Genomic DNA, 574337 nt, shown 5'->3' on the forward strand with positions numbered 1-574337 from the left:
TGTCTTAAGTGTTTGAAAATGACCCCTCTATCTAAAATATATCTGCTTGACCTTGAAAACATACCTAACCTGACTACAAGTTTGGCTGTAATGACTAACTACTAACTTGTATTTCTTTATATATTAATTAGTTGACAATAATAACTTTCAAGGACTAGCACTTTGCATTACATTGTTAAATGAGCTGTATCGGTACAATACCTTGAATAAGAGTAGAAATATATGTACAGTATGTTCCAACAAAAATAATCTCAAATTTGTATCAATATAAAAAACTTGTATACAATATAAAAAAATCCGGCCGGGCGGTGGTGGTGCACGCCTTTAATCCCAGTACTTGGGAGGCAGAGGCAGGCGGATCTCTGTGAGTTCGAGGCCAGCCTGGTCTCCAAAGTGAGTTCCAGGAAAGGCGCAAAGCTACACAGAGAAACCCTGTCTCGGAAAAAAAAAAAAAAATCCAGTCTAATGTAAAATATTTAAAACTAGTAGTTGCTTTTTAAAAGTAGATTCAATCTACTTTTTTATCTTATTATATCTATATCCTCCCCTTTTTCTTTTCAGAGTAGATTTAATAATCGACCTTTTATCCGATTATTTCTATATATATATATATTTTTTTTTTTTGGTTTTTTCGAGACAGGGTTTCTCCGTGTAGCTTTGCGCCTCTCCTGGAACTCACTTGGTAGCCCAGGCTGGCCTCGAACTCACAGAGATCCACCTGGCTCTGCCTCCCGAGTGCTGGGATTAAAGGCGTGCGCCACCACCGCCCGGCTTTTTTTTTTTTTTTTTTCTATATATTTTTTTGGGGGGTGGGTTGAGACAGAGTTTCTCTGTGTAGCTTTGGAGCCTGTCCTGGAACTCACTCAATAGACCAGGCTGGCCTCAAACTCACAGAAATCCACCTGCCTCTGCATCCCTAGTGCTGGGATTAAAGTTGTGCACCACCAATGCCCAGCTCTCTATCTTTTTTTTTAGTAGATTTCAATAATCTATCTTTTTATCCTATCATTTCTATATGATACATTTATATATCATATTCTCGTTTCTTCTTTTAGAAAGAGATTGACGGTGACCAATAACAATTCTTAACCAAACCCTAAACAAAGACAAACATTCATAATCCATTTTTTGGGAATGTGGGCATAGTTTACTAGGCTACTTCCTGCTGATTGGGAGCACTGGTATTCTTATGAGGACACAAAGAAAATTTAGGATTATGGTCAAGTCCTAATTGGAGTGGTCTGTGAAGCTGTATCATCTCAGCTAGGCATCTTGATATTGTCCTGAGTAGTTTGTAGTCCAAAGCCGATCTTTGGGTGGTGTTTGTCAGCTAAATGGTGATATCATTGTTACATCCTTTTGGAGACTTCAAAGTTGCCATTAGGTGTAGTCATGGATCACTGCAGAAAATCTTTTTCATGGGACATTTTTTTCTAGATGATTTGTCTTTTTTCTTCAGATGTCTCATTTGTCTAGTGGTCTTCAGATTCCTGAATTGCCTTCATTGTCCTGAAAGACAAAAATAAAACCCTTCCTCAACCCTAACTTTGGGAAGGTTCCCTTCTGGCAAGTTATATCTGATCAAATGAAAAGCTTTTCTTAGTCGTATAAGTTAAATTAAATTGAATGATCACGTTGGTCAATGAACTATCATCTCTTCTTTTTTGTTTTTTCTTGTTTTTTTGAGACAAAAACAAAAACAAACAAACAAACAAAAAGAGGTCTCTCTTGTTCAAATCAAACCTCCATCAATTTTGATGGTATCCATAGCTTTTTTCTTCTCTCATGGAAACAAAAGCAAAACTTAGTCCCCAGTGTAATACATATCCTGGTTTCCATTCTGAGGTCAGCACATCTTTAAAGTATACAGACTGATTTAACTCTGTAGTTTTTTCTAATATCCAATGTTTTTCACAGCTGTTGTTCCTTTCTCATTAGCACTGAGAAAATTCAAAGTTAATGAAGTATTATGTAATCTATTTAAGGGGATTTTTATTACTCTTTTCTGTTTATTTAACATATCCTTTAGAGTTTGATTTGATCTTTCTATGACTGCTTGGCCTGTAGGACTGTGTGGTATACCTTTAATTCCCAATTACTATCTTCCCAGAAATCTGTACCAAGAAATCTCTCAGGTTTGGTGGCTGCTTCTCAACACCCTAGCAGTACTGATGAAGCTCTGCAGAGAATAACTGAGAAGCACTTCTAATTATATATAAGTAACACATTAGTTTTTGTTTTGAGGGAATGGTGGTAGTTTTATTTTGGGTGCTGATTTTTGAAAGGAGGGCTCTGCATGTGATTGGCAAGACTACCACTGAGCTACATCACCTCCCAATTTTTTGCTTTGTGTGTATGTCCTTTTCTTCTTCCCTCTCCTTTTCCATCTCTTTCTCTGACAGGGTCTTATATCAACGCCCATGCTGACTGGAATCTCAAACTCAAAATGATCCTCTTAACTTCTGCCGACCAAGTGCTGGTATTGCAGGCACTCACTCTTACACCTCCTTTGATTTAAAATATATTTAATTTTAAAGCTGGGCATAGTAGAAGTATATATATTGAATTCTAGGACAGCCAGGGTTACAGAGATACCTTGTCTCAAGTAATAATAATAATAATAATAATAATAATTATTTATGTGTGTGCTTGAATGTATGTATGAGCACCATGTGTGTGTGTATGAGCCTGCGGAGGTCAGAAGAGGAATCAGATTCCCTGGAACCGGAGTTACAGGAAGTTCTAAGCCACCCCATGGATGTTCGGAATTGAACCTGGGTCCTCTGTTAGAGCAATAAGCACTTCTACCCACTGAGTCATTTCTCCAGCAGCCTTGTTTTCTTGATAGTCATTCTGACTTTAATAATATAGAATCAGAAAATGGTTTTAATTTAATTTGCATTTCCTCACTGAAAAAGATGCTGAATGTTTTTAAAAATATTTATTGGTGCAGGTGTGGTAGTGCATACCTCTAACCCCAGCTACTTTAGGCTGAGGTAGAAGGATCACATAGAGTCCAGGAGTTCTGGGCTGTAGTGCACTATATTGACCAGGTGACTTCCTAGGGGACTACCAGGTTGCCTAAGGAGGGGTGAACTGGCCCAGGTTGAAAATGGAGGTCAAAACTCCCATGCTTATCAGGAAAAATATTTATTGGTCACCTGTGTTTCTTCTTTGAGAACTGTTCATTAGCCCACTTATTGATTGGCAGTTTTGTGTTTAATTTTTTGTAGTTTTTTAATTTTTTTTTATTTTTGGGTTTTTGAGACAGGGTTTCTCTGTGTAGCTCTGAAGCCTTTCCTAGAACTCATGCTGTAGCCCAGGCTGGCCTTGAACTCACAGAGATCGCCTGCCTCTGCCTCCTGAGTGCTGGAATTAAAGGCGTGTGCCACCACCACCTGGCATAAATTTTTTGTAGTTTTCTATACATTCTTGGCAGATATTGTTTCTACCTAGATATTAATTTCTGAAGCATAGCTCGCAAAGAATTTTTCCTGTTCTGGAATCTGATCATTTTGGTGACTCTTTCCTTTGCTGTGCTGAAGGTTTTGATTTCATACAATTTTATTTGTCAATTCTTTAGGGCTATTTCCTGTGCTATTGGAGTCCTACTCAGAAAGTGTTTGCTCATGTCTATGTTGCTGTTGTCTTTTGAGACAGGGTCTGTGTAGCACTGATTGGTATAGAACTCACTATATAGACTGTCAGGACCAGCCGACCTGTTGAACAGTACCTGAATAAGGGAGTGAGAATAAAGAAAGAAAGAGACAAGAGACAAAAGATAGAATCAGGAGGGCTCTCAGTGAATACTGCAGCAGCCCTGAATTTATTTCTCATAGCCTTTTTATACCTAAAGCAAGGGTGGGGGGGGGTGGGCAAAAAACGTCCTTACCAAGGTTCAAAGAACAAACAAGTGTAAACACCTCTTTAATTCTCAAAACATCTAATAACCACGCCTTTGGTCAATCAACCTGTTATTTGGCCTTGAGGAGCAAAATATCTAGTAACCATGCCTTTGGCCATCATCCTGTTATTCAGCCTTAAGGAGCAAAAACAAGCCTGAACTCTCTGACTTTAAGTCAAGATGGAATCAAGCCACAAGGTAGAGTCATTTTGGGCTCCCACAATTCCCTTTTTTTTTAAAAGGTCCCCTGGACCCCTCAGATAACTGTGCCTGTCTTAGGTTGCCTTTTTCAACCATCTAGTCTTACCCTTCTTTGGCACAGGAATTCCGCCATTCATACCCTGTCTTAGGTTGAAAGGTGGTAAGAAGGACTTACCTGTGTTTGACTACTAGCCTCTGGAAAATCTCAAGAGAGGGCGTGGAGCTTAAGTCGGTGCAGCTCTGAACCAACTTTCCACGGAGAGCTCACAAGTAACTTGATAATCATAGGCAAATAATGCCTAGCAATACACATGCTCCTATGGCTGCAATACTTCCTAATAAGAGAGTAAAGGATGACCAAGATGGAATGGCCTTTTAAAATTGGTCCAGGATGTCTTCAGCAGTTTTAGCTGCATCAAAAGCGGTGGTGGCGCACGCCTTTAATCCCAGCACTCGGGAGGCAGAGCCAGGCGGATCTCTGTGAGTTCGAGGCCAGCCTGGGCTACCAAGTGAGTTCCAGGAGAGGCGCAAAGCTACACAGAGAAACCCTGTCTCGAAAAACCAAAAAAAAAAAAAAAAAAAAAAAAATCCAACTTTGCCTTTTTTAAATAAGTAATTTTCTGATGCAACTGTATCAAATCTAAGGACTCATTAGCATCCTTGTCATACTCATACCAAATTTGTCTCAGATGAGTGCTAACCTTTTTCCATCCAGTAACACTTTCATTGTGAACAGAAGAGGTTACAAACATTAACTAACACCATAATTCTAGTATGATTATTAACAATGGACACACAATTGGTTAAATTGGTTACAATTCTCATAACTTCGATCCAATCAAGGGACAAGAAAATGTTTTTGTGGTAAGTGAGGTATGAGTAACTCCATAATTCTGAACCTTTTCTTTTCCCTCTCCTAAAATCCAATGCATTGCTGATACCAACTTCCAAAGATATGTGTGAGCTGCTCCAGTCCCGAGTACCAAAAACCAGCAGTAAAACTTTTACCCCACTCCTCCTCATCAGTTCGGGGGGTTCTTTTCAGTATCTCCAATTGGTTTCCTGGCCAGTCTAGCACATATCTCTGAATTCCAGTGATATTATACTGAAGAGGGGCTTTAGTCACATATCGCCTCCATAATAGTGTTTGACTGCTCCAACGAGTCTCTTTTCCACAGAGGGAAAATCTCTGAGGCAGCTATTCTCCAGGCCTTCTATTTCCTCTGGGCAACAGCAGATGAACACTATACTGGCAAAGGTAATCTCCGAGTCCCAAGATATAGTGTGGATAAATGGGCAAACACCCAGTCACAGATTCATTTTTGGAAAAACAAATAGGCATTCCTTGGCCAGATCCAGAATAATTAAAATTCACAGGGGTCTGGGAAATTAGTGCAGCAGGTCTATCAAGAAGCTGAGAATCACCAACAGTCACCATAATCTCCTTCCCTCCCCAGACTGCAGGATGTAACATTGGAGGATCAGGAACATAGGTTCAGTAAATCTCACTCCAACTCCTCTGGGGGAGCATCAGCAGCCACAATATCATCTGGATCAGCGTTCCTTTGTTCCACAAACCACACCAAGCACTCAGGCAGCTATTGAGCTTCATTTTCTTCCTGTGAAAAAACACGAACATGCTCTCGACCCCATATCAAAACAGAACCAGGGCCCTTCCATAATCCAGTGCAAAGATCCTTCCATTTCACCTGAACAAAAGTCACTTGAGTGCCATCATGCCAAAATCTATCCATGGCAAAATGCTCATGGGCATCCACATTCAAAAATTTAAAATAAAGAGGGCATGATTCAATGCCTTATATGGTGACTGAGGATATAACTCCCCCTTTTTTATTTTTTGAAGTTGCATCTTGAGACTACCATAGACTCGTTCAACAATACCTTGTCCTTGAAGATTAGAAGGAGTGCCTGTTTTATGCTCAATTTTCCATTGGGAACAAAATTGCTGAAATGCTTTACTAATATATCCTGACCTAATATCCATTTTTTATAATTTTAGAAATCCCCATATATGAAAAACATTTTAAGTAATGAGCTATCACATGCTTGTTAGCTTTCCCAATTTGTGCAGTGGCCATCAAAAACCATGAATAGGTATCGACTATCACATGCACATATTTTGATTTGCCAAATTCCACAACATGAGTAACATCCATTTACCATAAATGATTAGGAAGAAGGCCTCGAGGATTTACCCCTAAGTGAGACACAGGCAAATACTGTAGGCACACATCACATTGCTTAACAACCTGATGAGCAACTTCCCTGGTAAGGCCAAATTGTTTTCTTAAACTTTTGCTATTTTGATGATGAAGGGAATGTGACTGTTGAGCATATTCTACCTGAGACAAGGTGGCCATCTGTGTTAATTCATCAGATGATGCATTACCGTCAACTAGAGGGCCAGGAAGATTAGAATGAGCCCTAATAAGACCCACAAAGCATGGCAACTGTCTTTGATGAATGGCATCTTGAATTTGCTGAAACAGCCTCCTAACATGACCATTACTAGTCCCAATGCAGGGAACAGTCTCTATAACTTGAAGGACTCTAAAAAAATAATGACTACCAGTATACAAATTAAATGAACTATTTACAAAATACTGGAAAGCCATAGCTACAGCTCATAATTCTACTATCTGAGCTGAAGCTAGGGTTGCTTGGACTATATAACCTTTACCATTGATAAGATAAGCAGCTCTTCCATTGGAAGAACCATCAGTAAAAACCAGCACAGCATCTTTTATAGGATCTTTCATCACAACTTTAAGAAATATAAAGGAATGCATTTGGGCAAACTACAACAATTGATCAGCTGGAAAATGATTATAAATTTAGCCCCAAAACTGAGAAAAAGCAATTGTCCAAGAATCATTATTTTGAAATAGCCAATCAACTTGTTGGTTAGTAAAAGGAACATTAATCACACTTGGTTCTTTACCAAAATACTGCCTAGATTCTATCTGGCTTTTCTCTACTAAACAAGTTACTGCTTCATAATAAGGGTTCAATACCTGGGCTGGGAAGACAGGCAGATGCAACCACAATAATGGCCATAACACAGCTGTTGGAGTATGTGGTGTAGGAAGCACATAAATTTCCCATGGTCTCTCATAGTCAACATAGTGTACTTGCTGATGTTGAATGGCATGCTCTATCTGAGCCAGTACTTGTCTAGCAGCATCTGTAAGATACCTATGGGAAGTGGGATCACTATTCCCCTTAAGAATCTCACTGAGGGGCTCAAGATCTCTTGTAGACAACATCTTAAGTAGGGCCACAGCCACTGAATATCCTCCAATAATTTTTGAAAATCATTCAAAGTTTGCAAGATATCTTTTCTAATTTCCAGTTTCCAAGGCTTAATTTCTTTTTTCTTTTCTTTTCTTTTTTTTTTTTTTTTTTTTTTTTTTTGGTTTTTTGAGACAGGGTTTCTCTGTGTAGCTTTGCGCCTTTCCTGGGACTCACTTGGTAGCCCAGGCTGGCCTCGAACTCACAGAGATCCTCCTGACTCTGCCTCCCGAGTGCTGGGATTAAAGGCGTGCGCCACCACCGCCCGGCTGAGGCTTAATTTCTTTAGGATACAAAATATGTCCCAAATACTGAAAAGGCAGCTGTCTTTGTACTTTCTCTGGGGCAATTAATAACCCTGAATGGGCAAGACCCTGATGAAGCTGTTCATATGTTGCAAGCGAAACTTCATTTTATGGGCAAGCAAAATATCATCTGTATAATGAGTAATATAAATTTGAAGAAATTGATCTCTAATAGTTTGTATAGCCTGAGCCACCAATTTTTTTATTTTTTTTTTACTTTTTCAAGACAGGGTTTCTCTGTGTAGCTTTACACCTTTCCTGGATCTCACTCTGTAGCCCAGGCTGGCCTTGAACTCACAGAGATTCACTTGGCTCTGCCTCCCACGGGCTGGGATTAAAGGCATGTGCCACCATTGCCCAGCTGAGCTGCAAATTTCTGGCACAATGTGGAACTATTGGCCATATCCTGAGGCAAAACTTTCCAATGATATCTCTTTATGGGCTCTTTAAAATTAACCAATGGAACACTAAATGCAAATCTTTGACAATCTTGGGGAGCCAAAGGGATAGTATAAAAACAATCCTTTAAATCTAAAATAATTTTATAGGTATCCTTTGGTATGGCTGTAGGAGAAGACAATCCAGCCTGCAAAGCTCCCATTAATTTTTCTTAAATCTTGTAATAATCTACATTTTCCAGATTTCTTTTTAATCAGGAAAATAGAATTCCATGGAGAATTTGAGGGCACAATATGGCCACCATTCATCTGTTCCTGTACTAACTGCTGGGCGGCTTGTATCTTTTCACCTGTTAGGGGCCATTGATCCACCCACACAGGGTCATCAGATTTCCAAGTTATAGAATCTGCATGGAGTACAGGCTGTTCAATGGCCCCTCCTAAAAATACCCTAATCCAGCTCTATTAGACCTTTCTTGAGGAAGCAAGGGTGATACTCATTGCTGTCATTGTTTCTTTCTAACCCCTGATCAGATAACAGTCCTTGTTGAAACATTTGTTTAACAAAAAATGCATTGGGACTATATAAATACATTCCCATTCAACTCATAACATCTCAACCCCACAAATTTACAGGCAAGTGCGAAACAATGTATAGCTGAAAAGTTCCTTCATGATCTTCCTCATCTTTCCAGGAAAGTTTATTGCTACATTGCTCAGGACTCTGAGTTTGACCAATCCCATGCAGCTGTGTAACAGTCTCCAGCTTTGGCCACATTGAAGGCCATTGCTTGGCAGTAATAACAGACACATTCACACCAGTGTCTAGGAGGCCAGAAAAGCTCTTACCATTTATAAACAAAGTGAGTTCAAGGCACTGTAGACCTACAGCTTGTAGCCAATAGGCATCAGATGAATTAAATCCAGCCTCTCCTCTCTTACCTTTTAAAATTTGATTTCTTGTTTGTACTTGGGGAAGTAAAAATTAATTGTGTAAGTCTCTGGCCTGTCTTTACCACAGAAATTCCATTAGGTGAGTGAGTCATAACCTTGATTTCTCCTTCATAATCAGTGTCAATCACTCTGGGAGCAACAAAGACCCTCTGCATGGTGGTACTATTCCTCCCCAGCAATAACCCTACAGTGCCTTTCAGTAAAGGCCTATAAACACTAATAGGGAGAGCTTGCACCCCCATTTGGGGAGTTAAAACTGTGTAGATGGAGTACTGAGGTCCAATCCTGCACTGCCTGGGGTTGCTCTGTCCTGAACGCATTTCCTTGTGGAGGGACAAACTGCTGAAGTGCCCCATAACATTGTCTCAGGAACTGGGGTGGGCTCCTCTGCCCGTTTCCCTGCAGTGGATTCCACTGGACATCCTTCTTTGATTTACATTCATTAGCCCAATGCTTCCCTCTCTTGTATCTTGGACACAATCCAGGTTCATTTTTGCCCTTATGCCTTTTCCCTTATTAGGGCACTTCTTGACCTGGTGCCCCATCTGACCACACCCAAAGCAGCTTCTAGGAGATCTGACAGCTCTCCCTCATCTCGGGCCTTGATTTCTTTGTTGGAAGAGAACATCCTTAACTGTTTTTCCCTATAATGCAGCAGCTATAGCTAACCCCCGAGTATATGAAGGCCCAATATCTGAGCAAAGTTGAATATAATCAGAGATGTTGCCCTTCTTTCTAAAAGGTCTCAAAGTAGCCTGACAGGTGGCATTAGCATTCTCATAGGTTAGCTGCTTAACAAGTAAAAGCCCAGCTTCTGTATTCCCAATTAACCTGCTTGTTGTCAGCATTAGCCTAGAGACAAAGTCCTGAAATAATTCATCAGGTCCTTGCCTTATTTTTGACAAGTCCTCAGTCTGCCTTCCAGAAGATGGAAGCTTATTCCGTGCTTTCTTGGCAGCAGCATTAACCTGGGCATATACTGCCACATCAAAATTTAACTGTTGACCTGTCTCCTGATAAATGCCTTTTCCAGCAAGCATATCAAAAGTAATGGGAATTTGTTGGGCCCGATTTATTTCAGCTGTAGCTTGATATTGTTCCACAAATTCAGTTTTCCACAACAGATAATCCTCTCCTGATAGGCAAGCTTTGGCCATCTGTTTCCAATCCCCAGGAGGCAAGGCTTCTATAGCCATGTTTTCTAGCAGAATTTGTGTAAAGGGTGCCGCAGGCCCATATTGAGAGCATGATGTCTTTAATTCCTTGAGTTGTTTAAATGGAATCGGTGCGTGCACCCACACTATATTGCCCTGCTCATCTTGCTGTTCAATCACTGGGAATATTTGAAATCCTTGCACATCTTCCCCTCTGCTAGCTGCTTCTCTAACACTAGCTTGCAGGGGAGATGCATGACTAACAGTGAGGGTTTGCCATGCTCTAGGAGGCCTTTGCACCATAGCAACCATAGGCAACTTTTCCACGTTGATAGATGGCCTCCCAGGTGGATCTAATCCAGTCAGTGCAGTAGGAAGAGGACTGCCCTTCTGAGAAGAGGAAACCTGTAGAGCCTCCAATTTTTGTGAAAGGGAAAATACTAAGTCTCTCAAGCCCTTCAGCTCCTCCTTAGTCTCATCCCAAGGTTTCTGCTTCTCAACATTCATGGTCAGAAGTGGGGGAGGTGAAAACTCCTCATTATGGTACTTAGCAGCTTCTTCCTCAAGCTCAGCTTCATCACCAGGATTAAACTGATCATCATCAAACAATTTTGTAAAGGCCTCTGCACCTAGCGGCTCCTCTGGTGGTGCGGAGGGCTTTGTTTCACTTTTAATCATTTCAGGAGGAAATACCTTCTGCCGTTCAGGGTGCAAATCCAAACTGTCCCAAATAAGTGCCCACAGACTAAGAGCATCCACTGGGACCTTTCCAGGCCCATGCTCATCATAATGCTGTTGGATTTGCACTCCAATTCTCCCCCATGTATCTGTGTCCAAGGTCCTGTGCTTGGGAAACCAAGGGCACACCTGCTCTACAAACTTTAAAAATTTCTGTATGTGCTGCTGCCGTACTTTAGCTCCTCTGGTTTTAAAAATATCTTTAAGCAAATGTATAAACTGCTGTCTACTATTACCTTGCCCCATATTTACAATTTTACTCCCGAGTTACTCACTGCACTTCCACTTTAATAATATCTGAGTGCTCCATTCACTTGCTTGCATTCACTAAGTCCCCTGTTTTCAGGTCCCTTGTTCCAGCGCCACCTGTTGAGACCAACTGACCTGTCCAACAGTACCTGAATAGGGGAGTGAAGATTCTGAAGAGACAAGAGACAGACGATAGAATCAGGAGGGCTCTCAGTGAATACTGCAGCAACCCTGAATTTATTTCTTATAGCCTTTTTTTTTTTTATCCAAAGCAAGGGGAGCAAAAGACTTTCTTACCATGGTTCAAGGGACAAACAAGCGTAAACATCTCCTTAATTCTCAAAACATCTAATAACCACGCCTTTGGTCAATCATCCTGTTATTTGGCCTTGAGGAGCAAAACATCTAGTAACCATGTCAAGGAGCAAAAACAAGCTTGAACTCTCTGACCTTAAGTCAAGATGGAATCAAACCACAAGCTGGAATCACTGTGGACTCCCACAGTAGACCAAGGTCCTTACGAACCAGAGTCACAGAGTTGTGACCCTTCATATGGGTGCTGGGGATTGAACCTGGGTACTCTGGAAGGGAAGCCAGTGCTTTTAACTATGCCATCTCTCCCAGCCTCACTTTGTTATTTTTGTTACTATGGCTCTACAGTATAACTAGACATCAAGCATTATGATACTACTAGCAGTGTTGTTTAGACAGTGGCCATTTGTAGTCTTCATTTCTAATGAAATTTAGGGTTATCTAAGTCTGTGAAGAATATCATTGGAATTTTTGGTGAGGATTGCATTGCATTACTTTTGATAATATAGTCATTTTCACAATACCAATTCTGCCAATCCAGAAGCATAGAGGGTCTTTCCAATATCTAGTGTCTTTTTTCAGTGTTTTAAATTTTTCATTGTAGAGGTCTTTCACGTTCTTGGTTAAATTTATTTCTAGGTAGTTTATTATATTGAGACACAATCTTATTTAGCCTTGAGGCTGGTCTTACATATATGTAGCCGAGGATAACCCTGAACTGTTGATTCTCCTATTTCTACTTCCTTATTTCAAAGTGGAGAATTTTCTGCATGGTAGGGCAAACATTCTACCAACTGAGCTACATACCTAGCCCAAAATATATCACATTTTTTTGGAAGCTATTTTGAATTAAACACATTTCCTAATTTCATTCTCAAATTTTATTATTGGTATGTAAAAATGTACTGGTTTTTATATGTTGATTTTGTACCTGGCAATGTTAGTGAAAATGTTCTTCAGGTCTAAGATTTTTCTGATTTAGTCTATAAAGGCTTGAGCCACCACTGCTGGCTACCTTTTTTTTTTTTTTTTTTTTTTGAGGCAGAATCTCACAGTGTATCCCTGGCTGGCCTGGAGTTCCCTGGGTAGACCAGGCTGGCCTCACAGGGATCTTCTTCCCTCTGCCTCTGGAATGCTGAGATAAAAGGTGTGCACCATCTCACACACAGCTGTGGAGTCTTTAAACACAATCATATCATCTGCAAATAGTGAACATTTGATTTTTCTTAAAAAAGAAAGTGTGTGTGTGCAACATGGTGTATGATGAGGTCCCAGTGACAATACAGGTTGCTGGACTTGGAGGCATTCACCCTGCTGAACCATCATTTCACCCCAACTTCTTATTTGCATCTTTTTTTTTTGGTCGTATAGCTATAAAACTTCAGCACAATTTGAATAAGAGTAGAAAAGTAGGTATCCTTGTCTCTGTCCCAATTTTAGAAAAAAATGCCTTCAGTTTGTCTACATTTTCTATGTGGTTTGTCATATATAGCCTTCTTATGTTTAAGTATGTTCCACCTGTTCCTAATTTTTTCAAGACTTATTTTTTTTTCTTTTCGAGACAAAGTTTCTCTGTGTAGCTCAGGCTGTCCTGGAACTCGATTTGTAGGCTAGGCTGGCCTCCAACTCACAGAGATCCAGGTGTCTCTACCTCCCAAGTGTTGGGATTAAAGACAAGTACCACCAAAAAGATTTTATATATATATATATATATATATATATATATATATATATATATATATATATATTATATATATGAATGACATTTTACTTTTTTAAAATTTTTATTTTTTTTATTTTTATGTGCACTGGTGTTTTTGCCATGGGTGTCGGGTCCCCTGGAACTGGAATTACAGACAGTTGTGAGCTGCCATGTGGGTGCTGGGAATTGAACGTGGGTCCTCTGGAAGAGCAATCAGTGCTCTTAACCACTGAGCCATCTCTCTAGCCCCCCCCCTTATTTTTTTACATTTTATTCAGTCATTTTCTTTCTTTCTTTCTTTCTTTCTTTCTTTTTTTTTTTCAAGACAGGGTTTATCCATGTAGTTTTGGTGCCTTTCCTGGAACTCACTCTGTAGACCAGGCTGGCCTCAAACTCAGAGATCTGCCTGTCTCTGCCTCCCGAGTGCTGGGATTAAAGGCGTGTGTCACCACCACCCGGCCAGTCATTTTCTTTACAACTGAAATTCTGGGAATTCTAAATTACCATCCTTGCCCGTGAGCTTCTTATACACACCAGAAAAAGTTCCGACTTTGTGCTTCATGTTGTTCTGCTGTCAGCAAAAAAATTTTAAAAGATTTTTCATTTTTAATTTGATGTGGGTGCTAGGAAGCAAAGTCAGGTTCTCTGGAAGAGCAGCATGTGTTCTTTAGTGCTGAGCCACCTCTCTAGCTCCTATGACTTAAAAAATTTAATTATTGCCAGGCAGTGGTGGCGCCTTTAATCCCAGCACTTGGGAAGCAGAGGCAGGTGGGTCTCTGTGAGTTCAAGTCCAGCCTGGTCTACAGAGTGAGATCCAGGAAAGGTGCAAAGCTACACAGAGAAACCCTGCCTCAAAACAACAACAACAACAACAAAAATATTTATTTAGTGTGTGTGTGTGGCATGTATGTGGAGGTGAGAAGACAACTCATGGGAGTCATTTCTCTTCTTCCACGTACATTCTGGATATGGAATCTAGGTCGTCAGGCTTGGCAGCAAGTGCTTTCATCTACTGAGCCATCTCACCAGCCTTTCTTCAGGACTTTACCATGAAGGAATGCTGAACTCTGTCACATGCCTTTTTTGCATCTATTGAAACAATCCGGTGATCATTCTGTCCTAACATGTATTTATATGGTGCATTACATGTACTGATTTGCATATGTTGAACCAATGCTGCATCTCTGGGATGGATACAACTTATTTATGTGTATGTTTTGTGTGTGCACTGCATGTGTTCAGTGCCTGCAGTGGCCAAAAGAGGGCAGTAGAGCTCCTGGGATGAGTTTTACAGATAGTTATGAACTGCCTTTTGGGTTCTGGAAATTGAACCCAGATCCTCTGGAGAAGCAACCAGTGTTCTTGACCAGTGAGCCATCTCTCTAGTCCTAGTTTTGAATTTTTGTTCAAATGGCTGGTTGTTTTAAATTTTATTAGTGTGTGTGAAAGTACAGGTACCAGGTGGTGGTGGCGCACGCTTTTAATCCCAGCACTCAGGAGGCAGAAGCAGGTGGATCTCTGTGAGTTCAAGGCCAGCCTGGTCTACAAATCGAGTTCCAGGACAGCTAGGACTGTTACACAGAGAAACCCTGTCTCAAAAAATCAAAAACAAAACAAAACAAAAACAACAAAACAAATGGCTGGTCTGGGGAGCTGGCTCAGTGGGTAAAATGACTTGCTCCCCAGACCCTATAATCTCAGCATTGCTACTGTTGAGATGAGAGGCTCGGACAGGAAAATAAGCCTGACACAAGCCCACGGGCCAGAGAGCCTGGAGTATGCTGTACTGTGACAGGACAAGAGAGACCTAGCCTCATCAAGGTGGAAGGCTGAAAGCTGTCTGTCCTCTGACTGCCACGAGTACTGTGATTGTGTGTGTGTGCACAAGTGCATGCACTCACACACCTACTCACACGTAACTGGTTGAGGGGATATGGCTCAGAAGATGAAAGTGCTTGCTGTGTAAACATATGGATCTGATTTCAATCACCAGCACCTGCAAACAAGTCAGGCATAGCTGTGTGCCTGTAATCTCATCACTAAGGAAGCAGAGACAGGAAGCTCTCTGGGGCTTGCCAACCAGTCAGTCTAGGTCAATCAGTGAGCTCCAAGTTCAATGAGAGATCCTGCATTAAAAGGTAAGGTGGAAGGGCTGAGGAGATGGCTCAGCAGTTAAGGTGCTACTGATCTTGCAGAAGACCTGAGTTCAGTTCTCACTACCCACTTTGGGTGGCTCACTGGCCTATAACTTAGCTCTAGGGGAATCCAACATCCCTGGTCTCTGGGCACCTGCAACTCGAATACTCATAATTTATTTATTTGATTTTATGAGAGAGGGTTTTGCTGTGGGATGGTCTGTATGTCAAATGTGTTGCTGATTGGTCAATAAATAAAACACTGATTGGCCATTGGCTAGGCAGAAAGTTAGGCGGGACAAGGAGGAGAATAAAGCTGGGAAGTGGAAGGCTGAGTCAGAGAGACACTGCCAGTCACCACGATGAGAAACAGCATGTGAAGATGCCAGTAAGCCACGAGCCATGTGGCAAGGTATAGATTAATGGAAATGGATTAATTTAAGCTGTAAGAACAGTTAGCAAGAAGCCTGCCATGGCCATACAGTTTGTAACCAATATAAGTCTCTGTGTTTACTTGGTTGGGTCTGAGCAGCTGTGGGACTGGCAGGTGAGAGAGATTTGTCCTGACCGTGGGCCAGGCAGGAAAACTCTAGCTACAGGGTTTCTTTGTGCAGCCTTGAACTCAGAGATCTGCCTGCCTCTGCCTCCCAAGTGCTGGGATTAAAGGTATGCCTGGCTCATATACATATCATTTAAAATAAATCTTTTGGCTTGGCATAGTGGTGCAAGCCTTTAATCCCAGCACTTGGGAGGCAGAGGCAAACTATATTCATGGACATACCCACACATAGACATGTGTAATTAAGAATAATAAAAATAAATCTAAAAAAGTAAGATGAAGATTCAACTGAGAAAGACCCCTGATGTCCACTTCTGGCTTTCACGCGCGCGCGCGCGTGCGCGCGCGCGCTGCGCGCGCGCGCGCACACACACACACACACACACACACACACACACACACACACACACAAATTTTTTTAAATTAGTTGAGTTAGTCTAATTTGGTCAAGGCTACCTTAAACTCACAATCCTTCTACTTCAATTTCTGAAGTGCTGGGATTACAGCCATGTATCCCTGTGATGGTTACTCTTAATTTTCATCTTGACTGGACTAAGAGATGCCTGAAGAATTAGTGAAGCAGACTTCCTGGTTTGTCTGCCAGAACATTTCCAGAGAAGACTGGTATGCAATGCCTTGAATATAGGCATTATCCAATAGGCTGGGTCTAGATGGAATAAAACTGCCAGAAGAGAGGGGCTGGGTCTGTAGCTTATTGGTAGAGCACTTGCCTAGCATGCACAAGATACTGGGTTTGATCCCTAGCATTATAAACACACACAAGTTTTCCAGCATTGTCATACACAATTGTAATCCTAGCACGCAGAAGGTGGCAACAGGAGAATCAAGTTCAGGGTTCAACTTCAAAGTCATAATTGGCTACATAGCAAGTTGGAGACTAGTCTGAACTGTATCAAATCCTGCTGGAAAAAAAAAAGGAATAGGAGGGAGATGAGAAAGACAACCAGCACAAACAAGCATGTAAGCTCCGCTCTTCCTGAACAAGTTCTATTGCAGTTGCTGTCCCCCAAGAACATCTTCAGCCTTGTAAAGTACACTCTATTAATGGCTTCCACAGATCATCCAGGCCTTCAGTTAGGCCTGGACCTGGTTCATTGTTTCCTCTTGTTTTGAGGCTTTCTGTTTCTTGTATTGAACAGCAACTACTGGCTTCTTTGTCTGATGGTTATGGTTGGACTATCCAACTTCCAAATGTATAAACCAAACCAATAAATCTCTGGTAATAACAGTGTGTGTGTGTGTGTGTGTATATACATACATGTGTGCGCACACACATTTATGTTAAATAATTTTTTTTTTTGCGGTAGGGTCTTGCTATGTAGCCTTTCCGGGCCTAGAACTTCCTATGTAGACCAGGCTAGTCTTGAACTTGTAGAGATTCGTCTGACTCTACCTCCCAAGTGCTGGGATTTTTAAAGGCCTGTTACCATCATACCTGGTCTATAATAATATATTTTCTAGATTAGTCCTATTGCCATAGAAAACTCTAATATGGATTTTGGTGCCTGGAGTGGCTCTAGAAACAGAAGAGTAAGGTTGAAGCTCCTTGCTTAGATCTGTGGTTTCTGGAGCTAGTGCTCTACTATGATTATACCTGAAGTTTCCAGGCCCACTCCTGATAGCAGAGAGCACACTGATAATGTCTGGCTTGAACTATTTAAAGAAACATGAAGAACAAATGCATTTTATACTCAGAGTTCATCACTCAGGACAGGCAAGGAATTTAATGTCTACATATGATACTTTGAAGTATTTCTGGAAAACCAAGAAACATGGTTTTGTTAGCTGGTTGTTTTTTGCACCTTTGAATAAAGTACTAAGAAAAAAACCCTCAGGAATTCACTGTCCCAGTTCCAGGTGTGCAGAAACAACCTAAATGATTCTAAACATGTTCAGAAGGAGAATCTTCTGACCTGTAGTCATGCACTGAAGTTGTCAAAAAATAATAGCACAGAGCTGCGTATGAAGGCTCATGCTTGTAATCCTAGCACTTGGAAGGCATCTGAGTTGGAAGCCAGATGGGGCTACAGTAATAGTATGTCTCAAAAAGCCAAACCAAACCAAACCCAACCCAACCCAACCCTAGCCACAAGCCTTCATGAGACTATGATGGCTGAACTATGGTGCAAATTTAACTCTCATCTCCTGAGAGTGTCTTCAGTTAAAGGTATAAGTTTACATTGTAACCCAGGAGGTACATTACACTCCTCTGTTCCTAAAAAACTTCTTGAGTTTCTAATTCATATAAGTAGGAGCTTGGGGAACATGTATTGGAAGGAAAATAGATTTTAAGTGTATGGTAGTGGTACAAGGAACATAAAATTAGATAGAATTGAATTTATTGGTATGGGTCCACTGAGCAGAGATTCCGAATGCAGTTCACAAAGTTAAGAAAGGTGCTAAAAAGGTGGTGGTGGCACACACCTTTAATCCCAGCGCTTGAGAGGCAGAGGCAGGTGGATCTCCAAGGAGGCTATCCTGGCCTACAGAGTGAGTTCCAGGACAGCCAGGGAAACCCTGTCTCAAAAAACAAAAAGCAAAAACAACAGTTAAAAAAAAAAAGAAAGAAAAAGAAAAGTGCTAACAGCTTATCTGGTTGGCTTTAGTATAGGTCAAAGATGGCTTGCTGTGAATGATCTGAACATGCTTGATATCCCTTGGTTTACTACTGATGGAGCTATTCTAAGGATCCTAAAACTGGAATGGTGGAGTGGATATGCTGTATAAAATCTCCACAGTAGGAGGGTTCAGACATGACCTTCACTGGTACTTTAAGAAACAGATCTGTGAGGGAGCATCAGGAACCCTGAAGAGCTGTCACTGTTCTCATTACGGCAGACCTTACAGTGAGAGCTGCATACAACCTTGAAACTTAAATGCAATGGGTATATTGGAACCTGGTGTGGTGGGACCCAGTGGCAGTATTCATTCACCAAAGACAAGGGAGGTGTATTTAATGGACAGCAATACTCAAACAATGATATGATCTGACTCATATAGACCTATGGTGTTAGCTAATTAATCATTGTGTTCCCATAAGTTAAACAGATAAGAGGCCTACTGAATTATTTGATCTGTATTAAGCAGAAATTCCAGAGTTAAGAACAAAAGGATACCTTGAATCACAGAGGCAGAGAGCTACAGGCCCTCAACTAATTCTCAGTCTTGAGCCAGTTTATGGATCCAGAATCCTATGAATAAAGGTGATGCCAGGTCCTATCAAGGACATTTCACTGTCCTGTCCTTCCCTAAAGGTACTTGTAGTCTTTTACCAGGGAGACTGTATAATGAGGAAAAAAAATTAAGTCAAACTTTTTGGGGGTCTACTGAACACTAGCTCTACATTGATGTTAACTTAGGGAGGAGCCAAACAGCACTTTAGCCCTCAAAATTAGAAACTTGTGGAGGTCAGGTCATTAAAACTGAGTGTGTCCAGGGGGACTGTGAACTCATCCTGTGGTTATTTCCTCATTCTCAGAATGCATAATTGGAATTTATGCTTAACACGTAGCAAAATTCCTTTATTTGTTTTTTAACCTGTGCAGTGAGGGCTATTATGGTGGAAAAACCAAATGGAAGCCATTAGGGCTACCTTTACTTGGAAAAACAGTGACCCCTAGACAATATTGTATCTCTGGTGGGATCAGAATGATCAGTACTACCATTAGGACTTGAAAGATGCAAGGTGGCAGTTCTAGCCACAGGCCCATTTAACTTTCCTATTTTGACTCTGCAGATCTTGGAGAATGCCACTTGATTATTGTAGGCTTCACCACATGGTGAACTCAATTTCAGCTACTGTGCCAGATGCATTTTCCTAGCCTGCGTAGATTAACATGATATGTAGCTACTGACCTGGCAAATGCCATTTTTTACATAGTTGTTCATAATGCTCACCAGAGGTGATTTGCTTTCAGCTGGCCAAGGTCAACAATACACTTTCACTGATCAACCTCAGAGACACAGGGACTTCTAGCTCTGTGTGTTAATGCAGTTTTCAGGAATCTTCATTATCCTTCTCTTTCACAAATATCACACTGGTTCATTACATTTATGACATCATGCTAATTGGACCACATGAGCAACTACTCCAGACTTTTTGGTATGGTACTTGTGCGTAGGAAGATGGGAAATACATTCAACTATATTTCAAGGGTCCTCTCTCAGTGAAATTCCTAGGAGTCCAGTGCTTCAGTGCCTGCTGAGGTTTTGCAATTTAAGGTAGAGAATAAGTTATTGCATGTTGCCCTTACGTTAACCAAGAAAGAAGCACAATAGTTAGTCTATTGAATTTTGGAGGCATTTGGGTACGTTACTTCTGTACACATACTAGGTAACTTTTAAAAATGCTGCTGGTTTTGAAATTTTTTTTTTATTATTCATTGCTGTGTGAGTGCAGGTGCTCCTGTGCCATGATGTGTGTGTGGAGATCAAAGGATAACTTTTGAGAGTAGATTCTCCTGCCAACTTATGGGATTGGGAATCAAACTCAGGACATCAGATCTGTCCCCATACACCTCTACCTGCTTAATCATCTCACTGGTCCTCTCCCCCCCCCCCCCCCCCCCCCCCCCCCCCCCCCCCCCCCCCCCCCCCCCCGCCCCGCCGTGCAATTTTTGAGTAAGGCTCTGCTGTTACCTGCAGATAACTTTCTTTTCAAGAGGGAAGTCTTGGACAGCTATTGGGCCCTTAGTGGAAAATAAATGCTTGACTATGGACCATTAAGTTACCATGTGACCAAAGCTGCCCATCATGAACTGGCTGTTATCTGATCCACAAAGCCATAAAGTCAGACATGAACAGCAGCAAGCCATCATCAAAAGTTAAGTGTGCTGGTATAGACTGGGCCCAAGAAAGTCCTGAGGCCCAAGAGAGTTACTCAAAGTGACTCAAATGCTCACATTTCTTACTCTGCACCTATGCCTTATGGAGTGTGCCCTATGATCAGCTGACAGAGGGAGAGAAGGCTAGTGCCTGATCTGTAGATGGTTGTGCATGTTTTGTGGGCATTACTGGGAAATAAATGATTGGAGCATTATAACCCATCTCTGGGGGCATTCCTGAAGGACAGTAGTGAGGAAAATCCCCACAGTGGGTAAACTTTGGGCAGTGCATCTGGTTATAAATTTTACTCAGAAGGAAAAATGGCCAGATACGTGACTATACACAGATTGTTGAATTGTAGCCAATGATTTGGGTGGATGGTCAGGGACTTAGACGATCACGATGGAAAATTGGTGACAGAGTATGTGGATAGACCTCTCCAAATGGGAAAAAAGATGTGAAGACATTCATATTTTCATGTAAACTCACCAAAAAGTGACCTCACCAGAAAAAGCCTGTAATCAAGTAGAGAAGATGACCTATTTTGTGGATAGCAGTCAATTATTTTTCCCCAGTCATCCCTGTCATTGCCTAATGGGCCCATGAACAAGGTGGTCATGATGGCAGAAATAAAGTTTCTTCAAGGGCTCAGAAATATGTACTTTGTAGTGGTCTGAATGAAAATGGTCTCCATATGTATGAAAATGGTTTTAATATATTTGAATGCTTGTTTCCCAGTTGGTAGAACTGTTTGGGAAGGATTAAGAGGTGTGGCCTTGTTGGGGCAGGTGTGTCACTGGGGGTGGACTTTGAGGTTTCAAAAGCCCACAACATTTCCCAGTTAGTGCTCTCTGCCTCCTACTTGCAGAAAAGGATGTAAGCTCTCAGCTATTGCTCCAGCACCATGCCTGTATGCCTGCTGCCATGCTCTCTGTGCTGATGGTCATGGACTCTAACCCTTTGCAACTTTAAGCCTCAAATTAAAGGTTTTCTCTTTTAAGTTGTCTTGTTCATGGTAACAGAAAATAAGACAGACTTCTACTCAGTAAGGGGGAACCTGGCTGTGACTGGTACTGAGTAATCTGCCAGCAGCAGAGGCCAAACCCTGAGCTCTAATATAGTATCATTCCCTCGGGTGACAGTTGAGTACATTGTACTATTTTCATCATGGAAGCAGCAGCACTCTGTCAAAAATGCCATGGACTTACAGAACTACTTATCCACTGTAATGATATTCCAAACAGCATTGTTTCTAAGGAACTCACTCCACAGCCAAAGAAGTGCAGCAGTGGGTTTATGATCATGGAATTCATTGGCCTTACTATGTTCCCCATCATCACCCAAATGCAGCTGGCTTCACAGAATCATTATTTCCATCTTGAATCACAGCAGTTGCAATCACTTACACAAGAATCTCACAAGATTGGTGCCACTAATAGTGCTATTTTGGAAGGTGAGGGGAGGGTGCACATCCTTGTCTGTAGGATATATAAGCAATTAATAATTGCTGGTGGAGAGGACACTGTTCTTTTGTGGCATGGATGTCCTTAAGTTGTTTATGTTCTTGTAAGTTATCTTTCACCTATGCTCCTATAAGTAACCACAATTAAACTCACTGGTTCACCAAGCTAGACTTGGGTGAAATTCTTACTCATCACTCTATCAGACTCCTCAGGAAGAGTCATGCAACACTTGGTGCCTACACAGACAAGAAAGAGCCAATGATGAATTCGGGAAGATCAGTTGCATTGCTCTGACTATGAATAATAATAAGCCAGGCAAACTGAGGCTGAGCCATCTGAGGATGGAGTAAACTTGGGGACAATCCTGACATGGCTTTCTTTCCCTATGTGATATAGAATGGCATACCTTCTTGCACTGCCCTTGCTGGGGGTGAGAACACATGCAACTGAGGTTGAGCTGTCTGCCCAGAGTGAACCTGTCTACACAAAAAAAGAAATTACAATGGGAAGTAGACAAGCATACAGTGTCCTGTATATTGGCCCTTGACTTGGTGAGTAAACTGGATAACAGGGTAAGATAGAAGTACTGGCTTACCATTTCTTTCTTTCTTTTCCTTTTTGTTTGTTTGTTGTTTGTTTTTTGAGACAAAGTTTCTCTATATAACAGCTTTGGGTGTCCTGGAACTCGATTGGTAGAACAGGCTGGCCTTGAACTCACAGAGATCTGCCTGCCTCTGTCTTCTGAGTGCTGGGATTAAAGGCATGGACCACCACCACCTGGCTTACCATTTCTTTTTTAAAGCTCTCTTTAAGAGACTGTACAAATAACCTCTCTTTGGATCCAAAATCTTGGGAGATGAGGTAGAAATGACAGTGAGTGAACTGGACACAGAGAGGCAGTGTTTGACCTTCAGTTCACAGGGATGTTAAAGGAAGTTAAGTTAGCAAGGTATTTGGTACAGGTACGCCACTTTTTTTGTGGCTTTGCTGAAACTCATGGTGGGTCATGATCTTTAAAAGGCAGAAGAGGATATTGCTATAATTAACAAGGCAATTCCACGTAGTTTATCTGGTAATTAAAAGAGGTTTATTTCAGGGGTAACTTACAACCAATAAGGGGTCGATTACAAGATCCAGGAGAGATGAGGTACAGTCCAGTGTAGTTCTCTGGGGAACTCTGACTTAGTCTGCAAATCCAGCCTCCAGGACCATGAGGAGCTAAGACAGCAAACCCATATGCATCTCAAGTCTTAAGGGGTCTCCTCTTGGCCACACCCCAGGGGCAGGTCATAGGCAGGTTTGGCAGTTACTTGCTAGGGGCAGTGTTTCAAGGTCAAAGCTGGAACACCTACCCACTATATCTCCCCCCCTCCATTTGTCTAAATGAAAGTTCTAACCTAATACAAAACTATATACAATAGCAATGATTATCAAATATTGTTCAGGAGGAATAAGGGATAATGATCTAGACAAGATGGAACTACAACCAACAAGAACAACACCAAACAAGAAACACATACTAAAATCCAGAGGAGTCTAGAGCATAGGTAAATGGCACGTTACAGAGCTCATTCTAAAAGGTGTTCTATCCTGAAGAACCTGAATCTAATACTTAATATGTTTTAGCTAAGATACAAGAAGATTGTAATTATAACTATTAGTCTTTAATCCCATCAAAGACCTGAGAAGGAATATAATAACACCCGAGAAACAGGGGAAGGACGCAAGCAGCTTTTGGGGGTCTTGTGAGAGTAAGTTTGCCAAAGGCATGGAAAGGGGTGCAGGAGACCCTTATTGTGCCCATTGCTGAAGAGTAAAGAATCTTGAGGGGTGGGAAATGGTTCAGCCACTGTCCTAGTAGGGCGGCCAAGGTTGTCTTCAGGTGAAGTCCATGAAGGGACCAGAAGCCTCATGTTAAAGAATGGATCTACAGGGTTGGAGATCATTCAGTGGTTAAGAACCCTTGCTGCTCTTGCAAAGGAACCAGGTTCAATTCCCAGAACCCACATAACATCTCAAAATCATTTCTAACTCTAGGTCCAGGTGATCCAATGCCCTCCTCTGGCCTCTAAGGTCACCAGGCATGCTCATGGTGCACAGACATAAATGCAGGCAAAATACCCATACACATAAAATAATAATAAAAACATTTAAAAGAGGAATGAATTTGCTGGTTCCTAATAACAGAATATTTGAGCCACAGTAGATCCCATTCCCCTTGGCTCAGCTGGGCAGAGTAGCACAAACTTGCCTCTCCTGAGCCTATTTATAGGTCAGAGATATGTAGAAATCCTGAAGCAGTAGTCCAGAATGATAGAGTAAGATAGCTCATGGACTATGGATTACAGAGGGCTAAATAAGGTAATGTCTTCCCAGCCATGCTGCTATATCCAAAATTGCTTTTTTTAATTAGATGAACTCATTTATTTGACACATTAAGTTATGCAAAGAAAAATATATGCAATTGCATAAAAAGAACCACATTTTCATATTACTAAACACAGCAGTGGCCAAAAATAACGAATTGTAGAATGGACTCCAGGATTTAACACAAAAACACCCTGTACAGAAAAACTTCAGCCTTCTAATTTCACTGAATCCAGAACTACACGTGTTTCTTTATACTCCTCGACCTCTTCCAAGTCTTTTTTACTTTCTAGAAACAGTCTCACTATATAGTCATGGCTAGCCTGGTACTCACATGCCTGCCTCTGCCTTCCAAAGGCTGGGATTAAAGGAAGGCCTGGGTTTTTGTTGTTTTGTTAAATATCTACTTAATTGCTGAATTCTGAGATCAGTTTTCACTTACTTAGGTCAATGGCTTGGAATGGGAGGTCTCCCTTCACAGATACTGTCCTACCCTTTAAAACCTTTTGTGTGTATCTATCTGTGTGAGATGGGATCTTATGTACCCCAAATTGTCTTTGAACTCCCTAAGTAGCCAAGAATGACTTTGAAATCTTGACCCTCCTGCCTCTGCTTCTACTTCCCAAATACTGTGATTATAGATGTGCACCACCATTTCTGTTGTTGTTTGGAGACAGTCATGTAGTCCAGGCTAGCCTCAGACTATGTAGCTAAAAATATCCTCAAACTCCTGATCTTGTCTCAGCCTCTCTAGTGCTAGGATTATAGGCATATACCATACCTATTAATTAATTAATTTTTTTGAGATAGGATCTTGCTATGTAGAACAAGCTTGCTTTGAACTCACTACAGAGCCCATGCTGTATTAGAACTTGTGGCAATCCTCTTGCTTCTGAAGTGCTGGGGTTACAGGTATGTGCTAACACTGCCTACCAATGGTAAAAAAGTTTCATTATATAGACAATATGCTAACTTTTGAGTGTCTTACTGATTTATAAACGTATCTAAAAGATGTGCAACTGTTTCTAAAGGAGCAAAGACAAGCAATTGGTCTACACAGGGTACAGGGCACAGCTGTGAAATTCTTGAGCATCTTATGGTTGGGTAAAGTGAAGAAGATACTCAATAAGGTGACTGAGAAAATCCTGTAACAGCCTCTGCCTGTATAAATAAAAACACCTGTTAAGAAGTTTAAACAGGTGGGAAAAGGTATTCCCAGAAGCCATAAGATTATTGAATGAAAAATCCCACTGCCAGAGGTGGGCTAACTCTCAACAAGTTGTAGGCCAGGGAGGCCTAAGTGCCCCTTGTGTATAGGCTACTGCCATAGCTTGTTGGGACAGAACTGTTGCCAATGCTCCTGCTTTTTAGCTATGGACACAGTATGTTAACAATCAACATGCCAGACAAGGTGTGTCTGCTGGTGCAATAGTGGCACAACTGTTATGGGTGCCATTAACTACTTTCCAGTTGGATTTAAGGCTCATTCCACAGGAAAGAACCACGTTTGGTACTGTAAGCCAAGACAAATATGGCTAGTGGGCAAGCTTCTGTTGTTTCGTTAAGAGGATATGATGTGCTTCTCAAACTGCTTTCTAAGAGTTATGTTTTTGTTTTTTTTTTTTTAGATTTTTCAAGGCAGAGTTTCTCTGTGTCACCCCGGCTGTCCTGGAACTTGCTATGTACACTGTTGTGGAATATCATTTTAACTAGGCAAAAATGTGCTACATTTGTTTGTGCTGTAGAATGACTTTAACTGTGTAAAGGTATGTTACTTTTGTTTATGCTGCATTTGTTTAATGAAGTAAGGATATGTGTTAAACTATGAAAGATATGTTGCATTTGTTTCATCTTGTCTGCCTAAGGCACCTGATTGAAAAAGCTGAACAGCCAATAGCTAGGCAGGAGAAAGGATAGGCAGGGCTAGCAGGCAGAGAGAATAAATAGGAGAAATTTAGGCTTGGAAAGAATGAAGAGGAAGGAGAGAAGGGGGAAGAATGGAGACACTCAGGGCAAGAAGCCAGGCAGACACCAGCCAGTCATACGTAGAGACAGCAAGAAAGTAAGAAAAGGTAATAAGCCCCAAGGCAAAAGGCAGATGAAAAAAAACAGGTTAATTTAAAAGAGCAAGCCAGAAAGGTGCCCAAATTAAACTGTGCTTTCAAAACTAATAAGTCTCTATGTCATGATTTGGGAGCTGATTGGTAGTTAAAAGAAAAAGCCTTGTACAGTAGACCACTTGCTATGTAGACCAGGATGGTCTTGAACTTAGATCCATCTGCCTCTGCTTAACATTTATGCTTATACCCACAGATTACTGATACTGTCGGCTTTAATTAGAGAAATTTCTTTATGTGGTTACTGTGGAGATTCATTACTCAAAGTACTAAGAAGAAATAACTCTTGTTGTGGTATGGTGACCCAATGCTTAGCTATAATGAGATAAAATATTCATACATGTATATCATTACCTCTTCCAGGTCTTGGAGAGCATAACTGGAAGAAGAGTGTTATGTGGCTGTTTCTTCTGGGTCAGATGAGATCATTTGATGAGATCTCAATCAAAGCAGCTATTACTGCTTGTAGAAGACTTGTACAAGACTGGGCCCACTGTGGGTACAGTGTATGAGGCACACAAACCCCTCCCCTCTCCAAGGATAGATATGATTAACAAGTGCTAGCGGTGGGGGAGGGCTCTTCTTTAAAGGTGTAGCTGTCATTAAATTTCTCATGCTCCTGGAGGTAACCTCAATTAAACTAGTTCGTCAAAGTAGGTGAGTGGAATTCTTTCTTAGGTTTGTTGTCTCCTTTATTTGGGGTAAATAGAAACAGACTCTTCAGTTGGGCATGGTGACCCATGCCTTTAATCCTGGAATTCAGGAGGCAGAGACAGGCAAATCTCTTGAGTTTGAGGCCAGCCTGGCCTACAAAGCGAGTTTCAGGATTGCCAGAGAGACACAGAGAAACCCTGTCTCAAAAAATAAAAATAAAAACAAAAACAAAAACAAAAAAAAAAGAAGGAATACAGAATAGATAGCAGAAGACAGTTATAAATACCAACCTCAGCTATGTTACAGTTACAGAATGGATCATGTAACTGGCATGAGTATTTCTTTCCTGGTTAGGAATGTGTTTGTGTATATATAGCTATATATTGAACAGATAATCCTTGTTTTCTTTCCTCTCCTATTCCTGTTTTTGTTTTTGTTTGTTTTTTGTTTTTCGAGACAGGGTTTCTCTGTGTAGTTTTGCACCTTTCCTGGAACTCACTTTGTAGACCAGGCTGGCCTGGAACTCACAGAGATCCACCTGCCTCTGTCTCCCGAGTGCTGGGATTAAAGGTGTGTGCCACCACCGCCCGGCCCTATTCCTGTATTATGTAGTATAACATTAGTTGTTGACTTGGTAGCAGAGATGTCAGAAGAGTAAGTATTCTTCAAAGGATATTATCTATTCTGGGGGAAGGAATGGATAAATTTTTGGTTGTATGCAGTTCTATCACATTAGGCAGACTTATGATCTTATTATTGTCTTTATTTGGAGAGTAAGTGTGATATAAGGAGATACACTGGGCGTCAAGTTCACAAATGGTGAGCTTGTTATGATTAAGTCTGATTGTCAATTTGACAGGGTTGAGGTGCCTGGGGATAGGTAAAGTACACTTCCAGGTGTGTCTGTGAGGACATGGCTAAAGAAGACTGAAACGTGGGGCAGCAACTGAGGGGAAAGGCTCACCTCAAATGTGGGCAATGCTGCCCAATGGGCTGAGGACTCAGATGAAATACAAGTGGAAGAAGAGAATGCCAGCCAGCAAGCACAAACTCCATTCATCTTCAGCAAGCACCGCTATTGCTGTGTGGATTCACATCATTGATTCCCAGGGAAACCCCAGGCCTTGAACCTGGGACTGAATCATTGTCTCGCTCACTCTGAGGCTACCAGTTTCTTTTTTTTTTTTTTTTTTTTTTTTTTTTTTGGTTTTTCGAGACAGGGTTTCTCTGTGTAGCTTTGCACCTTTCCTGGAACTCACTTGGTAGCCCAGGCTGGCCTCGAACTCACAGAGATCCTCCTGCCTCTGCCTCCCGAGTGCTGGGATTAAAGGCGTGCGCCACCACCGCCCGGCCAGTTTCTTATACTGTGCCGCAGGTACTAGGTTCTCAGGCTCTTCATTGTGCAGATAGCTATTTTTGGATGACCTAGCCTCCAATTGTGTAAGATAACCCAATAAATGCCCTTTTATAATTTAATATATAAACACATATGCACATTTACCTATGATTATACAGGCAGATATAACTTTCTATTGTTTCTGTTCCTCCAAAAGCAATAGAATACAAATACAGCCACCATGCCTGACCTATGATACTTCCCTTTTGTTTTGTTTTTGAAAGAGTCTCATAATGTAGCTGTTGATCGCCTAGAATTCTCTATGTAAACCAAGCTGGCCTCTAACTCAAAAGATTTGCCTGTCTCTGCCTCCCCATTGCTGGGATTAAAAAGTGAGCAACCACTCTGGCTGATGTTTCTTTTAAGACCTAAATTAATATTGTTCTACTAATATTTAACTCTAGGATAGTAACATGAACAAGACATTTCATTAGTCTGATTGTCTTTCCATTTGTAGAAAGGGAAAATGTTACTTACATTATTAGGTCTTCTATGAATAGGAAGCATAGGGGGCTGGAGATGGCTCAGTAGTTAAGTATCAAGAGCTACTGAGAGATGCCCTCTCAGGGTTCAGATAGAAGGCTTCTGCCAGTGAAAGGTTCAAGGGATCTAAGGGTGAAAGAATCTCTCAATCCATGCTTCTTCATGCCAGCTTCTTTATTAATCCTCTGTGCTGCAAAGTTTTTCGGTTTATATAAACACGCAAAACAAAGGCAGTTTCCTGGTAATCACAAAGTTACAGAGCTAGAATTTTTTCTCAGGAACAAGAAGCAGATAGGAGCTGTCCCGACTGACACAATCAGCATCTTTCTGGCCCAGGGGAGGCATGGCCAGAAAGACGCCTGGGCAACATTAAGAGGCAGTAAAGTTGATTTAGGAGGGTTTACATTTTAAGAAGGGAGAAGGGGAGTTTGTGCATGATACTACATTCCTAGGTTAAAATCCTGAATCAATAAACCAAAGTGAGGGGTGGTGTAGGGAATTAATAGTTTTTAGGGTAGAACTAGAGGTTAGCACTTTCCAAGTTGGCTGCAGGAAAATTTAGGGCACTTGCTCTCCCTAATCAGGACAGACTGGAATCAAATGATCTTGGACATCCCTTTATCTCTGAAGGTCCCAAATGTGATCTAGTGAAAGACTCCCTTCCTGACCATATGTCCTGCCAAATGAGAGATAATCGCAGGGAGTTAGCTTCTAATGTTTGTCTCAGGGAATGGAGCGGAGATTAGGCTGTGGGAACCAAGGTTATTGACTGTCGGACTAGATTCTCTCGCCGAAGGTCCCACAGAGTGGGGAGGAAGTCACCCAGCATATGGGAGAAATTGTGCCCAGTAATTTACACACTGCTGGGTCTTTTTTGGAATGGGTCCCACTCAAAGAGGCGAGAGCTATGGTTTCACAAGAGATTTGCTGTAAGAACAGCTATAATACAAAAGGCAGTACTCTCAGCGCCTTGTGACTGAGTGTCCTCCATCAGAATGCATCAATTCTGGTGGGTTGCTTCTGCTTTATCAGCTGAAATTCTACTGTATAGTCCTGCAGACTGTAGCAGTTAAGAGCACTGGCTTTCTCTTGAAGAGGACCTGGGTTTGGTTCCCAGCAACCACATGGCAGCTCACAACTATCTGTAACTCCAGAGGTTCCAACACTCTTTTCTGCTCCCCTTGGGCACTGCATATTTGCATTAAAAAAAGGAAAGCATATTTAAATACTTAGTATAGTGTCCACATTATATGTACTTACTAACTGTGCGACATCTGAAAAGGGCCTGTGGCACAAGACTCTAATCCCGGTTATTTGGGTGGCTGAAGCAGGGTTGTGAGTTTAAGGCTTGTCTGGGAAACTCAGAATGTCCCAAAATAAAGTAATAAGAAGGCTGGAGCTATATTTAGTGGAAGGGTATTTGCCTAGTATACACAAGGCTCTAGGTTCAATTCCTGGAACCACGATAAATTTTAAAACCGAGAACTGGTGAGATGGCTCAGTGGGTAAAGGTTCTTGCTGCACATGCTTGGCAATCAGAGCTCAAATTCTGGAACCCATGTAAAGGTAGAAGCAGAGACCTGATTCCCCAAAGTTATCTTCTGACCTCCCTACATAGCACCATTGCACTCATGCCCCCTCATTATGGGCAAACACAGGGATACGCGCGCACAAACACACACACACAAGCTTCTTCCTGCTGAGTGCTTTGATTAAAGGCAAGCACTACCACAACTGGCTTAAAAACAAATTCTTCAAATAAAATAAAATAAAAATCTGGGTATGGTGGCTCACATTTGTAATACCAGCACTCAGATAAACTGAGGCAGGAGGACTGCCATGAGGTTCAGGTTAGCTTAGGCTACAGAGTGAGACCTTGTCTCAAAAAAACAAGATAGTCACTTGCAATTTAATGTATATGGAAGATACGGGCGGTGTAACTTTAACACTAGCATTTAGGAAAAAAGGCAAAGGGACTCTGTGAGCTGGAGGTCAGCCTGGTCTACATAATGAAATAACAAAGTGGACCCCTGACCACATGTGCGCACACACACACACACACACACACACACACACACACACACACTCATAAATAAGTAAGTAAATAAAACACAATAGCTTCTCCTATCTCAATTTTTCCTTCCCTTAATCTACTCTCAAATCAGCAAATAAATGGATTCTTTAAAAATTTTTTATGTGTGCATGTATGTATATATAACATATGTATGAGGTACATTTGTGCCATCATGCATCTGTAGTCAGAGAACAACCTTGGGTGTCCTCAACTTCAACCATGTTTTTGAGGTAGGGTCTCTCGTTTTGTTCCTGTGTTGCATAATCCAGACCAGCTGGCCTGTAAATTTCCAGAGGATTCTCCTGTCTCGGCCTCCCACCTCACCATAGGAATGATAGCATTATAGAAATGCACAGTTTTTCCATGAGTTCTGGAACTCAGGTCATAAAACTTATGTAGTTCTTTTACCTACTGAACCATAACCCCAGCCCCCAAATGGATTCTTTAACCCTGCAATGGCTTCATCTGACCACACTATCCCTCTTACTAATCTGTGATTCTCTAAGGCACATTACTGCCTTAGGGCCCTCTGCTTTTTTTTTTTTATAAGCATTATCAATGATCTTTATCATCACTGAACACTTTTAAAAAGAACTATTATATATTCAGTGCAATCTGGGTACATGACTAAAAAACAAGGAAGCAGACTATAGTTGTTCATTCTAAATATTAACTAAGGAATCTTAATATATAATTTTAGAATCTTTTTTTTATAGGTTTTTTGAGACAGTGTTTTTCTGTGTAGCCCTGGCTGCTGTCCTGGAACTCATTCTGTAGACCACACTGGCCTTGAACTCACAGAGAACTGCCTGCCTCTGCCTCCTAAGTGCTGGGACTAAAGGTGTGCACCACTACTGCCTGGCTTCAAAACCATTTTTAAACATTTTGACTGTATGTATGTCTGTGCACCACATCAGTGCAGTGTCCACAGAGGCCAAAAGATGGTGTTGGATCCCATGGAACTGGAGTTATAAGATGGCTGTGCGCTACCATATGGGCACTGGGAATTGAACCCAGGTTCTCTGGAAGAGCAGTCAGTGCTCTTATCTGCTGAGCCATCTCTCCAGATGTTCAAAACCATTTTTAACTGACACATGCAAATTATATATATTTATCATGGATAGCATATTTAGTGTACAAGTATATTGTAGAATTGGCTTAAGTTAATTAACATACCCATTTTCTCAGGTATTTCTTTTTTATTTTTGAGTCAGTGTCTTATGTAGCCCAGACTGGGCTTAAATTTACTATGTAGCTGATGATAACCTTTTACTCCTGATCCTCCTTCCTCTACCTCCACTGTTGGGATTACAGATGTGGGCAACCATGCACAACTAGGTATTTACTTTTTGTGGTGAAACACTTAAAACCTACTTTCTTATCAACTTCCAAAATATGCTATCTTGTTATAACTGAATACTAGCCTGTACAAAAGAGCTCTAGGACTTATTTCATACTAACTGAAAGTTTCAATCTTTTGCCCAACATCTGTCAACCTCCATCTTCTTACCCCTTACTAACCACATTCTACTAGACTGTGTCTTCAAGGTCTAGAAACACAATTTTTAATAAAAAAATTTTTTTTGAGACAGGGTTTCTCTGTGTAACAGCACTGGCTGTCCTTGCACTCTCTTTGTAGACTAGGCTGGCCTTGAACTCACAGAGATCCACCTGCTTCTGCCTCCCTGAGTGCTGGGATTAAAGGTGTGTGCCACCACTGCCCAGCTACAAAATTCTAACATTTTGTGAAAAGGAATCATACTTTTTTGAGAGAGAGATAGGGTCTCTTCTCTATGTAGCTCTGGCTGTCCTGGTTCTATAGACCAGGCTGGTCTTGAACTCACAGAGATCCATATGCCTCCGCGTTCTGAGTGCTGAGATTAAAGGTGTATACTACCATGCCCAGATGATTTTTATTTTTTACGTATATGGGTATTTTACCAGCATGTATGTCTGTGTATTTTATGCATGCAGTGCCTGTGGAGGCCAGAAGAGACGTAAGATTCCCTGGAACTGGAGTTGTAGAAGGTTGCTAGCTGTCATGTTGGTGCTAGGAATCAAACCTGGCTCCTCTGAGAGATTAGCAAATGTTCTTAACCACTGAGCCACCTTTCTAGCTCTGGTTGTTGTTTTTAGATAATGTCTTGCTATGGAGCACAGGTTGGCATTGAATTCTTTCTTTTTTTGGTGGTGGTGGGGTAGAGTCTCTCTGAGTAGCCTCAGCTGTCCTGGAACTCACCCAGGCTGGCCCCGAACTCACAGAGATCTGCCTGCCTTTGCCTCCCAAGTGCTGGAATCACTTCATTTTTAGAGGGGGTCTGAAGTGGCCCAGGCTGGTTTCTCAACTGACTACTTAACTGAGAATGTCCTTGAACTCCTGATCCTCCTGCTCCCACTTCCCAAGTACTGGTATTACAGGTGTGTGCCACTATGCTTGGCTGGCTCTGAGTTCTCCATCATCCTTTCTCAGTCTCTGGGAATGATGGCATTTCAGGAATATGCTACCGTGTCTGGCAAGAAAAAAAATGTATAGAATAAAACCTTAATATAAATCTTAAGGCATATCAGTCTTAATTTTTTTTTTAAGACAGGGTTCACTATGTGGCCCTGAGTGCTCTGTAAGTCTTTGTGTAGACCAGGCTGGCCCTGAGTGCTCTGGAAGTTTTTTTTTTTAAAAGATTTATTTATTTATTATGCATACAGTGTTCTGTTTGCATGCATCCCTGCAGGCCAGAAGAGGGAGCCAGGTATCATTACAGATGGTTGTGAGCCACCATATGGTTGCTGGGAATTGAACTCAGGACCTCTGGAAGAACAGCCAGTGTTCTTAACCTCTGAGCCATCTCTCCAGCCCCGCTCTGGAAGTTTTTATGTGAACCAGGCTGGCCTTGATGTCTGTCTGTTTGCCTCTCTCTCCTAAGTGCTGAGGTTAAGGCATTAGCATCATGCCCAGTAGTATATTGGTTTTTTTTTTGTTTTTTTTTTAATATATATATTTATTTATTACATATACAGTGTTCTGTTTGCATGTGTCCCTGCAGGCCAGAAGAGGGAGCCAGATCTCATTACAGATGGTTGTGAGCCACCATGTGGGTGCTGGGAATTGAACTCAGGACCTCTGGAAGAACAGCCAGTGTTCTTAACCTCTGAGCCATCTCTCCAGCCCTAGTATATTGGTTTTATGAGCAATTCAACCTTATGGTTGAAGTTCAACATTTTTTCAGTTTCTGTTTGCTGAGGTTTCCCCTCCCAAAGCATATTTTCCCCTCTTAACTAGAAAACCCAACTGCATTCTTTTTAGATAACTCAAGCTGTTACTTATCCCTCAAGATGACCATTATAAACACCTGGTTTTGGTGCAAAATAACATAGCAATGGGAGATTGGGATTGCCCATTGAACATGCCCTAGTATTTTTAAGAGTTTTGATCTATATTTGCATTTTAGGAAAAGATAAATAACAACAAAATGAAATTTAAGGTGTATTCTAGAAATGTATTAAGGTTTTAAGATGGGCGTGTAGATCACTCCTTTAATCCCAGCACCTGGCAGGCATATTTTTGAGTTGGAGGCCAGCCTGGTCTTCTATGGAGTTCCAGGACAGCCAGGGCTATTTAGTGAGATATAGTCTCTAAAAATAAATAAATAAATAAAGGATTTTACTGTAGTGATGGATATATATATATATATATATATATATATATATATATATTCTCCAGCATGTATGAAAGCTACAAGGTGTTAGTGTCAAATGCATTATTACAACATTGGTACAGTTTCTACTGTTTATGTATTTGCTTTCTACTACATAAAATGTTTATCACTTAAACTTCTTTCGAACACTCCTCACTTTTTTACAATTAATTTCTGTGAGTCGGGAGTCTTGTTCCATGGGCTAGGCTAGCCTCCGACATCTGGGCTTAGGCATTCCTTCTGTCTGGAACTACAGGTGCCCACCACGGTACAGAGCTTGCTCCACTTATTTTCTACTCTACAGACATGACTTTTCAGGAATAGTTGATTCTTCGTGTAACATTCTTTTTTTCCATTCTAGAATTCTATTATAACGTTTATTACTTTAGAAGCCTTCGTATTCCAGTGCACATACCCAGAAATCGATGCATCAAAGGTTTAATACTACTTTAAGTGTGAGCTTTTTCTTAGGATTTAGACTTTGTACAGAATATTCATACAACTTTATGGTTCTCCTAGCAAACAACTTCAAGATCCATGTGAGGCTTTTAAAAAACTAATTAGCTTTACCTTTATTAGGCGGTATTAACTACTGAGCAAGAAAATCATGCACAGATTCAATGTCTAGCTTCCGAAGCTCCGGGCTGTGACCCTCGCCCCTTCCTCTAGACAGCGAGTGACGGCGCTAGCACAGGAGACACGAGCGCCAACACAACCTACTTTCTCAAGAACCAGCCAGTGCTCACCCGTCAGATTTCAGGTGAGACTTGAAAACACAAGTCCTGTACACTTAGGCTCTTCTTCCCAACCCCACTTTCAAACAAACCACCAACAAACAAAAACAAAACCGTGAAGTGTAATAAACCCCAATCCTTCTCTATCTTCTGCGAAAACCGCCTCTGGGAGGCGTAGAGGGGCTCAGGACCCTGCACCCACCGCGACCGCCTGCGTCCTCCCCAGCCCCGGGGGAGGGCGAGCACAGCTGGGACGCACAGCTCCACACACCGGACCTCACTGCTCGGCTCAGGCTCAGTCTCACGGGGTGCCAGCCGGCCGAGGCCAAGGCGGCGCCCTCCTTCGGCTTCTGGAGTTAGGGTCTCTCAGCGAAGCGCCAGAGCGCCCACAGACTCACCTCACCCAAGGAACGCCTGAGCGGAGCTCCGCGAGCGGAGCTTTCCCACCGGCATGGAGAGGGCGGCACCCAGGGGAGGAGCTTGCGCTCGCCCCGCCTGGTGGAGCGCGCCAGGTGAGCACGCGTGCGCAGTGGGACCGTAAATGACCCCGCCCCCTTCGCCTCGGCCCGCCTTCGTGGGGGCGGGCTCGCGAATGGGCGGGGCCGCGACGAAGTGGGTGGGGGGTGGAGAACGAGCGGCCGTGGACGGCGCCTGCGCGGTGGGCGTGATCCGGGCACTTAGGGCAGGATGAACGCTGCTTTCCAAGATGGCGACGGAGGGAGGAGGGAAGGAGATGAACGAGATTAAGACCCAATTCACCACCCGGGAAGGTCTGTACAAGCTGCTGCCGCACTCGGAGTACAGCCGGCCCAACCGGGTGCCCTTCAACTCGCAGGGATCCAACCCTGTCCGCGTCTCCTTCGTAAACCTCAACGACCAGTCTGGCAACGGCGACCGCCTCTGCTTCAATGTGGGCCGGGAGCTCTACTTCTATATCTACAAGGGGGTCCGCAAGGTACCGACCCGAGCGTCACCGGGGGCACGCCGGCGGTGCGGGCCGAAGCCGGGAGCTGGGCGGTGACAGCGAGGCCGGGGTGACCGGTGGGGGCGGCCGGCGCTGGTACTTTTGAGTGGGCCGGTAACTCCGCTGGGGTACTCCGGAGGAGAAGGGTTCAGGAGTGAGGCGGATGACGGCTGCGGTGCCTCGAAAGGGAGGGGTCTCTGGAACCGGGGCGCGGACAGACCCCGGGAGCAGCTGGCTGCCTCCCCCCGGGTAGGGTCCGTCAGGTTCCGACACTGCCGGGGAGCGGGCCTGCGAGTCCCCGGAAGAGGTGCGGCGGCCGTCTTAGGTGGCCTCGCTTCCCGGGAGGCTCGAGAATCCTGCCCTGGGTGAGAGAACCGGGGCGCGAGGCGCCTTGGAAAGGTCCGTAAGGAGGAACCGGGACAGGGAGGCGGAGGACTTGGAGACTAGGTCAGAAAGGACCTGCTCGGCACGCAGGGCTACTCCACCTGCTGCCGCACTGACACTTCCTAGGAGCCTCTTCTCCTAGTGTCAACACTGTTTCCAGAAACCTTCCCGGGAGTACTGCTGTCATTGTCTCCGCGAGGGAACCTTCTCCTGAAAGATTTTTGAAGAGGGACATTCTGTCCCTTGTAGTATGAGAGGGCTGGGTACTCACGCTTGGGAGGTTGCAGTGATGTTTTCAATAAGCTAAGTTGCTTCAGAGGTGTTCTGTGTGAGTGAGCCTAGATTTATCTTGTCTAACGAGTCAGGCTGTCCCAAACAGGGAGGGATATGCCTTAAATGCTACTTTAAAGTAACCAGCCAAGAACTTAACAGTAATTCTGTGAAGCACGTCGTCGTGTTTTAAAATGTCTCGTTAAAAGCAGCAATTTATTGGCGCTCCCCCCCCCCTTTTGTCATTGGCAATGTAGCTATATGTTCTGAGAATTGCTTGTTTTTAACTTTTGACTGTTGAGTGAGGAAGTGATGTACCCCATAGCACCTCGGACGGAATGTGACAAGGTGATGAAAGATTAACTTATAAATGTTCAGTTAGTGGGAAAATAAATTGTCCATATTGAAAAGTACACACATTACCAAGGTTTAATATAGCCAAAGTCAGTTGGTTTTTCATATTGTGTTATATGGTTATGAGAACAAGGAAGGAGATAATGGTATGCAAATGTAGCGTGTTTTTTCTTTGGCCCAAGGTGAATCTTTGATTTGTGTTTAGTCAGTGTACTACGGTGTTGGAAGGTTTTGAAAATAGCCAGTTGGCTCTTTCCTCTCATTTGGGATTGGGAAAGTGGTTTGTAGTGTAGGAGCTGAAGTTTTAGTGTTACCTTCCAACCTTGTTACTGACTCATGGGTGACCTTGGGTACTTTTGAAACTTTTCCTCCATTTCTTTAACAAGAGAGGGCTGCAGTGCACATTATATATAATTCGTGATACAGTAGCTGTCATGGCCGTTAGAGTCCTGACACACTCAGCAGATGTAAATTAGAGAAGCAAGCATTAAGTGACTATCAAAAGAAGCTGCCATCTCAACATTCCTCCTCCGAATACCACAGTATTCAGATTTTTCTCTGGAAAACATTTTTTTTTTTTTTTGGTTTTTCAAGACAGGGTTTCTCTGTGTAGCTTTACGCCTTTCCTGGAACTCACTTGGTAGCCCAGGCTGGCCTCGAACTCACAGAGATCCGCCTGGCTCTGCCTCCCGAGTGCTGGGATTAAAGGCGTGCGCCACCACCGCCCGGCTCTGGAAAACATTTTAAGACTATGTTATCAAAACAGATTTCAGGAGATGGCTCAGTGGGTAAAAACTTGCACTGCTCTTGCAGAGGACTCCAGTTCAGTTCCCAGAATCCATGTCAGGCTACTCACAACTGCCTGAAACTCCAGCTCCAGGGAATCTGATGCCCTTTTCTGGGTTCTGAGTACTCACTTATAGTGAACGTGCACGCACACGTAATTTAAAAAATAAAATAAATCTTAGAAAAATTGTAATTAGATCCTACTGTGATTGTGTACACCTGCAATCCTAGCACTCAAAGTGTGATTTTTGTAGCCAGCCAGGACTATAGTTATCAAGTTCGAGGCCAGCCTGGGCTACAGTTAGCAAGTTTGAGGCAGATATGGGCTATATAAAACATGGGCTGTATAGTGGGACCCTACCTGAAATAAAACAAAATAAAAGAAAACCAGGTGGGTGTGGTGGCACAAACCTTGACAGGTGGATCTCTGAGTTTAAGGCCAGCCTGGCCTATGTAGAAGTCCAGGCCGGTTAGGGCTACATAATATGAATATCTAATTTATACTCATAATATGAATATTCATAAATATGAATATCTCAAAAAACCAAAACACTCTCCCAATCCAAAACCTGTCAAACAAAAATAATGATGATGTAAAAATACAACATACTTAATTAAAAGTTGAATTCACAGGGGCTGGAAGATTGCTCAGTAGTTAAGAGTACTTGGTGCTCTTCAGAGCCTAGCTTCCACATCAGGCAGCTCACAGCCACGTGTAATCACTGCTCCAGCATATTCAAAGCCTTCTTCAGACCTCTTTGGGCACCTGCATACATGTGGCATTCAGACATTCATGTGTAAGTAAGTAATAAAAAGTTTAAAGAGTGAAACTTACATTAATGATTGCTAGTTCAGGTATTGCTTCCTTTCCCTCATTTTCTGTCTCCCCCCACCCCAGTGTTGATTGTGGACAGAACCCCAGAGCCTCTGGCATATTAGGCAAGTGTTCCCTTGAAGTGTTACACACCCAGTCCTGGAAGGCTTTTTTTCCGATTATTCTCAGGACAAACTTCATCTGGGTCTAGTAGCTCTGGTTTGCATAGTTAAAAAAAAAAAAGACCATTTGTTTAGAAGTATCCTTACAATGGTGTTCTAAGATCTTTTAAAAACTATGCTAAAACATCCTTTAAGACACATCTGAAGCCAGGCAGTGGTGGTGCACACCTTTAATCTCAGCATTCAGGGGCAGAAACAGGCAGATTTCTGTGAGTTTGAGGCCAGGTGGTCTACAAAGCCAGTTCCAGGGGGAAAAAAAATGTCTGAAATACTGCCACATGCCTTTAATCATAGCATTTGGGGGACAGAGGCAGGCCTGGTCTACAAAGTGAGTTCTAGGACAGCCAGGGCTACACAGAGAAACTCTGTCTCAAAAAAAAAAAAAAAGTCAAAAGTTTGAAATACTTAAGTTGCCTTTAACTGGGTGATTTGAGTGCTTTGATACTTTGGTGTGTGTGTGTGTGTGTGTGTGTGTGTGTGTGTGTGTGTGTGTGTAAAATTTTATGTATCTATCTTGTAGATACATTTGTATTTTGTGGCAGATATTTAAACTCTTCTAGCTGTTGCAATTGAAGTTTTTCTTTCCATAACTGAGTTTGTACTTATTGTCATTTCTGAATATAATTGACTTTTTTTGTTTTTTTTTGACAAGGTCTCAAATAGACCAGGCTGGCCTTGAATTTGTCAAGTAGCAGAGGATGATCTTGAACTCCTGATTCTCCTTGCCTTTATCTTTCAAGTTCTAGGAATACAGATGCTATAGGATGGTGACTTTTTTTTTTTTTTGGTTCTGAGTTCTGATTTTAAAATAGAGCTAATAATTTGCCCTGTATAGTGGCTTGGGAGGGTTGAGAATTAGAGGCCACTTTTCACCATATAGTGAGACTCTTTCTCAACATAGCAAGCAAAATAGTTAATAGTCATCTTTAGTTAGGAAGTCAGAATTTACTTTTAGGTTAAGTAGTAAGTAGGTCTTTTACATTTTTGACAGTTGGCCATTTTGATATATTTTTGTTTTCTGTTTTTTTTCTTCAAGGAATATAAAAGGGGTGTGTGTGTGTGTGTGTGTGTGTGTGTGTGTGTGTGTGTGTGTGTGTGTGTGTGTGAGAGAGAGAGAGAGAGAGAGAGAGAGAGAGAGAGAGAGAGAGAGAGAGCACACGAGCTCGAGCGTGAGCGCGCGCAAGCGCTGGGGATCAAACCCAAGGGCCTCATAATACATGTTAGGCAAGAGCTCTGCCACTGAGGCACATCCCGCAGCCCAAGGAATATAAAATTTTACAGGTATTCGAATCACCTAGAAGCCCCAATTTGGATGAGGTTTACAACTAAATTAAACACTTGTGAAATGGGTAGTATTGAACCCAGGGCCTTAATGTATGCTGGGCAAACACTACCACTGAGGTATCTGTTGGCTTTGCCCCCCAAATTATTTTTGAGACAAGATCTTACTGTGTAGCCTAGACTGACCTTGAACTTGTGTTCTGCCTGTGCAGGTTCTGGGATTACAGACATTTCACGAACTAAGTGTATGTGTTCTCTCCCTTCAGAGGAAGCATGGGGTCCTGAGGGACTGAAGTGTTAGGGAAGTAGTCTAACACTGAATGCCTAGAGGTCAGAGTCTAGCACTAGATGGGACTTAGAGTATATGTAATTTCATCTCCCTCAGAAAACCAAGCCTAGAGAGAAGTTATAAACATTTATTAGTGTTTTTCATTATAAGGAAAATGAAGCACATGTGAGCATAAAAAATTGTTTTAGACAAATCATACTTTTTGTTGTTGCTGTTTTCAAGACAGGGTTTCTCTGTATAACAGCCCTGGCTGCCTCTGCCTCCCCAGTGCTGGGATTAAAGGTATGTGCCACCATGCCGGGCCTGACTATCCAAGGATACTATATGTACATATCTTAGGCACTTCAGAATTTAGCCAGTGTTGGGTTGCACATTGTCTGAGTTTTTTCTTTTTTTGGACATAGGGTCTCACTATGTAGCTCTGGCTGGCCTGGAACTTACAGAGAGATCCTGTTGCCTCTGCCTCCTCACCCTCTGGTGTTCGGTTTAACCTTTTAAAGGGCTGTACCACCATGCCACGCCTTCACTGAATCTATATTAGCCTTATGAGGAGATGGAAGCTCCTTCTCACAATTGAGGAAATCCAGAAGGAGATTTTTTATGTGCTGAGATGAAGTTTGTGAATTGGTTTTGCTTAGCTGAAGACAGTATGAACATCAGAATTAGTACTGCTCTAATCATTCAACAAAGATTTGAGTGACTACCATAATACTAGTAATATTGAGCAGGATGCTATGAGAGATGAGAAAGACGCCTCCCATAGAACTTTGAATTACTAGCTTTTAAATATTTTATGACTTATTTTATCATTAAGAAAAAAAGATTGTTTTAGGAAAAAGATGCCAAAGGTGGCTATTTTATTGGACCTGTCCTTTTATTTTATGGAGACTGTTTTTACATGAATGTGAATGGTCTCCATTCACATCTCACTTTGACTATCACTTCCCCCGCAAGTCCTTATGTGAATTCACAGGTTAGGTCAGTCCTCCTTTCCATGTTCTCACAGCACCCTGTGCTTTGCCTGCCTGACATTTTTTCAGTGTGTAATTCCCTGTGAGAATGTCTCTTCTGTAGACAAAGCTTCCTTACAGCGGATTTGGCTTTTCCTGTTCTTTCCTCTTTGCCCACTGCAGTGCTCATCATTGAGGCAGGACCTTTGCTGCTGTATCTCTTGAGTTGAATGACTCAATAAAGCTATGTCTACCCATGCTATACCTTCAAAAGATTTCCAAGAAGCTGGAAAACATCTAAGTTTGGGTCTAAAAGTAACATGGGTAATTTTTAGTAGTTCATATCTTTAAAAAAAATTTCCCAGCACTACCAATAGGTAATAAAGTTTGCTTTCTTAAAATTTCAAGTTAGAGACAGTAAAGTAATAGAAAGTAAACAAATGCTGCAGATAACTTTATTGTTGTTTTTGAGACAGGTCTTACTTTGTAGCCCTGGCAGACCTCCAGGCTCACTATGTAGACCAGGCTGGCCTGGAACTCATAGATCTGTCTACCTTTCCTTCCTCAGTGCTGGTCTAAAAGGTATGTGCCCCCATACCTGGCTTGCAGATTACTTTTTTTGATCTGTTGCTATCAAATCACACTACCTACAAGACTCATGTACTAGGAACAATTGCTTTAAGATTATGGTCTGTGGGGCATGGTGTTGCACTCCTCTAATACTAGCACTTGGAAGGGGAGGCAAGAGGACCAGGATTTCAAGGCCAGCCTTGGATACATAAGACCCTATCTCAAAAAGCCAAACCAAATCAAACCAACTCTATTAGATTTACTCAGCATGCAGATCAAATATCCTTACTCATCCCTTCCCTCTCATTTCAGATCCACACCATGAATGTACTGCTCAGGATGTTATTGATGGGATTCCTATGATACATGGGAATTCAATTTAGATGGTTCTAAGGCCTGGGAGCTCTTAAGGTTGTATGATTCCATACTCAATTTTAAAAGTAAAATAAATTTGTCTTTCCACTGGAGAGATGCTGTTAATATTTTTAGATTCCTTACTTCTTTTTTCTCCGAGACAGGGTTTCTTTATGTAGCCCTGGCCATACCCTTGGCTGTCCTGGAACTCTATCTGTAGACCAGGCTGGCCTTGAACTCAGAGAATCACCTGCCTCTGCCCTCGCCTCCAGAGTGCTGGGATTAAAGGTGTGTGCCACCACAACCTGGCAGTTCGTTGCTTCTTAAGTTTAAATTTGGTGAGGTATTTGCAAAAGCAAGTTGAAAATACTGTGACCTCTAGGTCTCTGTGCTAGTTAAGGTTTATACTTGATATGCTTGAATGAAGTTGGGGCCAAAAGAACCAGCTGACACCATTTCAGGTTTATTAAGGAAAGTGGATGGTGGACCGATTTGGAAGAGGATGAACATTTGTCTTGTTGTTAAAAGCTGCAGGACCACCTGTTGGTGATGTTGGACGACTACGTGCTTTTTATGGAGAGTGAGCTAGATGCCACACACACTCCTCACTGGCTTTAGATACTGGATGGCTTTAGGAGGTCCTATTCAAACCCTTCTGGTCCTTCCTCCTTCCTCTCCCTCCTCTCCCTTCCTGCTCTCCTCTCAGTATTTTTCTTTATCTACATAGGGGATTGAACCTAAGGCCTTGAGCATGCTGGGCAAACATTCTACCACTGAGCTATAAGTCTACCTTTTTTAAGTTTTGGGTTAAAAAAATGTTTTTTAGATTGACTTAACTGTATTGTTTTGCCAGCATATGTGGTTGTGCACTGTGTGTGCTTGGTACCTGTGAAGGGTATCAGATCCTATGGAACTGAAGTTAAGGATGGTTGTGAACCACCATGTGGGTGCTGAGACGTGAACCTGGATCCTCTGCTAGAGCAAGAAGTGCTCTTAACTGATGAGCCAATTCTATAGCCTGTTCCACCGTTTTTGTTTTTTTTTTGTTTTTTTTTTGTAGTTTTTGAGTCACAGTCTTGGTCTTAGTAACTTGTCCAGGCCGGCCTTGCCTCATGCAGCCCAGGAGGCTTTGAACTTTTGTCCTCCTGCCTCAGCCTCCTGAGTAGCTGAGATTTCAGACTTGTGCCACTAGTGTCAGCCCCCTTTGTACTTACATTTATTTGTTTGCTTATTGGGTGTTATATGTGGGCATGTGTGCCAGAGTATGCATGAGGGTGTCAAAGGACAACTTGTAGGAGTTAGTTCTTCTACCTTGTTGCGTTTTGGGAATTGAACCCTGGTCATCAGTCTTGATGCAAATTCCTTACGCACTGAACTGTATTGATGACCCCTCCGTTTGTAATTTTTCTTTTTTTTTTTTTTCAAGACAGGGTTTCTCTGTGTAGCTTTGCGCCTTTCCTGGAGCTCGCTCTGTAGACCAGGCTGGCCTCGAACTCACAAAGATCCACCTGCCTCTGCCTCCCGAGTGCTGGGATTAAAGGCGTGCACCACCACCACCCGGCGTAATTTTTCTTTTAAAGACAGGCTGTTTCTAGGTAGCCCTTGCTGGCCTGAGATGCACTAGTAGACCAGTCTGGCCTTGAATTGAACAGAGATCCACCTGCCTCGGTTTCCCTAGTGTTGGAATTAAGGCAGAGTACCACCACACCTGGCATCCATTTGTAATTTTGTATACTCCTTTCCATTTATAATTTTAAGGAGACTTGTTATATAAGAACTCACTATGTAGACCAGGCTGGCCTCAAACTCACAGAGACCTGCCTCTGCCTCCTGAGTGCTGGTACTAAAGGTGTGCACCACTGCTACCCAGCAAGATTTATTCTTTTTCTGGTGGCAGGAGCTTATTCTCTAGTCCAGGCTAGCCTGAACTCCTTCTCAGGCTCCCACATGCTGGGATTACAGGCATGAGCTATCATGCCTGGATCTACTCTATTTTTTTTTTTTTCTTCCTTGAGACAGGGTTTCTATGTGCAGCCCTGGTTGTCCTGGAACTTGCTCTGTAGACCAGGCTGGCCTTGAACTCAGGATTCACCTGCCTTTCTCTTCTGAATGCCTTGGCTTAATAACTTTTTTTAAATTAAATTTTGTGGTTGTTGTTTGATAGTGCCAAAGGAAGATGAGGGAAGAACATGGGTCTTGCTGTTTAGCCCAGGCTGGCTTAGAGTTCATGGCAATCCTCCCACCCTGACTTCCTGGGTGCTGGGTGGATAGATGTGCACCATCATCACATTTGCCTTACTTTAAGAAATCTTGTATGTAATCTAGTAGGGCACACATTGGATTGCTGAGTGGCTGGAAACCTTTGCTTATTTCCATTAAGAACTGCTTTCTGACTTCTGAAATAGTGATAAGATTTTTTTTTTAACTTTAGAATCTCGCATCCTGAGTGGAAAGCATTGTAGTTATTATTTAAAATAGGAAATACTTACCTCTCTAGAAGGCCGTGCATCTCTTGAATTCAAAGATGAGAGTAGTAACAAATGATCCATGAGTGGATTTGAGCAGCAATAAGAAGCACACAGTGGGCTGGAGAAACGGCTCATTCAGAGAACCCAGGATTGAGTCCCAGCACTCACATGGCAGCTCACAGCCATCTGTGCTCCTGCTCCATGAGTCTGACACAAAAAAATTGAAGATTCACAGAGAGTATGTCTGAAATCAATGAAGCAGTCATAAATGTCATTTTTTTAACATTTATTTTTACCATTTTTAATTATGTGTGTGTGCATGTATGCGCGCGCGTGTGTGCATGTGTGTGTGTATATGTATGTGGCACACGTGCGTGCACATATGGATATGAATGCTAGTAGAGGCCAGAGGCATCCGATTCTTTGGAGCAGGATTATCCATGGAGCTGGAGTTATATAGGTAGCTGTGAGCTGCTTGAGTGGGTGCTGTTGATGGAGCCCAAGTCTTCTGTAAGAGCAGTATACCCTCTTTCACTGCTGTGCCATCTCTCCACCTCCTGAATGCTAGTCTTACTGCAAGTGTTGTGAAGCATGTCTACCAAATATTGTATGCAGTGTGGAGACCAAGTCCTAAGTCCTGCCTTCAAGAAGCTTGTTAATGTAGTTACTGTCTTGGAGTTAATGCTAGTGATGTAGTGGTACTGTGTTAGGAACAGAGCTTGAACAAGAAGAATAACAACAGTGTACTGTTCATTAGCTGGTTTGGCTGTAGAGCTAAAGAAACTTTTAAAATATAGTTAGTAAAGTGCCTGCCATTCAAGCAAGAGGACTTGAGCTTAGATCCCCAGGACCCCAATAAAAGCCAGGCCCAGTAGTGCTGTGCTTGTAGCCCCAGTACTAGGGTGGGAGGGAGAGATGACAAAATAGGCAGATGCCTGAAGCTCATTAGTTCAGCTTGTAGAACCGAAGAGTCTCAGGCTCACTAAGACCCTGCCTCAAAAATAAATAAATAAATGAAGTAGTGAGTGGTGGAGAAAAGACACAAGTGTCAGCCTCTGTCTGCCGTACATGTGCACACGTGCACTGACCAATGAGCACCCTACACACAATTTAAAGAGCGGTATGAAGAGTTTGTATTTGATGTTTTAAAGAGCATATCTTCTTGTTTTTCAGTGAGGTTAATTTGTACAGAATTATGAACTCTGGTCCTATTTGATTATTCAACAGAAGGCATTAAAAAATTAACGGAATTACAGTGTGGTGCTACATTCTTGTGACCCAGCACTGGAGAGGTTGGGCAGGAGGATTAATAGAGTTTGACCCTAGCCTGATCTATAGTGAGACCCTGTCTCAAAAAACACCACCAATAGGGTGGGTCATGGTGGCATGCGCCTTTAATCCCAGTACTCAGGCAGAGGTAGTCAGACAGATCTCTGTGACCTGTCTCTGCCAGCCTGGTTTATGTAGCAAGTTCTGGGTCAGCCAGAGCTACATAGTTAGACCCTGTCTCCAAAAAAATAGAAGTAATGACTCCATCATTAGATGGACATTTTGTCTGTGGTGTTAGTTAGTTTCAGATTGTTTCTCCCTACTTCACTGTCTTCTACCTTTCCTTATGATGGTGGGATGTACTCAACAGCGGATTTTCTTCCCTTTTGTTTTTGTTTTTGTTTTTGTTTTTGTTTTTGTTTTTCGAGACAGGGTTTCTCTATGTAGCCCTGGCTGTCCTGGAACTTTTTCTGTAGACAAGGCTGGCCTCTAATTCACAGATCTGCCTACCTGAGTGCTGGAATTAAAGGCATGTACTACCATCAACTCCTGGCTAACTGAGCTATTTTTACAGTCCCTGTTTTAATACAGTTTTGAGCCACAGTTAACAAGTTTAACTAATTGCCATTCTCCAAGGTTTATATAAGAGGTAAATGATTTATAGTTTAATAGTTAGTGATGAAATTTAACAGACTTTTGAAAACAAGATGAAAACTGAAGTGTGCTACAAAAAAGAGTTGGTGGGCTGATTCATTGGTGGTTTATGAGTTATATACCTGAGTGTTTTGTAACATTAGGTGAGTTTTTGTAATAATAAGTAATAGGAAACCCACTTAGAGGGATGAAATTGGCTTATATCATTGAATATTTGGCTGGAGACCAGATCTATTTGCTACGATTCTCTTGGTTCTGCTTCCCATCAGCCTGCCAGCCTAGCTGCTGTGGCCAAATGCTGGAGAGGTGATAGGCTCTCATCTCTGGACCACATGGGCCAGAGTGAGGTCAGTATTCTGCAGGAGAATGAACAGTTTTTCTAATCAGTCTCTCAGAAGAATAAGATTATTTCTTAGAAGCCTCTGGCAAATCTTTGATTCACTGTCCCAACTTGGATTACTAACCCATTTCTGTTGCTGCTGGAAATACACACCAGTCCAGTTTTGGCTTAGCTGCTCCTTTGGATTATCCAATTCCCTCTTTGCTCTGGAAATCACTCTGGAACTGGGAAATGCTCTATCCAACAAGAAGGTGCTCTACAGACAGATACTGAAGAGGCAACCAAGAGAGACATGAGCTACACCAAGGGTCTTGTGGGGTTTGGGGCCTAGAAGGAATAAACACTTGGGCACAGCCGAGGAGAAAAGATGCACAGAAAAACTGAGCACAGCACCTTGGAGCTGGCACACTGGCCTGCCTGCTTTGCACACCTGTCCTTCATTCCTCTTGCTGTTTGGCTGCGGTAACTCTTGGGCCTCTTCATCTGGTCCTCTGTTTTGTTTTAACCTGTTTCCTCTTTTAGACTAAGGTTTCTTGAGGACAGAAACCATACCTTATTTGTCCATATCCATTAAACTGCCAGTACATAGTAAGCATGTTGTTTTTACTTTTATTTTTAAGTTTTATTTACCTATCTATGTACTCTGAGACAGGATCTCAGTATTTAACCCGGGCTGGCCTCAGACTTGACAGTTCTGGTGGCGCACGCCTTTGATTCCAGCACTCAGGGGTTAAAGGCAGGCTGACCTCTTTGAGTTTGAGGCCAGCCTAGTTTACAGAGTCAATTCTAGGCCAGAGAGGAATACAGAGAGACCCTGTCTCAATAAATAAATAAACAAACAAACAAAGAAAAAAAGAGTTGTTTAAATTATAGTCCTCTAAGGACCCCCTTGAATGAGTCAGGTGATCTTTCCATCCCTTTCAGTGCCCTTCGTGGAGGTAGGCTTGCCAGCCCCTTTCCCATGGGTTGAGAAACATTTAGAAATTAGCCATCCAGCTGGCCTCTTGTACTATTGGACATCTTCTGGTCTAACTCAGGAGGAAGCAGTGTAGTCTGGTGTCCTGAATGCCTGAAGCTCGCTTTGTGTTCCTTATCCTGGAGTCCTGGGAGAAAAGTCCATCCTTGACCTTCTAGAAAAACTACTACTGCCCTGTCACTTCTTTCCTGTTAGTTACAGGAGTTGTATGACTCCTTTCATCCCCTCCCCAATTCAAGTCTAGGTGTTCATGTAGATAGCAAGATTGAGGGCAGTATTATCTTAACTAACTAAAAAATAGTGGCTGTTGTCCTCTGGGCTTCCCATGCCCAAAGTTTTGAGTTTCCACGAGAGCTCAGATGGTGGAGGCAGAGTGGCTTCTCAGAGCCTGAGTAGACCGAGCAGTCCAGTCGCCTCTCCTTGTGCCCCTTAGAAGCTCTCTTCTTAGACTCGCAGTTTTCGTTCTTTCCCGTGGTTCTGCTCTGACTTCTTGGCTGCCTCAGCTTATTGTAGACTTTGTTGCCTCTCTCATGATTGTTCCTTCGATAGTGCCTGTCATCAGATACTGTGATTTCATTTGTACTGTGTGGCCATCGAGCACTGTGGCTACTTGGTTCCGTGACTTCTGTGGCCACCCTATAGTCCCAGTCTACTTCTGGCATGCTCTACTACAGTGATACTCAGGGTCTTACAACATCAGCTGGAACTTTTCAGCTTCAGAATCTGAATTTTTTTTTTTTGGTTTTTCGAGACAGGGTTTCTCTGTGTAGCTTTGCGCCTGTCCTGGAACTCACTTGGTAGCCCAGGCTGGCCTCGAACTCACAGAGATCCGCCTGGCTCTGCCTCCCAAGTGCTGGGATTAAAGGCGTGCGCCACCACCGCCTGGCCAGAATCTGAATTTACATAAAGCCATTACCTTTTAGGTTGATGTTGGCTCCTCAGTGTCAAATTCAATGTGGCACTGGGACTGTTCAACTTCTTGCCACCAAATCCACTGGATACCATTCAACTTCTCAGCAGCATTAGGCACCGTTGTTTATTTACTTACTTACTATCAATCTTACGTTGTTATTTATTTTAGTTTGTTTTTGGTGGGGCATGCTTGTTAGGGAACAATTTGTGAGAGTTGATACTTTCCTTCTATTAGGTGGATCCTAGGGACTGAACTCAGGTCATTAGGCTTGGCTCTAAATGTTCCCCTACCTGTTGAGCAGTCTTACTGAGTGCCTGTTTGTTTGTTTATATATTTACTTTTAAGCCAAGGTCTTGCTGTATAGCTCAGGCTAGCCTTGGACTTTGTATGTAGTCCAGGCTGCCCCTGAACTCTGCCGTCTTGTCTGTCTCAGCTTCCTGAGTAGTGGGTTACAGGTGGGTTTCAACTTGGTTGTCTTAAACTTTAAATTTTTGCTTTACTATTATTGTTGTGGTGTATGTGTGTAGGCACGTGTGCCATATGGAGGTTAGAGGATGATCTTCAGGAATTGGTTCTCTCCTTTCCACTGTGTGGGTTTCTGGTCAGGGACAGCACTCAGGCTTATACAGCAAGCACTGTGACCTGCTGACATCTCCCCCTCCCCCATTTTGACACTTAAATCCTGACTTCACCTTTCTGGCCCATATGTCTCTGGAGGCTTTTCTTGGTTCATTTTCTACTGCCTAGATTTTTTTTTTTTTTTTTTTTTTTTTTTTTTTGGTTTTTCGAGACAGGGTTTCTCTGTGTAGCTTTGCGCCTTTCCTGGAACTCGCTTTGGAGACCAGGCTGGCCTCGAACTCCGCCTGGCTCTGCCTCCCGAGTGCTGGGATTAAAGGCGTGCGCCACCACCGCTCGGCTAGATTTTAACTGTTGGGTTTTCTCAATGACTTAGTCTTAATTCCTTTCTCAATTCTATTATGTTTCTCAGCTGCATTTAAAATCATATTTCCCTCTTGTTCCTGAAATAGTTTGTTTATGCCCTTTTCCCCCCAGGAAAAAGTATTTATTACAGTAAATGAACCCAGTGGGCGTTTCTGTAAGAGCACAAATCAGTTAGGGCAATTAAAACTTAAACTAACATATGCTCCGGCTAAGCCCTGCCTCAGTCCCCTTCAGCTGTAGATCTTCTTTCTTGAGAGTGAGTGGCCTTGCCAGGGTTTTCTCTAGCTCCTCTTACCGTATGCTTTGGGCCGTTGTCTCTAGTCCTAGATGTAGCCGTCTCTGTGTCAAAACTGTCCCTTCCCTTCTGCTCTAGACCTGCTTTGGCGTAGATGGTGCTAGGCCCCATCACTGGCCTGAGCTTTATCCTCCTCAGTCAGATTTAATTTTTCCCCTAACAGATTTACAAGATTGCTTGTTAAATGTTTTGTTTTCAAGTTCAGTGTGGTGGCTCATGCTTGTAATCTCAATACCCAGGAGACAGAGATGAAGATTGCTGCGGGCTAAATGCCAATTTGGACACATAGTGAGACCCTTGCTGACACACACCCACCTACCCACCCAGCTCCTTTTTCTGTTTTATGTATGTTGACGTGTTCTCTTTATTCCTTTAGTTTTCTTTAAGTTTGCGCTCTGTTTTTTTCCCTAGCTTCCTGAATAAAGACATGTTTACTCTTTTCTTGTTTTTAAATGATAGGCTCAGTGTTCCTGTGAACTTTATTGCTTTAGCAGCCTCCCATGTATTAGGTAAGTGGTAACAAGTCTTTGGGATCAGAGTAGCTTGTTATTTCATTTCTTACTCCCTCCTTAACTCTTGATTCTAAGCTAGCAGTTTTTAGTTTCTATTAATGTACTTTTTCTTTTAAAATGATTCGATTGGTGAGTATGTGTGTGTGCATGTGTATGCTATGGTATGTGTGCGGACAGAAGTCAGAAGACAGCTTTGTGGAGATGGTTCCCCTTCCACTGCACTCTAGAGATTGAACTCAGGTCATCAGAATTGGATAGCAAGCCCTTTTATTCTCAGAGCCATCTCCCTAGTCCATACTTTTTCTTTAATTATTAAAGTTTTAAAAAGTTCCATTCATTTACTTGGCAGCAGGGGATGAGGAAGGATACATGCATTACATGGCATCCAGTGGAGGTCTGAGAACAACTTGTGGGGGTCGGCTCTCCTTCCATCATATGGGTCCCTGGGAAAGAACTCAGTCACCTGCGGAGCCATCCATTGACCCTCGCTGTGTCTGTCCTCCACAAAACATTTCAATTCTGCTGTCACGTGCTGCTTTCTCTCCCTCTCCTAGCTTTCCCCAGGCTCTTGTTGAGTCCCTTTTGAAAGTCCGCCTTGACTGTACCTGCCCATGTTTGCTCCCTCCTGGCCGACCTTTATAGTTATTGACTCTCTACAAATGTGATGCCATTCCTAGGCTTACAGCCTTTCAGTGACATTTATTTGTTTGTTTGTTTGTTTATTGAAACAAGGCCTCACGTGGCCCAGGCTGACCTCACACTGGCTGTGCAGCTGAAGATGACCTTGAATTTATGATCCTTCTGCTGCCACCTGCAAGTACTGAGGTTATATACATAACTCTCTACCATGCTTGGAGTACTGACTCCTGTTGATTCTACCCAAAAAACAAAATTATTTTCCCAGAATGTAGCTCAGTGGTAGGCTACTTGTCTAGCATGCCTAGCATGAATGCTTCCGTCCCCAGCACTACAGATGGACAAACCCTCAAACCATGACCTACTCGCACTGCATGAGCCCTGGCCTTATTTGCAGCTCTTCCATTCTCTTGCTAATTCACTGGCTTCCAGTTAATCCCTCTGTTAAGCATTAAGCTTCTTCACATGTATGTGCTGTTTTCTCTGCCAGGAATATTGTTTTACTCTTTTCCCTTTGGACTTCTCTAAAGGGGAGCTGCACCCACCCTCTATTATCAGAGCAGTGACATGAGCTGTGTTCCCTCTGTGACTAGATCATTCCCCATTAGCCTCAAGGCTGGCTCCCTCACCTTTTCTGATTTCTGCCTGTGGTAGTTGGAATGAGAATGGCCCCCATAGGCTCATGTTGGAGTGCGTGGTCCCCAGTTGGTGGAACTGTTCGGGAAGGACTGTCAGATGTGACCTTGTTGGAGGAGGTGTGTCACTGGGGGTGTGCTTTGAGGTTTCAGAAGACTTAAACCATTCGCAGTCTCTTTGCCTTCAGCTTGTGAATCAAAATGTGAGCCCTCAGGTGTTCCTGCCACTGTGCCTTTGCCCCTCCTCCTCACGGGCTCGGACCCTCTGAAGCCACCACTTCATGCTTTCTTTTCTAAGTTGCCGTGGTCATTTGTTTTATTGCAACAAAAGAAAAGTCGCTAAGATATCACCTGAATGTGATTCTGCCATTCCTTTCCAGAGCCCAACTGCCATCTTAACTTTATCCCTTTTGGGGCCATAGGATGGGAGTAGCTTTTCCTTTCCACAGGGTTTCATTCTGAAGTCCAGGCAGTCCTAGAACTCATTCTGTAGCTCAGGATGGCTTTGATCTCATGGTAATCTTTCTGCATCAGCTGAGATTATGGACATGAGCAGCATACACAGCTTGACTTTTCTTCCTAGTCCTTATTACTGTCTGATTCTCATCTAACTTCCTAGCCCTACAGGAAGAGGTATTGATTATCTTCACTCCTGAGACCTAAGTTAAAAGGAAATGTGTCAGCTCAGGACTCCCAAGGCCAAATTCTCAGCACAAAGGAGGCTTATTTGTCCCAGAGGGCTGGGGATAAGGGGCAAAGACAGGAGACAGGAGGAAGGAGAAGGGGAAGGGAACAAAGGAGAGGGAGCAGGGGGACTTGTCCCTGAGGGACAAAGGTCTGCATCTAGATAGAGAGAAGACAGTGTGGCACATAGGAAAATGGCAGTTTATAAAGGTAAAATGGGAAACCCCATGTTAAGATGAAGGGTTTAATTTTTGTTTTTGTTTTTTTGAGACAGGGTTTCTTTGTGTAGACCAGGCTGGCCTTGAACTCACAGAGATCCACCTGAGTGCTGGGATTAAAGGTGTGTACCACCATGCCTGGTTTGAGGTGTTTAATTTTATTTGGACATGTTAATTAGGTAATCCAAAGGGGGCTTCTGATTACTGAACTTCAATACTTTGATAGCTGGACCTTGGTAGTCAGCCTCAGGAAGAGAAAGTGGCCAAATCAGGGACTAGATCTTGGTGACTAGCTTTAGGGATGTCATCTAGCAGTTTTTAGCAAGACAGGGAATGGGAGAGAAGGGCAAGGCCTGCCAGAGCCATGTGTGCCAGGCCTGCTGGCTAGTCCCTTCCTAAGTGTCTAAAGCAGTGCCTGGCACATAGAGTAGAATTTAGTGAGTACTGGTTGAGTGAACTGAAAGAACTTATCTAAGGTGAATTAGTAAGAAAGTCTTTACTTAGGACATAGGTATTATGACTTCTTGTTTGGCCTGTTTTTTTCTTTAAATAGTCAATACATTTGCATGGTTCAAAAATCAAAGGATATTCAATAAAAAGTTTCTCACATCCTGGCTCCAGGCACCGTATTCTCACAGATAACCAGTATTGGAGCTGGGGATGTGGACCTGTGGTTCCATGGGTAGAACAATTAATTGCTTATCATATACAAGGTCCTGGGTTCTGCCCAAAAGAAAACCAGAAATAACCTGGAGATAGCCTATAATACAAGACACAAAATTATAGGTGTATTCCATCTTTCCCAAAATGCAAAATTTAGCATTGGCATGTTTATACCTTGTCTTATTTTTACCTTTTGATTTTAATTTAATTTATTTTTATGAATATGAGTATTTTACCTGTACATATATGTGTGTGATGCCCTCAAAGGTCAAAGGAGGATGTCAGATCCTCTGGAACTGGAGTTACCAATGGTTGTGAAACCACCACGTGGGATGCTGGGAACCAAACTCTGGTCTTCTGCTAGAGCAACAGCTGCTCTTAACTGCTAAGTCATCTCCCCAGCCCCCCTTATTTTTATTTTTTTAAATAAACTAGTCTTTGGAGGTTGGTTTTTGTTAGTGTATGAAAAACTTCTTTATTTTAATGAGCTCACCATATCTCATTGTCTTAATTTACTGCAATTCCTTCTTTGATGGAGATTAAACTGTGCTGTTTAAAGTAACCTTCTATACAGCCATTTGACCATATGGGTAGAGTACCTGATAATAAACTATTCTGTGTGGAATTTCTGGGTCAAAAGACGTACATTTGTGATTTGGAGCACTCAGCCACAGTGCCTTGTGCAGGTTATACCAGTTTTTACTTCTGGCACAGTGTACTGTTGATCTCTGCCAGTGTGACAGATGAGACATGGTGATGTCAATGGAGATATTGTGTCTCACAGTTGGAATCACACTGAGTGCATGTGTTTAAGAGCCTTTGTATTTCCTTTTCCTTCTTTTGAGACAGGATCATACTGTGTATCCATTGGCTGGCCCGGAACTCAAAGAGATCTGCCTGCCTCTGCTGTCCACCACACCCCACACCTGACACTATTTTGCGTTTTTGAGACGTTAGTCCAGGCCGACCTTGCTATGTGTACAGGTCACTCGGGCCTTGAGCATTTCTGATCCTTCCGTTTCCCTGCTTAGTGCTGGCACTAAAGGGACATGTTGCCATGCCCAGCTGAGAATCACTGCGTTTTTTATGAGTTGTCCAGGTCTCTACCCCCCTTTCTTCTAGTAAGATTTTGGTCTTTTGTTTGTTTCTTGAGACAAACTCTCTCTTTCTTAGAAAGCACTATGTTACCCAGGCTGGCCTTGAACCTGCTGGAACCTTCTGTCTCAGCGTCCCAAGTGATGAGGATTACAGTGTGAATCGGGCTTCTGATTGTCTTTTAAATTCGCTGTTAGTATTTGTGCGTGCATGATAGGGTGCTGCGCTGTGGAGGTCAGAAGACGGTGGTGGCGGTGGTGGTGGCGGTGGCTCTTCTGTCGCCTTCGCCTCACTCCAGTTGTCTTTCCTTCCAGTGTTGAGTTAAAAACAGTGCTGGATAGACAGCCTGTGGATAAACTTTGTGTCAAAACAAGTTTGTGAATTTTCAGGTTGTAAGTGAAGATGCAGAGATGAAGAGTAATTGTAGTAATGGCTAAATGACATTATATACCACATTTAAGTCACATGTATAAAAACTGAAGAAATAAGTGGTTTTTTCTTCTTCCTGCATTGGGAATACCATTTGAGATCTCTTTGCTAATGCCTGGTCACATCAGGTTAACTGCTGTAGTTAGGATGAGGATTGATTCTCTTGTACCTGTTGTACAACGGTTTCCTTCAGAGACTTGCCTTCAGCCGGAAGATAAAAAACTCAAAATAGCTCCAGGAAATCCCTGAAACTAACCTGATTCACTAGGACCCTCCCTTCCAGAGGAAAAATAAAGCTGCAAAGACGACTCTGAGACCAGACTGGCTGCTTAGGAGAAGCAAATACTAGACCAGTTGCCTGAAAAAGGTTTAACCTCCTGAGGCACCTGGGAAGTGCTGAGCTGCCTGCAGGCTGAGCAGTGCTCTCCAGGGTCCTGGCTCTTGTGAGCTGTCTGTCACCCAAGCTGGGGTGGGCTTTGGTGATGCAGCTCTCTTTGAGTCATCCTGCTCCTGTAAATGACCTCACCCGTACTCCAGTAAGTAACCCCAGTAAAACTCACGGCTCACCGAGCTGGTCTTCGGTGGTACCTGTACTCTGCTCTGTCGTGGGCTCCCCATCTTCGCTGCTGCATCTCTCCAGGAAAACTTGTCACAGAAGGAAAGTTTTGTCACACAGTAGCACCTATATTCTCATGCTTTGTTGGCACTCGTCATGGTACCTCCCCCTGGTAGAGCAAAGGTCCAGTGGGGCTCTAGTGAGCAGACCGTGTTTTCGTGGTCACCTGCATCAGAGTTGGTGATGATTCTTTCCTGCTGGTTCTTTCTTCCTGTTCCCATGTTACTTAGCCTGGCCTTAACTAATCATTGTCCAGTCTGTTCTTAGTCACCATTTTTATCAACTTGCCTGTGATGGCTCACTTTTCTAATGACATCAAATCCAAGCTGAGTCTATTAAATAAGCTCACCTGCCAATGGCTTCCTCAGAATCTCTCATTTCTCTTGAGAAGATTGTCTCACAAAGGTTGAACTGGTTGTGCTGAAATCATTGCTGCCTTCCCACACCTGTTCTGTGTGCCTGTGTCAGTTTCTCTCGGGTACTTCGCCACACTTTTCTGCCTGCCTGTAATCCTTCTAAATGTTCACATATACAAAAACTGCCCGTCTTGGTGTAGAGGGATGGCTCAGCTGTTGAGAGCATTTTCTGCTCTTGCGGAAGATCCAGGTTTGGTTTCCAGTACCCACACAGCAGCTCACAACTGTCTATAATTCCAGTTTTAAGATATACAACACTCTCTTCTGTCCTCTGAGGGCACCAGGCATACACATGGTACACATACATACATGCAGGCAAAACAGCCATACACATTTTTTGTTTTTTTGTTTTGAGACAGGGTCTCACTATGTACCTCTGGCTGTCTTGGAACTCATTCTGTAGTCCAGGCTGGCCTCAAACTCACAGAGATCCTCCTGCCTCTGCCTCCCTAGTTCTGAGATTAAAGGCGTGCGCCACCATCGCCTGGCTTGATTTATTCTTAGGAAAACACTTCTCAACATTTGCCTATTTATTTTAAAGGATTAAAAAATTCTCTTTATTTACATTTATTTGTTTGTTTTATGGGTGCATGCATGCCATGACAAGCATGTGGAGGTCAAAGGACACCATGTGAGAGTCAGTTCTCCCCACCATGTGGTGTCTGGGGATTGAACTCAGGATGTCAGGCTTGGTAGCAAGAGCCCTTACCTGCTGAGCCATCTCACTGGCTCTGTAAAAGATGTTTTGAAGGATACAAATAAGCAGGTAGATGAGGAGGTACATAGGGCAAAGTCTGGAAAGGGGCTAAGCCCAGGGCTTCTGTGTCAGTGGAGTTGAGGGGTACAGCACTCCCCACCCATAGGTGAGTTTTTGTTTGCCTGTGAGACTCCATGCATTCAGTTGTCCAGATGCTTTCTGAACCGTGTCCTTTGGGTTTTTGTTTTGTTTGTTTTGCTTCCTGTACTTGTTAATGTTATTGCTTGTTGATTTTCTTTGTTGTTGCTGCTGTTTTTGAAATAGTGTCTTACTCTGTGGCCCAGCCTGGTTGGGAACATAATATGTAGCGTAGGCTGGCCTTCAACCCTCAGTTATCTATCCCTCTACTGTGGCCTCTTGAATGCTGGGATTACAGGTGTGCACCACTATGCTAGACACTCAGTGGTGTTTCTTTTTGAGACAGGGTCTTACTGTGTAGCTTAGGTTACCTTGATCTTTCTAGTTCCTCTTGTCTCAGTTTCCCTAGTGCTGGGCTTCTGGGCATGGCCTGCCATACCTGCATTTTACTTTCACCGTGTTTCCCAGGGTGGTCTTGACCTTATGGACTCAAATGATCCTGTCATTTCAACCCCCCAAGCAGCTGGAACTATAAATGTATGCCTCTATGTCTGGCTCCTTTGGGCTTTCTGTGGAGACATGGTAGCTTTTTGTAGACTAGGTGAGGAAACCCAAAGAGGCCTGTCTGATGAGATTCTTCAGCAATCCTTCCTCCAGAATGTGGGTGGCATATCGTAATCCTAACACTAGGCGGGAGGTAGAGGCAGGAGGATCAGAAGTTCAGAGTCATCCTCAGCCATATAGTTAAGATCAGCCTGGGCTATATGAGGTCCTGTCTCAAATAAACCAAAATAGATATAGGGGTTTTATCATCTGCCGTCAGTTAAGGTGAGTCGTGGAATTAAGATTAGAATTTCTTATGCCCTCCCTGGGGGTTGGGGGTGGGGTGGACAGAGACACACATGGTGACAGAGATACTCTGTCTTTAACCAACCTGCATTTTCACTGATGGAAGGTGTGTGACTCAGATCTGACTTCTAAATTTATTTTATAACCTTAGAAAATGACACTATATCAAGTGCAGTAAATCATAACTGACTAGAAAAAGAGTTTTTGCTACTTTGATTGTCTACTTCTTAATTTCAAATCCTACATTGTTCAACAGGCAACTGAACGGGAAATATTTTTAAAATGCAAGAGATATAATGTTTGTTTCTAGTTCTTGGTTGAATTCATTTAACAAATACAGATTTTCATGTTACTTAAAGTGGTATATAGATTTGGAGTTCTGTGCATGGCCTGCCATACCTGAATTTCACTGAACCTGAACATGCTCCAAACAGTGATACCAAGAACTATCAAGTTTTGGAGTGTTTCAGATTTTGAATTTTTAGGTTAGGAATGCCTGACTAGTAAAGTCTATGCAAGTATCCCCAACTCTGAGAAAAACTCAAATGTAGACCACCTCTGAACTCAGGCGTTTAGGATAAGGGATCGGCAGTCTGCAGCTGTTAATAGGAGCAGAGCACTTTCTTCATGCGGGTGTCTAGTCATTTTACAGACTCTAACCCTGCAGACTCCCAGGCTGCATCTGCTGGGACTGCTGCATTATCTCCCCTTTCCCTTTGTGCAGTAGTGATGTGGAAGGCAAGGTAGCTGTTGTCCAGGCTCACAGCACAGAACCTGCCTGGGTCGAGGCTGTGTGTCCTGCTTGCCACTCTGTTTATCAACCACTCTTCCTTGTGCACTGCCAGTTTTCCTCCAGGTCTTCTCTCCAGATGTCGCCACAGTCGCTTCTCTGAAATAGAGGGTATTGTTCATTTGTAGTTTTCCCAGGTTAGGGTCTGTGTGGAGAATGCATCTAAATTTACCACGTGGAGGAATCGATCGGGTCCTTTTAAAGTGTTGCTAACATGTTGTTTGCCAGGGATTCGGGCACAGCAGAGTGTCTGGCAGTAAAGGCAGGTGGCTTCTAGCATGGGACAGTTCCTGAGTGTGAACGTCAGACTCCTAGGGCCTTTCTCAGCCTGATGTTCCTGAGTAAGTCCTGGCTGACTCGTGCTTTTGTCCTTCTTAGCTTTCATCATTATTCACATGGTGTGAGGTTTCAGGATTTGGTAAAAACAGCACAAGAACTTGGACTTGCTGTGCACAGCAAGAAAATCAGAGGGCATTGTGTCATGTATTTTCACACTGAAAACTGAATCTGTTGCAATATCCTGTGTGAGGGACAGAGCAGGTCTTCCCAGACCGTTGTAAAGAGGCCTTGTGGGTGGTAAGCTGCTGTCTGTGGCCCTCATGCTTCTTGCAGCATTAGCCTTTGCTGTAAGCAGGTGTGTGTGCCCCAAGATGAGCTGCGTAGCTTTTCATAATTATGCAGCCTAGTTTTAAAATGTTACCTACTAGCTGGGTGTGTTGGTGCACGCCTTTAATCCCAGCACTCGGGAGGCAGAGGCAGATGGGATTTCTGAGTTTGAGGCCACCTGGTCTAGTGAGTTCCACAATAGCCAGAGCTATAGTAAGACCCTGCCTCAACAAAAGAAAAAAGGAGGGGTACCTGTTTCTGCCATCCTTCTCATATTTGCATGCAGAATTTAGAATTTCTCATATATTCTGTTGACCAGAGTTTTATTAGTGAACATTTGCCTGAGTTGTCGAGGTATAATGTTCCAGAGGCCCTCAGGAGCTTTGGAAAGAGCTGTGGAGTAGGCTTTGGCTGTAATTGGTCTGGACACAGCCAGCTTGAGAATTTGTCAAAAGGCAAGTACCTCTCTTCTCCCACAGTTGCTGTCTCCTAATGTGGGCTGGCTGTAGTCAGAACATACCTGGGGGCCTTGCTCCACCTAATGAGTGTCATTTGTGTATCCTAGACTTCATGAGTTTTGCAGAGTTTCTGTAGTTCCTTATTTTGTTTGTAAACAGTACACTTGCAGGGTCTAACAATAGGTGTTGCTGTCTGATGTAGTAACAAGAAAATCACAATGAAAGGCAAGGACATTAAGAAGTGAAGACTTGTTTGTTTCCTGAAATGGTCTCAATGTGGCCTAGGCTGGCTTCCTCCTGCTGTAGCCTTGGATGTGTGTGTGTGTGTGTGTGTGTGTGTGTGTGTGTGTGTGTGTGTGTGTGTGTTCTGGGTGTAGTACATTTACAGTGAACACACTCTCTAAGGTTATCCTCAATATGAAGCGGTGTTTGATTCCTTGCAGTTTATTTCGTTTGTTTATCTTGAGAACAAATGTGAAGTTTTTATTTGAAAGTGCTCTTCCAGCTCAGTTTCCTGAGTCCCTTCTTCTGACTCCCTGGCGTCAGACTTACTTGCATTGGTCACACTGTTAAAAAAAAAAAAAAGTAGCCTATGTTGACCCTAAAGTTTGTAAATATATAGCCAAGAATAGCTTTGAAGTTCTGGTTCTCCTGCCTCTCCCTCCTGAGTGCTGGGATTACCGGTGTGGGCCACCATCCCGGGTTCGTGCTAGGCAGGCACTCTGCCACTGGAGTCATCTCCCGCTGCTGAGGGGTTTCTCTATGAAGAGTAACTGTACAGACACAGCCACGGGCAAGTGTGCAGGCTTGGATTTTGGTTGATTTGGGCCTCCAGTGTGGGGCTTGTGCCCCACCCCCTAAAAGCTCTCTGCTTTCTAGGCAGTTCTTGAGCTTGTGACACCCCCCATCATCTTCTTACTATTGGGGTTCCAGGTGCAGCCAGCCACTCTGGAGCTTCCTTGTCATTTCCAAGTGACTTGGCCTGCTAACCTACATTTTAATGTAGCACTGTCTTTTGTGGAGACCACGAATATACCATCCTCTCTGCTCAACCCACTATTGCTCTTTCAGGCATCTGATTTTAAAGTTTAAATGCTAAAGTGTTGCTGAATGTTTAAAAGCAGTTGTACTATGAACACAACTATTTCTTCTGGACAAAGGGTAACTTAGGGCTTGGCGTTTCCAAAGCCTTTAGAAGAGTATGAAGTTAATAGTGAGGCCACAGCTCAGGGTTAGCATGTGGGAGGCCCTGGTTCAGCCTCAGGTAACACAAAATACAAGAAGAAAAAAAATTAATGGTAATTAGAGGAAAAAATCAAGAAATAAACTGGGAGCAGTTGGACTCTAGAAGAATTCTGGGAGAACACTTGCCTTTATCTGCCACTGTCCCCAGGAAAGAGTACACTGAACCAGTCCAGCACACTACCACAAAGACCAGCGTTTGCCTTTTCATTCATGTATTGTGTATATAGGGTAGCCCAGGGACATCACTGCTGTCACAGAAGCGCGAAGGAGAATCCAGTGGCCCTTGTTGGTAGGAAACTTAGGATTGGGCCTATTTAAAAGATACCCTCACCTATTGGTCATATGTCAGCCCCACTTACGCATTTGACTGGGCTAATAGTAAACTTTGTTCTGTGGTCAGTTTTACTATTTATTTATATGTGTGGACATACTTAAAGATTTATGCCGGGGCGGTGGTGGCGCACGCCTTTAGTCCCAACACTCAGGAGGCAGAGGAAGGTGGATCTCTGTGAGTTTAAGGCCAGCCTGTGTCGTGTATAAATGTCTGCATGTGTGTTTGTGTGCCACCAGGTTCATGCCTGGTGTCCAAGGAAGCCAGAAGAGGGTGTCCGATTCCCCTGGAACTGGGCTTACAGATGGGTATGAGCTGCCATGTGAGTGCTGGGAACCAAACCCAGGTCCTCTGCAAGAGCAGCCAGTACTCTTAACTGCTGAGCTGCCTCTCCAGCTCCAACAACATGCTTTTAAACTGTCTTCATTGCTTAATTACAGGAATCGGTTCTGAGAAACAAATCATCAGGGACTTTGGTTACTTTGTGAACATTGGTAGGATTTAGTTTACATAAACTAAGGCCGTCAGGAGGTCAGTGAGGATCAACATGCAGATGCCAGAGTGTGGAATGAAAAAATGTAATGTGCCAGATGCTACTAGAAACATTTTGAAATAGGGTTAGGATCCTTGCCCCCCCCCCAATAATTTTTCTTTCCCAGTATATTTATTTGGGGAGGGGTATGTGTGGAGGTCGGAGGGCAACTTGAGGGGGAGTTGTAGGTTACTGAGCTCAAACTCAGTATTGGTCATTAGGCAAGTGCTTTTACCCTACCCATGGCTCCTCTTTCCTTTTCTTTCTCTTCCTCCCTTCCCCCACCCCCCACCCCCCACCCCTGTCCTAGAACTCACTTTGCAGCTCAGCTTGGCCTTGAATGCATGGCAGTCCTCTTCCACTAGCTTCCTGAAGTCACCCTACACAGCTTGAAAAACTATTTTCTACAAATAAGTTTATAGGAGTTGGAATTGTATGAAAGGAGAGATCACTCACTCTGCTGACAAACCGCTCTTTTTGCGATGTCTGTGCCGGTTACACACTCGGATGCTAGCTGAGGCTTCCTTCAGTGCCTCATGCACCAGTTCTAGGCCGCAGTTTGCATTGCCTACTGTTGCATTACTAGGACTGTATCAAGGCCTAATAAACTTCACGTACTTTGACTCTCTTAATGTGGTAGGAAAACAGAAATATCTGAGTGGCTGCTACTGAGTTGGCTTATAAAGTAAGTCATGCCATCTCCTCTCCTACAGTAGTTGGGGAGATAAGCTGTGAATGACAGATGATGAGCAGCACATGTGCCGAGTGAGTAGTACCAGTGACGAGTCATTCTGGGGGCTTTGGACAGCAGAGATTACAGCCCTCCCCCTAGTGCTGCTAGATGGAGTAGCAGCTGTCTTCTGGCTGGATCACAAACAATGTGAATTACAGATCCCAAATGGAATATGTTTGGCCACTTGTTTTCATAGCTGGTCTCCATTACTATATACAGTATATTCAGTGACCTTTCCTACTAGCCTTTGCTTCTTCTTTGATAACACAACAACATTGTAAGTCCCAAAATGCCATCATTTAATATGAAATTATTCAAGTAAATCTGTGTTATCTTTGAGACAGGATCTCACTATGTAGCTTTGACTAGACTAGAACTCAGTATTTACACCAGGCTGGCCTTGAACTTACAGAGATCATCAATAATCATCAATCACAGAGGCAATACAGTGCCTTTCCAAGCACTGTATTAAATTTTTTTAAATTTAATTTATTTATATTTTATGTTTGAGAGCTCTGCGTGTATACCTGCATGCCAGAAGAGGGCATGAGATCCTATTATAGATGGTTGTGAGCCACCATGTGGTTGCTGGGAATTGAACTCGAGATCTCTGGAAGAGTAGCCAGTGCTCTTAACCACTGAGCCTTCTCTCTGACCTAAACCGCACCTCCTGCCCCAGCACCACCGTTCTCAGTTCCTGTATATTTTTGAGGTTCCCTGTTAACTTCCTCTGTAGTTCATTGGTCCATCTGTGTTGGGTACTTATTAAGAAGAGGATGATGTGGTCAGGACTCCTGTTGCTCAGTGCAGTGCCCCCTGCAGCACGCTCAAACATGATTTTTAAAAAGGCCTGAGCTAACCAGATCCCGCACATCCTTCTCCAGGTCTAGCCTGGTAAGTGGTGTTCTCACCCTGCAGCAACTGAGGGAGATCTAATCAAAATGCAAAGTTGTGGAACCTAGTCTCAATAGACACATTTACAGCCCAACTCCTGCACCTAAGGCTCAGGGATCACTGCAGAAGAGGGCTGGGGAAGACTGAGAGCCAGAGGAACACGGAGTTTGCTGTGACACTGGGTCTCCTAGGAACGTCAGAAGCTGCACCCATAAAGTCACAGCAAAGTGACTGCCCAAACATGAGCTGATCAAGAAGGACGCCAGTAGACATGCTAAGGTGGAAAGGGAAAAGGTCATGAGGCCTCAACTCTACACCAAGAGCTACCGGCAACTAAGGGTGAAGTAGTCTTCCCTAGGGAAGAGTACATTAATCGGTTATCTAATACCAAATGGTCAGCCCTGAAAATGTACATACAGGTAACATTGTACAGACTGAGCAGGTTGTAATTATGTATTTAGAAATGTGTGTGTGTGAACATGTGCATATACACATATATGTATGTAACAACAATTAATGAAAAAAGAGGTCATGAATTTGAGAAAGAGCAAGAAAGGACATATGGAAGGATTGGAGGAAGGGGAAGGAGGAAATGATGTAATTACAGTCTCAAAATTTTTTTTAAAAAAACTAACTCAGGTCCACAGTTTAAAAAAATAAAAGGGCTGGGCGGTGGTGGTGCACGCCTTTAATCCCAGCACTCGGGAGGCAGAGGCAGGCGGATCTCTGTGAGTTCGAGGCCAACCTGGGCTACAGAGTGAGATCCAGGAAAGGCGCAAAACTACACAGAGAAACCCTGTCTCGAAAAACCAAAAAAAAAAAAAAGTCTGGCAGACTGGGTGTGGTGGCATATACCAACAAATACCAGTCTGAGGTTTTAGGATTGCTGTTCGTTCAAGACCAGTCTGGCCTGTGTAGCAAGACACTGTCTCAAAAAACCAAAAGAAGGCCAAGTGATGGTAAATGCCTTTAATTCCAGCATTTGCAGGGCAGAGGCAGGAGGGTCTCTTGAGTTGAAGGCCAGCCGGCCAGTGCTCCAGAGAGAGAGCTTCACCTAGAGAGGGCTTATCTTAAAAAAAAAAAACAAAACAAAAACTGAAAGAAAGAGAGAGAAAACACATTAAGTCCGCTGACTGTGGTGAAACAGTTTGAAGTGTGCTTCTGTGAGGTGGCCCAGTGTGTAAAGCACTTGCCGCCAAGTCCTACACGATGGAGGAAGGTAAAACCAACTGCCCAATTTTTCCTCTGACCTCCACAGGTGCACCGCAACACAAGCTCACTCTCCCTCCTAGAGAGAAATTAATGAATGTAATGAATGTAAAAAGTATGATTGTGAGCACTGTGAAACCTCAGTCTGGTCACCACACATCCTTGGGCCTCTGTTTCTTATAAGATAAGGAAGCAGCATGATTCTGAAGGGCTGCTGTGTAATTGGGGGTTTGAGGATTGCTTATGTTACCAGCAACTTGAATTGGAAAATGTAAAAAAAATCTTATGTGTGCTTTGCAAAATATAATCCTAAGGATTATCTAAAGGTCAGAAAAACAATAGCATGACACTTGAAAGCAGCATATAGGAACTATATTGCCTGGTGATTGTTGTTTGTTTGTTTGAGACAGGGTTGCACTGTGTAGATCAGGCTGGCCTAGAACTCTCAGAGCTCCACCTGCCTCTACCTTCCAGTACTGAGATTAAAATCATGTGCCACCATGCCCTACTCCTTGGTATATGATCATCTTTAAGTTACTAGTATTATCTTAGCACTTTTAGAAAGGCATAGAATTTTCCCTCTCCACACTTCTTTCGAGGAGAACTTTGTTGTAAATTGTTGTTGGTTTGTGATTTGTTTGAGTCAGGGTTTCTCTGTGTAGCAGCCCTGGCTGGCCTGGACTCACTATGTAGACCAGGCTAACCTCGAACTTGCTGCAGGACTCCTGCCTTTGTATCCCGGGTGTTGGGGTTGTACCAGGGGTTGTAGGTGTGTGCTAGCATGCCCAGCTTCTCCAGGGGAAGCCTTAAAAATGGCCCCCTCCTGCCAGCATGCAGTCTTAACAGTAAGGATGACCTTGAACTTCTGATTCTTTTGCTTCCCAAGTACTAGGATTTTAACCTTGTTACCAATCCCTGTTTATGTTGGGGTCAAATCTGAGCTTTGTGCATGCTAGGCAGCATTCTGTTGACTGGTCCCTATCTCCATCCTGCTTGATGTGTTTGAAACAGAGTCTCAAACTATAGACCAGGCTGGCCTGGAACTCACTGTGAAGTCCAGGGTGACCTTGAATTTGTGGCAGTCTTCCTGCTTCAGTCTCCAGAATGCTGGAATTGTAGGTGTGACCCACCGTATCTGATAAAATAGTTATTTTCTTAAGAGTTTAAAATGGGTATCTTTTTGCAAAAATAAAAGCACTTTTCTTTCCTTCCATTTGAGATATTGACAGTCTTTTTTGGAATAGAACTGCATATCTCTATGCATATTTAACAGAAGGGTTTATTAAACATAGGTCATTTGAATATGACAGCATTTTAATGTGATGAGATCTGGTGTTAGAATGTGTGCAAATTGAATTTACCTAATGTTTATTCATAGTTTTTCTTTAATGAAGAAATTAGTATTTCATTAGCCTGAGTGAGACACCGGGACAGCCGTTTGTCGTGAGTGACCCCTGGGATGAGCAGGATTGTGTACACGAAGTGCAAGAGTGAGGAGGTGGGAGAGGTGCGGTTGAGCAGCTGCCTACAGTACCTGGGCACGGTGGCACTTGCCTGTGGTATTCCCAGCATCTGGGAGGCTGAGGCAGAACAGTCTCGGGTTACACATTGACTTGGGTAACACAGAGAGACATGTCAAAACAAAGAAAGATAAAGAGGAGATGGACAAAAGAGCTTAGAAGAAGAAAAACTATTCTGAGAAAAAAAGGAGTAGATTTTACATTGTTAAGTGTTTTTGATGACGAGCTGCCTTGGGAAAAATGACATATGATAGCAACAGAAGTTTGTCATTTTAGCAGATAGTTGCTAGCAGTGCAGGGCCTTGGAAGATGCTGGTTTGTTGTCCTGGCCCTCAGCTTCTTCCCCTGCTGTCCCCCCATCCTCCATAAGAAGCCTGTTTCTGATGAACAGCAAGCCATTCTGGACATTGTTGCTGGGACTGTTGTGCCTTTGGTGACTGTGTCCCTTTTCCCGTTTGAGGCTGACAGAAGGGTGATGTGCTCACACCCGACATCTCATTAACAGCCTGTGTTCTTAGCGGGATGCTCTTCAGCTCATTGTTTTCCCTTCCCCTGTTCCCTGCCACACCTCTCACAGCCTCACTGCTGCTGCACACTCGAAACACCTCTGGTATGTGCGTGGTAGGCACTCACTCCAGGTCAGCTCATCAGAGCATGCTGGCAGGCACCTTGCCAAGAGCTTGTTTTGGGTAAGGTGAATGGATTTGGAATGCCAGCGGTGTGGGCTGTGTGCTAGTATGTCCAAGAACAAAAAAAGGACTGAAACTAAGAAGGGAGGCTACTGTCATGTTCTGGAAAGTCATACTGGAAGGAAAACGTGCCAGGACATGGGTTCTCCTTCTTAGAAAATATAGGCAATAAGAAGTATCCTGGTTTTATTCATTTGTGGGTTTTTTGTTTTTTGTTTTTCCTCCCAAAGCCTGTGAGATGAGTAGTGGGTCTTTATGTGTTCAGAAGAGAAAATCGCTTTCCTCCAGTGCTGGGAACTGGACCGTTATCACTGCACTTTAGTGAGATCAGTGCATTAGAAGAAGGGAGGTCTGGAATCTGGGCTTAACTGAGCACAGTGGAGTAGCTGATCCCACAGGACACAGCCACACACAGAGAGACATTGAGAACTGAATGCCACCTCCTGGTCTACAGCTTTCTGCTGTGGCAGTGTGACCCTGTAGAAGGTGTACAGGACAGTTGAACCTGCCACATCTCTCTCACTTGGTTCCGCTCCATCAGAAGAGAAAATCGCTTTCCTCCAGTGCTGGGAACTGGACCATTATCACTGCACTTTAGTGAGATCAGTGCATTAGAAGAAGGGAGGTCTGGAATCTGGGCTTAACTGAGCACAGTGGAGTAGCTGATCCCACAGGACACAGCCACACACAGAGAGACATTGAGAACTGAATGCCACCTCCTGGTCTACAGCTTTCTGCTGTGTCAGTGTGACCCTGTAGAAGGTGTACAGGACAGTTGAACCTGCCACATCTCTCTCACTTGGTTCCGCACCACCTAATGCTGTTTCCCTGTTTATGGGACAGGAGCTTCGGTAGTAGCTGTTGCACAGGCTTAGGTTGTTGGGTAAAGAGCTGATGTGCGAATGTGCTCTGCAAACTCTAGAGGCCCTACCAGTATTTCATGGTGGAGTTTGAAGGTTTTGTTGTTGTTTTAGTTCTTGTTTCCTGTTTTTACAGATGGGCACCCAAGAAGGCAATTAATTGTTAGCATTTTAGTCAGCAAAAGGATGATGTTTGTATCTGTGCGAATCTGTTTTGGGTCTCATGGCTCCTTTCCCTTTATTCTTTGCTGGTACAGATATTTAGCAATACTTTACCTATATGCCAGGCCTACTATTAGGAGATAGAGTAATGTTGACAAGATCCTGACCTTGAAACACTGAAATTTACTGTTGATTGGCATTATTTTTCATGCTGAGATAATAGAGTCCAAGCCTACTGATTTCTTAGTTTGCTGATATTTAAGTATACATGCATATCCATGGTTGCTCTATGTTTATGTTTATCATTTAAGTGCTTGGCTCTTTGCATATGGGTTATTCTTTGTTTTTTAAAACAGGGTTTTATACCCGTGGCCCTGACTAGTTTGGAATTCACTTTGTACATCAAACTGGCTTTGAACTCACAGAGATTGTCTATCTGCTTCTGCCTCCTGAGTTTTTTACATAGTATTACTGCTAATTGTGTGGATATTTGGATGTGACTGTTGAACCTGAAGGAACTGTGAGAAGGGTGAATTGTGTGGGTGCTTTACAAGATTCAACTAGTTTTGTTTGTTCTAGAGGATAGGTGGGTTGGACTGCTGACATCTGCACATGTACAGCTATTACTAGTTACACGTTACCTGTTTGCCTCTATATATTATAAATGGATGTAGTGAACATATTTGAGAATGTCTGGTATTTTTGTCACTAGGCAGTTATCCCACTCAGCTCTGAATACTTAGTGTCCCCTGTGGCTTAAATACCTTGAGTGTTTCTCCAGTTACAGAAGATGTGGACTAGTGGGCCAGCCCCAGACATTAGACTTCAAGCTTCAAGTCTAACTAAATTAAAATTGTGGAACAATCTTTATAATGTGGTTTATTTTGGATCTTAAGTTTTAAGATAATGCCCCTGTAGTCCATCTTTTTCCCTGAAGTGTATATTGTTTGTGACGTTGGAAAGAACATGTTTATTCTTCTTATCTGGAGTTGATGAAGAAGAATGGTGGGGAGGGTCCGTGAGAGTCTCTGGGTAAGAGTGCTTGCTGTGCTGTGGAATCCTCAGGGAACTACAGAGAGGTGGGTGGAGAGAACCAACTCTACAAAGTTGTCTTCTGACCTCAGCATGCACACGTTACAATAGAAATACAAGATGAACGATAATAGGAAACACCAGTTCTTCCGATGCTCAAAATGGCATAATGGTGACCTTTGGTGCTCTGGACTGCTGCTGCTGTTTTCTTAGCAGTCTGCTCAGGCTGGTAGTGACCATTTCCTTGACTTATTAAAGAGGAGTTTGGCTTTCACAGTGTATGGAGTACTATTAAACCATTTACCACTAATGATGTGGCCCGTGGTGAAGGACCCTCTGAAGCTCAGGGGAAGACAACCAAGGTCAGTGATGGGAGGAAGCAGCTTGTACCAGGAGATGCAGGGTCTGTCTGGAAGTGCAGCAGAGCAGGTTTTCTAGCTAAGAGCTGGACTAGAAGGCCAGGCTGGCAGGCACAGAGGCACAGCAGTGCCTTTGGGGTAAGGAGGAGGGGGCAGCGCTAAAACCCACTGGGAGGGAGCTGGGATGGCAGAGCTGTCCTCGCTTGCAGATAGCCCTGGAGGTTTTGTATGAGAGTGACTTAATCTAGTGTGGTAATTGGACAGGGTAGAAGTGGGTGGGAAGAGATTGGCACAGAGCCAAGGAGGCCGAGCTATGCTGGGCCAGAGGGCAGACCTTAGGTGGGCCATGAAACTGTCATCTGGGCAGGGAGTGCTTGAGAAGGGGGAAGTGGGGTTAGGTGTAAGAAAAGGGATTGCAGACAAAGACTACAAAGAGAGCAGTCTGCTAATGAGCATTTTAATTGTTAAACTTGCCAGTAAACGGACATTTTATTCTTTTCTTGTAATAAGACTGGTTTGCCCTGAGGTGATTCTCAGATGTGGATGAGGAAGGAGATTAACTTCACCTTTATCACTTACCCGGCTCCCCCTGACACGGTCAGGATCTGTCACTTAACACATTTTTCCAAAGAAGTTAGATGTTTTTCATACCATATCCAATGCTCTGGACACCCTAGAGGATCAAGTAGCAGTTCCCACAAAGAGAGCCTCAGCACAGGGCCACGTGATGTGGCACGGTTGTGCTCAAGGCACACAGGCTCAAGCTGAGCGGTACCCACTGAGCCATGGGAGCCAGGCTACCCCTCACAGGTTCTAGCCCATGCTCAACACTTCTGTTGGCTCAGCAGCATTCCACAGGGAGCCAGGCAGGCTGGGATAGCAGAGTGTGCCGGGGGGAACAGTTCCTCACCAAGTTTCAGCAAAATTCCTCTTAGAAAAGAATCTCCAGAGACACTGTGGACCAAGGAAGAAAGAAGAGAGACGTTTAAGAATTCTTACTGACTAGAACTTTGGCAAATCGGCTCTGATTCCCTAGCGGAATTATTTTATTTCATTTTGAAAAGATTTATTTATGTGCAAGAGTGTTTTACTTAGCTAGGCATAGTGGTATACGCCAAAAAAGAGTGTTTCATTTGCATGAATATGTACACCATGTGTGTGCCTGGTGCCTCTGTTCCCCAAGTGCTAGGATCTTTGCTCTGGCATGCACCATGATGCCTTGCAAGTATGTATTTTTAAAGCATTACTTAAAAGTTTTTACTAAGTTGAGCTAATGAGTGTGATGAGACACTGACACATTATTTTGTGATCAGTAACTCATCATATGCAGAACTCATATGCACTTTTAACATTAAAAACAAGCAAGAGTAACTATAGTTCCTTCAGTAAATATTGAGTGTTTGTGATGTTATGGATGCCCTATTGAGGATGGAAACCAATATGAAATGATTCTTAAAACTGGCAAGACATTTTAAGAAATTGGTTCTGAGCTTGGGGGTGGCGTACACCTTTAATGCCAGCACTCAGGAGGCAGAGGCAGGCAGATCTCTGTGAGTTTGAGGCCAACCTGGTCTACAGAGATTGTTTCAGGACAGCCAGGGCTACACAGAGAAACTCTGTCTCAAAAAAGAAAAAGAAAGAAAGAAACTGGTTCTGTTACAAATTCATGTTTAAAAGAGCTCAGACCATTGGTAATAATTAGGATGCAAAGCATGTAGCAGCCACTAGGAAGCTGAAAACTGAAAGCTGAGTTTGTAGAGCAGTGCAGTGTATGTATGTACCTTTAATACAGAAGTTCCACTCCTTAGGGAGTTGTTACTGTAGTTTTGTTATAGCAGTTAACATATAAAAATAATTCTGAGGGCTGGAGAAAAGGTTCAGTGGTGAAGAGCATTTGTTGCCTTTCCAGAGGACCCAGGTTTGATTCCATGGGGTTCATAATGACCGTACCTCCAGTGCCAGGGGGTCTGGTGCCTCTTATGGCCTCCACAGGCACAGATGTGGATATAGGCAAAACACCCATACACATAAAATAAAAATAAATAAAATCTTAAAAATTCTGAAGCCATGCAAAGAATTAAGCATTTAGACCTTGTGGTGGGATTATTTACATGCTTGGGAACTCAGATGAACTGAGGAGCACAGAGTAGGAGCCAGGAGAGCAGGTGGGTATTAAAAGTGACCAGCAGTATTCCTGAAGGTGGCCAAGGAGACTACCCCAACTAAGCTGCAATGAGAGGCCCTGTCAACTGAGGCTTAGCATGGTGGTGTGGAGAATAGCTGAAGATAGAGAAGAACACAGGATCTGAATCCTGCATCCCTTCATAGTTACCACATCAGAGATGAAATGGGGCAGTGGGTGTCAAGTGCCTGTTGAGGTGCTCGGTAGACAGCTATTGCTTTGTGAGACGAGGGGGGAGTGTGGCAGCGGGGGAGGTCTTCATGCTTTGATAAATGGAGATGAGGGAGCTAGCAAAGCTTTGGACCTGAGCTGTGTGACTAGGATGGTGGTGGTTACTGTCTGGGCAGGCAGGACTTGGTCTCTGGGCCTCAGGGACAGGAAAAAGCTAGCTGTCAAGAGGGAAGGTGGTTCTGAGTCTAAGCCTGCCAAGTTCTAAGGTCTAGACTTTCTCCCTCCTGCCAGAAGCTTTCGAGCTGGGAAGCCATCTGCTAGGGAATCATGACCCCTGGGAGAAGGACAGAGGCCGGCTCAGGTAGTGACTGCTGCTGTTCGAAGGGTGTGAGCGCCACGTAGTGTCACACACCAGGAGGGAGCAGGTAGGACAGAAGCATGCCCAGCTAGTGGTTGATGGCTGAGGGAAGACGGTGGGAGACAGCTGTGCTGTGTGAACCGGCAGACTGTGTGGGCTAGACGCCAGAGACCTCAGGTACCAAGAGTGGAGTCTATGAGTAGTTTCAGAAAAGTAACTTGTGTGTGTGGGATGGGTGCTCAGGGAGTGGGGAGCAAGTACCTCTGGGTCACTTGAGGCTTCCTAGTAATTCTGTTTGGTGTAGGCAGAATGTTACCTGGTGTGCCATTAGGGAATGAGGAACGAGGACAGAAGAATAGCCTGAGGTGGAGAGGAAGTGTTGTCGGGTCCAGCTGTGCTTTGGTGTGTCCCAGGAGTGGTGGAAGTGGAAGACAAACTTCAAAATTGTCTCATCTGTCTTGCTTGTTGATTTTTTTTTTTTTTTTAAATGTGGGTTGTCGGGGTAGGTTGGTTTTGAGACTGGGATCTCACATTGTGACCCTGGCTGGTCTGGAACTCACTCTGTAGACCAGGCTGACCTAAAACGCACACATCTGCCTGCCACTGCACCTGGCCCAATTGTTATTTTTTGTTTGTTTGTTTTTCAAGGCAAGGTTTCTCTGTCTAGCTCTGGCTGTCCTAGAACTCAGGTGTAGACCAGGTTGGCCTCAAACTCAGATCTGCCTGCCTCTGTCTCCTAAGTGTTAGGATTAAAGGTGTGGGCCACACCGCCTGACTTTTTTTTTCCCCTTTTCGAGACAGGGTTTCTCTGTGTAACAAACAGCTCTGGTTGTCCTGGAACTCACTCTCTAGACCAGGCTGGCCTCGAATTCACAAAGATCCACCTCCCTCTGCCTCCCAAGTGCTGGGATTAAAGCTGTGCACCACCACTACCTAGCCAATTGTTAATTTAAAAAAAAAAAAAAAGAATTACTAGGAAAAGAAACTGGAAAGCACTGGAGAAATGAATCAGAGGTTAAAAGTGTAGGCTGCTCTTTGGGAGGACCTGGCTTTAGTTTCTAGCGCCCGTATAGGGGCACACAATCACTGTGATGCCCTCTTCTGTCCTCCTCAGTCATGCCTGTGGTGACTGACATACATGAATGAGGCAGACGTTTACACACATAAAATAGTTCTAAAAATAATTGAGTGAGTCTCACTTCAAAATGGAGTTGTATTCTCTAGTTGCCCGGTGTATCTTATTTCTGCCACTTTTCCTTCTGCTGCTCACTACATTGTTCTGGGGTGGCTTACTCTCCTTCCCTCAGCCTGGGGTCTTCTTGCCCAGCCTTTAGGGCCCAGCAGGAGCCTTCCCTCAAGCCTGTCTTGGGTCCTTCTAGGTGCTTTCCGGTGCTGATCCTCCAGCTCTACCCAGCTGTCCTGAGCCCATCTCTCTGCACAGCAGACACCCCCGCCTCCATTCTCCTTGCAGCAAGGCTAGCATCCCGTTTGTTTCAAATTAGTGTTCATCATCCATTTCAGTGCTGTTTCCTGTGCACACCCCTTGTTTTGTCCTCCAGACAATCCCACAGTTGGTAGAACAGAATGTCTCATTTGTGAGTTTGGTTTTTTGATCTGTTTGTTTTTTGAGACAGGATCTCACAGGGTAGCCCTGGCTGCCTAGGAGCTTTCTGTAGACCAGGCTGGCCCTGAACTTAGAGATCTTGTCTGCCTTTGCCTCTCAAGTGCTAGGATTAAAGGTGAGCATCTCATCTGTGTTGTGGTAGAGGCAAAGCTGGGAGGGTAGCCTGCCTCCTTTTTGCTGGGCTCCAAGAACACACGGCCCTCTCAGGTACTCACTCTGAAATCTTCTGTGTCGAGCTCGCTCAAGGCCACTCACAATTTTGAAGTCCTCTTTTCTACTCAGTATTTGTTATTTGGGAATCAGACAGTCTCAGTCATACAGTGTCCCAGACCCCTTTGGAGGAAAGTGGGGAACTGGAGTCTGTGGGTTTTCAGTAGTGCCTGAGGTGCAGAGAATGTTGTGAAGGACAGACAGACAGTGACATGCCTGAGAGTGGTATTGTCTCCACCTGTGGTTTTGTCTTGTCCTTTTGATTTACTTGAAATGTGTCTGTGTAAGAGTGTGTATGTGTGATCATTAGACTTGGCAACAAGCACCTGTCCCCTCTGAGCCGTCTCACTGGCCCTCCGCTTGATTCTCAAACATAGGAGGGGTGTGGCTTGCTTTTGTTGAGCAGAAACAACCTAGCATATTGCACTTATGTGGGACATTTCTCCTCGAAGAAAACAAGCATCTTGGAAAGAAGGGAAACCCTGAGTTCAGTCCCTGTGACCCTCATGGTGGAAGTAGAGCACTGCCTTCTACAGCTTGTCCGCTGGCCTCCACATGCTCCACACGGCACCTTTGTGTGCATGCACACAATAAATGTTAAAAAAAAATTTAATGGGGGGGGGTTGGGGACACACTGAAAAGTCACTATTTGCTTTTGACCTTAGAGTACATTGAATGTGTTTTCTCCCCATCTGCTTATGGTCAACAGAACTAGGTTCCAAGTCCAGCTGTGACATTAGTCAGGCAGGATGGTGACTGCTCATGACGTAGGATGTTGCAGAGCTACTGTAAGCAGTAGAGGTGATGGCAGCAGGGAGAGAAGCCTCAGGGTGGTTCTCAGGTCTTGGGGAATCTGGTCACCAGGGAGGCTTATAAAACTACAACTTGTAGGCTACTCTCACCATTTCTGATGCACAGGGTCTGGAGCGGCACTTGAGAATTTGCATTCTGAGTTTCCAGTAAGTGCTGCTGCCTGCCAGTCTGGACCACACTTTGAGTACCGTTAGCTCCAGGTAACTGAGCAGTGGGCCTTCAGGTACTCTAGACACACCCGAGTTGTGTGGATAGACTTATTCTGTTAGAATCCTTGGGATGCATTTGGAAATAAGGAATTTAGAATCAAAGAGGTTTTCCTTCTGAAGTTTGGGAGTCCTTGTCATACACATTTGAAGGAGGAAAAATTGTGGAAACAAAAGTTACAAACGAATATTTTGTAGATAGTCTAACAATATCTAGTTGACTACATATGTGAAATTGCTTTTATGAAATATGAGGTGAATTTAGTTTGTCACAATTGAAGCAGTATTTTAAATAACTTTGTTTTTAAAATTGAAGTTCATAATGGAGTATGAAATAGTTTAGCTTTCTCATCTCAATGTGCTGCTTACCGTGTGTATTTTTCTTCTTCCTCCAGGCTGCTGACTTGAGTAAACCAATAGATAAAAGGATATACAAAGGAACACAGCCCACCTGTCATGACTTCAACCACCTCACAGCCACAGCAGAGAGTGTCTCTCTCCTAGTGGGCTTTTCCGCAGGCCAAGTCCAGCTCATAGACCCCATCAAAAAAGAAACTAGCAAGCTGTTTAATGAGGAAGTAAGTAGCACCCCGCCTGAGCTATTGAACCCCTGTAAGAGTTTCTCTGTTCTTACTCAAGGGTAGCTAGCGGGCCTTATTTTACACATTGAGCTAAGTCCTTTTCATCTGTTCCGCTGTCTTTATCTTGTATCATGCAAGTTTAAATGTTGTAGATGAGTGTCCTGAACTAGTTTTTTCCTCGAGGTCATTGTTTTGTGCATTTGTGCAGAGAATGACCAGCTATCTACACAGATCTTGTAACCCTTCTGCATGGGGGCTGGGGAGATGGCTCAGAGAGCGAAGTGTTACTTTGGATTTCCAGCACCCACGTCAAAAGCCAGGCATGGTCAGTGTGTCTTTAACCCCAGTCTAGGACGTGGGGACTGAAGGATTCCAGGGATCCAGCACTCAGCTGGTCCAGATGACAGTCAGTGAGCTCCAAGGGACCCTGTTTCAAGAAAAAAGACACAGAGCGATAGAGAGAGCTTCAGCGTGTTGACCTCTGACCTCCACAGGTGTGTGCCTCATGGACAGGCATGCCTGCGCACACACATCACTTCTGTAATGGAGATGAGCATATTGATAACTTGAGATGCGATTTTTGTTTGTTTTGAGGCAGGGTCTTACTGTGTATCCCTGACTGGCTTGGAACTCATTCTGTAGACCAGGCTGACCTGGAACTCAGAGATCCTCCTGCCTCTGCCTCCCAAGTGCTGGGATTAAAGGTGTGCCTCCACACCTAGCTCTTGATATGTATATTGTAAGCAAGAAAATACAGAATTCCAGACATTCTTCACATCACAGGACAAGTACATATGGAAGGAATGACTTGGTGACATGCCCTAACGCTGCTTAAATTGCAGCTTAAGCTTTTGTGTGTGCATTTGACAAGCATTTGACTAAGGGGCAGTTCTCATGTTCTTGAAAACATTTCTTGAACAATTACCTTTGGCATGGTTTGGATTCCTGGAACCTAAAATTGAATCACAAGACACAGGTTTTGCCAGTGTTGTGTACACTGAGGTATCTTCAGTTTTCAGATTTCTGATGTATCTTCAGTTCCGTTCAGGTAGGAACTTGAGCTGTCCGACCTACCTATTTAGGAACATGGCAGGATTTTTACAGAGCAGACAGAAGTTGCCAAAGAGATTGTGTTTATTCAAGCCATTACATGGCTTGTCAACCTCCAGGTATCACCACATATTTGAACTCTTTCTCTCCTGCCTCAGTGTGACTTTCCTAGGGAACGGCAGAGATGAAGTAGACTTGAGGTGGACACTGGCTTCCAGTCTCCACCTTGGTACTCAGCCTTTGAAGAAGGGTTGTAATACCTGGGCTTCGTATCAGAAGGACATGTGGTTTGTACTGTAGCTTGATTTTAATATCATGTGCATGGAGCAGGAGCATGCTCTCAATTCTAATGTAAGAAATACATTTTGGGAAGGGGGAAGAATAGCCCCAAACTTGACACAGAGCAGCCACAGTTCTGATTCTTTGTAGTCCTTATGGCATATGCTGTCTGCATATCCAGTACCATCCTGGGTCCTTTTGGGTTTGCTAGGAAAAAACTTGCCCTCTGAATTGACAGCTGAAGAAAAAACTATTTGACCCCATTTTCCTTTAAAAATCTTTAAAATCAGCAAAGAATCTATCTACCCAGACATTTACTAATGCCATCAGAGGAAGTGATTTGTAAGTAGCTGGGTGATTTTACCTACCTACACACCCACCCACCCACCTACCCACCTACCTACCTACCTACCTAATCTGTCTACCTATCTAACCTACCTACCTACCTTGTCTGTCTGTCTGTCTATCAGTCTATCTATCTATCTATATCATCTACCTACCTATCTACTCTATCTATCTATCTATCTATCTATCTATCTATCTATCTATCTATCTCTGTCTGCCTGCCTACCTACCTACCTACCTATCTATCTATCTATCTATCTATCTATCTATCTATCTATCTATCTATCTATCTTGATGGGGACTGGAATAGATAGCAAGGTAGGAGGCACAGAGTTACTCTTCTCTGCACAGTTAACAGAATTGGAGTTGGAGCCGTTATGGGGCTTTGCTTGTGTTTGGGTAGAAGAGCGTGTGATGGACTGGGAATGGATTAAACCCTGTGCCAAGCTGTTGGTAAACAAGACCCAGAGGCAGTTCTGACTGAGGATGGCACAGAATGCCACTTAGAGAACAAGAAAGGTCTGTGTTGTGCTGGGGGAGGATGGGGGAGTTAGAGCCCACATGGCTCTGATGGCCAGACTCCTCCTGCCCTGATGATGGGGCTGCAGGTTAGAAAGCAGACTCCCTCTTCAGGATGTAAAGACATGTTCCTGCCTACTCTTTGATTGCAGTTGGAAGTGGCTGTTCAGAATGCTAGGACTGTGCCTGCTTTAATGCCAGGTTGGCATTTGGAACTTGAGATGGAAACCGAGTGCCCTTCACAAGTCTTTGGTGGTGTGAATCCATTTCTCCCAGGTACAAAGGCTGCACTTCTCAGAGTGACAGAAATGATGTAGAAAGATGTCCTCGTATTCACTCAGCATTGGTGTGAGATTTAGAGGTTCCTGGTACTTGTACATAGGAGGGTAAAAGGTTGGTTTTCATTTTATGTATGAAGAAATCTGCAAAGAAATGCTAAGTGCCGTGTCCACATTAGGTAGCAGGTTCATAGAATTATCATGATAGAGCTGGAACCAGAAATTACTTCCAGAAACTCTTCCTGGTTGTCAGCTCTAAAGCTCCACCAGGTGTAGTTGCCTGTCTGACCTTGTCTTCTCAGCAGCTAAGTCGGTAAGGATAGACGGGTAGAGTCCAAGCATGTGTTGTCACAGTCACATCAGTGACTTACTGATGGGATACGTATTGCTTGTGTTCTTTTGGTTGTTGTTTTGAGATAGAATTTCATATAAATCAAACTGGCCTAGAACTCACTATGTAGACCAAGCTAGCCCTTGAACTCATAAAGATCCATCTGCCACTGCTTCCCAAGTGCTAGGATCAAAGGTGTGCACTACCACACCCAACATGTGTATTCTTTAATATGTCAAATAAAAATGTTTTAGATTAATTTTTTATTTTATGTATATAGATATTTTGCCTACATTTATGTCTATACACCACATTCATGCTTGGTGCCGAGGAAGTCATAAGAGGATGTCAGATCCCCTGGAACTGAAGTTATTAGCCACGATATAGGTGCTGGGAATTGAACTGATCCTTTGCAAGCTCTTAACCACTGAGGCATATATCTGCCCCTTCCCCCATCCATCCCCACTGGTATTTTAAATTTTTCTTGAAAGTCAGATTTGGCTGGAAGCATGGGGTAGCTCACTGGGAGGCTGAGGTAGGAGGATCACTAGTTTGAAACCAGTCTGGGCTTCACAGAGATCCTGTGTCAAGAGAAAAAGAGGGATTTTTTTTCTTTCTGAAAGAGAAAGATAGAAGTTAAATCCAGAAAGAGTCTGAGAAGTATTTCCAGAGTCCAGCACTGATCTGGATCTGGAGGGCACTTGTAAGGGCAGGATGAAGGTAAGGATGCTTCTCAGACTGAAGAAAGGGAGTTAAGCATGGTGCTACATGCCTGGAATCCCAGCACTGGGGAAGCCAGCCTGGGCTGCAGAACAAAACCTCGTTTAAAAACAAACAAAGCAGAACAAAGAAGTTAGGAAGAACATCATTTGGCATTTTCTGGAACATCAAGTGACAACATCATCAAGCCACTGGGTGGAGCTGTTGGTAGTAGCAGAAGTCATCACCAGAAAGCGGGAGTTAAAACCAAATTATTCACGTTGTGTGGAGAAACTTGGACTTAACATGGCAACTGTGGGGGAGGTTTGGGCTTTTAACCAAGGATCAAGTGTGTTTGTTTAGAACTCTTGTCACTTTAGAAAGTGTATTGGAGTGAAGGAAGAGAGCATGGAAGTAGCAAGAGCAGTGAGAATGCTCTAGTAAGTGTCCAGGTGAAAGTTGGGGGCTTGAACTAGACTTCTGACTAACTGCAGGACTGTGTCTGCCTCAGGTAAAACCTGCTTCATGTCACCCCTCTTAGAGGAGAGAGGTATAACCCGGACATCCTGGCCACAGATGATGACCCACTGGGGTGTAGGAAGAAAGTGCAGACTGTTAAACTGGCAGACAAGAAGTTCTGTCAGAGGAAGTAGTGTGCTTCCTCTGATGAGGAGGGCACCAGAGTAAGGACTTGACAGGAAGCAGAGGCAGGTAGATACTCTGAGGTCAAGGCCAGCCTGGTCTACAGATGGAGTTCCAGGACAGCCAAGGCTGCATAGAGAAACCCTGTCTTGAGAGAGAGAGAGAGAGAGATCCCAGAGGACAGCTTCTAGGTAGGGCAATGTGAGGTGAGGAATGAGGATGGAGGGCCTGGTCAGGCAGAGTTGTTTAGGAAGCCTGGGTTGTAGGATCCTGTGGAGAGAACAGATTGTCATGGGGTTTTTTGTTTGTTTGTTTGTTTGTTTTTTGGTGTGTCTTTTTTTTTCTCTGTGCACATGAGTGCAGTGCCTGATGAGGCCAGAAGAGGGCATCATGTTCCCTGGAGATGAGTTAGAGGCAGTTGTGAGCTACCTGACTTGGGTTCTGGGAACTGATTTCAGGTCCTCTACACGAGCAGTAGGGGCACTTAACTGCTGAGCTTACTCTGCAGCCCCCAGGTAGATATTCAGGAAACTTACTGTGGAGGGAGATATTAACAAGCCTGAAGGTACTAGCTGTCACTACATTTAGTGAGACTGGAAATGGGGCAGGGCTCAGTAATAGAGGGAAAGATAGAGGCTGCAGTTTCTTTGGTTCATTTAAGAGATCTGCAGATGCTTGCAAGCTTGCATCTGAAGGGCATGTTATTTGTTTATTAAGTAGGGAGGGAGACAGGTAAGGGGACTCAGAAAGTGCAGGGGCAGTCGCCAAGCTGGACGACTTGAGTTCCATCCCTTCCACGTGTGTGCCATGGCATGCACATATGTACACACACACACACACACACACACACACACACACACACACACACACACACACATTTCATCAATGAATGAATGAACGGATGGATGAATGAAATAAAAATTAGAGGGATAAAAACTTGAGAGTTGCCAGCATGTAATCATAGCCCTGAGATCCTAGGCAAGGGTCTATGGGGAGAGTATGCTAGGAACAAAAAAAGAGTGCCTGGGACTGAGCTGATTGTACTCCACAGTTGTGGTCCTGTCATCATCCCATTCTTTAGAACATCAGACAGCCAGTTAATGCCCCCAAACCAGCACAATTCAGTAGCACCTAAGAACACAGACCCTTACCTTTGAACAGACTAGGGTTCAGAACAGCTCTCCAGCTGGCAAATGGAAAGAACAGTGTTTGCACAGTTGCTTGTGGAGAGGGGACAGTGAATTCAGAGGCAAGTAGTGAAGGGAGCTCGTACGTGCTGGTCCAGTGTTGAGCTGTCTTCAGAGCAGCGAGAGGTCAAGGCTTCTCACTGGTGTGCGTGGTGTTGGAAGGAAAGGCTTTCTTGGGAGGCTAGACAATTTTGAAAGATAAACCTTTTTTTTTAAATTTTGCAGGGTAGAAACTCACTTTGCCTGTCAAAGCCATGTGGCCTCTTTCTTTCTTCCTCACTAGCTCCCTGTGCTCACCCCCCTACTCCATTCATGTGTACACACTTGCGTGCCCCCGTTTCTGATGTCTGGTACTGGTGGTACATGAAACTTTCAGATGTATGAAGAAAATGGAATTGTAACTGCTTCATATGTGCTGTAGATAAAGATAGATGAAATTTTTATATCTGGAAGCAAGTATATTTTCAAAGGTGATTTTTTTTTGCCTGCAAATTAAAACTGAGAATTTTAAGTGCTTGTTTATAGAAAAATTGGAAAATAGAGAACAAAGAAGCCAAGAAAACATCACCTATAAATCGTAGGGCCTACTGCTATCATAGTCTGTCTCTCTCTGCCTTCCTTCTTTCCTTCTTTCCTTCTTTCCTTCTTTCCTTCCTTCCTCCCTCCCTCCCTCCCTCCCTCCCTTCCTTCCTTCCTTCCTTCCTTCCTTCCTCCCTTCCTCCCTTCCCTTCCTTCCCTTCCCTTCCCTTCCCTTTCCTTCCCTCCCTCCCTCCCTCCCTCCCTCCCTCCCTTCCTTTTCCTTCCTTCCTCTCTATCTCTCTGTCTCTCTCTGTCTCTCTCTCTAAGGCAGGAATTGAAGGACTTACACCTTTCACTAGAGATGCCTGCTGACATTGAGTTTGCCCTGGCACTCTGATATGTGAGCAGAGGGAAGCCCTGGTACAGCCTTGGGCCTGTCCTCAGATACTGTAGACTCTTGCAGTTCTGTCTGCTCCTGACCAGACAGAAGGAGAAATGCCTAGTCCTTCTAGAGTCTTCTGGGAAGTGAAGTCCTCAGCTCCCTCCTGTATCTGCCTTTCCTAGTCTCTCAAAGTGGATTTGAGGTTTCTGTTACATCCTGTATGCATTTTGCCACACAGTTCATCAAGTTGGTGGAGTCTGCCTTTGAAATGAGAACCACATGGACATTGTAGTCAAGGTTTGGGACTTGTTGGAGCACCCAAGAGTGTGTTTCTGTAACTACTGGTTTGTGTATTTGGGAAGAGAGTGTTAGAAAGCGACAAGGGACACTTGCTATATTAGAGCAATCAAAACCTCTTTGTATTCACAGAATGGTAACTTAAAGGAATTTTGAAAGTGGGTTTTGTTTGTTTGGTTTTGTTTTTCTAAGTAGCTCTGGTTGTCCTGGAACTCACTCTGTAGACCAGTCTGCCCTATAGACCTTGAACTAAGATATCTGCCTGCCTCTGCCTTTCTAGTGATGGGATTAAAGGTGTATGCCTCCACCGCCCAGCTTGGAAGTGGGTTTTTTCTCCATATATTAATAATAATAATTAATAATATATAATAGTGGCTTTTATGGCATTTTCTTTTTTAAAGATTTATTTTTATGTGTCTTTGCGCATGTATGTGCACATGTATACAGGTGCTCTTGGATGTCAAAGCGAGTGTCATACTCCCCTAGAGCCGAAGTTCTGGGTGTGGGTGCTGGGAGAGGCCATGGAAAGAAGCACTCTTACCTGCTTATCCTCACTGCAGCCCCGTCATCGTGCGATTTTCTTATGTGTACATGTGTTGGGTCGTTTTCACCCCTTCCCCTCTCTGTTGTCCCCTGCACTCTGGCTCATCCCTTTCCACTTCCCAGTTAGTTCTGATTTCCTGTCTGTTGTGTGACCCAGTGAGCTTCATGAGGATGGCTTGTGAGAGCAGGGCCATCTTGCCAGTGGCTGCACTACTGAGGAGAATGTCTTTCCTTCCCCCGCTAACTGCTTACTGCCTAGAGAATCACAGAGCTGGATGGGCTCCGTGAGCCCTTCCCCTTCACGGGACAGGTGTTAATGAGCCTAGTCTTGGGAGAGATTGTGTAGGTAATTACAGCTACTATGGTTGAAGACTGAAACCACTAGGTTTTGGAGATGGTGGAGCTGGTAAAGGCCCTTGCCACCAAGCCCGAGACCCCACATAGTGGAAGGAGAGAACCACTTCCCACAAGTTATCCTTTGACCTGCCATTTGTGAGCACACACACACACACACACACACACACACACACACACACACACACACACTTTTTTTAAGTGTTGGGCCTGGAGAGATGGCTTAGTGGTTAAGAGCACTTGTTGCTCGTCTAGAAGGCCCAAATTTGGCTTCCATGGGTACCCTCAGACAGATACACACATACACTTAATACACTTAAGAAAAATAAATCTTTTTTTCTTGTTTTTTGTGGTTTTTTTTGTTTTGTTTTTTCGAGACAGGGTTTCTCTGTGTAGTTTTGGTGCCTGTCGTGGATCTCACTCTGTAGACCAGGCTGGCCTCGAACTCACAGAGATCCACCTGGCTCTGCTTCCTGAGTGCTGGGATTAAAGACGTGCACCACCGCTGCCCGTCTAAAGATGAATCTTTAAAGAAATGAAGTTTGGGGTGGACTGAGGTGGAGTATGCCCTTTTCTTGCGAGGACCTGGAGTGTGCATTCTATCAGTTTGGGTTGTGTTACTTTAGGAAATGAACAACAGTCACCTACTTGTTAAAGTTGGAACATTGGTAAAATGACATCTAATCCTTTGTTGGTGGCTTTGAAATACCCTTCTCTATATTTCCATGGGAAAGCTTCAGCCTTCTCCAGGTATCTTCATGTTGCTTTTTTTTTTTTAAGTGTTTTTACATTGTGGCTTTCTAACAACTGTTATGTTTTTTAAATTGTTCTAGTATTTTTATTACAAACCAAAATCTGTATTGTAAAATGCATACCCACCCCCAATTTTTTTTTCTGCTTGTCATGTTGCTAGAAGTAAGAAAAATAAAAAGGAAGTGCTTCAGAAAGTTTCAATTCAAATGAATTTGTCATTGACTCTTGGATGTAGCTGCAGATTTCCTTTCTTGTTCCCTTCTAACTAGTATGGTGGACCCAGAGACTCCTCTACTAATGCAGTTGGCACGATGCCTTTTTCTTACTTAGTGGGATTTTTTCCTTGAGTTACTGTCTGGAGTGGACGTGGTGATTTGACTTCTGAATTGGAAGAGGGGTGCACTCTGACCGAGTGTTGAAGGAGCCATGCAGACTTGGAGTCTGCAGCTCTGCACCCCAGCCTTGACCTGGACCCCAAGTGTCCGTGTTGTGTTGTGCTTTGGCCATGAGTGGGGTGTTAGTTCACACAGGTGGTTTTAGGAACAGACTCTGAGTCTTCTGGAAGCTGGCTCTGTCATGGAGAGCTCTGTGGTCACCACAGGGAAATGATAAGATGGCCTTGCTGTGCTCCCTCCGGGTAGATTTTTCCAGAGTTCTACACCCCACCTTGCTACACCATCTTCGTTGGAGCCCAGGATGTCACAGGTTTGTGTTGCTCTCCATCTGCCTGACTTGATTTTCTGCTCATTTTCACTAGCTACAGATTGACCTTTCCAGCTGTCTCCCTGGCTGAATTTAGGGGTGTTTATGTACGTTTTACCCTCTCATCACCCCATCCACACTACTACCACCACACTCACTGTTACCAGACGCAGCACATTACCACTGGCTAGGTTGAAGACCTGTGGCCTCCTGGCCTTGTTCTGTCACTTCTTGTTCTGGAGCCTCGACGCCCCGCTGTCTGCAGTGGCACTGTTAAGGGAAATGCACTCAAAGTTTCAAAGGGTGAAATGGGTGGCCCTCTCCTAGGACCTCACAGCCCTGTGTCCCAGTTCACAGTTCTATTCCAGGTGCTCAGCCTTTCCCAGTCCTGCCTGCTCTGTGAGAGCCTTGGCCCTTTTTGCTCCAGCCTCACCCCCACTCCCATGCAGTACGACTTAGAGAAATAAGGTTTTGCTGGGTATCTTTTCAAAATGCTCATCTAGATGAGGGTCTGCTCCAGTGAGAACTCAAAACCAACAAAGAGATCCTGGCCCCTACACTGACTTCTAACATGAATTTATCATTTTGGTTTTGTTTGTTTGTTTATTTTTTATCAAATGTTTTCTAAAAATAAAAATGTAACTTTCTTGGTGTAGAGGCTGGTCTGTGTAAAAAAATAATTTTTTTTGAGACATATACTCCTAGCTGGCATGGTGTTCCCTATGTAGCCTAGCCACAATGCCCACCTTCTGTCTGTGTAAATTTTTATTCTTATATTTATTAAATATAATTTTTATTCTTGTATTTATTAAAATGTCCCAGGTATTTCTGTTTCTTTATTTGGAAGATAGGCATAGGACACTTTCATTCTTTTTCTGTTACACTCAAACTAGTAACAGCCTAGAAGAGTTGAAGTCAGGTGACCTCTGGTCAAGGAGTTGTAATTCTCACTTGCTGTGGGGTCTGAGCTAGGCTGGCACTCTGTTGCAGAGAAGCTTTGCTAGTGGGCATGGCAGGCTGGTACTCAGGCCATGGGGTAGAAGACAGCTACCCATTCTGCAGCCACTTTCGTTAGCACACTGCTCCTGTCACAGGCTCCGGAGTTTTCCTGCATTTGTTCCCTTCACTCTCCGGATCTCCCCAGCACGCTTGGTGTCTGCCCGACCTCACTCGGTGCCCAGCTGACCCCTGCAGATTGAAATGTTTTTCTTCGATGTCCTCTTGGAAATGGAAATTGCCACGACATCCCATTCCCAGCACTTTGTTTTCCCTTCTTGGTAATTTTTTTTCTACACAGCATTTACTTCATCACACTACATGTACCATGTAGAAAGGGATGGTAGTTTTAATTGATGCTGTATAAAATGTCTGACATATGGGATGCATTCAGTGTTGATTGAGTAAATGAACGGATGTGACTTCAGACAAGTTTGATGACCTCTGGAACTTCTGTCTCTTCATGGGCCATACCTTCTGATGGGGAAAATAGGCTCTGGTGGGAGCATGAAATATTAGTCTCTGTGGGAGGCAATTTGGCTGCACCTCTAGAAAGCTTACAAAGCTTATATCCATCTCTCTGATCTGTATGTGTACTGCTCATACTTGTGAAAACTGTCCTGGGCTCAAGGTCATTCATTCATCACTACATCAATACTGGACAGTAGGGGCTTGCAGCAGTCTGTCAGTGTGATTGAGTGCTTTGTAATGACAGAGAAGAATGAGGATACACAGGTTGCATCAGTGAAGGAAACAGAGGTGAGTTGATCTGTTTGTGCTGTTTTGGCAGTTGTGTAAGCAGGAATTCTGGGTAGATGAGCTAATCCCAGTGACCGGGGCAGCAGATCCTGAGTGCAGGAAAGGAGTCCAAGTGAGGCTTGCTTTCTGCTGTAGTCATGCACATGAATGAAGAGTGCTTTGACTGTGAAAGTGTTGGGAGCATTAGGGAGTGGGTGTAAAGCCTCTTGCCAATTTCGCACCCAGAATAGATCCTCAGGTTGGAAGTGAGGCTGCCCTCTTGCTGTGCCATGCCCCCAACTGAGATGGGTTCTCTTTTGGTTTTGGTCTGTCATTGCTTACACTGGTGTGCCCAGTCCCTAGGGCCAGTGGTAAGGTCTGCATACTGCGGGCAGTTACAATACATGGTGGTGCAGGTTTTCTCGGTCAGCTGCATCCACAAATTGGCGTAGGGTGGTTAGAGTGCATATTTTAGTGAGTGACATTGCTCTGCAGTGCATCTGGTCACTGCTCTTTGTACCTCCCCGTCACATAACAACAGCACTTTCTTTCTTGCCAGGATTACGGTTTTTGAGTGCCAATGTGGTTTTTCTGTTGTACTTTTTTTAAGGTTGTAGGTAAAGATTTACCATACTAACCATGCTACTAGAAGCTTTAAATTTCCACATGTAATAGAGTAATGGTGCCGGGGAAAACTGGGCCAGGATCAGGACAGCAGTCTGGCTCTAAACACAAGTTACCTGTGCAAGCCCACCTGGCATAGTCATGTCCCTGGGCTCAAAGGGAGTGAGTGCTGGAGCAGCCTGACCTAGTGGGCAGTTGGCAGCAAGCCTTCAAGCTCCTGTAGAGGCTGGCGGTCACTTAATTCTGCACCCTCCTGACACCCTCTTCCCCCAAAGGCTATGATCTCGCTACGAAAATCACCTGACCCCTTGCTAAGGAACTTCGTAATTTATGAAAGCGTGAATGGTCTAATGGAAGTCATAAAGAGCACTGCCAGCTGTGTAGACAGTTGGTCGCCAAGCAGGAAATGAGAGTCAGGCAACACAAACCGTGACGGTGTTCCCATGTGCCGTACTTGCTGGTCTAAGATGCCAGTCATGCTGTTAGGTGCCAGTAAGCAGGGATAGCTCGTGCTCTTGGCTCAAACCCAAGAACTTAAAACTCCAGGCCTCCATACTGTGGGCACTTGGGCTCCCTCCCATGTTTCCCTGTCAGAGTATCTGTTAGCAGTCCATTCCTTCCGAGCTCTTATTTTTATGCAGTGAGCTTGCACGACTCACTTCTTTTCTGTCCTTTTCTTTATTATTATTACTGTTGTTGTTGTTGTCGCTAGTACTGTATACGAAACCAGATCCTCATGCCTGCTGCACCCAGCTTCCATTCTTTCTTTAAAAGTCACATCCTTTCATTTCTGTCATCCTCTGTAAAGAATCAGTGTGCATGGCTGATGCAGTCACCAGGCCACTTGGGTAGATGGCCGTAGCTCAAGTCCGTACCAGTGTGCCCTGATGGCTCTCCGGGATTCATGGTGGAGAACCCCAACCAGTTAGGTAAAACGATAGCACTTGGGCCCTTGGGAGTGTCCCAGTAAAGAGTAAAGGAGTAATGGAGAATACCTGGCAGAAGGAGTTCCATTGCAGGATTGGGAACTTCTGGTGAGTTCTATAGCCTATGGAGGGTGTGCCCTGATGAGCCCTATAGCAGGGTCTGCACAGATGCATGGGGTACCCCTTCTGTACATCTGAGTGGCGTTCACGTTGGTCTTTTGGTCAGTTGGTTTTAAAGATGAGACTGTATACATGCAGTTAAAGAGGCAGCTAGGTCAGTGGACCAGAGATAAGCATGGACTAGATTGATAGTGATGGAGCACAGACTTCCGAGTTCACCTCCACCTTCCGAGAGAATCTGGGAGATGTGGGGTAAGATACTCACAGGCCAGCCCTATGGAGTGAGTGAAGACACAGTGAGTCCGGGGCTGTATCCTGCCCAGGAAGTGTGTTTTCAAGTCCTGTGTTCTGCTGGTCGCAGGCTGCAGGTGGCTCCCTGCCCTGGAGCAGCCACAAAAAGGGGTAATGTAGTCATCCCATGGCCTCCAGTGACAAAGGCAAAGAAAGCTATGAGGACTGAAACTTGTCCTGTGAGTCCTCATAGAGAGGAAGCCGCGCAGCTGTAGTAAAACATTCAGTTGCTTCTACTGTAAGGGGCCAAGGGCTGTCTCACACCAGTGTGCCCAGGACCTGGGACCTGGGCACAGGATAGGCTCTCAGCAGATCAAATGACTGACACCCTCAGGAAGACAGTGTCCTGACACCCAGTTGCAATTCTAGAATGCGGCCATGTGGTGATATTTTATTTGTGTGTTAATAGATCAAGCTTGCCTAGAGATCAGGGGGAAAAGGCCAGCCACTTTAAGTAAACAAAGAAGTCAGGCAGGATCTCTGTGTCTTCCAGACCACACTAGGGAACAGAGCCAAGCATGGTAACATGCGCCTTTAATCCCAGTACCAACCATAGAAGTCTGGAGGTCTGTACAGACAGACAGACAGACAGTGACAGAGCTGTGTAGGAAGAGGAAGTGAGGTAGCTGGGCTGAGAGTCAATGAAAGGGCAGAAAAGCAAGACATATAAGGTAGACAGGAAGTCCCGCTCCTTGAAAGCTGCAGAGTTGGTGAGGTGAGGTTAGCTGGTGGCTTTCTCTGATCTCTCTGATCTCTCTAAGGCTTTAACCCAAATTTCTGACTCTGTGTTTTTTATTTAATAAGACCATTTAGAAATTAGGCTACAGGGCCACAAGCTCTTCGCTGGCCTGGCTGACACAGGATAAATGTGAGTGCCTGGATGGACTCTTCCCTTCTTGCCAAGAAGCAGACAGATTTTTTTTTTTTTTTTTTCTGGAAAAGTAGACCTTAACTTCTCCATTGTGATAACTTGTTCTCCTTTGTCTTCACAGAGACTAATAGACAAGTCACGCGTAACCTGTGTCAAATGGGTTCCTGGTTCGGAAAGCCTTTTCCTAGTAGCCCATTCAAGTGGGAACATGTACTTATATAATGTGGAGCACACTTGTGGCACCACAGCCCCCCACTACCAGCTTCTGAAGCAGGGAGAGAGCTTTGCCGTGCACACTTGCAAGAGCAAATCCACGAGGAACCCTCTCCTTAAGTGGACGGTGGGCGAGGGGGCCCTCAACGAGTTTGCTTTCTCCCCAGATGGCAAGTTCTTAGCGTGTGTGAGCCAGGACGGGTTTCTGCGTGTGTTCAACTTTGACTCAGTGGAGCTGCACGGTACAATGAAAAGCTACTTTGGGGGCTTGCTTTGTGTGTGCTGGAGCCCAGATGGCAAGTACATTGTGACAGGTGGAGAGGACGACTTGGTGACAGTCTGGTCCTTTCTAGACTGCCGAGTAATAGCTAGAGGCCATGGGCACAAATCCTGGGTCAGTGTTGTAGCATTTGATCCCTATACTACTAGTGTAGAAGAAAGTGACCCTATGGAGTTTAGTGGCAGTGACGAGGACTTCCAGGACCTTCTTCATTTTGGCAGAGATCGAGCGAACAGTACACAGTCTAGGCTGTCCAAACGGAACTCTACAGACAGCCGTCCTGTAAGTGTTACCTATCGGTTTGGTTCAGTGGGTCAGGATACACAGCTGTGTTTATGGGACCTTACAGAAGACATCCTTTTCCCTCACCAACCCCTCTCAAGAGCAAGGACACATACAAATGTCATGAATGCCACAAGTCCGCCTGCCGGAAGCAATGGGAACAGCGTCACTACGCCTGGGAACTCTGTGCCCCCTCCATTGCCACGGTCCAATAGCCTTCCACATTCAGCAGTCTCCAGTGCTGGTAGCAAAAGCAGCGTCATGGACGGGGCCATTGCCTCTGGGGTCAGCAAGTTTGCAACTCTGTCTCTGCACGACCGGAAGGAGAGACACCATGAGAAAGACCACAAACGAAACCATAGTATGGGACACATTTCCAGCAAGAGTAGTGACAAACTGAATCTAGTTACGAAAGCCAAAACGGACCCAGCTAAAACTCTGGGAACATCGCTGTGTCCTCGGATGGAAGATGTTCCCTTGTTAGAGCCGCTGATCTGTAAAAAGATAGCTCATGAAAGACTGACTGTATTGGTATTTCTTGAAGACTGTATAGTCACTGCTTGTCAGGAGGGATTTATTTGCACATGGGCAAGGCCTGGTAAAGTGGTAAGTTTTAATCCTTAATGCTGCACCAGATCTAGAACTTGACTAGGTAGTGATTTTTTTCTTGTGGGAGGGTGGGATGTACAATGAATGTGAATGACACTTCTTAATGTAAATCTAAATGCATCAGAGCCATAATTTTGGATACTGCATGCCATGTAATTCTGAATCATTTGATAATCCACCTTAGAGCATTTAAAAAATATATAATCAGACTAATTGCCAGCCAACTCAGTCATCCCTCTGGGTATATAGAGTCCCAAAGTTAGCATTCCTGTATCAGACTATTCCAGTTATAGGGAAATCATGACAGTGTGGAGAAATAATGACATTAAAATGCTAAAGTCAAAATTTATGCTTTAACTGGGATATTTTTGCGCAACTACTCAACTAGATTGTTATACACCTGGTAAGTGTATGTTCAGTACAGATGGCCATTAATTATCATTTATAGCCCAACTTTTTAATCTTAAATCATAAAATGTTTAGGAATCTATGAAATTTAACTTAGGAACAAAGCGTTCATCAGGGTTGATTGATATTATTTTTACATTGTCTGGCAATCCACAGAAAGAGAAGAGCCTTAATTTTTAAAACCCATTTTAGTCATTTTATGACAATTAAAATTGTTTAATAAACATCGTTTTTCAAAGAAGCAGTTTGTAGAACTCTGATTGCAATTGTGCACTAAACTCTCCACATGTTCCAGAGCCTGGACAGTTCAGATGTGCTGTGGCCAAGGACACTAGCTGCAGCTTTCAGAAGGGCCTCTTGCCACATCAGCTAAGACTTACATGTCAGATGTGCATAGCTTGTGGTTTTCTTTTCCCCAACAGGGAAAAGAAGGTTCTGTCTGTCTGTTGGTGGGGGGCTTTGTTTTGTGGTCAGGAAGGTGGGTCTGGAGGTCAAGGGCAGGCTCCTCAGTTCAGCTGTATGTGAACTGTTAGGTGCTCCGGGCTGCAGGGCACCTTCTGACATGGCATTGCGGCCGGGGCTCCGCTCCCCCATAGGGAAAGCACAAGGCACACCCACTCCATTATGTTCTTGGATGGCAGCTGTGAGTCCAGGAGGGCTCTGGAGACAGATGCTGGTGCAGGACTCAGATCCTGCCCTGAGTGCCTCCCTTGGGGCCCTGGTGGCCTGTGTCCCCTCAAGAGCAGTGCTGTGTGGACTGCCCCTGTGGCAGGACAGTGGTGGGGATTGAAGTTCGCTTCCAACTACTTAGGTCCTGCTCAGTTGCTCAGGGAATTTCATTCACGCTCTGGTTTTCACAGTGGAGGGTAGTTCTTTGAGCTGGGTATTTTGTGTCAAAATGATAAGTTATTTGTTAATTTATTTAGAACATTTAGGATTATTTTTCTGTCTGGTACACCTTTGTAATGAACTATAGCAGGAAGGGTCATTTGTATTGGCTTGAGTAGTGACTATGGCTCAATAGCAAAGATTTGGTGGCTTTTATGTCTCCGCAGTGTCAAAACTCTGGTAGACAGCAGCCAGCTACCTGGCTTCACTCCCCAGAAAGCCAGGCCAGGTCCCAGGCCCCTTCCCACGCTCCAGCTTGTTCATGGCTGGAACTGTGCCCCCATCCCTATCCTCTTCCTCCTTGAAGGTGGCTTCTGTTAATGTGACAGCCCATAAGATCACTGCACCCTCCAGGGTATCTCACCTGTGTGCCAAGGCATTTCACGTCCCTGAGCAGCTCTTCACAAGGATGCTCATGTCCCATCTGCCTTGGAAATATACCCCTTAGTTCTTAGGGTTAACTGATCTGAGGTAGCAAAGACTGCCACCATGTAGACTGTCTGGACTTCAGAGGTCAAATTGGGCTGCCAGGTGGGCAGGTTAGAAATGAACACTCCATGCATAGTTTCCTAAATTCACTTTCAAATGCTTCTGAGGCATTGAGTATGCAGTTTCCAAATTCAGGACTTTGTGTTTGGCCTAAGTAGAGTGGCCAGTCATAGGTAAGTAGTGTTTATGGTAAAGCTTATGGTGATCTCTCAGTTCTGAAGCTGTCTTTGCTGGCAGGGGAGCCATCCTTGTGGGCTCAGCACAGATAATGGGCACTTAAGGATCTCCAGGACCAGTAGCATCCCCAGCCCCATCTGCTGGGGCGCTGACAGGCGACTTAAGAGTCACTTGCTGTTGGGAATTGGGAGAGCAGAACAAGAGGTGGATACTACTGTTTCCTTTAAAGAAAGCAAAAAAACAGGCCTCCTATATTGTCCGATAGAGGCCTGTGAATTCTTTTCTGCATCCCCACGATAATGTCAGTTTGTGATTTGGGGTTTGGTCACAGTCTCTTCCAATTTCTGCTGCTTAAGTGTAGTACCGTTAATGTCTATTCTGGAAACCCTGTTCAGGGCCCCTTGCTGTGTCTTACTCTCCTGGGCTCCCCTGCCGGCTTCAGGGACTGGTAAGAGCCCAGGGTCAGCTCTAGAGGGGCTGTCTTAGCTGCATGATCTGGCGCAGGCTGGCCCCTGCATGCAGGGCAATGCTGCCCTAAGCCCACTCTGCCCCCCTGACTGACTCCTGCCCCCTTTCTTTGACAGCCGGCAGAGCAGTTCTGCAGGCAGGAGGACAGAGTGCAAGGTGTTCTCCAAGACCAGAACTAAAGGTGCGGCAGCTCCAGAAGAGGGCGCTGGAGGGCGGGGGCTCCTTCCTCCTGTGCCCTGCAGACAGAGGTGGTGGGGTGTCATGGGGTTGTGTCATGGTGGTTTCTGATCTCCAAAGAATGAGACATAGGGCCACCCTGTTTCCACAGTAGCCACCCAGAGAAATTTGGGGAGCACGTTTTTAGTTTTCTCACCAAACTTTGAGCTTCCTCATCAAGACTTCCCTGTTTCTTGGTTGAGCATTTTCATAAGCAAGAATGTCTTTGATAACTAGCCCCGGAATAAAACAGCTTTTGGCAAGAGGCCCTTACAGACAGAAGTCAGGTCCACGTGGTGTTGCCCAGAGTTCTGCTGGGGCCCAGTGAGGGCACCACTGTACAGGTCGAGTCTCCTCTCTGTCCTGCTCGCCCGCCACAGGCAACCTTTCTGGTGACTCCAGAAGCCAGCTGCACTGTAACTGGTGAATCAGCCCCCAGTCCGTTCCCACTTTTCTCTCTGTGTGCATGGGGTCCCAGGGATCGAGCCAGAGGACTCAACAGCTGCCAGGCAGGCGCTGCACTTCTGAACCACACCCCGCCCTCCTGAGAGGCTTAGAAGTTGTGCCTTCTTTTCAGAGCAAATGTCCCAGAGAGATTGGGTGATGCCTGCAGCCAGTAACTGTGGACTCCAAATTGACCTACATAGGGTAAAGAGCTTTCAGTTTGTTGGTCATGCTGACTGAGTTTACAAGTGTTTTGAGAGCCACTTAGGTCAGGCTGAAGAGTGAGTGCTTTTAGGAAAGCCCAGAGGTGGAGCAAGAAAGAAGCCACAGTGTCTGAAAGACACTCTGAAATGAGGTGTGACAAGGGCTATAAAACTTCAGTTTCTGTGGCTGTGTACACACATCCTACCCCCAGGTGGCCAGTGTCCCCTCTAGTATTTGTCTTAAAACACCCAAGGCGTGATTGTCCGACAGCCATTTCTCCCATCCCTCCTCATCCTGTGATACATTCTGAAGTTTTAATAAATTTTCACATACTGAATTTGTGCTAAAATTAGTGAGCCTGCCTTAGCACATGTGTGTTCATGTGTGCAAGGTCCTCTCACCTCTCACTGGAGGGAGATGTTTTCTTTATTTGTTGAGCAAGCTCAAAGTGTGAGGAGGAACAAGACACAGGACATGTAGGGCCAGAAAAGGGTCCTGTGGAAACCCCAGTGCCACTCCAGTCCGTCTGACCACTTGAGGAAAAACTAGGGACAGTTTAGTGGTAGCTTTTCCAGTGACTGATCTTGGAATGCAGGCTATGCTGTGGGCAGTCATGGCCGAAGGGGTCCATGGTCCCTTATGCCTCTTGGCTCAGGGCCAGCTGTACCACTGAGGCACGTGTGTCCACTGGCGAGGTCTCTTCCCTCACCCATAGAGCCTCCATGCACTTCTCTGGGTAGGCCTGATATTGACTTGAAGGCCTCTGGTTGGAGTTTGGTCTCTAAGGCTGAACTACCCACGATCGGGAATGTCTGGAGGAGCCACCACACCCAGCAGGCCTGTTTCTGTCCAGAGTGTGCTGTTTGCCTTGGGCTGGCTGGACCACCACAAGCTGGCTTAGGTTAACACGGTGCTCATCAAAGTGCTCTGTGGTGTCCCAGGGAGAGGGGACATCAGTGTGGCATTAGTGAAGCCTGTGGCTCGCTGGGGAAAAGCACTTGTATTCCCAAGCTCAACTGTAAGAACACGCTCTTCTGATGGAGCAACTGTCCTGTGGATGCCGAGTTTTTCATCCGTGCTGCAATTGTTACATTATCTTTGTGTCATGGTTCAATTCCTGACTCAATTCCTGAGTTCAAAGTGTGAAAATCCTGCCTTGTAACTTGTGTGTACTTGGGTTTTAAAGTTGTTATCAGGTGACATGTGAAAAGGTGTATGGGTATTTATCTTCGGTGAGAGTCAAGGTAAATGTGTATTTCCTTTCTTACATTTTCATCTGATCTCTTCACAACTTGAATAAATTTCATGAGGAGCCCTCCTGCTGTGAAATACAGGGAGCTGAGCTCCTACTGTTGCAATAACTAACGAAGCTTGAATATCAGTATTGTTACTTCTTCAGTCTAAGAACCATGTTTCTGTTCCCTTGCCACCGTCACAGCAAGAGACTTACCACATCCTTGACATTCTGAAGTACTGGAGGCTGTCCTCTGTATATTGACATTGAATAAACGTGTGAATGCGTTGTAAATGTAGACAATTTCAATAGTCATTTTCACATCTAAGCTTTACAAAAAAGAATCTCAGTGAGCCAAAAAAGAAAAGCTGTTAAATGCTGTAAAATTAAGAGCCTTGTTAATGTTTATAACAAATAACAATGGAAGCCATCTCTTCCTACTGCTGTGTGTCGCAGTCAGCTTACTAGATGAAACACTGACTCTGAACATCACAGATGCTGCTCTGTGTGAGCTTGTCTGAATGAGGCACTGGGATTCTCTGAGTGGGAAAAGGTTTCAATGTAATGTGAATGTTAACTCTCTGAAGGTAGCTGGCTACCAGCTGGCTCTGCAGCCACCAAGGCAGCCTAGTGAGCCAAGGGCACGTTGGGCCTCTGTAGGAGCTCTTCCCTCTCAGCACACTTCCCACCTCACCCCTGCTTTCCACCTCACCACCACCCCACCCCACCCCCAGGCTTCTGTGTTGTCATCACCTAGAGCTACAGGACCAGGCAGCAGGTGACACTCGGCTGGGAAAAGGCGGATCAGCCGTGCATACTGTCCTGCACTGCCACATTGCCCCTCAGCGACTCGACTTCACTGCTCACCTCCATCTCCAAATGCTTCCATGCAAGAATTACAGATGGAGAGTGTAAACCCATTGACTTGCTAGGGTGACAAGGTAAGAGTGAGCTGGTCCATGGTGCTCCCACTCACCTGTAAGCTCTTGTTTCATGAGACCCCGGGCTCTTGCTTAGCGGCCTGTCTTCCAGGCTGGTGGTCCTGTGCTCTCTTTCTCTCTGCCTCAGACAGTTCCAGGCTGTTCCTTACTGCCTGACTCTGGATGCAGGTCAGGTTGGCTGTGTGCTGCCAAGCAGGAGAGATGTTCAACCTGTAGCGCAGAGTGACCCCCCCCACACACACACACAAGCAGCTCTAAATAGCTTCAAAGCCTTAAAAGAGGCCAACAGCATTTTCCATTTTGTTTAAAGAAAACCATACCATATGAAAAACCCTAACTACTGTGTACTTGGAGAAAAAGAGTTGTTTCGTTTTCCCTTGGTTTGGGGCTACCTGAGGTTGTGTGTGCCATGTTGTGTTAGTGGCTCTGGAGCAGCTCCTCTGTCTTGGGGCTGTGCCTCTGACACCAGCTTATGCTCTTGGGTGGGCTCTGGGCAGCTCCTGGAGTGGATGAACCAGGGAGGATTTAGACCCTCTCTTCCTCTGTGGCAGATTTCAGGGCCCAGTGGGTCACGGAATGAGGGCCTTAGCAGACAAGTGGTTTCTTTAACCACAACCTCCGAGACGCTGTTGGCTGCTTACACTTTTCCTTTTCTCTCTGTCCTGGATTTTCCCTTTTCTCATCAGAGACCGGTTGTATGGCGCCTTTGTGCCACCTTCAGTGTGGCCTGTCAGTGGGGAGGGCAAGGCTAGCCAGTGGACAAGGCCCACAGCCCAGCAGAACCAGGGTCCAGTAAGTCTGAAGCAAATGGCCACAGACCTGTGAGCCTCTTAAACCCATCACACTGAGTCTGGATACTCTGGCCTCTTTCATGAACCTTACACAGAACTGTGCTCTTTCCAGGTTTTCTCTGATCTTTTATGTAGAGTATGTGTCACAGAAGAAGGGATTCTTCTTTTTTTTTTTTGTTTTTGTTTTTGTTTTTTGAGACAAGGTTTCTCTCTGTAGTTTTGGTGCCTTTCCTGGAACTCGCTTTGGAGACCAGGCTGGCCTTGAACTCATAGAGATCCGCCTGCCTCTGCCTCCTGAGTGCTGGGATTAAAGGGCGTGCGCCACTACCACCCAGCAAACAAGGGATTCTTAAGCTCAGATAAGGGGAACACACCCAGGGCTAAGAGCATGCACAGGTATCGGCACTTGGTGTGGTACTCATTGCTTGTGCCCCATCTAAAGAGGCATCGATGAATTACTTAGGCCCTGACCTCCACCTGAGAGAAGTTACTGCTGTGGTGTCTGGTGTAGAGAGCAACAGCCACCCGCATTCTGTGGTCACCTTCCTACAGCTCTTCAGGGGCAGCTCAGTCTGCCTGGCTGCTCTGTGTGTTATTTTGTTTGGAACTGAGGGACTGAACAGCCAGGTGGGTGGAGAGGTGAATTGGCATTCGGCCCCAACTTCCATACCTTATCCTACAGTGTCTACTTGAGACACTGTCAGATGTTTATGGGCAGAGGTTGCTGGAGTCAGGGAAAGGGAGGGAAAAGGCAGCCCTCCCATGACCCAGAGCTGGAGGCCAGTGTGGGCCCAACAGAATTCCTGGACGTGTCTTTGCTTTCCCTTACATAGTACAGCATCAGACCAGTTATAATCCATCTCAGCAGCCTCCACCAGGACAGGCAAAAGGGGCTTGTCCTTTGTTTGTACTGGTTTCTAAAGCACAGTATTGATTTGATTGTATATCCTGGTGGAATAAAGCTTAATTCTATTAGCATTGTATTTGTTGTGAATTATAATCTAACCCAGACCAAGACCTGGAATATTTTGTTGTGTAATTTTGAAATGGAATGCCCAGCAGTGTTGGCAACTTTGGTGAGAACAGAAGAGCCTAGGTTCAAGAGTTGTCTTTATCCCTGGACTAGGGGGATGTTGTTGAGATTCTCTGCTGGAGAGACCTTTTGCTTGATTTTTATGAAGCCTATATGTAGGTACTGTGCTTGCTCTGGTGCACACAGAAGTTCTTCCTGTGTGCTCTCTCTGATCTTAACTCATCTGTCCCCAAGCAGAGGAATGCTTTCACGTCAGGATGATGACGTGAAACAGCCCGCCCGCCCAGAGGAGGGCTGCAGGACCACCATGCTTTAGTGTCAGAGTGGCTCTTGTGCTTTGACACTGCTTCACACCCCTTAGTGGGCTGCGGCCACTTCCCCTTCCACCTCCCACGCTCTACATTCTAATAGTGACAGGCTGGGGTGTAGCTAAGTGGAACTCAACCTCTTCCACCCCAAAAGGGGTAGGTATATTTGTCATTCTCTTTCTGTAGGGGAGCAGGGTTCATACAAGGTTTCTTGAAGCCCTGGCTGGCCTGAAATTTCCTATGTGGCTGAAGGTGACCTTGAACTCTTGATCCTCCTGCCTCTACCTCCCAAGTGCTAGGATTATAGGCCTGCACCACCATACCTAGCCTCACCTTTTCTCTTGAATGAGATCCCCACATCCCATGCCTCCACTGTTCATTATGCAAAGACACATCTCTAAGAAGTAAACAAGTGTTGAGGTCACTATTCAAAGGACTAGTAACAAAGCTGGGTGGTCTTGATTTGGGTACTGATCCAGTCTGACCCTGTGCTGAGGCCCTTCCCTGTTCCACACATTTTTCAGTTTCTGGTGGCCTGTGCTAGCTTCACACATACTTGTAGGAATGTGAAGCACCTGGACATGCTGTGTCCCTGCCAGCCCAGGGACCCAGCAGGCCAGTATATTCAGGAGCCTGTGACCACGGGGCCAGGGGACTGGAGGCCAGGTCCATCTAGTTCTTGGTTCACCTTCCTGTCTGTGGTGGAGGGCCCCAGGTCCTGGCCTCCACCCCATGGCCAGGTTGACATTGCAGAAATGAACTCCCACTAACCAGAGCCCAATTCTTTGACATTCAAGTGAATTACAGGAATTGAAAGGTAGGTAGAAGTGATCCTTTAGTTGAGGAGATGTAAGTGTGCTCCCCTTGGCTTAGTGGCCAGGATAGTGCACATGGTGGAGAGTAAGGACCGATTCACCTGGGCTCCTCACCACACCACAGACAATGAGGGCCTAGAGCAAGTGATGACTCTGGGCTAGGAGTTTATGTCCTGCAGCCCACAGACAGATGACGTAACAAGACAGAGCCAGTGAAAGCAGTGTATCACTGTGACCTAGACAACTTTGTTTGGAAACCCCTCATCCACAGAACTGCAAGGAAAAGGGCTACAGAGGCCACCAGGGTGGGCACATTCATTGTCAGACTCTTGTTGACTCCCATGGCAATCATGAGTCATTTGGCCACCGAATACCAAAGATGGGGACTGTCCAAGTTGAAATGTGCCCTATCATAAGCAGTGTACCTCAAAGGCTTTTATACACTTGCCTTTAAAAAAATCAGTTTTTACTTTGATTATATACTGTAGTAAGTTGGGATATATTCAATTAAAATTTATTTCACCTAGTTTTTAAATCATTTTTAATTAATGTTTTAAAACTTAGGCATCTCCCGTATGGCTGGCAGCACTCCTCCATTGGCTGGCATGGCCAGAGGCAGTACCTGCAGGGACAGGGAAGGCCCCTCGGTCTGCAGTGCCGTTACGGCACAGTGGGCCACACTGAAGTGGCTGCTGCACGTACTCTGTCCTTGACCTCAGGTGGGTGGGCCAGGGCTCTTGTATCTGGGGCCTGTTTGCCTCTGCTTTCCCTCACTGGCTTGGTGGGTTTACAGGGGCATGAGAGGTTTGGCTCTTTGCTTATTGTCTGAACAGGGGTCTGAGGGGTAAGAGCTCCTACAGATGCAGAGCAGGGCCAGTTGCTATATTCCATCCGTTCTTGCCTCTTGGTTTTGTCTAGACCAATCAATAGATTTCAGCTCTGAGGTAAGAAACTATAAACCAGATGGCTTGCAGTGGGCCAGCTGTTTCCTAGCTCCCTCAAACAAGGTGTGGGGTGAAGCTGACGACCCACTTAGGACTGTCAGCCCTCATTTCTGCACTGAAAGTCTTTGAAAATGTGACAGTGTTTACTTAGCATTAAATGTTGTCATTTATAAATACTCAACAAGTAAATAATTCTTCAGAACAGCTCAAGGATGTTTGTTTCCATGGAACCCATTTTTTAATTCTAATGCTGCACTACTGTACTCTTCAGATTCCTAAGAAATGAGTGCCAAGCTCTGACGTAACTGCCCACAGCCCAGTAATCAGTGCTGAGGATTGTGAGTGCCCTTGGCTCTGAGGTAGCTCGGAGGGCGCTGGGAGGGCCCTTACCCATTGCAGCTGCAGAACTCACCACCCAGGGCCTGAGCTACTTTTGTGTACCTGTAGGGCCTATTCACTAGAGGCCAGCTAAACTAGTGGTGTACCTCAGCACCCTCAAAAGAAAGCAAGTACACCCCAGAAGGAAAACGCCTTTTTAAGTGCTACTGGACTGTCCTTGGAGGCCCACCTGGCTGAGGGCCTGGTCTGACCCTGACAAGCTTGAGGTGGAGCTGGCAACCCCATCCGCTGCTGCAATGTCTGTGCCTCGCCCTCTCCTAAAGGCTCCGATGATCCTCAGTAAACACCTCCATCTTCCTTCTAGCTAGTGTTGGGGGCACAGAACCTCACTCCAGGCACAGTCCAGTGCTCTGAGAGGAATTAGCTAGGTGGAACAGGGAGTGTGTTAGAGCAGGCCCTGGCTTCCAGCCCTTGGAAAGGCATGTGAGCCTGTGAAAACACTGGAAAGGGTGAGCACCAGCGGGGCTCTCTGTGCTGCCCTGTGTCTTGCTGGATTAATGTAAACTGCTTTGTTCGCAGGGCTTGTTGTCATCCCCAAACCAGGCCAGTTCTCCAGGTGGGACTGTAGTGTAGCAGCTGCATGCTGCTCCCAGGCTCCCCCGGACACGCGTGGACTGAGGGAGTGACAGACGACAACGGAGCCATGAGCTGCGCTGGAGCCACATGCAGGCGGCAGGCAGCGGCAGTCTGCAGGGCTGTGTGGAGCTGCTAACCCAAAGAGTTGCTTCCATTTTTAAGTCAGTCTGTTGGGGCTGCAGTAAAAAATGAGAAATGGAGTTTTCTTGCTTTTTACTCTAAAATTCAATGTAACTAAATTCCATATATAATATATATACATATATACATAGTGTAAAGTCAAATGTTTCTTGGACAAGAAACCTTACATTCAACTGTTATAAATAGCACTTGGCTCTGGTTTTGCACTGATCTATTTTATACCTTAGGTAGTCATTAGACAGCCTGGGATGCACTCATGAAGACAGTTGTCACCTTCTGACTTCAATACATAATTCAAAAAGACAGATGCTGCAATCATAGATTCTAAAAAATTGTTTGCACTTAAAATAGTTTAATGCTAATAGAAAATGACTTTGGATATGGGGGTAGTGGACTCCCAGCCTTCACAATGTGGAGTGATGAAACCCTTTTTATCTGTTAACATTTATTTTAATACTGTTGTTTCCAATGCAATCAAGCCTGTATTATATGTGTAAATAATGTAATTCTGAAGTCGGGAAATAGTTACTTCACTAGTAATTTTCATCATTTAAGAGTGATATTTCTAATTCACAAAAACATTAATATTAAAATTATCTTGAATATACTATTTGTTTATCCTTTTTTAACTGAAATTGTGTGTGATTTTTGGTTTGTTTTGGCCTGACTCATTGGCTGGTATGGAATTGCTTCATTCTTTGTATTTCATATTCCTTGGTCCCTCACTGTCAGTCCGGTGTAAGGCTGACTGTGAGAAACATGTCTCATTTGAGAATTGTTGGTTCTGGGCCAGTCCTCATAGTCCGACACACCGTGGAGCTGCCCAGGCCTAGAGACTCCGGTGTAAGCACATGGCCTTTTCCTTATGGTTTAGAGTCCGCCTGCTGTCCTGGAAAGCTGAGACCACACACTAAGTTTCCACGGCTTCAGCAGCAGCAGCACCATGACTGTTTAGCTCAGACATTACATGGGGCTTCCAGAGGGTTGACCAGCAGGCAGGCGTGCATCTTTGTGCTCAGGTCAAATTCTTGGCCCACTTCATCTGCAGGTGATACCTAGAGACAAGGCCCATATTTCCAAGCCAAGAGGACCTTTCTCAGCTTTTAAAGCATCATACAGAGCTGGGCCCTTGAAGGATTTATGTGCTGAGACTAAGTCACAAGGTGTCTGAAACATTTCTCCAAATGATCCCATTAAATAGGGGACATATGGAAGAAGTATGAGGCTTTTGCTAGGTTGTCTGAATTTTTAACAGCCATGGCTGCAGCAGAATGATGCTACTCCACAGTTCACAGCAGTGCAAGCCCAAGTTTGTTTTCATTTGCCTTAGGTTCCTGGCTCCCAGACCAGGGAAGAAGCCACTTGCTTCTGCTGCTGCCTCAGCCCTGGAAAGGTGTAACACAGGATGCTAAGACCCACATCTTCTTCTCTTGTTTTGGTCTGTTATTGACAGGCCCCAGCTAGCCTGGAACTCACAGTGTAGTTTAGATTACCTCCAACTCAAAGGAATCCTTCTGTCTCAGCCTTCCAAGTCCCAAGAGCATGGATTACAAGCATATATGCACTGTGCCTCGCTGAAGACTCAACTTTTGTAATGCAGCATGTATAAGTATGCTATTCTATGCATATAGATGTCAGAGAACCCTTGAGGGAGTCATTTCTTCTACCGTGTGGGTTCTGTGATCGACCTTAGGTCGTGAGGGTTGGCAGCACTGAGCCATCTCACTGTTTAAGGAAATCATGTACTCTGAATGATCACATTAGAAGAAAGGGTTGACACGTTTCAGAGTTTGCTGTTCCTGCCACCTTAGGGCACTGGTTACAAAGAAAAACTCAGCCCTTAGAGTCCAGAACATCTCAAGAAGGTGATTAGGAGCTGCTCTTGAAAACCAAGCCTACATGGAACCTGCCAGTCTCCCGAAGCATTTCCATTCCACCTCTGTAGGACATGATGGGAGGAAGTCACGTTGACAGCAAGGCAGCACAGACTTGTGTGGAAACTGAAGCACCTCCTGAAGAGATGCTCCAGCTGTATTCCACAGCTCTCACTAACTGCCACTCGGGTCTGTCGTCCTCTTCCCATTTGACCAGCTGTACTAAGCTGTCACGTGTCCCAGTGTCCCTCAGATGACTACACCAGTAACTAACTTTTCTGATTAGTCCCTAGCCTTCCAGATGGTCTTATAACTGCCCTAACACCACAGACAGACAGTGTACAGCAGGTCCTGGAGCCATAGGAAGTGACAGCTCACTTACCTGGTACTGTAGGACTTGATGGATGTCACTCCATGTGTCGGGCCTAGGCTAGAGGGAAGGCTGCGTCATCACGTCTACCATGGTAGAAGGGAAGGATGGGACTTCATTGCCTTTCCATCACAGAATGCTGTGGTGACAATTCAAACACTTGGCAAGAAGTTGCTGTTCAAATTCTGCTGCACGGGAGAACCCATGATGCACTGGGCTGCTATGCTAGGCCCACAGGAGGCAGAGAAAGCCAAGAGGTCTCCCCTCGAGTCCTTAGTGCAGCCTTTCCAGGTTCTAGTTCTGCCCAACCTCCTCCCCCTCAGCTCAGCTTGCTGGCCTTGCAGGTCCTACTTTGGGCCATTCTGTCCTGGCCACTCTGCTGGCTTCCGTGTCCGGTCCCTTCTGTGCTGGACTGGCTGCAAGCCTGGTTAATGCCTACTGGACTGAGACTCCTAAGCCAACGGCAAAGGCCGGACAGTCCTTTGCCAGAGCCACACTATGCTTTCAGATGAGCAGGAGACACCCACCAGGCCCTGGCTCTGTCCATTCTAAGCCTCATTTCTGGTTTTGAACCTGCCTATGCTGGACATCCATACCCACAGTGCTCCATGCCCACACACTGCCCTCTGCTGTCCCACATCTTCCTCCTACAGCTTCATTGCCCTTTGGCTCCTGGCACTGCCCCTACCCACCTGTCTGGTGGCCTGACGCTTGGGCCAGTAGAGCCCTGAAAGATGGGGTCAGATATTTTTGAGACTCAACACTTCCTGCCAAGTTTTCGCTTTTTAAGTGGGTGTATTTGAAAAGACGATGAAGAAGACATACTCAATTCCTTTGTCCCATAGGGCTGAGCAGAGCCTAGGCCACTGCTAAATGAGTAGTTACTGAGAACGCACGGGGCCCTGGGTTCTACCCCCAACACGGCGAGAGCAAAAACAAAAGCCAAGAGGCTGGGGAGGATCTTGTCCCAAAGTCCAGCTGTCTGACCAATGCTTTTGACTTTGAGTCCACTCAGCACCATTCTTTTACAGTGTTCCCATCCCTCCCCTGCAGTGACATGGGCTTTGAGTGTGTGTGTGTGTGTGTGTGTGTGTGTGTGTATGTGTACTGGTGTGTGCACCCATGTGCAGAAGCACGAGGAAGACACCCAGTGTGTTATTTATTGTTCTCGGCCCCATTGGTTCCCTCAAGAGAGTCACTGAACCTGGAGCTTGCTGGGTTTGGGTAGGTTGGTGGCCAGCAAGCCCCAGACACCCTCCTGTCTTTGTCCCGTCCTGCACTGTTCCCTGCCCTAGTGATAGGGTTATAGGGTAGAGCAGTACCCAGTTTTTATGTGGATGCTGTGGATTGAGTTCAGGTCCTCTTCTCATGCAGCAAACACTCAGGCCCACTCCTTGTCTCCTGAGCCCCAGCCTTCTTTTTCCAAGGCACAAAGTGCCCAACTTTCCTACCTGATCCAAACAGCACTGACAACCAGATGACTAGCTGTGCATCCCTAAGGGAGTCTAGGCACTGGCAATCAAGACAACATGGCCACCACTCAAAACTCACTCAGAGGACACTTGAGGCCTGCCCTGCTTGCTGGGATGTCAGCCTGCCCAGCTGCAGCTCAGGACAGCTGACACAAAGCAGTGGCTTGTAACACATTAAAATGGAGAACATTCTGATGAGAAACTGTAACAATACCTTATTCTTTAGTTGAAAACCAGCAGTCTGCAATAGCACTCCCGTGAGGCCCCACGGCCACAAGACCCAGATACCTGCCAATCCTGTTGGGCAAACACGGAGGTGCAGGTGCACAGCCTCCTCTCAACCAAGCCTAAGTCACTCAGCACAGATTTCGTTCTATCTTTTATTTGGTTTTTTTTTTTTGTTTTTTTTTGTTTGTTTGTTTTTTTTAGGCAGGGATACTCACTATGTAGCCCAGGCGGGGCTCTTCCTGTCCTCCACCTCCCCAGTGCTGGAATTACAGGCATGAGCTACCTACTATGCCCAATCTGTTTTGATTCATATAAAAAGTCACCTCAAATCCTTACATTATGAAAATGAAATAAGCCCTTGAATGAGGTGGTTTTACAAATATATTAAACTGGAACATTTGGTACAGCTGCTTTGGGGTTACAAACACGAGGCTTCAGGTCGTGGATACAGACGGGCTGCTAGGCAGCATGTCCTGGGCCACCAAGCATCATGAGGACCACCAGCACACAGGGCATCCTCTGGCCCATCCATTCTCAGCTGCAGAGGCCTAAGCCTGCCCATGGTGCCTGCCCTTGCTCTCTAAGAGGGTGACCAGGGGGCATGCTGTTCAGTATTCGCCCCCTTTCCTGTTGATCGTGGGCAGGTGACACTGTTTCAGGTGAGGTTTGATGGCTTTCTGCGTGTCTGTCTGGTAAAGAAGAACCACAGACACTGAGTGGAGGTCGAGGCCAGGCCCTCGAGCAGCCCCACAGAGAAGCTAGAGACTACTACCTTCTTGTTCACACCAGCACACTTCAAGGGTCTCAACACAGGGACTCTTCCGTTCGCTCCAGGGCCCAGCACTGACCGCAGTGCAGGGCTGGAACATGACGACAGTCTGGTTACTCCGGACAGCCTCAGTTTGGGCAGCTCCATCAAGCTGGCTGGCCCTTGTCTTCTGGCATGGCCCTCCTCTTGCCTCAGGGGCTGCTTTTTGAAACAGAACACTGATCAGTTAGTTCCCCTTCAGGAATCGGCTCAAGCAAAGGAAGCTCTTTTGCCACATCAAACTTCTTGGCTAGAGCCAGGATGGAGACTATGGTGAACAGACACCCGTGTGTGGGGGCAGACTCCCCAAACCCTACAAGCAAAGGCAGCGCCTCCCAGGGGTCCTCCTGTATTCTGCATTTCCTATCAAGCACTGGCCCTCAACGCAGCCTTAAGGCTGAGCTCTGGCCAACCTGCAGTGAGGTGATGGGCAAGGGCAGGCTTAAAGCACCACAGCTATCACTCTGGGCTAAGCTGACCCCAGTAGGCTTTTGTACAGCTTCAGGGTAAGAATGATTCTGCATTTGTTTGCTTACTTGCTTTTGAGATAAGCTCTCACTATGTAGCCCTGGGTGGCCTGGAACTTGCCATGTAGACCAAGATCTGCCTGCTTCTGCCTGAGTGCTGGGATTGAAGGTGTGTTCCACCATGCCCAGTAGTTTCTGCATTTTTTAAGTACTGAAAAGAATGCCTAGCATGTGAAGAGAATGTGGAAAAGATGGTCAGTGTGCAGCTCCCTGGAATAAGATTCTGCCACATTAGGTACCTCATTGAGTTGTGGCTCGCAAGCCACAGCCAGGAGACAGGCATAGCCTTCAGAAACAAGTGCCCGCCTTGGATGTGGCTTCACTTTGGAGGTGAGTCGGGATGGAGGCGTGCCAGCAGACAAGAGTTTGAGGGCAAGCAGTGACACAGCTGAGGGACGGGAGGTTACCATGTGGGCCTGGACATCCGAGGGAGCTGCAGGCCCCCTGGGAAGGAGAGCCATGGGAATTAAAGTCTGGGGGAATGTAGGAGATGGTACTGCCCTGTACACCTGCTTCCCGGTATGTGGGAACAGCTGTCCACAGGCCTGACTGGGCACAGCAGTCAAAGCTCTGGGAGACACTGGCTGCAATGGATCCACGTGATCAGCCGCTGCCACGGACAGAGACTCAGTAAGGTAGGAGGAGCACCTGACTGGTGAGAGGCCCAAACAGTGAATGCACAGGTAGAATTTGGGTACTAGCCCCAGGCTGTACAGTTGGCAGAACTCAGCACATGGGCACCACATGTCAGGATGCAGCCAGAGAGGTGAAAAAGACGAGGAGACTGCACGGTGAAGCTGGCATGTCTAACTAGGAAGAATGCAAAACCATCCCCCCCCCCCCCCCCCCCCCCCCCCCCCCCCCCCCCCCCCCCCCCCCCCCCGCTAACCAGGGTGATGCTCCTCATGATAGTGCGCTCACCAACTGTAGCTAGGGGCTACTGTGGCTTCTCAGGAGAAAAGCAGGTGTGCCCACAAAGGGCTTTGGTCCAGAACAGGCACCTGCACGTGGCCATCAGGTCAGATAGTCATGGAAGGGTCCCCTCTCCAGGCTTACTCCCATGTTCTGTTAGCCATGGGTCTGTAGCTAGTGAGGCAGAAAGGGCCTAGGTAGATGGAGCCAGGTCCATAGAGCAATTAGAATATTCCTAACATGAGACCATGGTGTTCAGATCTCAGCTGACATGATGCCCTTTGGAAGAGGTGTCACCACCTCACAACTTGTGGTGGCCTTCTCAGACACAAGCTACGCAAAGGCTTCCAGTCTTCACCCAGCTCACTGATTTCAGCTCATACCTGCTTTCTGCCCTCCTTTGAGAATGACCAGTTATTCCTGGATGACTCTGGCACCATGGGGAACTTGGGGAAGAAAGCTCTTCTGTGTTTGGCCAGGGTCTGTGTCTCAGCTGCCCTACAGGGAAGGAAAAGAATGTGGCCACCTACGATAATGGCTCCAGAGCTTAGCTGTTCCCTTCACCTACAAATCTGCCATTATGAGTGATCATTCACACTTCTTTCCACGTGAGCTACCAGAGGCCTTTCTTCCCTTCCTGTACAAACCCAATGCTGTCTGGGCTGGGAACAGAGGCTGTCTTTTAAGCATGCAGTATTATACATGGCCTTCCTAGGGCCAAACAGTCAATTCAGGAGTGTGTGGATGTGTGAAGTTAGGTGGCCTAGGTAAGCTCCTCCCACCGAGCACTCAGAAAAGACTTCTAGAGCTAGGTGGCCACTTGAAAATCAGTGAAGTCATGCTGTCCATCCTGGATGTGTACCAGGCTTTTCCAGGGAGCTGACCTACTGGGGCTCTGACATCTACCCCAAAGCAGCCCCAGAGCCCTCCTTCCTGTGCTGGGAAGCTGCTAACTGCCTCATTAGAGAAAGGACACATCACAGAGACACTGACCCCTGTCAGGATAGAGCTGTTCCCAGGCCAGTTCCTTCCCCATGGGTCTCATAAACCAAGACTTCCCACTCATCACTGGGCAATCTACCAGAAATCCTACCTCTGCACCTGGAAATAGGGGTGCTGAAGGGCCTGGTGAGCCGCGATTCGTTCATCAGGGTCATAGGCCACCATTGCATGCAGGAGGGAGAGGCATTGCGGGGACAAATTGGTTGTCAGTAGAGGTATTCCTGATCCCTTTTTAAAAGGAAAATCAAAACTCATAGCTCTCGACCTGTATTGAAAGCCCAATGATAATAAATCATCATGCCATTATTAGAGCACTGGTGTTCGTCCCCCTGCCTCTAAGGGCCCTGCACTGACGGTAAGAGTTCAGTCCTCCAAGGAAGCACGTCAGGCTGGGTGTACTGGGACATGGCTGCAACCGTAGCACTGCCACGTAGAGGGAAAAGGACCAGGTGTTCAAAGCCAGCCCCGGCTACATAAAGAATCTGAGGCCAACCTGGGCTTTAAAAAAGGGTGATGGGCTAAGAGAACGTACACCTCCTGAATTCAGAGAACCCAACCATCAGTGCAGGCTCAACTACTGGATAAAACACACTGCTCGGAGCTAGCAGGGAGGCTGTGCAAGGGATGGATTTCTGCATTTCCTGTTTGCTTTGGCTGTACTAAAACTACTCCAAAAAATAAACTAGTAAACAAGGATGCATGTGCTATAAATGTACAAAGACTCCCTTGCCTGTTGAAGCAGAAACTTCACCTTCCTGTGTGACTAAAATTAAGGTGAATAGGAGAAAACAAAGAGGGTGGCTTCTCTACTGACCTTCCTTGGACCATGGGGCTTCTGGGAGATCTCTCCTAGCAAGTCCCCGCCCCCTACAGTCCTCAGCTTCATCTATCATCAAATCAAAACTCCAATGGGGCTGCAAGGGCTGGGCGTCACCGGCACCCTCCTGCTGCTGACTGGCGGCCCAGGAAGTCACCACTGACAGCCTTTCTAACAAGCAGCAGTTCTCACCCAAGCAGACCTAAGGCCTATATAAACGCTCTGGGGATGAAACCCAACACCAGGCCTTCCTGGGAGACTAGAGAGCTTTCTGTGACTCCAGGAAGAATGAGATGGCTGGCTCCTCTCTCACAGCAGGAGCCCAAATGGGTGGGTGGCCCAGAAAGTGTCCTGGGGTCATGGGAGAGCTCTAGGCACCATCCCTGGCCTGCTGTAGAAAGGCTGGCCCCGACAGTGGACGCACAGCAGCCTCCAGGACACATACACTTACTGTTTGAACTTGGTGAGGGTCTTCTGACAAGGTGTGCCAATGATGTCATGGATTTTTGAGATCTGGTCCAGTTCATTCACACCAGGGAAGAGGGGCTGCAGGCTGCAGGGACACAAGAAGGGGCGCTGCAGTGAGGCAGGCCACCTCCACCAGCTCAGCCCACACAAGTAGCCTGAAGCACACAGCAAGCCTCTGGCCGGGAGAGCCTTCCCTACTGCCCCGACTATTTCTTTTTCTTTCTTCCTTCTTTTTTTGAAAGACGTCTTTAAGCTTAATTCGTTTGTTTGTTTTGTTTTTGTTTTTCAAAACAAGGTTTCTCAGGGTCCTGGCTGTCCTGGAACTTGCTCTGTAGCCCAGGCTGGCCTCAAGCTCACAGAGATCTGCCTGGCTCTGCTCCCAAGTGCTGGGATTAAAGGCGTGTACCACCACTGCCTAGCCTAAACTTATAATTTCTAAATTTTTTAAAAATTCTGTGTACGGGTGTTTTGCCTGCAAGTATGTCTGTGCACATGTGCCTGCCAGGTGCCCAGGATGCCCAGAGGACATCAGACCTCCTGGAACTGGAATTATGGATGGTATGAGACATCATATGGGTGCTGGGGATTGGACCCAGGTCCTGTGGAAGAGCAGCCAGTGCTCTTAACCACTGAGAATCTCTCCAGCCCCCTAAGGAATTTCTTAAGAGGCAGTCAACAGATCTCTCCCCTCAGTCCAACACCCTCATTTCTCTATTGCAAAATGCCATAAACTACAAAGACCCTCCTGTAGCCCACAGAGTTGATTGAGAACCTGCAGGTGGCTGAAGTCAAGTATGTTGGCAATAAGTCTCAAGAGGCCTTCCGCTCCGAGCTGTTCTGATCTGAGGATAGGATCCCCTTCCATGCCACAACAAAAACTTAAACTACAACTCTGGCAGCAGGACTCTTTAGCATCATGGCCAAAGGGGACATTGTGAGAGATTAAAAATTAGCTCTGAGGCACAGGACAGGTTTACTAATGGCTCACCTGTGGCTGTCTGAAATTTTGCTCAGATGTTGCTGGCTGCTGCAATGTTGCTGCTCTTAATTATCTGTCCTGTAATACCCTTCCAAACTTAGCACATGACAAAGAATTGTCTGTTGGCATTTACAGCCTCAGTAAAGTCACCACTGGGCTTTCCAAACGGCATTATTAGTATACACATATTAGTACCAAAGAAGGCCGGAAGTGCATGTCCACACCATGATCCACAGCAGTCAGAAGAGCAGGTGGGACTGGTGACCCCTGGGTCCCTGTCTGTGCTGACACTTCATGTGAAGATCCACCGTGAGTAAAGGTTGTTACCCACTCCTCCCAAGGCCTGATTAAGGGGGACAGCACTCACCTCTGAGTGCGACAACCCCTCAGTCTGTGTCTCAGCCCCTGTTCTTCCCAGGAATGGTATCAAAAGGTCAGAGGAAGAGTGAGCTGGGGCTTTCTAGAAAAGTCCAACCGTGCCAGAAGGAGCCTCCTGCCCACACTGCGGCAGGCCACTTGCTCTCGCCTCTCCACAGGAGGATCAAAGGTGGCGGTGCCTTGTTTCTCTCATCTTGCCTGTGGTCACTGCATGATCAAGCCACACCCCCAGTCCCACCCTGCCACCAGGCCTTTGGGTACTGCTGCCCAGGTCATGCAAGTAAGGACAAGTACTTGGCAAGAACCGAGATGAAACCCTAGGCAACCGCCTGCTGAAGGAGAGCCCAGTGCAGTAGAAACCAAGCGGAACCAGAATGACCGCATCCTGGAGCTTAAAGGAAGAGCTGGCAAGTGCCTTGCCCAGCCTCACCATGGGACCTGCCCACGTCACTCTGTGCGGTACATCAGGCTCAGGTGCTAGCCCTGCTCTACCTGGCAATCTCGTAGAACACACAGCCAGCGCTCCACAGGTCCATCTTGTATGTGTAGAACCCATCGGTGAGAAGACACTCTGGGGCCCGGTACCACCGGGTAGAGATGTACTCTGTGTAGGGCTGCGTGGAATAGACACTCCGGCATGACCCAAAGTCCCCTAGTTTCAGGACATCCTGCTGCAAGGGAGAGAGAGCAGGATTGACTCTATCTTAATCTATAGCCACTATCACACAAACCGTTTCAAACATACAAACTACAGGAAAATCCCAGCATCTAAGCAGCTCATAGAACATAATGTGCAGGCTTTTTAAGTGACTCCAGTGGAAGAATACAAATGTCCATGTGTTTGGAAAGTGCTAAATCCAGACGAGTCCCTTCACCAGTCACTTCTATCCTCTGGGTGGTTCTGTTCTAGCCTCACTGCACACAAGCGTCTTGCAGCCATGTGGTCAAGGGGTCTCTTCTGATAGCAAGTCAGAGAAACCATGCGTGGGACACTTTCAATTTGGGTAGCAAGGAGACTTCAGAAAAGACCTCAAGTCTGAGAAATCTCAAATTTGGAGGCCCCCCAAACTCTCCCTCTCCCAAGCTGACATTCAGCATGGAGAATGGCTATTTCCATTTCCAGACAGGGAGTGGCTGTCTACTGAGCAAAAGTGCCTCCTTCTATTGCATTCTTCCAGGAGGACAGTCTGTAATGCTGACAGCGTTTGCTAAAGCAAGCCTCCTTTTACAAACTGACAGAACAAAGTCATCTAACCCAGGCCAGGGCACAAAGTCTGTCTAGAATGGACAAGGCCCTGGGTTCTATTCCAGAACCACAAAACTCAAACCCAAACCATAATTTCCAGCTTTCTGGGACAGAAGACTTATCCAGTGAATCAAATTTTATATTCTGAGTCTGGAGAGATGGCTCTGTGGTTAAGAGTTTGTACTGCTCTTGCAGAGGATCCAGGTTCAGCTGCCAGTACCACACGGCAGCTCACCACCATCCAGAACTCCAGCTCTAGAGCTTTCAAATCTTGGCTCTTCCATGAGTACCTACACTTTTGTGTACAGACCCACACTCAAACACACACACTTTTTTTTCCCTTCGAGGACAGGGTCTCTGTTTAGTCCTGGCTGTCCTGGAACTAGCTCTGTATACCAGGCTGGCCTCAAACTCACGGAGATCCTCCTGCCTCTGCCTCCCAAGTGCTGGGATTAGAGGTGTGTACCACCACCACGACTACCACCACCACCACCGTCACCCAGCCAAACACATACACACTTAGTTAAAAATAAAAATAAATCTAGAAAGAAGAAAACATTCACAACTTTATGTTCTACCTTTATTAGATATCAAGTTTCTATATAAGTTTTTACCTTTACTAGTATGTTTTCTGGTTTTACATCTCTGTGAAATATCCCGTTTCTGCATTGAGTATTAAAGAAAGAATGAAGAGAATGACTGGCACCTCACTGATCCAAAGTCTCCTCCTGGGGCCGTGTCCCTGCACGCTGGTGGGGACCCGCCCCCTCCCAGCTACCTGTGCATGTGGTCCAGTGATCTGCATAACTGGTACATGTAATGCATGATCTTTTTCTCCGATAATGGATGTCTTCTTCCTGTGCAGTCAAGGAAATGGGCCAATATGTTTACCAATGCCACACACACAGTATACCCCTTTATGAAATAAACATAAATCCTGTGGGCTGGGGTGGCAGCACACACCTGTAATCCCAGCATTTAGGAGACAGGCCAGAGGATCAGGAGTTCAAGGTCATCCTCCACCATATGATGGGTTTGAGGCTAGCCTGAACTACACAAGACCTTGGCTCATAAATAAATAAATAAATAAAGTATGTGACAACTCAGGTTTCTCTGTGAAAAATAACCTGAAGCATTTTTAGGAAATATGGAGTGCACTTATAAACACACCACTTAACTTTTAAACCTTTAGTTAGGGGAGAGCACAGGTAGGGCACAGCGTGTTTGTCAGTCAGAGGACAAGTTGTGGGAGCCAGTTCTCTCAAAACAACAACAGAAAATAATTTAGTTTTCAGATCTCTGAAAGGTGTGGTAGCTCACACCTTTAATCCCAGCACTCGGGAAGCAGAGGCAGGCTGATCTCTGTGAGTTTGAGGCCAGCCTGGTCTACAGATCGAGTTCCAGGACAGGCACCGAAGCTACACAGAGAAACCCTGTCTCAAAAAAAAAAAAAAAAAAATTAAGATTTTTTGTTAGCTTTCTTAAGCTTGGGGGATTTTGTAACTTAGTATCTACAGAGCCAGGGATATAGCTCAGTTGCACATCACTTGCTTAGAGTGCTTAGGTCTTAGGTGCATTCCCCAGCACACACAAAAAAAAGCCAGTCATAATAATGGCCTATGTCTTTGATTTCAGAACTTGGGAAGCTGAGGCAGGAGGATCCCCACAAGTTTGAGGCCAGCTTGGACTACAGAATCAGACCCTGTGTCAAAAAACTTTGTTCTATATAAAGAAAACAGAGACCGAGTATAATGACAGAAATGTGGAACCCAGCACTGGGGGGCCGAGGCAGGAAGATTCCCTGTTTCAGGACAGCCTGAGCAAGTAACTTTCATCTCCTGCACACCTGCTGGAGTTGGGCTCTCCTTAGGTCATTGCTGGGCTCACACATTGGTTCGGACATCTGAATTAGACTGGACCCTCCCCACCAAGTCCCTCTGTCCTGTGCACCCCAGAGCTCCTGCTTCACACCTGCCTTCATACTGATCCATTTATGGGAATGCACTTTGCAGTTATGTTCTGCATTATGTATCCAAATCTTTTATCTGTATTATTGATTTATTTACTTTTAGGTATTTTTGAGACTGGGTCTCTCTATGTAGTCCTAGCTGGCTTAGAACTCACTGTATAGACCAGGCTGGCCTCAAACTCACAGAGATCCATAGGCCTCTACTTGCCATGTGCTAGGACTAAAGGTCTGAACCACCACATCTGGCCAATTATTTTTTTAATTCACATTTATTTAATTGTGTGTGTGTGTGTGTGTGTGTGTGTGTGTGTGTGTGTGTGTGTGTGTGTACGTGCTGAGATCAGAGGACAACCTGAAAACCAGCTCAGGCAGGTTAACAGGCTTGGCAGCAAGCACTTTTACCCGGTTAGCCATCCCACCAGTCCACACTCAGCAGATATTAATTTTTTTTTTAATTTTTTGGTTTTTCAAGGTGGGGTTTCTCTGTTAACATCCCTGACTGCCCTGGAGCTCACTTTGTAGACCATGCTGGCCTCAAACTAATAGAGATCTGCCTGCCTCTGCCTCCCGAGTGCATGAAGCGGGTATTTTATCATCTGAACTGGACTTGGGAGCTTGGGCTGTTAGGAAGTCACTGCTGTGCACCACAGCCATCTGGTGATAGGTAGGAAGTCACTGCTGTGCACCACAGCCATCTGGTGATGTGTTAGGTAGGAAGTCACTGCTGTGCACCACAGCCATCTGGTGATGTGTAAGAAAAGCAGATGCTAAGGCCCACACTTAGGTCTAGAAGTCCCAAGCATGGGCATGGGGTCCAAGAATCTAGTTTCTTATCTGTCCTGGGCCCCAGCATGAGTCCTGATCAGCTACGCAGCCCTCTGATATTCCTTAGTTCCCTTCAGCCAAGCCCAGGGGACTGGGGCCAGCTCTCTCCCCTAGGCAGGTGTCCTCACGGGAGTTAGGCACCAGGGGAACAATACAACACCAGTGAGGAGAGTCCACACCCTAGAAAGGAGTGGCCTAACCACCCACTGTCCAGTCATCCCACACAGATCCCAGCCCTCTCAGGCCCAGCGTATGTCTCCTTCCTACCAGTTTCTTTTCAAACAGTCCAAAGCAAACAAAAAGAAAGGCGTCATTAGTAAACTGGAGAACCCCATCTGCTGGAGCAGTGGAAAACCCAAATGCTACTTCCCTCATCTGCATAGCTAGAGTCTTCTACAAGTACATTTTCAGAATACTGTCACTCAGAAGGCTCAGTGGAATGTCACACACAATCTTAGTTATGTAAAACATCTTAAGCAAGCAGTGATCGGCGTTCACTGTAAGTCAGGGGCAGTTGAAGGAAAACCGGCCTGCACTGTGACAGGCTCTCCAGCACACACACTCCCATAAAACCCCTGTCCTCCAGCCAAAGCCTGGCTTTCTGGTCAGGTGCAGAGGTCACATGCTGGACTCAGCACAGCAGAGCCAATGGTCCTCCATACTGGAGGCCTAGGGGTCATGCCCGCAGCATGTGTGTATACAAGCATGCCCCCGTGTGACCCAAGGAGCACCTGGTATCTCACAAAGGCTCTGAGCGAAGAGTCAGAGAACTGTGGACCAGAGGGGAGACATGACAGTAGCTAGGATGCCAGATCTGATCAGAGCCTGAATGTCTAGGTGGCCCTCCCTTGTCAGCCATGGCAAACTCAAGGACACAGCCCTTCTGGTTCTGTGCTTTAAAGATGCATCATCTTAGGTGACTGAAAATGGAAATATTTCAGTTTTGTTTGAAGACACTGAATTTCTTCACCTCTCAAACAGGGCTTGGCTCACTGAATAAGATCATCAAAGGCAGAACCACACTGCAGTCTGTAACACTCTGCTTACACACAAACTACACCACACACTGTAAACTGCAAAGTGACACTGATGGAGATAGATGATCACTGGTCACTGAAGACACTTGTGGGTGGGACACTGCTCTCCACACTTCACACATGTGATTTTAAGGCTCAAGGCAACCTCCAGAGGTGGACACTAAGAGCTCTCCATTTTCCAGCCAAACAGTAAGGTACAGGCGCCTATGGAGGACATCAAAAGTCCAGGGCTGAGCATGGACTCTAGGCACATGCTGTATCCTAACACAGGCTATCTGTAGCACACTTTCCATAATTCCTCCCCAACAGGAGGGCTGCAGAGTCAGAACTGGTGATGTGCTAAGAACAGGCAACTGCTGGACTCAGCCACAAGAAACAAACTCCCAAGGTTCAGGGAACACTGCGGAAGGGGGAGGGGGAAGAAGGAAAGACCAGATGGGGGTAGAGCGCTATGGACGCTGTCTCCTAGACACGACAAGGCCACTGCTCTATTGACTCACAGCAGATGTGACTACCTGCACTAGAGTCCCACCATTAACGTCCTATTAGAGAAGGACGAGGAGCTCATGGGGCCCCACTCCTCCCTCAGGATCTATGGGCACTCAATGGAGCCATTTTGTTCAGTGGTGAATCTTCTGGTACCGTGCCCATGCTCCTGTGGATAACCTCTCACCCGTGCTCCTATGACCAGCCCTAAACTCACTGGGTCTCACACACAGGAAGAAATAAGCACACCCCTGATGCACACACATACATGCAAGCCAACACTCATAACATAAAAATAAATATTTTTTAAAGATGTGAAACTACAACCCTAGTCTACAAAGCAAGTTCCAGGTCAGCCAGGGCTACACAGAAAAACTCCATTAAAAAAAAAAAAAAAAAAAGGTAAGAAAGTACAAGAAGGAAGAGGGGCTAGTTGTTTTTGGTTTTGTTGTTGTTGTTGTTCTTTTTCAAGACAGGGTTTTTCTGTAGCCCTGGCTTTCCTGGAACTCACTCTGTAGACCAGGCTGGCCTCAAACTCAGAGATCCACCTGCCTCTGCCTTCCAAGTGCTGGGATTAAAGGTGTGTGCCACCACGCCCAGCTCAGAAGAGGGACTGGTTGGGAATAGGAATGGTATCAGCAGGAACCAAGGAGGGACAAAGATGGCAGACAGGGCAAATAAGTTCAAAACACACTATAGACATGTGTGAAAATGTAAATAGAGCCCATCACTATGTATAATTAATATAGGCCAATAAAACCAACCACAGAACTCCCTACTAGGATGGTGTCATCCTTTTAGAAGAAGTATTCCAGTGATGTGTTGTCTCACCCATATTCTGAATGGCAGAGAATGATGGTCAAGAAAACAGATGTCAGTCATTCTGAGTCAGACATTCAAAAAAGGACTAGGAATACTGTAACACAGAGAGCCAACAGGGCTGGAGAGAAGGCTCAGCAGTTAAGCCTGCATCCTGCTCTTGCTGAGGACCCACATTCAGTTCCCAGCACCCAGGTCAGGTGGCTCACAACAGCCTAAAATTCCAGCTCCACTCCAAGGGATCAGATGCCCTTTTCTGGCCTCCATGGAAACCTGCACATATTCGGTGAATTCAAAAGTGCAAAAAAGTATTTAAAAAACATAGCTTACATCTGTTTTCCCTCTTATATATGTACAAAAACTGAAAGATCCTCTTAATAAAGGTAGAATTAAACCTGCCAAGTGCTGAAGCTGCACTGGCAACATTCCCATCCTTCCTGTTGGTACACAGGATCAGACCTGATCAAATATACATTCACCGGGTATAGCAATGATTCCTAGCAGGTGTGCTGCATGGGGTAAGACCCAAAGCACCAGCTGTGAGAGTGGTACAGTATTACTTTACAGTCAGGCCAACTCTGACCCGGCTTCTCCCACTGTCACGGACTCATTTCAGGAAGCCTGCTCCAGCCACAGCGTCAGAAAGCTGCAGCCCTACAGTGACAGCCCTGCGTGTGGCCCAGCACACTGACTAGGTGTGTGTTCTAAAGCGTTCTGAGTCAGCCCCTTCCTCTGTTGTCACTGGAGGTCTCAGGGTTTAGAAGACCAAACACTCAGAGGAGGAAGGGGACAGGCTGGGGGCAAAGGCAGGCAGGGGGCTGCAGCCACAGTCAGTTGCGGCCTCAGCAATCAGCGCCCTTCGTTCTGGTTCCCAGAGACCTGACTAGACTTTCTCCAAGAGGCTGTCTCTCTTCATCCATACAGGGCAACCCTGTGTCCACTGTGTTACTACATCTAGAACAGCCCATGGCAGGGAATCATGCCTCTATCTGACTCTACCACAAGGCCAGGAAAGCCTAGGAGTCTCCAGTTCTCAGTCCGCCCTGCCTCCCCTGACACCTGCTGGACAAAGGAAAAACAGCCTAGGACACGCTCTTCTAGTTATTTCTGCACAGACTGTATGTGCCTTGGATGTCACACTGTGCGAGCAGACAACCCACTAAAGCCAGCATGGTCTCCCCGTCGCTGTGTGATTGTTCTTCAGTATGTGGCAGTGCTACCGAGTGCTCTAATGCGGACCTTGAAGTCACGTGACTGCCATCTGAAGCAAAAGTTTTAGCGACCCAGAGCTTTCAGTCGGTCCACACTGTCATCAGCATGCACAAACAATCTGGGGAGACTAACTGGAAGCCCAAGCTGGGCCAGGGAACAGAGCACAGGTTTCACACACTTGCGTCTCAATGCCAGCTCTGTCCTACCTGAAGAGCTCTACCTGGATTACTAATCCTTCAAACTTCAATTAGCTCATCTGTAGAAATGACAGAAACAGGACCAATGGCAGTTTCTCTCTGGAGCCAGGCTCAGCTCAAGGCCAAGCTCTACCACTTATCAGGTAGACAGCCTTGGGCAAGATGCTTTTTTCTCTGCTCTTTGATTTCCTCATCATAAAAGTGGGGATATGGCCGGGCAGTGGTGGAGCACACCTTTAATCCCAGAACTTGGGAGGCAGAGCCAGGCAGATCTCTGTGAGTTCGAGGCCAGCCTGGTCTACAAAGCGAGATCCAGAACAGGCACCAAAACATCACAGAGAAACCCTGTCTCGATAAAACCAAAAAAAAAAAAAAAAAAAAAAAGTGGGGATATGAACAGCAGGCAGGGGTGTGGGGGATGTTGGGTAAATGTATTTCAATAAGTATTAAGAACAGCACTTGGGGTTAGGGATTTAGCTCAGTGGTTAAGCGCTTGCCTAGCAAGCACAAGGCCCTGGGTTCAGTCCTCAGCTCTGGAAAAAAAAAAAGAACAGCACTTTAAGCCAGGCGGTGGTGGAGCACACCTTTAATCCCAGCACTCAGGAGGCAAAGGCAGGAGGAACTCTGTGAGTTCAAGGCTAGCCTGGTCTACAGAGTGAGTTCCAGGACAGCCAGGGCTGTTACACAGAGAAACCCTGTCTCAAAAAAACAAAAACAAACAAAAAACAGCACCTGAGCAGTGTGAACAGCCATTGGCAGTCAGCTGTAGTAACAGCCTACAGTTTGTTGACTCTAAGACACCGGCCCCTATGTGTTACTAACTCTGGAATCATGGTGTGTCTTTCAATAGTAAATGCATTGTAAATGCTGCCAGCTGCTTTATCCAGATTTTAACATCTAGGATGCCTAGTATGGCTGGCAACAACTTAGATTCAGTGCAGACAACAGAGTCCTTGGCCTGTGAAAGATACTTCAACACATTAAACGCCACAAGCCTCTATTAGGCATTTACAGAAAAGTGCTTATCACTGTAAATCTGTATCTTTCTTTTTTGGTTTTTCGAGACAGGGTTTCTCTGTATAGTTTTGCGCCTTTCCTGGAACACACTCTGTATGTAGTCCAGGCTGGTCTCGAACTCACAGAGATCCACCTGCCTCTGCCTCCCGAGTGCTGGGATTAAAGGCGTGCGCCACCACCGCCCGGCAATCTGTATCTTTCAAAGTTCAGAAACAACTTTCAAGGACTGTGAACCATTCTCAATAATGTAACCACTGGCCAAGCATGGTGACATAGGCCTTCAATCCCCAACACCAGCACTTGGGAGGCAGAGGCAGGTGGATCTCTGTGAGTTTGAGGCCAGCCTGGTCTACATGTCTACATGGTAAATTCCGGGACAGTTAGTACTATGGGGGGAGAGAGAGAGAGAGAAAGAGAGAGAGAGAGAGAGAGAGAGAGAATATGAATGTCACCACCAGCAGCACTTAGAATCCTCCCAACTCTGGGCATGACCAGCCTGTGAACACACTGGGTCCTTCCCTGCACACTTAACACCCTCAACTCTGCCTTCCTTCTAAGGCTCAGGCTCCTTCTTGGCTACTTGCTTTTGGATAGCTTCAGAGACCACTCATTGCGGAGGTCCTGCAGGTGAATGAAACACTGTTTCCCCGACTGTTTTGCTGTAGGTGACGCCTCCCACAAGTGGATCATGGTGATAACACTTGCATACTTTCCTTCTTGGGGACCTGAAGGCCACTTTGTTAAAATCCCTGACTCTTCCCTTGGGCCTGTCCCAGTACCCAGGGCAGCTTCCTACATTAGGAGGGTGAAAAGTTCACCTTCGGACCACACTGACACCTTCACTTCTGAACTGTGTCCCAGGAAAAGCCAGGAAATTTGATTACCTGTGCACAGACCTCTGACTGCTCCACCCCAACACTTTCTCCCACCTACCTCTGTCCCTAAAATAGACCCAGGTCCTATCAACAGATTTGGGGACTTGGGTCTCCATCATACTTGGCCACCTTGAGAATAAACTGCCTTTTGCAAAAGTTTCAGTGACTGGCACCCTGCACAGCAGCCAGACAAGTCAGGCCTGTTTGGGGAACTGTCAACAATGAGTGTCTGTTGGTCTAACAGCATGTCTTTCAGAGTCTCTGTAGGTAGATATAGAAAGAAATGCTTCAGTTTCTACAATTACACAATCCCCCGGCTACTGGAAATTAAAGATACTATTTTCTTTCTTTCTTTTTTTAAAGATGTATTTATTTATTATGTATATAGTGTTCTGTCTGCATGTATGCCTGCAGACCAGAGGGGGCAACAGATCTCATTAAGGATGGTTGTGAGCCACCATGTTGTTGCTGGAAATTGAACTCAGGACCTCTGGAAGGGCAGCCAGTGCTCTTAACCGCTGAGCCATCTCTCCAGCCCAAAGATACTATTTTCTAAACCAAGCTTTCTCAAATGTCTAAACACATAGCAACACAGACATTTCCCCTTCCCTTGAGCATAAAGTATAACTATATCACACCCTAGGAAGCAAAAGGTTTCTAACACTGGGACGGACAGACGTATCCTACAGATAACAGATACGGAGAACTGTCGATAAACAGCCAAAAGAAGTGACAGTGCAGCCTCCCTTTGGTTTTGTTTTCTCAGACATGGCCTCTTTATGCAGCTAAGGACTTGCTCTGTAGTCTATGCTGGCCTCTGGACTCCCATCGTTCTGCCTAAGCCACCCGTACTCTGGGACTGCAGCTGTGAGCTGCCACATCAGCCCCACACAGATCTTTAAGATGTAAAACACCAGGGCGGGTGTCGCTAGGTGACAAAGCACTTGCCAGAAGCTTTACTCTGGCCTCAGCTGTTGGAGGGGAAGGTTTAAATCATCTCTGCTGTTTTCACCAGAGTGCCATCCCAGAGACGGTGTTCACTGTTTCTTCCTTTGCCATTTCTCTTTCTCTTTCTTTATCTATTTCTTTTCCTCCAGTACTAGGGATTGATCCCAAGGCCTTTCCCATGCTAGGCAAGTGTTCTACCATTGAGCTAATATCCTCAGGCCTTTTCTGTTTAACATTCTGAGACAGTTTTGTGACTTAGCCAAAGGTGGTCTTGGCAATCTTCCTTCCCTCATCTCTCAAGAAGCCTGGATTACAGGTGTGTTTCACCAGGCCTAGCAGCTGGTTTGCTTGGGTCTGGTTTTCATTTGTCCTCTGGGTATCATGTGATCTAGAAAACAGACTATCTCCTATATTGCTTTCATAGTTGCATTTCATCATGACATCTAACATAACCTTGAAGTCAGATTCTCAGGGACATCTGCTCAATGAAGACCAAAGCTCTGCTTCCTGGTACCCTAAAGTCCCTCTGTAAGCATCCAAGGCCATGACAGGTCATCTCAGGCACGTGAGCTTTCCTCAACAGTGCTCTACTGTTCAGAGGGAAGGAACGAAGGAGCATCCTGGAATATGAGATATGTCAGGCTCCAAATGCCAGGAGGGATGATCCTTCCCTAGGAGAGTTCAGGGGAGAGCTCAGCTTCTTGGGAGCACGGAAGAGAATGCGGAGCAAACGGACGAGCTGGGAAACAAGGCGACCTCAGAGTGAAGCCTTGTGAGAAGGGCTTGCCTCTAGCATTAGCCTCATCCAAACCACAGCATCTCCCAGGAAGCTTGTGGCTCAGTCATCTCCAAGAGGTTGCCAGAACAATGGCTCCTGGGCCCAGTGAAGCAGCTGTACACTGCACCTTCCCTGTCACTACAGTCACTACAGCACTCCAATGACTACAACACACATGTAACTACAAACGTTCGTTATAAGATCATCTCAGGTTACCTTTCAAAATACTCTACATACCTCGTATTAGCTCATAAATATTCATGTCCATAAGTTCACATATTAGTGCAAGAGAACCAGATTTTCTGTCACTGCAGAAGAAAGCAGACTTTAAATACTTTTTCTTATCTTAATCAGAAAACATAATCAAGTCTTTTAATATGCATTTGTACACATTTTTGGTAAATAAGGCATTCTCACAAGACACCACAATGGCCACGAGATTATTAAAACAGCACAAATTTTGACTTTAAATCAACATTTAGGTTAAAACTAATACAAAATACTATGAAAACTCTAAAGCAAAGCTCTAAAATCACCTTTAAAAAAGATATGTCATGAAAATAGAACATTAATTACCAGCAGAAAGAAGAAAAAAGCTTGGGAGTTGGCTAAGCAAAATAACAGGGGGAGATGGATTTAGATCAAGCTTTGTGGCTGCATGTTTAGTTTTTCTGTTTGTTTGTTGTTTTGCTTTTTGAGACAGGGTCTCTCTATTGTGTAGCTCTGGCTGTCCTGGAACTCACTATGTACACCAGGGTGGCCTCAAACTCATAGAGCCTTGAACTCATGGAGATCCACCCATTCTCTGCCTAGGATCAAAAGCGTGTGCCACCATGCCCAGCTATACCTTTAGTTTTAATTGATCTATGTTACTTCATGTAATCAAGATAACTTACAATGAGTGGGGGCAAAACCCAAAATCCTGTTAAGAAAGGCAAGTGCCATCACTCCCATGGGGTCAGGGTCTGAAACTGAGTGGTTCAGAGGCCTGGGACCACCAACAAGCTTATCCTATTTTACTCAGGCCCTAAGCAGGGAAACTACATTGCCCCAGACACTGCTCTGCACCTCCATCTGCCTCTGCAGCCTGTCCTGCACCCATGACCTTGGCACTGTGCATAATACAGATGAATGCTGGCCTCCCATGTGTGGCTGAGCTGACTGGAAAGAACACTGCAGGCCAAGAGGCCATACAGCTACGACAGGACCCAGCATTTTGATTTTAAACTATGCTGTCCTATGATTGACATCGACTACACTTATTTGGCAGATGAGTTCCTTCAAGAATTGGATAGGCCAGGTTCCCTGAAAGCTGCAGCATGGCTTCTACACCTACCACACCAACCCACAGAATGGCAGGTCCTAGAACCTGCAGCCTGACTTCCCAGCCCAGTGAGATCAGAAGCACAATGCAAACACAGTGGCAGGTTGGCGCCCCAGGGCTGTGGCTATGCTCTGTCTTCTTGATTGACAGGTAAACTTTATGCAAACTATTCGACAAACACGAATGAAAAATGCCACGAAACTGTATCAATTATGATAAGAAGGGGCTGTGCTTTCATGAGAAAGCAATTCATAACAAGGCATGGAGACCTGACTGAGCTGCAGGAGCCAAATCCTGAAGACACAGGCTTTCCAAACATGGTTACACCAAAATAATAGAAATGAGACACAATTTGCTCAAATAAAAATAAGATGAAGTGATAACTGTCATTCTCTCAGTTACAAAGCAAATATTTTAAATGTCTACCCATGATAAAGAGAAACTGAATCTTTAGTATCAAGTTTTCTAATTTAGATAACTTTCCAAGCTCAAATATACTTACAAAACCACTTCATGCAAGGTGAGAATGTTTGGGTGTGGATTCAGGCGCCTCAGTGCTTGTATCTCTCGCAGATTGTTCACTTGCTCAATACTATTATGTAGGCAAAAATGCACAACTAATTTACAATTAGGTCAACTAGAAAACTAGAGTTATGAAATCATATTTATTTCCCATGATCAAAATGTAAAACCTCCCTAACTTGTATTTCAGTTAATCAAGTTTTATTTTTCCCATCAGAAATTAAAATTAAGCATAAATCAGGCATACATCTTCATTATCTTACAAAATTCAAGGTTTCTTTTTTGATGCTGGGAATCAAACATGTGCATGGGAGACACTTGAGCGACATCCCAGCCCTCAAATCAAGGGCTATTTTAGCCCTAGTAATACTGCAGTTTAAAACAATAGATTCACAATAAGACAGATTCAGATGGAGCAAGACTTTAAATGCTTTACAATGTGTGTAAAAATGTACGTAGACTTGGAAGAGAGAGGAAAAAGGAATATATACAGTTATATAAAGAAATAGTTTTTAAAAATAAAGTCTTTAAAGAGACAGTAAAGGTAGTATAAAAAATAAGCCACGTAAAGATGGATATTCCACAGAGAATCTGGATTGTGTTGTCTTTGGGATTTTTTTTTTAAATTTATTTTAATTTATTTTGCAATACAATTCAGTTCTACATATCAGCCACGGATTCCCTTGTTCTCCCCCCTCCCGTCCCCCGTCTTTGGGATTTTTAACTGCAGAAAAACATTTGATCTTAAAAGCTGTTGAGTTAAGCCAATATGTATATTTTAAGGTACCTTGACTTCAAAATTTGGATGTAAGGATATGTTGCTTTGGAAAGGAGGCTCTGCTTTTATTTCCACAGAAAGCCAGAGGCTATGGATTTGTTCCAGATTAAGATACATCAGGTTTGACCAGCCAAGACCCCTGAAAGGTCTCCGATGACACCATGGCCCAGATGATCCAACATCCAGAACACCTACCAAAACCAGTGCAAGGGCATGAGGCTAGCCATTGCTACAGAAGAGCCCTTTCAAGAAACCACCCTATTTGGGGCTATGAGGGGGGTGTCACACCCAGCCAAATGACCCAATGTTCCAGAGACTTCATTCTCTGAGTCTCCAAAAGAAACTAGGGATGTCTGTCTTCCTGTCAGCCGCCTGAGTTCTGTTCTACCAACTTCTCCCATGTGGAAAGTTCAGCATGTTGTCTAGTTACTCTGAGAAGTTAAACCTAACAGCATATTAGTACACTTCTGCTTTCTCCTCTGAAATAAGTTTACTGAGCCATGAAAGATGTTACCCAGAAAAAGGCCCAGGACCCAGTGAAAATTCCCACAACTAGCAGCATGGCAGAGCTAGGCATCAGCTGGAAGGCTGAGTGGTAAGCTGCTCTCCCACGAGCCAACAGTGGAAGACCATGAGAATCGAAGAATAGCTTTGACTACCTTTCCCTGTTTCCTCCCTTGACCCAGCACAGTATTCAAAATGTTAGCAACATGTGCCCCAAGACAACAACCAGGAAAAGCAGAGGTCACAGTCTGGAGCCAGGCTGAACTGGCACCAGCCCTCAGGAAGGTCTGGATGTGCTGAGTGAGAGGGCCAGGCAGTACAAAAGGAGGCCCAGAGCAGCAGCTGTTCACAACCTGGATGGACGCATTCAGGCATTCAAGGAACCACTCAGCATTTGTGCAGTTTTATACAGGCTCATGGCTCCCTGGCTGAGTATCCCCTGCCCCACCAACATCCTCCACCACAGCAAAAGTGCCTCCCTAAATGTTTTTTTTTAATTTATTGATTTTATGTGCATTGATGTTTTACCTGCACGTCTGGAAGAGGGTGTCACATCTTGGAGTTACAGACAGTTGTGAGCTGCTATGTGGGTGCTGGGAATTGAACCTGGGTCCTCTGGAAGAACAGTCAGTGATCTTAACTGCTGAGCTATCTCTCCAGCCCTCTTTAAGTGCTTTTAAAACACAGCTTCCTATAATGTGTTCTATAGAGCATGGTTATCAGGAAAATTTTTTTATTATTTTTGTTATTATTATTACATTCACCTATTGTGCATGTGTATATGTGTATATGAGCACATGGACATGCACTTATGTTATGTCAAAAGTCTACCATCATGTGATTTCCAGATTTAGACTGAACTCAAGTTAACAGGCTTGGCAGCAAGCACCTTTCCATGCTGAGCCATTTCATTGGCCCTGAAAAATGTTTGCAAGGAAATTCTATGTCTAAAATGCTTCAGAAACAGGCCCACCCTAGTCCCTCCTAGAGGGCCAGAATTTAAAGTTGGTATCAAAAGTCCCCCCCAAAACCTTACAAAATAAAAAGGGGGGTATGATGATGCATGCCTGAAATCCTAGCACTTGGAGTGTGGAGGCAGAAGGATCAGGAGTTCAAGGTGATTCTTGGTTGTACAATCAGTTCAGCTATTTATGGGGTGCATGAGGCCCTGTCAGCAGAAGAAGAAAGAAGAAGTGGGTAGACAGGGGAAGAAGAGGAAAAAGAGGAGAAAAGGAAATAGCTTTTTTTGTTGTTGTTTTTTGATTTTTTTTTTTTTCAAGATAGGGTTTCTCGGTGTAGCCTAGGCTGTTCTGAAACTTGCTCTGTAGACCAAGCTGGTCTCAAACTCACAGAGATCCACCTGCCTCTGCCTCTCAAGTGCTGGAATTAAAGGCTTGTGCCACCCACCACTCCCCACCCCCGGTGAAACAGCTTACCTTTAACATGTTCTGAACTTTTTTGGTCCCAGAATCCTTATACATAATCTAGATACTGTACTGTAGAACTGAGGTTCCAGCCATGAATGGTAGCACACTCCTTTAATCCCAGCATTCAGGAGGTAGAGGCAGGTGAATCTCTCTGAGTTCCAGGACAGCCTGGTCTACACAGTGCATTCAAGGCTACACAATAAGATTCTGTCTCAAAACCAAACCTAAACAAAATAACTACAAAACAGAACCAAAAATCTGGGATTCCACTGGGCAGTTGGTGGCACATGCCTTTAGTCCCAGTACTTGGAGGCGGAGGTAGGTGGATCTCTGTGAGTTCAAGGCCAGCCTGGTCTACAGAGCAAGATCCAGGACAGCTAAGGCTACACACAGAGAAATGCTGTCTTGAAAAGATAAAAACAAGAAAGAAAAAAAAATCTGTGATTCCAAAGAACACCCCTCTAGACCATCCTCCAAGGGACAACACGTGGGATATTTTGGGGTAGGGAAGGGAAGTAAAGGAGTCAGGTGGAAGGAAGGACAAAAGAACTGTGTGGAAGCTTTCTTTGGAGTCCATACTAATGGATGCACACACACCCTTTGATCTTCCCTTGTTCCCAGGGGAAGGAGTCACCAAGGCTCTTTCTGTTGTTAGTTTGTGGGTGGTACTGTGCTGTGGGAGGGTATCTCCACAAACAAATACTGTACTCATCTGCAATCCCCCACACCTCCACACCCACCCTGCTCTCTACCCCACCACATTAGTTCCCCAGACAGTTCTTCTCTATTTCCGGGTCATATATACATATATAACTGAAGGGATCTATATAAATCTAGGAACCACGAATGAGAAAAACAGGCAATACTTGTCTTCCTGAGACACTAACTTAATTTGCTTGATATGATTTTCTCCAATTGGATCTATTTTCCTCTTGCAACTGATATAACTTTGTTGTTCTTTATGGCTAAAAAAATCACCTCATGTCTAGAAACTCCATCTTCTCCATCTTCTCTGCCCACTCTTCTGCTGACCAACATCTATCCTGGCTCCCTAACTCCGCTCCTGGAAACAGTGCTGCAGAGTGTCTCCCTGGCCTGTTCACTCTGAGTCCTACAAGTGGTGTGTCTGGGTATGGGAGGTGTAGTTACTATAGTTGTGGGGCTTTTGTTGTCCTTGCTATTGGTTGGTTTGTTTGTTGGTTTGTTTTTTGAGAAAGGGTTTCTCTGTGTAGCCCTGGGTGGTCTGAAACTCACTCTGTAGAGCACACTGGCCTCAAACTCACAGAGATCTGCCTGTCTCTGCCTCCAAGTGCTGGGATTAAAGGCCTGTGCCACCATGCCTGGCTCATTTTTTATTTATTTTTGAGGAACCTCTATCCTGACTTCCATAGTGACCAGACTAATTTATATTCCCACCAACAATGTACAAGCACTCACTTTTGTCTACACCCTCACCAGCACCTACTGTTATTTCTTTTCTTTCTTTTTCTTCTTCATTTAATTAATTAATTATTTTTTGAGGCAGAGTCTTACTACAGCCCTAGCTGGCCTGTTATTCAGTATGTAGACCAGGCTGGCCTAGAACTTGCAGAGATCTTCCTGCCTCTGCCTCCAGAGTGCTACCATCTTCCTGCCTCTGCCTCCAGAGTACTACCATGCCTATCTGGGTTTTTTGTTTGTTTGTTTGTTTTTGTTTTTCTGAGACAGAATTTCTCTGTGTAACAGCTCTGGCTGTCCTGGAACTTGCTTTGTAGACCAGGCTGGCCTCAAACTCACGTAGATCAGCGATCCTCTGCCTCCTGAGTGTTGGGACTAAAAGCGTGCGCTATCACGCCCAGCTATTTATTTATTTATCATGAGGAGACTATGCTCATAAATTGCTGAGATGTGAATCTGGGGGTTGGGGGATGCTATTCAGTTGGTAGAGTGCCTGTCTAGCATGCATGAGGCCCCAGGTTCAGTGTCTGCCCCCATCATGAACCACAGACTTTACAGAATTATTATCTTCTTGTTCATTTTCTGCTTATCAAAAAATGTAAAGGCTGTCCATGCAAGTGCACAGCTCTCACCTCAAAGAGAGTAAGAGATGGCTTATTCTGGAGTCACACAGGAGTGACCATGGCCCAGGAGTTTGGCTCAGACACCATGTTCCAAAGTGGGTAACATTTTCCTGAAGTTCTCACAGTAATAGAACAAAGAAAATCTTTCATCAGTATACTTTGAAATACATTAGTGGAGAGATGGCTCAAACAGTTAAAAAGCACTTGCTGTTTTTGCAGAGGACCTGGGTTCAATTCCCAGCACTCATATCAAGTGGTTGGTTGACAGCCACCTGTGACTAAAGCTCCAGAAGATCTGACACCCTCTTCTGGCCTCCAAGAGCACCTGCACTCACACATATGATACACATACATACACTCAGGCCTACATAAATACATGTGAAGTAAATACACTGGTGGGAACACCAGGCAGGCAGGCTCCAGCAAAGCAGGCTCTCTGCAATAGGCCTCAGATGCAATGTGATGACATTCTTAGTCTTTGGCTGGTGGAAACTAGTGGTCTTTTAGTATATTCCAAAAAGGACTTTTCCAAATAGTAAAAGGGATGTTGATCAAATGAAGAGGTGGGCGATGAATGGCTATTTAGAAGGCCAGCAAGTATTGACCTCCAGTTCCAGGAAACCCTGATAGCCCCACTCCCAGCCTCTACAGGCACCAGACAGACACAAATGCAGACACACACGCAGGCAAAACACTCCCACACATAAACAAAATAACAATAATAATAATGGCAACAACAACAACAGGGGCTGAGAGATGGCTCAGTGGTTAAGAGCACTGGCTGCTCTTCCAGAGGACTGGAGTTTAGTTCCCAGTGCCCACATGGTAGTTCATATTTGCATATCCATGACTGCAGTTCTAGGGGATCTGACAACCTCTTCTGACCTCTGCAGGCACCAGGCAAGCATGTGGTGCATATATATGCATGCAGGCAAACATTCATACACATAAAATAAATCTAAAAAATAAAATAGTAATAATAAAGAACCAAAAGCAAAAAAAAAGTTCTGTATCAGTATGGGAGAGTTACCAAGTTTTCTCCATAACTTCTTTGGATGTTTAAAATAGTAACTTCTTTGATATAAAAACAAACCCATTTGGCTTCAATCTCTTATTGCAACATTTCTTGGTTACAAGGAGGCCAGCAATTATTCCATCATACAACAGCTTCTGACTCCTTGGTGTGATGCTCCCTGAGAAGCTGACTAAGACTTTAAGAGGCTCCTACGTGGGACGAAGCCACAGCATAGGAAGTATCACCCAGGACCTGGAGAGATGGCTTATCGGTTAAGAGCACTGACTACCTTTCCAGAGGAGACAGGTTCGATTCCCAGCACTCACACGGCAGCTAACAATTGTCTCTAGATCCAAGGGGGCCTGATGACCTCATCTGGCCTCCATGCATGCTCATGGTACACAGATATACATGCAGGCAAAACACTCATACACACAAAATAAAAATACTGTAAAAACAGATAAAAGAAAGAAGCTTCATAAGAAACTACAGCTTCCCACAAACAGCAAAATTTTCTCTGTTCCTATCTGCATATTATTTTTCTACTGTATTGATACATTAATTGATTCATGTGAATAAGTTTCTAGGAACTCTATGACATTTCACTGAGGTTTGATTTGTAAAAGCCCACCATACAATACTGTACAAAGTATAACACACTTTTACAATGCATGCTGTAGGTGTTAATCACTGACATCACTATAAACTTGGACAAGAGAACACCCTAGTGTATTAAACACACTAGCTCACACTCTTACCTGTCCAAGGACATCTGGCTATAGCTTACAGACTTTTAAATGAATACAAGCTCCCACTAACATTGAGATGCCTTACTGACTCCAACCTGTGTCAGAACGTGCCTGCTCACATACCTTTCAAAGTGTTGCTTCATCTGTTTACATGCATAGTAGTTCCCATCTCTCAGGCTTTGCATCTTCATAACTTCAGAAAACGTTCCCTCTCCTATCTTGCCAATTGCCTTGTAGTCTATAAGTAGAAATAAAGTTTAATTTATGCATGTATTTCGTATTGATTTCCCCTAACAAACTAACAAACTTTCTATCTCTGTGTAATTTCACAACAAGGCACTGGATCAGTTTTCCTAGCTTCCCCCAGTTCCAGAGCTCAGCTGTGCTGGCAGCAAGGCCAACTCCTGCTCTAGCGGTCTCTGCTCTCCCGCAGAGAAGGAATGGATCCCTGTCTCTGACAGAGGTGAGAGGCTTCAATGGCTCCAGCAGGAGCAGGAGGAACAGGACATGAGCTGTGACTCTGGGCAGACGTCACAGCGTCTGAGCAGTCTTCTGAAATTCACCGGCCCTGGTCCTGCAGAGCACCAGCCCCTCTGCCGCAGTTTCCTCACATTCTCACTGGCCTAATGTTCTGAGAGCTGCCAGCAGCTGCCCTGGCTTGGCTGCCTTTGCCACTGCTGCCTCCACTGCTGCCTCCACTGCCCCCGTGCCGGGCAATGGCTTGTAAGCCTCTGATCTGCTTTAATAGCTATCTAGAGTTCCCGACTAACAGCAAGTGTGGACCTTAGAGTGGAGTGTGCCTGTGAACAAGCCCTACAGCACAGGGCTCTAGTGGCTGCTGGACCCCAGCAAGTAGGCAGTGAAGGGCTGACTGTAGTGCTGCCTGTCCTCAACCAAGTGTCCACAGCCTCCTGGCATAGGGAAGGGGACAGGGAGTCAGGCTGGATATGACTAGATGCCTTCACAGGGTGTCTCAAGGCAAAGGCAGGCACAGGCATGAATCACTGCTTTCCAAATAGAAATGAAGGGATGGGAACATGCTGAGAGCCCAAGTCCCATTGGGCAGGAACAGTTTCTACAGACCAAACAGGAGACGAAGACTACAAGACTGCTGGAGAATATTGTTTTAAGGGGTGTTACTTTTGCTTATGTTGCATTTGTTTAACTCTGTGAAGCTGTGTTCCTGTGCCTGTCTAAAACACCCGATGGTCTAATAAACAACTGAACGGTCAATGGTGAGGCAGGAGAAAGGATAGGCAGGGAAGGCAGGCAGAGAGGAGAAATAGAAGGAGAAATCTGGGAGAAAGAGAGAAGGAAGGAGAGAACAAGGAGAGGAGGACATCAGGGGCCAGCTGCACAGCCGCACAGCCAGCCACCCAACTACACAGCCAGCCACCCAACTACACAGCCAGCCACCCAACTACACAGCCAGCCACCAGTAAGAAACAAAGAAAGGTATACAGGAATAGAAAAGGAAAAGCCCAGAGGCAAAAGATAGACAGGTTAATTTAAAATTAAGAAAAGCTGGCTAGAAACAAGTCAAACTAAGGCTGAGCATTTATAATTAAGAATAAGCCTCTGTGTGTGATTTATTTGGGAGCTGGGTGGCGGGCCCCTCAAAAGAGCAATAACAAACAACAACATTTTGGTGTTCCAACGTGGGGCCATAGAAAGCTGAACAACACAAGACCTTTGGGCAAAGGGCAGGCTAAGAGCCTTCTCAGTAGGGCTGGGAAATGGCTCAGTGGGAGAGTGCTTACCTAGTGTAGGGGGCCCTGAGTTCCGTCTTTGGTACCACAAGAGACAAAACCCCATGAGCAAACACGGTAGGAAGAAAGTTACCACCCCAGTGGCAGAGCTTCAAGGCAGCTCTGTGAATGGGAAGCAGCAGAAGAAGCTAGAAGGAAGTCAAGGTGGGGAGCTGGGTCTATCTAACAGAGAACACGGACGGGGTGCAGAGCAGAAGCAACTGTGGGAACCAGCCTCACCAAGTCTAAGCCAGCCTTGGCCTTCAGACCTAGGCTGCATCCACACAAAGCAGCCTGCCCAGCCCTTCAGGAGGCATCCTTATCACACTTGCATGCGTGCACAATTGCATCCTTGGTCAAATTTCTTTTTCTGTTTGTTTTCTAAGACAGGATCTCTTTATATAGTGCTGTGATTAAACCTGTGAACCATCAGGTCTGGCTTGAAATTATTTCTGTTGTTGCTGCTTTTTGCATTGTTTAATAATGTTAATTGCTGGGTGGTGGTGGTGCACTCCTTTAATCCTAGTACTTGGGAGGCAGAGGTAGACAGATCTCTGCGAGTTTGAGGCTAGCTAGCCTGGTCTACAGAGCGAGTTTCAGGACAGTCAAGGCTACACAGAGAAATCTTGTCTCAAAAAAAAAATTGTTATGTGTATGGGTATTTTGGCTGCATGTATGTCTGTGCACCACATACGTGTCTGGTGTCTACAGAGTCCAGAAGACACTGTTGGATCCCCTGGGACTGGATATTGATGGTTTTGAACAAATCAAATGTAAGAGAAAGGGTAGGACATCTGCAAAGATGTCCTACAAACACATGTGTTCAATCTAGGGCATGCCACAACTGATGGGGACACCAACGTGGCATTGAATAGCAGCACCCCAGAGACACCCTCCTCCCTCCCATGTGCTTCTTGGGGACAGGGAAATGGAACCTGCTTCTGCGTTTTGCTGACTCATTTCTGCCCCGTGTGAGCATTCCACACTAAGCACACAGTACCTGTAAGAGAGTCCACACTTCCAAAATTACTAGTTTCCACTCGCGGGAGACATCCTAACAGATGAACATTTCGAGACAAATACAGCTGTCATATGTCACAATGGCAAAACTAGACGAGAAACTTCTAAGATCATCTCCTATTATTAAGGAGGTTTTATGGAACAGCTATTAAGTTGAAATATTATATTTTGCTAACTGTACTTTCAACTAATAATTAGAAATATGGGAAAATGTGTAGCCATGATGTCAAGTAAAATAAAAGAATGGCAATAGGCCGGGCGGTGGTAGTGCATGCCTTTAATCCCAGCACTTGGGAGGCAGAGCCAGGTGGGGATCTCCGTGAGTTCGAGGCCAGCCTGGTCTACAGAGCGAGATCCAGGACAGGAAACAAAACTACACAGGGAAACCCTGTCTCAAAAAAACCAAAAAAAAAAAAAAAAAAGAAAAAAGAAAAAAAAAGAATGGCAATAAACACCCATACGTGTGCATAGAAAAAAAAACTGAATGCAAAACCTCCTGTTTTCCATTTGTACCTAGGGAGGAATAAAAGTGAGTCTGATCTTCTTCCTCCCCTTTGCTATACTGTTCAATGCTCACAATGACTGTATTTATCTCAAATGTTGTAAAGATGGGCATTCAAGACCTTCAAGAAAACAAGGAACCTGCTGGTAAGCACGGACAGAAAATAAATGAACTGTCTTAAAGGTGAGATCAATGTAGAGAGGTCGTCTGTGGGTAGGCTGTAGATGAGAGGTCAACTTTAGAGGAGGAGGAATCTGACACTATACATTCCAATGTGTTTCACCACAAGTAAATTGAGCAGGCTTGCTTTGAAAATGAAAAAAATAGGTCAACTGTGAACTTTAAAATGGTTAAGTACACAAACTCAGAGTGTGCCAGCACCCTAGCTGGCTCCAGACCATCCAACCAGCAACAAATTGAACCTGCTCCCCCACTGATGGCTGGGACTGATAAAGGGTCACTTGTTTCCCCCCGGCTCTGCTGGCAGACAGAAAGTCTGGGGTATAAAACAAGAATGACAGGTAGGAAGAGAAAAAGCAAAGGAAGCCCTCTGGGAAAACACCCAGGAAAAGTACCTTTTTTGACAAGGGAATCTGGCCTATTTCACAGGCCTTCAGAAAGCATGGCCTGTATGGAAGGCACAAGGCAGAGCTGGGCAGGAGGGTACAGAGCTCTGTTATTGGGAATGAAATAGCGTCCCGTCCCACGCTAATGGGAATAAGCAGCTATCTGGTGGAAAAAAACAGGCACCAAGGACAGGAAAAAGTAGACCATGGTCGATAGGGGAGTCCGTTTGAGCCAATTAAAATTCTATTCATTCTTGTTAAATTAAATCTGTATATGCGGAATCCAAACCTATTAACACTTGAAAAGTAGAGGTCAAACCCGTTTTTTGTGGAACCTGAGGTGTTGAGTGTAACGCTTTCATTCACGTGATGCTGGCAGTGATCCGCGGAGCAGGTCATGCCCACCAGTCCAAACAGCTACAGTCTGGTGAGAAGGCTGAAGAGGTTAACTGTGGAGTACAGCTAGAGTTTACAGGAGAGAGGAAGTCCACCCATCCAAATCTTTTTGGGAGATTAAGTAGTTTAAACCACCCTACTAAAACTAGATCAGGACTTTCAACAAAAAGGGCTGTACCTAATTAATTATTTCTGTAGTAAGCAATATTGCGACCTGGATTACCAAACATGGCAAAAACACAAAATTATTCAAAAACTAGTAACCACTTCAATTTAAACCACATTCACTAACTCAGGCAGTCTGCTACGAGAAATGCATGGCATTAGTAACCCTGCTGCCCCCAAGAGAATCTCTATTACAAATGTGTATACACACTCGGAAAACTGATGCACTTTAAGAATGTTAAATAGGACCAATTGGGTCAAGTAGGGAGGACCCTGGAACCAACTGAAAATGTACTGGTTGAATTTACAACAAAGCCATCATTGCTTCCGTTTGTTTTTATTTCAAAAGCTGGTACTGGTGGGCCTGTTTATAAAAACAAGGTATGTGCACACTAGGAGAAAATGGAAAGGGGTGGTTTGAGATACCTTGTAACCTCTCTGAAAGCACTGACATTTAAAAGGAGATGGACTAAGCCTCAGTGCAGTGACAGTGGCAGTTTGTAAATCTCCCTGGTGAGCAAGCAGGCCAGCAGCTCTTTTCAGAGTGCACTGAATAAACTGTTTTCTTCTTTAAAAAACAAATCTCTGATAGAATAGCAAATCATTATCACCCTTTAGTGTGTGCAATTTTGCTTTTTTTTTTAAGTATGTCTAAATAATCCATTAAAAAGTTCAGACAGGCTGGGTGGTGGTGGCACAAGCCTTTGATCTCAATGGATATCTGTGAGTTCAAGGCCAGCTTGGTCTACAGAGCGAATTCTAGGACAGTCATAGCTATACAGAGAAACCCTGTGTTGAAAAACATAAGCAAACAAACAAACAAATAAATATTCCAGACAGGGAAAAAAATTAAGATTCCAATTAGACTAGATAAAGACAAAATTTTTCAAAGTAAGGAACTGATACTTAGATTCTTTCCTCTCTCATGTCCCTGTCCTCCATCCACTGGGACAGCAAGGTGTCCACTCCTAATTTCCATGCATCAGACACAGTGCCATGACAAACAGAGCATCTCATGTGAACCTTGAACAGATCCTCTTGTGGCTGTTACTACCCCTGGAGACAGTTGTTACTATACCTGTTTAAAGATGAGAGCTGAGGGGGCCGGAGAGATGGCAGTTAAGAGCCCTTATTGTCCCTCCAGAGGACCCAGGTTTGATTCCTAGCAGATTGGAGTGATTTATTCTGAGATGGACACTACAGCCATGAAGAAAGCCAGTGTAAGAAAGGTCAGTAATGGGCCTGAGGCCGCCGTGTCCACTTAGCTCCATGCCTGGCTGCAGTGTGCACCCAGCTCCTGGATGCAGTATCTGCCTAGCTCTATGCCTGGCTGCAGCATCTACCTAGCTCCAGAGCCCATGCTCTTAACTTCACCCTGGAACACCTTGCTACTCACTATGCAAATGATGCATAAGGCAAAGGACAGGAAAACTGACTAAACGTGAGTGTCACCAAAAATTTGGCCACAGTTAAAAGTTTCTGGGGTGGGGGAAGGTTTCTGAACACACAATGACCACCAGTTTGATTCAAAATCAAACCAAGAATAAAGCTGAGCTTCTTCTTGCACCTAGCCATGCTGCATCATACCACTTCAGTGCAGCCTTGGGATTGAGCATACAACATGTGCGCCAGCTCAGAGAACGCCATCATAAATCACAGTGCCACTGAACCTCAAACACCCTGTATGTTCAACTGCTGTGTCCTTACTAAATTTACAAAGATTCCTGCTTGTACGGGAATACAATGGATTGGTTACAGAAAACAAAGACTTTTAATATTTTCCTACCATCATTTCTCAGCACATGAGTATTAGTATTATTTTTGGACTGTATTGTATTAGAACAGTGGTTATCAACCTGTGGGTTGTGACCCATTTGGGGGTCAAATACCAGATATCCTACATATCAGATATTTATATTACAATTCATAACAGTAGCAAAATTATAGTTATGAAGTAGCAATGAAATAATTTTATGGTTGGGGTCACAATATGAGGAGCTGTGTTAAAGGTCACAGCATTAGGAGGGTTGAGAACCACTGGATTAGAAAGTCAAACCGCTGGCCATGAGGTGGTGGTGGTGGTGGTGGTGGTGGTGGTGGTGGTGGTGGTGATGCACACCTTTAATCCCAGCACTCGGGAGGCAGAGCCAGGCGGATCTCTGTGAGTTCCAGGCCAGCCTGGTCTACAGAGCGAGATCCAGGACAGCCAGAGCTACACAGAGAAACCCTGTCTTGAAAAAGGAAAGAAAGTCAAACTGCTGTGGCTGACTTGAGTTTCACTTTAAAAAAATTGTTAAACAGGATCAGAGAGATGGCTCGGTGGTTAAGAGCATTGGCTGTTCTTGCAGAGGACTGGGATTTGGTTCCCAACACCTACATGGCACCTACATGATGGCTCGTAAATGACTGTAACTCCAGTTCTAAAGGATCCCTGTTTTGACCTTTCCAGGCACTGCATGCATAGACACACAAGCAGGCAAAACATCTATATATATATAGAATAAAAAAAATTTAAGATTAATGTTTGCATTTTATGATATATCTGTTTTTAACTTTTCTGAGTTTTTGTTTCTTCTTTTTTAAGTGTGTGTATATGGTGTGTGTGTGTGGGGAGAGAGAGAGAGAGAGAGAGAGAGAGAGAGAGAGAGAGGATACCATAGCTGAGGTGAGAGGAAAACCTCTGGTTGGTCCTCACTTTCTCCCTCATCTGTGACAAGGTCTCTTGTGTGTTTACTACTGCATATGCCTGACCCACAAGCTTTTTGAGAACATCCTACATCTGCCCCCAATGCCACGGTAAGCATGCTGGGATTACAGGCACACACTGCTGCATGAGATTTCGGTTTTTGAGGCAGTGACTTTCTAGTATGTAGCCCTGGCTGCCCTGGTCCTTAGGTAGATACTTGCTGAACTAGTAGTGGTGAGATGTCACGATGTCTACAACTAACTCAGTGGAAAGAAACAAATGTCAATAAACAAAGAACACCAGAGCAAAATCAGTACACAAAACAAGACAAAATAATGAAAGAGTTGGGAATACGCAGGGTACCCTCCTAATTCTTCTGCACATTTGAAAATTAAATACTTGGGGAGGAAAAGATGAATGGAGAATAACATGTGTCTATTAGTGGACACTACTAAGCAAACGTGTAAAGATGTTTGTAGGCTGTGCATTTTAACTGCAGCTTTTAATGAAAATGATAAACATGCTGGACGCGGTAGTACAGCCTGTAATGCCAGTGCTTGAAATATGGAGGCAGGAGGACCAGGAGTTCAAAGCCAGCCTCAGCTATATATCTAGTTCAAGGCCAGCCTGGGCTAAATGAGATTCTGCTCTCAAAGAAAACCCCCAAAATAGAAGTGCTAACCACATAAATACTACTGGGCAGAAGAAATGAAAATGCCTGATGAAGGATGAATGAGATCACTTATTTTTTTTAATGTTATCTGATTTACGGTACATAAAAATTACTGCACGGCAATCAAAATATAATGTAAACTTAATACTGTAACTACACATAATCTAATCTTAATAGCAAAAGGAACTGCAATTTTTCTGCACCTCTGGCTACAGACAGCTATAAAAGGCAGTCCTAACTGTATAGCTGTGAAAAGAAACTGCCGTCCCAAGGTAAGTTACTCGCAAACGCAACAATAAGTCCATTTTTTTCAGTCTTTCTATTTGCTAGAATGACTGCCTCAATTCCCTACTTCTGAGCGACCGTTTTAAATTCCACTGAAAGGTTGCTTCAAAAACTCTATGGCTTAACTCAAAAGGTAAGACACACACACAGCCTAGCTTTGCTCTCGAATGCGTTTGAAGCCGCTGTCCCTAAAGGGCAGGGGGCCACACCGTGGGCGCTCAGAGCCCACAGCCGAATGTTTGGGAATTTTAGGTGCGATCCCACATACGGACGAACGAACGAATGAATGAGTGAAGAATGGATGAATGAAATCACACTCAACTCCCCAAACTCCCCGAGGTGCCTGAGCCAGACTCACCCCGCGGCGGAGCCGCCACGCAGGCCCCGGGGACCCTCGGCCCTTCCCCGGCCCCACTCACTCTTCATCCTGAACGTGGACGACGGCGACAGCCCCTGGTCTGCCCCGGGCCGAAAGGAAACGAGGAGACCGTGGTACCGGCCTTCGGCTTTCCTGAGGCGGCTTCCGGCTCGTGGACCTTCCCGGTGGTCTCTGCCTGGAGAGCGTTAGGATCCGGCCGCCATATTGTATCCCTGTCGCCCTAGCAACCGTCAGTCTCTCTCCCCCCCCCGCCCCCGGGGGGGGGGGCCGGAGGAGCGTGTTGCTGAGGCAGCCGCCCACGCATGCGCAAAAGAGAAGCCAAGCGCCTGCCCGTTCGCGCACGCGCGGTGCGGGCTGCCGCCTCTGGTCGCTAAGCAACGTCTCTCGCCGCTTTAAATTGAAGTACAATTTTTTTTACCTTAGTGAGTAGGCGACTTTGGTGGGGCTGGCTCTTCCCAGCTCTCCTGAGAATGTAGCGGTGTGGAACCTGATGCGCGAACAATGTCCTTGAGCCTTAAGTGACTGCAACAATGTCCTTGGCGCCTGTTCTGTAGCAACAGCTACAGTTGAGCAGCTACCAGCCGGGTCTATGGCGACTGTTATGTAACTTGTAAGTTTTACTTTTTCAGCAAACATTTGTTTTGCTGCAAGCACTGTTGCAGACACTGGGGATATAATGAAAAGCAGCGTGGTCAAGATCCCTAAGTTGGGTTTTTTGTTTTGTTTTGTTTTGTTTTGTTTTTCGCGGAGGTGTCTATTTTTGGATTTATTTTTGTTTTTCGAGACAGGGTTTCTCTGTAGCTCTGGCTGTCCTGGAACTCATTCTGTACACCAGGCTGGCCTCGAACTCAGAGATCCTCCTGCCTCTGCCTTCCGAGTGCTGGCATTAAAGGCGTGCGCCACCACACCCAGCCCCCTAAATTCTTGTTACTGTAAAGTGAGGTTGAAATATCCTCACCCAAGGGGCTGCAGTGCGGACTAAGGCAGATGTCTCCGGTGCTCTACACAGTTTCTGGCTGGCTTTGCCTGAGGCCTAACAGGGTCTGTCATACAGCAAGTGCTCAATAAATGTTTGTCCAAACCAGGGAGCTCCGGCACCTGTTACCTCTCTGACATTCCTATCTGTCTAGGGGCAAGCCTGATTTTAAGCGAGTACTGAGGATGCAGGACAAATTTTACCCTTTGAGCTAATTAAACAGGTAAATCAGAGACGCGCTTTGCTGACTTGGGCTGCAGAAGCTATAAATCCCGTTGTTGGAGTCCCAGAGTGTCAAAGGGCTTTGTCAAGGTCACCTGCTGGTGGCCCCCTGAGCTCAGATAGCAGTCCATGGCTTCCAACTGCTTGTGCTTTTTCTTTTTCTTTTCTTCTTTTTTTCTTTCTTTCTTTTCTTTTTTTTTCTTTCTTTTTCTTTTTTTGCTACATTCAGAAGAAATTGTGCAAAAAGGGTTCCAACCATGTGCATATTTTAGGGAGGGATGTGTTTCCAGTCGGTCCCTGGAACACTGATTTGTTTTAGCAAATTAGAAGCAACATCTGAAAAGGCCTTCTGTCCGTCTACTTTTCTTTTTTATTCTCTAGCAGTTTTGATACAGCACATGTTGTGCGATGAAACATTTAAACTCTGATTTCCCGTTTCCTATTCCATTTCTCTCCCTACCCCATTCCAGAATTAACAAGCACGAGTTGTTCAGCTTCTATGGGGAAGATGTTCTGTTCCCTTTGTGTCTGTGTGCTCCAGGGCCTTCAGTAAATGGAAAGATAAAGACAAAGGCATGGGCCAAGCTGTAACTCAGTGGTTAGACACAGGCTCAGCATGTGCAAGGTCCTGAGTCTCATCACTAGCCACTACAGAGAGAAAAAATTCAAGCTTAGAGAATCAGCTCAGATTGTCTGAGCGCTCCATATCAACATACAGACTGTGACAAAGCAGTACGGAAGGTGACAAGTTAAGGAGCAAAGCTGGTCGCATCCCAAAGATTGCGTTGCGGCATGACATTGAACATCTCACATAAAAGACAGAGAGCGTGGCCTTCTGATTGCTGAGGGACAGTGGTTTCTAGTCTACAATTCTCCAGTTATTGGTCTGGTGGGGACAAAAGCAAAATCACACAGGCCAGGAGGACTCAACACCTTCCAGGAGCCACCAATGGATGACGGATGTCCAGAGTCCAAAGTAAAAGTAAGTGAGGGAGGCAAAACCCTGGGGTGGACAGAAGGAGATCCAACATAGGCCAGGAGGAATGGGATTCAAAGCATGCGGGGGAGATGGGGAGATGAGCTGGGCAATGGGTGTGGAAAAGAGCCAACCCAGATTACAGCAGGATGCTCTGGAAGGGAGTCTCCAACTAGGAGCAACAAACAAACAAACAAACAAAACAATACAACTGCTCTCTGATCTCATGCCTTTGACTGTTTTAAAAAAGGAATTCAACAATCCAATCAGATCAGTGACTCTCATGTAGAAAACTAAGCAACGGAAAAGCAGGACAACACAAAAACTTCTACCAGGAAGAAATAAACGTCTGGAGGTGCGCTCACTTCGTAGTTTGTTTAGCCTGGCACAGCCCACCCCCCAGCACAGCACGGCATAAGAATACTCATGAGCACCTATATTCCCAGCCACTGGGGGATGGAAGCGAGAGAAAGTTCAGTGCCATTCTCAGCTATGAGGCTAGCCTGGGTTATATGATATTCTCAAAAAAGCGAACAAGTAAAAATTCAGAAAGTAGTCTATTTAAAATGCTACATATAGGGCTGGAGAGATGGCTCAGAGGTTAAGAGCACTGACTGCACTTCCAGAGGTCCTGAGTTCAATTCCCAGCACCCACATGGTGGCTCACAACCATCTGTAATGAGATCTGGCGCCCTCTTCTGTATACATAATAAATAAATGCTACATATAAAGAGACACATCCACCCCTTATGAAAAAGTACCATATATTTAGCCATTTAATGGCTTCTGAGTTCCGTGGGTCTCGGGTGCCCCCTAGCGTCCACGATTAGTCACTGCGCCTGGCCGTGTCGAGGCCTCGGGGAGCCCTGTGTGCCTGGGTGCCTCCACCTCCCCGCCAGGTTCCGACCGGGCTCCAACTACCAGTGTCTGCTGAGGTCCGCTTGGCTGCGGCCTTCTGGAGAGCACGACGTGGTGGTGGGAGACGATTCACGGTATGAACACCTGGAGGTGGGGGCAGGGACTGTGCAAGTAGATCGCAAACCGGCTCATGGAAGCCTGCGGTCAGTGACATTAGGAGTCTTGCGGAAGTCTGGGGTAAAGGGAAGCGCAAAACTCACGTGGCCTCGAACTCGATTGCACCACCTTGAACTCCTGATCCCCCTGCCTCCACTTCGCACATGCCGGGGGGCCTAGCCCAGCTAAGTTATTTACTAGCTTGCAGAGACAGGTTCTGTCCGGAACTTACATCGGACCTCCTGCCTCTGCCCGACGAGTGAGACACCTCTCTGAGTCTGGTTTTAGAGGAATCTGTGAAGTGATTGTTTACCAGACACAAAGTAGTTACCATTTTAGTCTAAGTCCGTGGTGTTGCCCGAATTTACACTAAAATGCCAGGGTGGTGGCTCAGTCTTGTGTTTGTTTTGTTTTTGAGAAAGCTTATGTCCTATTCACTCCATGCATTGCTGTGCTTAAGGAACGATTTACAATGGTATTTTCAAGCCAGGCGAGGTGGCGTGTGCCTGTAATCTCAGGATTCGGAAAGCTGAGTCGGGAGAAATTGCGGCGAGGTGAAAGAAAGCTAGATGTGAATGTCAGGGCCTGTCAAGATGAAGCTGCATATCTTCCCAGCCACCAGCTGTCAGAAACTCGGCACAATGAACGCAAGCTTCGTACAGGCACTGAGGAGAACGAGGAGGCTGCCGAACACGCTAAACGTTTGGCCAAGAGAATGAAGGAACCCGAAGAAAAACTCCAGGAACAGATTTCCAAGAGACGTGGGCTGCCCTCGCTAAGAGCTTCTTCTTCTGAGTTCAGTCAAAAATAAGTCTTTAAGAGTAACAACTAAATGATCAAACTCAGGAAAAAGAAAGGAAGGAGGGCGGGAGGGAGGAATAAGGGAGGGAGGCAAGGAGGGAAGGAAAGAAGGAAAGAGAGAGGGGGAGAAAGAAAGAGAGAGGGAGGAAGGAAGGGAGGAAGGAAGGAAGGAAGGAAGGAAGGAAGGAAGGAAGGAAGGAAGGAAGGAAGGAAAAGAAAGAGCGCGCACAGGATTCAGATCCGCAGGAAGGAAGCCAAGATTTCAGCTGCGGCTGGCGACGGGATGCTGGGAAGTTGGGAGGTTCTTTACTTTTTGCCTGGATTTCCGTGTTCTGAGTTTGATTAGGCATAGTAAAGGCGTTAGTATACTAGGTTTCTAGCTGCAGAGATTTTCGGAACTCTGACCTGGAATATTTGAAAGCTTCGTTAGTGCGGAGTCAGGCCTTGGATAGGCAACTGGCATTTTCCTTGAAGTCTGGGTTCTCTGTGGGAGGCCGCCTCCTCTGGAGCCCTGGGTGACGGTTTTTCCATCTGGTCAAGGGGTAAGGCACAGAGAAAGAGCTCGGGGGAGGCGGGAGCGCGTGGGAGAGAGCCTGGTGCTTGGAACTCAGGAGAGGAGGAGGAGCCAGACAGCTGGGTACAGGCGTCTGAAAAACCTTGTAGGCGATCCAAGACACGACCGCTCCGGTCTGGCCGGTTAGCTCAGTTGGTTAGAGCGTGGTGCTAATAACGCCAAGGTCGCGGGTTCGATCCCCGTACGGGCCAGTGGTTTTATACTTTTACAAGAAAATGGATCCGAAAGTTGTCTGCATCCTCTTCCTAGGCAACCGTAACCCGACTGTGCATCGCAGAAGTTCCTGCTGCTCCTTATCCCCCGCCGCAGAAGTCACTTGCAATCTCTTTAGGACGTTATCGGTTAAGCGTTCAAAATTTTGCAGTTTTAAGCCCGGCTCCGGCTCCTCTGGCGATGCTGTTCAGTGAAGACCGGTGGCCTCGGGTGGACCTCAGTATTCATGGAGTTCTTCATGCTGATAATGCAGGTCAAGACAACGCGTTTCGCAGGTGTTCCCCGCAAGCCGACTGCACGCGCTGGACGGTCCCCGCAGGGCCAGCCGAGGAACGCTGCGGGGTTTTCAGAAACCTTCGCTTGTCTCTGTCTCCCTCCTGTCAGAGATTTTCGACTCCACACTTCTTCCTCTTGGTTCTGAATTTGGAGGCAGAGGACAGTGAACAAATTTCTCACGGAATGCTCTAGTCTCTGGGTCGGTCAACGATGTTTAGTTTAACAAAAAAGCACCTTTTGGCTCCTTTGTGGGTACAGGGTGGTGGATTTTGTTTTCCGTAGCCCAGGCTCACCTTAAACACAAGATTCTCCTGCCCCCACGGCCTGAGAGCTGAGACTACAGGCAGGGACCGCTCCACCTGGCCGCTCCATCCCTTTCTCAAGGGCTGAACCCCGAATTAGATAAGGGCAGGCCGAGTCCACGGAGATTAAGGTCTCGGTAAGTTCTTCAGATGAGTCAGAGCTGTGGATCCCATACTAGTGGGTGGGACTGTTGCTATTGCAGACAAAATGAAAAGAAATGGACTGCTGGCGCCAGGAATAGGTGCTTGCACACGTCATACAGGATAGAAGTTCCTGGTACTTAGTTAGACTCAGGGACACAGTAGGGAGTGGAGCTGGGCATTGAGACTAGATCTGAAGCTTGCTGTCCTATTTACCTTCATCTGACCACTGCCTTCCACCGTGGTGTGGGGGGGGGGGGGGGGGGGCGGGGGAGGCATGATCCCTCTATTGTGAACTCGGCGGCCTGTCTGCACAGAACCTTGGGTTGGGCCCCTCTAGCGTGTGCGTTGTGGATGTGATACTGCGGGAACTAAGCAGTGACAAGCTCAGCCTTTGGTTTTCAAGTTTAGAGCTAGGAATAAAGCTAGGCCCTGCTAGTGCCCAGTAAACCGTCTTCGAAGCTGTGTCCCAGCACTTTGGACTGGGTTTTCGGCATGACTTTTCTGTAGGGAACATAGAAGTGGACTGGGAGATGGTGAAGGGATTGGTTGTCTTTTTTTTTTTTAAAGATCTATTTATTTTATTTATTATGTATACAGTGTTCTGCCTGCATGTATGCCTGCAGGCCAGAAGAGGGCACCAGAGCTCATATAGGTGGTTATGAACCACCTTGTGGTTGCTGGGAATTGAACACAGAACCTCTGGAAGAGCAGAGCCCTGGGATTGGCTCTTTTGCTAAACGCAGAAAGGAAACAGCTGTTTTGTCATGTCTAGCTTTGACTCTGTTGTGGGTGTGCTGTGTGACATCAGGAGGAACAGGCAGATCTCTGCCTTCCAAACACATTTGAAGGTGTTCAGAATACTCCCCCACAGTGTAAAACTGGGAGTTTGGAGAGGTGGCTAAATTGTTAAGCTGTTTGGTTCCCAGCACCTATGTCAGGACACTTGGCAGCCACTAGTTCCAGGGCATCAGATAGTTTCTTCTGGCCTCCATGGGTACCTGCTCACATGTAGCATTCGCTTACACAGACACATGCACATAAATAAAGTAAACCTTTTTTGTTTTGGTTTGGTTTTTCAAGACGGGGTTTCTCCATACAGTTTTGATGCCTGTCTTGGATCTCACTCTGTAGACCAGGCTGGCCTCAAACTCACAGAGATCCGCTTGGCTCTGCCTCCTGAGAGCTGGGATTAAAGGTGTGCACCACAGCCGACTGGCAAAAGTAAACCTTAAAAAAGAATACTTTAAGTCGGGCTGTAATGGCACACGCCTTTAATCCCAGCACTCAAGAGGCAGAGGTAGGCTGATCCATGTGACTTTGAGGCCAGCCTGGTCTACAGAGTGAGTTTTAGGACAGCCAGGGCTACACAGTGAAACCCTGTCTCAAAAAACCAAAACTGCCCCCCCAAAAAATACTTTAAAACTATTGTGGTTAGTCGTGGTGGTGAACGCCTTTGATTTCAGCAGAGGCAGAAGGATCTCTGTGCTGGGATCAAAGGTGTGTGTCACCAGTTTCTTTATGAACACTAATACTAGTAACTTGCCTTTTGTCAGTTCATTTGACACACACACACACACACACACACACACACACACACATTCAAAAGATAAGTTTTTTCCTCTCCAAATTCAAAAGGATTTTAAAACAGAGGTGATATTCTGGATTAAGGCGGTAATTCTAGGCTTGGGGTTAGAGAGAAGAAAAAGAGAGAAAATATTAAAGAAACAAGTAGACATGGTAACATGTACCTATAACCCCAATGCTCAGGAGGCTGAGGCAACAGGATCATGATTCCAGGCCAGGCTGCTCTATAGAGTGAGTCCCAGGCCACTCTGCTCTATAGAGTGAGTTCCAGGCCAGCCTGGGCTATAGAGTGAGTTCCAGGCCAGCCTGGGCTATATATGTAAAAAGACGCTGTTTTGCTAAGACAGACTGGGAGAAATGCAGTCGCCCCGGCAACACTTAGTGAAGCTGCCAGGGCATTAACTCAGGACACTGCAAGGTTTATGGTGAGTGTAACATGAAGATGGCCTACAAGGATAATAAAGATGATGATCACAGGGCTGGCGAGACGGCTCAGCGGTCCAGAGGTTCCCTCCTCTTTCCAAGACCTGGGTTCGATTCTCAGTACACACATGGAGGCTCACAATCACCTGTAACTCCAGCTCCAGGGGATCTGATGCCTTCCTCTTACCATCTCAGGCTCTTGCTCACATGGGCTGTCCATACACATATTCAGGCACACACCTAGAGAGTTTAAGAATAAAAAGATAATCCTGGGGGCTGGAGAGATAGCCCAGTGGTTAAGAACATGTCTTGTTCTTGCAGAGGACTTGCGTTCGATTCCAGGCACCCACATCAGGCAGCTTACAACTGCTTGTAAGTCAAGCTCTAGGGGATGGCCCTAACCTCAGGTACATATACATATACAGATATATACATATGTACACATAAATAATATAAATAATAAAAATATTTTTTAGAGATAATCCTGTGGTGAAATAAAATGATCAGAACCTGACAGCAGGCTGTCCCCAGCCTCTCTCCTGTGGCTTTCACTTATCTTATCACACTGAGTGGCAATTGCCAGTCTCACTCTTCCTACTTAGACTCCAACTGCCCACGGCAGGGACTCCCATTGGCCCTACAGGGGCTCAGTAAGTATGTAATCAGTGGCTGACTGCCCTACTCAGGAAGAGCCACTGGAGTGAAGAGAAGCTAGGCTAGGATGAGGAAGTAGTGGAGCTGGATGGAAGAGCCTGCAATGTGAGGCAGGTGGATGCATTCAGCCACCCATCTACCCACTCATCCATCTGTCCATTCAGCCATCCACCTCCCCACCCAGCCAGCCAGCCATTAACTATCCATCCATCCATCCATCCATCCATCCTTCTCTTGAGTGTGTGTTCTGGGACAGAGCTTGTGTTGGGCACCTAATGAGCAATATGTCATTCCTGCTCTAAAGATGTGCATAGTCTATGTGGTCTATATATATGAATAATATTTTAAGATGTGTTACATTTGTTTATGCTGTGGAATATTTGTTTAATGATGCAAAGATGTATTGCATTCCTTTGTGTTGCGTTTGTGAAGCTGTGTTGCTTTGTCTGTTTAAAACACCTGATTGGTCTAATAAAGAGCTGAACGGCCAATACCAAGACATAAGAAAGGACAGCCAGGGCTGGCAGAGAGGATAAATAGGAGGAGAAAAAGAGAGAAAAGAGGATCAAGGAACAAGAAAAAAGGAGGAGGACTCCAGGAGCCAGCCACCCAGCTACACAGCCAGCCACGGAGTAAGAAATAATGAAAGGTATACAGAAATAGAGAAAGATAAAAGCCCAGAGGCAAAAGATAGACAGGATAATTTAAGAAAAGCTGGCTGGAAATAAGTCAAGCTAAGGCCGGGCAGTTATAATTAAGAATAAGCCACCGGGCAGTGGTGGTGCACGCCTTTAATCCCAGCACTCGGGAGGCAGAGGCAGGTGGATCTCTGTGAGTTTGAGGCCAGCCTGGTCTACAGAGTGAGTTCCAGGAAAGGTACAAAGCCACACAGAGAAACCCTGTCTCCAAAAACCAAAAACCAAAAAAAAAAAAAAAAAAAAAAAAAAAGAATAAGCCTTTGTGTGTGATTTATTTGGGAGCTAGGTGGCGCCCCCCCCCCCAAAAAAAAAGAGTAAAGCGTAAAATTAAAAACAACCAACATCATTTTATTATTATTATAAATATTATATATTTAGTATATATTAATATTATATAGTAACCCCTTTGTGCAATCCTTCTGACCCATGGTTTTATCTGATCAGTCCCAGCAAAGGCCCCTCTAGAGTCACCCAGAACCACTCTCTAAACTCATTTATTGAGGAGGGGGAAAGGTTTCCTGGAGCAATCCTTTGAATTGTAACTTGAGAGCCACCAAAATTTATGTATGGCTACTGCTCATACATTTAAGGCGACGTTAAGGCTTCTTGAGAGGCCCCCTACACATATTCTTCCTCAGAGCATCCATCTCTCTTTCCCGTGACCGTTTAAATCTATGTTAAACTTTGTTCATAATGAACCCCAGCTGTGCTCCACATTGGTTTGTCCCGAAATTCTTCACTGTACTGAACTATTTTCAGTTGAGTAGAGGTCTCTAAAAACAACTCAGGACTGCACAGCCAAACTAGCCGGCTCCCCAGTGCTACTAACCAGCGAGTGTTCGGAAGGCTGAGACAGAAGGATCGCCACAAGCTCGAGATCAGTCAGGGTTACAGCAGGAGGCTCTGTCTCAAAAAAGAAAAAAAGAAGCCGAATTTAAATTTTAACTTGGTGGAGTGTTTGTCCTAGCATTCAAAAAGCAATGGTTCGAGCTCCCGCGCCGCATAAAACCAGGAGTGGTGGTAGTGCGTGCCTATAACCCCAAATTTATCAAGTGGGGTTAGGAAGACGTTTGAACTTCAGGAGTCGGGGTCTCTGGAACCCGGGATCGGAGACATCATCATGGAGCTGGTGACATCTGAGGATCGAACCATTTAAGGCCTCAGGCGGCGTCCTCCGCGAGGGGGCAGCAATTAAGTACAGGATCCGCTTCCAAGCCTCGGAGATGTCTTGGCCTGCGGGGCACTCGTAGATTCCGCCCTGTCCCCGGTGACGCACTTCCGCGCCGCCACTACAAGCGACGCGGGTTCGAGTCCCCGCTTCGGCCGCCATGGCGGGCGCGGAACCGGAGCCCGGGAGTGGCGGCGGCAGTGGCTCGGCTCTTCCGGGCCAGAGCCACAGCGCCGTGCCTGTAGCCCCGCTGGACCCCGAGCAGCTGCGGCGGGTCCTGGAGCAGGTGACTCGGGCGCAGCCACCGCCCTTCGTGCTGCAGGACGCGGCGCAGCGGCTCCGGGACGCGGCCCAGCAGGCCGCCCTACAGCGGGGACCGGGCGCCGGAGCCCCGCGCCTGCTGCCGCCCCAGGTGAGGCGCCGCGGGGGGTGGAGAGACTCGGAGGTGGCCGGTGTCGCCGGCGTTCGGAACCTAGGACATCCCCAACCCAGCTCCGTGGAAACGGCACAGTGATGCACCCTGCGCGCCCGGCCCTCTTCGGGTCATCCTCCTGCCTCTGCTCCATGCCCCTCCCAGCCTCCTGGGAGGCCTTTGTATTTGTATAGCACTTGTTGTATGACAGGTTCTACACTAAAGTCAAGTGTATCTTTCAACGCCCAGCGGATAGCGTAAGACACGTTCTGGGGGTAACAAGGAAGGACTTTCTGACACTGGAGCCCAGAACTGAGTAGATTAAAAGCAAACATCATAGTGAACTCTGCCTGAACGCAGCAGCCGCTAGCCCAGACCTGGGGCAGAGTTTTAAGCACACACACTCTAGTAGTTTGCTGTAGACTTTGGCAAACCCGAGTCCAGTACATTGCCCAGTACAGCAACAGATAACACACGGAGGCACCGTACTGCAGAACATCCCGGGTTTACTTCCCTGCACACACAGCGTTTGGCTATTGGGAGAGTAGGAACTAGAATCTGGCTCTGGGAGGATCCAGGCAGCTCCGAAACTGGAGGTACTCCATGCCAAGCGTTAAAACCCATCCCCTTTACTGGCTGGCGTTGGAAATGACAAAACACATCTGACTTTAGAACTGCCAAAAGGGAGAGCTACTTCCACCAGAATAAATAGGTAGAGAGTAGAATGCAATAATCTTCAGCATGGGTTTGGATTTGAGGTAGTTTTTGCCTGCACAGGCTTGCATCCAGTTGGTCATCGAGACTGGACAGTCAGTTGAGGGAATAGTTTAAATTTAAATAAAAAATAAAAACTTTGGACAGCTGAACCAGCAAGATGACCCAGCTTGGTAAAGGCACTTGCCACTGCCCAAACCTGGCAACCTCAGCTTGATTCCCGGAACCCAGGAAAAGGTAGAAGTGGAGAACTGATCCCACAAAGTTGTCCCCTGACCTACACACACATCATAAATTTAAGAAAAAGTCTGGCTGGGCGGTGGTGGCGCACGCCTTTAATCCCAACACTTGGGAGGCAGAGCCAGGCAGATCTCTGTGAGTTCGAGGCCAGCCTGGGCTACCAAGTGAGTTCCAGGAAAGGTGCAAAGCTACACAGGGAAACCCTGTCTCAAAAAACCAAAAAAAAAAAAAAAGAAAAAAGAAAAAGTCTGGCGCACACCTTTAATCCCAGCACTTGGGAGGCAGAGCCAGGTGGATCTCTGTGAGTTCCAGGCCAGCCTGGTCTACAGAGCGAGATCCAGGACAAGCACCAAAAACTACACAGAGAAAACCTGTCTCGAAAAACCAAACCAAAAAAAAAGAAAAGAAAGAGTCTGGAGACCTGTGTCTAGAAGCACGTTCTAGAAGCGTGAACGAACCTCTTTGGACATTGGTTTGCTTGTCTGCAGGAAAGATGGCGCTCTAGATTCCTGACTGATATGCTGCTGTAGAAGCAAGTGTCTCCCCCACAGGCCCTGCCTGTCCAGCAAGTCAGAATATGGACCACTACTGGTACAGCCTCCACCAAGTGGCCGCTCTGCGCCACACTGAGTGACGTGGCTGTCAGCAGCCACATAATGGTGTTTTGCTTTTTGTTTGTTTATTAGGTCTCATTTCTCAGGCTGGCTGCAAATTTGATGTGTGACTGAAAATGGCTTTGAATTTTTTTTTTTTTTTTTTTTTTTTTTTTGAGACAGGGTTTCTCTGTGTAACAGCCCTGGCTGTCCTGGAACTAGCTCTGTAAACCAGGCGGGCCTCGAACTCACAGAGATCCGCCTGCCTCTGCCTCCTTGCTGGCATTGAAGGTGTGCACCGCCATGCCTGGCTGACTTTGAATTTCTTTTTTTTTTTTTTTTTTAAAGATTTATTTATTTATTATGTATTCAGCATGTATGACTGCAGGTCAGAAGAGGGCACCAGATCTCATTACAGATGGTTGTGAGCCACCTTGTGGTTGCTGGGAATTGAACTCAGGACCTCTGGAAGAGCAGGCAGTGCTCTTAACCTCTGAGCCATTTCTCCAGCCCCTGACTTTGAATTTCTAATACTTCCTCAACAGGCTGCAGAATGCCTGTCCCCCCCTCACCCCAAGCTTATGTAGTGCTGGGCGGTGAACTCAAGGTTACCCCATGGCTAGTTAAACACTACCAACTGAGCTGTATCTCTCTAGCCCCTGGGGAATCAGCTCAAGAGAGGCTGAGTGACTGTGCCCAGTGTCTCTCAGGCAGCTATACTCTAGAGCCTGCCTTTTTACCACACTGCTAAATATGGCCGCAACTTTGAATTTGATATGACAGCTTCGGAAAGAGGTGATAATATCATTTCCATCAAATAAAAGCAAGGTTAGCTTGATAGAATTGTGGTTGGCAGCTGATCTGATGGAGATGGTCAAAACTGAACTTGCAGTAATGTACCTTGGTGGCCTGCTCTGTTGATGATCTTCCAGCCTAAACTGTACCATGAAAACCCAAAGGCCAAGCAGATATGAACTCTGCCCCTAAGGAGTCTGTGAACTAGCAGGAAGGGAAGCATGACCCAGATGATATCTAACCAAGGCCAAAACCTACGGGTACAAAGATAACATTCAGAAGAAAGGAAATAGTGTTCCTCAGAACACAAAGCGGTGTTGAAAAGGCAGTATCTGAACTAGATTTGCAAGACTTGGTTCTGATTGAAAAGGCAACAGAGGAGAGGCATTGTGCCAGGGTACAGTCGGGGCTCACTGATAACCAGGACTGAGGACACTGTGGGGGCAGTGGCCCCGAAGTACAAGGCAGTGGACACATTCCTCTGGGGTACTTTGGGACTCTGGTCCCCACCTCCCCTGCTCCTACCCTACAGGTACACTTCAGTTCCGCTAACACCTGTGCACATCTCCACGCTTCCATGAATCCATTTATTTTCCCTTAGACCAAAGTGTCTTGCATGCCTGACAAAATTCACTGCAACCTTCAAGGTACCTTAGAGATGGTCTCTTCTGGGACATTCTCTAATGCCTCTGTTGTATCACTGTGACATTATTATCTGCCTCTGGAGATCTGTCTGCTTACAGAGTCATCGGTGAAACTTTTGAAAAGACAGCTCTGGGGGATCTGTCCCAGGAGAGGCGATCTTACAGAACTTCAGGAAATGAGGAAGGGCAAGAGAGACCCCAGGGTGAGACCAGGACTTAGCTGATGTTTAGAAATGGGTGCCAGAGGGATTTAGGGACTTATGCTGAATGAAACAGACAAAGTATCAAGTGCTCCACCCACATGGTACACATCTTAAGTCAGTCAGGATATCAGATCAATGAATTAGACCAGTTTCCCTAAAACAAGGTGTGTGTATGCGTTCATTCTTAAGATGTCTGGTATATCCCAAGAGCTTGGAGAAATACTCTGGGTGACATATAGTGAAGGGATCAAGCAATGGTTCTGGAAGATGTGCACAGTAAAACTAGCTGTCATTGAGTCAAATGTAGGCCAGGAATTGGGCACCTACTCTATATACTTCTTCATACGCCATAATTACAGAGAGGGTTTGCTGTTTGTAATAGTGTACTAGGCATGCAGACGAGGGGCATTCCAGCTTGACTTCAGTGACAGTTCTATCCTGTGTGACACTGTGGCCAACCCCCCACTGGTAGAGGATTGGGTCTGAAGAGGGTTTGCTGGTCTCAGATCATTGGAGCTGCATCCCCAGCCCCTGGAGAAACACAGACGTTGTCATACCTTGAGGATGCTCCTGGCATCTGGTGGGTCAAGGTAGGGACACCACCCAGTATCCTCCAGTGCACAGGATAGCCTCCCATGACAAGTAGCCACCAGTCCAGGGTTTTAATTTGTGCTGAGGGTACGAACTCATGGCCTGGCTGGTGACCCTCTCTGGAAGAAATGCTAGTTAATTCTGTTCTGCAGGAGCAGGAACCTCTTCTCTCCTGCTGTCCCTGACCTCTTCCAGTCAGCTCATTGCTGACACACATGGCTAGCTGTCATAGACTATGCTCAATAACTACTCGTGGAGTGATGTTGAAGGCAGCTCTTTACTTTGGCAGGTGTCTGACTATTAGAGACAGCGCTGCCTCAAACCTGGGACCCAGAAAGTGAACTACTGGGTCAAAGAAACAGTTTCTTTGTTTTTGTTGGATTAAAAAACAACAACAACAAAAACTGTTGAAACTGCAACTTTCCTTGTAGGTGTGTGTTCCTGTTGAAACTCACACGTGTAAATAAATGCACACTAGTGAGGTTCTGAGCAGACGATGGAATGGTTAGAAAGCACCTGTCCATCAACAGGACAGTGAGGAGCTCAGCATTGAGAGACAGTGAACTACTTGGAGCTGCGTGCATCCACGAGGATGGAGTCCCAAAGAACAATCCAGAGTCTTGAGCATGCAGTCAGGCTACAGGAGATGGCTTTGTCTACTTTCTTGACGGTTGATGCTAAGATAGATACATAACATATTGTTACGTAGCCCAGGCCAGTCTGTAACTTGTGGCAATTCTCCTGCCTCACCCTCCTGATTGCTGAGGTTACAAGTATGTATGTCGCCAGTCCCAGATTGAGATGATACTATTTAGTTTTATTTATTTATTTATTTATTTGTTTGTTTGTTTGTTTATTTATGGTTTTTCGAGACAGGCCTTGCTGTCCTGGAGCTCACTCTGTAGATCAGGCTGGTCTCGAACTCACAGAGATCCGCCTGCCTCTGCCTCCCAAGTACTGGGACTAAAGGTGTACGCCACCACTGCCAAGCATGTTTTATCTTTTGAGACAGGATCTCACTGTACCCATGACAGGCCTGAAATTCACAGAGAACTGCTTGCTTCTGCCTCCAGAATTATGGGATTAAAGATGTGTACTGCCATACTTGACTATGATATTTTTTTTCTTCTTAAAATTTCTTTTATGTGTATAAGTGTTTTGTCTGCTTATGTGTCTGTGGGCCTTGGATCCCCTGGGACTGAAGTGACAGATGGTTGTGAGCTGTGATGTGGGTGCTGGGAATTGAACCCAGGTCCTCTGGAAGAGCAGCCAGTGCTCTTAACCTCTGAGCCATCTCTTCAGTCATCTTTGATACTGTTATAAAGTTTAAAAAACACTGTCAAGAAGGCTGGAGGGATGGCTCAGTGGTTAGGAATGTTTTCTGCTCTTCCAGAGGACTTAGTTCTGTTCCCATCACACATGTTAGCAGCTCACCTGTAACAACTCCAGCTTCAGAGGATCTGATCTCCTCTGGCGGTTTCAGGCACCTGCAAACATATAGCTTACATTCAGACACACACACACACAAACACACACGCACACCAAAAAATAAAAAAGGGGAGGGCTGTAGAGATGGCTCAGTGGTTACGAGCGTGTACTGTGCTTTCAGAGGATCCAAGTTCAGTTCTCTGCACCCGCTTTAGGTAGCTCACAGCTTGGGGACAGCGGGTGAGGGCAGTACAGATGTTGAGAATTGTAATGCTTCTTTTCTTTCTCCCGCTTTCTTTTTGTGTTTAAGCAACTTGAAGCCATTTGTTTCAAGGTGACAGCTGGTGACACAAAACGAAAGGAAAGGCCAATGCCCCCTCTGGCCACCATCCAACCCAAAACGGCAAGACAAAGTCAGCTACCCGGGGGAAGCTCCAGCCTGGGGCTCTGTGTCTCCAGCCCTCAGCTGCTCAGGGTGCAGGCCCTGGCCAGGACTGGGTCACAGCTGCGCTTCCTCAGAGGCTTCCCTCAACCTCCTGCTCCTCGGGTGCTTGTACAGAAGCCACTGCCAGCCCTGCAGCCAGTCCCTTGGAGGAGAGTCAAGGCCCCCCAGGCCACACATGGGCATGGTGTCACTCTGAGCCCTCTGGCAGCCTCTGACCCGCCTTCTGTAGCACCTGTCTCGTCCAATTCAGCACGCCTGTTCATTTCCAGCTTGCACGCAGCACATACCGAGAAGTTGAAGAAATCTTTAAAGGTGAAAACCCGGTCTGGACGGATATCCCGGCCTCCCAAATATAAAGCCAGAGATTATAAATTCATCAAAACAGAGGACTTAGCAGATGGGCACCTGTCAGATTCCGACGACTACTCTGAGCTGAGTGTGGACGAGGAGGAAGAAGAGAGGGAGAAGCCGGGGCGCTTTGACATTGAGGGCTGTGCCCTGAGGCCCAAGGCCTTTAAGTGTCAGACTTGTGAAAAGTCATACATAGGAAAGGGGGGACTGGCGAGGCATTTTAAACTCAATCCCGGCCATGGCCAGCTGGAGCCTGAGATGTTGCAGTCGGAGAAAGCTGATGGGAGCCTGACCCTGGGGTGCATAGACTCAAAGACCCGAGGCCTAGCTTCCCCCACACTACCCACACCAGCCGTTCTCTGCACGGAAGAGGCAGAGGCAGCAAGGCGTGTCCTGCAGGTAACATTTCTGTTGGTGACGGAGCGGTTTTCTGAGCTTTCCCCCACCCTCCTTCAATTAAATGTTAACAGTGTCAGATGGGGCTCAGGCCCCGAGTCCTGAGGGTCCCAGACCCACATTTGTCTCACTGATGCTGAACAAATGGGAGGTATGTATCTTTTGCCTGTGGCCCTGCTTAGTGAGAACATTTGGTGAACATGGCCATGGTTGTCTAGATCTGATCTGTGTGACATGTCATAGTGCATTCTCGCTGGAACTCAGGTGGCCGAGGAATGTGGGAAAGGTCAGGTTTGGGGCATAATCCATAGTGGGAAGAAGTGCCTGCCTGCTGTGACCTCTTTCCCGGCAGTGGATCAGGGCCTTCTAAGGTGGGTAAAGCTGGTAGCTAGTTTGCTTAACATTAGTACCTTGGGGTCCTGACAGATAACATTTGGGCCCAGGAGATCTGTTCTGGGGCCTGGTGGTAGAGTCCCGGGACAGCCTTGTGATGGGATTGCAAATGTTATCTTGCCTTCAGCGTTGGGGTCAACAGCACAGCTGCCATTTGTGTCGTGCAGACATTGGGCAGTCCCTGTGCCAAGGGTATCAGTCTCTCATTCATTGTTCGTCTCCTCCTCTCTCTGTCTCCCCCACCCCTCCCTCCCCTCCTCTTCCAGTCAGTCTTCGTGATAAGGACCGCTCTCAAGGACTTGATCTTCCAGGCAGGGGCTCTGCCGCTGGGCCGTCCCCAGCCCTGTACAGTTTCTTTTTTCTTTCTTTTTGAGATCCACCTGCCCCTGCCTCCCCAGTGCTGGGATTAAAGCCTGTGCCGAACACCCAGCCCTGCACGTTTTCTCAGTGACCACTCCTACTTGAGGTACTGCAGTGAGGCCCAGAGGGGTGACTGATCGAGCCCAGGCCCAGCACTTCTAGGTCTCAGTCCCAAGTGGAGTCAGACCAAGTCTTTTGGCTTCAGAGCCTACACTGTAGCCTTTCATAGAAGGAAAACTCCAATCTTGTTATGATTTTTAAAATTTTTATATGTGTGTGTATGTGTGTGTGTGTGCCCCCTGATAAGGATCCTGGGAACCAAACTCAGGTCTGGTGGCCATGTATGCTCTTAACCACAAAGCCATCTTTCCAGCCCTGGAAAGCTTCAACTTTTGAAAAGCCACTCTGAGCTGGGTGATGGCGCATGCCTTTAATACCAGCATTTGGGAGGCCGAAACAGGTGGATCTTTGTGAGTTCAAGGCCAGCCTGGTCTGCAGATCAAGTTCCAGGATAACCAGGGCTACACAGAGAAATCCTGTCTCAAAAAACAACAAAAAACAAAACAAAAAAAAAGCCATTCTGTTTCTCAAGTTGTACGGAGGCCAGTGGTGTGGTGTTGGAGAGCAAATGGTACCTAATATGAAAGATTGTTGAGCTCTCCCTCCATTTGCCAAAAGTAGGACATAGATTTATGAAGACGGAAGGCACCCTGCCCTGTCTTGACCAGGGGAGCAGAGGCTAACCCCTCAAGACAGCTGTAGATTGCTTGTCTGTCTGCCTGGAGAATCCAAACCACAGGTCGCCACGTTAACAAGCTCTACTAACAAACCTGAATCGGCCAGTTATTTGTCTCTCCTAAGTTACTCTGCCCTTTCTTGGTTGTTGTTTTTGTTTCTGAGACAGGGTTTCTTTGTGTAGCCCTGGTTGGCTGGAACTCACTATGTAGACCAGGCTGGCCTGGAGCTCACAGAGATCTGCCTGCTTAGGCCTACCTTTGGAGTGCTGCGATCAAAGACATATGAGACCACGTCTGGCTTGTTGTTGTTGTTTTTTAAAGATTTATTTTTTATGTGTATTGGGGTTTTGCCTGCATGTATATCTGTGTGAGGATGCCCTGGAATGGGAGTTACAGACAGTTGTGAATTGCCATGTGGGTGCCTGGAATTGGACCCGGTCCTGTGGAAGAGTGACCAGTGCTCTTAACCACTGAGGCATCACTCCAGCCCCTTGGTTTTGTTTTTTGAGACATGTCCTATTGATGTTGTCTAGGGGGTGCAGGAATGAGTTCATTTTTTTCTGCCAATTAAACAATTAAAAGGCAGAAAAGAAGTGTTGATGGGAATCTTCAGGAGTCCCAGAAGAGCCATTGCATGATAGCTGGGAAACTGGGATCCCCTCTGGGAAATTGAGGTCCCCTCTTAGGAGTCTTAGTCTCATTAATAAAGAATTTAAGAACTGATACAAACAAAGCTTGAGGACAGTTTACTCGAGTTTAAAAGAAACCCCAGGGAAGGCAAACTAAGGAGATTGAGAAGAGAGGAACCAAAGCCAGGCTGCTGGAGATGAGGCAGCCTGGGGGTGCTGCATGTGGGGAGGGGAGCTTCAGAGAACCGGTAAGGAAGCCCAGAATGTTACTCAGGGAGTTTAAGATCAGACTTAGGCTCTGGGCAGCATTGGAAAGAAAAAGACAGAAGAGGAGGAGGAGGAGGAAGAAGGAGATAGTTGCTCCTCTTTGAGTTAGGACTCAGAAAGGGCCAAACCCAGTTGAACCTCATGGTGGTGACTCTGCTAATGGGGACTGCACTGGCAAGTGGGAATTCTGGAATTCTAAGCTGAACCCATCTTCCTGGGCTTAGTTCCCTAGCCAAATTCCCAACTTACTCCGTTACAATATTTCCACCTAGTGGCTTTCTTCCTTCCTCTTTTTAATTAATTTTATTTTATGTGTTCTGGGTGTTTTGCTTGCATGTATGTCTGTGCACCATGTGTGTGCATTTTGTCCTTCGAGGTCAGAAGAGGGCATTGGGTCCCTGGACCTGGAGTTACAGATGGTTGTGAGCCACCACATGCTGGGATTAGAGCTCTGGTCTCTGGAAGAGCAGCCAGCACTGTTGACTCCTGAGCCATCCCTCCAGCCCGGTGGATTCCATTCTTTTGTTGTTGTTTTGTTTGGTTTTTCCAGACAGGGTCTCACAGTGTGTGTAGCTCTGGCTCTCCTAGATCTCACTATGTAACCAGGCTGACCTTGAACTCACAGAGATCCCGGCCTCGGCCTCCTACTGTTGGGAAGGTTTAAAATGTATCATTATAGTTAAAGAATGTTAACTAAAGAAAAATAGTGTTGAAAGTTCTTTGTATTTGACTGGACTTTTTTTGCTGTAAGGTTTACATGTTGGAAATAGCGCATGATTTTTCAAAATCTCCTTTTGTTTTGTTTTTGGGTGTGCAACACTATCTAGAATGGTCAGCCTGCTGAAGTTGAAGAGACACTGGTACCTGAATCAGAAAGTAGAAGTCCTTCAGCGCTTCTGAGACCAGAGAAATACCTAGAACCTAGGAATGGAAGTTGGGCAAGCCAGGCAGAGTCCAGCACAGCCAACCTCCAGCAGAGCGGAGCTGTCCCACCACATAGCGACCCTGCTGCACCTTCAGGGCTGAGCATCTCCAGGGAAGCGCGGCTCCGGGAGGTAACTTGCTCTCATACAGTGTACTTGAAGCCTGCCTGTGATGCAGTATGTAACAACTTCCTACCTGCCTTCCCTGTTTCTTGTTTGTTTGGAGACAGGCTCACAATGTGAGGGCTCCCTCTAGCCTCCCTGTTTCTTGTTTGGAGACAGGCTCACAATGTGTAGGCTCCCTCTAGCCGTGCGTCTATTTGCTTCAGTCTCCTGAGTGCTGGTCTTACAGGCCTGGGCCAGCATCCCTGGCTCACTGTCAGGTTTCGGAAGTGAAAAGTAAAACACCAACATCCTAGCCTCGTGTAGGGGTGCACACTAGAAACACCAGCACTGGGGAGGCTGAAGCAAGTGGGTGGAGAGTTCCAGGCCGTGGGGCTAGAGTTGGCTCAGTGGTTAAGACTTGGCTTTCTAGAGAGCGGTTTTCCGAGAACATGCCTGAGGCACAATGTGGTGTTACAAGTTGCAACTTTGCTCCATTCCCGTGTCCTGGCAACGTTGGATGATTGACTGTTGAGACGTGAGGTAGAACCTTTGGAGTTAGTGGTTGGCGTTAGCATCAGCACCATTTATAGAGCATTTTCTGTGAGGCAGCCCGGCTCCACTCCCTCCCGTGTTTCTGCTGGGCACTCGGTCAGCCTCCTCTCGTTTATCTCACAGTGTCTCCCACCTTAACAGATGAGCAGCTGAAACCCCGGGAAAGCAAGTTGCTCAGGGTGGCTTCAGGCCAGAACTCGAATCCAGGTGTCGGGGCAGTGAGGCTGGCCCAAGCTGTGCATAAATGGCTGTGGTGGGACTCTGTCTTCCTGGTAACACCCTCTCTGTCCTACAGTTGAGTGGTTGCTGGGAGCAGGGCCACTCCGACTCTCTTAGATGAGAATCCCCACCCCAGAAGCTCACATTTATTTGTACACGAACTGTGTGCCCATAACGGATCCGGCCCGGCTCTGGTTATGGAGGTTATGGAGGGGCAGTGTGTGTAAACTAGACAGAGCTGCCCCTCTGGCCGGAAGTAGGGCAGTGATGGTCATACCTCTCGGGGGATGTTCTCACTGAGCTCGCACTGAAGAGATGACGGCTATCCAAAACTTGCCCAGAGTTTAAGTCATGGCAAGGTGACATCTTATACACTGACCTTCCTGCTCATCCATAGAGAAGAACCCATAAGGTTGTATTTTCCTAAGAGCTTTTGAGGGTTGAAGTTAAACATACTTGTTTAGTGCATGTGCATGTGTGTGAGAGAGAGGCTCCGTGCCTGCAGGCACTTACGTACAACTGTGGGTACGTGGGGATCAACTTTACAGAGTTGGCTCTCCGCTTCCACTTCCACCTGGGTTCTGGGAATGGAACTCACGCACCAGGCTTGCGGGGCCGAGCTATCCTGCAGGCCCTGTAGTGAAAGACTTTGTCCTGCCAATAAGTTGTTTCTTTAGCTTCTCTGGTCCCCTCAGGTATTGGCAGCTCCTGATTACTCTCTCTAGGCCTGGGCCACATGACTTCCCCACAGCTCACACACTTGGTGTTTCCAAACTGCAGATTCCCATGTTTGTTCTTCCTGATTAGACCTCTCCCTGGAGCCTCACATTTCTCATCAGAAAACTCTCCAGGGGCTGGGCATACACCTTTGATCTCAGTACTTGAGGCAAAAGCAGGCAGATCTCTGGGACTTCAAGGCCAGCCAGGGCTACATAGTGAAATACTTTCTCCAACAAAACCAATCCCACCCCAAAAGAAAGAAAACTCTCTACCTGGGTGGGCTATGTACTACCCCATCTTCCATATTGTGGAGAGTCCGCCAGCTGGTGTCCTGTCCACCCTGTGATATGGAGGGCCCCTAGGTGCTCCAGTTAGAAGCCCCATCTCTTCTTGTCTTTCTCCTTTTCCCTCCTCTCCCTTCCTTCCCTTCCTCTTCCTTGTTTTTGTTTAGTTGCTTTTTTTTTTTTTTTTTTTTTTTTGGTTTTTTGAGACAAGATTTCTCTGTGTAGCTTTGGTAACTGTCCTGGATCTCACTCTGTAGACCAAGCTGGCCTCGAACTCACAAAGATCTGCCTGCCTCTGTCTCCCAAGTGCTGGGATTAAAGGTGTGTGCCACCACCACCCCGCTTTGTTTAGTTTTTTGAGACATTGTTCACTCTGTAGCCCAGGCTGGCCTCAAACTTCCATTATGGAGTCCAGGCTGGCCCTGCCAATCTTTCTACCTCAAGCTTTCCAAGTGTTGAGCTTATAGGCTAAACTGCTACCCCTGGCTCTGCCTCTTTCTTCTCCCTGACCCACCTGCATCCCTGTCTTGGACCTGATAGGCTCTCTCTGTCCCCGTCTGCTGCACCTCCCTTGTTTACAAGGCCTTGCCTTCTTGCTTTTATGTTGCTGTTGCCCCTGCTGCTGTGCCCCCTGCAGACCCACACCCTCCTCTCCTTATACCACCTTCCTAAAACCTCCTTCCAGAACCAGGCACTTTGATGCATACTGGTAATCCCCAGAGGACTGAGGCAGGAGGCCCATTTAAGGCTAGACCTTGAGGCTAACCTAGGCAACATAGCAACACCCCACCTTTAACAGAGCATAACCTTCTGTATGCCATCCTTGGAAGGAAATCTAAGTCTTTGGGCTTCTCCCAGCCTAGCATGGGCTGCTTTTCCACCCACCTGCCTGCCTGCCTGCCAGTCCCTGGGTGCTGTCTGCAGCTGTGTGGCCCTCCTCTGCAGCTCTGTGGCCCTCCTCTGCAGCTGTGTGGCCCTCCTCTGCAGCTCTGTGGCTCTCTTCTGCAGCTCTGTGGCCCTCCTCTGCAGCTGTGTGGCCCTCCTCTGCAGCTGTGTGGCCTCCTCTGCAGCTCTGTGGCTCTCCTTTGCAGCTGTGTGGCTCTCCTCTGCAGCTCTGTGGCCCTCCTCTGCAGCTCTGTGGCCCTCCTCTGCAGCTCTGTGGCCCTCCTCTGCAGCTGTGTGGCTCTCCTCTGCAGCTCTGTGGCCCTCCTCTGCAGCTCTGTGGCTCTCCTCTGCAGCTGTGTGGCCCTCCTCTGCAGCTCTGTGGCCCTCCTCTGCAGCTGTGTGGCTCTCCTCTGCAGCTCTGTGGCCCTCCTCTGCAGCTCTGTGGCTCTCCTCTACAGCTCTGTGGCTCTCCTCTGCAGCTCTGTGGCTCTCCTCTGCAGCTCTGTGGCTCTCCTCTGCAGCTGTGTGGCCCTCCTCTGCAGCTCTGTGGCCCTCCTCTGCAGCTCTGTGGCCCTCCTCTGCAGCTGTGTGGCTCTCCTCTGCAGCTCTGTGGCTCTCCTCTGCAGCTCTGTGGCCCTCCTCTGCAGCTCTGTGGCTCTCCTCTGCAGCTCTGTGGCCCTCCTCTGCAGCTCTGTGGCCCTCCTCTGCAGCTCTGTGGCCCTCCTCTGCAGCTCTGTGGCCCTCCTCTGCAGCTGTGTGGCTCTCCTCTGCAGCTCTGTGGCCCTCCTCTGCAGCTCTGTGGCTCTCCTCTGCAGCTGTGTGGCCCTCCTCTGCAGCTCTGTGGCCCTCCTCTGCAGCTGTGTGGCTCTCCTCTGCAGCTCTGTGGCCCTCCTCTGCAGCTCTGTGGCTCTCCTCTACAGCTCTGTGGCTCTCCTCTGCAGCTCTGTGGCTCTCCTCTGCAGCTCTGTGGCTCTCCTCTGCAGCTGTGTGGCCCTCCTCTGCAGCTCTGTGGCCCTCCTCTGCAGCTCTGTGGCCCTCCTCTGCAGCTGTGTGGCTCTCCTCTGCAGCTCTGTGGCTCTCCTCTGCAGCTCTGTGGCCCTCCTCTGCAGCTCTGTGGCTCTCCTCTGCAGCTCTGTGGCCCTCCTCTGCAGCTCTGTGGCCCTCCTCTGCAGCTCTGTGGCCCTCCTCTGCAGCTGTGTGGCCCTCCTCTGCAGCTCTGTGGCTCTCCTCTGCAGCTGTGTGGCCTCCTCTACAGCTCTGTGGCTCTCCTCTGCAGCTGTGTGGCCCTCCTCTGCAGCTGTGTGGCCCTCCTCTGCAGCTCTGTGGCCCTCCTCTGCAGCTCTGTGGCCCTCCTCTGCAACTTGTGGCCCTTCTCTGCACCAGAGGCACTTGTAGTTAGCTGCTTCTCCTGTAGGGCGCCGTGTTTGAAGCCAGAATTGACCATGCTGTTCTGTAGTTGGCAACAGTGTGAAACTGCATACAGCTGGATTCTGGGGATCTTTCTGCCCAAGTCACACCAACTCCAGTCTAAGGTGGCCAACTCTTTGTTTCGGCAGGCTCTCAAGCAGTGTGGCCGAGAGGAGCTGGTGGAACTGGTCCTGCCTCAGCTGGCTCAGGTGGTGACCCTGTATGAACTTCTTGTGGTGAAGGTGAGACCCTGTAGTATGTCAGGTTAGAGGTTAACTTGAGCATGCCATGAGCTGGCCTCCCTACTTTAGAATGCACCAGGCCGTTTGGAATAGTGTATTTTCCTTCCCGAGGACAGAGCTGAAGAGAGCTCTAATCCCAGAGCCTGTCTGCGCAGGTGTCTCAGCACGCCACTGTCACTCCCATGACTATTTTATCTTTGTGAGGGAGCAGGCGGGTGAGAAAACCTTGGTGGCCTTAGGAGGTGGCAATGCGCCCCGTAGGAGCTAAAGGTGCCTTTTTGCCAACTGTATGCCCCCTGTGGGGTCACCCTAGTCCCAGGGTTTGTGGTCTTCACCCTAAGGGTTTGTTTTCTGACACCCCACCCCCAAGCTGGCCTCTCAGAGCTGGGCATGGTGGTGGCATACATAGGTACCACTTGGAAGTAGAGGAAGCGCCAACCACTGAGCACTCGCAGGGTGAGGCCTCAGCTCCCTCTGTCTCCAGGGTTATTTTCTGCCGCCCCTGTCGTTGCCTTGGTTTAACTCTGCTCATCTTCACCTTCACAAAGGTTGAGAGAAGTCCCGCAGCGAAGCCTGTCTTTCCTGCTGTGTACAAGGAGTTTGAAGAGTTGTATGACGTGGTGAAGAGGATGTGTCAGGATTACCTCAGCAGCTCTGGCCTGTGTTCTCAGGAGCCCCTGGAGATAAACAATGACGAGGTGCCATCTTGAGGGGCAAAACATTGCTCTTAGTTAGCCAAGGGAAGGAGTCTGTGAACAAGGGAGGGTGTTGTTAGTAAGACATCTTCATACTTAGCCACCGGATGGCCTTGTCCTGTCAAATGAAGTTTTTGTTTTATTAATATAGGACTATAAACCCACCAGAAAACTGAACATTGTAATAGCTGAAAGAAAACTGAGAACACCACAGTCCCCTATGCCCTGATGTGCAGGCTAACTCACTCTTCCTCCTTCCTACCTTCCTACCTTCCTTCCTTCTTTCCTTCCTTCCTTCCTTCCTTCCTTCCTTCCTTCCTTCCTTCCTTCCTTCCTTCCTTTCTTTCTTTCTTTCTTTTTTTCTTTCTCTTTTTGAGTTGGGGTTTCACTGTGTTGTGTAGCCCTGGCTGTCCTGGAACTCACTCTGTAGACCAGGCTGGCCTCAAACTCAGAGATCCACCTGCCTCTGCCTCTAAAGTGCTGGGATTAAAGGTGTGGGCCACCACCGCCAGCTTCTTTCTTTTTCAAAAGAGCTTTTTATTAGATTTATTTTGTGTGTATGAGTGTTTGCCTACATCTATACCTGTGTTCCATGTTTGTACCTGGTGCTCAGGGAGGTCAGAAGAGGGTGTTGTATCCAGTAAAACTAGAGTTACAGGTAGTTGTGAGCCACCAGGTGGGTGCTGGGAACAGAACCCGGGGCCTCTGCCAGAGTGGCAGGTGCACTCACCTACGGACCGCTCTCTCTGGGGCCTGGTTTCCTGTGTATTCCAGGGCTAGTGCATATGTTTCTGGTTGTTTTGACACAATTCTTATTTCATCACCCTGCTGCCTTTGGCTAGGTTGAGCTTTTTTCAAAACATAAGTTTGAGGCTAAAATGGTTTGACTTGTTTTGGATAAACTTCTTTTGGAACTCAGCTCTGGCCCCACTGTGTATGAAGCAAGCCCCCTCACCAGCCCTGACAGACCTGCGCCCGCCCCTGAGTCTCAGTGTTCTCTTCTGATTTAAGTGGCACTTCTGGCTCTGACACTGCTACCAAGAATCAACAGTCTCCTGTATTTAAAACAAACTGTGACACATGTAGTGTGCATGCTTAGAAAGGCAGTGTGGAAGCCTGGAGAGATGGCTCAGCAGTTAAGGGTACTTCTTGTTCTTGCAGAGGACCCAGGTTCAATTCCTAGAACTCACACGGTAGCTCACAACCATCTGTAACTCCAGTTCCAGGGCATCGGCTATCTTCTGCTGACCTCCAGGAGCAACAGGCATGCACACGGGGCACTGGCATACATGTGAGCAAAACATTCGTACACTTAAATAAATAAGTCTTGAAAAGAAAGGAAAGGCTGTGCGGCCCATAGCTGCCTTTCCTTCCCACTAACCCGATGGAGCTTCCTGCCTGTACGTTTCCATGGCAAGCTACCTCGGTCTGTGCTGTGATAGGGTGTCTTAGTTACTTTTCTATTGCTGTGATAAAACACCATGATCAAGGCAACTTATTTTTTAAAAAAGCATTTGGCTGGGTGGTGGTAACGCACGCCTTTAATCCCAGCACTCGGGAGAAAAGGGAAGTGGATCTCTGTGAGTTCCAAGGCTACACAGAGAAACCCTGTCTCAAAAAACAGAATAACAAGAATAAATAAATAAAGCATTCAATTGGCTTGTGGTTTCAGAGAGTAGAGCCCATGATGCTGGAACAGAGGCATGGGAGCAGGAACGCCTAAGAGCTCACCTTTTGTTTTTGTTTTCTTTTCATTAATTACATCAATTGTATTGATTTATTACATTCATGATATTATGTCCTGATACTACTGTCCATTTGTGGGGCTTATCCATCACACAAAACAAGAGCTCACATTTTGATCCACAAGCAGGAGGCAGAGAGGACGTTGAGAATGGCATGAATCTTTTGAAACCTCAAGCTTACCCCCAGTGACACAGCTCCTCCATCAAGACCACACCTCCTAGTCCTTCCCAGACAGTTCTACTAACTGGAACTAAGCATTCACACCTATGAGCCTATGGGGGCCATTCTCATTCAGACCGTCACAGTTGGTATGTGCTGGTCTGGGGTTTTTTGGGTGGTTGGGGGAGCTGTTATTGGTCACCATTGTTAGTCTTGGATTTTCTATGTAGAGAAGGATGACCTTGGATTCTAAAAAGATTATTTTATATGTATGGGTGTTTTGTCTGCACGAATTATGGTTTTGATTGAGATGATAAAGCACTGTGACCAAAACGTGGGAGAAGGCCGGGCGGTGGTGGCGCACGCCTTTAATCCCAGCACTCGGGAGGCAGAGCCAGGCGGATCTCTGTGAGTTCGAGGCCAGCCTGGGCTACCAAGTGAGTTCCAGGAAAGGCACAAAGCTACACAGAGAAACCCTGTCTCGAAAAACCAAAAAAAAAAAAAAAAAAAAAAAAAAACGTGGGAGAAAAGTGTTTATTTCAGCTTATAACTCACACTCCACCACTGAGGAGAGTCAGGACAGGAAACTAGAGGCAGGAACTGAAGCAGAGGCCATGAAGGAGTGCTGCTTACTGGCTTGCTCCCCATCGATTGCTCAGCCTAATTTCTTTCTTTCTTTCTTTTTTTTTTTTTGAGACAGGGTTTCTCTGTGTAGTTTTTGGTGCCTGTCCTGGATCTCACTCTGTAGACCAGGCTGGCCTTGAACTCACAGAGATCCGCCTGGCTCTGCCTCCCAAATGTTGGGATTAAAGGCGTGTGCCAGCACCTCCTGGACCACTTTCCTAGTTACCTGGGCTCTCCCACATCAATCCTTAATCAGAAAAATTCCCCAGAGTCTTGCCTACAGGTTAATTTCATAGAGACATTTTCTCAGTTAAGATTACTCTTCCTGTCTGTGTCTAGGTGTGTGTCACACTGACACACAACCAACCAGCACAGTGTATGTCTTGTGCTCTGTGGGTGCCTGATGCCTGAAGAGGACATCAGGTCTCCTGGTCTGGAGTTGTAGATTGTTGTTACTTGCCATCTGGGTGCTGGGATTTGAACCCAGGTCCTCTGGAAGAGCAAAGAATACTTAACTACTGAGCTTAACTACTCTTCAGTCTCAACCTTGAACTTGTGATTTTTCTTACCTCTACCTCTGAGTGCTGATATTACCAGTTTTCCCACTGTGTCCTGTGCATGTGGTCCTGGGAATCAAACTCAGCCTAGTGAATTCCAGGCAAGTGCTCCACCGACTTACATTCCCAGCTCCAGAATATATTGTTAACGAGCCTTTGGATTTTTTAAATTATGTATTATAAACATAATGGATTATTTTGCAAAGCCTTTTACAGATTCCCCATAGATGACAATAGTCACTCATGTTGTGATTATTTTTATTTTATGTGTGGGTTAGAGCAGTGGCTGTGGCTTACTTCGTAAGGGGACACTATTCAGCGTGGGCAGTGCTATACTTACCAAGCCAAATTTTCTCTGTTAGTTGTGTTCTGCTGGCCTTCCTACTGATCCTCACCCTGTCTTACAGGGTGTTCTCTTTATTTGTTTTTTGATTTTTTGTTTTTTGTTTTTTTTTGAGACAGAGTTTCTCTGTGCAGCTTTGGAGCCTGTCCTGGATCTCGCTCTGTAGACCAGGCTGGCCTTGAACTCACAGAGATCTGTCTGCCTCTGCCTCCCAAGTGCTGGGATTAAAGGCATGCACCACCGCCTGGCGGGTGTTCTCTTTATAAAGTCCAGTGTAAACTGTCTCTACCCTTTATATTTGGTATATATACAAACATACATATATATGTATACGTATATGTATATGTACACACGCACACACACACTTTGTAGATGGAAGCCATACTGGGTCTCACAAAAACCTTGTAAGGCAGCTGAAACTGGGAGCCAGGTGAGGGGAGCTTTAGGAGGCAGATGGGGAGGAAAAGATGAGTAAGAATTGAAAGAGAAGGAAGAAGAACAACTGGCAAGAGAGGAACCGTGGTCGCATCAGCTTTAGTAGGACAGTGGAGAGGAGAGGTTCGACTCCACCCCGACACAGATCCTGCTAGCTTTGGTGATGGTGGGCTCCACCTTAGCTGCTCCACAGAACTTTGTGTCTGTCGTCTTTCTCCTTGTTAACTTCATTTCCCTGTGCAAAGGGACCGCTTGGGTTTCTACTCAGGAATTGACACACTTGCACAATGCCTGCTCTACGCCAAGTTTATTTCTCCTGTTCCCCTTCAGGTCGCCAGGTCATTAGGAATCACAGAATTCCTGAGGAAGAAAGAGGCACACCCAAGCAGTGCACCCGAGTGCTCCAGCCCGAAGCTGGAGGGGAAGCTGGAGGAAGCCAGTGGACAGAAGAGGGAGAGGGAGCAGGGTGTGGTGGTAAGTGGTGCAGTGTTGAGCATCTGTGTAGATGTTGGAGTCAGGATCTGGCCGTGCCAGTCCCAGTTTCTCCCCCTCTCTAGGCTGCTTCTGCTCTCAGATAAGGGAGTCTTTTCTCTGCAGGCCACAGGGGAAGGGCTGGCCACAGTGAAGAAGGCCCGAACAGCAGCTCTGTCCACAGATGTCCCTGGGTGTCCTGCCGCCATCAGTGGATGCCAGCAGAAGCCTGGGTCCTCGTGTGCTCCAGCCTCCAGCAAGGGTAAATCACATATTTTGTGGGTTGTCCCATGCTCAGTGGTCCTACTGGCAGGCACAGATGCACCCAGAGTCATCACTGACTGGTTGACCTGGGCTGGTCTGAGAGGTTGGGCAGAGTTGAGTCCAAAGGACACATATATCTGTAGCTTAGCATCTGAGACATGGCTGCACTGAACATGTGAGATTTAACACTTGAAAAGAAGACATTCTGGCTTTAATTCTGCCTGTAACCAGATCCTGTCTACTAGGTACTTTGAACATACAGCATTGGCAATACTCACATGCCTTTGCAAAGACTTACCAGGACTATCTGATTTCTGACCTGATGTAAGGTCTTCAGTGGAAGAGGCCCTGCCCATTTTAGAACCTCTATGTAGCTCTGCCCTAGGGGAAGGCAGTTGTGTTCAGTGGGCACAGTGAACCTTCTAGCACAGTGTGGAGCACTGCCCCATGCTTAGTCACTTTTCTCTTGTAGCTTCATCTGGACTTTGGAGTTAGTGATCTATCTTACAGTTCACTTCCTCTCACCAAGTGGTTCTTCAGTACCTGTATATGTCCTACATTCCTAGGGCTGAGTGACAGGGTCCTTGACCTCAAGACCGAGGTTCTTGGCTGGGTACCTGGGAAGGTTATGTTGAAATAACCTTCCAGGATTTCCAGGGCCACGTGGGGTTGGGGTAGGGGTTGTCTATGGATCTGTTTTGAAAGGCCTCTCTTACCCTTGGGCTCCCCTCCAGAAACCTACTGTTCATTCATTCAGTGAAATTAGCCTGCTAAACTCTCTCGGAACACGTTTTTAATACAAAATCTACCTTTGTGAATAGATACAGTAGCCAATAAAAACCTGTTGCCTAGCCCAAGGAGCAAAGAGAATCTGCATTACTGCTTCTTTGAAGAAAGTTCATTTGGACCAGCTCATTGTGGTGATGAGCAAGTGACTGTTGTTTTTCTGTACCATTCAGGTTCTGCCCCTGTAGCCATTGAGAAGTCTTCTCCCTGCTCTGAAGGAAGCTGTGGGGAGATGGCTCCTGCTAGTGACGGGAGTGGACCACCTGCGGGCCAGCAGCTTTCAGTGATGCCATCTGCTGACTTTGAAGGCAGGGGTGGCTCTGCAGACCCTGCTCTTCTGTGTCAGGATGTCAGTAGGTCAGCTTTTTATTCCCAGGTAGCAGAGCCCAGAGAGCTGCCCCCAGCCCAGTTGTCAGTGTTTTCTGAAGAGAATGCTCCAGAACACACTGTAGAGCAGGAACCTGGGGCCATCCAGAAGAGCAACAGTGTCTGCGGTAACCCATCATCAGGTGGAGGAATGGAGTCCCTGCTTCTTGGAGAATCGGGAAATGCAGAGGCAGGAGACTTCAGAGAAATGAGCCCACCCCACCTGAGTGGGCAGCAGGCCAGCCCCAGCCATGCCCTGCCTGCAGAGGCTGCAGCCTTCTCACTCCAGAACATCTTGCCTGTGAATGTCCTGCCAGCTGCCTGTGTTTTCAAGACTGTGCCCAAGCCAGAGCCTCATTCCGGACCAGATGGATCACTGTCCACTAGTGGGGGTCCCAGTGTGGGGAGCAAAGCTGGGGATATAAGCCGGTTCTTCTCTAGGATGGAGGCAGATGGCCAGAGAGAGCCAGAGACTGTGGCTGCTGTGGGGGAAACCCTGGCTTTTGAGATTTCTGATGTGTGCCAGGAAGTGTTGTCTCAGGGACAGGAGCAGATTTTTATTCGGACTTCCAATGGGCTTATTTTGTCCCATCCAAGTACCATCCAAGTGTCTCAGGAAGAGAACGCTGTCATAGAGACTAATGCAGGGGCTTCTGTCTTGAGGTTTGACCCGCCAGAAGGAGTTGCTCTTGAAGCCATGGAGGCCTTCCACACTGTAGAGGCAGAGCCCTCTCAGTGACCAGGAGTCGCGTGCGTGCGTGTGTGCGTGCGTGCGTGCGTGCGTGCGTGCGTGCGTGTAAATGTAGGGTGTTGTTTTTGGAGGCAGGGTCCCATGTAGCCCAGACTGGCCTTGAACTTAATATCTAACCGAGGCTGGCCTTGAACAACTAATCTTCCTGCCTAAGTCTCCTGAGTGGTAGGGTGACAGGGATGCCCCACCATGCTGGGCAGAACTTTGAACCTATATTTGTATGGATTTTACCCATAGAAGGTCTATTTCAAGAAGTATGTATTTTTCTAATGTGAATACTGACACAAATGAGCCATTTATTTATAATGAATAATGTCTGCCCTATCTCTTTTTCTAAGGAGCTCATCACAATAATGGTACATATATATTTTTGTTGTCTGTTTTTGGAAGCAGGGTTTGGCACAGCCCAGGCTGGCCTTGAACTCATGATCCTTCTGCCCCAGCCCAAGGCTGGGGTTACAGGTGTGTTCCCATGGCACATAGTTTGCTGGCTACTGCAGTTAAGGCCGTTCCACTTTCATTTACCAGCCTTGCACCCACTTCCGTATCATGTCTGCCCCTTCTCTCCTGGTGGTGTCCTCTGTACTTCTGGATTCAGTTAGAAAACTTCAAAATTCAAAAGCTAGCCATTTTTGCCATTTTGGCAGCATTCTAATGAGACATTAAAAAAAAAAGTCATTTCTATTTGTTTTGTTAGTGTCCATGGGGATTGAACCCAGAGCCTTGAAATTGCCAGGCAAGGCTCTGTCCCTGCGCTTCATCCCTAAGACAGGCCTAAGCAGGCCTGAGGTCTGTGGCCCTCCTGTGTTAGCATCTCTAGTAACTGCAACAATAGGCTGTACAATCAGGGAATCAGGGGCTTTCTTTTCTTTCTTTCTTTCTTTCTTTCTTTCTTTCTTTCTTTCTTTCTTTCTTTCTTTCTTTTTTTTTTTTTTTTTTGAGAAGGGACTATGTAGTTCTAGCTGTCCTGGAACTCACTACCTAGACCAGCAGGCTGGCTTCAAACTCAAGAGATCCACCTGCCTCTGCCTGCTGAGTGCTGGGATTAAAGGCATGCACCACCATACCCAGCTTCCTTCCATCTCTCTATGGATTCCAGGATGGAACTCAGGTTGCCAGACTTGATAGCGAGCACCTTTACCTACGGAACCATCTCACCAACCCTCCACTTAGGTTCTGTGTTCACCATTTCCCTCTAAGACTGAGTCTTGCTGTATAGCTTAGGTGTGAGGGTTTCCATGGCTGCATTGTGGGCCAAAGGGAAGGCCATTTGTCCGCATCGGACAAGAGCATTATTCTTACCCTGGCACTCTGAGGAGAGGCCTGGAGCAGCTGAGATGCTGCTGCAGGGCAGAGCTGGGGATCTTGGCTGCATCTCACCCAGGTCCTAGGCTTAGGCAAAACTGCTGTTTCCACAGCCCTTGCAACACCCCAGGCACTTCCTGTTCTCTAACTAGATCTCAGGGCAGGGTTCATAGGGATAAACGGGCGGGTTTCCTAGCAGGAACTGGGGGCATCACAGTGGCTTAGGCAGGGCTGTGTCCTGTGGACTGGGCCACTTCTCAATAACCCAGAGCTTTCCCACTGTCTAAATTATTAATCTACATTTGGGTATGTGGACATTTATTATATTATCTTCAGTACTTTGATTTGTCTGAAATGCTTTATAATAGCAAAAATTTAAAAGGACAGCACCAGCCACCATTTTTCTCAAAGTATTCACCATGAATTTATCCTCAAACCCTCTCAATCCAGTTCAGGTGGATTCCAAGCTTTTTATTTCCTGCTCTGTTAATTTGGCAGGACTTGGGAATGTAGAAGAAATATCTGTGATTTTCTACTGTGTTCACCTTGAAGTGCCATATTGACCTTTGATGACATCCTTATTCTGTTCAGATGATACAGTACTCTGTGGAATCAATATTCTGCTTATCTTTAGTTCCTTTATTTCTGCCTGTCCTTGGCAGTATTGATCTTTCCATTAGTTCTCTTCAGCAACTTGCTAATGGGTGCCTGGGGAGCAAAATACACAAAAGATTATGGTGTCCGTAATCCCAGCATTTGTGGAGCTGAGGCAGGAGTATAGTGATTCTGAAGTCAGCATGAGTTATCTAGTAAGACCCTATCGCAGGATAGCTAAAAAAATTTCTAAGAGTGCATACTATTCTTGAAAAGGACTGAGTTTGATCTCCAGCATTCATGCTGAACAGCTCACAACTGCTCATAAAGGATCCAGCTCCAAAGGATCCAGTACCCTCCTCTGGCCTCTGTGGGTACCTGTAGCTAGGTACACATACAATCACTCAGGCACACAGGCACACATATACATAATTAAAAATAAAATAAATTAAAAATCTGTAATTCCAGGAAATACAAGGTTATACAAAAGCTAAAAAAGTAGACATCATGTCCACACACTGCCTAGTTATAGATGGTACAGTGTGTCCAGATCACCCTGGGCCTGAGGCCATGTCTCAAACAAACAAAACCCATGAAGTATCCTACAAGGCCTATCCATGGTACTAAATCCTCCAGCGTTTCCTCTAAGGTAGTATGGCAGGGGCTCTGTGTGGGCTCAGGCCCACATGGTGGAGTGTGGTCCCTTACAGGGTTCAAAGGGAGAAGGCTCCATGTCATGTGTTGATCAGTCAGTCCACAGTATGTGCTGGCAGTCAGGCTGTCTGCGGTTCCCAGGAGGCAAAGGGAAGGGAGGGAGTGGACCCTGAGGATGTGTTGGGGTTGGGGGTAGTAGTAGAAGTGGTTTTGTGTCTGTTAGCCTAGGACCTGCACACAGAGTGACTCCTGCTCTGAGCAGGGCCTCAGCAGCCTCTTGTCTGGTGTCAGCCAAATGCTGATCATGCAGCGACCCTTCTACAAGGCGTCTGCCCACTTTCAGAAGATTTTAATAAATATAGAGGAGGAAAGAGCAACTCTACAAAAGGTTACCTCTAAATGCTTTGACATGTTAACTGATTTGCATAGTGAGAAATCCTCTTTCCTCTATATCCCTGTCCTAAGTAGTCTTTTCTTTGGGGTATATTTTCTTTTTTTCTCTGGGAAACATTTTCTCCCTAGAAGCCTGTTCTTTAGACTCTAGAATTTCATCCCATCCTTTACACAGCATGAAGTTTCTCAGATCTCCAAGGAACAGGGGCAGAGATACGCTCCCCCCCCACACATTATTTTGGGATGCAAGCGTTTTCTTTTCATTTGACTACTGTATGTGCTTGGTCAGAGGACAGCTTGGTGGCTCAGTGCGCTCCTTCCATCCTAACACCGTTCCATGGTCCAACACAACATTGTCAGGCTTGTATGGCAAGTGCTTTTACCTGCTTAGCCATCTCATAAGCCCTATTCTGTTTTTGAGACAAAATTGTTGTGTCTTCCAGGCTGGCCTTACGATCATAATCCTCCTGCTTCAGGCTCCAATATTGAGATTACAGGTGCATGTCACCCTGCCTGGCTTAAAGTAATGCTTTTCTATTTGTTAGCTATCTTAGGTATTTGTTCAAATGGACATGATGCAAATGTGATGCTAATTGGTATTTTGGACAAGTCCATCCTCTCAACCAGCTTAAAAATCTCCGAGGATTTGATGTCTGACTTGTGTGTGTAAGCTCTGTGTTCTGAGCACAGAGCCAAGCACTTTGTAGGTAACTAACTGGTTGGGGAAAAAAGAAAACTGCACACACATGCATGTGTGTCACCCATGATTTTAAGTTGGACTAGAAATGCAACTTAGGAGTTGCCAGGACCTTGGACAGCTGCATGCCTGACACTGGACCTGTGTCCTCATCAGGAAACAGGGAGCAGCATAGCACTCCCTGTGCAAGCCTGGTGACCTGAGTTCAGATCCCTAGAAAACAAATAAAAGCCAGCATAGTAGCAGTACGAGTGTCTGCAGGTCCCATGGCATCTACAGGAGATAGAGGCCGAGACAGCAGAAACTGAAGCTTGCAGTCCAGCTGTTGTGGTGTTCACAGCAGTGTACAAGAGACCCTGTGTCAGGCAGGTGAACTGAGTGCCTTCTGAGACAGATGGGAGCAGTGGCCTTAATGTGCAACCCCCCCACCCCCCCACTTAGGAGGGAGTGGGAGAGAGGTGGAAGTGGCCGTTTCCTGAAGTCATTTGACTAAGGCAGTCCTTGGTGTTGAATTCAAAGCTCTCTATGAACTTGGGTAGTATGCTAATGGTTAATAATAAGAAAGCTAAACAGAGAATACCCAGACCCCAGATGTAAACAGTCGTGATCACTGGCCTTTTTATTGGCTTATCACATGGCTTCATTTCAGCAATTTTGGGTTTTCATTTCTATGACACCAAACTCAGTTAACTCTACAGAATATATATTTATATATTTTTAAATACACATTTATATATATTCTAGAATATATTTAATATATATCTCTCCAGCTATAGGAGAGCATGAACTGCTCTTCCAGAGGACTCGAGTTTGGTTCTTAACAAGGTCAGGTGGGTGACAACCACCTGTAACTCTAGCTCCAAGGATCCCACTCCTGTTTACGGTCGCCCTGGTCATCTGTACATGTGGCACAGACACAGACACAGTAAAAATAAAACCTTCAAAAGTGACAAGATTTTAAACTTCAGATATTTATGGGACTTAACTTATAATTACAGAACTAAAACGTTCTCTTCAAATTTTAAGCACAGGGCTGGGGATGTGGCCCAGTGGTTAAGTATTCAGCTTGTGTGAAATCTGGGTTTGATTCCCAGTACCACAAAAACCAAACAAACGGTGGATAGGTACAAATTAAAACTAGGCAAGCAGGGTTGTCTGCACAGGTGTGATATGTAAAGTACACTCAGTTTACAAATGAGACCCCTCTGCCATTCTTCTCATTTATCTCACTCGGTGCTCACTGATAACCTGGGACAAGGCAGAGGAGAGGACAGCTGCACAAGTGCTTGTGTGTCTGGAGAGGTCCTAGTGGCTGGTCCTGGGGCCCTGATCACAGGCAGGGTGGCCGGGGAGTCACAGGGCCCGGTGCCCTGTTTCCAGCAGCATGCTCTCCAGCTGCAGCTTGCTGTCGCTCTCTATGTACGGCTGGTGCAGCCACATAGACAGGTAGGTCAGGCTAAGGTTGCGGTCAGCAGTGTGGGCCAGCTCTGCACCAATGGTGTGCTTCAGGAGGAGCTCCTTCTTGTATGCATTGGAGAGCCGGTGGGAGACCTCATCTGCAACAGACCAATCACCAGGGCCACATGAGAACGCACTCTCCTAGACTCAAGCCATGCTTTCTGGCTCCTGGTTAAAACCCAGAGCCAGAGCTGACAAAATGACTCATCTGGTAGAGTACCACATTCGTGAAGCCCTGGGTTCAATCCCTGGTACCCCATAAATGGTATGGTGATGGATGCTTGCACTCCCAGCATCTGGAAGTTGAAGCACAGTTTGGAGGCATAAGGATGGGAAGTACAAGACCATCCTCAGCCAGCACATAAGACTACTCCAAACAAATCAGAATAGCATGGCATGAGGAAGAACTAATCCAGCGAGGCCACGCAACCCTTGAGTGTAATTGGGGTTTTCTTTGGGCCGCCAACCAGCTCCCAAATAAAAACATGGAGACCTATTATTAATTATGAATGCTTGGCCTTAGCTTAGCTCTTTTAACCTAATTCAACCAGTTTCTATTCATCTATATTTTGCTTCGGAGCTTTTTACCTTTCTTTCATTCTGTATGTCCTACTTTCCTGCTTCCTCTGTGGCTAGCTGGCTGGCCCCTGGCATCTCCCTGGTGTCTCCTTTTATTTCTTCTTTTCTTTCTTTCTTCTTCCTACTTACTCTCTCCCTGGAAGTTCCGCCTATACATCCCCCCTTGCTATTGGCTGTTCAGCGTTTTTTTTTTTTTGGTTTTTCAGGACAGGGTTTCTCTGTGTAGTTTTGGAGCCTGTCCTGGATCTCACTCTGTAAACCAGGCTGGCCTAGAACTCACAGAGATCTGCCTGGCTCTGCTCCCAAGTACTGGGATTAAAGGCATGTGCCACCACCACCTGGCGGCTGTTCAGTTTTTTATTAGACCAGTCAGGTGCCTTACGCAGGCAAGGTAAAACAGCAATACATCTTTTCATAATTAAACAAATGCAACACATCTTTACATAGTTAAATGTTCCACAACAATTGAGTGATTTGTAATGGCTGTAAAGAGTCACCTCATCAAGACTCAGGCAATAACAGCTCTTGGAGGACTGCTACACGTTTAAGGCCTGCTTGTGCTATATAGTGAGTACCAGTTCAGCCTAGGGTACACACTAAGATCATTTAAAAAAGTAACTAGGGCTGGAGAGATGGCTCAGAGGTTAAGAGCACTGACTATTCTTCCAGAGGTCCTGAGTTCAATTCCCAGCAACCACATGGTGGCTCACAACCATCTGCAATGACATCTGGCACCCTCTTCTGTATACATAATAAATAAATAAATCTTTAAAGGAAAAAAAAAAAAGTAACTAAGGGGCTGGAAAAATGGCCTAGTAGTTAAGAGCACTGGATGCTTTTCTAGAGCAGCTGGGTTCAATTCCCAGCACCTACATCAGGCAGCTCATAAACTGCCTTCATATACATATAACTCCTCCAGGAGGACCCAAGGCCTCTAGTCTCCAAGGGCACTAGCATTCATGTATATGCATATACCCATACACAGATACAAATAATTACAAATAAAATAAATCTTTAAAACAATAAACCAACATCAACTAGCTTAACCTTAAAGAATATTGCATTTTATTTTGTGTGTATGTGTACATGCCACAGTGTGTGTATAGGTCAGAACAGCTTTTAGGCATTTGTTTGTTCTACTATTACTTGGGTCCTAGGGGTCAAAATCAGGTCATCAGGGCCTTTACCTGCTGAGCCATCTTACCTGCTCCATTAGCCCTGCATTTGAGCCTGGGCTGCCCTTAAACTTGCTGAGATCCTCTTGCCTCAGCCTCCCAAGAACTGGGATTACCCACTTACATATGTGCTGGTTAGTTTTATGTCAACTTGACACAAGCTAGAGTCATTGGAGAGGAGGGAGCCTCAGTTGAGGAAATGCTTCCATAAGGTTAGGCTGTGGGGCATTTTCTTAGTTAGTGATGGATGGGGGAGGGCCTAGCCCACCGTGGGTGGTGCCACCCCTGGGCTGGTGGTCCTGGGTTCTATAAGATGGCAGGCTGAGCAAGCCATGGAGAGGAAGCCATTAAGCAGCACTCCTCTACGGCCTCTGTGCCAGCTCCTACCTCCAGGTTCCTGCCCTGCTTGAGCTCCTGTCCTGACTTCCTTCAATGACGAACAGGGATGTGGAAGTGTAAGCAAATAAACTCTTTCCTTCTGAAGTCACTTTGGTCATGGTGTTTCATCACAGCAATAGAAACCCTAGCTAGGACATGCATGCTAAGTTTCATTTTTCGCAATGGTCTTCTCCTATGAGGTTGGCCAAAGTGTCCTCAACTGATGGCTGACTTATTTATTTTTTTAGACAGGCTCTCAGTTTATAGCCCAAGTTGGCCTTGAACTGACAATTTTCCAGCTTTTGCTTCTCTATTACTGGCATTATAGGAATGTGCATTACTACATCTGTCTTCAATTTACTTAACTTTAACGTTTATTATATCTTTTTTTTTTGGTTTTGGTTTTTTGAGACAGGTTTCTCTGCGTAACAGCTCTGGCTGTCCTGGAACTTGCTCTGCAGCCCAGGCTGGCCTCCAACTCATAGAGATCTGCCTACCTTTGCCTCCTGAGTGCTGGGATTAAAGTCATGTACCACCACCGCCCGGTTCATTTATTTATATTTTAAAAGACAGATGGCCCATTTCCTTTCCTAAGGACTAGAACTAACCAATGCTGATGCTTCTCTTAAAACCACCCCCAGAAGATCTACTTACAAAAGAAGGCTGTGGGCCACGTGTGAAACAGAGGGGGCCGGTCCCTTTCTTCCCTGTAATGATAATTTTCTAGTTCACAAATCCCCTTGGTGGTTGAAGACAGCTTTTCCATTTTCATTTGTATCTTAGTCTGAAAAAGACATTAATTTGGAATATGAGAATATTGCTTAGAATTTCTAAGCTCAGATTTAGTAACTATAAAAGATTTGAAGGCTACAATGTATAGTCTTAGTGGGACTAAAATTCCAGTAACTCACCCCATTACCACCACAGTCAGCAGATTTCTAAGGGGTGTGAGCAGGTGGGTGCTGTGGTTTCATTACTCTGGATTACTTTGGTCCTAAGCCTGGATTTTCACAGCCTCAGAGAGAAGAAAGTTTGCTGTGTCCCACCTCAGTAAGATTTCTAAGCAGCACTAGCATTTTGGCTCCCAAGACCTGGAGGAATCCCAGAGTGGGCCACTGTTACAGAGTGCGCTAGGCAGAAAGGCCCTCGGCGGTGGCGCAGTTCTGACAGTCTTTATGAACTGCCCTGGAGTTCACTGCAGCCTCTGTGAGCCTCCTAAACACACAGAAGAGCACAATGAGAACCTGAACCCCACAGATCTTCTGGCCTCTCCAACCGTGTCCTCTGTCAGCTCCCAGTGGCAAACACCAGCACCATCTCCACAGTGACAAGAAAGGATGACACAGATAAAGGGCAGTGAAGCACCTGATTAGCTATATGAGTGGTCATTAAACATGAGAAACAGAATTAACGAGGATTGCAGATTTATGTAGCAAAGGTTTATTAAAACCAAGTATCTAACTCCTGAGTATAGTTAACTGTTATGTGTCTGGGAGGATAAAAGAAATACACAGCATCAAAATCATAATTCCTCATACTTGATCATCCCAACCATCTCCCCTGGTTTATCTAAAGTGGCACACACTAAATTTAGCAAATGCTAATCTTAAAAGGTCTCTACTTCCTTCTCAAATCATTTTGGGTTCAATATTTCACTTGGCTTAACCTCCGGACAGGCTCCATCATTTCCAGTCACACATGGGAAGACTCTCAAGGTTGAGGTGGGAAGGTGGGGCCAGGATGGGATCTGTGCTTTCTGAACCCAAGGCTGTGATCAAAATTCTGCAACCCCAGCAGCTTCCCAACCCCTCCTAATTCTAGAAAAGCTTAGAAGGATTCTGAGAAGGAAAATCTGGAAGCCCTGACCTGTCATATCTACAGTCGGCCACCAACAGGGACAAAGTCACATCTGTGTGTGCTTCGTTGAGCTAATGATGTGAGAAGAGCCCACACTCAGACATCAGCATCTGTAGTGTCTCCCACAGTAACACAGATCACACTTAAATGGAGGTGCAGATTAGGGGAAAGGCTGCATCAGCCCCCCAAGAAAAGACATGTAAAGCCAAAGCTCTTTAATGGCCTCTAACCCCAACTTTTGGGTTTGGACGCTGAATGAAAATACATTTCCAAGACAGTTTAAGACAGATTCAAGCTAGGCGGTGGTGGCACACGCCTTTAATCTCAGCACTTGGGAGGCAGAGCCAGGCAGATCTCTGTGAGTTTGAGGTCAGCCTGGTCTACAGAGCGAGTTCCAGGACAGCTAGAGCTACACAGAGAAACCCTGTCTCGAAAAACAAAAACAAAACAAAAAGACAGATTCAGGGTCACCAGAGCAGAGCTTCTAATCTGATGGCTAGCATGTAGAGCTTGCTTTCTCTAATAAAATTTATTTTATTACTTATGTGTGTGGGTGCCTGTGGAGGCCAGAACTGGGTACTGGATTCCCTGGAGCTAGAGCTAGAGATAGTTGTGAGCTGCCTGATGGGTGCTGGGAACTGAACTGCAGTCCTTAAAAAGAGCAGCAAGATATCTCTCTAGCCCCAGAGCCAACAGGTTTCTAACAGGACTCTTCTACATAAGGGATCTGGGCCCCCTTGGGAAAAAAGGGGCTGACTCTAGGACAGAGGCAGGAAATAGGCAAAGTAAGCCTGGAACAGCTATCAGTGCTGTCAGTAAGGAAATGTCAAAAACATTCCCAGACCAGAACTTTACTATGAAGACAGCATTTCAGCCAGAATTCCCAATGCCAAAGTGCAAACAGTCTGAACAAGAAATACAGCTGATTTGGATCACAACCTGAAGTAAGACCTGCTACATCCACACTGGTAACCAATGACCGTGGCTGCTTTAGTGTTCTGTGGCGGTACGGAGGAGTCACCTTGACAGAAATGGTCTGGCCCACATAGCCTAAATATTTACTCGACGGACCCTTAAAGTGGTTGAAACTACCCAAGACAACATACCAGACAGCATCCTGGGAGCATCAGGATTTGTTAGGTAGGTGGAAGTAGAGGCTGAGGAGGAGAAAGGGTCTCTGAGTTTTGAATACCCCATGGTCAAGCAAACTCCAAATAGCTCCACTGGGCTTGAGTGACAGTGATGTAGAGGACCAGCACCTTTAGGGCTTACCAAGCCATCCAAGGTGGCCTGCAGTTCCTCACACAGTCCTTCAAGTTCCTTATGGTGTTCCAGATTCGTCTTCTCTTCCTTTTCACTGGGACCTGGGCTGCTGCTCTCTAATTCAACCTTCTCTTTACTCCTGGACAAAGCAGAAAACAATGGGTACAAGTTACACGCTTTAAACTCACCTCATGCTGGCTGACCAAATGTCTCTCATCCCAGGGCTTGGAGAAGGAGTTTACAGCCTGGCTACACAGTGAGCCCCTACCTCAGAAAAAGAAAAACAAAAGGGGAAAAAACCTTCACCTCATTTTGTTATAATGAATCCTATAAAAGTCATCACATAATCATGTTACCTATTTTGTGTAAATGTTGCACATGTCATTATAGTAGATGTCTATTTACATTCACAGCGAGCACACCCATCAGTCACTCAAGTTTGTTGTGCTTGGGATAGAGCTGAGGGCCTCCAGTGTGCTGCAAATGCTCTACTGCTAAGCTCTACCCCCAGCCCTGGCCACTCAACTTTGTATTAAGGGAAGTTGAGTCTAGTCATGTGGCATCCTTGATGTAGGGCTTAGTTGTACAAAGATGCATAAGACATGAGTCATTTCCTGAAGGAGTCAAGAATTGGTGAATGGTTTTTCAACTGAAGTCTGTGATCCATACAGTTTGGACCTTAAAGGCTTGGTTTTCAGCCTGTGATGCTGTTAGGAGGAGGTGCAAACTATTAAGGTTAAGGTCTAGTGGGGAGATTCTATCTATGTGAGGGCATACCTTCATAGGATTTTGGGATCCCAGTATCCTTTTTCTGGTCCTAGCCATGAACATCCACTATGATGTATGCCACCTTGCCACAAGTGCATACGACACCAAGAGTTAACCACTGGGATTCCTCAAGAGCCATCCACCTTTTTGAAGACATGGTTTCTCATCCCTGGGACCTAGGGCTCACAGACTAGGCTGGGGTGGTGGCCTGTCTCTTCAGCCTCAGTGCTGGGATTACAAACACACATTGGATGCTGCAGTTTGAACTGGGGTCTTTGGGTTTGCACGGGAATTCCTGACTGACTGAGCTATCTCTCAAGCTCCTCCTTTGTCTTTTTTTTAAAGATAGGGCCTCACTATGTAGTCCTAGTTGGCTTGTAACTTGATATGCAGTCCAGACCAGCCTCAAGCTCACGGAGCTCCAATTGCCTCTGCCTCCCGAGTGCTGGGACTGAGGGAAGGAGCCACTACACTTGTTTCCTGTTTTGTTTGTTTGTTTGTTTGTTTTTCGAGACAGGGTTTCTCTGTGTAGCCCTGACTGTCCTGGAACTTGCTATGTAGACCAGGCTGGCCTTGAACTCACAGAGATCTGACTGCCTCTGCCTCCTGAGTGCTGGGATTAAAGGTGTGCACCATCATTTGTTTCCTTTGGCTTTTTTTTTTTTAATTTATGTGTATGAGTATTTGTCTGTCTGTCTGTGTGTCTGTATGTGTACTATGTGTATGTAGTGCCCACAGAGACCAGAAGAGGGCATCAGATCATCTGTAGCTGTAGTTACAGACAGCTGTGAGCTGCCATGTGGGTGCTGGGAACTGAACCCAGTTCCTCTGTAATAGAGTAGAAAATACTCTTAACCGTGGAGTCATTTCTCTAGTGTCCCCACCTCCACTTTTTCCTTTTTAGAAAAAAAGAAAATTAAGCTGGAGGTGGTGGCACACACCTATAATTCCAGCTCTTGGGAGATGAAGGCAGAATGATAAGAAATTGAAGGTCATTTCAACCACATAGTGAGTATGAGGTCTACCTGGGCCTACATAAGTCCCTGCTTCAAAACAAATAAAAGATGGAGGCTGGAGAGATGGTTCAGTGGTTAAGAGCACTTGCTGCTCTTTCAGAGCACCCAGGTTCCATTCTTAGCATCCACACGGAGGCTCACAATTCTCTGTTACTTCAGTTTCTGACACCCTTTTCTGGCCTTTTTAGGCACTGCACTTATGTGATGCACATACATACATGCAGGCAAAACACTCATAAACATAACATAAAGTTAATAAATCTAAAAAGCAACAAGGTCTAGAGAAAGAAGGCTTAGCTGCTAAGTGCACTGACTGTTCTTCCAGAAGACCCAGGCTTGTTTCTAAGCACTCACATAGCATAGCAGCTCACAATCATCTGTAATTCTAGTTCCAGGGTAATGCCCTCTTCTGGCCTCTGTGAGCAACAGACCCACAGTGGTACACAGACATACATGCAGGCAAAATACCCATATACACAGACAAAAAGGGACATAAAATGAACTGGATGCAATGGTGTACATCTGTGGTTCCAACTCCTTAGGGAGGCAGAGGCAGAAAATCAGCCCAGTAGTATGAGATTAAACTGGGCAGCACAGTGAGGTCCTGCCAAAAATGTAACTAAGCCAGGTGTGGCAGTGCACACTTGTAACCCCAGCACTTAGGAGACTGAGGCAGAAAGACAACTGGGTGTTCAGGGCCAGCTGGAGGAGTGATGTTTGTTTTTGCTCTTTTACTCTTTTGGCTCTCTTGCGGGACCCGCCACCCAGCTCCCAAGTAAATCACACGGAGGCATATTCTTATTTACAGATATCAAACCTTAGCTTGGCTTATTTCTAGCCAGCTTTCCTTAACTTAAATTATCCCATCTATCTTTGCCTCTGGGCTTTTATCTTTCTCTATTTCTGTATGTCTTACTTTCACTCTTAGTCTGTGGTTGGCTGTGTGGCTGGGTGGCTGGCCCCTAGCATCCTTCTCTTCTTGTTCTCTTGCTCTTTCTTCCTTTCCTCCCAGATTTCTCCTTCTACTTAAATTCTCTCTGCCTGCCAGCCCCGCTTATCCTTTCTCCTGCCTTGCTATTGGCTGTTCAGTTCTTTATTAGACCATCAGGTGTTTTAAACAGGCACAATAAATAACACAGCTTTACAGAGTTAAACAAATGCAACATAAAAGAATGCAACACATCTTTACATCATTAAAACAAATGTCCACAGCATAAACAAATGTAACATAGTTTAAAATGATATTCTACAACAGGGAAGGGAAACTATTTAAAAAAGAACCAAAAAGCAACCAAACAAAATCAATAAATGGAAGGAAGGAAGGGACAAATGGCAGCCAGCAGTATACACATGAAATCCCATTTACCTACCACCCCACATCCCTGAAAGACAATAATATAATGGAGCCAAGCCTTTCTCTTTCCAATCTTTTTATAAGTTTGTAAAATATGTAGCATAATTTTGTATTTATTTTTACATTTACCTGTGTGGATATGAAGGGCACATTTATGCCATGGTATGATGGGCAAGGACTTGTGGTAGTTTGGTTCTCTCCTTCTACCATGTGGGTTTCAGGAACTGAACTCAGTCATCAGGCTTGGTAGCAAGCACCTTTACCCACTGAGCCATGTCTCTAGCCCAAAGTGTCAAATTTGTAATCCTCCTGTCTCTGCCTTTTCAGCATATCCTATCAATGTGTACCATAACACCTAGCACATATTTGCATTTCAATGTGTATGTATGGTTCATATTTGCACATACCATTTTGGTTCAATATTTTGTTTTGCTTTATCTATACCAATAAATTCTCACTCTCTTGACTCTTCTGCCCAATGATTTAAGGTGACAATACAGAGTGTGGGAACTCCACACATACTTACAACAAGCTGACTTTCAGGTTGGCAATATTGCTTGCGGTAGTAAAGCCGGCATCACTAAGGCTTTCCCATTTCAGGATTAAGTTATGCCAATCGGCTGCATTGTCTTTAATTTTTCTTGCACTGACGGATAAGACAGGTTTTCTGGGTGTTGCAATTCCAAGAGTCTTCTCTGATAGGGACCAAGAGAAACATGACTGTTAAGGAGCACATGATCACAGCCCTCCACAGTAAAATGGTCGGAAATGCCACACCACCTGGGTAAACCAATGTCCCAGAAACTAAGAGGTTGTTCACAGCTCACGGGTCCATAAGCACTTGTCTACTTCTCTTTTGAAGACAGTGTCTCAACTGTAACTCCAGCTGGCCTTGAACTCATAGAGATCCTCCTGCCTGTCTCTCCAGTACTGGGAATAAAGGTGTGAGACACAACACCTGCACAGCACCTTGTCTACTTTAAGAGTTAGAAACAAGTAAAGCTATGACTTTCTGCTAACACATCAATGGTTCCTACTATCTCTCCTAGGAGGTAATCTAGTCTTAACTATCCTCCAGCTGTCTCCTTCCAGGCACCCTGAACCCGTGAACAGAGCTTTTCACCCCTGAAAGCTCATCATATCACAATACCAAGCAAGCGGGACACTGGACACACAGAGGTGATCTTGCCAGGCTGCTGCTGCTCCACCTATGACCTAGGAAGAAACCCACACTTCTGCCTGCATCCCTGCTTCAACATTTGTCTCAATCCCCAGCCCTCCATCGCCAGGCAGAACAACTACAGCTCTTGGAAAAGTCTTCGCAAGTGTAGTTCTCTTTCCCGGGAAGCTCCTTCCCTAAGCTAGTGCCGCCCATCTAAGACTCACCTGATCCCACTGCCTGAGGAAACAAGACCAAGCGCGGAGTGTTTGTGCTGCCTTCTCCACTTAGAACCCTACACAGCCATCTTACAGCCTAGAAGAATCCAGCACACACAACAGCTGCATGCTCTGGAGACTACACTTTGAAGACCATGCTTCCTGGGCATGAATCTTAGCTCTGCCAGCTCTGAGTGTAGACGTATCTGAAATTTCCTGGAGTGTCAATGTTCTCATCTGCAAAGTGTGGTGGTATTTTATTTGTATGTTAATAAATAAAGTTTGTCTGGAGATCAGAGGACATATGGCCATCCATTTTTAAGTAAGAATAGAAGTCAGGCAGTAGTAGCACATGCCCTTAATCTGATCACGTGGCAGGCACGGTCTGTGTTTAAGGACAGACTAGGGAACAGCCAAGCGTAGTGACACACGCCTTTAATCCCAGTACCAACCATAGAGACCTGGGGTCTAGACAGACAGGCAATAACAAAGAAGTGAGGTAGCTGGGCTAAGAGCCAATGAGAGGACAGAACAACAAGGCAATAAAAGCCTGAGTAGACAGGAAGTAGCTCGCTTGGGAAGCTACAGAAGCGTGGTGAGTTAAGGCTAACTGGTGTCTCTGTCTCCCTGATCTTTAAGGCTTTTATCCCTATATTTGACTCTGTGTTTATTTAATAAGACTGGTGCTAAAACAGGCATCTGCTCCACAGGGCTGTTAAAAGTGGATATAGACGAATTCAAGGCAGCCTGGTCTACATACTGAGTTCCAGGCCGGCCAGGGCTAGTGAGACTCTGTCTCAAAAAAAAGTATATAAATAATATATGAAGCTGTGAAGGCCTAACACATAACAACCTGTATCACAAAGTCTAGTACTAGGACCCAAATTTGTCCAACCCTTCTCTATCATGGTCTTTTATTTACTCAGTGCCTCAATGCTGGCTCTGTATCATTCCAACCTGGACCACATTAACTGTTCGTGTATGTCTTCACTCACTAGCTAACTCAGTATTCTTTAGGGCTCTGTTCTTTTTTGTTTTAATGGTACTGGGGACTGAACTAGGGCCCTGTACATGGCCATTTTACTGTATGAGATGGTACAAGTTGCCCAGGCAGGCAGAAGCCAGACCTTGAACGTCCTATCTTCCCGCTTCAGCCTCCCAAGTAGCCTGGATTGCAGCCTGTGCAACCATACCTCGTCCATAGCTCTGCTTTTAAATACATTGATTTTTTTTTTCATTCATTCTTTACTTAAACAACTAACAAATAAGCTTCCTTCAAATGTCAAGTATGGGGAACGAAGTGACTGAATGAGACTAGGGCCTTTTCCCATGGCACTTACCTTCTAAAAGAGAGTCAAACAATATCCAAGTAAATGATCTTCACCAGTTCTTAACCAGTTCAGATCATAAACATTATGTAAAAAATGGCACAGGAAGCCAGGTGTCATGGCACAGACTTTAATCCCAGTGCTCAGGAGACTGAGGCAAGAGATCAAGGCCAGCCAACCACTGTGAGTTAAAAAAAGGTTAACATGGGCTGTGTAGCAGGGCTCTGGCTAAATATAAAGAAAAAACGAAACAAGGGTCGTGTGTCAGCATGAACCAGGGGTATCCTTTGAGCTGAGGTGTGAGCAGTAAGAAGCTGGGGAAAGGGAGTCAGCATGGGCCCTGATGTGACCATGAACTTGGTGAGTATAACCAACAGGACAAACCAGCATTACCAGGCTAAAATGGAGAGAAAGCGGCACACAAGGAGGGGCTCACACAACCAGAGCCACACAGGCCAACAGGACGAGCTGAGCACAGCGAAGAGCAGGCTATGAATGAGCTTGGAGCAGAGCAGACATGATCGCCATAGCTTATGTTCTACACTCACTACCAAAGTAGACGCTTGGTTAAACATACTCCCACGTGTGATACGAAAGTGGAAGGGGTACTGGGCTAGGAGGGTATACCTGGAGATGGGGGACACAATCAGGAGAGTCAACCAAAGTGAAGTATGAAAATACCATAAAGAAACCTGCTACTCTGTAAGTTAATTAAAATAAATAAAAATTTAAATGCTCCTATGTACTTCCCTCCTTATACAAAGGACCAGACAGTGATGAGGATAGAAGGAACCAAAATTGGACTAGAGGAGAGTAACAGAATTCTTGTCATTTTCATTTCAATCGTAAATGCTAAAGTCCCTTCCACGAAAGAAAACCTCTAAGGAAAGAAAATCCTTGGGTTTTTTTGTTTGTTTGTTTTTGAGACAGGGTTTCTCTGTGTAACAGCTCTGGCTGCTCTGGAAGTCACTTTGTAGACCAGGCTAGCCTCGAACTCACAGAGATCTGCCTGCCTCTGCCTCCCAAGTGCTGGGATTAAAGGCGTGCATCACCACCGCCCGACATCCTTTGGGTTTTTAGTGGAATATTCCATACGTTAAAGTCTTATAATGTGGTAACATATAAAAGGCTTGTGCATACAGGTAAAATGCTCATTTTTGAGACATGAAATGTGGTAATTTTTATTTGGATCTTGACATCTAAATTATCAGATTTTCAAGATTTGTTTGTGTGTGTGTGTGAGACTGTGTGCCTCTGTAGGAATGCCTGCCTGGCCAGGGGGTGACTGATCTCCTGGAGCTAGTTATAGGTGTTTGTGAGCTGCCTAATGTGGATGCTGGGGACCAAACTCCAATGCTCTAAAAGAGCAGGAAGTGCCCTTAACTGCTAATCCATCTCTCCAGCCTCAGATTTTATTTTTATATAGTTTAACCTCACCTTCATTAGGGGACTAGAATATTTTGAGACACATTTCTGATGCAAAAATTTAAACACAGAAAATTTATAGCTAAAATTATATCATTATTAACTTATTTGTAAGTTGCAATAAATATATTTGCAATAGTTAAATGCAAAAAACGAAACAAAGAAAGCCTTGGTTAGTTTTGCTGTTAACTTGATATACCTGGGGAGAGCTACAATTGAAGAATTGTCTGTGGGGATGTCTGTGTGACAAATGATGTAGAAGGGCCTAGCCCACTATAGTGGAGCCACCCTTGGGCAAGTGGTCCTGGGTTGAGAAAGAAGACTATCTGAGGACCTGGAGATGGCTGAGAAGTTAAGAGCACTTGCTGCTCTTTTGGAAGACCCAGCACTCACATAGTCTCACAATCGGCTGTAATTCCAATTCCAGGGGATACTATGTCTTCTCTGGCCTCTGTGGACATTGCATACTTAGGGTGTACTTACATAAATGCAGGCAAACACTCAAACACATAAAGTAATAAATAAAATCTCAAAGAGGAAGCAAGCTAGCTAGCAGTGTGTGAGCCTGGGAGGGAGACAGAAAGCCAGTAAGCAGCTTTCCTTCATTGTTCCTGCCTCTGCTCCTGCTTGGGTTCCTACTGATTTCCCTCAATGATGGATTGTGACCTGGAAGGGTAAACCAAATAAACCCTTTCCTTCCCAAGTTGCTTTTTAGTCATGGTATTTTACCATAGCAACAGGAGACAAACTTGAACAGTTCTATCAAGAAATCTTCCTGGACGCTGGGCGGTGGTGGTGCACGCCTTTAGTTCCAGCACTCGGGAGGCAGAGGCAGGTGGATCTCTGTTGAGTTCGAGGCCAGCCTGGGCTACAGTGTGAGTTTCAGGACAGGCTCCAAAGCTACACAGAGAAACCCTGTCTCGAAAAACCAAAAAAAAAAAAAAAAAAAAAAAGGTTTCCTGGATCCGCCGGTTACATTAGGAATCACTGCAGTAGACATCTGTCATCCTCCTATACGTTGGCTGTCATTACATTCACCAGTCAATCTTTTCACCTGCTTAATGTCTACATTGCCCGCTGGACTGAGTTCAACCAAAGCAGGATTTAAGTTTCGTTTCCTCCCATATTGTGCTCACATAGTACATGCTGCATCAAACATGTTACACGGAGGAGCTGCTCTTACTACCTGTATTCGTCCCTCAGTGGGGGTTCCTGAGGGCGAGGATCACATCTGACTAGGTATGCCGGCCCCACTTCGGAACCCAAAGCACAGCTCCCACTTCTAGATACTCACAGGCAAATAGGGAGATAACAGTGATCGGTCACAGGCCATGGCGGAGCTGAAGTTACTCCATGAAACCCCTGCCATACGCAAACGCACGGACTCACGTGACACTAATCGGCCCACAGAGACAGCCTTTATTACAAACTGCAAGCTCCACGGTCGGTGTTCCTGACTGCCGGGGTTCAAGGGGAGGGTTTCCGGAGGGGCTGCCATGTCAGGCTTGGCTCCAATGTGCTCCGGGATGCTCGGAGCGTCACACCTCTGACAAACACTTCACGCACATCACCGCACTCAGATGTCACTCACACAGGAATAGGTTCCGGACAGTCCGCGAGGTTCATGCGCGGCCCGCAAGTCAGTCACACCGCGGATTCCCGACCTTCCTCCCCCCACCCCCGACCTGCAGCCTCGCCACAACAAGGGAAGCACAGCCCTCGCACGCACCTTCCATGCGGTCCACAGGTAGACCTCAACACGGAGATCCGAAGCCCCGCCCTCAGACTGAGGAAGTGGCGTCACTTCCGCTCCACGGGTCCGCCGACACTTGTGGCTCGGCCGCTCTAGCTCTCCGCGGAGTCGCTGCTGCTCGCTGAGGCCCAACCCGTTGCCCAGGCAACAAGGCTCCCGGCAGCCCCCGCGGCCCGGAGTCCATCCCGCCTCCTCCGGGCTGGCGGGGCTGACGAGTCCTGAGGGGCTGCCGCGGGAGGTGAGTCCGGGAGCGCGCTGGCGGGTCCCTGCTGTCTCCGAGGTCCCCGACTCTGGCCCCGCGCCTTTCGTGCTCCTGGCCGAGCCGCCCTTCCCTGTCTCAGCCCGTCGGAGTCTCCACAGCCGCGTCGCCGTCCCACTGGCAGCCACCGCACGCGGCGCGTCTGTCACAGCCCGCGTCCGAGCGGGGCACCGGGCGTCGCAGCGCTCACATACCGCCCGGGGCCGCCGCGGCGCCCCAGCTCCCCTTGCTCCTCCCCTCCGGCCCCACCCTACATCCCTCTTGCGGCGGGCTCCAGGCTCCTGAGCCTGGCGATTGACGTTTCGTTCGGTTCTGTCCCCCGACCCGCAGCAGGAACCCTTACATTCGCCTACCAGCGCCAAGCAGCTGGCTTGGGCACCCACTAGGAGTTCAGTAAGTGTTGGTTAAATGCATAAGCGAATACCTCCCGGTTAATAGGGACTGTGTGGCCTCGGAGGCCGAATGGGCAGTGAGGGTTAAAGAATGGGGTGACCCCGGGATCAGACCTCTGGTCAGGTCACTGTACTTCCCCTTCCTACCCGTTTGCTGGAGCAAGTGTCAACTTCCCAGCTTCAGTTTCGTCATCCGTAAAATGGAGGTGATAAGTTTTTATGTTGGGGTGGTGGAGGATTAAATGGGTCAGTGCATATACAGTTAAGTACAGAGTCTGGCCGAATGATCTCAATAAAGGATAGTTTGTCTCTGTTGTCACCCACACGGCTCTGCTGGCTTCACAGCTTTTTCCTCTTGTCCCTTCTTAAGTGTGGCTTCCCATTACTTACATTCCTTTCTCAACTTTACCTCTTTTTCCTGCCCTTTGGGCTTCCTCTCTCACTTATATTCAGGGATTGTTCTGTTCCGTTTGTTGGCAGAATGTGAGGTGTATCGTTTTGCATTGACAGGAAAGATCATTTTTTAAAAAAGGGGGCTGTGGGAAAGTCAGGTCCTAGATATGAAGTTGCTCTAGTTCCCTTTCACCGGAGAGGCTGTCTTCTCGGCTGCCACCGTGTTTGCACCTTCTCCCATCCAGCTGTAATGCTGATACACACTGTGACCATTTTGTTTGTTTTGGTGACCTGTCTTACAGCCTATGTTTGTTCACTCACACTGTGTGCGCTAGGGTCCACCTGTGCCAGCTGCGGGGCCAGGCCTTAGGGATGTGTGGCTTACTCTTCACACCCAGGCACTACCCTGAGCCTGGCTCTTGAGATTTTAAACCTGAGAATCCCGTCTGATTTTCAGGGTGGGCTTGGGAATCAGAGATGGGGAGGATGAAATAAAGCAGTCCTCTCTCAGGTCATTTTTTTCCTTAAGTTTAAAAACTTATTTTATGTGTGTGGGTGTTTTGCCTGCACGTGTGTCAATGCACCACATGTGTGCAGTGCCTGCAGAGGTCAGGAGAGAGCATCAAACCCCCCAGAACTGAAGGGAGATGCCATGTGGGTGCTGGGAATTGAACTCTGGTCCTCTGGAAGAGCAGCCTTGCTCTTAAGGGCTGAGCTACCTCTCCAGCCCCAAGCAAGTTTGTTTTGATGTAGCCACATAGTCTTTTTCAATGGAAGACTGTTGTTTTGTTTGTTTGTTTGTTTTGTTTTTTGTTTTTTCGAGACAGGTTTTCTCTGTGTAGTTTTGGTGCCTGTCCTGGATCTCACTCTGTAGACCAGGCTGGCCTCGAACTTACAGAGATCCGCCTGGCTCTGCTTCCTGAGTGTTGGGATTAAAGGTATGTGCCACCCCCACCCAGCGGAAGACTGGTTTTTATTGGGCTTGTTTTCAGATTTTTCTTAGGAAGTTATCCTTTGGGTTGAGGAGGATCCCATTTCAGAGTAGCCTCTATAATTACAACCAAATGGAACTTAATGGGGAAGAAGGAAGGAAGCAGACAACAACAGCTGATTGAATTTGGAAAGGTGAAGAATGGACGGATTAGGAGGTGGTTATACAAATAATAAAAATAGGCTTTGGGGGGCCGGGCATGGTGGCGCACACCTTTAATCCCAGCACTCGGGAGGCAGAGGCAGGCGGATCTCTGTGAGTTTGAGGCCAGCCTGGTCTCCAAAGAGAGTTCCAGGAAAGGCGCAAAGCTACACAGAGAAACCCTGTCTCGAAAAAAAAAAAAAAAATAGGATTTGGGGTCAAGCTTGGAGAATTCGGCCAGTATTGACATAAGAGGGAACTTGGGAGAATCAGGAGACAGAAATTAGGTGGGTTTTTTTGTTTGTTTGTTTTGTTTTGTTTTTTATGAATTGTGTAGATAGAAGCAAGTTTAGAATGCATGTTCCTTTCCCATGGATGTATGCTTTGGATCTGGTCATGAAAGTTCCAGTGAATCTTTGCTACAGTCTTGGGGCATTGTGGCAGTTTTTTTGTTTATTTTGTTCTGGGGACAGGATCTCACTATAAAGCCCAGACTATCCACAGCCTTGTCCTCCTGCCTCAGCCTCCTGAGTGCTTAAGTAATAGGTATGCACCACCATACCTGGCTCAGCACGAGGTTTTTGAGAGAGAGATTAATCCAACAAATATGAGTTCAGTGTTGACTGTACTGTACTCTAGTAGTTGGTTGTTTGTGTTTTTGTTTTCATTTGTTGGTTGGGGGTGGAAGTTGGCAGAATCTGGCTGTGTAAACTTTGATTGGTTTGTGAACTGTCAGTGTAGATCAAGCTGGCCTTGAATTTATGGCAGTCGTCCTTCCTCTACCTCCATGTGCTGGGATTACAAGCTCATTTAGGGGGCCAGCATGATGCCTCATGGGGTAAGGGCACATGCCTTGCAAACCTTGTGACTTGAGTTCAATTCCTGGAACCCCTGTAAAGGCAGACAAAGAGAACTGACTCCACAATGTTGTCCTCTGGCTTCCACACATAAACCATGGTACAAATACACCAGCATATGTATCCCCCCCCCCGCCACAGACTTACACACAAGTAACAAATAAATAAAAATTTAAAGTTTGCAACTGGAGCAGAAAATGGAGATGGAGATGAAGTTAGATACAGAGCTTTCTTCAGATGTCCTGTTTCAATGCTTGGGTCAGGCTTAACCTACGTACAGTTGGTAGCCAACAGGGACAGAAGAAATAGGGAAGTAACAGCATTTCATCTGTAAGATGAATTATTCCCTACCCCTTTGAATTCTACCATAAAATCTTAACACTTCATCAACTGGCCATGGAGGGGTATGCTTGTATTCCCGGCAGACATGAAGCTAAGCTAGATGACCTTGGGAGTTCTAGGCCAGCCAAAGCTATGGTGTGAGACTCTCACAATAAATGAATAACTTAAAAGCCAAAATAAAGATGGATTATAAGTGCCAGGTGTGGTTATGCCAAATGATCTTAGCAGATTGTATTTACAAGCTTATGCATACACACACATATATGTAACAATTATAATTAAAGAGTAAGAAGCCCAGGCAGTGGTGGCACATACCTTTAATTCCAGCACTTGGGAGGCAGAGGCAGGTGGATCTCTGAGTTTGAGGCCAGCCTGGTCTACAGAGCGAGTTCCAGGACAGCCAGAGCTACACAGAGAAACCATTTCTCGAGAAAACAAAACAAAAACCTACAAAGAATAAGAAGCCATGGGGGCAAAAAAGCTAGGCATGGAGGTCCATTCCTGTAATCTTAGCACTTGGAAGATATTTGAGGACCATGTGAGACTGTCCTAAAAAAAAAAAACAACAACAAAAAAAAAAAACTGTACATGAATACTAATTGTTACTTTGTATTGTGTTTAGAGAAGGTCCTTGAGACAGTGCTATCAGAGCCTGTGGTGACATATGACAATTGTACTGCTGGGTGCATAATTTGGGTTCTGGGTTACTCCTAGCTCTAGTTTTTGGAAATGCTCATTAAACTGATGGTTGAATATAACCCATGGTTGAACTCAGGTCCTCTAGAAAAGCAGCAAGCACTCTTAACCACTGATCTGTCTCACTAGCCCATGCTTTTTAACTTTGCTTTTTCATTTTAAACTGAAATTCTCATAGCCAAGGAAGCATTGCTTATATATATTTTTTAAAGATTTCTTTATTTATTTATTATGTACACAGAAGAGGGCGCTAGATCTCATTATAGATGGTTGTGAGCCAGCATGTGGGTGCTGGGAATTGAACTCAGGACCTCTGGAAGAGCAGTCAATGCTCTTAACCTCTGAGCCATCTCTCCAGCCTGAAAAAAAAATATATATATGTTGGTTTTTCGAGACAGGGTTTCTCTGTGTAGCTTTGCTCCTTTCCTGGAACTCACTTGGTAGCCCAGGCTGGCCTCAAACTCACAGAGATCCGCCTGCCTCTGCCTCCGAGTGCTGGGATTAAAGGCATGTGCCACCACCGCCCGGCCCGATTATATATTTTTAATTCATTTTTATATGCATTATATGTACCTGCTTGTCTGTATGTGTACCATGTACATGCAGTGCCTGAAGAGGCTGAAGAAGGCATCAGATCCCTTGGCACTGGAGTTAGCAGGTAGTTGTGTGCTGCCATGTGGGTGGGTGGGTGCTGAGAACCAAATCCATGTCCTCTGGGAGAGCAACGAGTGCTCTCACCTGCTGAGCCATCTCTCCGGCCCTGACATTATTTATCTTAAAGACTGGAATAAAAAATCACAGTGGTAGGCCTCTTTTCTAGTAAGAATGAGGGCCTTGTGTTTGATATCAAGCAGAGAAAAAAACAGGCAGAGGCAGGCGGATCTCTATGAGTTCGAGGCCAGCCTGGTCTACAGGGGGAGATCCAGGACAGGCACCAAAACTACACAGAGAAACCCTGTCTTAAAAAAAAAAAAAACCAAATCAATAAGACTAGAGGTTAACATTTTATTTATTCAACAAATATTTATAGACATCTACTCTGTGCTAAAGGAAGATTGGCATTCCTTCTCACGGAAGAGGTTCTTTAGCAAGTGAAGAATCAGAGGTTGTATTGAGGATTATTATGAAGGGCATGTGGATGGAAAGGGAGCTTTGATATTCATAAGTGATCTGGTCTGGGAATACCTGCTTGTAGTGATAATGTTTCGGCTGAGCCCCCAGAGATGAAAGGAAGCCACATCTGTGGAAGGAGATCATTCTGGGTAGAGGGGATGGTGAATTATGAAGGCTGAGTGGAGAGAAGGGGTCCTTGGTGTTAGTGCTTGGAGAATAAGTGGAGGTGAGCAAGAGGGAGGAAGTGAGGATTAGTAAGCACCAGGGTTTCAACCTGGACAGCACTTGATTCAGTCTGGCTTGGTGCTACCTGCCTCAGAACTGTGGCCATTTTCAATAAGTTAATTTTGGTAGTACTATCACACCACCAGGATCACAGGTGTGTGCCACCGTACCTGGTTATATTCCTAACCATTTTCAGATGGGTAAATGGCAACCTACAGCCATTAAATAATTTCCCCTGGGTCCCACAGCTAGTCTTAAAATACATTGGGATTTCAGCCCTAGTCCTTTCCCCCTCTGATATCACTAGCCACTCCAGTGTGCTGCTGTTTTTCTACAGCAGGAAGTCTCAGTTTATGGCAGTGGGTCTGAACCTGAGGTAGGGCAAAATGTGCCTTTAGGCTTGTGTGAAAATTGGGCAGGGATGGGTTGGGGATTTAGCTCAGTGGTAGAGCGCTTGCCTAGCAAGTGCAAGGCCCTAGATTCGGTCCTCAGCTCTGAAAAAAAAAAAAAGAAAGAAAGAAAGAAAGAAAAGAAAATTGGGCAGGGTAGGAATGCAAAACCACTAGTCAGAAGTGTTCATTGAGTCTGAATAGTTTTCATCAAACGTATCACAGGACAGGGAGGCAATAGCTCTTGATTTCTTCCAAGCCCACCCAACATGCCTTCTGCTGTTGGCCAGCTTTGTCAGAGTGAGCTTCAGCCCATTTCCCATCTGCCTATTAGGTGAAAGGCACAGACCTGGTGCTGAGTTCTCCCAGAACCCCACCTGAAGAGATTCAGTGGGCCTTCTGGCTCTCTTGGGTTCTGTGACTTACTGACTTCAGAAAGTCCTTTGGAGAAACATGTTTAAAGCATAAATCTTTATGATAGCTGAAGACAAGTTGGCAGTGCATTTTAAAATTTCAATATTTTCACCTCTTGGAGCTCCAGTTAGTACTACTAATTCACTTCCACTGGACCAGCCTTTTTCCACCTTCTGAAATATTTCCAAGGATCTGGATAAATGGCTTAGTGGTTAAGAGCACTTGCAGAAGACCTAAGTGAACTTCGTTAAACGAGGTGCTGGTGAGTGTAGAGTATCTTGATTTTTGTGCATGGAGGAGCAAGTAGGAGCTGCAGGGTGAATGGGTTCCCAGCACTGAGATGGCTCTTGGCTATAGGAACCTGCTTTTTCACCAGACATTAATAGAGGGTAGGGGAGGCTTATTTCTCTAGAGTGGGCTTATTGTTCTAATATAAGCTTTCTCCTGTGTCTTGCTCAGACAGGTGGGCTTCATTGCTGCATGTTTTCAGTGGTGTCTTCTCCAGACTCTTTTTTTTGGGGGGAAGGTGGTGTTGAAACAGAGCTAGAGTTAATTAAGTTGGAGATTGTTTTGTTTTTGAGAGTGTTTTTGCTGTAGCTCAGACTACCCTGAAACTCACTGTGTAGCCCAGGCTAAATATGAACTTACAGTGGTATTCTTACTGCAGTCTCTTGAGTGCTGGGATTACAAGCATTCTGCCTAGTTAAGAAGAATAAAAATTAATTTAGGCATGACTATTGGGACCATTTAGGCGAGAAGGGGCTGGTGCTTAGGAAAAGGACAGTAGAGTTTTCTCAAGGAGAGCTGCCTCCTGGCTCACTTTAGTTCACACTAATCCTGAATTTCTCATGGAAGCCCATTTCATTCCTGTAGTTTTGTGTCTCTTTGTTGTTGCATTGGCCTTTCCGGCTAGTTCACAAACTTCTTGAAAAGAATTAGGCTTTATACTCTTCTGTCCACCACACTGTTGACTATGGTATCGGTCATAGGAGCTAGTCCTAACTGAAGTGCATTTGGGACTCAAATGCTGAAGGTATCTCGCTCCCCATTTACTGTCCTTGTTTAAGCTCCAGCTAGAATTCCTTTTGTCAAGATTTCTGTTCATCTTTCATTATTATATTATTATTTCATGTGTATGGGTTTTGCCTGCATATAAGTCTGTAGCACATGTATGCTTTGCCTACAGAGGCCAAAAGAGAGCTTCAGTCCCCCGGAACTGGAGTCACATGATTGTGAGCCATGATAAGGGTACTGGGGATTGAACCCAGGTCCTCTAGAAGAATAGTCAGTGCTCTTAACCACTGAGCCATCTTTATCACCCCGGTTTATTTTTATTTTAAATTATGTGTATGTGCCTGTGTCTGTATGGGGGTATGTGCATGTGAGTGCAATATGAGTGGAGGCCAGAAGAGGGCATGGGATCCTGTGGAGCTGGAGTTACAGATGGTTGTGGGCTGCCTGACATGGGTACTGGGAACCAAACATTAGGTTCAAACCAAACATGCTTTGAACCATTAGGCCATCTTTGCAACCCCCATCCCCAGCCATGATTCTTATCTGTTGAAAATGCATTGTTCCCACTATTAAACATTACTGCTTTTTGGTATGACTAGGCATTGAAAGAGTTACAATTCTGTATTCTGTAGCCTGCAGGTTTCCGTAGATGATGAATAAACAGTCCTGCCTGAAGAACATCTGTGGAAACCTTGACCATGGCATCGATATCAGAACCTGTAACATTCCGAGAATTCTGCCCTTTGTACTATCTCCTCAATGCCATTCCCACAAAGATCCAGAGGGGCTTTCGCTCTATTCTGGTCTACCTCACAGCCCTGGATGTTAATGGAGACTACATTGCAGTGGGCAGCAGCATTGGCATGCTCTACCTGTACTGCCGGCACCTCAACCAGATGAAGAAGTACAACTTTGAAGTAAGTCTTGCTTTTCTTTGCATCTGAGTGTATACCAGCCATCGCTGCTGTTTCTCTATTGGTGCTCTAACTGTACAGCATGGGGCACTTTACCTTTGACTTGCTAGACTCTGGCTTCATACCTCAGTCAAACAATACTCGATCATCATTTCCAGCTGAGTAGTATATAACAAAATATTGGTGCTTTTCTTTCCTCATCTCTGTCTCTAAAAATCTTTCATCACTTAAAAAGAACATTTAAGCCGGGCGGTGGTGGCGCACGCCTTTAATCCCAGCACTCGGGAGGCAGAGGCAGGCGGATCTCTGTGAGTTCGAGGCCAGCCTGGGCTACCACGTGAGTCCCAGGAAAGGCGCAAAGCTACACAGAGAAACCCTGTCTCGAAAAACCAAAAAAAAAAAAAAAAAAAAAGAACATTTAAATGTTTACCAATTATACTGGTCGGTGGTGGCACATGCCTTTAATCCCAGCACTCAGGAGTTAGAGGCCAGCCTGGTCTGTAAAGCTAGTTCTAGGACAGCCAGGGCTGCACAAAGAAACCCTGTAGTGCTATCCTAATTAGTCTTAGTAATAACTCAGAGTCAGATATCAAGGGTGAAAGCTGAAAGATCAGAGAAGCAAAGGAGCAGCCACAGTCACCTCTTACCTCTCCGACTCAGACCTGAAAGGGGCTGAGCTCCTATCTCAGCCCCACCTCATCACTTCTCTCTGCCCAGCCATCATTTCCTGTCTCCTGTCTATACAGACCTCCAGATCTCTATGGTTAACTAGTGGCTAGCTCCACCCTCTGATCTCCAGGCAAGCTTTATTTGTCAGAACACAAACAGAATATCACAACAAAACCCTGTCTCAAAAAATAAAACAAGCAGGCCGGGCGGTGGTGGCGCACGCCTTTAATCCCAGCACTCGGGAGGCAGAGCCAGGCGGATCTCTGTGAGTTTGAGGCCAGCCTGGGCTACCAAGTGAGTTCCAGGAAAGGCGCAAAGCTACACAGAGAAACCCTGTCTCGAAAAACCAAAAAATAAATAAATAAATAAATAAATAAATAAATAAATAAATAAATAAATAAATAAAATAAAATAAAATAAAACAAGCAAGCAAACAAACAAACACAAACCAAAAACACACTATGTATTTATCCCTGGAACTCATGACCCTTATGACTTAGTCTCCAGAACATTAAGATTTCAGGTGCTCTAAGTTATGTCTGGTGAATAATAATAATAAATGACAGCACTAGCATTTGAACTTGGGCAGACTATCTAGTCTGTAGCAATAATTTTTGTTTGAGAATGGGTTTATAGCTTAGCAGTAGAGTGCTTGCCTAACATGCCCACAAGCCACTGGGTTCAGTCCTCAGTACTGAAAACAACAACAACAGAACTGTTGTAGGGACTAGAGAGATGGCCCAGTAGTTAAGACCTTTTGTAGAGGACCTGGGTTCAGTTTCCAGCACCCACATAGTGGTGCAAACCACCCCTAATTCTAGTTCCAGGGAATCTGATGCTCTCTTCTGAACTTCCAAGGGCACCAGGCATGTGTGTGGTACACATATGTATATATAAGCAAAACACTTATATACATATACATTAAATAACTTTAAAAGAAAAACTATTGTCTTCTTGTTTTTATTTAAGTAGGCAGTTCAAGATAGCATCCTGATGTAGACCAAGCTGGCCTGGAATTCATGATGTAGCTAAACTATCCTCAAGCTTGTGACCCTCCTATGTCAGCCTCTTAATTACTGGGATTGTTGGCAAGCACCACCATGCCCATTTCCCATCACTATTTATTTATCTATCTATCTATTTATTTAGTGGATAATATTTCACAGATTTGACTGTTCAAGTCCCCCAAACATTGAAGATCATTATAATTAATATTTAAAGTGTAATTACAAATTTAACATATTAAAAATTTCTCAAATCTTTAAATACTTAACAAGGAAGACTTATGAATGAAAGATGAACCCTAGCAAGATAAACTGAAGAAGTTATTGTCAGAGACATAGGAACCAAACTGCTAAGGATAAGAAAAACTGTTAGGCTGGGCGTGGTGGCGCATGCCTTAAATCCTAGCACTGGTATGGCAGAAGCAGGTGGATCTCTGTGAGATCAAGGCCAGCCTGGTCTACATAGTGAGTTCCAGGACAGCCAGGCCTATTAGAGAGACCCTGTCTCAAACAGAACAAACAAACAGAAAGAAAATTCTTAAAAATAGCTAGAAAAAAGTAACCTATTTCCTACAGGGGATGGTGGTTTGAATGACTGTATATTCCCATTAGAAATCAGAAGACAGTAGCATATATTCTGAAAGAACTACCCACTGAGGATGTTAGCAAACACTTGCCTCAGCTACTTGAGAAGTTGTGGTAACAGGATCACTTCAGTTCCCAAGGTCAAGACCAAAGGACACAGCAAGACCTCTCTTAAAACAAACAAAACTTCCAAAGATTGCCCAGCCTTGAAATATCTATTATAAGCGCGATGGAACTGAGTGTCATAGCTCGCACCTGGAATCCCAGGACTTGACAGGCTAGACAGGCAGAGTACTGTGAATTTAAGACTACCTGGACTACTGAGTAAGACCCTCTCTCAAAAAAACCAAGGTATACCCAGATGGCAAAACCCTGTGATCCTTGCTTTCAGGAGGCTGAGGTAGCTCCTGAGATTGTTCAATTGGAGGTCATCCAGGTCTACACAGCAAGTTCCAGGCCAGCCAGGGCTATCCAGCAAATAAATAAGTAGAAGAGGAGTAAAAGGAGGGGAGTGAGAAACAAAGTTCTCTTAGATGAAGGAAAACAGTGTTGATTGTCAATACCTGCTCTGAAGTGATTGTTTAGGGAAATTCTTCAGAGGGAACACAGCATCAGGAATGAGTGAAATGTTATAGTAAATTCTTAGGGAAATAAAATGGATTATTTGTTCTCTATTGAGTTCCTTGAGATATATTTGACAGTCGAAAGCAGTGTGTGTAGATGTAGTCATATGGAAGACAGTTACAACATGAATAGGGTGCTGCTATATGCTGCTAAGGTTCATACATCCTATTTGCAGAGGTGAACTCTGAAGAGTATATATGAGCGAGGGATGCAGCTCAGTGGTAGAGTACATGTTTAGCATTTGTAAGTCCCCACTGTGTGTGCGCCACGCCCCCCCAGTTAAATATGCATGTATTTGTAACCTCTTGAGCAACAGTTTTAAATTGTCAGAGCAGATTCATAAAAAGATGAAAATGAGGCACAGAAGCATATGCCTGTTACTTCTCTGTGTGTGTGTGTGTGTGTGTGTGTGTGTGTGTGTGTGTGTGTGTGTGTGTGTGTGTTCCCTGAAGCTCATTGGCTAGCCAGAGGTTCAGTTTCAGTGAGAGACCCTTCTGATGGATAATATTTACCAAGATGATGAACTGGCAGTACAGTCCTCAGGTAAAGGCACTTGCTACTTGGAACCTCTGTAGTGGAGGAGAGAACCAGTTTCCACAGTTTGTCCTTGCTCCTCCACTTGGGTACCACAGGATGTGCTCACTCTCACACACAAAATAAATACGTAAATGTAAAGCAGTTTTTTACACCCAACATCAACCTCTGAGGCTCTGCATGCATGCACACACACATATGCATGCGTACCCACATGTGCAGATCTACACTAAAAGGTACATACACTGCGCATAATATAACACATACATATCATACTCAAACAAGCAAAAAGGGTGAAATAAATATAGCATTAGTTAGAAACTCAATTAAAATGCAGTGATACAAGTAAGTGAAAAGTAACAGGATAGGGCTGGGGAGATGGCCTAGTTGGGGAAGTACTTGCTGCATAAAGCAGGAGGATCCTGGGTCAGATCTACAGCACTATACAAAAAAGCCTCCAACTCTACCACTGAGGGGCAGAGATAGAGGGATCTGGGGGACTTGCTGGCCAGCCAGCCAGTCTAGCTGAAAAGGTGAGCTCCAGGTTAAGCTGGAGATCCTGTCTTAGAAAATAAGTTAAAGAGTATGCTGGCTAGTTTCATGTCAACTTCATACAAGCCAGAGTCATTTTAAAAGAAGGAACTTCAACTAAGCAAATATATCCACTAGATTTGGCCTGTAGGTAAGCTGCCTTTTGGTTTTTTGAGACAAGTTTTTTTTGTGTGTGTGTGTGTGTGTGTGTGTGTGTGTGTGTGTGTGTGTGTATGTGTGTGTGTGTGTGTGTGTGTGTGTGTGTAGAGCTCTGGCTGTCCTGGAACTCACTCTGGAGGCCAGGGTGGGTGTGTGTGTGTGTGTGTGTGTGTGTGTGTGTGTGTGTGTGTGTGTGTGTGTAGAGCTCTGGCTGTCCTGGAACTCACTCTGGAGACCAGGCTGGCCTGTAACTCACAGAGATCCACCTGCCTCTGCTTCACAAGTGCCCAGCATGGTGCATTTCTTTATTGATGATTGACGATGGTCCCAGCTCACTGTAGGCAGTGCTACCTGTTGGCCAGTTGTCCTAGGTGCCATAAGAAAGTAGACTGAGCAAGTCATCATGAGGAGCAAGCCAGTAAGCACTGATACTCCATCACTTCCGCATCAGCTCCTGTCTCTAAGCTCTCGCCTTGTTTACCTACCCTGGCTTCTCTTCATGATGAACTACAGTCAGGACATGTAAACTGAAATAAATCCTTCTCCCCCAAGTTGCTTTTGGTCATGTTTTATCACAGCAATAGAAACTCTAAGACAGAGGACAATAGAAGAGGATATAGTAAGTTCCAGTCCAGCCAGAGTTATACAGCAAGACCCTGTTTTTAAAAAAGGAATGGGGAGCTGGACGGTGGTGGCACACGCCTTTAATCCCAGCACTTGGGAGGCAGAGGCAGGAGGATCTCTGTGAGCTCGAGGCCAGCCTGGACTACAGAGCGAGATCCAGGAAAGGCGCAAAGCTACACAGAGAAACCCTGTCTCGAAAAACAAAACAAACAAACAAAAAAAGGAATGGGGAAAAAGAGGGAGACTGGGCATGGTGATGGTGGCACATGCCTATAATCCCAACATTTGGGAGGTGGAAGCAGGAGGGTCAGAATTCAAGGCCAGCTTTACCTGCGTAGTGAGTTCCAGGCTTGCCTGGGCTGTGTGAGACCTTCTTTCAACAACAGTAACAACAAAAGTAAAACGATACACCATGTACTAACCAATAGAAAGTTAGAGTAGATGTGTTAATATCAAGACTGTCTTCTAAGCAAAGAGGTTAACAGGATAAAAAGGGATGATACATAATGACATGGTTCACAAAGAAGACATAAGTGTGTGTCCCTAATGACAGAGATTCACCATACATTAAGGACGAAATAGAACAAGTCAGCCGGGCGGTGGTAGCGCACGCCTTTAATCCCAGCACTCGGGAGGCAGAGCCAGGCGGATCTCTGTGAGTTTGAGGCCAGCCTGGGCTACCAAGTGAGTTCCAGGAAAAGGCGCAAAGCTACACAGAGAAACCCTGTCTCGAAAAAACCAAAAAAAAAAAAAAAAAAAAAAAAAAAGAAATAGAACAAGTCAGTGTTTACAAGAGACTTGGAGTCTCTTGGTAATAAAAATAGGAGATAGGAAAGTGAGAATATAGAAGAATTGAGCACTCACTGTGAGCCAACTTTATCTAACTGACGTCTATAGAACTGAATACGCATTTTTTTTTTTTTTTTTTTGGTTTTTCGAGACAGGGTTTCTCTGTGTAGCTTTGCGCCTTTCCTGGAACTCACTTGGTAGCCCAGGCTGGCCTCGAACTCACAGAGATCCGCCTGGCTCTGCCTCCCGAGTGCTGGGATTAAAGGCATGCGCCACCACCGCCCGGCTGAATACGCATTTTTTTAGAAACCCAAAAGACAGAGTCTTGGTCTCATTCTGTAGCCTTGGCTAGTGTAGAATTCACTATGTAGAATTCACCAGGCTGTCCTTGAACTCACAGAGATTAGCCTGCCTCTTCCTCCAAGTGTTTGGACTAGGGGGAGTACCACCATCCCACCTGGATACACATTCTTTACAAATACATGTGGGACATTCACCAAGATTATGAGTCATAAAATATGCCTCCACAAGTTTAAGTTAGACTGTACTATTTTGCTTTTTCATGGAAATATAATTTATATAAAGTGTACAACTTGATGAATACACACACTACCCCTAGTAATCACCTAGATTGGATAAAGAACATGTATTACAGAGGCCAAAAAGAACATCAGTCATCTTCCTCTATCTCTCTTTGCTTTATTGCCTTGAAACAGGGCCTCTTACTGAACCAGAAACTTGCCATTTTGCATAGGCTAGCTGACCTTGAGGTCCCAGGATCCATCTGTCTCAGCACTTAAATTCTGGGCTTCAGGCACATACAGACATGCCTGCCTTTTTTAACTTGGGTGCTGAGGATTCGAACTCAGGTCCTCAAGCTTGTACAGTAAGCATTCTTAGTCACTGAGTCATCTTTTTAATCCCTTGAAATAGCATCTTTTGTTTTGTTTTGAATTGCTTTGTTTTTTTTCCGAGACAGGGTTTCTCTGGGTAGCTCTGGTTGTCCTGGAATTTGCTCTATAGACCAGGCTGGCCTCAAACTCAAAGATCCGCCTTTCTCTGCCTCCTGAATGCTGGGATTAAAGGCACGTGCCAACACTGCCCGGCAAAATAGCAACTTTTTAAATGAAGTTATGTTCCTAAAGCAGGAAGCAGACCTTTAATGTGGTAAATATAGCTAGCATGTGCTTTTGAGATAAGTGCCTTTGGAATTCTGCCTCCAGCTCCCCACCCCCCTCCAAGTTGGTGAGATGGGGCAGATGGAAACACACGAATTTCTTCCTACTTACTGCCCAAAAATATGATGATGATGGACCAGAGTTTCCAACTGTCTGATTTAAAGCTAAACACATGACGTCTCTTTGCTTAGTCTTCAGCTTGTTGTAATTTCATGGACTGACTTCAGGTTCCTCCATGTTTGATACCCAAGGAGGATTCCTAGCTTTCAGTCCCACAATGTCTTCATGCTTGTTCTCCCAGTAAATTCAGTCAGCAGGTATCTTTGGAGTCAGTATTCTCTCTCATGCCAGATACTAGAGCTCTGTAAAGCACACTGTGGGCAGTCTCTGCCCTTGTGGAGCTACAAGTCTAAAGGAAAAACCAGAAAAATAAGAGAAGTAAGCTAAGTAAAACATCAAGCAAACGAAGCAGAACAAATCGGTCAAGGGGCTAACAGGCGTTAGCCAAGAGATGTGGTAGCAGTTAGCAGGAAGTCCAGGGAACATCTAGCCGAGAACATGACACCAAACAAAGATTTGATGAGCACGCCCAACACAGTATGCTGATCCTCCTATGGTGGCCCATTCTAGCAGGAGGATTGGAAAGGCCCTGAGCCTGGTCATGTCCATCCTATTTTTCAGCCCAAAGAGTCAGGGTTCAGAAAGTGATGAATGTTTCATTCACTTCAATCTGGTATAGTTTCTAAAGTGATACAGAAATTTGTCTCTCCATGCAGCTAAAAGTGTGTTTTTTAATGTCTTCCCTTGCCATTCCCTGTGAAAATAGCCCCTGGATCTGGTGATTAGAGGCCTATGATGTCTGCTCATTGATGTGTTGGTAGCATTGCAATATGGAGACCCCACGTGTCCTTACCATGCATTGCTTCAATTCATTGATGGCTAGGAATTTAATTTTAAATTTTTTTCTTTTTTTTTTTTTTTTTTTTTTTTGGTTTTTCGAGACAGGGTGGGGGATTGTTTTCTGTCCCTTGACATCTGAGGGTGATGCTGGCAGTCTAGGTGTCCCTCTTCCTGAGTCATTTGTCTCCTCCTGTTGTTTAAGCCCTCTGAGCATCAGCCTATGCTCCCCCTTCAGCCCTGCATTACTCTTTACTCCATCTTGAGTTAAGGAAGTTGCCAGAGGAGGCAGCAAGGTTGTATGAGAACTCTTAACAGTTGTTCTTTGTTAGTGAAGAAGGCAGTTCTTATGAATCTTTATCTTATTTTGGCCTTCTTAACTATCTCAGAATATTTTGCACATACTAGGTATTTAATATGCTAGCAGGTTCTGCTGAAGTTTAAGCTTTGGCTTGCCACAAGAAGCTCATAATGAAAGCTTTGTCAGACTTGACAGTTTCCATGAGCTAGCTCACAAAGAGCGCTTTCTCCTGATGTGGTTTTGTCCACGTATAAAGGAAAAACAGCCTGCCAAGGTGCCTAAGAAGGTGGGTGGAGCCAGCCTGATGCTTTGGTGTAGGTCCAGAAAGCCAGTCCAGGCACTTTTCAAATCCAATCTTCCTTAACAGCTTTGTTTCCTTTGCAGACACTCTCACTCTGTTATTCAGGCTGGCCTTGAACTCACGGCAGTCCTCTTGGCTCAGTCTCCCGAGTACTGGGAGTTACCAGTTTGCACCTTCCCCAGCTTCTTAGCATTTTTTTTTTTTTTTTTTTGGTTTTTCGAGACAGGGTTTCTCTGTGTAGCTTTGCGCCTCTCCTGGAACTCACTTGGTAGCCCAGGCTGGCCTCGAACTCACAGAGATTTGCCTGGCTCTGCCTCCCAAGTGCTGGGATTAAAGGCGTGCGCCACCACCGCCTGGCATAGCATTTTTTATTACTAGATTTCTGTTTCAGGAGGTCTTATTGCTAGCGAGAGGACAGCAATATGTGGTATAGGATGTTGGGAATAAGGGAGGCAGGAGAGTTAACACACAATAGATTAGATCACTGATGGCCAGAGTCATCTGAAAGAAACAGCAAGATGGCTTGATGGGTAAAGACCTACGACCTGAGTTCAATCTGGAGGACCCACGTAGTGGATGAAGAGAACCTACTCCTGCAAGTTATCCTCTGCCTATATACAGCATACACAGCATGTGTGCACACACAGACACACATCCCAAATAAACAAGCAGAAGAATGTCTCCCAGGCCAGAATGAGAAAAGACTGCTTTTATACTAGAAAAGACAATGTGACTGAAGGAAAGGAACTTGGGAAAACTAAACATCAGCTTGTGTAGCAGGGAGACCCAAGAGCTGTGTCCACAGATGGACAGCTCTGTTTGAGGCCTGTGCTTCAAGCAGCTCTCATGGTGGGACCCTTGTGGTCTGAGAGCATGATGAGTGTTTGATCAGAAATTGTTCCCATCTTGCCAAGTATTCTACAGATACTTGCTGCTCATGTTGATAGACTGTGGGGGTAGAATATGTAGGTCACTCCTCAGGGCATTCTTGTTTGTATAACCATTCATTCAGTATAAAATAACAAGGTGGATTTTTGGCTTAATCTTCAATCTCTAAAGTATGGTCATTAGTCAGTCTTCTAGGCTGATGAACAGCAGACACCAGAAAGATTGAGTGTGTGGGTCAGGAAGGTAGAGGGCCAGCCCTTCATATGCCGAATCACCATTAGGAACGATCCGCTCCAGTGCTCAAGGGTGCATACACTTTAGGAAAAGCGATGATTAAAAACAAGGGAAAAGTTAATCCCGGTTTGAAAGCAGGGTTTTGGTGAGATGGATATGTAGTCAGAGAGAGGTACATCAGAACTTCAGTAATGCTGATGGCAGTGTATGTCCGATGTGTCATCATATATGCAAGATCACATTTTGTGTTCACACATGAAAACAGAATTTTGACTGAGTGTGGTGGTACACGCCGTAATTCCAGCACTTGGGAGGCAGAGGCAGGTGGATCTCTGTGAATTTGAGGCTAGCCTGGTCTACAGAGCTAATTCCAGGACAGCTAGGGCTACACAGAGAAACCCTGTCTCGAAAAGAATGAGACCAGCCTAGGTAACATAGGGAGACCAAGACGTGACAGCCAAGAGGAATATCGTAACAAAGCACTTTGTGTTTGGCTGGCTGTCATCCAGGGGCAGCAACTTTACCTACCTGTCTTTCTGCACCTGTCAGGCCTGACCATGTCCTCCTGTGACCCCCATACTTGAGCTATTTGATAGAAAAGTGTGAGAATCCAGACCGCTCTGCAGATGGGTTTGTTTGCCTCTGTAAGTGAGCTTGCAGTGCCCCCAGCACAGAAGCTCTTCAGAGTAACTGTCTGGCTGTAGCATCTTTAAGTAGAGAGAAAAATTCAAAGCGTGTTGCTGAATGGAGCAGATTATTATTGTTACTCTTCCTCCTCATCTCCCTCTCCCTTATACTGGGGCCTCGTGCATGTGCTCTACCACTGAGCAAGATCCTTCCCCCCAGTCAGTGCCTGGGGGAAGACCTATCCCTTTTGAGTTCACTTGCCAGCAGAGTGATCTTCTAGCTTACTCCTAGTTAGGGTTAGATCCTGGGAGTAACATCTTTTGCAGAGGATGTGCATCCCAGCATCTGTCTGTGTCTGGCTTGGAGGTTGTTCTCAGCTGCAACTTGAGGACCCAAGGCTCTGTGTGGGTGGCAGCTAGCATCTGGGAAGGCAGTCAGTCACAGGGCATTTGTGGCTTCACACTGCTTTCTGCCTGCTTTGGCTGCATTGTCTTTATTTTTGGTGCTACAGATTTTCCTTTTTGTGAAAATTAGGCAATACATTTCAAAGTTTGTTTGTTTGTTTTCCTGTCTTAGCATTTTCAGGTGGTTTGTACTGTGTGAGGTTGAAGCCTCACAGTCTGTTTCTGTCTGAACTGTGGTTGAGTGCTGGTAGTCTGATTCTTGGGGTATTTGGTTCTTAGAAACCATGGCATTTATTAATGGCTAATTAATATTAATCCAAGCTTAGCAATAGGTTTATTAGAAAACATGTATACATACTGCTGTGGCTTAAGTTTCCCTGCCTGGCCCACGGTCAGGGCAAATCTCTCTCACCTGTCAGTCCCACAGCCCCTCAGACCCAACCAAGTAAACCCAGAGACTTATATTGGTTACAAACTGTATGGCCGTGGCAGGCTTCTTGCTAACTGTTCTTACAGCTTAAATTAATCCATTTCCATTAATCTATACCTTGCCACATGGCTCGTGGCTTACCGGCATCTTCACATGCTGTTTGTCATCACGGCGGCTGGCAGTGTCTCTCTGACTCAGCCTTCCACTTCCCAGCTTTATTCTCCTTCTTGTCCCGCCTACACTTTCTGCCTAGCCAATGGCCAATCAGTGTTTTATTTATTGACTAATTAGCAACACATTTGCCATACAGAACATCCCACAGCATACTGCAGTAGATACTGAATGATTATTTTTATTTTGAAACCATTCAGGAAAATTACGAACTGTTTTAAATTTGTGCTGTGGCATGGTAAGATCTCTTAACAAGCTATTTTGCTTCTCTATGGAGTGTGGTTTTGTAGTTACATATTCTTAGGGAAAATACTCTTTCAAAATCCTGTTACCACGTTAAGACTTTGTATATCCAAAACATGTTATGTCACCTTTTCCCTTAGAAGCAGTGTCAGTGAATTTTTCTGGTGGCACTATCATTCTCGTGTAAGGTAGGTCCAGATAATACAATTCCTTTTATCCTCTTTCCTCTTCACACCCCTACCAAACTGTCTATCAGCAAGATCTTTGAATTCACTCAAAGAAGGTCCAGAGCCCAGAGCTGAGGCCTAGTAGGTCCTAGAGATACTCATACTTGCTTGTGGACCCTGACTTGTTTCTAACTGCCTTTGACAAGTTACCCAGCGTCTTGGAGCCCCTCTTTTATAACACAAAGATAGCGATAGATAGCTTCTCCTTTCATAGGTTGATTATAGATTCAGCAATGTAGGTACAGTGCTTAGCAAGTTGCCTGTCACAGGAAAACATTCAATAAAAAAGGTTATGGTAGCTGGACATAGTGGCGCATGCCTATAAACCCATTACTCAGGAGGCAGAGGCAGGTGGAGCTCTGTGAGTTTGAGGCCAGCCTGGTCTACATAGTGAACATGAGTTCTAGGCTAGCCAGGACTACATAGAAAGACATTGCCTTAAAAAAAAAAAATACGCTGCTATCATGTTGCTATCAGCATCCCAAGAAGATCTTGATGGAGTTTGTATTCATTATGGCTTTACTGCCTTGGGGCCCCATTTCATTAACTGTGGTTTGCTAGACTTGACTCTTTGCTAACTTTGGCCTGAACTATTGCAGCAGGCTCAGGCTGGTCTTCCTGCCTAGCCCCACACCCGTGTTCCTCCTGCCTGTTTCTAATCATGCTTAAGAAAGACCTGACTGATAACACCAGCAAGATTAAGAATCTTCAAAGGATCCCTCTGTTCCTTACTGCCTAAGATCTGGATTTGTTAACCTGTATTACCATCTGGCATTGGATTTATTTATAGCCCATGAAAATATCCTGAAAGCTGTAAAGTACCATATGAAAATGAGCTGTCAGTACCACCCCCAGTTGCTGTAGGCAGCTTTTTCGTGTGCATGTCTCATAGCTAATCTATAACAGAACCAGGACTATAAGCTACTTTGGTAAACCATAGCTTCTCTTGGTACCTAGAATATGGAGGGTATTCTCACATATTTGGCAGGATGATGACTGCAGAAATTACTACATCAGAAATTAAGTTAGTTTGCCAAAAGGGGAAACAGTTGTGTGATTCCTATGAATAAATGATTTCAAAATAAAAGATGATCTCATAAAAGATTTGAAGCTTGAATATTTGTGTGTTGTGCCATGGTTTTAATAAACTCACAAGAAGATTGAGTCAGTGTTAGTTAATAGTATTATTGATCTAAGAACCAAACATGCCAGGAATCAGTTTATAAATCTTTTTCAGGTATATTGTTTAATTAACTGGGCAAGACTGGGAGAGATAGGACAGGCATCACCTCTCAGTGGCTCTGTGCTTGTCCACACAGACATCAAGTTGGTCTTGGCCCTGGTGTGGTCTCTTCTGACTTCAGACTTCCCTCCCCTTCCCTCCCCTTCCCTTTTCTTCCAATACAGGTCTCTCCGTGTAGCCTTGCCTGTTCTGGAACTTGCTTTGTAGACCAGACTGGCCTTGAACTCACAGAGATCCTCCTGCCTCTGCCTTCTGAGTGCTGAGATCAAAGGCGTGCACCACCACCCAGACAAACTTTTCTTTTTGTATTTATTTTTATTGTTTGGGAAATAACCTTTGTCAGAGCTCCTTTCTTCATCATGTTCTGTCTCCCTTGGTTTTTGAGACAGGGTCTCTCTATACAGCCTTGGCTGTCCTGGAACTCACTATGTAGACCGGGCTGGCCTCTAACTTAGAGAGACCCCCTGTCTCTACCTCCAAATGCTGAAATTAAAATCATGCACCACTACTCCTAACCTTTAGTTCTCTCTCAATAAGGGCTCAGTTTATTCATGATTAATCAGTATTTCTTTTAAATTTTTGTTATTTTGAATATTAAAGATTTAGAATGGAAAGGGAGATTTCTGGGAAGACAGTGGATGGTAGGAAACCACTAGGCATCATTTCCTCTCCTAGCTTGAAGTTGTTTGTGCAGAATCTATCTAATGAAATTGATTTAGGGGCTGGAGAGATGGCTCAAAGGTTAAGAGCACTGGCTGCTTTTCCAGAGGGCCCAGATTCAATTCCCACATGGCAGCTCACAACTGTGTGTAACTCTAGTTCTAGGGGATCCAACACCCTCATGCATGCAGGCAAAATGCTAATGTACATAAAATAAAAATAAATATTTTTTAAAAAAGAAAAGACATTGATTTGGAACTCAAGTCTATTAGTTTGTAGCTTCCAGAGATAGCTTGACGGTAAAATATGGTAGGTAGATTTGGTCAATTTTAGTCTTTAACACAGTAGTAGATACCTATATTTCACTCCTCACCCTGTGGAAAGCAGTTTTTGTTACTGGAACACCTCATTTTTCAGGATCCAGAGTGGTTAAAAAGTACTCTGTCCTCTACATATTTTGAGGTAGGTTCTTACTGCTGATAGCTGCTTCTGATCACAAATGTGTCAGGAAGGTAGGTGACCATTTTGAACATCCCCTTATTGTTGTAGGGCCCTCCCTCTCCAGCTGAAGTGACTTCCAGGGCATTTGAAGAATGGCTCCATGTTTAAGAGTATGTACTGCTCTTGCAGAGGACCCAGGCTGGTTCTCAGTACAACATCAGAGAGCTCAGAACCACCTGTAACTCCAGCTTTAGGGCATCCAAAACCCTCTTCTGGCCTTCAGAGGCACCTGCATTCACATGCACGTACCCTCACAGACATATACATAAAATTTAAAAGTAAAATAAATCTTTTTTATTTTTTGAAAATACATTTCTTTTCAGAAAATATTCAAATCACAGTTTCTCCTCCCTCATCTCTTCCCACATCCTCCTCACTTTCCTACCCATCTGTCTTAGTTAGGATTTCTATTGCTGGGAAGAGACACTGGCCACCGCAACTCTTATAAAGGAAAACATTTAATTGGGATGGTTCACTTACAGTTTCAGAGGTTCATTCCATTATCACCATGGTGGGGAGCATGGCAGCATGTAGGCAGACATAGTGCTAGAGAAGTAGCTTAGAGTTTACATCTTGCAGGCAACAGGAAGTTGACTGTGACACTGGGAGTAGCTTGAGCATAGGAGACCTAAAAGTCCACCCCCACAGTGACACACTTCCTCTAACAAGGCCACACCTACTCCAACAAGGCCACACATCCTAATAGTGCTGCTCCCTTTGGGGGCCATTATCTTTCAAACCACCACATTCCACTCCCTTGCCCCCAAAGTCTTGTAGCCATACTTAATGCAAAAGTGCACTCAGTCCAACTTCAAAAGTCCCAAAAGCCTCAAATTTATTTAAAAGTCTAAAGTTCGGCTGGGTGGTGGTGGCGCACGCCTTTAATCCCAGCACTCGGGAGGCAGAGACAGGCGGATCTCTGTGAGTTTGAGGCCAGTCTGGGCTACCAAGTGAGTTCCAGGAGAGGCGCAAAGCTACACAGAGAAACCCTGTCTCGAAAAACAAAAAAAACAACAAAAAAAAAAGTCTAAAGTTCAAAGTCTCTTCTGAGATTCATGCAGTCTCTTAACTGTAATCCCCTATAAAATAAAAATAAAAGAACAGATCACATACTTCCAACATATAATGGCACAAATATATATTACTATTCCAAAATATAAGGAAGAGAGTATAGTGAGGAAATACTGGACCAAAGCAAGACCGAAACCAACTGGGCAAACTCCAGCACCTCCATGTCTGTTGTCAAAACACACACTAGTCAGATCTCCAATTCTGTTCAGCTTTGTTAACTGCAAAAATGCAACACACTTTTTCTCTTGTGCTGGTTCCACTCCCTGGGATCTCCAAAGCAGTCCAGGCTTCAGTTTCATAGCTTCATGCAATGGCCTCTCTAGGCCTCCATTCATGGACACCCCTGACACATGCCTGGCCTCCGCAGCTTTCCTTAATCTCAGGGGAAAATTCCATAACCCGTTTCTTCTATCCTTAACTCTAAAGCCAGAACCATGTGGCTGAAACTGTTGTATTTTGAAAATGGCTCCCAGCAGTCACGGCAGGTGGGAGCTGAAGAGAGAGATATACCATGCAGACCACATTCACATAGAGCTTTACTGGGGGGAAGGGAGAAAAGGGAACTGAGGAGAGAAGAGGAAGAAGAAGAAAAGAGAAAAAGATATGAAAAAGAGGGTGGACCCCGCCTTTTTATGAGTGGACCTAGCACATGCACAGAGAGACCATGATGAACACATGACATTGTCAGGACCTGAGTGGGCTAAGGTATTGCCTGCATATTGGTCAGGTCCCCAAGGGGTGAGTCTGAATGCTAACAGAAGCTACCAAGTTCTGCTGCTTACTGGAGATGGAACTTGGCCCCCTAGTTCAATTATATCTTCACTAGCTTTCTGTCTTTCACTGCCTAAGCTTGGCTGTCCGGAAACTGAATCTCTGGACCAGGCTGGTCTCAAAATCAAAGATCTGCCAACCTTTGCCTTTCTAGTGCTGGGATTAAAGGTGTGCACCACCACACCTAGCTCTAAGCTTTTCTTTAGTTCCTTTTCACTGGGTTGGAAATTTAGCTGGGTGGGATCTTGCCCTGAGGTCACCACTCCCTTTATTCTATTTCTTTTTTTTTGTTTGTTTGTTTTGTTTTTGTTTTTCGAGACAGGGTTTCTCTGTGTAGCTTTGTGCCTTTTCCTGGAACTCACTTGGTAGCCCAGGCTGGCCTTGAACTCACAGAGATCCGCCTGGCTCTGCCTCCCGAGTGCTGGGATTAAAGGCGTGTGCCACCACCGCCCGGCTTATTCCATTTCTTTTTTTTTTTTTTTTTTTTTTTTTTTTTTTTTTTTTTTTTTTTTTTTTTTTTTTTTTTTTTTTTTTTTTTTTTTTTTTTTTTTTTTTTTTTTTTTTTTTTTTTTTTGGTGTACTGAACTCGAAGATTTTCTTCTAACTTTGGGAGACAACAACAAGTGACAACATCGGAACTGCATCTCTGACCAGACAACACTGGCAATGCGGAGTTCATCACACAAGGAAATGTACGCTCATCCAGGTCAAGTCTCCAAAATGATCGAAGCTCCGCAGCCTGCAATGCAGACTGCAAGGAAATAAAGTGCATCACCACCCCATCACACAGCGAGGGCATCATGGAGGAACAAAAGGAGCCCAGGGGGAGGGGGGGGACGCAGAAGCTCAGACTACTCAGGGCCAGAATGGGACAGGAACACAAAGCTGAGTCCTCCTTCTATCCCCGTCTCCTGACTGACGCCACTGGGCCCAGAATCCAGTCCAATGCCAGTGCCTCTGACCTCACACCATAGTCCATGCCTGAGCATGAGCAGGGAGGGGCTTCCCTGGCAGGGCCTCAGACTCCATACCCATTTCTCCAAGTAGTCCATGATCCCTCCTGTACACAGAAAACAGGAGATTCCCAGGAGCTCTTGTCGCTACCCAACAGCTCCATCTCCATCACACATGTTTACACACAGGCGTGCACACATGCATTCAAACATACATATACAGACTACTCAGCAAGACTTGGCAGAAGGAAACCATCGGGTCCTGGGCTATGGCAAAGAGCGGAGAACATGTAGCAGCCACCTTTCAGCTTGTGTCCTTCAGCTGAGACAGATCTCCATTTGGGTCTCTGACTCCAAGTAGGCAGATGGGTCACTCTGTCCCTGGGGCTGGCTGGCATGCTGAAGGTTTCTGCATCAGGAATGGAATGCACGGACCTTGAGATACCAGCATCAGAAAAGCTGGGGGAATGTTGGTTAAGTAGTAAAAGTATCCCTTGGGCTGTCCTTGGGCATTTGGAGACTCTAGCCTATGCAGGGCCTCCTGGACAGACTGTCCTCCACCTATCTGGAGGAGATTTTTCCCATGTGATGCTAGGGATGGGGCTGCAAGCCTGGGAACAAAAACAGGGCCATACAAACCATGGGTTTCAGCCCGTAGTTCCTCAGCCTCCCATGAACCACATCTGCAGTCCACTAGCACACAACTGCTCAGGAGCCCTTGGTCAAGCACCAGAGAGGCAGGGAGGACTAGACATTTCAGGAAGTTCTCGAACCTTCCTCTCTGTTCATGAACTCAACTACTGGCCTGTCTTCTAGACCACTCCCAGGAAAGGAAGATGCCCAGCTTCCCTACCCCATGGTCTCTCTTTCTCCCTAGGTCCCCTGGCAGCTCTCTACTCCCTCCCAACCCCAATGTCCTGCCAGGTCACAAAGAAGACTGCAGAGGAGGTGGGGGAATGGAGGTCCAGGGCAGGCCAAGCTCCCCACTATTCTGTGTAACAAGGGCAAATCCCACGCCTTGCATTGAGCCCCGCTGAGTTCCTGAGGTGGGAGAATACCTCTCCCTCACAGTGTTGCTAGGAGATATCAGTGCCCAAGGTACACTGGTATCTTTTCTATGGAAGGGCCAGAAGACCCGAGCCACGCCACCCCTCTAGGCCTCTACCAGAAGGGCCTTTCCTCTTCTAGGTAGGCTCTTCACTCGGCTGCTCCCCGGGCTGCTACAGGAACAGCAGCAGACATCTCTATGTAGGGATCCATCTTGAAATGATCTCAGAAGTGGTGAGCCATCACCTAGAAGAGCAAGACCACTTCCCCAGATCCTGTGGTACACAGCTGCCAGGCTGCTCATGGCTGGTGGATGGGCTTCTGGGTCTGGAGAGTGTGATCGCAGGTGCTGCAGGGAGCCTTCCTGCACAGGGCCTGGTAAATCCTGCGGTAGCATCCCCTCTTTCGAGTGTTCCCCCTTTCTGGCCAATGGGAGGCAACAGGTTTGCCAGACTCTGGTGATTCTCTGGATGCAGTGGAAAAGGACTCGGCTGTGAAGGTTTTTTGCGGTATGGGATATGGTACCTGGGGCCCTCCGCGGAGGAGACCTAAGATGGAGGGGTCCGGGCCGTCCCGCCTGCGCCCCCCGCCGCGGTCTCTGGGCACTGCGGGGCCCCACGGTCCTTCCCGGCGGCCGTCTGGCGCGGGTGGCGCGGATGGCGCTCTCCGCCCGAGGGGCCGCCGTGGTGCCGGGCGACGGCTCACTCGATCCGCACCTGCAGGCGGACATTGAGCATCACCGAGGCCACCATGTAGAAGTAAGGGAAGTTCACGCGCAGCCGCCAGGCCAGGTCGAAGAAGGTGAGCAGCGTGCGCGTGAGCCCCTTGCAGAAGGCGCTGTAGGAGCCGCGTGTCGCCGCCCAACGCGACAGTCGCATTGCCAGGCCTGATAGAGCCGCAGCCGCCGCTGCAGCAGACAGGGCTGTAGTCACCGCCATCGGCCTGGCTCACCGGCTCACCCGCTGCAAAGCCAGCTAAGTGCGCTGCGCCACGCCGCCCCACGCTGCCCGGCAGCCCCGCCCTCAGGCTCTTATTCCATTTCTTAATCCATTTATCTCATTGAACACAGGACTTATCTCCAGTCCACTTCCCAGTGTTCTTTTTCTCCTTAAAATTTACATTTTGTAATTTCCCTGCTCAGCTTGCACCTTTTCATTATAAATCTTCATCAGAATTAACACTAATAACCGTAAGACAGAGGCTATACTGGGCTATTTTGAGATTTCCTCTGCCAATGGAATTAATGCAAAACTCTTTACCTCATAATGCTCAGCACCACTGTCTTCCATGCTCCTACTAGTATGACCCATTAAGCAGTACTTAAAACATTCCACTGCTTTTCTAACCCAGAGTACCAAAGTCTACATTCCTCCAAACAAAAGCATGGTCTGGCCTATCACAGCTATACTCCAGTCCCTGGTACCAACTTCTATCTTAGAGTTTCTGTTGCTGTAAAGAGATACCATGACCACAACCACTCTTCCTTCCTTCCTTCCTTCCTTCCTTCCTTCCTTCCTTCCTTCCTTCTCTCTCTCTCTCTCTCTCTCTCTCTCTCTCTCTCTCTCTCTCTCTCTCACCTCTCTCACTCACTCCCTCTTCCCAGCAACCGCATGGTAGCTCACAACCATCTATAATGAGATCTGATGCTCTCTTCTGGCATGCACACAGAATACTGTATACATAATAAATAAATCTTAAAAAAAAAAGATGGATCTTATGGAGGCATTTTCTCAATTGAGATTCCCTCATTTTCGATGACTGTAGCTTGTGTCACGTTGACATAAAAGTAGCCAGGACACTAGCTACAAACTGTTGATCTGCAATGTTGACCTGCCTGGATGATCCGTTGGTGCAACAGTGGCACAAAAGTGGTAGGAGCCACCAACCACCATCTGATTGGATCTAAGGCGTACTCCATGCCTAAACACTGCTCAGCTGGCCAAGAGTATGAGGCTGGGTAGGCCAGGGACCTAGGGGGAAATCAAAAACTATTGTTCTGGTAAGGGAATGTAGCAATAAAATGAATACTGCTGCGGTGGTCTGAATGAAAATGGCCCCCATAGGCTCATAGGGAGTGGCATTATTTGAAAGGATTAGGACATGTGGCCTTGTTGGAGTAGGTGTGGCCTTGGAGGAAGTGTGTCACTGGGGTTGGGCTTTGGGGTTTCAGAAACCCAAGCCATGTCCAGTGTCTCTCTCCCTCTTCCTGTTGACTGCCAATCTCGATGTAGAATTCTAAGAGTGCCGTGGCAGCCAGGTGGTGATGGTGCACACCCTTAATCTCAGCACTCAGGAGGCAGAGGCAGGCGGATCTCTGTGAATTCAATGCCAGCCTGGTCTACAGAGCAAGTTCAGGACAGCCAGGGCTATACGAAGAAACTCTGTCTTGAATTGAACTCAGGACCTCTGGAAGAGCAGCTAGTGCTCTTAACTTCTGAGCCATCTCCCCAGCCCCATAAGATCCATCTGTAAGGCATTTTCTTAATTAGTGATTGATAGGGGGAGGGCCTAGCCCATCATGGGTGGTGCTGTCCTCTGGGCTGGTGGCCCTGGGTTCTATAAGAAAGCAGGCTGAGAAAAACAGGGAGCAGGCCAGTAAGCAGCATCCCTCCATGGCCTCTGCATCAGCTCCTGCCTCCAGATTCCTGCTCTGTTTGAGTTCCTGTCCTGACTTCCTTTCATGATGAACAGTGATATGGAAGTATCAGCTAAAGTGATAAATCCACGGGAGTCTGTTTAAGAAATATTAGGGAAATTTATTAAGGTAAATTGAGGAAATACAGTCAGGAATACAGAATGGATTAGACAGCTGAAGTTGTCCTCTGAACTGACCGGGAGCGAATCTGTCTTGCAGGCAGGAGCAGGGAGAAGGGTCCCCTTCTCCTTCTCCTTTTAAGAGGTCATGACAATGGCAGGAAGCACTACCTCTGTCAGGCCCTATAGCCCAATGTCATGGGCGGAGCAAATACTACTACAATCAGCCAAATAAACCCTTTCCTCCCCAAGTTTCTTTGGCCAGGGTGTTTCATCACAGCAATAGCAACCCTAACTAAGACAGCTAGGTTGATCTTTACCTTTCTCCTCTGGTAGTGTGTAGAGTAACTTTCAGTACCATGAGCACTGGTCAGTAGGGGCGAAGGCTCTAGTTAGGCACCTGTTCAGCTTCTCTGTGTTCAGTGAGAAATGTAGGTGTTGTCTTTAGCAATTGGATCTTACCACAATACATATACAATGAATTTAAAATCACTCTTTAAGAAAAGCTTAGTACATCTCTATTAGTGAGGTATCAAATTAGTAATAATGATAGCAGTAAAAACTGGTAAAGTAAAGCTAATGGTACATGTTAGCTTCACTAATGAATTCAACTAAACATTTGAAGAACAATAAAATCAGCCAGGTGGCTCAGAGAGTAAAGGCACTTGTTGTCAAGCCTGATGACCTAAGTTTAGATCTCTGGAGCCCACATGGTAGAGGAAGAAACCCACCTCCACTCAATTGTCCTCTGACCTCTACACATGATATGGCACACTCTCCCTTACACACTAAATAAATCAATGTTAACAATTTAATAAGTAAGGGGTGGGGATATAGCTTAGTGGTGGAAACTTTACCTAGCACGCACAAGATCGTAGGTTCAGTGCTCAATACTGAAAACACAAAACAAGGTGAATATTTGACACAACTAACAACATAAATCACTGTAAAGAACAAATAAAAGAGCAGTAGAGATTGCTCAGTGGTTAGTAACACATACTTTTCTTGCAGAAGACTTGAGTTCTGTTCCCAGAACCTATATGAGGCTGTTCACAAGCAGCTGTAACTCCAGCTCCAGGGAGATTTGATACCTCTGTCTTCCGTGGGCACTGTATTCATAAGTGCATGCACATGTGTGTATAAACATACACATAATTACAAATAATAAAAGTTCTAAAAAAAAGTAACAAGAACATTACTTTGATAACAAAGCCTGACAGAGATACCAGATAAAACCATAGAGCATCATTCCTTGTGAACATCAGTACAGAAATCCTCAAAAAATGCTAGCAAACTGAATTCGGCAGCAGGTTCAAAGAATTATATACCATGATCAAAATCAAATCGATTCCTAGAATGTAAGGATAGTTCAATGTATGAAGATCACTGTGAGGACTGGGATGTGGCTCAGTCAAGAGTGCTTGCCTAACATGTATGAAGCTCCTGGTTTCATCCTTAGCATCACGTCAAACCAGGCATAGTGGCATCGTCCTAAAATCCTACCACTCCGAGGTAGAAGTAGGAGGACCAAGAAGTTCAAAGTTAGCCAGGCAGTGGTGGTGCACACCTTTAATCCCTTGAGAGGCAGAGGCAGGCAGACCTCTGTGAGTTCGAGGCCAGCTTGGTCTACAGATCGAGTTCCAGGACAGCTGAGACTGTTACACCAAGAAAACCTATCTCAAAAAAAAAAAGTTCAAAATCATCCTCAAGTTTGAAGCTACCCTTGACTGCATGCGACTATCTCAGAGAAATTACAAATAAATAAGGTAGTTCATGTTGTGCAGTTATAGACATGCACTGTCATACCTGTCTTGAAAGCAGGAGTTCGAGAGATATTTGTACATTCTGCATAGCATTATTTACAGTGTCTAAAGTGAGAAATAATTCAAGTCTTCTTTGAAAGATTAGTGGATATTGAGATCACCAGGATAGCTGGATGTGGAGGTAGAGGCAGGTGGATCTCTGCAAGTTCGAGGCTAGCATGGTCCACATAGTGAGACCCTGCCTGCAAAAAAGAAAAAAGATAGACAGACAGGGTAATGGACTACCTGTGGCTTGAAAGTGTCAAGAAGGCTATCTAGAGGGAAAAGGGGAGGGGAGGGAACAAGAACATAGTATAATGATATGTATGTGTGAATATGTTGTAAGGAAACCCTTGGCTTTGTGTACTGACTTTAAAAAGTAATATTAAATAAGAACAGGAGTAGCCAGGTGGTGGTGGTGCATGCCCTAATCCCAGCACTTGGGAGGCAGAGGCAGTCAGATCTCAGTGAGTTCAAGGCCAGCCTGGTCTACAAAGTGAGTTCCAGGACAGCAGCAAGGATTAAACAGAGAAACTCTGTCTTAGGGAAAAAACAAAAAACAAACAAACAAACAAACAAACAAAACAAAAACAGGAGTGGATAAAGCCAGGCATGGTGGCAAATGAGCAATAATCCCAGCATGTGAGAAGCTGAAGGGGGAGAAGGGGCGGTTTGTTCAAGGTCATCCAAGGTAGTATAAAGAGACCCTGTCTCAAAATAGAAACATCCATGACAACAAATGATTAATGAGTAAGCAAACTGTGTATGACTATGTAAAGGGATGGAGCGAGGGAAATTCTGATGGATGCCGCAGCATGTTTCATGGACCTTACGGACCTTGTGTTAGGTAATACGGCAGTTGGAAAAAGACAGGCAATAAGGCGTTAGAGTTCTAGAGGTCTAAAGAGAAGGGAGTTGCCAGAAGCTGGGTGGGGAGGGGTCTGATGGGAAAATGGATTTATTAGTTTTTTGGGTTTTTTTATTTTTGTTTTTGTTTTTCAAGACGAGGTTTCTCTGTGAAACAGTCCTAGCTGCCCTGGAACTCTCTCTGTGCACCAGGCTGGCCCTTGAACTCAGAGATCTGCCAGCCTCTGCCTCCCCAGTGCTGGGATTAAAAGCGTGTACCACCACCAACAAATGGGGCTTATTATTTGATGGGTGTAAAGTTCCTACTTTACAACATGAAAATAATTCTGGGAATGGAGGATAATAATAGATGACTATACACTATAGATATACTGTGTACCGAAATGTATTCAAAATGGTAATTTGGGATTCTATATATTGTTATAGTAATAATAATAATAATAATAATAATAATAATAATAATAGCAGAGATCCTAGAAAAATTTTTCTTTCTGACTTGTATACATTTCCAGTCAGAAATTTATATGCTGCAGCCCAGGGCCTACTTTCATGGTTCTGGCTTTACAGCTCCTTTTTTTCATTTAAGTGTCTCTGGTCACAGGTAGTTTGTTTTTGGCGTGTCCTCCTCTAGGGGAAGATGGAGTCTATCACCGTGGTGAAGCTGCTGAGCTGCTTTGATGACCTTGTGGCAGCAGGCACCGCCTCTGGGAAGGTGGCAGTTTTCCAACTTGTGTCTTCATTGCCGGGGAGGAACAAGCAGGTGAGTGCTCAGGTTCTAGCATTGCTTCCCTTCTTGGCAGGTTCCTCAGGATTTTTAAGATGAGAAATCCTCAGAGCTGGGTAATGTGGTACACGCCTTTCAATCCCTGCACTCTCAAGGCTGAGATAGGTGGGTCCCTGTGAGTTTGAGGCCAGCCTGGCCTACATAGTCTCAAAAAAAAGAAAGGTATGGCAGTCCTTCTCTGCCAAGAAATCATATATTCACCATGACATTGTGCTGCTTATAACTGGGTGATATCTTTGTCCCTGCACGGGACATTCGGCATAAAGCACATATTAGTGCTCTTACTTTTCCTTAATGCCCTCTTGTGTTCTTTGTGAGTTTTTTTTTAATTGTAGTGTGTGTGTGTGTGTGTGTGTGTGTGTGTGTGTGTGTGTGTGTGTGTGTGCATGCACATGTGCTACAGCTCATGTGTGTAGGTCAGAGAACAACTTGGGGGAGTCAGTTCTCTCGTTCTACCATATGGATTCCAGAGATCAAACTCACATCCCCAAGCTTGGCCACAATTGCTGTTATCCGATGAGCCATCTTGTGAGTTTCGAATGTGGATAGACAGAGGGAACCTTGTGCACAGTTGTGTGTGGAAAACCAGCTCCTCCCAGAGCAGGAGTGACAGTCACATAACTGCAGTCACTCAGCTCTCCCTTCCCTTGTTCTGTTGTCCCCCATAGCTTCGGAGATTTGATGTCACTGGTGTTCATAAAACCAGCATTACAGCTCTGGCTTGGAGCCCCAATGGGATGAAGCTGTTCTCCGGAGATGACAAGGGGAAGATCGTCTACTCCTCTCTAGATCTAGATCAGGTGAGGGGATCGTCAGAGATGCTGTCCATTGCCTTCTTTGTCTGTAGTACACCTCAGTCTTGCTCACACTCGGTGGCTTGTGCCCTCCACCACCAGTTGTTACAGCCTTCTCTCTCGTGGACGTTTCCAGTGGTTTATAAGCGTCTTTCACTGTGACTAAAGAGTTGGCCTGCAAAACCAATGGTGGAGGTCACAAAGTTGAGTCAGACATGGCACTGCCCTGTAGTTCCAGCACTTGAGAACTGAAGTAGGAGGATTTTCATGAGTTTAAGGCCAGCCTGGGCTGCATAGAAAGTGCCAAGCCAGCTGGAGTTACATAGTTCAAGTATCTCAAAAGGAACAAAAGAACAGATTGTACATGTTTCCAGTCATGTCTGTGGACAAAGAGTAGAGATCCAGTGAATGGAGAACTTAGCTCCAGCCAGCATCTTCCACAGAAGACCTATGGAGGAAGTGGTGGAAAGACTTAACAGGAGCACGGTGTTCTACCCCAGTTACATGTCATTTTAGACCCTCTTCATCGGAGCACCTGGGGTTGTATGTGGTCTACATTTTTCACTTTATTTTGTGTGGGGGCATGGGGCCTTACACACACTTTCCCCAGTGTGTGTGGAGGTCAGAGGACAACTTGCAGGAGTCAGCTCTCCTTCCACCATGTGGGTCCCAGGGATCACACTCAGGTCATCAGGCCAGACAGCAAAGCATTTTTATCCACTCAGCCATCTTGGCAGCCTGTCTGTATGTTCTTATTTCCAGGATTCAGTCCAGGGGCATAAGCATGGACCTGGCAGACTCCTTTCAAATAGGTTCTGCTCCAAAGCCCATGGCTTTCCTACTGCAGGTCAGGCCTTATAATGCCTGTGTTTTGTTTTTTGCCATGTGCCTGCCGGATGGACTAAACATTTGGTGGACTTCCCTTTCCCCTTCATTCCCTGTGTTAGATTCTAATAACTTAGTGGGGTTTCTTGATTTGTGTTTGTTTGTTTGTTTTGAAATAGCCACTATGCCTAGCAGCACTTACTATTTTATTAGCCCTCTAATCTAAGACTGAACTGTTACCCACTGAGTTGGAATTTCTAACACGGTACATTTTATAGATATAATCCATACAAAACAAACACTTTTGGGGTCATCTTTCTAAGAGTATAAAAGGTTCTGAGACCAGAAAGTTTAGAACGACTGCTAGGGAGTATTGGTAACAGTTCAGTGGGTGAGGTCACCTGCTGCCAAGCCTGATGACCTGAGTGTGATGCCCTGGACCCACGTGACAGAAAGGAATTGATTGACCCCTTTCAGTTGTCATTTAACTTTCACACATGTGCTGTGGCATGGGCATGCAGCTCACCACGTAAATATAATAGGAAAAGTCATTAAAACTGATTGGGTATCTGAGAGCCAGAGGCAAATTGACCAGTTTTGAATTTTTTCAGTTAAATTCTACCCACTGCAAAAAGAAGCTTCTCTGATTAACACTGAGAGAAGCACTAATCTAAGAGCATAAACACAAATATTTAGAAGGTAGTTTGATGGGTACAACATGTCCATTTAGCAAAACAACAATAGTAGCTTCCCAGCTAGTACCTATGACATCTCTAGCTGTGGGCTTTTGACCAGCTTTATACTAACAAGCATGAATTCCCTCCTGTGGTGTGGACCTTTGGCATACTTTGCCTGACAGGTGGGTCCAAAATGGGGTAGGACTGATTTTTTTTTTTCCTCTAGAAACCTGCATAGCACTACCTTCTGGCACTCTGAAAACTGGGCAGCAAGGAGTAAGCTTCCAGCTCAGTTCTTGCTTGATTTCTCTGTGCCCTGCAACCTAAGCGTGGGTGTGTCCAGCAATAGGATCTTATCATCTGGTTTTAGTGGGCAACCAAAAGCACTGGCAGGGGTTGGAGAGATGCTGTCTTGGTCAGTGTTCTATTGCTCTGAAGAGACACCACGATCAGGCAACTCTTCTAAAAGAAAGCATTTAATTGGGGGCTCACTTGCAGTTTCAGAGGTTAGTCCACTATTATTATGGTGGGAAGCAGCCAGGCATGGCACTAGAGCAGGAGCTGACAGCTTTACATCCTGATCTGTAGGAGCAGGAAGAGAGAGGGAGAAAAACTGGGCTTAGCGTGGGTTTTTGAAACCTCATAGCTCACTCCCAGTGACACATTTCCTCCAACAAGGCCACACCTATATGAGCCTATGGGGGCCATTCTTATTTAAACCACCACAGATATTTTAGAGATTAAGAATACTGACTGCTCTACCAAAGGAGCTGGGTTCTATTCCCAGCACTCACAGTGACAGTTCACAACTGCCTGGAATCATTCCCAGGGGATCCAGCACCCTCCATGACCTCTGGGAACTAGGCACCCAAGTGGTGCATAGGCATGCATGCAGGCAAAACACTCATGCACATAAAATAAAAAGAAGAAATCTTTCAAAAGTAAAGCAGTAACATATATTATTCCTAAGGCTTCTGAGGACTGCTTCACAGACAAGAGGCAGCCTATCCTGTGGCTTTAGGGAGCAGCTTTGTCACGTGGGGTTTTTTTAAAAAAACTGATTGCAGTGTGGAATCTAAAACCATTGGTGGGTTTTTCCTACCTTGTTACATTAAAACCCGTGGTTTATCTTATATTTTGAGGGGATCTCTTACCCTTGCATGATTTTCAGTATCACGTGCCAGTCACAGAAGAATAGGAATCTCAGAGGGTGCTGATCTTCCAGATGTTCACACATGTATTATATAATATCAGAAGGCTGAGGCTGGAGAGATGACTAAGCAGTTGAGAGCAGCACTGGGTGCTCTTCCAGAGGACCTGAGTTCAGTTTCTAGCACCCACGGGGTGGCTCGCAACTAACTCTAGTTCTGTGTAATCTGACACCTTCTTCTGGCCTCTGGGGCATCAGGCATACACTTGGTGCATAGACATTCATGCAGACAAAACACCTATATTACATAAAATAAGTAAATAGTTTTTAAAAAAGAAAGGAAAATGCCATTACTAATATCTCCATGATGCTGATCACAAAATTCTCCAGCTTTTGGAATTTTGTCTAATTTATATAGATACAAGTTTTCAAAATTTTCATCTTCACTTGAAGGTAACAAATACTGAAACAACAAGCTCTCTTTATTTACATAGATAATGTCTGCCAATACCTCACTCCCTGTAATTACAGTGTTTCAAGTGAAAATGGTGTGTAAAAACAACATCTGGTTTGAGTTACACTCCTCCCATGGCACAGAATTTTTTGTTTTGTTTTGTTTTGTTTTTTGTTTTTCAAGACAGGGTTTCTCTGTGTAGCCCTGGCTGTCCTGGAACTCACTCTGTAGACCAGGCTGGCCTGGAACTCAAAGTTCCACCTGCCTCTGCCTCCTGAGCACTTGGACTAAAGGCATGTGCCACCACCACCAGCTACAGGTTCTTTTCCTTGAGACGCAGTGTGCTTCATTATGCAGGAGGTCCATGTGTGCACATTCCATTTGGTCATATCCAGTGCAAAACCACCATTTCCTAGGGGTGAAATTACCATTTTTCTCCATCAAGATCATATTTTTAGTGTGAGTTTGTGGTGGGGGAATGGTGACTTTTGTAGAGTTTGGTGCAGTGGTCAGTGTTCATGATGAGGTTCCAAGTGGCTCTATACACAGTGGTTCCTGTGCTTTCAGTGAAAGCCTTTAGAGGGCATTTTGGTGGGCATGACACATCCATTTAGCAAAACAACAGTAGTGATGGAAAGGGCATGCAGATAGAGAGATGATGTTAATCCCAAAGATGGGAGGAGAAAGATCACCAACCCAAACCACCATGGCCAAATAAATTAAAACAAGTGTTTTTAATTTGGGTTCATGGGCTGTCTCCCCCTACAGGTGGGGTTCAAGAGATCAGCATTGAACATGGGCAAGATAAGGGTTTTTATAGCACCAAGGTAGAGGGTTTCCAAATAGGGGATTTCGCAGGCAAATAGACAGAATCATGGGAGCAACATGAAAAGGTGCTCATAACAACCATTAGAAACAAAGACATGGTTGCCGTTTCCTGCAGCAGGCAGTATAACTACCATCTGTAGTTCAGGTTACAGGTGACCTGAATCCTTGATAAACAGAGATTTAATTATAAACATGAATGGACCTAGTTTATCTTTACTATAAGATGGCTTTGAAGCCTAAGTTGGAGGCAGGCTGGTTTATCAATGGCTCAAAGGTTAAAAGCACAGGATGCTTTACCAAAAGACCTAGGTTCGATTCCCAGCACTCACATGATAGCTCATAACCATCTGTAACTCGGGTTCCAGAGGATCTGATACCCTCTTCTGGCCTCCGTGGCTACCAGGGACATATATGATATACAAACATACATCGGGCAAAACACCCATACACATAAAATACAATTTTAAAATTTCAGATAAAGGGCATATAACAATATCTCAGTGTTCTATGAAAATGGTTTGGGCCTGGCATATGCTATGAGAGAGTCTTAGAGACCTAGGGGTATGTGGATCCCACTTAGAACTGCTGCTCTGTGGGAACATCTCTTGTCAAGGTATCGAGGGTTTAGATTCTGCTCTTTCCTGGTGCTTCTGTGGAGTTGTTGCTCCCTGCCATCCACTCCTGTCCCTATGAGCAGATCGCTAAAGAAGCCAAGAGAGAGCCACTCACGCGTCCCTATTCAGGAAATGGAAGGGAAATAAAATTTGGGGGGAAAATGTCCAGAAACACCCTGAAGAGTTATTTATTTCTTTTTAAAGATTTATTTTTATTTCATGTACCTGAATATTTTGCCTGCATGTATGTCTATGCATCACTTGTGTGCAGTGCCCCATCAGAGGCCAGAAGAGGGCATCATATCCTTTGGAGTGAACTGGAACTGGAGTTGGAGGTGGTGTGAGTCTCCTTGTGGGTCTTGGGAACCAAACCCAGGGCCTCTGGAAGAGCAACCCATGCTCCTAACTGCTGAGCCATCTCTCCAGCCCTTGAAAACTTATTTTAAAAGACACAGGTGCTTAATGAGATTTGAAAGAAAAAAAAAAAAAGACGAGAGAATACTTGTTTTTATGAAATACAGCATAGTGTAACCCTATCGTAGGCTAAGTTAACAACTAGAAAGTTACATTCTGACTAACTCAGACAAAGGGGAATCTGCCTTCAAAGTTTTCAGTATTTGGAGAGAATGGAAATTTCACCATCTTGATTGTGGTTGATTGTGTTGTAGTTAGATAACTATAGATATATGAAAATTGAAGTCAGAAACCTAAAAATGGTGGATTTTACTGTGTATAAATTTTATCAGTGGATCTCATTGTCCTCTTAGACACACGAAGGTCAGTAATGTTGCATTATTCTTTTTGTTTGTTTGTTTTTGTTTTGAGACAGTCTCTCTGTGCAGCCCTGGCTGTCCTGGAACTTGGTATATTGATCAGGCTGGCCTTGAACTTAGAGATCTGCCTAGCTCTCCTAGGATTAAAGTGCTGGAATTAAAGGCCTGCACCACGCCCAGCTCTTGCAGCATTATTCTTAGACAGTTGATCACAGTGCTGCTGCGGTTGTTGCTCCCCTCATCTCTGTGAGCAGACTGCTGATGGAACCAGGAGAGGCTGCTGAGACGAAGAGTGACAGAAACAGGCTTTTTGAGACTGAGTCTTTATATATAGCTCAGGTTGGCTCTGAACTCACAGCAAAGCCTATCTCAGTCTCCTGAATGCCGAGATTAGCAGCATGTACCACTATACCTGGATTAAAATCAGATTCTTGATACATAAATGTGTTTTGTATTAACAGTAAAATGGGGCTGGAGAGATGGCTCAGCGGTTAAGAGCACTGGCTGCTCTTCCAGAGGTCCTGAGTTCCATTCTCAACAACCACATGTTGGCTCACAACCATCTGTAATGAGATCCAGTGCCCTCTTCTGGCCTGCATGCATATATTCAGACAGAATATTGTATACATAATAAATAAATAAATCTTTAAAAAAACAGTAAAATGCCTTTAGAAAGTCACTGTATGTCTATAAAATGCTATTAATCATGTATTTAATACATTTTTATTGTGTGTGTGTGTGTGTGTGTGTGTGTGTGTGTGTGTGTGTGTGTGTGTACGTATGTATAAGGAGGAGTATGGAGAATTCAAAGTCACATGTCAAGGTCAGAGGACAACTTTCAGGAGTCAGTTCTCTGCTTCACTAATGGGTTCCTAGGGTTGAACTCAGGTTATCAGGCTTGTGTGACAAGCCTGTTTTATCTGCTGAGCCATCCCTCTAATTTCTTTCTAACATGTTTTCTGTGACCCTTCCAGTTGGAAGGATGTAATGCCTACAGGGTTGCTTCAGACTCCTTGTAGAGAGAATATGAGAGCAGACCACTGTCACAGTGACTTCCTAGACAATCATACTCTTATATATTATAAGATACTTAATACACATGGTATGGCATATTTTTAATGGATTCTTCTTTGAATTATTTACTAGAACATTGTTAGAGAAATATGTAGGTTTTTTGATGTTTCTTTTCAACCTTGATATAGTATGAGATAGATGTTATATTTATTGTTTTCTTGTTAGTAAGGAATTTTCCAAATGTCATTGCAGTAGGTTAACAATGAATCTGGAGAAAATTAAAGCATACTTTTTGTTGTTGTTTTGTTTTGTTGTGACAGGGTCTCGTGTAGCCCAAACTGACCTCAGACTTACTATATGGCCAAGAATGACCTTGAACTCTTGATCTTCTTGCCTCTGTCTTCCAAGTGCTGAGATTGTAGGTATGCACACCGTGCCTGGTACCACAGAGTGCTTTTGAGTTCAGTACATTAGCAAGAAGTATGTCTGACCACTGTGAGGGAAGCTGGGCAGCTTTGACCCACCCCTGGCCTGGCTCTCTCACAGGGTACCTGCAGCTCACACCTTGTGTTGGAAGAGCCGTCTTCCATTGTGCAGCTGGATTACAGCCAGAAAGTGCTGCTCGTGTCGACCTTGCAGAGAAGCCTGCTCTTTTACACAGAGGAACAGGCTGTCAAGCAGATTGGATCCCAGCCACGGAAAAGGTAAGCTTCAGGCATATTCCTGTGGCTCTCAGTACTGGCCTCTAAGTTGTAGGTTTCCTGGTAGCCAGATGTGAGACCACAGCCACACCAGCTGGAGTTCCTGGTAGCCTATGCCTTCCAAAGATGCTTTGTGGAGTCTGATGGGAACAGGAAGTCTTCTAGTTGAGATTCAGAGGCCTGGGAATATAGCCACTGCAACCCAGGACTGGATCTGAGGAGCCTAGAAGACAGTGTTGTGTGTCCACTCCAAGCATGGTTTCTCTCCATGGTCCTCTCTGTGCCCCTGGCTCCTAGTGTGCTGCATACTAGCAGGTTGTGATGAGACTAGGTAGCCTAGCAGATGTGGGCCTCTCCCATCATGGAGACTAAAAGATCCAGGTCTTGCTGAGGGTTTTGCTAATAGCTCTGGAGTACACTTTAGCATGCTATAGAAACTTAAGCAGGGGCAGGGTGGCAGTGGTGCACACCTTTAATCCCAGCACTAGGGAGGCAGAGGCAGGCAGATCTCTGAATTTGAGGCCAGCCTGGTGTACAGAGTGAGTTCCAGGACAGCCAGGGCTATGCAAGAGAAATCCTGTTTCAACAAACAAAGAAAGAAATTTAACCAGGCCTCTACTCAACCTGGGGTCAGAGAAGGGTTCTTGTAGGTGTGAGGACTATGTACTGAGTAGGAGAGGCTAAGAAGGGGAGGGATCCAGGATGAAAGAGTATGCCTCTCCTTAAATAACCTGCTAGAGGAAGGACAGCAAAGAGAAGGCGAAAGACCTAGGACTCCCCACAAAAGGAACATATGCATCCTGAATATTACTGTCCTCCTGAAAAAATAGAAAAAGGAGAAAGCTTGTAGCCCTCTGTAACTACTTTGTGTGAAGGTGGGGAGGAGGGAGGCAGAGCAGTGGTGACCTTACCTGAGAAGGAGGGCCAGGAGCCAAGTGGATGTTGCTGTTAAGTAGTTTTGAGAGTAAGAGGGCTCCCATCTTGTGTCCTCCTTTCAGTAAAGGGATATTGTTGCCTGCATAGGTTTCGGGCAGGATGGCAGTGGGTTAGGGAATGTTGAGAGGATTTGAGGCAGACTGGAGAAGAAAGAGACCGACAGGCATTGGGAGGCCTCCCCGGGGCTGGTGGTGCCATTGGTGACAAGTGTGAAGGGAGGGAGAGTGAGAGCAGACAGTCTAGTGCATTCATGATCTGTCCTGTGCCTTGTGCTTTGCAGCAACACTAGGCTTATTCTCTTCTCTGCCTGGCAACTTTCCTATTGGAAGATTCTCTCATACCCACTCTTTGGCTCCTGTGTTCTTTTCTCAACACCTTCTTAATGCCATCAGTAGTCTGGCCTCTTTATAATAGGGGTCTTCCTGTTGGCCCTGGAAACCTCTGGATTTATGCAGCCTGATTCTGCAGATCTGAGTTCTGACTTTACCTCTGTGTATATCTCCTTCTGCTTGATGGCAAGTTCTAGCTCATTGGAAGAATTGAGGACTGTAAAGAAAGGCCTGCCAAGCCTTTAATCCCAGCACTCGGGAGGCAGAACTAGGTGGAATCTCTGTGAGTTCTAGGCCAGCCTTGTAGCTAGAGTTTTCTCCAGTCCTGCCTGGCCCAGGGTCAGGACAAATCTCTCTCACCTGCCAGTCCTGCAACCGCTCAGACCCAATCAAGTAAACACACAGAGACTTATATTGCTTACAAACTGTATGGCCGCAGCAGGCTTCTTGTTATCTAGTTCTTATATCTTAAATTAACCCATTTTTATTAATCTATAAGTTGCCTCATGGCTTACCAGTACCTTAAATCTTGCTTGTTATGGCGGTGGCTGGCAGTGTCTATCTGACTCAGCCTTCCTGGTCCCAGAATTCTCTTCTCTGCTTGTCCCACCTATACTTCCTGCCTGGCTACTGGCCAATCAGTGTTTTATTTATTAACCAATCAGAGCAACACATTTAACATACAGAACATCCCACAGCACAGCCTGGTCTACAGAATGAGATCCAGGACAGGCACCAAAACTACACAGAGAAACCTTGTCTCAAAAAATCAAAAAAGAAAAGAAAGGGAAAAAAAAAAAGAGAGAGAGAAAAAAAAGAAAAAAGGCTCCCTTATCTTGTGCTTGGAAACTTTCAATGCCTGTCCTGTGTGTGGTATGGTAGGGTCTTTTGTCAGCCTTTACTAAAAGTATACTCTAGGCCACTGGTCCAGCATGCAGAAACAGAGGAATATGTCCTCCTTCTCAGGAGAAGGATGAATTTGTAGAACCTTAGAGCGTAAAGCAAGATAAGTGCAAGCGTTTCTAACTTGTCTTAGGGCTTACCTTTCTGTCATGTGCTGCCTTAGGTGACGATTACAAGGATGAGGCTATACCTGTCCACATGCTTCATTCAGCAAGTGTTTGGGAATGGCTGCTTCATGGGCTGGTCCTTTCCAGCTAAATGTCTTCTGCTAGCTCCCTCACAGAACCCCTCACCCCCTGAACACACCCACATTCTCAAAGCCAGCTCTCCTCAGGCCCCTCTTGAAGATGCCCATTCTCCTCCTATACACACGCCTGCTGTCGTGTGGGGTGAGCCCCGGTGAAGAGCTCACCGTCACCTTCACCTCCACGCATCGTCTAGCATCACAGTTTTATAGGAGCACATGTGAAAACACATGCCCTGGTTACGTACAGCAGACAGACAGAAGGCACGAGAGAGTGGAGAGCTCTCATAGACAGAAAGAAGACAGGCTTAGCAATGGGATCCCCAAACAGATGGTTTGACAGGTAGAAGAAGAGGCACTGGGCTGCCTAACTAGAATTCCTTTGGGCTTTTTTGTTTAGGGGGCCTCACTAGAACAAACCCACTAAAGACAAGAATCAGACACAGTCCTATTACATAGTTGTCTATGAAAACTCTGTGGACTCAAAGCAGTTGATTAGTCTAACGATCCTTGTTCCAAAGCTGAATCTGACATATGATATCTTCCCTGGATCCTATCTAGAGGGATTTAATTACTAAGCTGCCAGTACTCCCCCACCCCCAGATAACTATCCCCTTAGGGGTGATGGGGAGTGAAAAGAGTTGGGCTGTGAACAGATGGGACAAGGTAGCTTCTCAGGCAGAAGACTGAGAATGGTTTTGAGCTGTCCTGTAGCGCTCTCCTTCAGTCTCCACTTGTCCCTGAGTGTGGACGGCATGTTTCCTACAGCTTAGCACACAGAGATCTCAAAAGGCTAATAACTGTACACTCAAACCAGTGCCCTTTTAAGAAAGAACTGTTTAGAAAAAGGCTTAGAGGTGAGCTAAAACTCTTCAATTTGAACTCTGGTTGAAATCTGAGCATTGGCAAAGATACAAAACAGAGCTCCTGAGAACTCAGTCCGTGGGGCAGGGGCTGAGGTGGGGGTCTCATGGGTAGACTGGTATAAGCATATTGACTATAAACTTGAATGCAACAACTCACCAATCTTACTCTGGAAATAACTTTATTAGGCCTGTATCCTAGGAAGGATGTGCAAAAAATGTTTATGGCACATAGTACCATTATGCAAAATAGTTTAAGAAAGCTAGCCGTAGTGGCACATGCCTTTAACCCAGCAGAGGCAGGCCTGGTCTACACAGTCATTTACAGGCCATCCAGAGTTGCATAATGAGACCTTGTCTCAGAAAACCAAACAAACCAACAAGAAATAGTTTAAGAAAAAGTCTAAGGTGTTGCACAGTGGTCAAGGACTTACCTAGCATATGTGAAGCTTGGGCTCCATTCCGAGTTGTGTGCCAAAAGAAAATAGTAATTCAAATACCAGACTGGTAGCACAGTGGCAGAGTACTTGCCTAGCATGGATGAGGCCCTGAGTTTAATCTCCAGCCATATGGGAAAGAAAAGAAAAGGAACAAAATGTCTTAGGTGGGCTCAGTGGTATACCCCTGTAATCCCAGCTCTTGGTTAGTGGAGACAAGTAGATCAGAAGTTCAAGGTCATCCTCGGCTATATAGCAATCACCATAGCCTACCAAATTCCATGCTAGTGTTGGCTTCATGAGACCCTGCCTCAAACCCAACAAATTAACAACAGCAACAATCCAGTAATAAGATTAAATAAGTTATTTATTTTTAAGATTTTATTTAGTCCACTGGAAGAGCAGCAAGTACTCTTAACCTAGAATAAATTATTTCTAAAAAACAAATACTTCATGTGTAGCTGGGTAGTAGAGTGCTTGTCCACCATGTTCAAGGCTCATAGCTCAATTCCCAGTATCATAAAAACTAAATAAGGTAAATATTAGATTCATAGATATGCACACTTTCCCCAAATTCATGCATATTCCAGTATCCCCAGGAAACATTTTGTAGCAATATATATGGATTTTTTTAACAATAAGAAGTCAGGTGTAGTACAATGGAATCTAAGAGGTTGAGACAATAGAATTTTGAGTTTGAGGTCACTCTGGACTATGTAATGATAGCTTACCTCAAAAAAGGGATAATTTTAACAATTGAGTAAATTGTGAAAAACTATACAGCAGTCAAAATGAATAAGCACTAAAGCTTCCTTTTTAAAATCAAAGATAAATCTTAGAAACAATGTTAAGTATAAAACACAAGTTACTTAAAATTATCAAAAAGTGGGGTGTGTACACTATGTATATAGGTATGTGTAAAGCTGGAGAGGTACCTCAACAGCTAAGAGCACATAACTGTTCTTACTGAGGATAAGAGTTCCTTTCCCATCATCCACATTGGATGGCTCACAACTCCTCTAACTCTAGTTCCAGGGGATCCTGTGCCATCTTCTGGCCTCCACTGGCACTTGCTCTCACATGCATGTAAACACACACAAAAGCACATAATTAAAAAAAAATTATCCCCTAAATTAAAAATATTGAAAAGACAAGCTGCCAAATTATACAAATGGCATCATTTATTAAAATGAAAGTGCCAAATTAGTGTTGGGGTAAATAGATATGTAACTGAAGTGTCAATAAAAATGAGAATGATACACACAAAATTTAGACCATTGGTCTGAATTTTGGCTGGGCAAATCATTAGGAGCCCAAAGTGCATGCATGATGCAGCTGCTGACTTGGTCTGAAGGTAGAGAATGGGTCCCCGGTGCACATTCCATTAGGCTTTATGACATTTATTGTGAACACTCTTATAAAAAAAATTTTTTTGTTAGATATGTTCATTTTATTTATTGTTGTTATTATTATTATTAGTTTTTCGAGACAGAGTTTCTCTGTGTAGTTTGGTTCCTGTCCTGGATCTCGCTCTGTAGACCAGACTGGCCTCGAACTCACAGAGATCCACCTGGCTCTGCCTCCCGAGTGCTGGGACTAAAGGCGTGCACCACCACCGCCCGGTTAAAATTTTTTTTTGAGACAGAGTTTCTCTGTATAATCCTGGCTGTTCTGAAACTTGTTTTGTAGTCTAGATTGTCCTTGAATGCAAAGATCTGCTTTGCTTCTGCCTCCTGAGTGCTGGGATTAAATGAGTGCACCACTATCATCCAGCACCTTTATCTCTTTTTAAATATATATAGCTGAGTGTGGTGGCACACGCCTTTAATGCCAGCATTTGGGAGGCAAGAGGCAGGTGGATTTCTGTGAGTTCGAGGCCAGCCTGGTCTACAGATCAAGTTCTAGGACAGCTAGGGCTGTTTACACAGAGAAACCCTGTCTCGAAAAAATAAAAAATAAAAAATATTTATTTTATGAGTCTTGTACCTGCATATATATACATATATATATGTGTGTGTGTGTGTGTATATATATATGCAGTATTTGAGTGTGTATATATGCAGTATATGAGTGTGTATATATGCAGTATATGAGTGCCTGGTACTCAAGGAGGTCAGAAATGGGCATCAGATCCCCTAGAACTTGAGTTACAGCTAATTGTGAGCCACCCTGTGGATCCTGGGAACCAAATCTGGGACATCTCCAAGAGCAACAGTGCACTTTACCACAGGGCCATCTCTTCAGCTCCCACCTATGCTCTTTTGTGTGTGTTGGGTACTTCAAAGTTTTATCAGAAAATAACACCAAGCTTGAGAATGGGAAGAGAAACTGGTACACTTGATGGGTTTGGAGAAGTTTTGAAAGAGATATAGATGAGCTACTCTAGATGTAAAGCTTTTCATTCAAGAAATGAGGGAGTGACCACAGGATCAGACTTGAGAAGGAACAGCACTGCAGGGCAGAGTTAGCAGGGACAGCCCTGCATTTGTCACTCCTTCTTCTGTAACAGAAGCTCGAATAGTTGCCTCGTGGAGTTGCAGCAAGTATTAAAGGGAGAATGGGCGTAAGCATGGGCGAGCAAGCTGTGGTGGGTACCGTTGATGATCCTCAGAATCTAGGATGCATGCTCCAGGTAGTATGTACTTGTGAAGGCGTGGGGGGCCTGGGTGGCACAAGGATGCTAGTGTGATTTAGTGAGCAGCACTCAGTAGACAGGACAAGGACTTGTGTTAGTAGATTCTTAGAGCTGATATTAGGAGTTGACGATTATATCACTTCAAGTCAGTCCATGCCTGTTTTTGTTTTTTGTTTTTTTCCTTTCTTTCGTTTTTTTTTTTTTTTTCTTCCGATTTTAGTACTGGGAAATTTGGTGCTTGTTTTATACCAGGACTGTGTAAGCAAAGTGACCTCACCCTGTATGCAGCCCGGCCTGGGCTACGGCTGTGGAAGGCCGATGTCCATGGGACGGTTCAAGCCACGTTTATCCTCAAGGATGTCTTTGCTGGAGGAGTCACACCTTTTGAGCTCTACCCTCGCCTGGAGCCTGATAGGGGAAGCTGCAGCTCACCTGAGAAACACCTGGGGCTCGTTTCGTGCTTCTTTCGAGAAGGCTGGGTGCTGAGCTGGAATGAGTACAGTATCTATCTTCTGGATACCGTCAACCAGGTGTGTGGGAACTGCACCTGTCTTTAGGGTCACGGGGCAAGAGGAGGGTCAGGTCCTCAGGTGTTCAGCCACTGGGCTCCTGGAGAGATGAAGGAGCAGCATTAACTCTAGTGCTTGCTTTTTTTTCTTTTCCTTTGAGACAATCAAGGAAATCAAATGGAGTTCAGTAATTTTTGTAGATTTGAAAAATAATTTGCTTTTTGACATTCATAGTCCTACTCTGCCGAGAAATTAGATGTTTTGGGGGGGTCTTTAAAGCCCCAAATTAAACTTGTTCATTATAACCTTTCTAGGTCATTTTTAAAAATTATATTTGTGTATGTTGTGTGTATGTGCATGCACATGTGCCTACTTGTGATCACACCTGCATGTCCTGGCACCCATGTGGAGGTCAGACAACAACTTGTGGAGTTGTTTCTGTCCTTCCACGTTGGGTGCCAGGGATTGAACTCAGGTCATCTGGTTTGATGGTAAGTCCCCTTACCTTTGCTGCCAAGCCTCTCACCGACCCACCCTTCCCTTCCTTTCTTTTCTTTTCCGTGCATGCATGTATGTATGTGTTCAGACATGCATGCATACGTTTTTCTTGTTATTGAATTCAGGGTGTTTGTGCATGTTAAGCATATGCTCTGCCTGCTTCTAGGTCATGTATTTTGTTTTAGTTTGGCATTTGCAGAACTTGGGGTTGAACCCAGGGCCTCATGAATGCTAGTCAGATGCTCTACTATTGAGCTATATCATCAGCCCTGTTTTGTTTTTGTTTTTTACTTTTTATTTTGACACGGGGACTCATTAAGCTGCCCAGGCTGGTCTTGAACCCTTTCTGTAGCTCAGATAGGCCTTAAACTTTTGATTGCCTTGACTCAGCCTGTCAAGTACCTGGGATTACACCTGTGCCACCAGGCCTTCCTAGATTATGTGTTTTCTGGCTACTAAATTACTGTAATCTCATCCAGTGATGGATCAAATGTTAGAGAAACAGTAACTCTGAGGACTGACTCCCAGGCCTCACGGATAGTGCCAGCCCAGGAGCAGGGTCCTTCCCTCCCACACGCTCTTCCCTTGTTGCTGTTTTGGTTTGTTGGTTTGTTGGGTTTTTTCTTCTTCTTTTACTGTGCTTCTTATCCAAAGACAGCCATATTATTTTGCCTTTTTCCCCTTTCTTTTTAGAAATTTACTGGCATATCTTGGCAACTTCCCAGGATCATTAACTCCCAGTAGAAAACGAGTTCTGCCTGGATCAAGGTGATAACAGGTCACTCCCAGAATCTGATTGAGGACTTTAAACAAAGCTGTTTGGTGTCAGTTACTTCTTGTCCTAAGATCAGAGCTTCTGCCTGCCCCACTCCCTACTCTAGGCCTCCAGAATTCAGGCCAGGCTGTCTCCCTCCACATTAGCTCTGTGGGCCTGTGGCTTAGCATCTCTAGAGAGAGCATCCACAGAGAATCAAACTTAGCTGCCCCACTGACACCTCCCTAGTTACCAGCCATGCTTGGTGACACTTTTGGTGTAGAGGTAACTTGGCCCTACAAGTCTATGATCTGCCTGAACTTGGTTCTCTTATCTGTACAGTGGGGCACCAGGGTTCTAGATTAAGGGCTCACCTTCTAACCCTTCATTAGTTTATTTAGTTTCTCCCATTATGGATGACTTAACTTTTCTCCTGGGTTCCTGTTGAACTTAATTATTGGCTTTAAGACATGTTGCAATTATGCATCAGTCCTTTTCATCTGAGCGCTTCCTCTGTGCCTCTCAACACAGGTATAATTAACTTCATTTCATAGGCAGGGAAATGGAGACAGTGTGTCTGTGAATAGACACTGGCTCCACCATCAGAGTCTGCACCTCTCTGAAGCACCATGATGGGCAGCTTTGGGAATCTACTGTCGTGTTTCCAGCTTTCTGTCAAGGCTGCCTAAAAATTAGCAGGGAACCTAGGCTCAGTGTCTCCTGCAGTGAACTAATCTCTCATGCGTACTGTCAGCTGAAAAGCAAGAACTGGTTTAGATTTGTGTGGACTCAGGATAATCCTATGGGGTGCAATCTGCTTTTTCCTCCCTTCTTTCATTCACTCAAAAGTCTTGGGCTGCAAGGCTCCTAGTCTCCCATAGGAAAGAACAGAATAAGGGCATTGGTTGGCTGGTGTATCATTCCTGGCCAGTCCAGGAGAGATGCATGACATAGCGGTTTGTAGCACATGCTGTCAACCCCTGGGCAGACTTAGTCATTGTTCAAGGTGACAGTGCTCAAGCAGCACTTCCTAAGGCCAAGCCTTCCCAGTGAACAGGAAGGGACGCCCAGCAGGAGAAAAGCCTGTGCTATGTGCATAGGCCACAAGAGCAAGCTAGGCTTTCGCCCGGCACGCACTGAGTCCTTGAAGCACAAAATAGGCGGGATGACGGCAGTCAGAATGCTAGGCCTCCTGCCCTGACAAGGAGTATAAGCTTTCATAAGAAGAGTGAGAGCTGGCAGGTCCAGGAAGAGAATGGCTGAGAGGTGGGAGAAGCTGTGCACCTCAATGGCACCTTAGTGCTAAGTTACGTGGTTTAGGTCCTGTATATCAAATACTACCCAACTGTGGGTTGAATTGCTTTTAAGAGTTTTCCAGAACTGCCATAACAAAATCCAACAATTATAATTATTTGGATTATCACGCTTGCTTGTTCTGTTTTTGTTTTTATTGCCTGGTTTCATGTTTCTTGTTTGTTTTTTGACAGGCCACTGTTGCTGGTTTGGAAGGACTGGGTGATATTGTGTCTGTTTCCTGCACAGAAAATGAAATATTTTTCCTAAAGGGAGATAGGAACATTATAAGGATTTCAAGCAGGCCTGAAGGACTCGGATCCATAGGTTTGTATTCAGTACCAAGTGTGCTGTGTGTACTGAGTCCTATGCTCTGAAAAGTGTCCTTCCCGCTTGTGGTAAGATAAATTCAGTTTAAGCCAGGTGGTGGTGGCGCACACCTTTAATCCCAGCACTCGGGAGGCAGAGGCAGGTGGATCTCTGTGAATTCAAGGCCAGCCTTGGGCTACAGAGTGAGTTCAAGGAAAGGCGCCAAAGCTACACAGAGAAACCCTGTCTCGAAAAGCCCCCCTCCCAAAAAAAAAGATAAATGTAGTTTAAACCAACTGTGTACCTTTAATCTGAACACTCAGGGAGGCTGAAGCAGGTGAGGCCAGCTTGCTCTACAGAGGGAGTTCCAGGACAGCCTGGGCTACACAGAGAAACCCTGTATTGAAAACTAAATAACAACAAAAAAATGTAAAAAAAGAAAGAAAGATAGTTTGGGGTTTGCTTAAACATGGAGGTATTTGTAGGCTTAGGATTCTGAAAACACTCAGGATGCTTGTCACGGAAGTGACCTGCTCTAAGATATATATTGGACAGTCTCACAGTGGTGGAGATGCTCTAAATGTGAGGATGGGTGGTTGAGTGAGTAGGAAGGAGAAATCAGAAACCACTTGCCTGGCCCTCGGTGCCCTGTCTGAGACACTGTGTGTAGTTAATATCTCTGAGACACAGATTTGTGTAATTTTAAAACCATGAAACTTGCAATCTGGTATATATTACCCTAGACACAGACTGTCCTTTGGGATTGATATTTTGCCCTGTGCTTTGGTTTTTAATTTTATAGTTCATGCATACCCTAATGTGTTTTGTTTGTTTTGATTTGTTTTTAGTTTTTAGGCAGGATCTTATAATATAGCCCAGGTTGGCCCTAACGTTTCATTTCTTCTGACTTAGCCTCCAAAGTGCTGGGATTACAGGTATTTGCCAGGAGACCTTATTTTGTTTTGCAGTGCTGGGATTCAGCCCCCAGGCCTTGCACATACTAAATGCCTACTCTGTAACTACTCCTAGTGAGCAAAGAATCGTTAACAGTGTTTTCATTCAACTTGGTGTAACTGGGACTCCATGCTAAACCTGCTTTTGGTGGTGACAGCATCTTGCCAGCCGCCCTTTATTGTTACCACTTATCTTTTCAAGCAGTAGAGGACAACTTGGAATTGATATTATAAAACCAGAATTCTTCCCCCCCCCACCTCCCACCCCAGAGCTGAGGACCAAACCCAGGGCCTTGCGCTTGCTATGTAAGCACTCTACCACTGAGCTAAACCCCCAACCCCAAAACCAGAATTCTTATAAGAAGTGCATAAAATTTATGATCTGAAGACCCCTAAAACAGGATAAGCAAGTTACAGTGTGGCTAACAGAAAAGAGCAGTGACTCAGCCACTGCTCTCCGGGAGCAGTTTATCTGCAGGGATAACTGTTTCAAATGTGAATTTTAAATTTTGTTTAATTTTAATTCACTTGAATTTCAGTAGTTACATGTTGATAGTGGTTCCACATAACACAGTACAGCTCCAAACCTAGCATTCCCATTAATTTGTGTGATCTTTGGCAAGTCACTTCAGAGCAGAGGTCAGCCCCTCTCCTGCCCTAGTGAACAACCTTTAGGGGAATGTTTGTGCCCCAAGGATAAGAGTTCACGTGTCTTGTTGACTGCTGTTACATGGCACCTTGTGCAGAACATGGCACCCAGTAGATACTTGGTAAGGAAAGGATGACTGCACTGGTCGAAGTGCACATCGGTTTCGTGTGGAGGGTGTTAGCATTGGAGGCCCCAGCCCTGAAGACCTACCTCAGTAATGCTATGTTGAAGGAGGGGAGGGTCCACTGCAGTGGGACGCTTACTGGGTCTTTTTCACTGGGGCCCATGGCCTTCACCCTGCTCTATGCTTGCATTGACACTGCCCACCTCTGTCCTCCTCTGTTATGAACCCATCCTATGGGAAATTCACTTTTCTTCCTTGAATTTCAAGGAATTTGATTATAAGACACAGGCATTTGGGGGGCGGAGGAGCGGTTTGAGACAAGATTTCTCTGTGTAGTTTTGGTGCCTGTCCTAGATCTCGCTCTGTAGACCAGGATGGCCTTGAACTCATAGAAATCCTCCTGGCTCTGCCTCCTGAGTGCTGAGATTAAAGGTGTGTACCACCACTGCCCGGTCGATGCAGGCATTTTTTAATGCCTCTTGGGTAATATTAAGGTATAGTGAAGGCATAGTATAAATAAGGAATTTAACTTCTTGATACAGAAAAATTTATAAAGAATTTATAGAATGAAATGAGAAATGCTTTATATTTAGTGATGTTCTGTTACTGGTGGTTTTTTACAAAAAACAACTGCAGTCAACTATTTTACTGATTTTAATATATGAGCTTCCTGGAGCACAAAGGCCCCTTGCCGTCTGCTGTGTGGTCCTTTGAGTTTCTCCCGGTTTGGGGAATTTGGAGTTGCTCAGTTTTTAGCAGGAGAGAGTCTTGGTTGTCCTGTGACTGCTGGTGCTCAAGCTAGTAAACTGAGTGATGCACAGAGATGTCTCTGAAAGAACCAGTAGTAAAACTAAACTCTTCTTTCTCAGTGAGAGATGGTCTGGAGACAAGATGTTCAGAGCAGGTCCATGGGCAGCATTTGGAGAAGTCACTGGGGGCCACTGTTTGTGAGACAAGACTTCGAGGCTCTTCTGTGGCCAGTTCTGTGGCCAGTGAGCAACGGAGCAGGAGCAGTTCACTCAACTCCACGGACAGTGGCTCTGGGCTGCTGTTGCCCGGACTTCAGGCTGCCCCCGAGCTGGACCAGGGTAGCCAGCCATCCTCACAGAGATTCAGTATTATCAGTTCTGAAGACTTTGACCAGGAGCTCATTGTGAAACCCATCAAAGTGAAGAAGAAGAGGAGGAAGAGAAAGACAGGTACTGTCCATGGGCAGGTGCACACTGACTCATGTGGCACCTAAGGCCAACCCTTTAGGGATGTGCACATCTACCAGGAAGGGATGATGGTCTCACAAAAGGGGTACTTGCTACTCTTGGCTGAACAGAGAACTTCACACACTGAAAGCACTCTTCCCCACAAAACTAACAGTACACACCTGCATACATAAGCATCTCTGTAGGACATGTATTGGTAGGGCATTTGTCCATGTGGTCAGGCCCTGACTAAAGGCTCTAGATTTTGCTCTTTTTAATATTTAAGATAATATTTAATATAAGATATTGACTTGTATACTGTCTTAGGGTTTCTCTTGCTATAAAGAAACACCATGACCATGGCAACTCTTATAAAGAAAGCATTTAATTGTGGCGCCTTGCTTACAGCTTCAGAGATTCAGTCCATTATCATCATGGCCTGCAGGCAGATGTAGTACTGGAGCTGAGAGTCCTACATCTTACAGACAACAGGAAGTCAACTAAGACACTGGGCAGTATCCTGAGCATAGGAAACCTCAAAGCCTGCTCCCACAGTGACAGACTTCCTCCAACAAGGCCATACCCACTCCAACAAAGCCACACCTCCTAATAGTACCACTCCCTATGAGATTATGGGGGCCATTTACATTCAAACTACCACATCCATATATACCATTCATTAGACCAGAGATCCTACAAACATGGGACAGTCATTGAAACAGGGATTTATGCTAGTATATTTGTTAGACATCTTACATTTTGTGTTGACATGTTACCAAATATGGGATTTAACATAGAACTTTTTTTTTTTAAAGGTGAATCTCTATATGTAGCCCTGGCTGACCCAGAATTTACTGTGTAGACCAGGCTAGGCTTGAGCTCACAGAGATCTTGCTACCTCTGGCTCCCAAGTGCTGGGATCAAAGGTGTGCACTACCATAGCCAGCCACGTAGAACTTTTTGAGCTATTCACTCCTTGGTGCCTATTGACCCTTCTATAGCTAAAGGTTGCTATATTATTAAAGGAAAATATTATTGAACTCATGCATTTTGACAGTTTAAAAACATTGGCCTATGATCCATGGTGCTTAATTCCTATTCCACTTTCTTAGCATTTCTTTAATGAGGCTTCTGGGCATTTCTACCTTTTTTTTTTTTTTTTTGAGACAGAGTTTCTCTTTGTAGCCTTCTCTGTCCTAGAACTCACTCTGTAGACCAGGCTGTCCTCGAACTCAGAGAACTGCCTCTGCCTTCTGAGTACTGGGATTACTGCCCGGCTCCCTCTTCTTTTTATGGGGGTGTGAGAATCTTGGTAAATAGCTGAGGCTAGCCTGGAACTTACTTCATATCTCAGACTGGCTTCAAACTCTTGGGCTTCCAGTCTCTACCTCACACATTCTGGGACTATAGAGATTAATTTATACCCTACTAAATAGCCTTCATTTAAAATACTTTTTTCTTGAGCCAAATGTTTTTTCAGTATTCTGGTTATTTATGTAGAGTCATGCCTTATTTTGAATGTTCTCATTTTAAATTAGAAGGTGGAACCAAGAGCACCTGCCACAGTTCCCTCGAGTCAACTCCCTGCTCCGAATTCCCTGGTGACAGCCCCCAGTCCTTGAACACAGACCTCCTGTCCATGACCTCAAGTGCTCTTGGCAGTAGTGTGGATCAGTTGAGCACAGGGTCTCCAGACCAGGAGAGCAACCCCAGTGCTGAGGTGAATGGGATCCTGCAGGAAGACAATGGCTCTGAAACGTTCAGTGTCCTAGGGGTTCCTGAATCTGCCCTTGACCCAGTGGATGAAGAGAATGGCCCCAGAAAGGAACCTTCCCAGTGTGACCACACACAGGACATGGACCTGCTCAATGGAGTGTTGAATTTACCCTTGCGGCTAGGGGAGAATGTGGGAGGTAGTGACATCATCTCAGGACTGGAAGAGGAGCCTGCTCCTGCTGATGATGCAGCAGGACATACACAGTTATGCCTGAGAAAACAGGAGGGCTCTGCTGAGGCCCGGGAAGTGAACACCATGGTGTTCAGTGATCCCCAGAGCACTTTTTCTGAAGCCCCTCTTCTGGACTCACTTATGGTACCTTCCCGCCTCAGCTGGCCCCCAGGTGCTGAGCAGTGGCTGCCTGGGATTGGAGTTTATGAAGTCCACACTGAAGAGACCAGCCCAGAGCCGGATATCCTGACCCATGTGGAGGTCCCTAGCCACCTGAGCTCAAATCCTTGGCATGTAGTCACTGATAATGACACAAGTCAGAAAGAAATACTCACTTCTGAATGTGCCATAGGAAATGTGGAAGGACAGGTGACTCCTCTTACCTCTGCCTTGGTGGCCAGCACCCATGAGCATTGGCTGAACCAACCTTTCCAGGATCAGGCAGCGACATCCAGTGATGAGGAAGACATTTATGCCCATGGGCTCCCATCTTCATCCTCAGAGACGAGTGTGGCAGAGCTTGGAGCTGGTCGCTCTCTGCAGGACCTGAGCCAGCCAGGGACTGATGACACCACACTGCTCAAGACAGATCAGGTCTGTGTGCTGATGGAGGAAGTGTGACTGAGATGGCAGCTGCTGCTTTTCCTTTAAGGGGCATCCTTGGCTCCTTTATTTTCCTTCTTATGGAAATCATACTCCTGCAAAATCTGTAGCTTTGAAGTCTGGGTTTGGGGCAGTTTCCTATGCAGGGGCCCTTAATAATTGGAACTGTAGTACTTCTGACCCTGCTCAGTTGACCTCTTACCAACAAAGTGGTATCTTGCAATGCCAGACCAGTTCAGGCACTTCAGGTAGCCTGGGGTCATTGGAATACCACTGGGCAGAGGACTGTTTGCTCTGAGCACATATGAGGTGGGTAGTTCCTGCCCCTTTCCACAGTCCATTGACTTCTAGGAACATCAGTATGAATTGGGGGTCTTTCCGGAAATGCTGTTTCCTCAGCATCCACACAGTACCCCCAGGACACACTTTGGAGAATGAAGCCCCTAATCTGCTAAGGGGCTTCCCAGTCAGTGTAATTTATTGTTCTCTTAGACCTTTATATTAAAAATGGTTTTTTAAAAACAGGGTCTCTATATAGCCCTGGCTGTTTTGGAACTTATTATATAGACCAAGCTGGCCTTGAACTCAGAGATCCACGTGCCTCTGCCTCCTGAGTGCTTGGGTTAGTCTTGTGCCACCATGCCCAGTCCTAAAAATGATTTTTAAGTATTTTTTTTAACAAGTAAGTCTTAGCAAATATATTTGGCTTCAGAACTAACCCTGCATCACCATATTCCCTAGTAATTGATATGAGGCCACCACTGCATCTTCAGAGCTAAGAGCATGTGATGTTTATCAGTTCTCACCATGTACAGGTATGTGCTGAGCACGTCACACGTTTAAGTCAATTTTTTAGGAAGAAAGCAAACTAGGACACAAGTGCAGTTGTCCCCATTTTATGGAGGAGGGAATTGAAGCTAACAAAAGTGAAGTGGTGTATGCACCAGGTCACATTATAAGTGAAGTCCAGAGTGGCCCAGGATTCTCTCCCGTTTTGTGTTGTGTCTCAGAAGTGAATTTGCCAGAAGTTGACTGCTTGTTCAGCAGCCTACATTCATGTTTTCAGTGCACTGCTTCCTAAGTGCTCTTAACTGCCAGTGCAAGTGACAGCTAGCTGTGGACTCCATATCTCTGGAAAGGCAGGCACATGTTCAGAATATCAGTTGAATGGGACTTGGGTAGGGTGTTGAGCCAAGTGCAGAGCTGTGAGAGGCCACAGCAGGGTGATCACCTGACATAGAGTATTAGCTGGCAGATCGTAACGGTTGGTGTATGTTAGGGCTGGTTGGAAGCTTAGGAGAGCCCTTACCTGTGGAGAAGGATCCTGGATCTCTGAAGTCACCTACCAAGCTTTGCCACGCCTGGTCTTGCTCCAAATAGCAGAAAAGGTTAGAAATGGTGGTGGTGTTTTGTTTTGGAGGACAAGGGCTAGGAGAAAGAAGTTTGCCGTGGTGAGCAGAGCCAGGTGGAGAAGAGGTGGACACCATTCTCTTTCATACGTTAGCTTCCATATCCGGTAGTTGTGCAACTATGTATACTAAAATATATGTCCTTTATTTAGCTTTGACTTTTAAACAAATCTTAGCAACATGGGACCAACATGACAGGCCAGTGGGTAAAGACTAATGCCTGATGACCCGAGCTCCATGTCTAGGACCCACGTGATGGAAGGGGAGAACCAACTCTCACAGGTTGTCTTCTGACTGCCACACATGTGCTATAGCACACTCGTGTGTGCACACATATAATTACATTAAATAAATGTAATACAAATGAAAAATTCAGACAGTGTCTTATCCAACACTTCCCCTAGCTGTTCCCATACAACACGCCAGGTGTCACCAAAGGTTAGAACAATGTTTGGAAAACTAATGCAGACAGTGGTAGTGCTGTTCCCATAGTGCACCTGTCGTAAGTAAGTATACAGAAAGTTGATTTTCATACACATGTTGATGAACACACCTCCTTGTGTAATGTAAGGTATGCATAGAATAAAGCCAGATCTCTTAAGATGTGATGTCAGCTTCTACCAGCATGCACAGCCTGTATCCTATGTGGAACATGCACACCAGGATGGCTATAAGCACAGCCCAATGTAAAATCGTAAACTTACTTAAAATGTTAGGTTTTCTTTTGCAGTTTTTTTTAGGGGGCCAGGGTAACTCAGTTGTATGGTTCCTGAGTGTGGACTTACTAGATGACAATGTCTTCTTGTTCTGCCAAGTGGTTGGATACACCTTCAAGCATTACTTAGGAAGAGTGCTATGCTATGAGAAAGTGTTGTCCAGGGATGGTATGGGGTCTTCCATGAGGACCACAGCTCCTGTTCCAGAATGTTTCTGAGACTAGATCCAAGGAGAGCAGGGGTAGGCAAGGCTTCTCAAAGATCCCTTCACTTTAATAGTCTGCCCACTTTTCTTGTTGTAACAATGTGATGAAGCTGTGTCTCTTGCCACAGAACTCACTGGCCTCTGTCCTTATTAGTTTGCAGAGAGCTGGATGGGCTACTCGGGTCCTGGCTATGGCATCCTCAGCTTGGCGGTCTCGGAAAAGTTTATCTGGTGCCTGGACTACAAAGGTGGCCTGTTCTGCAGTGCCCTGCCTGGTGCAGGGCTGCGCTGGCAGAGGTTTGAAGATGCTGTCCAGCAGGTGGCAGTCTCTCCCTCAGGTTCGCCTCCCAGCTCCCATTTCCCAACCCCCAGCCCTGCTCCCAGCTCACAGGGCAGCTCTCCTCTGGCCACAGCATACTGTCATCGGATTGACCTGCCTGCCAGCTTAGTCGGGTTCTGTAAAGATCATGAATGCTTCCTTTGGCACCAGTTAGGGTAATGAGTGTTCAGCATACTTACTTGAATTTTTGGTTTTTCATTTTATTAATTAAAGTGATAACATGTGAACACAATTTTGTAAGCTATACAAATAATTTGAATTTTGACGGGTTTTTAGTCATGTTGGCACACTAAATCCTCATAAAAATAACATGTATTTCTGTTTGTCAGTGTTGCTATAAAGCAGTCGAACTAGTGAAGACAGGCCTGTGGATGTATGGTGGATGTGTTCCAGTCATCTGGTTTCTTTTTCTGATATTTTTTCCCTGACTGTAATAGGAAAGGCCCTCAGATTTTCATGGCATTCTTTAGCATTTTAGTGAAACCAAGGAGACTTTTTAGAATACAGTTCTGCTAGGCTGAGATAATTCTCTTATCTACCTAGACTTATTTACATTTTTGTTAGTGGGTTTTTTGTTTGTTTGTTTTGTTTTGTTTTTAGATGTGACCTTGCTATATAGCACAGACTGGCCTTGAATTCACTGTGGAGTCCTAGCTGGCCTCGAACTTTGGGTCCTCCTCCCTCAGCCTCCCAAGAGCTGGGGTTAGAGGCAGAACCCCACTATGCTTCTTTGCTTTTTCCTAGTGCTGGATACATGTTTCTCTGTTCTGACGCAGTGGGAATCATGGCAGAGAAGCAAAAGAAAGGAAGTTCTTGTTAAAATGTTAGTTTATTCAGGGTTGTTTGCTCACTTTCTTCCACTACTTGCTTGAAAATTATTTTCCCCTGGAGGCTGGCTGAGATAATAGCCCACCCCATTAGCTGGCATTGTGTAATTGTATGTCCTTTTTTTCCCCCTGTTTCTGTCACATACTTTTGGATTCATCCTCTTAGCCGTTTAGAAATGTTGGTTCTCTGCTGATTATATTAATTACTTCTTATTTTCCCAACCATTCCTCAGTTGCTCTGATTGGAGCAGTCTGTCTCTGTAAGATTTACAGCTGAAATGGCTACCCTGTGCCACATGGTGTTGAGGGGGCGGGGGGTGTGCTACATGCATGAGCCCTCTGTAGATCTTGTTTAGCTCAGTTCATGCGCATTCATTCCCCTGTGGTTCTTCACCTCACCCAATGTCATAGCCTCCATATATAGTGCCATTGGCCTGCCTTCCACCTTTCCTTGCTTCCTTTATCTGTTCTTCAGAATTCTTTTAATGAAAACGGGCCACCCAACTCAGGTCCAAAGGAGGCCCTTCCCTTTGAGTCCTCAAGGTTAGTATTTGGGGACTAATTGTGCCCCACTTAGCTAATCAAACTCATAGAACTGTCACTTCTCCCCGTCATGAGTGGCCGCCTCTGTGGTGGATCTCTTTTCACATCTAACTTTTAGGTCAATCCCAGAAGGTAGAAATGAGCCCATTTTCAGTTGAGGAAAGTGAGGCTTGAACACATTCACATTGATGTCCAACAACAGATAGCTGGTGGGTTCAAACTCCAGCATGGTGAGCTCGTCCCTGAGTTGAAAACAACAAGACATGTTTTAGAAAGCTGTCCCTTGCAGTGCCCAGATGGAGTTTTTATGTAGATGACTCTCATGTTTGTTGAGCAGTGAGTAGAATTTTTTTCTCCTAGGGGCTCTTCTCTGGAAGATTGAGCAGAAATCTAACCGTGCTTTTGCTTGTGGCAAAGTTACCATCAAGGGAAAGCGGCACTGGTATGAGGCTCTGCCCCAGGCTGTGTTTGTGGCCCTGAGTGATGACACAGCCTGGATCATCAGGACCAATGGAGATCTGTACCTTCAGACAGGTAGTTGAAGGCCGTGTACATTGTCCTTGTCATTTGCTGAATCTGCTGCTAGTCACATTCTGAGAGCAGTCACAGGATGCAGAGACCGAAAACCAAGTTAAATGAAAACATTTCTAGAAGCCCAGTGTTTGCCATGGAAGAGCAGTCCCCCAGCCGAGCATGGGTTGGGTCGGAACAAGAGTGCATAGATGATAAGTACAATGCAGAGTGCCATGCAGGAGCCAACCTGCACTTCTGCGGCTACTGATGCCTTTTGCCTACCCTGCAGTATCCACTCCTAAGAGGAAAGAGTAATTGGCAGGACTCGACATCAGCTCCCTTTTCCCAGCTAGGTCAAAGCCCGGCACCTGTACGTGTAGTTACATGTGGGTTCTGGGGAAAGACAACAAGAAGTAATTTGCTGTAAATAGCAGATTGACTTGTCCTAGGAAACTGCCTTTAGGGAAACCTTTAGCTGCTAGAACGGGCACAGTGGGACTTGTTTATTAAAAATAAACTATAATGAGTCAGTGTTTGTGTACTGTCAGCACAGGGGAAATGGCCTGGCGGGCAGGGGTTGTGTTTGGGCTGTCAAGAGGCCATATTGGGTTTACATGAAGATTGATGTATCTAGTCATTTAATAATACTGATTCTGAGAGCATGGTTCCATCTTTGGAATGAATCATCAGCCAGGAATGCTTCTCCACATTGAAAGCTCGTTTCTCATCTGGCTGGCGAGGTGTGGAGGAGCCTCACACTGGTGGGCAGCCCTGCCACCTTCATGGACATGTGGACCTTCAGTTTAGTTAGTTCTTGTGTCTTGGAATGGAAATAGGCTGCTCTGATAAGCACATGCACATCCAGCTTCCAGGGCATTTGATTTTGGTCCTGGCAGGAAAAGGGATACTTTAAACCTACAGGTAAGGAGCAGGTGACCTCCTAACCATGATGCCAGAGCAGTTTTCAGATTACCCTAACCCTTCCCAGACCTGCTGGCTTAGTGTGGGCTTGGCAAGGATTTGCAGAAAGAAGTCCTACAGGCGAGTCTGCGCAGTTGTATGTACTGTGGGTGTCTTTGTGATTGTACTGCTAGGGCCTAGTTGCAGGCCAAGGCAGTGGAACACGGGGTTTAGATATTAGCTCTCCTGCCTGCTCCCTTAGTAGTTGTCTTTGACCTCATTTAGGTGCATGACACACATTACTGACAGGCCTCAAAGAGGTGAAGGAGGCACCTAGAGCCCTGACTGTCACAATCATGGCAGTGTGACAGATCTCAGGTTTCACCTGGGAAGTGGGGATTTGCGCTTTAGCAGGGTAGCCCCACACTGTCAGCAGAGAACAGGGGAACAGAGCTGCTGGGTCTGCAGCTGAGGACCCCTTGTCTTCTGAGGCCCTGAGGAACACAGCCTTGTTGGCAGAAGGGAAGCCCTCCGTGCTGTTATCTAGGTTGGCTGCCATCCTGCCCTGGACTGCCCTGTCTTGAGAACTTCTTAAGCTGGTTTGGAACACCAGAAAATTCTGAATTGTATTTCTTGACTTTTTTTGTTGTTATTGATAAAAATCTCAAGAAGAAAAGCTATCTAATATGGAAGCCCATAGATAGTAAAAGGAGCAAAGAACGAAAATCACAGATCAGGATAGGGTATGACATGCTGCTGATGAGTCTGAGTCTTCCCCTCTCGCTACAGGTCTCAGTGTGGATCGGCCCTGTGCCCGAGCTATGAAGGTCGACTGTCCTTACCCACTGTCCCAGATCACTGCCCGGAACAGTGTGGTTTGGGCACTGACAGAGCAGAGGGCCCTCCTGTACCGGGAGGGCGTGAGCAGCTTCTGTCCTGAAGGGGAACAGTGGAAGTGTGATATTGTCAGGTATGGGCCCCAGCAGTGTCACATTTATCTCTGACCAGGCACCTAGGTGAGCCTTTTTTGGCAAAGACAACACCTACAGGTTCTGTGATGATGTCAGCCTCGACAGACTGCCCTTGGAAATACTCCATGCTCCTCTGCTGGCAGATTGCAGGACAGTGGGTCACATTGCAACATGTGTTGGGGTTTGGGTATAGACCTCAGTTGGTACAGAATTTGCCTAGCATGCACAAGGCCCTGAGTGCTGTCCTCAGTACTACATAAACTGGACTGAGTGGCACATACCTGTAGTCTCATCACTTAGGAGATAGAGGCAAGAAAACCAGAGTTCAGGTCACCTTCAGCCCTGTATATACATCTCAAAAAATAATAATAATAAAAATGAAAACAAAAAATAAGTGTGTCCCTGAGCATCAGAGTCACCAGTTCTCATGGTCTCCATTCAGAGCTACCTGCTGTCACATGCTTCTGTTGAGAGTCTGTGATGGTGTAGCTACACGTTTATTTGTTTTTATTTTTTATTTATTTATTTATTTATTTTTTTTTTTTTTTGGTTTTTCGAGACAGGGTTTCTCTGTGTAGCTTTGCGCCTTTCCTGGGACTCGCTTGGTAGCCCAGGCTGGCCTCGAACTCACAGAGATCCGCCTGGCTCTGCCTCCCGAGTGCTGGGATTAAAGGCGTGCGCCACCACCGCCCGGCTACACGTTTATTTGTATTTTTATCCTAGTCAGTTGAAATTAGTTCTGGACTATAATTTATTTTACTTTCTACCATTTAAGATTTGGGCTGGAGGCCAGGCGGTGGTGGCACATGCCTTTAATCCCAGCACTCGGGAGGCAGAGGCAGGCAGATCTCTGAGTTCAAGGCCAGCCTGGTCTACAGAGCCGAGATCCAGGACAGGAACCAAAATTACACAGAGAAAACCTGTCTGGGGGGTGGGGGGTGGAAGATTTGAACTGGGTGGTGGTGGTCTACACCTTTAATCCTAGCACTTGGGATGCAGAGGCAGGCAGATCTCTGGGTTCAGGACTAGCTTGGTCTGCAGAGTGAGTTCCAGGACAGCCAGAGCTACGCAGAGAAACCCTGTCTCGAAAAACAAAAAACCAACCCAAACAAAACAAAAATTGGTCTTTATGTATGCCAGATCAAGATGGTGTTGGTTGGGTTCAGCTAGCCAGTAAATCTATAGAACCCCTGCTGGGAGCCACAGGAGTCTATAGGACTCTCTGGGGCCTGGGTGTTCCAAGATAGCCAAGTCGTGACCCTCCCGACTTCATGGGGAGCCAGGCAGCAGCCGGTTTGGTGCCAGTTGGTGTGAAGATACTAAGCAAGGAGAGCACATAGCCGTGAGGAACTGTTGCCTGCCTGCAGTGCATGGGCAGGCAGCATGCCAGGGCTAGCCTCAGCTGAGCCTGAAAGCTGTCAAGGATGTGCCCAGATGGAAGAAGCGAAGGTTGACTCACCAGAGAAGACAGTGTCTGCCCAGAGTCAGCTGTGCGCCACAGCCTGGCCTGCAGGGAAAGAGGGAAGAGGAGAGGGAAGTGCTCTTGGCCGAGGTGCCTGCTCACCTTTGTTTTTTCTAGATTTCCCCACCATCTGGGCCTTCAGTATGTCTTTCCAAAGCAGCCACATGTCTGGACAGTGTGCATTGCCCAGCAGTGTAAGTTAGACTCTGGGCACCTTCCTTGTTACTCAGTAATCCGCTCCTGTGAACAGAGTCCATTGCTTCTCAATGCCAAGCCTGTTCAGAGACACTCCTTGAGGTTTCTGGGTGGGAGCTGAGGCTGTTTTCTCTCACTTTCAGTGAAAGGCAAACTCTGGAGCCTGTCTGCATAACTCTCGGAGATCAGCACACACTCTGGGCCCTGGACATTCATGGGAAGCTGTGGTTCAGAACTGGTGTGATTCCCAAGAAGCCCCAAGGAGATGATGACCATTGGTGGCAGGTAGGTGATAGGGCTTTCTGGCTTGGAGACCCACCCTTCCTGCCTTCTCTCGTTTCCTTAAGAAACTGTATTAAACTAGTAGTATTGCTTTTAACGTTTGGTAGATTAGACTTTCCTGTGGCTGAGTATACTAAAAACATACAGAAAAAAACTTTCCTTCATAGGAAATAACTTGTAAAGTGTATTTTGCTTTAATACAGGCTGGAATTTGTTTATTTATTTAAATGTTATTTAAGCATTCATCATTATAGACTAAATAAATCCAGTGACATCCATTTAAAGAAAGACCTGGATAATAATGATGTTTAATTCTGAACAAATGTGCTAAGAAAAGAGACTAAAGAGTAGGTTTGAAAACCCAACCCACAATTAAAACTCATCTATCTCTACTTGCTTGAAAGGCCTTTAAGTAAGTGATACTTCAACAAAGAACTGAGCATTTTCCCACATGCTCCCAGAGAGGAGAGAGTACTGGGAGAAGCAGGGGGTGGAATCAAGCCAACTTTCCATGGTTCCAGCCCAACCTTGGGTGGAGTTTGCAAAGAACATCCACTTTCCCCTCTTGGTACCACGCAGGGCTAAGCTCTTTACCCTCCACATTGGGCCTGAGGTTGCTCTGACAGATGTGCAGTGTGATGCCTCACCTCTATGTCTATAATTTGATATTCTAGGGAATATTTGAGTTGGTATTCTTCTCCTTCTTCTATCCCTATTATTCTTAGGTTTGGTGTTTTCATGGTGTCCCAAATTTCTTGGACATTTTGTACTACGACTTTTTTGTCTTTAGTGTTTTCTTTGACTGACGAATCTATTTTCTCTATTGTGTCTTCAGTGTCAGAGATTCTCTGTTCCATCTCTTGCATTCGATGGGTTATGCTTGCTTCTGTAGTTCCTGTTCATTTAGTCAGGATTTCTGTTTCCAGCATTCCCTCAGTTTGTGTTTTCTTTATTGTCTCAATTTCAATTTTCAAATCTTGAATTGTTTCCTTCATCTGTTTAATTACTTTTTCTTGGCTTTGTTTGATTTCTTCCAATTTTTTGTTTGTTTTTTCTTCCATTTCTTTAAGGGAATTTTTTATTTTCTCTTTAATGGAGTTTTTCATTTCCTCTTTAAGGGTCTCTTCTAGGTAATATTTGAGAAGATTATATATGATTTAAAAATCCCTACCATGCCGGGCGGTGGTGGCGCACGCCTTTAATCCCAGCACTCGGGAGGCAGAGGCAGGTGGATCTCTGCGAGTTCAAGGCCAGCCTGGGCTACAGAGTGAGTTCCAGGAAAGGCGCAAAGCTACACAGAGAAACCCTGTCTCGAAAAACCTAAAAAAAAAAAAAAAAAAAAAAAAAAATCCCTACCATATACTTAAATTCATATGTGAACATGCACATGTATATAGCACATAGACCTATGTACATATCTGTATGTGCTAAATTCCAGAGGGAATTTTTACATGTGTATGTGTATAAAGTGCATACATGGGTATATGCATATGTGGGGCATGGGTGTATATGTGCCTGTGTGTGTGTATGCGTGTAGCAGCCAGAGTTGATGTTGAGGCTCCTACTTGACTGCTATCCACTTTATCTACTGAGGTAGGGCCTCTTGCTGAACCTGAAACTCACAGACTTGGCTAGTCTAGCTAGCTAGCTTGAACCAGGGACCTGGCCTCTGCTTTTCAAGCACTGAGATTGCAAGCAGGCCACTCTGCCTGCCAGTATTTCACATGGGTGCTGGGGATCCAGACTCCAGTCCTCACACTTACGAGCTCAGCACTTTATCCACTGAACCTTTGTTCTGTTGGCTTTGCATGTTGAGGTGCTATGGCTAAACCCGGGCCATGCGCTACCATTGTGCTGCATCCCCTCTGCCCCTAAAATCCGTTTTTACGTAACACAAAGAAAATTCTGTCTTTTTTTCATAACACACAGAACTTTAGCTGACAAAACTGTCAAGAGGCATAGATGCAGAGTGAAGTAGTCCTGTGCTTTCTCTGGCTCTGATGTTTCGCTGCTAGGTCTTTCCTTTCTCTTTAGTTGAAGACCTGCTTATGTATGTGTCTGTCTGTCTTGGGTATCACAGACTTGGTGTGTGGCTTTGACATAGTCACTGCCAGGTCTCCAGTGAGCAGCACTGGCCCTGCGTTGCATAGCAAATACACTTTGAGTCTCTGAGTGGAGCTCATTCTTCAGCACTCAGCGAGTCATGAAGCCAGGCTGGACCGAGCTCAGAATGCTGCATGTGACCACAGGCCCTATGGTGGGGGCTATGTATACCAGCTTCAGTGAGGACAGTGCTCACAACTATCCCCTTTTCACAGACAGAAGGGCAGCATTTACGTGTGATATACTAACTTCTAGTGATTTCTTTCATGTTTGTTTTGTTTTTTATAAGTTTAAGCTCTCTGTAATACTTTCACTTAATATTGCGTTGTGTGAACTGGGAATGTGTCCTAGGAATAGGGTGTTTGTGCCAAGGTCTGTAATAAATAAATCCAACAGGCAAAAATCCTAGAGAGAAGATGGCGAGATTGCCCAGCCTGTTAAAGTGCCTGTTAAGCCTGATAACCTCGTTCAGTCCCTAGGATCCACAAGGTAGAAGGAGAGAAGTGACTCTAAAAGCTGTCCTTCTACATGTATGCTCTCTCTTGCATGCCCACACACGTACATAAAACATACATAAATAGAAATAAATGGAATGCAATTATAAAATACTGCATAGAGTTCTGCTGAGCCAGGTTTCCTCCTGCTTCATAAACAACTCTGGCACAGGGCTGGAGAGAAGGTTCAGAGATTAAGAGCACTGGCTGCTCATGCAGAGGGCCCAGGTTCAGTTCCCAGCACCCACATGGCAGTTTACACACATCTGTAACTCCAGGTCCAGAGGTTTGTGTGCCCTCTTCTGTTTGTGGGTACCTCTTCTCTCTGTGGGTACCACACTAGTATACACACATACATCAGGCAAAACACTCAGACACGTAAAATATAAGTAGAAATTTAAAAAAATTTAAAAAGAACTCTGTCACAATTGGCTGCCAGCAAGGGAGAAGTTTCCTTCAGGGAGATAGTTGTCCCAAAATGTCTCTAGAGATGTCTGTGACAGACGCTTTTCAGGAATGTTGCTGAGGGTCATACATCAGTGCCAGATAGCTTCTTGGGATCATCTTGCTTAAGCTGATTGTCTGATAAAATTGGTAATAAGCCGGGCGGTGGTGGCGCACGCCTTTAATCCCAGCACTCGGGAGGCAGAGACAGGCGGATCTCTGTGAGTTCGAGGCCAGCCTGGACTACCAAGTGAGTTCCAGGAAAGGCGCAAAGCTACACAGAGAAACCCTGTCTCGAAAAACCAAAAAAAAAAAAAAAAAAAAAAAAATTGGTAATATTCACAATTACAGCTTTAGTAATTGCATCACCCAACTCATATTTTTTAATGCTCATATTATGATAAGTATTATACGTTATTGTCTATTGGAAGCACCTGAATTTTATTTCATTTAATTAAATTAACTATTATTATTATTTATTTTTTTGTTTATTTGTTTTTCAAGACAGGGTTTATCTGTGTAGTTTTGGTGCCTGTCCTGAATCTCGCTCTGTAGACCAGGCTGGCCTCAAACTCACAAGCACCTGAATTTTAAAGTGAAATTATTCTTTATCACTCTGACTAGAATAAAAGATTTCTTAGGTGAGGTGGGTGCTATTTAATCACAAAAATAATACATAAACAGACCCATGTGTAATAAAAAAGTAAGATAAGGTGACCACACTTTCTTCCTTCCCCTTAAGCCCAGCCTGTGGATTTAATGACAGCTGCATAGTAACTCCAGTCCTTGTGCAGAGAGGTGTGTGCAGGTACTTGGGCACTTGGTGGCCTTGCTGCTGGGTACTTGGATGTGGGTGTTGAAAGTTGCCTTTGCAGGCAGGTGGTCTTAGAGCCTGCACTGACAGCAAGGCTCAGCTGTGTCCTTCCTACAGGTGAGCATCACGGACTATGTGGTGTTCGACCAGTGCAGCTTGTTCCAGACCATCATGCATGCCACACACTCAGTAGCGACAGCAGCTCAAGCCCCTGTGGAGAAGGTAGCAGATAAACTGCGCATGGCATTCTGGTCTCAGCAGCTTCAGTGCCAGCCCAGCCTGCTAGGGGTTAACAACAGTGGCGTCTGGATCTCCTCAGGCAAGAATGAATTCCATGTTGCCAAAGGAAGTCTCATAGGTGAGTCCGTTACTCTTGTTTTCACTTTATTTATTCATTAGTTTTTTTCCAAGGCAGGCTTTCTCTGTGTAACAGCCCTGGCTGTCCTGGAACTCACTCTGTAGCCAGGCTGACCTTGAACTCACAGCGATTCTCCTGGGATTAAAGGTGTGTACCACCACGCCCAGCTCTCTGAGTATTTAGTGAAAGATTTTAAGGTAATACAGTAGAAAGAACTGCCTGTGATGGAAACACTCCAGGCTTTGTGTTTTCTTTTTCATTCTGTCATTCCTCAAACTTGGTGTCTAACAGTGTGAAATCACTTTCCTGTGGGAACCTAGCATATGATAATAAAAAGCAATGGAGGGATAGACAGACAGCTCAGTGGTTAAGAGCACTGGCAGCTCTTGCAGAGGACCCCTGCCTGGCTCTGTTCCCAGCACTACATGGCAGCTCACAGATGTCTGTAACTCTGATTCAGGGGCTCCAAGTGGCCACTGGTGTGGGGACCAGACACTCAAGTGGTACCCAGACATATGTGCAGACAAATAGAGCTCATTTTTTGTGGTCGTTTTTGTTTGAGTCAGAGTCTCATATAGCCCAAGCTGCAGGAAATATCCTTGAACTCCTAACCCTCTGTTTCTACCTCCCTAGTGCCGGGATTGCAGGCATCACACCTGGCTGCAGCTCAGCTTTGTGCTTGAAACTGCAAAACCCACACGGGTGGGCAGTGAATGGCTCTGCGGGTAAAAGCACAAACCTGTAGACCTGTGGTCGATCTCCAGACGTCATGTAGAAAGCCAGATACGGCACATGCCCTTAATCCCAGCACTCAGGAGGCAGCGGCAGGCAGAGCTGTGAGTTCAAGGCCAGCCTGGTCTATAGAGTGAGTTCTAGGACAGCCAGAGCTATGTAGAGAAAATCCTGTCTCAAAAAAACAAAGAACAACAATAGCAAAGCCAGACACAGTGGTGGCTTGTGTCAGCACTCCTTTGAGGAAATGGGGGCAAGCAGGGACAGAGGCGACCAGGAGTTCACATACACAGCCCAGTGACAGAAACAAGAGAGACCCTGCCCCCAAAACAAGGTGAAAGGAGAAAACCAACTCTGATCTCCACACACATGCCATGACACACTTGTGGACACAGAATTTTTTTAAAAAGGGGTATGTGGTTGGGTAGAGATGGCTTAACAGTTAAGAATATGAGGGCAGGAGTTCAAATCCCAGCACTCCTGCAACAAATCAGATATCCCAAGAATGCCTGTAACCCAGCAACAAGGTGAGCGGAGGGAGGAAAATCTTTGGGGCTTGCTGACTTCTAAGCGGCAGAGAGAACTTGATCCCTAGGATCAGGGAGAGATCCTGTTTCAAAGTAATATGTGGATAATGATAGGTGAGGACACCCAATGTCCTCTTCTGGACTTCATGAGCATGCTTAGGCAACACCTCACACTATCATATGTATGTACACACAGACACATATACAATAAGTAAATATTTTTAAGATTTATTTATTTATTATGTATACAGTGTTTTGCCTGCATGTATGCCTGCATGCCGTAAGAGAGGGCACCAGATCTCATTATAAATGGTTGTGAGCCACCATGTGGTTGCTGGGAATTGAACTCAGGACCTCTGGAAGAACAGCCAGTGCTCTTAACCTCTGGGCCATCTCTCCAGCCCAAATATTTTTTAAAAGTCCACCAAACCTAGAGTCTATTGAGAGAGAATAGTCCATTTATGGTGGGGAAATTATGGCCACTGTTAAACATGCAAAATACTGGCCGTGTCTGTGGATGAGTGGGTGTTCACTTCTGAATGACTCCCCTTGATGAGTTTCCTCTGGCCCTGCCCCCTGTGTAGCCTCCTTGGGCTTCAATGAACAAGGTATGGCTCCTCTTGATGATGCTTAGAGAAATGAGTAGCTCATGTCACTTTGTTTAAGAACACTAAATATCACTGTAAGAGCTCTGAAGGCCCAGCTATAGTCTAGAACCAGAACTGAAGTGTTACAGGTTTGTTTGTTTTTTTTTTCCTTACCTTAACCCACTTTTATATTTATTCTCTCTAGGAACTTACTGGAATAACGTTGTTCCCCGAGGAACAGCTTCAGCTACAAAATGGGCCTTCGTGTTGGCTTCTCCTGCCCCTACCCAGGATGGTGAGTCAGTCTTAGCCTGTCTGAGAAACCTGGTGGACAAGTCTGTCAGCAGCTGAAAAGTCCAGACCGTCATCTGACTGTGGCCCTGTGGCTGTGGAGATGTGGCCTCATAGACCTTGAGATATGACCATGTTCTGCGCTAGCAGCCCTGTGAGCTAAACTGAGGGCTTTTAGTGGATAGGTGTGTTCAGGGGAGCCACTGAGGGGGAGCAAGGGTGGTAAGGCTGAATCTGAGATGGTGTCCTTTGGAAGGAGGTCCCATGCAGTGCGATCCTAGGAGCTGGCAGCAGATGACTCTCACTGTCAGTTTGCATGGCCATAACTTCCCAAGTTTCTTTTTCATTTCTTCTGGAGAATTCTGTCACCTCCAAGCAGCTTCCTTCTCCCATGCTTCTTGCTGCTGGCTCCCCTTTACCCTGTGAAGGTCTCATACCTCAGGCTTGTCTTATCCCTGCAGAGGTGGGGCTCCTGCTGCAGAGCCACCCAGTTAGCTGGGGACCGTAGGCAGGCAGGTGGCCTGTTTGGGAAGGAGCCAGAACCTCTTCCAGGGCTTTTGTGGAAGGTGAGAAATGAGAAAGTGCCGTGATACCTATGATGAAGAGGAAACAGTTTGATCCACTGAAGCCATCAGTTGCCCCAGCACTGAATAACTTGCTTCACTATAGTAAACACTTACCCACTGCACTATACTGATCACAGTCCTACCTGGAGTCTCATAAGATGGTAAGTTGTTTCCTGAGGCTGACCCAGCTGCTTTTGGTAGCAGCACCTGACCCTAGCTGGAGGGAGGTGGCCTGCAGCCTTCACTAATAGCATGCTGTGGCATGCACATGCACTACTTCCCTGGGGAGTTCCTGGCACTTCTGACTGACTCTTTGACTATTTTATCAAGATCTTTGTTTGTTTGTTTGTTGCGTTTCAAGACAGGGTCTCACCATGTAGCCCTGGCTGTCCTGGAACTTGCTGTGTAGACCAGGCTGGCCTGGAACTCAGAACTCAGAGATCCACCTGCCTCCACCTCCCGAGTGCTGGGACTAAAGGCCTGCACTGCCACTACCAGCCAAAGTTCTTAAATTTAAAAAAAAGGGGGGAGGGGGCTTGGAGAGATGGCTCCATGGTTAAGAGCACTGTATACTTTTCCAGAGGACATGGGTTTGAATCCCAGCGCCCTTATGGCAGCTCACAACTGTCTCAAATTCCAGTTCCAAGAGATACCTGTAATACCTTCTGCCCTCCATGGCATGGGTACCAGGTACACACATGATGCATGTATACATGCAGATAAAACATTCACATACATAAAATGAAAAGAAACAAATCTTAAAAAAAAAAAAAAAGCTCAAAGAAAAAGAATTCCAAAACATCTGGCCACAGTGTTAGATAATACTTTGCATTACACAGTGTAGCCAGGATTTCAATCCCCAAGGATGATTGGCATTTCAAACAGACACTGTTAACCTGAAAGTTCTGAACAGAGCACTGCAAGCATAACTCTTAAGGCCAAGGTAGGAGAAGGATTTCTGCCTTATTGAAGAGCAGCCCACTGCACACCCCATTAGCAGAGGAACTAGGGAAGCACCTTCCCAGGGACTGCTGGCCCCTCTCCTTCCTGGCTATTGGCAAGGTTGACAACCCTAATACTCTGTATTAAAAATACACTCTGAGTATTCCTTCATTCATATTCCTAGGCCACTACCCCAGCCATCTCGCCTTCATAATGTTTCATAGGCCCTGCTTTCTTTCCAGTTCTTTAAAATGTCTCAGGCTTGATCTCTCTGATGTCTGGTGGTGGCATTCCTTCTGGCCTCAAGGTATAACACAGCTACTGCAGCCTGTGAGCTCATGGTGAGTGTGCAGGCAGTGTCACCAGGAGAGGAAAGGCTGTGCTGTGCACTTAGGGCGGAGGCTCAGTGAGATAGAGTGTGATGACAAATGTGAACCTTCTCTGTAGGAAGCTCACTGTGGCTGTGCCAGAGCAGCAAGGACCTGTGCAGCATCAGTGCCCAGAGTGTGCAGTGCCGCCCCTCCACAGTGCAGTTGCCTCCCGACGCCGAGATGAGGACCTACGCTGCCTGCCAGGATGCATTGTGGGCCTTGGACAACCTCGGGCAGGTGTTCATCAGGACGCTTTCTAAGAGCTGCCCCACAGGCATGCACTGGACGAAACTGGACCTTTCCCAGCTAGGTATGGCCAGTGTGTGAGTGCTTCCCTCAGTATGGAAAGTGGGTTCTTCGGTGACAATTGTCAGTTGCTGGGTTTATAGCTCAATGGCCACTTATCCAGGTTAAATGAGCCTCTTAAATTTGGAGAGAGATTCACCTCTCTCCTTGCAGTTTGCACTGCTCAGAACCACAGGAACTGTGAGGTGTCCAGAAGGTGCCACTAAGATCTGCTTAAGATTATGGCACTAGGACAGCTGCCCTGTTCTCTCTCTGATCTTTAAATCTAAGATGGCACTTGTGTCCTGTGAGTGGATCAGTGCACACTGATCTATGTCTTGGCATCTGGAAGAATGCCCATCATGGGCTGCTGCACACACAGTTGTGTGGTATGGGTTTTCTTTCAGCTGGTTAAAGATGTACTATGCTGTTAGTAGCTACTTCTCTGTGAACTGTCCCAAGAGTTATAGTAGGCCTAGCCTATGGTGACATGTGGAAATATGTCATAGTCTAAGAGATGACAAAATGAGCTCACAATATTATATTCCCAGTTGACTCAGCAACTCAAGTGTGCTTTGTCTGATACTGGAGGCAGAGACTGTACCAGGCAGTTCCCAGGGCCAGAGTGAGCTTGAACTAGACATTGTTACACACTGGCAACCAGTATTTTGTGAATGTGAATAAGTGTTTAATGTATAATAACTCAACTACATGAGAAAGGGGTGGGGGAAGAGAGAAGGAAGGACTGCCTCCTACATTGACCTATACATACCACCACCTCTATAAAGTATGCTTTGCCCTAATGGGCCTGGGCCGGGCCAGTGCCTCTTAGCAACGGGGTTTCTACAAACTGCTAGAAGAGATAAGGCCCAGAGCATAACCCAGTCTGCTGTGAAAACTTGCTGTGCGGCACAGCTAGGAACTTCCACAGGAATTGAGATTATTTATGCCTTGGGCTTCAGACCCTGTCTTCCATATCTACCACTCATCTAGCTTTCCAAGGGCATTTGTTAGCCAGACAAGACTGCAGCTAGTTGTGGCCTGGGCATGGGTGCCAACTGAGCCTGTTGCCTGGCCTAGGAGTTCTTTCATCTGCCCAGAGACTCACTGGCCCTGAGCCTTTCTCCAGCAATCTCCACCAGACCATGGAGAGAGGCTGCTGGTATCTCTGAGAAAAGCCAGGCTTTAGTGTATATTCTCCTCACTACCAAACCTTGAGGGCTAGGGAAGTCTATGTTCATTCAGCTGGAAATGGAGCCATTTTCCCCAAATCAGTCCCTCTATGTGGTCATCCCACCAGTTGTCACCACATCCCAAATGACCCCAGCAAATCTCCTGTCTAAAGGTGAGATGTCTCTCATCCTGTTGTGGAAGACTCCTGAGCCTTTGGTTGTAGCACTGGCCTTTGGGCTAGTCGAGCATGCATTTGAACCACTTGACTTGCACTACCATATTGTGTACTGAAACCCTGCCTCTCTTCAGTCTGTATCCAGCTCTGTGCTTTCATTTGCTGTGTTATATGACTGATATATATATATATGCAGCATACATAAAGTATAAATATATAAAAGTAATAGACTCTTAGCAGCATTTTCTTAGCATCCTGAAATGATGGCTTCAGTCTAGCTGGTAGGTTTGGTGTTGGGGCAAGGGGATTACAGGGCTTATTGGGAAGGGGGTTGGCCATTATGCCAGAAGCCTTCACTTGTGCCATTCAGGACACTGAACTGCAGCTAGAGGCACTAGGCTGTCCTGTACTGCATTCTCTCCAGGTATGGCCTGTGTATCCAGTAGGGTCAAGAGATAATTTAAGCCAGGCATAGTGGCCCATGCCATTAATCCCAGCACACATAGAGAATTCTAGGCAAGCCAAGGCTACACAGTGAGACCATGTCTCAAAACAGAGTAAGAGAGAGATTAGGATTTTATTTCTTTTTTGTTTGTTTGTTTGTTTTTGTTTTTCCAGACAGGGTTTCTCTGTAGCTTTGGAGCCTGTCTTGGACTAGCTCTGTAGACCGGGCTGGCCTCGAACTCACAGAGATCCACCTGCCTCTGCCTCCCAAGTGCTGGGATTACAGGCGTGCGCAACCACCGCCCAGCGATTTTATTTCTTTATAAAGAATTACAGATGGTTATGGGTACTGGGAATTGAGCCTGTGGAAGAACAGCCAGTGCTTTTAATCACTGAACCATCTCTCCAGGCCCAAGAAATATTTTTAAATAGTTAAGGCTGACAAGAAGGCTCAGAAGGTAAAGGTTCTTGACACCACACCTGAGGCCCTGAGTTTGAAAGAGATAACCATCTCCTGCTGGTTGTCCTTTGACTTCTGCACATGTGTACCCACTCATAAAAGGAGTGCAGATTGTGAGCTTAGGTGAGTATCATCAGCCTAAAACCATCACATCCTTCTCCTTTTCACCCTTACAAACTATGTGATTGCCAAAACAGTAGCTGCATCTGCAATTCCTGAGGCACTAGTATTGCCAGTTCAAGGCCAGCCCAGACTACACTGATGTCTAAACAGCCACAGCAGCCAGGAAAAGGATTAAATTAAGAGACTTTTAAATGGCTGTCTATTGAACCTAGTTAAAGAGATGGAATATGGAATTTTACAGTGATTTATTATAATCCTGATTTGGGGAAGAAAACGTGCATCATTTAGCAAACATTTAAGATGCTCATAACATTTCATTTCCCATTATTCATAAATATACATGTCAGGCACTAGACCATTCAGCAAACTAATACAATTTGCAGTTTAATTCATCTGTTCGCAGAATGCATTGAAAACAGATTCAGTGTCAGTTGTGCCTTTGGGTAACAAATACTATTATATCATGCAATAATTTATGTGGAGAAGTTTTTTTTTTTTTTTTTTTTTTTTTGGTTTTTCGAGACAGGGTTTCTCTGTGTAGCTTTGCGCCTCTCCTGGAACTCACTCGGTAGTCCAGACTGGCCTCGAACTCACAGAGATCCACCTGGCTCTGCCTCCCGAGTGCTGGGATTAAAGGCGTGCGCCACCACCGCCCGGCGTGGAGAAGTATTTTATAACATAGAAAACAACAAGCAAATGCTACTATTATTCTGTACCACATACCTCAAAAGAGGGACACACACACACACACACACACACACACACACACACTTTTTAAAAAGCAATTTTAAGAAGAAAGTGTCAACCGGGCGGTGGTGGCACATACCTTTAATCCCAGCACTCAGGAGGCAGAGGCAGGCGGATCTCTGTGAGTTTGAGGCCAGCCTGGTCTACAGAGTGAGATCCAGGACAGGCTCCAAAACTACACAGAGAAAACGTCTCAAAAAAAAAAAGTGTCTTTTTGTGAAAAAAGTAACTAAAAGATGTTCTCCTTGATGAAGCAAATCAAATGGAGGTTGTCGGGGTGGGCGCCCCCTCAGTCACGAGCCCCAGACATCAGCAGCTTCAGAAGTTCCCGAGGAGCACATTGGAGCTGCAGCACTGTTCTGGGTGCTCTGCTCACAGCTGCACAACCTTGGCTACAGAGCAAGTGGAGGCTAGCCTGTGGGGTACATGAAGCGGCACTGCCTTTTTCTTTCTTCTCAGACAGGCTTTCTCTGTGTAACAGCCCTGGCTGTCCTGGAATTCACTCTGTTTTCGAGGCTGGCCTCGAACTCACAAAGATCTGCCTGCCTCTGCCTCCAGAATGCTGGGATTAAGAGCATGCGACACCACCACCTGGCTTTTCGTGAGACATTGTCTTAAAACAAACAAACAAAAACCTAAGTGTTAATAAGGATGTAAGCAACCACATTTCACATAACTCTGCTAGTAGGTATGTAAAATGGTACAACTTGGAGAAACTGGCATTCCCTTTCAAAGTGAGACTGCCAATCCTGATGACCTGATCCCATCCCTGGAACCACATGGTGAAGGGAAAGTTGTCTCTTACAAGTTGTCCTCTGACTTATGACTTACACGCATACACACACGGGAATGGAGGGGCTGGGGAGACGACTGGGGTCTGAGAGCTTGCTGCTCTTGTGAAGACCCAACTTCAGGTTTTAGTACCTGTGTCAGGGGGCTGGCTCACAGGCACTTCTAACTCCAGCTCCAGGGATCTGATGCCTCTGGTTTCCGCCAGCACGTACACTCACACAATCACACACAGCCTCTGTGTGTGTATGTGTGTGTGTGTCTGTCTGTCTGTCTGTCTGTCTCTCTCTCTCTCTCTCTATTTAAAATACAATAAAAAAAATCTAATAAAAACTTTTTAAAAAAAATCTAAGGCCGGCGGTGGTGGCGCACGCCTTTAATCCCAGCACTCGGGAGGCAGAGCCAGGCGGATCTCTGTGAGTTCGAGGCCAGCCTGGGCTACCAAGTGAGTTCCAGGAGAGGCGCAAAGCTACACAGAGAAACCCTGTCTCAAAAAACCAAAAAAAAAAAAAAAAAAAAACTAAAAAAGTGGGGTTGGGGATTTAGCTCAGTGGTAGAGGCCCTGGGTTCGGTCCTCAGCTCCAAAAAAGAAAAGAAAAGAAAAAAGAAAAAAATCTAAAAAAATTTAAAGTAAGATATTTAACCTATGTCCAGAGAGTTCTACTATATGGAAGAAAAAAAACAACCAGGGGCTGGAGAGGTAGCTAAGAGCACTGGCTGCTTGTCCAGAGGACCTGGGTTCAGCTCCCAACACTTGCATGGTGACTCCCAACACCTGTCACCACTTACAGGGGATTCACCTCCTTCTACCCTCTTCAGGCACTGCACACACAGTGTGTGCTTACATGCATACAGGCAAAACACACCCATAAAAATAATTTTAAAATCTTTGAAATAAAAGAAAAGTAATACATGTTTCTGCTCCCCTCACTCTCCTTTTGAGACCTGGCCTCACTGCAGTCCAGCTAGCTTTAAACAATTCCACTCCTCCAGCTCTCGAGACTGAGATTATAGGTGTGCACTGTCAGGCCTGGCTTGCCACAAGACAACAAAACTTAGACAAGAATGACTGGAGCAGTTTGGCTGGAATAGCAAAACACGGAAACGACTCAAATGTCCACCTGTAGGTAAATACAGAAACAAACTGTGGCGTTTGTGTGCAGTGCAATGATACTTAGCAACTGCTGCCTGAGGCTGCTTCCTGTGTAGCATGTGGACTTTGGTTCTGCCTGTGTGAACCCTAGAAGACTGAACTAATCTCTGGTGATAGAAGTCAGTTCAGGAGTCATCCTTGCCTACATTGCAAATTTGAGAGCAGCTTGGGATGCATGAGAACCTGGCCTCAAGCAGAGGCCATGGGCAGGGAGGGACCTGAGAAAATTCTTAGGGAGACAGAATGTTCTATATTTTGATGAGGTGTGGGTTGTGCTGGTAGAATAATTTGTCAAATCTGGACTTGAACCTGAACATCTATCTGTACATTTGTTGTTTATAGACTTGGAGGTCAGAGGTAGCTGGCCTGGGTTCAAACCTGCTGTCCCTCTTTGCTTCCTGGGTCAGCCACCTTCTGTCCTTTGTTCCAGGACCAATTTCCTAATTCCTCCAGTGCAAACCATGTGTCTGTCGTTGCTGTAAGATTGGAAATGAGGCTGTGAGAGACTGGCTGAGAGCCCATCTTGTAGTAGACATTAAGCAACTTGACAACTGCTCTTTTTAATTGCTAGACTATGTCAAATGTAACTTACGTTGTTTTCTTGAGGTGCTCTTTTTAATTGTTAGACTATATCAAATGTAACTTACGTTGTTTTCTTGAGGTGCGTTGTCAAACACTTTGCTGTTAAGCCACTCCCTTCCAGCTCAGTCTCTTTTCTTTTTAACTCCTTCCATTTCATTCCCTCTTATGGCTAGCAGCTAGTTTAATTAGCAAAGAGAAAGTGCAAAAATAAAAATGAAGAGCCAGGTGTGGTGGCTCAAGCCTGTAATCCCAGCACCCAGGAGACAGAGGCAGGTGGATCTCTGAGTTCAAGGCCATCCTGGTCTACAAAGCGAGTACCAGGATAGCCAAGGCTACATAGAGAAACCTTGTCTCAAAAATCCAAAATCAATAAATAAAGTAAAGGATCTTTAGGAAATTTATTCTTTTGTTTGTTTGTTTTTCCCATTTTTATTTATTTATTTATTATCAGCTTGATACAGTATAAATTCTTATCCTAATAGTGATCCAGCCTATTTGGTGTTCTGTAAGCTTCTTGTATCTTCATAGGTATTTCTTTCTTTAGGTTAGGAAAGTTTTCTTCTATGATTTTGTTGAATATATTTTCTGTGCCTTTGAGTTGGTATTCTTCTCCTTCTTCTATCCCTATTATTCTTAGGTTTGGTGTTTTCATGGTGTCCCAAATTTCTTGGACATTTTGTACTACGACTTTTTTGTCTTTAGTGTTTTCTTTGACTGACGAATCTATTTTCTCTATTGTGTCTTCAGTGTCAGAGATTCTCTGTTTCATCTCTTGCATTCGATGGGTTATGCTTGCTTCTGTAGTTCCTGTTCATTTAGTCAGGATTTCTGTTTCCAGCATTCCCTCAGTTTGTGTTTTCTTTATTGTCTCAATTTCAATTTTCAAATCTTGAATTGTTTCCTTCATCTGTTTAATTACTTTTTCTTGGCTTTGTTTGATTTCTTCCAATTTTTTGTTTGTTTTTTCTTCCATTTCTTTAAGGGAATTTTTTATTTCCTCTTTAATGGAGTTTTTCATTTCCTCTTTAAGGGTCTCTATCATCTTCGTAAAGTCATTCTTGGGATTGATTTCTTCTGTTTCTTCTGCCTTGGTAGAAGGTTCTTGCGGGTGTAGAATCACTAGGTTCTGATGGTGTCATATAGGTCTTTATGTTGTTGCCTGTATTTTTGCACTGGCGTCTACTCATCTCTTCCTCTGCTCAGTGTAGGCGGTGTCTGTGTCTGAAGGTGCCTCTCTTGTTCTAATTTTTAGTCTTGGTCCACTAGGAGTTCTTGGTTAAATCGGTGCTGTTGGGCTCTGTTTCTCCGGGAGCAGCTTAGTCCAGTCAGTGTTAGTGGGTTCTGTCTCAGGGAGCAGTTGTTCCCAGTGGGTGCAGGGTGTGCTTATGGCTCCAGTGGTTGTTAGGTTCGTAGGGGTTGGTGGGTTTTGGGGGGGGTTTTGTTTTGTTTTGTTTTGGTTTTGGTTTTTGGTTTTTTTTGGTGGGGGAGCAGGAAGAGGTAGCTGTCTGGTCCCTGGGAATCCGATGGGTAGGGCCTAGGGGCTAGAGACCTGATATGCCGGTCTGGAGATGGGGGCTTACCTGTTCCCAGTTGGTGTAGGGTAGGCTTATGATTCTGGTGATCTGGTTTGGTGGCTGGGCAACACCTTCTTTTGTGTTCTCAGGTCACGTTTTGCTCGTTTGTCTTCTCCTCAGCTGATCTTATTTCCTCAGACTTCGGACTGTAGGATTCTGAATCCTCTCCCGAATGGATCTCAGCTGAGCAGGTTGTTTAGTAGGGTAATCTCACCAACACCTCCAAATTGTTGGGTTTCGCAGGATTAGCAGCTGGGCCCTAGGTTGGCCTCAGACAGAGTGTTCAGATTCATTCTGGTCGTGTCCCACGGAGATGGCTCCTTCCCCGGGTGCTGGGATTAAAAGCGTCCCTGTTCCAAGCTCTTAATCTCCTTGTTTTCACTAACTCCTCCAGGAAATTTATTCTTAATTCTAGTAACTATGAGTCCCCTTTCCACGAATCCAGAATTTACTAGCAATGGTCACATGCTGGATGAAGTTAATGGGGGAACTCACATAGAGATGTTTATCCCAGGGCTTGATAACTCAGGGTACTGTGCTTGATGGCATCATGGCTCCTTAGCCAACAGCCTATACAAGATGCTCTGAGACGCCATACCCAATTTGGAAGGACAACCAGATAACACACACCAGCATTCAACTGCAGATGTAGCCTCTTGTCTTCCTCTGAAATAGTTTATACACCTGAAAGATCAAATTTTTTTTCGTTTTTTTTCAAGACAGGGATTCTCTGTATAGTTTTGGTGCTTGTCCTGGATCTCGCTCTGTAGACCAGGCTGGCCTTGAACACACAGAGATCCGCTTGGCTCTGCCTCCTGAGTGCTGGGATTAAAGGTGTGTGCCACTGCCACCTGGTGAAAGATGAGTCTTTTGACAAAATAATTGTAGTACATGTTGTTTCTCTGCAGGAAATGTAAGACTGACCAGCTTAGCATGTGGAAATCAGCATATCTGGGCCTGTGACTCCAAGGGTGGAGTTTACTTCCGTGTTGGAACCCAGCCTCTGAATCCCAGTCTGATGCTTCCAGCCTGGATCATGATTGAGCCACCTGTCCAGGTAAGCAAAGCTGACTGGACAGAACTGGCTTCCTAGTAAGCGGGAAACTGTGAGGGTGCCTCCCAAGGGTGCATGGAGAGGTGCCCTGCCAGTACTCGAGAGCCAGACAGGCTATTTGAGGTTATCAGGGCCAGCACAAGTTTTCTCCCTGTTAAATAAAAATCAAAGCCGGGCGGTGGTGGCGCACGCCTTTAATCCCAGCACTGGGGAGGCAGAGCCAGGCGGATCTCTGTGAGTTCGAGGCCAGCCTGGTCTACAGAGTGAGATCCAGAACAGGCACCAAAACAACACGGAGAAACCCTGTCTCTAAAAACCACAAAAAAAAAAAAAATAGACTTGTCACCAAATGAAAATTATCTTTTTAAAAAAAACTAAACACTATTCAAAAATACAAAGAAGAAAGTAAAATTTGCATGAAGTGTTGCCATGGAGATATCTGTTCTCAGTGAGTTTTGTTGTTTTTCCTGGCAATACTGAAGACCGAACCTAGGGCCTCACAAATGCCAAGCAGGTACTCTATTCTGAGCTGCAGCCGTGGTCCTGTTATTAGTGTTCTGTGAGTGCCTTTCCTAGCCTTACGATCTTTCGTTTCCCAGGTTAGTGGAGCATTTGCTTATGCTCTGCCTATGCCTGTGCACACGTGTGGGGATTCAATTCCAGCACTGCCATATCCCAAAATCTACTTCCTGGCTCCTGTGGAATTTCAGTTTATACTGTGTTCTGACATGGATTTTTGTTAGTTCCTCCCAAAGACCTAAATAGGCTTGGTCCATGTACTAAGTATTTCTCTTTTTTTTTTTTTTTTTTGGTTTTTCGAGACAGGGTTTCTCTGTGTAGCTTTGCGCCTTTCCTGGAACTCACTTGGTAGTCCAGGCTGGCCTCGAACTCACAGAGATCCGCCTGGCTCTGCCTCCCGAGTGCTGGGATTAAAGGCGTGCGCCACCACCGCCCGGCTATTTCTCTTAAACTGTATGAGGAAAGATAGCTCAGTGGTTAAGAGCACTGGCTGCTCTGTTGGAGGACCAGGGCTTAATTCCCAGTATCCACATGGTGAATTATTAACCATCCTTAACTCCAGTTTAAGGGGATCCAGTGTCCTTTTCTGGCAGCAGGCACACATGGGTACACAGACGTACATGCAAACAAAACACCTTATACACATAAAAACACATAATTAAACAAACAAACATAGGTCGGGCAGTGGTGGCACACACCTTTAATCCTAGCACTCGGAAGGCAGAGGCAGGTGGATCTCTGTGAGTTTGAGTCCAATGTGGTCTACAGAGTGAGTTCCAGGACTGCCAGGGATACACAGAGAAACCCTGTCTTGAAAAAAAAAAAAAAAAAAAAAAAAACTTTATGTGAGGGGCCATGACATCTCCAGAGTTATTTCCTCAGACTCCTACTCATCCCTGCTTTGTGACTTTGTTGGAAAAGATATGAAGTTTCCTCATATAGTAGGACCAGGGGCAAGGCAGACGTCCTTATGGAGGCAGGAATCTAGAGTAGTCGCGGTTGCCTACATCCTGGGGGTCCTGCAGCCATCAGGTTAAACAGGATGCCCTGAGCTCTGAACTTGCTCCGTGTGCAGCAGCACACTGACTGCAGGACTGTCGGGTTGGTTGGCGCAGGCCTGATGGAGAGGGATACTCACTGCTGCACTTGCTTGTCCCCTGAGTGCAGGCAGTCAGCTTCTTTGTTCTTGACATCCCAGCCTGCATCCAGGTGGACTCCTTTCCACCTCATTGTCAACACATTCTTTTTTTCTTTTTCTTACTAAGGACTTTATATTATCTAAAGTTATTATTCAGCCAGGCCTGATAGTGCAGGCTTGTAACCCTAGCTACTTGGGAGACTGAGGCAGGAGGGTCTCAAATTCAAGAATTGCCTTGGCCACAGAGTGAGAGTATCACTGGGGACAACTTGAATAAGATCCAGTCTCAAAAGCCAAAAGGCCAGGTATACTAATCCTAGCACTTGGGGAGGTAGGCGTAAAGGAGTTGAAGATCATCCTCAGCTACTACATACTGAGTTCAAGGCCAGCCTGGCTAAATGGGGCTTTGTATCAAAGAACCAAAAAGGAAAAAAAAAAGATGCTAGGTGTGTTAGTACACACTTTTAATCCCAGCACTCAGGAGGTAGACAGGTGGATCTGTATAATTGCCAGGCTAGCAATTATATAGTTCCAGGACAGCCAGGTGTACATATAGCTTGTCTCAATAAAAAATAAAGGAAAAGAGAAGTTAAAATCCACATACCATAAAACTTACTCTTTCTAGTATACTGTATAGGATACCAAACAATGATTTTTAATTCTTCACTAAGTTGTGCGTCACCACTGCCCAATCCTAGAACATTTTCATCATCCCGAGAGCAGACCCTGTTCACCCTCAGAACCCTCAAGCCCCTAAGCCTATCACTGCCACTGATCACTTCCTATTTCCCTAGTCTGTACATTGCATAGAAATGGAATCCTACTAAGTATATAGCCTTTTTTTTGGTATGTGTGTTTATTTTTGGTTTTGTTTTTCTTTTTTGAGACAATGTCTCTCCATGCAGCCCTGGCTGTCCTGGAACTTGCTTTGAAGACCAGGCTGGCCTCAAACTCAGAGATCTGCCTGCCTCTGTCTCCTGAGTGCTGGGATTTAAAGGCATGTGCCACCATGCTCAGCAATATATGGCCTCAGACATCTTTCAGTGGATATCATAAGAATTCTTTCATGTTTTAGCACTCATCATTTCTTCATTCATTTTTTTTTTTTTTTTTTTTGGTTTTTTCGAGACAGGGTTTCTCTGTGTAGCTTTGCGCCTTTTCCTGGAACTCACTTGGTAGCCCAGGCTGGCCTCGAACTCACAGAGATCCGCCTGGCTCTGCCTCCCGAGTGCTGGGATTAAAGGCGTGCACCACCACCGCCCGGCTTCTTCATTCATTTTTATGACCTAGTAATACTCCATCAGTAGAGACCACAGTTCATCCATGCCTCAGTTCTAGGTGTTGGCTTGTTTCCACTTTCGGGCTACTGTGGAAGCTCCCACCAACATTTGTGTGCACATCTTAGGGAGGTACATTTCAGTTCTGCAGGGTCCTCTGGTGAAGGTCCCCTGGTGTCCTGTAGGATGGCTCACTATTTAAGGAATGGGAACTTCTGTTTGCTGCAGTGAGTCTTCTGTTTTGCATTCTGCCAGCATAATGTGAGGGTTTCAGTTTCTCTACATACTGGCCCCCCAAAAATTTTTTTCTCATTTCTTTGTATCCTTAGTACATGTGAAATGAGTGAGGTTTGTTTGCTTGTGATGAGGTCTCACTAGCAGGTCTGGGACACTGTACATGAACTAGGCTTACCCCTAACTTGTACCAATAGAAGAACAGGCATGTGCCACACCTGCCGCTTTCTTCCTCTTGGTTTCTGGGGTATTTCATTACTGCAGCAAAACAAGTCCAGTGACCACAAATTGAACTACACCATTCCTGGGATAGATCATATGCCACGATTATATATATGTAACCCTCTGTGTGTGTTGTTTATGCTGTTAGATTAGGTTTGGTTCGCTGTTTGTTTACTATTGAGGAGTTTGTGTCCATATTCCTGAGGAATGTTGATCTTTGACCTCCTGTTCTTGTCATGAGTTTATGTAGTTTTGGTGTCAGGATAATGCTGACCTCTAAAATGCATGTGGTGTAGGCACACTGGAGGCATAGTTTAGTAGTAGAGCTTCTACTCAGCATGCATTAGGCCCTGGCTTAAAAAAATAGACATTATTGTTGAAATACTCCTCTTGTCTTTGGAAGAATTTATGAAGGATTGGTGTGAAGTAGTTTTTAAGCATTTGTTAGAATTTATCAGGGTTGTCATATTAGGTTGGACTAATATGACTTTTTTGTATTTTGTTGTTGTTGTTCTCTGTTTGAGAAAGAATCTCACTGCGTAGAATAGGCTGGCCTCAAACTCAAGAGATCAGTCTGCCTCTGCTTTCAGAATGCTAAGGTTAGAGGAGTGTACCATTGCACTCAGCTTGTCTTTTTAAGATTTTTATTTATGTATCTATGTGAGTGTATACCATGTGTGTGCCCACAGAGGTCAGAAGGAGCCATGCGATCTCCTGATGCTCCAGTGACAGGTGGTTGTGAGCTGGGTCAACACCAGCATGGGTGTTGAAGTTCAAACTCAGGTTCTGGGCTTGTTTTTATGAGCAGTTCTTTTTGTGGTGTTGTTATTGTTCAGTTTTTATTTTATTTATTATTATTATTGTGAGTGTATGGGTGTGTGTGTGTGCGCATGCGTGCGTGTGCCGTGATGGGCTGTGGAGATCAGAGGACAACTTGGCACTGTTGACCTCACCTGCTCAGGTCATCGGGCTTGTGCAGCCAGCACTATTTCCTGCTGAGCCTTCTCTCAGGCCTGCTGTCAGCACTGACTCGGTCTCTTTACTCTTTACATCTGGTCTCGTCTTGTTCAGATGGAGCGATTCCTTCTTCATCATTTGTTCATCTGTGTCATCTAATGGATTAGCATCCAGTTTCCATAGAGTACCCTCTGATCCTTTTACTTCTGTAAGACTGTGGTAAGACCCTCTTTAGTTCTGGTTTTAATAATTCAGTTCCTTTTTTCTTTTTTGTGTGGTGTGTGTGTACTTTAATGCACATGAACATGTGCTTGCACACTGTACATGAGGAGGTCTGATGGCCTTCTACCTTGTTTGAGGCAGGGTCTCTTGTTCACCACTATGTACAGCAGGCTAACTCTCCTGTCTCTGCCTCCATCTCTCCATGGAGAGCTAGGATTATAGATGTACACACCCACCTCTGACTGTGTGGGCTCTGGGGTCAACTTCATCATGTTTTCAAAGTCCCCTCTTTGGTTTTATTGATTTTCTATATTGTTTTCTTATATTTTATGTATTTCTATTCTAATCCTTCTCATTTCATCCTCACATTCTTTTCTTTTTTTTTTTTTTTTTTTAGTTTTTGTGAGACAGGGTTTCTCTGTGTAACTTTGTGCCTTTCCTGGAACTCGCTTTGTAGACCAGGCTGGGCTCGAACTCACAGAGATCAACCTGCCTCTGCCTCCCAAGTGCTGGGATTAAAGGCATGCGCCACCACCGCCCGGCTTTCTTCCTCACATTCTTGTGTACAGTGCTTTGCTTCATAGTGATATCCCACTGATAGGTCTGGACTGTATTTATTGCAGTTATGCATTTTTGAAGACATGTGATGACAATGGACTATATGTAGGGCTTTGGCACATAGCAATGGTCATGGGAAGTAAAGAGCTAGACTACAAGTTACGGTGGTGAAGACCCTGTCCACAGCCTCTGCCATAGGAACCTCTCTGCACGCTGGACATGGGGGAGCTGGACAGCATGAGCACTTGGGCACCTGGCAATACTGTTGCAGCAGGGACTGTGTCAAATCACAAACTTGTGTTCCTGTCTCCATCTAGATTCCACAATCACCTCAAGAAAGCAAAACTAAAATGAGGGGGAAACGCTTTAATCTGAGTGATTGAAGGTCTGACTGTAGTGATGAACAGCTTGACCCAGGAAAACACCAGAATCGAATAAAGTCACATGAAGGAACCTCAAAACTGTGCTCTGAATAAAGCAGCGACTGTTAAATGGCCATTAAACATTAACGCCTTCAGTGGTTCTGCTGAAGAGAGCTCTACTTTCTCATTTTGTACACTCTAATATGTTGTAGAAGAAATTCCCTATGCCTGGGAATTTGTAAATGCACATGCTTTCTCATTGGTTCCTAAGGGAAGCAGAAGCCAGAGGAAATTCTCCCTACTTTGTAAGGAAGGGGTTTTGCTTAGAACAGTTTAACAGCCTGTCTACTGGGACCCACTCCTGCTCCTCATAACTGCCCCTACAAGGCTCCTGGTGGATTCCTTAGCACCCTAGGGCTGACTGTGTCATTTCTAAGGTTAGAGGCAACAATGAGCTATTACAGGTGGTCTCCTTGTACCAGCCTAAATGCTTTAACCACGTACGTCCTCCATGGCAACCCAAAAAGGCAGTTACTCCTGCCCCTTCCTCCTTTTGTGTGGTTCACTGGTTTTCTTTTTTTCCCCGTATGTGATTATATATCATATTACACTAATATTTACTTATTTATTTATTTATTTAATGCCGAATGCCGTTTATTGAAGGAGGAGGTCTTAAATACAGACTTACATCACAATGGGAGAATCCCGGAGGGCAGAAGTTCGCTACCGATGTTTTACAATTTTGCATCTAAGCTGTTAATGCCCATTATGCAGGATACATAGACAAGGAACTTCCCTTAAGCATTCAGGAGATTCAGGAGGGTGGAACCCAGCAAGGAATTAGCATAGGGAGGATATCAAGGTCAAGGTCAGCAAGTAAGGCAACAGTTACCCAAAACGGAGGCCAGGGCCCTATAGGTCCCCCTTTTACTAAAAAATGAGCTTCTGACTTAGGTTTCGTGGGACGTCAGCGGGTCACCTTACCCGTCATGGAGATACCTGCCCAGGTCACACACGCTCTCTGTCTTAGGTTGGTGAGCATCCCCCAGGAATTACCGGTCTCTGAATACTCATTATCATACAGGCTCAATCGTGTGTGAGCTGCAGAATTAACTGTTGCCAAAGATCTCAAAGTGGCGCTGGGCTTGCAATCTGTGTATTCGACACAGAAAAGACCAACAGAAGTCCTAACCCACCCATAGCCAGTAGGCTAAAGGCAACTGAGCCATTCCCTTCCTTAACGAGTCTTACTGCAAATTGGAGTCCTTGTAAGATGGTATCCCAAAAGCAAATGGAACTTGAGTTTATGAATTTATAATTTTCAAAGCCAATCAAAATGTATATAACTATTGAATTAAATTTATCATGACCAATAGAATGAAAGATTAACTAATTGTGGTAGCTACTTTTGCTGCCAGGGTCTCCACTGTGCTAGCTGTAGTAAGCAATTATGAAATGGTAATCCCAGAAACAGTAGCAGTGGTGGCCGCCACTACTGCTATAACAGCAACAACAGCAGCAGCGATGTCAAATTATCTTCTGGAGCGTGTGGGCATCCACTGGCATGGACACCACTCCAGGAACATGAACCGCCAAGACCCATTTTTCTTGATCCCAGCACGACTTAAACTGGCAGCTCTGCAAAAGAACAACTAAGAACCATGAAGAAAAACAGGCAGCTCACACGGAGCATAACTAATGGTCTTATAATGGCTATATTCAGGCTCATAAATTTTAAGGTATCTTCAAAGGGGGGCTAAATGAATTTCAGGAGGCCAATAAATGTTGCACAGAGCCACTCCTGAAAAGTAGGTACTACAACTGGTTGGTTTTTTAAAGACAGGGTTTCGTGTCATATAGGCTGATCTCGAATTTACTATGTAGCCAAAGATAACTTTGAACTCCTGGTCCTCCAGCCTTTGCATCTGAGTGGTGAGATTACAGGTTTGTGCTACCATGCCTAGGTTTTTGTCTTGTTAAGACACAGCCTCCATATTTTGCCAAGGTTGACCTTGAATTTGTAGTGATCTTCCAAGTGCTGGGATTACAGGGAACAGAGAAGAAGGCTCAGAGTGGTTCAGGAAGTTGCCTGAGACCTTATCTCTAGTAGGTGGTGTAGGGTTGACCTAGACCCTTGGCCCAAGATGGAGTCACCTAATACACCAAGATTTATGATCCATGTGGGACCCAGCCATGTTGGGAAAATGGAAACTGAACATTCTCCACTTCCCAGAAGTCTCCTGACCACTTGTCTCAGGACAGCCTAACCACAACTACGTACTTACACACACACACACACACACACACACAGAGCCTGGCTCACTGCAGTCCCTTTGCCTGCAGTGGTTCCTTCTTCCTTATGCTCTCCCACCACACTGCTTCCCAACTGAATACACCCTATAAACCCAAACTCCTCCTGAGGACAGCCCAGCAGTTCATACTCTGAGTAAAGCTTCGCCTTTCTGCCTCAGTGAGCTCTGGTAGTCTGGTTCTCTCTAAGCCACACAGGTGGCCAAACTGGACTATAGACATGGGTGTGTGGCACCTGGTTTGGCTCCTTCCTGTGGCTCTGGGGTCCTAGACCTGTGCGAGGACACTGACTTGGGAGCCGTGAGGCGGCCATGATGTTTGTATTGAGGTCACTGACATCACTCACAGGTTAGTGATGAAACCAACAGATTTTTCCACAAATGGCCCTGAAAAAGTAAGTTCGGGGGGAAAAGATTGGTGAGGAGTCAGTAAAAAGATCCAAAAGTCGCCAGGCGGTGGTGGCGCACGCCTTTAATCCCAGCACTCTGGAGGCAGAGCCAGGTGGATCTCTGTGAGTTCGAGACCAGCCTGGGCTACCAAGTGAGTTCCAGGAAAAGGCGCAAAGCTACACAGAGAAACCCTGTCTCGAAAAACCAAAAAAAAAAAAAAAAAAAAAAAGATCCAAAAGTCAGGAGGACTTTCTGAATCCAAGGAGTGTGTAGAGCATCCATACCACACTGGAAATGGCCTGTGTACCCTTGTGACCTCTGCACCTCTGCTCAGGCTTTGTGTCTCACAAGGACATCCTGAGAGCTGAGCGGAGGAGGAGCCACAGAGGGTACCACAGGCACATGAAGTGAGCAGCAGAGCCTCTCCAGTGAGCAGCACTCCTCTATTTTTGTTTCCTGGTCTCTGGTAAAACGTCCCTCTTATAGTGGTTTTGGGGTGAAGTTTCTACAGAGTACTCAAAACAAATGAGTCAGTTTCAGACTTGCTAGTGTTTGGGAGGACTCGGAGGAAATATTTTTAGTTGTATTTAGCAGCTTTCAGAATTGGAGTTTGCAGAGTTTTCTGTCCATATTCTGGGTGCCTCTGAAGCCAGTACAAGTGATGGTGTGCTCTCTCATAGCACACTCTCTCAGAGCACTTTGGCCCTGTGGGCTGAATAAAAGAGGAGTCCTTGGTGCTGGAGAGATGGCTCGGTAGTTAAGAGCACTGGCTTCCCTTCCGGAGATCCTGATCAATTCCCAGCAGCTACCTGGTAGCACACAACCCTCTTCTGGCATAAAGTCGCACATGCAGATAGAACACTCATGTATATTAGATAGGTAGGTAGGTAGATGAGAGATAGAGAGATAGATAGAGGAGTCCTCAGGCATGTTCACCCCACTTGATCCCACCTCTTCCTCCTTAGCATTCCTCTGTCACCTTGAGCAGGCGCTACTTCCTCCTAGTCCATCTTGGTTGCTCAATGCTGAGCCGTCTGCCCCGAGTCATCTCCTCCACAATGTCATCATTGGACGTCCAGTTTTGTTTACTCTGCCTAGACTGTGGAGACTTGGCCTGGCCGAGTGAACTGTATAACACCAAGGCCGATAGAGCTGGCAAATAGCCAAATTGCCAAACTGCTGTGGACGTCATGGTTCTGTGAAGTTTCACTGTGCTGTGCTGGTCCGTGAACACATGAGGTCTTCCCATCTTCCCATGTCTTCAGTTCTTTCAGTAGTGTTGTAAAGTTGTCATTGTAGAGGTCTCTTACCCCCTTGGTTAGTTAAGTTCCTGTCGGGGTTTACATCCTCTGTTGTTGCTTTTGGCTTGTTCATTTTTTGAAGCTATTGTGACTAGATCTTTTACTCCACTCTGTGTATTGGTGTGTGTATTGGTGTGGACATGTGGGTGCAGCTGCTGTGCATGCATATATGCACACCAGAGGTCGGCGTCTTGTGCCCCACCGTAGCCCTCTGCTTTTTTGTTATTACTTTGTTTGTTTGAGGCAGTATCTCTCACAGGACCTGGAGCCAACACATGAGCTGGACTGGCTAAGCAGTGAACCTCAGGGTCAGTCTGCTTGTCTGTTGCATCCTAGCACTGGGTTACAGATGCGATCTGCCATGCCCAGCTTTCCCCTGGTGCTGGGGTCTGAGCTTAGGTCTTCATGCTTGTGGGAAGTGCCACACTAACTGAGCCAGCTACCGATTGCCCCTGATTTCTTTAAGTTTTTTTTTTTTTTTTTTTTTGCATGAAAGTGTTTGCCTACATGTATGTATGTGCGGTATATTCATGCAGTGCCAGTGGAATCCAGAAGAGGATGTTGGGTCCCATAGAACTGGAGTTACAGCTGGTTTGAGCCACCATATGGGTGCTGGGAACTGTACCCAGGTTCTCTGTAAAAGTAGCAAGAGCTTTTTTTTTAAAGATTTATTTATTAATTATGTATACAGTATTCTGCCTGCATATATGCCTGCAGGCCAGAAGAGGGCACCAGATCTCATTACGGATGGTTGTGAGCCACCATGTGGTTGCTGGGAATTTTACTCATGACCTCTGGAAAAGCAGCCAGTGCTCTTAACCTCTGAGCCATCTCTCCAGCCCCCATAGCAAGAGTTCTTAACTGCCATATCACCTCTCTAGCTCCTTTTATAGAGTTTGGAGACAAGATTTCATGTACCCAGTCTCAAATGTAGGCCCGGGTGACCTTGAAGTATTACTGATCCTCCTGCCTCCACCTCTCAAATGCTGGGATTATAGGTGTGTACCACTGTGATTTCTTTCTCAGGAAAGTTATTATTAGTTTATAGAAAAGCTCCTAATTTTTAGAAGATTTTTTTATGTGTATGCATGCCTTTATGAATTTATATTCATCACATGTGTTCAAAGTGCCTGCAGAGGCCAGAATCCCTTGGAACTGGAGTTTTCACCAGTGTGAGCTCCTGTGTGGGTGCTGAGAACGGAACTGAGCTCTTCTAGCTCTCAGTGCTCTCAATGACTGAGCCATTTCTCCAGTCCATAAAATAAGGCCCCAGTTCTCAGTATTGATTTTGTGTCCCATTACTTTACTGAAAGTGTTTATTGGGTCTCATTTTTGTAGAACTTTTAGAGTCATTTAATAAAGAATCATACCATTTGCAAATCGGGGGTAATTCAGCTTCTTCCTTTTCTTTTTTTTTTTTTTTTTTTTTTTTTTTTTTTTTTTTTTTGGTTTTTCGAGACAGGGTTTCTCTGTGTAGCTTTGCGCCTCTCCTGGAACTCACTTGGTAGCCCAGGCTGGCCTCGAACTCACAGAGATCCGCCTGGCTCTGCCTCCCGAGTGCTGGGATTAAAGGCGTGCGCCACCACCGCCCGGCTTAGCTTCTTCCTTTTCTATCCATACCCATTTTATTGATTTATCTTGCTTTATTTCAGTCTAAGAGTTCAAGCACTATATTAAACAAGAGTGAAGAGTTCACATCCTTGTCTCGTCCATAATTTTTAAGGAAATGCTCTCAGGTTTTCTCCATTTATATAACATTGGCTATAAGTTTGTTAGCTAGAGCTTTTATTATGTTGAGGTACAGTCCTTCTGTTCCTATTTCTTTGGAGCTTCTATTATGAAGTGATGTTTAATTTGTCTACATCTTCAGAGATGTAATTTATTGGTTTGCATATGATGAACCACTCCAGCATCTTTAGCTTGAAACCTACTGTTGGTGATATACAATATTGTTATGTGCTGTTGAATTCACTTTGCAGGTATTTTATCGAGAACTTTTACATCTGTGTTCATCAGGGAAATTGGTGTGTAGTTTCTCTTTTTATGGTGTCCTTATCTGGTTTTGGTATGAGTATACTGGCTAGCTCCATGGCATGTGTTTGGTAGTATTCTGGTCCTCTCTGGCTTGTGGAGTGGTTTTAAGAGCTTGCTGTATGTTCTTTTTTAAAGGTCTATTCGAAAGGAAACCATCTGCTCTGGGCTTTTCTGTTTGGGGAGGCGACTGCTGCTTCTGTCTCACTTCTTAGCAAGGCATTTGCTTTCTTTATCTTCTTGAATTAGTTTTGTAGGTTGTATATGTCTAAAACTTCATCCACTTCCTGCAAAGTTTTAAGTTGTCTTTAAACACAGATTTTTGGAAGTATTCCCTATTGAACCTCTAGATTTCATTGATATCTTTTTCAAGTTTCCCCTTTTCACCTTTAATTTTATTAACTTATCTTCTCTGTCTTTTGTCTAGTTAGCTAAGTGTCTATGGATCATACATAGTTAACTGTTTTGCTGGGCAGTGGTGGAGCATGCCTTTAATCCCAGCACTCAGGATGCAGAGCCAGGCGGATCTCTGTGAGTTCGAGGCCAGCCTGGTCTACAGAGTGAGTTCCAGGACAGCCAGGAGTGTTATACAGAGAAACCCTATCTCAAAAAAAAAAAAAAACACACACACATACATAGTTAACTTTTCAAAGAAACAAGTCTTTGTTTCTTTGGGTTTTTAATTTTAATTTTATTATAGTGTGTGTGTGTGTGTGTGTGTGTGTGTGTGTGTGTGTGTGTGCGCGCGCGGCGTGCGCACGCAAGCGGGCACTCCAGTGTATATTATGTGTGTGTACAGTATGTTTGCCTTGCGCACCAATACAGGGTCTCTCACTAGATCTGGAGCTCATCATTTTTCAGCTAGGCTGGCAACCAGCAAGCCTCAGCAATCCTCCTGTCTCTACCCCCTTAATACTGTGGTATAGGCATGCAAAGCCATGCTTCTTACATGGGTACTGGGTTCCAAACTCAGGTCCTCATGCTTGCATAGAAGCGTTCTTACTGTACTGAGCCATCGCCCTAGCCCCTAAAGGGTGTTTTTTGAAGTATCTTCTCCCGCATGGTCCCTGTATGGTTTAAATGCCCCCAGCTTGCCTGTGTGTGTGTGTGTGTGTGTGTGTGTGTGTGTGTGTGTGTGTGTGTGTATGTGTGTGTTTAAAGATTTATTTATTATGTATACAGTGTTCTGTCTGCATATACACCTGCAGACAGAAGAGGGCACCAGATCTCATTATGGATGGTTGTGAGCCACCATGTAGTTGCTGGGAATTGAACTCATGACCTCTGGAAAAACAGCCAGTACTCTTAACCTCTGAGCCATCTCTCCAGCCCCAGACACTTTCTTTAGATGTGACAGTTTCTTGATTTTAAGAATGAGGCAGGAAGGGGCTGATCAGAAGTTCTGAGAGGTTAGAATGAAGCTTGGTGTGAAGACTTGCCTGACATGCAGGAGACCCGGGTTCTATCTCCGGTGCAGCATCCATAGCAGGGCAGGCCAGGATGTGGATGGGTTGATAGAGTGCATGCCTAGCATGTGCAAGGGCCTGGGTTTGATCCCCAGTACCATATAAACCAGTGTCCACTGGCACACACCTATATCCCTAGCAAGGTAGAAGCAGGAGGATCAGGAATTCAAGGCCAGCCTGGGTTACGTACTTTACTAAAAAAATGTTTTAGCCAGGTGTGGTAGCAGACGACTTTAGTGCCAACATTTGGTAGGCAGAGGCAGACAAATCTCAGTTTGAGACCAGCCTGGTCTATAGAGCGATTTCCAGGACAGCCAGAACTAGGCACATAGAGAGAACCTGTCCTTAAAAACCCAAAATAAATAAATAAATAAATAGATGAATGAATGAATGAATAGCGCTGTCATTTCCAGGGACCTCCTCTTCTGGGCTATACTCACCTGAAAGGCTAGCCACAGGCAATTTATGTGAGGGTCCCTTGAGCAGCCCAGGGACAAGCTGTAAGGAACACAGGGGCAGTGCTGCATGCTGACATCTCAGCCACAGTGGTGGGCAGATAGTGGTCCAATTGGTAGTTTTCCTACCTGCTCAGAAAATAGGATGTGGGAGTTGCCCAGGAAACTTATTTCTGAGCATTTTTCTGCAGCACATCCCCTATGACTAGCAAATGCTGTTCTTTGCTGGGTTCTGAGACATGCTGTTCTGGTTGGGAGGTCCACTGGCATTAGCATCTAGGGTTCCAGCTTTTCTGAAATGAAGAGAAGAGGCCAGAGGCAGAAGAGGGTTTGCTAGAGAAAACAAAGGACTAAGGAGCAAATAAATGAAGGTGCCACCACCATGGAGCCCGTAAGATGAACCCATACACCTCAGTGTCCTAAGGCTTAAACCTGCTAACATCACAGTACACAGCAGAGACCCTGAGGGCTCTAGAAATGGAAAGTTCAGGTTGTGTCCCATTTTAAAATGGATTAAAGGTTAAAAGGGAGAAAGCTGGAGAGGGAACCCAAAAGACAGTCTTTAAGGTGCCACTGACTTCAGACCAGGGCAGCAGTTCCTCTACTGGAGAAATTCTGTGTTCTTTTAGCCTGGGTTCAGGGACGTGTGAGGGTGTGCAGGGGTACACATGCCTCTTATGTTCTGGGTGCAGGTATGCATGTCAGAGACAAGGGCTCAGCGTGGCAATTTGGAGGACTCTGGTCTAAACCCAGTCACTCTAGCTCCAGGCACAAGCTTTGTAGTTTTTCTTACCCAGAATGTAAAGGAGTTCAGCTTGACTGGCCTCCAGGGTCCCTTTGAACCTGAGATGGTGTCTTGAGTTCTGGAAGACAGAATAGAGTCTGTTTGCTCTACAACTGGAGTTAATTGTACTGTCCACTGGTTATCGTTTGGGTTTCCCCAGGCTTTGCTCACCTCTGCTGCGCTCGTTTTGTTAGCATTTCTCAAGCAGCAAAACCCCAGACACAGGAGCTGTTTGAGGGGGAAAACACAAAGCATGGCTTGCCTTTCACAGGAACCTGCCCAGCCTAGGGGGAGCAGGCAGGTGGCACAGAGGAAGCTTGGGGGCTGGCACAAGGACTACCCCGACCTGTGGTGATTGTGGAGACCCCGAAGCCTTCCTGATGGCTCACAGGAGAGTGGGCTCTGGCTCTTTGGACTTAGTGTGCCCCAGGGCCATGAAGCACTGGAGCAAACAGCACAGCCTGTCCAGCAGGGCCTGTTGCCCCTGACAGCAGGTAGAAATGGTCTCTAGTGCTAACTGTCAGTGAGTGGGCTGGGAACATACAGACTGTGCCGTTCCACTGACAGAGGTGACAGCAGCCTCTTCTCTATAAGAGTAAGGAGAGTAAGGTCTTAGTGTTGTATGGTGGCTGATCAGGCAAAGCCCTTCTCAAGGGTGTGTGCCAAATGGGAAGCACCAAGTACAGTGTGCTAATTCACACATGCTGGGCATGGTGATGGGCAAAGTGCTGCACCTTGAAATCCCAGCACTCAGGAGGCAGATTATGATTTAGAGGCCAGCTTGGCATGACCCCATTTCAAAGAGCCCAGGGCTGGGGATGTAGTTCAGTGGTATAGAGTTTGCTTGGTATATACAAGGTCCTGGATTGTCTCTAGGAAACCTCCCTGACTTGTAGCTGAAAGTTTTCCTGTGTTCCACCTGGCCTGCGGTCAGGACAAATCTCTCTCACCCGCCACTTCCGCAGACACTCAGACCCAAATAAACACACAGAGGCTTTTTTTTTTGGTGGGGGGGCAGTTTTCGAGACAGGGTTTCTCTGTGTAGCTTTGTGGCTTTCCTGGATCTCGCTCTGTAGACCAGGCTGGCCTCGAACTCACAGAGATTCACCTAGCTCTGCCTCCCGAGTGCTGGGATTAAAGGCATGCGCCACCACCGCCCGGCAAATTAACTCATTTCTATAAATCTATTCTTTGCCATGTGCCTCGTGGCTTACCCGTATCTTTACATCTTGCTTCTTGTGGCAGCGGCTGGCAGCGTCTTCCCTGCTCTGTCTTCTTCCTTCCTCTCTCTCTTTAGAATGTCCCGCCTAACCTTATTCTGCCTTACCATTGGCCAAACAGCCTTATTTATCAACCAATCAGAGCGACACATTTTCACAGCAAACAAAATGACATCACCCATCACCCCCACACACACACACTCACACATACACACATACACACACACACACACACACACACACACACACACACACACACACACACACCAGGCCTTGTCTGTGGTAGCTAACCCAGTATAAATGGAGCAGAACTTGACTGTACCTGATGCTTAGGGGACTCCTTTTTTTGTTTGTTTTTATTTTGTTCTTGTTTGTTTTGAAACAAGGTTTCTCTGTGCAACCCTGGGTATCCTAGAACTCACCGTGTAGACCAGGCTGACCTTGAACCCAGAGATCTGCCTGCCTCTTCCTCCCAAGTGCTGGGATTAAAGGCATGCTCCACCATGCCTGACTCAGGTGACCCTCTTACTTCAGGACCTGAGAACCCTCACTGTGGCCCCAAACAGCTTCCTCAGCCCACATTGGGACTTTTCTCCTCTACTTAGGAAGGTGTCCACAGGGATACTGTGTCAAGATCACAGTAATACCATCTGTTATCTCCTGATGATGGAGAGAGGAATGGCTGCTCCTGCAAGGGGCTGCTTAGGAGCAAGGAAATGTGCCTTGGTCATTTCTAGTGATGAGGGATGATCCTGGGGCTTTATCATTTGGGAGCATGGGACAGCATCCCCTACCCTACTATATTTAAAGGAGACTCTGGCCACCAGCAGTCCCTTTAATCTGTAAACATTTCAGCATATTGATGGCTATAATTGAACTACTCCAGAAAGCAACTTGGTTCCTCCCACCTCTATCCTATAATCTTTTCTTTTTTTTTTTTTTTTTTTTTTTTTGGTTTTTTGAGACAGGGTTTCTCTGTGTAGTTTTGGTGCCTATCCTAGAACTTGCTCTGTAGACCAGGCTGGCCTCGAACTCACAGAGATCCGCCTGGCTCTGCCTCCTGAGTGCTGGGATTAAAGGCGTGTGCCACCACCGCCTGGCTCCTATAGTCTTTTTATATTTATATATATATATATATATTTTTTTTTTTTTTTGGTTTTTCGAGACAGGGTTTCTCTGTGTAGTTTTGCGCCTTTCCTGGTACTCACTTGGTAGCCCAGGCTGGCCTCGAACTCACAGAGATCCACCTGGCTCTGCCTCCAGAGTGCTGGGATTAAAGGCGTGCGCCACCACCGCCCGGCCCTATAGTCTTTTTTTTTTTTTTTTTTTTGTTTTTGTTTTTCGAGACAGGGTTTCTCTGTGTAGCTTTGCGCCTTTCCTGGTACTCGCTTTGGAGACCAGGCTGGCCTCGAACTCACAGAGATCCACCTGGCTCTGCCTCCCGAGTGCTGGCCTATAGTCTTTTTAAATGACAGTTAACAAGGGTGTACATGTGCACACACAGGTATATCTACTTTTTCTCTCCGCTTACCGAGATTCTATGTAAGTTCTTAATGTGTCCATAGTATTCTTGAATCTTTAAAAATGTGTATCACAGCCGGGCGGTGGTGGCGCACGCCTTTAATCCCAGCACTCGTGAGGCAGAGGCAGGCGGATCTCTGTGAGTTCGAGGCCAGCCTGGGCTACCAAGTGAGTCCCAGGAAAGGCGCAAAGCTACAGAGAAACCCTGTCTCGAGAAACCCAAAAAAAAAAAAAAAAATGTGTATCACATTTAGCTGTCTTGTAAGAGGGGGTCATACTGCATCACACATGTGGCGATCAGGAGACAAGCTGCAGGAGTTAGTTCTCGCCCTCTGCCATGTGGGTCCTGGGAATTGGCATGGTGACAAGTGCCTTTACCAATGAGCTACCTCGCTGGTCCTTATTCTTAAACTATTTACTCTGTTGCATAAGATATACTCTTCATTCCTAATTTTTTTTAAAGTTTTAAAATTAAATAAGCCAAAATTTTAGCTTTTTACTTATTTTTTAAATAATTTATTTTTATTTTATGTGCATTGGTGTTTTGCCAGATGTATGTCTCTGTGAGGGTGTCAGATCCCTTGGAACAAGAGTTACAGACAGTTGCCGGGCGGTGGTGGCGCACTCCTTTAATCCCAGCACTCGGGAGGCAGAGCCAGGTGGATCTCTGTGAGTTCGAGGCCAGCCTGGACTACCAAGTGAGTTCCAGGAAAAGGCGCAAAGCTACACAGAGAAACCCTGTCTCGAAAAATCAAAAAAAAAAAGTTACAGACAGTTGTAAGCTGCCATGTGGGTGCTGGGAATTGAACAGTGCTCTTAACCCCTGAGCCATCTCCAGCCCCTGCTTTTTACGTGTATATTCATTTAAAATGTCTGTAATTGTAGACTCCTCGCCTATGCTTATGGTTAGCATGGTAGCTAATGGGCAGCACTAATGTGTGTGGACAGGCTGGACCAGGGCCCCTCTTCTGTGTCAGTGCTGTGGGGTCCAGCAGCACGCCGTCCTCACATGCCCAATTGCAGAGTAGGCAGCCGCTTCTCTCCCTACTCTTGTTCCTGTCACTCTCTGGGATTGAGACTTGACCTGAACAGCCCTCCTCAAAACCTATACCTCCTCATTTCTATCCTGGGATAGAAATAGGCATCATGTGGTCAAACTGTAGAGTAAACATTTTGCTCAGAGGAGACCTACTCTAAGGCATATTGTTTGGGCACAGCACTGCAAAGCTGAGCATGAGCAGCAGGCCCAGGCACTGAGCTCCTGTGCACTGAGCTCCCGTGGTGATCCATGGGCATCCAACTGCAGAGCTACAAGAGGCAGACCTCCCTCTGTGCCATATGCACCTTTTTGTTGTTGTTGTTGTTTTTTTTTTTTTTTTGGTTTTTCGAGACAGGGTTTCTCTGTGTAGCTTTGCGCCTTTTCCTGGAACTCACTTGGTAGCCCAGGCTGGCCTCGAACTCACAGAGATCCGCCTGGCTCTGCCTCCCGAGTGCTGGGATTAAAGGCGTGCGCCACCACCGCCCGGCTTGTTGTTGTTTTTTTTTTTTTTGGTTTTTCAAGACTGGGTTTCTCTGTGTAGCTTTGGCACCTTTCCTGGATCTCCCTCTGTAGCCCAGGCTGGCCTCAAACTCACAAAGATCCGCCTGCCTCTGCCTCACGAGTGCTGGGATTAAAGGCGTGCGCCACCACCACCCCCCAGCTCATATGTACCTTTTAACTCTGCTGGCCTAGAAACTAACTTTTGAAAGCAACCCTGGTTTCTTTCTTTCTTTCTTTCTTTTAAGATTTATTTATTTATTATGTATACAGCATGTATGACTGCAGGCCAGAAGAGGGCACCAGATCTCATTACAGATGGTTGTAAGTCACCATGTGGTTGCTGGGAATTGAACTCAAAACCTCTGGAAGAGCAGTCAGTGCTCTTAACCTCTGAGCCATCTCTCCAGCCCGCAACCCTGGTTTCTTATGCTGCCGTTTTATATTCCCTATGACTCTGTAGGTCATGCAGAGCCCTGTGGCGTCCTGCTACAGCCCTGTACTCTCCAGCCTTGACTCTCACTCTTCTCTACCTCCCATCCATATAACACAGAGCCCACATCTGTCTTCTCTTTCTGCCCCCTCCATGCTCCCATACACATGCCTTCTGTACTTGGTGCTCTGCCCCTTCAATGATGGGTAGAAAGCCACCACCGACAGTGGCCAGTGGGTGAGAAGTAGGGCAGGTTGTGAGTGCTTCAGCAGATATTCAAGGATGGGTGGCTCTTCACAAAGGGTACCCTGAAGTCTGGCAGCTCGATCCAGCAGGGGTGCGCTGTCATCATGACAGGAGCCAAGTGGAGTGTGGTTTGAAGCATGTACCATAACCACATTCTTTTTTTGGTTTTTTTTTTTTTTTTTTTTTTTTTTTTTTTTTTTGGTTTTTCGAGACAGGGTTTCTCTGTGTAGCTTTGGAGCCTGTCCTGGAACTCACTCTGTAGCCCAGGCTGGCCTTGAACTCACAGAGATCCGCCTGCCTCTGCCTCCCAAGTGCTGGGATTAAAGGCATGCGCCACCACCGCTCGGCCCCCATAACCACATTCTTGACATCCTGGAATGCACGATGCAGAGCAGGGACCACATGTCAGTAAGTAACTGGCCAGAACCCAGGAAACTGGAGCCCTGAGAGGGCATGCAGCAGGCATAACTGAGTCCAAGAAGGGAAGCATCAGCACAAGGGACAGCCAGACCTTCAAGGCTTTGGTTACTCACCTGAACTCTAGGTCACTCTGCCCTCCAAAACATGGGGCTCTGTTATTCTGCAGAGTGGTCCACCCTGGCACAGCAAACAACATGTGAGGGATTGGCTCTTGCCTATAAAAAGTGGACAGCACACCATGGTGTGTTGACCTACACAAAGCAGTACAGCCAGCCTGGTGCCTACCTAAGAGCCAGCTCCTGCTACTTTTCTGTACCTCCATGTCCCATACTGCATAGTCCATACTGCAGGAAATGTCACCAGAAGCAAAGGCACACACAGGATAATAGAGCTAAGGGAAGCCTCCAGATAGATGTCAGGGCCCAGGTGAGCCTGGCCAGGCAGGTGGTCTGCAAGCAGGCTGCAGCGCCTTCTCTCCAGGTGCAGCACCTACCTGCTGCATCAGCTGGGCTCAGCCAGCAGTGCTGCTTTTGTGTCCTGTGTGCCGGGCTCCACTTGCCACTTCTTCTCATTGGTTCACTCCCTCTCCAAACCACTGCTGCCTTTCTGTGTCACCAGCTGAAGCATCTCCTTGTCTGGTGGGGTGTCCCATAATCTTGTTTGTGTGGCATTATGAGGACAGCCTGGTAAATGTCTTCCTTTCCTGTGAGACTGCATGCCAGATGCAGAACACCAAGGAGCCCACACCAGCCTTGCCCCTTTTGCCGTGACCCAGCTCCACCAGCCTCATGTTGAGCTGGCCTGCTGCCGTCTCTGGTGTGCCTCTAGCTCCCTAAACCTCTTGTCCTTCTCTGAGGACTGCCCCTTCCTGTTTCCAGCCTGCCGGGGTCACCTTGGTCAGCGTCCATTCTAGCCCCAATGACCAGATGCTGTGGGCCCTGGACAGCAGATGGAATGTGCACGTGCGGACTGGGATCACTGAGGAGATGCCTGTGGGGACGGACTGGGAGCATGTGCCAGGTAGGGACAATCCAACAGATATCCCATTGTCCCCCACACAGCTACAGTTATATTTATCATCACAGCCCATGGTGCCAGGCAAGACAGGAACTGAAATTCTTACGGGGCTATTTAACTTGAAGCCTTGAGCCCCATTTTCTGTAAAAACAAGCTGTCACCAGGGACCACGTGGAAGTCCTGGGTATCCTGTTGGGTCTGAGATGTTCTGAAGTAGGAACCAGGTAAAGATCGGAAGGGCATGTGTTGCTGGGAGAACCCAGGCCAGCTCTGCGGGGTTTATGGAAATATAGCTTTCTCAGTGCCCAGACCCATCTGTGACTAGGCTAGCCTGCTTGGGGCACCCTCTCCCTTGGTGCCCAGAATCATACAGTGTCACCGTGCGGAAGTCCTGGTGGCCAATACAGTGTCTGAAGAGAGCAGTACTGGGAAGGGTGCTCTGTCCTGTGTGTTCCAGAGATTAGCTGATACCCAGTTTGCCCACAGGGTTACAGGCCTGCCAGTTGGCACTGAGCACCAGGACTGTGTGGGCCCGCTGTCCAAATGGTGACCTTGCCCGCCGCTATGGCATCACAGACAAGAATCCTGCTGGGGACTACTGGAAGAAAATTCCCGGAAGTGTGTCATGTTTCACAGGCAGGTGCTGGGGCATGGTGGACTCGGTGTATCCTGAGGGGAGGAGGGGCATATGTGAAGAATCTGCCCCAACTCAGCTCCACATCTATACAGCCGGAGCCCAGGACAAGGCCTACCTGTGGGAGGGCTAGACACGGGTTCTGGGAGTCACCTGACGGGAACAGGATGTTGCACTGCTTGGAACAAACTGCTGGTGCAGCTACTTAACACTTGTAATCCCAGCACTTGAAAGGCTAAGGGGGTAGATTGTTGTGAGTTCCAGGCCAGTCTGGACTACAATGTGAGTCTCAAAAAAAAAAAAAAAAAAAAACTGAAAAATTAAATTGAGAGAACAAAGTAGCAGTTGGGGAAATGACCGGCTCTTCCTTATCTCTGAGCCAGAATGTCACAAGTCCAGACTGGACCCAGGGCCCGACCCACCACCTGTGCCCTTTGTCTCATACCATGTGGTCTACAAGACTGTGATTGGCTGTTATCTTTGCAGTGACCTCATCAGACGAGCTGTGGGCAGTGGGCTCCCCTGGCTATCTTCTCCAGCGACTGACAAAGACGTTCAGCCACTCACACAATACCCCAAAGAACAGCCAGGCAGCCGCCTTCCACCCTGAGGACCTGGAGGATGAGTGGGAGGTCATCTGAAGGAGCCCCAGACAGCCAGTCGGGGAGGAAACTGAGGCTCTGTGATGGATGCTGATGTTTCCTAGTGGCTCACTTGTGGACATGCCTCATCCACCAGGCTGGCTACCCCACACTTGCTTTCCTCTGTATTTGTTTCCATCTCATTCCAGAACTCACAGCCTCAGCCATGTGCCCGGAGCTGTCACTGTAGCAGCAGCACCTTCGACATCTTGCCAAGGTCACCTCCAAATGGGAGCAGTGGCTGCTGCTGCTCAGTTGCATGCACTTTTGTTACCTGTGCACCACAGTAAATTCTCTTCAGCAACTACAGATCCTGGTGTGTGGGCCAACAGGGACACCGCCATAGGCAGATGAGTCAAAGCCAGGAAGAGTCAGGCACGTGTCCAAACAGGCCTGCTGGTTGACTTCATCACAGAGTCCCTCACATCTCTCTGAGGTACAGGCCACAGTGGACGTCCCACACTAGACATTCCAGGTGGGAAAGTACCATCGAGGAGGGAGGCTGGACTGTGCAGGGAATACACGAACACATCCTTGCCTCATCATGTTGCCCACACTCAGGGTAGCTGCCCACGTCAGCCAACACAACAGCCAATTGGTGAGACAGAGCACAGAGGTGCCCAAATGGTCCATTTAGTCCAGCACAGGGTGCTGGTCAGACACAGTGGGGAGAGGCTGAACCAATCTATAGACATCTTTGGAAAGACATTTGACTAGTGTGCTGCTGGGCACCCTAAAGCCAGGCACTTCCTCAGATGATGAATCTAGTAAATTGCCTTCTCATTTGTTGTGTTACAAACCTGAATAAGATACCTCATTTTAGATGAAATCTCACAAATTTAGAAGATAAATGTATCTTCTGAAAACAGTGAAGGTCTTTTGTTCCTTCAGGAGGTTTATCCTAAGCCCACCTTATCTTGGTTAGAGCTTTGCAGGGGTGGCATCCGATCATGTCCTCAACCCAAGAGCAGCCAGTGTCTTCAGTGGACATGGCATTGACTCCCCCAGCAGCTGGGAAGAAAGAGTGCCTCCTGCTCACAGTTGCCATGTCCGTCACCATGTCGGCACAGCAGCACTCTCTCCTCAGGCTTCAGGGCAGGCTGCCCACAGTGTGGCCTTCCCTGAGCCTGCTGCCCCACCTAGGAGGTCCCTGTCACTGCTCCACACTGGCTGCTTTTTTTAATCCACCTGCTCCAGGCGGTTACTTGACGTCTGTTTTCTACTGCGCATGTGTCAGGCCCCTCAGTCCCAGTGAAAGGCCCCAGCAGTCATGAAGCAGAGGCTCCAGGTCTCAGCAATGGTGAGCGGCTGAGACTTGACTGCACTTCATTTTATACACTCCTTTTTGTAAAAGTTCAGCAGCAGCCCCAGCTTGGCTGCGCCCCTTCTGTGAATGGTGTGCCTTGCCTGGCTCCCCACAATGGCAGCACTCCCTAAGCCCGCGGGGACGATAGTGCAGTTAAACCCAAGTTAAGCGGACACCTCAAAACTACTTTGAGCTTCAGTGCTTTGTATGATTTTCTTTTGGGTTTTATATTTTAGTTGTACTTTGAGATCATGCAAAATGTTAGACTTTTTCCAAACGTGAAGTCTGGTGACTGAGCTGAGAGGCCTGCAGCGGACCATCTCCTGCTGGCCTGCAGAAAGCCCACCAGCCCAGCCACACTGCAGCAGAGCACCATTGCCTGGTCTTGGGACCTGGATGGTGTTGAGCCAGCTTCCCAGGGTGGGATAGTGGGCATTGGCTACTCCACAGATAGACACACCCTCTGGCAGCCCTGGAGAGAATGCTCCAAAGAAGGCAGAATGAAGGGCTGTCCCAAGACATTAGTCTTTCATTGTTTTAAGACAGTCTTATGTAGCCCAGGCTAGCCTCTAATTCACCATGTAGCTAGCCAAGGATGGCTTTTTCTGATCCTCCTTTCAAGTTCTAGGATTACAGGTGTGCACCACCATGTCCTGCTAAGATGTCTATGAGTATAGCTCACTTTCAGAATCCCCACTGGGATGTTTCTCTTAGACAGAGGAATTCTTAAAATCATGACAGTACCTACATACACCCCCAGATTACTGCTCAGGTCTCCTGACTTCATGTGCCCTCCCTCTCTAGAACCCAGGAAGGAGAATATGGCTAGCCAGTGAGCATAGCCTGGCAAATCTGCTGACCTGTGCTGATGCCACACACTCCTGGAGTCGCCCCAGCAAGGGCCAGCATGGCACGTACAATCCAGACCATGGCCGGGCCCTCCCCCAAGCAGCCAGGCAGCACCCTAGGGCATCACACACAGCATTCCATGGCATTGCCATGGGAGGAAACAACTGTACAGCTGCTGTGCCTACTGTTTCCAGTTAGCACGGAAAACCTGCCTTTGCCCTCTGCGGGGCAAGTGCTTTGTACACCCACATGATGGGACAGCCACAGAAAACCCGGATGGAGATTTTTACTGTTCAAAACGTAGAGCCTGTAAGTCAGAAATCCATGTGGGACTGGAGATGTGGCATAGTGGTGATGGACCTAGCATACACACTGCACCACAGGCCAAAAACCCTACCTGGGCCCAGAGCATGCCCGAAATCCCAGCACTCAGGAAGCTGAGGCAGGATTGCCACAAGTTCCAGATCAGCCTGGACCACATAGTAAGAGCCTGTCTCCAAAACACTAAATTTACAAGTAAACAAACTGAGAAAGAGACATGACTGCTACAAGTGTGGCACCCATGTTGAATGTTCGCTGTGGGAACTTGTCCAGACGAGCAGGAACAAACAGGACAGAGATGGGCAGAGGAGGTGAGGAAGCACTTCAGTGAAGGAGACCCCAAAGACACAGCCCTCTGGGAGAGCCTCCGATGGGGCTTGGGTCCCAACGTCTCACACTTCTGCCACCTCTGATCATCTGTCTAGAATAAAGCCAGAGCTGGGGTGTGTGTATATAGCACAGTGATCCAGCACCGGCCTAGCATGCTGCTGTCCCTGGGTTCAGTTCTCAGAATGGCAACAAAGAATCAAACAGAGGGAAGGTGCCCCAGGATGTATGCCAGCAGGGCATACTGTGGGGCCCCACAGGGGATCTTACAGCAGCTCTCCTGACCTGTCACTACAGCGTGGTTTACAGATGAAGGAGGAGGACTCTGGTGGGGGGGGGCGGGTGCTTGTGCCTCACCCTTCAGGAGGGGCAGAGACAAGTTCTCTCTTGGGACAAGCAGTGAGCCAGTGATTGTTTCCAAGTTTGTGTCTTTTTTATCCTTTGAATGTTGAGCCATGTAAATGTATTATTTATTTCAAAACTAAATAAAATTTACATTTTAGAAACTCAGTTCTCTTAATTTTGCATTATTAACAGCACTTGAGTCAAATATCACAAAATCAACACCAAACACATTTTAAACATTCTTTTAAGCCAGGCAGACATGCATTTAATCCCAGCGCTTGGGAGGCAGAAGCAGGTGGATCTCTGTGAGTTTGAGGCCAGCCTGGGCCACAGAATGAGTTCCAGGACAGCCAGGACTGTTACACAGAGAAACCTTGTCTCAAAAAAATATAATAATAAATAAAATAAAAATTCTTTTCATAAAATACTGGGAAATGCTTATACAACTGTGATCTTTTTTTAATGATTTGTTTTTATGTGACTTGGTGTTTTGCCTGCATGTATTTCTGTGAGAGTGTCAGATCCCCTGGAACTGAAGTGACAGGCAGGTGTGAGCTGTCATGTGGGTGCTGGGAACTGAACCCCAGTCTTCTGGAAGAGCAGCCAGTGATCTTAACTGCTGAACCATTTCTCCAGCCCCTACCATGGTGATCTTAAAAATACTGAATCAGCCGGGCGGTGGTGGCGCACGCCTTTAATCCCAGCACTCGGGAGGCAGAGGCAGGCGGATCTCTGTGAGTTCGAGGCCAGCCTGGGCTACAGCGCGAGATCCAGGAAAGGCGCAAAGCTACACAGAGAAACCCTGTCTCGAAAAACCAAAAAAAAAAAAAAAAAAAAAAAACTGAATCATGGGGGATGGTTCAGTGTAGAACACTGGCTTAGTGTGGCTCCATCTCCCCAGCATTGCTCATCCCCCCAAAAAACTAAGAATACACCAAGATGCTTGACACTGGTGGGCAGGCAGCTAGCAGCAAGCAGTGTGACCATTGTCTCTCCTGCAGGAGCCTAGCCATGCTCAGGCCTGGACTTTCCCCCACAATCCCATGTTTCCATGCTGGACTATTTATTTGTATGTTTTTGTGCATGTGTGGATGTGGATGTGCATGCCACAGCACAAGTTAGAGAACAACTTTGTGGAGTCAGGCCTGTCCTTCCCCCTTTAGGTTCCGGGGATTGAACTCAGGAGTCCAGGCTCGGGTGGCCAGCACCTTTACCCACTGAGCCATCTCGACAGCCCTGGACTTTAAAAGAGAAAAAAATTCAATGTCTAGATTTCACTGGAGGTAGAGATTCCTACTTCCCCCGTGGCTGGGACGGTGGTTACACCCATGCAGACATTGGTAATAACTCATCAAGTTAAAAATTAATGCCTTTGTGCTTTATCATGCAGACGTCAAATCTCGGGTTTTATAGTCAGAGCCAGTCAGCAAAGGGGGTTGGGGGAACACCAGTACCAATTACTGATGTTTGCTTTTCTGAAACACAGGGTCAGGGGTAGCCTAGAACTCATTATGCAGCCTAGGCTGACCTTGGTAATTTTTTTTGAGACAGTCTCACATAGCCAAAGCTAGCTTCAAACTGGCTACGTAGCGAAGGATAACCTTGAACTCACTGTTTGCCTTCACTCTGTGAGTGCTGGGAATATATGCCCAGCTTTATTTGGTGCTGGCGATCAAACCCAGAGCTTTGTAGGTGCTAAGCAAGTACTCTACCCTCTGGACTATATTCTGAGCTCTGAGATTAACTTTTTTTCTAAGATTTATTTTATGTGCATGAGTGCTTTGCCCCATGTAGGTCTGTGTACCCCACGCATGCCTGGTGGCCAAGGTGGTCAGAAGAGGGTATCAGATCCCCTGGAAATGGAGTTAGAGACTACTTAAGTGTCATGTGGGTACTGGGAATTCAACCTGGGGCTGGGAGAGCAGCCAGTGCTCTTAAGCACTGAGCCATCTCTCCAGCCCCTGGTCATGAACTCTTGATCCTCTGTGCCTGGATCACAGTAAAGCATTACTATGGTGGTCTGGAGTTACTGGAAAGGGCTCCACCATGGAGTCTTCGAGAACCTGTGTGCTTCCTCCCTGCCTCCTGGGAACCACCTTGTCTGTAAAGGATTTGGTAATGTATAGACCTGCTGTCCATGCTGAGACTGGTAGCGAAATGAAGGCACGGTTAAAGCAGATGGAGTCAGTGTGGAAGAGAGACACAAGCCGAGGGTGGAGGCGGCAGCAGGTCACACCAGCTCAGACTGCCCTTCCAAATCCAAGTGAGGCACTCAGCAATGAGCCTCACCGTGGCTCAGTTTCATTGTCCTTCCAAATAGGCCTCAGGGGCCAGAAATTCTGGCTCCTGAACTCTTTAACTGGGGTGCGGTACAGATCTCCTGGGGACACATTTGACATTTGATGGGGGCAGGATACACTGGTGAAATCCATGAAGTGAACAAAGGAACCAAGAGAAGAGACTTGATTGTATGTTTTGGAGCCACCAAGGTCACCTACCACTAGCTGATAGCGACTGCCAGCACCGGGCCTGGCAGGCTCTAGTCCCCCTCCAGATCTGCTCAGTACTGCAAGCTCGTGACCAGGGTAGTAATACGTCAGGTGACAACACAGCCCTTCCTGGGGCTGGGGGGCCTAGGGGACAGATAAGCCACACACTGAGGTCACCCACCCTTCCTCTCTCAGAAACTACCACATGATAAGTGAGGCCTTTCTTATCAGCCGGGCACCACCTCTCCAGGCCCTCTGCTTCCTGAAGGGCAGGCAGGACAGAAAAGATCTGTGGCAGGAATCAGGCCTTCCTCTGAGGAGGCTGGCTAGGCTTCTCCACCTCTCTGGGCCTGCTCCCTTCCATCTCCCAGGAGTGAGGCCCCACCCAAATCAGTGTCCGAGGTGAGTCTTCCTCTGCCTTTGTATCCATCCAAGACACAGGCTGGGGACCAATCAGCAATGGTGACTACCATGACACTTACGTGCTTGTCACCATGAGCCAAGCCACCACTCTTGGGCCTGATCCTCACCCTGTGGTGCCAATCCCTCCCACAAGGTCCCTGATGGCCTCCTCCCTGATGGCCACCTTAAGGCCTAACAAGTACAGCACCCCTCCTCCAGGCCAGGCACACCAGTGAGGCTGTCAACACAGCAGCAGTCTGTCCACCTGAAGGACACCAGCAGACCCCAAGTCAACATTCTCAACAGGAGCCCAGCCTTCTAGACTCCCCCAGGAGCTACCACACGCCATTGTTCATCTCCTGCAAATAAAAAAGTATCACCACCAATGGCATCCTTAATCTGGAACCGGGACCTCCTGGAAGTCCAGGGAGACTAACCCTGAATGGGTCAAACTTGGGGCTGGGGAGTACATTAGCATCCATCACCCACAACTGCCAGGACTCCGAGAAGCGACTTAGGCAGAAGGCAAGGAGACCCTCCGATCTACATGTAGGATCAGGACCGGCCGGTAACCTCTTGTCCCACTTTCTGGAATTGGGGGGTGGGGGAGAGGTCACATTTTCAGGCCTGGGGAATGGCCTAAAATCTCTTGGCAGTAACAGTGGGGCCCAGCACAGAGGTGGCAAGGTCTAGGGCCCTTCCTGCTCCCCACCCTCACTCATGTGGCCCAGCAGCCTGCACTCTTGCACCCCCAGCCATGCTGTACTCAGGAGCACTGAGCAGCAGGTGCCTCGGCCAGACCGCTTCAGCAGACTGCTGGCTTCGGCTCCTGGCAGCACATTATGGCCCACAAGCTCATGCCACAAAGGTTGAATTTCACAGCCCAGCAAAATCCCTGGGCAGGGTGATCCGGCCCTCCTCCCCAGTCTCGAAGTTCCTCGGGGTGTGAACCCCGCTCTGCAGCCGGGGTGCCTTTATCCTGAAAGATGGTGCGCTCATTAACAAGCCTCCAATCTGCACAAGTTTCCAGCAGAAACCAGCTCTTCAGGCTGGGCAAGAAGCTTGCCCAGGGTGATAACACCAGCCCTGAGGCCCATAAGCACCATGTGACACCCACTGTGAGTGGGTGAGGAGCCCATCCCTGTGGCTGGGCAGGAGGCCTGGAAAACCCCCCTGGTCCGGATGAGGAGACGTGATGCAGGGAACTCAAAGCCTGTGATGGAGCAGGTGCAGAGCAGAGCTGAGCACAGAAGCCCAGGCTAGCACTTGCCAATCCTGACTGAGGGCAAAAGGGAATGCTGGGCCAATCCCAGGCCTGGGTGGGGAAGCCTATGATTCAGTGTGAGCTGCTTCAAACACACAGACTGGCTCCTACCTCTCACCTCCTGTCACAGCTGCCCACTCAGCCCTTCTTGTCCTCTTGGACATAGGATCAAGTCCAACTCCACAGGCCATTTATGAGGCTGAGAGCACAGGAGGACTGGTTACAACGGTACAGGCCTGTCCTGGCCTCAGCACATTCTGTCCCTGCCCTCTGTTCCTGTTCCTCCTCTCCTGCTTGGGTCAGCTGTCACCTCCCCGGGACTCCAGGTCCTCACCCATATCCTCAGCTGAGCTAGTGCACTTGAGTAGGAGTGTGGAGAGCCAAGGCTCTTTGAGAGCCTGCCTGACTTGGCAGCCCTACCCCCAAAGCATGCAACAGACCAGGCAGGTTCTTCTGTACAGTCAGAGATCCATGTATGTAAAGTGCCAGGTACAATGCTCTCAAAAATACTTCTGCCCCCCCAAATACAGTGCCAAGGGTGCCCCCGAGTCTAGCTCTTGCCCGTGAGATCCAATGGCTGCAAGAAGGGTGGCAGAGGCAGCTCATCCAAGGCCTCGGGGAAGCGGCCAGGTGAGATGGTGGTCACCAGCACCTGCATGGCTCGTACAAAGAGGGAGGGTGGCGCCAGCCCTGCTAGCCACTGGAACTTGTCCTCTCCCAGCAGCTTCTGCCAGCGTAGCCGGTCTCCCAGCAGCTCACATCGAGCTGGGCCCACAGCAGCCCCCGTGGTGTACAGTGCCAGCAGGTCAAGCAGCAGCAGGCGGCGCTGACACAGCTCCCCAGGCGGAGTGGTGCTGGTGGTGGCAGCGTGGACGGTGGCAGAGGAGGCCTCAGCAGCAGTAGGGGCTGAGCTGGCGTCCCGGCCCAGCTGGCGCAGCAGCAGCTCCAACGGTGTAAAGCCACCACCGTCTCGCAGGCCTGGAGAAGCTCCGTGGCCAAGCAGCAGGAAGAGACACTCGGGGCGCGCAAGCTCACAGGCCACGTGCAGCGACGTGCCACCGCCCTCCACACGGCTGCAGCCACGTCGGTCCAGAAGGCGCATGCGCTCTTCCAGTGGAAAGTCCCGCACGGTTCGCAGGATGTGCCGCAGGATGCCCACGCGGTTGTAGCGCACCGCCAGCGCCACGTGCGGTCCAGGCGCCGTGCAACAGCGGAAGCCCGCGCTAGGCGGGGCGAGCGCGCGCCGGGGGAAGGTGGCCAGCAGGTAGTGAGCATAGGCTTGGTGGTCGTGCACGAGCGCGTACAGCAGAGCCTCCGACGGTGAATAGGCGGCGGCGCGCCCGCGCTCGTCCCAGTGGAAGGCCTCGCTGGCGCGCATGTCCTCCAGTAGCCACACGGGCAGCAGATCGCGCACTGCCTGGTAGAAGGCGAAGGACGACTTCCGGCACTGCTTCTGCACCCGCAAGCGAGCTGAGCCTGCGCCCTCGGGCCCACCGTTGGCACTGCGTCCGGGCCTGGCGTCCCACGGCATGCTGGCCTCTGGGAGTCTCCTGGCCTCAAGGCATGGGTCGCACCACCCAGACCAACCTGTGGGGCAAAGGGAAAAAGTGAAGGCTTTGGTCACAACTCCCCTGGCCTGAGAAATGGCACCCACCCTCACCTCACACAGACCTCGGGTCTTGGATGTCTCTGTCACAGCCCCTTTTCCCATCACCAGCATCGCCTCTACTAGTCACTGCCCCCAGCTCTATTCTCTCCTAGGCCCAGAACCATGCTTGAATTTCTACATCTACAGCCTGTCTCTAGCTTGTGTTAGAGGCTGGACCTGCCGGAGCCTTCAGTATCCCAACCCTCTGCGACTCTGGGACCTCCGAGAAGAGCTCCTGTTCACACCTGAGCCAGGTCCCGCCAATCACAAAGAGGAATCCATGTGACACCTAAGACTCAGGCCCCCAGCACAAGCTGAGCTCAACTCATCCAGCCCCAAACCCTGCCCCCCCACTTCTACCCTAACCCCCAGCAGAGTACCCTGAGGGCTTCTTTCCAAGAGGGTCGTGGACATAACTACTCAGTGAGACCTACCCGGTTCCTGCAGGCGGCCCTGGGTTCTATAGACGGGGTTATTCACTTTGCTGCACCAATTCCCAGCTTCCTCACCAGCAAGAAAGTGGTAACTGGTGGCTGCCAGTGCACCCCCCAGCCCGAGTTGGGAGTGGCTCTGGCTCCTTCATCCACAAACAATTTTGCTGCCCATCAGGAATGAGCTTCTGGGAGGAGGGAAAAGGTGAAGTCAACGGAGGGATTGGAGTGTTCACCATCTACAGTCCACTCCAAGTCCAGCCACATGAGGCCGGTAATGCCACCCCACTTTTCAACAGGGGACAAGTTAGTCCAAGGTCAGTCACCAAGTCAGGTAGAGCCAGGACAAGAGCCTGGGTCTCCTGCGTTCTGTTTGGGCCCATTTCAGACATTGCAGACCCCAGCTTAAGCCTTATCTCTGCCCTGGGCCCCAGCCTCAACCTGAGCCCTGGCACCCCGGCCCAAGTGCCCTACCACCTCGAGCAAGGGTAAGCCCTAGGTCACAAGGGACCCGGGACGGCGAGTGGGCCTTGTCCACACACTGTGTGTCACGACTATTCGTGGTAATTGGGTTGCAGAGGTGGGCACTATGGAGTGGGCTGCGGCAGACGCCCCTCTGGGGCGATGCCATGACTGCAGCGCCTTCCCGAGCCTGGGCCCCCGCGCCCCAGGTGTACTGTGTGGGCACGCGTGGGGTGCCGGGCGGGTTACGTAAAGTTCGGCCGCCCCACGTCACTGGGCAGAGTCACGGCCGCGGCTCCGTGACTGGAGGTTGGGCCGCCGGCCAGATCCTCCCTGACCCTTCCCGGCAAGGACCGACCGACCTCGGCCGCGGCGGCTGCGGGGCGCGCCCGAGTGTCTGCTGGCCAGTGGCCAGGATCGGGGCTGCACCTGCGCGCGGGGGCGCTCGGGGCAGGCGACTCACCAAGCCGCGCGACCCTGTCCCTGCGGCGGGTCGGAGCGCGCGCCGTCCATGCACCGGCGAGCAGATGGAGATCCCGCGACGCCGGACGTGGAGAGGGCCGCCGCCGCCCGCGCCCGCTGCACTCTGATCCCCCGCGACCGGGTCTCCGGGTGCCGGTGCCGGTGCCGGTGCGGCCCAGGGGCGGGCGGCGGGCGGCGCAGTGCGGCCGGGGCCGGGCAGCACCGCGGGCCGGGCCGCCGCCTCCATTGGCTCACGCTGCCGGCCCCCGCCGCAACCCATTGGTCGCCGCGCTGCACCATTGTTGCGTCACGGGCCAAGGGGCGGGGCGCTCAGCGGGACCCGCGGAAAACTTCGGAGAAACTTGAGGGCGCGGGGGTGGGGGGGTGAGAGAGACCGGGTACGGGGCGGAGCTTGGAGGGCGGGGCATCACGGGGGCGGGGCGAGTCCGGGCAGGAGCCTGGAGCTGGGTTTGTGCGTCCAAGCCCCGGGCCACAGGAATAGGCTCCCAGGCCTGTGTCAAATGTGGCTGTCTTTGCTCTTCGGCTCGAGTCGTAGTCTGGGCCTTTGAAGGAAGCTGGCATTCCAGGCTGTTTTTCACCCAGGAGGAACTGGACAGGCCACCTAGCCTTCCCACAAAGGACCCTGGAGCTTGAGATCCTGACTTTGGAGGGTTTAGGAGCCCAATGTCTGTTGCAAAAGCACTAATTAATACTGTTACACCTAGGCCTTGGATCTCCTTTACCCCCACATTATCCCCGGTGAAGTCTCAAATTCCATTCACAGGCTCTTCTATCTTCTTTTCCCGGAATGCCTTAGCAGTCCCATCTTGACTCTATGCCTCCCTGACGGTCTGAGGGACTTAACTAGGCTGAATGAAGTCTATCTCACCTGCGTCCTCTGAGCAAACCCAAGCGGGCATCTGCCCAGAATCCCAGGTACACCCACACTTTCAGACACACGTGTTTTGGGGGCATCTGTAGCCCTGTACCCTAGAAGGCCAGATAAACAATCCCAATAGGTAGTGCGGCGCTGAAGTCTAGAGAGGGGACAGACAGCTCGGTGTGCAGACCTCTTTGTAACCCAGACTACAAAACATGTTTGCACCAGTCTGCCTGCAGAGACCCCAGTACACCCCTGCGCCATCAAGACAGTGTCACTTCTAGACTAAACCAACTCCTAGGAGATCCATGGCAACTACCAGTCATGGCCAGGAGTAAGAGCTCCAGAGAACACCAGGCTGTGGGTCCGAGCCCTGCCTTTCCCAGGCCTCGGCACTCAACAAGTCTTCTCTGGTGTCTTCAAGCTTTTTTCTTCTAAATATGAGGGGGAGTGTGGCAAAGTGAATGACCTTTGGGAGCCCCCAGCTCCTCCTCTACCCTAGGGAGATGTTGGGAGAGAGTCTCCTGCCGCTCGTCACGTGGCTCCTTACCCAATCCTAATTTTCCAGAGCTTAAGGTGAGACATAGCTCCTTCCACAGCAGTTGTATAATGAGGGTGAAAGGGCACAGGTTACAAGACCATGGGGGTACTTGGCTTCAGGGACTCCATGCTGTCCTCTGACTTCCTCTCCCAGCTGGGGTTCCCAGAGGACTCTAAGTTCAGCCTGATCTCACTTCTCAACCGCTCAGAAGCATTGCATGGGCAGGGACTCAGCCAAGAAGTCCAGGTGGTTTGCGGGAAGGCACTCCCAGGGGGAGTTCAGGAGGAACGTGCGCGAGAGAGCATTAGGAGAGCCCAGAGGTCAGTGGGCCACAGCTAGTCCCGTGGACTTTACCTGCTGAGACAGGAGCATGGATGCATGCTGCAGACCTGAGGTGCAGGTGGAGTTGGAGAAAGTCATTTTGCTTGTTAGTTCAGACATCACACAAAAATAACACTGGCTCCCGAGAGCCAGTGAACTGGGGTAAGAAACAGCAGGCAGGATGGTGTGCTGTCACATAATCAGCCTTCAGCCGGCTGGGTGGGTGGATTGCCGTTAGTTCAAGGCTATCCTGAGCCATATACAAGACCCTGGGGAGGAGAAAGACAAGAGTCGGGTAGATCTGAACAGGACAGAGGTCTCGGCACCTAGACCCATTCCCTGTCTTTGGCTGTTGGTGGCAGATGACTTTGTACCTTTCTCCGTCATGGCACCAAACAATCCCCACCCTCAGCAGCTTGCCTTTTCCCCAAGGTCACAGCCATGGCTTGAACGTGTCCCTTGGGGCTCATGTGTTGGAAACCAAGTCCCCAAGAGCAACTATGTTGAGAGGTTGTAAGGTCAGGAGGCCTTGGCCCTTGGCAATGGTTGATGCTTTTTCTGGAGAGGCCACTTGACAAAAGTTCCACCATTCGGTCTCTCTCCCATCTCTCCTTTCTCCTCGTCCAGAACTGTCACAGGTATATCCCTGCCCCTCCCAAGTTGCCCAGCTTCAGTGCTGCCCAGAGCAGGCTGACACCACCCACCCTCGAGGCCTGCCCACTGCTCTTGGTGAGGCTTGCTGGGTAAACGGTGCCCTGTGCCCTGGCATGAAGGATTCCAGTGCTGTGGCCATCCTTGCCCACACCTGTGGGGACCACAGCCAGGCCTACGATTGTAGCCCCCACCCCAACCTGTCATTGCTGCCTTCAAGGGTACCCAGGGGACAATGTAGATGGTCGTGAAGGGGTAACGTCCTTCTTAGAAGGTCGAATGGATGTGGGAAGTGGAGAGCAGCTGGGGCACAGCATGATTCCCACGGAGACAGAGGAGGCCCCAAAGTTGGGGCGGGGTTTGGAAATGAAGCAGAAAGTCTTGCTAACTGGGCATAGAGTTTGACCTTTGACCCTGACTTGTGTTTGCTGAGACCTGACCCAAGGCACACTTTCCTCCCTCATGGAGAGCTTGTCCTCTGCCAGGGTAAAAAATGCATGGGCATCTGGGCTGCTCTGTGAGGGCAGGGTGAGGGAAGCAGAGAGAAGGCACTGTAGACTGAGGACCTCCCCCCCACCACCACCACTTGCAGGCAAGTGCTAGGACTCAGGACTCTAAGAAAGTAGCAGGAAGGTCTCTGAGCAGAGAAGCATGTGGCCCATTCTCTCAGCTCTCCATGGCTGCTGGGGATTAACTGCAGGGGAATAGAAGGAACAGCTACTGAGGCTGGGGGGGGGGGGGGGGGGGGGACGGACAGACATGGACGACAGCGGAGGGGCCATGTACTACATGGATTCCACTTGGTTTGATGTGTGAGGAGAGAGGCCTACAGTTTCAGGCCGAGTACCTGGAAGCTGGAGAGGAAACTGGAAGAGGTGTGTCCATAGCAACAGGAAGTTGAGGAGAAGGCCTGCCTGATGATGAACAGCTGGGACTGTGGGTACAAAGAATGTGCTCAAGGACCAGGGAGATGCTCAGCCAGTGAACATCCTAGCTGCCAAGCCTGATGTCTTGAGTTCAGTCCCTGGGACCCCAGGACCTGGTGGAGGGAGAGAACATACTCCCTTGGGTTGTCTGACCTCCACTCAAGCTGTGGCATGCACGTTGACACGAAGCTGGGGCAGCACAGAGGAGAAGTGAAGTCCAATGCAAGAAGCTGGTACTTCCGGCAAAGGAAAAAGACCTCAGAAGCCAAAAACCATGTAGGGGTCCTGGAAAGCTGACATGGCCTCGGGTCAGCAGTGGTGCCAGGCAGCTGGGACAGGAACATTGCCACACGTAGGTCACAGTGTCCTTCACCAAGGTTGGGTGGAGTAAGAACCCTATTTGGACAGGGTTCAGGGCCCAGTGAGCAGAGCCTGGAGCAGTTTCTGAGGGGGTAGAGGAAGGGACAGAACTGGATGGCAAGGAGGGTAGAATAAGGTAAAAATAACAGGCTTGTGCAGTGTGTACATGTGCCCGAGAGTGTGGGTGGGTGTCCACATGGGCCCCTGAACCGATCCAGTCATGTTGTGTCTGAGCACCATGCAGTGCACTGACGGATCACATCCCCCATGAGGAGGGGCATCCCCCTCTGCCCTCACACAAGTCTGTCCATCCCTCCCGGGAAACCCCCTTCATGACAGACCCCAGGCAGCCGCGACGGGCAACTGTGAAACCCTGTGGAGGGTGCGTGTGGCCTGCCCTGGTGTGGAAACCTTAGAACAATGTCTGGAGAAGACTAGCAGGGGTGGTACCTGCCTGGAGGGAAGGGGGCCTCAGCTAGGGACACAGGCATCCCTTTTGTGGGGGCAGAGTGTTGATCAAGGACGCCAGGGAGGGTACGGGTACAGGTGACCGTACATCTGCTCTGATAGTTTCTTTTTTTAATGTTTTATTAGCACATATTGTACGTAGTAATGGGTGCATTATGACATTTTCAAACATGTGCATAGCGTGTGTCCATCATTTTCACCCATTACCCTTCCTTGGTTCCCTTCTGTTCCCAGCCATCCATTCCTCTTCCACCTCATCCCCTCCTTACCCTCCTTGCCTTTCTTTTTCCTTCTATTTTTGCCATGTATGGGTGTTTGCCAATGTATGTCTATGCACATGTGTGTAGTGCCTGAGGAAGCCCAGAAGCGGGTGTCAGAGCCTCTGGGACTGGAGTTACAATGGTTGTGAGACACCGTGCAGGTGCTGGGAATCAAACCTGGATCCTGTGGGAGAGCAGACAGTGCTCTTAACCACTGAGCCATTTCTCCAGCGCCCACACCTTGTTTAGGTGTGTGTATGTGTCACTGAGTTTTATCATATTGTTTACAGGACCAGGAGCACGCCCTACCAGTGATTGCACTCCCTTCCCTATCGAGGGCTAACTGCACATCAACCCTCTGTGAGAGGCGGGGCCCATGAACCACTCTTTTTTTTTTTTTTTTTTTTTTGGTTTTTCGAGACAGGGTTTCTCTGTGTAGCTTTGCGCCTTTTCCTGGAACTCACTTGGTAGCCCAGGCTGGCCTCGAACTCACAGAGATCCGCCTGGCTCTGCCTCCCGAGTGCTGGGATTAAAGGCGTGCACCACCACCGCCCGGCTTTTTTTTTTTCTTTTTAATTAACATTCATTAGTATTTATTAATATGGTACAGTGTGATCATTTGAAACATATATAGTATAATATGCAATGATCAAATCAGGCTAATTATAATTTCCATCTCCTCTAATATTCTCATGTATGGTGATATTTTATTTGTGCTGAAATGTGATTTTATTTGTATGTTAATAAATAAAAGTGCCTGGGGGTCAGAGCTAATAGCAAGCCATTTAGCAGAAGTCTGGCAGTGGTAGCACACGCCCTTAATCCCGATCACATGACAGGCAGATCTCTGTGTGTTCAAGGATACAGCCAGCATGGAGACACATGCCTTTAATCTCAATACCAACCATAGAGACCTGGAGGTCTATATAGACAGGCAGGAGCCACTCACTCTTTTTTTGAGACGTGGTTGTATATATCCAAGGCTGGCCTCATGCTCATTATGTATTGAGTAAGATGACCTGGAACTTACAAGCAGCCTGCCTTTACTTCCCAAGTTCTGGGATTACAGGCATACATACCATGCCCAGTTTATATAAAGCTAGGGACTGAGCTTAAGGCCTCTGCATGCTAGGAAGGCACTCTAGCAACTGCGCTATGACATGGTTTTAGTTTCCATGGTCATCTGCTCACTGAGAAGGGTGGAGCTGGAGGAGTCCATTCACTGACTACCTGGAGGTGTTCCCTAACCTGAGCTCCAGCAAGGCCCATGGAGACTGACATAGGCAGGGGGCGGCCATGGAAGCACAGTGCAGGCTCTGAGATGTACGCAGGAGGAAGGCAGTTGCAGCACGGTGGAGGGGCTGGTGCCAGACCTGCTGGGTTCTACGGAGCCAGCCACTCACCAGCTTAGGGCTTGGGCTAGGTGATTGCACGTGTCTGAATGCGAGCCACATACCTGCAATATGAGTCAGGGAGGCCCTCAGAGATTAAGAAGAAGGTATTCCAGGGGCAGGATGGGCAGAACCAGGGGAGGAGGTGGGCAGGAGCCTGTGAGTCGGTGGGGGCCTCCAGTGGTTGTCCCCGCCTCAGCCAGGTCCTGTCTTTCTACCACCTGGCTGAAACAAAACTTACTTGGTCTTTAAGGATGATCCCCTGCTCTCCAGGGGCCTTCCTCAGAGCAGAGAGGCCCCAGCCCTCCCATCTTCCTCTTGGTTCATCCCTCTGGTCTTTCAAGGCTCAGTTTGAGCTGTTGGTGAGACCAAAGACAGGACAAAACCAGGTCTGATAGACAGGATCTGATAGACATAGCGAAGGAACGGCCCAGCAGAGCCGCACAAAGCCCCGCGGTGAGCCAGCTGGACCCGCTCAGAACAATGCTCCAGCATGAACAGGCAGTTCACATACTCGCCAATAAAGATGTGCAGCTGTGCCAGGAGTCCATAAATGGGCAACCTCTTGTTTGCCTGGAGGCCAGGCCAAAACTGAGCCGAGTGAGGCCAGCCTGTGCCAGCCAGGTGGGGACCACGGACAGGCCAAGTGGGAAGTCATCATCGGACACGCTGAAGGGGAGGGGCTCCTTGGAAGGCCCTGAGGGCGCCTAGAAAGGCCACCTTATTTCTTTGTAGTGCTGGGGACTGACCCCAGGGCCTCACATCCACCCACGCCTTCTGTTGGCATCCTATCCCAGCTAAATGTGGCTCTCACGTTGTTAAAAGTGTGATGCTCACTGCAGTGACTCTTGAATGTTTCCTACAAGAATTGACTCCTGGGAATAGATAGGTGGCTCATCAGTTAGGGGCATTTGATGCTTTTGCTGAGAACCCCAGTTTGCCCCCCAGCACCCATGCTGGATGGCTCACAACCGCTCTAGTTCCAAGGGATCTGTCACTCTGCCGGTTTCTGCAGGTACCTGCACTTATTTGTGCACACACACAGGCACATTAAAAAAAAAAAAAAAAAAAAAAAAAAAAACTTCAAAACACACTTGAGCATGAATTTCATATTACATAGTTAAACAAGAATATAGGCATCAGCCAAGTACCCAGGAGATGGATTTTTTGCTGTTTAGCCTGCATTCCTGCCTTAGTGCGAGCCGGGTCCCATGGCCTCTCTCTTTTTTTTTTTTTTTTTTTTTTGGCTTTTTGAGACAGGGTTTCTCTGTGTAGCTTTGCGCCTTTCCTGGAACTCACTCTGTAGCCCAGGCTGGCCTCGAACTCACAGAGATCCGCCTGGCTCTGCCTCCCGAGTGCTGGGATTAAAGGTGTGTGCCGCCGCCGCTGCTGCCGCCACCACCACCACCTGGCAGCCTCTCTCTTTTGTGTCTTTGTAGGATTTGTGGATCCAGCCATGCCTGATCACCCAGCCTTTTCCATTTCATGAGCTGGTAAATTATCTTTTTTTCTTACACCAGTTGGAGAAGCACTCTTCACTCGTAAGGGGATTGGCTGTGACATCCTTGCTTTCATGGCATAATGATGATAGTGCCCTGTGTTCTCAGCAGGTGACTCATTACATGCCAGCCACAGTACAGCCACAGGCAAGAACAGAACCTATACTACATCTCCTCACCTGCCCAGCAGAGACACAGAATCTTGTCCTAGAGGACGATGAGGGTCCCCCCGGGCCCCCATGGGCACAGCCCTGGTGACCACAGAGACACCCCAGTAACCAAGTTGCTATGATTTCTTTCTTATTTTAAGATTTACTTATCTTTATTTTGAGTGTTTACCTGCATGTATGTATGTGCACCATATGTGTGCTGGTGCCCATGAAGACTGGAACAGGGTGCTAGGACCCGTGAAGCTGGAGTTACAGATGTTTGTGAGCCACTCTGTGAGTTGAGGGAAATGAACCTAGATCCCCGCAAAAGCAGCGAGTGCTCTGAGTCACTGCCCCGCCCCACGGCTCCTTCTTTATATTTCCACAGGGAAAAAATGTGTGAAAAGAAACACAAGCCGAAAGACTCAGCCTGCATGGCTGGGACAATCCCGTCACTCAGCAGAAGAGTGCTTCTGTAGCATACATATGGTCCCCCCAACCCCTGGAGGGGGGGCGGGTGTCATCTCAGCCCACAGAACGGGAATGTCTTTCTCAACTATGTACCCAAGAGTTCCAATAGTCCATTAATATCAAGAATCTATAAAGAACTATAAAAATTAAACACCAAAAAGGAGTCACCCCAACAACAGACTTAACCAACTGAATACCCAGTTCTCAAAAGAGGAAATAAATACAAACCCATTCCACTAAATATTTGAAAAAGTGTCCAACATCTTTACCCATCAGGAAAATGCAAATGAAAGCTGCTTTGAGATTCCACCTCGCCCTGTCAGAATGGCTGAGCTCCAGGGAACACATGACCTTAGATAGTAGCAAGGGTCGGGAGAGCAGGTTCTTAACTCACTGCTGACGGACCTGTCAGCTGGTGCGGCCACTATGGAGATCAGGATGGAGGCTCCTCAAGGGACTGAACACAGCACTTTATGACCTAGCTCTGCCACTTCGAGGTACATACCTGAAGGAATCTGAGTCTTTTGAAAGAGCTACACAGCCAACAGTCACTGGTCCTAATTAAATGTTTAAAGAGACAGGGCCTGTTGACAAAACGCTGTCTCACTGACCTTATCCCACCCACTACCTGTGTACTAGGTCAGGATACTTTATAAGCAGGGACTGAGACGGGCAGGAAGGACAGGGCAACACTGCTAGTTAGCAATTTCCTCCTGGAGGAAGCCCCTTAAGACTCAAGAAGCAGCCGGGCGGTGGTGGCGCACGCCTTTAATCCCAACACTCGGGAGGCAGAGCCAGGTGGATCTCTGTGAGTTCGAGGCCAGCCTGGTCTCCAAAGCGAGTTCCAGGAAAGGCGCAAAGCTACACAGAGAAACCCTGTCTCGAAAAAACCAAAAAAAAAAAAAAAAAAAAAACTCAAGAAGCAAACTCAGAAACCTTAGGAAGTCCCTGAAACGTACCAGATTCACAAGGCCTCCATCTCCCTCGTGTTATATAAGCAGTGAGGATTGCTGAGGGTGGGAGACTCCCAGACCCCGGGGAGCTACGGCAGGCAGAGAGCAGACATGGGGCAGGCCTTGGCGATGCAGCTGCCTTTGAGTCACTCACGCTCCTCTAAGTGACTAATAAACGTACTGGTTCACCACGTTGGACTTTGGTGACATCATTACTTTGATGTCATTGGTTCCCTTTCTGGAGTGAGTAGGCACTCATTCACATCTCCCCTGGAATGGGTGTCGCCCAGCACCCTGTTACCTTTATTCCCTCCCAGAAAGGGAAGGCTTTAGCTATGTATGTTCCGAATAATCCCACTGGGGGCTGGGCTCTGTAAAAGCTGTGGTCCCTCCCATCATAAGTCCCCATCATGCTGCGTGTGGTGGCACACGCCTTTAATCGCAGCACTTCTGAGGCAGAGGCAGGTGGGTCTCTGTGAGTTCGAGGCCAGCCTGGTCTACAGAGCTAGTTCCATGACAGCCAGGACTACACAAAGAAATGCTATCTCAAAAAAAAAAAAAAAAAGTCCCCATCAGAAGACACAAGATAGGTGGAGATGGTGGGCTAAGCTCTTCCATCCCTGGCCAGGGCGGGTGAGTTGTCACAAAATTTCTGAGTAATGTCATTGGTTTTCTCCACAAACAGGCACTTGGACCTGAACTAAGGACTCTAGGTGTGTGGGCATGGAGACTTCCTAGAGGACAAGGAGCTTCCAAGGAACCTTCCTGTATCATCTATAACTAGCCATAGCCAATGATAATCTATGCTGAAGGCCCTGACTGCATTCTTCCAGGGGAAGTCCTCAGCCTCCAGGAGCCTGAAGATGCACTGACCTTGATGGGCTACTTGACTGGATTGAGAGCTGCCTAGGAGATTTGTAAGGCAAACTTCTGATGTGTCTGTGAGGGCATTCCCAATGCCAGCTGACTTGTGGGTCAGCAATTGGATGTATGCAGCACCATCCAATAGGCTAGGGGCCTAGGTCGGATAAAAGTGGGAGCTGCTGGCTGTGGTAGCCTGTCTTTAATCCCTGCACTTTGGAGGCAGAGCCAGGCAGATCTCTGTGAGTTTGAGGCTAGGCTGCTCTACAGAGCGAGATCCAGGATAAGGCTCCAAAACTACACAGAGAAACCCTGTCTCAAAACAAACAAAACCCAAAGAACAACAACAAAAAAAAAATCGATTATATACAATATAGCCTACACATATTCTGTTGGTCCTGTTCCTCAAGAGATCCCCTAATATACCTGCCACAACCAAAGTCAGATGTGACCGCTTTTTCTCCATCCCCACCCACTTTTCAAACTAAAACCTCCACCCCAACTCCTTCGAGCCTTAGCCTTCAGTCTTCGGGCGCTTCGCAGGTGCCCTCTGCCAGGTACGCTCTTCCGCAGAAGTGAGGATGGCTTTATTTCTGGAGTGATCGGCTCAAGGAGTGCACCTGCCCCCACCCGACTTCCAAGCACCCTGCCTAGGAGGTGGCCACTCCTTTGGGTCAGCTCAGAGGGTGGGGCCTGCCCGTCCTGCCAGGGAGGTGGAAGTTGCCCCATAAATGAGGATGACTAAGTGGACAAGGGTTAATCATGGAGTGGGGGGCTGACCCTGAAGCGCTGGGAGGGAGGTGGAGAGGGAACAGGTAATGAGTGGGGAGTGTGAGAGCTGGGCTGGAAGCCGGAAGTAATCATTTCTCCCTCACCAGCTGTGTCTGAATGGCAGACAGAGGGCACAGCTTGGCTTCTGGGAAAAGAAGCCGCATGGGCCCAGCCGGATCCTGACCAGGACCCAGACCTGCGGAGCTCCTACCAGTGGAGATACAAACTCTGACGCCCTGGGGGCCGGGACGTTAGTAGATCAGGAAGGCTAGGAAGAGAAAGCCAGCTCATCTGCTCTTGACCTTCCCAGCACCTGGCTCTGCGGGGCTGTGTGACTTCAGAGCATTGCTGTCTTCAGAGCTAAGCTGCTCTGAGGAGTCAGTCCCACCTCTCTGGACTGTGAACCGCGGGGCCAGAGGGTCAGATACGGCTTTGCACGTATACCCTCTGCGTCTTCTGCGCTACCTATCTTATTTACATAGTGCCATTCCGAGCTGCCAACTCGAGGAGTAGCAGCAGCGGACAGTAAAGCAAGGCAGAAGAATAAACTGAGGCCGGGGTGGGGGCAGGACTAGCTCAGGTCACAGGATTCAGAAAAGCCCTCATGATACAGCAGCCTCTTCCTGTCGGCCTGCCGCCGAGAGCAGCATTGCTCTGCAGTCTCCCACAACCCAAGCAGCCCGGGACCTTGCATCCTCACTGTCTCACGTGATGCAAGGAGACACTCTAGAAGGACCCAGGGCAAGGAGGGGCGTCCACCCAGCCCATCCGACCCTCGGGGCCACGGAGAGCTCACAGGGGGCAGCATTGCCCTGCAGCTCTACCTGGTAGGAGGAGGCGAGGCGTGGCCTCCGTACTTCTGCCTGTGCCGCGGAGCAGCGGCCAGCACTGCCCCCTAGCGGTAGAGGAAGGGACCGCCGAGCCTCTAGGGCGCGGCGCCTGGGAGGGTGCCAGGTCCCCAGCCGCCGAGCTTCAGGACTCCGCTGGGTCGGCGGGTTCGGGACCCACTGCTGGCAGTGCTACCCATTCCTCCAGCCATGCACCCTCCGCAGGCCCCTTCCTACGCAAGTTTGCCTCCTGCACTTGAATCCTGCCCAGTCCTGGCCACCGCACCCTGCGGCCACTCCGGCCACTCCGGCCCCACCCCTCCCATCCCCCCACCTCCCCACACACCCCCCCCCATCCCCCTACACGGCGCTGGCCTTCCTGTCCTCCACAACCCGCTCCTCTCGTAACGAGGCTGGTCCTGCTAATCCGTTTATCCACTTCTCTTTGGGGGTCCCATAGGCGCCCAGGCTTTGGATTGTGTAACACCCCCTAAGTTTACAGCACTTCAAGGTGTCGGCAAAGGCTGTGTCCACAGACCGACAAGGCGTTTCCCCCTACCGGCCAAGAAACACACCGGCCTGTGTCTTCACAGTGCCCTCTGCCTGCAGGCGAAGGTGGCCCAAGTCCAGCCCTCTGCACAGTTCCACCTCTCGCTTCCGGTCACAGAGCCAACCAAGCTCTCCTCCTAGCCTAGCTCGCTCACCAAGCACGATAACTACGTCTCCAGAGAGCTTCCTGGTCCCCTCAGGCCCTGGCCTGATCTTCCCCAGGTGCACATTGATGAGGCTCCTGGGCGCCTGCAGGGCTGAGGGCTGAACACATGAAGAAGACACAGACATTGAAGGCAGAACAGCCTAAGGAGAGGGCTTCCCCGTACCCACCTGGCAAAGAGGCGGATGTCGGTTGTGACCCTGCTACATGCACCCCAGGGAGACACCCATAGAGCACATAAAGTGTTCGCTGCTGTCTAGATAAGACATCAAGGTTCCTTGGGAAGCTAGCTCTCAGAGTGACCAAATCAGGAAGAAACAGTCTGGGAGGGGTTCCCCAGCCAGAAAAAAAAGGGGTATTTGGGCAAACTGCCCACCTTTCGGGCTTTTAATCCTAACACTGGGGAAGGCAGGGGCAGGCTTGGGCTACATGGAGAGTTCTAGTCCAGCCAGAGATACATAGGGAGACCATGTCTCAAAAATAAATACATAGATGAGAGATGGCTTAGTGGTTAAGAGCATTGGCTGCTCTACCAGAGGACTTGGGTTCAATTCCCAGTCAGGTCTGGTGGCTCATACCTGTAATTCCCACATTCAGGAAGCTGAATCAGGAGAATTGCCATGAGTTTAAGGTCAGCCTGGGCTACACAGTAAAACCCTGTCTCAAAACAAACAAACAAAACCAAAACAAATAAATACTGGACTAGAAGGGAAAGGAGGTTGAGGGAGAGAGGTCTGCACATCGGTAAGCCAGTGACCGCTGAGAGGCAAGGAGACGCCACAGGAGTAGCGGTTACTCACAGCTGTGTGAGAACCAGCCCTGCAGCGTGGCTCAAGACGGCAGTGTTTGTTATTTCTTTTTTTTTTTTTTTTTTTTTTTTGGTTTTTCGAGACAGGGTTTCTCTGTGTAGCTTTGCGACTTTCCTGGGACTCACTTGGTAGCCCAGGCTGGCCTCGAACTCACAGAGATCCACCTGGCTCTGCCTCCCGAGTGCTGGGATTTAAGGTGTGCGCCACCACCGCCCGGCCGTGTTTATTTCTCATTGTTCTTCGCCTGCCTGGATGGTTCTGCTTCTGCGGTATCAGCCAAGCTCCCTTACACAGCTGCAGGTATCTGGAGGCTTCCTTCACCTGATTCAATGGCTCTGGATAATGGGGGCTCCACTGGCTGTTTCCAGTCTGCTGGGGTTCTTGTCCTCAGCAGGGCCTCTGGCTCGCCTCTATGTGGCTTCTCCCCACGGCTAATTTGGGCTTCCTGGCAGCCTGGATTTCATTGATCAGCATCTTTGGGTGATGGAGGAGGCATGCAGGGCAGCTGCTCGAGGTGAAGTGGTCAGGGCCGGCCTCTCAGAAATGGGTGCGGTAAAGTTCAGGCCGAGCGGGAGGAGACTTGCAAAGTGAACCACGGCTGTGAGAGTAGCTACCAAAAACAGTCTGAACTTTGAAGTTGGTACTTTTGAGACTTGACAGAAAAGCCAAGTGAGAGGAGGGGAACAGCCAGGAGGGTTGGGGGCCGGGGCCAGGTATGTGGGCCTTGTGGCCTGGACAGTAAAGCAGGACTTTTACCAGGTGCAGTGTGATACAATTAGATGCTGCTACATGTAGTGAGTGTGCCAGCTGGGTCCTAAGACACTGTGGCCTCAGGCTGGACACAGTCCAGACGACATTCTGACCTCCTGGACTGTTATATGACTTGGGAAATTGAAGAAAAGCATCACTGTGCTGGGTATGATGACACAGACCTTTAATTCTAGCACAGTTGGGAGACAGAAACAAGTGGATCTCTGTGAGTTCAAGGCTGGCCTGGTCTATATAAAGAGTTCCAGGCCTGCCAAGGCTACATAGTGAGATCCTGTCTCAAAAAAAACAGGAGGAAGGGCTGGAGAGATGGCTCAGTGGTTAAGAGCACTTGCAGAGGAACCCAGTTCGATTCCTAACACTTACATAATGGCTTACAACCATCTGTAACTCAGTTCCAGGGAATCTAACATCCTTCTGGTCTCTGTGGGCACCAGGCATGCACAACACATACATGAAGGCAAAAGACTCACACATAGAAAATAAAATAAATAAACCTAAAAAAGAAATTATAAAAAGAAATAAAAAACACTGAGGCCTAAGGAGATGGCTCAGCAGTTAACATGCTGATCTTGAAAGGACTTGAGCTCCTACACACATACACATAACTGAAAATAAAAATAAATCTTCAAAACACACATCACTAAGGGCCAGGATCAGTGGTACACACCTGTACATCAGCATGTGGAAGTAGGAGGAAGAAGATCAGGAGTTCAAGGTCATCCTCAGCTAAGCAGTGAAGCTGAGGCCAACCTGAGCTACGTGAGTCTTGTCTCAAAAAAGAAGAGCAGTGGTGGCACACACCCTCCTTAGTCCCAGCACTCGGGAGGCAGAGCCAGGCTGATCTCTGTGAGTTCAAGGCCAGCCTGGTCTACAGAGCGAGATCCAGGACAGTCAAGTCTACACAGAGAAACCCTGTCTGGAAAAACCAAACACACACACACACACACACAACATAGGGGCTGGAGAGTATTCTGTTTTTTTTGTTTTTTTTTTTTTTTTAAGAGGCTCCAAGTTCCCAGCACCCACATCAAGTGGCTTACACCCTTCTTTACTCCAGCCTCAGGGGATTCCTGTGCCTCTGGCCTCAGATGCACCTGCGCTTAGGGATACAGACATACATATACTTTAAAATAAATTTGTAAAAAAGATACAAAGTGAGACAAAGGCTGCCTGAGTATGAGGAAGAAAAGCCTGATAAAGTAGAATTGGAAGGCCTAGAGGAGAGGCGGATAATCAGGAAGGCTACTTCAAGAGTGAAGGTGAAGAGCCAGGCATGACCCAGAACTAAGGTTAAGGCAGGAGGATTGCCTTAGGTTGGAGGCCAGCCTAAACTCCCGAGTGAAACTCTGTTACAAAAATAAATTAATTTTTAAAAATTAAAGAAACAAAATACCATCAATAGAGGGAAAAATAGGGTACACATTGAGGGAATACCTTTGCAAATCATATATTCAAAATATAGCAAGGCCAGACATGGTGGTACGCCTTTAGTTCCAGCACTCAGGAGGTAGAGGCAGGTGGATCTCTATGAGTTTAAGGCCAGACTGGTCTACAAAGAAAATCAGGCCACCCAAGGTTACATAGTGAAACTTTTTGTGGGGCAGTGGTGGCACACGCATTTAATTCCAGCACGCAGGAGGCAGAGGCAGGTGGATCTCTGAGTTTGAGGCCAGCATGGGCTACAGAGTGAGTTCCAGGAAAGGTGCCAAAGCTACACAGAGAAACCCTGTCTTGAAAAACTATATATATCAAGAATATGCCCAACGTGTGTGTGTGTATTGCCTCTGCCTCACAGGTGTTGGGCTTAAAGGCATGTGCCACCAGCCTTAACATGTCACTTTTTTTAAAAGATGTATTTTTTATTGTATGTTTATGGTTATTTTGCCTGCACTCTATGTCTGTACATACAGTGACTGTAGAGGACAGAAGACGGTGTTAGATCCCCCTGGAACTGGAGTTACAGACAGTTGTGAGCCTCCATATGGGTGCTGGGAACTGAACCTGATTCTACTGTAAGAGCAGCCAGTGCCCTTAAGGACTGAGCCATCTCTCATCTTTAAAGGGCCAAAGATGTGAACACACTTTACTAAAGAAGGTATGCAGATACTTGTAAGCTCCTGACAGTATGTTCAACATGCCCTCCTTAGTCATTGAAGAGCTACTGGGAGGCAGGAGTTGGGGAATATTATTTTAAGGTGTGTTACTTTTGTTTATGTTGCATTTGTTTAACACTGTGAAGCTGTGTTCCTGTGCCTGTCTAAAACACCTGATAGTCTAATAAACAACTGAACGGTCAATAGTGAGGCAGGAGAAAGGATAGGTGGGGCTGGCAGGCAGAGAGTCTAAGTAGGAGAAGTCTGGGATGAAAGAAGTAGCCAGAGAAGGAGGAGGGGGAGGACTCAGGGGCCAGCCACCCAGCTACACAGCCAGTCACAGAGTAAGAGTAAGAAGTACTCTTACAGAAGTAAGAGAACAGGAAAAGCCCAGAGGCAAAAGGTAGACAGGATAATGTAAGTTAAGGAGAGCTGGCGAGAAACGCTAAAGCTAAGGCTGGGCATTTATATGAAAGAATGAGCCTCCGTGTACAATTTATTTCGGAGCTGGGTGGTGGGCCCCCAAAAGAGTGAAAAACAACAATAGACAGACACCAAATATCTAAAATTAACGGGCAGTGAGGACGCATGCCTCCCAGTACTTGGGAGGCAAGAGGCAAGAGGATCTCTGTGAGTTCAAGGCCAACATAGTTCCAGGACATAGTTCAAGGCCAGCAAATTCCAGAACAGCCAGGGGCCACACAGAGAGACAAGACCCTGTCTCAAACCAAAAAGAATATCTAAAATTAAATGGATTGAACATTGCACCACATGCTGACAGGAGCATGAAGCAATTGGAGCTCTTACTCCTTGCTGGGTGGAATACCAGCTGAAGAGAGAACTCCAGAAACAACTCTTGTTTTACACAAGCCATATGACCCAGGAATTCTACCCCCAGCTATTACTGCTCAAGAGAAATGAAAACATTTTCTCCACAAAACATGAACATTTGTAGCAGCATTATTCATAATATCCCAAGCATGGAGACACATGCATGGCTGCATTCCATTAGGTGGCTAATAGAAATTGTTATAAACCCCCACAATAGAAAGAGCATGCCAAAGCAGAGATGAACTTCAAAACTATGCTAGACCTGTTAAGGTGATGCACGCCTTTAGTTCCAGCACTTGGGAGGCAGAGGAAGGTGGATCTCTGTGAGTTAGAGGCCAGCATGGTCTACAGTTTCAGGACAGCCAGAGCTACATAATGAGACCCTGTCTCAAAACAATTAATATATATGTGTGTGTGTGTGTGTGTGTGTGTGTGTGTGTATGCTAGTGAACACAATTATATACTCTCTTTTTGTTTTGGGTTTTTTTTTCTTTTGTGTGTGTGTGTGTGTGTGTGTGTGTGTGTGTGTATGTGTGTGTGTGTGTATATGTGTGTGTGTGTGTGTGTGTGTGTGTGTGTGTGTGTGTGTGTGTGTGTGTTTCAAACAGGATTCTCTTTGTAACAGCTCTGGATGTCCTGGAACTTGCAACTTGCTCTGTAGACTAGGCTAGCCTCAAACTCACAGAGATCTGCCTGCCTATTCCTCCCAAGGGCTGGGACTAAAGGTGTGTGCCACCATCTCCAGGCTAATTGTACACTCTTTTGTTGTTGTTTTGTTTGTTTGTTTGTTTTGAGATAATTCTCTGTGTAGCCTTGGCTGTCCTGGAATTCTCTTTATAGACCAGGCTGGCCTCAAACTCAGGGATTTACCTGCCTCCTGAGGGCTGGAACTGAAGGCTTATGCCACCACTGCTAGCTAATTATACACTCTTTTTTTGTTTTGTTTTGTTTTCTTTTTTCAAGGCAGGCTAATGAGCTCAAGGCCATATCTATCTTTTTTTTTTTTTTTTTTTGGTTTTTTGAGACAGGGTTTCTCTGTGTAGCTTTGTGCCTTTCCTGGATCTCACTCTGTGGACCAGGCTGGCCTTGAATTCACAGAGATCCGCCTGCCTCTGCCTCCCCGAGTGCTGGGATTAAAGGCGTGCGCCACCACCACCCGGCTAATTATACACTTTTTAATGCCAACACTTGAAGGAGGCTGGAGATAGCTCGGTGGTCAAGAACATTTGCTGCTCTAAGGGACCTCAGCGCTAGAAGTTTCCCAGTACTTATTTCTGATGACTCACCACTGCCTATAACTCCAACTCCAGGGATTCCAATTTCCTCTTCTGGCCTCCTTGGACACACACACACACACACACACACACAAATAAAAACTGAAAATTAAAAATGTTCTAAGGGGCTGGGCGGTGGTGGCGTACGCCTTTAATCCCAGCACTCGGGAGGCAGAGCCAGGCGGATCTCTGTGAGTTCGAGGCCAGCCTGGGCTACCAAGTGAGTTCCAGGAGAGGCGCAAAGCTACAGAGAAACTCTGTCTCAAAAAAAAAAAAAATGTTCTAAGGGGGAAGACGTAAAAAGCCAGACCAGGCTCATACCTGATAATCCCAATGTTATCCCAATCCTCAGGAGGCTGAGGCAGGAGAATCATCAGTTAGGGGCAGGCTGATGAGCCTCACAGTGAGATCACAATGTAAAGTGACAGAGTGAGTATGCTTTACTACTTTGTTTACGTGAACTGTTCAGGAAAGGCAGTCTACAGAGAAAGCAAACCAGCACAGGGATGGGCAGTAAGCAGGTTTAAGGGGCCTTGGTGAGGTGACGGCAATGAGGTGATAATGGACACAGGCATTAGTTTGTACAAATCTATAAATGCATTAAAATTTAAACATAAAATGTGGATTTTGCAGTATCTAAATATACATCAATAAAATTCTTAAAAGGAAAGAGCCAGGGCTCGGATGGCCCTGAGACTTCCCAGCGTGTGTCAGCCATTTCTGGCAGGTCAGCCCCCCACCCTCACCCCACCCCCCAGCTGGGCTGGGGACAGCCTGGTGAGTTGTTGAGGAATTGATGTCTGTTTTGAGTAAATACTCCAAGCCACAAGTGTGTCTGTCTCCCAAGCTGAATTCTTGCAAGCTGGGGAATTCAGTTACCTTCCAACAACAAGCTCTGCCTCCTGGGAGCTCGGCCCAGCTGCACAGGTGAGGCAAGCAATTAACACGGGGCAATTAGGGGCACTCCTCATTTGGGGGGACCCCTGTGGAGCAGATCCGATGGGAAAGGCAAAAAGGGCTACCCACAAACAACTGAGAGCGGTCTTCTTCCTCTACCCAAGAACCAAGGGTGAGGGTGGGGGACCGGGCTGTTGCAGAAGGCCACCCGGGACCTGGGGCAAGGTTAGAGAGCACATGGGAGTGATGAAAGAGCGGCTGGTGAGGGGACCCCTGTTGCTTAGGGGTGCAGAGCAGTGTGCTGATTGGGACCCCACACCAATCAAGGGCCAAGCCCCAGGTGCCTTGTTAGAAAGTGTTAGGGTTCCCATCCTTGGTTTCCCTCAAACTTGCGGTTCAAGGGGCGGGTAGACAAGCCACCTTCAGACCTTGACTGGCACCCTTCAGGCTACCTGGAACTTCATCAGAGCTGGACCGGGTCGTGGAGGGGAGCCCATCTATAGACTGACCTCAACCTATGAGGGACCGAGGCCTGGTGATAGCACAGCCAATCAGATGCCTCCCTGCATCTTAATGGTGTGGACAGATCCTAAGGGTCTGGTGAGCAAGACCTGGCCTCTTGTGGACTTTAGTCCAGGTCTGTGTGGAGCGATTGAAGCAAAGCACCTTGGGACATGAAGAGAGGACTGGAGCCAGGGCTGCCCACTGGCCCTTGGTGATGTTCCTCAAATGTCTGTTTAAGTCAACAGTTCCACTTCAGTCACACCCTAAGCATTCAGCCTTCACTATACGCTGAACTGAACTCACCGTCATCAAAATGCTGCCCCTCCGTTTGTGAGCACATAGTCACAGCCTCACTATTCACAATGGCCAGAAGGCAGAGGCCGGCCACTCATCTGTGGAAGGACACTTGGATGAACATGGACTGCTAGTGAGCCTTAACAGGGAAGGCAGTTCTACCATATGCTCCAACAAGGATGGACCTTGAGAACATGTGTTTTCCCAGTTCTTGAAAGGTGGACACGGAGAGATCAAGAGTTCAAGGAGAGATGGCTCTGTAGTTAAGAGCCCTTGCTGCCCAGCACTCAGAAGGCAGAGGCAGCTGGATCTCTGCGAGTTCGAGGCCAGTCTGGTCTACATAGTGAGTTCTGGGACAGTCAGGGCTACACAGAGAAACTTTGTCCCAAAACAAACAAACAAAAAGCAAACAACAAAAAAAAAATAAGAAAAGATCCAGACATGGTTACACCTGTAATTCTAGCACTCAGGTGGTGAGTTCTAGGTCAGCCTCAGCTATATAGAACTTTAGACAAACTTGGGCTGCAGAGTAAGACCCTGGCATGATGGCGCACCAGGTTTAATCCTGGCACTAGGAAGCAGAGACAGCAAATCTCTATGACTTTAAGGCCAGCCTGCTCTACACATTGAGTTTCAAGCCAGCCAGGACTCCATTCTCTCCTCTCAGTTTGCTTGGGATTCTGAGTCTGCTTCCTGGAAGAAACCGCAGCCCAGAGGGTTGCAGGCCCCTAGGTTTACACAGACAGAGGTATGCTTCCAGAAGGTCTAGGGTCACCTTCAACTGAGAAAGGAGGTGGGGCAGGGTCCTGCCAGGGTCCTGCCTGTGTGTCTCCTCCTCATCCCTTGTCCATCCCTTGCTTCTCCCGGAAGGATGCACCCCACTGCCACCACAGGTGTGTCAGGACTGAGTGTGCACCACTGATCCCACACATACTCCCATACTCCAGGCCACAGCTGGAGGAGGCTGGTCTCCTGAGACAGGTAAGCACCGACCTACCAGTCTATCCCCTCAGAAGGGGGATGGGGCTGAGGGGCGCTCCTGTGCCTGACACAAAGCAGAAGCATTTCTTGCTCTGCCTGTTGTGGACTTGTGGGTGGTTGTGTGTGTTACCACCACACAATGTCTAAATGTCCCCATGGGCTAGGAATGTGCCTTGAGATGACAAATTTCTGCCATGCACACAAAAACACTTGGACACACAAGTACTGTGACACACACACACACCCATTGTCCTGTCTGACGGTTTGCCCCTCAGTATCTCCCTGGGATGCTACATGTTCCCTAAGGTCAAGGGGCTGCAGCCGAGCATGGGCTGGAGGTTAAAGCACAGTGTCATGCAAAGGCAAGGGTCAAAGGGTGATCCTGTTCATCCTTGGACTCTCACGCCTGGATGCCAGGATGCCAGGCACTCTGGAGTTGGTGCTAGCATCTAATACATGTGTGCTCAGTAAGTACTCAGCCACCCTTGGGTGAGCCAGGATAATGTGCTCCTGCAGGAGGAGCGGCCTGTCCTCTGCTCTGCCTCTGGAGGCACTCTTGGCTAGAGGTACCCGGTGCCAGGGTGCCCTTTCCAGCGGAGGACACTGAAGGGGGACCATCCCAGCTCCTCCATCTAGCCACCTCAAGATTCATCCAGAGATCTCTGCTCAAGGGGAAGATGGAGGACCACAGGGCCAACAGCCAGCCACCCCACTTCACCAAGCCTGAACGAGCCATGTATTCACACCCATTCAGAGGGAGAAACTGAGGCTCAGCCCTGCCAGAGCGCAGAGGGTGCACTGTCTCTCCTGAGATCCACTCTGCTCCCTTTCCTTTCCTCTAAAAAGTGTGAACATCTTTATGATACAGTGGTGTTTACTTCTCCCCCCAAATTCTTTTTTTTCCTTCTGATTTTACACAAAATTAACCCATTTCAGTGGCTGATATTCTAACCTGGAGAAGTTCTGGAAGAAAGGATGCTGGGAGGGAGGCAAAGATACTCAGAAAAATAGAAGGTGGGCATTTCGGCACCTGCACAGGAGACTGAGGCAGGAGGCTGCCTGGGAGTTCAGGGCCAAACTAAGGTAATGAAAGGCATAACAACAGAGATGTGGTGGCTGATGGGACATGAGTAGGTGGGAGAGGACCTTAACAGAGAAAGTAAAGCTTTCTGAGGTCTCAGAAGCTGGCTAGACCATGGTACCTGCGGGGAATTAAACATGACGCTGCAGCTGAAGCTTTCTTAACCCACTCACCTCACAGAGGCAATCTACAACATCTGTAAAGTACATGGGCTTTAAAAAGCTTAAAACAACTCTTTGTCATTCCAAAAGGCACCTGTATCCATGCAACTTATAAGATAGGCTCATTTTCCAGGAGTTCCTGGGACCTCTGGACCCATCCCCCTACCCCTAATTAAAATTTCTTTTTTTTGGTTTTTCGAGACAGGGTTTCTCTGTGTAGTTTTGCGCCTCTCCTGGAACTCACTTGGTAGCCCAAGGCTGGCCTCGAACTCACAGAGATCCGCCACCACCGCCCGGCTAAAATTTCTTAATTGGAGCTGGGTAGTGGTGGCACATGCCTTTAATCCCAGCACTCAGGAGGCACAGGCAGGTGGATCTCAATGAGGCCAGCCTGATCTACAGATCAAGTTCTAGGAGTCAACGCTACACAGAGAAACCCTGTCTCAGAAAAACAAAAACAAAAACAAAAAAAAAAAAAAAGGAAAAGTTGTTGATTGGCCTTGGCATGAAGGCTCAAGTCTTTAATCCCAGCACTTAAAAATGCAGAGGCAGGTAGAACTCAGTTCAAGGCTAGCGTGGTGCACAGAGCAAATTCCAGGCCAGCCAGGACTATAGAGTAAAACACTGCATCAAGAAAAAACAACTTTTTAAAAGTTTTTATTTAATTTTATGTGTATCGGTGTTTGGCCTGCATAGTGTATGTGCACAAGAATGCCTGGTATGAGAGGAGGTCAGAAGAGGACATTAGCTCCCCTGGAACCAGGGTTATGGGTGGTTGTGAGCCACTGTGTGCGTGCTGGGAACTGCAGCTGGGTCCTCCGCTAGAGCAGCAAGTGCTCTTAACTGCTGAGCCAACTCTCCAGCCCCAATAATTTCTGCTTAGGACTGCATTGCATCTGCCCCAAACCTGGGCTCACCCATCACTTGAGAGGCACATGCTTTGTTCTTATGTAGATGTAATTCTGAACAGTTTTATTAAATAAGAAACACAGAGCCAAATGCAGAGTTAAAAGCCCCAGAGGTCAGAGCAGTAGCTAAGAGCTGAGACCAAGACCGCCTTCTTACCACCCCCTACCGTCCTTCCCCTGAGAAAGAGACCTATTTTCTGTGTGTCTGTCATTTTATGGACTTTTTGTTCTGCTTTCTCATTGGTTGTAAACCCAACCACATGACCTCCTTGTCACTGCCTGTATATATAGATCTCCAGGTTTCTATGGTTGGTATTGAGATTAAAGGCATGTGTCTCCATGCTGGTGGTGTCCTTGAACACACAGAGATCTGCCTGTCATGTGATTGGGATTAAGGGTGTGTGTTACCACTGCCAGACTTCTGTTAAATGGCTTGTTATCAGCTCTGACCTCCAGGCACTTTTATTTATTAACATACAAACAAAATCACATTTCGGGCTGGGCGGTGGTGGTGCACGCCTTTAATCCCAGCACTTGGGAGGTAGAGGCAGACGGAGCTCTGTGAGTTCAAGGCCAGCCTGGTCTACAGAGCGAGATCCAGGAAAGGCTTCAAAGCTACAGGAAAGGCTTCAAAGCTACACAAAGAAACCCTGTCTCAAAAAACAAAAACAAAACAACAACAACAACAAAAAAAAATCACATTTCAGCACAGATAAAATATCACCATATTCTTAACCTCTGGACACATGTTAAACATAATGACATGAACCCTTTAACAGCCGCCCAGCTGTGCAAGTGAATGCAAACAGTTGTAGTTAGGAACACTGTTGCCGAGTGGAGGCCTGGAACACCTGGGATCTTAGGACAGAGAGTGGAGACAGGAGGATCGGCAGTTCAAAGTCATCCTCTACTCCACAGTGAGTGGAGACACTGCCCCTAGGCTGATGTTTTGCAATGATGTTTGGAGTAATTTAACCTTCAGGAGGCTGTGGGATTGGGTATAAAGAGACCACTGTGAAGGGGGACTGGGCAACGTGAGAATTCAGAGGCTGCCCTGTGTGTCTCCAAGTTCTGTGTTGACCAAAGTGGCAATGGTCCCCAACAAATGTGGCCACAGTCACAAAGGTCCAACAGCTCCGGTATGTGGGACAGGACAGCTCCTATATGTCCAGAAGTTGTTTTTTTTTTTAAAAAAAAAAAAAAAAAAAAGCATGGTGAGCCAGGCGGTGGTGGCACAAGCCTTTAATCCCAGCACTCGGGAGGCAGAGGCAGACGGAGCTCTGTGAGTTCAAGGTCAGCCTGGTCTACAGAGTCAGTTCCAGGACAAGTTAGGGCTACACAGAGAAACCCTGTCTTGAAAAACCAAAAATAAAAACTCATGCTGAGCCCTTTACTCACTGGTCTCCAAGTGATATTTTCTCTTTGGTTTTGAGACAGCCTCACCATGTAGTCCAGGCTAGCTTCAAACTCACAGTGATCTTGCCTCCTGAGTTCTGGGATTGCAGGTGCAAGCCACTACAGCTCTAAGTGATATTTTGCTTTATTGTTGTTTTGAGACAGGGTTCTCTATAGCCCAGGCTAGCCTTGAACTCACTAGGTAGCCAAGGATGCCTTTAAATTCTTTATCCTCCTGCTTTTACTTGTCAAGTGTTGGGATTACAGGTGTGTACCACCACACTAAGCTTTTAGCTGACATCTGACATTAGGTGTCTCACAGTTCATGCAGGTCAGAAACCCAGAGGTGACCCAGCCCACTCAACTCAGGGGCCAGTCAGGACACAGTATCTGCTGGTAGCTTTAGGCTCTGGCCACGTGGGCCTCCCCCAGGGCTGCTCAGTGCTGTGGCCTCTGATAGTCTCTAACCTCCTAAACAAGAGGTTGAAGCAGGCTCCCAAAATAGAAGTCCCGCCCAATCTACTTGTAGACTGACACCATCCCCACCCTGTTCTATTCACTAGTCAGCCTTTCCCAGAATCCGGGAGACAATTTGAGGAGCCAGGAGCCAGGCCCTCTCACTATACCCCAGTGACCGTCCTGGTTGGGCGAGGGTGTACTGTTTAGGATTGGGCGCCTGGCACTTCCTCTCAGCCACTCCAGGAACTTGGTGTCTAGAGGGCGGCTGTCGTAGGAACACAGAAGGGCAGTGTTCTATTCCCACAGCCTTCAGCGCTAGAAGCTGGAGCCGGCCAGGATTCCAAGGTCGTGTGTTAGAACCTGAAGAGGAAGCTGAGGGAACAGCTGTGCCTGAGGAGCCTGCAGGACGGACACGGGCAGTGCACGCCCCACGGGAGCTGGCTGTCCTTGAGTCTGAAGCTGGGGAGATTTGGGGTGCCTTAAGTTGGGGTTTGGGGTAGAAGGGGAGAAATGGGAGGGCAGAATTCACCCCCGATTCCTGAGTCTTATAGACTACAGCAGACAGCTGAGGCCAGAGTGCCAGCTAAGTGCAGCAGTCAGCTGAGGAAGCTGCTGCAAGCCCGGGGAGGGGGGGGAACGGGGGGACGGGACAGGGGAAGAGGAGGAGAAAGTCCCGCACGAACGTGGACACCCTTGTGTGGGCCTGCACAAGGTGCGGTGGCTGTCGAGGCAGAATGGAGTCAAGGGCTAAGGCAGGCAAAGGTTTCCGTTTGGGGTGGGTAGGTGAGGGCTAGGATGCCTGGTGCTGGCTCAGTGGGTCAGTACTGCCCCAGGCTCCACCCAAACCGAACATATCCAGATGTCCCCTCCCAGGTGGAGGCAAGTCAGGTGTCCCACCCAGAGGTGGGACTCCTGCCCCAGCAGGCCCAACCTGTTTGCCTTATGCCCTGCCCAGTACAGCCACAGCCCCCAGTCCCTGCTGCCTGGCAACTACCATCCTTCACCGAGCCCTCGGGCCAGGTTGGCACACTGTCAGGCATTTCCTCCTCTGGGAAGCCCACCGGCCTCTGCACTCTTCCCAGATCTCTTGAGTGTATGTGAGAAGTTGTGAGAGAGATGGAGGAAGCCAGTTGCTCCTCAGGGACAGACCTTTGGTTTTTCTGCAGAATGAACTTCCAACACTCACCGGGTATCACAGGACTGGAAAGTCCTGTCCTCTTCATGATTCTCTGACACACCCCACCTTCCCTGTAGAACATCTCTAGTAGCTGGGATAGGGCTAGGCTGGGGCTGGGGAAGGCATGGGCCGGGGCTGGGCTGGGGCTGGGTGGTAGAGCTCTTGTGTCCATGTTCAGTCCCCAGCACCACACTCTAGCAAACACAGGACTCCTTCTCCTTGTTCCCCTGATTGCCTCTGAGCAGAGCTCTCCAGATGCCTAGCAGTGGACTCCTACAGTGCCCTAACGCTGGCCTTGCCCATGCCGGCCTTCCTCTCGGGCGATACATCCAGACCTGTCTACTTGTCTTTGCCCCAAATATTCCCTCCCCAACCTGCCTTCCTCTGTCTTCACCAGACAGATCTTCTCTGTCCTTCAAGTCCACTCAAGCTCAAAGCCTGCTGAGCTTGAGAAGTGAACTCTCTCTGGCCTCATTTCCTTGACTGCTAACTGGAGGCAAAAGGAGAGACCTGGAGGGGAGGGGAGGGGAGGGGAAGAGAGGAGAGCAGGGAGGGGAGGGGAGGGGAGGCTGGCACAAAGAAGTGCTCCCAGTCTCCAGGCCCTGCTGGCCAACCCACTCTTCATGGTCGGTAGTGCCCTCCATCAGGGCTCCCTAGGTGTGTGAACCCCCAAGGCTCCTCCTGAGAGTGGAAGCCAGTGCCAGAGGGGTGCTGCTGTCCACTGCCAACACCAGCTGGGAAAGGTACCCAGAAAACAAGAGTACTGAACCCCAAGAGGACAGCAACCAGGGCTGCAGTTCCACAGGAGCCCTGGATGCTGAGGAGCAGGCAGGACTTTTGAGATTTGAACCCAGCCCCAGCCCTTTGAGGGCTCCAAAGTCCTCAGCAAGTCACCCAGATCCCTTCCGGGTGCCTCTGGCCTAGGTTTGGACGGCCAGGCTCCGGTTCCCAGTGTTGGTGTGTGGCCCTGGACACTTAGTCATTTCCCTCGTGGGGCTCTGTTCACAGCCGCCCACTGTGCAGTCCTGCAGCTCAAGATTATGGGGGGACTTTGAACCCTGTCGCAGGCCTGACGTGGAAAGTAAATCCGGTAGCTTCTCAAACCCAATCTCTCCTCTTGCAGCCGGGTTCCTCCCAAACTCTCTAGCCCTTGGCCTCATGGGGAGGAGCCTGACGACCCATTTTACAAGTGGCATGTGAGGTCCGACAATGTTTTAGCCAGGAACTTAACTTCCGGTGTTCATTCCTGTGTAAGCCTCCCGCACGCAAACCCAGCCCCCCTCTCCCTGGAAACCCGTCTCTCCATTCAGTGACTCACAGCAAGTCTAGATGAGGTTTTGTTAGTGCCCCGGAGTGCTGGGGAGGATGGACACAGACGCACAGACAGACAGACAGACGCACAGACACGGGCGCGTGCGCGCGCAAGCAGTATTGCTCCTGTCTCCACTTCCCCAGCACTACCTAGCTTGGACCTCCTCCATGGGGCCTGAGACAGGCCCGTGAATCGCCCTGTTTCCCCACCACTGTTCTGAGTAGCCTGAGAGTTCTCTGAAGCTGGATCTCCTGAGGTCTGAGGACTGTTTCCACTCTTCTAGGCTCGCCCTCACCGGTCCCTTGCCCATGTCCACTGCTCACTGCTTGCTTCTTCCCTTAAAGGCATCTTGGTTTTCCAGGGACATATCACCTGTCCACCCTGCAGGTGGCAAACCACAGCGCCCCATGTCTCCCAGGACTGGACCCAGTCATTAGCAAAACCTCTTTAGTTTATAGTCCGTCTCTAGGCCCCACAGGCAGCAAGTACTGACTCATCCCCACCGAGGTCTCTTCAATCAGGGAGCTCTTCCAAGGGGTAGGAGATGAACATCGAGGATCCTGGTGCCAGTCACAGGACACCAAGGTTCAGCCAGGACTAAGGCTGGAGCAGCCTGGCCTTGCCCTTCAGTCTTAGACTCCAGCTTGTTTAGTCTCTAAGTGGTCCCGGCCTTGGTTTATTTCTTGTACCCAAGCTGAGCAGCACAGCTAGCCTCAAGGTCCCTGTTTTCTGTGACCACTCTTAACAGGTGTTGTCTGAAATAGCCTTTGGCATGTGTCCAGCGACACAGGCACAGCCCCCTTGGTGTGCTCTGTTGGCAGGTGTGGGGTTGGAGTAGGGAAGGCTACAGCCTGGGACCACACCCTGTCAATTACAGGGGTGATCTGTGTCTCAGGACCAGACTGAGGAGGGTGGGGCAGAGAGCAGCAGGCAGGAAGTCCAGAGACCCGGAGCATGGATTTGAACGGGATAGTGGAGGGTGGGAGTTGAGGGAAGAGAAAGCTGGGAGCCTCTGAAACAAGGATTCCCCAGCTGGGGGGGGAGGGAGGAGGGGAGCGGAGGCTGATCCCTAGGAGGATTGTGGGCCATATGCAGCCTTTGGACTTGAGCCCAGCAGCTCCAAGGAGCCTGACCAGGGAGTTGCCAGACTGTATTTAGTGTATCCCTCTGGCCTCGGTGCCTTCCCAGGCCCTGCCAGCTTGAGAAGAAGAGTCTTGCTTCATTGTTCAGCATGCCACCCATGCCTCCTCACTCTGTGTAGCTGTGTGGGGACAAGAAGGGAGGCGGGCACAGGGCCTGGTTTGCACATATTTGCAGAATCCAGTTAGATGCTTGGCCAGCTAAGGAAGCGGGCCAAGTTCTGCCTGCACCGTTCAGGGAAGTTCCCAGGAAGGTGCCCGAGGCAGAATGAGTGGAGTTATGAGGGAGAGGTGCCAAGAGGCAGGGGAGTAGGAGGGGTCCAGAGAGAGGGTGGGACACAGGCAGGAAAGAGCCCGGACATGCTCTGCCTGTGTGTCTGCCTCCTCCCTGCCCAAGGCTGTCACGGTGCCACAGTGAGCACCCAGAGGTGTGCTCAGGGAGCACCCTAACCTACAGGGGCCTCTGGGGATGTGTGTGGGGAGATCATATCCTGAACAGAGGTGGAGCAGAAGAGATCACATCAGAACTAACATCTGTCTGATGGGGGAGGAGTTTGGCTAGACATGGAGAAGAAACCTTGCTCAAACTCTGTTTCTTCTTGAACCTCACTGAAAACAACAGTCAAAAAAAAAAAAGTTAAAGGAATAAACGTAAGAGGAGATGACTCTGATGTGTGGGCCCTACACTTGTAGGAGATAGAAAACAGGTGGGACTCAACAGAAAAGAAGCCATACAGTATCCCTGGAGTCTCAGCAGACCAGGCAGGGCCCTGGGAGCTGAGGGAGGTGGGGGTGGAACAGGCCAGCCTGTTGACAGAAGGTGACAGGGCCCTGTGGCAGGCATCCCTAAGATATCCTATGACTCCTGCCTTCTGGATTCTGTAGCTTGGACTGATTTCTCCTGGAGTCAGACAGGGCCTGAGTGTCACTTCTAACCAATGAAACAGGGCCACGGTGACAGGAGGTCTTTGGTGGTTTCATTATGTCATGCCTGGGCTGCCTAAGCAGAATAGAAGCCAGCTGCTGAGCTGGATCTCTGGAGGAGGGAGCCATGCTGAAGAGTCCATGGCCTGTAGCCTCCAGCCAGCCAGAGCCAGGGCCACGCACAGCCAGGGCCACGCACAGCCAGGGCCATGCACGCACGGTAAGAAAACCAAGGCTGCTGACAGCCAGCATCCGGGGGCTGAGACAGGCCTGCTGTAAGGTGGAGGTCAGTCTGGGTCACAGAGAGAGCAAGGACAGTCGGTAAAGAGACCCTGCCTCAGAAAACAATACAGGCTGGAGAAATGGCTCCGCCGCTAAAACCCTGGCTGTGCAGATCGAGGGCCTGAGTTTAATCTCCAGCACCGTGTAAAAAGTTACATGTGAGCCAGGCATTGCAGCACATGCCTTGAATCCCAGGACTCACGAGGCAGAAGCAGGCAGATCTCTGGTCTACATAACAAGTTCAGGCCAGCCAAGGCTACACAGTGACATAGTAAGATCTTGGCCATAGTTTAAAATTAATACAAGCCTCTGTGTGTTTACTTGGGGGACGCAAGTGGGAGAGATTTGTCCCAACTGCCGGCCAGTCCAGGACACAGGGAAACTTCTAGCTACAGTGACATAGAAAGATCTTGTGGAAAAAGAAAAAGAAAAGGAAAGAGAAAGAGAGAGAGAGAAAGCAAGCTGGACATGGCACCTTTAATCCCTGGCCTCTATATGCAGGTACACATACATGCACACACATCTACACACATATGCACTTGTATACATGTGAACATACATGTATACCTACATAAAAAAAACACACATGCACCTATGCACACAAATGGACTTATGCACAAAGCCTAGAATGATGGCTCATGCCTATAATCCTAGCACTTGGGAAGCTGAGGTAGGTAGACCCACAAGTTTGAGGCTAGCCTGGGCTACATAGTGAGTTCCAGGCCAGCCTGGCCTATAGAATGAGACTCAGTCTCAAAAAAACTAAAAGAAGTCAGTGAATGAGAAGAAATACATGACAAGGAGACAGAAAATAGGAAAAAGCAAAGGACAGTAGGCATACCGAGAGGACAAGCCTGGAGATGACTGAATCTAGCTAGCAGGGGCCTCAGATGGGCCCGATTGAAGCACACAAGTCTCCAGGGTGCAGGGCTCACTATGCCCTGTGCAAATCTCAAAAAGGCCTAAGCCAAGGCACATCATGAAGCTCCTGGGAGCACCAGAGGTATGTTAGAGCTGCCAAACTCCTTTACAAAGGTAGAAAACTGAAAAGCCAGGAAGGCCCTAGCTTCACATCAGAGGTAGCACCTAGCCAGCCATGGTGGCTGCAGCCTATAAACCCCACCACTCACGAGGTAGAGGGGAGCTAGAAGAGAGGCACAGTAATAAAAGTGATGTTATAAAGGATTTACCAAGAGATTTGGGTAGGAGATGTTAAACCAACAAAGTAGAACTTAGCTGAGGGAACGCTGTCTCCCCAGAGATAAGTAGCGTGTCAACCAGGCCTGCTAGAGATAGGAAGAATGTACAGTATTAGGACATAAATGTCTCTTCACCAGGATTGACCAGCCATTCGGACCATCCCCAGATAACATGGCTCTTAACAGGCAGCTCAAGGGGCAGTGTAGGCTCACAACCAAAGTTAAATCCTGGCCTGCCACAAAGCCTCCAGTTCTCCTCTTGAGAAAAACATAACTCTCACTGGTGGGCAAGATGACCCCAGGTAACAACTATTTGGAAAAGAACCACACTGCTGTACTTAAAATAATCCTGGCAATATGCAATATCATTGCTGTGTAAATCTCCCATCGGCCTAAGCAGTCAGACTTGTTTAAAACTGTTCAAAGTATAACCTGGGGCTGGGACCTGAAAGAAATTCAAGAATGACAGACTACGCAGAATGCATAAGCCTAGGGCATATGTAAGTCAGTAAAATCTTCATGGCTACTCCTCTTTGAGCACCAGCTAGAGCCAGACATGAGCCATATTAAAGATCTTTTCCTTTATTAATCTATTAAGTATACAAGGTGATTTCTCACTGGGAAGGCATATTAATTCTATAACCAAGGCAGAGAAAGCCAGGAGCTCAAGGTTATCTGTAGCTACATAGGGTATTCCAGGCTAGCCTGGGATACATTAGACTCTGTCTCAAAACAACAACAACAAAAAAATGCAGCACTGGAGGTTGGAAGGGAATGGAGAAATGCCTTTAAAATGCTAGGGAGAGCCGGGCGGTGGTGGTGCACGCCTTTAATCCCAGCACTCGGGAGGCAGAGGCAGGAGGATCTCTGTAAGTTTGAGGCCAGCCTGGTCTACAGCGCGAGATCCAGGAAAGGCACAAAGCTACACAGAGAAACCCTGTCTCGAAAAACCAAAAAAAAAAAAAAAAAAAAAAATGCTAGGGAGAAAGGATTTTTCAATTTGAGTTTCTATACCCAGCCAAACTATCATCAAACAGAAGCTGGTATCAAGACTTCTCAGACATGCAAAGACTAAACCAACCAATCTGTTAAGTACCTTTTATTGGGAATGACTAAAGGATACTCTTCAATGAAAGAGGAAGCCAAGAAAAAGAAAAATAGGCCGGGCAGTGGTGGCTCATAACTTTAATCCCAGCACTCGGGAGGCAGAGTCAGACAGATCTCTGTGAGTTCGAGGCCAGCCTGGTCTACAAAGTGAGTTCCAGGAAAGGCGCAAAGCTACACAGAGAAACCCTGTCTTGAAAAAAACAAAAAAAAAAAAAAAAAAGTAAGAAATAGGAAAACAGAGGCTCCAAGAAACAGATCCAAGAGAGGGAAAGAGGGAAACCCAGATCACTAGTGGCTGCTGTTGGCCCAGAGAGCAACAGTGTGGGTCGGTGGCTCCTGTGAGAGACTGAGGACAGTGGTGTGAGCAGTGGTGTGTAGGGAATACTAGAAGTGCTGATAGTGGTGAGTACCCAGAGGATTAGAGACAGGTACAAAGAAAGGTATGTTATGAGTCATCTCTTGCTACATAACAGATTTCCACACTTTTTATCGGCTCAGTACATCAAGAGTAGGGGCATGACTTATCTGCATCCTTTGCTTCACAAGCTGCTGGCACCTCAGTCTAAATTGAGGTGTGGCTGCAGAAGAACCTTCTCCTGAGCTTTCTTAAGTTATGAGTTGCTTGCCACTGTAGAGTTGGAGAGCTACCGTGTCCTATTGACCATAGACTAGAGGTTTCCTGTAACTGCTATAACCACCCATGGCTCCTTGCAACCTGGTCTACACACTGCAACATGGCGGCAATTTCCTTGTAAGTTAGTAAGGAAGAGGCTCAGGCAGGATGGTATTGCAGTCTTACATCACAGAATCACATATGTCCCACCATCTTTGACATGTTCTGCTGGCTATGGTTGGTCACACACACTTCATTCCCACATTCTAGGAGTGGGGACCACAAAAGGGTGTCAACACCAGGAGGCAGGGCTCTCTGGGAGCCATTTTTTGTTTGTTTTTATTTTTATTTTTATTTTTTTTTTGAGACAGGGTTTCTCTGTGTAGCTTTGGAGCCTGTCCTGGAACTCACTCTGTAGCCCAGGCTGGCCTTGAACTCACAGAGATCTGCCTGGCTCTGCCTCCCGAGTGCTGGGATTAAAGGCGTGCGCCACCACCGCCCGGGTCTGGGAGTCATTTTGAAGCAGTTCTCCACACTAAGCAATCAAAACCAAAGACAATTATTTTATTTGTTTATTCATGTATTTATTTGTTTGTTTGTTTGTTTTGGTTTTTCAAGACAGGGTTTCTCTGTGTATCCCTGGCCATCCTGAAGCTTGCTCAGTAGACATGTTTCAATTTGAGTTTCTATACCCAGCCAAACTATTATCAAGCAAAAGCTGGTATCAAGACCTCTCAGACATGCAAAGATTAAACCAACCAATCTGTTATGTACCTTTTTATTGGGAATGACTAAAGGATACTCTTCAATGAAAGAGGAAGCCAAGAAAAAGAAAAATTGTATGTGTCACATGTGTGTATCACATGAGATATATATATATATATGTGTGTGTGTATATATATATATATACACACATATATATGTTAAACATATATATGTATTTTTTTTTGAGTCAGAGTCTCTATATTAGGCTTGTCCCAGAACTCACTCTGTAGACCAGGCTGACCTTGAACTCACAGAGATCCACCTGCCTCTACCTCCCAAACACTGGAAATAAAGGTATGTACCACCACACCCAGCTACAGCAGGCTTTCTTTTTTTTTTTTTTTTTTTTTTTTTGGTTTTTCGAGACAGGGTTTCTCTGTGTAGCTTTGCGCCTTTCCTGGAACTCACTTGGTAGCCCAGGCTGGCCTCGAACTCACAGAGATCCGCCTGGCTCTGCCTCCCGAGTGCTGGGATTAAAGTACAGCAGGCTTTCTTGGACTGCCAGCCCCCAAATCATGACACAGAGACTTCTTATTAAGTATGAAATCTTGGCCATAGCTTAGGCTTGTTTCTAACTAACTCTTATAACTTAAATTAACCCATTTCTATTAATCTATGTGCTGCTGCATGGCTCATGGATTTTACCTCTCCTCCTGCATATCCTGCTTCCTCTGCATCCTGCTGGTGACCACTCCCCCCCCCCCCCCCCCCCCCCCCCCCCCCCCCCGCAGATTCATGTCCTCTTTTTTTTCTCTGCTGGGAACCACCTAACCTCTTCCTGCCTAGCTATTGGCCATTCAGCTCTTTATTAAACCAATCAGAAGGTGCCCTGGTAAAGACACATCTTCACAGTGTATAAAATGCTTGTTCCACAACACCTGGCCAAAATAAACAAATTATTTAAAATGAGATTGATGTCATCATTTAGAAAATAATAAGTTAATAATTGACATCCCCTGCGGGCTAGAGAAATGACTCAGAGGTTAAGAGCACAGGCTGCTCTTCCAGAGGTCCTGAGTTCAATTCCCAGCAACCACATGGTGGTTCACAACCATCTGTAATGAGATCTGGTGCCCTCTTCTGTCATGCAGGCATCCATGCAGGCAGAACACTGTATACATAATAAATAAATAAATCTTAAAAAAAAAATTGACACCCCTACATGTGTGGCATGTACACACAATACGTACATAAATAAAAATAAATTTCTTTTTTTCTTTTTTTCTTTCTTTCTTTCTTTTTTCTTTTCTTTTTTTTTTTTTTTTTAGACAGAGTTTCTCTGTGTAACAGCTCCAGCTGTCCTGAAACTTGCTCTATAGACCAGGCTGGCCTGGAACTCACAGAGATCCATCTGCCTCTGCCTCCCAAGTGCTGGGATAGAAAGTGTGTGCCACTACTGACCAGCCAAAATAAATCTTTTTTGTTTTGTTTTGTTTTTTTGAGACCAAAAGTAATAATAAAATGCAAAAATCTTTATTATACCAAAAAGAAAATATGAGCATAGCATATTGTTCAGTAACAAGTTTATGTAATCATAGTGGCTATAACTGAAAATCATTATATATTGATAACAAGAGGCAACTTGGAGCATATCTATAAGTATGCAGGAAGAGATGTGAGAAAGCTAAATTCATCTTCTAGAAGATTTCTAACTTGCATTTGAAATAGAGAAGCATATCAGAGCCCGGAATGTGGCAGCTCTGGGGAGGGAGCAAGACAGGGCCCAGGGGTGGCAGTGGGTGTCGCTTTTCATTCTAGACCTATTTGCCTTTTAAAATTCTGTGCATACCACATGTGTGTTCTGGAAACTGGCATTACTTGGATAAAAATACACACTGCTGAATGCAGAGAGAAATAGGAGGAGGGGGACAGCCTTGAAGCATGAACCGTGATGATAGATCCCCAAAGATCCTGATCCACACCAATCCCTTCTCCCCTGGAGTGGGAGGGACTCCTGTTCCCCAAAACAGATCTAGGAGGAGCAGAAGCCCGGGGAGCTCAAACTGCTGCTTCTAGGAGTGGGAACTGGCATTTCTACCTGCCTGGGTGTGAACAACGTGAGGCTCAGAGCTCCCCTAGGCAGTTGGGTTGGGATCCTTCCAAGCAGGAGGGGAGGAACCACAGGCCCAGGATAGGATGCTCCCACCCTGGAGAGACTATCACAGACATTTCCTAGGGAGATTCTGAAAGCCCTCACCAGGTTTGGTTTTGTTCATTTAAAAAGACATATTTAGCTGGGAGGCGATGGCACATGCCTTTTATCCCAGCACTCGGGGGCCAGAGCCAGGCAGATTTCTGTGAGTTCGAGGCCAGCCTGGTCTACAGAGCGAGATGTAGGACAGGCACCAAAACTACATGGAGAAACCCTGTCTCAAAAAACCAAAACCAAACCAAACCAAACCAAACCCAAACCAAACCAAACAAACAAACAAAAAACGTATTTAATGTATGTAGTGTTCCTGCAGGTGCTTGACGGAAGAAGAGAACCAACTCTCGCCAGTTGCCTCCTGAGAGCTGAGGGGTGGTGGTGTACAACTGTGATCCTAGCACGCTGGAGGCAGAGGCAGGTGGCTCTCTGTGAGTTCAAGGCCAGCCTGGTCTACAGAGTAAGTTACAGGACAGCCAGGGCTACACAGAGAAACCCTGTCTTGAAAAAAAAAAGCAAAAAACAAACAAATAAACAAAATGTTGCCCTCTGAGACACAGACACACACACACACACCACACATACACACACACACACCACACATACACACACACACACCACACATACACACACACACACCACACACTCACACACACCCCTGTTGTGGAATATTATTTTAACTAGGCAAAGATGTGTTACATTTGTTTATGCTGCAGAATATTACTTTAACTATGTAAAGATGTGTTACATTTGTTTATGCTGCATTTGTTACTGATGTAAAGATGTGTTACATTTGTTTCACCTTGCCTGCCTAAGGCACCTGATTGGTCTGATAAGAAGCTGAACAGCCAATAGCTAGGCAGGAGAGGGATAGGCAGGGTTGGTGGGAAGAGAGAATAAGTAAGAGGAGAAATCTAGGCAAAGGAGGAAAGGAAGAAGAGAATGACAGAGAAAGCAAGGGACACACTTGGGACCAGAAGCCAGGCAGCCACCAGCCAGACATGGAGACAGCAGGAAAGTAAGATTTATAGAAAGAAAGGAAGAAAGGAAAGAAAGGTAAAAAGGCCTAAGGCAAAACGTAGATAGAGAAACAGATTGAAAAAACAGCTAAGCTAAGGCTGAACATTCAAAACTAATAAGTCTCCATGTCATGATTTGGGAGCTGGTTGTCGGCCTAAAAGAAAGTCTGTTACATTCAAGTGTAAGGAAGTCATTAGACCTTCACCTGAGAGACCAGCCACTGTGTCCTCCATCCTCTCAGCTATAAGTAAATCTGCTGAGGTGGTTTGGGAAGCAGAGTTTACAGTGTGGAGGGGTACCTGGAGGGCAGCATCATCTGTGTAGCTATGTGGAGGGCAGCATCAGTGCTGGGGTAGGACTTTTCAATGACATGGCTGCTGTGAGGCTATCTCAAGATCTATAAATGACCCCCTCACCTCAGCTCTCTAAGTAAACCCAAATGAACTCATTAGTTCCACAGGTTGAACTTTGGTGGAATCATTGCTTTGGTCTGGTCTGTTATTGCTGTCCAATCTGAGGTTCGGAAAATTGTTTTTTGTCACTGTGGGAGACTAAGGGAATCCAGCTCCTACCTTTCCCACTTTTTCTAGGGTTCTTAGGAGGAGGAGAGAGGGATAAGAAATATTAGATAGAAAGAGAGACCTAGCTGACGAGAAGAAAGACAGAAACACAGGATAGCTTCGGGAGGGCCTGGATCAATATCCAACAGCCTCAAAGGTTTATTCAAAAGGCTTTTTATAGCCAGACGGTGGTGGCACATCCCTTTAATCCTAGCATTCGGGAGGCAGAGCCAGGCAGATCTTTGTGAGTTTGAGGCCAGCCTGGTCTACAGAGTGAGATCCAGGACAGTCACCAAAGCTACACAGAAAAACCCTATCTTGAAAAAAACAAAGAGGCTTTTTATAACATGTCAAGGGGAGAGGCAAAAGACCTCTCCCTTGCTAGATCAAAGCACACCATACAGTCAAATGTAGACCCTTCTAAACACCTAGTAAACAAACCTGTAACAAAATCATCTCATTATGCAGCCCTGCTGGGTAAAGTAACCTCTGATTCTCTGACCCTGAGTAAGTTCTCACTAGGAAACCTCTGTGGGCCCCCACATGTCACCCTAGGAAAATGTCAATCAACAGTGAGTCACCAAGTCACAGGCCCTAAGGGATCATAGCATAGGTCCTGACAGGGTCCTGGCAGGGAAGGAAACCCTAACCCAAGACCCTGGGGGTTCTGGAGGAAGGACTTGCTGGCAAGCAGGCCTTCCCTCACCCTGAAAGGTCTGTAGCCATCAGAGGGGGGCCTAGGAGCAGTGGCAGGATAGAGAGGCGCCCCTCTGGTGCCAGGTGTTCAAGACAGATCAGAAACTGATTGGCATGAACATCTCCCCACTCCTATGGGAGCCCATAGCAAGGCCTACAGAATTCCACTGCATACCCCCATCTGCAGGGGTCCAGTGACACAGGGCCTCTGCCACCTGAGCTTGCTTTCCCATGGTGGCCGCAGGATGCACAATAGGTAAAAGCACTCAGTGCCCAACTGCTTAAGAACTACTAAATGGTCAATTTTATCTCTGTTTTCACTATAGGTTTTTTGTTTTGGTTTGTTTTTGTTTTTGTTTTGTTTTGTTTGTTTTTAATTCAGCTCAGTGTGATGACACAGACCTATGATTCCTAGAAACAAAGTCAGAGGGTCGTTCTGAATTTGAGGCTGTCCTGGGATGCAGAGAGTTCAAAGCCAGCCTGGGATATGAAGAGAATGAAACCCTGTCTAAAAAATAAATAAAAGGGCTGGAGAGATGGCTCAGGGTTTAAGAATACAGACTGCTCTTTTCAGACTCCCAGCACCCATGTCAGATGACTCACAACTGCCTGTAACTTCAGATCCAGAAAGATCCAACTCCTCTGGCCTCTGTGAACACCTTCATCCCTGGGAACCCACACACAGACACCTATACACACACAGAATTAAAAGTAATAAAAATAAAATCTTTTTACCTGGGCATGGTGGCACATGCCTTTAATCCCAGTACTTGGGAGGCAGAGGCAGGGGGATCTCTGAGTTTAAGCCCAGCCTGGACAGCCAGGGCTACACAGAGAAACTCTGTCTTGAAAACTAAAACCAAAACCAAACAAAAAAGAGGGGCAGCAGAGAAAGCAACTTACCGTTTAAAAGTATTTGGGATCTGGGTGTGGTAGTGCACACCTTTGATCCAAGCACTTCAGAGGCAGAGGTCGGTGGATCTCTGTGAGTTGGAGGTCAGCCTGGTCTACAGAGTGCACAAACTGGGGGGAGTGGCTCACATCTGTAATCTCAGCACTCAGGAGGTAAAGGCAGGAGGATCAGAAGTTCAAGGTCATCCTCAGCTACATACCAGTTTTGAGGCCAGCCTGAAAAACATGAGACCCTAAATATAAAAGGGAGTAGGAGCTTAGTGGCCTGGGCCTATGATTTCAGCACTCAGGAAACAGAAGCAGGAGGCTCTGGGGCAAGTTCAGGGTCAACCTGATCTTACAGCTGTCTCAAAAAAAAAAAAAAAGTGTGTGTGTGGTGCATGCACTAGAACATGCAAGTGAAAGAAAAAGAAAGAAAAACAGAAAAAATGATGTGTTTAGGAGTCCAGTTGGAAAGGGGTAGATTTGTGATGATTTGGTTATTGATTTACTTACCTTTCGTCCTAGCCCTGAGCCTGTGATCGCTAATCTTCATTGTCAGTTTGACTGCATTTGGAGCCACCGAGGAGACACACCTTGGGGAAGGTCTGTGAAAGTGGTTCCAGAGAGGTTTAGCTAAGGAAGCTCCACTCTGAATGCGGTCGGCCCAACCCTTGGGCTAGGGTCCCCAGCTAAATAAAAGGAAGGGAGAGGCCAGCTGGGAGCCGGCCTCACCTCTGCTTCCTGAGTGCAGAAGTTTAGGTACCAGGCCCAGGGGCTGTCCTTTTGCTTTCTGGGGGTTGCTGGGAGTGATGGCAGGTTTGTAGCTGGACTGGGCTGGAGAGCCTAAAGGAAGGGAGACTTATGGCCAAGTGTCAAGTGCAGTCAGCCTAGGTGAGAGGGGTAGGGGCCTGCAGAGCCAGTGGCACTGGTCCCTGCTGTGTGCCACTGCTCTGCGTAGGTACCTACTGGACAGACGGATGAATGACGTGGGGGCAGTGCTTCCCTGGGGTCTGGGTTCTGGGTGTGCTGCCTCCAGAACCCCAGACCAGGGCCTAAGAGCTGGGAATTGGGAGACTGGGAAGCTCTCACTGGGCTGCCGTGGTTTTATTTGGGGACTCAGCTGCTCCCTGTACAGCTGCTGCCGGGGTGTCTGTGTAGGGAGCCACAGCTGTCCTCCTGGGTGAGGCAGGTGGTGGTGGGGGAGATGCTTGCCTTTTCTTAGAAGCTCCCTCAGACCACCCCATGAGTTACAGCTAAGGAGGGGTCCTGGATTAGAGTCACCAAGGCCAGAGTGCCTGATCCCCACAGCACACAGATGGGGGCCAGTCCTCCTGCTCACTAGCAGTGTGGTCTGGAGAAGTCCTTGCCCTCCTTAGGTATCACACTGGACAAGCTAGGAGCAATGGGGCTAACGGCCTCACACCCAGAACCAGGGAATCCAGTGGTGTAGCTCTCAGGGGGTGGAATCTGAAAGCCAGAGGCCTGGAATCCTGACATTCAAGTCTCCAGGAATAAGGGCACCCAGCTGTGGAAAGGAGAGAAAGATTTTATTCTTCTTCCAGCTTTATTTCCATCGACACCTATTGATTGAATGGTATAAGCCAAGGGCCAGCCTGAGCTACGGCGGGGGGGGGGGGGGGGGGGGGGGGCTCTGTTTAAAAATAAAACAATTATAAATAAGGCCAGTCATGGTGGCGCATGCCTTTAGTCCCAGACAGAGACAGGTAGATCTCTTGAGTTCTAGGTCAGCCAGGTCTACAGGACAGCTAGCAGCCAGGGCTACACAGAGAAACCCTGTCTCAAAAAACAAAATTTGTAGGCAAATGGATAGAACTAGAAAATATCATCCTGAGTGAGGTAACCCAAACCCAGAAGAACAAACATGGTATGTACTCACTCATAAGTGGATTCTAGATATAAAGCAAAGAACAATCAGACTGCAACCCACAGAACCAAGGAGGCTACATAGCAGGGGGAACCCTAGGATGACTGTGGCTTATAATAAGTTTTGGGTTTACTCAATTACTGAGCAAGCCTCAATGAAACATTTCACTATTAGGATAAGAATTTATACTGTATCAAGCTGATAATAGAAAAATAAATAAATAAATAAAAATGAGAAAAAAACCAATAGTTTCTTTCTTGCAACGTGTTTTCCAGAGTTATTCATGTTGCCTGTCATTATATATATAATGCTTCCATTCACACACACACACACACAGAGATTTTCTTTTCAGATTTATTTATTTGTGTGTGTGTGTGTGTGTGTGTTCCTGTAGGTAAGTGTGGGCACGTGTGTATGTGTGCGTGAGCTATGCACAAGTGGAGGTCAGAGGATAACCTCTGGTATAATCCTCACCTTCCACCCTGTTCGAGGCAGGATCTCATTGCTGCTACAACCTCAGGCTAGCTGACCAGAGGGTTTCCAGGGTGTCTGTCTCCACCGCCCATCTCAGCTTGGGAAGGCTGGTTATAAGTACATGTTACCAAAAAAAAAAAAAAAAAAAAAAAAAAAAGTAGGTGTTACCGTGGGTTCTGGGGATCTGAACTCAGGTCCTTATACTTGTATGACAGACACTTCAGCTGCTCGGCCATTGGTTTTTCAAGACAAAGTTTCTCTGTGTAGCTTTGCGCCTTTCCTGGATCTCGCTCTGTAGACCAGGCTGGCCTCGAACTCACAAAGATCCGCCTGCCTCTGCCTCCCGAGTGCTGGGATTAAAGGCGTGCGCCACCACCGCCTGGCCCCTTCCTTTCTTTTTTTAAGATGCCATTATTTTCCAGGTTATTATCCTTTAATTTTTACAATGATGAGTGAAAAAGAGGTTTTATTTTTTAGTTTTACAACAAAACTGAGTGGAAAGTACAGAGGTTTGCCATACTCAGTCCCTAGCATGTTTCCAAGGGGCCCAGCAAGGGGCAGCTTGCTCTTGCTTCCTGTCCATCACACATATGTGGTATTTCTTTCTTTCCTTTTTATTAAATATTTCATACATACACACATACATACACATATACATACATACGATATGTTTGGATCAAGTCCACCTCATTCCCTCTACTCAATTCTTTTTTCCTTCCTTCCTTCCCTTCCCCACCCTCCTCCCTTCTGTTTTCCCCTGAGCTACCCCTCCACCCCCAGCGCAGGCATCTTGTGTCCTCTGTGTCCCTTGTCTCCAGCTGAGGAAGCTTCCTCTCTGGGGCAGGGGAGGGTGAGGAAATGACTGATCATCCACTGGTAAGGCAATGCCTGGCACTTCCACTCACATTTCCACAGCGAAGGAATCAGGAGGTCACATCTAGTTTCAAGATAACATGGGATTTTCTCCTGAACCTCAAAGGAGAGGCTCTGAATGTCCGAGGGTCTCTAAGGACTCATGGGTTGAGCCCAGCTATTCCATGCAGGACTTTCAGCACCTTTCCTGTGCTCAGCCACGGCAGCTGAGCCACCCAAGCTCGGCTGAGGAGGCCATTTCTCCAACAGGGTCTCCTCGTAGGGTGTTTCCTAGGATATTTGGGGGCCCTGCTGTCTGCTTACGACTCTTTCCAAGATGAAAGGCAGGCAAATATTTTGGAAAGGAGCAGAGGATAAGTATTCAGCCTTTTGGAGCCACGTGACCAGCTGTCTCGCTCTGCTGTCCGTTGTGATGCCGAGGCAGCTGAGTGTAATATGTAAATGAGCAGGGATGGCTGTGTGCCAATACACTTGTATTTATAGACACTGAAATTTGAATTATATAACTTCGTGCTACCACACCTAGCTTCCTGTGTCACAAAATATTATTTTTTCAACCATTTAAGAAATGTATGGCCAGGTAGAGTAGTTCAGACCTACAATCCAAGAACTCAGGAGGCTGAGACAGGAAAATGGCCTGGCGTTCAAGGCCAGCCTGGGCTATATAACAAGACTGTATATTTTTAAAAAGCAAATATTTCCTTCTTCCTTGGTGCTACCTGTGAGGTGGCTGTCATTTCTTTTGCGGCATCATGGCTGCCCTCCAGCCTGTGGTGAAGCCCAAGATAGTCAAAAAGAGGACCAAGAAATTCATCTGGTACCAGTCAGATGCCAAAATGAAGCGAAACTGGCGGGAACCCAGAGATATTGACAACAGGGTGCGGAGAAGATCCCAGGGCCAGGTCCTAATGCCCAGCAGTGGTTATGGGAGCAACAAGAGAACCAAACACATACTGCCTAGCGGCTTCCGGAAGTTTCCGGTCCACAACGTCAAGGAGTTGGAAGTAACAAACATTGCTGTACTGACTTTGCTCACGTTTCCTCCAGGAACTGAAAAGCCATCGTAGAAAGAGCAGCACAGCTCCCAGTACCAGGCTACACAGAGGAGAAGAGGAGTAGGTGGCTTTCATGCATGCTTTATTTGTGTTTAAATGAAACCACACACACAAAAAGCAAATAAATAAAATGGGAAGAGTGGGCTGAGGAGATGGCTCAAAGGGTAAATTGCCTCACTCGCAACAATGGAGCTCTGAGTTCAAATCCCTGACACCCACATTAAAACTGGGGCACAACAGCAGGTCTCTGTAACCCCAGGATTGGGGGCATGGAGACATACCAAGCCCTGAGGCTTGTTGGGCCTAGCCAAATGGTAAGTGCCATTTTTTTTGAGACTCTGTCTCAAAAATATAAGGTGGACAGCAATGATGATGCCTGTCCTTCCTGACTTCCACAGTGCACCCTCACATGTGAACATACACCACACACGTACATACACATATAAAAACAGAAAAGGGAAAAGCCATTCTTTTTTTTCCCCCTTTGTTTTTTTTCGAGACAAGGTTTCTCTGTGTAGTTTGGGTGCCTGTCGTAGATCTTGCTCTGTAGACCAGTCTGGCCTTGAACTCACAGAGATCCACCTGGCTCTGCCTTCCCAGGGATTAAAGGCATGTACCACCACCGCCTGACTGAAAAGCCATTCTTTTTTTTTACTTTATTTTTTTTTATGTGCATTTGTGTTTTTGCCACGGATGTGGGGGTCCCCTGAAACTGGAGTTACAGACAGGTGTGAGCTGACATGTGGATGCTGGGAATTGAACTAGGGTCCTCTGGAAGAAGAGTCAGCGCTCTTAACCCCTGAGCCATCTCTCCAGCCCCCTGAAAAGCTGTTTTTTTGTTTTGTTTTGTTTTGTTTTTTTGAGACAGGTTTTCTCTGTGTAATTTTGGAGCCTGTCCTGGATCTTGCTCTGTAGACCAGGCTGGCCTCAAACTCAGAGAGATCCACCTGCCTCTGCCTCCCGAATGCTGGGATTAAAGGCGTGCCCCACCACCGCCTGGCTGAAAAGCCATTCTTAACTGTGGCTGTTCAGACACGGGTGATGAGCTGATCTGATCTGTTGTCTCAGCTCCTTTCCCTAACATCCATGTCCCTCCTAGTCCCAAAGCCCTGTCTTGAGCTCACACCAGCATGGTGTTTCTCCAGGAACAAGTCCCATCTTTCATCCCCTGGCCCTCTGCACAGGCCCTCCTACCTCTGGAGCTGTCCTTTCCTTCCCACTCTCTCGTTGGAAGTGGGCTCAGTCTCTTCCCTCCTCTTCTCTTGCCCTTCTATCCTTACTCCAGGGCATGACACAGAAAGCCACTCCTGACCAGGGGCAGGACCCTTGGCCTCGGGCTTCCTAGCCTCAGACCTCCCAGGTTCTAGAATGTGTGTGTGTGTGTGTGTGTGTGTGTGTGTGTGTGTGTGTGTGTGTGTGTGTGTTGGAGTATGTGTGCATGTGTGTTGTATAGGGTAGAGGTCAACCAATAATATGATCTCTCGAATAGGGTAACTGGGACAACTGTCTATAACTCCAAGATCTGATACCCTCACATAGCTGTATACGCAGGCAAAACACCAATGCAAATAAAAATAATTTTTTAAAAAAGGTTTTAAGGGGCTGGGCAGTGGTGGCACATGTCTTTAATCCCAGCACTCAGGAGGCAGAGACAGGAGGATCTCTGTGAGTTAGAGGCCACCCTGGTCTACATGAGCGAGATCCAGGACAGGCTCCAAAGCTACACAGAGAAACCCTGTCTTGAAAAACCAACAAAAAGGGTTTTACAAAGGGCTGGGGACACAGCTCAGTGATAAAGCACTTACTATCAAGTGTGAAGCCTGGATTCAATCCCCAGAAACATAAAACCCCCAAATAACGACAGCAAAACAAACCAAACAAAAAACGGTGGTAACCTGTAGCATGAATCTTAAAAGTTCTTATTAATAAAATCAAATCTGGTGGGCAGTGGTGGCGCACGCCTTTAATCCCAGCACTCAAGAGACAGAGGCAGGCAGATCTCTGTGAGTTCGAGGCCAGCCTGGACTACAGAGTGAGTTCCAGGAAAGACACAAAGCTACACAGAGAAACCCTGTCTCGGGGGAAGAAAAAAGCACATGAAAAACAAATCTGGGAGCCAGGTATTAGGTGAATGCTGGAAGATCAGAGAAGCAGAACAAGCCACAGCTATCTCACCTCGCCAATTCCTCAGCTGATCCTGTTTCCTCAGACTGGAAGCCTCTGTGTCCTCATCCAAATGGATCTCCGCTGACTGCTGCTCAAAAGCCTAAAAGCTTAACCCCTAGTTCCTGGTCCTCATGCTTTATATACCTTTCTGCTTTCTGCCATCACTTCCTGGGATTAAAGGCGTTAGTCACCATGCCTGGCTATTTTCAGTGTGGCTTTAAACTCACAGAGATCTGGGTGGATCTCCGCCTCCCAAGTGATAGGATTAAAGGCTTGTATGCCACCATTTTCTGGCCTCGATATCTAGTGGCTGTTCTGTTCTCTGACCCCAGATAAGTTTATTTGGGTGCACAATATTTGGGGGAACACAATACCACCACAGTAACCCTTCTAAAATGTGTGACTCAGTGGCCTGAAGTAATTCACTTGTGTACAGACCTCTGCATTCTACCCCAGCACTCTTCCTGCCCCACCAGGAAACCTATGAACCGACTAACCTTACCCTTTTCCTTCCCCCAGGGACCAGCAACCACCCTGCTACTTTCTGTGGGTTTTCCAGCTCTGGATGTCATATACAAGTAGAGCATCCCGTGTGTAACCTTCTGAGGCTAGTCTATATAGCATAATGATTTCAAGGTTCACTTACCTGGTGGCCCATGTCATAGTGTTGATACTCAAACCATGGCCTTGAATGTGCTAGGTAAACTACAACTAGCTGCTCCTGCTTTATTCATCATTAAAAAAAAAAAAAGCCAGATGTGGTGGTGGTGGCACACACCTTTAATTCCAGCACTAGGAGGCAGAGGCAGGTGGATCTCTGAGTTTAATTAAGGTCAGCCTGGTCTACAGAGTAGGTTCCAGGACAGCCAAGGCTACACAGAGAAACCCTATCTTGAAAAACAACATATATATATATATATATATATATATATATATATATATATATATATATATATATATATATATATATTTTTGATTCATTTTTATTTTAGGTATATCAATGTTTTGCCTACATGTGTCTATGCACTATATATGTGCAGTGCCTGCAGAAGCCAGAAGAGGGCACCAGATTCCCCGGAACTGGAGTGCTATTTGGGAGCTGGGAATAGAACTCAGGTCCTTTGGCAGAGCAGCAGGTGCTCTTGATGGCTGAATCACGTCTCCAGCCACCAATCTCATTTGATTTTTGAGACAGGGTTTTGTTGTATAACTGGGGCTACGTAGCTTACATTACCCACCACACCTCTCTGTTCCTTCATTCTTTTTGTTGGTTTGCTTTTATTTTTGTTTTTGTTTTTCAAGACAGAGTTTCTCTGTGTCATCCTGGCTGTCCTGGAACTTGCTCTATAGACCAGGCTGGCCTCGAACTCAGAGATCTGCCTGCCTCTGCCTTCTGAGTACTGGGATTAAAGGCGTGTGTCACGACTTCTGGCTAAGTGTTTAATGTTTAATTTAGAAAGGGTCTAATGTATCTCAAGCACACCTCAGATTCACTATAAAACTGAAGAGGACCTTGAACTTCTGATCCTCCTGCCTCTACTCCTAAGTGTCACTGTTGCTAGGATTCTGCTGCCACTCCAGCTGCATGGTCACACATGTGCAGTTCAGCAGCTAAGAAAGGAGGGTCTTGTGCCTTACGTCATCAGTGTGTGCTGGTGATTACATGCGTGTGACATGGTCACATGATCAGCGTATTTGTGGTCACATGATCAGCGTATTTGTGGCATAGCTCTGTGAGCCCACCTGCACATGTGCACGGGAATCCTCAAAAAGCCTGACATAGACTCCCGTACTGGGTTTTGTCATGGCTGGTGCCTCATGACCTTTCCATACCATAGCCAGCACCACTTACTTTTTTTTTTTTTTTTTTTTTAAGATTTATTTATTATGTGTACAGAAGAGGGCACCAGACCTCATTACAGGTGGTTGTTAGCCACCATGTGGGTGCTGGGAATTGAACTCAGGACTTCTGGAAGAGCAGCCTGTGCTCTTAACCTCTGAGCCATCTCTCCAGCCCATCCACTTATCATTTTTAAAACAACAACTATGCTTCCTGGTTCATGCAGGACTGAGGGTCAAACGCGGCTCCAGGTCACTCTGCTCGTTTTGTTACCGTCAAGCCGAGGGTAGGCTGGAACCCTCTAGGTAGCCCAGGCTTGTCTTGAACTCCTGGTAATCATGCTGCTCAGCTCCCTGAGTACTGGGATTACCCGTCTGTCTGAGCTATCACACCCAGCGTGTCTCTTTGTATCAGCCCTGGGACCCTGAACAAGTAATTGTCTGAGGTGGGCAATCTCTGATTCCTCAGGGTGCTCAAGCAAGGGGTCACCTTGGCGCGTCCACCCTACCCTCTGCCGAGGGAGTTGGCTCTGTGGACACGGGGCTCTCCTCAGCCCTCACAGTTGCCTCTCACAGTTTGGTTGTTTGTCTCTTCTGCTTTATTTTCCCTTTGTAGAGTTGAGTTCAAATCTGAGAAAATGAATTGACTCTATCCCACCCCCCACTGCTTCCAAAGATTCTTTCTTTCTTCCCCCCCAATTCTTTTTTTTTCAAAGATTGAGTCGCTTACAGCCTAGGTTGACCTTTAACCAAGTGCTGGGACCATACCTGGTTCTCCTCCAGGAATTTCTAAGATTTCCTAGGCAGCACCTTGGGACAGGCCCCACCCCTTCCTCAGAGGAGCCTAAAGTCCAGGAAGCTAGGGTAAATGGAAAGCCCCTGCCTCTGCTAATGAGGGTGTTAGGTTAAGGAGCAGAAGGTCTGTGGCCCCTCCCCTCCCACCAAGAGCCGCACACTTGTTGGGGCCTACTATCAATCAGGCCTGGGAGAGACGGCACAGACACTGAGGCGTACATGGGGACCCCTGGGGAGGTGGTAGGAGTCCCTTTACCCTTCCTCTGTCACCCCCAGCACCCCCACGAGGTGCACCTTGCTGGGAGGACCCCAGATGCATTCTCTGGTGGGTGATCCACCTGGGAGCAAGAGAGACAGACAGACAGGCCAGCTCTGTGTGTGGAGGGGGGGTGGGGTCTAGTGAGAGAGAGATAAACCAGAGCCAAGAGCCACACAAGTATAGAGATAAGGCTGAGCATGGTGGTGGGGGAGGGGCTGAGCGGCAGGAAACGGGAAGGGTCCAGGAGGAGGAAACCTGCCAGTGATGAGGTCCAAGCCCCCTGGGAAGACCTGGGGGAAGGGGTTCTAGGAATAACCCATGCAAAGTCTAGGCACGTGCCGAGTGGGTGCACAGGGCAGCTGAGGAAGTCCAGGACAAGGATGGAGTGGGGGCCAGCCTTAGGGGGCTTGGAACTTTATCCCCAGTGCAGCAGGAAGCCCAAGGTGGTATCAAGCAGGGAAGGACGAGATCCTGTCTTCCTTTCTTGTTTTCTTTTTTGAGACTGGGTCACACGTAGTCCAGGCTGATCTTGAATTTATTTTTGTTATTTGTGTGAGACAGGGTTGTGGGAAAGGGAGTGAGTGGGTGAGTGAGAAAGAGGTGTGTGCGGGGTATTTGTATGGAGGTCAGCAGACAGCTTCTGGAGTTGGTGCGCTTGTCCACTTTCACATGGGTGTGGGGGGCGGATCGAGCTAGGTTGCCAGGACCTTGAACTTCTGATCCTCTTGCCTCTACCTCCCTAGTGCTGGGAGTGTAGGGATATACCACTGTTTCCTGATGTGAGGTACTGCGGATGGAATCCAGGGACTTATGGAGGCTGTGCAAGTACTCTACCAACTGGACTGCATCCCCAGCCTCCACGGCCAGTTTCCTCCACTCCCCGGTCTTCACTCCTGGGTCTCCACTCCACAGTCTCCTCCACTCCCCAGACTCCACTCTCAGTCTCCTCTCCCTAGTCTCCATTTCAGAGACCTTCTCTGACTATCTCGTGGAGAAGAGTTGGCTCCTTGGGAAGTTGTCCCGCTGAGCCCTGGGGAAGGTCTCATCTGTCACTTCTAAACCAGGCACTTGTAAGCAAGGGGCAAAGGGAAGCTAGTCTAATTGGGCCTGCACATAGTTGGCAGTCTTGGAGAATGGGTACACACAGCTTCATCGTGTCCCAGACCATGCACGATGACCTCGTCTCTACCTCCACCTGTCTGTCTTACAGGGGTGAAGTGAGCTAGTTTGTCTTCTTTTCTGATCCAGCAAACTCAAGGGAGGGGAGGGAAGGGGAGGGGAGGGGAGGGGAGGAGAGGGGAGGGGAGGGGAGGGGAGGGGAAGGGAAGGAGTTATCAATCTTGTGGACAAGGGGTGAGTCCTCAGACAGGAAACCACAAGTTGGAAGGCAGTTTCTAGATGGAGAAAACAGCCCTCTCTGATGGTCTGAAAGCCGGCATCTGCCTGCTCTGGGCAGGCTCCTGTGAGGCCAGAGCTTGGGTCGGCATTTGTTTCCCTGGCAATGAATTTATACCCGAGTGTATTTTCTGTTCCAGTCTGACCCCTGAATAAAGCCAGCAGGGCTGAGTTAATGAGCTCTTGCTGTGTGCTGAGCCTAGGGAACTTAGTTTCTGTGCAGTGCAGAGCATCCGCCGGGCAGGATGTCACAGTCCTAACCATGATCATTCCAGAAGGGATGGCTATGCAGGGAGTGGAGGCCCTCAGCAGCAGAAACGGCTCCTTGCCCTTAGGAGGTAGTCTGTGAGTTGAGTCATGAGACACCATGTGAACATGTGAACTCTGGGAGAGGAACCCCTCACAACTCCAAGAGGCTCCAACCTGGGGACTCTCAAGTTAGCATGCAGTGGGGGATCATTCCTGTGGGGACCACTCTGAGGCCCAGGTTGGGACCCTTTCCTTCTTGGTCCTGGGACCCTTTCAAGGAGTCTGTGGTCCCCAAAGGCATGTATTCCAGGACCAGTTTTCTTGGGAGGCTTCTTAGAGATAGAAGGGTTCTGCGTCTAGATGGTGGCACAGGGGCTGAGGCAGTAGGTCACGAGGCCAGTCTGGGCTCTACAACGAGGTCCTATCTCAAATCAACAAGAACAAACGAATAAATAAAAAGGAAAGCTCCCTGGAGTGTCTGAATAAAGGCTGGGTGACTGGACAGGAAAGGCCATGAGCTCATCACCTCCCTCTGAAGCTTCAGTGCTGACGGGCCTCTCTCTCCCCAGCTGCCACTGCTTCCGGTATGGTCGGCTTTCAGAGTGGGCTTGATGGCGAGAAAGCAGGTAGGGGGTCTGGCTGAAGAGGAACCTGTGGGACAAAAGTGCCCTAGGGTGGCTTTCCTGGGAACATGGGTCACCTGCACTGGCCCTGGTGCCCTGCCATGCCATTGAGCAACCTAGTGCAGAGAGCCAGGGCTGACACACTGAGGCTGAGGGGAGTCCTGTCCCACCCTATCAGCTCAAGCAAAGCGCAGGATCAACGGAAATCAAATCTGTGAAAACTCAAGGACTGTGTGTGTGCGCGTCTTCTCCTCCATTGTTCAGTCATGTGTTCTGTGTGTGTATGTCCGTGCAAGCACATGTAGGTCAGAGGACAACCTCCCATGCCATTTCTCAGGTGATGCCCACTTTCTTTTTTCTTTTCTTTTCTTTTCTTTTCTTTTCTTTTCTTTTCTTTTCTTTTCTTTTCTTTTCTTTTCTTCCTTCCTTCCTTCCTTTCTTTCTTTCTTTTTTTTGAGACAGGCTCTATGTAGCCCTGGCTCCTGAGTGGTAAGATTACAGGTATGTGCTACCATGCTAGCTTTAGTCGGTGCTAGGACTGAAACCCAGAGCTTTGTGCGCAATGAACAAGTACTCTCCCAACTGAGATACATCTTCTGCTTTATTCTGTCCTTTTTTTTTTTTTTTTTTTTTTGAGACAGGGTTAGCTTTGCACCTTTCCTGGAAGTCACTCTGTAGCCCAGGCTGGCCTCGAACTCACAGAGATCCTCCTGCCTCTGCCTCCCAAGTGCTGGGATTAAAGGTGTGCACCACCACGACCCGCTGATTCTTAGTATATTCATAGCGTTAAGTAACCACCACCATAATCAGTAACAGAATAGTCCATTACCTCAAAAGCAAACCCGAGGGCTGGCAAGGTGGCTCAGCAGGTAAAAGCTCTTGCCTTGAAAGATGCCCTGAGATCAATCCCTGGAACCTGTTGTGGAAGGACAGAAACCAGCTCTGAAAGTTGTCTTTCCCGTGTGCACTCTGGCATGTGCACACCTGTGTGGGGAGTGGGGAGAAGCCCTAGAAAGCAACAGGGAGTTGCCTATTGAGTGAGACCCTGGGTTTGACCAAACTGGTGGCCACAACCCAACGCCCCTCACCTCTAACCTGAGAACCACTAGTATACCTCTGTACACATTAGCCTGGCCCAGACTTCTGTACTCACATGGAAGCATCACATCCCAAGGCTTTTGTGAGTGACTCCTTTCACTTCCTGAAATGTTTTCCAGTGGGGCTATGGCCTTCTTTCCTTTCTATGGCTGGATTGTATTCCAGTGTGTGAACAAACCACATTTAACCACTCATCATATGACAGTCATTGTGCTTTTGACTCTGTGGCTATTATGAATGGTACTTCTAAGAACATATGTACACTTGCTTCCATATGGACATGCTTTCAGTCCTCTGGGGCAGATATGTCAGAGTGGAATTTATGGGTGGACTGGTAGCTCTATGTTTAACTTTCTGAGAATCTGCCAAAGTGTTTCCCGAGGCAGACGTGCCATTTTACATTCCCATTCGCAGAGGGTTCGAATTTCTGCATGTTTTCACGGCAGTTGTTACTGTCTGTCTTTCTGGTAACAACTGTCATAGCTGGCACGGTGTGACTGCTCATTGTGGGGTGGGTTTTAGTTTTTGCAGCACTGGGGACTGAATCCAGGGTCTTGTACGTGCCAGGTAAGCACTCCAACACTGGGCTGCTGTAAGTTTAAAGCCAGCCTGATCTACATAATTTCCAGGACAATCTGATGCACAAAGACTTCTAGGCCAGCCTGCAAAGTAAGACTGCCTCAGAAAACCAACACATACATACATATATGTGTATACCTGATATATATCATACACATATATCATATATCCACACATCATCTATACATACATATATTACCTATGTCATGAAGCTGTGCTCCTAGGTTTCCTTCTGGTTTATGGTTTTAGTTCCTGTAATTAGTCTGTGATTCCCTTCACTTGCTGAGTTGTTAGCATATTAAGTAACAAGCCAGAGGCAGCTCTTGTATCTTTTGTAACTTTGAAGATAAGAACAAACGCTCTTCTAAGATATTGCCAGTGTAGTGTGAAGAGTAGCACAGGTCACAGGGGCCTGGGCATTGCTAAACTGTCCACATTCTGGAACTCCTCTCCCAGCTTCGTGGTCTCCTGAATTCTCTCCATTCAGCTCGGATTTAAAATTCCTTGGATGGCTAAAAGTCTCCGTTTCTAAACTTTTTTATTGATTAATTTATTTTTTTGGTTGCTTGATTCCTCCCAAGAGGGGCTTCAAGGCTTTTTTTTTTTTTTCCCACCTACCAGCTCTGGCTACTGTCTGTCTCCATCTTTGTAGAAGCTATTCTTTGCCAAGTAGAATGTTCTAATAATGAGTCTTCTAAACTAATAAAGTATGAACACGAACCATCAACATTTTATTATTTATTTATCTGATTGTTTTGAGGTTGGCCTCAAACTCTCAAAGCTGAGCTTGAACCCTTGACCCCTGCCTCTACTTTCTGAGTTGCTGTGGTTACAGGTGTGTGCAGCTACGCCTGGTTTATGTAATGCAGGGGAAACAAACCCAGAGGTTCCCACATGCTAGGCTAGGTGAGAACTCTAACAATTGGGTTATAGCCCTAGTCTGCAACATTGTATTTATTAAGAATCAAGATGCCAGGCGGTGGTGGCGCAGGCCTTTAATCCCAGCACTCGGAAGGCAGAGGCAGGCGGATCTCTGTGAGTTCGAGGCCAGCCTGGGCTACAGAATGAGTTCCAGGAAAGGCACAAAGCTACACAGAGAAACCCTGTCTCGAAAAAACCAAAAAAAAAAAAAAAAAAAAAAAAAAAAAAAAAAAAAAAAAAATCAAGACAAGGAATTTCCCATGTATCCTTGCTGCTGGCTCCAGCCTTCCCCTCATGGCTCTGTGGCTTAAATGTGTCCTTTTTCCACTACTCATTAAATCCATGACTTCAGGCAAATCAGTTCACCTCTCAGTGCCTCAGTTTCCTTATCTGCTATGCTGAGATGATGACATAATTGTATTTACTGAGGGGTTATTAAAAGGGCTCTTGATTTCAATGCTAAAGCCAGAACTCTCTACACAGATACTTACTATGATTCTGTTTAGGGGAAGCTAGCTTTTTGACTGCATGCTCCAGTCATTCGTATCATTCAGGACACTAGGGTTGTAACAGAAATCCAAATCAATCAATTTAAAGGCTAGGATTTCATGCCTGCAATATAGGATGGAGTAGGCAGTAGGGAGAGTTCAGATGGGTCTCAGGTTCCTTCTGCTGAGGCTGACCCTCCATTTTGAGTGATGGAGGGATGGGGAAGGATTTCCTAGAGAAGGGAGCAAATTAGGGTGAGGGAGGCCGGATTTCCTAGGTGTTATCACAGTAGCTGAGAACCCTGGAATCTTGGCTTGCCTCACTCAGCTAGGCCTGCCCTAGAGGCTCTGGCCTCCTCCTCTTAGGTCCTGACCTCAGAAAGGATGCCTTCTAAGAAAAGTTCTAGAAAGGGTGGTGGCTGTCCTGGCTGTGTCATATGCCTATGCCTGAGCCATTCACTCATGGATAGGGGGTCAGGAACATTTTAATGTCACCCAATTCTGAGTCACAAGTAGGTCAGGAATTCCGGATTCCAGGAGCCAACCAATTGGAAGAGGATGTTGGGGGTGGGGGTGGGGCAGGCCCTTGAAGAATGCTAGACTAATAGTAAGATGTTCCCCATAGAGCCAACATCCCAGTTGGGTTTCACTTGTTTCAGGGGATCCCCTTTCCCCTCTGGAATTTGCTTCAGCTCTGTGTACCCACAGTAGCTTGTACTTCATATCAGCCTTCCCTTAACATCTAAAGAGCACCCACTGTACTACAGGCAGAGAGAGGAGGAAGGCACAGACCAGGAACCGCGGAAATGATAGGTTAGAAGGAAGGGGCGGAGCTCCAAGGAGACTGACAGGGAGTGGTTTGTGAGGTAGAACCAGTGAGAGTGAGGCTGTCCCGGGAGACCAAGGAGTTTCTGGGAGGAATGGTCGGCTCAGGTGCTTCTGGAAGGCTCAGTGCTACCAGTAATTGGCTGTTGCACAGGGCAGCAGGGAGGAAGGGGTGGAGACAGGATCCTTCGGGGGTGAGGTGGGGTGGGTGAGGAAAGACTGTGGTGGGAGGGACTAGAGAAGGCAAGTGTAGACTAGCTTCTGAGGAGTGTGTTGGCCAGGGGACAGAGAAGTGGAGCCAAGGCTAGGGGGGCCTGGGAAGCCGGTCTCTTTTGAGAATACTGGTCCAGTGTGAACCTGGAGTGGGACTGAAGGCCTGGAGGTAGTGTGTGGACGACAGCAGGGGTGCGCGAGCCTCTGAGGAGGGCGTGTGCAAGATGGGGGCATGTGTCAGGTCGGGGACTCAGGGAGCACTCCTGCCCGAGGGCTTCAGCTTTTCTCAAGGCTTTGGGTGGATCTCGGCCTAGGAGCTTGGGAACAGTGGCTGTGGCGGTGTAAGGAGAGGAGAGGGCTGAAGTTGTTTTGGACACTGACTCAGTAGGGCTACTAGTGTGTGGAGTATCATAATGTGTGATTGCACATTCCCTGTCATGGAGTTAGGTGTGGGCACCACCCCAACAGCAATAAGAAAGAGGGTTTCCTTCATGCAGGTTGAGCCTTCTTATGGCAGAGGGAGGGAACATAAGCCTGGAGGAGATGAAGTGGTATAAAACAGCCACCAGGAAGCCAGTCATGGCGACTCACACCTCTACTACCAGCACTGAGGAGGCAGAGGCCAGCCAGGTCTAATACTGAGACTCTGCCAAAGAAAAACATAAACAAGCCCCAAAAAGCCAACCAGTGTTGGTACCTGGTTTTTATGAATAAGGAAGCCAACAGGTAGCAGGCCCGTTGGTATCCATGTGGCTATGTGGTCAAACTAGAGCAGTGTGTGTATGTTGGGGGGCATAGTTGTTAAAAAAAAAAAAAAAAGCAGGTATGGTGGCTTTTATTTTCACACCACTCACTTGGTGAAGGAAGCGGAAGGCTTGCTCTAAGTTTGAGGTTAGCCTTAGCTACAATATGAGACCTTGTCTCCAAATTCCAACTATAGCTGGAGGTGGTGGTGGTGGTGCACATCTTTAGGGAGGCAGAGGCAGACAGATCTCTGTGAGCCTGGCCTATAGAGTGAGTTCCAGGACAGCCGGGGCTACACAGAGAAACCCTGTCCTGGGAAAACAAACAACAACAACAAAAAACCCAACAACCATGGGGCTGGAGATGTGGCCTAGTGGTTAAGATAGTGTACTGCGCCAGGCAGTGGTGGTGCACATCTTTAATCCCAGCACTTGAGAGGCAGAGGCAGGTAGATCTCTGTGAGTTCAAGGCCAGCCTGGTCTACAGAGTGAGTTCCAGGACAGCCAGGACTGTTTCACAGAGAAACCCTGCCTCGAAAAACCAAAAACTAAAACCAAAACCCAAACAAAAAAGATGGTGTACTGCTGTTCTTACAGATGACCCAATTTGCTTCTTAGAACCCAGGTGGGACAGTTCACAAGCTTCTGTAACTTCAGCTCCAAGAGCCCCAATGCCCTCTTCTGACCTCTGCAGGTACCTGCCCATATGTGCCGTTCTCTCTCACACACATACATATAACTATAAATAATAACATCTTTAAAAAAAAAAAACCCACAGAGCTGGGGAGATGGCTCAGTGGTTAAGAGCACTGACTGCTCTTCCAAGAGGACCCCGGGTTCAATTCCCAGCACCCACGTGGCTGTTCTCAACTCCCTGTAACTCCAGTTCCAAGGGACCCGTCACCCATGGCAAACATCAATGCACACACACAAAAAAATTCCTTAAAAAAAAAAAAACACTATAAATTAAGCTGGGTATGGCAACACATACCTGTAATCCCAGTACTTGGGAGGCAGATGCAGAGGGATCAGGGGTTGAAGGTCATCCTCAGCTACATAGGGAGTTCAAGACTTGCCTGGGTTAAAGGAGTACCTGTCTCAGGCCAGGCAGTGGCACACGCCTTTAATCCCAGCATTTGGGAGGCAGAGGCAGGGGGAGCTCTGAGTTAGAGGCCAGCCTGGTCTGCAGAGTGAGCTCCAGGACAGGCTCCAAAGCTACACAGAAAAATCCTGTCCAAAAACAAAAAAAAAAAAAAAAAGAAAGAAAGAAAGAAAAAGGAGAACCTGTCTCAAATAACAAAATCCAATAAACCAATCAATTGAATAACTATTTGGAAAGTTCACTGAGGCACCCAGTTACAATCTAGCAAGATTTCAGGGCTGACTGGTAGGGTGGGGTAGGTAGTAGAAGAGAGTTCAAATAAACCCATGAATCTCAGCTTCCTTCTTCCCAAGCCCATCCTTCTTTCAATGGCTGGTGGAGTGGGGGAGGGCACCCTGGATCAAGGCCTAGACTAGGGTGAGGCAGGCAAAGTGCCCTGGGTGCAACATAGTAGCTGGGAGCTGAGAGCCGTGGGATCCAGGCTTGCCTTACCCAGCCAGGCCGGCCTAGAGGCTGTGGGCTCCCTTTCCATAGGCCCTGACCCCAGAGAGGGGAGGCATTTTCCAGGAAGTAGCTGAAAGCTTGGGGTTCCAGTAGTAGGGAAGGTGACCCTTGTGTTGGGTCATTCCATCTGTCCTACTAAGTAACTCAAATCCACTGTTGTGCTCTGTAGGTTAACCTCAGTCGGTGGTACCTCTTGGAAGGCAGGGAAGGAGCAGGGCAGAGTGCCTCTAGCCTCAAAGGTTCAGCTCTGCATAAGTCACGGCTTCATCCAGGTACTGTCCCAGAAGGTCACCCCTGGCTCCCACCTCTGGTTTTGCAGATATCTCGGGGCTCATGCTTGCAGTGCCCTGGGTTCTCTCAGTAGAGGGGTGTCCTTCAGAGAGCAGTCCAAGAGCAAGACCAGGAACTTGGTGGGGGCAGGGATCTGCTACCGGGAGGCTCTGGGCCCTGTTCTTAAAAGCTACTTAGAAGTGAACCTAGTCACTTCAGCGAAGTTTAAAATGATGATTCGCGCTGCAGAAAACGTGGAAGAGAAAACCCTGCTTATTTATTCAGGCTTTAAAACCATAAGACTCTCGTTTTCTCCCTGTAGCTATTTATATCCTCAGCGGGTGTAAAAACTGTCCCCATATGAAGCCCAGGTCTGAAGTAACTTAAACGAAAAATAGCCATCTCCTGTTTTTTGTGTTTCTTCTTTCTTTCTTTCTTTCTTTTTTTTTTTTAAAAAGGAAATGGTTTCACGTATAGTCCCCAGGTCTGGCTAGCTGCTGGCGCGGGGGGTGGGGCAGCCCACCCAGCCCCACAGGCAGCTGTCAGGCAGTGCCGGCCCCTCGCTGATCACTCCAGGGACAAGGACGCCCGAGGCTGGGTGTCACCGACTCCTACGCGTTCAGGCCCTCGGCCCTGCGGGGTGGGGGAAGGGCCTGGGTCTCGGGAAGTGACCCTCCCCCCGCGCCGAGCTGGGGACCCAAGCCCCTTCCTTTTCCCCCCGCGGTGGGGCCCCCAGCCGGTCTAAGTCCTGCCGTCACCCCGGGGCCGCTCGGCGCCTCCCCTCACCCCGACGGCTTCGAGGCCCTCCCCGGCCGATCGTCCCGACTCCTCCCGCTGCCCCTCAGGCAATGCGGGGACCCGGTGGCCCCCAACCCAATTAGCGGGGAGCGCCATGGACTCCTAGCACAACTGCTTTCCTTCCCTCGGGGGACACTGCCACCTGAGAGCCTCGTCCCCAGGTTCCCTTGCCCTAGTACATCCCAATCCCCCTGGGCGACGCGGGGGCGCAATTAGTTTCTTCCAATTAGTTTCCCCTCTTTGTATAGAACCCATTCAAACTGTGCGCGTACTCCTCCGCGCGAGGGGGAAAGTAGTCCCGACCTTGCCCGCGATTTCTGTTCTCGCGTCGGGCACATTCACTTTGGGAAGCCGATGGGACGCTCGGCGGGATCCCTGGGGGAGGTGGCGTGGGGCCCACGGGGTGCGCGCGGAGGGAGCGGGGCGCCGGGGGAGGGGGAGGGGGCTAGCAGGGCGGCTAACTCCTCTCTGTTGCCTCGAGAGATGGATCATGGGGCGTAGAGCGATCGCAAACCTCAAACCACGTACAGTGGGCGATACGCGTCAACCCAACCTGGCCAACGGAAGCGCGGAGCCTCCCCCCTCCCCGTGCTCCCGCCCCCGTAGCCTGACGGACGCGCTCAAGGACCTACCACGCGGCCTGTGGCCGCCCGGATCCCGTGAGAGCCAATGGAAGGGCACGGAGGCGGAGCCTCCCCGCGACGGGTTAGGCTGCGCGCGGCCCTCCTCCGCCCAGGCCCCGCCCCTCCCCCCCCGCCCGCGGCTCCCGGAGTAGTTAGAGCCAGCGAAGTGCGGGCGGCGATGAGAGCCAAAGTTGCGCTCCGTTCGGCATCGGGGGCTTGAGGCGGCTCGTCGCTCCGCCCGTCGGGGCCTCCTCTAGCCCCAACTCGCGCCAGCGGATCCCGCGCGCCCGCCCGCCCGGCCCGGCGCCCACCTGCGCCCCCTGCCCGCGGCCCGCCGCCCGCGCCTCGCGAGCCGGGGTCCCCGTCACTTTGGCCCGGCTCCGGGCCCCGCCGATGCCGGCCATGGTGGAGAAGGGCCCCGAGGTCTCAGGGAAGCGGCGAGGGAGGAACACGGCGGCCGCCGCCGCCTCGGCCGCTGCCTCGGCCGCCTCGGCCGCCGCCTCAGCCGCCGCCTCAGCCGGCACCGCCTCCGCCTCGGCCGCCGCCGCCGCCTCGGCCGCCGCCGCCCCCAATAATGGCCAGAATAAAAGTTTGGCGGCGGCGGCTCCCAACGGGAACAGCGGCAGCAACTCCTGGGAGGAAGGCAGCTCGGGCTCGTCCAGCGACGAGGAGCACGGTAGGTGGCAGCCGCCCCCGCGCCCGGCCCGCGCCCGCGCCCGCGCTGACCGCCGTGCTCTGCTTCCCCGCAGGTGGCGGCGGCATGCGGGTGGGACCCCAGTACCAGGCGGCGGTGCCCGACTTCGACCCCGGTGAGTAGCGAGCGGCGGGAGCCCGGCGACAACTTTGTTTTGTGCGTGTTGGCCTACGGTCCGCGGGGGCACACGGGGCGCGAGGGCAGACGGCGCCGCGCGCTCGCACACGAGTGTGCTGCAGATCGGGGTGCGGGGAGGCCGCGGGCCCCGGTGGGGACAGTACCGGCCCGCTGCGCCCCTGGCACTGAGGAGGCCACACCTGGCCGGGCCGGAGTGTGGTGTCCCTGCGTCCAGGTGAGGTGCACCGGGGCCAGGACGGGATCCCGGGTGGCAGTGCTGGAGAGTTGGCGTCCTGGGGCGCTCGGACTCAGGGCTCCGCAGAGACTTCTTACTTGGAACCGTCTCCCAGTGTTACCCTGCCAACCCTGCGCTCTCGCTACCACTTGACTCCCGTCCCATCCCGTTCTGAGGGCCAGTGGAGTAATGATCTCCCCTTCCCTCCACTCCAATCAGGTAATAAAAGTGTGCTTTCCAAAGAGCATCTGCCTAGATAAGAGAGCCTCTCTTGTGGCTGCTATTTTGGGATCTGTTTGTAAATGTGTGTGTTTCCTTTCTTTTTCTTTTTGGGGGTGGGGTGGGGAGGAAGAGGTTGTGAAAGAATAGAACCATCAAAAAGCCTTAGCTAACCGACTGTTTCCATCTACTAGAAATCCCTGTCCCCAAGAATGGGGCATTTCACTTCCCTTGCTGCTGATCTGTGTGGAAGCAAATTTAAAGTGGTACCAGGGGGAAGAAAATCCTATCAGACAAAGGAATTCGCCGGGTTTTAATGCCCACGATTCTATCCCTTCTCTGTATGAGACTGTCTTTAAAGGTGGTTGTTACAGGAAATGTTTGAAAGGACGTGGGTTTTGTTTCAGAAATAAAATTCAAAAGATAGTCATGTACAGCTAGAGTGAACCGTCCTGGTTGGAGGGCTAAAGAACAGGAGGTTTTTCTAAGTAGGTTATACCACTAGTTTGAAAAGATAAACGCTTTTCCTTGGAAACAAGACTGCAGAATATTGCAAGGATCTGGCCCTTGGAAAAGGAGATTGCTTTTAAGTTGTTATTAAGGTACTGAACTCTGTTTAGGTAAAAGTGAAAATACAGAAGAGAGGGATTCCGGGTGAGTGCTTGGACACCCCGAGAATAAATGACTTTCAAATTTGTGACTCCAATCCCTCACATTTATGTAGTCTAACTCCCCTCTCCCCGATTTCTATTTTGTAAACTCATGTTAGTGTTTTGGATGGTTTCCCCTTTCCCCACATCCTTTTCTGGAACTCCTCATTTGTGAGTGACAGGACAGAGCCAGGTTTTTTTTTTTTTCCTCCTCTTCTGTACAGGGCTCCATTCCTGGGTTGGCCACCAGGGGAAGCATACTGTTTTTTGGTTACAGTTGACCCTATCCTTATTTTGTAGGTCAAGTCTATCTGCAGTAATACATAGAATATAAAGCTTGCCACAAAGTTTCTCTCACAAATTCTTCTTAAATACTGAATTGAGCAGACCTTCCAGAAACTTGGTCATTTTTAAACACATTTTTGTTACATATTTTGAAAGGTTATCTAAATGTTGGATAGGACATACTCAGTGGTCATAGGATTTAGATGTCTTAATCTCTACACTGTCATTAGGGTGCTTGGTGCCGTTAGAGTTAGAATCTTCTTTGAAACATCAGGTGTAATGGATAATTTTTGAACTCTTGGGTCATTTTTGTTTTTGTAACACTGGGTGTCTTTATACTCCAGGCTGGCTTGAAATTTGCTGTGTGAGCCAAATTGGACTTCAATTTGCCATCATCCAATTTCAGCGTCTTTGGACTTATTTTGGTCATTAATATTTTTTTACATCTTGTACAAGTGTATATCTTAGGATGTGATAGTTAATTTTATTTATTTTTTGTCGTGCTGGAATTGAACCCAGGTCCTTACATATGCTAGACAAGCACTCTGTCACTGAGCTACATTCTTAGCTTGTCTTTGGACTTTTGTTTTTTGTTTTTTGTTGGTTTTTCGAGACAGGGTTTCTCTGTGTAGCTTTGCGCCTTTCCTGGAACTCACTTGGTAGTCCAGGCTGGCCTTGAACTCACAGAGATCCGCCTGGCTCTGCCTCCCGAGTGCTGGGATTAAAGGCGTGCGCCACCACCGCCCGGCTGTCTTTGGACTTTTGATGGGGGGTATATTTGCTAGAGACTTAACAGTCTAGAAAGTAAAGCATTGTAAATGTTCTTATGCATAGCTTTGTTGCCAATTGATTGTTCACATTAACATTTCTTCTTTGGGGGCTCTTTTTTTTTTTTCCTTCGAGACAAGGTTTCTGTGTGTAACAGCCCTAGCTGTCTTCGAATTAGATTGTAGACCAGTCTGGCCTCAAATTCAGAGATCCATCTGTGCCACCACTGCCTGGCTTACATTAACATTTCTAAATTTATTATTATTGTTATTATTTTTTAATCTGGAAAGGAATTTAACTGCTGTGAAATTATTTCAAACCTTGTTTTGTCAGTCTGAGCATTGGGACACATTTGTTTACTATTTCCAAGTGATTTTTTCATGTTATGTTGGTTTGTTCGTTTTGTTTTGTTTTTCTAGACAGGGTTTCTCTGTTAATAGTCCTGGCTGTCCTGGAACTCCCTTTGTGAAACAGTGTTCTCGAACTCACAGACAGCTGCCTGCCTTCCAAGTGCTGGGATTAAAATCTTGTGCCACCACACCCGGCATATGTTTTTTTTTTTTTTTTTGGTTTTTCGAGACAGGGTTTCTCTGTGTAGCTTTGTGCCTTTCCTGGGACTCACTTGGTAGCCCAGGCTGGCCTCGAACTCACAGAGATCCGCCTGGCTCTGCCTCCCGAGTGCTGGGATTAAAGGCGTGCGCCACCACCGCCCGGCCATGTTTTTATTTAATGTAAAATCAAAGGTTTTTTGTCTTGTTTATGTTTTTTGAGGCAGGGTCTCACTATGTAGCCTGAGCTGTCCTTGAACTTACTAAGTAGTCCAGGCACCAGATGCCCTGGAACTGGAGTTACAGATGGTTGTTAGTACCATATGGGTGCCGAGAATCATCCCCATTTCTCAGAAATAGCAGCCACTGCTCTTAACTTCTTTCTGAGCCATCTCTCCAGCACCACAAGACAGGGTCTTTATGAGCTTAAAAGAAGTTAGGAGTGTCGGATATGGTCACATATACCTGTAATCCCAACACCTGGAAGGCTGAGGCAGGCTAATGAGCTCAAGGCCATATCTATCTTTTTTTTTTTTTTTTTGGTTTTTTGAGACAGGGTTTCTCTGTGTAGCTTTTCGCCTTTCCTGGAACTCACTCTGTAGACCAGGCTGGCCTCAAACTCACAGAGATCCGCCTGCCTCTGCCTCCCAAGTGCTGGGATTAAAGGTGTGCCCCACCAGCGCCCTGCTCAAGGCCATATCTTAAAAACAGAAGCAAGGCTGGGGAGATTCTCTGGGCATGAGCACTTGTTATGAGCCAGAAGACCTGAGTTTAAATTCCTTGCACATACACAAAAAAGGTGGGCAGGGCCATACATGTCTAACTTTAAGCTTCCATGTTCAGTGAGAGAACCCTGTCTCAAAAATAGAAAGGTGGAAATTCATAGAGAAAAATCCTAACATCCAGATTCCTCTGGCCCCTATATTCCTGTAAACACACACACAAGGAAAAACAAGGACTAATGTGAACTCAAGGGTGGTATTACTGCTTTTCCTTACTTCCTGATGAATGCATTGTTCTTTTCTTCTGGTGCTGGGGATTGTACCAGAGTCTTTTCATGCTAATTACATGTTTCATTGTGTAGCCCTGGCTAGCTACATAGATTGGGCTAGCCTCAGATTTCCAGAAATCTGCCTGCTTTTGCCTCTGAGTGCTGGGAATCAAAGGTGTTCATCACCATGCGCAGTTCAGCTACATTCTCAAATCCTTCTGCCTAAGTTTTGAAAGTATCTTGTTTTTTATTTTGTTTCCTTACCAAAATTTGAGTAAGCAGAAAATCTTTTCTTTCTTTTTCCCCCTCCCTCTCTCTTTAAGACATGGTCTTCCCAAGTAGTCCTGGCTTGACTGGCCTGGACCTTGTGATCTTCCTTCTCCAGCCACCTGAGTTCTGGGTCACAGGCAGGAGCTACCACATTTTGCCCAAAAAGCTTTAAAAACAAATCAAACAAACAAGTAAAAAACCCTAAGTAGTAAGATGTGTGAATGGACCTTTTTTTTTAAAACAGTCTTTTTAGTGAAGACTGGCCTCACACTCATGGTAGTCCTCCTGCCTCAGCCTCCTATGTATTGGCATGAGCCATCAAGCCTAGCTTGATGATAATTTTTGTTCAAGTCTGTTCTGCTTATTTGTAGACTTCAGCTTGACCTAATTTCTAGAGTGGTTGAAACTAAGATTACCTTATCTTGCCCAAGGAGGATTTAATTCTGTCATCCTTCATAAATATCTGAGAGGTGGATAGAGTGCTATAGTTCTGAAATGCTCCTTGGTCCTTATAGTCTAAGGAAGGCCTATGCTAGGCTGGTGGACATGGCATAGTTAGGGATGAAATACTGTCTGTTCACAAGGAAAGTCTTGACCCTGTGGAGTTAAACACAATTCAGTGCGCAGCCTCCCCCTTTGACTCAGACTTTGCTGCCACATGTGGTGTCCAGACTGTAAACTCTTAGATTCAGTATTTAAGGAAGAGTGAGGGGAGAATGCTTTACTTTATCACTCCTTTGACTGTTCTGTATTAGCAGAGCACCTCTTATTTTGATGTGAATAATGTTTTTCTATTAAATAATGAGAATATTGCCTCTCTCTCTCTCTCTCTCTCTCTCTCTCTCTCTCTCTCTCTCTCTTTCTTCCAGCTTTTCAAGACAGGGTTTCTCTAGCTCTCTCTGGCTGTCCTGGAACTCACTCTGTAGACCAGGCTGGCCTCGAACTCACAGAAATCCACCTGCCTCTGCCACCTTAATGCTGGGATTAAAGGTGGGTGTTAGCTACAGCTAGATGTTTCCTCCCTCTTGCTGGTAAACATTAAGGGGAAGGTTCATGGCCTTTAAAGAAATTATTTTTTACCTTTTTTTTTGTAAGTTGTATGTGTGTGCGCCATAAAACAATAAGAGGACACTTTGGGGAATTGTCTCTCTCTACTATGTGGGTTCCAGTGATAGAACTCAGGTCCTTAGGCTTGGTGGCAAGTTCAGTAAGCCATTTCACTGGTCCTCTTCTTTAACTTCTAATAGTGTTGGGGTTGTCAATCTTCGTTTGGTGCTAGCGATTGAACCAAGGTTTAATGCACGCTAGGCAAGAATTTACCAACTGAGCTACATCCTAAACTCTGGCCTGTATATTTCTTTGGTCATTTGTATGATGCTCTTTGTAGTTTTAGCCAGGGGAGCACAGTGATAGGATGTTATGATTGGCTTCAGTTTTCTTAGATATGTGTCATATGTAAAGTTTATACTGTGTTAGTTTTTTTTTTTTTTTTTTTTTGGTTTTTTCAAGACAGGGTTTCTCTGTGTAGCTTTGCGCCTTTCCTGGAACTCACTTGGTAGCCCAGGCTGGCCTCGAACTCACAGAGATCCACCTGGCTCTGCCTCCCGAGTGCTGGGATTAAAGGCGTGCACCACCACCGCCCGGCCCTGTGTTAGTTTTTATTATCGCAGTTCAGACAAGCTAAAATGACTTTCAGAGAAGAGAACAAGAATTGGGACAGGTGCAGGGAATCAGAGTTCAGAGGTGCTATGCAAGCGCTCCACTACTGAGTACACTGCCCACTGTGAGACTTTCGTTACTGTTTTTGAGGTAGTCTTACGTCTGTCTCCAGAGTTTATAGTTAGCACTGGCTTTACCCTGTCTGCTGACTTGTAAAGGTGTTATGCCTTGTGCAGCAGCTACATGAACCTGTGTTTATCTGCTTTTCATCAACTTTTGTTGCTTTTCTGGGAATTGAACTTATGGCTGGGCAGGTACACTATTACTGAGCTACTTCCATAGCTCACTTCCCCCCTATTACTTAAAAAAAAAAAAAATCCATCCATCCATCCATCCATCCATCCATCCATCCATCCATCCATCCATCCAGGCATCCAGTGTACACATTTGAAGGTCAGAGGACAACCTTCAGGAATTGATTTTTTCTATCATGTGGGTCCCAAGGATTAAGTCTGGTTTGGCAGATGTCCTTACCTGCTAAGCCCCCACTCTCTCCCCCACCCCACTCCCATGTAGCTTTTACTAGTCTTGTACTCACTGTGTAGCTGAGGATGACCTAGTTCTCTTGCTTCCACCTCCTAAGTATATGCCACCACCCTGGCAGCTATTCTTTCTGTTTTCTTTTTTTGGTTTTTTGAGACAGGGTTTCTCTGTGTAGTTTTGGTGCCTGTCTTGGATCTTGCTCTGTAGACCAGGCTGGCCTTGAACTCACAGAGATCCACCTGGCTCTGTCTCCCGAGTGTTGGGATTAAAGGTGTGTGCTGCCCATCGCTATTCTGTTTTCTACATGAGGGAAATAGAGGCCTAGAAAGTTAGAGTGGCCTGTATTTGTCTTTAATTTCCCAGTAATTAAAACCGTCTCAAGGTAGGGCCATCTGGACCACACCTTATGATTTAGAGCCTTGTTACTGGGTTCAGTTAGTATGCATCAACTTTAATATGCTTAGAATTTTGGAAAGAGAAGAGTTAAAACTTTAAAAAAAGCCGGGCGGTGGTGGCGCACGCCTTTAATCCCAGCACTCGGGAGGCAGAGCCAGGCGGATCTCTGTGAGTTCGAGGCCAGCCTGGTCTACAGAGCGAGATCCAGGAAAGGCGCAAAGCTACACAGAGAAACCCTGTCTCGAAAAACAAACAAACAAAAAAAAACTTTAAAAAAATTGAAATGCTAAGATAGTTATTAGGTATAATTTGATGGTGCCTTTTTATTTTGAAAAATCACCATAAGGTAAGATAGAATTATGAATACAGAATTATTAGTTAGGTGTGGTGACTCATATCTGTAGTCCTCAAATTCAGGAGGGCAGAGGCAGAATGATTGCCATGAATTTGAGGCCAGCTTGCACTAGCAGTGAGTCCCTGCTTCAGAACATGTCAGGGGCAGTTGGAGAGATGACTCACTCATTAAGAGTGCATACTGCTCCAGAGTTCAGTACCCAGCACCCACACTGGGTGGCTTACAACCACCTGTAACCCTAGCTTCAGGGAAATTCAACATTTGACCTCATCGGCCACCTGTACTTTTTATAAGCATATGCCCTCCTCCAACATACATAATTTAAGAATAAAATAAGTCATAAAACAAATGAACAAAGAGTTCAAGTTGAAACATTTCAAATGGAATAATGCTCTCCACTGAGACTGACCATTGTTACCTAAGCCATATCAGTTCCAGCTAAAGCCTAACCTTCCCCTCATGTTATTAGTTTGAATTGAGTTGTATTCTTTCTGTGATTGTTTGCATCCCCTAAGAAGCAGGCAAAATTAGATGTGCAAACGATTCATTGGGATAAATGATTGTGAGGATAATGAGGCAAGAGGCTCCTGTAGACAGGACCTGTGGTGCACGCAGCTTGTGACACCTGTGAAGGAGAAGGCGTGAGATGGCAGTGCACTTGTAGTGTGACTATTGAGGGCGGGGACAAGAATGGCTCTGGTTTTAGATACTCGCTGACTCAGTCATTGGCTGGGGCAACTTCTCTTTTCTGTGGATGTTGAAGAAGATCTGAAATTCTGGGCAGCTTGGGCTCTTTGGGGACCCATTTCCTGTAGAAGGGAAATTGAGCGGCATACTTCAAGGATTCTGGAACTCTGATTGTTGACTGATTAGTGGATTGATTTTTGTGGTGCTGGGCTCAAACCCAAGGTCTTGTGCATGCTAGGCAACTGTTCCACCCCTGAGTCACAGCCCCTGCCCTTTTGCTTTGAGACCAGGCCTGGATGTGCAGCCCAGATCATCTTTGAAATAAGATCTTGGCTTGCTGTCTCGCAAGTACTGGGATTATGTACCACTATACTCAAATGATTGATTATACGTGTTTTTATATTTTAGTAAATATATTTAGTAACTTTTCTTTATTAGTTTTTTAAAGTTTTCCTCTACATTTTATGTGTATGAATGTTTTGTCTGCATATATATATGTACACCACATGGCTACCAGTGCCCACAAAAATCAGACGAGGGCTTTGGATCCCCTAGAACTGTAGTTAGAGATGGTTGAGAGCCACCATGTGGGTGCTAGGATCTAAACCTGGTTTCTGGAAGAATAAGTGCTCTTAACTACTGAGCCATTTCTCCATAGCCTTTCTGGTTTTTAAAAATTATTTCCCTAATTTAAGATGTCTCCTAGCTCAAGATGCTTAAATTTGCTATCTAACAGAGGGTGACCTTGAACTTTTGATCCTGCTGTCTTTACCTCCTAGGTAGGAGTATGGGTATATACTACGCTGGCCTTGAGCTTGTGACAGTCTTTCTGTTTGAGAGATATAATGATATAATGTGTACCATTCTGCCCTGTTACTAGTCCTTATATAAAAATGATTATTTGTGCATATCCATCTACATTGATACTTTTTGAATAAGTATTCTCTTACTCATTAGGCATATACATTCTAAAGCTAGCCAGATAGATAGGTAGGTAGATTGATTTCTTTCTTCTTTCCTTTATAGACAAGGACTGCTTGCTGGCATTCAAGGCAGAGGCAGGTGGATCTCTAAGTATGAGGCTAGCTTGGTCTACAGAGTGAGTTCCAGGATAACCAGAGCTACAAAGAGACCCCTGTCCTGAAAAACCAAATAAATAGGTAAATAAGTAAGTAAGTAAATAAAATAAAGTCAAGGACTCACTGTGTATCCCTGGTTGGTTTGGAATTGGCTATGTAGACCAGTGTGACCTCTTTGTTCCTGCCTCTGCCTTCTGAGTATTGGTTACAGGTGTGCACCACCATGCCCAGCCCCCAATTCCTTTTCTTTACCCTGCTTTTGCCATGGTATTAGATTTATATATATATATATATTTTTTTTTTCTTTTTTTCTTTTTCATTTTGAGACAGTCTCACTATGTAGCCCTGGCCTATAGACTCTATAGACTTTGCTGGCCTCAAACTCACTCTATAAACCTTGCTGGCCTCAAACTCACAGATTTACCTTCCTCTCCCTCCCTTGTGCTGGGATTAAAGTTGTGTGCTACCATGCCCAGTATCTTTATTTCAAAAGATTATCTTTTTATTTTATGTGTGTGGGTGTTTTGCCTGGCTGTATATTACCATGTGTGTGCAGGTGCCTATGGAGGCCAGAAGGGGACACCTGATGCGTCTGTAACTGGAGTTACAAATGGTTGTGAACTACCTTGTGGCAACCAAATCTAGGTCCTCTGCAAGAACAACAAATGTTCTTAACTGCTGATCCATTTCTCTCTCTCTCTTTTTTTCCCCCGCCCCGAGACAGGGTTTCTCTGTGTAGTTTTGGAGCCTGTCCCGGATCTTGCTCTGTATGTAGACCAGGCTGGCCTTGGACTCACAGAGATCCGCCTGGCTCTGCTTCCCGAGTGCTGGGATTAGAGGTGTGCGCCACCACCGCCTGGCATGCTGATCCATCTTTACAGCCCCCTCTTTATTTATTTATTTTTTAATTTGTATTATTTGCGTGTGGGCAGGGAAGAACCAGCACAAAGACAGATTTTAGAAGTTGATTCTCCTACTGTGGGTTCTGGAGTTGCAGCTCAGGTCTTTAGGCACATGCAGCAGTAGTCTGCCTGTTGAGCCATCTCACCAGCCCACCTTTGATGTTTTTCTGTAGTGTTGGTAATTTCCACTGTATTAATGTTTTAATTAATTAATGTTTTAGAGAGAGGGTCTCATTGTGTAGCACAGGTTGGTCTGGAACTTACAATGTAACTCAGATTGACCTTGAACTCACAGAGATCTGCCTGTTTCTCCTGCCTGAATGTTGAGATTAAAAGCGTGAGACATTGTGCCAAGCTCCTATTTTGAAACAGGCTCTTGCTGTGTAGCACTGGCAAACTGGGAACTAGCTATGTATGTAGTCCAGGCTGGCCTAGAACTTGTTGTAACAGTGTTCCTTCCTCTGCTTCCTAAGAACTGATGTTACACGTGGGTGTGAGCCACCATGTCCTTCTTTGGTAGCTCTTTTTTTTTTTTTTTTTTCCAGACAGTGTTTCTCTGTGTAGCAATGGCTGTCCTGGAACTCACTTTGTAGAACAGGCTGGTCTCAAACTCACAGAGATCTGCTTGCTTCTGCCTCCAAAGTGCTGGGATTAAAAGAGTGTACTGACATCACCTGGCTTTTTGGAGGCTCTTTTTAAAAAACAGTATCTCATACATAGCTCAAACTTGACCCTACCCCTCTGCCTCTTCAAGAGCTAAGTTTAAGCTGTGCCATCATGATTGATGTTGGTCCCTACCCCCCTTTTTTAAGTTTATGCAAGTTCATGTATTTGGATATTAATCTTTTATTAGAGTTGCATATACAGTTTTGTTTTTGTTTTTGTTTTTTTCGAGACAGAGTTTCTTTGTGTAGCTTTGCGCCTTTCTTGGAACTCACTCTGTAGCCCAGGCTGGCCTCAAACTCACAGAGATCCACCTGTGGCTCTGCCTCCCGAGTGCTGGGATTAAAGGCGTGTGCCACCACCGCCTTTTGTTTTTAATTTTGAGTATGGGGGAAGGATTTTAATTTCTTTGATTAGGAAGGAATAAAAATATTTCCTTGATTGGGGATTGTACTCAGACTAGTGTCACTGTAGGACTCTTGGTTTCTGAGGTTCGTATCTCCAAGAGTTGAGACCTTTTGGTATTTTCAGAACAAATCCTCTTCAGTTTATGTTGGTATGCTATTAACTGATTGACCCAAATTACAGTGTCAGACGAGAAGCTCTGGTTTAATGTCTGCCTAGCATGCAGTTGTAGTAGCATATTAGAGATTAAAGTGAAGGCTTTGATTCCGGGAGTGGTCAGTTATTTTCTCAGAAAGGGTTAAAGTGCTGTTGGGCATTTGCCACTGGTGCCTAAGAGAAAGGCGGAGTGTGTGGACAGAGAGATGCACTTGTCATCACTAACAGGAATGTCATCACAGACTGGCAGAGTACCTGTCAGTGCCAGGTTGGTTCTGCACTTGTTCACTCCAGACTTACTGGTACACTATTAGATCAGTCACACTGGGAGAGCTATTGTCTTCATTTTCTGTATTCAGAACCCAAGCAGTTATTCACTGAGTCTTACGTTGTCATTTAAGAGACATTGTTAAGAGTGGGTCAGGAGCAATTTATTAACAAGATAATCATTAATAGAAAGATTTCAGTCTAATATGAAACCAGAAAACCTCTTGAAGGAAAACGCTTAGCAGCAACATTTTGTTGTATCCATAGGTTAGTTCTTTCCTTGTGACCTAAATGGTTGGACAATTTGTGTGTCTTGTTTATTTGTAAGCAGGGTCTTTCTGTGTAGCTCAGGCTAGCCTCCAATGCTCTATATTCAGCCTCCTAAGTTTTGGGATTATAGGCATGCTTCATTGCAGCAGCTGAGGTTTTATTTATTTAGTTGTTTATTTGTTTGTTTATTTTTGTTGTTTTGTTTTTCGAGACAGGGTTTCTCTGTGTAGTCCTGCCTGTCCTGGAACTCACTCTGTAGACCAGGCTGGCTTGGAACTCGGAGATCTATCTGCCTCTGCTTCTTGAGTGCGGGAATAAAGGTGTGTCCACCACCATAGTGGCTGAGTTTTATGTTTAGAATTGCCAAGCTAGCTTCATGTTGAATTTCATTCTTCAAAGTGGCAGTGAAAATTGATGAATGGGAAGAATCTAGCTTGGTGACTGGAGGCAAATTGTAGGCAACTTTACAGTTTAGAATGCACTGGAAGGGGTTTTTTTTTTTTTTTTAAAGATTTATCTTATTTTATGTGTATACTGCATGCATATATGTATTTATACCACACGTGTGCCTGTGGAGGAGGTCAGAAGAGGGCATCAGACTCCATGGAACTGAAATTCCAGTTGCTATGTGGAGTACTTAGACCTGAACCTGGCTCCTCAAAAGAGTAACAATTGCTCTTAACCACTGAGCTAGCCTCACTGGGGGTTATTTTGAAGGGAGCACCTAGTGTGATCGTGTAACTTAAGCAGTGTGGACTGCTCTTTAACATTTAGGTATCTCTGTCTCCTCTGGAATGTGTTGATCCCAGGACTGTAAGAGGCTGAAGCAAGAGTATTGATCAAGTTTGAGGCCAACCTAGGCTACAGAGAAAGATACTGATTTAAAAACAAAAGCAAAACAAACAAGAAAATTTTTGATGGGGTATGAAATGATCCCAGTCTTCCACAGATGTAAGTAGATACCTCAGCAGGATTGTGCAGCACATTTCTTTCCTTTTCTTGTTAGTCACATTCTTCCTTCAGAACTCAAGGCCTCCCGTAAGCTCTCCTTCACCAACAAAACCAGTGGACATACATATTTCTTAGTAAATACTTGGGCTGCATTTTTCAGGGTAGTATGTACAGCTGACCCTTGTGGTACAGGATTGAACTGCATGGCCTACAAGGCAGATTCATATTTTGGAGTTTTGTGACAGTTAGAAAATGCACAAGTGAATCTTGTAGCCTAGAAAAACTAAAAAATTTAAGAAAAACTGTCATGAATATAGATTATATAGATATAGTCTGCTTTGAACTTACTACCATAAACATATACAAACATATAAGAAGTTGATATTAGGTGGGGTGGTGGTGTAAACCCAGTACTTGGGAGGCTGAGGCAGGAGAATTGTTGAGGGTTCGAGAACAGTAAGTGCCAGACCAGCCAGAGCTATGCTAAACTAAAGGCTGGGGAAAAGAAAAAATGAAATTTATTAAAACTTATACACATACAGACTGAACAGTGTCGGTCTAGAGAAATGTAAAAAGTTGGACTTGGAAGGTCTAGGCAGCTTGGGCCATCTGAGCCCCTCCTTCCCTCCTTCCTTCAGATGTAAAACAATGTAAGGTACATTATTATACAACAAGATAAAATCAACTAGTGCATATTTCACTGCTGTAATAGCTGTGGCTGCCTCCTGGGGTTCCTGTTGAACCGGATGTGAGTTCATCATCATATGTGTTACAGTAAAACATGGTCTCTTGCCATTCTTGTGTATTTTCCTGCTGTATATAATACGGACACTATACAAAATATATGTTGACTGATTGTTCCCAATAAAGCTCCTTGTCGGCAGGGAGGTGGTGGTGCATGGGAGGCAGAGCCAGGCAGATCTCTGTGAGTTCAAGGCTAGCCTGGTCTACAGAGTGAGATCCAGGACAGGCACCAAAACTACACAGAGAAACTGTCTCGAAAAACCAAAAAAAAAAAAAAAAAAAAAAAAAAAAGCTTCCTGTCAGAGGCTGATGGGAGTTGCGTTTTGTCAAGTAGGGCTAGAGAGAAGGCTCAGCAGTTAAAGGCTAGGCTCACAACCCAAAATGTAAAGTTTTTGTCAAGTCAAAGTAATGTGTAGATCTGAGGTGAATAGCACATGGTAAGGCACTTAATTGTTGTCTACAAGACCCAAAACTGCAAAAAGAAAGAAAAAAATTTCACTGAGTGGCAAGTCTCATTTGAATTTTGAGCGTTTCTGTTTTGTATTACACACACACACACACACTGCCTATGTTGCTTTCACTGGTATAGAAGTTTCTGGGCCTAATGTTCTTTTATTTTTTTTAATTACTATTTTATGTGTACAAGTTTTTACCTGCATGTATGTCTGCACTGTGTGCATGCCTGGTGCCCAGAACTGGAGTTACAGATAGTGGTAGCCACCATGTGGGTTCCGGGAATCAATTCCAGGTCCTTTTGAAGAGCAGCCAGTGCTATTAACTCTTAGCCCCCATGTTTTGCTTTTAAAGATGGGAAAGGGCTGGAGAGGTGGTTCAGTGGTTAGAAGTACTTGTTGCGCTTTCAGAAGACCTAGGTTCAGATTTCAGCACTCAGGGTTGGGGATTTAGCTCAGTGGTAGAGCGCTTGCCTAGCAAGTGCAAGGCCCTGGGTTTGGTCCTCAGCTCTGACAAAAACAAACAAACAAACAAACAAACAAACCAAAAAACAGATTCCAGCACCCATGTGTTGCCTCATAGTCAACCCTAACTTCAGTTCCAGGGGATTGGGTGTCCTCTTCTGAACTCTGAGGGCACCAGGCAGGCATGTGATGCACAGATACATAGGCCTGGGAAACAGTCACTTACATAAAATAAAATTTAAAAATCTAAAGTAAAATAAAAAGCACTGGAATGGGGACACTATGGTGTGAAGAAGAGCTGAGTTAGCCTTGCCTGGTCTGGAAGATAGTAGTATCACATCCTTTAGGTTTTTTCCAGGGAGAGGCCTAAAGCAGAAGCAAGTTCAAGGCCAGTGTGGGCTATATAGTGAATTCTAGGCTAGCTTGGGGTATTAGTATGAGACCCCATCTCAAGTCAACCAAACAGTCAAAACCAAAACCACTCCTGTGACCCACAAAGTCAGGTAAGTCTCTTAACCTCATCTTCTGTCCACTTATCACAGTTGGTTCTGAGCGGGGAGAGGAGAGTGGTTTTTTTAAGATTTCATTTTTATGTGTGTGTACCTGTTTGTATGTCCACTGTGTGTGTGCAGGTGCTTGAGGAGGCCAGAGGAGGACTTGGATCCTCTGGAATTGGAGTCACAGGTGGTTGTGTGAGCTTTCCAAGTGGATGCTGGGAGCTGAACCCACGTCCTCTGCGGGAGAGACATGTGCACTTGAGCACTGAACCATCTCTCCAGTCTGTTTTGTTTTTTTAACTAATGATCTTTAACTGGATATGGTGGCACACATCTTTATTTAATTCCAGAACTCAGGAGGCCAAAACGGGCAGATCTTAGCCTGGTCTACATAGTGAGTTCCAGGACAACCAGGGTTTGTCTCAAAAAACAAAATAAAAAAAAAAAACTTTTGTTGTTTGTTTTTGCTCTTTGACCCTTTTGGGGGGCCCACCACCCAGTTCCCACATAAATCACATATGGGGCCTTATTCTTACTTATGAATGCCAGGCTTTAGCCTGGCTTGTTCCCTAACTTTAAATTAGCTCCGTGTACTTTCACCTCTGGGCTTTTCCCATTCTCTTACTTTTGTATCTTACTCTTACTCCATGACTTGCAGTGTGTATAGCTGGGTGGCTGGCCCCTGGAGTCCTTCTCTGGCTGCTAGATTTATTTATCTTCCCAGATTTCTCCCTCTATATACTCCCTTTGCCTGCCATCACCACCTATCCTTTCTCCTGCCTTGCTATTGGCCAGTTCTTTATTAGATTATCAGGTGTTTTAGATAGACACAGTAACACAGCTTCACAGAGTTAAACAAATGCAACATAAACAAAAGTAACACACCTTAAAATAATATTGTACTATAAAAACATACAAATAAAGCATGATCTTCAGTATTTTTATTTATTTATTTGTGTGTGTACAAGCATGTGTCCCATGGCTAGGGTGTTGAGGTCAGCTTTTGGATGTCTGTTCCTTCCTTCTATCATGAGGGTTCCAGGAATCAAACTCATGCCATTAGGCTTGGCAGCAGGTGCTTTACTCACTGAGCCATATTCCAGTGCCTCCGCCCAAAAAAGATTCATCATTATTATTATTATTATTTTTTTTTTGGTTTTTTCGAGACAGGGTTTCTCTGTGTAGCTTTGCGCCTGTCCTGGAACTCACTTGGTAGCCCAGGCTGTCCTCGAACTCAGAGAGATCCGCCTGGCTCTGCCTCCCGAGTGCTGGGATTAAAGGCGTGCGCCACCACCGCCCGGCCATTATTATTATTTTATATGTCTGTCTTTATAGGTGTGTGCATTTGAGTGGAGGTGCTGAGGGACAGGGTCCCTCGGAACTGGAGTTACAGGCAACTGTGAATGCCTGATGTGGTTCTGGGAACTGAATTCAGGTCCTTTGCAGGAGCGGGATGTGTACCTGAGAGTTGAGCCATCTCTCTAGCCCCTTCAGCTACTGTTTTTGTGTGTTTGTTTTGAGGTAGGGTTTCATACATCCCAGCTTGGCCTCAAACTGTCTTATATAATTGAGGATGACTTTGAATTTTATTTTATGTGTACAAGTGTTTTTCCTGAATGTATGTATGTACACCGTGTGTGTGTCTGGTACCAGTGGAGACCAGAAGAGGGCATCAGATCTGGAACTAGAGTTTACAGATGGTTGTGAGCTATCCAGGATTCTCTGTAAGAACAGCAAGTGCTTTTAACTGTCTGGATTTTGCCGTGCTGGAGATTGAACCCAAGGCCTCATGGGAGGCAAGCACTCTATAACAACTGAGGTCCTTCAGCCCAGTTCCTCCTTTATTATATTTACTTATTTAGTGTGTGCACACATGCATGTAACCTGAGTGGAGATCAGAGGACAACTGGTAGGAGTGTTTCTGTACTTCCAACATGTGGGTCCTAAAGATTAAACTCAGGTTGGAAGGCTGGACTGCAAATGCCTTAACGCGCTGAGCTATCTTGATGGCTCACAATTGATTTTGTTGTTTGTTAATTTTTTTAAGTTTAAAAAAAAAGAGAAAGTATCTTACTGTATAGCTAGCTGGCTCTGGTCTGTGGTAGTAGGCCCCTGATTCCTGAGGTTGCACATGTGCCATCATGTGGGGCTTTAACTTCTGTTGGGTACGAAGAAGGTAGCATCTTGTCCAGGGCTAGAAAGTTCTGCTTGCTAAGTCAAATCGTCTTGTGCATTATACCTGGATAGCCATGAGTTCTGAAGTTTTCCTGCTCTTCCTGGACTTGGGGTACTTCCTGTTCCTGTGTGAGCTTCATGATTTTTCGGTTTGATTCTTTAGTGTGTCTCCTTTCCAGAGAAACTCAAACAATTTTTCTTTTTCTAAGATTTAATTTTGGGGTGCTGGAGTGCTGGCTCAGCGGCAAGAACACTGGTTGCTTTTCCAGAGGTCCTGAGTTCAATTCCCAGCACCCACATGGCAGCTCAAAATTGTAACTCCAGTTCTGGGGACCTGACACCCTCACACAGACATACATGCAGGCAAAACACCAATGCATAAAATAAAAATAAATAAATTAAAAGATTTAATCTTGGGATGGGAAAGATGACTCAGCATTTAAGATAAGTATTGCTCTTGTAGAAGACTTGAGTTCATTCCCAGCAACCTCATCAGGTGGCTTACAGCTGTCTGTAACTCTAGCTCTAGGCCAGAGCCTCTAAGGGAACTTGCACTCATGTGCACATATTTATACATACTTAAAAATAAAGTTAAGTATGTATTTAGTCGGGCGGTGGTGGCGCACGCCTTTAATCCCAACACTCGGGAGGCAGAGCCAGGCGGATCTCTGAGTTCGAGGCCAGCCTGGGCTACCAAGTGAGTTCCAGGAAAGGCACAAAGAAAGCTACACAGAGAAACCCTGTCTCAAAAAAACAAAAATAAATATAAACAAACAAACAAACAAACAAATAAATAAATTTTAAAAATCTTTAAAACATTTTTTAATACTACTCATGTGTATGTATACCACGTGTACATAATGTCCATGGAGACTGGAAGAGGGAGTTTCTGGAACTGGAATTGTAGACAGTTGTGAGCTACCCAATATGGGTTTTGGGAACTCAGACCAGGATGACGTTCACTCCAGATCCTCCTGTATCCACTTTCCAAATACTGGGATTTAGGTGTGTGTTGTCACGCTGGCTCTCAGCCTGGCATAGTAAAACCAGAATAACACATTTTATGTTCTGATAGCTGTTGTTTCAGTATTTGTAATAAGGTGTATGATCTGATCTAATTGAAATCTGATTACTAATACTATAATCATTATACTCCAGATTTCTTCAAAAGATAGTCATTTTGAATTATTCAAAAGTTAAGAGTAAAATACAAATTCAGTACCCACTGGACTGTGTTGGACCTCATAGTTTGCTGAGAAGGGGTTGGGGAAAGAATATTTATTTCTTGTAGTCACCTTGTTAAGAACTTTGTCTCCTGTCCTTTTCAGCAACATGTTTGCCAAATGTACCAATACTCCTAAGCTGAACTGTGTGAACTCCTAAACACGTGTGTCAGCTGATACACTTTCGTTCTGATTTGTTGCTTGGCTTTCGCTTGCTTGGCAACAGGTCAGTTTCCATAGCATTGCCCCTAGAACTCATAGTGAGCTGAGAGGTTGGGGTTGGTGCTATCCGCCTCTTATCCTGATACAGACAGTTACAAACTTCAGTGTTTGAGCTTTCATATCGTCTTGAAAGTTAAATTTCTGAATATTAAATTCTTCAAGAAAGGTTTCATTTCTGTAGAAAATGAAGATTGAAATCCAAATTTTTTGTCTTACTAAGAGCATGGCAAGAGAAAAGTGGAAGTGTTTTTCAGTTACTTTGAATGTGAGTTCTGTATACTGTATTTGAGAAAAAGCTAGCAATAGCCATTAGATATCCTTGAAGCATTGCACTTCTACCGTGGATACTTACTTAGTTGTAAAGGAAACATAACAATTTAAAAATATTACATTTGGCTGAAGAGATGACTCAGCAGGTTAAGAGCACTTGCTACTCTTAAAGGGACCCAAGTTTGATTCCCAGTACCCACATGGTGGCTCACAATTATCTGTAACTTCCAGTTCAGGGATCTAGTACCTTTTTCTGTTCTCCATAGAAACTAGGCACACATGTGGTGTACACATATACATGTAGGCCAAACACATATACATATAGGCATAGAAAAACTCAAAAATTTACAAGTGGAATTAGTTTGTTGAAGTAAGATGATGTATGATTAAATATTTTGTATTTTTCTTTCTTCCTTTCTTTTTTTTTTGTTTTTTCTTTTTCTTTTTTTCTTTCTTTCTTTTTCTTTTTTGTTTTTTTTTGAGGCAGGGTTTCTCTGTGTAGCTTTGGAGCCTGTCCTGGAACTCACTTTGTAGATCAGGCTGGCCTCGAACTCACAGAGATTCACCTGCCTCTGCCTTCCGAGTGCTGGGATTAAAGGCGTGCCACCATCGCCCAGCATATTTTGTATTTTTCAAGAGCCTAATTTCCCTCATGGCATGTCTGTTGCCTTGCTTTTCACTATTCCATTTTTGTGCATGTTTTCAGAACTATGTAAGGAGGTGACGGACTCCTTATGTTCTAGCAGTGAACAGACACTGTACATTCTCTGTTACTATACTTGTAACCTTTCTAAAGGTTATTAAGTGCTTTTTTGCTTATTAAAAAAATTAACATCAGAAAAATAGAATATTAGTTACATGACCAACTGCCAGGATAAGTAATTTAAATATTTGTAGTTAAGATTTTGTAGCCAGGCATGGTGGTGTATGCCTTTAATTCAGTGGTTCTCAACTATCCTAGTGCTGTGACCTTTTAATACAGTTCATGTTATGGTGACTCCAACCATAAAATTATTTTCACTGCTACTTCATAACTGTCATTTTTCTATGAATCATACTGTAAATATCTGATATACAGGATATCTGATATTCAACCCCTATGAAAGGGATAAAAAACAAACAAAACCCACAGCCAAAGGGGTGGCAACCCACAGGTCGAGAACCACTTCTTTAATCTCTGCAGAGGCAGGTGAATCTCAGATCTCTTAGTTTGAGACTAGCCTGGTCTACAGAGCGAATTCCAAGATAGCTAGAGCTGCACAGAGAAACCTAATCTTGAAAAACAACAAAAACCTGTAAGTGTAAGATAATGTATAATTGTATATGATATATTAGCTTATATGACATATTGTAAGATTTTTGGTCTATTTTCTTTAAAAATTTTCTGGCTGAAGTTTTGTAAATGTGCTGTGTGTGTGTGTGTGGGGGGGTGCTAGGTATTGATCCTTTACATTGAGCTATATTCTGCATCACAGCACATGACTTTGGATATTAAGTGTAATTATTTAATGAGTACTTTTCTGTTATAAAACACCTGGTCTGATAGAATAAAAGCTGTGGGACAGTGCTTTGGAAATTGAGGGCCATGAGAATCTAGTGAGATGATTGCAATTGGGTGCAGAGGGAAGACTTTCCAAAGATGCCTCTTTGGTAAGTCTTTTTCAGGTTTTGAGCTAGGATCTTACCATGTAGATCAGGATGGTATTGAGTTCAGATTTTTTTTGTTTTATCTTATTTTTCTTTAACTGTCTGACCTCAAACTCACAGAAATGCTCCTGCCTCTGCCTCTCCTGTGCTAGGATTAAAGGTGTATGCCACTATCCCTGGCAAAGTTCCAGATCTTTTTTGCCTCTTCCTGACAGTTTGAATTAAAAGTGTGTGCTACAGTCTTTGGTTTCAGAAAGGAAGGATGCTCCAGACTGAATTCTCTTGTGTTTTAGGTGAAGAGGCTTGTATTTTTGTTTTTTGAGACACTCTCACTTTGTAGTTCTGAATTGCACTGGGATCCACCAGCCTTGCCTCCTGAGTGCTGGATTTAAAGGCGTGCAAGACCTCACTCTATGGGCGTGTGTGTGTGTGTGTGTGTGTGTGTGTGTGTGTGTGTGTGTGTGTGTGTGTGTGTGTGTGTTTGTGTTTTGTTTTTTTTAAACATGTCATTAAATGATGGGGACACATTCTGAAGAAGAAAGGAGATGTTAGGTGATTTCATTGTTTAAACAAAATGGAGTACATTTAGGGAAACTACTATCATACCTGTTGATCACTTGATGTGGTGGCTTCATTGAATTCTCCCTTTCTCACAGTGAAGAGGATAGAAGCCAAGGCATCATGTTTGCTAGGTAAGAATTCTAACACTGTTCTACATCCCTAGTCCCACTGTAGAGGCCATATCAGGCTAGATATGTCGTTTGGGGTAGAGTGCTTGCATGCTTGCCTCGTATGTCTGAAACCTTAACTTCTTTCCCAGCACTATAAAGGAAAGTAAAGGGATAGTAAACAGAAAGTTTGTGAGGCTGGTGCAATGGTTTTATGGTAAACTTTATAAGCGGAAGAAATTAAACTCTAGAATAACAAAATACAAAATAAAACATCACCACAATGATTCATTGGGAAATATTATGTATTTTGCATACTTGTATGTATTGTAGTTTTTCTCCTCATCCTTCCCTTCTCTCTTCTCTTTTCTCAACCTTATTTTATTTACTTATTTTTTTTTTTTTTTTGGTTTTTCGAGACAGGGTTTCTCTGTGTAGCTTTGCGCCTTTCCTGGATCTCGCACTGTAGCCCAGGCTGGCCTCGAACTCACAGAGATCCGCCTGCCTCTGCCTCCCGAGTGCTGGGATTAAAGGCGTTCGCCACCACCGCCCGGCTACTTATTTTTTTTTAAGGTGCCTGCACATGCACTGAAACACATGTGCCATGGGGTGAATGTGAAGGTGTTCTTTCCTTCCATTGTGGGTTCTGGGGATCACACTCGGGCCATCAAGCTTACATGGCAGCACTCTACTTGCTGGGCAATCTCTCTGGATCTTAACCTTCTATTTTTAAACTACATTCTCTGCTTTTGAAAATCATTGCCCTTCAGTGCATGACATTGAAAAAGTTGAAGCCAGAGAGTGATGGAATTGTAGCTGGGGAAGGACATTGATGAGAGTATGTAAGGGTTTACTGAAGGTGGAGAAGACTGTTGACCCAGCTTTAGTTTTTAGGACAGAATCTTAACTCTTTGCTCAGGCAAATGTTGACCTTGGCTTAGTGGTGCTGCCCCAGCCTCCCATCTAGCTATCCCTGGTGTTACTGTATCTGACAGTGCAGGAACTTTGCACACAGGGATGTGCTTACCTATGCAGGGGCCTGCTGAGGCCCAAGGTTAGTGTTGGGATGTCTTCCTTGATTGAGTCTCCACCTTACTTATTTTTTTTTAAAGATTATTTCTGCTGTTTTTTTTTTAAACATGAGCAACTAATTTAAATGTTTTTAAATGAACATAATATTTGCAATTGTAACCATTTTTAAGTTCACAATTCAGTGGCATGAATTACATTCAAGATATTAATTACACTCATGATATTCATTGATATTAATATATTGATATTCTCATGATATTAACTACATTTTCCATCTTTTTTTTTTTAAAGATTTATTTGTGGTGGGGGGAGTCTATCTGTTTCTGTCTCTGTCTGTACATGTAGATATGAGTGCATGCCCATGGAGACCAGAAGAGAATGCCCTGGAGCTGGAGTTACAGGCAGTTTGAGCTGCTTGACCTTATTATTGAAAAGAGCAGTGCATGTTTTAAGCTACTGGGCCATCTCTCTAGCCACTCCACCTTTTTTAGTAAGTCTTTCACTGAACTTGAAACTTACTGTTCACATAGACTGGCTGGTCAGCAGGCCACTGGGATCTCCCTGCCTCTGTCTCCCTGTACTGGGGTTACAGACTCAGACTACTGGGCCTACTTTTCACATGGGTCCCCATGTTTGTATGGCAAGCATTTTACCAACTGTGCCATCTCCTGAGCTTAGCAGTGCAGAAACTTCTCTTTCTTTCTTTTTTTTGTTTTGTTTTTTCTTTTCTTTTTTTATTTTTTTTCAAGACAGGGTTTCTCTGTGTAGTTTGGGTGCCTGTCCTGGATTTCGCTCTGTAGACTAGGCTGGCCTCAAACTCAGAGATCTGCCTGGCTCTGCCTCTGAGTGCTGGGATTAAAGGTGAGCAACACCGCCGCCCTGCTGCAGAAATTTTTCAGTGAGCATCTGCTTTGCACTAGACTCTGTCCTAGATACCATATAGAGCACTGAGCAAAACGTACATCCAAGCCCTTAGGGAATGAAGTTCTGTAAGGGGATGCTGTTGGAATAATTCAGGAGAGTGACAAGAATGCATTTGAAACTTTCATCCCCAGCATAGAGATTTTTACTTTTCAACTTTGTGTGTGTGTGTTTGTGTGTGTGTATGTGTGTATGTGTGTGCGTGCGTGCGTGCGTGCCAGTGGACAACTTGCATTGTGCTAAAGCACTTAGTATTTCTTTATTGGCAGGGTATCAATATGTAGCCCAGGCTGGCCACAAATTTTAATATTCCTGGGTCTATGCCTAGCTTTAGAACTTTTCAACTGTTCGATTATGTACCAACTTCTAGATACAAATATATCTCCAATTTTGAATCATGAAGGAACTAGGGACATTTGAACAGGCTTTAACCTGTTTGAGCTGTAATGGAACTTGCTGTGTACACCAGGCCAGCCTGAAACTCATCCACTAGCCAAGTGCATGTGCCACCACACCTGTGTCCCATGAACTTTCTGTGCAAACTGCTCAATGTTCCAAACCTTTTGTAGAAATTCTCAATGGATGTGGATTAAAATAAACCTCATAAATTTTCAAAAACCAATGCTTTGCCATTAATATGTTTTCTAAAATTATATTAAATACAATGAATTAATTGTATTTAATTATCAATAAATCAAATAAATGAATTAATATACATAAACTGCATAGGCCTGTGCCTGACAAGAACTAAGTTCATTGTTATTACTTTCATGACATTAATAGTTTTTTTGTGTAAAGTTTTCAAAAATGTTTAAACTAAATAACAGTCCATGAAATATTAAACATACTAAGCGTTTTGTTCACACACACACACACACACACACACACACACACACACACACACACTCACACACTGTTTTTCAAGACAGGGTTTCTCTGTGTGGCCCTGGCTGTCCTGGAACTTGGAGTCCTCTGTAGAACAGACTGTGTATATGTACAGACAGAGACAGAAACAGATAGACTTCCCCCACCACAAATAAATCTTTAAAAAGCAAAAATAAGGTGGAAAATGTAGTTAATATCATGAGTGTAATCAATGAATATCATGAGTGTAATTAATATCTTGAATGTAATTCATGTCACTGAATTGTGAACTTAAAAATGGTTACAATTGCAAATATTATGTTCATTTAAAAACATTTAAATTAGTTGCTCATGTTTAAAAAACTTGGAGTCCTCTGTAGAAACAGTCCTCTGTTTCCCAAGTGCTGGGATTGAAGGCGTGCACTACCACTGCTGGCTCCCTAATTTTTTTTTAAAATTTATTTTTTGTTTTCAATACATCCTGATGGTAGTTTCCCCTCCCTCCACTCCTCCCAGCCCCCTTTTCCTCTTCCCCAGATCCACTCCTCCTCCCATTCCCTTCAGAAAATAGCAGGCCTCCAAGGGATATCAACCGAACATGGCATAACAAGGTATAATTAGACTAGGCACAAACCCTCATATCAGAGTTGGGCAGGGCAACCCAGTAGGTGGGAAAGGGTCCCCAAAACAGATGAAAGAGTCAGAGACAACCCACACTCCCACTGTTTTGTCCCACAAAAACACCAGGCCAACAGCCATAACATATATGGAGAGGACCTAGCGTAGACCTGAGTAGACTCTGATTGCCCCCAATTATGCGTTTTGTGTGTGTGTGTGTATGTGTGTGTGTGTACATCTTGGTGTGGGTGTGGAGGTTAGAGGACAACCTTCAAGAGTCTAATCTCTCTTATCATGTGCGTCCTGGGAATTGAATTCTGATCATTCAGGCTTACCCACTGAGCCATGTCATTGGCCTGGCTTCTCATTTTATGAGCATTTTGAAATGATTTTCCATGTACTTATAAAACCTCTGTACACTTATTTGTAATGTGCTTTCCCCAAAACATGCAGTGTTTACCAGCAGGGTATTGCAGGGACATTGAGTATGTTTACTTTCTACTTTTTTGTTTTTAGAAACAGTGTCTTGCTATGTAACTCGGGGTGATCTAGAACTTGATCATCATTCCTCAGCCTCCCAAATACTGTTACGAGTCATGCCTGACTTACTGTGTACTCTTGCTTACATTAGGAAAAAATTAATTTGCAAAATGCCTTGTTACTATGTATTTTTCCAGGTTCTAGAGGTGGTGGGATACTTTTATTTTCTTTTATGATTTGTCTTTATGTCCTGAAGAAGTTACCTTTGGCTTTCTTTCTTTTTTTTAATGTTAAGTTATTGCTTTTCTTTCTTTTTTTTTTTGTTTTGTTTTTCGAGACAGGGTTTCTCTGTGTAGCTTTTGAAGCCTGTCCTGGAATTCACTCTGTAGCCCAAGCTGGCCTCAAACTCACAGAGATCCGCCTGCCTCTGCCTCCCAAGTGCTGGGATTAAAAGCATGCGCCACCACCACCCGCCACCTTTGGCTTTCTAATCAGTTTGAAATATTAAATCCATAGTCACTGATTGCAAATACATATTCTGAGATTGTTGCCTTTTCATCATTTAACCACATGTTAACACATGCAGATGTGTGCATACTTTTGCTTGTGGTTCTGTTGCTTTTAATTTCTAAATTGTCTGTTCTGTCCCATTTCTCCCAAATTTTCCTGATAGAAGATAGTTTAAGGTAATGTGTTTATTTAAAAATATATAGACATAAGAAATGAGCTAATGCTAGCTATATTTTAAATTTTTAAATTTTATTGATCATTATATGCATGCATTGGTGTGTGGTGAGTGGGTGCCTGTGCCCTGGTGATGCGTGGGGCTCAGAGGACAGTTTTCCTGCTTTGTGTTCCTGGGGTTGTACTCAGGTTATCGAGCTTGCTTGGGAAGTAATTTTACTTGTTGAGTCAACTTGCCAGTTCATCTTTTCATTTTCTTCTTTGGTGCTGGGGATGGAAACCAGTTTCTTTTCATTGGTAGGATAGTGCTCCACCACAGAGCACACCTTCTGTATTTCTGTATAATGACAGCATAGTGTTTGTATGGGTATAACATAACCTGGACCTACTGATGGGCATTTTCTATTTCTAGTATTGGAAACTGCAAGTGATTGTGCTCACTTGGGTTAACTTTTCTCCAGAGCAAAATTGCGATCAGAATTTATATATAAGATGCTGAATTCTTTCTGTAGAGGCTCATTTTGGTTTCTTGCAGATGTTGAAAGTGCTGTTACTTTTAGAGTAAGTTCAGTCCTTCTACCTAGTGAATTTAAGCATCTTTCATGTTCTTGGATCATTGGTATTTTTTCTTTCTGTTGGTGACCCTGGCCTATTTTGTTCAGTTTTTTATTGACTATTAAAAAAAAATCTGTGTGTATTAAAGGAAGCAATTGCTAGGCATAGGAGCTCATGCTTGTAATCTCAGCTCTTGATGCAGAGGCAAGCGGATTACTGCAACTTCAAGGCCAGCCTGTGGCATTTCAGGCCAGCCAGGGTTGCGTTCAGTAAGTAGCTCTGTGACTGAAACTTGATGGGGAGATGCTGTGTCAGTGCCAAAGTTTTAACAGAAACTTTTCTTTTTTGTATAAGGTCTCACAGTATAGCCCAGTCTGCCTCAAGTTCACTTTGTTGTTTAGGCTGACTTTGAACTCTCAATCCTCTGATCTTAGATTCTCAGTTAAAGTTTCAACTTTTTTTTTTTTTTTTTTTTTTGGTTTTTCGAGACAGGGTTTCTCTGTGTAGCTTTGCGCCTCTCCTGGAGCTCACTTGGTAGTCCAGGCTGGTCTCGAACTCACAGAGATCCGCCTGCCTCTGCCGCCTGAGTGCTGGGATTAAAGGCGTGCGCCACCACCGCCCGGCTAAAGTTTCAACTTTTATGTAGATAAATTTAACATATTTTTGAATTCTAGGCATTATTCTTAGTTTTTGTTTGCCAGGAGAAAGATTTTTTTTGTTTTGTTTTTCTTTCTTTTTTAATTTTTTTCCAGACAGGGTTTCTCTGTGTAGCTTTGCACCTTTCCTAGGACTCACTTGGTAGCCCAGGCTGGCCTCGAACTCACAGAGATCCGCCTGCCTCTGCCGCCTGAGTGCTGGGATTAAAGGCGTGCGCCACCACCGCCTGGCATAATATGATTTTTTAAAAAAATGTTTTGCTCATCAGTAATTCTTTTTTGTGATTAGTATTTTTACAGCTTGTGAAAAAGTTGTTTAGCTTAAGTATGATGACTAACACATAATCCGTGCAACAAAGGTGAATGCAAGAGCGTTACAGGTTTGAGGTCAGTGTGGGTCACAGGGCAGCAAACAGTAGTTTCTACCTTGTTCTCAAGTCATTTTGACAAATTTGCTACATCATAAATACCAAGAGATCTGTGCACCAATTCTGGTAGTAGAGCATGCGAAAAGCCCAAGGTCATTGTCAGTTGAGGTACAGAAGTCACTGCTGAAGCTGTGGACAGGCAGCAGGTTTAGGAAAGGAGGTCATAATGAAAGGCTTTTTAGGATTTTGGGGCAGGGAGAGGTGGCTTCTAATGGGAATGTACTGGACAGTATTTTTACCTTTGAGCATTGCCTTCTACTCAAGTTGGGGATATGAGTCTCTTGGGATTCTTTTCTTGATTTCTACAGCTGCCACTGCATTTCATGACTGTATCCATGGGAACATGAGTAGGATAACATAAGTTTATAACTTGTTGCTAGGCAGATGTAGCTCACAATATATTCAAATGTTCTTATTAAAAAATGTTTGAAGGGCTGAGGTTTAACTCTGGTAGAGAGCTTGCCTAGCATGCAGGGTATGGATTTGGTTCTCAGTACTGCAGATGAATGAATGAATGAATGAATGATAGAAAGGGCAAAGCATTTGGTATTTGCTTTTAGTAGGGAAAGGAAAACAGGGCAGTTTAAAGTTATAACTCCAAAATTACATAAATCTTTTGTGGTAGAAATGGCTAGTCTTGTTTTTATTTGATTGGATGTTTAAAATGAAGGGAAATATCTGGAAACCTAGTCCCTTAGACATAAAGTTCTGGTGTATGTAGACTTAATGTGACACTTGGCCTGTTCCAGTGTCTAAATCAGATCTCAAAGTGGTCTTTCCCTAGATCTTCTGCCTGAGACTTGAACAACTATCAGGGGAGGTCTTATGGACGTTAAGATGGCTACCTCTTTGGTTAATTCTTTTCAATTATAATTTTTGAGTAGGCAATAACATCATTGATAGAAAGATGACTTTTTTTTTTTTTTTTTTTTTTTTGGTTTTTTTCAAGACAAGGTTTTTCAGTGTAGCTTTGATGCCTGTCCTGGATTTCGCTCTGTAGAGCAGGCTGGCCTCGAACTCACAGAGATCTGCCTGACTTTGCCCTCCCTCTCCCCCAGTGCTGGGATTAAAGGTGAGCGCCATCACCGCCTGGCCTTACTTTTTTTTTTTAAGATGACTTAATTTTAAAAGGCATATATGAATTGTAATTGGCTTCCAGTTGTGTTGTCCATGTACAGTAAGTAGTTCCTTTTTCCAGAGGCTGTCACACTTCTCATCCAATTACAATCTTAGAATCATTTGATTAGTTATTTAATAGATACTATTTGTGCAGTTCTTCGTTATTAGCCACTGTAACTGCTTTATAGAATGATTTTAGGAGCATTTACTCTCAACTACATTTCACTGATAAGAAAACTAAGAGACAGCTCAGTAGTACAGTACCAGAGGACTCAAGTTTGATTCCCAGTACCCACACCAGGCATTTCACAGCCACTTGTAACTCTAGCTCCAGGAGATCTGATGTTTCTGGCCTCTTCAGGCACCTGCTCACACATCTACATGTGTGCACACATGTACACACACGTACACACACACACACACACACACACACACACACATCCAGGCACATGCATGTACACACAACTTAAAAAGCAAGGCTGAGCCGGGCGGTGGTGGCGCACGCCTTTAATCCCAGCACTCGGGAGGCAGAGCCAGGCGGATCTTTGTGAGTTCGAGGCCAGCCTGGTCTCCAAAGCGAGTTCCAGGAAAGGCGCAAAGCTACACAGAGAAACCCTGTCTTGAAAAACCAAAAAAAAAAAAAAAAGCAAGGCTGAGAGATGTTAAGTAACTTGCATAGGGTTTAGCCTTTCTTGTCCAACAGATGACACTCTCTAAGAAAGCAGGGTCCATGATTCTGCTGTGTGCCCTGTGTTAAGTCAATTTTTGTGGGGGTGGGGATATATGTTAATTGTAGGGTAAAGGCTGGTTTTACAATAATGGTTGGTATGCTTTCATTTATTAGCTTTGAATTTATATGTCTGTGACTCAAGCCTCTCTGTGAGTAGCGCTCTCTCTTGTTTTTGTTTTTTCAAGACAGGGTTTCTGTGTAACAAGCCCTGGCTATCCTGGAACTCTGTAGACTAGGCTAGCCTGAACTCACAGAGATCCACCTGCCTCTGCCTCCCCAGTGCTGGGGTTGAAGGTGTATACATACCACCATGCTCGGCACACTTATTTGTATATTTAACAAAAGAACCTTACATAATTTCTGAATTTTATGCTGGGAACATTTGAGAGTTTCTCATCTCTCATGATTTATTTATTTAAACCAAAAACAAACATAAAAAAACCTTATGCTTAATCTGCTAAGTAGGAATTGTTTAGCTGGCTTCCAATGAGAGCATTGAACAGTTGTTTTGTTATTCAAGATACTCACAGAGATCCACCTGCCTCTGCCTCTGGAGTGCAGATGTGCACCACCCCTGGCTGTAACAGTCTTTTAAATGTGCTCATAAAGCTCAGCTATTAAGAGCACTGGCAGAGGACCCAAACTGAGGTCTCAGCACCCACGTGGTGGCTCACAACCATCTGTAACTCCAGTTCCAAGGGATTTGATGCTCTCTTGTGGCTTTCTGAGGACAGGAGTCACACCTGTGATGTACATAGACTTGCAAGTGAGTCACTCTATGTATATAAGTAATCTTAAAAAAAAATGTTACAATTGAATCTAGTCCTGGTGCCTGGGTTGCTATTCTAAACTGCTAATGTGTGCTGGCGCCCTTGCAGCTTGTTCTAGGTGGTGTTTTGTTAAGCACTGGAGAAGGATCTGTTCCCTCCATTTTGACAGAATAGAAATCTGAGGCCTATGGAGATGAGGAAAGTCTGCTTCAGTCATATTGGTAGAGCTGGGGTTCCTTTTAGGGACTGGTAACACTACACCATGTAAATATTTGCAGCCTTAAGGAATGGGTGTAAGGTGAGACTTGCCCAGGAACCTCTCTGGGGGGGACCAGCTCCCATATTTATTTACCCCAGGGACTCTTGAGGAATGAGGGATAAGAGACTTAGGTACAAATAAAGAGGGGAGAGAAACAGAGAAAACACAGGATAGACTGGGTGGGCCTGGATCCTTATCTACCAGCCCAGAACTTGATTACAAAGGGCTATTTATAGCAATGCCAAGGGGATGGGCAAAGGACCTCCTCCTTGCTAGTTACAGCCAAATATAGAACCTTACAAATACCTGGTACTCAGGCCCGGGATCAAATCATCCTCTTAAGCAGTTAGTGGTGCTGGGTACAGCCACTAGGAAGCCGAGGTGGGCTCCAACACCTCCTACCTGTCATCTTTTGGCAGTGATCACATTTCTCACACCTCTACTAGGTCTTGTATTCTCAGAAACTGTGTATCTCTTTGTGATTATAGAATTATTTGTTCCTCAAATGAGTGTCTGCTTGGTCAGTCTTCTACTCACCTGCCTCTGCCTCCCAAGTGCTGGGATTAAAGGTGTGTTCCACCATGCCCGGCCTCAAGATTTAGTTTTAATTCATTTAGTAATCCATATTTTTAGTAATTGATACCTCCTAGCCATGGCTGGATTGTGGTGTAGCCCTTCCTGTAGTGTGGGAGGTCTAGAGAAGAGTGTTTGTTAGAACCACAGTTCCTGACAGAGGGAGGGATGCGGTCAAATTGAGTGGATATCAGTTAGAATTTGGTCTTGGTGTCATTTCATTCCTGTGGTTGACTTTCTAGAGAAATTAAACTGTTGAGTATTTAGGTAGGTAATATAGAAATGTAGGATATAGATATGATAAGTTAAAAGGGTAGATTATTGAATCTACTTTTAAAGAGCAACAACTTGTTTGAGGTACTTTACATTGCTATAGATTTTAGTTTATTGATACAAATTTAATTTTGTTATACTGTATGTATATTTCTACTCTTGTTTAAGGTACTATGTTTATGCAAGTCATTTAAAATTGTAAAATATAATTAAATACAGATTAATACTCATCTATTATAATCAAACTTACAGTCATGTTAGTTAAGTTTTCCAGATATACATAGATAGATTTCAATTAGGTAGATAATCTTCAAACACCTCAAAGGCCTACAGAATATGGCATTTAAAATGTTTTAAAAACTTAGACTTTCCTAGACAATGAGACATGTCTGCTCCTGGCAGCAGCAATTACTTCAAAGAGGATGATGGGCATTGAAGAAACTCTATATGTAGTTTGTTTTCTTTATGGCAAAAGTAGCCATTTGGGAAAGAAACTGCTTCTGCCTGGATTGCTTGATAATATGTTGTATAAATGGGTCATACAGGACCCATAGGAAAATGACCACTGAGTTTTGCCAAAACAAGGCAAAATGGTCCTTCAGGTCCCTGCTTTGCAGAGGAGACTGCCAGACATTCTACAGGACACAGGGAAAAGCAGCTGAGAGACTCTAGGCTTATGGGCTGAAGATGGATGCCCCAACAGTGATGAGAAACTTTGGGTGACTGTCCAGGCAGCCAGATGTCTCTGTCATTTCTAGAATTATGAAAGTTGCTTGCAGTGCACTTCTTGTTTACTCAGTCAGATAATATTATATCCTTCTGGGGTCTTTGTAGTTGAAGACTAGATAGTGATAATTTTCATTGGTTATGATAAAAGATAATTAGATATGAGACTTTAGACTCTCAAATACAGGATAGATGATAGAATATTTTTTTTTCCCCCAGAGCTGAGGACCAAACCCAGGGCCTTGTGCTTGCTAGGCAAGTGCTCTACCACTGAGCTAAATCCCCAGCCCCCTAGAATATTTTCTTTAAATTTGCCAAATACAAATAGACTAGATATTGTAACTGTAATTCTTGTTTGATAACTGTTCTATTATATGTAATTTTACTATGTTAAAGATAAAACCTTCCTTTTGATTAGACAGAAAAGGAGAAGTACTATGGGGTGTCTTTCTGTATGCTGTGATTGTGTTGCTCCCATTGGCTAATAAATAAAGCTGCATTGGCCAATGGCAGGGCAGGATGGAGCCAGTGGGATAATCCAAGAGAGATAGTGAGAGGAGAGAGGAGAGTGGGAGAGACACCAACCTGCCTGCTCAAGGAGCAACAAGATGCCTGCAGAGTGGTAACATGTAGATTAATAGAAACGGATTGAATTAAGTTATAAGAGCTAGCTAGCAAGAAGCCTGACCCATAGGCCATACAGTTTGTAAGTGTTTACTTGGGACCAAGTGGTTGCAGGACACGGGTGGGAGAGATTCATCCTGACCATGGGGCCAGGCAGGACCAGAAACTTCTGGCTACTGGTAGGCAGTGCAGGCATATGGTACAAATCCAAAAGATGCTAAATGGTTTGCATGGTACGAATATCTTTTTTTTTTCATTCCCAGCCTCTGTTTCCTGTAGCTGGAAGCAGCCATTTTTACCTGATGTGCTGACTTCCTGAGGCTCCTGTTCAGGTATGGGAATGTCTGGGCTGCTGTGGCAGGTGCAGAATGATTCTGGAGCATTTTTTTCTTGTGAAGCTCCCTGGCATTCCTTCTTCTCAGTATGTTTCCTGTGGCAGTTTTGCCTCTCAATATGTCCCCCCCACCCTGCCCCATACACACCCCTTTCTCATGACATCTCTGCTGTTTGTAGTTTTTTGTTTTGTTTCATAGGCTAGGAGTTAACTCAACTCAAGGCCTTTCAAATGCTAGACCAGGAGTCTGTCAACCTTAATCCCCCCTTTTTTGTATGTTTGTTTGAGATAAGGTCTTCTGACTGACCTTGAGTTTGTAATTCTCCTGCCTCCATTCCAAGTGCTATATGTATGTGTGTGTGTGAGAGAGAGATGGTCTTCTGTGTAGCACAAGCTTGTCTTGAATTCAAAATTCTCGTGCCTCAGATTTTCTAGAGCTGGGGTTGCAGGTGTGTGCCATCACACTAATGCATTTTGCTTTGTTTTATAATTTCGTTTGACTGTGTAAACCCCCAAACAGTAGACATTTATGCAAATGGTTTCTGAAGATAGCTTTGCAGGATGGTCTGTGTTGAGTGGTGGATGTTGGGCATGTGGCAGATCCAGGATTTTGCATGTGCATTCGCCTTTGGTTGGAGCCTTTTAGGTGACTTCCTATTCTCATAGAGTCAGTATTTCTTTCCACCAAGTTAGTCATGAGCATTGATCTCAGGTTGTCAATCTTGGTGGCAAGTGCCATTTGTCTCAAAAAAACAAACAAACAAACAAAACCACAAAAACAGTGCACAGGCCATTTCATTCTTCTTTCTTCAAGTCTATTATCAGGAATAGATTTTTTTTTTTAGGTTATTTAATGTAAAATCAAAGGTTTTTTGTCTTGTTTATGTTTTTTGAGGCAGGGTCTCACTATGTAGCCTGAGCTGTCCTTGAACTTACTAAGTAGTCCAGGCACCAGATGCCCTGGAACTGGAGTTACAGATGGTTGTTAGTACCATATGGGTGCTGAGAATCATCCCTATTTCTCAGAAAGAGCAGCCACTGCTCTTAACTTCTTTCTGAGCCATCTCTCCAGCACCACAAGACAGGGTCTTTATGAGCTTAAAAGAAGTTAGGAGTGTCGGATATGGTCACATATACCTGTAATCCCAACACCTGGAAGGCTGAGGCAGGCTAATGAGCTCAAGGCCATATCTATCTTTTTTTTTTTTTTTTTTTTTTTTTTTTGGTTTTTTGAGACAGGGTTTCTCTGTGTAGCTTTGTGCCTTTCCTGGAACTCACTCTGTAGTCCAGGCTGGCCTCAAACTCACAGAGATCTGCCTGCCTCTGCCTCCCGAGTGCTGGGATTAAAGGCATGTGCCACCACTGCCTGGCTAGTTTCCCTTTTTATTTTAAGATAGAGGGCTGGATTGTAGCTCAGTGATAGCAGGTGCCAGGCTTTGGGTTCAATGGCTAGTGTCCCTTCTGCCTCCCCATCCCTGAAAAGGATAAAGCAGTATAGAGTTTAGGGAGCAGGGAGAATCTAATAGAGTGTTCACAAATGTGGATTAGTTACAGAAAAGTCATTTGTTTTTTTTGTTTTTTTTTGTTTTGTTTTTCGAGACAGGGTTTCTCTGTGTAGCTTTGCGCCTTTCCTGGAACTCACTTGGTAGCCCAGGCTGGCCTCGAACTCACAGAGATCCGCCTGGCTCTGCCTCCCGAGTGCTGGGATTAAAGGCGTGCGCCACCACCGCCCTGCTCAGAAAAGTCATTTGTTATGATGCAGGCTGTAAAGGTCTGATACACAGTGATACCCTATAATAGGCCATTCCACTTTTTGCTCTTTCATATCGTGTCATTCTCTAACAACTTAAGACTCAGAGGAAAGAAAATAGTTTCTCATTAGGAGGAGGAAACATTTAAGCCAGTGTAGCCTGTAACCCAGTACTAGGAATTGGAAGCATTAGGATTTCATGGTATAGGCCAACTTGGGCTTCATAGTAGTCAGACCCTAGACTCAAAAAATGAGATAAAAGAATTCATTAACATAATTTACTTACTAAGTGTTTTGGGGGGGCGCTGGAGAGGGGATTGAGCACTGGCTGCTCTTCCAGAAGCGTGGGTTCTACTCCCGGCACCCACATGGTGGCTCACAACTGCCTGTAACTCCACTTTTAGGGAATCTGATGTCCTTTCTGGCCTTCTCAGTCACGAGACACACAGTGGTGCACTTATATACAAGTAGGCAAAACACCCATGCGCATAAAATAATAAAAATGTGTTTTGGGGAGAAGCATAGCACGAAGCAGGCACACTGTTATCAGAGGGGACATGCAGTGGCAGGCATCAAGCAGGGCCATCTGTAGGTGAGCCTAGAGGAGACAGCTGGCATGTTAGTAAGTATCCATGTTAGACCACAGGTCCTGCTGCTGTTCTCTCCCTGAAAACCAGACCCTGTCTCCCTGAATAGACTTCTATAGTGAGCTGACCTTACAGTTGCAGGTAAGGCCTGCTCTCTCTACTGCCAGACCCAGGGTGGTGTTGCTTTACAGACAGACTTTTTCAGTGCCTTCCTGACCTAGCACATAGACTGGGTCACACTATTAACCTCCCCACCTGCTCTAACGGGAACTGATAACACTGAAGGGTCTGCCTCTCCTTTTACACCCTGTCATTCTGCTTGTGCTCTCCTAATAGTCTGAAATTGAAGGGCCTGCCTCTCCCTTCAGGATCCCCGTCACATTGTCCATGACGGGTACCTCTCCTAATTAAGCTGCTACTTGGACTTGCATGAGGCTTGCTTTCCCACTTCAGGTGGTGATGCTGCAGCTTTCCTAGTAATGCTCATCTGAAGGGTAATTTCACCTCGGCTTCCTTTCTGCAAACCTGACCTGTTTTTATAACCGTCATGTATGGGAACCTACTTCAAGCAGGACATGAGCTATTATTGCTAAGGATGACTGCATGTACAAGTCCTGCTTTGTTCTTTGCCTAGATTTGCTTTGTGTGTTGTTTCCTTACAGGTTAAGTGCGCCTGTCGGACATCAGTCTGGTGCATGTAGTATCCACTGAACGGTTCCTTCAGACTGAGTCTCTTGTTGGACATTTGAGTTCATTCCAGTTTATTGCGTTATCAGCAACATTTGATGAATAACTGTGTAGTCCACAGTGACGATGTAAGTGACAGTATCTGTTTTTTGAGATAAAAAAGAAAGAATGGGGCTGGAGAGATGGCTCAGAGGTTAAGAGCACTGACTACTCTTCCAGAGGTCCTGAGTTCAATTCCCAGCAACCACATGGTGGCTTACAACCATCTGTAATGAGATCTGGCACCCTCTTCTGTATGCATAATAAATAAATAAATCTTAAAAAAAAAGGAAGAATGGTGGTGGCAGTGGTGATGGTCATGCTGAAGGAAAAGTTCAGTTTAAACACGTTGAGTTGGAGCCCCTTTTGAGTACTGTTGAATTATATGGCATTGTGCTGTGCAGTTAAATATTCCAAAGCTATTAACAGAAATGGTTGGAGAATCTCAAGTGTAAATGTGGTATAGGAAGAATAATTGCTACCAGGTTCAAAAGAAATACCCTGGAGAAAATGTGTCTAATCTAGGAGTAGAACAAAAGCAATCAAAAGTCAATTTAAATTTAATTTATTTGGGGGGCGGGGCTAGGGTTTCATGCAGTCCAGGCTGGCCTTGAACTTGCTGTGTAGCTAAGGATGACCTTCAACTTCTGATCCTCTATCCTGAGAACTGAGATTATTGGTGAGTGCTACCACACTCAATTTATGCCATACTGGGGATTGAACGCAGGGTTTCATGCATGTTAGTAAGCGCTCTACCAACTCTGCTATATCCTAACTTACCCCTTTCCCCCTAAAATAAAGTCTCACCTGCAGCCTTACTGACTTTAAACTAAAAACTTCCCTGCCTTAGCTTAGTGCTGCTCTGATTACAGGTCTGAGCTACCTCACTCCATGCACTTAATTTATTTATTAATTGTTTGGTGGGACCAGCTGTATTCATCTTTATTTTCTGTTTTATTCCCCCCTTGCCCCAGTTTTCCTTGCTTTTTGTTTCCCTTGGTTTGTATAGGGAGATCATTTTAGTTAGTAGAAAACCTGAGTATGTCAGTTCAGTTTCCAGTGTGGATAGCAGACTGTTGGCTGCATAGAAACTCTTAGGAGGAAAAACACCATCAGGGAGTGAGGGGGTTGCATTCCAGGGGCCCCACGTTGTAAGGGTTCTGCTTCTCCCACCTAGTTCCCAGACTCGTCAGTGTGGTAGACTGCTGTGGTGAAGGGAGGGAAACAGGGTACTGCCCCCTTCCTAGAACTTTTCAGTGGTTAGCTACCTGTACTCTTTATTTATTAGTTCAACATTTATGAAACACCTGTAATGTGGCAGATACTAGAGATGCCCTTGGCGAAGGACTGGAATTTAATAGTGGAGGCAGAAAAATAGTTGGTAGTTTTCATGAGGTGTAACTAAACATGCACCACTGAGCCATCTCTCCAGCCTCTATGAGTGCATCTTAAGATGAAAACCCAAACAATAGAGAAACATATACAGCTGAGTTACAAATTTTATTTCTTTGTCCCAGTCCAATAGCCCACTTCTTGTCCTGGGAATTTATTTCCCTTTTATATTTTTTAAATCAAATTTTATACTTTTAAAATAACTATGTTACAGTATCTCATATGTCTTCAGTTTTCCTACTCCCTCTACATCCCCCCCCCCCCCCACATACTCTTTTTCTTTTTCTTTTCTGAGTACTTCTTGTTGTTTTGTTTTTGAGGCAGGGTCTTCCAACATAGCCTTCACGGAGGTACTGTGTAACCGTGACTGGCCTTGCTCAGCCACTGTCCTTCAGTCTTTTTTTTTTTTTTTTTTTAAGAGACAGGGTTACTCTGTGTAGCCTTGGCTGTCCTAGAACTCACTCTGTAGACTAGACTGGCCTCTAACTCAGAGATCCACCTGGCTCTGCTTCCTGGGTGCTGGGATCAAAGGTGTGTGACACCACCTCCTGGCATTTTTTTAAAAGTAACATCTTTAGCCAGGGATGAACATACCTTTAATCTTAACACTATGGAAGCAGAGGCAGGGAGATCTCTGTGAGTTCAAAGCCAGCCTGGTCTACATAGTTTCAGGATAGCCAGGGCTACATAGAGACCCTGTCTGAAACACACACACACACACACACACACACACACACACACACACACACACACACACACACACACACAGCTTTAGGTTTTTCTAGGCATGGCTGTGCCACTTCTAACCTTAGCACTTGGGAGGCAAAGACAGGCAGATCTCTGCAAGGCCTACCAGAGTTCACAGTGAGAATCTGTCTCAAAAACAACAGCAAACCCCAAACAGACAATCAGCCAAATTAAAAAACAACAACAAAACAGCTTTATGACTGGAGATAAGGTTCAGTGGTTTAAAGTGCATACAGCTCTTATACATATCCCTATTTTGGCCAATTCATAATTGCCTGTAACTCTAGCTCCAGGAGATCTATTGGCCTTCTTTTGGCGTCCATGGATACCCACGTATTGTGTACATGCACACACATAGGCACATATACACCAATAATAAAATTTTAAAAATAACAGCTTTATTGATATAATTCACTAAACATACAATTTATTTATTATCTAAATGTGGGATCCAGTGATCTTGATTGTATTCACAGATCCTGCATCTGTTTGCCAGTGGGTAGAACATTCAGAATATTCCTACCATTTGTGAAGAATTCCTTGGCTGGGTGTGTTGGCACACCCCTTTAATCCCAGCACTATGGAGCCAGAGGCAGGCGGATCTCTGTGAGTTCAAGGCCAACCTAGTCTACAGAATGAGTTCCAGAAATGCCAGGACTGTTACACAGAGAAACCTTGTCTTGAAAAGCAAACCAAAACAAACAAACAAAAAATTCTGGACTTAACAACAGTGATCTCCCATTTCTCCCACACCCCACAGCCTCTTGCAACCACTAGTCTATTATGGCTTTTTAAAAATATATTTATTATTTCATGTGTATGATTATTTTTATCTGCATATTTGCACCATGTGTGTGCCTGGTGCCCTTAGAGGTCAGAAGAGAGTGTTGGATTTCCTGGGACTGGAGTTGCAGACAGTTGGGAGCTGCCATATGGGAGCTGGAAATCAAACTCCAGTTGTCTGCAAGAGCAACAAGTTTTCCTCCAGCCCTAATATATCTTTATGATCACCTCTTCATATACTGTCAGGTTTTTGTTTTGTGACTTAGTGCTTTAATTTGGCATAGTACCTTATACTTTTTTATGGCAGTATAAACCATCTTATGGATATACTACATTTTGTGTTTCCATTTGGTTAATGGGCATTTGGGATCATTTTTGCTTCTTGCCTATTATTTATAATGGTGCTATGACTATTTATGTACAGGTTTTTGGGTGGCCGTATAGAGTGATTCCAATGTTTTGAGGAATCAGTTCACTTTATATTCCCAGTACTCCAGACAAATCACCCAATTTGAAAATGGACAAAGAGGCTAATGAGCTGACTCAGGAGGTGACAGTGCTTGCCAGGCAAGCCTGAGGACCAGAGTTGAAGCGCACTCATTATATAAAGGTGGAAGGAGGGAACTGACTCCAGAGTTGTCCTCTGACCCCACCAACATGTACATACAGAATAATAATAATAAATAATGACTTAAAAACTATCAATATGGAAATGAAAAAATTTGTATTAGAAATTTGTCCAGGAACGATGTTCACAAATTGCCTGCAAATGTATCTGCTACTTATTATTCATCAGGGAAATCCCACTGAGAGACTACATCCTATTGCCTTGAGCCTAAAGTCAGACAATAACACGTATTGGCTAAGATGGGGAGAAATAGGAACCAATGTTACTGAGAATATAAAATGGAAGTTGATGTTCTCTTCCCTAACTGTTAACAAAATATGGCCCCATGGAAGGACAGCTAATTCATGGTTTCAAATCATAACCAGGAAATATGCTAGAAGGATATTATAGGGCTGAATGATTTTAAATTGAACACTCTGTTATTAGGAAACATTAAATCATACATTCAAGTTTTTTTTTTTTTTTTTTCTTTTTTGAAGGTTTAGTTTTGGTTATGTGTCTGTGTGGATATGGTCATGTGAGCACACTTGCCTGGGGAGGCCAGAAGAGGGTGTTGGATACTCTAGAGCTGAAGTCACAGGCAGTTGTGAGCCACCCAATGTAGCTGCTGGAAACTGAACTGGGGTCCATGCAAGAGCAGTATGTGCTTTTAACTGCTGAGCCATTTCTCCAGCCCAGTTTTACTTTGTGTGTGTGCATATGTTGTGAATGTGTGTATGTATGTATGTGTGTCCATGTGCACATGTGCACATGATCATGTGGAGACTTGAAGTCGACATCAGGTATCTTCCTTGATTATCCTCCATCAAAACTGAGGTATGTTCTCTGAATTTAAAGCTTGATGGCTAGTCTGGTTAGTCAGCTTGCTCCAGGGATTACAAGTGGCTGTCACTCTTTCATATAGGCTCTGAGGATCCAAACTGCAGCTCTCACACTTGTACAACAAGCGCTTTGTCCGCTGAACCAACCATCTTCACAGCCCGTTAAACAGGAGTTTTTAAAATCACACATTATCAAAATTCAATCTAAAGCCATAATAATGTGGGGCTGGATAGACTCAGAGGTTAAGAGCACTGGCTGCTCTTTCATAGGACCTGAGTTTGATTCCCAGCACCCGTATAGCAGCTCACAACCGTCTGTAATTCTATTTCCAGGGGATCCAGCACTGTCTTCTGTCCTTTGTAAGCACTGAATGCATGTAGTGCACAGACCTATGTGTAGACAAAACACCTATACACAAAATAACAATGCATGGACTATTTTTTAGATAAATATCTACTAATTATTAATTTTAATAATTGTGAGGGATGATAGTAGGAAAATAATTATAGTCTTTGTTTTATATAATTAAACGATTATGGTTCTGTAATAGTAGAAAACTTTGTATGTACAGTAAAAATGCTGCAGTTTATACATACAGTAGTTTTTTAATCTGAGTGGAGGTAATTGAGGCAGTGTTTGCGGGCATTGGGTGGTGTGATGATAGGCACAGCTCAGTATACACAGGGTGGGAGTTCAAACCAAGACTGCTTGCTAGACCACAGAAACACCTCCAGTTCATTACGTGTTTGAATTTCAATTGATTTCTGGCTATTGTATGTTCAGAAAACATTTTATTTGCTAAACTTTTAGAGACCCCATTTTAATACTCTGGGAAGGGCCAATTTTACTTTGATACTTATAAATAATATTTGTTATAATAGCATATACTTCTTTTAACTTGCATTTTGTAATGAAACTGGTGTAGAGCTAATTTTTGTTTTTAATTCCCTTAAATTCCATAGTTTATTTCATACCCGTCAATGAACATTAAAAATTTTTCTACATTTTATACTATACCAAGTTCTATAGTTACTATCCTAATGAGTCAAGGTTTCCTTGAAAGAGCTGTAGAGTATGTATGCACATGTCATACATGTAGATACTTAGAGGTTTATTTTAAGGCAATCATCTCATTGGGGAGCTGACAGATTGAAATCTGTGGGGCAGACTTAAGGGAGGAGTTGAATCATCATTCTCAACACCTGCTCCCAAGTCCAGTATTTTCTTACAGACCAGCCTTTCAGTGGATATGAAGGAGCATAGACTCTGTTCCTTATCATCATCTGAGTGTAGATAGTAACCTGGTCTACCTAATACTTTACAGCAATACCTGTGTCATCCACTAAGGGAAGGAAAGGCCAGCAGAGGCATAGTCAGTACCCCGAAAAAGTAAGCAGTGCACACCAGTGTTCATGTGAAGCCTTGTCGTAGTGTCTCTAGGCCAGGGCTTTGAAGGTTTACAGTTTCTGGCACCATTTATACATATACCAAATGACGCTGTAGGGAGGTGTCCTGCTTTTCTTTTTCTTTTTCTTTTTCTTTCTCTTTTCTTTCTTTCTTTCTTTTCTTTTCTTTTTTTTTTTTTTGGTTTTTGAGACAAGGTTTCTCTGTGTAGCTCTGGAGTCTTTCCTGGAACTCACTCTCCAGCCCAGACTGGCCTTGAACTCACAATCTTGGGCTACAGAGTGAGTTCCAGGAAAGACTCCAGAACTACACAGAGAAACTGTGTCTTGAAAAACTAAAAAAAAAAAAAAAACAAAACAAAAAAACAAAAAACCTGCAGTATTCTGTAGGTCTGACTAGCAGTGTGTACATTGCTTCTAGGTGAGGAGTTGCTAGGGCACATTCATTACCCAATGTCAGTTCTAAGACAGCACTTGTACAACTGCACTTCCTGTCATTAGTGTGAGCCTTCTCTCTGTTGGTGCTTCTTGTTCCAGGCAGGTCTGAGTTTATTTTGACTCCTCCGAAGCTTGGCGTCTCCTAACGGGAAACAACAGCCTTAGAGCTAGCATCTTTAGTGCATCAGTTTGTATCTAGAAACAGTGAAAGGTACTTTTTTCCCATCTTAGTTCCTGACTGTACACAAAGCAGAACTGAGGAACTTCTTCCTTTTCTCCTGCCCTTCCTCCTTCTCTCTTTCTCTATAATTGAACTCATTATGTAGCACAGGCTGGCCTCAATCTCATGTTGATCTCCTGCCTCAGCTCAGTGCTAGAGTTCTTGAGCTTTTCTTAATCCTCCTTCACCTCTGTCCTGGAAACCAGTGGTTTCTGCTCTGTCTCTCATTTTACCATTCTCAAAATGCTATATGAATAGACTTTTGATCTTGACTTACTTTTCTGTTGCTGTGAAGAGAAACCATGACCAAGGCAACTTATAAAAGAAAGTATTTAATTGGGAGCTTGCTTACAATTTCAGAGGGTGAGTCCATGTAGGGAGGGAGCATGGTGGCAGGCAGGCAGGCAGGCAGGCAGGCATGGCGCTGGAGCAGTATGTCAGAGCTTACATCTGATCCACGGGTGGAGGGGGTAAGTGAATTATGATAAAGCCACTCAAAAATAAGCAGGCAGTCTTTTATAAAGAAGTAACTAGTCGGGCGGTGGTGGCGCACGCCTTTAATCCCAGCACTCGGGAGGCAGAGCCAGGCGCATCTCTGTGAGTTCGAGGCCAGCCTGGGCTACCAAGTGAGTTCCAGGAAAGGCGCAAAGCTACACAGAGAAACCCTGTCTCGAAAAACCAAAAAAAAAAAAAAAAAAAAAAGAAGTAACTATTACCAAAAGATTGACCAGGAAGCTCACTCTTCAGGGAAATAGAATTAGCACATATTCTCAATGAAACCCACACGCAGCTGTTTACAGAAGCTTTTGGGTGGAGCCAGGGAGCAGTTAAGAGCGATGACTTTTTCCAGAGGGCCCAGCATCCACATTGGGCAGTTCCCAAATGTCTAACTCCCAGACACACATGGCATACTGACATACACATATGTAAAATAAAAAGAAATGTTTTTTTAAACATTTTAGGTATTCATTGGGAAATAAAATGAATTCAAATAAATGAAGAGAACTGAATATGAAAAAGAAAATGGTTCCTAATGTTCAGTTAACATAGAAGAGTATCTAGGGCTGGATGTGGTGGTACACTTCCATTGCTCAGGAGATGAGGTCAGCCCTGTCTACATAGCAAGTTCTAGGACAGCCAGGGCTACATAGAGAGACCCTGTTTAAAAACAAAACAACGCCGGGCGGTGGTGGCGCACGCCTTTAATCCCAGCACTCGGGAGGCAGAGCCAGGCGGATCTCTGTGAGTTTGAGGCCAGCCTGGTTTACAGAGCGAGATCCAGGAAAGGCACAAAGCTACACAGAGAAACCCTGTCTCGAAAAACCAAAAAAAAAAAAAAAAAAAAAAAAGAAACAACAGCAACAAAAAGAGACTGTGTAGCCTGCCCACATTGGGGAACGAAGCAGATGTTACGAAGCTTCTGGTTGCTAAGTTGGGGAGATAGTTAGGTTCCTAGAGTGTGGGAGGGCAGCAGTGGCTGCAGGGAGTCACCCAGGAGCAGGAGTTCCACTCCCAGAGAGGAGACTTTCAGAATGTATCTGTGTATCATTTGTATTATGGGAGTGCTCAGTACAGACAGCAAATGCCTACCTGTTGCAGGTGGATGAGAGCATGCATTCAGAAGGAAGTGCTGCAGTGAAGGCCCCAGTCCCTTGCATGCTACAGGAAAGGTGCTCTGTGAATCAGAGATGCCTCTACACCTGCTCTGTTGGCAGTGCCACATCCACTTGGTCCACAGCCCTAGGTCTCTGGTGCTGAGTGATGCTCCATAGGTCCCAGAAGTGACTCAGTACAGTGAAAAGTTGAGGACCCAGTGTCCCCAAAGCCAAGCTGTAGCTCTTAGAACTGGGGTGCTCTTCTTGGTATTGCACTCCAGGATGTGACAGGGAAGGAGTCTTGAGCGTGGGATACTCTGAGCTTGTGTTTTGGGTAGATATGAGCCTTGCTGATGGCAAGCATTAGACAGTACCTGTTAGATGAGCTGTGTATCTGTGGGGGTGGGGGAGTTGGCAGTCAAAAAACATACCCCATTTGCTGCTGTACTTGAGTCACTCATTGCTGGTGTTCTAGTTGACAGTATATAGCCTCAGTACTTTAAGAACTATGCCTAGCCAGGGGGTGTCCCAGCACTGGGAGGCAAAGACAGGCAGATCTCTGAGCTTGAGGCCAACCTGGTCTATAGAGAGAGTTCCAGGACTACACAGAGAAAGCCTATCTCAAAAAACAAACAAACAAAATAAAAAAAGAAAGAACGAAAGAAAGAGAAAAAGAATGAACGAACGAACTATGCCTAGCCATTCCTGCTGGTAGAGAGAAAGGCCTGTAGACCCAGCTACTTGGAATGCCTCAGCAGAAGGGTTGCTTAAAGTGTGATAACAGCTTGTGAGACCAAGTTCAGTGGTAAAGTGTTTGTCTGGTGGGTGCAAGGTACTAAGTTCAATGCCTAATATCACTATAATAGGGGAAAGTGGTTTTCCAGCTCATAGCAGTGACACAGTATATTTTGGCACAGATACCTGAGGATATTGGATTTCTAATAAATCCCTAGGCTCTTGCCTTCTGACTTCTGATACATAGCCATCAAATTGAGATTAAGGACAATGGACTGTCTTCTATAGATTATGGTCCTGTTGTATCTAATGATACTTTTCTTAAAGCAACTTAAGAATAAGATAAGTTTATTAGGGTATACAATGCTTTGGGGAACACAATACCACCACATTTCCCCTTTTTTGTATAAAATTAAAAAAGGTTTATAACTAATACAAGAAAAGTTATATCCAATAAGTATATACAATATACACAGTCAAGATTACATTAACGATGTCTAGTCCAGTAACATTTGACAAATTCAGACAAAAAATTTTCATTACTTATCTTATTTAAAACAAATAATTCCTTTTTAAAAGTATTTTTTCTTTTCATAATAGATTCAGTAATCTACCTTTTGTCATTTTTATATCTTCCTCTTTTTTTAGTGTAGATTCAGTGATCTATCCATTTATCCTGTTATTCTTTATCTTTTTTCTCAGAATAGATTCAGTGATCTACCTCATATCTATATTCTTTTCTCTTTTTTCTTTCTTTTTTAAACAAAACCTCTGAATCTGATCTCCATGTTCAGCTTTTTTCCTGACCATTAACAATTAACAACTTGTAACCAACCATCATATACAGTGACAATATCCATAACTCATTAAACGACCAAAAACCTCCCATCCCACCTCTTGGGAATGTGGACATCGTTTTCTTAAAATTACTTCCCGCTTTCTAGGGGCGAAGACATCTTTAAGGAATCCTGAAAAGAAAATTTTTGGGTTAATTGTCAAGTCCTGTATCATTTGTTCAGTCTCTGCATATTGAGAAAGTGCAGGGCTTGTTTCAAGTCCTTGTTCAAGTAGTCTGTCAGGCTGGATCATCTCAGCTACCCATCTCAAAATTGTCCTGAGTAGTTTGTAGTCCAGAGTTGATCTTTCCGTGGAGTTAATCAGCTTAATGGCTTTACCATAGTCCTTGTGGAATCATCATTGTGGAGTCCTGTCATCTTTTTGAAGATTTCAAAGTCACTGTTAGGCGTGGTCTTGGTTCACTGCAGACTTTTTTTTTTTGGTGGTGGTGGTTTGGAGCAATCACAGTCTGATAAAGTCTGTCTCTCAGAACCATGAGTATTCTTCCCTAGAAGAGCAAATCTTCACAGCAATTTCTCCCCACCATTTGTCTTGCCAAACTTTTCCAAACTGACCTTTGTGGATGCTTTCTTGTAACACTATGGTCCTGGCAATTCTTCTCTCAACAAGCAGTAGTAAACCCTTTGTCCCAGGTAGCAGCATCACCACAGTCACCAACATGATGAGAAGAAGCCAGGAACTTATCTTTATCTTTATTTATTAACATACAAATAAAATCATATTTCAGTAAAAATAAAATATCACCATATTTCCCCTTTTCTATTTTAATAAAAAGAAAAAGGTTATAACTAACATAAGAAAAACTATATACAAAAGTACAATAACTATATACAATATATACAAGTAATAAATACCTAAACAATGTCTAGTCCATTTGTATTTGACAAATTCAGAGAAAATAATTCCATTATCTATCCTATTTTGGTAAGTCCAAAATGTATCTAATTCACTTTCTATCCTAATTAATCTTCAACTATAACTAATTAATCTTCAACTGTGTATTTTTCTAAAAGTTATATAATTTTCTTGTTCATTTACAGAGTCCTTATTTCCAAGGTACATTTTGAAAGATTCATTCACCTCTCCTTTCCTTCCTCTCTTCTTGTTCCTCTTTTTTCTTTCTCTCATAGTCTCAGTCTATAGCTCACATTTGTGGCAATTCTCATGCTTCAGCCTTCCAAATGCTAGTATAATAGTAGGTGTGAGCCACCACCACCTTGGCTTTCATTTTGTTTTGAAACAGGGTCTCACTATGTATCCTTGACTGGCCTGGAACCCCCTAAGTAGACCAGGCTAGTCGCAAACTCTTCAAGAGAAATCCTCCTGCCTCTCCCTCCCTCCCTCCCTCCCTCCCTCCCTCCCTCAAGTGCTAGGGTTGAAGGCATGACCACCATGCCTACTTTTTTGTTGCTCAAATTGTTCTAGATTTGGCTAGTAGAAGATAGAATTCATTGTTCTTTTAAAAATCTTACTTGGTGATATAACAAAACATCATAGGGTCATCTTGCAAACTTGTGAGCCATGAAATAAAACATTTCAAGATATCTTAGTTATTTTATTGGAGACATGTTTAAAAGTCCCATCTGGGAGTTAATGTGCTTAGTTTTCTTTCCTTTAAGGCTTTCTCAGTAGACAGATGGGAACTAAATGTGTTGATGCACGTGTACACAGCCATAATTCTTGTGGTAATAGAACTCCTGAGTGCATGTTGTTACCAACAGTTCCTGCCCACCACCATGGGATTCTCTCTAAAAGCCTCGTCTTTCCTGTATTTGTGACTCTTCTTTAGCTTAAGCATTTGGAAGTTCATTCATGTTCTTATGTGTTTAGTTCATTTCTTTTTATTGCTCAGTTGTATTCTATTGTATGGATATATTACAGTTTGGAGAAACTGTTGGACTTTCTCTCCAAAGTATTAGTTGCATTTCATTTTTGCCACCATCAGTAAAGAAAGATTCATTTTCTCCACGTTATCACCAGACTTGGGCATTGTTTTAAATTTTGTACTTATATTTTTGGTTGTGAGCCTAGCCTTTAACGGCTGAGCCATCTCTCCAGCCCAAATTTTGTACTTTTTAGTAAGCATGGTATAGAAGTTACTCATAGAGCTTCAGTTTGCCTCTCCCCTATCTATTGGTTTTTAACCTTATTCTTTCTCCTTTATTTTCCGTCCTTCCTTCCCTCCCTCCCTCGAAGGGTTGGTTAGAGGGTATTTTTGTTTGATAGGTGTAGCCATAAGTGCCCTCCGGTTCTGCCCGGCCCCATGGTCCCTCAGCTGCTTATAAAATAATCGTTTAGAAGCTTAATATTAATTACCAATTGTATGACTTTTGGCAGGCTTCTTGCTACCTAGCTCTTATTATTTAACCCATTTCTATTAATCTATAAGTTGCCACATGGTCATGGCATTACTGGTTTTGGCATCTTGCTGCTCCTTTGGCAGCGGCTGGCATCTCTTCTGCCTTTGCCTTTCTCCTCTCTCTGTCTTGGATTTCCCATCTGCCTCTAAGCTGCCTTGCCATAGGCCAAAACAGCCTTATTTATAGCCAATGAGAACAACACATTCATAGCATACAGAAAGACATCCCACAGCACTTACCCTTTTCTATCTAATCAAGAAAGGTTTTAACTTTAGCATAGTAAAATTATATATAATAGAACAGTTATCAAGCAGAAATTACAGTTATAATATCTAGCCTATTTATCTTTGGCAAAATTAAAGAAAATATTCTATCATCTATCCTGTATTTGTGAGTCTAAAGTTTCATATCTAATTTATCTTTTATCATAACCAGTGAAAATTATAACTATCTAGTCTTCAACTCCATCAAAGACCCCAGAAGGATCTTACCTTATATATCTTACCTTACAATATTACCTAAGTAAACAGGAAGTGCATTGTAAGCAACTTCCAAAAATCTAGAATGACAGAGACATCTGGCTGCCTAGACTGTCACCCAAAGTTCCTCTGCAATGTTGGGGCATTCATCTTCAGCCTATAGGCCTAGAGTTTTTTAGTTGCTTCTCCCTGTGTCCTGTAGAATATCTGGCAGTCTCCTCTGCAAAGCAGGAACCTGAAGGACCATCTCATCTTGTTTTGGCAAAATTTAGTGGTCATTTTTTCCATGGGTCCTGCATGTCTAGCCGATACAACATTTTGTCAAGCAGTCCAGACAAGAACAGTTTCTTGCCCAAATGGCTAACTTTTGCCATAAAGAAAGCAAACTCCATATGGAGTTACTTCGATGCCCATCATCTTCTTTGAAGTAAATCGGTGCTGCCAGGAGCAGACATGTCTCACTGTCCAGAAAGTCTTAAAGTTTTTTAAAACATTTTAAATGCCATATTCTGTAGGTCTTTGAAGTATCTGAAAATTATCTACCTAATTGAAATCTATGTATATCTAGAAAATTTAACATGACTATAAGTTTGATTATCATAGATATCTAATTATTAATCTGTATTTCTTAATCATACATTAAAATGTCAAATGAGCTGTACAAACATAATACCTTAAACAAGAGTAGAAATATACATACAGTATAACAAAATTAACTTTTAATTTTTATCAATAAACTAAAATCCATAGCAACGTAAAACATTTCAAACAAATTATTGCTCTTTAAAAGTAGATTCAACGATCTACCCTTTTATTCTATCATATCTATACTATCCCCTTTTCTTTTTTAGAAAGAGATTGTATTTATATAATCAACCCCCTTTAAATAAAAATAAATATTTATAAACAATATTTTGGGAATTTAAGCATCGCTTCTCCTACTACTTCCTGCTGGTTGGGGGCGCTGGCAATCTAATCTGGATCCTGAGAAAATTAAGAATTACAGTTAAATCTTGGTTGTAGTAGTCTGTGATGCTGTATCAACGTTTCAGGGGTTCTTGGTTGATCAAACCATATTAGCCTGGAAGCAATCCACAGGTTCTCATCTATTGTGGAAACAAAACCCTAAACAAAGACAGACATCCATAGATAGGATCTTACTCTGTAGTTCTGGCTGGCTGGGAACTTCCTCAGACTCCCAAATGTTGGGATCGTGGGCATGCACAACCACACTCAACTTTTGCTAAACACAGTCTGTGGTGATAATGTTTTTGTTTGAATGTTTGTCTGCTCCAGAACTCACGTTAATATCTATAAGGCCAATATAATGGGAGGTGGGTTTTTCAATAGGTTAAGAGGCCATGAGAGTTTCACACTCATGAATGGGTTCAGTGTCTTTATAAAAAAGGTTTGGAGCCGGGCAGTGGTGGCGCACGCCTTTAATCCCAGCACTCAGGAGGCAGAGCCAGGCAGATCTCTGTGAGTTCCAGGCCAGCCTGGTCTACAAAGTGAGTTCCAGGAAAGGCGCAAAGCTACACAGAGAAACCCTGTCTTGAAAAACCAAAAAAAAGGTTTGGGCAGTGGGCTGGATCTCTGTTAATTTTTTTTTTTTTGATTATGCAGAATGAATATTTTTATAAACTTTAGAATTATTTTAAAAGGCATTCTGGGCCAGGTGTGGGGTGCATATTTTTAATCTTAACACTTGGTAGGCAGAGGCAGGTAGGTATATTTCTGTGAGTTCAAGACCAGCCTCGTCTACATAGCAAGTTCCAGACCCTCAGGAATACATTTTGAGACTCTGTCTCAACAAATAAAAACCAAAAAGACATATTCAAAGGCACATGCTATTCCACTTCTATTTGTTACATTTCTCTCTCTTCATCCTTTAGACCAGTGGTTCTCAACCCTCCTAATGCTGCGACCCTTTCATGTTGTGATGACCCCAACCATAAAATCATTTTCCTTGTTACTTCATAACTGTAATTTTGATACTGTTATGAATCATATGTAGGATATGCAGGGTAGTCTTAGGTGGCCCCCATGAAAGATCATTCAACAACCCCCTCACCAAGGGTCACAACCCACAGGTTGAGAACCACTGTTTTAGACTCTGTTCCATCTCCATATTAGTAATTTTAGTGGACTTTATGAATTTCCTAAGATACTATTTTAAAGTTATTTTATTCATTATTATTGTAAAGGGTGTAAGGTGAAGTGTAGGTGGTGATGTCATATTCAAAGTCTTAGAAGATCAGAATAGTCGTGATATTTACTGTTTATTACAGCTACTAACTTATAATAATACAGTTTTTATTTTCTTTCTACTAAGCCAAACTGGCAAGGCGCAGTCAAGAACGAGACAATCTTGGCATGTTGGTCTGGTCACCTAATCAGAATCTTTCAGAAGCAAAACGTAAGTCTTGAAGCTCCTTTATTTCTCATCTTTCTTAGGTAATGCAAAGTCTTTTTTTTTTATTTTATTATTTTTTTTTTAATGCAAAGTCTTAAAGGCATCATTGTAACGTAAAGTCTTTCTCTATTACTGCTGTCTCACAGTTTTAAAATAGAATTTGGACTGGGTGGTGGTGGTGCACGCCTTTAATCCCAGCACTCCGGAGGCAGAGGTAGGCGGATCTCTGTGAATTTGAGGCCAGCCTGGTCTATAGAATAAGTTCCAGGACAGCTAGAACAGTTTCACAGAGAAACCCTGTCTTGGGGGGAAAAGAAAAAATAGAGTTTGGAAGTATGTACTTTATTTATAGTATTATTTTTAACTATGGCCAGTCAATTTAAATATTTACAGCCTGTGATTTCATTATCTTTTACATATTCCCGAATGCTGTGTAAGGTAGTAATTGAGTGTAGCTAAGGACACTGAGTCAGAGTAGAAAGGAGATAGTCAGTGGGCTGGAGAGATGGCTCAGCAGTCAGAGCACCTGGAGAGGAACTGGTTCCAGGGATCTAATGATTCCTTCTGACTTCTGTGGTGCACATACATACCAATAGGTGAAGCATTCTAGCACAGAAAATCTATTTTTAAACAAAGAAGAAAATAACAATGAAATGTGTAACCTCTCAACTGAGAATGCATAGATGTAAACCAGGGTTTCACAGTCCTAGGTCAGTACTCCACCACTGAGCTGTACCTCCAGCCTGGCAGTATTAGCAGTGTTACTGGCAAATACCCTGAGACCACTGATCTTTGTTTTGGAGGGGGAAGATAAAGAGGTTCTGTTAAGGATATTAATTGTATTTTCTGTCTATGTTACCTTTTAAGACTAATTTTGTGTCTGCTGTGTTACCATAATTCCTTGCTGTTTGAAGGTCTTTATTTTCATCATAACTAAGAAATAAAACAAATTTTTCTTTTGAGAAATTTTCATTGTAATTTATGGATGGCATTTATGGGGTTTGTTAACTGAAATCATATCACAATTTTTGGTATTATGCATATCTGGCCCGGAACTCACAGATCCACCTGCTGCTGGAATTAAAGGTGTGCGCCACCATGCCCCACCTTAGCATTTCTGATCTTTGCTATGCTACAGAAAAGCTTTCTGCATATTTCCTGGTATGTTTTGTTTTTCGTCCTTCTCTTTGAGCATTTACAGTGATTTACAAAGTGGATTCATGTCATTTTGAACATGCTGTTTCTTTCAGAGCAGAGGAAAAAAAGAACTAAAAAAATCTACCTCCTTGTAATCCATAAAGCTTTGTTTTCCTGAGCCCAGCTGACTAAGTGCTTCCTTGAGGTTCTTAGGCACCCAGTTAGTTTGTCTTCCTTATTGGTGGAGTTTAATTTTCAGAGGGTTTGACTCTGGAGATCTCTCTCTTCACTCTGTTGCCCTCCTGGAGGCTTCTAGTCTCAGTGCCCATGGGGAAGAGCAAGCATTTCTGAGCCTTATGCCCAGAATAGCAGGTGCTTATGCTGTTCCTGGTCATGCAGCTTTCATTGTCCACAGTGGTGTAAGGGGAGTTCTCTGAATCTCGTGTGCTGACGGCTTTCCACAGCTTAGAGACAAGGAATGAAGAGCCCAAGGTCACTGACAGCTGGGCTCTAAATCTGCTCCTCTGAATCAGCTCCTAGATTCTTTTCTGTTTATTCCATTTTTTCATGGGTTTTTTTGTTTTGTTTGTTTTGAGAGGGGCGGGGTTGTAAGCCTAGCCTTTAACAGCTGAGCCATTCCCCTCCTTCCCCAGGATTTATCTATGTATTCCTGGCTGTCCTGTACTTGCTATGGCTTCATAGAGATCCACTTGCCCCTGCCTCTGGAGTGCTAGATCAAAGATCTGCACCACCACTCCTGGCCCGTTCCCAGAGTCTGGATCTCTTTCCATTCACAATACTTCTTCTAGGTTAGGATTATATTAGTATCCTTTTACCTTGTTTCTTTGCCTCCCCTCTTCATTCTTCCTAATTAGCATCTCTTGTATCTTGGCATTGCATACTAGAATCTTTGGGATCAGAATTTAACTTTTAATATTTTTCTTACTAGACCTACAAGAAAACCAATGAATATATAAAGTTAGTAGGCCACACCTCCCCCCCCCCCCAAGATTGGAACTTACTGTGTAGCCTAGATTGGCTTTAACATAGGGATCATTTTGCATCAGCCTCCTAAGTAGTGGCCTACAAGTGTGCACATAACACCTGCTTGAGAGTTTTTAAACATCGGTATTGAGTAAAATAAATTTCAGTTTTACTATTAAGCTCTACTCAATATTAGTTAAAAGTTGAACTTTTTTTTTTTTTTTTTGGTTTTTCGAGACAGGGTTTCTCTGTGTAGCTTTGCGCCTTTCCTGGAACTCACTTGGTAGCCCAGGCTGGCCTCGAACTCACAGAGATCCGCCTGGCTCTGCCTCCCAAGTACTGGGATTAAAGGCATGTGCCACCACTGCCCAGCTAGAGTTATTTTTTTTAATGTCTATGAGTCACATGTAGATTTCTTTTAATCCCTTTTTAAGAAAAGTTTTTATTTTTATTTTATGCATGTATGTTTGCCTGCATGTATACTATATATATGTTCTACATGTGTGCCTGGTACCTGAGGCCAGAAGAAGGTATTAGATCCTCTGTAACTAGAGTTACAGACAGTTGTCAGTCACCATGTAGGTGTTGGGAACTGAACCTACATCTTCTATAAAAACAGCAACTGCACTCAACTGCTGAACCATCTTTTAACAACACCATCCCCCTCCAACACACGCACGCACGCACGCATGCATGCATACACACTCTCTTTTGAGAGTTTTCACACTGTAGCCCAGGCTGGCCTAAAACTCACTGTAGATCCTGGCTTTCTCTGTGTCACCTGAAAACTTCGTTTTGTCTCTGAATTTATAATCACCTAACTTCTTACCATAACCAAGTATGGATATACTATATATAGTTTATACATTTAAAAACAAAAGCAGGCTGGAGAGATGAGTCAGAGGTCAAGAGTACTTGTCTGCTCTTGCAGACAACTTGCGTTCATCTCAAAATTTATTTTTAAATTATTTGTATGCCAGCATGAGTTTATGTGCACTATGTATGTGCAGGTGCTCACAGAGGCCTGCAGATGGACATGGAATCCTCTGGAACCGGAGCTACAGGTGGTTGGTTGTATGACGTCATGTGGGTTTAGGGAACTGAACCTGAATCCTCTCCAAGAGCAGTAAGTGCTCTTAGTCATAGGAGCCCTCTCTCCTGCTTACTTATAGCCATGTGCATCTTAATGTTTCCATGAACACATGTATCATGCTCCCCAAAATGATTAGTTTTCTGTTGCTTAGACCTTGTAGCCATCTTATTACTTGTGTGTCCATGGTGTTGCTGGTACCAATGCACCTACTATGCTGCCAGTTTTATGAGAGAGTAACACACACACACACACACACACACACACACACACACACACACACATTTATTGGAATGACTTACTGGTTGCAGTCCAACAATGGGTAGTTGTAAATGGAAAGTCCAAGAATCTGGTAGTTGCTCAGTGCCATGAGGTTGGGTGTCTCAGTTGGTCTACTGAGATCCAGAAGAAGGAATGGATGTGCTGACTAGGCAAGGGCAAGCAGGCGAAGAACTAACCCTTCCTTCTTCCATCCAGTAGAAGATGTGGCCCAGATTACAGGTGTGCCTTCCAGCCTCAATGTCTGGAAGCGTGCCATCCATTTCTGGATTATATAGTTCATTCCAGTTATAGTCAGGTTGACAACCAAGAATAACCATCATACCATGTCCCTTTATTGCATTATTTTCTCTTGTGTCCACTTTAATGTCATGTTTTTCATCATTATGACTCAAGGAGCAATTGGCTATACCATGTCTCTTCTGTCATATAGCCCATGCATGTAGTAGGCTTATATACTATCTGGGTGTGTGAAAATATAATCTGGTGTAAAAGAGGACAGGATAGACTAATGACTTAATTCAGAGTCTATTTCAAAGACAGAATAAGAAATACATGATTATATTTTTAAAAATTAATTGATTTACTTTATGTGTATGAGTGCTCTATCTGCAAGTATGCCTTTATGCCGTAAGGTGGCATCAGATTCCACTATAGATGGTTGAGAGCCACCCTGTGGTTGCTGGGAATTGAACCCAGGTCCTCTGGAAGAGCAGCCAGTGCTCTTAACCACTGAGCCATCTCTCCAGCCCCTCATTTCTTCTTTTCTGTTTGTTTTTTTTTTTGTTGTTGTTGGTTTTTCGAGACAGGGTTTCTCTGTGTAGCTTTGCGCCTTTCCTGGAACTCACTTGGTAGTCCAGGCTGGCCTCGAACTCACAGAGATCCGCCTGGCTCTGCCTCCCGAGTGCTGGGATTAAAGGCGTGCGCCACCACCGCCCGGCCTTCTTTTCTGTTTTAAGAAGAAAAAATTTTAGGGCAAATTTTAGGTACATAGCTATATTAAGCGGGGAGCCAAGAATACCCATATACACCTATAGCCTACCCTGCTGTGAAGCTCTTGCACCTGTAGAGTTAGTGCATTTGTATGAATACATTATTACCACCCAGAGTGTTGATAGTAGAGCTCTCGGCTGTGTTGTATACCATTGTTGTTCAAAATGGCTTCGATGTGCTAAGAATCCTTTTTTTTTTCTTTTCCTCCCAAACTCATGGCAGCTATTGACTTTACAGTGTCTCCATAGATTTGCCTTTTGTAGAATGTTATTGAGATGCAATTATCATTAAAATCCTTTCAGATTGATTTTGTGTGTTTTTTCTAGATAGAGTCTCACAATGTAGCTCTGGCAGTCCTCGAACTCACTATGTAGACCAGGCTGGCCTTGAATTTGGAGATCCCAGGCTGGCCTTGAATTTGGAGATCCACCTGCCTTTATTTCTTTAAAAAATGTTATTATATCTTATTTTGTGCATGCTTGTGTGTGTGTGTGTGTGTGTGTTGTTGTGTTTTGGTGGGTTATGGTCAGAGGGTAACTTTCTGGAGTTAATGCCATCTTACCAGCCCCGGATAGGTTTCTTTCAGTTAGTACTGTGCATCTTAGGGTCTTCCAGGCCTTTTTGAGACTTAATGGCTCATTTATTTTTAGTGTCAAATAATGCTCCATTGCTTGAAAATACCACAGTTGATAACATTACCCCAAAGGGCATCTTGGTTGCCTTTGAATTATGGCAGTATGAGTGGAGCCTTTGAAAGCATTTGAATTTTTAACAACTTGAGGAAACATCAGTGAACACCCCAGACTATACAGCAAGGGCATTTAGTTTCTTTCACTTAGGTCAAGTTCATGCACCATTCATACCATGTCTATCCAAGTTCATACTATGTACATGTTATGTCTATATGTTTGTGTGTGTATCTGTATATGATGTGTGTCTATACATGCATATATATCTATACACAGTGTATGTCTGTACATGGTATGTGTCTGTACATGGACATATGTCTATACATGATGTTTGTCTATGAAAGTATGTGTTTATTTTTCTTTTTGGTTTTTCAAGATAGGGTTTCCAGCACTGGCTATCCTGGAACTCTGTCTGTAGACCAGGTTGGCCTTGAACCTCAGAGATCTGCCTGCTCCTGCCTCCCAAGTGTTGGGATTAAAGGTGTGTGCCAGTACCAGGTCTAGGTTTTTTTCCTTACTCAGTATTTTTCATTCTTTTTCCTTTTCACAGCCCATGTATTTATTCTCATAGGTAAGCAGATTGCGGGTGTGGTATTCCACCATAGTATCTTATTGGGGTTGTTTTGGATGAGTTTATTCTGTGAGGTTGATTTTTATTCATATTTTTGGGGGCAGTTTTACATGTTTGGTAGTGTGCTAGTATAAAGGATCTGGGAAGTCTGTACTCCACTGGTAATGAGGAAATGAACATTTTTTCCCACCTTCTCTTATCAGATGTTTGCAGTCTCACAGCTCGTTAGTAGTCAATTTAGGACTGGATCCTAGGTCTCTAGACTACATTTACTGCACACATCTGCTTTCATGTGCTATTTTGGTTAATCAAGTATAATTAAGGACTTAAAACATAACTAATATTTCACAAGTTGCTTTGGGTTATGTCTAAGTAAAAATCATTTAGTGGGAGATGCAGCCTGTGGGTATGTGAAGAAAATGTGCTTTGTAGAGACACAGTTGGGGACGTGTAAGTAACTTAGGTGCACAGACAAGAACCACAGAGTTGAAACAGTGCTCCACTAATGAACATAGACCATTACTTGTTTGATACGTAAGGTGACAAAGGTGTGAGTGTCATCTACAGTTTGCCACGGTGTAGTGAGAATTAAAGAGCCGCTGCTTGTCAGACTTAAAAATCAGGAGGGCATTGACCCTTAGCCTAATTTGTCACCAAGTATCTCCTGTATTCACTCAGATGTCATGATTTCCTTGGTTACCAGAAGTGCCTCTTCCTTGCGGGGAGAAGCTTTTTAAGACCCTGAGCGTTTTCGAATAGTTGGAATGTGAGTAGGAGTTTGCTAGCTGGACAAGGGGAGAGGAGGCATTTGTATCTGGGATTGAGACAGAAATCTAGTGCTTAATATGCAGACTCTTCTCTGAGACACACTGTCCTGGGGACAGTGAGAAGTGAAGCAACCAGAAAGGCAGGTGGTGGTTATGAGATGGGCAAGGTAGGTCAGTGTCTAAAAGTTCTTGCTGAGTAAACTTGACTACCTGAGTTTACCCTGTAGGTGGATTTGTCTGTCTCTCCTGCCAGCTCCCAAGTCACAATATGGAGACTTATTATTAATTATAAAAACTCAGCCTAGCTTAGATAGCTTAGGCTTGTTCCTAACTATCTCATATAACTTAAATTAACCCATATTTTTATTGATCTGTGTTCTACCACATGGCTTTTACCTCTGTCCCATTTTGTGTGTCTGACTTGTTCCAAGTCTGGCTTCTGTGGCTCCTGGCGACCCTGCCCTTCCTCTTCCCAGAATTCTCTCTGGCTCTCCCACTTATACTTCCTGCCTAGCTAATTGTCATTTAGCTTTTTATTAAGCCAATCAGAAAGCGCCTTGGCAAAGACACATCTTTATATTGTACAAAAAGATTATTCCACAACAAATTCCCTGGGTACCAGATATACCAGAGCAGTTTGTCATGAAGAAAATTGCCTTGGGCGGGACAGCTTAGGGGCATGACTAGGCTAAAGGTGTTTCCTTTTATTTTTTTCTTCGTTTTTTAAAAATTGCATTTTGGGCTGGAGAGTTGGAGTAATGGTTAAGAGCACTGGCTACTCTTCTAGTGGACCTGGGTTTGATGCTCATCATCCACAGCTCACAACAGTTAGTAACTCCAGTTCCAGAGGATCTGACACCCTCTTCTGACTTCCATGGGCACTGCACCCACATGGTGCACAGACCTACATTCAGAGAAAACACCCATACATATAAAATAAAAGTTTTTTTTAAGATTTATTAATTTTATGTGTATGAGTATTTTGCCTGCGTGCATATATATGCTCACCATATGCATGCCTAGTGCCATGGATCCCCTGGAACTGGAATTACAGACAGTTGTGAATTGCCATGTAGGTGCTAGGAATTGAACCCGGGTCCTCTAGAGGAGCAACCAGTGCTCCTAACCACTGAGTCATTTCTCCAGCCCCTAAAACAAAGTTTTTAAAAAATTTCATTTGTGTTTGTACCATAATCCTCATCTGGTGGTGAGAGGATAGCTTATGGGAGGGAATTGGTTCTCTTTTAACAAATGAGTTCTGGGGATTGAACTCTGGTTGTCAGTCTTGATGGCTACCCCTCTTACTGCTGAGCCATACCCATAGCTCTCATTTGCACGTATCTCCCACCCCCTTTCTTTCTGACAGGGTCTCCCTATGTAACTCTAGCTGGCCTAGAACTCACTATGCAGTCCAGGCTGGTTTTGAACTCACAACAGCCTGCCTCTTGCCTCTGCCTTCCTAGTGCTGGGATTAAGATAGAGTTTGAAAGAGACGAACTGGAATTTGAGCTAGTTGAGAAGCGGCTCCTGAGTAAGAGGTGTTTCCCAGGGAAGGCTGCTGCTCCCTTGGTAGATCTTAGTAAAGTGATTTTGTGCTGTTGCAGATTGGTCACAGACAGATGGTGCTGCTCGCTGTGCATTATGTATTTTGTAGTATATGCATATGTGTATGCTTATGTGACAATTTAAGTATTTGACTGTATTTTTAAAAATTTTATAAAAATGGGGAAAAACTGGTACAGTTATAGGAAACATAAGTCTTGCTGATAATCAGTTGAATCAAAGTTGAAAAGAATTGACTCTCAAAGATAGTCATACAAGATGTGTGAAGTATGCAGAGTTTGAGTATCAAAGTAAGGGAGTGTTTTAGTGTTAGCTTTCTTGCTGACTGGCGCCCTCTGTGCACTTTCAGTACACGTCTTTTTTTTTACCCCCCCTCCCAATTATGGAGCTTGAATAAATTCTTTTTTTTTTTTCATTTTTCTTTATTAAGAAATTTTCTACTCTACGTGCCACACACAGATCCCACCTCCTCCCACCCCCTATCCCTCTCTCCCAAGCCACCCCACACCCCCACTTCCCCCAAATCAAGGTATCCCATGGGGAGTCAACAGAGCCCGGCACACTGAGCCTAGGCAGGTCCAAGCCCCTTCCCACTGCACCAAGGCTGCACAAGGCGTCACACCACAGGCACCTGATTCCCAAAAGCCTCCCCATGCACCAGGGACGGATCCCAATCCCTCTGCCTGGGTGCCCCACAGACAGTTCAAGCCAAACAACCGTCTTCTGTATCCAGAGGGCCTAGTCCAGTCCATGGGCTCCACAGGCACTAGTCTACAGTTCATGGGCTTCCACTTGTGTGGCCGTTCATCTCTGCACGTCTTCCCATCAGCACATGTCATTTTTTGATCAGAGCATCTAATAGTCTAGAGGTGGCTCAGCAGTTCACAGCATCTGCTGTTCTGTAGGGGACCTGGGTTTGCTTCCCAGCGCCCACACAGGCTCACAACCATCCATAACTCTTACTTCCAGGGGAACCCACACCTTTTTTGGTGGTGGTGGTGGTGGTGGGGTGTTTTGAGACAGGGTTTCTCTGTGTATCTTTGGATCCTGTCCTGGAACTCTCTCTGTAGACCAGGCTGGCCTGGAACTCACAGAGATCCACCTGCTTCTGCCTCCACGCCTTTTTATGACCTCCACGGGTACCAGATACTCAGGTGGTGTGCATACACATATACAGCCAAAATACTCATATACATAAAATAAATCTTTAAAAAAATCATCCTGTTGTATTAGACATTTTCTGAACTGTATAGTGTTGGATAGTTTTTAATGATCTATTCTTATTTGTATGTGGAAAAGGTTCTCTGGAAAAGTAGCAAGTGCCCCTAACCACTGAGTCATCTCTCCAGACCCGTAGTGTGTTTCCCTTTCTAAACTTCTACATAGATACACTGTAAATATACCCACTACCTAGAAACATTTTGAATAGTTTCTAAGTCAAGATATCCCAGTGGCTTTCTAGTTCGCTGTGTGTTTTAAATTGGAAGCTAAAAGTTGCAATATGACCCTGAGTTGTGTAACTAGTATTTGCCCTTGTGACCTTATTTAGAGTGTACCCTCATAAGTGCCTTCTTTGTCCCCTTGTCAGGAGTACAAGTATTCTTCTCCCAGGTGTCCAGTTCCTTAGGTGAGACTACCAGAGAGGTTTAACAAGCTGTGAAGTAGGGACCACTCAGTCTTACCTCACTTGATTTCCTTCCTTCTTATTACTCAGCACACTGTGTATTGTATGCCCTTCTCTGTACTCTAAGACTGAGTGCAGGAACTTGGTATGTTTGGTGTGTTTAGCTCTGTTCTCCCCTTTGGCGTGTGGTGAGTAGATGTACAATGCCAGGTGAATGAAGAGATGGCAGGAGTGTGAAAATTCCTCGGCGTACAGTTGCAAATTCAGGGTTTTTCACTAGTTGCTATGCAACCTCGATCATCTGGAATCTTGTAGTTTTTTTCCCTTGTGGCCATCAGTTTACTCAATAAATGATTCTTGTCCCTGCTTCTGAGGTAGTAGGCGCTAATTGGACCTAACAGCCCTGCTTAAATACGGCTTTAGTCTGGTGGGAAGCTGCCCTGTGAGTGGTGGGATGTACTAGGACAGTTCTAGTCCCTAAAAATGCTCTAGAAGAGCTTCCGTGAACAGCTGAGTGCAGTGCCCCGCAGTGGTGGACACTCTGCCTTCTTTTGCTCCTGTTCATCCTTATGTCTTACCTTCTTCCCTCTACATTTGGATTTCCTCTGCCTGGTTACAGTTTGTTTGCACCTTCTGCCAACAGGGGAATGTTACTTCAAGTTTTCACAACAAACATTACTACACAAACATTCTTTGACCTATTTTTGTGTCTCATCTGTCAGCTGAGAAGCCAGTGCCAAATAATTTTCTGAAGTGGTCAGATTAGTTTACTACTGCTTCCAGAAAAAGACAGAAGGGGTTTCTCTTTACCTGGGGTTATCATCGCTAGAGTTAGATTTGTACATTGTAGATAGTCTAGTGGGCGGAACACTGTTGCTCATACAAGGAATTATGCTACTTTTACTAGGTAAGATAATGACTCTGGGATATAAAAACATACTTTAAAAAATGCATATGTAGTGATGAAATTAGCTGGAATTTGTTTTAAATTAATCAAATATAAAGCAATTTAGGTTCAACTAGCAAGATTGGATTATGGACAAAGATTAAAGCATTGTCAAGAATTTAATTTATTTGCTTTTCTGTGATTATATAAGAGAATATACTACTATTAGCAAATATAGCTCAATATTTAAGAAATTAGGTCATAAGTTATGAAAGTTATTCTCAAATGTTTTTTGGGGAAAGTACATACTTACATACAAGTTTCTATTTATTATTAAAAATGATTGACCTGGTAGTGGTGGCAACAGCATCATATACTTTTAATCCCAGTACTTGGGAGGCAGAGGCAGGCAGATCTCTGAGTTCAAGGACAGCCAGGGCTACACAGAGAAACCCTGTCTTTAAAAAAAAAAAAAAAACAAAAAACCCACCCCTCCAAAAAACTTGATAATCCTTCATCCTACCATATGGATATTTTTGTTTGGGGAGATGCCAGGGTTCACACATGCTTAAAGTATACATTCTGTTGAACATCACATTAGCCCCTCCCCACACTGTGTAGCGTGTGATCACTGTTAGCTTGCTCTCTAATCTCCTCTCTATGCTGCTGTGTATTGTGGGATCATACCATAATTTTTAAACTCTAATTTTCCTGCCATTAAAAATGAAGTAGGTGCTGGGCATTGGTGGCACACACCTTTAATGCCAGCACTGAGGAGACAGAGGCGGACGCATCTCTGAATTGGAGGCCAGGGTTCACAGAGCAAGTTCCAAGACAGCCAACGCTATACAGAGAAACCTTGTCTTGGGGGGAAAAATGAAATAGGCTAGATGTAGTCATTCAGGCTTGTAATACCAGAACTCTGGAGGCTAAGGCATGAGAATCAAGATTTTTAGGTCAACTGGGCTACATAGTGAGACCTTATCTCGGGGGAAAACAAAAAATGGAAGTTGGGCATAATGGCTCATTCCTGTAACCCCAGCAAATCAGAAGGTTGAAGCAGGAGGATTTATGTGAGTTTATGGCCAGCCTGGTCTGTATGGGTAAGTTCCAGGCCAGCCTCGGTTACAAAGTGAAATTATATCTCAAACAACATCAGTAACTAAATCTTCTACAAAAAAACTATTCCAACAAAAATGAAGACATGAGTTTTGAACTGTTAATGATAGTTCATCTTGTAGCATAATTTACTTAGCCAAGTTCCTTTTTTAAATACTTAGTTTTGTTTCTTTTCTTTTCTTTTTTCTGGTTTCCTTACTATAAATAACACTTGAGTAAGGTTGAAAGCATGATGTCTTACCCCTATAGGAAAGGACTTCCTCCATTATGCAGAGTGGGCTGCCTAGACAAGATAGTCATAGTTCTTTCTTTGGTACTTAAGACAACTGCAGTTAATTGAGTTATTTCTCTCTTCAACTGTAAGGAGAATTCCAGAAGGCCCCAGACCACATCTTCAGGAGCAGCACTAGCTACAAAGTAGATCTGAAAGATCTGCTGGAGAATTAATTCCGTGCCCAGTAGACTAGTTTATTATATATAGGCTGTCCTGCTACAGCTTGTGCCAGAAGCTCTTAGCCTCTTCTCTAGCATTGTTGATCGAGTCTGTACTGGGTGAAGAAAAAAACGCCCACAAGGTTGCAGCATGGAAAGTGGCAGGATTTGTGATAGAAAGCCCCTCCCCTCCCTTCAGCATCTTCTGAACTGTCCCCGGAAGGATCAGGCATAGAGAGGAAGTGACTTGGGTGAAGCCTGTGTGGCAGAACTTCCCGTGTGATGCAGCTTGTTTCCTCACCATCCTGCCAGGGCTTAAGGGCAGATATGCCACTCAAGACACTGGGATTGTCACTCCTCCCCGCCTAGAACCTAGTCAGAGGTGGCCTTGAAATGAGTAATTTTTAAAGCAGTCTCTATTCATGAAAAGGAATTTGGGGCATGAATATGCATTAGGTACTGTAGGTGTAGCACAGTGGCAGAGAATTAATCTAACATAGGCCTGGGTTCAGTTCTGAGCACTGAGGAAAATAGCATACAAAGTTTGTTTCTTACCTAGAGGAAATATTGCTCAATGGGAGAACACTTGCCTAGCATGGCTGAAACTGTAGGTTTGATTTCTAGCACTACAAAAAGAAATGTTTATGACAGAATTGATTTAATAGTTGTTTACATTTGATTATTTTAAATGTTCTCCTAATACTCTACGAAGGTCTGGAGAAGAGTCTCATTCTTGTTCTGCAGTTGAGCAAAGGAGTTCAGCTAGCAGGTCCTTAGGAGAAGCCAAGGGCTTTGACTTGTGCTCCAGGACTCTTTCTATTATAATCAGCCATGAGTAGATACATGATCAGCCCATCTTCCTTCTCTGCCTTTCCCTACCCCTCCTTTTCTTTCCTGGTATGATTATACAGATCTTGAGTCTTTCCTTTGGATTATAGTATACACAGCCAGGTACAAATGGAAATCAATAAGATTGCCTTGAGTCTTCAACTCCCTGCTTAGGGACAAGTCAAGGAAGTTGATTTGATATGGGAGAGTTAAAGGGGTATTGTATCTTAACATTAGATTTATTTATTTTGAGACAGTGTCTCACCATGTAGCTTTATTTGGTCTGGAACTCACTATGTAGACCAGGCTGGCCACAAACTCAGAGATTCACTTGCCTCCTGACTGCAGAGGGTAAAGATGTGCACCACCACACTCAGTCCTAGTCTGCTTACCCTTACACTGATAAAGGGAAACGAGTTCTAGAAAAGAGGACAGAATTATTCCGGTTATCCAATAAGTTGATGCAGGACACAAAGGTACAGTTTAGATCAGACTGGAACATAAACATGCATGGCCTTGTATAGAGCAGTCATATGTCTTGTTTATGCCATTGTATTTCCTGGGTAGCCAGGGGAGGAATATTCTACGCAGTGGAATTTTGTTTTATAAGACCAGAGTAAGAAATAGCATGTTCATCTTATTTCTTTCTGGCTTGTCTTCAGGCTTCAGATGTTAGCTGTAATATTGTCTGCGTCCACCAGGTGGCAGAACTGCTGTACTTAAATGTTCCTTTTGCTTCTATGTGAATCTTAGGGATAACGTCTTTAATAATAAAAGGAGATGCCATGGTATTTATCATACTCTATTGTGCTGGGAATTGAACCCAGAACCTTATGTACACTAGGCATAGCACTCTATTTAGTAACATCTCCAATCCATTATTACATTCTTTAAAAATGTTTGGCATGCTCACTTTGAGCTTAGAGAAGTTGCTGACATGTTTCCTTTGCAGTACCTACTGCCACTGCAAATCTTGACTGTATTTTTTAAGCTCCATTAAGGCCATAAGCTTTGTCCTCAATCTGCCTCATGGTGTCAGCCTACCACTCTTTATAGAATATTCAGGATTGGGCTTTCTGAATCTCTGCAGTGTCTTGGGAGGGGAGGGGAAGGGTGAATTAAGGTTACCATAGCAGTTTTCAACTGCATACTTTCTCTTTTGCAGTTGAATTTGAAACTCTTACTACTCATACTAAGGACATTGTTTCATTGGATTCAAAACATTAGTATAGAAACAAATCTTAACACCAGGCATTTTCTTCTCTTACTTGCTCTCGGCTTCTATCAAATTCCTTCAGTCATGGCTGTTTTCAGGTTACAGCAAAATAAGTGAATACCCCAGCCCCTAAAAAGCCATGGATGAATATAGTTTATGCTTTACAATCACAGTGGTGCATATCTGTAACTACACAACTAATATTAGATGGCTTTCCATGTTTGTTTTAATAGTAATTGTCAAGTAAACAATAATTGCACTGTGCTATGGTTGCTTTATTTTAGAGCAGGATGAGTCCACCCACTGGCTGATTCCAATGCTTCTGACCTGAGGGTTGGTGTCAGTGTGGCAATCAAAGGCAGCCTCTTCTCTCTCAAGAGTGAGCAGGATGCCTGGGGAAGGCTAGTAGTATGTGTGCCCACAGCAGAGAATTGTGCTGCTGTTTGCTTAAGCTTTGTGACCTTTGTTAACAGTCCTGTCCTGGTTCCCCCAGTGAGCCTCTGCACAGGACTACTCCCACACTGAGATGAGCTCTCTGTAAGCTTTGGACAGAATCAAGATAATTGTGACTGAGACACAGAAGTATTGGAGAGGACCTGGTGCCATATGCCTTTAATCCCAGCCCTCAGGAGGCAGAGGCAGGTGGATCTCTGTGAGTTCGAGGCCTGCCTGGTCTATGGAGGGAGTTCTAGGACAACCAGGGCTACACAGAGAAAACCTGTCTCGAAAAACAAACAAACAAATCATTTTGACAGCCAGAACTGTTACACAGACAAACTGTTCCCCCCCCCCCCCAAAAAAATGTATTGGAGGAGTCCTCTGAGCCTCTGAGCCCTTGTCTTTTGGAGTGTAGGGAAACTTGTGTTTCTCCTGTTCCATTTCATCTCCTTTAAGCACCTGTTATTGTTTGTTTTTATGAGAGCAGAGTTGACTTTCTTAGATGGAAAGCTTATTTTCACTTAAGTTAACCATGAGGGAATTTTTGAATCATGCAAACCTCCTGTTTCATCACTTTGTCTGCTGTCCTGTGCAGAATAGGGTGGGTGGTAGTTGTCCATCTCTCAGAACATCAGAGAGAAGTAAGGACCGGGTAGGGTAGGAGAGCACAAAGAAATGAGACCTGTCAAAAGTAGTATTTGTACAATTAGCTCTGTCTAGAGAACGTTTCATGAAAAGAGCAGATGCCCATGGGTTATGTTCTCAGTTAGGTGACCTGACTTTGCTAGAGAAAGTTGATACTTGGTATTAAAAGCAAAATCACAATTGGGATCTCTGAGTTTGAGGCCAGCCTGGTTTACATAGTAAGTTCCAGGACAGCCAGGCCTACATAGAGAGACACCATCACAAACAAACAAACAAACAAACAAATAACCATCACAAATAAATAAATAGACAAGCAAATAAATAAATAAAATAAGAAAGAAAAAAGTCAACAAGACAAAAGAAGCAAAAGCAGTTTTGACTGCGTAAATTTTTTAATGGGCCTTATAGAGAGAGGAAGGCTTGGGTGAAGCAGAAACAGCAGAAAGTAGATTGGTTTCCTGGTCAGAGCACAGAGAGGCAGAATAGTAAAATAACTGATTGGTTAACCCCAGAGCGTTTCAGTTGGGTAAACAAGAAAGCAGAGGGACTCAGCTGGATTAGCACTGGAAATTTGGCTGCTCTCTAGACGCAATACCTTGCACAGCTCCATTTTCTTTTTAATTTTGGGTGTGTATGTTTTACACTCTTGCAAGTGTGGAGGTCAGAGGATGACTTGCTGCGGTTGATTCTCTCCTCCTACCATGTGGACCCAGGGGCTAAGCTCAGTCTGTCAGGATCGGCAGCAGGTGAGCTCTGAGCCACCTCACCAAGCCCCTATTTTAGCTTTTCGGGGGTGGGGAGGGGGGAGGTGTTCAGACAGGGTTTTAGCACTAGCTGTCCTGGAATTCACTCTGTAGACCAGGCTGGCCTCAAACTCGCAGAGATGCGCCTGGCTCTGCCTCCCGAGTGCTGGGATTAAAGGTATACGTCACCACTGCCTGCCTCTTACTTCAATTTTTTAAAGCCCAGCTTTCTGGGCACCACTCCTGGAGGTAAGTCCAAATGGTAGTAACCTATAATTTTTATTTAATACTAGGAACACAGAAGTTGCTAAAGAAGCATTGAAGTAACATATTGTGGGGCTAGACACTGCTGTAGAGCTGTTGCCAAAAGTTGAAGGCCACCCTCGACCCTGTTGCAAGCAAGCAGTATCAGTAGAGGCAGAGCTTTGTGAGCTCACCTGACTTAGGCTGCATTTACCTTTTGGAACAGATACCACTGACATTAACTCAGCAAACTGTCTCAGCTTTGTTGGATTTTGAGGCTAATGGTTACAAATGTGTACAGACTGGTGCAGAGCAGGTTCTTTGATGGGTGTCAAGGCTCCACATGGTAACTTAGCCATCACAAACTCCAGAGCACTGGTAGATCCACCAAAACGACTGTCTTAAAGGGGCTGTGATAGCTGGCTTTACCAGAGGCAGTTTATCTAGGTAGTGAGAGATACTGTCTCAGACAAACAAGAAAGAGTAGCTGTAATGGATTTTTTTATTTTAATTTTTAAATTACAAAGTATTTATTGTGTGTGTGGGTGTGTGTGGTGTGTGTTCCATGTATGTGGGGATTACAGCAGAGGCCAGAAGAGGGAACCAAATCCCTACTGTCCCCAAGTTATAGTTGTTAGCCATCTGGGTGCTGAGAATCAAACTCAGTTCCTCTGGAAGAGTAGCTGGTACTGTTAACTACTGAGCTGTCTCTTCAGCCTATACTATTTCCTTTTACACCAAATAAGTTTCTAAATCCTGGGAGATACAAGTAGAATCAGGGGCTGGAGAGATGGCTCAGCCGTTAAAGGCTAGGCTCACAACCAAAAATACAAGTAGAAGCAGAAAATGTATATAGATAGTCTCACCATGTGGAAATAGGTTAATATTTGTGTCTATTCATTTGGTCTTTTCTCTGGGAGATTTAGATCCACACTAGGGTTGTATTCTGTGATGCTGTCTTTTACTTCCACTCGAGCATGATAGGCTTTGAAGGAGACATGTCAGCTCTGGTAAGTATAGTCTTGCTGTGCTCAGGCTGCTCACTGGTGTCCTCTGTTTTACAGTGGACGAGTACATCGCTATCGCCAAAGAAAAGCATGGGTACAACATGGAGCAGGTAAAAGCATGTTTGCCACTGACCCCTTCAGTGTTTTCTTTTGTGTGTTAGTGTCTTACTGAGTGGGCATACGGTAGAAGTGTCCAGCTAACTCATTTTTTCATTGGAATGTATGATTGGTTTCTCATCCTGGTTGTATAATGTCTTATATTTGATTGTATAATGACGTATGATCCTATGCTCGGACTTGTTGCTTACAGTATCCAATAGAAACTGACTGGGTAATTTGAGGTAGTCAGCTAGAGTTCTCAATTGAGCTGAACTTCCAGCTTTTCTTTCCCACTGCAGGCACTTTTATGTGGTGGGATAAATGATAGTGACCTCTGGCTTCTAGCTGTTCTCAGCCATAGTGGTTTTGTCTTGGGCTATTTGCTGTTCCCTCCCTGTCTTAGAGTTAGGAGCATCTCCAGCCCATTTCCAGACTAGAGTCATAAGACACCTTCAGGTGAACATACTTGAGTCTAGCATGGGTGGGGGGGACCACACACAGACTGGCTTCTAGAGCTAGTTTCCCAGTGAGTACAAACAGCATATAACAAGTTAGCAACAGTGTGTACGTTACAGCAGAGTTGGTATAGCTGGGGCACATTTGGTCCAAAGACTTAAAGCTTCAATATTTTGCACCCACAGACAGGTGATGATAGCTGTCCATACCTGTAGCTCGGCTTTAAGCACCTGCACATGTCTTCCGGCAGCAGCTTGCATGTAGCTTATAGGAACTAGGGCCCACAAAAACATACCCTGTCTTCCATGTTGAAAATCTGTGATGAACACTTGTTCTCTGACATATGGCTGGTTACTGTTCTGATCACATGGGTCAGGCAGAGGCCAGCGGCCATGGTCTGAACCTCCTCTGCTGTTATGCTCCTCTCCCAGCTGAAGTGCTTTGAGGAAGTAAAGGGCCAGTGCCCTCACCGTCTTGCTCTCTTCACTGTTCTTTTCTGAGAGGCAGACATTAAAGATTAAGACAGTGAAAGGAACAATATGAAGAAAAAGTTAGAAAGATGCTATACATGTCCAGGGAAAGAAATAGACTCAGAAAAGATGTAAGAAATCACACCTTAGGTTGATCCTTGGCACACACACAGATCACAACTATAAAAAATGGCATAAACAAGACCACAGAGGAAGTGAGCATCTGCTCGCCATTGCTAATGCATGATTAAATCCAGATGTCCAGTCTCTGACAGAAACCACAAAGCATACATCAAAGTAGGAAAGTATGGCCACTGGATGCAAAGCCTCCTGTGGGTTTTCCTGGGGAAGCATAAACTTGTCTTTTTACCCCAGTTAAAGCAGCAGTGGCAGAGCAAAGCCACAGTTCCCACCCAGCCTAGTGTAGTGAGCCAGTGAGCTTGCTGGGGTTCCGTTCAGGAGCATTGACTTGCTAGCTTTGGTTCTGTTGCTGTGATAATATATCTTGACAGAAACCAACTGAGGAGGGAAAGATTTTATTTTAGCTCAAAATTCTAGGTAACAGTCCATCATGTAGAGAGTCAAGGTAGGAACTTTAAACAGCTCGTCACATCTTATTTACAGTAAGGATCAGACAGAAATGAACACGTGCATGCTCATCTCCTTGCTTGCTTGCTGGTTTATGCTCAGCTGGATTCCTCCACCCAGGACCCTTGCTTAGGGAATGGCACTGCCCACAGTATGCTTGGTTTTCCCACATCAGGTAACTAAATTAAAACAATCCCTCACAGACAAGCCACAGACCAACCCAGTGTAGAAAAATCTCTTATTGAGATTCTCTTCTTGGGTGAGTCTAGATTGTGTCAAGTTGACATTTAAAACTAACCATCATAATAGGTGATTCAAAGGCAGTTGCATCATTGAAAAGCCCACCTCAGCATGAGTGACAACTCATGAAAGCTGCATTGCTGGAGCTCCCTGCATACTAACTACCCAGGCAGCTTGACAGGTCACAGTCTTCTCTCCCTAGTAATCCTTATTGTGTACATAACCTGGAATAAGGAACGGAGATGCTTGTGAATCTTGTAATTTTTAGGAACTTCCTGAAGCTTCTAAGTTTTATTTACTTCTTGAATCTCAAGGAGGCTTCCTCTAGGATAGAACTTTCAATTTTGAGAAATTGATACACAAGAAAATTAAACCTACAGAAACTGTTCCTCAAAAAGACCTGATGTCAAATCTGTTTTACACACACACACACACACACACACACACACACACACACACACACACACACCTGGTGCTAGGGACAATCCTAGAACCTTGAACATGCTAGTAGGCAAATGCTCCATTACTGAACTGCATCCCCACTACTTACCTATCTTTAAAATGTTCAAAAAGGCCATTTTGAATAGGCAGATTAATGAATTTGAACATAGGGCAATTTGTTTTATTGTTTGTGGTACTGGAGGGTGAAGGATCAGGACATCCTGCATGCTAAAGAAGTATTCCAAGAAAACTTAAATTTACTGAGTTTGAAGGACATCCTCAAGGAGAACAATGTAAGTATTTGGAAACTTCAGGAGAAGATGGAGAGAAGGAATGGAGAGAGATTTTTTAAGTGTGTCTGTCGGGGTGGGGTGGGGTGGTTAGAACCTCCTGGAATTGATAAGTCATCTAAAGACAACTCAGCATAATTGAAGATAAACTCACCCACACATAGATTCAGTATGAAACACTCAAAAGCCAAAGATGCAAGGAAAAAGCCATTGGTGACAAATAAGGATCACCAGTAAGGTTATCAGATTTGTCATCAGGAATTTTGGAGTACCAAAGACAGTGTGATCTGATGTATTTGAAGTGGTAAGAGAAAAACAAAAACTTTCAACCAAGAATGATCTGTTGGATAGCTGTTCCATTCAGTGGAGGGAGCTCAGGCCTAGCATACAGAGGATCCTGGGTTCACTGAGGCAGGGGTACAGAAAAAAAGAAAAGAGGGAAAAGAATTCTATACCTGACAGAACTTGTCCTTCAGAAATGGAAGTGTGCTGGTGAGATGGCTCAGTGGAGTAAGGGTACTTGTCACCAGGTCTGATGTCCAGAGTCCATGTCTAGATCCACATGCTGGAAGGAAAAAACCCATTCCTGCCAGTTGTCCTCTGTCATCCACATGCTTTCTTTGACACGCATGTACATATGTACACTTGTAAAGCCAGTTCAATGTTAATACCTTAGTGTTTATAACTCTGCAGTTTTCCATGTAGCCTAAGTGATTCATTGAAAACAAAGTTAGCTTCTCTTTTTTTGACATATGATATAGAAAGGTAGAATTCTGTGATTTCTACAATGGAAAGGGATGGGATGGCTGTAAAAGAAGCTCAATTTTTGTATTTTGTTGAAACTATTCATATAAATTCAAATTCAAATCTCACAACTTTAAAATGTTTAATGTGATCCCTGTGGCAACCAAAAGAAATACTAGAAACCTGTGGTCCCAGCACTTGGGAGACTAAGTCAGAAGGATTGAGAGTTTGAAGCAAGCACAGACTTCGTAGGGAGACTATCTTGAAGGACAAAAACACTGGTTTTCCACTTTTTTGAGGCACTCACTCAGAGTAGCCAGAATCCTAGGCGGTTGGTTGCTGGGTCTTGGAACAGAGGGGTTGGAGGGAAGAGAACTGCTATTGAGCAGGCAATGTTTATTTCATAAGATGATGAGTCTTGGGCATGGGTATTACACAGCATTGTGCATGTGCTCAGTACCATTGAGCTGTCTGCTAGAAGCTTAGAATGATAGACTAGATGTTGCATGCATCTTATCACAGAAACTGGGATGGGGCTGATGATTGTAACTTCACAGTGTGTATGAGGCAGGCGTTTTCTCACCTATCTGCTATAAACATGCTGATCTCACTTCCATTTTAATGTTTCATTTATTTGTTTGTTCTAAAATTTCGCCAATAACATTTTTCTAGGCTCTTGGGATGCTCTTTTGGCATAAGCATAATATTGAAAAATCATTGGCCGATTTGCCCAACTTCACCCCCTTTCCAGATGAGTGGACTGTAGAAGATAAAGTCTTATTTGAACAAGCTTTTAGTTTTCATGGAAAAACTTTTCACAGAATCCAGCAAATGGTAAGCAGGTTTTTTTGTTCTGCTTTGTTTTTGCTTTTTATATCTTCCAGTATATGTGAGAGAAAGTTATCGACTTGAGACATCTCATTGTCTGTTTGTTTATTTGTCTTGTGTTGTGGGTGTTTTTGCTTGCATGTATGTTGACTTACCCATTTGTGTGTCTGGTGCTCACCGAGACCAGAAGAGGGCATCAGATCCCTGGAACAGGAATTACAAACACTTGTGAGCTTATATCTGGGATCTGGGAATTGAACCCAGGGCCTTTTGGAAGAGCAGCCAGTTGTTAACCACTGAGCTACCTCTCCAGCCCCCCAAGTACCCCCTTTGAATAAAGTTCCTTCTAAACTGCTGTTAGAAAAACTAAAGCTCTGTGACTCAGCGGTCCCAGTACAGAGTGAAGCTCTCTCTCCTCAGCTTATAGTCTGCACCTACATGCAGGTTACGCCAACAGAAAGGATCTTTGATGATTGCTTTTGAAGACATATCTCAAATCCTTGTCTGTCTGTGGAAGGTTTGCTTATGTTTTACTCTTTAGAAAACTACTGATAGACTCCAGGTTCAAGTTTACTCGTGCTTGCACAAAATGTTAAAATGATTTTGTAAAAGTTCAACCTGGAGCTGGAAAAGATGGCTCAATGGTTAAGAGAGTTTCCAGAATCCACTTCAGCCAGGCGTTCTGTGCACATATCTAACTATAGCCCCAGTGGAGAGGGCACAGATTTGCTGGGGCTTGCTAGCTTAAAGTGGCTGGGCATGGTAGTGCACCCCTTTAGTCTGCATTTGAAGGCAGAGGCAGATGGAGCTCTCTGAATTTAAGGCCAGCCTGATCTACACAGATACTCGAAAAATAAAAAAAGAAAGAAAGAAAATGCAAAACAAGCTAATGGTTTTTGTAGTTCTGACTCTGTTATGGATTTTTCATTTTTCATGCTGGATAGATGCATAAAATATTTGATACTGAAACCATAAAATCCGATGTGAAGCTCCACAACTTCAGTTCTGAATGGCTACTCTGACTGCATAGAAATTCATTGAGTTGTATGGTCTTTGAGTCTGGTTCATTGCAGTGTGGGATGTTTTTCAGCTGCAACTTTTTTATAATAAAGTATAAGACAAATTTTAAAAAAGGAAAATGCATTTTGTGAGAACTTTTTTCCCTTTCCATACATTTTATTTTATGGGTTTTTTGTTTTTGTTTTTCCAAGACAAGGTTTCTCTGTAGCTCTGACTGTCCTGGAACTCCTTATGTAGACTGGCCTCGAACTCAGAGATCCACCTGCCTCTGCCTCCTGAGTGCTGGGATTAAAGCTGTGCACCACCACCGCCTGGCTTCCATACATTTTAAAGTATAGGAGAATGTTCCTTATGAAATATGTCTTAAGCACATTTGATTAGTAAACGCTAGCTTCACATCTGCATCAACTTGTTTTTTGCATTTAGCTTCCTGATAAATCCATAGCAAGTCTGGTGAAGTTTTACTACTCTTGGAAGAAAACAAGAACTAAAACCAGCGTGATGGATCGTCATGCTCGGAAACAAAAACGGGAGAGGGAAGAGAGGTGAGTGTGCTGCTAGGGCTGTCCTCTGAGCACTGGATTCTCAGAGCTGTGGGTCCAGAGAGGAGAGCTGGAATGGCAGGCTCCCACCCCCGTAAAGCCTCCGTAGATCTCTAGTCCACCCGCCCGCCCGCCCGCAGTCAGTGACCTTAACGGGTTCCTTCCATCCCCTTCAAGGTGACTCCTCCTATGAAAAGGGACTTTGTTGTTGTCTCAAGGGTTAGAATTTATTGAGGATGATAACAGAAAAGTCAGTTGACATGTGTTTGTGTTTAGCTTTCTTACAAAGAAGAAAAACCGTGTAGGTTTTCATATCAGTTACGTCGTTGCTATAATAGAAGCAGCTCAAGGAAGAAGAGGACAGTCATGGTGGCTCCAGGCCGCTCACCACATCACATCTGAGCCGGAAAGCAGAGTGAGAGGAGGCTTGTTAGTTAGCCCACGGATGGTGTCACCATAGTCACAGTGTGTAGTTTCACCTCAGCTAACCTGATCTAGAATATCTCTCATAAGCATGCCTAGGAGCTTGTCTCCTGGGTATTCTCGACCCTGTCAAGTTGACAGTGACCAGCACTTCCTTCCCTTGACTATCTGTGTCTGGTGTGAGTAACGGAGAATCAGTTCATTGTCTTTTAGAGGGGTGTTGGTTTGTTGTTGCTATTAGTTTTGATTGAGATACCACCCCCGCCCCCAACTTGCAGTGCTAGGAGGCTGAACCTAGCACTTTACACATTGCTAGGACTCTACCACTGAGCCTACCTCCCAGCCTGGATATTCATTTTAAGGATAACTCATTAAGCTCTAGTAAGGAAGGATGTGTGTTACCTCTTGCTTCCTCAGTTTACATGCAGCAGAAAGCAGTGGAAATGGGTGGTGGCTTGAGAGGAGTGTGACATGGAGGTGGGCTCCCCTGGGAAGGATTCCTGAGACACAGTGTGAAGCTGGCATTGAAGACATTGTGTTTCGCCCCCATTGCTGCTCCCTTGGTTTTAGCTGGGCGAATTAGGATAGCTGCTTGACTTCTGAGAGACTCAATTATCTTATTTTTAAAGATGGAGGTCCTTACCACCTCAGGCAAAAGCATTTGAAGTGCCATGCCAATGTATTTATAAAACGTAATTTGAAAGTATCAGTTACACAAGCCACTAAAGCCTCAGGCTTTTGTGGCCATGAGTAGAAAGGTTGAGTGTGGGTTTTTCCTTGTGACCAGTCTGTTTACATGCAGTGGAGGTTCGTGTCTGCATAGTGGGTCAGTTTGTCAGGAGAGCTTTTCTGGCCCTCCAGTAAATAACGATGAGGAAAAGTAGATGCTTTCTACATTTGATAATTTAGCTGAGAATTGAAAGCAAACACTTGACAAATACAGAGGAACAATATTTTAGAGTTGGTTTGGGCAGTTAGAAACAAACCTTATTAGTTCTTAGACTAAAACAGTGCTTCTCAATCTGTGGGTTGCAAGGGCAAAGGGTCACCTAAGACCATCCTGCACATTAGATATTTACATAATAATTGATAACAGTATCGAAATCACACTTAAGAAGTAGCAAGGAACCATATTAAAGGGTCACGGCATTAGGAAGGTTGAGCGCCACTGCCCTTAAAGAACTACAAAGGTGGAATTCTATGAATTATAAAAAATGTTTGTCCTAGCAGTCTGTAGATGTATAGAACAATTTTAGAATAAATTTTGTTCGGTTGCTTTGATTTCTCTCTGTAGCACTGTAGTTCCAGAAGTCATGGAACTCCTTCTGGAGACCAGCCTGGCCTCGTACTTAAGAGGTCTGCCTGCCTCTGTCTCCCGAGTGATGGGATCAAAGACATGTACCACCTCACCTGGCTGTTTTGTTATATGCTTTTATGTGAAATAGAGTTAATGCAGAGTAACTTTTCAGTAACTTGTTCTTATCTTCCAGTGAGGATGAACTGGAAGAAACAAATGGAAGTAACCCCATTGACATTGAGATTGATCCAAACAAGGACAGCAAAAAGGAGGTATTTTTCTCCCTAATGTCTGTAGGCAGTAAATGTCATTACTAGTTCTGCCAGTAGCTCCTGCCTCTTGGACAGTAGTGTATTAAGTGCTGAGTCCAAAGGTGCAGATGGAACGTTGTAGACAGCACCTGCTTTGCTTCATAGAATTTAGAGTATGTTCGTCTGTAGTCACGTGGAAAGAAGCCCTTAGGGAAAGGCCACGTTCGCTCGTCTTCTCTAAGAGAGTGGCGGCAGGCTGCTCACTCCTGTTTTTGACTGCCACTGTCCAGGATCTGCTCGGACAGTGCTGTGCAGTGACTTGAGTGACCCAAGAAGCTGCCAGCATTTGGGCAGGAGCTGATTACTTAGAAACAGGGCAGGTTTCTCAGCTCTCTGTCCTATAATGGTGGGAATGGAAAAACAAGGGGCCTGGAGAGATGGCTCAGTGGTTAAGAGCATTGACTGCTCTTGCAGAGGACCCGAGTTCAATTTCCAGCACCCACATGGCAGCTCACAACTGTCTATAACTCCAGTTCCAGGGGATCTGACACCCATGGCAAACATCAGTGCACATAAAATTGGAAAAGCAAAAGGCTCTGGGCTGCCTAAATTGTAGAATTATAGCAGTGTTACATACTTTTTCAAATAACAAAATAGGCAATGGAGTTGGACAGAAAGAAGGGAGTTACAGTAACTACAGCATCGTCACCCATAATCACCGATACATCTTAGTAGGTTTGGAGACAGACAACTTTCTCTGTAAAATATAATGCCCATTTGTATACATAATTTAGAATTTTTAGTTAAAAAATAGTAAAGTGATACCTTAATGAAATTTTTACAATTTTTGGAGCTTATTTTAAATATACTTCTATACATAACCATTTGCTACTCCATCATATGAACTTCTCAGAATTAACTAATCTTAAACAGCTTTCTAGCTTACTGAAGTCCTTACTACTGTGAACAATACTGAATTAACGGGTCGCATATCTAAATATTTGTATACATTTTTTCCATTAAAATAACTCCTGAAAGTTGAATTGTTGCCTCACCGTCTTCCTGGGTGCACATTACAGCTTCTTTAAGTAGACTCACCGAGGTGGAGTTAGTCCCCCTTTCTGGATGATGTTCTTCTCACTGTCAAAAAAGTATCTGAATAGCACAGTCTTTGGGGTAATGGAGTAAGATTGTTTGGAGAGGGACATGTGCTTGGGGGTTTGTTTTATTTTGGTGTATTGTTATTTATTAGGTTTTTCAATAATGCATTTTAAATGAACAAGCTTGACTTTGTAATTTTTTGTATTTCTTTTTTACGTGGCACAAGTTATGACTGAAAAAGAAAATAGGTTAAGTCTTAGTTTATGTGTACAATGTTATTAAAACACACATGACCAATAGGTAATCTTTATGAAATAGCATTAATGCTACATAGAATATATTTATTGGCTACTGATACTATTTGTTACCAATAATTTGTTACTAATTAGGGAATTTCTGTTATCATTGTTTTATTATCTTTTTTATTATGTACACACTGTTCTGCCTACATGCCAGAAGAGGGCACCAGATCTCATTACAGATGGTTGTGAGCCACCATGTGGTGGGTGGCTGGGAATTGAACTCAGGACCTGGAAGAGCAGCCGGTGCTCTTAACCTCTGAGCCATCTCTCCAGTTCCTTTCATTATCTTTTTACTTTAGTCTTAAAATATAAAGCAAAAGGTCTTTTGAAATGTTCAGCTTTATCCTTGACTGTTACTTTTTTTCTCTTTTCTTTTTTCCTTTTTTTGAGACAAGATCTGCTATAATTCAGGTTGGGCCCAGTTTTGGTTTTTTTTGTTGTTCTGGTTTTGGTGACAGGGTTTCTCTGTGTAGCTTTAGAGCCTGTTCTGGAACTCACTCTAGCTCAGGCTGGGTCTGCCTCCCAAGTGCTGGGATTAAAGGCGTGCGCCACTGCCGCCTGGCTGAAGTTTATATTTCTTAATGGAAAGATTTACAGACTTCCCCTTTCCCCATCGTCCCACACCCACCCAAGGGGCTCTGTGTCATGCAGTCTGCCTTGCTGGAGATCAAACGACTTACTTATCTGCATGTCATGTAGACAACTGCACAGTCAGAAAGCTCACGGAGAACTCAGTTCTCTTGTTTCCTCCCCATGTGTCACTTCCTGTCAGAGGCCTGAAGAAGTAGAGTAGAAGAGAGTGTTCTCTGAAGTGTCTGCAGGCAGGTGCTATCTTTAAGCTTCCCGTAGGGTGCGCAGATAAGAATGGTGATTGTTTAGATTGTCTGGGGCCATGGTAAAGACACATGCTTACTGCTATCCATTTGACGTTTTTGTTTTTTAATTTCATTTACCAAATATGTATATCATGCAGGTGCCCCCTACTGAGACAGTTCCTCAGGTCAAAAAAGAAAAGCATAGTACACAAGCTAAAAACAGAGCAAAAAGGAAACCTCCAAAAGGAATGTTTCTTTCCCAAGAAGATGTGGAGGCTGTGTCTGCCAATGCTACTGCTGCAACCACGGTGCTGAGACAGCTGGACATGGAGCTGGTCTCCATCAAACGACAGGTACCTGCCAGCCCAGTGTGGTGAGAAGTCAGCTTGCACACCGAATGTCCTCACTGTTTACCCAGGTCTTCCAGTCTTAGAGATGTCAGAAGAACATTTTCTTTCTCTTTTTAAAATATGTATTTATTAATACTGAGAGGTGATGAGTATACTGTGATATGTTGTGAAGGTCTGGAGACAGCTCTGTGGAACTGATTCTTTACTTCTGCCTTTTCATGGGGTCTAGGGATTGATCTCAGGCTGCCAGGCTCACACAGTGCTTTTACCTGCTGAGCCCTCTTGCCATCACCAAGAGCATTTTATTTCTAAGGAATTGGGCAGAAGGTCTCTAAAAATTTCTTTTAAATTGAGCTTTTTTATAGAGAGAAATATATACGGCTATTTATGTAAATTAAAATAATTGCTGTGTGTGTGTATGTGTGTATGTGTGTGTGTGTGTGTGTATACACACCAATGATTTTTTAAAACATCAATCCATTCAGGTAACCTCTGTCTGGACCAGGAAGTGGAACATTGCCTATTCCTCTCAAGCCTCTGAAGCTCCATTTATGTCCCTCATTCCTGACGCACCTCCCAGGAGAGGGCCACTATTCTGATTTGTTTTTGTTTTGTTGTTGTTGTTTTGGTGTTTTGTATGTTTTGAGACAGGGTTTCTCTGTGTAGCCCTGGCTGTGCTGCCTGGATTTCACTTTGTAGAACAGTCTGGCCTCGAACTCAGAGATCCGCCTGCCTCTGCTGCCTGAGGGCTGGGATTAAAGGTGTGTACTACCACCCCCTGCATGGGTTTTGTGTGCCAGTTACCTTGGTTTGATTTTTTTTTCTTTTCTGGAGCTGAGGACCAAACCCACAGAAGCAGTGCTAGGCAAGGGCTCACCACTGAGCTAAACTGGCTGAGGCTTGTGGTGTGGTCAGTGGTAGAGCACTTGTTCAGCATGTGGGAAGCCTCGGGTGTGGTTTCCACCACCATCAAAAGAACCCTCACAGATTGTTTCAGTCTACCTTTTATATTATCAAAAAAGAAACATAAGATAATGTTTATTTTTATGGTTTTCTTTCAGTGTGTGAGATGTGCCCATGTTTTATGAAGCAGTTACTTTTGATCTGTTCTTTTTCTTTGCTATGTAAATAGCCTACTAGCAATACATTGTCCTATGGTAGACATTTGAGTTGTTTCCATTTGGGGCCATTACGTGAATTATTACCATGAATGTTATGTATCTGGTGCATTATGCATATGTGTCTGTAGAGCACATCTCTGTTGGATTCCCTAAGAGTAGAACTGACCGATTGTCATATGTTCAGGGTTTTCCAGAGTAGTCAAATCAGTGTATATGTATTTTGGTTGTACCGTGCCAGCATTTCCCACCTACAGTACACTTTGGACTAACCTGTGTGTTACAGGTGCAGCCTCCTCTAACCCTACTCACCACGTACCACCTTCAGCCTACTAGTTGTGACAACAGAAATATCCCCAGGCATTGTTGAATCTCCTCATATGGGGTGACACAGTTGTCTCCATTGATAATGGTGGTTCTACATTGTTGACAGCAGTTGTCTACATTGTGGCCTTTCTCTAACGCATTGTGAGGCGGTCTCCTTGGGCTTTGTTGACGTTGCTTGCCTTGCTCCTTATTGGTTGGCCCTTGGGCTGTCCACTGCTTGTAGTATGTCTGCTCAGTCTTTGTCCTTGGTTTTCTACTGGACTGTGTTCTTTTGGATGCGTGTGTTTGTTTGATACAGGGTTTTCCCACAAAGCTTAGGCTGGCCTCAAACTCACTGTATTCCTGCCTCTCTCTCTCTGTATTTACTTATTGAATGTTCTTTTTTCAGGTTGTAAATTGTTTCCTACCTGTCATTAGATAATTTACCGGGTACTCTGTGCCCTGTGCTCCCACTCTCTTAATGGCATTTTCTGAAATTCATTCAAGTAATACAGTTTTTCAATCCTTCCTCTCAGGTTGGTAGGTTTTAAGTCCTGGTAAGAACCTTCCCCAAGGGCTGAAGAGATGACTAAGGGTTAAGAGCATTTGTTCTTGCATAGGACTTGAGTTTGATTCCCAGTACCCACATGGTAGCTAATAACCATCTGTAACTCCAGGTCCTGGGAAAGGAACCTAGTGAATCCAGGGAGTCTTCTGACTACACAGACACCAGGCACGAACAGGGGCACAGACATACATGCAGGCCAAACACCTATACACAAAATAAAACTAAATAAACCCTTTTTAAAAGAACCCTTTCCTGGGTGAGGAAGATATGTTGAGTATCATCTTAGCATCATTGTTTCAGCGTTTGTATTTTGATCTTCAGTCTACTTAGAAATGTTTTCCTGGGTGTGGTGTTACACGTAAGTGTTTAAGTATGGGCATCTATTTCACCAAGTGCTTTTTACTGAAAAGGCTGTCATTTCTTCCTTGTGTTTAGAAACTGACTGGTTTGATTTTATGTTCTTTGTTCTATTGTTCTGTAGTTCATCCTTCACAAATGCAGAGTGCCCTGATGTCATGTGCTTTATAAATTTGTATGTGTAGCAGTAAAGTCTCCTAGGTCTTAATTGTCCCTGGCCCTTTGTATTTCCATATCAAATTACTATCACTTTGCAATTTTCAGGAAAAAAAAGTTCTTCTAGAATTTTGATGAAGATTTTGTTAATAGCTATCAAATTAATGTCTTTATTGGGTTTTCTGATGAGTAGAGAGGATATATCCCTCCACCTATGCAGATCTCTAATTTTTTATGTTGTGTCATTTTTGATGTGCAAGGCTTAGAATTATTCCAAGATATTTTGTACATTTTGGGGTGTTCTTATAATAGAAGTTTATTTGGTGGGAATGGGTCAGTGATGGGAGTCGTACCTGAGACCACACACATAGGCAAGTACTCTACCACTAGCCACATAGCCAGTTCATAGATATTATTTTTGAATTATTTGTTATGGTTGTTTGTGTCTGCTATGTAGAAAGGGCTCATTACCTTAATCTGATTGCAGTGGCATTGAAGTGGAAAAGTCAGCCTCACAGTCTAGAATGGCCTTTCATTAGGGTTTCTCTCCTCCCCCTTCCCTTCTCTTCCTCTCCTCCCCTTTCTCCTCCTACCTCTTGACTGGTTAAAGCTGAGTGACTGGAAACCAGCGGTCAAAGGTGGTCAGACCTTCTGGTGGTCTCCAGAAGGGTGGAATTGAAGACTGTGTCTTTGCTGTGGTTCAAGGAGGCACAGGCTAGGGGGCCAAGCATCCTTCCAGAGTCAGGACAGCTCTGTAGCCTGCTGCCAGCACAGCCGTGCTCGGATCATAGGAGAATCACTTAATCTTCCTAGAGACCTCTTTTCAAATGAGGAGATTAATCCTTGAGGCTGATCCTTGCAGATCTGCCGGGGTTGCTGTGCCAGGGCATTGTCAGTGCTGCTTGGAGTGGGAGGGCTGCTGAGTGCAGAGCCAGCGGTGAGGGAAGGAGAGGCTCTCCTCTTTTCTAATTGTGCAGTGAAACAAACGGTCAAGAGTGTTTATAATCTGAGATAATTACTCAGGTTGTCAGTTTTGCAGAAGGGGAGCTTAGAGCCTAACACGGTAGTGAGGAGGTAGGGGTACATAGTTGCACTTCTAGAGTTAAAATGATAGTCAGTCACAGAGATGGTTACTTTGGGAACCATATGTTTGCTTGTATATCAAGGAAACACCTCAGAGAGACAGAAAACCTGATTAACACCAGTTCAAGGAGTCCCACTGTCAGGTTGTCATAGTTGCTCTTTCTTTTAAGTTCTTCTGTCCGGGGTCTTAGGGATCCAGTTTGTTTTGATCTCTCTCCTAGAGTCTCAGCTTTTTGCTATTTCCTCCTGTGAAAGCTGCAGAAGCCATTTTGTAATGCTCAAATCTATATTCCGGACAGTAAGAAAAGGAGATGGAGGCAGGGGAAACAAAGGCCTTCTACCAGAAGCCCCAGACTGCTGCTTGCCAGCACCCTGCGCTCTGCTCCTGGTTTTCAGGAACAGGGCAACTTTGAAGACAGTGAGAACTGGGTGGGAAGTCTGCTTCCTCAGTGGATAAGCTTGTGGCAGGAGATCTCCGATTGGAGAATGAATGGTCTCACAGGAGAGAGGGATCTCCATGAACAAGATAAAGTAGAAACAAATGGTGCATTTACCTGGGAGGTCCAAGTAAAGTACTAGGCCAGCCACACGGGTTACATTGTCTTTTCTTTACATGCCACACACAGCCATATCTTGATTCTTATTTAGTTTCCTTTTCAGTTGGCAAAATGTTGACAACTAACTTGTTCTTATTCTGACTCTAAATTCTAGATTCCACCTCTCTCCCATCTCTGCTGGTTTTTCTGAAGACAAGGATTACTCTGTATCTCAGGCTGGCCTCCAACTTTCACTCCTAGTCCCAAACTTGTGACTCTAAGGCAAGATTGCCACAGGTTTGGAACCAGCCTGGGCTACAGAGTAAGACCCTGTCTCAAAAAACAACCTACCCCATAAGCACTTGACAAAAATGAAATTTTGAAAGATTATGTAGGAGCCAGAGGTGGTAGTGCATGCCTTTATTTCCTAGCACTCAGGAGGCAGAGGTAGGTGGATCTCTGTGACTTTGAGGCCACCCTTGTCTATAGAATGAGTTCCAGGCCTGCCAAGGCTACATAGTGAAACTCTGTCTTGAGAAAATAGGACAAAAAAGAAAAAGAAAAAAATTATATAGGTATAAAAAGGCTGTTTAAGAAGCCGGCTGAGGGCTAGTGAAGTGGCTCAGGCTCAGGTTCTTGCCCCCTAAGCCCGCCTGCCTGTCTGAGTTCCCAGAGCCCACGTGCCAGAAGGAGAGAAGCAGCTGCACAGAGCTGTCTCCTGGCCGCCACATGCAAGCACGCGCACACGTCATACTCACATACCAGACAGGATAGGAAGCAGAGCCCAATGACACAGACCTACTGTAGTTACCACTATTCAGGAGGCTGAGACAGGAGGATAACATGTTCAAGGTCAGTCCAGGATACACTGCAAGTTCCAAGTTAGCTTAGGCAACTCAACAAGACTCTTGTCTTAAAAGTAAAAGAGGGCTGCATGCACATGTGTGTCACTATGTATTAGTGGTAGAGTAGGTCTTGGGCTGGTCTCCAGTACAAGGAGAGAAGTCGTGTCTTGTCTTTTCTACTCTAAAGTCTCTTGGAATGTTCCTTTGCTGGTAGTGAAGATCTATTACTCCTGAGTATCTTTGATGCTTTATTTATCAAAATCAACCTGTTCTTTTCTTGGCTTTCTTACTGCTTCTGTGGTTTTTTTGAAAATGAAAAAATGCTAAAAGTCAGAGTTCCATCATCCCATCATACAGTGTGGAAATGCCCTGTCCTTGGAGTTCCAGGACAAGGGCATACCTGTTGTCTGTCTTATTCTGGTATCTGTGGGAAAATCACAATAACGTGGCTTATAGAAAAGCTAGGTATGCTGAGTCAAGCAAAAATATAGGGAAAAATGATGATTTGTGTGAAGACAGAGAGATACTGTACTTGATTAGTTAGGCTTGTGGGAATATTGCGGTTTTCTCTGTCAAAGATATCTTTTCTGGTCTTCTTTTATTTTTAAAATGAAACTCTTTTTCTCTCTTAGATTCAGAACATTAAACAAACGAACAGTGCTCTTAAAGAAAAGCTTGATGGTGGAATAGAGCCTTACCGACTTCCAGAGGTAGGATTATGTTTATCTCAGAATTAGGGCTGAGTTTATGTGCTTAAAATTCTGATATCTATGTGGTACTTGTCTCCAGTATGCCTTGTTTTAGAAAGATAGAGACAAAATTTTAGGAACCTAGCTAGTTGATATCAAAATCCAGACATGAAAAGAAGTTGATTAAGCTGCCATAAAGACACATGTAATAAGTTGACCATCCATTTGGTTTTCTAGGTCATTCAGAAATGCAACGCACGATGGACTACGGAAGAGCAGCTTCTCGCTGTACAAGGTATGAGGGAGCTCCCCTTAGCACGTGGGAACTGTGGCACATGTGAGGGAAATGCTATGTTCCGTCCTGCTATCACTTCACTCATGTGGAAGATTACAGTGTCGTAGCCATGTCTTTCTCCTAGGTGTGTGTACTTTCATGCATGGGTTGTTATTAAGGATTGAACCCAGGGCTATGCTAGACAGATGCTGTACCACTGTGAAACATACTCAGCCCATGCTTTTAGTTTGTGAGACAAAGTCTCACCTTTTGCTTTTCTGGCCTTGAACTCTAAATCTTCCAGCCTCAAACTCCCAAGGGCTAGAATTATAGGCCTATGTCACTTACCCTTTCTCATAAGTTAACCTGAAAGCCACAGTTGTCTAAGGATGTGAGTGTATTATATTTTAGAATTGCTTATTGCACTCTGAATGGGTAAGTTCAAATCTCAAAAGACAGTATTAGCTTTATTTATTTTTGGTTTTTCAAGATAGGGTTTCTTGGTGTAACTAACACTGGCTGTCCTGGAACTCGCTCTGTAGACCAAGCTGGCCTCCAACTCACAGAGATCCACCTGGCTCTGCCTCCCAAGTGCTGGGATTAAAGGTGTGCACCACCACCACCTGGCTGAGTATTAGCATTTTAAGACAGGAGATGTTTCTCAAACTAAGGATTCTGAAAAGGCAAAGCAGAATGTCCACAGTCATGAGGGACTTGATGGGAACTTCAGCAACTTGTATGATAATGACATGCTTTAAGAAAGGTTTCTAGCCGGGTGTGGTGGTGAACACCTTTAATCCCAGCACTCGGCAGGTGTGGGGGTGGGTGGGAGGGGTGACAGAGTCAGGTGGATCTCTGTGAGTTCGAGGCCAGCCTGGGCTACAGAGCGAGATCCAGGACAGGCACCAAAGCTACACAGAGAAACCCTGTCTCGAAAAACCAAAAAACGAAAAAAAAGAAAAAAAAATATTTCTAGTGGGCAGGATTTTAGGAACCTTCTATGTGTCGTCTGTAAGCTAAAGGTGACTGCCGTGCTTTTCTCCGCTATAACATGCTAAGTCTGTGGTGAAAAGCCTCTATGGTATGTTACTAGGATAAAGAGGTAAGCTTCAGTTGGGTTTGTTTGGTTTGGTTTGGTTGTTGTTATTGTTGTTGTTTGGGTTTTTTTGGTGGGTTCCAAGGATCCAACTCATGTCATCAGCAAGTGCTTTCCCTATTCAGCCATTTCACCAACCTGAGTTGTGATTTCTAAAAATGGTGAAGAGCACTGGCTGCTCTTCCAGAGGACCAAGGTGCAATTCCCAGGACCCACATGCAGCTTATAACCATTTGGAACTAGTTCTAGAAGATCTGACCTGGCCTCTGCAGGCACAAGGGACACATGTGGTACACAGACATAAGTGTGGGGAAAATTCTCAACGTACATAAAAATAAATAAATAAATAAATACAAGTTTAAAAATGGTTTTTCTCCTATGCTAAAAATTATTTTTAAGAATACTCTCTTCTGTCTTTAGCCATCAGGAAATATGGGCGAGATTTTCAGGCAATCTCAGATGTGATTGGGAACAAGTCAGTCGTTCAGGTGAAGAACTTTTTTGTAAATTATCGGCGCCGCTTCAACATAGATGAAGTTTTACAAGAATGGGAAGCGGAACATGGCAAAGACGAGACCAATGGGCCCAGTAACCAGAACCCTGTCAAGTCCCCCGACAGCTCCATCAAGATCCCTGAGGAAGAAGATGAGGTAAATCTGGAAGGGGTGGTCTCCCTGCAGGCCATGCTCAGGGCTGCTGAAATACCTTGTAGTTCAGGTACTCAGCAGCTCTGTCCTGTTAGTGCAGTAGTGTGTGTGCTGACTTAGGTAGCTCATCACTGTGGCCTGCAGACGTCACAACTCCATCCTGGCTTCCTTCTGCACGTGGAGTGAAAGCTGTCAGAAGTGCTGAGTAGTGTCCTGCACTCAGGCAGGTCTCAAGTGTTCGGCCATTGTCAGGGCCTGACCTTCTGGATGAGTCTGGATGCCTTTAGGAGTTCTTGAAGGATGTCCACCAGCTGCCTTCCAGCTTTTGATGCTGTCCAGGGCTGATTAGCTTAAGCTGGTAATGATAATTCTAGGTCCTGTGGCTGCTGGGACTTCTGTGACCATGCCTGACACTGTGATTTTGGAGATGGTGACACTGATTTCATCAGAGCTGTAAGGAAGGAAAGACAGATCTGTCCCCTTCCACTTCCTGTGCTGGGATCGCTTACCTGCTGCCACTACCTACCCCAGGAATGCGGCATTACCCCTGTACACTTTTTGCCTCTTCTCATGTATATGAGGCCAAGACTAGACAGTCATCACATCTGGATTTGTTCACTAGTCCAATAACTTACGAATTGATTTACCTTTCTGAGGAAATTTACTTTCTCTTCTTCCTTAACCCACTCCTGAGTGATTTGGAGTTGATTGGCTTGTATTGTTTGTTTTGTTTTTGCTCTGGGCTCTGGCCTGGAGACCACACTGATGAATACCTTGAAGGAAAGGAAAGTCACTTCTTTGCAGGGCCTCAAGATGCTTCCTTCTGTAAGGAAAGTACTGCAACATGGCAACTTTGAGAACTAGATTCTTGAGTGCTTTCTACAAGAAAGTCTGTGTGGCATATGTACAGAATCTATACATTTCCAGTATGAAACACTCCCAGTTTACCCTAGTGTAGGGCCAGTCTAAGGCCCTGGAACATAGAACAGCTAAACAAAATATGAGGTATTTTCACCATTAGCAGTAAGTTTTGCCTAAGTGTTAACTGCTCCTTTAGAGACATAATAACTTCTCTCATGCCCTGGGCTCTTGTAGGAAGCATTGAAAAGTTAGGGGCAGGAAGTACATGTAATCATTACTATGCATATCTGAGCAGCCCTGTTTTCCAGGGCATGTGATGACATGCCCCTTAGCTATTTTATCTAACCTTGCCGAGAAAGCATCATTTTTGTACACGCTCTGCAGATAGGAAAGTTCAGAAAGAGAAAAACTCACTGAAGGTGGGCCAGCACTCTCCGCCTTGGGAGCATGGGTTTTTGTCATGCTGTGTTGCAGCGCAGGTTTGCTGAGTGTACGCACGCCTGCTCTCCCTCTTGGAGCACACCAGAGCTAGTGTGTGCTGATTGCTGTTCTCACGCCTTTCTTCCTTTTTCTCCTCCTTCAGGCTGCTTCTGTCCTTGACGTAAGATATGCATCTGCCTCATGAAAACTGCTGGTAGCTTTGGACACTTGGTATGGACGACATGTTATCCAGATATCAGGTATTACAAGACATCACCTAGCCATCTGCATCACATCTCTGTGGACAAGCAGCTATTACCAAAAAAGGCATACACTTGCAGTCCTGTGCTCCATCTGCCTTAATTCTTTGCTCGTTCCTCCATGTTGGCACGACTTCCCAGAGAGCTCCGTTGCATCTCATTCTGCCTAAGGGCTGGGGGACCCACGGCCTGCACACCTCCCTCGAGTCTGGGACCTACCCTCCAGTTGGCTCCCCTGAGCCCCTTCAGTGGCAGCTCTCCCATTCAACAGCTTCAGAACAGGTAGTCTTGAAAGGCCCAGCTCTGTTCCTGCATGGCCTGCAGTTTCTACTTTGTGCATAGTGTAATTCTCCGAAGGCCCTGTGGGCCTTCTAGAAAATTTCTCCCCCTTCTTTTCTGGGGCAGCCACCTAAGTAATATCATGCTTCTTTGGAAATCACAGCCCATTGGCAGACCACATTGTAACCTTTATCATACCAAGCTTCCTGATTCAACTCCTGTTTCCCTAAACAGAGGGCAGAATTATGGTTTATAAATCAGGTGGCTCCTCCTCCTCTTTCTCTCTCCCCTAACTCTTTCCCTTTTTTCCCTTTCCAAGAGGTAAAAGCTCATTTGCAGCAACTGTCCTTGGACATTGTAGCTTAATGGGAACGTGGACCTCAATGCTTTCTGCCTCCAGCCTTCAGCATTGTAATCCCAGGATGTGGGTGCACCCCATCTCCTCCTGATTCCTCAGCTACCACTATCATCACCCAACTCCGAGAGATTTGGTTCATATCACTGTACCTGGTGCTTGTACATTTGGAATTGGTGCCTTCTCCTTCTGGCAACCATGTTATCAATCGCTTTTCTGTTCAAGTGTCTTATTTAAAGTTTATTGCTTGCCAAAGATGACATCTTTGAGGTGTAGCAGATGGGGAGAGCTTCTGCAGATTTGACTTGAAATGTCAGGGCAGTTTAGTAGAGGACATTAGGGGAGCTAGGGATGGTTTTCTAGATGCTACACACCATTAGCTCTCATTCTCTTGGTGTGCCTGTCCATTGTATGTCACTCCATGTGTCCCTTTGTGTCATTGTGTACTGGTGTGATCACACATACACCATCCCCTCTCTCTCTCAGCAGCAGATAGGACAGGAAAGTGATGGATGTGTTGCTTAGTGAGACCAAGATGAAAGGACACAATCTACAGAGTGGTATGCAATGCCACCTGTTTAGACTGGGAACAAGCAAAGATTTCTGACAAAGGTTCCGAGACTTCCAGAATCACTTTTGCTCTCTTACCAGACTCTGGGCCTGCAGGGGGTTGAGAGCAGCCGGTCAGACTGCGTTCTAGCATCCATGGCCAGTTGAGACTGCACTAACCATGTGGAAATATCTTTTGTTGTTGTTTGCAGTGTTTGAATATTTTTTCTGCTTTCAATACCAAAAAGAAAAAAAAAGTAGATGCTTTAAGGTATGAACGGAGTTCTTAAGAATTTAAAATATGCAATTAAAATTCGATGTTTTGACTCCTAAGCACCTTCCTTTTTTTTTTTTTTTTTTTTTTTAAGTTAGCTGATTTTCTCTTTAGAAAGAGGTTCAGCTATAGAAATCTAGATTGGGGGTGGAGTGTACATTCTTTTTTGAGAAGTCTGGAGATAGGTCATTCCAAAGGAGAGTACAGAGGGACTTGCTTCATCCTGTCCCACACCAGGTGCCCACTGATCAGGAAAAGCCTGTGGAGCAGTGCCCAGGCACTGTCCCTTTGTCGGCACAGGTGACAGAATAACACAGCTTTTCTTTGTGTTCTTATCGTAAACCTGCTGCTGTGTAACAGAAAGGGGAAGGAAAACACAGTGGGGTCAGAGGTCAGCCAACGCTTTGCCTGTCACTCACAGGCACCTAGCTTTTGCATGTCCTCTCTCCAGTGAGCAGAAGCAGTGTGGGTGGCTGCAACAGTGGCTTTCTCGCTCTGCCAGTGGCTCTCTGTCTGTCTTTGTGCCTGGGCTACTTTCCTTAGTTAGTATTTGTTCCAGCAGATTTGTTCTGGGCAGTGCTTTGACGTGACGGTCATCTTGGACGGTGTGGTAAGCAGAGCGGCTGTGCCAGGCACCAGGCTCATTCTGTACTGTCCTTTCCTGGTTCTGAGCACCGAGTGGCCTCCAGCTGTGAAGAGTCGGGTGTCAGAGTGGTCGTGACCAGAGCAGCTGGTTTTGGCCTTTCTCCAAGGGAAAGAGGCATACCATTTTCATTTGACAAAAAGACGGAAGTGGTCTGTGCCTGGGGGCTGTTGGAATAGTCTTCATGTTTTAAACGTTTCGTGACACAGTCTGCAGTGATGTAAGTCCAAGAGATCACTTAGCTTTCAAAGCTGAGGGTTCTGGTCCTGAACTGTGACTGTTCAATGTGTCAGAAATTAGGTGCATCAGCAGGGTAGGTTTGGACATGAGGCCTGCTTCTGGTGGAATGTCACTTAAGCTTTGTGTTCTTAAAAATTATCAATGTGAATGTCATAATTATATATTTTTGTGGGAAAATCTTCTAAATATAAGTTATTGTGCAAAATATAGTATCATGGACACAAATAATAGTCTAACTTTTAGTTTAGAGATCCCTAAAGATATAAACTGTATTGCGTATGCATTAAAAGTTTGTTTTATTTAATTTTATGTAGACATGTAAAGTGTTTAGGTAATTCTTTTTGCTTATCCACTTAAACACCCTGTTACTTGAATATTGTGTTGACTGGTCAACAGCAGTGATCAATTCTGTAACATAGCTCTTTAGCTGGGTCCCCATGCCTCAGTTGAGCTGATCAGCCTAGTGGTGTCACAGTTAGGTGCTGTGTCAGCAGGAGCAGAGGTTCGTGTAGCACTCCCACTGCCTCTTTGTCAAGACAGCTCCCTAAAGATGGTTTCTGGTAGTTTTTATAAGACCCACCCAATGATGGTCACAACTCAATCAAAAAGCAAAAGGCAAAAAGCATACGGTGGTGGACTAATTAAGCAGTTGTTTTCTGTTTATATACAGTTTCCTCAGTACTACACACCACTCTAAGTGAGTTCATTGTCACTTTAAATTGCAACTATACCCTGCTTTTATCTTTCTAAATATCAGATGTACTATTGGTATAATTGCACACCAAAAATAAGCCAAACAGTGCATTACACTAACTGGATCCCTGCTTTCATGTAAGCAAAGGAAAGACAGAACAGAGCCTGTCTTCCTCTCGTGTCTATCCTGTTTGTACACCTAGTGACCCAGGATTCAAGTTTTTAGTATCAAGTCAACTTTGCCTCAGATTGACTTAAGGCAGTAGATCATCTGAGCCTAATGACCGTGTGCAATGCTCCTCCCGCCACCCCCTGGGTCTTTGCAGCTTCTCCTCACTGTAGTAAAGCACAATTGCAGGAACGTTACAATTCAGAAGGAAGGTCAGTAGAGTCTATGCATGTTGTAAAATAATGAGTGTTTACAGTCACCTTCTCTAAGATGAAAATCTATACTGGAGTGGATAGCATTCCATTATGTAGACTTAAAACTTTGCTAAGTGCTTTTTAGATTGCTTAAAATTTTTTCAAAATTTTAAAAGATGTATAAGGTTAAGTTTGCAAATATAACGGAAATGCTGTATATCTTTTGGAGTGATAAAATCCATGTTAAAATTTTAAAGAAAATATGTTGTAATAATGCTGTTGTAAGTAATATTTCCATGTCTCTCTTTGCTTGTTTTATAGTTCAGCACAGTCGTTGTGGTGAATGTCCATAGCATTATAACTGCTTAGCCATTGAATTATAACATTTGTTAGTGGAAATTGGGAAATTTATTTGTGAAATTCTGCAGAATTCATTTTTCTATTTCCAATATTTGCTGAAGTTAAATAAAATTTTCAAGCCATTGATGTAATAAAATATGAAACAACAATTTTCTGCATCCCCATGTCTCTACCTTGCTACAGAGTGGGGCGTTTGTCTCCCCTTCCAAACAGACCTTAGGTTTCTGATGTTAGACCCTGTGAAACAAACAGCTGGGGCGGGGACCTGAAGAGGGAGAAGGGGGGTTGGTTAATGCTCTTAGTTTTTAGATCTACTTTTTGTGTGTGATTACCTGATAGCTGCCATCAAATTGCAGTGTATAGTTCGTAAAGGTTTTGGTGTTGAGGACTTGAGAATAGAGGCTGGGTAAGAGCAGGTTTTCCTCGTTAACATTTTTTCTTTTGTCAGCTTGACCAGGCTTTGACCTGGTCCTGGAGGCTGGGCTCTGCATAGTCCCCAGCCTATAGCCCCGAAGAGGCAGACTGCTGCCTTTTTCTTTCTGGTCAGCAAAGCATAACCACATGTGGTTCAGTACCTGAGCAGTGTGAGGAGGACTGGCAGCCTCTGTGGCCTTCCCTTTTCTGGCTAGAATAATGCGTTAGTAAGTTTTCTGTACAATAACAAGTGAAGTAAATCAACTTTCGTAGGAATGGTTTATTGGCCCATAGTTGTGAAGGTGTTTCCCCGTGACTGTTTGAGTCTTTTGACAGTGTCTTGCTGTTTAGCCTGTTGGCACTGTACTGTGACCAGTGGTAATAGCAGGTAGCACAGAGCAAAGCCGTGCACTTCATGGCCAAGATGGGACCAAGAAAGAACAAACAGGAAGACCAACGGCCAGCACGCCAGAGTCATCGGTAATTCCCTGGTCCGCAGTGACCTAAAAACTTCGGCTAGGCCCACCTTTCAAAGGTTCCCTCCCCTCCTGTCAGTTCCAGGTTGGGGCCTAAGCCTTTATTTAACAAGTGAGCCTTCGGGTAGCACTCGGTCCACACTGCAGCTGGTAGCTACTACAGGAATCTAAGGTGCAAACCAGCATTGCCTCAAACAAAATGTGCACTACATGGATGGGGTCGGGTTCCTCTGTGTGACTCTGCATCTGCTAGGAGGTTGGGGAAGAGGGAGAGGGCCCACCCAGCAGCCTCGGCACTAACAGCCTAGAATAAGAGAAAGGAGAAGCCTGTAGTCCATGGGTATCGGTAAGCACATGGCTCAGAGCCAGTGCTGCAGGAGCGCCTGGCAGGAAGGGCATAGCAAATTTGTGTCTGCAGAGTCTTCTTGGAGCTTGTCCTGAGAAACTGCCATGTGCTGGGGAGGAGCCCTGAAAGCAGCATCCCAGAGACAAGATAATGCTCTAAGAATGGTGTGTCAGACTTGTGGTGGTGGTCAGAGGGGCAAAACAAGAGGGAGCAAGTGCAGAGGATCGAACCTGGGGCTTCCCAGCAGGAGATGGAGAAATAAGCCAGAAGGAAACAGAGCAAGGGGAGATGACAGGGAGGGTCCTAGCCAAGGACCGCTCGCTCTCCTATCACAGATCACCGTGGATCTGCTAGGACAGCCATACAGAAGGGGCTGTTTAAGCTTGGTCTGTATGGACTTAGAAGACTAGAGCGAATGGGAACGACTCTTTCAAAGACTGCCACAGAATGTATGTAAGTTTCCAAGTAGTCAGGAAAGGCCATGAGTCCCCAAATCAAAGACATGAAGACCTCAGGTCCAGGTCCCCTTCCTGCAGTCTAAACATGCAGGTAACTACCAGGTCACCTCTTGTTTCTTCCTCATGTGAGGTTGCCACTTGCTCCGAGCCCTGACTTCAGGGAAGCGTGACTATAGCACCCTCATGTGAAGGCCACAGGGAATTCTCCAGTGCTCCAGGACTGCCTGAAAGTAGCAGCTATGTCTTTAAAGCAAGCAATCTCTGAGCTGCGCTATAGGAAAATGAGTATTAAAGAAGGGGCTGGGGCTGCCAATAGCTGCTGGCCCACAGCCCCCATGCTCCATATACTTAACCTAGTACCCAGCATCTTGTGAGGTGCTGGCTATGAAGAGAGGGTCAGTGTAGCTAGAGTTTTCCTGCCTGGCCCACAGTCAGGACAAATCTCTCTCACCTGCCAGTCCCACAGCCGCTCAGACCCAACCAGGTAAACACAGAGACTTATATTGGTTACAATCTGTATGGCCGTGGCAGGCTTCTTGCTAACTTTTCTTACAGCTTAAATTAATCCATTTCTACAAATCTATACCTTGCCACATGGCTCGTGGCTTACCGGCATCTTCACATGCTGTTTGTTATCACGGTGGCTGGCAGTGTCTCTCTGACTCAGTCTTCCCCTTCCCAGCTTTATTCTCCTCCTTGTCCCGCCTACACTTCCTGCCTAGCCAATGGCCAATCAGTGTTTTATTTATTGACCAATCAGAGCAACACATTTGCCATCCAGAACATCCCACAGCAGGTCTCAGATTTCTTTCCTTAGTAGAGTCAAGGCCATGCCTGCTGTGCACGCCACCGACTGCACACTTAGGCTGTCACACTCCTGGAGGAAACTGGTGACGCCCTGGTTCTAGGCTGTGTGTCCCTTCTCCCTGTCCCACAGGGGAACACAGCTGTGTGCCTTGAGCAGCCCCGGCCGTTCTCTTCCGGTCTTCTCCCTCCTCACCACCTGTGAGGGTGGTGGCCCCTGTAGGTCACGTGCTCATACAGCTTTCACCATGGCCCTCTCTTTGAGCTGTTTTCCTTAGTGAATGGCCCTTGGTGTCTGGTCACCAGACTGGGAACACTGACACTGGCCACTTGGAATCCTTCTCTTGCTGCCACCAGTGCTACCTCAGGCATCTGCTTGCTGGACTGATGCCTTGGCCAGACACGCCATGTCTAATCCCCGGTATTGCTCTTTTCTCTCTCCTCTCCCATCCCACCGTAATCAGGAGCCTTTCGTTTATTTTATGTATGTGGCTATTTGTCAGCACACCAGAAGAGGGCTTCAGTTAGAGACAGTTGTGAGGTGCTGGGAAATTGAACCCAGGACCTCTGTAAGAAGAGCCAGTGCTCTTAACCACTGAACCATCTCTCCAGCCCCAATCAGGAACCTTTCCACATGAATCATTTGTCTCACAGAAAAATGCATAGCTCTTCTTGAATCCTGTCTTAAGGCATATGCCCCAGGACCTTGGCAAGACCAGCACAACTTACACGTGGGCAAACCCACCCAGGTTAGAGCACTGTCCCACGGGACAGTGGCTTCTGGTAGCAGCTGTTGTGTTTTGGTGTAGCTTGTCATATGGTAACAAATAACTGACAGCTGGAGAGGATGGAACAAAATTCAGGCTACAGAAAAGGGTCAGGCACTTGAGTTCTGGAGCCTGGGGTGCTGCCTGCATGCGGAGCCCTCAGAGACGGGGTCCCAGGTCCCTTATCAGAAGCAGCTTTAGCCTAGTGTGTGGGAAGTACAAGCCCTGCTTCTGAGGCTAGGTCACCAGCATGGCTCCCTAAGGCATAACTCAGAGTCCCCCATTGGACACTCACTGCTTAGAAGGCACGGGCCACTTCTTGGGATCACACCTTTGACATCCAAGGCCAGGTGTGGAATAAACAGCTGGCGGGTGGAAATACACTCTGGCCAGCTCTCCCAGGTTGCATCTGCATCTGGATCCTGGTGGTTGAATGCTTTTCATTAAGGAGATTTGAGCTTGAAGTGCTTCTCCACCTTGGGCATCAATGTTTTCCTGCTGTGTGTGACACCCAATTCCCTCCTGTTCATCTGCATGACCTTCCTGACTAAATGCCAGATATATCTACTGGGGTCTCCAACACTAGACTGGGATGGGGGTGCAGAAGAGAATAGGGTTCAGCAGGTTTCCAGTCATAATGAGAATGGACACTGGGCCAATTTCACGGAGGTGTTGGGAGTCAGCATGCTCTAACAGCCCCTATAGGTACCCCTGGGCCCAGTCCTTGGGCATCAGGGAGGATGGGCTGCCTGACCTGCAGGTACTCCTGGGCCTGGTCCCTGGGCAGCAGGACTGTCTTAGAAATAAGATTCTACCTGAGCTCAGGTGAGTCATTTAATATGTTAAGACTCGGGGAAAGGCAACTTCCTTGAGTTTGGTTACGAGGTATTTCTGGAGCCTGCATAATAGCACCTGCAGTAGAAGCAACACAAGCACCAGACTTCCAGTTGGGGAGACAAGGAGGTGGGATCCTTCAAGCAGGGGGAGAGAAGTGCTTTGCTGTGGCTAAATTGGTTGGTGCCTGGAGTGACTGCAAAGGCCTGGAATGGGCCAGAAGATAACCATAGGCATCTTCCCTGCTTAACCCAGACCCTTCCTGGCTTTGTTAACAGCTGTTGAGTTCACTTCAAGAGACTGAGCCTAGGGGTCATGATTCATCTATGCACCAACCTTTAGCATAATAGGCATGATGAGCAGACCACAGGCTGGGACAGACAGCTTGTCCCAAAGCCCAGGTTATAATCTCTGAATGCTGTTGCCCACTGAAAAGATGAGTGCTCTTTGGGTAAGTGGCTAGGTTCAGGTGTGGGAGGAAGGGTACAAGAGAGGTCTGGGAACCTAGCTAAAGACTTGGGGAGCATCCACAATTATGGGGTCTTATCTAAACAGCTCAGGAGCCAGTTTAAGGCCTCTCATTGGTCTAATGGGACAGCTGCCATGAAATATGTATAAGAATCCAAAAGATTGTGCCGGGCAGTGGTGGCGCACGCCTTTAATCCTAGAATTCGAGAGGCAGAGCCAGGCGGATCTCTGTGAGTTCGAGGCCAGCCTGTTCTAAAGAGCGAGATGCAAAACTACACAAAGAAATCCTGTCTCGAAAAACAAACAAATAAAAATCCAAAAGATTGTAACAATATTTTTTAAGTTTATTTTGGGAAGGAAGGCACACATGCCTGAAACATGGGTGCAAAAGTAGAAGACAATTCTCTTCCACCTCACGTAGTATTGATGAGAGAACGCTGGTTGGCAGCTGTCATGGCAAGCACCTTTACCCCTGAACCATCTCGCCACCCTGATGGTATTTTTGTCAACACCTGTTAAGCACTTTTGGAAATGAAAGGATGTTGGTTGTTTTTGCTCTTTTGGGAGGCCACCACTCAGCTTCAAATAAATTACACATGGAGGCTTATTCTTAATTATAAATGCCTGTCCTGAGCTTGGCTTGTTTCTTGCCAGCTTTTCTTAATTTTACATTATCCCGTCTATCTTTTACCTCTGGGCTTAACTTCTGTAAATCTTACTTTCACTCTTAGTTCGTGGATGGCTGACCCCTAGCATCTTCCTTGTTCTCTTGCTCTTTCTTCTTTTCCTCCCAGATTTCTCCTCCTGTTTATTCTCCCTGCATGCCAGCCCTGCCCATCCTTTCTCCTGCCTTACTATTGGCCAGTTCTTTATTAGACCATCAGGTGTTTTAGACAGGCACAGTAACACAGCTTCACAGCATTAAACAAATGCAACATAAACAAAAGTAACACATCTTTGTGAAAGGCTTTTTGCACCCGATAAGCCTCTTTGCTGACGCAGCAATCTAAATCAGATGGAATTAGAAAAGCTCCAGTTTAATGGGTAAAGTGTTCCCAGGCAGTTTTCCAGGCCCCCAGAGAGGAGACAGGGACAAGAGACCAGAAAACCACGTTTCTGTTTTCTGGGGATGCAGCTTATATACCCTATGGGAGTGGTCTTGAGCCTCTCTGGGGAGGAGCTGTGTTTGGTGGGCTTTGAAGGGGCAGGTTTGGGGAAAGAGGTGGGGGAAGGGAGCTGAGGTAGATCTTCCACCAGATCATTCCAAATTCTGGGTATATGGATGCCAGGGTGCCAGGGGTTGAGGTGGAGCTCCCATCCAAACACTTTGCATCATTAAATGTTCCACAGCATAAACGAATGTAACACCATCTTAAAATAATATTTCACAATATAGGACATCAAAAATGCATCCAACTTTTATCCAAAGTATTTCAAAACAATGAAATCATTGAGTAGGAAAGTTGTTCTTTGTAGAACTGTAGCAAATCCCATGCTGGGGATTTAGAACATCCTCAGTTTGTCTCTAAGGCATGAATGATCCCAGCAGATCAGTGACTGACAGAACCATCAGAGAGGCTTGATGGAGGAAGCACCAGTAGAGCTAGCTGGGTCTGAAGCCTCTTCACACCTTTGACATGGAAACCTGCTCTTCAGGACTCAGGGACCAGGAAGCTCTCAAGAATGCCACATGAGACCACTGGCAGAACCTGTGATGGGGCACTTTGGAGCTCTCATCTCTGGAAGGCTGCTATAAATTGTTAGTTTCAACTGTCCATTCCAGCTCATAGCAAGGAAGTAGCTCCCCAGTTTCCCCTGTTCTGTGGCTGCCATCTGTAGCTAGAGTTTTCCTGCCTGGCCCACAGTCAGGACAAATCTCTCTCACCTGCCAGTCCCACAGCCGCTCAGACCCGACCAAGTAAACACAGAGACTTATATTGCTTACAAACTGTATGGCCGTGGCAGGCTTCTTGCTAACTGTTCTTATAGCTTAAATTAATCCATTTCTATAAATCTATACCTTGCCACGTGGCTCGTGGCTTACCGGCATCTTCACGTGCTGTTTGTCATGGCGGCGGCTGGCAGTACTCCTTTTCCTTTTCTGTTCCCTTAATTCTCCTCTCTGTTAGTCCTGCCTATGCTTCCTGCCTGGCCACTGGCCAATCAGTGTTTTATTTATTAACCAATCAGAGCAACAGATTTGACATACAGACCATCCCACAGCAGCCATCTCTTCCTGGAACAAACTGAGGAAGCCAGAGAGTCACAGTCTCTCTCTCCCTGTCTGCCCTTGGGCTACAGCAACTTTGAGAGCATTTTAATTACCCCTTCAACTGAAGATAGTGACATGCACCTGTAATCCCAATACTTGGGAGCTAAGGCAGGAGGGTTACTATTTGCTGTGACTTTGAGGCTAACCTGGGCTTCAAAGCAAGACATTGTCTAAACACACACTGTTTTTCTTTCTTCCGTTATGGAGGCCAGATAAGAGCAAAGCACCCACATTAGGAGCAGCATAAATTGGGCGATCTGACACCCTCTGGCCTCTGAAGGAACCTGCACTCATGTGCACATACCCACATACAGACATGTAAATAAAAATAACTTTAAAAGGGGGTGTTCCTGCTGTAGTGGTACTAGCCTTTAATTCTAGCACTCAAGAAGCAGAGGCAAGCAGACTTCTGTGAGTTCAAGGCCAGCATGGGCTGCATAGTCTCAGGACAGCCAGGGCTGTGTAGAGAGACCCTGTCTAGGGTTAGGAGAACACCAAAGATGACTCAGCAGGTAAGAGCACTTGCTCTTGTAGACCAAGGTTTGGTTTCCTGCACTCAGAAACTAGAGATAAGATCCCTCGAAGTATAATCTGGGTGTAGGTCACAGCCATCCATTTCCAAACAATCCGAGACCCCAGCTTTGGCTTTTGTGGAACCAGGCACACGTGTGATGCACAGACTGTATGTAGTCAAACATCTCGCACACGGGCAACAGAAATTAAAAACAAAAACTACCTGCAACATGACTCATAATGGCCAAAATGTAGAAGCAACAAAGAGCATTCATAGTTACTGGGCAGTGGGCTGTGTGCAAGTTAGCTTACTGCCTGCCATTCACCTTTGATGGGGAAGGAAATTCTGAATGTGACGACTCCAGACACTGTGCTAAGTGAAACAAATGACCGGAAAAGCCAGTGACACACCCTTGTATTTTAGCACTTGAAAGGGTAAGGCAAGATCTCTAGTCTCAGCCTGGGCTACATAGTGAAGCTCTGTCTGAAAATAAGAAGACTAGGTTGATAGATTTTGTGTGTTTTGTTTGTTTCAGATGAGGGTCTTATAAGTGCAAGTTGGCCTTGAACTCAGTATGTAGCTGCAGCTGGCGTTGTATACCTAATCTTCTTCTGCCTCCAAAGCTCTCCACCATGTGGGTTCTGGGGATCAAACTCAGGCCATCAGACTCAGTAGTGCATGCCTTTGCTTCTTGAGCATCTCACTGACCCCACACATCACTTAACTCAGTACAGTATACTATACAGCACAATAGGGTGCTGGCAGGGTTGGGGCTGGAGCTGTTAGTGGGGTGCCTGATACCCAGGGCTCAATAAACCTGGCATGGTGGTGCACAACTGCACTCTGGAGCATAAGTTCAAAACCAGCCTGCAATATATGAGCCAAGTGATAAGCTCATAATACAAAAATATACAGATTATAAGTCAATAAAACATGTGACATAAAGCTAGATTTTTATATATAATCAACATGGACTTAATCAGCTGAAAATAAATATAAAACATTTACCCCCTATAGCAACCATAAAGAAAAAACTTTACCAAATAAAAGACAAAAATTAGCCGGGCGGTGGTGGCGCACGCCTTTAATCCCAGCACTCGGGAGGCAGAGCCAGGCGGATCTCTGTGAGTTCGAGGCCAGCCTGGTCTCCAAAGCGAGTTCCAGGAAAGGCGCAAAGCTACACAGAGAAACCCTGTCTCGAAAAACCAAAAAAACAAACAAACAAAAAAAAAAGACAAAAATTAAAGCTTTCCAGGAGCCTGAAGGACAATGGAAATAGCATGAGAAGAACAGTGGAGAAGCCGCAAGCTCAGGGCAGGAGGGCGACCTCCTCTGAGATCAGTGTGCAGGTCGCTGGTCCCCTCAACCCTCCTGATGAGCTCTCTGAAAAAATGACTGCTACTTGTTACAGTACATTCTGGCTGTCTGTGGTGACTAAAACAGATTAAAAGTCTTCCATCATGGTATGCAGGGTAACTATTCAGTTTGGGGGGCGTTGTTTTTGTTTGTTTTTAAGATCCAACAAATCTGCGCATGAGGATATACACCTACAATCCTAATACTCAGGAAGCAGGAGGACTGTGAGTTCAAGGCCTACCTAGGCTACAGAATGAGTTTGAGGCCAGACTGGACAACCTAATGAGATGGGGGTCAAAGGTAAAAAGATGTCTGGAGTATATACATTTGCCTAGCATGCAGAAGGCCCTAGATTCAGTCTCCAGTACTAAAAAAAGTTTAAAGACACACAAAAAGATTTTCTCTGTCAGTGGTCTCCAAAATAGAGCAGGGATGACAATACTCATATCAGATAAATTAAACTTATTTTATTTTGAGACAAAGTCTTATTCTGTATCCCAGGCTGGCAGAGAACTCTGTGTAGCCCGGGCTAGTCTCAGATTCACTGTGTAGCCCAGGCTGGTCTCAGATTCACTGTGATCCTTCTAACTTAGTCTCCTGAGCCCTGGAATTATAGATGTGAGCCACACCTAGCTCTAGACGCTTTGTGCTTTTTTGATAGGGTCTCACTATATAGCTCAGACTGGCCTTGAATTTGCCCTGACTGGCCTCAAACTTACAGTCCCCCTGCATCAGCTGCCTATGCACAGTGTCACAGGCTTGTACTATCATTGTCAGATTCCAGTTATCAACTGCTTTCGAAGTAGACCAAGATGACCGTATAATAATATCTGCGGTGATTCTGTCTTTGTCAACTTGATGGGCCTTAGAGTTACCATGGAAACACCTCTAGGTATGTTTAGGAAGACCTTTTCAGAAAGGTTTATAACTGAAGAACCCACCATGGATGTGAGTGGCACCATCAAAGGGGTAAGGTCCCAAACTGAATACAAAGGAGACCACAGAGTGCTGGGGAGGTAGCTCAGGGGGCAGAGTGCCTGCTGGGCAAGCGCAGGGACTCCATCATCTTGATCCCCAGCACCTATAAAAGCTGGAGATGACAGCGCATGTCCTCTGGGAGGCAGACAAACAGATCCCGGGGACTCAGTGGCCAGTCTAACCAAAATGGTTCCCTCACATCCTGGTGTCAACCTCTGGCCTCTACACACACCTGCACAGGCGAGTGCACCCTCACGTACATGCCTATATCACACCCAGAGCTCTCTCACACACACACATACAGAGAAAGTGAGCTAGTGAGCTGAGCACCAGCATTCATCTCTATACTTCCTGACTGGATATAGTGTGCCTCGCAGCTGCCTGAAGGCTGACAGTCTACCCTCCCCACATGTCGGCATGGTGTACCATACCCCTGAAACAGCCAGCCGAAAACAAGCCCTTGCCCTCTCAGCTTGTTTCTCTCCAATTTCCCTGAAATGTATTTTTATTTTATGCCTGTGAGTGCTTTGCCTGTGTACCCTGTGCCTCCTGGGACCTGTGGATGTCAGAAAAGGGCATCAGGTCCCCTGGAACTGGAGTTACAGATGATGGTGAAGTACTATATTGGTCCTAGGCACTGCCCAGGTCTTCTGTAAGAATAGCAAGTGCTCTTAACTATCAAGATAGCTCTGCAGCCCTCAAGTGACATCTAGTCAGGCATTTGATCACAGTAAGGATGAAAGTAACTAATGCAGTGACAGAGTCCATTCTTAGAGAGGATATAGTCATTATGAATACATGCACTCACATTGGGCACCCAAATATATTAAGCAAATATTAAAATGAAAGGTGATATAGCAAGAGACTTCAGTACCATTTTAAACAATATGTCAGATCACCAGGACGGGAAACCCACAAGGAAATGGCACTATGGACCAGATGGACCTGACAGATAAACCTGGATCATTCACGCCACAGCATGATTCTTCTCCAGCATGTACAGACTTACGGAATAGAGATTTCAGACTAAATCCATGCATCTATAGTCAATTAATCCTCACCAAATGGGTCAAGAACACACATTGGGGGAAGGGTAGTCTCTCCAATAAATGACATTGAAAAAACCCAAAGCTGTGTACAAGACCCTATCACCCCACGTTCACTCAAAGTGGATTAAAGACTTAAATATAAGTCAAGAGACACTGGGCTGAGCCAGGAGGCTGGGGTATGAACTTGACAGCTGTAGTCGTGGAGGGAGTTCCTTCTGACTGTGTCAGGTAGTTTGATAGCCTTCTGTTAGTGCATATGCTTTATAGATCATTGCATCTTACTGAGAAATGAGTGACCCCTTCATCCCTCGTAACTTTATTTGCCATGGAGAAACTGGCCGATGTTACTATAGCTGTGAATATGTTACTCTGATTGATTGATAAATAAAATACTGATTGGCCAGTAGCCAGGCAGGAAGTATAGTATAAGCAGGATAAGCAGAGAAGAGAATGCTGGGAACAGGAAGGCTGAGTCAGAAGTCACCAGCCAGAGACAGGAAGCATGATGTGAAAGTACCAGTAAGCCACAAGCCATGTGGCAATTTATAGATTGTTAGAAATGGGTTAACTTAAGATATAAGAACTAGATAGCAAAAAGCCTGCCACAGCCATACAGTTTATAAGTAATATAAATCTCCATGTATTTATTTGGGTCTGAGTAGCTGCGGGCCCGGGTAGGACTGGAGATAACTCCAGCAACATACCACCATCACCTGGCTCCTAATAATCTCTTTTAATTGGCACATTTATACTGTTGATGATCAAAGCAACATCATGGCATCATGAGCATGGCATCATATACCTAAAACCCCAGACTTTTGAAGTGGAAGCTAGAAGATCAGTTCAAGGTCATTCTGAACTACATAGTGACCTGTGGTCCACAAGGGACCCAAAAATGCCTACCCTAAAACAAACGCAGCTGAGAACCAAAGTGCATCCTGACACTGTTGGGCCACAGTGCACTCCACTCACTCTGTCTCCCATCTGTTGCTTTTCCCTCCTGGCTTTGTCTTCTGCTTTTTTCCTGTTTCTTCTGGTTTTTTGAGCATGTGTGTGACTCAGTTTCCTCTTTCCACATTAGTGATTCCTGTAATTCACAGTACACATTTACAGCTAATACAAGGACGTCTACTTTCAAGTGATATTTCACAGGGCAGAGAGCAAGTGCCTTATCCTGTGCTGATTGCCCCATCCCATCCTTAGATTATCCCCACAGTGGCTTTGCTTATACAGAAGTGTATGTGTGCACCTGTCTGCAGTGTGAGTGAAAGCCAACTTAACACACCGCTCTTATTAAATCCAGGGAGCACCTGGGAGGCTGAAGCAGGAGGACCCAGCCATTATTATTTCAAGGCCAGCCTGATCTAAAGAGTAAGATTCTTGTCTTGATGGGAAAGAAAGGAGGGGGAGAGAAGAGAGAATGAAGGAAATAGGAAAGTGTGTGTTTACTTGGGTCTGAGCGACTGTGGGACCGTGGGGCTATGGGAGCTGGACAGGACCAGGAAAACTTCTGACTACAAACAGCACCCAACATGAGGCACAAACCCATGACCCTGAGATTAAGAGTCTCATGCTCTACCAACTAAGCTAGCTGGGCTCTTAATCTCAGGGTTGTGGGTTTTTGCTCCATGTTGGGCGCCATTTGTAGTTGGAAGTTTTCCTGGTCTCACCCAGCTCCTGCGGCCCCGTGGTCCCACAGCTGCTCAGACCCAAGTACACACACAGAGGCTTATATTAATTACAAACTGTATGGCCATTAGCTCAGGCTTATTACTGACTAGCTCTTACACTTAAATTAACCCATAATTCTTATTTATATTAGCTATGTGGCTTGGTTGGTACCTTTTCTCAGTTTTGCCTTATCTTGCTTCCTCTGTGTCTGGCTGGCAACTCCTAACTCACCCTTCCTCTTCCCAGAATTCTCAACTATAGGAAAGTATGGAGAGAGAAAAGAGAGAAAGGGCTGACTGCTCTAGCAGAGGACCCCAGCTCAGTCCCCAGAACACACATGGCAGCTCACAATTGCTCATCACTCCAGTTCCAAGGGGATCTGATGCCCTCTTCTGGCTTCCAGCTTAGAAAATGTGCAATTCTGTAGGACAGAAATTCCTCTTTTCCAAGTTAATGTCATAGAAAATGTATGAAGGGAGCCAGCAAGCTGTCTCAGCAGGCAAAGGCGCTCGCTGCCAAGCCTGGTGACCTGAGTGTGACCCCCCCGGGACCCACATGGTAGAAGAAGAGAACTGACTCCTACAAACTTGTCCTCTGGCCTCCACACACATGGGTTGTAACATATGGGCCCCTCCTCCCCCAAAGTAAATTTAAAAGCAAGATTAAGGTGTAGAGGTCCTGTAACCAAAGCAATGAGCAGACTTCATTTCCCCGCTGACAGGACAGACCACCTATAAAGATGGTTGGGGGGCCATAATGATGCAGTCTGAATATGACTTGGGAAATGAACAGTTTTAAGAAAAGGTCAGTCATATTTCTGTGAAACTAACAAGATGTTGTATTAATTCCTTCTCAAGAGCTGGGGTTGCAGCTCAGTGGTGGAGCCCTTGCCTCTCAGGCTGGAGGCCCTGGATTCTAACCCTGGTGCTTGAAAAAAAAAATTGCTCATCAGTTAGCAGTGCAAACAGACTCCAAGCATTTGTGGAAGAAGACTGTGGACCCTGGGTTACCCTGTAGTACTCCAGCCAAGCAGCAGGGAGTGGAAGAGCAGCCAGATGTTTCACAGTTGATGTTACTGTAGACCCAGAAATGTTTTCCAGGAGCTGGGAAGACAGCCCAGCAGTTAAGACCACTGGCTGCTCTTTCAGAAGACCTCGGTTCGATTCCTAGCACACACATGGTAGCTTACAACAAGTTCCAGGTAAGCTGATGCCCTCTTCTGACCTATGAGGGCACCAGGCACCCATATAATACACAGACATTCATGTAGGCAAAACACCCATACACTTAAAACATATTTTTAAAAAATATTGCTTTCTTTAAAATGGTGACTCACCTGGCATCACAGGAAAAGCACCCACTTAATGGGCATGATTTGGTGGCATTTAGTGTGTCATTGTGGCTACAGCCACCACCTCTATCTCATTCTTCACCCCCAGAATATAACCCTACACCCACTAAGAACTGACTGCCATCCTCCCCTCTCATCCTTGGCAATTATGAATCTGTTTTCCATTTCTGTGGAAAATTGCTGCCTATTTGAAGCTGGCTTATTATGCCATTTTCTTTTGTGTATATTTGAATTATCATCATTAAAATATTTACAGCTTGCAATACCCACTTCCTGGATCACTGGGGTGGTTTTGGCTGAAAGAAAAGAAAAGCCCATGTCATGTGCACGTGTGCACGTGTGCATGCACACACACACACACACACACACACACACACACACACACGCATGCACACGCACATGCGCACACACACACACACATGCGGGGCAGACGAGGAGGACAATTAGAGGTTGTAACAGTCTCAGGAGTGGGCAGCCAACAGGAGCTCTGGTCCCACTAGATGACTTCAGATGCCGTCTTTGGGGTCTACCTGGCCTAGCAGATGGTCTTGTTGTTTCTTGAATTGCCTCTCCCCTGCCCCCCGTCCTATGTGCACACCCCGTACCCTGTGCTCTTTTCCCTTTGAGAGCTTTCTGAGCCTTACCTCCTACACCCCCTCCCTAAGCACTTGCAATCTCCAGGACTTTCACTCTTGCCACTGTGGTGGTTTGAATGAGAATGACCGCCACAGGCTCATGTGTCTGAATAGTTGGTCCTCAGTCCATGGAAGGGTTTGGGAAGGATCAGTGCAAGTCGTGGCCTTCTGAGAAGAGGTGTGTCACTGGTGGTAGACTTTGAGGTTTCAGAAGCAACTAAGACATCATGCACTTCTGTGTCTTGGGGACAGTACTGATGCTTAGCGAAGCTTTACTAAATTTGACTTATTTCTAAAATAAGGGTGCAGAGGGCCTGAGGCAAGGGGAAGGGTTGAAGAGGCCCAGGACACTGATCTTGGCACGGCCCCAGCCTCTACAGTCTGTTTTTTAGATTAACTATAGGCCAGGAGAGGCACCAAAACTATACAGAGAAACCTTGACTCGGGAAAAAAAAAAAAAAAAAAAAGCACTTTGTTTTTGTTTTTGTTTTTTTTCCCTGAGACAGGGTCTCACTATCTAGCTCTGGCTGTCTTGGAACTCACTCTGTAGACCAGACTGGCCTGAAACTCACAGAGATCTGCCTGCCTCTGCCTCCCAAGTGCTGAGATTAGAGGCGTGCACCACCACCATTTGGCAAAAGAAAGTATTTAAGGGCTTACAGTTTCAGAGGTTTAGTCCGTTATGATACTGGGGAGCATGGCCTCACGCATGGCCTGGAGCAGAAGCTGAGAGCTACATCCTGATCCACAAGTAGACAGACACTGGGCCTGGCATGGGCTCTTGAATCCTCAAAGCCCACCCCAGTGACATGTCCTTCAACAAGCCACGCCTCCTAATCCTTCTACGCCTTTCAAATAGCACCACTCTCTGGTAACTAAGCATTCAAATATATGAACTTATGGGGGAATCTTCTTATTCAAACCACCACAGAATGTAAGGCTTTGATGCAAGGGCTTCTGTTTTAGCGGCGGCTACATCCATAGCACCAGGATTCCTGGCTCGCAGTAGGCACCCAGGAAATTCTGAATGAGTAGATGGATCCTGAATCACATTCAGGATGGGCCCAGGCCTCTACATCTTTTATCTCCTAACAATACTGGGCTCCATGGCAACAGGCTCAGAGAAAATCACTGCCCTTCCCAGAGTCCACATTAGGTGGATAAACCTGAAAATTCCACTAGACTCCGATGGCAAGAAAGGGGAAGAGGAACGTGTAGTCAAGGAACGTGAGTGCCCCCTTCCCATCACACACTGCAGCAAGAAAGGACAGCCTTCCTCTGGAGTCACCCTCAAAGGCTACTCAACCTTCTTCATGCTGTTTATGAGGCAAGGAGGAAGGGTTCATGGGAAAGACGCAGGCTGATGATGCCAGGGTGGGCACAGGGTGAGCACATCTGGCAGAATGAGAGAGCAGGAGTCCTCTGGTTGTCATGACTTGTGGGGCACTGACAGGTACAGACCCCCACCCCACCCCCGTCAGTCTTCTGGGTGGTACAGCATCACAGTAGGGGAGACTCAACCTTGTGGGAAGCAGGGTCTAGGCGGAGCAGAGGAAGATGGACTTTATACATTCAGCCCAGTCGAAGAGGAGAAGGGTGTGATGCCTATGCCAGAGTAAGAAGATGGCAGCGGGGCACAGCTGGAGAGCCAGAGTCAGCCTGGGACTGGCAGTTGGCACTTGAGCTGTCATCTGGGGCTGTTGGGAAGAGAGCCATGTGCTGCATGGTGAGGGAGGCGGCGGGAGGCTGCGCCTCCTCTCTTGTGTCCTCCTGAGAGGCTGTTGGTTTGCCCTGCCAGCAAACAGAGGCTTCGAGCCAGAGTGCAAAGCCTTAGTCACACTCATTCCTATTCCAGGGACTTGTAGATGTTGGGAGCTGAGGCTGGTGTGCTGACTGGCCTGTAATTCCAGCTCCCTCCCCCTCCTCATAGGCCAGGAGCTGGGGCTGTCTGAGGCCTTGGACTGTGACCTCCAGAAGGATCGCACTGCCCTCCCTGGTGTTTCCCTAAGCCCTTCCCCGGCTCCCTGTGGGACCTAGTTCTTGGGCACACTAAAGCCAAGGGTCCAGACCCCTGTGGAGCAGTTCCATAGGCTCCTGCCCTGCTGGAGCTCTGTGGGATAAGACTGAAGTGCCAGCAGTCAGCTCCGCATGCCCAGACTCCAGGGCCTGTCTCCCTAGAATGGCCCCAAGTGCTGCTGGGAGTTGCTCGTTCTGGAGGCTCCAGAGTTCTGACACTTCAGGAGCACTGGCGGGCTCCAGGTCCCAAGCATCCAATCGCATCCTCACCCACACTACACTCCTTTTGCTCTCAACCGTCCAACTCCACCCTCCACCCTTCCTGTGTCTGCTGCACAGCTCCCTGGCTCCTGAGCCAGGCTGGGCTGTCCCCTGAAAGTGCCTCACTGTGTTCCTGGCCTTTGTGACTCCCCTGCAGGCCTGGGACCCCCTCCACTCTCCCAGTGCTCCTGAAGCATGTGTGCCCAGGAGCTGCAGTGGGAATCAGCAGCCAGTAGACTGAGTTGGCCAATTCTCCCTTTTTCTAACTCTGACCATTCAGATGGGCAGCATTTGCTATGGCCTCACTGCGAAGGGATGGAGCTGGTCAGTGTTTCCCTGGCCTCCTTCTGTCTTTGTTTTCTCCATGGCCTCTCTCTTCTGCTTCCTGGGACTAAGAGAATTAGCTGCAGGCCTTGACCTGGCTCTGCTTTCCTGGTAGGCCAGGCTGCAGACCTCTGCCTGCTGCTCTGGGGAGCCGAGCCTGTGCACACCGGAGCTGGGCACACACATTCTGTCACTTGCATAATTCTGGTCAATTTAAGCAGAGAGGGTCTTACTGAAAGGGTATTGAGTTCCAACAAAAAAAAAAATTGAAAATGGAATTACCATATGGTCCAGCAATTCCTTTTCTGGGCACATACCCAAAAAATGGAAAGCAATTGAATTGAAAGCAGGGGCTGGAGAAGACATTTTGACTCTTACGCTCACAGCAGCTGAGAGGTGGAAACAACCCAGGAGCCCATCCACAGATGAATGGAGACACCACCGGCGATGTGGGCTAGGCAGACAACGGGGTCCCATTCGGCCCTAGAAAGGATGGGAACCCTGAGCTGCAGTAGGAATGAACCAGCCTGTGTCACAGGTCTCATAGGAAGAGATGGAGAAGGCGGGTGTGGTGGTGCACGCCTTTGATCCCAGCACTCAGGGGGCAGAGGCAGGTGGATCTCTGTGAGTTCGAGGACCACCTGAGCTACAGAGTGAGTTCCAGGAAAGGCGCAAAGTTATACAGAGAAACCCTGTCTCGAAAAACAAAAACAAAAACAAAAAGCAACAAAAACAGAGATGGAGAATGGAGAAATGGATGGTAAATATTCTTTTAGATAATAAAACTATCCCAGATTTGATGAGAAACATTAAATTATACATCCAAGAATCTCACTGAACCCAAATCAGGACCCCAGGGCACAGCTGCTAGACAGACACAACAGGCTATGTTGGGGGCAGCTGTGCTGGGGATGCAGCTGTGTTGGGGTGCAGCTGTGCTGAGGGCTGCAGCTGAGCTGGGGATGCAGCTGTGCTGGGGGGTGCAGCTGTGCTGGGGGGTACAGCTGTGCTGAGGGCTGCAGCTGTGCTGGGGGGTGCAGTTGTGCTGGGGATGCAGCTGTGCTGGGGGTGCAGCTGTGCTGGGGGGTGCAGCTGTGCTGGGGATGCAGCTGTGCTGGGGTGCAGCTGTGCTGGGGGTCAGCTGTGCTGGGGGTGCAGCTGTGCTGGGATGCGGCTGTGATGGGGTGCGGCTGTGCTGGGGGGTGCAGCTGTGCTGGGGGGTGCAGCTGTGCTGGGGGTGCAGCTGTGCTGGGTGGCAGCTGGCTTCCCAACAGAGACTCCTGAGGAGGGAGAGTGTCAGTATGGTACAAAATCTGCCCAACCAAAACTCTGCCTCTAAATGGAGTCCTCGAAGTGAAGACAAAAGGGCATTTCTAAAACAGAAACTGGGACAGTTGCCACCAGCAGCCCTTCATTCTAAGAGATGCTGAGGTGTGCTGGCCACCATGGCCCGGGCCTGTGACACATCCTGGCATTCTGGAGACTGACGCAGGAGGACCCTGAGTTGGAAGTTAACCTGGGTTACAGAGTGAGACACTGTCTCCAACAAACAAGGACAGGGCTGGAGAGACGGCTCAGCAGTTGAGAGTCCTCACTGCTTTTGCATGGGGCCTGGGTTTAATTCCCAGTACCCACATGGCAGCTGGAGATAATCTGTAACTCTAGTTCTGGGGGTCCAGTACTGTCAGGCAGGGCCGAGCCCGGTGGTGCGCAGATGTCCATGCAGGCAAAACATGACACACATTAAAAAAAATGTTTTTATCCAAAAACAAGGGAAAGAGAGAAGAGAGAGGGATGAAGGGAGGGAGAGAGGGAGAGAAGGAGTAGGGATGATCCCAGGGGTGTCTCAGATCTATAGGCAACTATGCTTGTAATTTGAACAGGAAGAGTTTTTTTGTTTTTTTTGATGTTGTTTTTAAGATTTACTTATTTATTATGTATACAGTGTTCTGCCTGCATGTATCCCTGCCCAAAGAGGGAACTAGATCTCATTACAGATGGTTGTCAGCCACCATGTGGTTGCTGGGAATTGAACTCAGGACCTTTGGAAGAACAGCCAGTGCTCTTAACCTCTGAGCCATCTCTCCAGCCCAGTTTTTTTTTTTTTAATTAATTTTTATGATAGCATACGAAGTAATGGGTTTCATCCTGGTATCTGTGTGTGTGTGTGTGTGTGTGTGTGTGTGTGTGTGTGTGTGTGTGTGTGTAAGAGAGGGAAAGAGAGGGAGAGATTATGCTTTGTTCTCATTCTTTGTTATAACTGAGAGAGGCAGGAACCATCGGTCCAGTGGTGGAAGGAATGGAGGGCTGGCAGCAGGTTACCTTGCCCCTGGCTGGATGCAGGCTTTCGAGAGTCTAGGCCCTGGAGCCACCTGGCACTAGAGAAGAAACTTCACAGACCTGCTGGCTGCGTCTGGCACTGGAAGGAAGTGAGGGCCCCATTGCCCCACCAGGGACCTCACTGGAGACGGCAGTGCCCCTCCACTGCCCTCTGTTGACAGCGCCCAGCATTGCTCCGGTGGGCTGGGGAGACCTGAGTTCGTTGGTCCAGCACTGGCAAAGGAGGGAACTGAGGACAACGGCTCATTACTCTTTGGTGCTTGTGTTCGACTCTTTCCGTCTTTTGAGACAGTTTGCTGTTACTGTTGTTGATGTTGCTGATTGGTTGGTGTGAGACAGGGCCTCACTGTGTATCCCTGCCTAGCCTGGAACGTCTCATGTAGGCTGTGTAGACCAGGCTGGCCTCGAACTCACAGGATTCTTCTGCTTCTGCCTTCTGAGTATTGGGATTAAAGTCGTGCGCCATCACATGGGGTCTGAGACAGGGTCTCAGGTCCTTGAACTTTATCTGTAGCTCTCTTAGAGGGTGACCTTGAACACCAGATCCTCCCGCCTCCATCTCCCAAGTTTGGGAATTACTGTCACCATGCCTGGTTTTGCTTTTAACTTTTATTAATTAATTAATTAGTTTTTGTTTGTTTGTTTGTTTGTTTGTTTGTTTGTTTGTTTGTTTGTTTGTATTGTGGAGGTCAGAGGATGTGCTGGTTAGTTTTGTTAACCTGACCCAAGCTGGAGTCATCTGGGAAGAAAGAACATAAGTTGAAGGATTTCCTCCATCAAATTGGCCTGTAGGTAAGTCTGAGGGAACATTTTCTTTTCTGTTTAAACTTTTTTTAAAATTATATTTATTCATTTTATTTTATGTATGAGTATTTTGCCTGCATGCATGTATGTACACCACATGTGTGCTTGGTGACCATGGAGGTCAGAAGAGAGCATGGGATCCTCTGGAACCGGAGTTGTGGATAGTTTTGATGCACCATGTGGGTGCTGGGAATTGAAGCCAGGTCTTCTGTAAATTTACCAAGTGCTCTTTACTGCTGAGCCATCTCTCCAGCTCCAGGGGCATTTTCTTGGCTAATGATTGATGTGGGAGGGCCCAGCCCACTGTGGGCAGTGCTACCATTGGGCTGGTGGTCCTGAGTTGTATTAAAAAGCAAACTGAGCAAGCCATGGGGAGCAAGCCAGTAAGCAGCACTTCTCCATGGCCTCTGCTTCAGTTCCGGCCTCCCGGTTCCTGCCGTTCTTGAGCTCCTGCCCTGACTTCCCTCAGTGATGAAGTGTGACCTGGGACATGTAAGCAAAATAAACCCTTTCCTATCCAGGTTGCCTTTGGTCATGGTCTTTATCAGAGCCATAGACACCAAACTAGGACAGAGGACAGCTTGCAGGAATCAATTCTTTCCTTCCACTGGGGATCAAACACAGGGCATCAGGCTTGGCAACAAACGCCCTTACCTACTGAGACATTTCACTGGCTCCATACCTGGCTTGATGTAGTGTTGAGACTCAAACCCGGGGCCTCATGCATGCTAGGCAAACACTCTATTAACTGAGCTACGTATCCAACCCCTGTTTCTGGTTTTCTTTTCTTTTCTTTTTTAAAGATTGATTTTTATTATTTTAAAGTATGTGTATGGCAATTTGAATAAGAATGGCTTCCACAGGCTCCTATGTTTCAACACTTGGTCTCCAGCTGGTGGAACTATCTGGGAAGGATTAGGGGGTGTGGCTTTGTTGGAGGAGGTATATCACTGGAGGCAGGCTTTGAGATTTCGAGAGTCCTACCATTCCCTGTCTTTCTGTTTCATGGTTGTGTCTTGAGATGTGAGCTCTCGGCTACTGCTCCAGCACCATCCCTAACTGCCTGCCTGCCTGCTGCCATGCTCCCTTCCATGATGGTCATGAACTCTAACCCTCAGAAACCATAAGTCCCAAATTAGACACCTTCATTCATAACTTTCCTTACTCATCATGTCTTATCATAGCAGCAAGAGAGTAACTAAGACAGCCTGTGTGGGGTATGTGCATGAGACTGCAGGGACCCTCAGAAGTCAGAGGCATAGGATCCCACGGAAGCTGGACTTACAGGTGGTTATGAGCTGCCCAGTGTGGATGCTTGGGACTGCACTTGAGTCTTCTGCAAGAGCAGTATATGCTCTCATCCCCTGAGCTGTCTCTCTAGTGCCCTTAATTTCTTTAAAAGAGAATGGTAGCCAGGTGTGTTGCAGTCCTAGCATTTGAGAAGCTGAGGCAGGAGGAATGTCACAAGTTCAAGGTCAACCTGGACTACATACACCATACACCATACACAAGAGTGCTCGCCTATACAAGTAGGAAAAGATTGTCACACTAGATTTTTAAAAGGTATTTGTTTTTACTTATTTGTATGAGTGTTTTGCTGTATGCATGTATGTGTATCAGGTGCCTGGTGCTTTTGGAGTCCACAAAAGGGTGACAGATCTTTGGAACTGGAGTTATGTGGGGCGTTTACCCAACCACCCCCACAGTTCCCCAGAGTTTTCTTGAGTGCGAGCAGCAGGAAATATTAGATAGAAGGAATTATTGCGGAGAATATCGCAGAGATAAACAGATAGAAAATAAAGGATAGCCTCAAGAGGGCCTGGAACCTATTCCAACGGGCCCCGACTGTCTCTGCCCCAGGGTTTTTATAGAGACGCCAAGGGGTGGAGCAAAAGACCTCCCCCCCAGCACAGCCAAGTGCAGACCATCTCAGACACCTGCACTCAGGCCCGTGGTCCTAATCATCCTCTATGCGGACCTGCTGGGTAAAGCCACGAGGAACCCGAGAACGGGCTCCCACAGAGTTAAAAGTGGTTGTGAGCTGCCAGGTGGGTTCTAGGAAAAGAACCTGGGTCCTCTGCAAGGGCAAGCCTGGACCACAGAGTGAGACACACTGTGTGTGTCTCAAAAACACACACAAAGGACACACAGTCACACTGTGTTGACTTTCTAATATAAACGTGACGGGTGGAAACAGCACTAAGGGCAGAGCCAATGAGAACTCACTGTTGCTATATTTTACTTGAAGTAATTTGATTCTAATTCTGAGTATGCTGGGATAAACTCAAGTTTAATCTCTGGAGCCATCATTAAAAATATCCGTAACCACACATAATAGGAAAATTACAGAATACTGAAAAATATCGCATCAGCACAAGAGGAAGGAGCAGCTGCAGAGAGGAAGCGATGAGTGACAGGACAGCTGAGTCACCAGACTCCAGGTGAGTCCATGAGGATGGAGAGGCACTCCAGCGGAAGGGTAAAGATTTCACATGCCTGTGAGTCCTACTCTTGGGAGGCTGAGGCAGGAGGATGGCGAGTTTGAGATGTTGTTACAGAGTACGACCCTGTCATAAAACAAAACAAGGGCTGGGTTTGTAACTCAGTGGCAGAGAACACTTGCCCAGCATGTGCAAGGTCCCGTGTCCAATTCCCAACGTCACATACACCATACACACGAGAGTGCTCGCATATACAAGTAGGAAAAGATTGTCACACTAGATTTTTAAGAGGTATTTGTTTTTACTTATTTGTATGAGTGTTTTGCTGTATGCATGTATGTGTATCAGCTGCCTGGTGCTTTTGGAGTCCACAAAAGGGTGAGAGATCTCTGGAACTGGAGTTATAAGTGGTTGTGAGCTGCCAGGTGGGTTCTGGGAACAGAACCTGGGTCCTCTGCAAGGGCTCTTAGCTGCTGAACTCCTCTCAGGTCCCAGGTTTGTTTTTGTTTTTTGTTTTTTGTTTTTTGTTTTTTGTTTTTGTTTTTGTTTTTGTTTTTTTTTTTTTGGTTTTTTTGAGACAGGGTTTCTCTGTGTAGCTTTGCGCCTTTCCTGGAACTCACTTGGTAGTCCAGGCTGGCCTCGAACTCACAGAGATCCGCCTGGCTCTGCCTCCCAAGTGCTGGGATTAAAGGCGTGCGCCACCACCGCCCGGCCTGTTTTTTTTTTTTTAATAACCTAGCATGTTGCTGGGTGTGATGGTTGTCTTGGTTGGCAACTTGACTGCATCTGGAATTAACTAAAACCCAAGAGGCTGGGTAGACCCGTGAGGGATTTTTTTTTTTCTTAATTAAATCACCTGAAGTGGGAAGAGCCACTTTTAATCTGGATCTTTCGAGGTGGGAAGACTCCCCCTTAATCTCAGCCACACTGTCTGCTGGCGGCCTACATAAAGGACATGGAAGACAGGAGCTTTTCTCTCTTTGCCTGTTTATTTTCGATCTCGCTGGCAAGTCCATCCCTTCACTGGCATTACAGCCTACTTCTCTGGGATTCTGGAATATACTGAAGACCAGCTGAGACATCCAGCCTTGTGGACTGAACAACTACTGCATTCTTGGACCTTCCGTTGGTAGACAGCCATTGTTGGACTAGCTGGACCAGTTTGTAAGCTGTTCTCATAAATCCCCTTTACATATGTGCCTACATATATTCATTCTATCAATTCTGTTCCTCTAGAGAACTCTGGCTAATACACTAGGGATGTGGCTTAGTGGTAGAGTGCTTGCCAATCATGCATGAGTTCAGCCCTGAGTTCAATCCCGAGTGCTGAAAGAAAACCGAAGAGTGAAGAAATAAGACTGTGGAATGTTATCCTTGGGAGATATACTTCATATGTTCCTTTCTTGTCTTTCTTTGAGACAGAGTCTCATGTAGTCCAGGCTGGCCTCAACTCACTATGCAGCCAAAGATGGCCTTGGACTTGTGATTACCCTGCTTCCACCTCTGCTGCAGGCATCTGCCAGCACACCTAGTTTACACAGCACTGGGAAGAGAACCAGGGCTTCATGCATGTTAGGCAAGCACTCTGTCAACCGAGCTACAGCCCCAGCTCAGAGACAACACAGAAAGGCTGGAAGGAAAAGTATGTGGAAGAACTTCCACACAAACATGGAGCCCGGCAGCTGGCAGGCTGGTAAGTGTTGCAGGAAACAGGCTTCCAGGCAAGCACATTGTGAGAGACCGAGGGAGAGCTCTCCACAATAGAAAGGTCAGCGCATCAGAAGGACGCCGCCGCTGCTGCTGCTGCCGCCGCCGCAGCTATGAATATGCATGCCTCTGTAAGGAGCTCGTGAGCACAGGAAGCAAAGGCACAGGAACAAAAGGGAGGCAAGAACATATTCGTAATTGCTGGAGATTTTAACAGCCGGCTCCCAGCACTGACGGAACAGCTAATAAATAAAGCGTTGGTGCTGGAGCCCCGTAGACTCTGGGGGCGTGAGATCTGGCCTAGTGCCCCCTGCTGGGAACCCTTGGCTTCTGGGTGCGCCTGCCATGAGGTTGTGTCTCTTCCAATTACAGGGCCAGGTAGAACCTGGGCTTCCACTTGCGGAGAGCTTTGTCAGTGCTAAAGCGTCTCATCTGCCTGCGTTCCCTGATGCGGGCCCAGTGGAAGGAGAAAGGCTGGATGCGGACGGCTTGGGCTGGGGTTCCAATGAGCAGACTCCACATTAGTCTTTGGGTCTCTAGTCAGCGTGTGCAGGAGGCAGACATGTACCTCCCAGTGAAGTACAGGCACAGCCCAGGGAGCAAACACCCGCCTTGGGTCTCCAGGAGCCTGGTGCTGTGGGGTCCAGCTCCAGGCCCTGAAGCTGGCTACTCCCGCTCACTGATGAAAAGCCCCGCTCCTCTGGCCAAGCTGGAAATAGTCACTAGGGGTGATATTTTGAAAACATGAGCTCGATGTCTGAGAGTGTGGCCTGGGCCTCTACCCGGATGCCTGGCGCCCTGGTGGCTGTGTTTTGGTGACGGAACCTTTTTAGCCAGCAGAGCGCGTCACTTAAGAAGTTTGAGATTGAAAGTCTAACCGGCGGCAGGCAACTCTCCCCAGCTGTCGGCTCCTTGGGCTTGTTAGGAGGACTGGGCTCTGTGCCCTTGGTTCCCAGGCCTGCACCTTTACCCCTTCACAGGGATATTGCCTGTTACCTTTCCCACTCAGCTCTGGAAACATCATCCCCAGGGGAGCCTAGTCCTCTGTGGACCCCCTGAGCCTTGGGTCAGCGCCAACCACCTGCTCACTGCAGCACTCACCTTCTCCCCGCCCCTGAGGTTAGACCCACGGTGCCCAGACTGTGAGTGAGGACTCAGCTTGGACAGTGCAGGGACCAGAACCCCAGTTCCAGCTCTGGAAGCCAGCAAGCTGGGGTGGGGCCCTCGGGTTCTCTGGGCTAGCTCTTCACCAACCCTTGAGCCTGTGTGGCATATCACTTAGCTGTACTGTGCCCCAGTCCTTCCTCTGCCTGGGCCATCATCTACTTCCCGCTGGGAAGCTCAGTATGAGACACATGCCTAGCCTTTTCTAGGATCTGTTTGCTTATTCTGGTCCCACCACCTGTGGCATGGCCAGGCGGAGCTGCTTACAAGGGTCTGTCTATTTTTAGCCCCAAGGATGCTGTAAACATGTCCTCCCATTAAGCCACAGCCTCTGAGGCCCTGAAGGCCTCTCTTCCCCAGGGCCATCCCTGTGGCTGTCACATTTTCCTACAAGGCCCAGAGGGTAGGGGACCGCCTAGCATCATTCCCATTTCTGCAGCAGAATCCAGCCCTGCATTGCCTTCTCTGGTCCAAGGCCTGTGCCCCAGAGCTGGTACTTGGGTCAGATGAGGATCTGGTCCCGAACTCTCTAAGGAGCTGCCATAGTGACAGGTCATGTCCTCAAGCATCAACGTGCCCAATATCAGGGCCCTGTGCAGGAGCCCCCACAGGGGAGCAGTCTGCTCCCTGGAGACTCTGCATTGCAGCAGCCAGGAGCCTGTGCCAGCATGGCTGGTGCAGCCCCTGACCCCACTGCACACAGGGTCCCTGATGCCACGTCTTAAAGAGGCGGACTCCGGACTGGACCCTGGGGAGGGGAGAATAACATTGCGCGCCTCTGCCTATTAGTGCTTGTCTCCATGGCAGGTGGGCCCAATCACCGAAGCTTCGCTTTCCTGGATGTTCCAGGAGCTGACATCTCTGTATGGCTTCCCTCCCGCCTGGCCGCCTGGCTGAGTCTTCCTGGCTAATCATGCTGTTTGTTTTCCCAGAGCAGGTGGGGGCAGGGCCTGTCATCCATTATCCAGCTTGTGCTGCGACAGTGGCTGAGTGCACGCAAGGCAGAACCTTCCGGTTTTGCCTGAATTAGGCAGGAAGCTGCAAGGAGTGTGGCTGGAGAAATCTGTGCAAACCCAAAGGCAGCAAATAGACACCAGCAAGTCAACAGTTAGACCACCCATCAGCAAACAATGTCTGGACCCAGGGCCTGGTGCATGGAGGCCTGTGACGGGTCTCCTCTTCCCCACCTGGTTTGGATCTGTCCAAGCCACGACAGATCCAAGGAGGTGAGGAAGCGGGAGCTCAGAGAGGTCAGAGATCTGACAAGCACCCTAAGAAACCAGGCCTGGTGCAGGCAGTTCATGTGGGGAATAGGGAAGGCCTTGGGAGGGCCACTAAAGCTTGGAGGCAGGGGTGGTCTCCTGTGGGTACCCAGTGTCACTGTCCTGATGGGAGTGAAGAGACACTGGTGTCTCTTCCTCGGGCAATCAGGCTATTGAGACAACAGACCCCAAGGAATTGGCATTTCCATGGGAATCTCATACTGGGGAAGGGAAGGAACTTATTATCTTCCTCACAGTTTGACAACTTCCTGGCTAGACTGGAAGCCAGGAGCCAAAACAAGACAGGATGGTGAAGGATGAGACCACACCTTAACCAGGACTGCTTAAGGTTACGCATACCTCTTGTCCTCGGTTTAAGCTAAACCTCATGATAGTTCCCAAAGGCCCTGGAGTCACTGGGCTCTTTGTTTCTCTTCCCCATGTGGCCGCATTGAACAAGTCTCCTTTCCCTGCCTTTCCCTGTAACTTGTCTTTTAATTGGTGGATTGAGGGAGAGTGGCAGAGTCAGCCTGTCAGGGCCGCTAGGGCCCAGGTTTGACCCTCCTCCCAGTAACACCAGGGCCAGACCTATCTGCCGAGCAGCACTTCAGCAAGACCAGATAGGTCCTCAGGGGACCCAAGCGGTGATTCCGAGGATCACAGGGCACCCTGTCTCAGCCCATGAGAAGGGAGGGAGGGGTGCCTACCCATGACTGTTGGTGCAGGGGCTGAGGTGTCCTGGGGTCAGTACACCCTGGCACTCTCGAAGGGTCCTGCCTGTTAGCAGAAAAATCTAGGCCCCTCTAGCCTGGTGGTGTAGGCCTGTAATCCCAGCTACTTGGGAGACTAGGCAGGAGGATCAAGGTCAGCCTGGACCACTTAGTGAAACCCTGTGTCAAAATAAAAAGAAAGAGGGCTGGAAAGACGATTCAGTGGGTTCAATATATGTTGCTGGAAAGATTAAGAAAAGAAGGGAGGAGGGGAGGGAGGGAGGGAGGGAGGGAGGGAGGGAGAAAAGAAAGAAGCGGGCAGGTGAGCAAGGAAAGGGAGGAAACCCGGGCCTGAGAGTCTAAGCTACTCCTGGCCGGGTCCTGTGGTCATGGCCACCATATCCATACAGAAATTGGGGTACATGACAGGAACATTGAGAATCCAGATCAGAACCCCCAGATTCAGGGCCCTGCTCAGGCAGGGTCCTCACCAGCACGACTTCTGGGTGAAGGTAATAGTGACTGAATGTGCTGACCCACAATGGGACAGTCTGTAGGCATGAAACCTCTCCAAGAGGTTAAAGGTCAATATGAAATCCAGGCCCCTGCTATGTGGCCTGTAGGGAGCCTCTTGTCTCGGCCTGAGCCAAGCCTAATGGGGACCAGGCTTCTCATCAGGATGAGGAGGTGGTCACTGGGCACAGCTGCTCTCAGCCCCAAACATGCAGGGCTGAGGACCAGCCTCAGATCTATGAGGACTGGAGTAAGAAAGGGCCCAGGTGGTCAGGGTCCAGGTGGGGCTCTCTTGAGACTCACTGGGGGGCTCTGGAACAAGGTCACAGATAAGTCCATTCCAAAGTAGTGTTTCATGCTGGGTGTACTGGCTCAATTGTAGGATTTCCTAGAACTCCCCCATCAGTGATGGGGAAGGATAGGAGGCTGGAGCGGGGAGAGAAGGGGGAGAGCTAGGAGGAGACACTAGAGAGCCAGGATTTTGTCAGAGGGTGCTGGACACACAAACCCACCAGCACACACACACACACACACACACACACACACACACACCAGCTCACTACTTAGCAGCTGTGTGACCCATGGCAAGTAGACTTTCAGTTGTAAAAGTCTTTCTCTGGACTTGAATTTCCTTATCTCTAAGCAGAGATAATGTAACCGGTTCCACTGGAGTGGGGATAAAGGGAGCCAGGGATGAGCCCAGGAGGCCTCCTGGTGGAGGAGGCTGCCATCCCAACTGCCATCGGCATCCACTGAAGAGAGGCCCTCCCTTTTCAGGTGCACCACATGACTTCTGTCCCCTGAGCACCTCAGGACCCAGGCTGAGCAATGCCTATGTGTCCAGGAGGTCTGTCCAGGAGGCCAGGCTGCCTACTCCATCCCTCCAAGAGTACAGGCTGCAGGTAGGTAGGTGCCACTAGGGGTCAGGTGGAATTGAGGGGCAGAAGTGAGACCCCAGGCATTCACTTCAGGATGTCAGGAAGAGTCCCTTTTAATCCTGAGTCCACACTCAGGAAAATGAACATTCATGATTTTCACCTTTCCTCAATTCAAAGTAAAAATAACTTTATTGGGACCCACAGACAAAAGTTCTGTGGTTACAATGATTCCTTAAGACTGTTCCCCAGAGGGATGGCTCCCGGCACTGACTGCTCTTCCAGAGGACTCGAGTTCAATTTCCAGCACCCACATGGCAGCTCACAACTGTCTGTAATCCAGCTCCAAGAGATCTGACAACCTCCCATAACCATACATGCAGGCAAAACACCAATGCACATAAAATAAAATAAAAAATGATTAAAAAAAAAAAAAGACCATTCCCCAGAAGCTTGGGCTGGGCACTGGGCCACTGGCTCTCTTGGAGAGTAACTGAATCTGGTGGCTCCTCACTGGGACAGGGCCCAGCATGACTGTGGCCTAGGTTTTGAATACATGTGGGTAGGAGGTGGTACAGAATGAAGAGACCCCAGGAGATGAATGCCTCAATCACACACACACACACACACACACACACACACACACACACACACACACATACACTCACACACACACTCACATACACACACACACACACACACACACACACACACACACACACACACACACGTTCTGGTCCTTGGCATCATCATATCCTCCCTGGGTTATGGTCAACTGATGGGGCTGTAGATGTAACTGCTGATACAGTACTTGCCTAGCGTGCAAGAAGCTCTGGGTTTAATCCCCTACACCACGTAAAACTTTTGTGGTAGTGTCCTAGGGAGGTGGAAGAAGGAGGATTATGGGTTCAAGGTCATCCTCACCTACGTGGTAAATGTAAGGCTAACCTTGGCTACGTGAGACTGTCTCAAAACCGAACAGATGAACCAGAGCTGGGCAGCACAGCCTCCTCCAGTCCCATCCCTTAGTGCTGACCCTGCACTGGACCTGCCGTGGGAACTCTGTCCCCTCCTGGAGCCAACTCTGCTCTGAGTCCTCCTGCGCCCAACCTGCCCCACTTCACCAGTCTGTTTCTCTGCTCCGTGTCAGGGCACTGTGTCCCAGACCCAGCTCTTTTAATCCCAACTCTGGCCCCTGAAGCAACCCACCTGCTGCCCGGAGGCTTCTCAGATCTACACTCCAGGTCACCTGCACCTTCCCGGTTGACAAGTGCAAACCTGCTCCTGCTGGCCCTTGAGGCTCCTGGGTGTCAATTAGGAAGGGGACAGGAAAGGGTTATAATGTGCTGATGAGCTTGAATACTGCCCTTTCCCGCACATAGGTCTAAGGCAGTGGTTCTCAACCTCCCTAACTCTGCGACCCTCGAGTTGTGGTGACGCCAAACCATAAAATTATTTTTGTCACTACTTCATAACTGTAACTTTGCTACTGTTATGAATCGTAAGGTAAATATCTGAAATGCAGGCTATCTTGTATGCCACCCCTGTGAAAGGGTCGGTCAACCCCCAAGGGTTGCGACCCACAGGGTTGAGAACCGCTTGTCTAAGGGATCTACGTAGAGAACAGCAACTTCTTAGATGTCTGGCACCTATCTAACCACACAGAGAGACCACAGGAAGGCGCTTTTCAGCTTTCATCTCACTCTTCCGTGGAAATATCTCCTGCAGTTTTTCATTTGTCCCCATGGTTACCATCATGTCAGTGCATATTTGTCAGGGAGGTTTGCAAAGATCCCTACACTGCACCACCAAGTGTCCACTTGTCACTCAGTAGGACACCACTAACTATAGGACAGCCAACACTCAGAGTATGGTATGTGACTGGCTCTTTTAGGGAAAGCTCAGACCCAAACCACCAGGGCGTGTGGGGTATCCTGCGTATCCCTGCAGAGACTGTGTAGAGATAAGTGAAATGACTCGGCATTTCTTCCCCTCTCCCTGTTGGCCCCCACAACAGCCTCACCACTCATGACCCCTCCACCAAGGGGCCACTCAGAGGACCTCGATACTCTGGCACTGAGAGATGTCCAGCAATGTCCCCAGACTGATCCTCCAGGGTTCCTGGAGGCGATGAGCTCACTGTGGTCCGGTGAGACCGAAGCCCACATCCTAAGTATAGCTGTCCTGCATGTCTAGAATATATATAAACATGTATTTTGGGATTGGCCAGTGGGCACGAGCATCTGGGTGACCTGTCTGTGCATCAGCAGATGGGGGATATATTGGGAAGGTCAGGGACTTGGCTAGTGATGCCAGGAACAGCACTGGCCTGAGAGAAGAAGAAAATGAGTTTAGAAAGCCCAGGATGTGTAAATCAATCTGGTGACAGAGAGTACAGCAAAGAGCAGTGGCCCTGAGGAGTCAGTCGAGGACACCAGAGCCAAGCAGCCTTTTCCCATTTATTTAGATAGGTGAAACTTAGCTTTAATTATGGAGGAGAATACGGCATGAGATATTTTCAAAGAGAAATGAGATCTTAATAACCTGGGTTCTCTTTACAGTCCTCCACTATTACATCTTTAAATGTCTCTGCTGGAAAGGCAGGGTGGCTGCTGTGGAGGACTGTGAAGTTAGAGCCGAGGAAGCAGGTGTGAGAGTCACTGCGTGGGTGAAATAATGATGAGGAGCAATTCCAATAATGATGGCTACAGTGGGGGAAACTGAGGCAGAAGTGAACGCAGACATTGGAATTCAGGAGCCTGTCTGGTGAGACCTGAAAACTGTCCCCCCCCAACCTGACTCATTCACTGGGGCTAACCCTCACTCCCCTCTGGTCTCCAGTGGGGGGGGGGGGGTCAGTTGCAGTTATTTGATCTTGCTGTAGTACCAAGGAGTGGAGAGATTAGGTTCCTTTTCCCACCTTCAGTTAACTGATCCGTGGGCACTAACTGCTCGTGCCACCAGACTCAACTCCATCTCTGATTTGTTCTCTTTGGTGGTGTTCAGACCCACAGGGTCAAGAGCCTTGGGGACCTTGGCAGTGGCTTCTCTTTTTGCATGGTTCCTGTCCTTTCCTCAAGTCCCCCATCCTTGAGATCCCCACTTTCATGCCCCCACCCCTTGACATTATTTGGGATCTCCTCCCCAGAGAGAAGGGTATGGTGCTGGCTCAGGCTTTAGACCCTTGGAGGTCTAGACCCTTCTGGAAGGTTGGAGGCCGTGGAACTAATGGCGTTAGTATCTCCTGTTTGGTGCGAAGCCGGGGCTCCCACAGGGAGAGATCAATGGCCAGCAGCCATTTTCTTTTTCTTTCCTGACAGACAGTCCTGGGCCACAGCACACGTGTTAGTGTAGTCTGACTCAGTGGCCCGCGCTGGGAGTGCACACACGTCTCCAAAGCTAACCAACCAGGAGGCTGAGTTAGAAACCCTTGTAGAAACTATCCCTAATTTGTGCCTAATACTCTTAGCTGCAGTTTGTAACTTCAGTCTCCAGAGGCCTGAACGGTGGAGGCTTGGTCCCCAGGGTGGTCTTGCTGGGAGGTGGTGGAACCAAGAAGCCGGGCCTAGTAGACAGGCACCAGGCGTGGGGGTGTGCCCTTAAATGGGGTCCTGGTCTCTTTCTCTCTTTCGTTCTCTGATAGGGATGGTTAATCTTGACTGTCACCTTGACAGGACTCAGAACACCCAGCACACCAAATTCTGGGCATGTCTGTGAGGGGGAAAGGTCCAGAAAGGCTTTAATATGGGAGGGACAACCTACCCTGAACGGGTGGTGACATTGTATGGGCTAGGCGTCCTAGAATGAATGAAAAGAAGAATGGAGACGTTTTCTGACTGGACACAATGTGATCAGCTGCCACACACTCCTGCCGCCGCAGCCAGAGCTGCTGTGCCGCATCCCCTTCATGATGGGCTTCTACCTCGAAATGGAGCCAAAATAAGCCCTTCCTGCTGTGATGGGCCTCCACAGGCCCCAAGCAACAAGACCAATCAATAATGGACTGAAATTCCAAATCTGTGAACCAAAACAAACTGTTTCCCACTACAAATTGAGTCTCTCCGGTGTTTGTTACAGTGGGTGAAGGCTGAGACATCTATATCAGCGAACTCCTCAGTCCTTCCAGATGGAAGACCCCTCGCCTTGCCTCACCATCAGGTGACTCAGCTGTGCTGAGATGCGTCTGACACAACAGCTTCCGTTGTAAGAGGATGCTGAGGGGCGTCCCCATGAAGCTTCTTATTTGTTGCCAGGCTTTGTGCATCCTAAACAAATGTGCTATCATCCTGGTCTTGGATTGATAAATTAGGGTTTCACTATGTAGCCCAGTCCGGCCTTGAATTTACCATCTTCCTGCCTCAATCTCCCAAGTACCACCATACCTAACAATTCAGTGTCCTCTTGAAGGGAAGTTCTTTCACCTTTTTGCTCTGGCTCATTTGGAAAACATGGTTCTCAGTGTCATCTGCCAACTCTCAGCAGCAGAAGAGAGGCCATCTTTGTGTCTGTTTATCTGTCTTTTTATATCCTGTTATTCTTCAGTAGCCATCCTCATTTCTTATTGGCTAAGATTGAGTCACATGACCCAGGCTAAGCCAATATCTGGCTAGCAGAACCATTGGTTTACTCAATCAGAGCCTAACCCCAAGGCATACAGTGTCTGGACCCAGGACAAAACTGTGTTGGTAAGGAAGGGCAGATCCTGAGTGAGGGACTTCAAATCTGTCCTCAAGCCTGGTGATGATGGCACATGTCTTTAATCCCAGCATTTGGGAGGCAGAGGCAAGAAAATCCTTGAGTTCAAGGCCAGCCTGGTCTACAGAACTAGTTCCAGAACAGCTGGGGCTACACAGAGAGACCCTGTCTTGAAAAACAAACAAAACCCAAACAAACCAATGTCAGTATCTTGTTCTGTCAAAGACCTTGATAAAAGCTCCATTTCTAATCTGTCACAGCAAGACCCTCAGATACCGTTGGGCCCTGCCAGGGTCTGAGTCGGCCTGAGGTGCCAATATCCCAATAAGACGAGAATGCTACTGAAGTAGCTCATGCTGACAGTCTGCGGAGTGTCACCAGGACCACCTGTCACCCTCCTGTGTCTGGAGAAGTTGTGTTCTCACGCAGGCTTTCAGGAGCTGGCCTCTTCCTGCCCTCAGCCCCACTGTGCATGTGGCCGCTTCTCCTCGGGGTGTTCATCTGGCCTCACAGGACTCACCTGGAGATGTGCCCCAGCATGGCTCCCCGGAGCTCTCATAATCCTCACCTGCTCCAACTGTTACCGTCCCAGAGCTGAGCAAAGGATTCCAGGGAAACTGAGGTATGCCCCACAGGGTCCCACAGCTGACAAAGGAGGCTGGAAATCCCACCTAGAGCTTACACTGCTCCCCTGGTCTTTCTTCACACATGTCACCTTGTTTTGGTCATGTTAGTGTCTCCTTCCCAAGTGCCACCTCACGTCCTACTGTCCAGGCAGCCTGCCTGTTCCTTTCTGTTCATCAGTCGATGAACATTTGGCTCTCTCTCTAAGAGGTAGAAATACTATCTACCTATCAACACTAACACTACCAACACCTCTTGGTATTGCCAAAAGGGTCAATCTGGGTGCCAATGTTCACACTTTTATGTGAACAGACGTTTTCCTTCCTCCTAGAACAAATACCCAGGAATGGAAATTGCTGGCATTCTGACAGGGAGAGCATCTGTATTTCAGAGGTTGATGGGTGGCATCAGAGTGTCCAGAGGGGCTGTGGTATAGGCTGAACAGCCCCTTACCACAGAGATTGGCCAAAGGCCTGCTCTACATTGGTCTCCACTGGGGAACCTTGTTATTCAAGAGTCCTAAAGCCGATGTACCCAGCCTTGAGCAGGTCCCCGTAAGCCCAATGGAGAAAGCAGTTCTTTGCCATTGGTCCTGGGGAGAGCTGAGGCGGCCTTCCACCAAGGACATAGGAGGGCCAGGATGTGGGTGTTTTATCCGACTCCTCTGCCACTCAGAGCAGGAAGTCCTCACCCACCCTGCTGTACCAAGCACTAATATTTCATTCGGATTTTCATGTCGATACCATTTTATTCTATTGCATCCTTTTAGACTTGAAAGTAAATCTTAGCTAATTCTTATAAGAGCCACGTATGGATTGGCCAGAAATTTAATTATCTTTGTTAAGCAGCTAATAAATATTTACTACAAACCTCCCTGCACCATCAAATTGAGAACGGTACTGTTGCACGCTTGCTGGGCTGTGAGACTGGAGACGGGCTGGGAAGCACGGGCTTGCTGCTGAGCCGCGGAGCTCCGTGCAGTGTGTTCGGTAATGAGAGACGATTGCCTGCCAGCGCCTTTGATCTGGGTTTGATCATTTCATCCAGCAAGCACGCACTCTTACAGGGCCCACTGCAGCTGCAGTTCTAAATCAGTTCCCTTGGATCACCCAAGGAAAGCATTTTCCACTGAGATGGCTTGTAAATTAACTGAAAACTTAGTGGTTTCATAAGTTTTGAATTGTAGATTTCAGCTCCCCTTCTTGGTCTCTTAAATCAATCAATTTTTTTTTCCTTCTCTTAAATCTAAAATTTGCCACACGTTGTGTCCTCAGAGAGAGAGCTATATCCTCAACATTTCAAAATTTATGGAAAAATCACTAAATCCCTTCAAATGTTACGTTGAAATATATAGTCTCTCTCTCTCTCTCTCTCTCTCTCTCTCTCTCTCTCTGTCTCTCTCTCTCTCTCTTTGTCTCTGTCTCTCTCTCTCTCTCTCTGTGTTATGCCTGCTCAGTGAAAATTTAATCATGAGGAAAATCTTGAATATTGAAATATTTATCCAAGGGACCCAGAAAATGTTCTGTGATGAGTAGCATGGCATTCGACAAGGCTCTCCAGCTTTAGTTTAAAGTTGGGTCAGCTGGTAATTGGGTGACCCTGGGTGACACTGTCCTTTACCCAAACTCAAAGTTAGTCTCAAGGTCAAGAGCAAGGGTCGGAGCTCCTCTGGAAACCTCTAGGGGCCTGTGCCTGTCCCTTCAGTATTAGGCAGAGTAGAAGGACACACCCAGTAGATTTGCATATATTGAAGGGGATGCACTAGGTTGACTTATACCACAGGGTTGGGCAGTCCACAGTGGTCATCTGCTCCCTGGAGAGGCTGAGAACCCAGTAGCTGCTCAGTCCACAAAATTCCAGCAGCAGAAATGGGGACAGACATGTTCACCAGCAAGTGAAGGCAAGCAACGCAGCTTCACCCTCAGACCCTGGGCTACGTGTTGGAGGGTGCCACTCACTCTGAGAAGGGCCTTGTTCCCTTAGTTGATTCTCTCTGGAAGTGTCTCTGCAGACCTGCCCAGGGTGTCTCTTAGTTGATTTCAGAACCCTCAAGTTGACAACCCAGATTAATCACCAAACCTCCCTAATCCCTAAAAGCCCAGTCTCTGGCTGGCCACAGCCTTGAGTTCAGTGGTGGTGACATCTCGATAGGTCAGTATGGGGGGGGGGGGCAGTCGGGAGACCAAGGACCAGGCAGGCCTTACTATGCAGTTATCAAAGATGAAGAAACCCGGGCTGGCCGGGCGGTGGTGGTGGCGCACGCCTTTAATCCCAGCACTCGGGAGGCAGAGGCAGGCAGATCTCTGTGAGTTCGAGGCCAGCCTGGTCTACAGCGCGAGATCCAGGAAAGGCGCAAAGCTACACAGAGAAACCCTGTCTCGAAAAACCAAAAAAAAAAAAAAAAAAAGAAAGAAACCCGGGCTGGAGAGTCAGCGGTTAGGAGCACTGGCTGGCCTGCTCTTCCAGAGTACCTGGATTGGATTCCTAGCACCCATACGGTGGTTGTTCCAGGAGAGCCAATACACTCTACTGGCCTCTGTGGGCATTGCATGCATGTGGTACATGGATGTAAATGTGGTGCCAAGATGTAAATAAATCTTTCCAAAAAGTGTGTGTGTGTGTGTGTGTGTGTGTGTGTGTGTGTGTGTGTGTGTGTGTGTGTGTTTTCTATGTGTGTGCACAGACCTTTGGGCTGCCAGGTTTCTGAGCAGGGCACCAGTTAATGAGCTTTGCCAAGCAACATTCAGAAAGTGCCTTATGTAGCGGCCGTTGCCTGGCTCTTGGTTATATGTGTTAGCAGTTTGGGCTGGCTCATTTGGGCAATCATGGGTCCACCTGGCTGCTCAGTGACCCTGACATGGCTGGGCATTGCAGGATGTAGTGTAGGCTTCTGCCAGGTGTACACTGCCCGCTAGCGTGCCTGGATTCTCCTCTAGGATGTCTCTGAGGACCCACCAACCCATGTCGAGTTCCCATGTCATCGGAGAGAACCCCAGCACACTAGCACTTTCCAAGCTTCTGCCTGAGTCACATGTGCCGACAGGTGGACACCATGAACAAATGTCTCAGAGAATCATCATGTTATTTTTTTAATATTTTTTTCATTTTTTTATGTATATGGGTATTTTGGCTACATGTATAACTAATTGTGTACAACATGTGTGTCCTGTCATGTAGGCCAAAAGAGGGCACTGGATTCTCTGGAACTGGAGTTATAAGATGATTACAACCTGCCATGTGGGTGCTAGGAATCAAACCCTGGTCCTCTGGAAGACCAGCCAGTGCTCTTAAATGCTGAGCCATCTCTCCAGCCCCATTTTCAACAGCTCTTAAAGCAAAGCCATGGAGAGAAAATGAAAGCCACATTCTAGACAAAGCATTCTCATTTTCTTAAATATTATCCTAATTTTTTTTTTTGTCTTTGGGGATCCATAGTATTCCCATTTACCCACAGGAACATTCATGTCCCTTGGCTTAACGACCCTGGGGACTTGAGAGAGGGTATTGAAGAGGAGGCCCACTATTTCTATACAGTTTCTATATTTAGACACATAGAACAAAATGCCTGTCCCAACAGTAAAAAACCCCAAGCTGAGTTAGAACCCCCAATTTCGGTTCTTTAACCATCCGTGAGGAAATTTTTTAGTTTGCCACATACTCAAAAAGAAACAGCAAGAGAGAAAAAGCTATTTCCTGGGATTGGCCCTCTAAGGCAGCTACCCAAGGGCCCTAGGGAGTATTGGGAGGGCCTCAGCTCAGCTGGCCCTTCGGGAGTCCTGCCTTTGGGGTCCTAAGTGTCTTCAAATTGCTCATCAGCCACAGGGTAATAAGAGCCTGGATTTGCCCTGGCAACCAAGATAGACTTAGGCTCTGCTTAGACCCCACTAGGCTTCCACACTGGAAGCCACATACTTCTGGAAGGGGCATGGAACTGGGGTTTCTTTTTTCTTTTCTTTTTTTTTTTTTTTGTTTTTTTGAGACAGGAACTGGGGTTTCTACAGAGCAGTGCCACTGTGGTCAGATAGCCTGGGTTCCACATGCACAACTTCTGCTGGCCCTGGACCATCGAGAGCTCCAGCATCTGGAGATTCTCATTGTAACTGAGTTCATCAATTACAGCTCGCCTGTTTCAGGGGCTCGGACACAGGGCAACCTGGCTGCTGAGAATGTCATTTGATTGGTGACAACACAGGACCAAATAAGTCTGGCCTTAAATTGCCTTTCTTTTTGCCCCTCTCCCCTCCGTTTGCCCATTCCTGTTCCCATTCCCTTCTTATTTATTTATTATCATGCGTGTGTGTGTGTGTGTGTGTGTGTGTGTGTGTGTGTGTGTGTTGGGGGGGGACAGGTGCATGAGTGCTGTGGTGTGTGTGTAAAGGTCAGAGGGTAACTTTCAGGAGTCTAGTCTCGACTTCTACCTTGTTGAAGCAGAGTCTGTCTTCTTCCTGCCCTTGCCCAGCCTACTCCAGGCTAGTCCAGCAGCTTCCCTTCTCTGTAAGAACCTCAGGACGATGGACGGACACCACCACATCAGATGGAGCTCATCCAGCTTACACTTTGCCCACTAAGCCATCTCCCCTGCCTTCTTTCTTTGCTGGTCGGTACTTGCTGAGAGCCCCGATCTTCCTACCTCAGCCTCTCAGGTAGTGGGATTACAGGCATGGGCCACCAGCCCTGGCTTTTGGTTCCTTTTGTATCTACTACACTTGGCTGAGGCAAAGGAGTGGCCAAAGACCCCCCACCTCCATCTTCAACAGGTCCCTAAACCACCTATTAAATAAAGGGGCCAAGGCTGGTGGCAGTGAGAATACAAGTCAAGTTCTGCAGACCCTTCGGAGACATTCAGCCTGCCATGGGTGTCCGGCTGTGGTCTTGGCATGGTCTGAGTGTCCTCCTGTGAGTTAGTAAGAAGATGGGAACGGGGGCTGGAGAGAAGGCTCAGCATTGAAGAGCACTGGCTGCCCTTCCCGAGGACCTGAGTTTGATTCCCAGCACCTACAGTCTTCCGTAAAGCCAATTACAGGGGAGCCAATGCCCTCTCTGGTTTTCCTGTGCATCAGGCATGCATGTGGTAGACAGACATAAACACAGGCAAAGCACCCATCCACATAAAATAAATACAGTTTTATGTATTTATTGAGACAGGGTCTTTATCCATAGCCTTGGCTGTCCTATCAAAGAATTTTTTTGTTATTGTTTTTGTTTTTTTTTTTTTTTTGGGACAGGGTTTCTCTGTGTAGCCCTGGCTGTTCTGGAACTCTATAAACTAGGCTGGCCTTGAACTCACAGAGATCTGCCTGCCCCTGCTTCCTGAGTTCTGGAATTCAAGGCATGTGCCACCACTGCCTGGATGGAGAATCTTTTCATGAGGCTAGAGAGATCTCAGTGGTTAAGAGCATCATAGCTTCTTGGTTAGGGGTGGCACTTTGTGGCCAATCTGCCTTGGACCTGTGCAGGTCTCCTATGCCTATCAGTCCTGTTGCATCTGGGAGGCACTGTTTCCTTGGAGTCTTCCACCACCTCTGGCTCTTACAATCTTCTTAGCTCCGCTTCCATATAGATCCCTGAGCCTTGAGGAGAGGTGTTTGATAAAACACCCCATTAATGCTGAGTGATCTAGTGTCTCACTCTGCACACTGCCCACTCGTGGGGCTCTTGTTAATCACCAGCTACGTGGAGAAGAAGCTTCTCTGATGAGGGTAGAGCCATGCTCTGATCTGAATCCCAGCAGTGTGGTAGCTGTGGGTTCCTGGGAGAGAGAGGTTTTGTGAGTTGGAGGTGTCACAATTACTGGAAATGGGCTAGAGGAAATGCTGAAAGGGCCCACCAGGGAGAACTAGGGAGACCCCAGGTCTGCCCAACTTTTAAAAATGTAAGAGGGTGAAGTGAACCAGCCATGGTTTGTAGTGTAGAGCCTTTGGGAAGGACAAGGGCTAGCTAAGGTCATTTGGGTGGTGGGTTTATAAGATGGAGAGACTAGAAGGGACATGCAAGCTTCCTAGCTTTAGCCACCACACAACACCTGTGACCCTTTGGGACTCTGTGAGTAAGGTCAACACTAGACGTGGCCCTTCACCCTCACATCGCTAGAGTGGGGAGCGAGAATAAACCTCTTTACATTAAAACTTCTATATCCTGTGGTGTGTTCTTTGCAATCGAAAATGGACTGACCCACTGTTCTCAAGGAAACTCCAGGGCCACAGATGCTGGCCACACCCACTCAAGTGACTGATATCCTTAGCTCAGAGCGCAGCCCAGGCAGACCCCCCTGAAGGTGGCACTTCACTGTGAAACCTGATCAAGAGAGCTTTGGTGTGGGTGGGTGGCCCACTCTTCCACCCATGGGCTTTTTCACATACCGTCCATTTAACCAAAGGTTTCAAGTGCACCCAGGGCTTGCCATCATGGATGGTGACAATGGCCTCTTTGCGCCAGGCTTTCTAGACCTGGGCTTTCTGGAGATAGGATAATAGTGAAATGGGCCCTGGGTCCTCTGCCCTGGAGCACATAAGCAAGTTGTCCCATTATTTCCTTGTTTATTTTTGTGTGTGCATGGTGTGTGCATAGTTCATTCATGTGCATATGTGTCAGGGGCAGGGATCAGCCCTGGGGTCTTCCTCAGTTGATCTCCACCTTCTTTTTGAGATGATCTCTCTCTGAACCCAGAGCTTGCTTGTTTGGCTAGACTGGCAGGCCAGTGAGCTCCCAGAGGTCCCCCAGGGAGTCCCAGAGAGCCCCCAGAGAGCATCCTTGTCTCTGTTCCCCCAGCTCTGGGACTTAGAGCAGGCACTGCCACCCCTGACTGTGTGGGGGTTGGGCATCCAAACTCAAGTTCTCGTGTTTGTTTGAAAGTACCTTACTGCCGGAGCCTTCTCCATGGCCCATAGTATTTGTTTTTATTACATTTATACATGTGTGTTTTTGTTTTTGTGTATGTATGTATATTTGTGTGTGTACATACCACATATGTAGAGGAGACTGAATTCAAGGGAACTATGTGGATTTCAGAATTTAACTCAGTTTTTAGGCTTAGTGACAAGAACCTTTAACCCCTGAGCTATATCATTGACTGTCATTTAATTTTGTATGTGACAAACCTCCCTAATTCCTACCTGTGTGTCAACTCAGGGTCAATGACCTTCCACTTTGCAGCACTCATAGGAAAGAATGTGAGCTTTTAAACTACATACCTTCAGAGACCTTGTAGCTATGACAGCTGGGTTTCATTTGCAGTCCAGTGGCCTGCAGGCTTCTTCATCAGGACCCACAGTGAGAGCTACAGGTCACCTCCAGATGCACGTCCACACAGAACCAAAGCCGCCATCAGTCCTTCCTGGGGTGTATTGTACTCTGCTTCAATTCTTTCTTTTCTTTTCTTTCTTCCTTCCTTTCTTCCTTCCTTCCTTCCTTCCTTCCTTCCTTTCTTTCTTTCTTTCTTTCTTTCTTTCTTTCTTTTTTTTAAGATGCTGGTCACCCACTCAACTAACTAATGGCCTGTGAACAGAGAGAAACCTGCAGTTTGGAAAGCAGAGTGTGTGGATGGTGAGGGGTTGGGGCAGTGGGGACCATTTCCTATAACTGGGCTGGAGGTCCATGGACCAGAAGTTTCTCAGAGGTGCTTTTGAGTACACAGATGACAGAGCCAGCCAGTCAGTGTGGCAGGGCAAAGGGTAAGACAGTGCCAGCCACACCCCAGGGCTGTCTCGGTCGTTTCAAGGCAGCTGTGATTTTGTCTACTGTAGTGGATCCTGCCTACCTAAAGCTGCCACCGTCCTTCCCAGCTAGAGAAATCAGGCTGGTCCCTACCGAGGTAATAAGACCACTTCTAGATGCCACCAGTGCAGGCCTGGTAGAGATAAGCAAGGGAGCTGCAGGGTCTTTACCATCGAGGGCTTCCCCTTGCAGCTCCCAAGGGGCAGGGTGGGGCTCACCGGCATATTTCCGCTGTGCAAGAGGGGAAACCCGGGCCCAGGGAGATCAAGTGTCTTCGTAAGATCTCGCTGCTGTTGGTGAGCTGACTTCTGCTTTCTCACCCTACTCTAGAAATCTTCTGTTCCACTCTTAATTTGCTTCTCTGTTGATGTGTTAAAACACCGACCGAAACCGCTCTGGAGAGGAAAGGGGTCACTTGGCTCCCACTTTCCCATCACAGTCCATCATTGAGGGAAGTCAGGACAGGAGCTCAAGGCAGGAAGGAACCTGGAGGCAGGAACTGAAGCAGAGACTGTGAAAGAATGTTGCTTGCTGACTTGCTCAGCCACCTTTTTTACACAGCTCAGGCTCACTTCCCGAGGGATGGGTCTGCCCACAGTGGGCTGTGCTCTCCCATGTCAATCAGCCATCAAGAAAATACCACTGGCCAGTCTGATGGAGGCAGCTCCTCAGCTGAGACTCCCTTTTCCCAGGTCCCTCTGGACTGTGTCAGTCAACAAGAACTAATCCACCTTTGAAAAGAAACTCTTCACAGGATGTTCCAGGAGCCTTTAGCAAGAGAAACGTGGCCTTGCTGGGCATGGTTGCAAAAACCTGTAATCCCAGCACTCTGGAGGTGGAGGTAGGAGGATCAGGAATTTGAGGTCAGGTTCAGCTTTGTAAAACGCTGCCTGTGGGGGTTGGGGGTGGGGGGGGTGGGGGGTGAGGGTGGGGGTGGGAGGGGTGGGGGTGGAGCCAGTAAAATAGCTCAGTGGGTAAAGGTACTTGTTTAAAGGTACTTGTCACCAAGCCTGATAACCTGAGTTTGATCCAGGGATCCACCAAGCCAAATGCTGTAATCCCAGCATTGTTTGGCAAGATGGAAGGTGGACAAGGGAGCCTTGACTGGAAGCTGGCAGGCCAGCCGTCCCAGATTATGCTAAGCAAAGGCAGAAACAAAAACTCATAGCCAGGCAGTGATGGCACATGCCTTGAATGCCAGCACTCAGGAGGCAGAGGCAGGCAGTCTCTGTGAGTTTGAGGCTAGCCTGGTTTACAGAGTGAGTTCCAGGACAGCTAGGGCTACACAGAGAAACCCTGTTTTGAAAAACAAAAAACAAACAAACCAACCCTACCTCAACACGGTGGGAAGCAAGAGTTGACTCTTGAAGGTTGTCCTCTGACCTCCACGTGTGCGCTCTAACTTGTTCCAAACGCTGGGGGTGTGGAGCATTGAGTCACAAGTGTAGCCCAGGGGAAAGGCTCTCACGTGCCAGCCAGCCTGGGTCCTCCCGGGTGGGCAAGAGGGGGAATTACAGGATCCAAGCTGACCACTGTGGCCCTTCACTTCTCCTGGGGTCAGCTACTGAAGTCAGCTTGGTAAAGGACACCCAACAGACTGGGCCACAGCAGAATTCTTTGGCTCATGGGCCCTGTATTCAGGACTCTAGATCCCTATCCATGGTTTCTTTCTCCTTCAGCTCTGAGGTTGAGGTAGACTCCTTTGAGACTGGCACAGAGGTCTCTGTGGCACTTGGAGTTGAAACTGAAAACAGCATACCTAACATGCATGAGGCCTTGGATTCAATCTCAACACCTCCAAAAACAAACAAAACAGAAAACACCTCATGAAATAGGCAGGTAAAGCCTGCCACTGAACATCCACTAGAAGTTTTAGAAGCCTAGCAGGTCAGCTCTCAGGCAAAGGGCAGCTTCATTTCTCTTCCTCCGGTTTAAAGGAAGGGCCCAAGGGTTTCCAGTATCGAGTGCTTAGATGCCTTTGTACTGGTCCACACCTGTGTGTCCGTCTGCAATTGCTCTGTCCCCAGTTCCCACTTGCCAGAGCTAACGTCTCGTGACACAAGAAGATAATGCACCATTGTTGTTCCAGTTCGCTGTGTGTGTTTACTGGATGGGGAAAAAGTATACGGTTGACTTGAGTGGACTACAATCTGTTACTTTAACCTGACAGTGGACACTCGCATCCCATCTAGGAGGAAAACCAAAGGCCTGTCCATGACCTGCAAGGCCCCGAATCCTTGGCTCCTCTTCCTCTCTTCCCCGGAGTTTCCCCCACTCCTGGCTGGAGTCATCTTGGCCTCCCTGAATGCTCACTGACCTCAAGGCCTTTGCTGTCCATGCTACCTACCATCCCCATGGCACCTTGTCCTTTTCTTTCGGATCCGTCTGCCCCCATCTACTCCCTTCCCTGACCCTTGCTCAGGCCTCCTCTCCCTTCCTTCCCTCAGTTTCTCTTGTTATAGATCAACCTGTGGTTGGTTTATTTCGGTTTCTACCCACTAGAAGGTAAGCTCAAAGGAATGGGCACATTCTTGGCTTTGAGCTGCAGGACCGGGCAGGGGTGCTGCTGGGCAAGCAGGTATCAGCAGATCACATCAGGAAGTGAGGGGAAGTGGGAAAGGGTGCTTCCATCCGCAGCCATCTGCTATTTCAAGCTGGAAAGACAAGGAAGCATCCCATTTTCTGTCCTGTGTTTGCATGGCGATGGATTATTGCGATGCCTAGGATTAGCATGATTCTTGCAATTTCTAGACGTTTCTTTTCCTTTTTTCCCTGGCCTTGGTGTGGATGCAGTAGCTCCTCCCTCCTCACTTCCTTGGCTGCTGCTGTGTGGGAGGAGCTGTGCCTTCCAGGGGACTGTTTCAGCAGCCATGGGCTTTTGTTTGCTAAGGGCTTGGGCAAAGTCGAAGCAGCCAGCATAAGCCTGTGGGCTGGGGAGAGGGCCAGCAGTGACCGAGGGATGAGCCTCTGGGATCTGAAGGAAGGCATCGAACGGGTGTTTCCTGGGGTTTACTATGTGGGGCTTGCACATTCCGCCCCCTGCTTCCCATGACATCCATTGAAGACTTTTTTCTTGGGAGAGTGGTGGTGGGGGGTCTGTCTTCAAAAAAGTGTTGAAGACAGAGGCAGGTATAGGGGTATATAGTCAAAACTACCAGTGGAGACGGGCCACATCAGGACTCTCATACAGTTTCAGGCAAGTGTTTGAGATGGCACAGATGGTATGTGTATGTGTGCACATGTGCACACATGAATCCTGGGATGGACCCCTTAAAATGGGGACACCTTTGTTTCCTGGTTGACCCACAGAAATGAGGGAAAAACGGAACTTTTATGTGGCCCGTTTTCAAACCTCCTACTTCTCTCCCCCATCTCCTCAGCGTCACACAGACCCAGGAATGTGCTTTCTTACCCTGAGGCCTGCTCTGTGTCTCCTCGATCAACTGTCCTAACCAGGGAAGTTCTACTTGCAGCCAGCTTCTTTGATGGTGCAGCTTTCTGTGCAGGGGTCCACTGAAGGACAGGGCTGGGTAGGGACGGGGTGCTGCGTCTCCTCAAAGCAGGGACCCCTTTTACTTCCATCAGCACCTTTTAGTCTAAAGTGGTGTTTTGGACTTGTGGTCATGAATCTCCAGTAAGCTCAAAGGGTCATGATCAGCATTAAAAAAATAAATAGGGGGTCTCTGAGATGGCTCAGTGGGTCAAGGCACTTGGGCCCAAGCCTTCTGACCTGAGTTTGATCACCAGGACTTACATGGTGGCAGGGAAGAACTGACTCTTGCAAAGCATCCTAATTTAACCTCCACGGGTGTGCCTTGACACATGTGCCCTACTCCAAATAAAATAAATAAATAAATAAATAAATAAATAAATAAGCATAATAAAATAAGCAATAGACACTGGATATGGTGGAGCACGCCTGTAGTTTCAACACTTGAGAGGCAGAGGCAAAAGGATTAGGAGTCTGAGGTCATCCTCAGCTCCACAGTGAACCTGAGGCCAGCCTAGGTTACTGGAGATCCTATTCAAGGGGGGGTGGGGTGGAGAATGAGCTCCAGAGAAACCCAAGCTTGCTCTGTAGCAGAGTGGCATTTACCTCAAATCCTAGCGCTTAGGAAGGTGAGGTAGAAGAATTTCAAGTTTGATGCTAGCTTGGACTACATATCAACACCCTGTATTAAAATTAATAAATAGATTGGGCCAGCAAGTTGGCTCAGTAGATAAGGGTGCTTGCTGTCAAGCCAGACAAACCGAGTTCGGTCCCAGGGACACACACGATGGAACAAGAGAACTGACTTTTGCAGGTTGTCCTCTGACCTTTACACTCTGTCATGGCACGTGCATGCATGTGCAACACGCACGTGCGACACACACTCTCTCTGAATACATAAGTAATTAAAATCATGGAAAAAACAAATAAAACAGAAATATCAGAGCACATTACCTGTTTAGGATTAAGTATTGATGTGTATGTGAGTATGTGTGTATCATGTATTCAACAGGTTTGGAAGCTACTTGCTGGGAACCCTTACCACAACTATAATTTAGCCGTGTGTCTCTCCTTTGGCAGTATTTAATGTGTTTTTAGTGGGCGAATTGTCAGCCCACTTCAGCCCACATTAGACCCGCAGGGGCAGGTGGCTTCTGGTCCAGGAGCTGTCATTTGAGGCGCTGGGAGGGGCCTGACGACACCTGTTCACAGGCCTGAAGCCCCTCACACCATGCAATGAATATTTTTCCTCTTAGGACAACAGATGGGAGCGGCTTTCTGGGTGGTTGCACTCGGGTGAGTCATCTCGAGATCTGCATGCACGGCTCCCTAAAATGCAGCAAACTGAACATGTCAGGCCACATAAATTCCTGAGAGAAATGTCTTTGTCCAGAAACAGTGTGAGCGTGTTGTTCGGCGTTGCCATAGGGAACAGCCAGCTTGGCTTTTGAAATGCCCAGAGGAGAGCTCTCTGATTGGCTCTCCGTACTGCTCATCACTTCTGCCCAGCAACTGGCACTGCAGCGTCCAGAGCGCCCGCCCCCAAAGCCGTGGCCCTGTTTGGGGCAAACTTCTTTATGCTGTCGGCTCTGGTTCGCCAAAGCCGGGGGTCTCGAGCTGCTGAATGGGAGAAGGCCTTGGGGTGGCGAGAGAGAAACGGCCGGGAGCTGGGCTCACCCGCAGAGGGCTCCACGCGGGTGGACTCAACCTACTCATTCTGAACGAGGCTTACTAGCGCTTTGGCAGAGAATAAAAGGAGGCACGCAGCCGTAGGAAACCCCACGCACACATCTTTGAACCTTCTGCCTTGTGGCTTATTTGAAAAGAATCCAAATAGTGCAGCCTAGAGATGAGAGCCTTTCTGGATTTGGGCAGTTCCCCTGTGCAGGCAGTGTAAGGCACCGAGTCCTCAGTGTGCCAGGACTGCGCCCTGGACAGGGCTGAGGACATGGGACGAGGCTCCGAGCACAGGTATAGGAGCCAGGGGCACCCTGAGCCTGCTGGGTCATTTAAAGACACCCATAAGGGGAGGCCCATCTGACCATGAGTCTGCAGTGGGCTCCAGAGTCGGCATGGGTGGGACGGCCACTCCATCTAAACTCCTGCCTGAACTCGGGTCTGTGGCCGTGTGACCCAGGTGGGGGCGCCACTGGCCCAGCTGAGCCTGGCGAGCAAGGCCGCTGTCTGGGCTCTGGTACAGGCACCTGTTGGCTAATGCATCCAGGGACATCCTGCCAGACTAGCTAGGCTTCTAGAACATTCCACGAGGTAAGCTGGACAGATGATGCTGGCCGTCCTGCCTCTGTGCACTGCAGAGCACGTGGATGGGCACTGGCAGGCTGGTCACTCTGGCCTCGGCTTCGGCCTAGGGATCCCACGAGCTTTCCTGAGAAGGGAAGTGTGAGGGTCCAGCTGATCACGGCCTCTTTCCTCAGTGGCCCGAACTTCCAAAGGATAGGCCCTCATTTGCTCCCATCTTGCTATGGCTCTAGGGGCGGGCCATCGTGGGGGGAGCCCTGGGAGCCCTTGGTGGCCATGAGCCGGCAGGATGAAGCCGCCGCTGGAGAAATGGGCGTCCCTGGCCTAGGGAAGTGCCCAGGGCAAACTGGCCACCCTGTCCACCCTGGGCCAGACCCAGTTTCCTGGGTGGGTGGGTGGGTGGGTGGAGGGAGCCGAGGAGGAACTCTGCTCCACCTCTGACAGCTGGGTCCGATGGTGCCAGGCCCGCCCGCCTGTGAGAGGCATGCGAGGGGCACGCGTGCAGGCGGCGAGTCTGTGCCAGCGTGAGGGCCGTCTGTGGGATCTGCGCGCCTGTGAGCTCCGTCGGCGATGCCCGTGTGTCCTGCGGGGGGGCGGGGGGGCAGGCAGGAGACACTCGGAACGAACTCGGCACGCGTGTCAGCGACCCCGTGTCTTCGACAGGTGTGAGGATGGGACGTGAGTGCTCGGGCAGGCGAGTGTGTGGGGGCCGCCCGTCGAGGTGGCGACGCGAGGAACCCTCCTCGCCTAACTCGGCTCGACACTGGCTTTTTGACCCGGAAAGCCCGGGACGCGGGCGGGGCGCGAGGGCGCACGCGCGCGCGCGCGCGCGCTTGCGGAGCGGGGGGAGGACCCCCCCCCCCTCTCCTCCCCCGGGCCCTGAGGGCCTTGGGGCGCGCGCCGCCGTTGCTAAGGCCGGCGGCGAGCGCGGGGCCGAGGGTCCCTAGCAACGGGCGCGGGCGCGCGCCAGCCGCGGGGGATGGTGGGGGGGGGGTGGCGGCGGCGGCGGCGGCGGCGGGCGGGCGGCGCGCGCGGGCGGCGGGGGCGGGCGCGCCGGGGCGCGCGCCGGCGGCCCGCGGGGATTTCCAGCGCGCGAGAGGAAGTGCCAGCGCGAGGGTGCGTGAGGCGGCGCGGCCGGCGGCCGCCGCGTGCGCGAGCCGGGTTGCAGCCCAGCAGGGACTTTCCAGCCGGCGGCGGCGGCGGCGGCGGCGGCGGCCGCCGGCCCTTCCCCGCCCCCCGACATGGGGCTGCCCGGGGAGCTGGACGCTGCAGACGACGGCGGAGGGTGCGCGCGGCGCCCCTGAGCCGGCCGAGCGGGCGGGCCGCGGGGTAAGGTCGGCGGGCCGGGGCGGCGGGGCGACGGGGCGGCGGGCGGCTCCATCTCGGCGGCGGCCCGGGGCCCCGGCGGGTCCTGCGAGGCCAGGCCCGGCCTCCTCACCGTCTGTGGTGCGGTCCGCCCGCCGCCCCAACTTTGGAAACTTTGTGTGTGGGGCCGGCTCCCGGCCGGAGGCGCCGGCGCTTCAGGCAGGCGGGGCAGCCAGGCCTCGCGCCCTAGGTGCCCGCCCCGAGGGGTGCTGAGCCGGCAGCATCTCAGAGGCCCGGGGGTTTGGCGCGGTACGGACCGACGGAGTCGGGGTGCCCGTATAGATAAGCGTGCTCGCCCTGGCTGGTGGAGGTGGGTTTTTGAGCCATTATTTAAAAGTTTATACTGAGTCATTGCTCTGCAGATGAATGACTGATTCATAGTCGGAGAGCTGCAGAGAGGCTGGAAGGCAGGCGGTTCTGGGATCCAGCTGGGGCCGAATGCACACCTTCCACCTTCGATTAACACCAAAGGTCAGAGTGGGCTCTCCACGGGCGAGTCATTAAAACGATCCCTGCCGCGGGGCTTTGCAGGGTTTGGAGGCGCCAGGCTGTGGCTCACGTACGTTTCGCCACGTTTCCACACTGTCATCACCCCCTGGTTGGGGACGCGGGTTTCAGGATTAAACCTTTAGAGAGAATTCCGCGTGGAAAATTCTTTACCTTTAATTTGAAACGGCAACAAAATGCAAATGGGTGAAGTGCCGTGGACGTGCTCTGAAATCTAAGAAGCATTCGGACTAATGATCGGCTGAAGGAACTGATTTTATTTTCACGGCTTTTGTAGTGAGCTTTGACTCAGTTTTGAGAATGAAATAGAAGGGTGTGTGTGTGTGTGTGTGTGTGTGTGTGTGTGTGTGTGTGTGTGCGCTCTTTTTTTTGTGGAGTCTTAAAGGGTATATCGAGTGTTGTATTGGCGTCTTAATTTACATTCACAGCATACAACTGAAGAGGAGCCATAATTTTTTTTTTTTGGGGGGGTAGCATTTTCTGTGACTAGATGCACAGGTGAAATCTTTGGAAATGCTGTTTTGTGTTGTCTGTAAAATGCTTCTATGTAGAAATGTCCAGGTGGACCCTCAGTCGGGCTTTAAAATCTTCTGGTGCTTTTCAGGTCTTGGAAAATGGCCTGTTGAAAATACTGCATCATTGTAGGATGTCTGGCAAAATAGTGTACAGCCGTCCTTTACTCAAAGGAGAGGAAATGTTTCCCTTTTCGCCATATTGTGACATCTTAAATAGTAACAATTAGTCTGAAGGTGAAAATTCTCTGGTCAAAGCAAATTGAACCTTTAAAGTGTAAAAACTGGGGAATCTATCACAGGAGTCAGAAATCCCTGTGAGTAGGTGCTGGGGATGGTTCCAGCCTCACTGGCTCAGATCAGACCTCATCACGGACAAGGTTTAAGATGTAAGGTGGCTCACCCAGACACCTCTGTTCCAGCTGTCACAGTGCAGAAGCCAGGGAGGCAGAGAGCTGGCTGGGGAGAATTCCAGCATTTTTAAACCAAGACATGAATGTGAATTTTTCTGTGAGGGAAAAGAAGACCAATTATTTTTCTTGGATGCTATCCATTCTTTTTGGAATTAAGAAGATGGCCCTGTGAGAAGGCTGCAGAGACATTCTGTTGGAAACAGGCAGTAGTCAGTTGTTTCTGCGACTCTTGCTGGAGCTCTGAAGAAAGTCCTTCATTTAACTGGATACTTCTTGTTGTCCCCGTGTTTGGGATTTTTTTTTTCTAAACACTTCTGCTAGAATCCCTTAGAAATTTTCAGTGTGTAAACCAGGAAGGACTTCTTGGGGGTATTGTCAGGATAGATATGCTAATGAGCCAAAAAGATGAGCATGAATTATCATTCCCTTGAAATCCTTTTTTGTAATGCTGAAACTGTACCTCTAGAGAGATGAAACCGTCACTGTGGTGTTGCAAGCCTGAGCTAGCTCAGACACCCAAAGGAAATTGCATTAAATTTGTCCATCTTTGTTTTCTCATCTTGTATAGTAAGACTCTCCAAACAGCAAATGAGCTAACCTGTTAAATATTATGCAATAGCTCAGTTTCTTCTCAGTGATCAGTTTTAGAATTATTAACAGAGAAGTCTCATGACCCAAGGCCTTAGCGTAATTTGTAGAATCAGAACCCCTGTGTGCATCTTTGCAAGTATTTACAGGAGAAAATTAATTTTTTTGTTGGTTTGTGTATGTATATGCTCATTACATTCCAGATAGGGAGGGAAGCTGAGAAGGGAGCTAAGAGGAAAGAGGTGAGGCCAGAGGCTTTGGAAGGTGACCAGAGAGCGGCAGCCAAGGCCTGAGTACAGCATGGTGCTTAGGCCTGGAACCAGAGTGAGGGAGGCCCAGAGGCCTGCAGACAGGAAGCAGTAGAGAGAGGTAGCTGGGCATTGATTGGTGTTGTCCCAGAGGAGCTAGCAGAAAGAAGAAAATTCAGTTTTAAAAAGAAAAGTATAGAGGAAAACATTAAATTTATTTGTGTAATTTCGATGATTCCTAATTAATAAAAATATAAAAGGCCTTTTCATTTTGGAAAGCCTTTATTGTTTTGCATATTCCAGGAAAGAATTGGGATGAGAGGCCACTCTAGGAAGAAGGTGAAATTCCTGTTAAACATAGAACCTTTGGTGAAACCTGTTGGTGCTTACACATGGGGTCAGCTGGCAGGGAGTGGGATGTCACTGATGCAGGTGACTGTTGGCTTCTGGCCCCTCCAGGAGTCATGTTGGCATGCATGCTGCATTCAGACGAGCATATTATTAGCTGGGACTTGGGAGTCTTTTGCTCATTTAATTAACGTTCAATTAATGTGCCCTGAGTTCCCATAATCTGGTTACTAAGCTAGGGTGAGTGAGACACAGCACCTGCTTTTAGGGGTGTAATCTGTAGATATCTGGGACATCTGGGTTCCTGTGAAGAGTGAAGGGCAGTGCCAGAACCCACCTAAGATTCGACTGTGACACCAGTTCAAGAACTTTCCAAAAGAAGAGTGAAGAAAAACCAAGTCACCGGCACACTCCCAAAGACTTAACCAGGAAAAACAAGGAAAGTCATCCATATGTGTAGAAGGAAATGAATTAGTGGGTTGTATAGAAGTCTGCAAGTATGGGGTGGGGGTTGTGTTACTGTAAGAGAAAGGCTGGCTGCCTGACTCGCCAGGGAGGCGTCTGGGAAAGGCACCCCAGCTAACCATATGTTAGGAAGTGTGGTCCCACTTGTAGGACCCTGAGAATGGCAGTCAGGGGGGCCTCCCTTCCCTTCTGTGTAGGGAGACCTGTTAGCTTGCTGCTGTGCTCCCTGCTGGTATATACGATGCTGGCAGTGCTGCTAGCCAGTTTTCCAGATGTTACATTTCCTGTGCTGACCTCCAGCTCTTTCAGGCTTTGTGTGATTTGGAGCTGAAGTAGTCTGGCTGTCTCTGACTGAAGAGCTTGGTTTGTGGAAGGGCAGAGAGCAAGGGCACCAGTTTGGACCATGGCATGTTGCTGTGCCTACTGTTTCTCTGTGAAGGTCAGTGATTCTCATCCTTCCTAATGCTGCGACCCTTTAATACGGTTCTTCATGCTGCGTCAGCGGCGACCTCCAAGCATAACATTATTTTGTTACTACTTCATACCTACCTGTAATTCTTCTACTCTTATGAATCGTAATGTAAATATCTGATATGCACCCACAAGGGGTCTTGAACCATATGTTGAGAATAACTATTGTAGGTAGAAAATTTCAAAAAACTGGAGGTGGTGGGAGAGACAAATCTCACTTCTCCTAAACCCACCACTCTGGTCCTTACTGATGAACTTAAAATGTTTTAATCCTCAAGAAATGAAATCTTGGACCCTGTGTTTCATTGGTTTAAAATGATTGATTATTATTGTAGTCTGTGGTGTGTGTGTGTGTGTGTGAGTGAGGACAGCTTTGTGGAGCCCGCTCTGCCCTGGGTTCTGTTGGTTGAGCTCAAGTGGTCACACTTACATCTTTGGATGGCGAACACCTTTGTCCACTGAGCTGTCTCACAGTCCCCAACGTTTCATTTCATGATTTCATTCTTAAAAGGTTGGTTTCATGTTGATTTTAACCATTTGAAACTTGTAGGCTGGTGAGGTGGCTCAGCAGGTAAAGGTGCTTGCCAACAAGCCTGATGACATGAGTTTGTTCCTTGGAACTCATGGGGAAAGGAAAGAGTTGGTGGAAGGAGAGAACTGATTTTTTTTTTTGGATTGCCCTCTGACCTCCACACATGTGCCTCTCGGAAAAAAAAATGAAGTGGAAGCTATTTGGTAACTTCTCATGAGGCCATTTACTAAAAAAGAGACCAGGGACTGTTCTGATTTCCTGATGTCCTCTCCAATTTGAGCACTGATCATACATCCAGACCATAATGCCATATCAGTGAGAAGTTTGACATCTTTTAAGTGGTGAGAAAGGCTAAATTGAATAACCAAGTGAAATGATGTGACCTTCCAGGCGGTAGTAAGCAGCATTCCAGTGGTGAAATACATCTCTAGGAGTCATGATGGTTTTTGTTTATTTTTGAGACAGGTTCTCCCTTTATTGTCCCAGGCTGCCCTTGAACTTGGGATCCTTCTGCCTCAGCCTCCCTAGTGCTGAGTGAGCTACCATGCCTGATGAGTCATAATAGTTTTGATGAGGTTTTCCAAGGTTAACTTTTACTCTGAAAGGCTAATGCCCATTTGGAGACCTGCATGCGTAGGAGGTAATTATAGTTAGGTGCTTGTAATGCCTGTTCTCCTTCCACCAAAGGCCAGGCACATGGTAAGTGCTTGGTGAATGTTTGTATCCAGATTCTGCAAGGTAGGAAGAGAAGGACATGACAGATGACCACAGTGTTCCAGTGGGTTCCAAGTCTGTGTTGTAGTTGTGCAGACCTAGTGCCTCCCTTGATCCTTTTCCTAGATGCCACTGTGTTGCCTTGCTGCTCTGATACATTAGAGGGAGTTACACAGTAGGAAACGACTACTTTGTTGTTGTTGTTGTTGTTTTGAAACAGGGGCTCTTTATGTTGCCCTGGCTGTCCTGGAACTTACCCCATGGACCAGGCTGGCCTCAAATTCACAAGAGATCCATCTGTCAATGTGTCTGCCTCCAGAGTACAGGGATTAAAGGTGTGCACCACCAAGCTTGGCAGGGAAACTTCTTTGATACAAACTTCTTTCTTGGAAGAACAGGGAAATTAGTTCTCTGGAGCACTTTGCTCAGTAATGCTCAGAAGTCCTAACTTTACACTGGAAATTCAGTGCAGTCTGCTGCCGCCTTATTATAGGGTAAATTAAGTGCATAGGTTTCAGAAGGCTTTTCTCTAGGACTTTACCTCCAGTAGGGATAGGGCAAGCACATGAAATTTTATCTTAAAGTAAATTATACATGGTACTCAGTAGTCTGTTTTAATATAAACATACTCTGTTCCTAATCTTTTAGTAGAATTGATTCTGCAAAAGATGCATTGTGTTTATTCATGGCTCTCTTTGGAGCCTCCGTTATCTAACCACACATTTGAAATACTTTTGTTGCAAGGTGTTTTGAAGAAGGGCTTTTTCAGCCTGTATTTAATCAAACTACATTTTCTTTTCTTTCTTCTTCTTTTTTTTTTCTGAGCATGTACTATGCTGGTGATTAAAACTAAAAAGTCAGGTAAGATACTAAATGATCTCTGGCCTCATGGAGTCTCCAATGCCAGGGCCACGCTAGAAGAACACTTGGTGATAACTCGATGTGAGGCTGGCGCTGTGACAGCTGAACAGAAGTGAGGTTTGGATCACAGGCTGTGCAGGAATTCTTTGGAGTTTAACTCGAGTAAGAAGTATAAATGAAGAGGAATTGTGGTGAAGAGTCCCCCAGAGTTGAAGTACCATAAGTCTGAGTGATGCCATAGCCACCCTTCCTGGAAAGGGAACAGGAGAGGGAAGGAAGAGCAGAAGTCATTTCTAGAGGTCCTGTTTTCACCACATCCTTTTCACCTGTGGACCCTTTAGGCCAGGTAGTTTGTTGTGTTTGTTTTTTGATAGGGAGTCTCCTGTGTAGTTCACTTTGGCCTCACACTCACCATGTAGCCCAGATTATCTTGACTTTCCAGTCTTCCTGTCTCTGCCTCCAAGTGCTGGGCTTTACAGGCGTGTAGATTTTGTTCAGTTGTAGGGTTTTTTGGTTTTGTTTCATGAGTGTAGATTTTGTTTTGTTCCTATATAGTATTTTTTTCAAACACATTGTGGATTTTGGAGCAGTTTTTCATGCAACCTTTTTCTGCTGACATCTGCTTGGCTGTATTGGCTTTCCCCGTCCCTAGTCAGTTTAACTTCCTGTTCTGTGTTTTAGGCTAGTTTCTTAGACCAGCACCAGTGTGCTTGTTCTGGGGTTGTAGCTCAGTGTAGAGCCTACCACATGCAAAGCCATGGGTTTCATCCCAGCAGTGAAAAAACCTCAGGATGCTGTTTACTCTTGTGGTTCAGATATTTCATACATCTTAGCAGTCCCTAACCTGATTTACTAATGTGTTTTCTTCCCTCTTTATCTCTCTTAATTTACATTTAAACCAGTAGTCTAGTACTAATGATAGTATTTAGTCCTCTGCCTTTGCAGAGTTTTACGAACATTAGCTTGTTAGTGGTGAACAAGTCCCTGAGGCCTGGTCACTCTGTAGAGAGCATCATGGTTATAACTCTGCACCCGTTTATCTCGAATTTAATTATGACTACAGATGGCTCATGAGAATACAAGTTAAAAGAAAGAAGCTTTTCCCCAATTAGCAGGGAAGTGATGTTGGCTGCTTCAGACTATCTGGCTGTTATAGTTAGAACCACTGTGAAGTGTTGGATTGGAACCAGGAAGGACCAGAGACTGCTGGGTCAGAGGTGTGGGACTTCTTTCACGGCCATGTTCCTACTCCAGGGAGGGCTAGACACCAGGGCTCAACCCAAGTCCCTGGGTTGATAGAGGCTTAATTTTTTGTTTTAGATAAAAGTAACAGACAGTAGTATGTGAGCAAGGATCTCAATGAGTCCAAAAATTTTTGTGCCCTTCTGCAGGTTCAGGGAAGTTCTGGTGTGTCTCTGACTGATCTCTGAGATTGAGATGAAAAACGTGTCGTGTCCCGTCCCCCCCCCACAGGGTTTCTCTGTGTAGCCCCGGCTGTCCTGGAACTCGATGTGCAGACCAGGCTGTTCTCAAATTCACAGAGACCCACCTACTTCTGCCTCCTGAGTGCTGGGATTAATGGTGTGTGCCACCATTGCCTGACTGGGAGAAGGGGGTTGTTGCCTCCTTTGTTTTTTCACAGTTCAGTCTGAAGTGTGAATGAAAATGGGACACGTTTGGGGCTGAAGAGATGGCCCAGTGGTTAAGAGCACTGGCTTGTCCTTCCAGAGGACCTGGAGTCAATTCCCATTCCCCCCTTGATGTCTCATAACCATTCTTAACTCCAGTTCCAGGGGACCTGACACCCTCTTCTGACCTCTGTTGGCACCAGGCATATATGCAGTACACATCCCTACATATAGGGATGTAAACACTCATGTACATAGAATAAAAAGATCTTTAAAAAAAAATAGCCGGGCGGTGGTGGCGCACGCCTTTAATCCCAGCACTCGGGAGGCAGAGCCAGGCGGATCTTTGTGAGTTCGAGGCCAGCCTGGGCTACCAAGTGAGTTCCAGGAAAGGCGCAAAGCTACACAGAGAAACCCTGTCTCGAAAAACCAAAAAAAAAAAAAAAAGTGAGACACATTCATGTATGGAAGGAGTCAGACATTATTTGAATTCCGGTTATTCCTTTAGCTGACCGTCCAGTTACTCATTGTCTCTAAACTCAGTTTTCTGTCTATGGAATGCAGAGCCCTGGAGCTGGGTCCTGGTGACAGCTATATAATATGACTGATTTCACATCACTAAACTGTATGTTTAAAATGGCTGAGATGGAAAACCTTATGTGTGTTTTACAACAATAGAAAATTAATTGTGAGGTATAAAAGTGAGTAGTGGGGGTGCTCGAGCGATGGCTCAGCAGTTAAGAGCATGTACTGCCCTTGCAGAGGACAGCACCCAGGCCTGGTGGCTCACGACTGCTGTGACTCCAGCTCCAGGAGGGTCAGGTGCATCTGTCTTCCAAGGACATCTTCACTCGTGTACACCACTTACAGAGACATTCTTCAAAAGAAGTGATAAGTGTGGAATATGAGAAATTAGTATACCACAGTCATAATTCAACCAGTACCTGTGAGGCAGAGGCAGGAGAGTTGAGATTGTGTAGCCTGGGCTTCAGAATCAGTTTGAGGCCAGCTTGGGATATTTAAAGACCTGTCTCCAGAAAATAATTTAAAAGAAGTGATAATTGCTCTCTCTTTTTCTTTTCCTGCATAGTTTCAACAAGGTGTATGGGCTGGGCCAGAAGAGTACCTTATATATGGGGTTGAGGGAGAACATTATTGGACTATGAAGTGTAGCTAGAGTTTTCCTGCCTGGCCCACAGTCAGGACAAATCTCTCTCACCTGCCAGTCCCACAGCCACTCAGACCCGACCAAGTAAACACAGAGACTTATATTGCTTACAAACTGTATGACCGTAGCAGGCTTCTTGCTAACTGTTCTTATATCTTAAATTAATCCATTTCTATAAATCTATACCTTGCCACGTGGCTTGTGGCTTACCGGCATCTTCACATGCTGCTTGTCATGGCGGCAGCTGGCAGTGTCTCCTTCCTCAGCCTTCCACTTCTCAGAATTCTCTCCTCCTTGTCCCGCCTATACTTCCTCCTGCCTGACTACTGGCCAATCAGTGTTTTATTTACTAGCCAATCAGAGCAACACATTTGTCATACAGAACATCCCACAGCATTGAAGAAAGTCTTTTCCCCCTATTTTCTTTTTCTTTCTTTCTTTTCAGTTTTTTTGAGACAGGGTCTTGCTGTGTAGTCACAACTGACCTTGAGACTTACAGTTCTCCTACTTCATCCTCCTGAGATCGAGTGGTGAACTAATAGGTGTAAGCTACCATGCCCGGCTAAGAAAGTTTTTAGAACAGAAGGTAAAATGTCTGGAAACCAAAGTCACATTACATTTGCATAAAAGGAACATCTATATTTAGATATCTCTGTTTTTTTTTTTTAAGAAAGCAATTTTTGCATATGATTGAATTTTGATAAGTTGTATTTTGATCTGTTCTTTCCCATTATTTATCAGGAATAATGTTTTCTGATTTATTCAGGTCTCTTTTCAAATATTTGAAAGGTCTTCTTAAACTCTCTTAAAATAGCCCATGTTTCTCATAATCTCTTAGCTTCTTTTGCATTGTGGCAAAAAAAAATGTTTATCACCTTCATGAAGAGAGTTTCTGACATATGGTTGGTAGTCAGCTATTGGTTAAATGAATCCATAAAATAGTTCAACATTCTCTTCTATTGAGACAAAATTCACATAGCATATAGTTAACTATTCTAAGGTATGCAGTCCAGTGGTATTTATTGTACTCAAAATGTCATTCAGTTACTGGGTCTTTCTAGTTCAAAACTTGTACCCCATACTACTTTAGTAATCCACCCCCCACCCCACCCCCCCACCCCACCAAGCCCTGGTCTAATTTGCTCTCTGTTTCCGTGGATTTGCTTATTTTTAATATACCACGTGAAAGTAATCATGCAATAAATGTATGACGATTTATGTCTGTGTAATCCAGGTGTATCCAAGTTGTAGTAGGTACTGGTATTTTATTCCTTTAGTGGCTGAATAATAATCTGTCGTGTGTGTGTGTGTGTGTGTGTGTGTGTGTGTGTGTGTGTGTGTACATGTATGTGTATGCATGAGGGTTCGTGCTCGAGCATCTGTGTTTGCACTTTATCTACTCATCTGTCTATGAACATTTAGTTTTCATCCACTTTACTGTTAGGAATAATGTTGCCATAAGCAGGTGTTTAATTGTGTGTGTTTGTGTGTGTTCTCTTTTCTTCTGGATGTATCTCACAGAGCATTGGTAATACTACATATCTGAGTTTAATTTATTCCCACCAGCAGTGTTAGTTTCTGCACATCTTCACTAGAACTAACTTCTGTTAAACTAGTATGTGAATTACTGTGTCGTTGTCATTTTGATTTGTTTTCTCTTGATGACCAGTGATACTGAATATCTCTCTATGTGCTTGGTGTCCATTTGTATATATTTTTATAAATGCCTAAGCCCTTTGTCTCTGCTTTAATTGGGGTGATTTTTTCTTGTTGAGTTATAAGAGCTCTTTATATATTGTGGACATGAAACCCTTTAGACACATGAGTTGCAATTATTTTCTCTCATTTAGTAGACTGCTTCATAAAGTTTGTTGATAGTATCCTTTGCACAAGTTTTATTTGGAGTTCATTTTCTTTCTTTCTTTCTTTCTTTCTTTCTTTCTTTCTTTCTCTCTCTCTTTCTCTCTCTCTCTCTCTCTCTCTCTCTCTCTCTCTCTCTCTCTCTCTCTCTCTCTCTCTTTCTTGTTTTTTGAGACAGGCACAGCTTTGTGCCTGTCCTGGATCTCACTCTGTAGCCCAGCCTGGCCGATAACTCACAGAGATCCGCCTGCCTCTGCCTCCCGAGTGCTGGGATTAAAAGTGTGTGCCACCACCACCCAGCTTTTTTTCTTTCTTTTGTTACTTGTGCTTTTGGTGTCAAGTCTGAGAATCTACTGCTAAGCCATCAAGATTTACCATTATGTTTTCTAAGAGTTTTATAGGTTTAGTTTTTATATTTAGGTCTTTGATCCAGTTTGAGTTTGTTTTTGTATGTGGATTAAGGTAGGAGTGTTCCCATTTCATTTTTTTTTTTTTTTTTTTTTTTTTTTTTGGTTTTTGAGACAGGGTTTCTCTGTGTAGCTTTGCGCCTTTCCTGGAACTCGCTTTGGAGACCAGGCTGGCCTCAAACTCACAGAGATCCGCCTGGCTCTGCCTCCCGAGTGCTGGGATTAAAGGCGTGCGCCACCACCGCCCGGCTCATTTTTTTTTTTTTGTAGGTGATTATCCAGTTCTAACAGCATACTTTTGAAGAGACTATTCTTAACCCATAGAAAGGTTTAAAATATATTGGTTATAGATATTGACATTTATTTCTGGACTTAGTTCTGTTCTCTTCATCTGTGTGCCTATCCTGATGTCAGCGCCATACTATTTTGATTGTTGTAGCTTTGTAGTAACTATTGAAGTAGTGAGCTTTGAAAATGAGAGTATTCCAGCTTTTTCATTTCCAATATTGTATTGACATTTTTGAGCCCCTTGATGTTTCATGTGAATTGTAAGGGTTGCTTTTCTGTTTCTGTAAAAATGGTTACTGGAATTTCAATAGGGGCTGCACTGAATCAGTTAGATTGCTTTGGAGTCACTGTCTTGGTGATGCCTTCAACTCTATGAACATGGGTGTATTCCCACTTGCTCTCCCAGCTCCCCTCTTCCTTCTTTCCCTCCTTCCCTTCCTTTCGTGCTGCTAGGGATTGAACTGAGGTCCTCAGGAGAGCTAGACAGATGCTCTACTATTGAGCAGACGCCCAGCCTTCTTTTATTTACTTTTCATCAATACCTTTCATTTACTTTTCATCAAGTTTCAGTGTATAAATATTCAACTCCTTGGATGATTTTAAATCCTTAATATTTTGTTTTTTGTGGATTCTACTGTAAATATAATTTTTTATTTTCATTTTGGATTGCTGTTAGTGATGTATAGAAGCACAACGTTTTTCTTTCTTTTGTTCTGTTTTGATGTGCTACAACTGTGCTGAGTTCATGAGTTGCCTGTAGCAGATATTTTGTGGGGTATTTTTTTTTAATGTATATGGGAATTTTGTTTGTGTGTATATCTGTGCCCTGTGTGCATGCCTAGTGCTTACAGAGGCCAGAAGAGGGCATCAGATTCCCTGGGACTGGAGTTACAGATGATTGTGGGTTCTAGGCATTGAACCCAGGTCTTCTGGAAGAGCAACCAGTGCTCTTAACCTCTGAGTTATCTCTCTAGGCCCCTGTGGGAATTTCTTCAGTCATCTTGTATGCAAATAGAGATGCTTTACATCCACTTTCAAGCCTGATGTTTTTTTGTTTTTTGTTGTTTTTTTGTTTTTTTAAAATTTTTTGGTTTTTCAAGACAGGGTTTCTCTGTGTAATTTTGGTGCCTGTCCTGGATCTCGATCTGTAGACCTGGCCAGCTCAAACTCATAGAGATCCACCTGCCTCTGCCTCCCGAGTGCTGAGATTAAAGGCGTGCGCCACCGCCACCGCCACTTGGCCAACCTGATGTTTTTATTTGTTTTTCTTACCCAATTACTCTATCTTCAGTATCCAGGATAGTGATGAGGATCATAGTGGTGGTGAGCATCCTTGTATTGATTGCTCCTGATCTCATAGGAAACTTTGTCTCTCACTGGTTCAATGCTTAGCCTATGTAGGGCCCTGGATTGGATTCCCAGCTTGGGGTAGGGGTTAGCAGAAATCCTTAAAGGATCTTTGTTAAAGTAAGGAAGTTTTTGTTCCTCTCCGTTCCTAGTTTGCTGGTTTTGTTTTGTTTTGTTTTTGAGACACAGTCTCTCTGTGTAGGCCTGGTTGTTCTGGAGCTTGCTTAGTAGACCAAGCTGGCCTTGAACTCAACAGAGATCCTCCTGCATGCCAGAATCAAAGGTGTTCACCATCACTCCCCAGGGTTGTTGAATTTTGTCAAGTCTTTTTGTAGTTTGAGAATGAGCATGTATTTTTTTCCTTTGTCCTGTTAGTATACTGTTACAGTGATTGTGTGTGTGTACAAGCCTATGCATGTTTTTGTGTGTATGTATGAGCCTGTGTGCATGTTGTGTGTGTGTGTGTGTGTTTATAAGTCTGTGCATATTTGTTTATGTAGGTACCATGCACCTGAGGCTTGAAATCACCATTAGTTATTACTTCTCAGATCATTTGCCTTCTTTTTTGAGCCAAGATCTCTCACTGGAACTTGAGTTTTGCCAGTTGGACTAGGCTGGCTGGTCAGCAAGTCACCTGCCTGTGCATCTGCCTTACATGTGGTGGGGTCAAACTCAGGTACCCCTGCTTGCATGGCAAGCGCTTTTCCTGACTGAGTTGTTGTTCCTCTTGCCCTGGTGATGGTGTGTATTGAATTATCCTTGCATTCCTGGGGTAGATCCTGATTTGTCATGTATGCAATCCTTTTCATAGTTACTGCATGATGTGCCACAGTTCTGCTGAGGACGTTTATGCTTATGTTTGTAACTTTGTTTTCTTGTAATATCTTTTGCTTTGTTATCAAGGCACTAAAAGGTATATTGTGCTTTTATAGAATTTTGTTACCTGGTCTCTCTAATCTCCGATCATACAGAAAATTCTAGGAAGGTTCAAAGCAGACATGGTTATGATACCATATAGCTTCTTATTTCCCATGCTTCCCAACACATGACTATAGAATTGGCTGTAAGGTCAGGAGTTTCCTCTAATGGCTAACAGCTGGGAAAATCATGACTGACATTACCTCCATCATCCTGTGTCTACCAATAGAAAATTAGGAAGGGAACTCTGTCCTTGATGCCTTGATAGGAAAAAGGTATACTTCATTTGTTTGGTTCTGTTCCAGGTAGCACTGATTGAAGTCACTCACTGGGATCTGTCTGGTGGCTGAGCTGGTCTTAAGGATCCAGTGGTTGTACTTACATGCCTGTGTGGTTAGAAGGTCTAGATCAGTGTTTTCCTTTCTTTTTTGTGATCTCAGGTCTGTTGCTGTTGTTGATTGACTCATTCCTGAGTGTGATTGCTCAGAACTCGTAGACAGTGATCTTTCATAAGAGCTGCTTTCCTTAAGCCTGAGTTTGGAAATCAGTGTAGTGTTGTTCCTGCCCCAGAGCCCTTCCAGATTTAAAGGGTGTACTGTAGATGGGATCTTAATGGGAAGAGTGTAAAAGATTTGTAAACACCCACCACTGTATGTATGATGCTTAGGTATCATGGTGCTCTCAGCAGTGCTATCAGATACACCTCTGTATGGATTCACAAGTAAGCTCTGGATTGTCCCCATTCATACGATGGATCATTCACAGATCAGGAGCTGCTTTTCTCTTTTCTAGCCCTGGTCTTGCTGTATAGCCCAGGCTTACCTTGCAGTTGTAATCCCTCCTGCTTTTCACTCCAAGTGGATGGATCTTAGGGTGCACCACTAGGGTGGACTCAGCATTGGCCTTTGGTCTTTCACTTGTGATCAGATTCTAAGAGTTTGATCAGTGGTTTGAGGGCAGCTTTGGGTCTGTGATCCTTTCCTTCCTGTGAGTTAATTTAACAAGATCAGTTGACACTTGTGTTGGGAAATTTAAGTTAGTATTTCTCTCCGTTCTTTTTGGATTTTCAAGTCAGATTTCTCTGTGTAGCTTTGGCTGTTCTAGAACTCATTTTGTAGACCACGCTGGCCTACAGACTCAGAGATGTGCCTGCCTTTGCCTCCCAAGTGCTGGGATTCAAGACATGTGCCACCACATATGGCCAGTATTTCTGTCTGTTTTTTTTGTCCCCGTCTCCCCCCCCCCCCCCCCCCCCCCCCCCCCCCGTTTTTTGAGACAGGGTTTCTCTGTGTAGCTTTGGAGCCTTTCCAGGAACTCACTCTGTAGATCAGGCCAACCTCGAACTCACAAAGATCGGCCTGGCTCTGCCTCCCGAGTGCTGGGATTAAAGGTGTGTGCCGCCGCCGCCACCACCACCTCCAGCTTCTGTCTGTTCTTTAAAAAGCTTCATTGAGAAAATAATAGTAAATCTACATATCATAAATTTCCTTTTCATGTAGATCATTTTAGCAAATTCCTTAGAGACATATTAGAATTAACCTGTAGCTGTTTCTATATAAAGGATGGGATCAGTTAGTGTGCACAGAGATGTATGCATCAGCTCTAATATAGAAGTTTCATTTTCTGTGGCTCTTGCCTTCTCAGCCTATTTCAGCTGATGGCTGCAACACTTATCTGAGCAAGAGCTCAGATGATGATGTCACAGGGGAATGAGGAGTAGAGTTAAATAATGAAACTAGAAGTATGTCTCTCATGCCATCGTGTGTTGGAATCTATGAGGGAAGAGTCATGCCTGTTTGCATCTGCACAGTGAGCCCCAACATTTCTGGCCAGGAAGTCACTAGTGTTGTTTCCCAAGCAAGTCACTTCTAGGCATCTTGCCTTTAGTGCAAAAAGCATGAATGAAGAGCATGTTCTTCTTTAAGCGTGTGATACACCAGAATGACTGATGGGGAATTTCAAGGAACCCTGGGTTCTTCTACTTCCCCTCTTGTGACTTCTGAGGTCAAGAACTTCTGGTCTACATGGTCTGAGGTCTCTTGCCACAGTAAAGTTATAAATGTATGTTTTGAATAGGGTGTCTGCTTTTCATTGTCTTTTTTTTGCTTTTAATTCTTTAAATTTGCCAGTTTTTGGAGTATCATATGGGACAAAATATTTGCTCTTGGTAATCCTCTGGCCATATTATTTGATGTCATGTACCTTCCTCATCCACTATTGCCTTCAGGATTTTCTATACCACAGTGTGATTGGTTACTGTGGCCCAGGCCTGACCAAAGTTGGGTAATTAGTCTTTGGGGTGGATGGTAATGGAGGTGCAAGGCCAACAACATTTGATGCATGCCCTTTACTTGCCTTATTTCTCAGTTCTGGTTCTTACAGCATGGTTTGCCTTGATTTACAATGTACTAATGTAGCTAACCTTTCATTTTTTTCCTAGGGTTCTTAGGAACTGCTTTAGGTTTTAGTCATTTACGCTTGAAGTGAAACCCATCAGGTATGGTTTAACCTGTGAAAAGCTGTCTGAGAAGTCTTCCTTGAGACCACACCTCCAGATGTAAAGCTTTGGCCTTTTGTTTTTCTAGGCATGACTTTTTTTTTTTAACTTTTTGAGACATGGTCACATTTAGTCTAGGCTGGCCTTAGACTTAGTGTGTGGCCAAGAATCACCTTGCATTCCTCCCAAATCTATTTTCCAAGCCCTAGATTACACATGCATGTCATCGTGCCTAGTAGCTTCCTTTTAAAAAAAAAAAAAAAAAAAAAAAAGACAAGGTCTTATTATGTAGTCCTGGCTGGCCTGGAACTTGCTATGTAGATAAGACTGTCTTCAAATGCATAGAGATCTCCCTGTGTCAGCCTCTGCCTCTGAGTGCTAGGATTAAAGGCATACACCACCACCCGGCTTATGTAATGGACCTGTTTTTGAGTGTTGGACATGTGCATTGTGTGAGTGAGTAGAGACTGGACTGTTGGGGTAGAGGGCTGTGATGGTTATTCTTCATGTTAGCTTTGTCTGGATTTAGAATCACCTAGGAAACATACCCCGGGTCTATCTGTGATGTTCCCAAAGAGGTTTAATGAGGGGACCGGCAGCAACTCTGAATGTGGGTGGTTCCAACACATGGCCCTGGGGCCCTGGGCTGAATACAATGGAAAAGAGGAAGGAACCACCTGAGCACCAGCATTTCGGTCTCTCTCTGCCTCTCTACTGCAGATGTTCTGTGACCAGTTACCTCATTCTGTTGACACCTGTGCCTTTATTGCCATGACACACTGTACCTTTAAACCATTAAGTAAAACAGACACTTTTTTCTTAAGTTGCTTTTTGTCAAGACTTTGGTCACAGTGATGAGAAAGTATAGTCAGTACCAAACAAGGATGCCAAAGGGTGGGGCTGCTTTATGGCCAGGCAGACCTGGCTGGCCATTTTGGTTCACAGGCTTTTGTGACTAGTTTAGGGGGAAGAATGTGGAAGAGTTTGGAGTTGTGTGCTAGAGAAACCCTAGGGTGCTGTAACCAGGGCTTAATGGGACATGCTGGTAAAACTATGGAAGACCAAATGTTACTAGAAAGGTAGATGGTAAAGACTGTGCTTAGTAGGTTCTAAGGGAGCCAATGACCCTACTGGGAACTGGGCTAGTGGCCATTATTGTTACATTCTGGCCCCCCAAAAATTAAAAAAAATTCTGGCTACTTTTTTGTCTATGTTCTAAAAACTTGAGTGTGGCTGAATTTAAATACAATAAGTTGTTTGCTGTAGGGATTTTATTTGTTTGTTTGTTTGTTTATTGAGCTGAGGTCTCTCTATGTAGTCTTGACTGTCCTGGAGCTCACTATGTAGATCAGGCTGGCCACAGAGATCCTCCTACCTTTGCCTCCCTAGTGCTGGGATTCAAATCATTTGCCACCACGCCCAGCTGGTGTAGGAAGATTTAAGACAGCGTAACATCAAGACTGGCATGAGTACTGTCTACTACTCTTTCTCAGATTTGCGTCGAGGTAATGTCTGTAGTTTGGTGAAGACAAGATTTGAGTAAGTATAAAGTTTCAGTGGAGGTTGGTGTGGAAGAAGCAGCTATACCTATTGACAAGATAAGCACCATTGAAGCGTCCTCAGAATATGCAGACAGTAGAGGAGCCATGCCCTGAGAGTAGACCCCCAGAAGATGGCTGTAATCAATGAAAATGTAGATTCATTTGAAAGAGAGACCAGATTGCTAATGCCAAGGAAGGGATTTCCTGCTTGAAAACAAACCTCTAGAGAAATGTTCTCCCAGGTTCAGCCCTCAAGGCACAGAGAAGCCAGTTTAGCTGTGGTAGAAAGGGGTCAGACTATCTCTTCAGCTGGCAGCAGGACTTGGCACTATTGTCCATGTGGTTTTCAGGCATGAAAAATGCAAGAATTATGAAGTAATGAAGGCAGCTTGCACCAAGGTTCCAGAAAGCTGTTGAAGCCACACAGTGTCTGGTAGGGTTGGATTTCCTACAATGAGGCCCCAAGAGGTCCTGGTGGGAAGTTGTGATGGTAAAGCCTAAATTGTACCTGAGACCCCAGGATGTTGGAGCTGTGAGGACCATGGAATGTCTACTAAGAACAGTGGGGGCCACAGAATGAAGTAGGCCCTCTAGAGAGGCTATGTGTGCAGCAGGTGGCACAACTGAAAACCCAGTGCTATTCTAGCCCGTGGGGACCCAGATGATCTTCTGGACAGGGAACCTCAGGATTTGATGTTTGCCTTGTGGAATATTGATCTTGGTTTAGCCTGCTCTCTCCTTGCTATGCCCCCAATCCTCCATTTTGATATGGGAAATATTTATTGTGTACCTTTGTATATTGGGACTAGCTACCTTTTTAAAACTTTTTTTTTTTTTAAGATTTATTTATTATGTATACAGTGTTCTGCCTGCACATTTGTCTGTAGGCCGGAAGAGGGCGTGAGATCTCATTACAGGTGGTTGTGAGCCACCATGTGGTTGCTGGGAATTGAACTCAGGGTCTCTGGAAGAATAGCCAGTGCTCTTAACCGCTGAGCCATCTCTCCAGCCCTAAAACTTTTTTTTTTTTTCGAAAATAAACTCATAGATAAGAGATTGTCTTGAGTCTCAGAATAGACTTGAGCAATTGTGGGATTGTTAAAAGACAATGGAAACTTTTAGAGATGGAAGAGATGGACCAACTGTATTTTCATTATGAGAGTAAAAACAAACTTTAGGAGCCAGAGGTGGAATGTTTGATTTAATGTGACGTATAATTTGGGTGTCAAGTTAAAGAGATATGGAATTGTGATGCTCAGCCTGACAGGATTTAAGTCACCTGGGGAACAGATATGGATGTGTCTGTGAAGGAGGTTCCAGAGAAGGTTAACTGAGGAAGGAACACCCACCCTATGTGTAGGTGGCACCATCCCATGGGATAGGGTTTTGGGCTAAGTTTAAAACACACACACACATACCAGGTGGTGGTGGCGCATGCCTTTAATCCCAGCACTTGGGAGGCAGAGGCAGGTGGATCTCTGTGAGTTCAAGGCCAGCCTGGTCTACATAGTGAGTTCTAGGACAGGCTCCAAAGCTACACAGAGAAACCCTGTCTCGAAAAACCAAACACACACAAACACACAAAGAGAGAGCTAGTTGAGTACCAAAATTTGTCTCTTTCAGTTTTCTGGCTGGATGCAGCAGTGCAACTGGCTCGCTCTCGCTCTCTCTCTCTCTCTCTCTCTCTCTCTCTCTCTCTCTCTCTCTCTCTCTCTCTCTCCCTCCCCCCTGTCGGTGCCTTCCCTGCCATGACGGACTGCCTCCTCAGATGTAAGCTAGAATAAACACTTGGCTTTTTGTCACAGGACTTTGGTCACAGCAACAAGAAAAGGAGCTAATTCTAGGGAGAGTGCCCTCTTGCCTGATAAGGCTGTATGGTGAAGGGACAAGAGTCAAAGGAAGTGGGGGGCCAGCAGCCAAGTGGGCCAGCAGTCCTTGTGACTTTTGGCAATTCTTGTAGCCCCTGTTGAAACCCATTTTCTTGGAAGGGTCCTACGATTTAGCCATATCTAGATGACTTTCACAGTTACTGTGGCAATAAAATAATAAGCTCATCATAAACACATTTACCACAAAGATAAAAAATGCTATTTAAGCTGGACAGTGGTGGCGAATGCCTTTATTCTCCCAACACGGGAGGCAGAAGCAGGCGGATCTCAGAGTTTAAGGCCAACCTGATTTACAGAGTGCCAGGACAGCCAGGGCCACACAGAGAAACCTTGTCTGGAAAAAACAAAAAACAAAACAAAACAAAAAAGCAAGCAAACAAACAAAGGTATTTAAGGTTAAAGTTACATTTTTCAATTCAGAGAGAGAAGGTGGGCTGTGCCCACTGAACATTTATAGTTCAATATGTATTAAGCTACTGAGTTTGGAATATTGTGCTTTATGTAAAGGTCAGTAGAATGGAAACGTAGCGTACCCAGATCATAAGCTAAGCTAGCAAACTGATGCTTAGATCAGGTTAGGAGACCTGTTCAGACTACATGGGAAATGTTACCAAATAAAACTGATGTTCGGGTGGAAACTGGGACAGAGTACACATAGAGGACAGAAGGAATGATCTGAGACACATGTGGGAGACTGTGGCTAAGAGTTAGGGTGATGGGGGCTGGCGATTCGGCTTAGTGGTTAAGAGCACTGACTGCTTTTCCAGAGGATCTGGCTTCAATTTCCAGTACCCACATGACAGCTCACAACTGTTTGTAAGTCCACTTTAGAGAATCTGACATGCTCTTCTAGGTTCCATGGGTACAGGCATGCACATGGTGCACAGTCATGCATGCAGGCAAAACACTTACAGACATAGAATAATATATATATATATATATATATATATATATATATATATATATATATATATATATATATTTTTTTTTTTTTGGTTTTTCGAGACAGTGTTTCTCATGTAGCTTTGGTGCCTGTCCTGGATTTCACTCTGTGGACCAGGGTGGCCTGGAACTCACAGAGATCCGCCTGGCTCTGCCTCCCGAGTGCTGGGATTAAAGGCATGCGCCGCCGCCGCCGCCGCCGCCGCCGCCACCACCACCACCGGGCTGGAGAGATGGCTCAGCTGTTAAAGGCTAGGCTCACAACCAAAAATAATAAAAAAATTTAAAAGGGGGTGACAATGTTGGGGTCATATTTGCAGGTTAGAAGGCTCCATTTGGGTACTAGATGTTGGAGGAGCTGGCTGGATGAACCTAAGTTCTATTTTGAGATTAGAATTTGGTGAGCATAGTTGTAAAATTCACACTTTGACCAGTATGCACAGATTCTACTCAGTTAATAAGCTCATGTCTACAAAGTAGCAACAACATAACTGTCAAAACTTTTTCTTCTGCTGCTAAGTATTTGTTCTGTCAGCTGCCAGGCAGCGGTATTTCTTGGTTTCACATTTCTGTGCCTATTGGTGAGAACTTGATGGCCTTTGGGAGGTATGATTAGGAGTTTGTTGTATTCAGAGAAAGAAAAAAGTACAAATGGTCTAGAGTCTTTGATGCTGGGGATGTTCCATCTCTGAAGAGTTTAATGTCACCTCATGGTCATCATTGGAAGCCTCCCAGCTTCTCTGATGGAAGTATGGATTCCGTGGGGACTCCCTGACAGGACGTGAAGACGCCTTCTCAGGCTTGTTCCATAGCAGCTTCTCTGAATAGTTTGGTCTGGTATTTCTGAATCCTGACTGCATATGACAACTGTCAGAAGTAACCACAAAAATGTGGACTCTACTCCAGATCATTTCTGTCAGGGCAGACCAGAAATAGGAGTTCGGTGGTTCTTTGAAAAAGGCATGGTGATATATACCTGTTATTTGTGTGTGTGGTGTTGAGAATTGAACCCAGGGCCTTATGTATGCTGGGCAAGTGCTTTACCACTAAGCTGTATCTCTGTCCTGACCTCTGTAATATTCAGGAGGTGGAAGTATGAAGAGCATGAGTTTGAGACCAGCCTGGGCTCTATTATGAGATGCTGTTTTTTAAAAAAATCACTTTTTAAGAGCTCCCAAGTGATGACATGATGCTCAACCAGGCTAAGAGCCTCTGCTATATGAAGAACGTTCTCTGTTCCGTTCTTGAGAAATACAGACGCACAGGTCCACATGATCCACAGCTTCCATCTCAGCCCCTGTGCATTCAGTGTGAGAAGCACTATACTGTTGTTGGGTGTGTGAGTCAAGACCTGTCCTTCAAAGCATACATGAATCTGAGCAGGTTATCAGCCTTCCTGAGCCTCTGGCCCTTGCTCACAAAATGAGTATGAATATGCAGACACCCAGCTCCTCAGCCACAATTTTGAAACTTCAGAACCTCTGAAAACAAATTTTTCCGTAGGTTTGTTTGTGCCATCTGACCTGAACTTAGGTGAGGCTGCTTAGACTCTGTTCCACTTCATGTGAATCATGGGAATATCTCTGTATTTCTCTGCAGACAGTTTAGTGTGTTTTCTCCTGGAAGTTATCCCAGACTTACCTGGAAGTGCTATATAGTGTACAACAATATTTCCTTCCTAAAAATCCAAAAATATTCTGAACTCTGAAACACACCTGACAACACCATTGGATAAGAGACTGATTGGTGTTATAGATGCCCATCTTATGGGTCTGTTAGCTTAGGCAACATTGGTATGTGTCAGTGTGTGTAAAATTCAGGGAGTTAGAAGGCGTCCACCAAAGCAGTTGTTGGTGCTCTCCCAATTCCTCCATTTGCATGGCTTCACTTGACTACTTCGTTCCTATTTTCCCAGCACATATAAATTTTGTATGCCAGGCTTTGTCTTTCAGATACTGCAATGTTTTATGTAAATCAGGCTGAGTGAATCAGAAGTAAATTGAACCCACAATGGGTATGCATCATCTAGTCAGTGAGGTCGCTTGGCTAGGTGTTATGGAGGTAAAAATATTACACTATCTAGTTTACATGACCTTGACACAAACCAGAGTCATTTGTGAAGAGGGAACCTCAACTGAGAAAATGCCCCACCAGACTGGCCTGTGGGTAAGCCTGTAGGGCAGTTTCTTGATTGATGGCTGATATAAGAGGACCCAGCTCACACTGGGCAGTACCACCTCTGGGCAGATGGTTCTGGGTGCTATAAGAAGGCAGGTTGAGTCAGCCATGAGGAGCAAGCCAGTATGTAGCACTCCTCCATGGTCTCTGCTTCACTTCCTGCCTCCAGGTTCCCATTTTGAATTCCTGCCCTGACTTCCTGTCACATGGACTACATCTATAAGCTAAAATAAACCCTTTTCTCCCTAAGTTGCTTTTGGTTATGGCATTTATCACCACAGCAATAGAAATCTAACTAAGACAAATGTCATATGACACGGAACTTGCCAGCACAGAGCTTGGAAAATAGTTCTAGAAAGAAAACATGAATAGATGGAAAGTGCCTGCTTCCCCAGCCACTTAAGTGATTGACATTCAAGGCAAGAGAAGAAGACATGCTAGAAGGTGGCCCATGCTCTTGGGCTGGTCTCCTGCTAGCTTTTTATAGAAGCTAGGGATTTTTTTAAAGACAGGGATTCACTGTGTAGCCCAGGCTGGCTTGGAACTCATTCTTCATACCTAAGCCTCCTGAGTGCTGGGATTGCAGGGACCACTGCATGATGGTGATGGGATTCTTGTTGGGCATTAAATGTGGGAGAGATGGCAGACCCTCAGCTTTTTACTTTTCTGTCTAGATGATGCATGCCTGGGTATATCCAGGGACAAGGGTGGTGTGGTGATTAACAGTGGGGATGCTGGGTGCAGGCTGTCTTGCCCAAGTGACCATGGGTCTTGGGCAAATGACTTCACCTCTGAAGTATGTGTTTATCTAGAAATAGGGGTAACAGTACCCATCTCTTAGAGAGTAGAGATGAAAAAAGTGTCTAAGCCACGTATGATGGCATATACTTGTAATCCCAGGACTTGTGAGGCCAAGACAGGAAAATAGTGGGTTTGAAGCCAGGCTGAGCAGTATATCAAATTCCAAGCCAGCCTTAGCTATACAGTGAGATCCTGTCTCAAAAAAATAAGTAAAATAAATAGTATTTAGCACAAGTGTTTAATTAGAAACTAGTAGCCTAATGGTACAAGAATAGTAGTGGAAACTAATGACTAACTTGGAACTCTGAATGGAATATTCTTGTTGGGATTGGGTTAGAGAGATGGAGCCAGTGGGTCCTTGCTTGCTTATAGAATGGCTTTGAGTGGTCGCCCGTTTCTCTCTGCCTTTGTACCTTCATATTTTACCGTTAATTAATCATCATTAGCAGAGTCTCTTGTATCCCAAGCTGGCCTTGCACTCATGTAGCTGAGGATGACCTTGAGTTTATTGTCCTTCTGCAGCTACCTTTTGGGTACTGGAATTATATATGTGGGCCACCATGTCTGGTCTTTGCAGTGCTGGAGGCCGCTCAGTAATTACTCCTCCAGCTGAACTACATCTATACTCTTTTTCTTTGTGAGTATCTGATGATGGCTACGTATATCACAAAAATACGCATCGATACAAGTCTTGCCTTTGAGGAGGTGACCACATGAGGTTCACTGAAGAGCTGATTGAAAATTCAGAAATAATAACATTTATTTGTACCTGTCTTTACAGACAGGTTCAACCTTTACTGATTTTTCTCTATAGAGACTTGGACCCTTCAGTTCTCTGGAGAATCCTTCAGATTTTTTACTCTAATTGACCTGGGCTGGGAAAATAATTGGGACATTTTTATTGCATTGAAAATGACTATAAGTATCTCCCAAACTGCCCACTGTGGAGGCCTCCCAGTGACAGAGGAGAGTAAACATGTGACCTATGCCCTTTCAGAGGGCCGAGAACACAACATTGTAAAGTAGCTTGTTCTTAATACTGGGTTCTGTGGACTCGTATTATTTAAACTCACATGAATTTTACATTCTGGTGTAAATGTATATTTTTACTGTTACAAACATCTGAAATTCTTTCTGTGCACTGAAGTTGGACCTTTTAGGACAGGAAAATGTACAGCATATCTTTGCCCATCATACAATTCATGCTTTTAAATCAAGCACCAGGAAGGATTTGGACCTTCCTTGAGCACAGAAATTGACACTTCTCTAATCTCTTAATTATTTATCTTCAGTTTTCCTTGGCCCTTAGGGGCATATTTGCTCTACATGCATATTTAGTGCCTTTTGATTTAAACAATTTAGATAATTGGCAGCTGGTTTTGGTCTCATCAAAAATTTCAATCTTGTCGGGCAGTGGTGGCGCACGCCTTTAATCCTAGCATTCAGGAGGCAGAGGCAGGCAGATCTCTTGTGAGTTCGAGGCCAGCCTGGTCTACAGAACAAGTTCCAGGACAGCCAGGGCTGTTAACACAGAGAAACCTTGTCTCAAAAAACCAAAAAAAAAAAAAAAAAAAAAAAAAAGAGAGAGAGAGAGAGAGAGAGATTTCAGTCTAGAAAGCACCACCCCTGGTCCCATCAAGGGGAGTGTGGGAGGCCAAGAGACTCACTGACATTTGTATGACGGCTCTTCTTAGATAGTGGAGGGAGAAGTTAAAACTTTAAAAAATGGTAAGTGGATGTGAGCATCTGAGATATTACAAAAGTCTCGAGTGATTTAAAGTATGCAGGAAACACTGACTGCTCTGCACTAAGTGGTGTTCATGGAAATGATATCAGGGAGAAGAAAGTACCTGCATGAGGTTCATGCTCTTGGTCTGTGGGTTCTGGGCCATCTAAGCTCTTCAAGTAGAATCCACACTAACTTCAGACAAGTGCCCCTTGGGGTTTCTGCTGAGGCTGAAGGTGTGTGATTTTCCCAGCTGGTGAGTCAGCATGGCACAGCAGTACCAGGGAGGCCTGTCACTTCTGTGATTCCCCCAGTGCTGCCTGTGGAGAGAGAGCATGGGCTTCAGAGCCTTGTTTTCCAGTGTGTCGTCAGCCTCGAAAGGCTGTGTCAGCCAGGCAGTTGCTTTATTTGAGGATCTTCCTCCCATAGCAGTGAAAAGGCCAGGTAATGTGTTCCCTCTCACAGCTCTTACCTCAGACTCGCTCGCTCTCCAGAAGCATCATCAGCATTTCTGATGTTACGGCCCACTGTCTCACTAGGACGGCTGTCTCTGTGTGCTTTCACCTTCACCAGAGGTTGGACTTCATCATCTGGTTTCGTCAGTTGTTTTAACTAACATATTGTGGGCTGGCCAAGAATTCTCTGAAGTAATGGCTGCTGGCTTTGAACTCATGATCCGTCTGCCTCCACCTCCCAAGTACTCATCTAGTTGTTGTTTTTCTCTGTGTAGCCCAGGCTGTCCTCCAGCTCACAGAACTCCACCTGCCTCTGCCTCCTGAGTGCTGGGATCAAAGGTGTGTGCTACCACTGCCCGGCTCATCTAGTTGTTTTTAAGGGGCACTTAAATTTTAACTGTATTGATCCCTGTCCTTGTAGTTCAAATTATATAAAAGATGGTTTGGGGCTGGGGAATGTACCTCGGTTGGTATCGTGTTTGCCTAGTATGACAAAACCCTGGATGTTATCCCCAGCATTGCATATATCGAATGTAGTGGCACAGAACCATAAATCCAGCACTCAGGAGATGGAGGCAGGAGGATTAGAACTTTAAAGTCATCCTTGGCTACTTAGCAAGTTTGAGCCAGTCACGGCTATGGGAGACCATGTCTCAAATTAAAAAAAAAAAAAAAGGCTTGTCTACAGCAGTATTCTCATTCAGAGGTAAGGGATTAATCTCAAGTTCCAGAAGATGGTTGGTAGTATTTGAGAACTTTCTAGATTAGAGGATATGCTTTAACAGCTAGTAAGAGGCTAAGGGTACTGTAATACCCACAGTCCATGCTCAGCACCACCACTGGACTTATGTGGTATGAAATATCCTTAGTGCCAATGTGAGAAATCTTGTTCTAGAAATTGTGCAAGGACATCCTTTCTTGGTTCTGTTAAATGTGTGACTCAGGATTAATGTGTGCGTTTGTTTGTTTTGAGACGGGCTCACTGTGTAGCCCTGGCTGGCCTAGAACTCCCTATGTAAATTAGTGTGGCCTGGAACTCAGAGATGGGCCTGCCTCTGCCTCTTGAGTGCTGGAATTAAAGGTGTATGCCACCATGCCTGGCCCAGGTTTAATGTTTTTGTAAGGTGAAGTACTTCTGATAGAAAATTCAAGTTTCGGTCATTAAATGACTTAAGCATTAAAAATATTTTTAAAATAGCAGGGCTGGAGTGAGAGTGTGTTAAAACAGGTGGGTGTAAGGAGGAGGCTGGGGATGGTTTAGCAGTTAACACATACTGCTCTTATAGGAGAACCAAGTTCAGTTCTCAGCACCCATGTTGAGTGGCTCACAAATGCCTCTCAGTCTTAGGTCCAGGGGATCCACCTCCTCTGGCCTCCACAGGCACCTGCACTCATGTGTACATACCTATATGCAGATACACATACATATATATGATAAAACTAAATCTTTTTTTTTCTTTCCAGGACAGAGTTTCTCTGTATATCTCTGGCTATCCTGGAACTTGCTCTGTAGACCAGGCTGGCCTCAAACTCACAGAGATCCGCCTACCTCTGCCTCCTGAGTGTTGGGATTAAAGACGTGTGCCACCACCACCTGGCTGTAAAATAAATGTTAAAAAAGTAAAACTGGCAGAGGAAACTGGGAGGTTAGAGTGCCTGGGATAGAAGCCTAGATGTCTATTAAATTTACTTGGATAGTCTCTTCCTAAGGTTCTGTAATCTACAGCAAAACTTAGGTTTGTAGAATGGGATTTTTTGAGTAGGTACTATTGGAAAAATAATACATTTCCAGCTGTGGTTCCAAGTTCCCCAAATGTGTGTATTTAGCTTGTACTCCTCTTGAGTTTTGCCATTGGACTGTGTGTTTATTGGACTATTGCTGGAGTCCTAAGGGTAATGTTTTCAGGAAGCCATGTTGGCGGCTAGCACATTGTCATGAAGAACAGAAAGCCCACCAGCTCACTCCAGAAGATTTGAGGGGTGTTGGTAGAGTTGTGACAGATGGAGTAGAATGTTTCACACAGTTATCTGAGAGCAGTCAGCTAACTCCTCTGGAGGAGGAGGAAGTGATTTTTGCCATTGTTTTTCATTTTACTTTTTGTGTGTGGATATTTTGCTTGCTTGTGTGTCTGTGCACATGCATGCAGTGCTCTCAGAAGCCAGAAGAGGGTATCAGATTCCTTGGGGCTGAAGTTACAGACGGTTGTCAGCAGCAGTGTGTACTGGGTATTGAATCCTGACCTCTGGAAGAGTAGCCAGTGCTACTAACCACCGAGCCATCTGTCTAGCCCCAAGAAGGAATCGTTTTACTCACAAGCTCCAGAGGGAGTAATCAAGCCAACTGAGAACACCTGGGTTTTCACGTGCTCTTTCTCTAGGATTCCTGCTTCCTTCCTGTCTACTACCAGCTAAGCCAGAAGACTGGGGCTCCTCACTTACCAGTCTTCTTCCTCCTGTTCAGTCCTGGTGCTGTTTTTAATCCTGCTGTCCTCACCCATCTGGTCCCTCAGTCCAAATGAGCCCGTTTGTCATGCTGCTGCTCTTAACTCTTCTCGGCTCCAGTCCCCACTGCATTATCTACGTGTAGTGTGCCCCTCCTGCCTAGAATACCATTTCTTGGATGCCTACCTGCCCTGCCCTTGGCTTTGCCCTTCCTGTGGTGAGTCTGCTCTTGCACTCAGGCCTACTGATCTGTTTGCTGCAGGAGCCCCTCTGACTCTTCCCCAACCTGCAGTTCTGTGTCGCTGGCTATTAGCCTCTTCAGACACAGAAACCACTTACCTGTGCCACCTTTCACTAGAGGAGGGATGATTCACAGGGACCCACCCTCCTTCCTGCAGAGTTGGGACTTTTGCATAGGGGATTTTTCTGTCTATTTTTTCCTCACCCTTTGGGAGTATGAAAAGAACTGAGGCTTAAGTGATGAGGGGTGGAGACAGTGATTACAACTCCTGGGAGTTCTGATCCCTACAGCTGGCCTGTAGTTATCCCTGTCTTCAGAAGGGGAGTTGTGTGATGTTAGAAGCTTTTGAAGTTGCCTTTCTCATTATCAACAAGGAAGTGGAAAACTCAAGACACTGTATTGCCATAATTACTCTAGCATGCAAATTGCTATGGCAACAAAGTTGAGGTGGTGTACTTCCTGCTCTGCTGATCGTTAAATCATATCTAAATTGCTCCGTCTCAATATGTTAGAGATGGGACGTGCACAGTCCAGGTGCCTATACTTGAAATGGTGTGTGTAGCTTGAGTTTTCCTGCCTGGCCCACAGTCAGGACAAATCTCTCTCACCTGCCAGTCCCACAGCCGCTCAGACCCGACCAAGTAAACACAGAGACTTATATTGCTTACAAACTGTATGGCCGTGGCAGGCTTCTTGCTAACTGCTAACTGTTCTTACAGCTTAATTTAATCCATTTCTATAAATCTATACCTTGCCACATGGCTCATGGCTTACCTGCATCTTCACATGCTGTTTGTCATCGTGGCGGCTGGCAGTGTCTCTCTGACTCAGTCTTCCACTTCCCAGCTTTATTCTCCTCCTTGTCCCACCTATACTTCCTGCCTAGCCAATGGCCAATCAGTGTTTTATTTATTGACCAATCAGCAATACATTTGCCATATAGAACATGCCATAGCACTTCCCCCCCTCCCTTTTTTTTTTTTTCAAAAAGGAAGGTTTTAACCTTAACAAAGTAAAATTACATATAATTTGGGAATTTGGGCGTAGCATCTCTTACTACTTCCTGCTGGAGGGGGGCACTGTATCTTATGGGAACACAAAGACAATTTTAGAATTATGGAATAGTCCATGAGGGTGTATCGTCTGAGCCAGTTGCCTTCAAACCATTCTGGATGTTGGATCATCTGGGCCATGGTGTCATCGGAGACCTTTCAGGGGGTCTTGACTGGTCAAACCTGATGTATCTTAATCTGGAAAAAATCCATAGCCTTTGGCTTTCTGTGGAAACAAAAGCAGAATCTCCTTTCCAAAGCAACATATCCTTATATCCAAATTTTGAAGTCAAGGTACCTTTAAAATATGCATATTGGTTTAACTCAGCTTCCTTTACAATCAAATATCTCTCTGCAGTTAAGAATCCCAAAAACAACACAATCCAGATTCTCTGTGTAATATTCATCTTCACGTGGCTTATTTTTTATATTAATTTTACTGTCTCTTTAAAGACTTTATTTTTTAAAACTATGTATTTGTTTATATAACTGTATATATCACCTTTTTTGTCTCTTTCAAGCCTACGTATATTTTCCACACATTTTAAACTATTACATCTGAATCTGTCTTATTGTGAATCTATTGCTTTAAACTGCAGCAGCTGTGGCTGCTGGCTCCGCCCACCTCAGCTTCCCAACATGGCTGTTTACCACCAGCTCTGGGAGCTATTGTGGGTCTGTGCTTTTATCCAAGCAGCGTGTAGTCCAGAAACCTCTTTTTTTGTTTTGTACCTGCAAAGGCTAAATCCACCATGCAGCTTAATGTGCCACTTGCAGAGGCCTCATTCCCACCATACAGCAGGCCGAGCGCGCAGGATAGGAACCTGCCAGTAGCTCAAACCGGTAGCTGCTGCTCATTTGAGAGAGACAATTAGGAAGCTGTTTTTAGCTCCGTTTTAGAATCTTTTCTCTCAGTTTTTAGGTGGAAACTCTTGCCACCACGTTGGGTGCCATTTGTAGCTTGAGTTTTCCTGCCTGGCCCACAGTCAGGACAAATCTCTCTCACCTGCCAGTCCCACAGCCGCTCAGACCCGACCAAGTAAACACAGAGACTTATATTGCTTACAAACTGTATGGCCGTGGCAGGCTTCTTGCTAACTGTTCTTACAGCTTAAATTAATCCATTTCCATTAATCTATACCTTGCCACATGGCTCGTGACTTACCGGCATCTTCACATGCTGTTTGTCATCGCAGTGGCTGGCAGTGTCTCTCTGACTCAGCCTTCCACTTCCCAGCTTTATTCTCCTCCTTGTACTGCCTATACTTCCTGCCTAGCCACTGGCCAATCAGTGTTTTATTTATTGACCAATCAGCAATACATTTGCCATATAGAACATCCCACAGCAGGTGTGTGTATTTGGTTCGGTGTTTCGGATGGGCAGGATGTGGAAAGGGGCAGAAAGAGTCACTCTGGCTTTGTCCCTTGTTTCTGACAGGTTTTGCTGTGGTATTCTAAAATTTAGAAAGAAGGACAACAAGATAGTCAGGTGACACAGGAGTCCTAAGGGACTTCAGAGAGAAGAAACTGAGACATTTAGGATGATTTCTTGGTGACAGACATTTCCAAATTGATCTAAGAGGCAGGTCTTGGGTGGACACACATTTTATTAAAAGAATCTGGAAATACTAATTTCCTGCTGGGAAAGTACACTCTGAGTGTAATAGCTGGTGCTGTTTCTAGAGAAATTCTAGTCCTTGTCTGAATCTGTTTTCAACAAGGTCTCTTGTGTCCTAGGCTACTCTGCTCCTGTAGCTGAAGTCACCTTTGAATGCCTAATCCCCCTGCCTCCGTCTTGCAAGTGTTAAAATTACAAGATGCTCTACCATACCCAGTTTTGGTCCTACTTTTTTTTTTTTATACTTTTGATACAATAGACTTTTTTATTTTATTTTATTTTTTGGTGGTGCTGGTGTCTGAACCTCAGGTCTCATGCATGCTAGGGAAACATTCTACCACGGACCTATGGCTCCAGCCTTTACTTTTTGAAAACTTCTGTTTCATCTAGAAACTCAGTGTATACCAAGTGAGGATGATTTTATGGCTCACTTTTTTTTTTTTTTTTTTTGTTTTTTTGTTTTTTGAGACAAGGTCTCTCTGTGTAGTTTTGGTGTCTGTCCTGGATCTTGCTCTGTAGACCAGGCTGACCTCAAACTCACAGAGATCCGCTTGGCTCTGCCTCCCGAGTGCTGGGATCAAAGGCGTGTGCCACCACTGCCTGGTTCACAATTTTTAAATTTATTATATATATATATATATATATATATATATATATATATATATATATATATATATATAAGTGTTTGCCTGCATGCATGTTTGTGTGCCATGTACATGCCTGGTACTTATGGAGGCCAGAAGAGGGTGTCCAGTTTCCTGGAACTAGAGTTACAGCCAGCTGTGAGCTGCCATGTGGGTGCTAGGAATCAAATATAGGCTCCCAAGTGAAGGTTTTTTTTTTTTTAAACTATTTTATTTTATGTATATAGGTAGTTTGCCTACATTTATGTCTGTGTACCACTTGCAGGCCTTGTGCCCATGGAGGCCAGAAGAGGAGTTACAGAAAGTTATGAGCTACCATAACTTGGCTCCTCTGGAAGAACAGCCAGTGTTCTCTCCAGCCCTGAAGATTGTTTTTAAGTTTTATAATAAAATCTCTGACAGCACAGGATTTTACCTTTTTACTTATTTTTTTAGATTTTACTCTTACTTTTTAAAATCATATTTGTCTATTTGTCGAGGGGGGGAGGAGGGAGGGAGAGAGAGTGTGTGTGTATGTGTGTGTGTGTGTGTGTGTGTGTGTGTGTGTGTGTCTGTCTGTCTGTCTGTCTGTCTGTCTTCAGGATAAGGAAGTGGAGTTCAGAGGACAAACCTTGGTATTTATTCTTTCCTTCCACCATGTGTGTTTCTGGGATCAAATTAAGGTGGTCAGGCTTGGCAACAAGTACCTTTACCCACTGCTCTTAAAGACCATGAAAATGGGGGCTGGAGAGATGGCTCAGTGTTTAAGAGCATTGGCAGCTCTTCCAGAGGACCTACGTTCAATTCCCAGCAACCACATGATGGTTCACAACCATCTATAATAGGATTTGATGCCCTCTTCTGGCATTCAGGTGTATATGCAAATAGAGCACCATATACATAAGATAAATTTTAAACAATTATTTTAGCTGGGCATGATGGCTCACGCCTTTAGTCCTAGCACTTGGGAGGCAGAGATAGGTGGATCTCTGTGAGTTCAAGGCCAGCCTGGTCTTCAAAGCGAGTTCCAGGATAGCTAGGGCTGTTACACAGAGAAACTCTGTCTCAAAAAAATAAAAAACAAACCATGAAGACATTTCTGACAGAAAGTCATTGTTTAGCTCACAAGTTTGTGTGGCTGAAATCAAACTGCAAAGGTTCATACCTCTGACACCAGATTGTCTTTGTATGCTCAACAAGTGCCTTAGAACTGTTTCCTTAAGCAAAAACAAGTGTTTTAGCTGCTTGGGATGGAAAATGCTTACTAAGAATTTAACATCCAGCATACTGTTTAAAAGTTATCATTTTGAAGATTTATGGACCAAAAATTTCAATTGTATTAGTTTGATAGAAATAAATTTTTCCTGTCTCAAAGAGCATGAAGTCTTGTGGGCAAGGGTGGGGGCAGTATGCAGTGTGAGGTATTAGACAGGGCAGAATAGAAAGTGTAGTAGAGCAACAGCATTAGGAATTGATAATGACAAGGCAGAAATGGCACAGAGTGGACGGTTGAGCCTGGTGTGAGAATAATGTATCTTAAGAGATTTGGCAAACCCCAGTTTTAATAATGTTCATTTTTGTTTGTTTTTTTCCAAGACAGGGTTTCTCTGTGTAACAGCCCTGACTGTCGTGGAACTCACTTTGTAGACCAGGCTGGCCTTGAACTCACAGAGATCTGCCTACATCTGCGTCTTGAGTGCTGGGATTAAATGCATGTGCTACCACCACCTGGCTTGTTCATGTTTTTATGGGTTGTAAAAGTAGGCAAAGAAGAGTATATGACAGGAACTGTATGTGGCTCTTTTGCTGAAAATACATGCTTTCTAATCCTATGCACAAAAATGTTTGTTGTTTTTTTGGCTTAGAAATTCAGGAATGTTTTACCAGAAGGAAAAAAACAAAACCACCACCATCCCACAAACAAACAAAAAAGCCCCATACACTTGCAACAACAACAACAACAAAAGGCCAAAGTAAGAAGAATTTTTACAAAATAAATTGTTTTGTTTTAACTTCAGGGCAGCCGTGGTAGTGGTTTTGTCACCGCGGAGATGCCATGGCGAAGATACCATGGCGGAGAGGCGTGCCTGCTGTCCAGCAGGTTGGCAGTGTCCTTGGGTGGTGCTTTGGGGTTGTAAGGGAAGAGCTTAAACGTAATCTGAAGCTACAAACCACAAACAGCTTTTAAATTGAAAACGAACAGTTTAGTTGGTTCTGAGACATGTTCTCCATCACTTGTCAGTTACATGTTCAAAAGGGAGCACACTCCTTACAGCCAGGCTTCTGGTTCTGGTGTTGGGTATTTGGTGGGTCTACAGCTGTGGTTTCGGGTTGACTTTTGTTTACACTTTCGGGTCTGCAGTAGATGTGATTTTATAAACGGAGGAGCTTGAGAGAACCTAGAGACAGACGGAAATATTCTTGCTGAAGTCAATACCAGTTTCAGCCGTTTACCTTTTTTGTGTACAGTTTCCACAGTGGTATGTCAGAGTCAGCACACCTGAGTGTGGATGTGCTCTTTCAGAGGAAGAGAAGGTGCTGCGATTCCAGCAGTCAGTCTGATTTTTAGTGACAGGCCAGTTCGTGAGGACAGAGGCTTTGCAGTCACTTATTTCAAGTTGCTCCCTGGAGAGTATCCCTACTTTCTGTAGCTACCTTTGAATAACCTTGAGCTGGTCTTCATGTAGCCTGTGAAAGCTGTCAGGACAGACTTCATAAAGCACAGAAAATAAAATTAAATAAAGGTCTCAAAAATAAAAAAAGATACTATAAAATCTTATATCGAGTTAGATAATGTTCATTAGACAATCTTGTGGGTTACTTCAATATGCCCAATAGGAGATATAAAATTACGTGATTATCAGGCCAATGGGATGGATGGCTCAGTGAGTAATGGTGCTTGCTTTCTGAGCACACCTGATGACCTAAGTTTGACCCCTGGAACCCATGTAAAGATAGAAGGAAAAAACTGACTCCACAAAGTGGTTCTTTGACCTTCATGCATTTTTACACATGCACATACACAAATAATAACAACAAATAAAAATATGTTATGTTGTGGTGGTTTAAAAGAAAATGGCTCCCAAAGAGAGTAGGTGTAGTCTTGTTGGAGAAAGTGTGTCACTGTGGAAGTGGGCTTTGAGGATTTCTATGCTCAAGCCATACCCAGTGAGACAAACCCTTCCTGTTGCCTGCAGGTCAAGATGTAGGACTCTTAGCTCCTTCTCCAGCACCATGCCCTTCTGCATGCCACCATGTTGCTCTATGATGATAATGGACTAAACCTGAAAACGTAAGCCGCCTCAATTGAATGTTTTTCTTTTATAAGAGTTGCCATGATCATGGTGTCTCTTCACAGCAATAGAAACCCTGACTAAGACATATGTCCTTATCATTTCTGTTGAACAGAAATTTTTCCTTTTTTAAAAAAACTAGAATGTCTCTCACTCTCATGCTGGAGCTAGATCGCAGGGTACACTAAGAAAGTGCTGTACCAGTGAGCTGTATTGAAGCCCTTCAGAGGTATTTTCATTTTAGTATTTTTGAGATTATTATATAATTATATAATTTCCTACTTCTCTTTCCTCTCTCTAAGCCCTCCCACATGTCTTCTTCCTTCCCTCCCTCCCTCCTTCCCTCCCTTCCTTTCTTCCTTCCTTCTTTGCTTCCTTCTTTCCTCTCTTTTACTTTTCTCCCCCCAAACAGGGTCTTACTATGTAGTCCTGGACCTCCGTGTGTAGACTAGGCTAGCCCCAAACTCACAGAGATCTGCCTGCCTCTACCTTCCAAGTGCTGGGATTGAAAGCATTTGCCACCTCTCTGGCCCTTTTCTTTTATTTCAAATTCAAGTCCTCTCTTTATTTGTTACATATGGGTATGTGTGTATGTATATTTTCCTAAATAATTAAGTATAAACTACTCAGTCTGTCTAATGTTACTAATATGTATATATGTTCAGGCCTGATCATTTGATATAGGATAATCAGTTGCTCTGCATTTCCCCAGGGAAGACCACTTCTGCTCTCAGCATTCCTTACTTGCCTGTAGTTCTTTGTCTAGGGTTGAGGCCAGAGGTATTTCTTAATAATGTGGTTGGTTATGTAATGGTTGTGTCATGGTTTCTTGACTCAGTTCTGTATTGTTGGACATGTAGGTTGTTTCCAGTTTTCTCTGCTTGCTGTGGTCTTCTGTACTCCTGTGACTGCTACCAAGACACTGCATAAACATGTTTGTGTAGTCTACATTATTACAGACTCTTTCTTATGTTAAGAGTTGTGAATGTTTTCATTTTAACAAGGAAACTGGTTTTAAAATAAGGCTCTGCAAAGAATCACTAAGGTTATAGAGTTTCCATGAGCAGTCAAGTTCTGTTGGGAGGGTTGGGAAATTTGGTGAGTTCAAACTCTGGTCTTCTTGGAGTTGATATTTTAGTGAGTGAGGAATGGTCAACAAGCAGTAAATTAGTTAATACTAAAGGGCAGCATTAGCAAAGGAAAGAAAGCAGAATCACAGTTAGGCTGCCACAGAGTGCTTGCCCACTTGGTATATTTGCCAGGTCTTTCTGAGTGGATGGTATTCAGTCAGGACTGAAAGAGTCGAGGACAAGGGGGCCGCGTGAAGACCTGAGAGCAGAAAGTTTCAGGCAGAGGGAGCAGAGAGTAGAAACCCTCTGAAGTGAGAGTGGGCTTGGTTTGGTGTCTGTTTGCTTCTGGGTTCTGAGGGTAGAGGCATGTGAGAAAGGGGTGCCTTTCTGATCTGAGCAATTGTATGGTACTGTTTATTAGAGCAATTGTATGGTACTGTTTATTAGAGCAGGGATGGCTGAAGACAGATGGGCGGGAAGGGGACCCTGGGTTCAGTGTTTGACCTGCTAAGTGTGAGATGCCTTTTGGTGCTTAGTTGGAGATGCTGATGTGGTCATTGGATGGGAGAATGGGGGGGACGACCCTTACTGCCAGCAGCCTGTGACCTGGAAAGGGGTGGGGCAAGAAGGAGGGCCAAGGACCCAGTGCCAGAGTGGTGTGTGGCCTTGCCTGTGGAATACAAAGAGCAAGTACATCAGGAAGGCAAGCCCTCCATTTGGCAGCCAGTTGGAGGGAAGAGCATCTCCCATTGCCTCTGTTTCCAAGAGGGAAAGAATGATAGGGGGAAGGTTTTGAGGGGTATATTTCGTTTCATTGCAAACTGTGCGTGAATTTTTAATACAAAACATAGGAATACATATCAATTGAGTTGCCTCAAAGTGCTTCCCCTCAGGGTTTTCTCTCCTGTGCCTTGGGGGTGCTTTGATGAAAAGTTTGAGAAGTCACTTCATTATTATAGTCTGTTTTTGTGTTATTAAATCTCACCCTAGTGAGTGTTTAACCTTAAAGAGTTTGAGATTCACTTACCCATTCTGTTATCCCTAATAGAGCTTTTGCAGCTGCTCCAAATATCCCTCCAATTGTGTATAGTTTGGCAAGCCACTTCATTCTGCACTGGGCAAGGTCTGCATGGCATACTGCAGTGACCTCTAGAGATTCCCATATCCTCCCCAGGTAAGGATGTGGAGGGAATGGGTCCTGCCTAGGCTCCTTAGGGGCAGTGTCAGGAGCTCTTTTCCCCTGTCATCTTTCTCTGTTTCTTTGTTTGTTTTTTGTTTTTCATGACAGTGTTTCTCTGCTCTGGCTGTCCTGGAACTCACCTTGTAGACCAGGTTGGCCTCAAACTCAAGAGATCCACCTGCCTCTGCCTTCCTGGCGCTGGCATTAAAGACTTGCTCTACCAGTCGGCAATGTGTTCACTCTTAATAGAGATGCTGCTGCTCCTAATTCTGGCAGAGTGCTTGGGTGAGCCAAATACAGGGTTCTTAGCTGCAATTTATAATAGTTCATCGTCAGCAGTGATTGAAAGTTGTTGGCATAGCTCGTTTTTTTCTTCCTATGCAGTTAATGTGAGTAATTTCCTTGGCAATCGAAGTCTAACCTGACGTGGTTATGCATGCCTGTAACATCATCAGCACTTAGAAAGTTGAGGCAGGAGCATTTAGAATTTAAGACCAGCCTGGATTATGTAGTGAGTCCCTGTCTTAAAAGAAAATTCTTCAGCCTTTGTAGAAGAAAGTGCTGTGAACTGTTGCTAGAGTTTTTCTGCCTGGCCCACAGTCAGGGCAAATCTCTCTCACCCGCCAGTCCCAAGCCGCTCAAACCCGATCAAGTAAACACAGAGACTTATTTTGGTTTCAAACTGTATGGCCATGGCAGGCTTCTTGCTAACTGTTCTTAGGCTTCTTGCTAACTGTTCTTACAGCTTAAATTAATCCATTTCTATTAATCTATACTTTGCCACGTGGCTTGTGGCTTACCGGTACTTTACATCTTCCTTGTCCTGATGGCAGCTGGCAGTGTCTCCCTCAGCCTCCTGTTCTCTCAGTTTTTCTCTCTGTTAGTCCCGCCTATACTTCCTGCCTGGCCACTGCCAATCAGTGATTTATTCATTGACCAATCAGCAACACATTTGACATACAGACCATCCCACAGCACCTCCCCTTTTCTTTTCTTAAAAAGGAAGGTTTTAACCTTTACACATCTCCAAAGTCAGCTTGGTATATTTGGGAATTTGGGCGTAGCTTCTCTTACTACTTCCTGCTGGAGGGGGGCGCTGTATCTTCTGGGGAAACAAAGAAAATTTTAGGATCATGGAGTAGTCCGTGAGGCTGTATCATCTGAGCCAGTTGCCTTGAAACGGTTCTGGATGTTGGATCATCTGGGCCATGGTGTCATCGGAGACCTTTCAGGTGGTCTTGGCTGGTCAAACCTGATGTGTCTTAATCTGGAACAAATCCATAGCCTCTTGCTTTCTGTGGAAACAAAAGAGACTCTTTTCCAAAGCAACATATCCTTATATCCAAATTTTGAAGTCAAAGTATCTTTAAAATATACATACTGGTTTAACTCAGCTTCCTTTACAATCAAACATCTCTCTGTAGTTAAGAATCCCAAAGACAACACAATCCAGACTCTCTGTGTAATAGTCATCTCTACGTGGCTTATTTTTTATATTAATTTTACTGTCTCTTTAAAGACTTTATTTTTTAAAACCATGTATTTGTTTCTATACTGTATATATCACCTTTTCTTTTGTCTCTTTTAAGCCTACGTATATTTTACACACATTTTAAACTATTACATCTGAATCTGTCTTATTGTGAATCTATTGCTTTAAGCTGCAGCAGCTGTGGCTGCTGGCTCCACCCACCTCAGCTTCCCAACATGGCGGTGGTTTACCACCAGCTCTGGGAGCCATCGTGAGTCTATGCTTTTATCCAAGCAGCATGTAGCACAGAAACCTCTTTTTTTTGTTTTGTACTAGCAAAGGCTAAATCCACAATGTAGCTTAATGTGCCACTTGCAGAGGCCTCATTCCCACCATACTGCAGGTCGAGCGCGCACGCCAGCAACCCGCCAGTAGCTCAAACCGGCAGCTGCCGCTCATTTGAGAGAGACAATTAGGAAGCTGTTTTTAGCTCCGTTTTAGAATCTTTTTTCTCAGGTTTTAGGTGGAAACTCTTGCCACCACGTTGGACGCCATTGAAGGAAGTCTTTGTCTTATTCTTTGAGAAAGGTTCTCGTGTAGCAGAGGCTGTTGTGGAGCTCCAGGTCCTCATGCCCCTCCCTCCCTCCTCACTGGGAAGAAGTACAGTGACTGGACTGCCACATCAACTCTGTCCTTCTTCCTTTTGAAAAATGATGTGACAGGCTGTGGGGGGGTGAGTGTTGATCAGTAATTAGTCCATATATTCATGGCTAGGTCTATCACACTTAAGTCCCAACGCTGACTGAAATTTTATGCCCTATGACTGATATCTCTCCCCCAGCCTGTGAGAACCACCACCCTACACCTTGCTTCAACTTTTAAAAATACATGTAGAGCCGGGCGGTGGTGGCGCACGCCTTTAATCCCAGCACTCGGGAGGCAGAGCCAGGCGGATCTCTGTGAGTTCGAGGCCAGCCTGGGCTACCAAGTGAGTTCCAGGAAAAGGCGCAAAGCTGCACAGAGAAACCCTGTCTCGAAAAAACCAAAAAAAAAAAAAAAAATACATGTAGAATACATCTAGAGTGTCTTGCTTAACATAATATTCTTGAGGTTCATCCATGACCATGTTAATAATAATGCACATAGGCAGTTGATAAAAGAATAGCTCTTAAATGTTGTTACCAAATACAACAAAGGTAGGTGAGATGATGGGTATGCCAATGTTTTCACAATGAGAACTATGCCAAGACATCGTTTGAACCCATAAACAAATACATTTTTCTTGTCAATTGAAAATTAGTTTAAAAACTTTAGCTGGTAGGATGCATGCCTGTAATCTCAGCACTCAGGAGGGGAAGAGAAGAGGATTCCAAGTTCAAGAACAACCTGGCCTACATAGTGAAACTCAGTCCTTTTCCACAAAAATTCTAACTGGTCTGCCACCTCCCAGACTTACATGCTTCTCCACTCCAAGAGCCTCCAGGGTAGGCTGTCTCAGTTATCTTAACTCTCTAGTGGTATGTCCTACCATAATAGCACACTGTTTGCCCACCACAGTCCATCCTTCTCACAGTTGTCTGGCAGCCTGCAGAGGCCTTCTGCGCTTCCCTCTGCCAGCTCCTTCCTAGAGATTATCCACTCCCCTCCTTGCTATTCCATACTAGCCCCAGCTGAGTTTGCTGGGGACAAGTTCAGCCTTCTCACTCAGGGTCTCATTCAGCCAGGCAGGGATATACCCTTCTCCCCAACATAAACTGGTACTGTTTCCTGGCCAGTAAAGTGCATATCATCATGTTGTCCATTTGCATCTCCAGTGTGTCATGTCTCAGCCAGAGCTTGTCCTGTTGACATTGAATGCTTTAGGACCACAGTCCTTTATCTGCAATTCTTAGGAATAGGTATCCTGAAAATTGGAATTTTCAGATTTCTGAAGAAAATTAGTGAGTGTAGCACATATTGTAGAATATCCTACAGATATGGTCATCAAACAGATACACAAAATTTAAATAGTTTGCATTGCAGAATTTTCTTTTATTGCACATTCTGACTTTTAAGTAATGATGCCAAGATATGGAGGTTAATACTTGTAAACAGTTTATTCAACTGGGTTAAAAGAGTTTTGCTGGGCATGGTGGATAACTGTGATCTCAACATTTGTGAGGTGGAGGAGGATCAGGAATTCAAGGTAATTCTTTGCTATATCACAAGTTTAGATTAGAGGCAAACTTGGGGTCCTGCCTTAAAACCAGCAAATCTTTAAAAAGGAAGCAGGAAAAGAGTCTCCATCCTAGGTTTTACAGTTATCCTTTTCTGGGAACTAACTTCCAAAGTAAAAGTTACAGGATTGGCTGCACATACCTGCAGGTGCTCACCCTCTGATTTTTTAATGCATGTCATATAGATAGAGATAAAATGTCTATCTCTGTATTGTGATGGACATGGCTTTTAGAAAAAACAGGAAGGTTCCAGGTTTTTGATAGCTTAAATATCTGCTTTCACTGGTATTTAAAAAACTATGAGCCGGCGTTGGTGGCACACGCCTTTAATCCCAGCACTCTGGAGTCAGAGCCAGGCGGATCTCTGTGAGTTCGAGGCCAGCCTGGTCTACAAAGCTAGTTCCAGGAAAGGCGCAAAGCTACACAGAGAAACCCTGTCTCGAAAAAACCAACCAACCAACCAAACAAACAAAATGAAGATAGCATGTGGGAAATACTGAGTGAGTCCAGTATCACAAGAGTCTCTACAGAAAAATGCTTTTGCAGTGAAGCATCATGGGAGGAAGGCTCTATTGACACTTCAGATAGGAACACAGTTTTGGAACAATCATGTTACCATTTTAGGGTTCACTAGCTAAGCACTGTGGTACCCATTTGTAATCCTGTACTGACGTGGCTAAGGCTGTCCTGGGCTATGTAGTGAGACCACATCTCAGAAACAGAAAACTGAAACTGAAGCCATCTCAAGGTTTTGCTTTGCCTAGCTACAGGGATAGCAAGCAACATAGTGTCTGTAAACCAAGTTTATTTCAATTAATTAATTAATTTTTCTCGAGACAGGGTTTCTCTGTGTAGCCCTAGCTGTCCTTGAACTTGCTCTGTAGATTATGCTGGCTTCAAACTAAGAGATCTGCCTGCCTTTGCCTCCTGAGTTCTGGGATTAAAGGTGTATGCCACCACCACCCAGCTAAATTTAAATTATCTGTGTTGCCAACAGACTGATTTTAAAACTCTGAATTTACTAATGTGAATAATTCTAAATATAGCCACGAAAAGAATTTGGTCTGTGGGACTAAAAGTGTGCATATCTGTAGTAGTTTCTTTTCTTGATTTTTGGTTCAGTTACTAGAGAGGCACCTCTATACCTGTAATTCCTGGTGACTTAATGAGAACACCCTGACACTCGCTGACTCACTGTGAGTAGATGTGATTCTCTCCCCCAGAAAGTAAAGACACATTATTGTGGTGATCATTTCAGCCAATTGCATAATTACACTTAGTTTACCAACTGACTGGGTTTTTTTTTTTTTTTTGGTTTTTTGTTTGTTTATTTGTTTGGTCCCCCCATCCCCTCCATACAGAGTTTCACGGTGTAGCCTTGGCTGTCCTGGAACTCACTCTGTAGACCAGGCTGGCTTCGAAATCAAAGAGATCTGCCTGCCTCCACCTCTCCAGTGCTGAGATTAAAGGCTTGCATCACTGTACCTGGCTAAACTGGCTGGATTTTTTTGTTTATTTTTAAGATTTATTTATTTTGTGTGTATGAGTATATTGGCTACATATATGTATGCATGTGCTTCAGATCTCCTGGACTGATATTACAGATGGTTGGAGCCTTTGTGTCGATACTGGGAATCAAACCTGGATCCTATGCAAGAGTAACCAGTGCTTTTAACCACTGAGCTGTCTCTGCAGCCCTCTAAGCCTCTTGTAGCCTAGGCTTGTCTCATTCTCCTGATCTTCCTGCCTCCAACTCCTGAGTGCTAGGATTACAGGTATTAATCAGTGAATGTTTTTCTGTGTTTTCTATTCAGGCTACACAGAGAAACCCTGTCTTGAAAAACCAAAAGACAAACAAAACAACAATAGAAGGCTTTATTTTTATTCTTTATGTGTATATATGTTTTGCTTGCATGTATGTGGTACTACATTGAGTATCAGATGGTTGTAAGCCACTGTGAGGATCCTGGGAACTCAACCTAGAGAAAGAAAAGCAAAATGGCTTAACCACTCAGCTATCCTTTTATCGTAACCACTCAACCATCTCTTTAGTCCCCTTTAGCATTTTTAAAGTGTCTAAGTGAAACCTCTGGGAATGGTTTTATAATTCATATCAAATCCACATAAATGTGCATTAATAATAGTTAATTTGCTTAGGTTAGATTATTAATTTCAATATGACTATTTAGTAAAGGGGTGGGTCTTGCTGTGGTCATTCGAAGGTCTGTCATCTATTTAAACCAAATTAGACTTGGAAAAATGACTGAGTTTTACAGTTGTATTTTGTAGCCATTGTGCCCAACATTTTGAGACAGCTTGTCCCTTCAAGGGTCTTTCATACACATTATCAGCTGAGTCACATCATCTCCATGACGGTTTGATAGTATACGTCTCATTCTTTTCCTGGTCAAGGAACCTGGGATTTAGCACAGGAACAGTTGCTTGAGAAGAGTCACACCAGAGTAGTGAGAGCCCTTTCTAGTCTGCCTACAGTGTACACCAGAGGAGCAGGTGGTGCTCGCTGGTCATGCCACATCTGAACTAAAGTGAAGGTGCATGGGTTGAGTTTGACACACTCAGAAAGCTATTCCTCAATTGTAGTATTCTGTAAAGTAGAGGTAGCAGGAAGCCACCACCACAGACCTGTGGAACCCAGTCACATCCACACTGAACTTCCCTATTCTAGGCTTCCCAGTGATCAGTCTTAAAGATGGAATGAAGGGCCGGGCGGTGGTGGCGCACGCCTTTAATCCCAGCACTTGGGAGGCAGAGCCAGGCGGATTGCTGTGAGTTCGAGGCCAGCCTGGGCTACCAAGTGAGTTCCAGGAAAGGCGCAAAGCTACACAGAGAAACCCTGTCTCGAAAAACCAAAAAAAAAAAAAAAAAAAAAAAGATGGAATGAAGGACTACAAGATGAGTGCCTCTTTTTTACCAGCACCAGCACTGGGGGCAGGTTGTGTCCACTGCTGGCCTCTTTCCATCTCCATGTATTGTACACTGATTAGCTGTTGGCTCCACCTCTGTAGGTGTCCCTCGGAGGCTCAAGAGTCTTGATAGAAGGGCCTGTCCCTGCAGTACTCTGCTGGGAAACCCCATTCGGGTTGGAGCACAGGGCTTGGCTTCATTGGGCTGCATTGGACTGGCCAGCTAAGTGGAGAAATTGAGCTGCTATGCTACAGCTGCCTGTAGCTGGTGGGATTAAGACGACCACAGAGCACAAGCCTTGATCCCTAACTTGAAAGGTAGAGCTCTACTGGGACGTCAGTGGGGAGCGCCCACAGTGGCACCTAAATTTGCCCAGCAGCATGTGATGAAAGCTCCTCTGAGGGTTTAACTACTCCAGTGAGTCTCTAAAGCACAGTGATGACAAAAAGACATTTCCTCCTGCTGTCTCTCCACTCATTTTCTACGTGCTGTGAGAGTTTCCAGGTCAGTCAGGAATTTACTAGTGAGTCGAATCAACAGCCATGCATCCCAAAAGGATGGAGGATAGATGTACAGAATGTGCCGGTGACTGAAGAGTGAGAGCATCATAGCATGCTCACATCAGGACAACTACCACAGACTGTGACTGTGGTCCTGGGACCACAGCCTTATAGTAGTCCATTGCTGACCAGGTGTCATTATGTGATGTAATTGTATTGATTTATTCATGTCTTGTTTGGAAAAAGAGACAGAGCAGGAAGAATAGAAAATGTTCTTGCTGAGCGGTGGTGGCACAGGCCTTTAAATCCCAGCACTCAGGAGTCAGAGGCAGGGGGATCTCTGTGAGTTTGAGGCTAACCTGGTCTACAGAATGAGTTCCACAACAGCCACGGCTACACAGAGAAACCCTGTCTCGAAAACCAAAAAGTAAATAAATAAATAGTTCTTAAAAAATCTCTATAAGGCTAACATACTCTTTCCAAGTTAGTATTAGTGAACCTTTGGATGCCCATAAAGGCAGGAAGTGGCTAGTTAGCAAATGACCTATGGAGGCCAGGGTCTGGGTTTCAATCCTGGATTATAATGTAGGGTCCTTGTGCCTCAGTTTCCCTATCTGTCAGGTGGAGATACTAGAAGCTACCTCATAGGGAAGAATTGAGTTCTCTGAGTGAGACTGATGGTGTGTCTTGTGAATGGCAGCCACAACATCATGCAATACACATGGAAATATATGTCACGAGCATAGTGTGGTAACCCTTAGGGATAACAGGAGAAAGGGGCCTTGATGCTGGCCATGGGAAAGGAGTTTCTGAAAATTTCCAGGAGGTGATCCCAGAGCCTGTGGTTAAAGCACAGTTAGGTAGATAGGAGAGGTGAAGAGGGAGAGTTTTCATGATGTCTGCAGGAATGTGTGGGAGTGGCCAGCAGAGCTTCAGTTTGTTTATTCACTCACCTAGTCCTTGATCTACTGCCTGTTCAAGTCAGATTGGGCCACAGATTCACAGTAGAACAAAGTACATCTGAGCAGAAGCCACTATAGACAGGAATCCCTTCTGGTCAGTTACCAGAATCCCTGGAAGCCAGCTGTTAACCTGCTCAGGGCAATAGAGTAGGATTGCATGGCACAGAGCTGTCTGCTAGGTTCACATTCTGGCCTTGCCACTTGGTCCTCATGAGCTTTGGGCAAGTGTATGCCTCAGATATAAGACACTCTGATAGTGTGTCAGCTGTGGTTGCACAGAGCTGCTCAGGGGTGCTGCTGTGAGTCTAGAGGGTCAGGCCCTAACATTAGAGTGGTGCTCATAAACTCTTACTGACCACCTGTTTTCCCACAGAGGGACACAACTGTCTTGAGTATACATCCTCTCATCCTTCCTCTTTCCAGGCCAGCCCATTCTTTCATCCATCATAGGTTCTTTCCTTATAGGACCTTGTCCTGATCCCTGTCCGGATTCCCAAAATAGCTCCTGTTCTCCCTGTGGTGTGCTGGCCCTGACCATAGCACTTGTCCTCACATTTGGAATGACTTGTTCCCCAGTTGCACTCTCATTGAATGGCCTGTAACCACCATAATGGTAAACTGTCATTCATATCCCTTTTCCATATAATACATAGTGTTCACCAAATGAATCAATGAATGAACAAATTAATTAATGCAATGTAGAAGTCATTTAAGAAACTGCTACTATTGTTAAAGTCTTTTTCTGAATTTGATTGCATGGTCAATGGTTTAATATTTTAGGTCTTCTGACCACATAGGAGTTTTTACCATGCTGAGAAGGTGGCTGGGTGTCTAGGTGAAAGCTGCCTGTACAGGAGCTAGACATGCTTATTTGTTGGCTTTTTTTTTTTTTTTTTTTTTAAATGAAAGCTGTGGTTCATTCTCAGAGCTTCTCAGCAGGAGCCTGGAAGCTGACATTCCTGGTGGCAGATGTGCACAGTCCTCACAGGCATCTTGAGCATTAATGACTGTCACTATGTACATTTCATTCACTTCAGCATTGTTACCTGGCTCAACCAGTTGTCCCAGCCATACCCCAGTATAAACCACAAACCAGACAGCCCTTAGGAAACAGGTTGGAAACCCAGAAATACCTCTAGAAGTTTGTAACATTTCTTAAGATCCTTTAAAAAAAAAAAAAATCTTTGTGGCTCCAAACGCAGCTCCCTCTGCCGAGAAGTCTGTCTCCAGCGCCTTTGCTTCTGAGGTTGGTAGCTTTCAGAAAGACTGCAATGCAGCGGTTAGCAAAGCCCTGCTAATATGGAAGCCACTCGCTCCCCTTCAGACTGCTGCCTGCTGCCTGTGAGCTGAAGGAGGAGATGGTGGGTCGACCATGCCTCAGGACCCTCGGTTCTGTGGTTAGATGCAGGCAGTTTTGTGAGTGCCTTTGCTAGCCCAGGCTTGTCCTGCAGCAGCTCTTAGTTCCTGGTGCAGTAGGCTTTCCTCGGAATGTGAAACTGAAGATGCCTTTGCAGTCTGTGCCTGATAATTTGGTTTTCATCTGTGAGTTCAGATGGTGGGTTATACAAAGGTAAGGGACTTTAAAAAGCATGCATTTGTGTATTTTAAGTATTTATGGATATCCAAAATCAAAGTAAATCATGATTTGAATAGATCTCCACTGAATCTAAGAAATAAAACTTTGTGTCTTGTTAATGACAGTTTTGACATTTGAAGAATTGTCTTATTTATTGTGAACTAATGTTCTCTAATGAATTACTCAGGGTGTTCTTTGAAAAGGATTAGCCTTTCCTTTGGTTTTCTAATAAGCAAGCTTGAATCTCAGAAATGTAGATATGGATTATAACATTTGTTTCTTTTAAACAATGACTATTTCATTGATCTGGCTTAAGATATATCATCAGCCATAAGATGATGGATGATAAAGTCCAGTTCCCTGAGTTCTTATTTTTCCTCAGATAAAAATCCTCAGATGAGCATATTCTCAAGTGTGGAGCTCTGTACTTACACATGGGGCGAGCTGGCTACTACCTTCAGCTGGTCCTCTTTGTTTATCTAAAAGGGAGGCTAAATCCAAACTCAGAATGGTTTTGCTATAAATTGGTGACCCCAAAATGCATTGAATGCTTCATGGTTGTTAATTTTATATGTCCAACACCAAGAAATATAATGTCAGGGTTACCATGGCAACTGCATGTGTTCTGAAAAGCTTGTGAATGGGCTCTGAACCTCCTGGCATTTTAACTGAGATTTTCCAGCTGAGAGCCTGCATACATGATCAGTGTAAATAAATTCAGCTTTCTATGGAATGCACATCCTTTCTCTGTGCTTAACAGAGTTGGCTACCCTGCTCAGCTCTTTCTCTGGTGACATCTACCTTGCCTCTTGGTTCCTGGTCACAGACTATGGTTGAAAGCTTGTTTTCAGTCTCAGACTGAGGAGCCATCTCATCACAATCAGCCAGTGTGGGCCATGTCGAATGGGACTGACAATGCCTGGTAATCCCTGCTTCCTGAACTGTACTTGTACTTCATGTCCTGATATAGTATCGTGTCTTGGTGGAGCTTTCTGTCCATGTGAAGAACTTCTTTCCGGAAGTTTCCAGGCTCCACGCCTGACTTCCTCTTAGCTTGGAAGTTGTAGTGGTTGGTTTGGGGAAGGGAGCCCAGTGATCAAGCTTGTGAAAATTATAAAGTTGGGGGGGGGTGTCCATGGCTTCATTATCAAAGAATTGCTGGCAACATTTAGAGCTAGTTCATTCCCCAAGCTGAGCATGATGATATACACCTTTAATCCCAGCACTCAGAAGGCAGAGGCAGATGGATCTCTGTGAGTTCGAGGCCAGCCTGGTCTACGTAGTGAGTTCCAAGCCAGCCATAGCTACACAGATCTCTCAAACAACAAAAATGAAAACAAAACAAAGCAAAACAGTCTTCCATGTGTGTTTAAGCCTCATTGCAATCTTTTTGGAGATAGGGTCTTGCTTTAAAGCACCAGTCTGCTTGGGTTTATTACCATACCTGTCTGGCCTAGAATTCAGAATTGTATGGTGTAACTTTTAATTTGAAGGCAGCTTATTCTTTGAGTCACCCATTAGTGGGTGTATTGCTGTGGCTTACCTATGGGCCTCATTTAGAATCTTTGTCTAATTCTATCCCTTTATTTTCAGATGAAGAAACTGAGGCCCAAAGAAGTTATCCACTTGGTTGAGGTCCCAGAATAGATCAGAACCAGGTCCACTATCAGAAACTTCCTCCTGGCTCCTGACTGTCTGATCCCCTGAGGTTCATTTCCTGACAGACAAGGTTTGCTCTCAGTTAATACTTTTTTGTTTTCCTTTTGTCAGAAAGGGTGTCTTTCATAATTTCAGGTCTCTAACTTAGAGCTTTCAATTAAAAAAAAAAAAACTTTAAATTTCCATGTTTCTTTTTCTTACATCATTTATGAACTTCTGCTTAGTGTACAGATACTGATACATTCATGGGAAGGACATGGCTTCTGCCCTGTGTGCCACCTTCTGTGATGAGAGCTGTGAGCAGTCATGTACTTTCCAGCTAGATTCGGAATTGAGGAGCTGGGGAGCTGGCTCAGTTGGTACAGTGCTTACCATGCAAGCATGAGGACCAGGGTTTAGATCCCCAGCACCCTAAGTGCCAGGGCGTGGGGGAGAAGGGGGAGGTAGAGACAAGAGAGTCCCCAGAGGCTGCTGGCTAGTAAGTCTACCAAGTCAGCAAGTTCCAGGGTTAGGAAGAGACCTTGTGTTAAAATTAAGGTGGAAAGTCAGGCAGTGGTGGCGCATGCCTTTAATCCCAGCACTCAGGAGGCAGAGGCAGATGGATCTCAGTGAATTCAAGGCCAGCCTGGTCTAGAGTGAGTTCTAGGACAGCCAGGGCCACACAGAGGGACCTTGTCTCAACAAACAACAACAACAACAACAAAAATTGAGGTGGAGAATTATAGAATAAGACACTCAGTGTCAACCTCTTGCCACCAAGACTCATACACTTACAGTTCTGACTCAACACCTGTATTCAGTCACCGTTATGACACCACAGAATGACATAATGACGTAGGTTCAATCAGTCAATTTATTTATTTATTTTTGGTTTTCTGAGACAGGGTTTTTCTGTGTAACAGCCCTGGCTGTGCTAGGACTCTCTCTGTAGATCAGGCTGGTGTTAAACTCACAGAGATGTCTATCTCTGCTTCTCTAGCGCTGGGATTAAAGGTGTGCACTACCACACCTGTTTTCTTCTCCTACAAAAAATATTTATTTTTTTAATTTTTATTTTCTTTGTGTGAGTGTTATGTGTATATATGTGTGCATGACTGGTGCTCACAGAGACCAGATCCCCTAGAACTGGAGTTAAGAATGGTTGTAAGCTGCCTCGGGGATACTGGGAACCAAATCCTGGTCCTTGGGAAGAACAGCAAGTGCTCTTAATCACTGAGGCATCTCTCCAGCTCTTTCTTCTTTTCTTCTTTCTCTGCTGCTTTGCCTTTATTCAGTGAGCCATCTCATTGGCCCAAAATGTGTTTTTGATAACATAATTCATATAGAGCAAACTGTCTTGTGATACAGTGGTATCCAGTGTTGATATGTTCACAGTTGTTCAGAATTCTATTTGATTTTAGAACACTTTAATCAACCTGAAGGTATAGACACTTAATTTATTCAACAGACAAATAAGAATGAAAGACCAGCATCATGGCACATTATGTTGAACTGTGGTCCTGTGTACCTTGCAGGCACACATTTAGATTGAAGAGTGAAGTGGTAACCTGTGACTACAGTGGCCTTCACTGTAGTCACTGCTGCACTTCAGAAGCACTTTTTTTTGTTTTTGTTTTTGTTTTTTTTGTTTTTTGAAACAGGGTTTCTCTGTGTAGCTTTGGTGCCTGTCCTGGAACTCACTCTGTAGACCAGGCTGGCCTCGAACTCAGAGATCCTCCTGGCTCTGCCTCCCAAGTGCTGGGATTAAAGGCATGTGCCACCACCACCAGCTCAGAAGCACTTCTTATGTGAGTAAGACTTTATATTGAGGCTCTGGTGAGAGGTGAGCTGTAAACTAGAATTTTGAGGAGGGAAAGTCAATTATGATAGGTCAGAGGTCAGACTACAGACAGAAGGACATTTGTGACAGATCTTCTGATCAGATGAAAATAGACTACAGGGTTTGAGTTTATGTGTATGATGTACCTACACAATTTTCCTGTGCCATGTGTGCATTTTCCTGTCTTGTCTGCCCTCTGCCCCTTTTTTCCCACACATGCCTGTTTAAAAGATCACATCAGTGGGAGAAGTAAAGACATGATCCAAAAAGGAAAGATCTGGTCCTAGCCAGAACCAGTGGGGTCAGCACCATTTATCTGTAAAAGACCATTTAATAAATATTTGTGAGTCATTGCTGTGTATCTGCCTCTGTGAAATTGGTTCTAGTATTAAAGGCGTATTTTACACTAAGAATAAATTCAGTAGAAAAATCTTATTAAGATCATTCTTTTGTTTAGAGGAAGAAAATACAGTCATTGAAGGATATTTTCTTGACTTATTAAAAAAAAAAAAAAGATGTGAGCCAAGTATGGTGACGCACCCCTTTGATCCCAGTATTCAGGAGGCAGAATCAAATAGATCTCCGTGAGTTTGAGGTGAGATTGGTCTATATAGTGAGTTCCAGGACTACATTGTGACATCTTGTCTCAGAGCCTGTGTAATGCTACAAGCCTTTAATCCTAGTACTAATGAGACAGATGCAGACAGATCTCTGAGTTCAAGGTCAGCCTGGTCACTTAGTGAGTTCCAGGGCAGCCAGAGCTACATTGTGAGACCCTGTCTTGAAAAAACAAACAAAGCCAAAGAGGAGAGGATGAAATTGAGTTCAGGGTAATTTAACTTTTCATGGTCAGATCAACCTTTCATGTGTTAGAGAATGAGGTTTCACAAGCAGATGCATTGTTTCAACCTTTTGAAAGTGTCTAGACCCTCTGGTTGGGGAATACATCCTTGTGTATACTATACCTCAGCTGATGGCCTGTGTTTAGCTAGAGGATGTCTATTTTCCATAGAGGAGAAAGGTAATAAGGATCATCGCTGACATTCCTGTAACAAGATACGGGTTTATAGGAGAAGAACAGAGGAAGTTGATTCAGGGCCAACAAGATGGCTCGACAGTTAAAGGCACTTGATGCTAAACCTGACAACCTAAGTTTGATTCTTGGAACCTACATGCAGAAAGGAAGACTTGACTCCCACATGTTTTCCTCTGGTGTACATGTGTACACAATGGCACATGGTGTATACACAAGAACATAAACCTCTTAAATGCTTCCACAAGAAACGTCAAAATTTTCAGTTGTTTACACTTTCATGTGATTTAGGAAGGCTTCATCAAGCTGAGCATGGTATCTTATGCCTATTATTTCAGCACTGGGAGGCAGGAGGATCTCCATGAGTTCAAGGTTAGCCTAGACTGTGAGATTATAGAACAAATTCCAGGCTAGTCTGGCTACAGAGTGAGATTCTGTCTCAAAACAAAAATGAAGAAAATTTCTAGGGTGGATCACATTTGGAATCCCAGCATTTGGGAGGCTAAGGTAGGATTATTACAGTTCAGGAGCAGCCTGTACTACACAATAAGCTCTAAGCTGACCCGGGCTGCAGAGTGAGACCACATCTCAAAGGAAAAAAATGAAGACTAAAAAAGTTCCAGGAAAGCTGCCTTGGGCTGTATAGTCTAGACTGGCCTCAGATGTATGATTTTCTTGCCTCTGATTCTGCCTGTGACACTTTCTTTTGTTTGTAATGTACAGGTTTAATGAATAGTGGACAGTTGTGTAGACGTGACCAGAGATCTTGATCTGGTGGTCCTAAACTGAATGAGACCTGAGGAAACCTGTATATTCAGATCCTGCTTCGCCTCCATATGCAGCCTCATCTTTTCCTGCCCCAGCAGGGTGCTCTGGAGAGTCTTAGGACCTGCTATCAGATGAAGTAGGCCTGAGATTTTGAGTAGGGATGAAATGACATAGTTTATGTGGCCTAACTTGGGGAAGAGGAAATATGGTTTCTGTGAGTCACTATAGAGTAGAAAAGACAGGGACAAGAAGTCAGAGAAGACTTGCTTTTGAGGCTTGTTTATGTAGCTCCTGCCTCTATCCTTCAATTCAGAGGACTCAGCAGACCAGAGAGCCAGACTCTGGACTGTCCTTCTTTAGTCTCTGTGGTGGTTTGAAAGAAAATGGCCTCAAAAGGGAGTGGCACTATTAGGAGGTATGGCTTTGTTGGAGGAAATGTGCCACTGTGGGGTGGGCTTTGAGGTCTCTTATGCTCAAGCCATAATGCTCCCCATCCTGATGATAATGGACTGAACCTCTGAAACTGTAAGTGAGCCATCCCAATTAAATGTTTTCTTTATAAGAGTCATGGTGTTGCTTCATAGCAATAAAAGCCTTACTAAGACAGGCTGTAACATTTCTGTGTAACATCTACCATAGAATTAAAACCATGTCTCTATACTTAGCAGGCTGAGTTCAAATATTTTGAAAGAAAGTGTTAACATGAGATCCAGTTTGCCACACCATGAAAAGTTGCCTCTGATACTCCCAACTGTGGAAGACACTCAAGCCCAGGTGATAGTCTTGGTGGACACCTCTTGCCCAGCCTGTCTGGCCCTAGGCTATGAGCTGCCCATATGAGGATGCCCTTTCTCTCAGACCTAGTTGTGGGTCCTGCTGCCCAGAATACCAGTGATGTGCTTGCCTTAGGACCTTGACTCAGAACCTGTGGTTCCTCAACTTGCTTCCCCCTTTCTGAAGAAAGTGCTACTACTACTATTGTCATCATGGTCAGTGTGACCACTAGAGCTGCCACCTCTAAACTTGTAAAACCAATTGTTTCCTGCTTCCAAATTTGCTCATCTAAAGTTCTGTTGGTAGTATTAACTTAGAACAGGTTTCTAATGTGTTTTTTGTTTAAGAATGCCTTAAATCCTGGGGGGCAGGAGGATCTTTGTGAGTTTGAGGCTAACCTGGTCTACATAGAGTTCCAGGACAGCCAGTCTCAAAAAGCAGACAGACACCTGCTACCTCCTGCCTCTCACTAGGACAAATGAGTTGCACATTGTCCTGAGCACCATGTCGGGTTCCTCCAGCATCACCAACATGGAGAAGGTGTTTCAGCAGTTCTGGCTAGAGGTCAGGTTCAACCATGTGAAATTTTCCCAGGCAGCTGCACACTCAAAACAGTTTTGTCTACAGAATATTCAAAATGATCTTCTGTTGACTAGTGTCTTCTTCTACAAGTTCCTTCAGCCCCTAGAAAGTCTGTTCCCTTTTGTAGTCACATTTTTCAGAGGTTTCTCAAAGCACTTTTCACAGACCAGTGACTGTTCAAGAGAACTAAATTTGAAGTCTGTACAGAAAGTCTCCCTATAACACATGAGGCATAATACGCAATATTAGCAATCTTTAACATCTGCCTCTGAATTTTCATGGGTTTCTATCTCACAAGGTTTAACTATTTTATATACACTGGCTGCAGCATACAATAAAACAGCATACAAAGGGGGGGGCAGGAGGGGGGAGAACAAGGGAATCCATGGCTGATATGTAAAATTAAATTAAATTATAAAATAAAAATAAAAAGAGTAAAAAAATTGAAACAAAATCAAGAAAACCAACTATATTTCACCTTTAAAAAAGTTTGTTTTGTTTTTTTGTTTTTTGTTTTTGTTTTTCGAGACATGGTGTCTTTGTGTAACCCTGGCTGTCCTGGAACTAGCTCTGTAGACCAGGGAGGCCTCAAACTCTACCTACCTTTGCCTACTGAGTGTTGGGATTAAAGGCGTGCACCACCATCGCCCATCAATAAGAATAATTTTAAAGTGCCATTTAGTATCTGGCAGTCATTTAACACAAAGTTTTCTTTTGCGTTTGGAAAATATGAGAGATGCCCTTTCTTTTTTTCTTTTTTCTTTTATGGAAAGAGGTGTGAGGAAAAATGGGGAGGTTTATGCAGATGCATTTACCCAGGCATGCCCATGTGGAGGCCAGAGGAGGATGTCATGTGTCTTCTTCCATCACCCTCAGCTTTATTCTCTGGAGACAGGGCCTCTCACTGAACCTAAAACTGTATTTTGGCCAGGCTGGCTGGCCAGCAAGCTCTGGAATTTGCCAATGGTAGGGGTGGGTTACAGGCATGTGTGGCCATGCCCAGTTTTTTATGTGGACACTGGGGCTTCAAACTCAGATTCTCATGCTGGCGCAGCAAGCACTCGTGCCCTTTGAGCCATCTCCCCAGCCCCAAGAAGTATCCTTTCAAGTATCCTCTTCAAGCTCAAGAGTACAGCCTCCCCAGTTCACCTAATCACTTATGAAGCCCTGTGTACTTATACACACACATCCATCCTCATAGAAAACACATGCTTCAGGAAATGAGATGTTCAATACTGAGCCACTTTTTAAGCATTTACTTTTTCTTACTCTATTTACCTGTGTCTATTATTTCTAAATCTGAGGATTAGAGAAAATGATTAATTTCTGTCTATCCTTTAGCTTATGCATGAATGTCCTCTTGGGGAGATCTTCTCTAAAGCCCTGTGTCACTGCTCTATGTATTGTGTATCTCTTGTCTTAGGGTTTCTTTTGCTGTGAAGAGACACCATGACCACTGCTAATCTTATAAAGGAAAACATTTAATTAGTGTGATTTACAGGTTCAGAGGTTTAGTCCATTATCATCCTGGCAAGACATGGCATCTTGCAGGCAGACATGGTACTGGAGAAGGAGCTGAGATGTCTACATCTTGATCTGCAGGCAACTGGAAGTGGTCTGAGTGTCACACTGAGCAAAACTTGAGCAAAGGAGACCTCAAAGCCCACCCCCACAGTGACCCACTTCCTCCAACAAGGCCACCTACTCCACCAAAGCCACACCTTCAAATAGTGCCACTCCCTATGGACCAAGCATTCAAACACGTGAGTCTGTGAGGGCCATACCTAATTCAAATTACCACATCTCCCTTTAGTAGTTTTCCTGTCTTACACCTGGGGACCGGGTTATCCACCTTTTTAGCCGGACAGTTGGTGAATTCAGGGCCTCTGTCCTTATCTTCTTCTCCTTCATAGTGCCCCCAGCATCGACATCAGATAAATTAGGGTGGTTTAAAGTCTATGTTAACCCTTTCCTTTATAAGATTTCCTCAGAAGTTTTTTTTTTTTTCCATAATCAACTTTACTAGTTTTTCAAACTGTTGATTACTTCCATTTTCTTCCTCCTCCTCCTCGAATAAATGACCATTTTTGTCCCGAGCAGGCCCTTCCTTATTACTCTTCCCTTGTGTTTGCATTTAAATAGAGAGATGGAGAGAATGAAGTAATTTTTTGAAAAACTAGTAAAACCTGTCCCAGAGCTTTTGGCATTCTTATTTATAGGCAGTCCTCTTAAGTTTGTTTTCCTCTAAGTGCTAGACCAGAGAAAAAGTGTTGGCATTCAAAAATAGTGGGTGCTGGGTTCCTGCTGGTGTCTGGCTGGCTTGCCAGCTTGCATGGGCAAGGTGGGATTGGCTGTGCCACAGCACCTTTTGTGCCAGCTGTCTTCCAGGTATGCCCTCTGCACCAGGTCTTTCCTGGACTTGGTTAGTAACTGTCTAGCCTGTCTTCAGAGTTTTTCCCCCATATTTTTTCAACAAAATTCATTAATGTAACTATTTTATTTGTATAAGGATTGTTGACAGAATATTTGAAAACTTCTTTTACACTATGCCTTAGAAAAGAAATAAATGGGGGGCTGGAGAGATGGCTCAGAGGTTAAGCGCACTGACTGCTCTTCCAAAGGTCCTGAGTTCAATTCCTGGCACCCACATGGTGGCTCACAACCATCTGCAATGAGATCTGGTGCCCTCTTCTGGCCTGCAGGCATACTGTATACATAATAAATGAATAAATTTAAAAAAAAAAAAAAAAAAAAAAAAAAAAAGAAAAGAAATAAATGATGTAGAAAATATGTGGGAATTGGGTGAAAGTTCCTTGTTTATTCAGCAGAATTAGGAGTTGGGAATCTTTGGGAAATGAGATGGCTGATTTCAGATGTATAGTTATTTTGTAAAACCAAGTCAGGAAGTTTGTAAGTCCATTTGCTTATAATTGAACTGACGTGCTTGGAGACTGGGCACTGAGATCTTCACTAGACAGTCAGTTGACTTGGTGTCAGTGCTGCAGATGGCGGTTGCTGTTCCTCGTATTCCATTATAAATTGTTACCTGTGGTGGTTTGAATGAGAATGGTCCCCACAGGCTCATAATATTTACATGCTTAGTCACCAGGGAGTGGCACTGTTTGAAAGGATTATAAGGATTAGGAGGTATGTTCTTACTGGAGGAGTATGTCACTGGCTCTGAGGTTTCAAAAGCCCACACTAGGCCCAGTCTCTCTCTCTCTCTGCCTGTGGATCAGGATGTAGCTCTTTCTCAACTACTTCTCCAGCACCATCCTGCCATGCCTGCTGCCATGTTCCCACCGTGATGGTGATGGACTCAGCCTCTGACTGCAAGCCAGCCCCAATTAAATGCTTCTAAGAGTTGCCACGGTCATGGTGTCTCTTCATGGCAATAGAACAGTAACTAAGACATTACCTAAATTCCACCTGACTGCATTTGCTTTCTTTGTGGCCATGCTTTGTGCGTATATATTTCATGGTTATATGAAAGTTTAAATTCTCCTAGTACTATCCTATCTACAAAGTGCTTTTTAAAAAAATTAATTTATATCCATTTGATGATTGCCTTAGATTGATAGGTTGGAAACACACAAATACCTATGTGACTATTGATGGGACGTGCAAATAATGTGAGCATTCTCTGTTTCCCAGACATCACTGAGAAGAAAACATTGATAATTCTTGTCAGCATTGGTCTTAATTCTACTGAATGGAAGACTTACTCCTGGAGACTTCTGTTTGCACTATGATGGAATAACAGGGACTAGATCTCTGCCAGATTAGGGGAGGCAAATAGTATAGAATTTAAGGGGGCACCAAAAATGTTGGTAATTGAGATTAATGGTATTTTAATGTAATACTTTTAAAAGTCAAATGAAAGCCGGGCGGTGGTGGCGCACGCCTTTAACCCCAGCACTCGGGAGGCAGAGCCAGGCGGATCTCTGTGAGTTCGAGGCCAGCCTGGTCTCCAAAGCGAGTTCCAGGAAAGGCGCAAAGCTACACAGAGAAACCCTGTCTCGAAAAACCAAAAAAAAAAAAAAAAAAAAAGTCAAATGAAATCTGTGGTGAAAAATAAAAAGTTTAGGTAAAGATGATATTGGTATTGATTGTTTTTCCTCACACAGCACTGTGACTGATGCCGTATATACAATTTGTGTGTGTTGTTCCTTAGTGTCCTCCCCATTAATTTTGATGTTCTCTATCATTGTACTTTTTCTACATTCTCCTAAAATTTGTGCCTGAGGCAAGTCTTCTACTTCACCCTAATCCAGAACAGACCAACTTAATAAATTAGAAGTCAGGCAGAATATGTAAAACAACAATTTTCAGAGGTTTATACAGGGTAGATTAGGACTATGTCCCCTGAGACAGGAAACCAAGTGGGCAAGCGCACAGTGCCCAGCTCGTTCCCTGGAGCAAGCAGGCACTGCATGCTTTCCTTATAAAGAGCAGCAAGCACCCGTACTGGGCTTGTTGGAACTCTTGTTTCTGTCATGACCACTCGCTATCACTTGTGTTTCCTTTATGAAAGTAAGAATGTAATCACACAAGTATAGATTTGTTCTAACAAAACTTCATTATAAAAGCAGCAGCAGGTTGCATTTGGCCTTCAGGTAGTTTTTTACCTGATTCAGAGGCAGAGTCTCCACACTTCAGGTAACGGGGAGAAAATCCAGAGTCCAGTAGCCTCATCTACGTGACAAAGCTGAGCAAATTTGAGGAAGAGACACGCTTAGAACTGCAAGGATCTGCACAGCGACCCAAAGTCTTGCTTGGATTGTCACATACACAGTGGACATACCTCAAAGCCAGAAAAGCCATCAGAAAGAGCAGACTGTCACATAAGGCTGGGAATATGTCCTCCTGCTGTGGTGGTGTCAGTTACATCCTTTAAGGATTGCCTTTTTACTGTTAGTGGGGTGCAGAGCAACTTTTTACCTAGGATGACGGGTAGCTAGGTCAGAAGGATATAACCTGTAGAAGGCTGTAGCCCTAAAGTAAGTTGCTTCAGATTTTCTCTAGCCAAGTCTAGGTCATTTATCTGTATTCCAAGAACAAAACCCAGGAACTTGAAACGGTATGGTAAGGGCCCCATGAGGCTGGGGCACAATGGGGGAGAATGCTTAGTGTAGACAGGGCTCTGAGTTTGTTTCCAACCACTACATTAAAACTTAACAAGAACAAAAGAACTGCTTACCATGTTAGAGAGAGTAGCAAATCTTCCTGGTATTGGGGCAAGGCACATAGCTCAGTGGTACGGTGCTTGCCCAGTGTGCATGAGGCCCTGTGTTCAATCTCCAGGACTCCAGGGGAGAGAAGAGGACAGTCCAGTCCAGCATTTAGCAGTGTATAAAAGCATTCAATGGGATCTGGAGATGGCTCAGTGCTTGTTCTTTTAGAGCCTGGAGTCAGTCCCCAGTACCCATGTCACAGCTCACAAGTACCTGTAAGTCCAGCTCCAGGGGATCCAACATTCTCTTCCTCACGCCAGGTGTGCACATAGTACATATATACATAAGGCAAATCATTTCACACATACAATAAATGACTTTTAATTTTTTTTTTTTAAGAAAAAAGAGGACTGATGTTAAGTAGTTAGAAGAAATGCCATTTTGTAAGGGAACCAAGGTAGTTTTAACAGCATATATCTGGTCAGATCTTGGTTAAGCCAGAAGACTATTGACTTATGAGTTAAATACTAAAAGAAAAACAAAACCTTAATTCCAAATCTTAACTGTGAGTTTGTATCCAGTTTTTGTAAAATGTAGAGAGATTTTTTTGCTAAGAAAAACTAATCAAGGATCTGGGACTACATAGCTTAGTGGTAGCACACAGCCTAGGGTTCCAACCCCAGTCCCAGCCCAAGGAGAAAACAAAAAATTCTGTCTGTTGTGGTGCTTATAACTTGAGCACAGAAGAGGGTGAGCCAGGAGGATTGCAAGTTCAAGGCCAACCTGGGTTACATATTGAGACACTATCTTAAAAAGAAAAATAAGAAAACCCCAATTAAAAAGAAAAGTAGCCGGGTGGTGGTGGTGGTGCGCACGCCTTTAATCCCAGCACTTGGGAGGCAGAGGCAGGTGGATCTCTGTGAGTTCAAGGCCAGCCTGGGCTTCAGAGTGAGTTCCAGGAAAGGCACCAAAACTACACAGAGAAACCCTGTCTCAAAAAAAAAAAAAAGAAAAGAAAAGTAACAACTGATTGCCAGCAGAATTACACTTCAGGAAATACCAAGGGGCATTCAGATAGAAGGGAAAGACAATGTGGAAGCTTTTGGGAAAAAAAAAAAAAAAAGATAGGAACTTGAAATGGTCCATACAGGGCTCATTTTACTTTAAATAGCTTTTGAAAAGTTGACTATTTAACGTGAAAAATAAATAATGTATTTTGGAAGTTGTAATACTTGTAGAGGTGAAATAAAATAGTAACAGCAAAAGATGAAAGGAAGAAAATGCAAGTATGGAGTTCATAAGATTTTGTTTGTTTTGTTTTTTGTGACAGCCTCTACGTATCTTAGACTGGCAGGGAGTCTGTGATCTTCCAGTCTCAGCTTCCTGAATGGTGGGATTAGAGGCATGTGCCACTGTGCCTAGCTATTGAACTATATAAGGTTCTATACTGTGAAAAATTGAGGATATATATTAATTAGATCAGGGAAATATTTCTTCAGGAAAAAAAAAATTGCCAACATCACAAATATACAATGAGACAATACCACAGATTACAGACTGAAGCATGATAATATAAATGTCTTTATGCTAGCAGTTTGACAAATGAACACAATTGTTGAGTCTTACTCAAGGAAATATATACAATTAGTGCTAGTAAGAGCAGAGCAGGTGAAGGCCAAAGACCCCAAGCCTGAGGACTGGAGTTCAGTCTCTGGGACTAACTCTGCAAGCTGTCCTCTGACTTCACACACATACACGAAATCAATAAATGTAATTTTTAAAAACTTTAAAATTTTTGAAAAAGAAAAAAAATTTGAAAAATAACTTAGTTTCATTTAAAATGCCTGAAAGAAGACTATGTATGCAATGTTTTACTGGCAAATTATACTAATGTTTAAGAGAAAGAATATTGGAGCTAGCCGGGTGATGGTGAAACACCCTTTAATCCCAGCACTTGGGAGGTAGAGGCAGGCAGATCTCTGAGTTCAAGGCCAGCCTGGTCTACAAAGTGAGTTCTAGGACAACAAGGACTAAACAGGAAAACACTGTCTTGAAACCTACCCCCCCACACACCAAAAAAAACAAAAAACAAAAATCATTGGGGCTGGAGAGATGGTTCAGTGGTTAAGAGAACTTGTTGTTCTTGCAAAGGGCCTGGGTTCAGTTCCTAGCATCCTCACGGTGACTCATGACCATCTGTACCTATAGTTCTAGGGGATCTATTGCCCTCTTCACACCCCAAGAGGCACCAAGTATGCACATAGCGCCTGTATATGAATGCAGGCAAAGCATTCATAAGCATAAAGTAAATCTAAAAATAAGAGAAAAATATTAATTGGACAAAAGCTTTTTCAAAAAGTAGAAAATATTTTTTAATCAATTTTCCAAAGCTGGCACTATCCTAATTGCAAGACCAGACAAGACATAATGACAAATTTCCGTGACAGATCTGTAAATCAAAGAAAAATCGCCCATACATTTGGCAAATCAAATCTATATAGCAACAGATAAAGAGGTTGCTCCATTATTATGGAGCCAAGAGTAGTTTATCTTGGGAATGAAAGGTAGGTTTAACATTGGAAAATCCATTGTGGCCAACTGGAGTAATAAGCAAAGAGAAATGCCACAGTGATGCAGAAATGGGAAATAGAAAGCACAGAAGGCAGAAGACATAAAATGATGCCCCAGATGAAAGTGAAGACAGAAGGGGAAGGAAAGGAGGGAGGTAGGTGGCTGGTACAGGAGTATCTTGGAAAGGTAATGGTTGAAGACGTTCAGAGCATATGAAAGATGCCAGACTGCAGACGGGAGGACCAGGAGTTCAGGGTAATTCTCAGCTGCATAGTTGAGTTGGAGGTCAGTGTGGGCTACACAAGACACTGCTCAACCATACAAAAGTCCAGTATCTAACAGAGATAAATGACTGTCACATAAAGCATAATGGTGTGCAGGTTGTGAACATATACGCATGTGTACACATGGAGCAGTTGAAATGTGAGTGGAGTTAACGGCTTATGGTTTTTGTCATCCAAAGGAGTGGTAAGATTTTGCAAGTGTTTGGACTTGATAAGTTACCCTTGATGCTATAATGAGACTATTTAGCTTGATGACTAAGAAGCAGGGGCAGGAGTGGTAACTAATCCAAAAGAAGGCAGTGGGAACAATCTTGTAAAAGAGCAGCTTGAAACCCAAATATGAATAATCACTTCTAGTGTAAATGGATCAAGTGTTCCAGTTAAAGATAAAAATATTAGGGCTGGTGAGATGGCTTAGCCGTTAAGAACAGTGGCTGCTCTTCCAAAGGTACCGAGTTTAATTCCCAGCAACCACATGGTGGCTCTCAACCATTTATAATGGGATCTGATGCCCTCTTCTGGTGTGCAGGTGTATATGCAGATAAAGAACTCATATAAAATACAAATCTTTAAAAATGTTAAAAAATATAAAAATATTAAATTGGAATTCTAAGAAATTTAAGTCAGTGCTGCTCACTAGGGACCCTTCTAGGGCATAAGGATTAAGAAATGTTGAAATCAAAATGAAGAACACAGATACCAACCAGATGCACAACTGTATAAAATCAGATAAAATGCACACTGTGACAGACATAGAACTGTGGGCGAGGGTGTCACACTTATCAGCAGTTTATTAATGTATTCATTTCCTGTCATGTAGAGGTCCTGAACAGTCTGTCGTAGTGGGCAGAGAGATAACTTTCTAGTTCCATCCATTTTCCTGCAAATTTCATAATGTCATTGTTTTTCTCTGCTGAGCAGTACTCCATTGTGTATATGTACCATATTTTCTTAATCCATTTTTCAGTTGATGGTCATCTAGGTGGTTTCCAGGTACTAGCTATTACGAATAATGCTGCTATGAACATAGTTGAGCATGTATCTTGGTTGTATGATTGAGCATTCCTTGGGTATATGCTCAAGAGTGGTATGGCTGATTCTTGTGGAAGATCGATTCCCAATTTTCAGAGAAACTGCCATACTCATTTCCACAGTGGTTGTACAAGTTTGCATTCCCACCAACAGTGGAGGAGTATTTCCTTGCTCCGCATCCTCTTCAACATAGACTGTCATTAGTGTTTTTGATCATAGCCATTCTATCAGGTGTAAGATGGTATCTCAGAGTCGTTTTGAATTATATTTTTCTGATGACTAATGATGTTGAGCATCTCCTTAAATGTCTTTCAGCCATTTGAGATTCTTTTGAGAATTCTCTGTTTATATAGCCCATTTTTTAATTGGATTGTTCAGTATTTTGATGTCTAGTTTCTGGAGTTCTTTATATACTTTGGAGATCAGTCCTCTGTTAGATGTGGGGTTGGTGAAGATCTTTTCCCATTCTGTAGGCTGTCTTTTTGTCTTATTGACCGTGTCTTTTGCCCTACAAAAGCTTCTCAGTTTCAAGAGGTCCTATTTATTAATTGTTGCTCTCAGTGTCTGTGCTACTGGTGTTATATTTAGGAAGTGATCTCCTGTGCCAATATGTTCAAGAGTACGTCCTACTTTCTCGTCTATCAAGTTCAGTGTAACTGGATTTATGTTGAGGTCGTTGATCCACTTGGACTTGAGTTTTGTGCATGGTGACAGATATGGATCTATTTGTAATCTTTTACATATTGACATCCAGTTATGCCAGCACCATTTGTTGAAGATACTTTCTTTTTTCCATTGTATAGTTTTGGCTTCTTTGTCAAAAATCAGGTGTTCATATGTGCATGGATTAATGTCAGGGTCTTCAATTTGATTCCATTGGTCCGTATGTCGGTTTTTATGCCAGTACCAAGCTGTTTTTATTATTATAGCTCTATAGTAGAGCTTGAGGTCAGGAATGGTGATGCCTCCAGATGTTGCTTTATTGTGCAGGATTCATTTAGCTATCCTGAGTTTTTTGTTTTTCCATATGAAGTTGAGTATTGTTCTTTCCAAGTCTGTGAAGAATTGTGTTGGGATTTTGATGTCGATTGCATTGAATCTGTAGATTGCTTTTGGTAGGATTGCCATTTTTATTATGTTAATCCTGCCTATCCATGAACATGGGAGATCTTTCCATTTTCGGATATCTTCAGTTTCTTTCTTTAGAGACGTAAAGTTCTTATCATACAGGTCCTTCACTTGTTTAGTTAGTGTTACCCCAAGGTATTTTATATTATTTGTGGCTATTGTAAAGGGTAATGTTTCTCTGACTTCTTTCTCAGCCCTTTTATCATTTGTGTATAGGGGAGCTAGTGACTTTTTTGAGTTGATCTTGTATCCTGCCACTTTACTAAAGGAGTTTATCAGCTGTAGGAGTTCCCTGATAGTTCCCTGATAGAATTCTTGGGGTCACTTATATATACTATCATATTGTCTGCAAATAGTGAAAGTTTGACTTCCTCCTTTCCAATTTGTATCCCTTTGATCTCCTTTTGTTGTCTTATTGCTCTAGCTAGAACTTCAAGTACTATATTGAATAAATATGGGGAGAGTGGATAGCTTTGTCTTGTTCCTGATTTTAGTGGAATTGCTTTGAGTTTCTCTCCATTTAATTTGATGGTGGCTGTTGGCTTGCTGTGTATTGCCTTTATTATGTTTAGGTATGTTCCTTGTATTCCTGATCTCTCTAAGACCTTTATCATGAAGGGGTGTTGGACTTTGTCAAAGGCTTTTTCAGCATCTAATGAGATGATCATGTGTTTTTTTCTCTTTCAGTTTGTTTATATGGTGTATTCCATTGACAGATTTTCGTATGTTGAACCATCCTTGCATCTCTGAGATGAAGCCTACTTGGTCATGGTGGATATTTTTTTTGATGTGTTCTTGGATTCGGTTTGCCAATATTTTGTTGAGTATTTTTGCATCAATGTTCATGAGGGAGATTGGTCTAATTCTCTTTCTTTGTTGCCTCTTTGTGTGGTTTGGATATCAGGGTAACTGTAGCCTCATAAAAAGAGTTTGGTAGTGTTCCTTCTGTTTCTATTGTGTGGAACAATTTGAAGAATATTGGAATTAGTTCTTCTTTGAAAACCTGGTAGAATTCTGCACTGAAACCATCTGGTCCTGGGTTTTTTTTTTTTTTGTTATTGGAGACTTTTAATGACTGTTTCTATTTCCTTAGGGGTTATTGGTCTATTTAAATAGTTTATCTGGTCTTGACTTAACTTTGGTATGTGGTATCTATCCAGAAAATTGTCCCATTTCTTTCAGATTTTCCTATTTTGTGGAGTACAGGTTTTTGAAGTATGACCTGATGATTTTTTGGATTTCCTTGTTGTCTGTTGTTATGTCTCCCTTTTCATTTCTGATTTTGTGAATTTGGATGCTCTCTCTCTGCCTTGTGGTTAATTTGGATAGGGGTTTGTCTATCTTGATTTTTTTTTTTCAAAGAACCAACTCTTTGTTTCATTGATTCTTTGTATTGTTCTCTTTGTTTCTATTTCATTTATTTCAGCCCCCAATTTGATTATTTCCTGACGTCTATTCCTCCTGGGTGAGTTTATTTCTTTTTGTTCTAGAGCTTTCAGGTGTGCTGTTAAGTCATTAATGTGAGATTTCTCCAACTTCTTTATGTGTGCATTTAGTGCTATGAATTTTCCTCTTAGCACTGCTTTCATAGTGTCCCATAAGTTTGGGTATGTTGTACTTTCATTTTCATTTAATTCTAGGAAATCTTTACTTTCTTGATTTCTTCCTTGACCCATTGGTGCTTTAGGTGGGCATTATTCAGTTTCCATGAGATTGTAGGCTTTCTATAATTTTTGTTGTTGTTGAAATCTAACTTTAAGGCATGGTGGTCCAATAAGATACAGGAGGTTATTCCAATGTTTTTGTATCTGTTGAGATTTGCTTTGTGACCAAGCATGTGGTCAATTTTTGAGAAGGTTCCATGGGGTGCTGAGAAGAAGGTATATTCTTTTGTGTTAGGGTAGAATGTTCTGTAGATATCTATTAAGTCCATTTGAGTCATAGCATCTGTAGGTCCTTTATTTCTCTGTTAAGTTTCAGTCTGGCAGATCTGTCCATTGGTGAGAGTGGTGTGTTGAAATCTCCCACTACTAGGGTTTGATGTTCAATTTAAGCTTAGTAATGTTTCTTTTACAAATTTGGGTGCCTTTGTATTTGGGGCATAAATGTTCAGAATTGAGACTTCATCTTGGTGGATTTTTCCTGTGATAAATATGTAATGTTCTTTCTGATCTCTTTCGAATGATTTGAAGTCTATTTTATTAGATATTAGGATAGCTATACCAGCTTGCTTCTTAGGTCCATTTGATTGGAAAGTCTTTTCCCAGCCTTTTACTCTGAGGTAGTGTCTGTCTTTGAAGTTTAGGTGTGTTTCTTGTATGCAGCAGAAGGATGGATCCTGTTTTCTTATCCATTCTGTTAGCCTGTGTCTTTTTATAGGTGAGTTGAGACCATTAATATTGATGGGTATTAATGACCAGTGATTGTTAGTTCCTGTTATTTTTTTGGTGGTAGTGTTATGTTTCCCTTCTTTGGTATTTGTTGGTGTGGGATTATCTATTGCCTGAGTTTTCATGGGTGTGTTTAATTTCCTTAGGTTGGATTTTTCCTTCTAGTGCTTTCTGTGGGGCTGGATTTGTGGATAGGTATTGTTTAAATCTGGTTTTATCGTGGAATATTTTGTTTACTCCGTCTATGGTGATTGAGAGTTTTGCTGGGTTTAATAGTCTTGGTTGGCATCCGTGGTCTCTTGGTGTCTGCATCACATTTGTCCAGGACCTTCTAGCTTTCATAATCTCTATTGAGAAGTCTGCTGTTATTCTGATGGGTCTGCCTTTATATGTTACTTGGCCTTTTTCCTTTGCGGCTCTTAATATTTTTACTTTGTTATGTATGTTTAGTGTTTTAATTATTATGTGGCGAGGGGACTTTTTTTTTTTTTTTTGGATCCAGCCTATTTGGTGTTCTGTAAGCTTCTTGTATCTTCATAGGTATTTCTTTCTTAAGGTTGGGAAAGTTTTCTTCTATGATTTTATTGAATATATTTTCTGTGCCTTTGAGTTGGTATTCTTCTCCTTCTTCTATCCCTATTATTCTTAGGTTTGGTGTTTTCATGGTATCCCAAATTTCCTAGATGTTTTGTGTTATGACTTTTTTGGCTTTAGTGTTTTCTTTGACTGATGAATCTATTTTCTCTATTGTGTCTTCAATGTCAGAGATTCTATGTTCCATCTCTTGCGTTCTGTTGGTTTGCTTGCATCTGTAGTTCCTGTTTGTTTAGTCAGATTTCCTATTTCCTTTCTATTGCATTCCCTCAGTTTGTGTCTTCTTTATTTTCTCAATTTCATTTTTCAAATCTTGAACTGTTTCCTTCATCTGTTTAATTTCTTTTTCTTGGCTTTCTTTGATTTCTTCCAAATTTTTGTTTGTTTTTTTCTTCCATTTCTTTAAGGGAATTTTTTATTTCCTCTTTAAAGGCTTCTATCATCTTCTTAAAGTCATTTTTCGGATTGATTTCTTCTGCTGCTTCTGCGTTGGTATGTTCATGTCTTGCAAGTGTAGAATCACTAGGTTCTGATGGTGTCATATAGGTCTTTATGTTGTTGCCTGTAGTTTTGCACTGGCGTCTACTCATCTCTTCCTCTGCTCAGTGCAGGTGGTGTCTGTGTTTGAGGGTGCCTCTCTTGTTCTAATTGATAGTCTTGGTCCTCTGGGAGTCCGTGGTCGAATGGATACTGTTGGGCTCTGTTTCTCAGGGAGCAGCTGTTCCCAATCAGGGAGGTTGGGTTTATGGCTCCAGTGATCGTTGGTGTCACATGGGATGGTTTTCTTGGTGAGGGGACAGGAAAAGAGGCCCCTGTCTGGTCCCTGGGGCTCCAATGCTGTTCCCAGTTGGTGCATGGTGGGCTTAAGACTTTGGTGGTTGTTGGGTTCGCAGGGGCTGGCAAGGGAGCAGGGAAAGGTAGCTGTCTGGTCCCTTGGGCTGTGATGGCTGGGGCCTAGGGACTAGAGACCTGGTCTGCCTGTCCGGAGATGGGGCCTTACCTGTTCCCAGTTTGTGTAGTGTGGGCTTATGACTCTGGTGATCTGGTTCGGTGGCTGGATGGCTCCTTCTCTTTTGCCTTCTCGGTCGCTCGCCCACTCCTCAGCTGATCTTGTTTCCTCAGACTGAAGGCTGCAGGCTTCTGAAACCTCTCCTGAATGGATCTCAACTGAGCAGTTTGATCAGTAGGGCAATCTCACCAACACCTCCAAGTTGTTGGGCTTTGCAGGATTGGCAGCCGGGCCCCGGGTCAGCCTCAGGCAGAATGCTCTGGTCCTTCTCGTTGAGTCCACGGTGCTGGCTCCTTTCCCGAGTGCTGGGATTAAAGGCGCTTACATTTTCTTAGCAGAAGTTGACTCATCCAACAGGCTAGTCACTGGCATGTGTCTATGTGCCCATCAGGCTAAGGGATTATTTGGGGGCATATAAAGCTTTCCTCAGTTTGTAATTATAAAAGTTTCAGTTCAGAGGAAAGCTAATTTTAAACTTAGATAAACCTAACAGCATAACTTCAGAATGGACAAGTAGACATTGACAGCAGTTCTAAGAGAAATGAGCACTTTCATAATCATGATGAAGATTTTGCACATCGCTATAATTGATGAAACAAGCAAACAAAAAGTAAATGTAACTAGCATCTAACTCTCTGGTTTGATGTTACATATATAATATGTCTAAAAAATAACATCATAGTTATCTTTCAAGAAGGCAAAGATGTTTATAAACATTGGCCAATCTGACCAGGTGGTGATGGCCCACACCTTAAATTCCAGCACTCAGGAGGCAGAGGTCAGTGGATTTCTGAGTTCAAGGCCACCCTGGTCTACAAAGCGAGTTCCAGGACAGTCAGGGCTACACAGAGGAACCCTGGCTTGGAAAAAAACCCAAGTAAATAAATAAATGAATGAATGAAAAAAAAAATCCAAGTAAATAAATAAATGAATGAATGAATGAATGAATGAATGAACGAACAAACAAATGGCCAGTCTTGCATAGTAGTTCAAATCAGTGTCAGTGCATTTCAGAACACTGTTGTAATACAATTGTAATCTATGATCTCTGTGGGATTAAGTTATAAATCAGGAATAAAAAGGTAATTACAAAATCCTTAGAGTTTAAAAATAAACTTTTGTTGGGCATGATGGTACGTGTTTGTAATGCTAGCACTCAGCAGAGGGAGGGGATTGCTGCAGGTTTGAGGCCAGCCTGATCTGCATAGTAAATTCCAGGCAAGCCAGGGCCACATAGTGAGACTCATTTCAAAATAAATAATCCTTTCACATAACTCCTGGTTAAAGAAAATTAGTGGAAGTTAGAGAATATTTTAGGTAGAATGTAGACGAATTTCTTAACGGTCTTATTAAATAAGAAACACAGAGCCAAAGACAGAGGTAATAGCCAAAGAGATCAGAGAACTAGTGAAGAGCCTTATCTTACCACCTCGCCACCATCACTTCCCCAGAGAGAGCTTCTTCCCATCTAACCTGTGTTTTTATTGCCTTCCTGTTCTGCCTTCTCATTGGCTCTTAAGTCCAGCCACATGACTTCCTCGTCACTGCCAGTCTGTACAGACCTCCAGGTCTCTATGGTTGGTACTGGGATTAAAGGCTTGTGTCACCATGCTTGGCTATGTCCTTGACCACACAGAGACTCTGCCTACCATGTGATCGGATTAAGGGTGCGTACTGCTACCACCTGACTTCTCTTTATGGCTATGTGACCTCGCTATGTGACCTCTGATCTCTAGGCAAACTTTATTTATTAACATACAAATAAAATCACATTTCAGCACAATTAAAATATCACCACAGTAGAATAATAGAAACTGTGTATCAGCAGTTGGAAACATTGGGTAGGCTGCCTGTGGGTACCCTACTGGGTGAAGCTCTTTCTTGCATGGTCCTCCAGGTTTGCTCTCTTCTCAAGTGAAAACTTTACTCAGAGTTGGCTCATGACATTGTCAGCTGCAGACTTCTTTATATTTATGTTCAAGTTCTGTGGGAAACAGAATCTCTTTAAGTAAAAACATCATAAACTTTTGACTTGGGCCATGTTCAGAGAGTAGACCATCTCTGGTAAGACAGGCCCAAGTTAGTGCTTCTCTAGGCCCAGAGCTTAGAAGCTGGTGGGCTCAGAATGGGAAGTTAAACTTGGTGAGAAATTGGGTGCAAGACCCTGAGCAGACGCTTAGTTGCAGAATTAAATTTCCATGCAGTGATCATCAGATGTAAATTTTTATAAAATTCATTCAAAATAATCTATACTTTGTATTAAGAGTTTGTAAGATACCATTGCACAGCTATTTAGTCAGCAGGATGAATATATCCAACGAGTTCTGTTGGAAAAGTGAGCAGGAGGTCCTAGCAGACCCTTCTTCTAGGGCTGCAAGTTATTAGAGCTGCTGTGAGAAATACTGGGCGTTCTGTAGAGGACGCTGGGTTACGTACTTGCCTGATATAGCAGTCGCTCTTCTAGATGTGCATGTGCACCTGTGTGCCTATATGTGTGAGGTGGATGTAGCAGAAAGATCATTTGAGGTTCATAATTGTTCTTAATCAGGAATTTTGGACCAAGGACTGGATAGCCACGTTGTGTGTTTATACTCCACTATTCCATGATAATGGAAACAGACCATAGCTGTAGCAGCAGCAGTGCTGAACAACAAAAGCAAGATGAGATTATAAACAGCACAGCCAGGCGTGGTGGTGCACACCTTTAATCTCAGTACTTCCAGGCAGAAGCAGGCAGAGCTCTTTGAGATTGAAGCCAGCCCGGTGTATTTATATAAAATTCAGAAGCAAGCAAAAATAAGAAAAAGAAAACTCCAGTATGTTCTAGGGTTGTTTACCTGGGTTTTAACTGTAGTAAGAAAAGCAAAGAAATATAACCATAAAAGTTAAGGTAGTGGTTTCTTTTTTATTTTTATTTATTTTAGTTTTTCAAAACAGAGTTTCTCCATTTAACCCTGGCTGTCCTGGAACTCGCTCTGTAGATCAGGTTGGCCTCAAACTCAGAGAGATTCACCTGCCTCTGTTTCCCGAGTGCTGGGATTAAAGGTGTGCACCACCACTGCCTGGCCAAGGTAGTGGTTTCTTGGAAGTTACAGAGTCATTGAGATCAGAACAAGGCATTCTGTGTCTCCAGAGTTCTGGCAGCACTCCCTTACCTGGCCAGGTTGGTACTAGTCTGAGTGTGTAATAACCATGGTAACACTGTGTGATTGTTCCCTGAACTTTGCTGTCTGTATGTAATAGTTTAGCATAAAAGAGACTTAAAGGAAAAAAGAATCAGACTTTATAATGCATGGTTTGATTTTTAAAGTGTAGAAAAACCGTAGTACATATGCATATAGAATGATTAAAAATACTTATTTTGAACTTTGTCATTTTATAAAAATGTATGCTCTGAAATTCTGTTATTTAGAGCTTTTGACATTTTCCAGATGAAAGCTGACCAGGCCTTCCTCTTGATTCCCAGGTACAAGATCCCCATTACTTGAAGGATAAGGCTGGCACTGCTCGACGTCTTTGTGGAAGCTTCTCCCTCACTCCTGAGCCTCCCTGAAACCTCCTTACAGCATATGACACAGGTATGCTGTTAGGAATTTTTAATATGGGCAGGCTTCTTTCTTAAGCTATTATCTTTTTTCTTTGCATAAAAATAATCTAGTTCCAAAACATGCTGAAGTTCCTGGCTTTTAGCCATAGCAGTTTCCTTCTTAGGCAGTTGTTGAGGATCTGCAGATGTGCCCCTGGGTTTTGGTTTGTGTCTGACTGTATCTTTCAGCTTTTTTTCCTTTCCTTTTTAACATTTATTGTATGTGTGTGTATGTGTGTATGTTTTGTGGTTTGTGCATCAGAGTGGAGGATGTTTGTGAAATCCAGAAGGAGGGTATAAAAATACCCTGGAGCTCGAAGTACAGGCACTTGTGAGCTACCTGATAAGGGTCCTGGGATCCAAACTCAGGACCTTTTTAAAAGCACTACATCTCCTGACTGCTGAACCATCTCTTCAGCCCTCTTCCAGTCTTGTAAAACTAGCACTAAACTGTGACCACAGTGGACAGGACCTCTGGGGCTAAAGAATGATTTCGTAACTTTGAAAAACAAACTCTGGAAGCTCTTACCCCTGCATCCTACCCACAAGCATGCCTCCTTGACAGCCTTCTGGCCAGTGCCACATGGACTGTGCCTTTACCTTCTTAACCATCTTTCAATAGAGACTTGAAAGGGGAAAAAATAACACTGTTTTAATCTCTAATTTGTAATTAAAAAAAGAAATACGAAAGGAAAGGACGTGACTGTTCCTAGGTATGGTGGTGATTGAGTGACACTTTATACTTGGAATTAAGAACCTGTAATATGTTATAATATTAAGATAAATACCAAAAGCGTTTGAAATATTGCAAAGTGAGAGTTAATACATGGCTACTTTTGATCAGTTGAAAAGTAGCCAGAAAACTGTCACTTCAGTTTCATTTCTAATCGCAGTATCATCACAGTGCCACCCCCCTCCCCATAGTTAACAGTTCTTTCAGTAAAGTGGGGCTAGTAGCCAGTGAGTCTTATTCATTATAATCTTTTCCACCCAGTTCCCCGGGATTTTTTTGTGCTGTAAATTCCAGGCTGGTTGTCCTGTGACCAGAGCTTTCCCTGCTTTGGCCATTAGCACTGAACATGTGACAGGTGGGTATATGCAGAGGCTGGCTCCCTGGCTCAGCCCTCCTTGTAGGCACTCAGTGCTAGTGTGTTCTTGTTGGGAGGCACAGGGTCTGCTCCTGCTCCTGCTCAGTCACTAGAGCCTGCCGAATGCTTCTGTTCTAGCTTTGTCATGTATTCTTCCTTGAATAACTGAAATGTTTCTATACTGTTGTGTCAGTAGTTTCCCCATCGGGTATTTGCTTGCCCTAAGGGACAGTTCAAATAGGATATAGGATAAATACATGCCTGAGTCTTTATTTCTATAAGTTCTCAGCCATACGGTTCTACTATCACTTGGCATGTAACCAGTTGTTACTTGTGAGTTGAATCATATTTTCAGGTATTCTTAGAGATGGTCAGATGCCATTTCTGGCCAGCAGAGCTTCCTGGTTCTAGCCACAGTGTTTGACCTGCACCAAAGCTTGCCCTCCTTGCTTTCTGGTCTCTGTAGGTGTTATTTGCTTACTTTGAACCTTCTTTGCTGCCACCTACAACTGCCTGCTTTTCTCAGCAGCTCTGGTTTCCTTTGTGGGAAGTGGGATCTTGAGGCCCTAAGACTCTTGCCAATAAGGGCACTCACAATGTGGGAGCTTGCCAGCATGAATGCTCCTGCTGTGGAGCTGCTAATCATCTCTGGTCCTGGAGACCATGATGTGTTCAGTCTTCACATGTGATTTAGGAGTATTTGAGTTTTACTTCTTTGATTTTATATTTATCTTTTTTCCCCCTCTCATGCTGAAAATCTTGGTTCCTAACATACTTACCATATTCATTCAGTTGTTTTAATCTGTAAAAGTATGTGCTTGGTTTAAATAACAGTACTAGCAACATATCACCAACATTATACTACCAACACAGCTTTATATTTCCTGTAGTTCTTTGTGTCATTGGACTGCCAAACAGCTGTCTTTTTAAGTCACTTGAGTTATGTGGTTATTTGA

At 45.6% G+C, this 574337-nt stretch overlaps 9 protein-coding genes, 1 long non-coding RNA gene, 1 other non-coding gene and 1 pseudogene across 63 annotated transcripts in view; 7 read left to right on the forward strand and 5 right to left on the reverse strand.

Annotated features, from left to right (window-relative positions):
* Positions 1-36394: 36394 nt before the first annotated feature.
* Wdr20 (WD repeat domain 20) lies at positions 36395-101869 on the forward strand. 8 transcript variants are annotated; one of them, XM_052739004.1, is made up of 5 exons: positions 36402-36703; positions 75771-75953; positions 89524-90783; positions 93333-93397; positions 101065-101869. In XM_052739004.1, exons 1-4 carry the CDS (start codon positions 36455-36457, stop codon positions 93393-93395), a joined length of 1755 nt encoding a protein of 584 aa, XP_052594964.1. In that variant the 5' UTR covers positions 36402-36454; the 3' UTR covers positions 93396-93397; positions 101065-101869. The 8 variants fall into 8 exon arrangements, with proteins under 8 accessions (XP_052594968.1, XP_052594966.1, XP_052594964.1 ...); XM_052739002.1 differs by lacking the exon at positions 93333-93397 and adding an exon at positions 99767-99921; XM_052739001.1 differs by lacking the exon at positions 93333-93397 and having other exon boundaries at positions 99767-101869.
* LOC128110959 (uncharacterized) lies at positions 91222-99760 on the reverse strand. Its single transcript, XR_008218425.1, has 2 exons — positions 96291-99760; positions 91222-95638 (listed from the first exon to the last, which is right to left on the reverse strand). It is a non-coding gene; the product is annotated as an uncharacterized LOC128110959 (long non-coding RNA).
* A 3700-nt stretch (positions 101870-105569) lies between the features above and the next one.
* Mok (MOK protein kinase) lies at positions 105570-144124 on the reverse strand. 33 transcript variants are annotated; one of them, XM_052739010.1, is made up of 12 exons: positions 143700-144124; positions 131009-131123; positions 124333-124422; positions 122744-122814; positions 113122-113200; positions 112958-113006; positions 111590-111768; positions 109724-109825; positions 108547-108720; positions 107837-107951; positions 105979-106173; positions 105570-105895 (listed from the first exon to the last, which is right to left on the reverse strand). In XM_052739010.1, exons 1-12 carry the CDS (start codon positions 143755-143757, stop codon positions 105815-105817), a joined length of 1308 nt encoding a protein of 435 aa, XP_052594970.1. In that variant the 5' UTR covers positions 143758-144124; the 3' UTR covers positions 105570-105814. The 33 variants fall into 33 exon arrangements, 31 of the variants coding, with proteins under 31 accessions (XP_052594970.1, XP_052594969.1, XP_052594971.1 ...); XM_052739009.1 differs by having other exon boundaries at positions 105979-106176; XM_052739011.1 differs by lacking the exon at positions 143700-144124 and adding an exon at positions 139346-139519 and having other exon boundaries at positions 105979-106176.
* Znf839 (zinc finger protein 839) lies at positions 139689-171746 on the forward strand. 4 transcript variants are annotated; one of them, XM_052738997.1, is made up of 9 exons: positions 139689-139915; positions 140974-141485; positions 155261-156145; positions 159356-159583; positions 163773-163865; positions 164414-164563; positions 168755-168898; positions 169022-169157; positions 170119-171746. In XM_052738997.1, the coding sequence occupies exons 2-9, from the start codon at positions 141453-141455 to the stop codon at positions 171048-171050; spliced, it is 2601 nt and encodes an 866-aa protein (XP_052594957.1). In that variant the 5' UTR covers positions 139689-139915; positions 140974-141452; the 3' UTR covers positions 171051-171746. The 4 variants fall into 4 exon arrangements, with proteins under 4 accessions (XP_052594957.1, XP_052594958.1, XP_052594960.1 ...); XM_052738998.1 differs by lacking the exon at positions 139689-139915 and having other exon boundaries at positions 140835-141485; XM_052739000.1 differs by lacking the exons at positions 139689-139915; positions 140974-141485 and adding an exon at positions 142283-142471.
* On the forward strand, positions 143986-144059 carry Trnai-aau (transfer RNA isoleucine (anticodon AAU)). The gene has a single exon. It is a non-coding gene; the product is annotated as a tRNA-Ile (tRNA).
* Positions 171747-175299: 3553 nt separating the features above from the next.
* Positions 175300-190527, reverse strand: Cinp (cyclin dependent kinase 2 interacting protein). The gene is made up of 5 exons (XM_052739046.1): positions 190413-190527; positions 185080-185248; positions 181425-181554; positions 178950-179079; positions 175300-176261 (listed from the first exon to the last, which is right to left on the reverse strand). The coding sequence occupies exons 1-5, from the start codon at positions 190417-190419 to the stop codon at positions 176059-176061; spliced, it is 639 nt and encodes a 212-aa protein (XP_052595006.1). The 5' UTR covers positions 190420-190527; the 3' UTR covers positions 175300-176058.
* A 32-nt stretch (positions 190528-190559) lies between these two features.
* On the forward strand, positions 190560-295820 carry Tecpr2 (tectonin beta-propeller repeat containing 2). Of its 6 annotated transcripts, none has more exons than XM_052738990.1 (20): positions 190560-190674; positions 198295-198579; positions 222297-222425; positions 223118-223249; positions 230125-230282; positions 236847-237156; positions 239875-240007; positions 242585-242914; positions 244450-245453; positions 247947-248130; positions 249863-250036; positions 251705-251885; positions 253687-253828; positions 257798-258038; positions 260090-260179; positions 262131-262364; positions 270468-270616; positions 291094-291235; positions 291719-291868; positions 292353-295820. In XM_052738990.1, the coding sequence occupies exons 2-20, from the start codon at positions 198361-198363 to the stop codon at positions 292505-292507; spliced, it is 4257 nt and encodes a 1418-aa protein (XP_052594950.1). In that variant the 5' UTR covers positions 190560-190674; positions 198295-198360; the 3' UTR covers positions 292508-295820. The 6 variants fall into 6 exon arrangements, with proteins under 6 accessions (XP_052594950.1, XP_052594954.1, XP_052594953.1 ...); XM_052738993.1 differs by having other exon boundaries at positions 190563-190674; positions 198302-198579; XM_052738991.1 differs by lacking the exon at positions 190560-190674 and adding an exon at positions 190969-191088.
* On the reverse strand, positions 214944-217883 carry LOC128110958 (small integral membrane protein 10-like protein 2A). The gene has a single exon (XM_052739047.1). The coding sequence runs from the start codon at positions 217178-217180 to the stop codon at positions 216944-216946; it is 237 nt and encodes a 78-aa protein (XP_052595007.1). The 5' UTR covers positions 217181-217883; the 3' UTR covers positions 214944-216943.
* Positions 295757-303018, reverse strand: Ankrd9 (ankyrin repeat domain 9). Of its 3 annotated transcripts, none has more exons than XM_052739043.1 (3): positions 302815-303018; positions 301893-302074; positions 295757-301397 (listed from the first exon to the last, which is right to left on the reverse strand). In XM_052739043.1, the coding sequence occupies exon 3, from the start codon at positions 301339-301341 to the stop codon at positions 300361-300363; it is 981 nt and encodes a 326-aa protein (XP_052595003.1). In that variant the 5' UTR covers positions 301342-301397; positions 301893-302074; positions 302815-303018; the 3' UTR covers positions 295757-300360. The 3 variants fall into 3 exon arrangements, with proteins under 3 accessions (XP_052595003.1, XP_052595002.1, XP_052595004.1); XM_052739042.1 differs by having other exon boundaries at positions 301893-302077; XM_052739044.1 differs by lacking the exon at positions 301893-302074.
* Positions 303019-361088: 58070 nt separating this feature from the next.
* On the forward strand, positions 361089-452610 carry Rcor1 (REST corepressor 1). Of its 2 annotated transcripts, XR_008218426.1 has the most exons (13): positions 361089-361599; positions 361673-361732; positions 411898-411981; positions 429290-429342; positions 433233-433394; positions 434835-434953; positions 436864-436942; positions 439298-439492; positions 445091-445168; positions 445385-445442; positions 446938-447167; positions 448609-448705; positions 449304-452610. XR_008218426.1 is itself a non-coding variant. In XM_052739048.1 (12 exons), the coding sequence occupies exons 1-12, from the start codon at positions 361317-361319 to the stop codon at positions 448648-448650; spliced, it is 1443 nt and encodes a 480-aa protein (XP_052595008.1). In that variant the 5' UTR covers positions 361090-361316; the 3' UTR covers positions 448651-452610. The 2 variants fall into 2 exon arrangements, 1 of the variants encoding a protein (XP_052595008.1); XM_052739048.1 differs by having other exon boundaries at positions 361090-361599; positions 448609-452610.
* Positions 452611-501238: 48628 nt separating this feature from the next.
* Positions 501239-574337, forward strand: part of Traf3 (TNF receptor associated factor 3) — a 121957-nt gene continuing 48858 nt past the window's right edge. The window contains exons 1-3 of one of the 3 annotated variants that reach the window (XM_052739051.1): positions 501239-501381; positions 501780-501888; positions 549484-549619. The gene's annotated coding sequence lies outside the window, so the exon portion shown is untranslated. Of the gene's footprint in view, positions 501382-501779; positions 501889-549483; positions 549620-572173; positions 572286-574337 lie in introns of those variants that run through there. The other 2 variants (XM_052739053.1, XM_052739049.1) reach the window with 2 other exon arrangements.
* LOC128110962 (guanine nucleotide-binding protein G(I)/G(S)/G(O) subunit gamma-5-like) lies at positions 552049-556022 on the forward strand (annotated as a pseudogene).

The sequence above is a fragment of the Peromyscus californicus genome, unplaced genomic scaffold, assembly GCF_007827085.1.
Source record: "Peromyscus californicus insignis strain IS unplaced genomic scaffold, ASM782708v3 Scaffold_15__1_contigs__length_86483966, whole genome shotgun sequence".
NCBI lineage: Eukaryota > Metazoa > Chordata > Mammalia > Rodentia > Cricetidae > Peromyscus > Peromyscus californicus.

Excerpts from the sequence above, each read along its gene's own strand:
- Wdr20 (XM_052739001.1), top strand. The coding sequence starts at position 36,455 with ATGGCGACGGAGGGAGGAGGGAAGGAGATGAACGAGATTAAGACCCAA. Across the intron at positions 36,704-75,770 it reads TCTACAAGGGGGTCCGCAAG|GCTGCTGACTTGAGTAAACC; the intron begins GTACCGACCCGA and ends TTCTTCCTCCAG. Across the intron at positions 90,784-99,766 it reads GGGCAAGGCCTGGTAAAGTG|GCATCTCCCGTATGGCTGGC; the intron begins GTAAGTTTTAAT and ends TTTAAAACTTAG.
- Mok (XM_052739009.1), bottom strand. The coding sequence starts at position 143,757 with ATGCCAGTTGCCTATCCAAGGCCTGACTCCGCACTAACGAAGCTTTCA. Across the intron at positions 111,769-112,957 it reads CAGAAAACATACTAGTAAAG|CAGGATGTCCTGAAACTAGG; the intron begins GTAAAAACTTAT and ends TCTCCCTTGCAG. Across the intron at positions 109,826-111,589 it reads GTGTTCTACGAGATTGCCAG|CCTGCAGCCCCTCTTCCCTG; the intron begins GTAGAGCAGGGC and ends GTGTCCCTGCAG.
- Znf839 (XM_052738996.1), top strand. The coding sequence starts at position 149,491 with ATGGCGGGCGCGGAACCGGAGCCCGGGAGTGGCGGCGGCAGTGGCTCG. Across the intron at positions 156,146-159,355 it reads CAGCAAGGCGTGTCCTGCAG|AATGGTCAGCCTGCTGAAGT; the intron begins GTAACATTTCTG and ends AACACTATCTAG. Across the intron at positions 169,158-170,118 it reads TGCTCCAGCCTCCAGCAAGG|GTTCTGCCCCTGTAGCCATT; the intron begins GTAAATCACATA and ends TGTACCATTCAG.
- Cinp (XM_052739046.1), bottom strand. Across the intron at positions 179,080-181,424 it reads AGGCCACCTTGGATGGCTTG|ACTAAGATACAAATGAAAAT; the intron begins GTAAGCCCTAAA and ends TGTCTTTTTCAG. Across the intron at positions 176,262-178,949 it reads GTGGCCCACAGCCTTCTTTT|ATGAGGTCTCCCACCGGCTC; the intron begins GTAAGTAGATCT and ends GGTCTGTTGCAG.
- Tecpr2 (XM_052738990.1), top strand. The coding sequence starts at position 198,361 with ATGGCATCGATATCAGAACCTGTAACATTCCGAGAATTCTGCCCTTTG. Across the intron at positions 222,426-223,117 it reads TGCCGGGGAGGAACAAGCAG|CTTCGGAGATTTGATGTCAC; the intron begins GTGAGTGCTCAG and ends TGTCCCCCATAG. Across the intron at positions 250,037-251,704 it reads AGATCTGTACCTTCAGACAG|GTCTCAGTGTGGATCGGCCC; the intron begins GTAGTTGAAGGC and ends CTCTCGCTACAG.
- LOC128110958 (XM_052739047.1), bottom strand. The coding sequence starts at position 217,180 with ATGGCGGTGACTACAGCCCTGTCTGCTGCAGCGGCGGCTGCGGCTCTA.
- Ankrd9 (XM_052739044.1), bottom strand. The coding sequence starts at position 301,341 with ATGCCGTGGGACGCCAGGCCCGGACGCAGTGCCAACGGTGGGCCCGAG.
- Rcor1 (XM_052739048.1), top strand. The coding sequence starts at position 361,317 with ATGCCGGCCATGGTGGAGAAGGGCCCCGAGGTCTCAGGGAAGCGGCGA. Across the intron at positions 361,733-411,897 it reads GGTGCCCGACTTCGACCCCG|CCAAACTGGCAAGGCGCAGT; the intron begins GTGAGTAGCGAG and ends CTTTCTACTAAG. Across the intron at positions 447,168-448,608 it reads TCCCTGAGGAAGAAGATGAG|GCTGCTTCTGTCCTTGACGT; the intron begins GTAAATCTGGAA and ends CTCCTCCTTCAG.